At 35.2% G+C, this 524,188-nt stretch overlaps 2 protein-coding genes across 16 annotated transcripts; both read left to right on the top strand.

Moving 5' to 3' along the window:
* Window positions 1–45,798: 45,798 nt before the first annotated feature.
* Window positions 45,799–329,656, top strand: LOC149554454 (putative LRR receptor-like serine/threonine-protein kinase At1g07650). 15 transcript variants are annotated; one of them, XM_089828514.1, is made up of 24 exons: window positions 45,799–46,641; window positions 46,762–46,933; window positions 47,014–47,085; window positions 70,255–70,326; window positions 70,721–70,792; window positions 70,902–70,973; window positions 86,554–86,625; window positions 86,724–86,795; window positions 86,983–87,054; window positions 87,306–87,377; window positions 87,498–87,569; window positions 108,253–108,336; window positions 131,054–131,116; window positions 235,384–235,446; window positions 235,646–235,690; window positions 235,875–235,927; window positions 324,945–325,324; window positions 325,468–325,672; window positions 326,079–326,234; window positions 326,367–326,485; window positions 326,632–326,842; window positions 327,623–327,860; window positions 328,067–328,217; window positions 328,881–329,554. In XM_089828514.1, the coding sequence occupies exons 1-24, from the start codon at window positions 46,419–46,421 to the stop codon at window positions 329,313–329,315; spliced, it is 3,246 nt and encodes a 1,081-aa protein (XP_089684640.1). In that variant the 5' UTR covers window positions 45,799–46,418; the 3' UTR covers window positions 329,316–329,554. The 15 variants fall into 15 exon arrangements, 13 of the variants coding, with proteins under 13 accessions (XP_089684640.1, XP_089684629.1, XP_089684634.1 ...); XM_089828503.1 differs by having other exon boundaries at window positions 46,278–46,641; window positions 86,983–87,055; window positions 87,289–87,377; XM_089828505.1 differs by having other exon boundaries at window positions 46,279–46,641; window positions 325,477–325,672.
* On the top strand, window positions 320,708–323,287 carry LOC149554455 (uncharacterized). Its single transcript, XM_089828518.1, has 6 exons — window positions 320,708–320,863; window positions 321,009–321,307; window positions 321,464–321,861; window positions 321,959–322,182; window positions 322,293–322,480; window positions 322,576–323,287. Exons 1-6 carry the CDS (start codon window positions 320,763–320,765, stop codon window positions 323,082–323,084), a joined length of 1,719 nt encoding a protein of 572 aa, XP_089684644.1. The 5' UTR covers window positions 320,708–320,762; the 3' UTR covers window positions 323,085–323,287.
* Window positions 329,657–524,188: the final 194,532 nt, after the last annotated feature.

Here is a 524,188-nt window from a genome sequence, read left to right as displayed (position 1 = left end):
ATCCAAGAAGGTAGGTTAATACTACAACCAAGCTTCCACAAGTAAGTAGATTTCAATGTAGCCTAAGCAAATAAAGGATATACTCTGCTAACCAAGCTCATAGTATAAACCAAGTTATTCGAGTTGTTTGTGGAAACCAAGTTCCCAGTGTGAACCAACTTTGTTGTGTTAGCCAAGCTCTCTATGTAAACCAAGCTAACTAGTTCAAGTCAGATTTCTCTAGTATCACCTGAGTAATAAAGCATTACCTGAGCATTCAATACTACTCGAGTGCTAGAGTATCACCTAAGCTCAATACATTGCTCGAGCATTAGCAGAACACCAAAATGCACAGTGTTTCTTGAGCATTAGCATTTGGGCTGACTTGAACGTATAATTTGATTATTGTTAAGTTATCTCTTGTGTGAGCCAACTTGGTATGAAATTATTGATTTTTGGCTATATAGGGAAGAAAATTTCATTTTTCTAAGGTGTGTAATAGAAGCAAGATGTAATAAGATGAAATACATGGAAGAGATGAATATTTGAAGACAATAAACAAATATGGAATAGATTGAGTAAGCAGGCTACACAATAGTATAAAGGAAAAAATGTAAACTTATCTATCACAATCAGGTGATCCTATTATTCAAAGGATCTACATTAGCAAACAAAGTTGCAAAGTAGAGATCAACTTACTGATTCATCCTAACAGGTGCATCAGTCAAATCCTATAACCAGGTGGACCTAATAGTCCTTTGTTGAATCTCTTAATAGAGTACATACTTCATTGTATTGTAAAATCCCTTCACAAGGTGGAGCTAATAGTCCTTCATACTCCTAACAGAGTAGATCACCAGAAGTGATCAATTGTAAGCCCTAATAAGCCAAATTTATTATTACAGTAGTGAAGCATTGTAGGTGTCATCCCCACGCCATTTTTACCTTCTCCTTGGAGGGTTTCTAGGTTACCAAATATTGTGTCAAAGTGTTGATGGTGTTTATTTATTTTATTTTTTATGTTCATGCATGAAATTAGATTAGATAATATAAAGAATTAAAGCATAATTAATCTAAGTGGGAAAAGTTTTGATTGGTTCCTAATTGACTCTCCCCCCCCGCTCAGTCGCTTGCTTTTCATTACATTTCCAACACATCTCATTTATATAACACACTTGAAATAATTTCTCTAGGTGACTTGGGAGGTTCTTGTAGACCACATTCCTACAAAACATTGTTAGTGTGCAAATACATCATATTTAATGATAAATATCATAGTTCATGGAAAACTCAACTTGTACCCTACAACAAAACATAGTATGTGCATGATTAATAATACCATAAAATGGTTTTTTCATCTCAAAAAATATTTGGCCAATTGTAATATTGATGAAGAGTGCTCCCCTTAATACCACAAATACACATAGAAATGGAGAAAAACATTAAAAAAATTGCAAGAACATAAAAATGGGATTCTTATTAGCTCCACAAATGTGGATTTACATATTTTTAGAAATACAATATGAAAAGCCACACGGGAATTTTTTTACAAAACTCTTGAACACAAAGCCACAAACTACCAGTCAGAACTGCCTGGATATCACTACAGGCCTTTCTTATATGGGCAACTTAGATTACCACCTAATAAAATTGTAGATATTAACCCTAACCCTTGAGGCTGACGAAACCCCAATTAATTATTATTTCCTAATTTATTACATAGGGTTGGTCATAATTATGTTTTTAGGTACCTAAACTTTCGAAGGCCATAAATTTTGCATACGATCTTTGATTTTGAAGTATAAGTACTTTTTAGAATTGTCAACTCCTGATCTACAATGCTTGACACAAGAAAGCGCTAGTCAACCCAGAATTGACCTTTTTCTAGAGCCTCTACAACCTTCAAATATGAGCTTAAAGGTTTCATATCCAAAACTCTCAATAACTTCTACAATACATAATGTATGACGATGCAACTCTACTGGTTGGTTGGTATGAGTAAGATGAACCTCCACCTGTGAAATTAGAACATTTTGAGATTGTATGACCCACTTACTAAAAATAGTAAGTTTCCACAAATAGTAACTCTATACTAAAATGTGCCTTACTAAAAATAAAAAATAAAAATATCTTTGGGTGATGCATGATTTCTCTTACACCTAGGATGCTCTTGCCTCAGACACTCAGGGTAATTTGAGAATTGACCATGTCACATCTTAGTTAGCCAGAGGAAAACCAAGATGCTTAACCTTCATCCTTGCTATCCATGATTAATCTTCCACTAGCCTTCCATTCCATTTGACTAAATACTCCTTATATGTTCTATTCCTTATGCTTCTTCCAACACAACTCTCTAATATCTTCTCAATCTCCTTTGTACCTAAAGTAGTTGCTAGAATACTCCAATGTTCTTTGGCAACTTCATATCCATCACCTCCTTCATGATACTCTCTTAGATCTAAAATTTAATATTTTGGTGAAATATTCAGTTCTGTAGGCTATTCTACTTCATATACATTTCTGAAATCATGCTTTTTTAGTATTTTGCATGGTCCAAACTTCTTCATTTTCAACTTATTATATGTACCCACTAGAAATCTCTCCTTCCTCAAATGAACCATGACTTCATCACGAATCCAAAATTCTGTATACTTCCTTTTCACATCTTTCTTAGCCTTGTATTGTGTATTCATCCTTGTAATGTGTTTCCTCACCTCCTCATGGATGTTTCTCAAATATTCAACAAAATCCTCGGCTTCAACACTACTTATCTATCATTCATCCAACTACCTTAATTAAGATGCATTTCTAGGACTTCTCCTATATACAATCTAGAATGGTGATTTACCAGTACTCTTGTTGATAGAATTACTGTATAAAAATTCTACCTATGGCAAAATAAAATCTCATCCTTTCAGCTTATCTCCAACTAAGAATCCCAGCAAGTTCTCCAAACTCTAATTCACAACTTCAATTTGTCCATCAATTTGTGGATGATGTGATCATCAAAACTTTAAATCTATCTTCAACTTCTTCCACAATTTACACCATAAATACCCAACAAACTTGGTATCTTGATCATAAACTATGCTTTCTGGAGGACCATGTAGTCTCACTACTTCTTTCAAAAATAACCATGCCACATGAACAACATTACTAGTCTTCTTGTAGGGAATGAAAAGTTCCATCTTTGAAAATCTATCAACCACCATAAATATGGAATCATACCCTCTCTAAGTCTCAGGTAACTAAGAACAAAATACATGTTGACATCCTCCCACAACTTTTCTCATACAGGTAATCGCTAATACGAACCTATATACTTCTCACTCTCTCACCATCTAACATACTCTATAACCATGTACAAAATTCTTAACATCTTGTTGTGTTAGTGGCCATTAATAATTCTTAGCAACCAAAGAAATGGTTTTATTTCTACCAAAATATTCAACCAATCCTCCACTGTGCTTCTCCTTAATGAGTTTCTCTCTCATAGAAATTCTTGGAATGCATAATTAACTTCCTTTGAACTACACACTATCTTGTATTATGAAAGCTAACCACTTTATCATGTCAAGAGTAACAAGTTCTATACAATCTATTCAAGCATTACTAAAATTAGGATCCTCTAAATACAAATTCTTGAGCTCTTTGAACTCAACCACCTCAATCTGCATCTTTACCATCAAAATTTGTCTTTTGCTAAGAGCATCTGCAACTTTGTTAGACTTCTAACTCCTGTGTTTCAAAAAAATGTATTACTTTGCAAAGACTCAACCCATTTCAAATGTCTTTGACTCAACTTTCCTTTACTATTAAAATATTGCAAACCTCAATGATCAGCATAAAAAATAAATTGATTAGGAAGAAGATAATGTCTCCACTTCTTTAGCGCATGAGCTATAGCATAAAATTTTTGATCATAAACAAAATTGGTTTTTTTTATACCATTAAAATTTTCACTGAAATAAGCTATAGGTATACTTTCTTGGCTCAAAATAGCTCCTATTATAGTACCACTAGCATCACACTCTACTTGAAATGCCTTATTAAAATCTAGAAGTGCTAAAATAGGTTGTTCTATAACTTTATGTTTCAACAAATTGAAACTCTTATTTGCTTCTATAGTCCATTTAAATTCTTTCCTAACCCCTCTACTTGTTTCAATCAAAGGTCCACAAATACTGCTATAACCTCTCATAAATGTTAGGTTAAAACTAGCCAAACCATGAAAAGGTCTTACCTTAGTATCACTCCTTGGATTAGGCCATTTGAGGACAACCTTCACTTTATTAGGGTCCATTTTTAGACCTTCTGTTGTTACTACAAATCCTAGGTATACCAACTCCTTCTTCAGAAAACTACACTTCTTCATATTTATTAATAACTTTTCTTCCCTCAACTTCTCAAACACCTTTCGAATATTCCTTATATGCACCTCCAATTTCTTACTAAAGATAAAATTTTCATCTAGGTAAACAATGAAAAACTTACCTAGAAATTCCTTTAGTACCTCATTGATGAGCCGCATGAAAGTGTTCACTACATTGGTTATCCAACAAGGCATGAATAACCACTCATGCAATCCTTCCCTTGTCTTGGAGAAATTATTTAATTCATCTTCCTCTTTTATTTTAATTTGATGATACCCACTCTTCATATCTATCTTTGTGAAATACAAAACCCTACTCAAATAATCTATTATATCATCCATCCTTGGCAATGGAAATTTGTACTTGATTGTGATCTTGTTGATAGCTCAAGATTCTATACACATCCTCTATTCTTCTTAGGTGCTAATACTAAGATTCTCTTGAATCAACCCCTTTTGTAACATATCATGCACTTGGGTGTTCAACTCTTCACTTTCTGTTGGTGACATCATGCGTGTTGCCTTGTTTGGAAAACTATCTCCTATAATCAAGTTCATTTTGGTGATTGATCTTCCTCATTGGTGGTAATCCTTCAAGCACATCATCAAACACAATATTTATAAACTCTTCCAATAAATATGCAACTTCTATAGGCACCTCTTATACTTCTTCTTTACGATCATTTGGAATTATAGAAAAACACATATGCCCATGCCTCATACCCCATAGAAACTATTTTCCATCAACAAAACATACTTTGGCACCACTACATACCTTTTCTTCTTTCTCTTTTAATAGATTCAACTTATGTTTCACTTCATCCTTTTTTAGTGTGTAGGTATTTGCATGACCATCATGTACAACATGCCAATCAAATTGTTATGATCTTTCCAACAACATATGACATATGTCCATAGGTATAATAGCACATAGTACCTCATCCTAGTACATGTAAGAGAGAGAGAGAGAGAGAGAGAGAGAGAGAGAGAGAGAGAGAGAGAGAGAGAGAGAGAGCGAGAGAGAGAGATCTCCCTAAGGGAGGGGGGGGGAGGGAAAGGGTTAGGAAGGGGAGAAGGAAAGAAGGAATAGAGAGACTAGTGGATAGGAAGAGAAGTGGAGAAGACAAAGAGACTGTTAAGAAGTAAAGTCCACATACAATAGGGGGGTGGAGTGGGCTAAATCAACTATTCCAAGATACTTTTGAATCCAAACTTATAAATTAGATTTTTGACCAATAAAATAATGATGCATAATAATAAGAAACCAAACACCATAACACAATGATTTTTTAACTAGGAAAACCCTAGTGGGCATTGTTGTGGTCTCACAATGCACGCCCCATTTCTCCTAGAAATGGGAACCCCCTAGTATTTTTTTTGTCTCCCAGACCCCTAGCCCAAGGCCTATGTCATTTTTGGACTCCCCCAAGAGTCTGGGTCAAGCCTCAGTCTCTTATTGGGAAGTTTGGAGAGCTTAAATCTAGAGAAAATAAAGTATTTGATATATTTATGTGCTTAAGTGCACACTAGCGCACATGCACACCTCCTCAAGGTGCATAAGTGCACTTAATGCACAAGTGCGCACTCATCTTCTTTTGGAGATGTGCATGTGTACACTTGTGCATGTGCACACATATGAGGGTGCGCACCTATGGAGGTGCGTACTGAGGCTCGATATCTATATAAGACTCCAGACCCTCCTCATTCATTTCACTTTACTCTACACTCTCTACTTCTTTGCACCTTCACACGCCTTGATGTGTGCTCCTCTGCTTCCAACCTACAATCAATGAAAAAAACCCAAGGTCTCAACAACAAGAAGGTGTGCACATGCACACCTTCTCAAAAACTTAACTAAACAAAAAAGAAACCTTAAACCATAACAAAGTCACCATGAAGGTGTGCACATGCCCACCTCCACAATGTGTGCATGTGTGCACATTCTTAACAAAAGCTTAACTAAAACACTTAAGGCATCAAAAGGATCGCACATGTGCACCTCCTCAAGGTGCACATAAGTGCACCTTGGCACCTAAAAAATATAAATTAAAAAGGCAATCAAAACCTAAGTTGCCCTTCCCATTCTTGCACTTGCACTATGCATGTGCGTAGTTGCGCACCTTATCAAGGTGTGCATGTGCATAGGTGCACACAAAAGGCCAATTGGGGGCCATTTTAGCACACTAGCACACCTATAAGAGTGCACTAGGTGCACTAGAGTGTATATCAAGGCATTTTGGGGAGATTGATTTGATTTTGACTATTTTGATTGATTTTTGCTGGGTTTTTTAATCTATTTGGGGTCAATTAGGGTTTGTTTTAGGTAAAACTTTAGCTTTTCAAACTAATGTCTCCTTTCTTGTGAAAATAAGATGATGTCACCATCCTCTTCAATGGCAAAAAAGATAGCTCCAAAACTTGGTGTATTCAAGTACCAAGGTGCACCAAGGAAATCTCGATTTCAAGACGGCCATGTAGAGATTAGAGATACCAAACTTAGCCATATAGACTGGAATGCATTCCTTAGCATCTGCAAAAAACTAAAAGAATGATTTGTGATGATGTTAGCTATTATTAGATCAAGCCTTATTAACATGGTGTCACATCCAACATCTATCTAGTCTTCAGAACTTATAATGGCTCTTGTAGATAACTACATGACCAAAGAGAAGGTCATCAAGAGTGTCATATGAGAGATAGTCTTGGACCTCCAATCGAGAAATGTCACAAAGGTTTTCCATCTTCCTTGAGCTAATCTATATTTGAAGATTACCTATGATCGAGCCAAGAGATGGTACCAAGAAAATGAAAAGGAAGCTAAAGAGATAATTCAATCATCTTTTGTGATAGACAGAACACCAGTGGGCTACAAAGTCGACAAAGTGGACATGACAAGAGGATATATGAAAGATGACGTTGGATATGCAATTATGCTTTTGAGAAGAGTCATGAGACTACCATCAGCAAGACACCTTCAAACCTAGATGGTCCACTTTATAGAAACCATTAGGATGACAAAGATGCCAATATACTAGGATACTATCCTTAGTGATAATTTGCATGAGAAACTTATAGTCGTGAGAGCTGATACAAGATTCTATATGACATCATACATGGTGTACTTACTAGAGGCAAGGACCACGAACTACTTAGGACTTTACAAAAGGGGAAGCATGCAAGATGTTAATGCTTGGCCCTATGTGGTATATCCAAAAGAAGAGTATTGAATACCAAGTGGTGAATAAATGCTTCATATTTGTAATCATCAGATTCATTGAAGGTGATTATACAAAAAGGATGTGAGCAAAAGCAGTGGCTAGGATCAGAGAGGTCGACACACACTACATCTAGTTCAAAACATTCACCTAGCTACGGGTAGCTAACACATTGGAAACCTCAAAGAAGCTCCCAAGATATCCACCAAATAAGCTCATCTTACTAGAGATTGCATGCCAACTCATGTCTGCATATGATAGAGTGAGAACACAACACAAAAATACATGGGTATGGCCTATCACAATCAGTGCTTTTGAGGTCAAGCAAAAGCAAGACATTATGACTTTTGATTCTGAGTGGGATCAATATCCTTTGGAAGGGTACAACTCCCCTCACCCCTACTTCAACAACATAGGGATGGTACAACATTTGGTAGGGAAGTAGTTTGTACATGAGGATATGTTAGAAGATCATTGGATAAATATAGTAGACAACTATGATATCCGAATAAGGGATTATTGTAGGATGACTCTATATCTAGTAGAGAAGGTGTTGAAAATAAAGATCTCATCAAAGGTTATGGAGAAGGATACACAAGATATCTTGGATACTCTATACAATAGGGACAAGATCTATGGCATGCCTATAATGAATGCAAAGATCGAAAGAGATGAGAATGTTGACATCAATCATCAGGCCAGACACATAGTCCAATTGACAAAGGAATGGATCAAAAAGGCATTTATAATGGATCTAGTTCCTCGAGCTATACCCCTACAAGCCATTGTGTGGCCAATAAAAGGAAAAGGAACTTTAGTTACAATGCCAACCTTCCTTACTCAATCCCCACTTAGGCCATAAATGGTACATCAACATGAGAGGTAGGTGGAGTACTTTGGGGTGGATAAGGGAGAGAACAAAAGGAAAAGAGTGCTTGCAAAGGAAAAGGAGCAAACATCCCAAGAAACTCAACAAGAAAAGGAGCCATAAGCTGAGCCTGAAGCTCAAGAGCCTAAACAAGAGCCACAAGTGCCTCCCCAGCCAAAACATGTACATGAAGAATAGGCAGAGGAAGAGTAGTTAGAGGATTAGAGGGTGCCACCAATATCTACACAAGAGGAAGAAGCCTCAGCCTCGGCTCCCAAAAGGGCAAGAATTGAATCACCAATGGCAAGCACAAGGAAGAGAAGGTTAAAGAATAAAAATACTCTATCTCCTCAAGTCCCTAAAATAATCCTAGAAGCAAAGGTGGAAGAATAAGAAGGGGAACACATTCAATATGTCCCCTTGAGCCAAAAGACTCATGCAACTAGGGCAATGAAAGAGGAAAGGAGAAGTTCAATAGTGACACCTCCATCTATTGTGAAAGAACTTATTCATGTTTCAACATTAGAAGATGAGCAACAACAATGGGTACCTGATATGAAGGGTCAAGAAATTAATGTCTTCGACCTCTTTGATTTTGATTTCATGCCAATAGGTACTAAGATGATGGGAGAGAAGATAAGAGATACTCCCAAGAGTAAATCCTTAGGACAGGATTAGATTCAATTGCTACCTCTACGTCAAGGACCTCTGGGCATTCCCCCACCACCATCTTAGGACTTAACATTCTTGGATAAAGGCTTAGTGACTCCACTTCCTTAGGCTATAGGAACAAAAGAACAAGCGATGGAGGAAATCGAGCCCCAAAAAATGCATGTCGATGAAGTATCAAAGGAAGGGAAAATACTTGAAGAGCCTCAAAAAAATTTGTATAATATAGAGGCTACAACCTTAGCCCAAATAAATATAAAGACTCCAATTATTGATCTTTCTCTATAAGAAAAGACTCTAGAGAGGACTAATAGGGGAAAAGGGCCTGCAGTAGAAATCACCTCTTCAAACAAGTACATGTCTCCAATGGGCACTAGACCAACATGGTTGAAGGGGGAGGTCATGTTTTGGTAGAAGATGTAGCTAGATTTAACTAGTGAGGAGGGAATGAGAGAGCTAGTCAAAGCCATCAAGAATCTTGAGCCACCTATAGGTGATGCATGAACACTGGCCTTCATAATGAAGAACCAAGATCAAGACTTTCTTGCACACATAACTATTCCTCCTCTGCATGCTATCACCAAACAACTGACTCCTAAGGATTATCAAATAAAGGAGGTCATGTTGGGTAGACATTGCAAAAGTGATGATCACTATGGGGATGGAAGAGGTGTTCAGGCATATGGACTGAGATGAGTCTGAGTTGATAGAACTACACAAACAAAATGAGATTTTAAAAGGCTATTTGCATGAGGTTGTGGGCCTTATTGACCTGGATAATCTAGACATCACCCTTGCTACAACATTAGAGAAGAAAGGAATGAGGAATGTACAATTAGACCCATTTTTGGAATCATGTCAGCTTTGTTGTGACAATTTTGAGGAGAGAGATGTGTAAATAAAATAGGGTAATTTGAACCTCTTGCACCATATTCAAACAAGTGCAGACAAACTGGTATCCATAGTGAACTAGGATTTTGGATTAATGGATGAGGTACATACCTAGGCTAATGACATAAAGGTGTTGAAATTAATAAAAGGTCAAAGTTATCATATGGGAGGTATACACGGTTGAAGAGCTAAACAAGCTCAATGATTGGATGAAAAAGATTTCTACTGAAAATAAAGTAATGGAAGGGTTACACACGAAGATCTAGAGGATCAAAGACCAAAATCAAGAGCAATTTTTGGAAGTGGAAAGGTACTACAACACTGGCTACCTTGAGATTTTTGAAGATGAGTCAAAGACCAAGCTTATACAAACACAATTAGTATTCCAAAAATTCTAAAGAACACTTGAAAATGCTTTTTTAGATGAATACATAAGACAAGCATTCAAGACTGAAGAGGTATTGTTTGAGCTGGACACAAAGCTTGAAGATTTTGTGGCTACTTGGATCAAAGTAAGCAACTACTAGTAGGTTGTAAAAGATAAATATGGAGGTTTGGATTTACGAGAGGCTACCCTAGTAGCAGAGATTATAGAGAAATTCAAGAGCAAACATACATACATCATTTTAGTCTAAAGGGGAAGAAAACCTAGATGTGGAAATGCATTTTTGACACTTAAGATAATTTTGGATTTTTGAAACCTGTCATCAAGGTGTGTAGGTGTGTAGGTGCACTTTTCACAGAGGTGCACAAAAAATTTTGAGTAAGAAGTAGTGTGTGGACAATTAACTACCCATTCCTAATTTAAAGTATTCCATGCACTAGAAAAAAAAATTGACAGTAGTTCAACTCCCAAAAATGCTTGGAGAAGGCCAAGTTTCCATTATTAGAGCTTCCAAAGACTACTCCTAGATCATCTTGCAATTGCATTCTTCTTATCTTCTCATTCATTTAATTTTTGTGTCATGTAAAGACTTGCACCCATTAATGAATATAAACTAGGGTGGAGACCTACCTAGCACCATTTAGAGAGTCAATTTGTATATAATTATATGTTTTTCATTAGTTTCTATCATATGTTTTCATTTTAAGAGCTTTCACTTCTAACACAAAAGAAGGAGATGATTTCTTATAAATACATTGATGCAAGATGTAGTTCATGCAATTATTTTGATATAATAATATATGTTATTGGTGCTTGTTAGTGTCAGATTGGTTTTGAAATTTGAGTGTTAACGCAATTAACTAAATTCTTTAGTTGATGCTGAGTATAATATAGAAGCCGAGCTACAATGTATGCCGAGCCAGAGAATTTAATAGGTGCTGAGTGAACTTTAGGTGTCAAGAAATCTTTATGTGCTGAGTGAAGTTGAAGTGCTGAGAAAAGTATAGATGTTGAGTCACTATAGATGTCGAGTGAAACAAAATTGCTATAGGAGCCAAGTGAGCCAGTTTTCCTATATGTGTCGAGCATCAACAACTAGTATGTGTCGAGTAACACAAAATCAGCATGTGAGTTTGTGCCTTCACAAACTTAGATGTAAACTATTTTTGGAGCCGACATAGGATGAATCTTGAAGGATCCTAAAGATAAGAACGAATCTTTCACATTACCTATGCAATCAACATACAACGAATAAGAAAAATGGAGAAGTCATGCAACCAATAGAAAAAGTACAAGAGTATAGCAGGAAATGAAGATTTAATAGTGATCATAAATTCATACCTAACCCTAAGTCTTCAAAATCTTTAAAAGAAGGATGAAACCCCATTATATGTATGAATGAGAGAAGTGTATGGGTGAACTATAGCAAAATTCAAAGGGGAGTTTAAAAGACTTAGTAAAGAATAGTGCAGCATAGCAGAATCTAGTGGTTGAAGAACAGAGTATTAGAATCTAGCAGAGTGACATATCAGATCAAGCAAGGATTAGATCAGTAAGAGTAGAACAAGGATATGAAATCAACAATTGAAGATTACAAAGCTATCAGGTCAAAGGCATTCCAATACTCTCTAGCAATTGTATTAGGTACAAAAATCCTATGGACTTAGGTTGGCCTAGCAGCCATTTATAAATCCTTTAACAAAGTGGCATTCCAAGTGAATGTACTAAAGTCCTTTAACCAGGCCTACTTTTAGTAGGGTAGTCAAATCCTTTAACTAGGTCACTTTTAATAGAGTGTAAAGTCTTTAACAGGATGGGCCTTTCACCGGTCAAACCATTGGAAGTGGTCAAACATTGTAACCTTGAATAGTTACAAATTATTGCAATGATATTTTGTGGGTGTCATCCCCACCCTAGTTTTATCTTCTCATTTTTGGAGGGTTTCTGGGTTACCAAATTTGTGTGTTATCTATTTTCATGCATGTGTTTACTTTCATGTTTACTATTTAAATCAAATGTATGTAAAATGGTTTCAAAATTTGAAAAGGTGTAAAAATTGGTTACTTCCGATTTGCCCACCCCCACCCCCCCCCCCCCCGCTCTCAAAAGTAAATCTTCTCACCTATGAATTCAACAATTGGTATTAGAGTGAGGTTCTCACAAGAAGGAGCCTTACAACTTGGAGAAAAGATCTAAAAATGGAAGTCTACAAACTTGGGAAGATCATAGAGAATCAGGCAATTGATATACAACTTTCTTTACATGCACTAGAGGAAGCCAAAGAAGAATTGAGAAAATCTTTAAAAATAAGAAGAGAGATTGCCATAACTCAGAATGACACAGAGTAGAAGGAGATTAACACCTCAAATCTATTTTCAAATGGAGATTCCAAAGAGTTCGATGCAGCAATAGTAGACTTGATGGAGAAGAATAGAGCTCAAGTAGAAGAAATCAGAACACTCAAGCTTGAACAAGAATCACTAGCCATAATGCTTTGCGAAGTGACTGAATAGAAGAAAAGAGCCATTGAAGACAAGACTATGCTAGAAGAAGACAAGAGAAACCTTGCCAGCAGACTGGAAGAAAAGTCAATTAAGCTTGTAAGAATTTCAAACATGCAGTTGGACATCCTAAGTCAGATGATGAATGCACATCATGAAATAAATGTCAAAGATATTGAGATCTCTACATTGAAGGTGCAAAATGAACAACTACAAAATGACCCGAAAAGAGAGAAGGAGATTGTAGAAAGCTTCAATAAACCTAATGAGGCCATCAAGTACTTTGAGCAGCTACTAAAATCACCAAGGGCTAGCAATGATACTTCAGGACTTGGTTACACCAACACTGAACAAGGAGAATCATCCAAGACTACAAAAGAAAGGAGTAATAAAGGTAAGAACACTAAACCTACTTGTCATTTTTGTGGTAAAAAGGGACACACCTTTAATGTATGTAGGAGTAAGAATGCCCATCAACATGACAAGCCTTAGAATGTAAGTTACTATCATAAGTGTAAAAAACAAGGACATCAAGCACACAACTACAGGACTAGGACTGTCAGAACACCAAAATTTGAAGTTCTCTACTACAATTGCAAGAAGTATGGACATAGAGCTTTTGAGTGAAGATCAAAGCCTATGTGGACACTAAATCAACCAACAAGAGCAAATAATGGATATCACTACAATTGGGACTACAACACCAGGTATAGCTATCATTACTGTCAAGAATATGGACACATTCCTAAAAATTGCATAAGGACACATTTCAGAGGAAACTACAGCAAATGGTTGAGCCAAATCACATGTTTCAGTTGCTTGAAAAATGGTCATATCAGCAGGAATTGCCCAACAAGGTCAAAGGCACCCAATTCAAAGAATGACAAAGGTAAAGAGAAGGTGGATGTTGAACACATCAAAGGAGAAATGAATAAGACATGGAAGAAGAAAGATGGGTGTAGCACATCAAATGAAGGGATCACTTCACCTAATAGGTCAAGAGATCACACTTCATCAAACTAAGCAAAGAGAAGGCATGAGGAACTGATTTACAAAGTTTTATCATACATCAATTCCTAAACAAGTAAGAACTGAAAAGATGAGATCAACATGAACAAAGATGTAAAGTTAAAATTTAACAAGTGTTGTCGAGTTTCCCTCAAATGCTGAGTAAAACCTAGTACAAGCTGAGCTGATTGCCAAAGACTATACAAGCCAAATGATTAGTAGGAGCCGAGTTGGTAGAAGAAGTCAAATGAAGTAGAAATCTCAGTTGAAGCCAAGTAAGTAATACACCTATGGAAGTTGAGTGGTGAAAAGCTAATGGAAGTTGATTAATGTAGAATCCTTCAGTAGCCGAGTAGACAATGGTATCCACACTAAACATTAAATGCAGCAAAAATGGGGTATATCATCACGTTCTTAATCATTTTTCTTCATCGAGAACGTAAAGCAAGGACGAGAAAGAGCGTAGAGCAAATCCGAAGAACAGAATCTAGTATATAAGAAGATCTCAACAGTATTCTAGTATGATTACATCGATTTTAAGGTATTTACAACCGTGCTGAGCTACGCAGCTTCGTGTTTTCTTTGTGTTGAAACCCTAGATTGTGAAAAATGGCATCTAGTTCTAGAAAAGCTCAGGAGAAAGAATCATTTGAAGTTCAATTAGTGTCAAAAGTGGTTAGACAACCTAATTTTCATCCAATCCCAGAGGTTGCATACAAGAATGACCCAGCTAGAGCCCTTTCCATCATACCCCCAAAGGTTGTAATGGTTCAAGATGTAAGGAAATGCTATAATTGCAAGATTGGAGCCATAGGTGATATGGAAATTAGGGAGGCATATGAGAAATTGTGTGATAATGGAGTGTTGAAGGAAGAGTATAAAATTGTTGAGAGGAAGGGTTTAACGAGTGCCCTAGAATTCCCTACAGTGTTCAAGACAGAATGGATTAGACTAGTGTTGAGCTAAATGCATGATGGTAGTTTATGCTTAGAAGATGGTCCTATCAAGATCACAAAGAGAATTGTACATAGAGTGACAGGGTACCCAACCCTAGATCGTTCGAAGACCCTTAAAAGTGATTCTAAGGAGGTAATTGAGAAGAACACAAGTGCAAAATGGAATAAGAGAGGGATGACTATTGACACTATCCAAGACCCTCTAGTTGACTTTGTTGTTAGGGTCACAACACACAAATTCTACCAATACAACAGACTCAATAGTGTGCCTTGTATTGCAATAGATGTAGGATACAAACTGGTGAAGAAAGATCATACATATGATCTTGCAGAATTGCAATTGCAATAGATCAATGAAAATCTAGCAGGAATCAGGAGAACAAAAGGAGCCCAATGCAAATTTGGTGCCATTTTGATGTGTATTTTCTTTTATGTATAGAATGAGTTTCCTTCTTTTGGTAGAGTGGCATGGAGAAATGATAGGTCAATCATAGCTCAAGTCAATGAATACATTGAGTAGATGGGAGCTAATTTTGAGACATTGATGACTAGTTATTTTGAGGATTTTAAGAAGACAATGAAGAAAAGGCTCATAATTCTAGTTTCCTTAGTAGAGCAACATATAAATGAAGTATGTTTTCTAGTATATATAGACTATACATACATACAAATGGCCATACCAAGAGTGAGATGGTTGAGACCTCTTGGGTATGAAATAAACATAGATGAAGCATCAGCAACAATAACTGCACTACTTGCAAAGGAAATAGACAAGGATGCACCACATTTTGGAACCTATGAAATGGTGAGATCCAAAGTGGATATGGAGTTGAAGGCTACCTCCAATTTGAAGAAGAAAGACAAGCTTGTAAAGAAGCTGAAAGCCAGATTTGGAGAAGGCATTACAGAGGAAACAGAAGAAGAAGGTGAAGATGTCGAGGGTGATGAAGAAGAGCAAGATCAATGACCACTTGCCTTAACCCAAGGTATGGGGGAGGATGCATATGCAAATGAAGGTGTTGAGTAGGAAGCACCAAAGGTTGAGCCAAAGAAAAGGAAAGCCAAGAAATAGCTAGTTGCACAGCCCAAAGGGAAGAAGAAACCTACAAAGCCAAGTCTAGCCAAGCCAATCACAAGGGCTAACACAAGGGGAAAAGAAAAAGAAAAATAGAAGGCAAAAAAACAAGGAGGGCTAGCAGAGAAGAAAAAGAGAAGAAAATATGTCGCACCTCTAGAATCAGACGAGGAAAGAACATAGTCTGATAAAGAACAATTTAGATTGGTAAGATGCTCTACCACATCTAAATTGGAAAATATTTGCAATAATATTCGAGATAATGTTGATTTATCTATTCTAAAGACCATAGATTTTAATAAGTTTCCAAAAGAACAACATCACATAGTGGAAGAGGCTATCTATACTATGTGGCTAAGTTCAAGACTACCCCACTTGAACTAGATAACTCAATACCTAAGGAGCTAAGCTCCTTGGTTGAGAATAAATGGCATTACTGTCTGAAAATAGAGAAAGAAATAAAGGAGTCTACATTGGCTCATGTAATGCCAGACCTTACTAAAGGTCAAATAACAAAGGCTAATAAGAAGCATGGGAGCAAATTTGCACCCAAATACAGAGCCTTTAAAATTTTGCAAAACCAAATAGAAGATGTTGTCCAAAGGTCCACAAAAATGTGGAAATTAATATATGGTTTGACAATTATAAAGGAAGGGCAGGAAGACCCATTTAAGGGTAGAAATGACGAAGAAGAAGAAGAGAATGAGAAAGAGGAAGAAAGAGAGCAAGAAAAGGATGAAGAAGAAAAAGAGATAGTGGAGACAATACATGGTGAAGAGGCAATAGCTGAGGAAAAACAAACTAAACAGAGTGTCCAAGATACCCAACTACCACCACCAAGTCCTCCACACACAACACCTATAGAAACAGTAATTGTACAGGATGTTCTTGACACTTTAGGTCAGAACATCAATCCTTTAACTATAGAGGATCTTGAGAAGGTCCTTCATTAATCTACATTGCAAGCATAACTTTGTACAAATCCAATTTTGGTGAGTGTTGATGAGCTACAGAGAGCTGTAGTAGAGATAACAAGGGAGAAAGAAAGCACACAAGAACAATCCTCACAATCTCCCATAGCTACAATAGATCAACCCAAAGAGCAAGAAGAACAAGACAAAATTGCTAAGGTTGATTCTAAAATAAAAGTGACAACAACTATCGAGGTGCAAGCAAAGGAACAAATAGGGCAAGATGTTCCTACTGCACAAAGTCAAGGTGCACCTCCACAAATTATCATCATTGATCAAGGCAATGGACAAGAGGAGAAAGAAGTAGAGAAAACCCCTCAGTAGCAGGAGGGAATACAAATGCTGGTAAACTTACCTACCTCGAGGACACCAAATAAGAAGCTGAGCACTGATGCAGTCTCATTGCAGATTTTAGTACCAGGCTCAAGCACTACCAAGGTTGCAAGGATACTTCACTATGGAGACCCTGCACTTGATGAAGAAATAGTCATACCAAGTTATGACTTGAGAACCATGAACCTGCAACAAATAAATGAAGTGCAAGAGGTACTAGAGAGGAGGAAGAGACAAGAGATACTTAAAAATGAGTATAGGCAGAAGCAAGCACTGGTGGAAATCAAAGAAATATTTCTTGATGCATTTAGCTTGCAAGTACCTGATGAAACCTAGCCCATCATGGAGCAATTGTCCAACATTGTGGACCAGGTATAGAATGAGGACCTAGAAACTAATGTCAAATTATTAGAATGGTCAGAAAAGAAGTTTCAGATGAAAGTAAATGAGAAAATATCAAGTGAAATAGCACTTTCACAAGTTGAATTGGCAAAGAAAATTGAAAAAGTGAAGAAAGTACTTGAGAATGTATTCTCATTGTACACCAAGTTGTGTGATTCCTCATATTTCACACAAGAAACAAACCAAAGCATACTGAGCTTGGAACAAAATCTAAAGATTTCCAACACTCAGCTACCAAAAGATCCAGCTCAAAGCGAGAAGCATTTTGCAACTATGCTTCACACATAGAAAGAGTTAGTTGTATGGACATCAGAAGAGGCCAACATCAAGGCCAAATTGATACAGATTCAATCTTCCATAAACCCACATTTGGAAGTACTCCATAAAGAACAAGCCTATGCAGAGAATGTTTTAAAGAAAGATGCTAATCTTTCTAGTTTAGAAGGCCTTTTTCATCTTGTAGCAGAGATAGCCATCCAACATAAGTCATTGGAGATTGCTTTAAATAACTAGGATGCTTCTCTCAAGATGATTATGGAGGTAAATAAAACATTTTTGGCTAAGTATTCTATTCATCCTTAGGACCCTTTGACATAAGTGTCAAAAAGGGGGAGATAATTTATTCTTGCATCTAATAAGAATGGGGAGATGTAGTGTGTAAATAGAAAGGGGGAGATATACTATTTTGGGGGAGATATTCACATACACATTTTGAGAAAGTATTTAAAAGACAAGAAGGATGCAAAACTACAAGAAGATGTGAATAAGAAACAAATACAGAGCACAGGAAGCAGAAACAAGGTACAAAGATACTGAAACAAAGGCAGTTAAGGCAAAGAGTATCAGACACATTTAGCAAAAGAATTTTGGATTGGTTTTGACATTTGAGTGTCAACACAATTAACCAAATTCTTTAGTTGATGCCGAGTATAATATAGAAGTCGAGCTACAATGTATGCTAAGCCAAAGAATTCAATAGGTACCGAGTGAACTTTAGGTGCTGAGCAATCTTTAGGTGTCAAGTGAAGTTCAAGTACCAAGCAAAGTATAGATGCCGAGTCACTATAGATGCCAAGTGAAACAAAATTGCTATAGGAGCTGAGTGAGCTAGTTTTCCTATATGTGTCAAGCATTAGCAACTAGTATGTGCCAAGTAACACAGAATTAGCATATGAGTTTGTCCCTTCACAAATTCAGATGTAAACCATTTTTGGAGCCGACATAGGATGAAACTTGAAGGATCCTAAAGATAAGAACGAATCTTTCACATTACCTATGTAATCAGCATGCAACCAATAAGAAAAATGGAGAAGTTATGCAACCAATAGGAAAAGTGCAAGAGTTGAGTGGGAAATGAAGATTTAATATTGATCGCAAATTCATACCTAATCCTAAGTCTTCAAAATATTTAAAAGGAGGATGAAACCCCATTATATGTATGAATGAGAGAAGTGTATGGGTGAACAATAGTGAAATTCAAAGGGGAGTTTAAAAGATTTAGTAAAGAACAATGTAGCATAGAGAATCCAGTTGTTGAAGAACATAGTATCATAATCTAATAGAGTGACATATCATATCAAGCAAGGATCAGATCAACAAGAGTAGAACAAGGATCTGGAATCAGTAATTGAAGATTGCAAAGCTATTAGGTCAAATGCATTCTAATACTCTCTAGAAATTGTATTAGGTATGGAAATCCTATGGACTTAGGTTGGCCTAGCAGCCATTTGTAAATCCTTTAACAGGGTGGCATTCCAAGTGAATGTACTAAAGTCCTTTAACCAGGCCTACTTTTAGTAGGGTAGTGAAATCCTTTAACTAGATCACTTTTAACAGAGTGTAAAGTCTTTAACAGGACAGGCTTTTCACAGGGCAGACCATTGGAAGTGGTCAAACATTGTAACCTTGAACAATTACACATTGCTGCAGTGATATTTTGTGGGTGTCATCCCCACCTGAGTTTTACCTTCTCATTTCTGGAGGGTTTATGGGTTACCAAATTTGTGTGTTGTCTATTTTCATGCATGTCTTTACTTTCATGTTAATTATTTAAATTAGATGCATGTAAAATGGTTTTAGAATTTGAAAAGGTGTAAAAATTGGTTACTTCTGATTCACCCCCTCCCCCCCCCCCCCCCTTAGAAGTAAATCTTCCCACCTATGAATTCAACAATGCTCTCATTCTAAGTATAGTTATTCTTGTCGAAGTGTGTTATTTTTGTGAATCCATGTTCATGAATAATAATGGAGCCAATGGTTTTATTGTGTTGCTATGATCATACGACCTTTTAGTTGTAACGCCCTGCCAAAAAGGATCCAAAATAATTAACCTAAAGTTTCACAAAGTTTGCTAAACATTTTTTTTTTTTTTTTTTAAAGTAAGAAGGTATAACATACACATCAAACACATAGTAGCGGAAGCAATAACATGTAATCATCGACAACATACATTGTAAGTTACATTTCTTAAAGATCCCAAGACGTTGAGTCACGTTTAAATTTAATTAATTCTAAGTCTAACAACTATCGCATACATATGAAGAATAATCAGAAAATCCCATGTCCATAATATACATTTGTTCTGAATGCCTCTTGGCAAATTAATTCGGAATGCTCAATCATCCTTTGTACAAGTCACAGGGTATGAAAGGCTTAAAAGAATATACATATGTAAAGATAAAGATACAACATCCTCAAATCCATGATACAAAGTACAGTAGAAATATATGAAACTATTCACCATACATGATACATCCATACATCCATAATGATAAAACATCTATCATAAAATCTAACCATCCATCATAATAATCCAAGAACATAGTGAAGATAAAAGCCAATCACGAAAACTCCAGCCACGGTGACCACGGAACGGATCTCAATGGTAAGAGTAAAAAGCACTACCACCCGACCGCGTGGAACCTAAATGGTCCACTCCCACCACGCTGAGGAGATAGTCTCAAGTCCCAAATAGGATAATGAAACCTATAATCATAAATACTCTCTAAGTCCAGGAAATCCTATAAGTATGCTAACTCAAGGGTTCCTAAAAAGATTGACATCTAAATCCCAGAGGTACCACAAGACACGTAGGAAACCTAATATGCAAGTGGGAAAGTGTCATCGCAAAAGTCACGTAGAAGTTACCCGAGCAATCCCTTAGGAATCCCGGGTCCCTACTGATCCCTGCGGCCACTAGTATCCTCTTGTACTGACGAGGCATACTATGGAGTGCAAGGTCGTAACCAAGCGTTCTCTCTACCCCATCCTAGTCTGTACTAGCACTCAAGGCATGGGAGAGAACATACAATTATCTTATTAGGTTCATTTTCCCTTATTTAGTGTAAATGTTTTCACTTATTAAAACAACTTACAATGGGTTACTCTAGGCAGCCTCTTAGGGCCCCGATCTCCATTGCAAGCCACTTCCCGACACTACACATAGATAACCTACCCTAGGCTCATAAAATCATAAATCAAAGAATCATAATAAAACCACCTCAGTCCTATACAAGCAACTGAAAAGACATCATAAAAGATAAGCCACAAAACTACATCAGTTCTTCATGAGCAACAGATAAGCACCAAATAATAATCATATGACCACGACAGTTCTCTATCAGCAACTGAAGGCATCAATGATAGATCACAAAATCCAATGGTTCTCCAATGAGCAACCAGAAAGTATCCCAATAGTAAATTACAATACTGATCGAAGACTCCAAAATGGTCAAGTCAAAACATGACATCATCAAGACATAACAAACACTTTAGTCCTCTCAAGCGACCGAAAAGCAATCCAAGTATAACTGATCGAGACTCAAAAATGGTTATCAAATATAACTGATCGAGACTCGAAAATGGTTAAGTTAGGTATCTCAAATACATACACCTCAGCTTCACACAAGGAAACTGGAAAGCAATAACAAACAGTAAATACATCCATCATAGAGCATACTATCACATTACCTTGGTTGGTTTGAAAAAGATCGAGAACAAATCATCATAACATCACATTCACAACCCCGAGGCTCTGGGGACAACCTAAACTGGTCAACGCTAAACCAACCCCATAACACTCAAACATAAACAATATATAGAAAACATCATAGTCTCACAATTGGTTTTTGATTTGAAATATACAGTTGAGTTAAACAATAAGGTTTCAGTTTTCAGTGTTTATTTTCAAATAAAAAGTTTTATAGTTCAATTTGATTGATAATATACTATTGAGTAAATGTAAGGTTTCCATTTCTAGTTGAATGTATGTTTTAAACAAATAGAACCCATAGTTCACCTTTACAAATTAACCCGTTCCTAACTCCAAATGAAACACCTAATTACCCTTAATTGATTTAAAGTCAAAGTCCTAAAACAATCTAAGGTAATAATTAAATTATTAATAATCCTTGTTGATTATAATAATTTGTGCCTCCTTAAAATCGATGTTATAATATTAAACTTGCTTACACAAATATTCGATTTAATTAATCTTAATTAAGTCAAACTATAACTAAGATTAATTAATGATACATAAAGAATCATATTATATTTATTAATAATTTATTTATTTATAAAATTATTAATAAATAATAAAATTTCAATATAATTTAAAATTTAATAATTTTAAATTATCTAATAATAATATTAAATAAAATGATTCTATTTAAAACGATTTTTTTTTTTTTATTTAAAAAAAAAACAATTTATAAAAAATTTAAATCGATTCACTTTATTTAAATACAATACGGTGTTTTTAAAGGCCTGCCGGCCTGCCGTCCACCTGCGGTCGCAGGTGTTATTGCTACCGCAGGCAGCAGTACTTCGTACTGTTGCGACAGCGTGGAAAGCGTGTGGGGCGTGGGAAGTGGTGGCCCCGCCCCACCCAAAAATATTTAATAAATTTTTTTATTTTTTATTTTTTATTTTTTTTAATATTTAAATCTCTAACTTTGTTTTTTTTTTTTTTTTTATAAATGTATAAATTAAGTTTATTTTAAATTAGATTTATTTAACAATATATATAAAATAATTAATGTTTATTTTAAAATTAATTTTATTTAATTTTTATTAAGACAATATCCTCCAAGGAAAATATATATATATATATATATATATATATATATATTTTTAAAAAAAAATTAGAACTTTCAATTTTACATTCAAAACCCTTACTCAAATCTTAATTTCTTAATCTAGAAAACAAGGGTTCTAATAACTCTTCCAGTCTCCATGAATACAGAAATTATTGACAAACAATTAATGAATTCACAATATTGAAAGGTTAAAACTTTCATCACAGAGAGATCCGATTTACAAACCCCAGACACGAAGAAGACAGGAAAGGATAATTGCGTAATAAATCGATAATCAATAACACAAGACCCTACCTGATCTTGATGCTATTATGCAGTCTCCAGGAACGGTAAGAGAATTCGCTCCTCTCAATAACCTTCCTCTGGAAAACTTTCTTGATATCAGCCTTCTGAAATTCGCTTCCAAAAGTTGTCTCTCCAAAATTCCCGTCCAAATTTGTCTCCCAAATCGTGTCCCTCAAAAATGAACCCCCAAAGTTGTGATAAGCAATTTCTCCTCAAATCGGGGCACTAATTGTGCGTTTACCCGAGAAGACTCTTTGCACAACTCAGTTAACTCCAAATTAACCTTTATTATCTTTTCTTTTATTTTGCATTCAACTTTCATGCACATTAAGTTGAATTATTAAATAACTTTATTTAATATTCCACTTGACTTCAATTTTAAATTAATTTATTACTTTAATCTTATGTGCACTTTTAAGAAATTAAAATAACATTATTAATTTCTATAATTTAATCTTTTAATTTAATTCTCATATTTAAACTCATGTTTAGATCATGCGATCTAAAATTCTTAATAATTTAATATCTTTCAACTTTTAATTTATTTTAGAACTTAATTGATAACATATTTAATTAATTTAAATAACAATAATATTTAGCATTTATTTAAAAATGAACTCCAAATATTTTATTATTAAATTAAATAAATATTATCCTGTTCTAAATTTATCTTTGAACTTTAATCTCCAAATTTAATTCTTTTATTAATTAATTAACTAATTAAATATAAAGATATCATAATAATTCTCTATTAAATTAAATCATTAATTAATCTTTTTAATTAGACTTAATTAATAGAAAATACACCAAGGACTCATAAAGCAACATATGAAAACCCATCATAGAAAAATACATACCAAATCAAACAAAAGGGTTATAATCACGAAATTACATCATTTGATGCATTCGGAGGGTACTTAACTCAGATACTTGTCCTAATTATCAATTAGGACAATTGGCTAAAGGGTTTAGGATTTGGACTTAAGAGTTTATCTCCCCTGTCTTACCATTGAGACAGTGCGATAGGGTACGCTCATCCTGACAATTCAGGGAAGTCGATACCCGGTACCTGCAACCTGCATAAAATTCACGCATGTACAAACACAATATTCTAAGCTAAACAGACAATGGCAGGAAGTGGTGCATCGTGTAGATCCCGACTAGCAGGTGACTACGACTCCCTTCCTTAACCATATCAGAAATACCATACATAAATAAAACAACACGCACACCATACACATGCAGTATGGGGTAAGTGTCCATAAGAAGCACATGGAATAATAAACCATCTAACTAATCATCATCGATAACTGAAACCATTGAATAATCATCATACATGCATGAAATATAGAGTACCAAGTAATCTCATCATATAATAACTGAGTGTAAACATCATCTGATAATCTCTAAAATAATAATACTAATCATCAAACATAAATTGGCCTAAAAGAGTTTGGCAATGATGACAGAAATGCGACTTAGGGGCAAGCACTACATTAGTTCTGATGTTTTCCTCATGTTAACAAATTTTGGTAACATACTAAGTTGGAGAAAAGATCACCTATTATTCTTGCATAGCTTCTTGTCTCGCGTAAGTGCACTTTCCATGGCCTTGCAATTTGATGAGAAGTGAAACATCTTTCAGTTATTATCGAGTTCCCATCGACGATTGCATCAGTAGAATTGAGGAAGTGTTGCTCCTATTTTCATTGGTTTCCTATCCGATCTTTTCAATTATTTAACTCATAGATGTGTTGTTACCATGGTTTATGTCCACTAGGAATTTCCCTTTCAAGGTATGTTCTTTAATCTCTCATCACCCTATCTTTGTTATTTTCTTTCTAACAATTGATTAAAATAGGAATTCATATAGTTGGATCAATAAATTGCATTCATCATAAAACAAAAAATACAAAAAATATAACTCTTTTGTGGTTACTTTTCAAAACAACAAGTAGATCAAATATCTTATCTAAAATTAGTTCGAACTAGCAAAGGCCTCCTCATGAACATACACATTTATCTTCAACTAAGCAAATTTTTGTAGGTCGCAAGATCACCTAGAACCTTGGAGTTGATCTTAGATTAAATTTTCAAGGGAGGGATTCATAAGGATCCTTGTTGTTCAGTATCATGCAAAATGATAGCTCAATAGGCATGGTACCCACAAGATAGTGTAATAATATATAAGTTCCTTGTGAAAGGGTGTGACTCTGTTAGGGGTCAAATATAGTTCATTTAGTACAACAGTCCTTGTTAGATGATAAATCCCTATTAAGAGACCTTGAACCCTTGTTAGAAGGTTCTGACCTTGTTAAAGGTTGATAAGAAACAAATAGACCCACTACCTAAATGTTCCAACAAAGTGAAATACAATATTTCAAGATAACATATTTAATTACATGAACTAATTGATTTGCAACTTACTTGCCAAAATAGATCCTCTGAAGCTCACTTTAACCACCAAACTATATCACTACTTTCTCTTATCATAAAAGCTTGCACCTATTCATTGTTTCCATCCAATGTGTCACACTCACCACTAAGGAAAGCATATTTCCTTTATACCCCTTATAATTAATTAATAAGTTCATCTTGTTAAGGTTTCCCCAATGTATATTTTATTATATAGGTCAATGTTAAGGCGTACATGCCTTCATAATCATCATTAAAAATATTACAATATTATTCCCACACATTACAACATAATTATCATATTCTATAATAATTAAATAAACTTTGTCTTAACATAATATGTTGTTAATAAAATAGACTACATGTTCACAACAATGACCTTTCTAGAATAATTCAAATGCTTTCCAATCTCATGCATTTCAAAAATCCCAAGGACTAGGTCAGCTAGACTAGTATGAATATCTATGCCCCTAATTCTAAGAATTGTAGAAGACTTTATTCGAATAAAAATTGTGATTTAATGGTCAATATTCCTCTTTTGGCCACAAAGAAAATAGGTGGGCTCCTACCGAACCTGGAAAGTAGGCAACATTTGGTTGATATGATCAAAGACCTAGCCCTTTTAGATGTTGAGCTTGGGGGTAGGAAATACACTTGGTCTAACAGGAGATTTGGTATGGACTACATTCAGGTAAGGCAAGATAGGGCTCTAATCACTTTGGATTGGATGAACCAATATCATTGCAAACTTTCCTCTATGGCAAGACTTGGATTGGATCATTCTCCTATTTCTCCCACCTTAGAAAGTATCAATAGGAAAAAGACTTTCCCATTCAAGTTTGAGAAGATGTGGTTTGCTCACCCTCATCTTTTTGACAAAATTAAGGAGTGGTGGAGTATAGAGGTGGAAGACACCACTATGTATAAGGTGGCTTAAAAACTTAGAAACATTAAAATGGAGATTAGAAAGTGGAACAAAATAGACTTTGGTAATATTTTCAATCAAAAAATAGGATTTTGGATGATCTTACTGAGGCGTAGGAAGAGATACAGAATATGGGATATGATGAAAGTAGGCTGAACTTTGAAAAGGCTATTCTAGCTAACCTTCACAACATTGTGGGAAAAGAGGAAATATTTTGGAGGCAATGGTCTAGATTGGTATGGCTCAAGGAAGGGGATAAAAAATCTAGATTCTTTCACCTATCTACTATGAAACATAGGGCTGCCAATAGAATTAGTGGTATTAAAAAGGGGACTGATACTATAAGGGAAGATAAAGAGATAGTGAAGGAAGCAATTAGGTATTTCTCTAACATCCCATCCAAAGATTTAAAATTGGGAGAAGAGGACCAGAATGAAATTCTCAATACCATTCCCAGTGTTTTAAATGTTACACAAAATAAGGCTCTAGTGGTTATCCCAGATGTTGAGGAAATTAAGGAAGTTGTTCTCACTCTGCTAGCTAAGAAAGCCCCAAGCCCTAATGGTTTCCCTACTTTTTTCTTCCAGATGTATTGGGAAGTTATTAAAGATGACCTCGTTAAAGTGGTTCAGAAATTTTTTGGTGTTAAGAACTTGCTTAAAGAGATCAATGCTACTTTTCTGGTTTTGATTCCTAAAGTTATAAGTGTAGACTCTTTTGATAATTTTAGACCTATTAGTCTCTGCAACTCTTTTTACAAGATTTTTGAAAATAAATTAACTAATAGAATTATCAAATTACTACCAGAGATTATTGCACCTCAACAACTGGGATTTTTCCCTGGCAGACAAATGCTTGATTCCATCATTGTTGTGCATGAGGTGATCCTCTCCTAGAGGAAGGAAAAAAAGGAAGGATTTTTTCTCAAACTTGATCTTTCAAAGGCTTATGATAGGGTGGATTGGGGGTTCATGAATAAAATTCTAGAAGCTTTTGGTTTCAATGACAAAACTAGAAAGATTATATCTCAACTAATATCCACCCCCTCTTTTGTAGTTATGGTTAATGGGACCCCCTCTGATTTCTTTAAATCTTCCAGGGGTCTTAGGAAAGGTGACCCTCTTTCACCATTCCTCTTTATCATTCTGGTAGAATGCCTAGGAAGACTTATTCATGACAAAAGGAGAAGAGGGGAAATTGTTGGCTTAAAACCTTTTTTCGTTCCACTAATCTTCTCTCATCAACAATTTTTGGATGACACCATTTTAGGGGGAGAGGCTTTGGTGAAAGAAGCTAGAAATGTGAAGAGCATCCTTAGTACTTATTCCAATGCCACTGGCCAACTCATTAACTGGAGCAAGAGTTTAGTCTTCTTTATAAACACCCCAATGGATAGACAAAGGAAAATTGTAGGCATTTTGGGTTGTAATATTGGTTCTCTTCCTTCCACTTATTTGGGGTTTCCTTTGGGGAACAAACCTCCTGACCTCTTTTGGAATAATCTCATCGATAGATTCAACAAAAAGCTGGCGAGTTAGAAAGGCATCACCCCGAGTTAGGTAGGCAAAGTGCTTCTGATCAAATCTACTCTTTAAAACTTGCCAACTTATGCTTTAAGCCTATTCTTTATTCCTTCAAAGGTGGTTGATACTTTGGAATCCATCTAGAGCCTTTTTATGTGGGTTGGAACTGATGGAAATAAGAAGTATCCATTGGTGGCTTGGGACACTATTTGTGGACCCAAAAAGTAGGGGGGTTTGGGGATTAGGAATTTGAAATAGTTCAACAGGGCCCTTGAAGCTAAACAGATATGGAGGATTTTCAACACCACAGGGAATGGAGGGATATTTTGAAGGACAAGTATGCAATTAATATCAATTTTAGGTAGTTCATTAGTAGGGACCTTGACCCAAGGGGATCTAACATCTAGAATGGCAATATGAGGATGAAGAGTATAGCATTTGAGAAAGCAAAATGGAAATTGGGTAATGGTGAAAAAATTAATTTCTAGCATGATGACTAGCTAAGACAAGGGCCATTATGGAACATAGAGCCATTTAATAGATGGGAAAACTCTTGTATGGAACGATTTGGATGCAAAGTGAGTGACTACAAGGATAATAATGATTGGGTTAATCTGACTAAGATATCCGAGGAACTAACACCATTGATGGACATGGTAAGGCATATACCTTTGTCCCACAATAAGGATGCCATTATTTGGGGGGAGACAAAGGATGGCAACTACACTGTAGCCTCTAGCTACGAGACCATGTAAAACAAAGAAATTACCTCTATTTGGGCTAATGCCTGGTATCCAAGCCTTATTCCCAAAATGAACATTTTTTTTTGGATAATGCTCCAAAACCATATTTTGACAGTGGACAAACTCACCAAGAGGGGGAATATGATGCCCAATAGATGCATTCTGTGTAAAAATCATAGCGAGAGTATGGATCATATCTTTATCTATTGCCACTTCACCAGAGATATCTGGTCTTATTTCCTATCTTTTTGCAAAATGACTTGGTGTTTTCCTAACAACACTACTAATCTCTTTGAACAATGGCACCATGGGGTGTATGGGGATGGGAACAAGGGCTTGTGGAAATTGACTTTACCTCATGTTTGTTGGAGAGTGTGGAAAGAGTGGAATAACATAATTTTTAGGGAGAAATAATTAAATGCTAAAATAGTCTTCCACAAAAGCCATAACACTTTGTTAGAAAACTACTCTACCAATAAAGGTCATAACCCTCTTCTCAGTACAAAGGATATGGGTACTAATAATAGGGAAGACTGCAGATGGAGTCTCTTGCTTGAGGGTTGGTACAAAGAAAATTTTGATGGGGCAGCCAAAGGCAACCTAGGAAAAGGTTGGGGTGGGAGGTATCATTAGAAATGCACATGGAAAAGGGATTGTTGTTGTCTCAACACCTCTGGGCATACAAATTAACCATTATGCTGAGGCGACTATACTCATCAAACTATAAAACTAGCTTGGGATATGGGAATAAAAAATATTTGGCTGGAAGGAAACTCAAAGAATATTATAGACTGTCTTAATGAGAAGAATGAGCCTACGTGGATGAACGATACTTTTCTACCAGAAATCCTAGAGCTCATAGAAAGGGAAAGGATCTCGGGTAGATTGGGAATCATTAAAGGTACATTATGAAAGTTTATGAGTTATGCAAAATGTTCTAAAATATGATGTGTAAGTACGATAGCAATTGTATGATTCACATTATTAATATCCATCATCTCACTTTAAGGATTGATTTTGGGCATCAAGTACACAAGGTGAAAAGGAGTTTTATGAAAAAAAATTAAACTTTATGATAATCCACCTTTGAAGTTTATCAATACTAGAAGAAAAGTTTGTAGAGATGAAGAAATCATGGTGGGGGAAAGACATAGGAGGGAAACTGAGGATGAAGCTCAAAAGTGGCATTACCACTTTCATTGAATGACTTCATGGGTGGAAACCCTCTATTACGAGAAGCATGGTTAAGAGCTGGAATGAGGGGATTGTAAAGATTGATGGAGTGGATTTCACGATGATGAAGGATGTTATCTCTGTGATGACATGCATACCCATCATGGGGAAGAAATTCTACAGAGATAGAAGGATTTCTGGGTAGGCTATGGTTGAATTCACCAAATATTTGGAGGAAAAGAAGGCTTTATTGAAGAAAGGTACCTACTACTATCGAGCTCTATTAAGCCACTGTGGAGGTTTGTGCTGAGGGTTATAATCAAGTATATTTCCCTCGACATGAGATTCGACTACCTCTGCACCCACCATTTCGCGCTTCTTAACTATTTCAAGTATGGGGTGAAGATATCTATTTCTTTTTTCCTTTACTTGTCTATTAATGACTATAAGGAGAAGCACTTGAGTAATTCAACCTTCCATGAGGGGCTCTTGCTGTTAACCTATGATTTTTTAAAGGCTAGGTCTATGGGGAAAGAAATTAAGAATCAGAAGGCGGGGAAGAAGGGTAAAGATGAATTAGATGAGTTACGAGAGGACTATACTCCTGAAACTGAGCACAACCAAGAGATGCACTTGGACATGGAGTAGGATGCTACCCCACAATATAAAATTGGTAAAAGGAGAATCAAAATGGAGAGAAAGGAGGAAAAAGAGAATACCAAACCTAAACAGGGATTTGAGATTTTGTCAGATAGGGACTACAATGAAAGGGTAGAGGGCATGGATACTGAGGGCAACAACACTAATGGAGAAGAGGAAATCAATTTCAGAGAGGAGGATAAGAAGAGGGTGAGTGTTAAGAGAAACATTACCATAAAAGTTCCTACCAACAGAGAGGAGTATTGTGAGGGCAAGACTTTTAGGGTTTTGAAAAGAGGGAGAGATTTTGAATCCAAATAGGAAAATTAGGAGGTAGGGAAGGATAGCGATGAGGATGATGAGAAGTAGGGTGTGGGGAAGAGCACGAGCAGGATTATGAGGAATTTGGATCTAGCCATTACAAATGCATGATTTTGGGCAAAGAAAAGAATATGGTGTGGAGGAATTTTGATAGTATTTCTACGTGAATGGGGATCAATAGAGAAATGATTAGAATGATGGTCAAGGAGAACAAAGAGGGAAAAATTCAAATGGAGGAGTTGATTGACCTGACCCTTATGATTTTAAGTGATATCACATAGGAAAACCCTTAAATGGATGTGCTTAACAATGAAAAAAATAGCATTGTAGATAGCTATCAAACCACTAAATGGACTTTCCATGAAATTCAAGAGCTCAAATATAGAGTGAGTAGCTTGGAGAGGGATAATTGTAGTTTCCAAAATAGGAAAACAGAGGAGGATATGGATATGGATAACAAAGTGGAGGAAGTGAAGAGTAGAGTTCAAACCATGGAGGGCTCTATGCAAAATATTGTTGAGCAAAGCTACATCATCCTCAAAGAGGAAAATGAGAACATAAAGGTGCTCATCAACAAAATTGAAGAATACAAGGTCAATAAGGAGGATGACCATTCTCTTAACAATGCCAAAGACAGGTCTCCTGAGGATGGCTCGAGAAAGAGAACCAAATCTAGCACAAAGAAGAAGGACATCCAAGAACCTGATAAAGATCTGTCCACTATAAAAAAGGTGGTTGTAAGAATGTCTAAGCTAGAAATTTGAGCTACTGAAATACTCAGAGAAATTACCTGAGCAACTTTCTTGGCTTTTGGGACTCTCCTAGTTTTTTGTTATGCTCCCCTGGTTTTGTCTGGTTTTTATCTTGCTTCCCTATGCGGAGCAATTTAAGAATGTTGCTTTTAGTTTGTTTGATACTTTAAGAACTTTATCTATGTTTTGCTTTTAGACGTGTAAGGGTTCCAGGGCCCCATTAAAACCTGTTTTCCACAATAAAAAACATAGATGGACAAACAAGTCTTCTATCATATCCCAAGCTCTTTGAAATTAATTCTAGCTTGTCAATAAGATATAACATATATTCGACCAACTATCTCTACCATAATTCCCTATACACTAATTTGCTATCAATCTTCACCAAATGAATTGTAACTCATCCAGAACTAAACATGAAACCCAACAAACATAGACATGATGTATACACCCATTTTTCTACACAAATCAAATCTCAGATACTAACTTTACCAGCTATTGATAATCAACTTGTGATATACAAAATATATGTCTGCCATGAACATACAAATATGTGTTTTCATCAATGACAAAACCTGTCATGAATACAACAAATAAGGTACTCATCTAAGTGCCAAAAACATCCCAATTCCTAACTAGGAGAGAGAGAAAGGGGGGGTGTATTGTAAAGGAGTGAGAATAGGATAAGGAGAGAGGGATGGGATAATGAAGGAGAGAAATGAGTTAGAGAGAGAGGGAAGGGGTAGGGAGGGAGAGAGGAGGAGATAGGGAGGGACACGAGAGAGAGAGAATAGTAGAGGGAGAGAATATAGGAGATAGGAAGAGAGGGAGACAATAAGATAAGGAGAGGGGGAGGAAGAGAGAGAAGGATTTAAGGATCTAGAGAGAGGAAGATAGGTAGGGGAGATAGATAGAGGGGTAGGGGGAGAGAGAGGGAAGAGATATAGGGGGAAAGGGAGACAATGAGATATGGATATAGAGTATGAGGAGAGGGTGAGAAACATGGAGGTATGAGAGGGGAAAGAGTGTGACATACATGAGGAAAAGAGGAGGGGGAGAGAAATAAGATAGAGATAGGGAAGTCTAATTATGACTCAAATTATAGATAGAAAAGTTGATGAGTGAGGATATGAGAGAGAGAGGGAGGAGGCACATCTTTATATCTCCACAAATGTGATCACGTTATAGAGAACTAAAAATGTATTTTGTGCTTTTTAGAACTTGATCCAATTTTGATGGAGATCAAAACTCAATAATGTTTAAGGCTTGGAAAATGGTTTGGTAAACGACCCTAAGGCTTGAAAGCCTACTTTATCTCTATTTTAGTTCCTTTGTACATTTTTTCATCTTCCAACATCAGTTCTCAACTTCATCCCTCATCAAGTGTACAAATGATCAAGTGGATATCTCCAAAATTACCACCATAATCTCACATGTCTTCTCATCTTTCTAACCATATAAATTTTTCATTTTTTTGACAACATTGACAAAGTGAAATTTAATTTTCTAGACCAGTGTCTTGATAGGCCTCATATACTCATGTAGACCATTGCTTTAATATTATTTGATGTACTTGACCAATTGTAAAAAAAATTATATATTACCATTCTACACTTGAATATATGCACTTTTAAAAAAAAAGATTGTATGTATGATTTTTTTTATTCAAGTTATGTCCAATAGATGAACATGTACCATATTTTTAGGATGAGGTGAGTTCAAAAAACAATAAAAAGAAATACTCAATAAAAAATTACAAAAAAATTACACAACTTCTAGGTCTCACTCTTAACTACCATCCTACCAAATATTTTTTTAAAAAACTAAACGTAACTATATCTTTTTGTTGAGCACAAAAAAAAAATGTTATGTTTTTTAGGAAAAAGTCTTGAATAATTGTTCATGCGTGAAGGGTTTGACCCTCTTAATACAATCCTTATTAAAAAAAGATTTAGTGGTTTAGAAACTAGATTCAGAGTACTACAATTCATATTCCTTACACATCTTCTAATTTTGAGTGCAAGACCCTTAAATCTCTCTCTGAAGTTCAGGTTTACCTAATAAAAAAAGTGACCACTTGTACCCCCCTTTTTGTACACCATCTTGGTGCACTTACCCTTTGTCATGCATTGGATTCAACTATATGTTAAAATTTTTTCACTCATATTTTAATTGTTAATGACTTGGTCTAACAAATGGGGCTTTATAGACAATAAAGATGACCTAAAAAATGAAGAAGAGAAAAATAGAGAAATGATGACCAAGAAGGATTACAAATTGTCTTAACATTTACCAAGATTCAAATGTATAGATGTACATAAAACCCAAAGTGACTAAGCATGGTATACCCATCACAAGTAATAAACAAATATCTCAAGTTAATGAAAAAACATATATTCACTTATAAAAATAAAGATCCATCTTGAAAAGAAAAAAAAGTTTCTATTTATATTTTTCTTCTTGCAAACAACACCTACAAAGACAACACTATTTAAACTCAATAGTACACATCATTTGATTATATTTTTTGGTAAACATATTTGTCACTGTGAAATGATCTTCAAAAATGACCCTTTTTTCCCTTTGAATAATGACAACTGGCCAACAGTTGGAGAGACTTCACAAAAGATGACAATCTACAAAGGGGTTTTGAGCATACACATATAATGATGGTTGAAGAAGTATAACACATCATGACATACAAGGGTAACATTATAACATTTAAAAAAAAAAATTGGTGGGGTAAATACTAGGGCAACAATATTATGAGCTCGAATTCAACCCATTTTATTTTAAGGCAATCTACATATATTCCTACTTCTCAAATCCTAAAACAAAGAAACCAACAAGGTCTAATGGGTTCTAATAAATTGCCTCAAATGATAAGTGGTTGGATTGTAGTTACTAGCTTCCCATAGTCCATATTGACGTGATTATAACCTTCTAGATTTAATTATGTCATTTTTTCTCATCAATGTTTTGAACTCTATGATTCATCATTAGAATGGAGAGCTAGAGAATAAAGCAAGTGATTGGGTTCCTCTTTGACTATTGCCCTCAACACCAAATATTGCTAATTGTTTATACACATCCCCAATGACTTGTTATCCCATAATTTTATTACAATATGTAGAAATAGAAAAGGACTTAGCATGGAATGGTTGATTAAATATTACTTTGGATCATATCTTCAGTTCTTTATGAAGCCTATAATTTTTTTAGTATGTAAATGTATAAAAAAAAATGGCTTTTTAAGGATTGTCAACAATTTCACTTTTTTCCACAAGATCACTGGTTATGAAGAACTAACTTATTATCAATATATTGCACACATAATAAATATGCACTAATATAATAGAATATCTATGTAATTAGACTACAAAGGATTCAATATATCCTCTAAATAATTCAAGAAACACTTACATATAAAAAGTAATTTCAATTCAATGCCTCTAGATTACACCTCATATATTTAGCATTTTATATTAAAATAAAATCAATATCAATAGACATTTTTAAATATAAAATAGTGACAAATTCAATACATTGAGAGACAAATTGTAATTGTTGAAATGATATTCAAAGTCACAAGTCATTGCATTTTAATTAATTAAGATGTTGAGAGTTAGAATTGAAGGATTGAAAAATGATAATAGAAATTAAGAGAGTGTAAAAGATAAATCAAAAGATGGCAGGTCAATCCCAATATAAAGATCATTTATCATAACCATGATTGTCACAAGGTTCCATATACCTATGACAATATACCCTCCTAAACTCCCATTTGTTTATGTGATCCATAAAAGATTAAACAATAAACCTATTCTTTTAGGAAATCTAATTTATAATTTGTAATAAAAACATTTTATTACACATTAAAATTTAGAATATATTATTCAAACATAACCAATCCAAACTAGCTACTTCATTCAAATGTCTCTTAAACGAGAGGACCCACATTTGTCACGTACTGGCATTGCTTTTCTGGTATTGGTGGAGTTGAAAGGAGATGCGACAAAGATGAGTAATTGAAATTTGATGGTTGTCCATCAGAAAAGCGACCTGTTTGGCTATAGACTTGACAGAACCCTCAAAAGTGAATGGATCAAATGGGTTACCGCGTACATGACGTCGGCATCTCTGACGGGATTTGTCTGGACAATTATGGGCGTCTTATTATTATTATTATTATTATTATTAAAAACCGTCATCAGTCAACAAGAATATTTTGGATTTTTAAAATTATTATTATAGAATGTTTTGGAGTTTTAAACTTATATTATAACATCTCTATAAATAAAATAATATAACATAAAATATGCAAAACAAAATATTTATTCTCAAAAAATAGATTATCTGATTTTTTTATTATAAAAAAGTAAAATAATTAAATTTATTAAACTTATTTAAATAGTTTTATGTTATATTAATTTAATAATAAAATTTAAATATGTAAATGAAAAATCTTAAATATTAAAAATATCTAATATTTTTTTTTTGGTAAAATATTATATTTATATTAATAATAATTGGTTCAAAATAGCTCTTGGAGAAAAGAACTAGAAAATAAAAATTTTGGTCATTGTCTAATATGAAAAAGATGGAGAAGAAGAAATACTGCATCAAGAGAGAGTATCTATCAACACTAATGAATCTTATCCTAGAGATTCCCAAATCGAGAATATAGTGATTACAAAGAGCCCAAAACTCATATGAATACAATTCATTGTTTGGTACTAGAGACAAAACCAAGAGCCCAGCCAAAAAATGTCATAAAAATTACCATCACTGATCTACATTCAAAACTCCAATTGAGACCATGATATTAGAAAGCCAGCTGATGCAAGTACAATCCAAGATCCTGACCTGCATACAATATCTCAAAAGAACAAGTGAGATCCATAAAAGAAAAAACATGTGAAATCATAGAGAAGTTGTGATTTACTATCAAATAAAATATGAGAAGGACTCAACCTTATTCTAAACATATTGTTTTATCATAATATTAACCAAATTGGGGAGATCAAGGAGGTTAAGTGGGAAAAGTAAAGAGTTAATATAAACCTCGTCAGTACCCAACTTAGCCAGACAATCAGCTAAAAGATTGCCTTCTCTATAAGTATGCATGATGTAACATTTAGAGATTGAATAAAGAAGAGACCATACTTGATGTAATATATACTGTTTGGACCAATTATATACATGACATTTAATACACGAATTAATAATAATGGATGAATCCCCTTCAACATGTAACTTAGATATAGAAAGTGATTTTGCAAGTTCCAAACCAAAAAGCAAGGACACAACCTCAGCTTTGTTATTAGTATAATAAGGGAGAGAAGATGATTTTGCTACAATCACATGACCTTTAAAATCTCTAATGACTATGCCATAGCCGGAGTTGTTGGATTTCCTCTAGAGGCCCCATCAAAATTGAGTTTGAAATAACCCTCACTTGGAGGAATCCACTTGGTTTGTGCCCAGATAAGAGGAATCTTGGATGGACATAATAGAGCAGGAAGATGAGGAAAAAGTAAACCCTTCCACCGATGAATAACATAGATATCCCAAGGAGGAAAAACATGTTTACCCTTATATTTACTTACTGAAGCATTAACAAGCTCGACAATTGATCTCTCTAATCCTTCCAAAAATTGAGGGATTAGAAATGATGTTTGTCTAAAAATTCTCTTATTTCTTTCCCACCAAATTGCCCATACTATAGATGCAAGGATGCACTTCCAAAGACATGAAAACATTGATTCAGAGTATAAGATTGGCCACGCTTGGAATAAATCCCATAGAGAATTAGGCAATGACATATGGAAATTAAGCTTATTAAGGACAAAATGCCAACAATCTTGGGCAAAATGGTAGTTTAAGAGGAGGTGATTTGTTGTTTCTATAACTTGCAGACAGAGCACACAGTTAAAGGGATCATAAATGTTCAATCTATGAAGACGATCACTAGTTAAAATTTGGTTCTTTAATGCAAGCCATGCAAAGCATCCTGCTTCTGGCAGAATTGAGCTATTCCAATAGAATTAAAAAGCACGATACACGATCTGATTAAACTGGTTGTGTTAGAGAGCTAAGTATCCTAGTTTAATAGAGCATTTACCATCTTTAGCTGGAACCCAAAAGAGGTAATCTGGTTTATTAGACTTAAAAACATTCCTTGCAGCTAGTACTTGTTTGAAAGAAGCACCCTGATTGTGGGATATAGGAAGAATTGAGGGGTCTTGCCAAATGACTAGCCCTATGAATCTATGAATAGTTGAGACATAAGTAGAAAAAGATGTCCCCCAAGCTTGAATCTCTATGTTTGAGAAATCCTAATATTACATAATAATATTTTAAAATATAATTTTGAATAGTGTAACACGGGGATTCGCTCACACCCTCCTTCCAAACCTTGAAGTACTCGTTTCGCCAGGTGCTTGAGTATCCAAGTACCCCCAGCTCTGTCATTCCACAACTATATTTGAAATCTATTTTTTGAATGTTATTATTAGGTTTGTAATATGTTACTATGTTGAATGTTCAATGGTTCTAGTTCATGTCGTAATTTTGCTATGATCAAGTATTTTAATTTGGTATGCTCTACTAAAACATCATTTCATAACATAACTAGCATTTTAAGTTCTATATGTATACTATACAATAGCCCTCCCTGCCCCCTGGTCATCATCCTTGGTCGTCCCCAAAATGAAGCTCATTTTCCTCGTGTCACGTAAACTCATCTCAGTGTCTTGTCGTCCTTGTCATCCCAATGTACCCCTATGTAATGGTGTTACATTGCTTTTATATGATATAACCTTCTATATTAATATAATCTTAATTGAAAATAAATAATTATAATCTTTTCTTAAATTACAATTATTTTTTAAAGACTTCTGATAAATAATTTTACCATTTTTAAACTTACGAAAGAAAAAAATTAAAACTTCAAATATCACAATTTTAACATATGGAAATTTTAAATGGAAAAAATATTTATAATAATAACTATAATCCCATATAAATATAATTTTATTATAAAAATAATATAAATATTATAATTAAAAGTGAAGGGTATTTGGTTCAATACTAAAGTTCATGTTGTAAGTAATTTCATCACCATAAATTCAAATCTTCTTCAATACAAAAAAAACATTCATAGCTATTAAATTGTATAAATAATAATATAAAGTTAGTATTAGGTTTTTTAATTGTGATATATAAGTAAGAAAATGATAGAACAAACTATTTTAAAGTATGAATAAAACTTTATAAAAATAAAATAAAACATATTTAATATAGACTTTTTTCTTAATAAAATAATAATTAAAAGTTCAACAATACCAAACAATTCATTAAAGACATTCAAATTTATAATTATCAATACTTCCAACCAACTACCAAATATTAATAAAGTTGGCATTCGAGCTTTGCATTAATGTTAGAACAAGATGTACATTATGATATAGTTGAAAATTTATTCAAGGTTTCAATAAATTGAAATTATAATCAATTTTAAGTAATAATTTATCTATATAAAGACATTCTCAAATTAAGAAGAATATTTTTAAAATCATGAATAAAAAAATCAATTATTCAATATTTTAAAATTTTATATCATTATAAATATTTGTTATATGAGCAAAACTAACAATAAAATAATAAAATATTATAAGATAACAAAATTGTTTTATTTACCATGCTCTTTACTGCCACCCCCCACCCCCCTCCCTACCCCCAACATTGTCCTCCCCAAACCCACTAATATCATTCTTGTTGTTGACCTTAATGAGCAGTTGAATAACCCTACCCCAATGTCTCATGATACCCCTTTTGTCAGTGGAAGGAAAAATAAGTAAGCCCCTGCCCATATGACCTCCAAGAAGAAGCTCAAAACTTGACCTTTCCATTGATCTAGGTGACTCAGATGTGGAGCTCAAAGGTGGGTGTAGGCGTTCGTAAAAAATTGCCTCTAACCCCAGGAGGAATCAAATGGTGGGCATATCTTTCAATGTGGATGCAGTGGAGTCAGATTGACTCCAAAGTCAGTTAGAGGAAGGAGAGTAAACCAAGGCAAAAACAAAAGGTACTTAGGAATAATTATGCAAGAGGAATACGTGATATCAAGTTGGAGAGTGGCAAAACAACTTGATAGATGATGTCACTGTAAGTAGCAAGCAAATGATTCATGTCTCAACCAACTTCAAAATAGATGTTGTGGACCTTACTTTCAACAAGGGTGCTAAGAATTTGATTGACACCTCACCCATGACTGCTACCTCCCCCTAGCCTAGACGACTAAGGACACTTCCACCTCCTCTCTCAGTGACCCCCCAAATAGAGGCGAGAAAAATCTTGATGATTTCTCAAACCCCCTTCTATGTAGGATGTGCCTACTATGAAAGACACTATTAAATGTTAGGTTTGCAACCTGTTGGCAAAAGATCTTACAGGACTAAGAAATGAAGTTGAAAAGTTGAATGGCACGATCTCTACTTTGGATGAGAGTTTCACTGACCTTGCTGAATTTTTAGTCAAGGTGATACACTCAGCTACTAAGCTCCTATAGCAAAAGAATGAGAAAGGTACGAGCACTGGAGATGAGGGCACCTCCAACAGATTCTACAAGTTACTAGCTGAGAGTTGTTGTCAAAGCCGTAGTCCCCAAGAGGCAAGGGGAAATGAGGTTTCTCCTTAGGTTTTGTTAATTTGTGTTTTGTTATGTTGATCTTACTGCCCTGCGTGACATCTAAAGACTTTTATTTTATGATGACTATGGTTGCTCTTAGTAGTAGTAGTTTTTGAAATACTTTTAGGAGTTTGCTGAACTTTGGGACTCTTTGGTTTTACAGTTCTTCCTTATTTAGTAGCTTACTTAATCGGTTGCCTGTACTTTTTAGGATGGGGTTTTTGATGTAAAAAGGGTATAGGCTAATGTGTTGGTTTTTGCTTGATTTGTTGATTTTCTATTATTAAGATGAAGACAATTTTCTCTTTCTTTTACTTATATGAAAATTGATATCATAGTTACATTTCTTTTGATCATCCTCAGGATGAATCGTAAAGTGTAATTCAAAAGACAAATGTTAAAAATTCCTACACAATCTAATCGAAAAAATACCATCAAATAATTAATCATAGATTTTAAAAATTTCATATATTTAATAAGTAAATATGTTTAATACAAATTTTCCCAAAAAAAAATCAATAATGTAAAAGTCAACAATGCAAAAGATTTTCCAAAAGCATAATTACACCGAGAGGCGTTCTCTACAGCCACAGCATGACAGTTACAATGTCAATAAAAAAGAAAATGCCAGCTGTGGGCTACGGAGTAAGGCAGCAAGACCGCCTGTCAACGGCAGTTATTGCCGCCCCTGACATGCATGTCAGGGGTGACAGTAACTGCCGCTGACAGGCAGTCTTGCTGCCACATAAAACAACGCCCCATGGGGTGGCGGGGGTGATGGCATGTCACCCCATTTTATTTTATTTTTTAATATATTTTTTTTCAACGAAACAGATAACGTGGCGGGTTAATGTATTTTTTTTAAATTTTTTTTTTTTGAAAAAAATAGATAACGACATGTAGACACACTTTTTTTTAAAATTTCGTTGTGTAATATTGTCTTATTGGCATTTTTTAGTAATTAATTTGAATTTTATAGAGGAGTGGAGGAGTGCAGATGTGGAATTTGAAGAGTTCCTTTAGTGAAAATTGAATAGTTTTTTCGTGGGAGATGAAGAGTTTTTTCTTTGATTATAAAACACTCATATCCTCTCATTTTTGCTCTTCATTCGTAGAAGAACATATTTGCAGAAGACAGGGTTTGAGTAAAGCTTTCATTGCTCTTGAGAGGTAGAGCAAACTTTTTTGGGAAGAAGAAAGGGAGATACATCATTTAGAAAAGCATTTTACATTTGAAGATCAACAAGGAGATCCAAAAAGCAAAGTAAGCTTTTTGTTAAATTTTTTTTCCCTATTAAGTTTTATTTTGCATTTTGATTATTATCTCCATTTAGAATAGTAGTTACACTATTTACATTTAGTTGTAATTTATTTGTTATATGACATTTCTTAATTTTTACATTGTTCTATACAAAATTACATTTGCATGTTTCATGCATTATTGTTTTTCATATTTTTCAATGTATTTTTTAGATTAATCTTGTATTTATTTTCCATAATATTTCATATGGATGGCAATGCCGCCACATCAATATATTTTATTTTAAAAAAAAGTGATTTATAAATTTAATGATTACTATTTTCATTTGCAAAGGTAGTTTGATTTATAATAGTTTTTTATTAAGATTAGTATATTAATATTCTGAATTAGATTACTATTTTGCTTTAAATAGTTTTGTACTTTACATTTAGATTATAATTAATCATAACATATTAATATTTGAAAAGTGGATGGCAATGCCGCCATTTTTCAAATATTTTATTAAAATGCCAGTTTATTTATTTTTAAATATAAAAACTTAATTTTATAATTTTAATTTTGTTACTTGAAAATTAGAGTAGCCATATATTTTATTTTAATTTATGCTTATTTTTTTCATGCAATTTTTAAATAATAAATATTAACTTTTAGGCATCAATCTTTAAAGAATGGAAGGCAATGCCGCCATTTTTTAAATATTATAATAGTAAGCAATTTATTATAATGTTTGTCTATTCTTCAGTATCCATGAATGGTCATAATATTACCATGTTTCAATACTCAAAGTTTCATTACAAATTTTAGTACAATTTGGTTTTTATATTCATTTTCTCCATAATTGATTGTACTAAGTGACCTGTTCTATTTTTTCAAAACCATTATTCATTTAAAATTTATATACCTCTCATTAAGTATACATTTGTTCTTCTTTTTTTATTCGTGATGATGCTATCTAAATTGTTTTCCATCATTTTTTCAGGCATGGAAGCCTCTAATAGACAATCAAGCATTGTCGACACTAGCCCAACTTCTTCTGTACAATCAAATCATTTTTTTGAGACAGAGTTTCAGAAGTGTGCACGCATAATTAAATAGTGTTGTACAACTATGGTAGAAGCACTTCAAAATGCAGCTTTATCTATTGATCATGTACAAGAGATAGAGATAATGGAGATGGAAGATGTTGCCAAATATGTACGCAACACATCTACAAAAGTAGATGTGTTTCCATCCATGATGAAAGAGGTCTATGATGATCATATTACAAACAAAGGTCGTAATACAATTTTAATATTTGAAGAATATGTGATGTACTTACATCATTATGGAGAGCTATACACATGGTCCATATGATGATTTCACATTTTTCAAATCTTTACTTATTACTTTATCCAGATAATTGTACTAGGAGATATTATTCTCCTTCCATCTATGTATCGAAATAATAAATAAACGATTTAACTTTTTATCTCAAATTCTTCTCAACTATACTTCCAAATATTTGAAATGCTTTTTGTTGACCTTTGTTTTTGTATTATTAAAGCTTTTACATGAGATATATCATTAATATGTTGATCATTAAATTATGTATAAAATTGATGTGTTATTTCTAACTATTAACCCACTCTAAAGCATAATATTCATTTTATACTCATTTTAAGTGTAATCATTACCTCAATAATGTTTAGTACTCCTTCATTGTACACTATTCATGCTAAGCATAATTAACATTAATTAATTGTATATTTATAAATGTAACTAATAAAGTTATAAAACTACATAAGGAACATTTTAATCCTTATATTGTTCTATTATGCTAATAGGCATGTGTAAGGAGAACGAGCTACCCTCCTAAATGTAATTCTAAACATAACAATAACCGTAACTTTGACCATGGTCCTACTTCTCCCCTAACTCTAATCCTAACCATAATTCTAATGCTTTGTCTACCCCTAACTCAAACTATAACCCTAACTCAGATTCTAACCATAAACCTAATCCTAACCCTAACCCCTACCCTAACCTTTTATGTACCCTTATCTCTAACCCTAATTGTAATGCTAAACTTAACCTTGACCCTGTCTCTAACCCTAACCCTAACCCTAACCCCAATCCTAACCCTAACCTTAACCCTAACTCTAATCCTAACACTAACACTAACCCTACCCCTACCCCTAACTCTAACTCTAAATATAACTCTACCATAATTATAATATAACCCTAACCCTAACCCTAACCCTAAATTTAATGCTGACTGAAACCCTAACCCTAACCCTAACCTTAATTCTAAACTTAACCTTGACTCAAACTCGTACCTTAACCTTAACCCTAATGTAACTCTATACATATCCCTAACTCAATATGTAAAACTAACACTAACCATAACCCTAAATCTAATCCTTTCTCTACCCCTTTCTCTAACTCCAACCATAATCATAACCATAACCGAAACCCTACCATACCCCAAACTCTAACCGCGAATCTAACTCTACCATAATTGTACTTTAATATTAGCCTTAGCCCTAACCCTAAATCTATCCTTAAAGTTGACTCAAAACTCTAACATTAACCCTAACTCTAACATTAACCCTAATCATAATATTTAATCTTTTTGAAACTCTAACCCTAACCCTAACCTTGACTGTAACCCTCCCCCTACCTCTAATTGTAGCCCTAAATCTAACTCTACCATAATTGGACTTTAACTCTAACCCTAGCAATTATTTTAACCCTAATCATAATATTAAATGTCTTTGTAACTCCAACCCTAACCCTAACCCTAACTATAAGCCTACCTCTACCTCTAATTGTGGTCCTAAATCTAACTCTACCATAATTGGACTTTAACTCTACCCCTAAAAATTATTTTAACCCTAAAGCTAACTCTAACCCTAACCCTAACCCTTTCTATTCACCTATCTCCAACCCTAACCCTAACTCTAATTCTAACCCTAACACTAACACTGACCCTAATCCTTAACCCAATCATACCCCTAACTCTAATTCTAACTATAAATCTAACTCTACCATAATTAGACTCTAATCCTAACCGTATCCCTTTGTTTAATCTTCACTAAAACCCTAACTCTAACCTTAACCCTGACTCAAAACTCTAACCCTAACCTTAACCCTAACTCAAAACTCTAACTTTAACCTTAACCCTTACTTTAATCTTGACAAAAATCCTAACCCTAACTCTAACCTTAACCCTAATTCAAAACTCTAATTCTAAACCTAACCCTAACTCTAACCCTAACAATAGTCATAATCCTAAAATAACCCTAACCACAACTCTAACTCTATTTGTAACTCTAATCCTGACCCTAACTCTGGCTCTAATTGTAACCCTAACCCTAATTCTAATTAAAATCCTAACCCTAACCCTAATTTAAATATTAATGCTAACCCTAACCTTTACTTTAGTCTTCATTAAAACCTTAACCCTAACTCTAACCTTAACCCTGATTCAAAACTCTAATTCTAAACCTAACCCTAACTCTAACCCTAAAAATAGTCATAATCCTAAAATAGCCCTTGCCCTAGCCTTAACCATAACTCTAACTCTAATTGTAACTCTAATCCTGACCCTAACTCTAGCTCTAATTGTAACCCTAACCCTATTTCTAACCCTAACCATAACCATAACTCTACTCTTAAATATAACAATTTACCTAATAATATCCTTAAAATAAGATTGAATCAAAGTGATGCAAATAAACAATATATATAGAATTTAAAAAAAAAATGTTGAAGAATGATTTTATACTAAGTTTATATGACTACAATTTTATAGTAAGTTTATACAACTAAATTTAAAAAGGAAAAAATAAATCAATACTAACCATATCAAAAAAAGAAAAATTAAAAAATAATTTATCTGTTGCGCCGTGACTGCTACTAGCTTATATATACCTATATATATATTACGCCGAGAGTAATCGTTCTCGAGGCGCCTATTTTTTTTCATAAATCCCAATTATAAAATAACCTTGGGATTAAATAAAAATAGGCGCCTCGAGAACGATTACTCTCGGCGTTATATATGTATATATATATAAAAGCTAGTTAACTTTTATCATCATCAATTCTATCCAATCAACCAATATTAATAAAGTTACATTTTAATTTTAATTTAATATTCTTATAAAATGTCAACATTTAATATATTATAAACATGAAACATTTTAAATAATAATTTCACTTATATTTCAATTTTAAGAAGAAAAATTATAAATCATGATTATTAAATGGAAAATAAAATAGATTATAAGATCGTAATTAATTTTTCAATTTTATACTGGTTGATTCCAAAGTTACTGCCATAAGCCAAAACTATTAAAATAAACATAACATTCATAGGATTGGATTCCCCTGTACGTGGCTGGTTAGCTGAAGGAAATTTCATCCCGATATCTATGCATGCTGAGGATGTTTCCATCAGGTAAAAAAAATACCGCTGCCCTGAACCAAAACCGGCAGCGATACTATCATGCTCTGAGAAAAAGAGAGGACCTAAATCCTTCACAATTATTTCGTGTCATAAATTTTCTTTCACATTTTCTTAACTTCTTAAAGTGAGCACATTGGAAGAGTGCCTAAAATTTCTTATCCGTGAGTGCTTTCTCGTTAAATGGTGATAATCATTAAATTGTGATAATCAATTAGGGTGGAATTTTCGGAACCCTTTCCATAAAATTAATGCTTTCAGCCTAACAGGAATGGCTCACATCAATTGAAGAGACATTTGCTAGTCACCGAGACTTTTAAGCCTCGTATATTTTGTCCTCTTAGGTGCGCCCCCATTCCGTGTTTAATCCAAACAGAGAGCAAAACGACTATTTACCAATAAGATAATCTTCATTGAATAGGTTTTAGTGTTTTGCAGTTTGAACATGTCGAACTGAAATTCTCCATGCCCAGAAGATTCCTTTGATTTTTCTTTGCTTACATCGTCACCATCTCGTCTTCATGGGGCAGTCATTTTCGTATTGTTGTCATTGTCATTGTAATCAAAGCTCACACCACCTCAGAATAAAAAGACCACGGACTGGTCAGCTCTGCAATTTTCTCATTACTGCAATGGCCAGCATTTTTCATGTGAGCCTTAAGCTCTTGCTTTATACATATGTAAGCTTTACATGCATTTTGCAGCCAGGAGATTCTGTTGGTATTACAATAGACCCTCAAGAAGGTGACTTAATTATTTTTAATCCATTTAATCCTTTCTTTATCACCAATTGGGTATAAAAAGAACTCTCTTTTGATCTTTTATTGTTTTGAAGCGCTTTACCTTTTCTTGCCTTTTGGACAGTTAAAGCACTGGAAATTATAGCAAAGAAGTTGCAATACACAAAATGGAACCCCAGTGAAGATCCTTGCAGTGAGAATGGAAGCTGGATTAGGGGTATTGATAAAAAAAATGAAAGCCTGGTGCCCTGCAACTGCACCTTGGAGGGAGAAAACTTTTGCCATATTACCCATATGTATGTTGATTATGTTTCTTTTCTAGTTGGAATTTTGGGATATATTTTATGGTTTTGTTGAATGGGGTTCTTAAACGCAGACTTCTCAAGAGGCAGAATCTCTCTGGAGTGATTCCAACCGAATTTGCCAATCTCACGTATCTTGAAGAACTGTAAGTACTGGGGACTTACTTCATCTACTACCGTTTTGACTGATTAATTTGATTGTCCAGTATTTAGCATTCTCTTTGGGGTAGCAACTAACATCGACAACTTGGAAGTCATGAGCTCCAATAGTTTAAATTCTGAGGAATGAAAGAATGCAAGATTGTTGATAAAGCCCGAAGGCCGGAGTAGCCCATCCAAGAGTAGCACATGATCCCTCAAGCATCAAAGCTTAATGAAGTTTGTAATCTCTTCTGTAGATCAGATCTTCGATGGTGAACTTTCGTCAAGTAGTTTCCATTGTCGTTCATGTTACCTTCTTAAACAAAATGCTTAAATTGGCAAATTTCCAGATAAATTTTGGAGGAGGGAGGGTATGTGCCCTACTTAGTCAAAGACGTATCAGGTCTGCAGATTGGTGTCCTGTGCTGTAATCTACCATTCAGTTTTAGGGCTTATGGGTGTACAGTTGAAGAAGTGTAACGAACTTTAAAAGCACCTTTTATCTCATTTTTCATTTTGATGGGGTTGGCTCAAGGAAGCTGCTACTTGAATTGCCCGGTAATCCAGATTAGCATGCCCAGAAAGTTATCTTTTCCTTACTACTGTTCTACTGCAATATAGTATCAGGGGAACCAATCTGCTAATACTATGCTTTTAGAATATTAGAGATGTCAAGCGATTGATAAATATTAATATCGGACGACTAATTACTAATTGATATCTGGACTGCTTGCTAAGTTAGGAAAATGAAAACGTTTTTATTTGAATTCACGGTTAACTGTAAAAAGTCGGCTGGTGGAATTTAAAAACAGATCCAGCCAGAGTCAAGTTACCTCATATGCCAAAATTCTTTTTTCACCTTTTCAAAACAACATCACAAACTATATCACAACACATGGCCTAATAAGAACTTAGACGATGCATATCCCTTAACAGGGTTTTAGGATATAGGCATTTAAAACAGGTTATGATAAAACAACTTGCTCCAACCAAGCAACTTGAATGTATGATTTACCATAAGAAGTAGTATTATGATGGGTGGTCCCCATGGAGAGGGCAGGAATGCACGTTAACAAGACTGGAGTACATGGACAAGACTGTCAGTATAAGGAAGCAACAATTGGAAGAATGAGACTGTGTAAAATGGAATGAAAAGCACAGGAAGTACATTTAAGTACAAAGGTACAAAAATACTAAATGAGATACAATCAATACGAAGTATATTTCAACAAGTAGGACAGTAAAAGTTATTAGACAATCTTATTGTCAAAAGTAGGATCTGTGAAGTCATCACCATGTTCCTTGTTAAACATTATATCTTGGAGAATGATCTATGATAGCGGGCCTTGAGGAGTGATCCTTGTGGCATCAAAATTTCCCTATAGTAACCAATGAAGAAGCTTAAGAAGAAGAAGCAGCTGACAATAAAGAATTCCCAATGATATATAATTAGCTTCGTTGTTACTGTAAATTACTGAATGAAAAGATTTATCTGCTGTTCCTAAATGATCTTTAATTGTAATGGCCCAATTGGAAAACTCTAGGAAATGGATGATTTATCAAATGATTAATGCAGATGCTTAGCTGATTAGTAATAATGCAATATTGCAAACAATTGTAAATAAACCTTACACTTCCAAGTAGCAAATTCAAACCCTCTTAATTCTAGTAGACATTGTCCAATGCAACATGAAAAACATATCTGAATTGTATTATACTTGTGTATCTTCAAACATAAATCCAAATTATTGCTTTAACCCTACTTATATAACCTTACACTTCCAAATAGCAAATTCAAACCCTCTTAATTCTAGTCAATAGCAGGTAGTAAAGGTGGTAATTGGGTAATCTTTAAGCAGTACTTGTGGCAGACTATTAATTTGTAATTAATAGAAAAATAATAATTTGGATTTTATGATTTCATTGTGCGAAAGCCTCAAACTTCAAAATCCTTGATATTGTATTAGAGTCAGTTATTACATATAAAATAATATGGGTACCATTCAACGGTCCCAAGTATGTAAAATGGAAATAATATACTTTCTGATTTCATATGACCATTTTATAGCTGTGGACTGGCACTATTATGGAGTGTGCTAATGTGAAATGAAATTTATAAATGACAAGATAAATACTAACCATATACCTGAGTCAAGATCATGTAAAAATGTTGCTAAATCTTGTTCCTAGCTCCAGTCATAGTCTCTATTAGAATATATAGTCCACCAATATAACTGAGAGGGGCGGGCGGGTGAATCAGTTATCCAACTAATATCACAATTATCAACCTTATTAAACTTTAACCATATGAACAATATAATGAGAAACCACAACAAGATACTCATACACAATTAACACCAGATATGTTAACTAGGGAAACCCTTGATCGGAGGGAAAATCCCAGTGGGGATGGTACCCACAAGATGATGTATTAATATAAATATTCCTTGTTAGAGGATGGACCCTGTTAGGAGTCTATAACAACATTCAATACATATTAGTCCCTGTTAGGAGATTCCAACCCCGTTAGGAGTTGTGGAAGACAGCTGGACCCACTACCCAAACAACTTCAAGGTTAAGATCAATGAACCCGCTTTCCAAATGATCTTCATATTATTCCTTGCAGAATAATAGAAATGAAATTTCCTTCCTTCCTCTTCCTTTGTCTTGTCAATCGGACTTTTGCTCCTTTAGATCTTTTAACCAGATCACAAAACTTGCATCCAATAATCCCTTGGATCGCTTGCTCGCATTCAATAAACACTCTGCTCCTTTTTGCACTTGGTGAATTACATCGCATACAACTTACATTACAAACAAGGAAAACATCTTTCCTTTATACCATATCTTCAAAATAATTCCTTGAGTTGGCCTTGAGGCTTTCCCAATTAATTATAATAAGATAATTAATTAAATTACAATCATAGTAGCACTGTCGGCTCACAATCTATACAACTTCTCACATGTGCGATACTAGAGCTTGCGCACTTGCCGACATCACCAACAGAATGTCTTTTGTCATTGGCTGACTGCACATCTTCTCATTACATTTCAAATGAAAGATATCAAACAAACATCAGAACGCTGTTCTCAAGCACTCTATTTCTATACTGCTCTTAGTAAATCAGGTACAACTTTTGTACGCCTTCGATTCAGACTTTGCACACTTAACCACATCATCAGGACACAATGTAGAACATGTCCTTAGCCGTGCATCATCAGACAATCAAACCATTGTCCACACAACTAAGATCTCTGCCTGCTACTCTGGCAATCTTCACAGACTTACTACTATGTTGACATCAATGACAAACACAGTCATGAATGCAACATGTCAATACTCTCCAATGCTTAGGATACTCCTCCAATGTAGTATCATCAGCATTCATGCTAACAGTCTCTTCTTCAAATTTTATGAATGCAGAAATAGATGAAGCGATCACTCATTTACATAGTCTTAAAATTGATTAGTTTGCATTTGTTAGCCCACTCATAGCTCATTCTAAAATGAGGGTTTAGGAACAATGTATGGATGGATATGATAGCATAAAGGATAGAGGAATTTTGTAATATGTTATAAATTTGAAGATGCCCTAGTAGACATGCAAGCAAAATGCAGAAATGTAGACAAGGCGTGTGAATTGTTTGACAAAATTCTTCAAAAAAATGTGGGCTTATAAAATGCAGCGATGGTAGGATATGGTTAAAATGGTTTTTTGATAGTCTTTTGAAACTTTGAAGCAGATGAAATTGGTAAGTGTAAAGCTCGCTACCATAACCTTTGCCAGCATCCTCCCTGCGTGTGCCAAAATGGGTACATTGGAACAGAATATTGACATCCATTAAGCCATAAAGGGAGGCAGATTTCAATCATATATTATATTTGAAGATGCACTAATAGTCATGCTTGGAAAACATGGGAGCACAAACAAGCCACATTGTTTGAGAGAATGGCTCAAGAGTTGTCAGCTCATGGTATAGGATGATTGGAGGATATGCACTAAATGAATTTGCTGAGAAGGCTTTTGAAGCTTCATGCAAATACAAATGAGTGGTGAAAGGCATTCATTGAATGTTTTTATTTCTTAATGATTACAAATCTGTGAATAAAAGGTTATATCACTTTGTAGTGGAGTAAATTTGACCTTGCAAAAGGAAAACTATATTCCCTTGAGAGCCAGGTTCAGAACATGCATTCAGATATCTCCAACTAGTCAATGTGGTGAATTTATCTGATTAAAGATAAAGAAGATTATTATTCTGGTTATAGAAATGAGAAGACTAGACGACAAAGAGTCTTTCCAAAATTGAGAGTCTTGGCTGAGGATGATAGCATGGTGCACCAATGCCTATTCGGTGTGCTGTAGTCTTGTATGAACCAAAACAGAAAATACTTCGAATGGAAAAAACTCAATTCTGTTCTTCAGACAACCCGCTAAATTCAAAATTGGAATTCTAGCAGTAAATAGTAGATAATAGAAATAAACATAGATAAGTCAAACAAATACAAGCAAACCTCTGTGTGACTGAATGCTTCCAATAAACCTAAACACATGCAAGAGATGAAATTTTTCTGGGGTTGTTTGGCAACTTGCCTCAGTCAATTCCTTGTTTTGGTGTTTCCACCTCCACTACAACTAGATAGATAAATAAATTGAAAAGACAAATAGATAAATGATTGACAATGTAATAGAAATAAACCTCGCTAATTGTAGAAAATCTCCTATTACATGAGATATGCAAATAGGAACGAAGCTCGGTTAATGGAGGAAAACCCCATCGCAAGAGATCAATGATAGATAAGGATGTAATAAATCTTAAGATGCTCAAACATACAAGATAAATAGAAAGATATTACTGAATAGGCTTGAGAAATCCAAAAGAGCTATGGATATCACTGTAGTAGATTTCTGTAGCAAGTGAGAAGGCAAAAGAGTGCTAGATATAGTTGTGAATGCCAATATTCTGCAAGAGATTTTGTGTGCAGGTACAAGATAGCTTGAATGGAGGAAAGAGATGAATTTAAAAGAGGGGGGGAAAGAGGCTTTCGAGCCATTCTAGAAGATTGTGAGCAGTTTCCATAGACCAAGGCAGGTGACGAGTTTCAAATCGCTTAAAATTGACAATTGAATGATAAGATGTTGTAGGATGAATGCATGGTGCATGGACATCCGTACGGTGCTCTCATGTCTAGATGAATCATGCTAAAAAATGATAGTTGGAGAAGAATCACATGGTATTGTTACTAAATTTCTACACATGCTGAAATTGATTTCTGATTGCAAAGGTTTCATACAATTACATAAGCATTTTACATCTTAATTCAGTTCATGCATATTGAGATCATGTCCATTATGTGCCAAAAGAATAATAAATGTCCTCGTATTATTCATTCCGAATAGACAACTTGTATTTACAAAAGAACTGTAATAATCAAAGAATGCTGACAAAGCTGAAAATAAATTTCACTCACACAAGTGACTGTGAGAGTAGTCCCTAAGTTGCTGATATATATTCCTACTCTGCAAAAGTAAATAACATGAAAAGGAAAGGAGAGAGTAGAAAGTCATGGGTGATGCAGAGCCACACCTTGGAAAACTCAGGAGGAATTAGTCACTCAACTGAGTTGCTTCAAGGGGCGTCTACAACCTTCAGGATCACACACGATATATTATAACCACCCATTGTGATTTGAACCAACTGTTCTTGTCATTATTATTATTATGAAAACACAACCAGAGATACTTTAGACTCAACTCATAAGACTCCTATAACCATCCACTAGATTCAAAACTTTGAAAATAAATCCCCCCAAAAATTTCTTATTGCTGCCTCCGGATAGTCCTGCACTCAGATATGAATAACTTTCAAACCAGAAAAGATTTACTCAATCCAACCGTTGAGATTTGGCGTAACTAGGTTTCAAACAACATATAATTTTTTTAGAGAAATCCAACGGTTCAAACCCGAGATATTGACCACGCATCAGAGTACATTTTTCTGCAAAACATTGCTTCTTGTTGTCTCTAGATAGACCGGTGAACAGACATGTATAACTCTTGAACCAGATCGAAACGCTTCAATCACTCTGGTGAAGATGGGCGTAATTAGGCCTATAATAACATATCCAAAGCTCATGAATATCCAACGGTGCATTTGGGAGATATTACCCATGCACTGAGACTAATTTTTTGCAAACATACCGAATTCGACCCAAAACTAAAACTTTTTAATCTTTTGCAAACTATCAACTTGTTTCCAGTGAAAAGATAAGAAAAATCCGTTCAAAACTCAGACCATTGAAAACTTGCACCAAGACAAAATAAAAAAAAAAATTCTATATCTCTCCAAATTCGATTCGTGTCTTACATAGCCGACTGGCTCACCCTTAAAACTGACTTTCTTTTTCCTATTAAAGGATGTGAAACGTTTTCTTCTTATTTTAGAAAAGAAGAATGTCTTCTAAAAAAAGGATAAGAATCTGAAACGTTTTTCTACCAATATTAGACAGTGGTTTTCTAAGTCAGGAATATTCCAAAAACTGCCTACTACCTATTATTGGATTCTAAAAATCATTAAACACTCCACCTACGAACTAAAAAAAACTATTCTAATTTAAGATCCACACACCTGGTCCTAGGTGGCTATATCTGGAGAGCTTATCGAACTGCTACTCTAGGTATGCCACCACATGTAGGACGTTATTACAAACTTCAAAAACTAAAAGCATTTAAAACATAACATTAAATTTCCTATTACATTTTCAACAATGTTGCCTCCTATAGCGTTTCTCTTCTCTGCCACTGCAACATACTCCCCTGTAGAATGAATCTCAAGTCCTCTTGAGATGATGTGTTGTAGAAATGAATCTCATTCTTCTTTCGAACTTTCCAATTTCTTTGAACTAGGATGAGCATATCTATAAGAAAAACAAAAATAATATCCAACTTCTCCACCTTGTAGCTTTGATTCTTTAATGCTGTAAATGTCACAGAAAATTCTCCAGCATGATTCACTATACATGAAATCTGCATCCCTGCATAAACATTATTAGAAGAAAACATATCATCAGCATTAAGATTATTTGAGTTCTCTTTTTGAATATGAGCTTCCTTATACACCATGTAATGTGCATCATATCTATCTTTATCAATGGTAACCATAAACTTATCTGCTTCTTGACTATCAACCAGTTTCACATCTTGAATGTTAAGAATCGTATTTATCTCTTCTTCCTTTATTAAACATTTATCATCATCTTGATCTTCTGTAGTAATCTCACTTTCAAATATCTCTTTCTTATTACAACTTTGCTCAAGAACAATAATAGTATTGCACTCTTTCCTTTCTTCTTCAAGCTGAGTTTCCGTACTACCGCCATGCCTTTTCCATTCTCCCACAATGGCTGCAAATTTTTCCCATAAATTAGATTCTTCTTTAGAACTTGCTGTTACACATTCCTTAGCTTCATCTTCATGCCATTCCTCTTGACATTTTTCTTCATTATGCATATTTAAGGCTTCATTAGTTGCCTCCAAAATCTTTTCCGTAGGAGTACCTTCCAACATTGTACTCTTCTCTATTTTCAAAGGACACATTATTGTTCCAACCATAACTTTATCACACTCAAATCCCATAGGGCTTTCCTCTTTATTCTTTTCATCAACATTTACTTGCTGCACTCCTTCTTTCTGCATTTTATTTTCTCTCAACTTAGCTTCATTCTCTTCACATTTCCTTCTCAAACTTTTTATTTCCTCTTCTATCTTGCTTACCTCTTCTTTTTGTTTTCTTATTTCTTCTTCCTCACTTTTCTTCTTTTCTATCACTTCCACCTTCAAGTTTGAAGACTCCATCTCTGAATTTTCTTCCTCAGTCTGATTTTCAGCATCATTCTGTAATTTATTTTTGAGTACCGAAACCAATGCAAAGAGTGGGCTCTTCTTTCCTTTCACCTCTTTCAAGAATTCTTTCTTACCCATCACCATAACTTTGGCTTCTGCGGCTTTTGATTCTTCTTGACTTGGCTCAACTAAAGGTATCAGTTCAATGACCTTTCCATTCTTTGTAATGGTATACGTATTCTTCACTCCATCATGATGTGCCTTGAGATCATATTGCCAGGGTCTGCCGAAAAGTAAATGGCATGCATCCATATTAACAATATCAAACAATAATCTATCCTTATAGGCTCCAATATGAAATTCCACCCAAGTTTGCTCTTCTACTATAGTCTGTTGTCCTTTATTGAACCAATATACTTTGTAAGGATACGGGTGTTGTATTCTTGGTAGCTTTAACTTTTCCACCATTTCAAGAGACACAAAATTTTCTGTAGAACCAGAGTCTACCGGTACCTTACAAACTTTTCCCCCAGATTTACAGGTAGTTCTGAAAATGGACTTCCTTTGTGGTGGTTCTTCTTTGACAGGCATTTTCAACAGTGTTCTTCTCATCATAAGTGCTTCCCCCTTTTCTGGATAACCATAACTGTCTAAATCTTCTTGTAAATCTGCTTCTTGTGCCAGGTGTATTCTCCTTTCACCATGAGTACTAGAGCTTGCTTTTGCTGGACATTTGTGTGCCATATGACCTTTCTGATTACAGTTGTAGCATCTTATTGGTCCATTTTTCCTTCCTGGTGATCTTCCTCTGAAATTTGGCCTTCTACCTGTGAAACTTCCTCTGAAATTATCAAACTTATTATCTTCATTATGCATCTCCGTTTGTGGCTGAAAATTTGGACTCCTTTCGCTAAATGTACCTCTTCCTCTGAATGGTTGTCTTCCTCTGCCTCTGTTATTATTTTCTTGTCTCCTTTTGATTTTCTCTTCCACCTTCAAAGCCAGCTGATAGCACTTAGCTACGGTGTTTGGACTCAGCAACTGCAACTCTTCTTGTATGTTCATCCTCAAACCATTTAGGTATCTTGCTACCTTGATACTCTCGGGTTCTGCAAATTTTGACCTTAGACTTAACTTCTGAAATTCTTCTGTATAAGTATAGACATCCATATCCCTTTGTCTGAGATTCTGCCTTTTCTGATGCAACTGTACCTCATAGTCTTCAGGGAGATACGTCTCTCTTATCATTGACACCATCTTCTTCCATGAACAAATCTTCCTTTTATCCTCTTTTACCCTTTCTTCTTGTACAAAATTCCACCATGTAAGGGCTGCTCCCTTCATTCTAGATTCAGCTAATTTAACTTGCTGTGATTCTGAAACTTTCTCACATTCAAAATGATTCTCTAGAGCTTCAATCCATTCCAATACTAATTCAGCATCCATTTTTCCTGTAAACATTGGTAACTCAACAGATTTTCCTCCCAAAGCCTTTAAAGTTTTAAAAAATGGCTTCTCGTTCTCAGATATTTTATCTTCTTCACTGTCGGGTATGTCTTCCTCTTCTTCCATTTCTTCTTTCATTTCTTTCTTCTCAACTACATTCTGCATATATTCCAACTTACTAGCTAATTCTGCCACTATCCCCTTCAACTCTCTATTCTCTTTCTGGAGAAGTTCTTCTTGCTCCTCGACTTTCTTTGCTAACTCTGCATTGGTCACCATCTTGCTTGACCCTATTGAGGAATCTTGATCAGGGGCGTTCAACATATAACTTCACAACCTGCAACTCTCAAGCTCTGATACCAAAAATGATGCAGAGCCACACCTTGAAAAACTCAGGAGGAATCAGTCACTCAACTGAGTTGCTTCAAGGGGCATCTACAACCTTCAGGATCACACACGATATATTATAACCACCCATTGTGATTTGAACCAACTGTTCTTGTCATTATTATTATTATGAAAACACAACCAGAGATACCTTAGACTCAACTCATAAGACTCCTATAACCATCCACTAGATTCAAAACTTTGAAAATAAATCCCCCCAAAAATTTCTTCTTGCTGCCTCCGGATAGACCTGCACTCAGACATGAATAACTTTCGAACCAGAAAAGATTTACTCAATCCAACCGTTGGGATTTGGCGTAACTAAGTTTCAAACAACATATAAATTTTTTAGAGAAATCCAACGGTTCAAACCCGAGATATTGACCACGCATCAGAGTACATTTTTCTGCAAAACATTGCTTCTTGTTGTCTCTAGATAGACCGGTGAACAGACATGTATAACTCTTGAACCAGATCAAAACTCTTCAATCACTCTGGTGAAGATGGGCGTAATTAGGCCTATAATAACATATCCAAAGCTCATGAAAATCCAACGGTGCATTTGGGAGATATTACCCATGCACTGAGACTAATTTTCTGCAAACATACTGAATTCGACCCAAAATTAAAACTTTTTAATCTTCTGCAAACTATCAACTTGTTTCCAGTGAAAAGATAAGAAAAATCCGTTCAAAACTCAAACCATCGAAAACTTGCACCAAGACAAAATAAAAAAAAACATTCCATATCTCTCCAAATTTGATTCGTGTCTTACATAGCCGACTGGCTCACCCTTAAAACTGACTTTCTTTTTCCTATTAAAGGATGTGAAACGTTTTCTTCTTATTTTAGAAAAGAAGAATGTCTTCTAAAAAAAGGATAAGAATTTGAAACGTTTTTCTACCAATATTAGACAGTGGTTTTCTAAGTCAGGAATATTCCAAAAACTGCCTACTACCTATTATTGGATTCTAAAAATCATTAAACACTCCACCTACGAACTAAAAAAAACTATTCTAATTTAAGATCCACACACCTGGTCCTAGGTGGCTATATCTGGAGACATTTGATGTTTTAAATATGGGGACAAAGACATCCTACATGTAATAGGAAATTTAATGTTATGTTTTAAATGCTTTTAGTTTTTGAAGTTTGTAATAACATCCTACATGTGGTGGCATACCTAGAGTAGCAGTTCGATAAGCTCTCCAGACATGGTCAAAGACATCCAGTCTCAGTGATGGTGGATTGAAGACAAAAGGAAGGTTTGAATACCAAAAAATTGCCGAGAATTTACAAGAATGGCTTCATCTTAGTGTCAAAACCCCATAACTCTAAGCGGAACAAGATGGGAGTATTAATTTGCTATAAAATAAAGCAGACGCAGCAGCAATAAAAAAAAAAGCATTGTTCTAGCAGACCGCAAGCAGCCTGTAACATGTGTACTGGTCAATACAGGTTCAACTATGCAAATGCGTAGAATTATGAAAATATTGCCATTTTATGAGGCTGATCAAGGGTGCATGAGAATATTGACATCTAATTTGTGGATTAAACATGAACTATAGAAAATTTGCAAGAAAGATGTTGCAAGTGGAATGTTCAGGGTTTGAAGATTTTGAATCTTTGGATGTCTATCAAATCATACTAAGATCAATTAAACATTCAAGGATACTTTTTTACAACTGTTTGCTATTTGAAATCAGTTCTGGAAAGAATTTCATGAATATCACAAATATAACTCAATAACAAGCTGAAGAGTATGGAAATGTGAGAGAGCAATACAATTATCAGCAGAAGAATGGTTGCATTTTGCTCCGAAAATACAACCAAATAATAGTGACAGTTGACAGCAAGTTGAGAATCTAAGTCAAGAGAACTAAGGACAGAAAAAGGAAAAAAGATCTTTTCAAATTCCAGCAGCAAAAAGGAATGAAACCCATACAAGGGTAAATCTTCATAAAAGGATCATTATCCTGATGTATCTTTCAAAATTTCAAAGACCCAGAAAGCAGATATTGAGGTGACGTAATTTCCTCTTTTGTTTGTTTCAAATCTGCAAAGAAATTTGTCATTTATAATATGATAATGAGAAAATCCTAAACGACCAGCAAGATAACAACAAGGAAGAAGATTGGAGAGTTACAGCAACAGTAAGGGGAAAACAGGAATGCCATAAAATGAAAAAGAATATGGCTCGCAGACCTCCAGATCTTTCCTCCAAACACAGAGTATTTCCTATAAATTCATGTTCACGACAGTAACAACAAATAGTAAACATTGCAAAATCTGGCCCATAAACTTCTTAAAATGCTCCAAAATGCCCACGTCAAAGCCTCAAAATGACAATAATAGCAAAAATGAGCAGCTTTAGCCAACTTTTGAAAAGTGTGTTAAGGGTTAAAAGAAAATCGATGCAAGATGAAGTAGTTTTACCTTCAAAAGCCCAGCTTGATACTTCCTCTACTACTTGATAGAGCTAGCAAGATTCAAGCAGGTCACGACATGAAGAACAACTAAAGAGACTCCATCGTGATGGCTCAAACAACAACAGTAGAATTCCAGATTTGTCCAGAATGAAGGCAGATGAGAAACAAGCAAAACCTTATGTGTTCCAAGCTTCTCAACATTTCCAAAAAAAATGCGAATAATAGCAGAAGATGAATAAATGTGACATGAGAGCCAGCTATAGATGCCAAAATAACAAGCTTTCCTTCAAACATGGCGGCTCATAATTCCATCTATGCTTGGAATGCAGGAAACATCTCCAGAATCAACTGCAAATCAAGTGGAAAGAGTCCAGAAACCCCATGTTTCAGCCTCAAACTCTCCAATATGCTCACGCTAAAGAAAAAATGAATAGGTTCAGGGTTGAAATGAAGGAAAAAATCGGGTTCCTTAATTCTTTTCTATAAGTCTGAAGACCATTTGACATTTGTATTATTTTTCTAAATATCCCAAGTATGCCGTGGGGTGGGAGATTTAAAAAAAAAAAATGTTTGAAATAGAACCAAGTAATATTTGAATATTTTTATTTGCATTTAATCAATATTGTGAAACAAGAATATTAAATGATATTTATAAATCATTTTAATACTTTTGTTACTTCCTAATGCAAATAAGAGGGAAATTTAAATTTGTTCTTAGGACTAATGGGTCAATGTGACATGTGTTGAAATACTTAGTCTTAGGAGTTAGGAAGATGTTATATTTGAAGACTGAGTATTATCAACTAAAGTCGTCAAAGAGTATTTTGAGGAGGTAGTTCAAGGTCGAATTTGACTTTGTCTAGTCTGTTTTGGGGTCTTTTGGGCTAGTTGGAGTGTTTTATGGGCGGTTAGGAGTAAGTCATAGGTTCCTTTATGACTTAGTGCAGTTTATCAGTCAGTTGTCATCATTTTTGATGAGGATTGACTCCTTTTTTGGAGCCTTCTTTCATGGATTCAACCCCAAGGGGTTGGTACTTAGTCTTTTGGACTATTATTGTTGAGGGAATTCTGATTATGCAGAGGAGAATTTTGTGACAGTCTTGTGTCCTTGATGTATTTTCTGCATACTTTGTAATTCAGTTTTAGGAATACTTAATATATGGACTGATCATTTTGCGATAGTTTGCTTCTTGAAATATAGCCTTCTTTCCTTCTGTTTTTGTGTGAAAATATCTGATTGATGAAGTGCATAGTGAATTTTAGGATTCCATATCATTTTGTCTCAATCATTACCTAGTTGCAGTTTGTACTTTGTTTGCAGGTTATAATTTGTGTCTTCCGTTTTTGGGATTGTTATGTGAATGTCTTCATTTTCCTTAACTCGCATTGTCAGGACCTTATTATGAAATATTGATGCAAACCAGTATAGGATCAAAGTGTTGATCAACAAGGGAAGTTTCACTGTTTGTTAGCAGTCATATTTTCAGCATCAATAAGTTTTTGATGTATCACCTATTAGCTAGGTCTACTTTTAAGGTTTTATTTTCTGCATCTTCCTCCCTTTTCCTATCAAGTTTAGTTCATTTTACTTACAAGAGCTTAGGCAATTATCATAAGGAGCCGGCCTATAACCCGAAGATCCACTCAGTTTCATAGGAAAATCCCACTGCCTATGAGTGGTTCAATGTTACCTGAAATTTCTAGTTCTTTTCAGTGAATTTGGTTAGGTGCAAATTTCAGGAGATAACAGGTCTATGCAAAATTGATGCTGGAAGATAATCAATGAAAGGGACTTTGAGCATCCTAAGAGGGAAAAGGTTGATGCAAGAGCTAAAATGGACCTACACAAATGCTAGGGGATGGACATCGAAGTACAAAACTGTAGGAAAAATTGCAAAGGGGGGTTATGCAAATTTCAATTCTAGACACTTGTAATTTTCTTCTATCTCTTCTTGGTACTCTATCAAATGCCCTCATTTTCGTTATCAAAACTTAAAAAAATCCCCCAAATTGGGTGGCCATTGTGTCCAAGATTGCTTGCATGGCTACCAAATCTCTTAGTCTTCCCACATATTTCTCCAACCTCCTGCAATGTGGTGAAATTTCGCCATGTCCTACCCCAAGAGCTAAAACAACATTGGAGTCTAGGGTCTTATTTAAAGCCCATCGTCCTTTTTTTCTCTTTTCAAAATTAAAATTCTTTTTCACTTGATAAAGATTTTCAATTCATTTAATTTACTAAAATGATAAGTAAGTCTTTTTAAATAAAAGGCTGGGAATAAAATAATTTTACTAAGAAATAAGACACCCTTACACACAAATACACAAGAAATGAAGATAAAACATAGACAGAAACAACATTTGCTTTACAACACTAAAATGTAACCTAGCATACATGACTAGCAAAAAAGTGTTGAGCGTGTGAGTTATTTCTTCGCTAGCTAGGTTCGAGTGCCATATTGTCACAATGTACCATCCTCTCCTAAATAATACTCTTCCTCAACACATTATATTGGGTCATGCCATTTTTTCAGCAATATACGAGTTTCAATCTAAGTATAAAAAATTGGAGCAAGTCATAGGCCGACATTGAGCATTTACCAGGTGCCTGAATATTACTTCTCATAATGTAGCTGCCTATACCATTTTATAATTCTACAAATTAACTCCATATCACTATTTGAATATGTACCGTGGGACATACTATATGTAGTGGTTTCCTATTGTTGTGTTGGCATGGTAATTACAATCTATAGATGTGAACAATTGTGTCATTTGAAATATCATTTGAATCCTCTTTTGTTATGTAATGTCCCATTTTTAGTCCACTACAACATGCAGAATCAAACAATCAATGTTTCTCAACTCTCTCTTGATATAAGGTTACTTCTTATGCTAAGCCTGCAAATTAATATCACAAGGTGACTTAAAGGTTCTCTCTATTGTAGACACTTGCTCAGAGGAAATGATGTGATTTGTTGGATCACCAAGGGACTTATGCTAGTCCATTCAAGAATTGTCAACTTGATTCTAATAATTTTTCTTTTACAATGAAAATGTAGTTTTAGTTTTCAACTTCAGATTCAAACTTCTAACTCTTGCTACTTCTATTTCTACCTACCCATGAATGCAAGGAAGCATTGATGAACTTGGACTCTACTAGGTGTAGTCTCGCCAACAACTCCACCCACCTAGTGCAAGCATCTATGGTAGATTCTAAAGGTTTTCAAGTCAATAACTCACTTGTAATCCTATCAAATAAATGCAAACTAAAGATTCAATATCAATTGAAGTTATGTGTTTTGACCATCGACTTACCACGCAAGGTAATTCTTACAATCCGAAAGAAGCTAGTGGCGCAAATTTGTTTGAGTCTAACAAGTGAACATCCACACTTCTTTTCATCCACATAAACTAAGTTACTTAAAAGAAAAATCCATTCTAACAACTTGAAGTGAAACCTATTCTAAGAACTTGAAATGAAAATCTATTCTAAATGAGGGATGTAGATAACCACACACTAATGCAAACTTGATCACAACAATTCACCATGTGAGACTATAAGGTATGATCATTGTTTGACTTTTTAGTGTATTGTCTTAAATTGGAAGCACCTCAATATAATGATGATTTAGCACCCATTTAAGGCGAGGTCATCATTTATTTGCATCTTTCTTCCTTTCTCCCCTTTCCTGTCCTTCCTCCTAGGTGGGATTGAAATAAGACCTAATAGATGCTCTTTAAAACTCCTATTTTCATGACATAAAGCTTGAGGTAGGATCTATTCACGTAGGTCCTCCCTTCCCTTCATTTAATTACTGGGAATCTACTCTTTGCACCAAAACAACTATATCTCGAATTTTGTTCTTGATCTCTGGGATCTAGCACTTGTTTTGGGATCCCGAGAGGATCCTAGGGGTTTTGGACCCTAGTTGACAGGGACATAGTGCGTCCCTGCTCAGTCAGGGATGTAGTGTGTCCCTGCTAGGCCAATCAAGGATGCAGTGTGTCCTTGTTTGAGTCTTACTTTGGGTCCCTTTCCCGGGTCCTGAGGCTGAGGTAGTTTTGAGGTGTTAATTCCTAGACGGGTCAACCTATGGGAGTTAGTCAATTCTGAGACCTTTATAAATCCTTCCATTTCCTCCATTTGTCATCTCATATCATATCATGTACTCACAAGTTCAAGCACTCACGCTCAAGCTCTCAAGTTCTCAAGTACTTTTCAAGCATTCAAGGCATTCAAACAATCTCTTTTCAAGCATTCAAGGCATTCAAGGATGCAGTGTGTCCCTGTTTGAGTCCCTTTCCGGGGTCCTGAGGCTGAGGTAGTTTTGAGGTGTTAATTCCTAGACGGATCAACCTATGGGAGTTAGTCAATTCTGAGACCTTTATAAACCCTTCCATTTCCTCCATTTGTCATCTCATATCATATCATGCACTCACAAGTTCAAGCACTCACGCTCAAGCTCTCAAGTTCTCAAGTACTTTTCACACATTCAAGGCATTCAAACAATCTCTCTATTGAAGATCAAGGATTCATACATTCAAGCCATTGAAGGAGTTTATGCTAAATCTTCTATTGCATTTTCAACATTCAAGATCTCCCTTGATATGCTCAAGATCCTTTGCTACATCTTCTACATTCATCCTCTCAAGATCTACATTCATCTACATGCACGCGTAAGGTAGAGTCCAAGCACATTCATTCATGAAAGTTTTGCTTTCACTTTGATTTCCTTTCTAGGGTTTTTGAAGTTGAGTCAAAGTTATTATATTACATACTTGATTGCATTCCAAATTCAAGAGCATATTCATAAATTTACATTGCTTCATGTTAGATCTATCGCTACTACTTCTTAGCATTCTATCTTTATTTCACTTCAAGGTTATTTCCTAAACTGGGGGTTGACCAAGGTAACCCCCCCAACAACAAACAAACAAAGTCCCTTTATTTTTCAGATTTTGGATCTTAGATTGGCAAACAGGTTGCAGATTTGGATACCCTTTTCAACCTTCTTCAGAAATGCAAAATTAGAAACGTCGCACTCATTCTTGCAAGGTCGACTAAGTCAGCCTTGATGCGCAAGGTCGATTGGGTCACCCCTAATCATCCAGTTCGGCCTTGACAGATCACCGAATGATTTTTGGGTTTTGTCCATTGTGTAGTTTTTGGCCTCAATCCTCGATTACAACAGTTTCTGAGTTCGTTTGACAAGCTGTTTTTAGGTTTGTATTTCACAAGGTATATCATCTTCCCCTTTTCCATTTCAATACTTTATATTTCAGCATTACATTATCTATCTTCTTGTTTAAACCCTCTTAAGGTGGAGGTGAGAGGGAAATAAACCTGAGTTATTAATCCTTTTGTATTGGGTTTATGCGTTGATACTCCCTTTTGTGTCAACCAAACCTACTCAAAGGAGTGGATCTTATTCTTCCCCTTTTATTGTGTGAGGGTGGATTGCTTCCATTTTCCGACCTTACATTGAGGAATTTTCATTTCCTCAATTTTGTGAAGAGCAAGTTGGGAGATTTCTGCCAACATCAACTAATGGTCCAGTGGAGATGGCATTTGCAAAATTTCCACCAGATCCAAATGAACCAATGAGGGAAGGGGGTTATCTTTTCCCACCTAAAAACAATAGTGTTATAGTCCTAGGAACACAACAGGTGCAAGCATTCCATTAGTCTCAAGGGAATGGATCAATAGATATCAAAGGAATAATAGGAATAATGAGCCTATGACTTCATCTATTCCTCCCAACATACAAGTAGGTGTTCGGGTCAATCAAGGCTCACCGTGTGGCAGTCCAAAGGTGTAATGTCCCCATTTTTGGCTAGTGCAGTTGATGGAATTAGCTCATTATTGCAACCCTTGTGAGCTTATAAGATGATTTGGGGTCTTGGTTGCAAACTTACTATTTTTAGGAAGTCTATTTTTGGTAGTTGCCATTTTTGGCTATGGCAGTTGAGCGTCACCTGCAATGGATGTGGTAATTAACTGCATGAGCTCTTGTTTATTAATTAATTATTAAGGTCACATTATTATTATAATAATATTTAATCATAATAATGATATCAAGAGATATTGCTAAAAGAGTTGTGTTGAAAAGTTTCAAGAGCTGAGTTCTTTTGGAAAACTTTCGGAGTTTTTGAAGTTGACTTCTTTTGGGAAACTTTTGTCAACAAGGGATTATAAATATGAACTCATTTCATTGGAAAAAGCACGCTTGGATATTTATTTGCTTTTGTTGCCTTTGTGGCTTTTCTGAGTTTTCTGAATTGTGTGCCCTTGCTGAAGTATAAGGGTTATTCTGAAAATTACTCTTGCAAATAATGCTGAAGTATAAAATTTGCCATTCTCCTACTGTAGCAACTGTATCTAAGGAGATTTATTGGCTAGAGTTTGTTGTACTGGACCGTGTGAAGAATTTTTTGTAGCATTTATTGATTGGCATTTGTATTAGAGAAGTTTCGATCTGGTTTATATTGAAGACTTTATTTCTGGGAGGCCACGTTTGGGATATCTAACTAAACTGCAAACACCCAGGTCTGAAACGTCATTGGGAAATCTGACAATTATCCCATAAGGCTGCATTCATTCCAGGGCTGCCATTTTCTGAATTTGGAGCTAACATTAATTCCCAGAAGTACTTTGTTTCATCTGCAGGCAAGGCACATTCATATCTAGGCCTGCAATTAATATTCCTGCCCCTGCATTTCAAATTTGGAGCCGCTACTGGTCTGGGAAGGTGTGAGAGATCATTTAGAGCAGACATGTGGAGTCTAAAGGTCCCATCTATTAACCTGTGATCTGACTTATGCCTTGTGGTTCAATATATGCAAATTGTTAGCAGGCATTGGAGGTTACATTTTACTAGATAAGGTGGCCAGTCTATAATTAAATTTTCATCTACAGCATTGGATAAATCAGCCTACATTATCAAATCAGGTTCCTAGATTTTGTTTGTCATTTTCATTGGTCCAATGAAATTAAATAAATTGCATGGTTTACTGGTATCAACTGTACAAGTTCTTGTGTTTCCTTTATATTTTCCAAAAAAATCCAAAGTATCTATTCAAGCAAAGAAGAATCTAACAATAAGAATTGATTGGGGTATAATTGTAATAGCTATAAGTAGCTTGCCAAGTGTTTCTCTAAATGTCAATGTGTGAAAATTGGTAGACTTAGCATTTATCTAAGATAACCAGACCGGGTTATTGCTGAAGGCAATTGATCGCGATTTGACCAATCCAAATTTGGAGGGAAAAGAAATAAGGGTAAACTGTTATGTTTTACTGGTAAACATTTTTGAACAACAGGGAGTAAAAGGAACAACTAAAAGAAGGTTTCAGCAGCTTCTTGGAGAGGCTTTTGGTGCTTCTTTTTACAGATCCGTCAAGTGGGTTTTCTTCATATTTGGCAAGGTTCTGCCATTTTGGATGAGACTTTATCAGCTGTTTGGAGATCTTTCGATTGTTATTTCTTCATCATTTGGGTGGTTTGAGGTTTGTCACAACTGCAATCATGAGGATTCGTTTTTTAGTTGTTGAGAGATGAGATAGGAGGTTGTTTTTATCAGATGGAAGAAGAATCAAGTGGACAAATGGAAAGATCAGATCAGATCCGGATTTCTTCTCTTTTATATCTTTTCTTTTCCTCTCATTCTCTAGGGTTCCAGATTTTTTGGACTAGTTCCAATCTCTTTGATGCCATTCTAGAAAATTTGTGTATGAGCAGCATTGTATTGTTTCTTTGAGCAAATCCAATGGATCTTTGTTGTTTACATTAGTTCTTTGAGTTGTTTTTATGTTGTGTAGCAGAGGTAGCATGAAACTTTATGAAAATACAGTCTGTTTCAGATCTCTCCTTTGTGTTATTGATCAAGTTTGAAATGAATGAATCAAGAGTTTATGTCACTTGGTGTCTTGTTTTGAGATATGTAGTTGTCTATTTGTGCTTTGATTTAAATAATCAATTAAATGCTTGATAGAGATTGCAGGTTGGTCCAAGTTTGCACAAGGATTTGATAAGTAGGCTGATTTAGAATTACTGATTATGCATTTGTTGCAAAGCATCACTTCTTAGTTCTCAAGCTATTGGATCAAATCTGTTATCCAGTGTTGTATATCTCATGACTTAGTTGCCCAATGTAGATAAGGCACTGATCTCAGCTGTAGAAGCTTTACACATGGTTTTGTTGTCTCATTTTCATGGTCTTGCTGCAAATTTATAGTCAAATACCAGACCCACCTTTCCTTTTATGCTGTTTGTTGTTGGTATTTATACATCTCATGCTCCATGAAGATTGAAGTTCAGTGGGTGATTAGCCTATACCTAGTAGCTCTCTTCATGTTTGATGCTCTTTTGTGAGATGATATGCTTAATAGATTCATATTTATGTTTAGCACTGGTTTAGTCATGAATCTAAGGTGCATCCGCCTAGGTCTTGCAGAGCTTAGAGTGTAGGAGGATTGTAGGTCCTTGTTAGTTGGTCCAATCCTTCAAGGAATTTGATAATTGGAGTTGGCTTTCTCCTTAGAATTTGTTGTGAAGTGTATTGGTAGCTTGTAGAGTATAGACTTGCCATTTTGGGAACAAACACACTGCATGTTCTGAAGATTCAGCTGTTAGAGAGGAGGCCTTCATCTTCTCAATAATGTCCTACAGCGTAGCATTCTCTTTCTTAAGCCTCTTCTTCCTTCCCCACAACTTATCATTCTTTTGTGTGAACATATTCAGAGCATTATGGGCATCTTATTGACAAGCCAAGTGAGATTGTTTACCAGGTTCAATTGAGGTGAACTTGTAATCACTGTTTTGCATTAGCTCTGCTGGCTTTTCAACGAGAGGCTCAACTACCTCTGCATACTTAGTGTTGTCATTTGTCAACACTCACCACGATCCTTGATACGACCTTAGCCTTCTTGTTCTTGGGAACCTTGGCCTTTGCAACCACTTGGAATCATGTTCTTTAGGTGAAAGTTCTTCCTTCTTCCTCTTTTGAGTAATTGTGGTGAGTCAAGGAGGAAAAGTAAAAGAAGAGGATCCCATGGCAGCAGTGGTAACCAAAGTGGACATTGGATCAACCTGTGCAACTATGGCTACAATAGATGAGCTGCTATGTGTGATCTCGGCCCTAAATTGTTTGAATTGTGCTGATGAAGTATCCATCAATGCCATGGACGGAACCACAACATTTGGGATAGACATGGTGTAGGCATCAAACATGCTCTCCTAGCTGTAATATTACTCCACTGTTAGGACTGCAAGAGCAATCGAAGAGATAGGCATAGCCAATGTAATTGTAGTTCGATCTTCATGGAATGGTGCCTGCTTAGAAGGAAGAGAATCCATAGCAGCATGCAAGGGCGAATCTGCCAACTCATCCGAGGTTGGCACAAAATCAAGTAGGGTGGTTGCAACCAAGACTTCTGGAGGTCTCTTTGGAGAGCACTTTCTTGGCAAAGGAGGAAGCTCATCATCACTAAGAACAGTGCGAATCTTCTGAGGCTCAACAATTTTTACCTTAAGCACATGTCCCATGCCTTTATCACCCTTGATGGTGAGCTTTGAAATGACTATTGTCGAAGACTCTATGCCATCCTTCTGTTTACCTCTCATTTTAACCCATAGACTGATTGGACCAGTGGGATCAAAATCTTTTCCACACTTCACCTGTTAGTACATGCCTGATTAGTGAGAGGGGGGTTAATTAGTAATCACCAAATCAAACTAAATATCACCAAGTTCATTGATCTTCACTTTAACCTCTTAAATATACAATCAGCACAATAGGTAAAATGAACTTTAAATGACATGCAACCATAAGAAAACCAATCACACAATGTGGACACCATATTTATGTTGTGAAAATCCAATTTGGGTGAAGACCATGGTGTGAAATGATGCTCACAATTTGTGCACTCTTCTGGAATGCGCTCTGTGAGGAGCTTGCCTGGTTAAGGGTTACATTCAACACTGTTATGTAAACTACCTTGTTAAGGGATTTACCCATAGACCTGTTAAAGTCTTTGCCCTGTCAGGAGCAACCTAGTTAAAGGGAATGCGACCTGGTTAGAGGATTTTACAATAGGGACCTGTTAGGATCCACCTTGTTAAGGGATTTTCCTATTACATTGGTTCAAGAGTAACAAAAAGAAAATGATCTGTGATTTGCACTGCGTCTGCATGATCAGCTCCAATTAAGCTCAACAACTCTTCAACATACCATATTCTACTCTTTGGCTTGATCGCACTTCATTACAGTACTTGCTCTATGATCGCAACCTTCTCCATTTCCGCAATCAGACGTTAGTTCCTTCATTATTTTGTCCTTAAATAAAACTTCCTTCCACTACCTTAAGATCAAACTCTAAGCCCTAGATCTAACAATCCGAATTAAGTTTGATAAAATCAAACACATCTAACCATCAATGAATCATTTTCCTCTGACCACATCATCTCATATTTACAATTCACCTTGGAACTTGATCCAACTCATAATTTGTTTTGACCAAATAGAAACTTCTTGAACAATCCTCCTCAAACTTCTTGGATAGAAGAATTTGATAACAATTGTGGAAAAGATGACTTGTTTTGATAGTAAAATGGGCCATATTTTTAGGTAAATTAGATGATGAACAATACTAAATAATATTTCCACACCTTTGATGTCATAGTGATAGCAAAAATAATCATTGAATTGGCTTCTGGATTCAATTGTGTAGATGTTTTTGCATCAAACGTTTTGGATCACTCTATGATTGATCCATCATCAAGATGAAATTGAAAGAGAGCATAAGGATTGTGGAAATCTACTTGCTCTTAGCAAAAATATTTGCATAATGAACAACTTGATTATTTTTTCATACATTTTTTTATATTCTGCAATTAGACTGGTACTGGCTTGTTCTATGAGTTTGACATAATCAGATAATTTTCACCAGACCATTTTAGAGCAACATTGTTGTATGTTTTTCTGTTTTAAAGACATTTGACTTCAATACTCTAAGAATTTTCACAATCAATGGTTATACTCATCAAATTCATTTTCTTGTTCCACAGTGACTTGACACGGAACTATCTTAACGGTTCAATACCTGTAGAGCTGGGATCTTTGGTCCATTTGAAATATTTGTAAGCTCTGTGATTTTATGACGAGTTTCTATTGTCACTTGTGGAAAGCAATTTTTTTTGAAGTTTGCCTTCAAGTTTGCCTTTAATGTTAGTTAACTCTGGGCTGTTTCCACTTGGACCTTTGAAGCCCTCTCCCTCTCTTTCTCTCATATCAAAATACAGATATTATATTAACTGGTTGAAATACTAGAATAACATTCAAAATGATAATTATGCTTGTGGATTGAATCTAGTATGTAGCATTGCTCTTTGGAACATTATGGCTTTGCTTCAAACAAATGTTGATGATGAGCAGTGACACATAAGAACTGAAATTATCTTAGACATCCATTGAGATTGTCTGTCTAACTTATCATCTTAAGTGTATTTGAAATGCGTGATGTATTCATTTCAGGTCACTTGGCATAAATCGTTTGTCAGGCTATATCCCAAAGGAATTTGGAAACCTTAGTAGCTTGATTTCATTGTAAGATTACTATCCGATCTTTTACACATTAGAACTTTTGCTCTAATATCTAAAGATAGACAGTGATATGCATTATTTTTAATTTAATTAATCTATGTGCTGTTTATAGGGTTGTTATTTCAAATGATCTATCTGGAAGGCTGCCACGACAACTTGCAAAACTGAGTGCTCTTGAGAAATTGTAAGTTGATGTAGAACCTTTTTCCTGCAAGTTTATCCTACCTTTTTGGGTTCACTCTTCATGTATTTATGATTGACTTCAGATAAATATTCTGTAGATAATTTTAAAATTAAAAGAAAAGACTTTAATTATTTACAGAGCGAGCAAGAGACATATCAGAAAAGACAAAGTACATCAATCATTCCAAGTTGGGGCATGTGTGGCCAAAAAGTCTCTGTCATAAGAATTATCAGCACTTTGGGATTTGAAAAGATGCTTGGCTGAATGCCTTCGGAGGCCCTTTTATCCACTAAAGGGTTTAGCCTTTAAGAGTATAATGCCAGCTGGTTTGGTTGAAAATTTTGAGAAGCTTAGTGACTTGAGCTGGCAGAGGGCAAAGCTGGATAGATTTAATCACTAGTTTACCCAAGAGGCATTGGATTATCAACTTAGAGTCTCCATAAAAATTGGAGTCTTGAGATTTTCCTTGACAGCAAGAGAAAGGCTGCACTTGTATGTAATTGACTGCCTAGTTTTTTTCTTTTTCCTTTTAAATATTTTTTGACAATTGTTTGACAAATTGCCAAGAAATTACTTCATTTTTTCCAAACATAAGGTAACAGCAATAGGAGTTTCTCAATACAATTTTAACAAAAAATATATTCATTGATCTTGGTATAGAGTCAGGAAACCCAAGTTCAAGTTTCAATATCTGAAGAGAATTGAAGCAATAATGTTTTTACTATGTAAAAATAACAATTATACTGATACCGCTGTTACGGTCTTATATAATTCAGACTTGTACCTTTAATTTTGTCCACCTTGGCTGATATGATTACTGGAAGAATAGTGCAGTTAACAAAGACAGTGTCTGGAGTCCAACTAAATACAAATAGTCCAGAATTTGAGTGGCAGCTGATGTGAAGGATAAAATTGCCCCTGAAAGGGAAGTGCTTCTTTATACCGTATCCTTCCAATCCTCATTCTTCCTTTCACTGTGCAATAGTCATTAATTATGGTGTTGTGGATAGAAATCTGGGTCTCCAAAACCTCCAGAACATGAGTTGATTCCCCTCCTAGTCCTCTTTTGTTGGAGCACCTAGGTGTTTGGATGCAAAACCCTCACATTTTGGGTTAATAAGGACCATGTGAGAGTCCATTAGGTGGTTTGGATAGAGTTTGATATGTTTTGAGTCAAGTTATTACAAGATTGTCAAAATGTTGCTTAGTTGGCAATTAGGCCAAATTTGGGCACTATATGTGAAATGACGCAACACTGATTAGGAAGCCATGTTTTGATGTTTGGCATGCTTAGGGGGTCTAAGGAAATCATTCTTCACCAGTGAATATATGTGATGAGGAAGCCAATGTCGCTTGACAAGATTTGGCAAGTTTTGCATTTTCGTACCCAATCAGTTGTGTTAACTTGGCAGTTGGTGATAGAGCCTAAATTTTAGTCTCCAATTTTTTATTGTGAAGAATGAACTTGATCAACAAAGGAAGTGCGAGCATGGCTGTTGAAGATTTAAATAAGATATGGATCAGGAAATGACTATTTGCTAGAGATATATATGTTTCCAGCAATCAACAATGGTGAAAATCGTCAATAAAGAATAATAAATGATGTAATCTTTCTTCATGTGTTGGAGATGTTGCAATACCGTGGAAACATTAAATACATATACAAAGCAGTGAAAAATATATATGGTAAGAGAAGTCTGTCCAAAATGTGAGACATGATGAAATAAGATATACATGTATGTTATTGGACAAAAATCTTCTTTATTTTAGGAACATCGAATCTGGAAGCCGGGTGGTTTTGGTTTTTCTTTTATCACAAATCAGGTTCACAGCACAGTAATGGCAGACAATAAAGGCAAATAGTAAGAAAGAAATACATTCATTCTCGGCATTTTTACGATTTCACGGGCGTGACAAAATGTTCTTTGTAAATGCCGAATTGGAATAAATCAAGCCCACTGGGTATATACTGTAATATCTCAGAGGAATCTGATAATATAAACATGGAAGTTAATTTTGTGCTTATTACAGTTTTGTTGCATAGACTTACAAGTTACAACAAAGATATCACAGTTGAGCAAAGCAAGCAGGAATATTGAAAACAAAATCATTCTAAACAATTGGAGAAGACCATCAATTCAAATGGAGTTCTAGGTTTCCATGTTCACAACATCTTCAGTGATACAGAAATAACGGTGGTCGTAATTCATGACTTCTTGACCAATGGACTTATGCTGGCTCATATAGAGGTTTAAAAAATCATTGACATATGCAGTGGGTTTGTGGCTGTGTAGATTCCATTTACTCCAAGAGCCCAGTGTGTGATAGGACTTGTGCTAGCAAAGCCACGAACAACCAGTTTCTGGAAAGTCGCAATAGACAAAGAGACCCGTCAGGTGGTTAGGAATTGATGTAGGCATACAACGATTGAAGATTACAGTAATTCCACATTCTGATAAATAGATGACACTAAAAATCACGGGAACTAGTGATTTGATTTAATGATCCCGTTTTGAAGACCAGTCACTAGAAGCAAATCACATACCACAATTGCTCTTACAAAGGAATACGATAAACACAAAATTTAACTATATTTCCGGCGTTAATCACATCTCAATTAGTGATTTCTTGCGGTATTCGAATTGAGCAAGGAACAAAAGAAATGACACACCCGTGAATTCTAAGGAAAGAGTCAGAGAATACCTCTGAGCTAGATAAGTTTAATAAAGGACTGATAATTGCCGACAAATCAATTTTGACTAGAACAATCCTTGAAACATCTAAGTCCACACTAGTAGAATGACAATGGTAGGAGGATGATATTTTGATCAGAAGACTAGCTCAATACTCATCAGGTATTGCAAATAAACAAAGGCTAGTGATTACACATCAAAGATTAATGCTGAGACATAAGTTCTTTATAAAATTACATATCATGTCAAACACAAAACACGGTATGATACAAAGACAATAATTTTTTAAATAATAAACAAATGCCTGATAATGAGAGATGTGTAGTGGTGTTTAATAGTTAAAAGAACTTTTAAAATATGATTAAAGTGGAAAGGTGCAAGTAAAATAAGATTGATATTGTAATGAAAAGACAACTTTTCGAAGAGACATTGTTTCTTGAAATGGGAATATATGTAGGCTATTATTTGAAAAGAGGAAAGATATATGAAAGCAAGAAGACATTCCGAGAACAGAGAGGACATATATTTACCTGTAAAGGGAAAATAAAATATTAAAGTACGACTTTAATATAACTTCAAAATATTATATTTTAAAAATAAAAAAGGCCTTTTTGTTTATTGTCAAGGCAAAGAGATACAATTAGAATGATGGTTTGTCTTTTATGATCAATAAAGAAATTATTGAATTATTCCTACAAGGCTTTATTTTTTGCATTGGGTATTTCCCGTATTCTGTGTTCAAAAGACAGGGAATAGTGTGAAACATATAAAGTTTGTGCATCTCTATCTAATCAGACTTCCTACCTAAGAAGTTAAATTCCTTTTGGCTGTCATAGGATTGCAAATAAAAAATTATTTGCTGCTGAGCTCAGGTGTAATTGATGATATTTTGGATGAAATATTGTATCATAGAGTTGTACATAATAATCTTCATCATAGTTGATTCTGTTGCCCAATTAAGAAAAGGCATTGGTCTTTTAAATCACTGAAGTTCAATTATTTGGATTTATAGTTGAAGTCAGAAATCTACATATTTCCTTCTTCCATGTTGCTCCCGCTGTCTTGAGGAAGGGCTGCTTGGTGCAACTGTTGGATAGGCTGGCAATCTCTCCAATACTTGTTCTCGGCTTCCAACTTTATGATCTTTTTATTTGCCTTCCTCAACCTTTCTTTGATTGAAACAATGCCCTCTTGGATCTGCTCACATTCCATGTCATCCATGTTTCTTCCCAAGTTATGCTCTACTATCTCGTATTTCTGAGCTGCAATTTCATCCAATGCCTTGTTAACCATTGGTATAGCAATTTGAACCTTTCGGTGACCATTGTTGTTGCTCCTAATCACCTTTGCCACTATTTTTGCCATTTGTTTCTGGTTCTCGCTATCACTCTTTTCCATTAATCCTTGGATGTCTTCAACTATTTGGGTGGCTACTACCTCATCTCTTGGCATAAGCATTTGCCTCAACCATAGTGGTGTGGTGCATCTCCCCAAATTTGGATTTGGTTCAATTAGCCGATCATCACCAACGGCCTCGGGCGCTTGGCTTACTTCTTCAATATCAATTGGCCCATCTACTTCTCCACTAGTAACTGCCATGTCATCTCCATGTTGGTTCTCTGAGAGAGGAGAGTACTCGGTGCTATCATTGTAACCACTTGATTATGAATCAGAGCTCACCTCTACTGTGGCCCCTTGTTCACTTGTGTTATCTTCTTGACCTGTAGCCTCAATTATACTTTCCCTTGACAGTGCTGCATTCTGTCTCTTTGTTGGAGGTTTAGGATGTTCTTTTCTCAACCTCCAAACCTCTCTTCTTGCTTCTGACTGTTCCTTTCTGCTGGCTACTTCCTTCACCCTTTTGTCCGACTGACTCCGCTGGACCTTCCTTTGGTTTCATTTTTTCATAAGTAAGGCGTACCCTTTGACTTTGTAATTTCTTCAACTTCCCATTGTACCATGACTTGGTGTGCAAATCAACTGCTCTTGTAATTGCCTCCAAGGAAGGATCTTGGTGATCATTCTAATCCACAGGATTCAACTTTGTTCCCTCCACTGTATTATAATCTTCTGTCAACACATTTTCATCATCTTCCAGTTGATTGGGAATATTAAGGTCTCTCCATATGATTGCCCTCATCATGTTCACTGACAATCTTGAGAAAGCTAGCTTTCTCACGTGAAAGTCGTCCTGCACATTGGCCCATAAATCTTCTATAGTAGGAACATGTTTGAATGTATCTTCATCAGATGCCTTGATAAGACCATTAGGATCAAATCCTTACCTTGCTCTATACCATGCTAGATGATACCATTCTAATTCTTTCTATGCAGCTACAAAGGTGACAGGATTGGGGCAACTATCATTGCCAATTCCAAATGAGAAGGTAATGCTTGTCTCACCTTTGAGTTTCATCATTCTGTCATAATGCTCAAGTTGCCGAGCCAATTCCATCAAAACTACCTTGTCGAGTGGGTACCTTGGAAGTCTCTTAGGACAAACTGTGCTTCCTGCTACTCTAATATAAGTGAATTGCAGAAACTGGATGAATCAACTCCCATATTTCTTAATCTTTCCTTCTGCTTCCGATGAGAGCCTCTTAGCAGGTGTCCCTTGTAATACCCTTACTGTCTTCATGGCAAAGGCGTCACAAAACATTTTATAGTCTTTGTTGTTGTGCAAATGAAGCTATGGATAGCATTCATGCACCAAACATTGCCCTGACCCATTATCAATTACTCCTAATGCCTGAAGTCCCGGATTTTCATACAACCTCGCAATCAAATAGAACAGATAGGATGTCATGTAGAATTGCTTTTGATTTTGCATTGTTCTAAGTTGCAATTCTATATTCTCGCTTATGATCCTAGCCCAATCAAATCTTCTTTTTCCTTTTTCAATTTCATCAATAAAGAAGTACATCCAGTTTTCGAATTGCATACCTTGAGCTAGGCCTATGATCCAGTTGAGAAGCGCAATGAGATTGCCATACTCTGATTTGAAATCTGATATGGTGAGCCTTGATGATCTGGTAACTCCCTTTTTGCTTTTGTGTAGCCAATCCTGCTTTAGATGAATGAAATAAGCCTCTTGGTTGTCCTAGAATAACTTAGCCGCTTGGTCCATCATTACCACTATCATGCTTTTGTACTAGGGGATATTGAATGCTTCTTCGATCACTTGCCCGCCAATGTTGGCTAACACTCTCTTCCCTTAATAAAAAATGATGGATTTACTAACCAAATCAAATTGAGATGCACATTCCATTACCAATTTTGGACAAGGCAAGGTAGGAGGGAAGGCCGCCACGTGTACAATTCCATTTTTGTGAATCTTCTTTGCCATGGGGGATTGTCCTTCCTTCAGTTTGTCCTTTAGCTGTATCATGTTCACTATATCGATATTGGTATCAGTTATTCGCCTCACTTTCGAGAAAAAGGTGGTCTTAGGCATCGTGTCTTCCTTGTCTTTTTTAGTATTCATTCCCTTAGGGTTCTTGCTTGCATTAACATCTACCATCCTAAACACTTATTTTTGCCCCTTCGTTCTGAGTGATATGGACTACCCTTATCGATCTCCAACCTTCTTTCTATCGATGGATTCTAACTTATTTCTACCTCGCCAATTCCTATCACTACACTTACCAATCTCCAATCTTCAACCTAGGGGTGGGACTACACTTATTTCTGCCTCTTCGTTACCTTAGGATGGACTACATTTATATCTCCCAACTTCATTCCTAGGGTGGTCTAGCTTATTTTTGCTTCGCCAAGTGTCCTATCATGAAATCTACATTTATCTCTCCAAACTTCAACCTATAAATGGGATGATGAAGTGGTGGATGATGAATGCAAGAAGAACATAAGGGAAACAAAACCGAGCAAGAACAAGGAGTGGAATCCACCTTTAAACCAACTTTCAGCTCTAGAATGAATTGAATTTTACCTTTACCAATAGCTGGGCTTTCTTTGAATTCGGATCAGACCTTAGGAAATCAAGCTTCTTGCAAAAAAATTAGAATTTTAATCTCTTTGAAACTGCCCACACTTTGCCAAGAATCAGATCTTCAATAATGCATCCTGCACCAAATAAAAAAGTTGCCCAGATCTGGTGTGAAAATCGCAGCCCCTTAGCAAAAATCAGAACTTAAAAAAAATCACCAAGGCAAGAGGAAAGGATTCGGATCTGCCCTAACAAAATCGCCAAGCAAGCAAAATGCCTTCTTTGGAAAAAAATCGCCAAACAGTTCCAAGCTGCTCCTTCTTAGAAAAAATCGCTAAACACTTGAGAAGGCTGCTCAAAAAAATTGCCAAGCAACAAATCTGCTCCAAGCTAGGAAAATCGCCAAATAGAAGGCTGCTCTAAAAAATTGCCAAGTAGAGAGGAAAGCATGTGATGGAATGAGAAATGAAAGAGGGGGGAAGCCCTCTTATATCCCACTACCATACTTCCTCCAAGCTGGCCGACTAGCCCTGGAGAAGACAAAAAATTAAATTAGGCCACCATTAATGGTACTAGATTAAATGCCAAACTAAAATTAATTTTGCCAATAGTGAAATTTGCACTTTTAATTGCCGATTAGGACCAAAATTGCAAAATAAAAATTAAGAAAGCCTTGGAGATATTAAACATTTTCATTTAATAACGTTTTGGTAATTAAAATATCATTTAAAACCGTATTTAGCAAGCTAAAATCGATTTTCAACTTTTAATTTACCAATTTTTTTTTGTATTTCTAAAATTTTCAAGGCAATTTAAACCAATTTAGTGCAAAATTTTGCAATTAAGTCCATTTTCGATTTTGCAATGCAATTTCAATTTTTTACCAAAAATAAACCATTTTTCTAGCATTCAAAATCGATTTTCCAATTTTAATTTCACTATCAAAAAATTTCTTTTTTCACCAAAAAGTTCAGATTTTCCAAAACAATTAAATCTAAAAAATTTCATTTTGAAAATGCTAAAGATTATATAATAACATCCAATTTTCAAAATAAAATTGTCTAAGTCCAAAAATTAAAATTGTAAATTTTATCCTGCCAAGCATGGTTCTAACCGTCGAAAAAAATATCGTCTTTTAAATTTGTTCAGCCTAAGCATAAAATTACAAGATCCGGAAAATCGAGTTAAGATTGGGTGAAAAAACAAATCTAACCACATCTCTCTTTGCCCAAAGGCGTCCAAGGCGTAAAAATTTCTAAATCTAATTTTTTTTGGACAACTTCAAAAAAATTTGCCAAGGCAATCAAGAAAAAGGGGGTCCCCAAAATTTTGGGGCGATGGTGTGAGAACCTCACAACAAGTTGTAGCTCCGAAAGTCATTAGAAAAGTACAAACAACTAGCAGGTCAAGAAAGAAGGGAACTTCAGTTTGAAGTGGGAGATCTAGTGTGGGTAAACTTGAAGGATAGGTTGCCAAGAGCCAAATAAACCAAGCTAATGCAAAAGAAGTAGGACCATGTCAGAACTTGGAGAAGTATGAGAATAATGCATACAAGATGCAATTGCCATGAGATCTTGGAATATCCCCAATCTTCAACATCTGTGATTTGACACCTTTCAAGGGTGAGATGCAACATGATGACCCACAACAACTGTAGGAAGTCGCTGAAGACCTGAGTGACATTCTGAAACAAGAAAACTCCAAGTTAGAAAGGATACTAGGCACCAAAGCGGTGAGGAAAACAAGAAGACAATACAAGCAATACTTAGTAAAATGGAAAGGTAAGCTTGAATCAGAGGTAGTAAGGATGGATGAGGACCAAAACAAGAAGCATGGCAGTTCATTACAAGAGCTCGTCTCAAGTGGACTTGAGATTCATTCATCCCAGGAGTATGGTGCGAGGGCATCCACTGAAGACAAAGGAGATGATAAGGTCAATTAGGACCTTAGGTTGATCCAAGGTAGTCAATAAAGTCATATGTTTGTTTTCTTGAAGTTTGAACAATAAGTCCTACTTTGTAGTAGCATTTCCATGTTTGGCATGACTACAAGCCAACTTGTGTAAATGACCAACTTAGGACATTAGATGTTAAGTTTTGTTGTTTTAGGCACTTTTAGTCCCTTAGGAGGTCTAAGTCATGGTGGGAAAGTGAATGGTCCATTGAGTTCCAAACTTGTTGTCATTGACAACTTTTCTTGTCAATTTCGCAAAGTTGCAAAGATGCAACTTGTCAACTTTTTGCAAAATGTGGGAAGTTGGAAGTCCAACAGTCATGTCGAGAATAATTCATGGAATTCAAGTAGAATGGTTTTTAGAAGGTGTAGGGAGTCGAATAGAGTCAGAGAGTCATTGTGCATTGAGTAGATGTAAGGAGAATGTTGGAGCAATGGAAAACTACTGTTTTCTTGCAAAATTTCTGTATAGAGCTGCCACATATGCGTGTATAGATTGGAACCAGCCTGAAATCTGTTAAGGTAGAGTGCTCAATTACCTTTCACATGCATCAAGTTTGGATTACTAAATTGTTAGGAATTGAGAGATAAGCAAGTTTTTGTATTGACAAGTCTTGTTTTACACTTGTACCTAGGGTTTTACAAAGAAATGACCATAGCTTGAATTGTGTCACCTTTGGTTTTCAACAACTCTTGGAGAATTTCAAGCTTGGCCAATGTACTTCGAGATTTTGAAACCCATTTATGAATATATGTAGGAACGTAGTAGAAAAATGATGCCCTAGATGGACATCTTCATGTTGCCACCTTATGTTCAAAGCTAGAAATGACCATATCTCGAGCTAGAAATGACCATATCTCGTAATGGGTATTGAGTTGGAAGTCCAAACTTGGGATTCAGAAGCTATTTGGTGTCCCTGAGATGCTTTAGGTATTGTTTTGGGTTAGTCTTATCTGTATGTAGGAGTTGCTTCACAAAATTGGCCTAATTAGGCCTATTAGGTCTTTGCAAGTTAGTAGTACTTTGGCACTTATGTTGATTGTCATAATTTGGTTCCTTGGGATTAGTTAAAGGTACCAAAAGGGGTATTTGGAACACCCATTAGTTTCTTGAGTCCTTTCAAAAAAATACAAGTTAGGAGGGAAAATTGAGCTAGGAGAAATTAGGCCGTTATTGAAGTAAGCATAACCTAGTGAGTTGGGAAACCCAATCTAATGGTTGGAACATGTTGGTCTGATGGAATTAACATCTTTTCCAATATTAGAGTCTCATGAATAGTAAGGTGTGTTTTTGGGGTTATGGGAGGCAAGAAGCTTAGTTGGGACACCTAGTAAGCAAGGGGTAAGTTGATATCTAAGAGTCACTTTGAAACCTAAGTTAGAGCAAGTTAGGAGTATTGGTAGACCATTGTTAGAATTGGGAAATGGGCTTTTTCAAAAGTATGTCCACTGATGTATTACGTCTTTTGTTGAATCCCCTTAAGTTGAATTGATCCCTCAAGGAGAGTATGAAAGGACATCTTTGCATCAAAATGATGGTAACTAACTACCATGGAGGATATATATATATATATATATATATGTATGTGCATTTTTATTGTCCTTGCCTTTTTATATACACATGTTCTCTATGATCAAAATAATGGGATATCACAATGGAATAAAGAATCACTGCTTTGTCCACGTTGTCGATTATCTTTAATGGAGTGTTATTGTTTAACTAATTCAAGCACTGCTGAAATATGCTATAGACTATCTTTATGGAATTGACTATCATTTTCTCTGTGAGGAATTGCTACTTTATTATTCCACATATCTTCCTTATTGTATTTCTGAACTACTTCACTTTCTCTAATCCATCACTCGTTTAATAGTCCTGGTAATTCCTAATCCATTGTCTCCATGCACAATAACCAATTATTCATTTATCATTTGTTACTCACTGATGTCTTTAATATTGATCACTTCCTAATGAAGTCATCTGATATAGTCTCTCTTGGGAATGATATTTGTAGCTGCCCACATGAATAAATTTAAATCTTATTAAAAAACTTATGTAATTGTATATCAAATCTTGTTGCTTTAGTGATTTATTCATGACCTAGTTTATGTCATGAATGAGGATATTACACATCACATGGAGCAATTTATTATAAAATTAAAGAAGTTGATGGGTGTTGATTTGGTATTTGCATGTGCACCTACTTGAGAAGTTTGAGAGAGTTTGCTGCTCTTTTTAAGGTCTGATTTTTACCAGATAATATGATTTCAATGCTTATTCCTCTTTTATTTGGTTACTGAGCTTATACTTGTTTGATGAGTTGAAGGACATTTTACAAAGCACCTAATGTTTCGTATAAGTATGTAATGATTTTGAGGTGATGGCTCAGCCCCCTCTTCATCTTGTTACCTAGATTCAGTCCTTATTTCTATACAAATGTACTAATTGAATTGTGAAGGTACTGCCCCCATATCATTGAGTTGATCGTCTATTTTCTATGGTATTGTATTGGTAAAGTGACGATGGTTTTAAACTCCCACTCCGTGTAGTTGGTTTATTGGCTTGCATGTTATACGAAGCTAACAATCAGCAAGTTAGTCTTCATTAGTTTTACATTTTGCAACATTTATTACAAAAAAAAAGTAGGGCTGGTTATTGCACATAATGCTAATGCTCTCCAATAAAGTTGAAGGTTTCCACAGATGCTGGAATGGAGCAAAGAAGGACATTACATGTTTGGTACTTTAGAATTGTTATCAAAGAATAGATTGTTACATCCCAAAATTTTGACCTATTAAATAAATTATAGCCGTTGAGATGATTAGTTAAAACAATCATTTTTTTTAATCATGTGAAAAGGGAAGTTATAGTTAACCATTTATTTCATGTGAACTTGGTTGTTAATAGTTATTATGTATAATTTTTTATTGATAATGGTGTAGACACCTAAAAACCTTTAGAAAATAAAGTATTTTTATTTTTTGAAAAAGTCCTAATGACATCATCATTTATTAATTAATTAATTAATTTTTATGCTATTAAATCCCTTTATCTTAATTAAAAATATTTAATTAAGGAATCCCTCCCAAAAATGTTTAAATCTTATTTAAACATTATTTCCTTATTTATTAATTATTTAATTAATAAATTGACCAAAAAATCCAAAATAAATAAAAAATTTATTTTTTGCCCAAAACTTGGCCAATTTCCTTAAGACCACTAACCTCTTCCAAAATCTTCTAATCCTTCTTTAATTTTAATTAAAGGCTAATCCCATCATTTCCTACCCCTAATCCCAACTAAAAATATTTAATTAAGATTAAATATTAATCCTCGTGTTTATTAAAAAAGTTCTAATAAATATCTCCTCAACCCAAACCCTTGAAATAAATAAAACTTTATTTATTTCCTAAAAATCTAATTTATCCTCATCCTAAGAAGTTCTAAACTCTTCTAGAAAGTCTTCATTCTCATCCTAGGAAATTCTAGACTATTCTAGAAAGTCTTTATCCTCATCCAAAGTCTAGACTCTTTTAGAAGATGTCTTTAAACCTAATCCTAATCCCCTCCTAACCTTGTCACATTCCCTAAACATGGGTTAAGAATTACTAACCCAAGCCAAAGTTAACAAATATCTCCTCCTTCACCCACCCTCATTAAATGCCATCCACTTGCCTATCCCTAAGCTAATCCTAAACCATCCTAATCCATCCTCTAATCATTTGCACAATCCTAAGCAAGCTTAAAACCCTCTTAATCAAGTCCAAGTCGAAATTGCTCTCATCACTCTCAAAATATCTCAACCATAAAACTTTATGAAGCCCACTAGGCCATAAATGACTCTTCCAAGCCCTTTTATTGCTCTTACAAGTCATTATGAGGGTCTTTATGAAGATTTTATCCCTTGAGCCTCCTTTGTTGACTCATCCTTCCCCTTTCCTCCATCCTCTCACCATGTGACATGTGTCACTCCTTGATTGGTTGTAAGGAAGCACAATCCATGTGCTCTCCTCTCATGCAATCTGAGCCTTCTATAAGCTTTTTCACATCCTTGCATCCTAGCCCTTGATCCCTCAAGCCCTTTGCCTATTTAAGGAATCCTCTCCCAAGTCATTTTAACACAATCCATGAAGTAAAGTCATAATGCCATTTTAAGAAGCCATTTTACATCAAAACCATACACTCACACCCAAATTCCAACTCCATTTGAAGCACTTTTTGAAGCATAAAGCTTGAGCATACATCCTATCTATTTAGACAAAGCTACTCAACAAGAGAGCTTTTCATTGTGAGAGCCCATTAATGGCTCATATTCTCAATTGAGAGCTCATCTTAGTCTATCTTGAAATTTATGAATTTTGTTTAGTTTGTAGAAGCTTTATTTAAATTTGGTTTCTATTAGCATACTAACATTGCTCATATACAAATGGTAGTTAGCCATTGCATGTTATATTTACTTGTTAATTGATGATGGTAGTTAGCTGTTGTTACAATTATCTGTGTTATATTCTAATATTGATTTAAAATGGAAGAACTTGTTATTATTGTGGAAATATTGCACATGTGGCTACAGGAGCAAATGAAGGGGAGAAAGCATTATAAACGAGATTCAAGGGATAGGGCACTATTCTAGTCCATTTGTCGATTGCCAGATATGACCTCTAACTACCTTGATAAGAATTTAGCGACTTCTCAATAGAGTACACCATTGGACAGTCATGAGCTACTTGGACAAACATATTAAAAAAAGAAATTTATAACTATCATTAACAAAATTCATGTTTAGAACCATTACCTTTGTTGTTCTTTGATGACGTCTCCAGTTTTCTTTCATCATCACCTATATATATATGCATATATGTGTATAAATGTATGATGCCACCATGATATCAAAATAGCATCTATAGTTTGCCCGTATTAATATATGTATAAATATATACATGCGTATATATCAAGAGGATATGAGGTTAAAATAAATCTTAAATTCATGTATATAGCTATACGTATTTTAAATAGGTGTGACCTTAGATATAATAATAGCATGATGGAATAAATTAAAAATAATACATACATACATACATACATACATACATACATACATACATACATACATACATACATACATATATATATATATATATATATCTGATTTAAATTAAAGAATCCTTTAATAATTCAACTTATATTTTCTCCATGTGAGATGACTAAGTACACTTGGTGCCACCTCTCTATTCTTTCTTTTAAAATCTCGGTGGCTTGAAACTGATGATCTTATAATTGTTACCTTGAGCGAGCAAGGAAAGGCCATATGGGTATTATATATACATCATGTCACAACTGATGGAGGAGGATCCCCTTTACTTCTCAATATATATTTTTCTGTATTCGGACGCTGGCTTTTTCCTCATTTCGCACCCCTGTCATATCACAACAAGAGTCGTTCCAAGCTGTGAGGTTGGAGCATCAACTAAACTATCAAGGAAACTCCAACCAAGTTATGAATTCTGCATCTATGCACCTGATAGTGCACTCTCTATCAATACATTGGATTTATATGATTATGTATTATGCACGGGTTATAGTTCTGTGGCAATTTGATTTCAATGCTATGAATTACGTCTATGCACCCGACGATATTCTTTGTAACAATGCATCAGGTTTTATGATAACATATAAACACCAATATGTGTCTAAGTCAGTACACTTGTCCTTTCTGATTATCGAGTTCTCTGAATCCTATTGTTTTCAAATAAAGGCAGAATTACTAGATGCGTAAATGCTTGAGGTCTATGTTCTTCTCCGTCTTACATCTGTTGTGAATTCTGCTCTATAATCATGATATTGTAAAAACTGAATTTATCATTGCTCAAGATAGTACTTGTGGTTTAACCGCCCATGGATGGAAATCTTGGTGATCTATTCACAAATGAGAGTTACTTTCTCCAAGGAAAGTGGGTGAAGGGGAAGAAAACCTTGCAAGGGAAAGAAACAGAATTAGAATCTTAATATCTAAACACAAAATAAATTTGATAACACATCCAAGTAAGCTCATGTTTTGTCTATTTTGTACTCTGTTGTCAAGTCGAGTAGTGGTGATCGGGTACTAGAAACCCATCTAAATCCTTAGCCAAGGTTGTCTTAGAGGCATGCTTGCCTATTATTGATCACAAGATGTTGGTGGTGCCAGTTAATCGGGCATGCCGCCTATTACAGAGTGGACATTCTAAACACCGGTATGCTCGGATGGCTGGACTAAGGTGCCCCAAGCCCAACCTTGGGGTAGGGAGGGCCTTTCTTGTTAAAAGATGTGGGGATTAATAAGGTCCGTGGTTGTGAGGTTAAGCCCAAGTGAATGCTTCTTCGCTTACTAGAAAGCCAAGGCTTGCACAACATCAACAGATACCTTATCCAAATTTTGTTTGTTTCCTTTTCCGGTCTTTATCTTGCAATTTCTTTTCTCATAGTTAATATATAATTCATGGAATCAATGGAAATGATTTAGTTTCTCTTGAATTTTTATGGATATCTGTTAGTTATTTCAGTTATGATAGATTGATGCAGTTACTTTCATATGAAATGGATTGTAAGGTGCAAAAGATGTCTATTTTCGGTGATATGGTTACCTGAATTACTTTCCTAACTGTCTTACATTTCTTCGGTTTTCTGTTTTAAGATACGAATTTCAGAATTTAGTATTATATTATTCAGTCTAAAAAATTGGTATGTTACATAGATCAACATTAGAATTGAACTAACAAAGGAACCACCCTCCTCTAAAGATTACTTTGAGATTTAAAATCCTTTATCTAAAAAGCACTAAAATAGGTGGGTTGGTTTCGGAACCCAGCAAGTTGTTTTTACAGAATTCTTGTCAAAAAAGGAAATGAATATGCATGACTCTATTTATGACTCTGTATAGAGTAGTTGTCCATTTAAAAGTATTGATTAAATTTGGACATTCTAGAAAATACTTTTTCTTTACACTGGCAGGCATATTGGAAATAATCAATTTAGTGGACGCATACCTAAAAGCTTTTCCAGATTCAAGGTTTTGAATGATTTGTAAGTGTCTCCCTTGTGATTGTCTTCTTTAAGGATTCAATGTTAATATCTCAAAGTTTAGAATACTAGCACAAAAAAATAAAATTCTTTTCTTGCAGTCGAGCATCTAGCAACAACTTTGAGGGTGAAATACCAGATTTTATTGCTAAATGGAGGAAGATTTCAATCTTGTGAGATGACTTCTGTTCTATATGATGTCAATTACTTATTTATATCTTCTCTATAGAGATGCTACATGCAAAAGGAATAGTACAAAATACTTCTCTGTCCCTTTGAGAGAGAGGAAACTGATGAAATACGATTGAGTTATTTGCAAATGTTTGAAATGAAAATAGTATTGAATTATCCATGTTGCAGGAGACTTGAAGCTACCTCTCTGAAGGGTCCAATTCCATCTAAATTTTCAAGCTTGATTAATTTGAAGGATTTGTAAGTATTTCCTTCTTCTCATTTTGTTCTTTTCTGCAAATTTTTACTTGTAATATAATATGCCTAGAAATTGAATATTAACAGCAAAATTCCTTTCCCTTTTAGCATCATATCATACTAAATTGAATTTTCCAGTTCATATCATTATTCCATTATCAACAAATACATACTTATATTTATATAAGCCTCATTGAATATATTCAAACACTGATTTGTTTTCTATGGTTCTGCATGATTACATATCCTAACAGGAGGATAACTGATCTAACTGGTGGTGGATCAGATTTGTCATTTGTGACCAAACTGAAGAAATTAAGAATATTGTGAGTAGAAGAAAATCAATTATTTGGCTTATTAATTCTACATGGAAGTTTTAGGGTTATCATGTCCAGAGCAGTTTACTTACCCAACATATTCTTCTATATCTCTGTTTCTATTTGTAGAGTGCTAAGAAATGCCTTGATTTATGGAGATATTCCGCCAGTTATTGGAGAATTCCAGCATTGGAAGACATTGTAAGTCAGTAACTTATTTCATGTCTATGTATTTTAAAGACATTAATACTTTGTGCTATCTCTGGATGTTTATAATTTTGTATATCTTTTTAGTGCCACAGATATTACAACTGGATAGAATTATTATGATGTTTATAATACAAAACTCAATTCCTATCTCTCGGATGTTCATACGAGTAATATTATTAATTTATTTTTTGCATTCTCATAAATAGTGACGATTTTAACTAGTTCTAAATGCCTCTATTTTGTTCTTCAAAAAATTCTTAATATGTAATAACCAAAAATACATAATGGTTTTTATACTTTACCTTTTTCAAAAATATATTCTATATGCCAACTTATAAATATACATTTACAAAAGATAGTCTTGTGCTTTTGAAGGGGTAAAAATTAATTCTTGAAGCCTAAACAAGTTGAATATAAATATTATTTGAATTTGGTCAGGATTCTTTTTATTGGTGTTATTTCATGCCATTAGAAGTATTATATTAAAATGTATTTCAGAGGCTTATTTTATTTGAAAGCTTCGAATAGTTCCAAAGAGGAAATCTTCTTTGATAAGGGTTAACCTAGCTATATCAAGGCTGAATTGGAGCTGACCTATCTATATATAGGCTGACTTAGAGCTGACCCGACTCAATCAAAGTGCAATATGTTTATATTTAAGTGGCTTATAATTTGGTATTTTCCTACCATCTCATCTGCAGAAGAATCACACAGAAGTGAACAGAAATAATAAGTGTTTGTTTCAGCCATATCCAATTCACCCCAAAGCAATGTGGCACAGTAGGCAGAGTTTGTCAGGAAAGACTGACATATTCCAAGAAGCAGAGACTAGAGTTACACAGAAGAAACTTAAAAACAATTAAATGAAAATAAGATTTACATAGAGTCTTTTAAGACCTTAAGATTCCAAATACAAAGACAAAGAGTTGAGCCTTGGGACAAGACAGTCTTAGTCCCATATACAGCCACACCGGTTGTGAGAATAGTTTACAATGAAAATTGGAATGTGAATCCTGGCAAGTTAGGCTCACAATGCCCAGAAAGTTACGTTGAAATCACAAGTACTCTGCCTTAGTACTTGGTCACTCAGACCTATACTTCTGCTGATCAGTATGCAGTCAATTTACACTTCTGCTCATCAATATGCAGCCAATGTCAAAGAGCTCTGTTGAAAATCCAGGAAGGACGCCCTTCAATTGGAGGAAGAACCTGTAAAATTGGTTTACCTAATTAGGAGTGGAGGTAGCAGACACCAGTTCGGAAAGTGAGCAAGAGGAACATTATGCTAATAGTACAAGTGACATGGCACATGGTACTATTACCTTTATATTAAGAGTTCCTAATCATCATCCTTTTCATGTGAGAGAGATGTTGAAGGACAACTTGTTACCTGCTTGATTGACAGTGACAACTCATAATTTTATAGATGAAAGCCCAGTGGTGAGGAATTGTTTGCAGCTTGAGGACATTCCGGAATTCAGGTTTGTGGTGGCTGATGAATTCAGAATGAACTGCGCTACAAGTCTCTGACAGTTGACTATTTAGATGGATGAGTCACAGTGTCAGATGATTTCTTTGTGGTGGGACTTGGTGAGACAGAAGTTGTCTTGGGAATAAGTCATTTACATTCACTTGGCCAATACAGTCAGAACTTTTAGAAAAGGGAGTTAGAGTTCGAGATAGACATGAGGATGGTAGTATTTAGAGTTCTGATGGATAGTGTAATATTCCCATTCAAGACCCAAAGGAAAGAAGAGTTGATATATGATTAAATAAGTTTTAATTAAAGATTTAATCTTATTCTTATCTAGTGACATAATCAAGATATTAACAATCATCATACAGTAAGGGTCAAAGATAGAAATTAACTGATCGATTCATCATCCCAAATCGATAAGTGAAGGATGATTATTAAGTGGCAAAGTATCGATCTAAGACTAATAAAAAATGATAAATGACTGAGCAGTATCCAAGAAGACGATCGTTAAAAGTCATTAAGACAATCAGCAACATTCTAATGCCAATGTTAACTATTGATTGCATCGATGTATGGTGTGAAGTATATCATCCATATATGATTAAGGAAGTATCTATCTACAGATGTCAGGATCATATATCTGCTGTCATCATCTTCAGCATGTATCACAATGATAAACTACTGGTGGGCACCATCCATCTTTGATCAAAGTTCTCCGAAAGTCAAATATCAAAGATGAATATTGTGCCGCAAACAAACCATTTATTGTCCATGGGCATTGTGGAGGGTTATTACGGATGAATAATCTATGGTGTTGTCTGATTTCAGATTAAGCAGTATCGAATTGCAAAGTGGATCCCAATTTTTCACGGGAATAGTTTCTTCTTAGACACCACTACAGTGGAGTCTCCAATAAATAATAATCCTTCAAACAAAGATACCCTACACATGCACGTATGTAATTAACTTGAGACTAGTACATATGAGTAACACTGCTTCACCTTGTATTGGAGATTATAATGTTTAGCAGATGTAATCCAGTCCAATGTGATTTCATCTATAAGCAGCATGAATCAGAGACTATAGTTGGGGCTAGTGATTTATTATCAATTAGTGATACTAAATATTAAGAAAAGGAACATAGCATGGTAACAATGACAGCAATTTAGACATACAGCATCCGTGATTACATAAACCATAAGATGCAAATTGTTCAAGCATAATAATGTTTATGAAGAGATTGATCAAGAACTGATGTGACTAATCACACTTAAAGGATGCCAACTCTTTGGTTTTGGAGGATTAAGAGCAAGTTCAATCTAACTTCAGCAATCTCCAATTTTGGAACTTTGTGTCTCTTATCCATAATTGGGTCTGCTCTTTGAGCATCTGCCTATTTGTGTAATACCAGTTGCAAGCACATTAACAAAGGTCAGAGACAGCACCATTGATTTCAAGGAAGAATTGTATATATCAGACAGTGCATCAGATTTGCTGCAAGTTCATAACTCCACATCCGAGATAGCAACTATATAGATATAAGCGATATTACCATATCACACATTGCATGAATTGAAGGATCATATCTGAGACGAATTTATCACTAGAAGCAGTATTGTCTTAAATTTCATTGCATACATTTAGGATTACATCAGGCATAGCAATACAATTGCTATAAGCGACTATAAGACAAGACCATCTTGCATATTTAATTTTCCTTTTCTGATATAGCTGGAGATGATAGTGACTGTCGCACTCAATGTGATCCATTCAAGGTCAGAGAATCTCCAAAGAAGTCCAAACCTTGTAGCTAGAGATGCCACAACAGGAAATACCCAAATACAACAAGAAACAATGACACCGATGGAAGAAACAACTATATTATTATCAAGTTGACTTGCAAAGGCAAATATTATATTGGTATTGTCAGTATACAACGGCTAACAAGTCAGATACATTCACTCTCCTCATGAACATGCTTGCATCTGGTCATCCCCCAAAACTAATTTAACTACAACAGACCGAAGTGCTTCGGTTGCTTCTACCAATCTCTAAGGATCTTCCTAATACTTCTTAATCCTTTTCTTTTGAAATCAGAATCCCTACCCTACTTATATACAAAATCGCCAACCACAAGTCGGCTTAACCGATCATAAATCCCAAGATAATGGAAACATATTACAAACAAATAGGTTAGGACTCAGAGACACAAGAACTCTATCAATAAGATACATCAGGCCTCGCGAACACACAAGAGGGTCGACCGCAAGTATAACGATGTAGAACAATGCGCCAATTAGAATTGCATGTCGTGAATCTCCATCACAAGCTGAATCTCACCATCTTGGCTGTTAGAACAGGAAAACCATTACAAGACCGGGTTGATCATAAGATAATTTCATTTGGAACCATTAGAACAAGATATGAAGCTAGACATAGGATCTCTAGGATGTCTAGACAAGATAAATAGGATTGCATAAGCTAATGAGCCAACTAGATTGATTGCTATCGGAAACAATAGGAAAACTTCCCAAATAAATAATAAATAGATAAACCAAAAGGAATCTTTTTGGGTGATGCAAGATTGCCAACAACCTAAGGATGCTTTTGCATTGGACACCCTTGGTGAATAAAAAGATCTTCCATAAGAGGAACTTATGAACATCTGATTGGATCTATGACATAAACCTCATGTTCATTGTTAACCTTCATATCCTCTTTATCAGAATGACTATGTTGATTTTGCAAATGACTACTATTATTGTTGATGCAAGATTTTGCTGCTCATCTAATACTATTACTCTGGTAACTTGCCACAACATCAGCTGGTTAACATCAGTCTTCAAATTCACTAGTTCATATTCATTCATTAGAGTTTTCAACAACTGTACAACCTCGATAACCTTCTTAGCCAGATGTTGCTAATCCATCACCATCAAATCAAAAGTAGTTGACTTCCTAAGGTGTAAGATCTCATCAATCTTAAGTTCTTAGGTTTCATGCATTCCTCCTTCAAAGGAAGTAAAGAGAATCTCTTTCTATCCTTCATGATAGAAACTACATTCCTTCGACAACCATGAATAGCACCAACATCATGTTGCCAAGGTCTTCCTAACAAAACATGGCAAGTACTCATGTCAACCACATCACACAATAACTCATTTCCGTATGATCCAATGTTGAAATTAGCCCAACACTATTCTTTCACTTTGACCATATGATCATCGCATAAGGACAAGGGTGTTTGAATCTTCTAATCCCAAGCCTTCTTACTATTTCTAAAAAATACACGGTTATTAGTGCTACCACCATCCACAATAACCTTACAATATCTGCCTCGTGATTTACAAACAGTCCTAAACAACTGTCTTCTTTGCATAGGCTTTGGTTCCTTCTTCCTCAACATAACTCTTCTGAACATCAGAGGTTATCCCATCTCAGGTTTAACTTCCTTTTCAACGTGTTCACCTTCATTTTCTTTCTCTTGATGGCAAAAGGTTTTGTTTAGCTTTGCTAGAATCAACTGAACATTAGAAAGCTCTATGTTCAACACTACCACATTTGGACCTTTGATCTCAATGTTGTGTCTACCTCGTCCATGAATCATCTGATCAAGCTCTTCTTCAATTACAAGTTTATATTTTCCCTTATCCACAACTGATTTTTCCCTAACCCTAGGGGTAACGTGTCTTCTCTTCAACATATCTCTTGCCTTCAAAGCATATTGACAAGCATCATCAATTGTACTAATCCTCAAAATATGTAACTCATCCTAAATGTAAAGTCTCAAACCATTAACATACCTAGCAACCTTTTCATTAGATGCTTGTTGGTTTCCAGATCTAATAGTCATCTTCTAGAACTCTTCAGTATGCTCTTTAACTGTTAGAACCATTTACTTCAAGTTCCTTAACTTTATAAACAAGTCCAATTCATAATCCTCTGGTATGAACTTGGCCTCAAGTCTATAAACCATAATCTCCATCTATTTATCTCAGGTTCACTATTATCTTCTTTATCTTTTTGCAATTTTTTCTGCCATAAGGAAACACAACCTTTCAACTTAGTTTGTGCTAAACTAACCCTTTGTAGATCTCTAATATCTTAAAGCTCCAAGCAATCCTCTAATTCATTGATCCAATCTATCAAATCCTCTCATAATGCTTTGGTACGAACTTGGCTTTACATCTAGAAACCATAACTCTCCATCTATTTATCTTAGGTTCACCATTATTGATGAAGGGTGCTCCCCTTAATACCACAAACACATAACAAAAAGAAAGAAATAATAAAAATTGGCGAGAACAAAATATGGGCTTCTTATTATCGTCGCAAATGTGGAATTACAGAATTTTGAAATACAATATGCAAATCCACATGGATGCCTTCCTTACAATAATTGCAACGCAGAGCTTCAAACCATCACCCAGAGTTGACCTAGACTATGTACAATCATTCCTTATATAGGCATTTTTACATCACCCAGGAAGTTTCTACACATCAAACCCTAACCCTTGAGGCCGACTAAGTCTAAAATTACATATAGAGTCAATCCGATGCACCTTTGACACTTATTTTGGAAATTTTTGTAGGACCAACTTCGGAAGGCCATAAGTTTCGAATTGTTTCTCCGATTGGCTATTATAACCACTTTTCAGAATCCTTAGCTTTTGATCTACAAGGCCAAACATGCGCAAGCTCTAGTCGACCCCATTTCAGAGCCCATCTTGGGCCTCTAAGGCTTTCAATGTTGAGCCTGGAGTTCTAATACCAAAATTGTACACCAAAAATCCCCAATAACTTCATGAATACTCATGATATGGCATTGAGCCTCAATTGGTAGGCTGATATATCCAAGATGAACATCCACTTTTGAAATTAGGACATTCTGAGCTCATATGACTGACTTACTAAGTAACAAGCCTCTAATGTAATGTTTCGTTCTGATAGTCACCTTAAAAAAATCAAGCTTGATGGTTTCGGAGGTGAAAATGTATCCATGGGGCAAAGGAATACAAATTGTATGGTGTCAGAGCTAGTACACCAGAAGGTCGTATGGTGTCAGGCACAAGAAGACCATATGGTGTCAATAGGAAGGCTGTACTGTGTCATTGCAGCACGCAGCAGTATGGTAGGTGGCAGGCCGTATAGTAGGTAGCAGTCTGTATGGGATGGTGTATTAGGGATGTCTGCCGTATGGTAGATACAACAGGGTGGATGGTCGTACGGTAGGCCCAGACGACCATGCGGTATGGTGATGAGTAGGTATACGGTGAATTGTGTATGTGCAATAGGAAGGCCATATAGACAAGAATACAAGTATGCCTTATGGTGATGTATAGATCTGAGTTGTCTATTCTCGAAAAGATGAGTGCTGTACGGATGGAGGGGAAACTCAATAATGCAATCTAAACTTAGAGATCCAAATTCATTAGATAGAACCAAATGATAATGGAGATTTGAACACAAATAACCTTCAATTAATATTTTCCAAGTGATGGTGCTCCGATTTGCTAGATCCGAGCAAAGTGTTATAGGCAATGGAATAGGGTGAGGGTTGAATCCCACCAAAATCAGATAAAACCAAATAGGGAAGGTCTTTCACTTCTTAAATGACGAACAATAGAGAACTCCAACAGGAATCGTAGTTCAAAGAAAATAATCCAAAATTGCATACCTACGACTACCTACATGTCGTGCTTAAATACCCGTCGGGAAAACCTTTCGAGGGTGTACAAAGATAGTTGACAGCCACATCTACCTACGGAAACAATTAAAATAAAAATGGGTCCGAGATATATTAAATCAATCGGCCCATTAACAAGGTTTAATGAAATACATTTATTTTATGATGGGGACATTACATCCAGAAATAACAACTCTGCACTGAGACAACCCTTATTCAAGAAACAAAAAGGAAATATTTTTGGGTGATGCAAGATTGCTCTTACAAGGTTGCTCTTGCATCAATTATCTTCTCTATCGTTTTGCAATTCTTTCCACCATAAGGCAACACGACCTTTCAACTTAGTTTAAGCTAAACTAACCCTTTGTAGATCTCTAATATCTTAAAGCTCAAAGAAATCCTCTAATTCATTAATCCAATCTATCAAATCCTCTAGAAGTAATGAATCTACGAAGTTAGAAACATCAAATCTATGACCCTTACCCATTTGTATCATATCCTTCAATAGCCTTTCCTCTTCTATTGGAATCTTAACTTCAATCGTCTCAAGATATTCAACAACCTCGTCAAATTTATCTTCAAATTCAGGATTTATCCTAGCCCGAGTTAGAGCATTTCGGATTTCAACCCTCCTCTCATTTGTGAATTCCTCCATCATTTTCTCCATTCTTTAAGGGTTCATCCTTCTAGGGGACATGTTTACAAAGACACCAATCTTCAAATTCCTCAAGTTCAGCAATTTGATAACTAGCGTTGATTGCCAAATCCAATCTAGCGATCTACCAACACCAACGATTTTCCTCAAGCAACTAGGTCTATTTGGCAACCAAAAACTATCAAACAACCAACCTCCTTGTGCAATCTCCAACAATTGTAGGCCAAATCCGATCATTTGCCACCCCATAGCTAGATTCACAAGTATGATTTACAGTTCTTATGTAATGTTTCGTTCTAGAGTCTTTAGGTCTGTGCTTCGGGTCTGTGCTTCGAGTGGCCAGTGCTTTAGGTAGTTCTCCTTAAGTGCTTTGGGTGGCTCGTGCTTCAGATAGTTCTCCCTTAGTGCTTTGGGTGGCCAATGCTTCAGGTAGTTCTTCCTCAGTGCTTTGGGTGGCTAGTGCTTCAGGTAGTACGGTATTATCTTGATGGTCATACGGTAGAGTGTATGGTCGTACGGTGTAGGCCTGAGGGTGGTATGGTGTCCTCTTGAAGGTCGTACAGTAGTGTAAGTGATCATACAGTGGATGCTTGAAGGTTGTACGGTTTTCCCTTGGAGGCCGTACGATGGAATGTCACTATGACCGTACAGGATGGAGGTGCAATGGTCGTACGGTGTGGGGAGAAGACAAGCCGTACGGTATGATAGCGGTAGTACAGTTACAGAGTTGTCTAAGTTGTATGGTTGCTGTACGGAAGATGCACTTTGTGATGTGGGGGATGGATGGTATACGGATAGAGGAGGAATGCTAAGTTATGCAACCATAAATTTATAAATCCGAATTCATCAATAAACCAAACAAGAATGAAGATTGAACACGAATATCCTTCAATTAATATTTGCAATAAGATGGTGCTCTGATTTGTCAAATCTGAATGAAGTATTACGTGCAACGGAATAGGGTGAGGGTTGAATCCCACCGAAACCGAATAAGCCAAGTAGGGAAGATCTTTCACTTCGGAAATACAGAGAAATACCTACAACTACATACAAGCCGTGCTTAAATATCCGTCGGGGATAACCTTTCCGAGGGTGTACAAAGATAGCCAGTGGCAAAAATTATCAACGAAAACTAAAATAAAAATAGGTCCGAGATATATTAAATCAATCGGAACCACAAATACAAATAATAACTTGGGCCCATATTAATTAATTAAAGTAACTAATTAAAGGTTTTTTTTATTATATTATTTAAATTTTGGAACCAGTTAATTAATTAATTAAATTAAATTATTACATTCAAATTTGGGGACATGACAAATCCTCGCTGCCCAGGATTGCTTGCCCTCAAGCAATCCATTATCAAATGAAACACCAACAGCTTTGGGGTCTCAAATCAAACGCGCAGGCAAGACAAGTGAAATGATGTCAATCCTCCGCAACACCACATTGCTATTAAACTTTTGCTGCGCCACTTTGATATAAATATTGTCGTATCCTTCACCAGGATCCCAATGACACAAATTGATGAAATCTTTCACGTCATTATGTTAAAAAATCTCTTTGGGAACGGTCATGCACACAGACGTTGATGCTGGCACAAACTTAGCCACTACCACAATCACAACAACCACTATTATATTTTTGACGGATGAAACCTTGACGAAGAGAGCTTTAGTGGTGAGAATGTCGATGAAGGGGGCCTCGATTGTGAGTACCTCGGCGACAAGAGCTTCAGTGAAGGGTGTCGCGATGATGGGAGCCTCAACAAAGAGTACCTTAGTAAAGAGAACTTTGGCAGAAAAAACCTCAACAAAGAGTACCTTGGCGACAAATAAAATTTTGGCTGCAGATAAAACCTCAATGGGACACAGAACCCTGGTTGAAGCCTCGATGATGGATAGAGCCTTGACAACGAGCAATGTCTCAATAGCAACAAACATAACTATTGCGACTGATGAAGCCACAATGACGGACACACAATGATGATGGAGACAACCATGATGTCGTCGACGGACACAACTACGACGATGGATACACACTTGATGACAGATACAGACTTGACATCATTGACAGACGCAACGATGGGTGACGAACATGATGATGGACTTGGCAATAGATATGACTGTGGTGACAACAATGGAAAAAGTGAAGATGACATACATGATGATGACAACAATGTTGGACATGGCAACGGACAAGGCGGCGGTGATGACAACGGATACAATGACGATGACGGATATGGCGACTTTGACAACAACGGACACAATGATGGTGACAGACACTAACTTGATAGACACGAACTCAGCGTCAGTAGCGGACATGAAGGTGACGGACACGAACTCGAAGATGGACACAAACTCAACGTCGGTGACAGACATGACGGTGATGGATAGAAACTCGATGATGGACATGAACTCGGTGTCGGTGATGGATACGAACTCGACGACGGACATGAACTCGATGTTGGTGATGGACACAACGGTGACAGACACAAACTCGACGATGGACGTGGACTCGGCTTCGATGATGAACACAGCGGTGACAGACACGATGACAGTGACGAACATGAACTTGGCGTCGGTGACGAACATGATGGTGGTGGACATGATGGTGACAGACACAATGATGATGAATACAACAGTGACAAACATGATGGTAACGAACACGAACTTGACGACGGACACGGACTTGGTGTCGGTGACGGACACAACGATGACGGACACGAACTCGGCATCGGTGACGGACACGAACTCGGCATTGGTGATGGATATGACGGTAATGGACGTGACGGTGACAGAGACAATGGTGACGAACTCGATGGTGACGGACACAAACTCGACATCGATGACGGACATGACGGTGATGGATATGACGGTGACAAACACAAGGATGGTGATAGATATACAACCTCAGTGACAGGCAAGACCACGATGATGGGCATTGCTTCGGTGATAGACACACAACATCGACAACAAACACAACTTCATGACAGACACAGCCTCGAGCACAACTTCGATGATGGGCATGACTTGATCTGTCCATGTCTTCACAAGATCCATACAAACAACTTATTCATTTTTTTGGTGTTCTCCCCATGTTGGTGTACTAGAAAGATTTAGAAAATCCTCCTGGAGTGGCCCTGTAATCATGCCTTTATTCTCCTCACGTAAAGCATCACCCTTATCATTGTCAGTCATTTTCTCCCACTTGTGCAAATGAGATATTAGTTTTTCTTCACAATGCTTGAAAATATTACTAACCAATCTATATGCTGCTATAGAGGGAATACATTCTAGATTACGAATAGCCCATAACATAGATGTAATGGGTTAGGATATTTCATCCATCTCTTCAATGCACAAAATCATAAGACTCTCCATAGCAACTAAAATCTTAGTATCATGATCTTCCTTAATGGTGGCCAAGAAGTGATGAAACATATCATGGACCAAATTTTGCAATTCGAGATCTAAGAGAAGGTTACTTTGACATTTGCACAATTCTCCAATATTGTAGATTTCCTAGCAAAAGGGTCACTACTGAAGTCATTAAGACTTTGAAAGCTGTCGACTATGAATTGCAATATCTCTATCATGGTGTTATCATCATACAGTGCTTTAGGAGCCGAAATTCTCAAGACCTCACTGAGACATGCTGAAACTGCCATTCTTTTATCCTTGTCATGGTGTCTCAAAAGCCTGGGTTGATTTAAGGCCTCCTTAATCGGCGAGAGGATTCTCTATATAAATCTTGAAGGTAATTGGTTCACCTGACACAAACAAACTTCCAATATATCTAATGGAAGATTAACACCCTCACTGAGCTCTTTGCCAATCCTTTGTAGTGCCTTCAACCACCACTCTCCATTGTTGTTCAGGGCCATAGTGTGATCCAAGTGCCAAAATCTCTCAATCATCCCAACAGGCTGGCAATATCACCAGCTTTGATACCATTGTAATGTTTCGTTCTCGAGTTTCCTTATGAAGTCCCGTAGTATGCTTTAGGTAGTCTTGTCGTGTGCTTCAGGTAGTTTGGTTGTGTGCTCCAAGTAGTATCCCTCAGTGCTTCGGGTGGCTAGTGCTTCAGGTAGTTCTCCCTTAGTGCCTCGGTTGGCCAGTGCTTCAGGTTAGTGCTTCAAGTCAGTGCTTTAGGTCAGTGCTTTGGGTCAGTGCTTCAGGTGGCCAGTGCTTTAGGTCAGTGCTTCGGGTGGCTAGTGCTTTAGGTTAGTGCTTCAGGTAGTTCTCCCTTAGTGCTTTGAGTGGCGAGTGCTTCAGGTTAGTGCTTCAGGTCAGTGCTTCGGGTGGCCAGTGCTTCGGGTGGTGAGTGCTTCATGTAGTTCTCCTTTAGTGCGTCGAGTGGCTAGTGCTTCAGGTCAGTGCTTCAGATAGTTCTCCCTTAGTGCTTTGGGTGGCCAGTGCTTCAGGTAGTTCTCCCTCAGTGCTTTGGGTGGCTAGTGCTTCAACTAGTATGGTATTATCTTGATGTTTGTATGGTAAAGTGTATGGTCGTACGATGTAGGCCTGAGGGTGGTATGGTGTTCTCTTGAAGGTCGTACGGTAGTGTAAGTGACTGTATGGTGGATGCCTAAAGGCTATACAGTTCTCCCTTGGAGGCCGTATGGTAGTGTGGTGGTCGTACGGTGGAATGTCACTATGGTTGTACAAGATGGAGGTGCAATGACCGTACGGTGTGTGGAGAAGACAAGCCGTACGGTATGATAGCAACAGTATAGTGATGGAGTTGTTCAAGTCATACGGTTGCAGTACAGAAGATGCACTTCGTGATGTGGGGGATGGATGGTGTACGGATATAGGAGGAATGCTAAGTTATGCAACCATAAATTTATAGACTTGAATTCATCAATAATAAAACAAGAATGGAGATTGAACATGAATATCTTTCAATTAATATTTGGAATAAGATGGTGCTCTGATTTGCCAGATCCGAGCGAAGCATTACATGTAATGGAATAGAGTGAGGGTTGAATCCCAACGAAATCAAATAAGCCAAGTAGGGAAGATCTTTCACTTTGGAAATGGTGAACAATAGAGAATCCCAATGGTAATTCGCAGTACAAAATAAATAATTAGAATGCATACCTACAACTACATACAAGCCGTGCTTAAATACCTGTCAAGGAAAACCTTTTCGAGGGTGTAGAAAGATAGCCGACGGCAAAACTTACCAACAGAAATTAAAATAAAAATAGGTCCGAGATAAATTAAATCAACGAACCACAAATGCAAATAATAACTTGGACCCATATTAATTAATTAAAGTAACTAATTAAAAGTTCTTTTATAATATTATTTAAATTTTGGGACCAATTAATTAATTAATTAAATTAAATTATTACATTCAAATTTTGGGACATGACATCTTACATGCCCTAGTGTTCTATTTTCCAGCAACAACCAATCCTTCTTCTACCACCTTGTCTTAACCTCTTGTTGATATGGATCAGATCCTCCACTTCTACTATTCTACAATAACAAGGCATATAAGTCAGACACTGGATTCATAGTGCTTGTTCCGCCCTGATATACATTCTCAACGTTTCTTTGATACTAATTGATGCAGTCAAGGTTTGAGAGTCTCCATAGGAGAAGTCCAAACCTTGCAACTAGAGATATGATAGCATAAAATCACTAAACACAACAAGTAATAATAACATTGATGGAAGAAACAACTATTTTATCACCAAGTTGGCCCGTAAATGCAGACATTACATTCCCATTATCAATAGACAATTGCGAACAAGTCAGATACATTCACTCTTCACATGAACATGCTTACAACTAATCATCCCACAAAACTAACATAAATGCAACAAACCAAAGTGCCCTAGTTGGTTTTACTGATCTCTAAGGATTTTCCTAATCCTTTTTAATCCTTTTCTTCTGAAACAAGAACTCATACTCTACTTATATACAAGATCACTAGCCACAAGTCAGCTTATTCGATCATACATCCCAAGATAAAGGAAACACATTACAAATAGATAGGTTAGGAATCAAATCCATAAGAACACCTCAATAAGATACATCATGTTGTGCGAACACACAAGAAGGTCGACCACAAGTATAACAACATAGAACAATGCGCCAATTAGCATTACAAATCGTGAATTTCCATTGCAAGTCAAATCTCACCATCTCGACTATTAGAGCAGGGAAGCTAATATAGGACTAGATAGATCATAAGATAACTTCCTCTAGAATCATCGGAACAAGATGCATAGCTAGACATAGGATCTCGAGGATACCTAGAGCATGCCAACAAGATTGCATAAGACAATGAGTCGTTTGGATTGATTTCTATCTAAAACAATAGGAAAACTATCCAAATGAATAGTAAACAAATAAACCGAAAGGAAACCTTTTTGGATGATGCAAAACTGCCAACGACCCAAGGATGATCTTGCATCACAATGCAAATTCATCTATAAGGTCAATTTACTGAGCATACTTCTAATTGTCTAAATTAGAGATAGCATGCCAACATGATCGCTTAAGATGAGTCCTTTGGATCAATTGCTATCTAAAACAACAGAAAACTGTCCAAATTAATAGTAAACTAATAAATCGAATGGAAATCTTTTTGGGTGATGCAAAATTGCCAACGACCCAAAGATGATCTTGCATCACAATGGAAATTCATCTACAAGGTCAATTTACTAAGCATACATCTAGTTGTCTAAATTAGAGATAGCATGTAATATAGATAATTGTTATATAGACAATTTGTTGATATCAAGAGATGAGCATGAACCAATTAGGTCATTCAACAATCACTTTCACAAAGTGTATACAAGGCTAACAAACCACCTACACCAGCACTAATGTGTGAGATAAGATAAGATAAGATAATAATATTAATGTCCAAGAAGAAACCACAAGGGTTTATGTGACTGAGCATACAAACAATAGAGCTGACCAAAGCAGGTGCACCAAACAGTGTCTTAGGAGAAACAAAACAAGATACACAACCAAAAAAACCAAGGTAAGGATTAAGGATCCTTCCTTGGAGAAAGGGAGATTTTTTACAATGCCTTGTACAATCTCACATCCATGTTTATTAGGCAATCTCATCCTCCGACAGATTTGAATGTAGCCTATGCCAAGGTAGTGGAGGTAAGTAAAGGCTTGGCTCAAAATGTCTTAGGACATTGATGCATTTGAGACCACTAATGGAAAGAAATCAAAATTTTGGCCTCAATCAAGCCTTGGTATATGAAACTTTAATCATGAACCAAATTTCACAACCTTCATATCAAGCTCTATCTACCTAGTCAGTGCTTCATCCAGGGGCCCCTCTTTCTCATGCACCTTTGCCTCAACTTGTATATCTTCAAGGTGTAACTTTATCTACAAGAACACAAAAAGAAAGGGATGAAATGAAATAATTGATTGCGGAAGTGAAGAAGTTGTCTATTGAGATCATGTATTTGAGGAACCAAAATAATTAACTCCAGAGCATTCAAAGAAACTTTCAGAGACAACAAAGTGACTACCAAGACAACTACCAAGGGAATTATAAAAAGAATAACTAAGTGGGTAGTTAACAAGTCAATGTTCAAAGAAATAATCAAGGATTTATTAGTGGCAATTAGGGATATTAGAAGAAAACTTGGAATACAAATTCAAACAATGGAAATGTGGTGTCGCCATTGGATGACCCACCAACTTTTGATAATCGAGTGCTAACAAGGTGTTCCTAGTTGAGGCAACATTGTCAGGATGGCGTAGGTTACACAATACGTCGATATTCAAAATTATAGTACCATGTGTTTCAAATAATAATTGATATTTCTAAAAACAATTAAAGAGTTTGAGTAGTCAAGAAAATCCTTCAATGGTAGGATATGAAATTGTTCCTTAAACAAGATATGATTAGGCTTTGGTGACAGATGATTTTGCATTTCTACTTGAATTGGAAGTCTCAACTAATGGTCTAGTAGAGGCGCCAGACTTTGAATCCCCTCCTAGGTCAATAAATGAGCCAACTCGAGAATATCGTTATACCTTTTTTCCCTTGCACAACAATGTTTTAGTACACAAGGAAATTTAGGACCGAAAGTCTACTAGAGGAACTATAAGTCTAATGAGTCACTCACTTCTTCGATTCCTTTAGATAACTTCATTACACCGCCATATCTTAATGAAAGCAATGTGGTAGGCTATCTTAAGTAATCTCTAGAATATAAGTAAGACAATAACTATGCCCTGCCAGAAGACGGATTAAAGAAGCTGGGGCAATGTGTAACATAAGATTTAAGGAAGATAAGTTTACCATTGTTTGAATTGATGAAGGTAACTAAGATAACCAAAGCCTTACTCAATAATTTTAAGGATAATGTTACTATTTTATAGAACCAATACTCAAGCTACAAACACCACTCGAAGTACAACTAGAGTCTCCCAAAACACATCAAACTTGACCCATAATACCAATTTTGTTCAAGATGTACCTCACAATAATTAGGATGCCCACAACATTGTTCCTAACTCATTACATCCAATCGACGTTGCTCAAAGCTTGCAAAGTACAACCTAGGATGCAATAAGGAATAAAGGTGTAGACAAGGATAAAAATGTTATAAAGATAGATGAACAAGGCAATGGAAAAAAAAAACAAAATTAGTTGTTCATAAGGGTAGTCTAGTGGTTTGCTATCAAGGAAAAGATGAGTCCACCCCATTTCTTTTATCTTTGAAGATTTTTGGATTTTTTTTGCATAAATAGTTAGTTTATTCAGGAGCATCAAGCAATGTAACTGTAATGTCCCTTAATCAGGGCCTATAAACTTAGGAACTGATTTGATCCCAAGAAACTTCTTTGTAACTATTTTAATACTTCCATTGAAATTGTGGAAAAGTAATATCCTTATTGGGAATGTAATGAAACTTATCCTGAACTGCAATTATCTTTATATGTTGAATTTGTCTGTACTATAACAATACTTCTTGTACTTTTTGGGATACTAAGTGATAAGATAGTAATTGATGAGCTGATGATATGAATTCAAAGAAGGCTTCCTACATCAAATTGGCTTATTATTTCCAAAACTCTTAATGTCTATACTAATTAATGTTTTATCTTCTAATGATGATTACAAAACCAAACGATTTCTGTAGCTACTTAGACACCTCTCCATCTCTAATTCCCTTTGTAATTGGTTGTTCGTGTCATTAGAAAGAATTGAGTGAGCCACAATATTTAGTCAACAGTGAATTCTCTTCCCCCCGTGTATAATCATATTTTCGAGATATTAATATCGTTGTTTCTGTATTTTCTAAACATAAATTAGATGCATATTCTTCTATTATTAATTTATTTATCATTAAATCTAATAAATATGGGGACATGACAGTAACACCCTTGACCATATGTAGAAGATTGGGATTAACTCCTACAGGCACAAACAAGGCCACAGGGTTGCATACAACAGAGGTTCTAGTAATTGGTGAGATAAATAATATCCATATGCAACTGACATTTGATTCAAGAATGGAGCAGTTTATTGATATTTCAACTGTAGACACTCTGGATGGGTATGACATGCTTTTTGGCAGAGATTGGACAAGAAGACTAAATGGATATGTAGCCATTGACTTTTCTTACATATGGTTACCATGGTGAGGAATCCCAAACCAAATAAGAGTTAAAAGTTCATGATAATTGAATATGGAGAAAATTTTGAAAATCTGTTTACTGAGGCTGGATATGGTCATTACTAATTGAAGGTTCTCTTAGAGGTCTTGATGTTACAAAGTTTACAAATTGAAAAGGGAAAAGAATTCATGGGAACTCAGAGCTATTTTGTGGGAAGAGATCAAGGTTCGACTTTTGGCGAAGGGGAAGACATGTTTGGGAATTTCAGAATCTTGTGCATAGAAGTTTTAGGCAAGGAATCGAATTGGGAAAGCATACCTCCATTCTAAATTTATTAATTCCAATTGGTATAGAATACTTATATGCCTTCTATTTTGAGTTTTCTTGCTCCATGTGCAAGATTACTTTAGAACAAGTGGATATGAGAATTCCTGGAGCCTGAGGCCAGAAGTTTCTACAGTGTCTGAATAAAATAAATGCAATCCCAATGAGAGTCTGTCACAAGGAGATAAGATTGAAAGAAGTGAAATGGGAGAAAAGAGAAATCAGATTCTACAAGAGAAACATACCGGAGATATTAATGACAATCCAAATTTACCCTACAAGCCTCAAGAAATCCTCCAAGAAAATAACAAAGTGTAGACTTAGAGATTTGACAGATACAAGTTCAAGAAATTTGGAGCAGGTTACAAGTTGATCAGTCCATCAAGAGATGCCTATTTTGAAAAACACAGATTATTGTTCCGATGCACTAATAATATGGTTGAGCATGAAGCTCTTGTCCTTGGCTTACTGTTCATAATCAGCAAAGGACCTAAGATTCTTCATGTCTTTGGAGATTCAGATATAGTGGCGAAATAGGTCAAAAAAACAATATGTTGGCCATGACAAAAGGCTAACGAGGTATCCTATATGAATGTGGGACCTCATAGAGAGCTTTGACTCATTCATTAGGAAGTTCATGTACTGATCATGCAACCAGGTGGCAAAGTCACCAACGCAAGTGACAAGCTCCTTAGCACCTCTCACTATGGAAGGGCTAAAGATGTTCAAAGTTGAACTTACACGATTGCCATCAGTGCTAGATAACATAGCCAACTTTCAGGTATTTGAAAATGATAAATGCATATTGGACTTCTTAACAAACATTGATGTTTTTGCAGCTTAAACAATTGACCATGGAGAAACCGAAGAAGCTGAGTTTGATCCTGATGGAATGATGAATTTGAAAACTAATACCATCCCAAATGGTATAATCCTATTCGTTGAATATTTTGCAATTGCCAATCTTAGGATCAAATGCATAATAGCTGTTTCAACCACAACACGTGAGAATCTCTCCGTATTGTAAGGGAGGGCTCTCATAGTTTATTGAAACTGAAAAAAACCTACAGTAAACTAAGACCTAAGATTATGTACGCTATTTTAATATGGGGCATTACATTCACGATACTGGGGTGTTACATATGCCATACTCGTTGTTGGCGACAATTTTGTGAATTATAATAACTTATGTTTTATTTGTAAAGGCAATGTAATGACAATTAAGTTCTTGAGTAGTTGTAGGGAATTAGTGATTAACACTCTTAACCAATTGTTGAATGCTTTATATTTTGGGTCAGTATTAGGAACAAGGATTATCATTGTATAGACCTTACGTGGAAATAAAAGGTATATTTCTCTGCCAGTCTCCTGTATTCTGTTCTATCTGAATTGATATGTTATATGTGTTCTATTCAAATTCCTGGCTACTCAAAATATTAAAACACATATCATCTAATTTAGAGTAAACATTTTGGCATCATTGCCTATTCGAATCTAGAGATCTGACAAAAGTCTAATTGGTGGGCTGGTAGAATAATAGGGCTACTCATTGAACAACGAGTGTTAATAATCGATAGTGGCATCGAGGACAACAAGGAAGAAACTTTAGAGGATCAATTGACATAAGACTTGTTGGAGACGTGGGAAGTTTTGGTCAATCAGTATGTGAAAAGGGAAGCTCAAGAGATAGGAGTCCTTGAGTGTACAATATGTGACGAACTCATGGTGATGCCTGTGGTCTATGACCTTCTCGGAAGTATTCCAAGGTTGTTGGGTCATAATCAAATTGATATGCAAGAATAATGGTAGGAAAGGCAAAGGGAGCAATGTCGGCAACAAATATCACAATTGTATGAAGAAAGGACCCTTAGGGAGGATGGAGGGGGATATTGGATGATGTCGTACTCTTGGCAATTACTGCCCTTATGATCAAACAATGATCGATATAACCCATACAACCAAGTGGAGGGTGAATGAACTGTAGTAGATCTCTTCGTTTGAGGTAATAGAGAGAGAGAAAGTGGTTACGAGAAATCGCCAAAAGAGAAAAGGGTGTTGTGAGATCAAAGAGTCCGCAATAAACCAAGAGCTATAGTGTGAGACGAAAAAAAGTGGGGAGAGAGTGAAACCTCATATGTGGAGTGAGTTGGAGGAGGTTGCCAAAAACCTATCACTCCTAGAAGAAAAAGAAAGTGAAGATCTCATTGACTAGGCAACTATCCAAGCAACACACTCGGCGTCTAGTGAAGAATTTCTATCCCTGGTTTGTCTAAGTGTTTCTATTTAAGCATCTGATATGTCTCTTCGGATTTTAACACAACTATCCACTATCAAAGCCCTAGTGGTTTTATTTTTTGAACTCATTCCATTTGACCTAAAAATCGTAAAGCATTCTTTTTAGTCTTCTTGAGTATCCATGTACATGTGTATGTACATATATTTGTGGTCCCTAACTGTCCCCGAATCTTGATATTTATTAGTAGTTGTTCTCCATGTTGTAGAAATTCCATGGGATGTAGGAAATAATGGTGCCAATCATACTTTTCTTTAAAACTTCTGACATAGTCCCATAGAAACCCCGACTCAAGGGTAGTGTCTGCTTATGACTGTATTTAAATGTAATATAGGCAATGTCCTTATGACTATATTTTGTGTAGTATAGTTCAAATTGACCTTCCCATACCCTCATTTTGTGACTGTTGGCCAATATGATTTATGGTAAAGCTTTTCCATACTTAATAAAGGAAAATAATGTCTTAAATATGGCTACAATGAAAGCTAAATTACTATTGGTGATTTTGTTTTATAGGCTCAACTATTCATGTGTTTATTGTGATTATAACTTGAGCTGTGATTTGTTAATGTGAGAAACTTTTTGATGTCTTCATGTACTTAAAGCAGTTCTTATGCCTCAGGGATTTGGGATTCAACAATTTGACAGGACAAATTCCAGAGACATTCAAAATTCAAAGGACTACAGGCTATGATCTACAATATTTGTGAGTTATATGTTAGAAGCATTTTTGTCTATGGGAAATGGTCTATGTTTATAAATTTTAAAGTTATAACCAATCGCAAGGTGCATTGCCTAATAAGTTGAAGAAATACTGCTCTTTTTTTAGTGTTCCCCACAAAGTAGGAAAGCTCTTATTTTAAAGACTTTTCTGTAATGCCAGTGGATATCTCTCTCTTCATGTTTACTTTGTACCTGATATCTAGTTGAAATGGTTTCTTCTAATAGTATACTTGTGACTACAGGGCACAAAATATACTTGGGTGGGGTGAATCAATATATGCAACTTTTCAACTTAATTTAGCTTTAGTTAACATTGATATCTTTTGCCAAGCATGAGCCTTAGGACATTGATGCATATCTATCAACTTTCATAAGATGTAGCGGTTACCCAACACATTAAACATGCATAAATACACATGAACACCAGATATATGTGGAAATCCAAGATGGGTAAAATCGCAGTGAGAATTAGCTGGAGAAAGCTAGCCTCACAAAGTATTGAATCACTTACAATAATAAGGTAGGCACCAACCTATTTGAGACAACAGTCCCTTGTTAGAAAATGTGAGCACCAATCCACTGATTACATTAAAACTGTTAGAGTAATTAGATATTTCCTAATTAACTCTAATTTGCTAAAGCTAGATTTTAGGCATCTCATAATTAATTCTTTTATTAATTATTATGATGCAACCTAGGTTAGACCTTTTTTAGGGTTTCAATCTCCTTTATAAGGGCGATCTCTATTTGTAATTATTGACCAATTCACTTTTGATTTTAGCAATTTTTCTTTTTGCTCATCAAGAATGTCTTATTTATGGATTTGGGAATTCTAGCCTCCATAGCTTTTGCTTCTCTCTTTCTGTGATAGGTGTTTGCATGCAGGTGATTCTTGGGAGTTGTGGGGTTGATCTTTTATCAACTTCAACATAGTATCAGAGCTCCAGATCTTCATGCGCCTATTTAGTTCTTGAGAGATTTGGGCATCGGTTTTTAGATCTGTGGCTTTTAGAGGATTTTTGTATTGAATTTGGGGGGGACCTATTTTTCAAAGCACTGTGAGCTCAAATGGACATCACCGTTGAGCTAAGAGCACTCGGGAACCCCTATTTCCATATAAAAACCGTCTACTTTTGGATGCTGTTGAAATCTGAGGCAAATTTTTTTTGTACCTAGGTCGTTTTGACGTGGGCATGCAAACCGAGGCGGAGGTAGTTTTTTAAAATAAAAATTGCATGCTTTGGTTTTTCTTATTCAACAATTTTTGTTTTTGCATGCATAGTGCATGTGTTTGCCTTTGCAAAGTTGGGAGGCATTGGCAGTTCATCAAAAAGCAAAGTGTTTTTTTTTTGGGGACCGAGCCCACCAGCCCCACAGCCTGTCCTTTCCCGCACTTGACTGTAAAAACCCCTAATTGGTCTCCGACTGATATGCTGATGGTAATTTGCAAGTTCCGTGTTTTTGAAATAACTAATCACTTTAATGAAATGACTGAAATCAAATGTTATATTACACAACCGATATCCAATGCCAAGCTGAACTCATTATTTGATTGCTTATACAATAGAAAATTTACAATTAATGAATTTGGAACCTGATTTACAATTGGCAGGATTAGCTTTGGCTTTTGCAGCTCTCCCTGAATTCGCGGGCCTTCAATATGCAAACGCAGGTCTGTCCATTCAATTGCAGACCACCAATTACATCCCAGGCTGCCCAAATTTAATGTACAGCAGCCACAGAAGAGAGCAAGAATGCAGCTAATGTCTGCCACAAAGCACCCTACACCAACAAACAATATGCAGCACCAAAAGCAGGCCCTGCATTTGTATCTTGACTCTTAACCAACCTATCTGCACGTTCCAGGCTGGAAATAAAGGTGCCGTCAGTAGTGGTAAGAAGGCTGCAAAAGCAGGCCAGTGGAAATGACAGAATATCAGTATTTCAGATGCCCAAAATCAGAACTCCAGGGCCATCTTATTGCCAATCAAGACGAACACCCAAATTAAGGAAATTCCGGACTGCTAACCCTCAATTTTTGCAGAGAAAAGCAACACTAAAAATCAGAGATTAGCCTTCTGTCAATAATAACTACTCAGAGAACTAGATCGCCCAGTCATCTACAAAGAAATGGCAGCCCTCAGATCCACAGTAATAACAGTATGGGCTGTAGCAATATTACCAGCTGAAACTCCATTAATGGTTTCTTTTAAATTCAGATTAAGAGAACCATCACAACTCTCAGCACAAACTTCTTCCAAAGCAACAGTATCACAGAAATGGAAGACTCAAATTCAAACTAGAACCAATCTCAGAAATTAATCTACAATACCTTAGTTGTAGATCCCAAATCCTTATACTTCAGCAAGGGCACAAAATTTTAGAACTTCAAAAGTGTCACAAAGACAACAAGAGATAAAATAATATTCAATCGGATGCTTTACTCATCAGATGGGCTCATATTTATAATTTCCAAATGGCACAAAGTTTTCCAAATGAACTTCACTTAAGAAGCTTCCCACACACAACATTAAAACATAATAAAGTGTCATAAACTAATTTACCAATTGCTTTTGGCTCCGAAAATGATCTTTTCCACCATAACTTTAAATTCTGACATGTAAGGCCACTGTTTCTTATCCCCATAATTTAAAACTTTTCATCCCGGTTCGAACGAGCTATGATACTGAGGTGACCAACCAATAATAGTAACAAAAATAGCAACCTCAACATATTTAGATGAATAATAATAATAATTCACCCGTCTTGCGAAAACAACTGAAGAAGCATCAGAATCGAAATTTGACAATAGTAAAGTGATCCTGATGATGGAAGACGATGAATGAACTTGACGTGGTGACTTACTATAAGTAGACGCTCCCTCGAAGATTCTTGGAGCCAAACTGGAAGCCCGAAATAAAAACTGAGAGCATCCTCCAACTCTTCTCACTCAATTGAGCTCATCGGAACCAATAGATTGACTTACTATAAATAGTGAGTCCCTCAAATGGAGCAAAAACACACCATAGGTTGCTGGAAAGCCTATAACCACACAACTAAGACTCTCAAATCCTATTGTCGCGATGGTGAACTTACTTGGCCAACTGCAGGAACTTGCTAAAAATGGGGACATTACATTGACCCACGCGTGCCCTGAGCCTTGGTCGGTGCTGTGATTTTGATTGGGAGTTGTCTTTGTTCACATTAGCATATGTATTAGGCGATTTTGGAGTTTATACGAAGCTTTTTGGAGTTGGAGGGTGCTATGTATGAGGTTATGAATTGTTGCTTGGCTTGATCCACATCATTTTCTCGGGCTGCATGCATTTTTGAAAGCTTTGCTTCATCTTCTATGCGTTTATGCACAAGTACAAAAGGTAATTGGTGTCCTTTGTATGCAATGGGAAGATCTGATAGTGGTGAGCTTTTGCGGTGATGAAGCCCTTTTACGGTGGTGTTTTGCAAACCTCCATGCTTGTGTCTCGTTATTTGATGGGAGGTGTTCTAATTTCAAGTGCTTCCCTTGATATATGAGCAGACCGACGAGGTTGTATACCATTATTTGGTAATTAAGGGTTGTTCATTGTGCTCGGTGATTGGATTAGAGGAGCTCGGGGCCTCTGTGTTCAAGGAGATCACAGGGATCAAAGTTCTTTGTTTAAAGAAATCGCCTTTGTAGGCCCCCTATCCTATCTAACAGTGGCCTCTACTTTCCACCATGCAGTCTTCTCAAGGCTCACCTGCACCTTCTATCCCTTGATTATCGTGGTGTATGCATTTTTTTGTGGAGAAGGAGAACTGTTTGTTGGGTTGACAGTCACACGATTTTTGTGACCACCTTTTCTGACGTCACTTATGAGCCTCTATTCTTAGCCCTCGCACATGTGGAGTTAGCCCTTTGCTTTGTAACTTTCACTTCTGCATTTCATGAACAAAATTTTTGGAGATATCGCTACGTTTTTGTTGTTAGCCATGTCACCTTTTCTTTGGTGGAGATCAGCGACCTTGTGCGATGGAGGGCCTTTCTTTTTTTTGCCTTGGTGGTTTTTTCTCCTTTGAAGCAGCAATTTGAACCAAGCTGTTCTGGCCTCGATTTGGTGGATGCGGATTTTTTGTTTTTAACTTTGCATTCTGCTCCTTTTTTGGCTCTTTTTACCTTGATTCACACATTCCTTGCGTGCGTCCATGTCATCGGTATTCAATCTTGATTGGCGGTATTGCATTTTTGATATGCAATTTTTAAATTTTTTTTTAAAAGCACAAGTCTTGACATTGGCCACCGGGTTTGTTTTTGGCACCAACTCTTTTACTGGCGACATTATGACATCTCTGTCTTGTTTCCGACAGCTGGATATTTTTTCCAGCAGGGGTCATTTTTCAGGCATTTTTTTGCCATGACGGCCATTTGACCATCAAATTTATGCTTGTCACTTGTTGACGTAAGCATTGCATTAGCGTTCCTATTTGCTCATTAGGCTTTGTTTGGACCTACATTCGATTTTTTTCTCATATCTCAGGCATACGGACTCCGTTTTTGGCAAACAAAATATCGCCGTAAAGCTGGTTTCAAGCTTGTTGCAGTGGTACAATTAGTTTTCAGTTTTGATTTTTTTTGATGGCTTTTTCTGCTGTCAAAGTTAGGGGTTCTTTTTTGCACTTCGGGAGACATATTTTGAGCATCTAATCTCCATTTTGTGATTTCTTTATATCATTGGAAAGGCCTTTCAGAGGTCTTTCTAGCGATGCTGGTTTTTTTTTTTTTTTTGGGTCAAATTTTGCTCCAAGCACATTCCATTCAGTCATTTGCATTTTTTGCATTCTAGTGGATATCTTGGTTGTTTCAGGTTTGTGGATCAATTTCATTGTTTCAAATGATTCGTCATGGGTTGTACAATATTTTGTATCAGCCTTATGTCTCTTCTAGTCTATTTAGACATCATTTGTATGCATTTTTGCATACTCATTGAGATAAAGTGTCATATTGCATTTGTACTTTCGTTTCAGTAGTTTTGCCTTCTAACTCGAGTAGTGTCATCTGAGGACACTCATGCAGATTATTGTATTCTTGGGATTCATTATATCTTGTGCTTTATTGTACATGCACTACACTGATTAAAGTGCCATGGGGGGTTGATGTTTTGCCTTTGTTTTCCATCTTCCTTTGTCCACTGAGTTTCTGTGGCATTAGCCTCATGCAGTGTTTGAGATTGATCACCTCAGTACACATATATGTACTCTTTTGTGCATCTTGATCGTGGTTCCTTGACATGCAATTCTTTTGGTCCACTTTTCTAGTCGCCTATCACCTCACCCTTGTCTACATTAGGGTGATTCTTCTATTGTTTCTCATCCTTTCTTGGTTTGATGGAGTGAGCCATGTATTTTGTATTTGTTCCTATGTACTAGGTGGATGCAGTGGCTGGGTACCTATGCATTTCGGTGAGATGGATCGTTTACCATATAGACACTCCTCTTTTTGTTCCTACTTTGGTTGTAGCCTTCCATGTTCGATTGATCAACTCTTCAGGCTTTGGTGTTTCATGCCATCTATATTTTCGAGTTCAGTTGTTTGCCTTTACAGTCTTCTCTACTTGGTAAGGTTCTATTTTAGTGGACGTTCTTCAGATCAACAGTTACTTTTGATAGAGCTTTGCAACTTCTACATGCTTTTTGTTCTTATCTTTTGGGACATTCCCTAGTTTGGAGGCTTCTTCAGTCCTTCACTAGTTTCTTTCAGCATTATTTCCATCTCTTTTTGGAGTAGGGTTTTTCCCATCTTGTTTTCTCTATTTCTCCTCTTTTCAGAGATTTGGTTGTGCTTGGTTACCTCATCAGGCTTTGTTTGCTAGGACCCAAATCTACTTTTTGTAGTAGTTTCTAAGTTTTTAGCTACTCCCTAAGTTTATCTTTTGGAGGGTGTTAGAGTAATTTGATATTTCCCAATAACTCTTATTTGCTTAGGCTAAAGTTTAGGCATCTCACAATTAATTCTTTTATTAATTATTATGATGCAACCTAGGTTAAACCTTTTTTAGGGTTTCAATCTCCTTTATAAGGACGATCTCTCTTTGTAATTATTGACCAATGCACTTTTGATTATAGCAATTTTTCTTTTTGCTCATCAAGAATGTCTTATCTAAGGATCTGGGAATTCTAGCCTCCATAACTTTTGCTTCTCTCTTTTTGTGACAGGTGTTTGCATGCAGGTGATTCTTGGGAGTTGTGGGGTTAATCTTTCATCAACTTCAACAAAAACCCCCTGCTTAGATCTAAGCAACAACCTAGTAACCTAGACTTCAATCTTAATAATATAAATAATATTAACTGCATACCTTCTACCACAATTGTACAACTAGCTTCTTTTTTGATCAAATTCAAGCATATGATATTCTGATAATTGTGCACTTACATCAAGATGCTTGACACAACATAAATCTTCAATTTGCATGATAGGAGCTTGTATCCTGAAAAGTACACATACCTTTTGTTTTCTACACACCCAAGATAGAGCCTAGATTTTCTTATATATGCCTTATGAGTACAATTTCAATTACACAAAATGGTTTCCCTACAATAAATATTATTGCATTTGCAAGTTGGCCTCCAACATGGGTCCTAAATGTAATGTCCCCTTCTCTACAATAGAATTTAATAATAAATATAAAAGTATATTGAAAAAAAACTAATAAATAATCTAATACACTAATAGAGTATATTAATAGATGAATATAATATATAATAAATATTGAAAATAAATATATAACCAAATAATAATAAGTATATTTTATTAATCATATTATTATTATGAAATGTTCGATACTATACGAGATCATAAAATGGGTAAAATAATTATTAATACAACAATAGTGAAATAATATTAAAGTAACCTACAATGATTTTAGTTAGAAATGAAGTTTGTTTATGAATATAAATAAATAAATTTTATTATCTAACTCATAGAAGAGCTCACATTACATTCTTGTTTGTCATCATTATTTATACATCACCTCTTATCTGAAAAGAAGTAATAAATCATTTCAAAACAAAGTCCTAAACTAAACTTTCTCAACTCCTTGGTAATGAGTCTTCCACCGGTGGACTTCTCTTATGATAGTGAGTATTAACGGGTGACAAATTGTTCATAGGGTGCCTGGTGAAAGCCGTGCCAACTTATAATAATAGCACATGATACATATGAATATAACAGTGTTACATGGGGACTCGCACCCCGCCAACTTCGGAGTACTCGTTCTCGAGACGTCCCCGCATCGGGTAGTCACGTATCTAAGTACCCCCACCTCCACCATTCCGCAACCATGCTGCCGGTACTATGGGGACTTCGATTTCTATTTGACTTTTGTTTTTTGAATGTTACTATTGGGTATGTAACATGTTACTATGTTGAATGTTCAATGGTTCTAGTTCATGTTGCAATTTGGCTATGTTCAAGTATTTTAATTTGGAATGTTTTACTGAAACATCATTCCATAACAAGCATTTCAAGTTCTATATGTATACTATACAACACTCCTCCTTGCCCCGTCCTCCCCTTGCCACTATTCCCTGGCCATCCCCTCGTTGTCCCGAAAATGAGGCCCATTTTCCCCCATCTCAAAAACTCGTTCTGATGTCGTGCCATTTCGACGTACCCTAGTACTGGGGTAACATTGGAATATAACTACGTATCTAAGACTTGAAAGAGATGATTATATAACTGACGTCCCCTATGTATTTTAAGCAACATATTCATTCAGACATAATCGACCATGACAACAACGACAATATACAAATAGAAATTATCGCACGTAACTTGGGAGACTCTGAAAACATCCAAACAATGAGTGACATTAGGCAACATTTGGAGGAAGCAGCAATTATATTAATCAAAGTGACCAGCCTACATACCTGCCTTGAATTAAACCTGCGTAGTCAAAGATCGGAATCACCATTAATTACAAAGGGGTGTAATGAATCGGGGAGAGGCAAATATCAAAGGGTTGTGTCTCTTAAATTATAAACCTCCGATGGATACGATATAAATAAGAGTTGATCAAATTCTATCTGGCATCGAACATCAGGATACAAGAATCAGACAAATAAAGACGCTGGAAGAAATTAAGCAGCAACAGATAATTATTCCACCACACAAATCACACCATCATTTGGAAAAGACCACATTCCTTCCTAATAAAGAGAGGATTTGACACTTAACATTTGAGTTGGTGACAGATAGCTGATTCAGCAAGGCAAATACAAATGAGAGATGGAGATAGCAAGTAGCATAGGGAATTAAAAAAATACTCCTTCCTAATATAGAGAGGATTTGACACTTAACATTTGAGTTGGGGAAAGATAGCTGATTCAGCAAGGCAAATACAAATGAGAGACGGAGATAGCAAGTAGCATAGGGAATTCAAAAAATATATGCAAGTCTGTAGTATCAATACTGGATATAAAAAGAAGCACATCCCGCTGGAGAAATATCTACTGAGCAATCCAATAATCTTACAACATCAGAAAATGTTTATGATCAGCATATAAGTCATACCATAGAAACCTCAATAGACAACTGTTGTATCAAGTATTTCTTGTTCATGATACTAATAGAGTGAGGCCACTAAACCATCGATATTGGAAGCGGGTTTGGTCATCATTTTTAACAGTATAGATTATACTCATCTTATAAATAGGGGACAGATCTATATGATATCTCACATCATCAGAAAACCCTCATCAAATAGGAAGAAAAACTTGTTTTCCCTAACACATTAACCATTGTGGAATATTATCATTCTAAACTTAAGACTAATTTACAAAACTAAGTGTAAGGAATTAATGATAGTAAGTCTCTTATAAATGAATCTAAAGAAAATCAGTCCCAAACCCTTTAGACCAGGATAAGGGACATCATAGTGGTATCAAAGCATAAGCTTGCCATCATGTGAGTGAAGGGTTATGCAATCTTATGAGAGGAGGACAAAGAAAACTATAATGAATGACTTAGCAAATGAGGTGAGATCCTATATAGAGTAAAACAACCAGACCAACCAAACTATATTGAATCAAATGGAAAATCAAATCAAACACTTCTCCAACCATTGCAAGATATGGAAAATTCTATCAACAATTTGAGAGGTCAACCCAACCAGGTAAGAGATACTAGCTCCACTCACTCAGAAAATAATAATGTGTTTTCAGCAACCAGAATACCACAACCTTCATTCTTACGCAGAGCAAAGCTACCACGAGAAGAATAAGGAATAGAGCAACCAATGATTAGGACTGAAGATATTGCAATGGCATATGTAACTCTGGAACCTAACATTAGAGAAGTGGTATCATTCAGAGAATTTTATGAAGACAAACGAGGGAGATATCTAGAAGGTTTGTAGACAAAGAACTCAAACATAAAATCAACAAAATAAAAATTCCAAATTTTGATGGGTCATAAAAGATTACACCGCACCCATTGTTAGAAAAATTAAACACATTTCTTACTCTGCATCCCATGATGGAAGAAGATGCCCTCCAATTTGCTACAGACCATCTAGAGAGAGCAACATATGATTGGTGGATCCATGGACGTATCTCATTGTGATATAAAGATGTAAAATCCTATGAAGAATTCTCCGAAAAGATCATGAATAGATTTGATGATAAGGACATCGAATGGTATTTCCAAGAACTAACCCAACTCAAACAAACGGGAACAGTGGAAGAATATGCTCACAAATTCCAAGAGTTATCAGTTATGGTCCTAGACCTTTCCCAAAAGAGACTCACTCATATGTTTATAGAAGGATTCAAAGACTCCACTAGACACTCTGTTAAATCGCATGAATCTCAAAACTTGAAAGAAACCAATAGAAAAGCAAAAATGGTAGAATCAAATCCTTGAAAAGAAAGATCCAAGAATTTTTCAGCAAAGATAGAGTATAGAAATGAAGACTAGAGAAAAGGCCATAGAGAGAAAGAATGTTATTTTTGCAAAGGAAAATTAAGCAGAGGACACCAATGCCCAAGCAAAGAAGCCCAAAAACAAAAAGAGGACACATTGAAGAAAGGCATATGTTTCAGATACAGAGGCCCTTGGGATACAGGACATAAGTGTGACAAGAAGAGCCAACTCCATAAGATAGAAGCAATACCTGAAATTGATAAGGAAGAAAATTCGCACAAGAAAGAAAAATATGATCAAGGGAATCTTAATAATACCCAAGTAGAGAATGAAGGAATGGAAAATCATTGGAGCTTTAAGGAAGTTCAACTATAATCACACCCTAATTAGGGTTTTACTTTCAAGCAAAATAATAATAAAAATGTATTTAAATATGTTTAATGATTATTAATAGACATGTAATGTTCAATTTAATTAAAGGGAAAGAGTAGCAATTAAGGGAGAATCATGGGGGCAGCTAGTTGCAGTAGCAGTAAGAAGAACCATTATCAGGATATTCTACTACACTGCTAGTTAGGGAGAATTGCTAGGGCACCCTATTGTTAGCACCTTCCCAAGGTTATAATTGAGGTAGAATCGCTAGGGCACCCTATTGCAGAAGCATGTTAGGGAGAATTGCTAGAAGGGCACCGTACTACTCTGTGGTTAAGGGAGAACCGCTAGGGCACCTTATTGTAGAAGAGACATAGGTTGCAAGAAAGGGAGAATACTGAAGGGCACCCTATTGTAGAAGTGGTTGAGGGAAAATTGTTGAGGGCACCCTGTCATAATAGTAGTCAAGGGAGAATTGCTAATAGGGCACCCTACTACACTGTGATTAGGGGAAAACTGCTAAGACACTCTACTACAGAGAAGAGATTATATCTTTAGAGGCTTTAGGATGAGATGAAGTCTATCCTAAGGATTAAACGGAGAGGGATAATCCTAAAGGAATATCCAAATAAGCTTGGGATGAGATAAAATATCTCCTACAGATCATAGAGATAGATACATCCTAAAGGTTCTAGAAAGAGATAAAGTCTCTGCTAGGGTTCCTAAGGAGTATTTGTCAAGAGTCATCATGGAGCAAGGAACATAAAGTGCTATAATATATCAAGATATATTGATAGTGGGGAGTGGATCTGTATGCTTTGTACTTTAGGGGAGGTGGAGAATGAGACTCATTTCCTTTTTCGATGCCCTATGTACTATGAGATCAGAGGGAGATTCTTCTGTCTGTTCCGAGAGTGCTTTTCTCTCTATGACTTTTTCAGCTATTATGATCAGAGATGCCTTGCACTTTATCTTCGTGAGGCCACCATGCTCCGTGATAGCACGATCCAGTCACTACTTCCTCACCAACACTCATCTACTCAGCTCATTACTGCCTTTTTTACACCATTATCTCCTTTGCGGGGTGTAAAAAGGCCTTCTAGTTCTACTCAATCTAATGGGCTTTCCAAATGCGTCAGATCCCGTTCTGGCTATTTGCACCAGTGACACTCCTCTGTGAGTGGCCAGAGACAGTACAACGCCTCTACACATCGACATATGTATCATTCAGTGACTGATTTCTTTTTGCCCAAGAAAGACTCCTAGTACTTTCTCTGTCTCTGTTCTTTGTTTGTTGTTATTGCTTTGGTTGTATTCATTTATTTTCGGACACCTTTGTGTGTTTTTGCTGGTGGTAGCCTAACTGTTGTAATCTTTCAGTCCCATAGACCTCTTTTTGGTCTTTTGTTGGACATTAATATCATTACCTTATCTTATCTTATCTTATCTACCCTTCACTTATTCTTTTTACTATAAATAAAACATTATGATTTTTGAGTTTGATGAATTTACATTATTGCTCTAACCTTGAGTTGAAATTATCTTTTCAAGATTGTTGAAATGGATATCAAAATTTTAAAAACCAACCACATACAATCAGAATTGCTTGAGGGCAAGCAATTTTTGGAAAAGGGCAGATTGTAGTGTTCCCTTCTCTACAATATAATTTAATAATAAATCTAAAAATATCTTGAAATAAAACTAATAAATAATCTAATAAAACTAATAGAATATATTAATAGATGAATATAATATATAATAAACATTGAAAATAAACAGATAACCAAATAATAATAAATATAACTTATTAGTCATATTATTACTATGAAATGCTCGATACTATACAAGATCATAAAATGGGTAAAATAACTCTTAATATAACAATAGTGAACTAATATTAAAGTAACCTAAAATGATTTTAGTTAGGAATGTAGAAAGTTTATGAACAAAAATAAATAAATTTAATTATCTGACCCATAGAAGAGCTCACATTACATACTTGTTTGTCATCGTTATTTATACAACACCTCTTATCTAAAAAGAAGTAATAAATCATTTCAAAGCAGAGTCCTAAATTAGACTTTCTCAACTCCTTGGTAATGTGTCTTCCACCGATGGACTTCTCTCATAATAGTGAGTATAGATGGGTGATGAATTGTTCATAGGTTGCCTGGTGAAAGCCCCGTCAACTTATAATAATAGCACATGATACATATGAATACAACTACATATCTAAGACATGAAAGAGACAATTATACAGCTGATGTCCCCTATGTATTTCAAGCAACATTTTCATTCAGACATAATCAACCATGACAATAGCAACTATATACAAATAGAGATTATTGCACGTAGCTTGGGAGAATAATTAAAACATCCAAACAATGAGTGACGTTAGGCAACATTCAGAGGAAGCAACGATTACATTAATTAAAGTGATCAACTTACATACCTGCCTTGAATTAAAATTGCATAGTCAAAGATCAGAATTACCATCAAAAGTAAAGAGAATCAGAATCGGATTGGAATCAGCAAGGCCGAATCGAATACGGGAAGTGATAAATGAAGCCCATGAAATTAACACTTTACCATCGTCTTCTACAGATTAAACGGTTCATTCTGTAGCCTCTCTAACAAACATCCCTTCTTCACATGAAGTTGATGTGTCCCACAAGCTTCCAATCCTAGGAAATACAAATGATCAAATATCCTCATCTATGATTTTGAATACTCCAACAGAGATAGAAACATCATCAACATTGTCAACCACTTAGTTGTAGTAGAGTCTGGAAAGGAAAAGGAAGAAATCATACAATTGGAAACACCAAACATTGATGAACTAGCTGATTTAAAACATAGATATACAAAAATGAAGAATACTAAGGTGGATTTCAGGTTAGCAGTAAACTAGGTTATAGGTAATCTCTTTGTTGAATTCGCACAACCTATCACAAAAAAAGGATGTCGATGAGGCCAACGAATGTGATTTTAATGTATATCAAGCAAGCTGACATGCAAAGGTAATGTTCATAGCTTTCAGGTATCAATATCTATTTTAGTTGAGCAATCAAATAAAGACAAACAAACCAAAGATCAGCTAAAACGTTAGGTTCGAGCTTTATCTTTATGTTTGCAATCCGCTGTTGGTGAGTCATTTCTAGCCCAAGAGTTTTCTTCTACTGAAGTGATTGCCGATCCTAAAATTGTATTTTACAAAAATGCAATTGAAAGCATTTAGGAACGTCAAGCATATGGAAAGTTGGTGAATGATTGGATTGATTATATGAATAGGCAAGCATAATCTCTATTTGATGATGTGAAGACAATGTATGCCAAAGCCAGTCAAATAGAACAGGGCATTTAATAAGAATTGGGACTTAATAGAGAACAATGATTAATCTGGAAAGAGATTGCCATTAATTTGAAGGAAATAAAGGAAATGGACAACAACGCGGTGAAGATCCATGAAACTGTTTCAAAGTGAAGAAGATCAACAAGTAGGCATGCAACTGGGAAATATTGACTGGAAATGTGACAGTATGGATCAGCAAACAAATGAACAAGTAAAACTTCTGGAAACTTGTAAGAAGCCGAAAACAAAAGCCTTGAGAAATCTACTGACAATTGTAGAAGGCATCTCAATTGATGAGCAAATGCAAGAGTTGAATGAGTCTGCCATTTTAAAAAGTATAGATTTAAAAATCAGCTTAGAGCTTGATGACAAGCAGTGCCCAGGCGCGAGCATTATGATGAAATTAAGTGTTTTTTCAGTGACATTTGATTCTTGCATTCATTGCTTACCCGGTTACAGCAAGGAGTTCAAAAGAGATCATGATAGGTGCAGGCTGAAAATGCAAATTATGATTATCATAAAAATAAAGTCCTTGGTACAAGTGATCAAGTCAGTTAGAGCATTCAAAGTGAGTTCACCACAACCACAATTATCGCCTACAAGTCAAAAAGCAATTGCTGGAGATCCCAATGCAAGCTCCTAAAAAAGTTTAACATATGCTTTTATGCAGGTTGACCAAATTTGCTGTTTTGGTTTTACAGTTCTTGTTTTTAGTTTTGTTAAGTGTTGACTTTGGTCAGTGTTTGGTTTTAAGTTAGAAAGTTGACTTTATTTTTGGGAAACTTAGAATTTAGGAACCCCTATATAAGTTAGAGTGAGTTATAAAAATTTCATTTTTAACTTCTTGATTCTAACTTTTTGTAGTTTCTAACCTAGAGGTAGTTACGAGGAGGCGATCTGTAAATGCCTCGAAAATGTCATGTGAAAGGGACTTTTTGATACTTTATGAATTTTGGAGCAGCCATATCATTGAAGTAGTATCACTTCATTAATGAAATACAAAGTGATTTTGAAGGTGTTTTCAACTATCATCGTTTATTCAAACATTGCTTGCTATGTCTATTGTATGAAAACATGGTACCTCTTTCAAGTTCTCCATTTCATGATGGCATAATGTCACTAAAATCTGACTTGTGTGATCTATACTTTTTCTTGGTATCTTTTAAAAGTTTATTGACAACATAAGATCAAAGTTTAATCATTTGATATCTATATGCATAATTAATTGATGCCTATGATGAAGTTTAGTTGTTTCTTGGTTTATGTCCTTGGTAAAAGTTTGTACATTCATTTATCGAGGACTTCTGTAACAAGGGATTGTATATGTTAACTTTTGAACTGAAAAAGTAAATTATATCATACGAGGGTGGTGCCACTCTAAAAGAAGAGGAAGGTTGCATATCAAGGACCTATCCAACTGCTGGGAAGTAATTTGTCATGTACATTTCATTGAGCCAAATTACGTAACTTTTTAAAATGACGTATCTATTTACCAACAAGATTGCACTTAAGGGGGCCTTTATGATGACATTTTTGAGCCATGCCTTTTGGGCTGCTTTCGTGCCTTGTTGAAGTCTAAGGGACTCAAAAATGGCCTTGTAGACTGAATTCTACCCAAGAGTTATTGCTCTCCTAAGTGCAGTTTGTTGAGAAAAGCATGAGTTTAAGACTCATTTGTAAAAAGATCATGGTTTTATGCAGATTCGGGACTTGTGATTTTTTCAGTCATTTTCCTCAGTTTTGGCATGCTTCATGTAACTCATTTTGAGATATGCAAATTTGTAACACCTTTGGGCAATAATACATAGGTTGTGCCTTCTTAGTATTTTGTGATATTGTGTGTCATTGTTAATGCAAGTTCTTGTGATAATCTTTGTCCTTGTAGTTGTATTATATGTTGGTTACTTTATGCAAGAAGACACACAGTTCTTTGCAAGTTGTGAGTTGTGTTGGTCATAAGAACCAGTCTTAATTTGTGAGAAAGCATCTTTCTCCTCTTAAGTGTGGAGCTTATTCAACCTTCTTATAAATTGTTTATGCAAAGCTCATGTTATTGGATTGTGTACTAAGATTCTTGTATTACTAGTTTTTGGTTTTTGTAGGTTATTTGTTAAGGCTCAAAGATACAATTTGGTGCATCACCATAGGTTTTAGATTTCAATTCTATATCTTTCTATCCCTTTTCCTTAGAAAAGTTAAGTTTTGAGACTTTAGGTGAAGTATCTTATAGGAATTGGCCTAGAATATCAAGATTCACTCTAGTTTTGGGTAACCCACAGACCTAAGAGTGTTTCCACGTTTCTTGAAGTGATACAGTTTTGAACTTAGTTAAGGTGCGACTTTTAGAGATGACATGTATTCCATGTCTTACAAATAAAAAGGCAAGTTTATGCCTTTTAATAATAAACTTGCAATCGGGTTTGAAAAACCTAATTACAAGTGTAATTAACAACTAAGGAGATTCAAAACTCATGACTACTGAATAATCAAACTTTTTAACTCACATTACAAGTCACAGGTTTTATTTAACACTTGCAATTGGGATTTAGAATTCTGATTGCAAGTCATATAGGCCATATATTTCCTTATATAAAACATATGTTTTGAATGCAAAGCTTGTTTTTATGACTAAAATAATAATAATGAAAATGTCGAAGGATTGAAGACACAAAGGAAAACAAAAATGATAACATTGAACATGAAAAGTCAATTAAAACTCAAGATTATTAGGAATTGAGCACTTGTAATCAAGAAAATAAAACCCAAAATTTCAAAAAATCAAGAAAAACTCTACGAAAGTCTCGAAAAAATGACACCAGAAAAATGAAAACGAAGGCCAAGGCATGGGGTAATGCATTGCCTTCAAAATTCGATCTTAGAGGGAAAATTGTGATTTTGGATCCAATTTCGCATGGGCTGTCTCAATTTTGAGAATTCGAATTTGAGGACAACACATTGACATTGGGTATTTGGATGAATTATTTATATTTTAAAATGTGGTAATCTTGCATTACCTCAAAAGATTGTAATCTTTCTACGACATTGTGGCCTATCTGTAGTTAAGTAGAAAGTAGTTCTATAAGGAATTTGTCTATTCAAGCATTGCCTATTATTATCATTTTTGTTAGGTGCTGGATTAGATTTCTCTAAATCCTTATCATTTTGGTGTTTGATTTAAAGTTCAAATCAATTTAATATTTTAGTTCCAATGGTTTTGAGGGAGTATAATTAATAAAGTCTAGGAACAATTGTGTAAGTCACATTGGTTATTTGTTAAGGCTCAAAGATACAATTTGGTACATCACCATAGGTTTTAGATTTTAATTCTATTATCTTTCTATCCCTTTTCCTTAGAAAAGTTAAGTTTTGAGACTTTAGGTGAATTATCTAATAGGAACTAGCCTAGAATCTAGAGATTCACTCCAATTTTGATTAACCCATAGACCTGGGAATGTTTCCAAGTTTCTTGAAGTGACCGAGTTTTGAACCTAGTCAGAGTGCAAATTTTAGAGATGGCATGTTTTTCGCGTTTTACAAATAAAAAGGCAAGTTTATGCTCTTTAATAATAAACTTGCTGTCGGGTATGAAAAACCTGATTACAAGTGTAATTAACTTTTAGGGAGATTCAAAAATCATGATATTGAATAATCAAACCTTTTTACTCACATTACAAGTTACAGGTTTGATATAATACTTGCAGTTGGGATTTAAAATTCCAATTGCACGTCATATAGGCCATATATTTCCTTATATAAAATATATGTTTTGAATGCAAAGCTTGTTTTTATGAATCAAAACTAACAATGAAAAAGTCGAAGGATTGAAGACTCAGAGGAAAACAAAAATGATAAAATTGAACATGAAAAATCAATTAAAACTCAGGATTATCAGAATTTGAGCACTTGCAATAAAGAAAATAAAACACAAAATTTCAAAGAAAACCAACAAAAACTCTAAAATTCTTGAAAAATGATACTAGAAGAATGAAAACTAAAGCCAAGGCATGGTGTAATCCATTGCCTTCGAAATTTGATCTTAAAACACGTATCTTAGAGGGCAAACTGTGATTTTGGATCAAATTTCGCATGGGTTGTCTCAATTTTGAGAATTCAAGTTTAAGTACAATGCATTGACATTGGGTATTTTGATGAATTATTTATGTTTTAAATTATGGTAATCTTTCACTAACTCAAAAGCTTGTAGTCTTTCTACTGTATTGTGGCTTATCTATAGTTAAGTAGAAAGTAGTTCTTTAAGGAATTTTTTTATTGAAGCATTGCTTGTTATTATCATTTTTCTTAGGTGCCAGTTTAGATTTCTCTAAATCCTTATCATTTTGGTCTTTGATTTAAACTTCAAATCACTAAAGTATTTTAGTTCCTCGAAATCCTTATCATTTTGGTCTTTGATTTAGAATTCAAATCAATTTAGTATTTTAGTTGCAATTGTTTTGAGGGAAAATAATTAATAAAGACCAAGAACAATAGTGTAAGTCACCTTGGTTATTTATTAAGGCTCAAAGATACAATTTGGTGTATCACCATATGTTTTAGATTTCAATTCTATTATCTATCTATTTGTTTTCCTTAGAAAAAATAAATTTTGAGACTTTAGGTGATGTATCTTATAGGAACTGGCTTAGAATCTAGAGATTCACTCCAATTTGAGTAATCTACAAATCCAAGAGTGTTTCCATGTTTCTGGAAGTGACTGAGTTTTGAATTGAGTCAGGTGCAAGTTTTAGAGATGACATGTATTCCATGCTTTACAAATATTAAGGCATGTTTGTGCTCTTTAATAATCTACTTGTAATCAGGTTTGAAAAATCTGATTACAAGTGTAATTAACATTTAAGGAGATTCAAAACTCACGACTACTGAATAATCTAACTTTTCAACTCACATTACAAGTTATAGGTTTTATATAATACTTGGAATTGTTATATAAAATTCCGATTGCAAGTCATATAGGCCATATATTTCCTTAAATAAAACATAAGTTTTGAATGCAAAGCTTGTTTTTATGACTCAAAAACTAATAATGAAAAATTCAAAGGATTAAAGACAGAGGAAAACAAAAATGATAAAATTGAACATGAAAAATCAATTAAAACACAAGATTATCAGAAATTGTGCACTTGCAATCAAGAAAATAAAACCCAAAATTTCAAAGAAAACCAAGAAAAACTCTATGAAAGTCTTGAAAAAATGGCACTAGAAGAATGAAAACTAAAGCCAAGGCATGGCGTAACCCATTGCCTTTGCAATTTGATCTTAAAACACCCATCTTAGAGGGAAAACCATGATTTTGGATCCAATTTCACATGGGTTTTCTCAATTTTGAGGATTCAAATTTGAGGACAACCTACCGACATTGGGTATTTGTATGAATTATTTATATTTTAAAATATGGTAATCTTTCACTACCTCAAAAGATTGCAGTGTTTGTATGACATTGTGACCTATCTGTAGCTAAGTAGAAAATATAAGAAATTTGTCTATTCAAGCATTGCTTGTTATTATCATTTTCCTTAGGTGCTAGATTAGATTTCTCTAAATCCTTATCATTTTGATCGTTGATTTAAAGTTTATATCAATTTAGTATTTTAATTCTAATTGTTTTGAGGGAAAAAAATTAATAAAGTCCAAGAACAATAGTGTAGGTCACCTTGGTTATTTGTAAAGGCTCAAAGATACAATTTGGTGCATCACATAGGTTTTAGATTTCAATTCTATTATCTTTCTATCCCTTTTCCTTAGAAAAATTAAATTTTGAGAATTTAGGTGAAGTATCTAATAGGAACAGACCTAGAATTTAGAGATTCACTCCAATTTTGAGTAACCCACAAGCCCAGGAGTGTTTCCATGTTTTACAAATAATAAGGCAAGTTTATGCTCTTTAATAATATTATAATATACTTGTAGTTGGGTTTGAAAAACCTGATTACAGGTGTAATTAACTTTTATGGAGATTCAAAACACGACTACTGAATAATCTAACTTTTTAACACACATTGCAAGTTACAGGTTTTATATAATACTTGGAATTGGTATATAAAATTCTGATTGCAAGTCTTATAGGCCATATATTTCCTTATATAAATTATATGTTTTGAATGCAAAGCTTGTTTTTATGACTCAAAAACTAATAATGAAAAAGTTGAAGGATTGAAGACACAGAGGAAAACAAAAATGATAATATTGAACATGAAAAATCAATTAAAACCCAAGATTATCAGAACTTGAGCACTTGCAATCAAGAAAATAAAAGCTAAAATCTCATAGAAAACCAAGAAAAACTCTATGAAAGTCTTGAAAAAATGACACCAGAAGAATGAAAACTAAAGCCAAGGCATGGTGTAACCCATTGCCTTCGAAATTTGATCTTAAAACACCTATCTTAGAGGGAAAACTGTGATTTTGGATCCAATTTCTCATGGGTTGTCTCAATTTTGAGAATTCAAATTTGAAGAGAATGCACTAACATTGGGTATTTGGATGAATTATTTATATTTTAAAATATGGCAATCTTTCACCACCTCAAAAGATTGCCATCTTTCTATGGCATTGTGGCCTATCTGTTGTTAAGTAGAAAGTAGTTCTATAAAGAATTTGTCTATTCAAGCATTGCCTGTTATTATCATTTTCCTTAGGTGCTAGATTAGATTTCTCTAAATCCTTATCATTTTGGTCTTTGATTTAAAGTTCAAATCAATGTAGTATTTTAGTTCCCATTGTTTTGAGGGAAAAAAAATTAATGAAGTCCAGGAACAATAGTGTAAGTCACCTTGTGATTACCAACAAAATCACATCATTTCATTGAGACTATATCCAACACAATGTCACATGTTTGCAGGTGAACCTTAGGGTTGCCTCTTTTGATCACACAGTTTCACATTGTTTAGCATTTGATGTTTTCCTTCTTCGAAAGAGGATAGAATACTTGGTATTTTATTTTGTGTTGGAGTGTGTCACAAAACACCCATTAACACATAGGTCATATGGTGTCTTTGTAATCTTCGGTCTGATCTAAACTCTACTCAAAATATAAATTGCTGTCTGACATGTTTCTTTCTATTAAATATCTGGTAACATGTAGTTTCTTCCATCTCCTAAACAGTCTGGTTCTTTCTTTTTGTGACTCCATTTCACTGAGAAGTTCTAGGTGTTGGTTTTATTTCCAGATTCCATGCGTTGCATAGTATTCTTCATATTTGTTAGAAGCAAACTTTCGACCACTATCTGATCTCAGACTCTTGATTATTCTACCAGTGTTATTTTTATCTAAAGCTTTGAATGCCTTCAATTTTTCCAAAGCATCTGATTTCTCTTTATGAAAACCATTCTGAGGCGTTCTAGAATAATCATCATTAAGCATAACGAAATACCTATCACTTTGTAAGCTCTTTATTCTCATTGGCCCAACCCAATCAACAGGGACTAGTGGTTTTGCAGTAGAATACTCCTTGGTAGGGAATCTGTTCTTCCTTCATGACATGGCTTGCAATAGGTAGATAGGGGCTTCTTGATCTTAGGCATGTCTCTCACCATTCTTTTGGAGCTGATTCTCACGAGATTGTCAAAGTTGATATGTCCCAACCTTGTGTGCCAAAGTCATCTCTGTTCTCTTTGTATAACAAAACAATTTTGTCCATTTACTTCTCTCAGGTGATACACATCACTGTCAGTTCTACTTTTGCAATTAATTCTCCGTTATCTTTCATTTTGATTTCACAGACCTTCTCACTAGATGTCAGACTGTATCCATTGTCACACTTCTGACTTACACACAAGATTATGCTTCAAGCCTTACCACCATCAAGACTTGAGAATAATTAGAAAAGCATTTTAGATATGATTATGAGTCGAGAACATCGCTGTTCAAGAGAAAAGCATTCAGTGTAATTAAAGAATCACTTAGTTAATTAATGACATTGTTAGTATTCTGATTAGGCATATGATTAATCCAGTTGTTTGGAAGGGACATGGTTGACAACGCCTCACATCATGCCCACTCGATAGTTATGAGAGGAAGGTCATGGTTCATCAAAGAGGCAGAGAAGACTGGATATTCTTAACTTCTCTAACTCAGATTCAAGCTTTCAAAGAGGCTATGATCTGCCTAAGTATTTGGAAGGTTTATTGCCACTTTTTACAAGGCCTTGGATGCATGAATAAAGAACCAATCAAGCAGAAACATTGTCAAGGGAATTACATGTTTAGAAGATAATAATTGATCATTTTCATAATTGGATCCATTCACTCACATTATCATAAGGAATTAATTCCGAAAAGGTGATCAACTGGGACGCGGTTCATCTTTCAGACTCTCTATCTCTTCATCTGTTAATCCTTTTTCTCCACTTCATGTTTAGATTTCCTTTCTCTGTCTTCACTTGAGGTTGGGCTTCTTTCCCCAACTTGTGAAGATTATCTTTCTTATGTCATTTATAGTTGAACTTGACCTTTAAAAATTATTGACCTCCTATGAGAAAACTACCTTTTCTCTGAAAATTAGAAAGAACAAGACAAAATAACCTTTACTTCAAAAAGCCACCTCCATCTGGACTGATATATTGACATTCTAAATTTCATTGGAGTTTGATCAAGTGTGTTGCAACAAACCAATAAACTAGCAAGTCGTGTTTTTGTTAATCCTATTTTTCCTTTGTGTTATACTCGAGGATAAATTCCATTCACAATTCCTCATGTTTATTTTAATTGCAAATATCCACCAAGATTGGGCTGAATTTCTTTTTATACTTCTTTCCATTAATTTATTGTGTACATTTCAGTAGTTCTGATTCAAACAGTCTTCTCTTTTTGATCCTTTATAAAGCATAAAGCAAAAAAAACAGATTTTTCTGTTTTCTATCCTTTTCTCAACTTCAGTCTTTTCCACAAGGTGAATGCCTAAAGATAGTCAGCCTGGAACACGCAAAAGAGTTAAGAAATTCAATATATAATTTCAGTGGTTTAAAAATTATTACTCAGCATTACAGTTAATTAGTGCAATCAAAATCTCTTCTTGTAATGCAGAAAAAATATTCAGGCTAAAGAAAAGTTTTTCCATTTCAGGTACCTTGGAAACAATAACTTGATAGGAAACCTTAAACCATTGTTCGGGGAGAAATGTCTTGTGTAAGAAATTCTTTCTCATATCTTGCTCAATTATCAGTGCAATATCTTTTTATTTTCTTGTGTACGCTGGCATAACCAAATGCACAATTTGTTAGGTATGACTTGTGTTGATTTTAACAATTGCTACTGTGAGTCATGTAGAAAGTTGTAGCATACAATCCTTATTATGCAGATCCATAAATTCACTGACTATTTGGATTGTGTTGTTTGTATTCAGTTCCATCTATATTTCTTGTTACTAAGCATACAATTAAAATATTGCATAGGTTTATAATAGTTTCTATCTCATGACATTGATTTGGAATAATAATCATCCTTTCTTAAATGAAAGGATTCAATGATGTTTGAGTCATAATTCATGTAAGTATTAATGGTAAACACTGGTTGTTATTGATAGAATATCCAATTCATCCCTAGATCTACATGTGGTATTTGTAGTAACTAAGAATGACCTGTACGACATTAGCTTAAATTCACAATTATTTTTGTGATCAGTCATATCTGAACTCTTTTTGTTCACAAATATTCCAATTTAGGCAAGATGAGGGCATTGGGAAACTAAAATATGGACGATGAAAATTAATTGAAAGATATTGGTGGCGAATTGACAAAACTACAATATAAGAAAAGTCAGAGAATTGATCAAGCCAAAATGGCTGATGGTGAGATGAAAATTCCAATCAAAGACTAGTTGAATGCAAGCAGAATTTTGTCACTGTCAAACTTACTCATTTACGGCCTGTTTGGTTGTTGGAATACAACTGGAATAGGAATAGAAAATTAGAATTTGTTTTTTATTCTCCATTTGGTTTACCAAATTGAAATTGGGGGAATACATATTCCCATTTTGACTCCAAAATGAGCTTATTTCGATTCCAAAAAAAACCTGTTATTAGAATAGGCTATTAATATTCCCATTATGACTTTCCCAAATCATATACTTTTTCCGAGTCCGTGGTTCAAATTGCTTTCACATAATAAGATTCATCTGATCAAACGCAAAATAGAAGATCCCTGAGATGAAGTTGTGTTCGTAGATAATGATCTCTCCAGGCGGGCCAGTTTGTGAGGAATGTTGCCGTGAATTAAACACCACCCAACTTTGGATCTCTGACAAAGGCACTTGTTGCTGCTTAAAAACAGTGTTTTTTCTACTATTTTCAATGACCACATCATTCTATTTCAATTTGTATCCATTCAAACTGTATCTCTTCATTCTGCCACCAAAACTTGGATATCTCCATTGCTTTGATCTCCCAGTGATTTTGGTCTGCTAGCATGAATTGCTATTTCAAAACAGCGACCTCTGTGAATTCTGACATGGAAGCATCAACTTTAAACAATGACTGGGTCTCCTCATTTTAGAAAGAAAGGAAATCTTTCTTTGGGTGCCCCCCTCAGGATAAATTGCACGCCCTGTGTGTTTGAAAGCAGTGCATACTGTCAATAAATAACACTTTGTGATTAGAACGAAATGTCTAATATCAAATGGAAATTGCAACGCCCTTTGTGCCAATTTGCACCTGCCAACTTGGCCACAATTGGCCTCAATTGTATGCTACATCGCTGTGCTCATATTTTGCAATTCTCATTTGATTTGGCCCTGACATCCACAGGCCAGCAACATTGTCTGCCAATTGACACTATCACAGCAAGAGAACTTTTCTGTCACTAGACAATCTATTAGACAATCTATTACCCCAGACATCAATGTAGGGTAGAAGCCGTCAGGAAGAAGAATTGAATTTAAGCCTGCCACTTATATTGTTTTCGCTCAAGCTCAGTGACTGTAGATTTTGAAGCACCAAAATCTGTTGTGGCATCTCTCCAGAAAGATGTTTGTTTTTAAAAATCAGTTCTTGCAACCTACTTAGATTGCACTTTCGGGAGAAATAATTCACAAACAAATAAAGACTCTCCAAAGCACCCAATAAACTTAATCTTATTTCAGTAAACTTAATCTTATTCCAATTCCATTTTGTACAACCAAACATGGGATTGACCTATTCCCAATCAAATTCTAGGTGAACCGAACGGGTCTAGAATTACAATTTTCAATTCCCATTTCAGATCCCCATTTCCATTCCCATTCCCAATTCTATTTTCCAATTCCTATGCCACCAACCAAATGGGCCTTAGTTATTGACACATGGGAAGCATGTTGGATAATATACAAAAAATTAAAGAAAGGATCTAGGAAATGAATCAAACAGGATTTATTACAGTGAAGAACAGGGAATCTGTAGTAAACTATTAAATGATTATTGGAAATTTAGAAACAAAGTTTTATTGTACAAAATTATAATTTAAACCAGCTGCCACAATTTGAAGCATAATTTACTCCAATAATCATTAACTACATTAGAATTAGATAACGCTAATGCTAAAAGTATAAATTACTTACATACAATGGAAAGCTGGATAGAGTGAAATGGTCCTTATGAAATATAATATCGGATCTGAAACCTTTTAAACACTTAATATTGAAATATTGGAAACTAATTTTGAAATAGATTGAACAACTTCACTATTTCACTGAGATGATAAAGATAAAGCTAGAGGCAATAAACCCAATTTTGCAAACAATGCTTCCTTGGGAAAGATTGTAGAGACCTTGGCTACAATGCTTCCCCATAGGGATTTTGAGGTTGGGTTTTGTTGGTTACCAAAACCATAGATTGGAAATCCAAGAGCTTTGCTCGTTCTCCAATAGGATTACCCAATCAGTTTTGGCCAATGAACGAGAATAACCTTGATTACCTTGCAGTTTAAGCTTTGCTACACCTAGGTGGGTATACCTTCACCTTAAACCCCGATTACTTGTTCAATGACTTTTCTATAGAGAATTTAAACTTTGTGAGTTATAAATTGGAAAAATCTTTAAACTTTGTTCAAAATGGAATTATATGAATGCTTCAATATGACTGAATATTTATATAATAGCTGAGTTGATGCTTTTAAGAAGAGATACTAACAAGAATTGTTAACTTCAATTATGAATCCAATAATTGTTTTGATGGTTTGAAAGACCAGCGCCTTGTTTATCTGGGCAATAGAGTGAACCACAATAGAGATTATTACGTACAACTTTATGAGTCAATATATTAAAATATCATCAATTACTCCAGTGCTCTGAATGCAGTAGATAAATCTGTTATGCAATTCAATGTTAGTCCAAAAGGAATTTAGCGTCTTTGGTGGAAGTCCAATTAGGCAGAGACGCAAAAACTTTATATAGTTCATACTATTCCCTGTTTATCAAACAAAGAATGCTACACAAAATCCAAAGCATAAGCTTGCCGAGAATAATTTGATAGTCACTTTATTAATCACAAAGGATGTCTCAAAATTGTAATTTATTCTCCTTGCCTTGAAGAAAAACACATAAAAATCTTTTTCATCATTAAAATTTAATTTGTTAATTCATATTAAAGTTACACTTTAATATTTTATAATTCTCCTTACAAATAAATGTATCTCCTTTTAGCTTCTTCTTTTTGAATATGTCTTGTTATTTCTTTTTTATTCTCCAACTTCTTTATTTATATCTTCTTTATTTGGAAGATGTGACTTTTCATTATTTGAATGAAAAGTCATATTTCTCTTTGATAGATATTAGGCTTCTTGATACTTTAATCTACTTTTAATATCTAATATGAGTTATTAATAATTTTTCACATTAATTCAAGCCCTTCGAACACTGAAGACTCGATGACATATAATTGCATTTTCCAAACCGTATTAGTGTTTAAAGTGCCTTCAACATTTTTAACATATATGTGACTTGTTTAATATTCCATAATAGGTGATGAAATCTCTCCCTTTGTCAAATAGGTTTTCTTATTCAAATTGTGAATGGCTCTTCAGACTTCCAGCAATGAAAGCAACTAAGTTCCTTCCTTAATATGTGTGGTTTATTTCTTTTGGTTGCCCTTGATTTTGTTCTTTGCCATTGGCTGATCTACAAACTTCACAAGTCTTTATTGCTGCATAGATATTGAAACAATCACTTTGTATATTTCACAACTCTCAGATCTACACAATCCACGGGAACTTCTTTATTTGTCGATCATGAATCATTCTATGAATAGATGGGCTTTATATGCTCTGTGATATATTTTCCTTAATTATTGTTGATTCACAATGGGATTTTTGTGTAATGATCTCCTTCAACAGTGTAGTTTTTCACCCAATGCACATGTGAGATAACACTCAGGGCATGTAATAATAGAGAAAACATGTGGTGGATTTTTTCCAGATTGCTATCTTGCCTTGCTGGCTCTATTTTGCTTTTGGTGAAGGATCGCCACTCTCATTCCCTGTTTTTCCCCTCCAGTAAAACCACTATTTGATTCTAGAAGAGGTGTATATGTGTAAGGCACTCTAAGAGGCTTCCCATAATCAAGTTTAATCTTGACATGGGGATGCTTCACAATGTTATCTGTATATGTTAGAGTTAGGATCACTGCAAATGTAATAACATTGCCATTGTTATTGATGTGTTCCAATTGCAGATTTGCTTCTCATATGAATATGAGAAGGAGACATGTCTCTATAGTTAATCATCATTGGTTAGTATATTTAATATAACTAACCATATATATATAAGTTATTATATATATAATATAATATGTAATATATATATTATATATAATAATATGTATGTATAAAGAATATATATCTAGTGATGATTTACCATTTATAATGAATCTCATGATTATATCAATCTGACTGAACTACAATTTAACATAATGTGCTATTGGCAACTTGATTACATACAAATTGATTACATTATGTAGATTCTTAATATAATCTTAAGTATATATGTATATGTATAATATTATATATATTATAATAATAATAATAATAATAATAATAAGACATACATATATATATATATATAATGAATCAGTTATGTAATATTAATTTGAGGATAGACATAAACAATATAGATTCAATTTCACACAACCTAACTTCATAACACTCCCTCTTTAGCAAGGGAAATTGAAACAAGTTTAACTTACACAAATAAGGTGTAATCATCATTATGTTTTAAACTAAGAGAGAGAAAAAAGAAAGAAAACATAATGGATTTTCATGGTGTCCGGCTATCGCCCAAAAGACCCATGAAGGTTATCAATGTGTTCGGCAAAATCCGGCCCAAAGAGCAAAGATAACCCAAACTTTTAAAACAATGGGTTTCCATGGTGTCCGACTGTTGCCCAAAAGACCCATGAAGGTTATCAACGTGTTCGGCAAAATCTGGCCCAAAGAACAAAGATAACCCAAACTTTCAAAACAATGGGTTTTCATGGTGTCTAGCTATCGCCCAAAAGACCCATGAAGGTTATCAATGTGTCCGGCAAAATCCAGCCCAAAGAACAAAGATAACACCAAATTCAACCATTGTTTGAAGACAGATCAACTAAAATAAAGTCGTCACTTTATAATAGGATTAGAACACACGAAAGGTTGTCACCTTTCACAAGAAAAGTTGTCACTTTTCACAATACAAGCTTGCAAGCAAAAAATAATTTTATATTCATGAATATATAGTTTAATAAATGCATTTACAACAAGGTCATATCAATTTTACCTCTGAAGTACACAATTGCAACTTTGCAAGAGGCTTGGTAAAAATATCAGCACTTTGCTCATCTGTACTAATACAACTCATCCTTATGATAAATGCACCAGTATCACAAGGTCACATGACATTAAGTCATGGAGCATTTTCTACAAGAGTAGATTTATCACTGTATGCATATAATCATCAACCATATGATGTTAGTCAATAAGTGCATAAGAAACAATAATCATTAATCATGTCAAGTTTACCTCTGAAGTGATATGATCTACTCCCTCTGAATAAAAATTTGACAGAATCATGATCTTATTTGCTCCCTTTTAATCTGAAGCAATGTCAGATTTCCTCTTCATAATCTCAATCGTAAAAGATGTTCACTTCTAGAGCTTGCACAATAATCCTGGTAGCAAATGTACCAACTTTCCTTTTTTGCAAGAACATCTGTAGATATAAAGGGAAAGATCAATGCAATTTAACTCTTATAGTACGTATAAGTTTATAACCGAGAAAGAGAGAGACTATAGTAAGTAGATAACTGTAATACTCAAGAGTAAGAATTATTTATCTTTCTATGACAATCCATAAATGTTAAATCATCAAATCTCCTCTATAAAGATGGTTTCAAGTGGGAATTTGAAACATTGTTTATTAAGTTTACCCTCTACAAGATGAAATTCCAACTCTTATATCATCGAGCAATTTTACATACTTAGTACCTAGTGTATGATCATGCAAGTTATTAAAGGATCTTTTCATTTTCTTGTGATGTTCAAAAGGTGTGGCACATTAAAGACATTTTGTTACTCATAAAAACTTTTGAACTTCCTTTGAATATCTTAATCTTTTCAACCTTCAGGTGATAAGTCAATACTTCCTCATGATGTACATAGAAGTAGGCCCATCAAAATCACTAAGTCATACACATGTATTTCTAGACTCCCTCTGATTATAAATCTTTCGAGCTCCAACATTGTCTTAGAAGAAATGTTAGACTCCCTCTTAATAAATAAGGATACTCATAATCTCATTATGGATATTTGTTTCAAGATCCTCACATTATCCAACTTGATCATCATAAGACTAATGAATTGTAGAGCACAACTTCTTTGGAGCTACTTCATAAGATTGAGTTTGCACAATATGCCTAATGTACCGTCTTACTTTTCTTGCAAGATCATCTACAAAGGAAAAGTTCAAGGGAAATAGCTCATATAGTACATCTAGAACTACAAATAAGGGAGAGAGTACAAGAAATTAAACTAATATAAGATTACTTATCTGCACATGAAGATTCAAGAATTGTCTTTAGAGATTGGAACGTCTCCTTTCTAAATAAGGTTCGACTGGGAGAGGAACATTGCCTATTTATTCCCCCTTCAATGTAAAATTTTCACTCATTCTTATATTGTTGAACAATTTAGAATTAAATATGACAATTCCTTTCTAACTTGCTCTTTTGATCATTTAAGGCCCAAACATTCATTTAGCTTAACATTAGAATGAAACATGTCCTTCCATTTTCACAATATACCAATATCTTGATGGTTGTGCCACATGAATGAATATCTTACAATGTATTCCTATCATTGGTGAGTCCAGCACAATTTGGTTTACTCCCTCTCTTTCAAGGTTGTCTCAAATGAAATGTTTGGGTCCTAGTGAATTTTAATCTCCCTCTTTTTTCTGCAAGAACATTCTTGGAGGAAAAGATCAAGGCAAAAATATCTCTTACAACATAATTATACATATATTCTATTCAAATAGATTATAAAAATCATCTTTTCAATAATAAGAAAGAGAGACTAATATAATTCTCAAGAATAATAATTTTCATCAATCCAATATAAGATAGATAAATATCTAAAATATATATATTCTCCTTAAGAATATAAATTACTAACAAAAATCACATACACATATATAGTCATCATATACTAATATATAAATGTGAAGAAGAGAATTTAACATACTATATCTTATTAGTTTTACCTTAATGGAATCAGGGATTGGTGTCTTAATCAACTTAAAAAACATTCATACCAATATAATAATATGTGTAAATTACTTTATAATACTTGGAATGAAGCTTACCTCTCCTTACCTTTAATGGGTCGGTGCTTGATGTCAATAAGCCTTCACTTTATATTCAACGTTCTCTTGTGAGTCACACATAGCCCACAATTTCATTAGCAAAGTTCGGTCTTTTATAAGAAGAGTGTGTCATATGGCCCACAGTCATAACTCATCATCCATAGCCTATCATATAATAGAAGTTATATTTCGTTTGTGCCTCTTTCCAGCATTAAATAGGTCTTTTGTTTACCACACCATCTCTATGAAGTGACCAATAATGATCTCTGTTTCAATTTTGCCCTGAAATGTTTGGGACAGATGTAGATTTGACCAGAAATCTTTGGTGAAATACTTTGTGAAATTCGCATGGCTGTACTCGGGAGCGGCCAGTATGTGAGCTTCTAGACTTGTTTCCCAAAGCTTTGCTAAACCCTGGAATACTTCTCGAATATTCACCATTCTTGCCGTGACACTCATCTGAAACACCAGCGGTTGCTTATCAAAATAAGGATCACAAGCATGCCGCTCACTTGAGATGAAACCTCAACCATTTTGGCCTTGTAGTTCAATCCTGTGCGTCCAGGGTTCGAACCACAAAAACACCTATGCCGTCCAGGCATATACTGCTGCTACTCCTACTTCAGTCCTCAAAAAAAGGCAAATCAGCTCCAAAGCGTCTGCCATTGCCAAAAACACACTGCATTCTAAGCAAACGAACAAGTGAAGATGGAGGTGAAGGTCGTGCTCTCCTCCATTGACATTAACAGCTCACCAATGTCTTCAAGAAAAATCATGGCTTCTATGCATGCAGTGGGGTCTCCCATCACAACAATCACCAATATACGTGTCCCTTCTGATGATTATATAGACAACTGAATTTGGCGCACTTCCATCATTTTTCTATGTACGTAGCAAATGAACTTGATAACCAAACGCTGAGCACTTACAAGTAATTGAATTTTTAAAGTAAATCTGATCACAGAGGGAGTATGCTGGTTAAGTTATGGTATCTCTCATATATATATTTCATCGGTAATGTGTATGGAGTAATCTTCTCTGGTTTCCAATGACTTGCTTGTTTTCATGCTGTAGTAACTCCTCCAACTATCTTTTGACCGCCTTCTAGATTGAAACATCTTGAAATATAGTTCACAGGCTCTCGAGAACACCAACAGTTGTGCCTCTATCATTAGTCTGACTCCTAAATTCCAAAGACAGATATGAATTCTTTGCATCTCCTTTGTCATTGCAATTTTAGATGCTTTTCTCGATAATATACAATTAGCCCTATCCCCTAATCATTTCGCAACACTTCTAGGTATGTAATAATCCTATATGCTACATGACTGAATCATAGTTCTCAGGGGCACTACTTTATTTTGAAACTATAGAATAGTTTGAATGGATAAGATATTACTGATCCTCGATAGACAAATACCCATTTCTGCCAAGAATAGCTTTTGCTTGTAATCATGTCACTCTCTTGATATTAGACCATAAAAAATCCGCAGATGTCTTGCAATCTCACCCATCATTTATTGTGTTATCCAAATGTGTTGCTTCCTTGTTTTCATACACTTGCAGATTGGCTCTGATACCATGTTAGATTTAGGATCACTGCAAATGTAATAATATTGCCATTGTTATCGATGTGTTCCAATTGCAGATTTGCTTCTCATATAAATATGAGAAGAAGGAGACATGTCTCTATAGTTAATCATCATTGGTTAGTATATTTAATATAACTAACCATATATATAATATATATATAAATTATTATATATATAATATAATATGTAATATATATAATATATATATAATATAATATGTAATATATATAATATATATATTATATATAATAATATGTATGTATAAAGAATATATATCTAATGATGATTTACCATTTATAATGAATCTCATGATTATATCAATCTGATTGAACTACAATTTAACATAATGTGCTATCGGCAACTTGATTACATACAAACTGATTACATTACGTAGATTCTTAATATAATCATAAGTATGTATATATACAATTAATGAATTAGTTATGTAATATTAACTTGAGGATAGACAAACAATATAGATTCAATTTCACACAAGCTAACTTCTTAACGGTATAGAGCAATTATTGTTAAGATCATAATTGAGTCAAACTTAAGTTACAAATGTTTTGTTACTAGTGGGAATCTCATGGTAGAAGATAATATAGAAACCGCCAAAAACATAAATTTTGTGAGAATCATAGCTTTTTGGGAAGAGGAGAATTTATAAGGGAACGATAGGAAAGAATGGGCAATCCAGTTTATGATTATGTTATTTTCTCTACATATTGTACATCTGTTCAGGACAAAACCTCTAATGTAGTAGTTGATCTAGACACTATCCCAACCCAAATTATTAGTTAGTGATCTTATCATTCAATGAGCCGTGTTTTTTATGGCAGGGGGTCATAGAATTGAAGCTATTCCAAGAGCAACATATCTGTACTTTTATCTTAGCATTTCCTTTTTCAATCCCAATTGAGGAACCTTCTTAGAAATTCTTAGCCTGGTAAAACATCAAGCAGTTGTAACGATTGTCTAGAACACCAAGAAAGCATCTTGGCTGAGGTCTGCCAGAATTATGAAACACCAATATTCCTAGCCATATGCTCAAAGTTCTAGTATGCTTGATATAGGATGCAACTATTGTAATGTCCCCACTTTAGTAGTTGACCAAGTGTGTGTGCATTAGCCTAGTTCTACATGGTCCCGAGGGCTAATGAAGGGTTTAAAGAGATCTTAGAGTGTTTTGGCCTAGTCATCTCCAGTTTGGGTCAAAACGGAGTTGATTTACTCAGTTTTAGGCATACTTACTATTTTTAGTAATTTAGCAGGACACAAGGGAGGCTAGTTTTGGTGATTGAATTTGATACTGCGCGGCAAGAGCTTTCTAACGAGCTATCAATTGTGCTATTTAGAGTCCGATAGCTAATATATTATTATGCTTGAAGTATTATTAAAGTAACAATTAATTTAGTTGTACACTATTAAAGTGTTACTTTAATATTAAATTTTATGGGGATGTGTGCAAATCAAAAGGGGCGCCTAAGGGAGACATACGTGATTATTTTAATATGATTTATATTGCACATCTTTTATCTCATATTGTTCATGTGAGTGGAATGGACCCTTGGAGAAAGAATAAAAGGGAGCATTAGTGGCTTCATTTGACAGGTGGAATATGAGAAGAAAATTGATGTGCAAATTGCAGATCCGTTCTTGGCATTAGAAAACGTCTATCCTCTCTTGTGACATTCTAGACGTCATTCCCTTGGGGTTTGACCTTTGGAATTCATTGTTATCAGCTCCATTAATAGGCAGATTGGGCGCATTTTCAGCTAGAGGTGGATTGGGTGTTTGCTCATATCATTCTTGTTTCTAGTCCAATGCTTATGCCATTGTGAAGGGATGATTTTATGAGGGTCTTGGACTGATTAAAGGCAGATTTTACTGTAGCAGCACTGTAGCGTGGCACTATTCATATTACTGTAATAGAAAGATGGGAAGTCATTACTGGAAAATTATGTTATAATGCTTGAGTAATTAGTGAGTTGAAAAATCTGCTATATATTTGATTTTATTAGTTAAAAATTAATATTATTTTAGTAGTAGTTCAATCTTCAGTTTGCATATTATTATAAATTTCTTCTTGTTCATGTTATGGGGTTTGAGAACTATGCAAAGACATAAAAACAAACAAACATTTATTTTCAGAGCCATAAAAAGATTTAAACATTTAATGGAGAAATTAAGAGTTGGATGCAAATTATTTGACTAAATTCTTATCAGTAGTTGGTTCAGTTTTTGGGCAATTCTAGGGTGTCCATTACAACTATCTGCATATTCCCCTTTCAACAATGTTGGTTAACAATTTGTCTTCCTTAGATATTGGTTTATACCCTGACTCTTAATGTGCTCAATGTAGTGAAAGAAAAAGTAGTTAGTGAAGAAGGGTGCTCCCCTTAATACAATAAACATATAACAGAAACAAATAAATAATAATTTGCAAGAACAAAATATGGGCTTCTTATTATCGCTGCAAATGCGGAATAACAAAATACATAATTACAATATGCTAACTCACATGGGCGCCTTCATTACAGTAATTTGCAAGGCAAAGCTGCGAATTATCACCCAGAGCTGTCCTAGACAATGTTCGAGCCTTTCTTAAATAGGAAATTTTATACCACCTAGGAAGGTTCTAGACACTCAAACTTAATACCTAGGGCCGACAGACACTAACAATACATATAGAGTCAGCCAAATACACCTTTGACATTTATTTTATAAATTTTAGGTAGCCCAACTTATAAAGGCCATAACTCTCGAACCGTTGCTCCGATTGGCTATTATAACCACTTTTTGGATACCTCACCTCTTGATCTACAAGCTTAAAATCATGGAAGTGCCCATCCATCGAGTTTTCGAGCCTCATCCGGGGCCTCTAAGGCCTTGAAAATTGAGCCTACAGTTTTTATACCAAAATTACACATTGAAAATTTGAAATAACTTCACAAATACATACAATCTGGCAATGAAACTCCACTGACAAGTTGATATATTTAAAATGAACCTTCACCTCTGAAATTAGAACATTTTGAGCTAGTACGACTGACTTACTAAGTAGCAAGCCTCCACAGACAACAACTTTGCATTAAGACAACCCTTACTGAAACAATTAAAAGGAAATAAGTTTGGCTGATGCAAGATTGCTCTTACACCTAGGATGCTTCTGCATCAGACACCCAGGGTAATTTGAGCTCAAGTATTAAGAGGAAAACCAAGACAGTTAACCTCCTCCTTTGCTAGCCATGATGAATCTTCTACTGGCCTCCCTTTCCATTTGACTAGTTATTCTTCATAAGTTCTGTTCCTTGTACTTTTTCCAACACGATTGTCCAATATCTCTTCAATCTCTTTTGTAGCTGAACTAGCTGCTGGAATACTCCACAACACGTTTGCAACTTCATCCCCATCACCTCCTTCATGGTACTCTGTCAAATTTGAAATATTAAACACTGGTGAAATATTCAATTCAGTAGGCAACTCCACTTCATAGGCATATCCAGATCATGCCTTTTCATTACCTTGCGTGGTTCAAACTTCTTTATTTTTAGCTTATTATATGTACCCACTCGAAAACGCTCATTTTTCAAATGAACCATGACTTCATCTCCAATTTGAAATTCCTTATACCTCCTTTTCATATCTGCCTTGGCCTTGTATTGTGTATTCATTTTTATAATGTGCTTCCTCACCTCCTCATAGATATTCTTCAAATGTTCAGCAAATTCTTTTGCTTCAGCACTACTTATCTCTCCTTTATCTTATTGTCGCAATTCAGAAGCATTTCTGGGACTATTCCTATATACAATCTAGAATGGTGATTTACCAGTACTCCTGTTAATAGAATTATTGTACGTAAATTCTACTTGTGGTAAAATTAGATCCCAACCTTTTGGCTTGTCTCCAACCAAACATCTTAGCAAATTTTCCAAACTCTGGATCACAACTTTTGCCTGTCCATCAGTTTGTGGATGATGTGATGAACTGAACTTTAAATTTGTCTTCAATTTTTTCCACAATGTACGCGATAAATACTCAACAAATTTGGTATCTCGATCTAAAACTATACTCTTTGGCAGACCATGTAGTCTCACTTCTATGAAAAACAACTCTGCCGCATGAACAACATCACTAGTCTTCTTGCAAGGAATTAAATGTGCCATCTTTGAAAACCTGTCAACTACCACAAAAATAGAATCATGCCCTCGTTGAGTCTTTGGTAATCCAAGAACGAAGTCCATGCTGACCTTCTCTGGTACAGGTAATGGTTGATACAACCTCGTATTCTACTTCACTCCCTTTTCCATCTGACATGCTATGGAACTCTACACAAACTTTTTCGCATCTTGCTGCAATTGTGGCTAGTAATAATTCTTAGCAACCAAAATACTGGTCTTGTCTTTCCCAAAGTGTCCTGCCAATCATCCATTATGCTTCTCCTTGATGATATTCTCTCATTGAATTTCTTCAAATGCATAATTGATTTCCTTTGAACAACATACCATCTTGGATTATGAAATCCAACCACTTCGTCTTGTCAAGAGTAACAAGTTCTGTACAAGCCTTCCACGTGTCACCAAAATTAGGATCCTTTGGATACAAATTACTGAGTTCCTTGAACCCAACCACCTCAATCTGCCTTTTTGTTAGCAAAAGTTGTCTTCTATTAAGAGCATCTAAAACTTTGTTAGATTTCCTACTCCTGTGTTTCAAAACAAATGTATAACTCTGCAAAAACTCAGCCTACTTTAAATGCCTTTGGTTTAATTTTCCTTGACTATTCAAACATTGCAAAGCTTGATGATCAGTATACAAAACAAACTCCTTAGGAAGAACATAGTGTCTCCACTTCTTCAACGCTTGAACTATAACATAAAATTCTTGGTCATAAACATAATATTTTCTTTTTTGCATCATTCAATTTCTCACTAAAATAAGCAATAGGTCTACCTTCTTGGCTCAAAATAGCTCCTACTATAGTACCACTAGCATCACAATCTTCTTGAAACACCTTATTAAAATCCGGAAGTGCTAAAACAGGTTTCTCTGTAACTTTTTGTTTCAACAGATTAAAACTTTTATCTGCTCCTATAGTCCACTTCAATTCTTTCCTATCTCCCCTCATTGTTTCAGTCAAGGGTCCACAAATACTGCTAAAACCTCTTATGAACTTTCTGTAAAAACTAGGCAGTCCATGAAAAGATTTTACCTTTGTAACACTCTTTGGAGTAGGCGATTGAATGATAGCCTTCAATTTATCCGGGTCCATTTTCAGACCTTCTGCTGAGACTACAAATCCTAGGTACACCAACTCCTTCACAAAACTGCACTTCTGCAGGTTTATCAACAACTTTTGTTGCCTCAACTTATCAAATACCTTTGGAATATGCATCAGATGCTTCTCCATTGTCTTACTAAAGATCAAAATATCATCTAGGTAAACAATGACAAACTTACCCAGAAACTCGTTCAATACTTCATTCATGAGCCGCATGAAAGTGCTTGGTGCATTGGTTAGCCAAAAAAGCATGACTAACCACTCGTACAATCCTTCCCTTGTCTTGAAAGCAGTCTTCCACTCATCACCTTCTCTGATGCGAATCTGATGGTATCCACTCTTTAGATCTATCTTTGTAAAATACACAACTCTGCTCAAATAGTCCATAATATCATCCATTCTTGGCAATGGAAATTTGTACTTGATTGTGATCTTGTTGATAGCTCGAGAATCTATACACATCCTCCATTTTCCATTTTTCTTTGATGCTAATACTGCTAGTATAGCACATGGACTCAGACTCTCTTGAATCAACCCTTTCTGCAGCAACTCATGAACTTGTATGTTCAACTCTTCACTTTCTACTAATGTCATTCTGTGCGTTGACTTGTTTGGCAAACTGTGTCCTGAAATCAAATCCATTTGGTGACTGATCTTCCTCACTGGGGGTAATCTGTCAGGTACATTATTTGACACTATCATGAAACTCTCCCAACAAATCTTCAACTTCTGTAGGTACTTCCTCAACTTCTTCTTTACCATCTTTTGGGATTACACCAAAACACTATGCTCATGCTTCATACCTTTGAGAAACTCCTTTCCATCAACAAAACATATTCTAGCAGCACTTTTTCTTCTTTCTCCTTCAATGGCTTCAACTTGTGCTTCACTCCATCCTTTGTTAGAATGTAGGTATTTGCTCGCCCATCATGTATAGGATGCCTGTTAAACGGCCATGGCCTACCCATCAACATATGACATCTCTATAGTTATGATATCACAAAGCACCTCATCCTGGTAGCTTCCGATCTTGAACTTCACCGAGCATTGCTCACTGACCATGACCTTGTGGTCATCTTGCACCCAAGCAATACGATATGGGTGTGGGTGTTGTTGCCTCTTCAACTTCAATTTTGTGACCATTGTTTTTGACACTAGATTGTCAGTACTTCCACCATCAATGATCACTTCACAACACTTATCTTCACATTTGTACCTTATGCGAAACAAGCTCCTTTGATCAAGTTCATTCTTGCCACTTAGCAAAACTCTTCTTTTAACTAGGACTTATCTTCTTTCAACATCTTCAGAATGTGATGATTTAGCATCTTCATCAACATGCATAACTCTGTCCTAGGCTTCGGTTCTTCGATCGGTCCTTCCTTGGCATTGGGAACATTCTAATGCTCTATCCCTTCTTCTCCATAGTGAAAGCATTTTCTGCGAAAACCTCCTCTTCCAGATCCTTGCCCTCTTCCTCTTCCTCTTTGATCTCTATTATTCTAGTCATGGAAAAGATTGGAATTATTTCCCTTTTGGTTCTGACTGCTACTTCGAGCCTCATCCTTGTTCTTTTGATAATCATTTTGGCCTTCATAAGACCGTCTGCCAGATCTTCCACCATGATCTTTACCACTATTTTTATTATCAAACTTCTTGCTTAGCTTCTCCTCAACTCTTAGGGCAAACTGGTATGCCTTCTCAATACTGGTCACTCGAACAAGATTCATCTCCTCTTGAATGCTTGACCTTACCCCATTAAGATAACATACCACTTTCTCCTTATCAGCTTTTGCGTGGCCGGTTCTAATGAAAACTCAGTAGAACTCTTCGGTATACTCTTCAACAGATAGATTCGACCAAATACCTAGGGCCGACAGACCCTAACAATACATATAGAGTCGGCCAAATACACCTTTGACATTTATTTTAGAAATTTCGGGTAGCCTAACTTTGGAAGGCCATAACTTTCGAATTGTTGCTTTGATTGGCTATTATAACCACTTTTCGGAAACCTCAAATCTTGATCTGCAGGCTCAAATGTGCACAAGCACCCATCCATCAGTTTTCGGGCCCCATTTGAGGCCTCTAAGGCCTTGAAAACTGAGCATGAAGTTTTTATACCAAAATTACATACCAAAAATCTACAATAACTTCACAAATACATATAATCTGGGCATGAAATAATACTGACAAGTTGATATATCTAAAATGAACCTTCACCTCTAGACTTAGAACATTCCGAACTAGTATGATTGATTTATTAAGTACCAAGCCTCCATAAACAACAACTCTGCATTAAGACAACCCTTATTGAAACAACTAAAAGGAAATATGTGGGGTGATGCAAGATTGCTCTTACACCCAAGATGCTTCTGCATTAGTTAGCAACAAAATGGGTCAATGTAGGTGTAATATCAAGGACCCCTGAATTGAAAGGTACAACTCTCTTGTGTGCAAAGATTTGCACTGAATATTGTTTTTAGTAAATCGACAATATCTAGGGTATGCTCTTAACCAATGAGCATAAGAAGTATGACCAGATTGCCCAACATTTCAAGCAATCCAGGCAGATTTCAAATGATGACTCACAACCTCCACAACTATGAATGCATATGAGTCAATTCTATGCTCTTCTAATACCTAAATGTAGTCTATTCTATATGCTGAAAGCGAGATGCCAAAGTGCAAGACCAGCTATTGATGCACATTGCATAAGAAGAGAAAGTGTGATTAACTAAACAATACCTAGATTGCCCAAGTTACTGAGATTCGACAACAACCGTTTGCTTCCTATTCAACACCTAATATTAACCAAATCCCAAATTTCTCCTACAGCTATGAAAATGCACATGAAACTAACTAAAATAGATAAATATTTTATGCAATTCAATGTTAGTCCAAAACAAATTTGGCTTCTTCCATGGAAGTCCAATTAGACAAAGATGTAGAAACTTTATATATTTCACCTAAGTTGCCGGTTCGGATTTTGGTTCGATATTCAGGTTTGACATTCGCTCCAATTTTTTTTGGGCTGGGTTTGGTTCGTTTTGGGTTCGTTCGTACAAGATTTTTTTAAAAAAAGAAAAATTATATATATGTAAACATATGCTGCAGCAAATAAATTTATACACCACTATGCTAATATTATAGCAATTTAGCAACATACACCACCATATATATTTACAATTTAAAAATTTAATATTATCATTTATTTTTATTAGTATTCAATTATTAACGTTTCATGGTTAAAGTTTAATATTTGATATATCATATATATAATAAATTAATAAATTGATAAATATAAATTAAAAAATTAAAATTTCTAATCTTTCAATTTGAATTTATAAACATTTTAAAGACTGATTTCAAGAGATTGCAAACTTCTTATAACATTGTGCAATGAATATAAATTGCGGATCTCCTCCCGATGTAATGCTGCGTTATCAGATTCATTGAATTTAGGTGATAACCTTGCTCTAACTGCCAAGTTAAACTCTCAATTCTATGGTTATCCCTCACTTTCATTGTATTTAGGCGAGGGCATAGTGGTGGACTTCATAAAATCGCGGCGTTTTTAGGTTTAAACTTTTATTTACAACTTTACATTATAATATCAATAAAACAATTTAATAAAGTATGTCATTGAAGTCAACAAAAATAACAATCGCTCAAATTCGTTCTAATTCACCGAAACCACTCCAAATTCCTCTTGGGTTTGCTTATGTGTTTTGACATTCGGTCAAATTGGATGCAAATTTGACTCGGGTCTGCATGGGCGAATTTTCTATGAATATGACAAAGACATTGCGATTTGGATTCGATTTCGAATCGAATATGACAATCATGTGAACTGACTTTCGATTTCCTAGTTATCACAGCGAATATGGTAACCTAGTATTTCACACTTTTCTGTTTATCAAACAAAGCATGCTACAAAAAATCCAAAGCATAAGCTTGCTAGGAATAATTTAATAATCTCTTTATTAATCACAAATGACGAATCAAAATTGTAATTTATTTTCTTTGCCTTGAATAAAAATAAATAAAGATCTTCTTCATCATTAAAATATACCATTTATTAATTCATATTAAAGTTACACTTTAATATTTTATAATCCTCCTTACAAATAAATGTATCTCCTTTAAGCTTCTTCTTATCAAATATGTCTTGTTATTTCTTTTTTATTTTGCAACTTCTTACTTTACTTATATCTTCTATATTTGGAAGATGTGACTTTTCGAATGGAAAGTCATATTTCTCTTAAATAGATAAATTAGGCTTCCTTATTAATTAATCACATCTCATACTTTAATCTCTTTATAATACCTAATAGGATTTGTTAATATATATTGACTTTAATTCAAGCCGTTTGAATATAAAAGACTCCCAATGACATATAATTGCATCTACCAAAACATATCAGCGTTTAAAGTGCCTTAAACATTTTTGACATTTAAGTAATTTTTTTAATATTCCATTGCAAGCGATGGAATCTCTGCCTCCATCGAACAGGTTTACTTATTCATACTATGTATGGCTTTTCAGACTGCCAGTGATGAAAGCAACTATGTTCCTTCCTTAATATGTGTGGTTTATTACTTTTGGCTTCCCTCGACTTTGTTGTTTGCTAGTGGTTGATCTATAGACTTTACACATCATTGTTGGTGCATTGATATTGAGGTCTTCAATGTGTGCTTGAAACTATCACTTTGTATATTTCAAAACTATTAGATCAATGCAATCCATGAGAACTTCTTTATTCCTCAATCATTAATCATTTTGTGAACAGACAGGCTTTATATGTTGTGTGATATATTTTCCTTAAATATTGTTGATTCACAATGGGATTCTTGTGTGGCGATCTCCTTCATTGGTTTAGTTTTTCACCTTGTGCACATGTGAGATAACATTTGGGGCATTTAATAAAAGCGGAAAAATGTTATGATTTTTCCATATTTCTTTCTTGGCTTGCCGCCTCTATTTTGCTTCTAGAGAAGCATCACCACTCTCATTTCCTGTATTTTCCCCACTAGTAAGCCCATTGTTTGATTCTGGAAGACCTGTATGTGTGAAAGGCAGTCTAAGTGGCTTCCCATAGTCAAGTTTAGGCTTGACGAGGCAAGCTATCAATTTATAAGTATGTTTCATAGTGTCATCTTTATATAGCAAGTATTGTGAAGATCATAATTAGCGCAAAGTTAAGTTACAAATGTTGCTAGTGGAAATCTCATGGTAGAAGATAATATAGAAATTGCAAAAATACATGGATTTAGTGAGGATCATAGCTTTTTGGGAAGAGGAGAATTTATAAGGGGCTCGCAATTGGCATTCCAGTTTATGATTATGTTATTTTTCTCTACATATTTTATATCTGTTCAGGATGAAACCTATGATGTAGCAGCCAATCTAGACACAATCCCAGTCCAGATTATTAGTTAGCGATCTTATCATTCAACGAGCCTTGATTTTTATAGCTGGGGGACGTAGAATCAAAGTTATTCTGAAAGCATCCGATCTGTACCTTTACCGCAACATTTCCTTCTTCAATCCCAAGTGTGTAGTGTCCCCAATTTGAATACAATAATTTAAATGGTTAACAGTCCCAAAATTAAAATAATATTATTTGGACCTTTAATTATTTAATAATGGGGCCCAATTTTTATTTATTATTCGTAGGTGTTTGCCGTGTCGACACTTTTTTCTAAACCCTCAAGAGTTTTCTTCGGAGGGGTATTTATGTGCGGCATGTAGGTAGTTGTTAGTATGCGATTTGGTTTATTATTCTTTGTACTGCGAATTCCTGTTGAGAACTATTGTTCGCCATTTTGGAAGTGAAAGATCTTCCCTGCTTGGCTTTCTCCAGTTTTGGTGGGATTCATCTCTCACCCTATTCTGTCTTTGTATTTCTTGGCTTGGATCTAGCAAATCGGAGCACCATCTTGTGTGCAAAAATTAATTGAAGGTTATTTGTGTTGAATCTCCATTCTTGCTTAGCTTTTATCCAATTAATTTATAACTCTGAGATTGTTTATGGTTGTATTGACTGAACCCATCTTCCACTACCATCCGACTCCATCCGTACATCTACTACCGTATGGACCATTGGCTTAGCACAACAGACATTACTGTACTTGACCTTACGACATCATAACAATACCGTACCGCCCTGAGATCTCACCCAACTGCACCGTATGACCTTCTGAACCTATCGTACAACTAGCTCAACCCAACCTCACAACTGTTTCCCTTCATCGTATGACTTATTCTTGGTTTTTCCATATGGCCTCCTGCCACACCTTTCGGATCTCTTAGTGCATCGTATAGATCCCTTGCTGTACCGTACGGACTGCCTGTTGCATTAAACAGATCCCTTGTTGTTTGTTGTACGGATGCCTTACTGCAACATTGGAACATTACAGTGGTATCAAAGTTGGTGATTCTGCTAGCCTGTTGGGAGAATTGAGAGATTAGTCTTGGATCACACTATGGCACCCAAGGATGCCATATATTCTGTATCTCAAGTTTCAGTTGATTGGAAGGCACCTTTGTTAGTAGAGTACTCCCAGAATACTTTTGCATGCCTATTGTTGGATAGTCAAGTGCAAGATGACAAATACAAGGTGGTTGGTGATATAATTTACCGCAAAGATAGAATCTATTTGGTACTCAAATCGAAGATGAACGAATGGATTCTAAAGGAAGATATTGACACTAATATTGTCAAACCAACAACCAATGATCATCTTGATGAAAATTTGGGTTCTATCAGTGGCCCTCTGAATGAGAAGGTTCTATCGATGCTTGTTCAACTTCATGGAGATGCTATGGATGATTCCTTGCAGGAACAACCACAGTTGGTTGAATATGGAGTTTACCCTTTAGTTGTCCCTAAGTCGTGCATGACTGCAATTTTTCCATGTAAAGGGCTTCCTCATAAAAATAATAGGATCTACATGTGTTGTGAAATTCTTGAGGATATTGTTGATTACATGAAGATTATGGATCTGGACATCAATGTGTTTAATGTTTGGCTCCCTTGGGATCTTGGTAGTTTTGGAGTGGCGCAGCGAAGCCCAAATGGTGGTCTATTCATCTCAATTAAACTCAATTATGCATGTGATCCTGAAGAAGCACAACGTTTTCAACAGATATAGCAATTTGTATCCATGCATGGTTTGCGATCCCGGAGTTTGCATATTGCTTGAGGACAAGCAATTTTTGGCCAGCGAGGATTTGTAGTGTCCCCAATTTTAATGAAATAATTTAAATAATTAACAATGCCAAAATTTAAATAATATTATTTGGACCTTGAATTATTTAATAATGTGGCTCAATTTTTATTTAATTATTCATAGGTGTTTTCTGTGTTGGCACTGTTTTGTAAACCCTAGAGAGTTTTCTCCGGAGGGGTATTTATGTGCGGTGTGTATGAAGTTGTTGGTATGTGATTTGGTTTATTATTCTTTGTACTACGAATTCCCGTTGGGATTCTTTGTTGTTCGCCATTTCGGAAGTGAAAGATCTTCCCTACTTGTCTTTCTCCGGTTTCGGTGGGATTCATCCCGCACCCTATTCTGTCTTTGTATTTCTTGGCTCGAATCTGACAAATATAGCAGCAAACTAGAAGATTTTGCAACAATAATTTCAACTCAAATATTTAGATATTACATAGAGAATATATAGCTAAAAAATTCCAGATTTCAATATCAACTTAGATATTGAGTATTTTCACAAAATACCAACCCAGTTGATAAAATATCCCCTATTATCTAAATCAACTATAGCCAAAAAAATTAGAAGTTACAATCCATGAACTTATAGGTAAGACATGCCTTGAAACCCTCTGAAATGAAGATTAACAGCAACAAAGAATTCTTTGACCAAAAAATGCAAATGCATATTTGGAAAATGCTGCTCCCAAAGTGCAGATAGAAAATAACAGCTAACAATAGATATAAATTGGTGCTCAACCAACTCCAAATTAACCAACACACAATTTGATATAACAATTCCAGTGAATCCTTTGGCAAATTCCAGAACAACCTCCAACAACAAGAAAAATTAAACTTCGCCTTAGCAACAGTTAATGCTGTAGGAGAAAAGATAAATGGTATACCTCAGCACAATTTGCCAAGCAATCTTAGAATTGAATCTACAATACTTCAGCAGTAGATACCAAACCCTTATACTTCAACAAGCGCACAAAAATCAGAACTTCATAAGTGTCACAAAGACAACAAAGAATGATAAGATAATCAAATAATTGGATGCTTTTCTCATCAAATGTCCTCATATTTATAATCTACAAATGACACCAGCTTCCCAAAAGAACTCCACTTAAGAAGCTTCCTCTACACTATATTAAAATATAATAAAGTGCCATTAATATAATTTATTAATTGCTTTTGCCTCCAAAAATGACCTTTCCCACCATAACTTAATATTTTGACATCCAAGGCCATTGTTTCTTGTTCCCAAGATTAAAATTTTTTCATCCCGGTTCCAATGAGCCATGATACTGAAGTGATCGACCAAGAATACCAACAAAAATAGCAATCTCAACATATTTAGATGAATAATAATTATAATTCACCCGTCTTGCAAAAAAAACTGAAGAAGCATCAGAATCAAAATCTGACAACACCAAAGTGATCCTGATGATGAATGAACCTAACAGGGTGACTTACTATAAATAGTCGCTCGCTCCAAGATTCTTGGAGCCCAAACCGAAAGCCCGAAGTAAAAACTAAGATCATCGCCCAACTCCTCTAACTCAACTGAGCTCATCAGAACCAACAGTTTGACTTACTATAAATAGTAAGTCCCTCAATTGGACCCAAAACACAACATAGGTTGTTAGAAAGCCTATAACCCCACAACTGAGACCCTCAAATCCCACTGTCAGCTTACGAGGGTCACGATGCTGAACTGACCAAGCCAATTGCAGGAACTTGCTAAAAATGAGGACATTACAATCCTTCCTCCCTAAGATTGCTTGTCACCAATCAATCCTGGAGCAAAATGAACATCATAGTCCACCTGGATCCCAAACGTAGAACTCTGTACTATCCCTATTGTGTACAAGCAACTTCTGTAGCACCAATAGCCAAATAATGGACATCAACATCAGAATCATTTGAAAATTGACCCTAGGCACTGATGAAGGCAACAACTCATTGGAACTCAACCCAATTGAAATACCAATTTTGTCCACACTTGAGTCCTCATTAAATTGATACTCACACCCAACTACACTGTGGAGATGGTAACAACCATAGGTACTTGGAACACTACCACCAACTCCAACCTTTGCTAAACTATCTTGGGTGTATAGATACTGCAAGGGGTTTAACTTGCAGCTTTCAATCCCATCTGCAAAAGATGGTGCTAACCCATCCCATAATGGATGGTATGAAACTGGAGCCAACCCGCATTGATGTGAAACCAAGTCCTCTACCTGTGGGTCAAAAGAAAAGTGATGAGCACTTCTCATAGTGTAATGCTGATAAAAACTCCCAATCTTTGTCAAGGGCTCATCATCATCAAACTGGGAATCGGAAGATGGCTCCAATCTTTGACTTCGATCTATTGGTCGGGCAGGAACCTCGGCAACCCTCTCAACAAACCCAACCACAAAATCTTTATTGGGAAGCATTGTAGCCGAGGTCTCTACAATCTTCCCCACCAATTATCGTATAGCACGAGAGCCTCGAATGAGAGTACCCTTAGATACCTTGTATGAATCCTCTCAGAAATTTGAGCTCTCAAGAAAATACTCCATGATGACTTAGTACAGTAGAAATTATATGTGGAAGCATCAACCTACTCCCTTGCAATCCACAGCTGATCCCTCTGAGAATGTGGCACTGTGAATTGTCCAATGCTATCACCTATATGAGATGAAATAGATTCGCTTCTCGCAAAAGGAAGCAAATCAATAGGAGAGCTCGACTCCACTGATACTCTTACCTCATCTATACCTACTACACCCATATCCTGGACGAATGTGTTTGCTGCATCATCACATCCCTCAGTCCCAACCATAGAAGCAAACTCACCACCAACCACAATATGTAGCTGAACAAGGTCTGGGGCTAGTGTCAACTGAACCCGCTTTAACTCCACGGTAACCTCATCCAACTATGATTGTGACTCTTGAAGAGCCAACTGAGTATACTAAAGAGAGTCCACAACCACCTCAAGCACCTGAGTGATCTCAGCCACCTCCTCCTCTTTCTCTAACAATCTCTCATAACAAGTGCTATCCCACTCGAGAAGGTAATCCCTGTCAGCAACTAACTGAGAGTAACTATGCTTCAAGATCTTGACAGCCTTTCAAAGCGCATGAACCTCTGCTGGGGGAAAACTGCTATCACCGTTCTCATCTGACACAAGAGCACCCCAACCAAATGTAGCTAGCATCTGACAGATAACATCATAATGCTCAAGAGTTGAAGAAATGTCACTATCACTCACCTTCAGCTAACAAGTCAAATGATGCCTCTACAACCCCTGACTCTTATGCAAGCTCCTTGTCTCACAAACTGCACTATGATAGGAAATTGAATCAAAACTTCCTACCTCAAGATCGCTCCTACGTGTGCTATCCTCCTTGCACAACTCTACATCTGAGATACAACTACTATGTACCTCAACCGAAGAAATGGAAGCCCTCGCAATATCAATCTCTTCGCATGTCTTTGCTTCCACCTCAATTGTAAGATCTTGTAAACATTGATCCTGGGACTCATCCAAAACCTCCTTAGAGTCATCACCCAATATCTGACAAGGGGTATCATACTCGGTGCAACTCTTAGCATCATCCAACAAATCATCAGAGGTGCCCATAGTATCGGCATCCCCACCACCTGATAGAGCCTCAACTGTCATCACCTGACTTTGCACACATGACTTTATGCCAGGTTGTGAATCAATAATGCTAGAGCATGAACCCACTTCTACTGACTCTACTATAACACCCAAATCACGAACATCACGGCTGGGTGACTATACGTGCCTTGGTCCCACTTGAGGAAACAACTGCCTCCTGCACTGGAGCAACACTATGACAGCTCACATACAAATCTCCAATAATAATCCCCTCCTCGAGAGAGCATGAAGTATCAGTAGTAACAACTACATCAACTGTCTCTACACTACCTGCAGCTGTAGCTTTAGGAGCCTCAACCTGCTGAAGCTCGGTGTGGCTATCCTCCGCGGCCACTGACACAACATGTCCCTGTGAAATAAGTCCATCATCAATACTGTGGATAAGACTACTAGGTTTCGTACTAAATGTAGGTACATCTGCATCATGGACACTTGTCAGGGAAAATTCAAGCCTCCTTCTCGCCGACCTTCTAAAGGCAGAAACGATGTACCTGACAACACTCTCAACTGTCTCTGAGTTCGACAAGCTCTCAGCCAACCTCTGCTGATGAAGCTTAAGTTTCTTCATACTCTTCTGCAAATCATTCATTTTCGTTCTAACTTCCTCATTACTCCACTGACTTCTAGAAGTACCAGTCCTCCTATGTCTGTCTATGGCTAGAGAATGCTAGAGTGCTGGTCACTCCAAATGCAACAACAAATCTGAAAATGAAATAACTTTCCTACCCCAGAGGATGGCAAGAAACCAATTTGATACCACTATAATAACTCCAACTAGTTATAACTTCATCAAACAACAAATTATTTTATAATTCATTTGTTTGACATTTCGTCAAACACTTGGCAAACAAGCTTTTATACCACTGAAATAAACCCTGTTGGCTCTCAAACAATTTGTGCTGAAGAATTGATTTTTTTTTCTTGAGGTTTTGCAATTTTGATACAAGAATATAGCAGCAAACTAGAAGATTTTGCAATAATAATTTGAACTCAAATATTTAGATATTATATAGGGATTATACTACTGAAAAATTCCAGATTCCAATATCAACTTAGATATTGAGTATTTTCACAAAATACCAACAACCTAGTTGATAAAATATCCCCTATTATCTAAATCAACAATACTCAGAAAAATTATAAGTTACAATCCATGAACTTACTATTACAATAATAGACAATTGTCTATTATTAGTTAATGGTAATCTATTATATATATCTAGTTATCTTTAGTTAGCTTTTGTTTTTTTAGCTTTATCTATTAGAATAGAATATTTCTATTCTTTTTGAAAGTTTCCTAAGGAAACATTGCTTTGTTCTTTTGTATATATAGACCTCTCGGTCTCTGTTAATAACAAGCAAGTATTTACTAATTACTTCCGTAATATGGTATCAAAGCCTAGACTTCAATTTTTTCAAATTTTTTATAATTTTTTTTTAAATTATCTGCTCCCAAAAAATTCGAAATTCTTTTTAAAGTCTTTTATGTGCTTCGTAATACCTAGTCACAGCAAGGGTTTTAGAGACAAAAATCTACAAATTCGTCTGAAAAAGAGGTGTATTTTTCTTGGTCGTTTTTTCTAAAAATAAAAAATCTGCAAATCAATGATTTCTTGGGGCATTTTTGGTGCTGTTTCCTCATCCTCTCTGCTATCTCAGCCAAAACATCTTTGTTCTAAATAAAATCAGCCATTTTTCTACCTGCAAAACACTTTTTTTTTTGCAATTTCGACCATTAATGGTCACCAGCTAGGGTTTTCTTCGAAACCCTAATTTTTGGGCTCAAAATCTTTTTTGATCACAGATTCTTGGTGGGTTTTCCGAGAGCTCAATTGGGTTGTCGTCCGATTTTTCTGGGTGCCTCATTTTTCGTGCCTCAATTTTCGAGCCAACGGATCCAGAAAACGCAACATATTCCTTCTGGGTTTTTTTGAGCTCTCTTCTAGGCCACTTTCTGAATTTTTTAGGTCATCCATTTTGTCTCGAAGAATGTGCCTTAACAGATTTTCACAGTTTTCATTAACGTGCAATGGCATCTCTGACAAACATTCTTATCGAGCACAACTCCAAATTCAATGGTCGAAATTATGGGACTTGGAAGCAGCGGATTATCGCAATTTTTGAATATCAGAACACTGATCAACTTGTTTTGGGTGTTGTGAAGCGTTTGACTTCTCCCGGTCTTCAAGATACATGGGATTTGAATAATCAAGAGGCAGTGATGCTTCTCAAATTATCCACGGCTGATGATCAACTTTCTCAGATTCAATCTGGCAAGATAGCTATGAAGATCTGGACACATCTCAAAGGTCTTCATGAGACTTCTGACAAAAGTAGAGCTTTCTTTCTGAAAAACACTCTGTTTTCTATTGTCATGGATGATCGCACCTCGCTCCAAGCACACCTGAACTAGATTCAGGAAATCCGTGATTAGTTACTTGTCATCGATCGTAAGATGGAGGAAGAGGATATTGTGGTTATCACTCTTTGGAGTTATCACTCTTCGGAGTTTATCAAAATCCTATGAGCATTTTATTGAGACTCTCAACATCACATCTTTTGGTATTGATTTGAAGTTCATCGATCTCTGCACCCAGCTACTTCAGCGAGATCGGTGGAAACAACAGTTCGGTAGTAGGTCTAGTTCCACCTCCACAGAGCAAGCCTTTGCTGCGAAATCCTTTCAGAAGAGTAAAGGCAAGTTTCAATAGACATCTCAGTAGAAGACTTCTGCTCTAGCATCAGATGATTCTCGAAAGAAGAACATTCAATGCAACTACTGCCACAAGTTTGGACACATGAAGATTGAATGTCGAAAACTCTTAGCTGCATAGTGTAAGCAATCAGGTTTGTAGGCCAAAGCAAACAGTGCAGAGCACACTGAGTAGGCAGAATCTACCTTTTACGCCTTCATGGCTAAAAGATTTGCAGATCATGTGAAGTTGTCTACCTGTTACATTGATTTAGGTGCCTCTCGTTATTTCACTCATTGTAGAGACTGGTTTACTGACTACCAGCTTTATTCCGACTGTTATTTTTGGTGGCAGAGAAGAGTACACGGTTGTCAGTAAAGGCAACATTCAGATTCAGTTTGCTGGGCAAAATCTCATATTCCTTGATGTGTACTACATTCTAGGGATGGAACTAAATCTACTCTCAGTCAGTCAGTTGCTGTGACATTCTCTGCACTTGGTAGTCACCTCAGTTCACATCAGTACACCATCACTGATCGGGCGACTAAGTCTACTGTTGCAGTGGGTCTTGAGGATCATGGTCTTTCCAGACTTACTGATTCTGGTGATTCTCAGGACTTAGCTATGGCTGCTTGGTAGTCTTCTATCAGCACACTTTGGCATCAACGATATGGGCACTTAAATGTGCATTATCTCTCATAGCTTTCTTGGGATGAACTTGTTCTTGGATTGCCAGAGATTTAGATTCAACAGCTTGGAGTTTGTGATGCATGTTAGGTTGGAAAGCAACATCACACACCTTTCATCAATGGCGACTCATGGTGAGCTTCTTCGGTACTTCAGCTTGTACATGCTGATATCTGCGGCCCTATGGCCACTCCCTCTATTCTTAGGTCTAGGTATTTCCTGTTGTTTGTTGATGATTTCAATAGAAAAATGTGGGTGTATTTCCTTAAAAAGAAATAAGATGTATTTCTTGTATTTCAGAAGTTTAAACCTTTAGTTGAAAAATAGTTTGGGAAATCTATTATTACTCTTAGATCAGATAATGGGGGAAATTTTATTCTAATGTTTTCTCTAGCTTCTTGGATACACATGACATCAAACGCCAGTTAACCACATCCCACACACTATAACAGAACAATGTAGTTGAACATCGGAACATGACAATCATCGAGATGGCTTGATCCATGCTTGAACACAAACATGTTCTGAAACAGTTTTGGGCAGAAGCAGTTAACACTGCAGTTTATCTGTTGAACCGGTCACCCCCAGTGGTGGTCAAAGGTAAAACTTTGGAAGAGGCTTGGTTAGGTCGCAAGCCTAGAATTAGTCGCTTAAAGGTTTTTGGCTCCCTTGCTTTTGTTTGGATCCCTGATGCGTCATGCACCAAGTTGGATGCCAAGAGTTAGAAACTCATGCTTGCTAGATATAGTAGTTTTCACAAAGCCTATTGTTGGATTGATGTTGAGACATCTTGTCTCATCTACAGTCGTGATGTAGTCTTTGATGAGTAGCGAGGACCTTTCAAGTAAGTTTCTCTTGTTCCTAATCTAGCAGACCAGCCTATGTAGGCTCATGATTTGGGTGTTTGGCTTCCATTAGGTCCACCTGATGGGATGGCTCCAGTAGCTCCTGCAGCTCTAGTTATACTAGTGATACCTATACAGACACCTACGGCTTCTCTTGCAGGATCACCTCGCTTTGTAGATGCTTCACCTGAGTTTGATCCAAATTCTTTTGATGAGGAACTTGATCATCATGCATCTCCTGATACTCATGTTGGTCATTCTCCTATCTGGCGTAAGTGGTGGGCTTAAACACTTGCTGATCTTTGTGATGATGAGCTCATTGATGAGAAAACTACTCGGAAAAAAGAGCAAAACTAGAGATTTTGTTAACTTTTCTCTCATGGCCAACATTCACAGTGTGTTTGAACCTTAAACATATTCTGAGGCTAAAGGAATTCCAGAGTGAGAATAGGCCATGCAATCTGAACACCAGAGCCTACTAAAGAACAATACCTGGGTCATTTTCGATCGTCCACCAGGGAAGAAACCCATTGGTTGCAAATGGGTTTACAAAATCAAATACAAATCGGATGGTACTTTGGACAAATACAAAGCTCGTTTAGTGGCGAAGGGCTATTCTCAGCATTAGGGCATTGATTATGAGGAAACCTTTGCTCCTACTGCAAAGATGCGCACCATCAGATTAGTCCTAGCCATGGCAGCACAGTTTGGCTGGAAGGTTCATCAGATAAATGTCAAGAGTGCTTTCCTGAATGGTGATCTCCATGAAGAGATCTACATGACGTAGCCTCCTGGTTTCAAGGTTGCTGGTAAAGACCATCAGGTTCTCAGATTGGTAAAAGCCCTTTATGGCTTGAAGCAGGCCCCTCGGGCATGGTATATAAAAATTGATAAGTACCTCAGTGATCAAGGCTTCAAGAGGAGTTCTTCAGACTCAGATTTGTACATCAAGACTACTGATAGTGATATCATCCTTCTGGTTATTTGTATGGATGATCTGATCATCACTAACAGTTTGGCATTTTTGATTCAAGGAATCAAACAAAATTTATGCTAGTCTTTTGATATGACTGACCTTGGGCTCATGCATTATTGCCTAGGTGTCGAAGTTTGGCAATAGTCTTCTGGTATATTCATCTCTTAGTCCAAATATGCCAAGGCTCTGCTAGACAAATTCCGTATGCAGGATTGGAAGCCTGCATGTACACCTATGGAGAAAGGTCTCAAGTTATCAACAAAGTCTGATTCTCCTTCCGTTGATAATAGTACATACAGGTAACTAGTAGGCATCCTCATCTACCTCTTTGCTACTAGGCCTGATATCAACTTCATAGTCAGCTATATTTCATGCTTTATGACAACTCCTAAGGTTGATCATTGGATGGCAACAAAGTGCATGCTTCATTATGTGAAGGGCACTTCAGATTATGGACTTCTGTACTCTTGAAGTTCTAATCCTAAACTCAGTGGGTTCACAGATTTAGATTGGGCAGGTTTTGTTGATGATAAAAAGTTAACTTCTGGATATGTGTTCAGTTTGGAATCTAGTGTAGTCACATGGACCAGTAAGAAGCAACAGGCAGTTTCTCTCTCCTCTACAAAGGTTGAATATAGAGGGACTACTGAGGTAGGATGTGAAGTAGTTTGGCTTCGTTGGATGCTTGAGGATATGCAGATGTCACCAGCAGGACCAACTACTCTGTTTGTTGATAACGAAGGCGTTATCAAGTTAGCATGAAATCCAGTCTTCCATAAATGAACCAAGCATGTGGATGTTCACTCTCATTACATACGACAACTGATTGAAGACAAGACTATAGATTTGCAGTATGTTCCTACCACAGATTAGACTAAAAGCATTCTCACCAAGCCTCTTGGTCCTGATAAGTTTTGACAAATTTAGAGGACAACTTGGTGTTCTAGATAGATTAACCATTAAGGGAGGGTATTACAATAATAGATAATGGTAATCTGTTGTAAATATCTAGTTAGCTTTAGTTAGCTTTCGTTTTATTAGCTTTATCTGTTATAATAGAATATTTCTATTCTTTTTGATAGTTTCGTAAGGAAACAACGCTTTATTCTTTTGTATATATAGACTTCTCGGTCTTTGTTAATAACAAGCAAGTATTTACTAATTATTTTTGGAATACTTACGGTAAGACATGCCTTGAAACCCTCTAAGATGAAGAGTAGCAGCAATAAAAAATTCTTCGAGCAACAAATGCAACTGCAGATTTGGAAAATATTCCCAAAGTGCAGATAGAAAATAACACCCAACAACAGATATAAATTGGTGCTCAACCATCTCTAAATTCACTTGCGCACAATTTGATATAACAATTCTAGTGAATCCCTTCACAAATTCCAGAACAACCTCCAGCAGCAAGAAAAATTAAACTTCTCTTTAGCAATAGTTAGTGCAGTAGGAGAAATAACAAATCGTATACCTTAGCACAATTTGCCAAACAATCTCAGAATTGAATCTACAATACTTCAGTTGTAGATACCATACCCTTATACTTCAACAAGGGCACAAAAATCAGAACTTCATAAGTATCACAAAGACACAAAGAAAGATAAGTTAATCAAATAATTGGATACTTTTTTCATCAAATGTCCTCATATTTATAATCTACAAATGACACCAGTTTCCTAAAAGAACTCCACTTAAGAAGCTTCCTCTATAGAACATTAAAATATAATAAAGTGCCATTAATACAATTTATTAATTGCTTTTGGCTCCAAAAATGACCTTTTCCACTGTAACTTAATATTTTGACATGCAAGGCCACTATTTCTTGTTCCCAAGATTTAAAACTTTTCGTCCCGGTTCCAAAGAGGTATGATATTGAGGTGACTGACCAACAATACCAACAAAAATAACAATCTCAGCGTATTTAGATGAATAATAATTATAATTCACTCGTCTTGAACAATTGGAGAAGCATTATAATCGAACTTTGGCAACACCAAAGTGATCTTGATGATGAAGGATGATGAATGAACTTGATGGGGTGACTTACTATAAATAAACACTCCTTCCAAGATTCTTGGAACCCAAACCAGAAGCTCAAAATAAAAACTGAGAGCATCACCCAACTCCTCTAACTCAACTGAGCTTATCAGAACCAACAATTTGACTTACTATAAATAGTAATTCCCTCAACTGGAGCCAAAACACAACATAGGCTGCTGAAAAGCCTATAACCCCACACTTGAGACTCTCAAATCCCATTGTTAGCTCACGAGGGTCGCAATGGTGAATTGACCAAGCCAAATGTAGGAACCTGCTAAAAATAGGGACATTACACACCCCGTCAAGTTGATTCCTTCTCTTTCCACATCAGGATCACCCATGTGGTATCAAACTTCAATTCTGATGCTTCTTCAATCATTTTCACAAATCGTGTGATTTATGATTATTATTTAATTAAATACGTTGAGGTTGCTCTTTTTGTTGGTATTGTATATTGGCCACCTTAGTGTGATAGCTTGTTGGAACTAGGTTGAAAAGTTTTAAATCTTGGACACAAGAAACAATGTCCTTGTGTGTTAGAATATCATAATATGGTTGAAAATGTCGAATTTGGAGCCAAGGGGAATTAATAATTGTATTATTCAAATATGTGCCTAAGTATAAAGGAAAAAGACTCTTAAGTGAAAGGTGTCTTGAAGAAGTCATCTTTATTTATTATAAAAGCAATGAATTCATTCTATTGCTTATATTATTTATTGTGCATTTGATAACTTTGTTTGGAGAAGAGCTTGAAACAAGGGTTTCAACATTGTTGGAGAATTGTAGTTCTTCACCATTTCAACACTTCGATTCTATGAAACACTAGGTGAATTGTGCTCTATTTGTTGAGTATTGGTATGAGACTTATCCGAGGATTGAATGGTGCCATTGTATACCATGAAATTAATTATTTGGTCTGTATTTTTAATTTGGAAATGAAGGGTACGTTGAGGATTTATCATTGTTGCTGTTGCTGAATTGCCAATGAACTGTACTGTTTTCTTATCTGGTATCCACAATTTGAACCATGACTGAAAGGGTTTGATCTGAGAATTATTTTATATATTGTTTTCAAATTGGTTGAAGAAGGGTTGGTTTCAGCTGAAACATATTTCTGCAATTCCTAATAGCATTGGATGATTTATCATAGCATATTAAGGACCTGCATTCCCTGTTATTGGACTTGTGTGGGGCTTGATAGCAGTAATACATTCTGAATATTAGCTGTGATCTTGAATAGGGTTTTGGCCTGGAGTTTCCATTCACCTCTGCTGTAATTAATTTGCAAGTTTGATAATTGCAATTGAGATCATTGTGTCGATGTTTCATATTAGTTTCAGTTTGTGTTATTTTCAAAGCATTGTTATTTATATATATTCTTAGTTACTGATGCTGATTCTGATGCTGATGTGTGGATGTACAGAATTTTCTTTTGGGGATTTTGGATTCATTTGGGTGCGTCCATATATATATATATATATAAATATATATATGTACTAAAATTTATGTATGCAAAGAAATTCAAAAAATATACAAAAATAAACCATTTCATGGCATGATGCTTCACTTTTGATAGTTCAACTTCAAATTCACTAATCAAATTCAGTCATTCAGAATCGTTAGGATTCTAAAAGAAATCCACATTCTCATCATCATCAATTAAATACATGCTAATATTGACATCTAAAAGGCGTTTTGGCTGCAGGTGCTTTCTCGATAGCACATCCTGGCCCTGTGGATTCTTGTTCGATACATTGCAATGCATCCACCAAGAACTCACAATCCCAGGATGCGCTTTCAGGGAGAATCTGTGCAGCATCCTAACGCACCCAAGCATCTGGACGCATCAAAACCAACATCCGGCCATTTGAGCAGGGAATCGGTAACTAAGTGTATATTCTGAATATTGCAAAAATCATACATCTCAATGCACAAGAAAATATATAACTTTGAAAGAAAAAGAATCCTTCAGCATAGTAAGGAGTGAGCCAGCAGGGTTCATTACAAAATAGGCCTCGTAAAGAGTTCCCATAACTATCTTTGGATTCTTTTCGAAAAACAGAATGTAAGTCCCACTATTAAAACCTTTCATAATTGTCATAGATATTAACATTTCATGAGTTGGCTTTACTAAAATGATGATAAATTTAATGGTTACTTTCCCAAAAGATGTGAATTGCAATGGAATTATTTTAAATATTAAACAAATAACCTTTCCCAATGTTACCATCACAACCGGCTTACTTTTTTTGGCCAACAGGGACATACTATATTTAGCAAGTTCTTTTTTTCCAAAAAGAAAAGACATGATATGCCCTCCCTTCCAAAATTGCTTCTTGTCAAATTAAAAAAAATGTGGCTCCAAAACTTTAATCTTGTTGTGTGGTTTTCACACCATTGCCCCATTGCAAATGGGGACCCCCTCTTTTTTCTTTAGCAAGTAGGAGTCTTTGTCATAGGTAAGCTTTAGTTGGCAATTTTTTGAAGTCTCCAAGTCCGGGGCGAGTTTGAGCAATTTTGGCTTGCTGGGAAGCAATTTTTGCCTAGGGTTTTTATGAGCATTTTGGTGCCATTTGCGGAATTTTTGTAGCCTAAGTCTAAGTTGGTAGGTAGAATTTCAGTCCAGGTGAAAAGGGTTTGCATGTTTGAGAAATGGGACAAAGTTTGTGAGCGAACCAAGTTCTGGGGAAATTTCATGTCTCTTAGGATTCTCCCTCTGGGCGAAATACGTGATGCTTAGGATTTTCCTCTTCTCGTCAACCTAAAAGGAGGTGCAAGATTGTGCTAAGGCGTAGAAAATCAAAAAAAATTAGTAAAACAATTGGCATAATGGGTAAAATGGCAAGTTTTGGGGATTCTAAATGGCAAAAGTGTATTTGGGGGAAATTCATGATGGTTAGGATTATCCCCTACATTGTTTCTCCCAAATTTTCTCACCCTCTAAGGCCTAAGACCAATTTATGGCATGATGGAAACATCACAAGAAAGAATAGAACAAAGAATCACCAAGAAACAATGCAATGGAATTTTTAAGAACACCATGTTTGAGGGAAATTCCTGATTCTTAGGATTTTCCAGCAGCCAACTCTCATCCTTTATTAAACCGTCGAAACCACCCTATCTCTCATAATAAATTAATAAAAAAAAAAATGAGGAGAAAGAAAGGGACAACAATAAGAAATACAAATTAATAATAATAAATGGTTTTGGATTGGGATGAGATTAAAATCTGCCTTGACTTTGCAAAATAGTTAATTTTAAATTGGGATGAATTTTTATTATTATTTATTTTGTTTTTAGATTTCTTTTTTCAATCTTTATGCTCTTTTGCTTTGTTTTGTAAGGTAAATTCAAGAAGGAGAAAGGCTGAATTGAAATTCATTCTTGGAGCATCTTAGAAGATCAGAGCATTGTTGGTGCACATACGCTTTATCATCATGCCTACAGGAACTCACAAGGTGAATGCAAGAAGGAGAAGCTAGAGAGCAAGGTGATGATCAAGGCCTCTAGACTTCAAGTGGGTTCTGCAAGAAGACGGTTCAAGCCCAAGGACTCAAATGAGATGGAAGGATTCATGTTTAGGTCATCAACTCGCAAATTCATAATTGAAAGCAAGAGAAACTTTAGGAAAGCACAAAGGATCTAGCTATATGAGGACATATTGCAAGAAAATCAAGAGGGATCAAGGTCACAGGTTGATGATGATTTAAGTGATTCAAGTCAATTCCCTAACAAAATTTAAGTCAATTCCCTAACAAAATTCTACAGGATGATGAGGTGGCAATTGTTTATCTCCTCCAATTAGAAAATTTCAATTTCGAGCATAGTCAATCAAATCATGCCCAAGTGTCCTATTTTCTTATTGGCTATCAAAAATCATTGTAATTTTCTTATTGGCCCATAAAATGGCGCCTTCATGTAATTGGTTGTAAATTTGGCAACTCTAATTAGGGTTTGTGGGAAGAAATCTCGGCTCTTGATCTTGAATCGATCTTGGCCCTTCATTGTATTTGAGCAACTCTAAAAGGCCAAGGCCCTCACATTTGTAATTCATTGGATGAGATTAAGAGGAGCTTAGGAAACTAGTTTAGGAGGTGAGAGTAGAGAGCTAAGACATTAGAGTAGGCTAGCTAAGGGAGAGACTTGATGAAGTTGTTGCTATAATACTTGTCAAAGTAATTGATAATTCATTGTTGGTTCTTCATGGTGAATTACTTTTTATTGCTTTCGCGTGTTACATGGTTTACTCAATCTTTCGCTTGGAGTAGATTTATTTTCATGTTGAATTAGATTAGTTAAATGGAAGTTGTGGATGTTTATTTCTTTGATTTGAACAAATCCGGGCCACTAGCCTCTTGCTTATTGTAAGGGTGCCTTGCATGGTAAGTCAATGATTGAGTGTGCTTAGCTTCAATTGATATTTAATCTTTAGTTTGCATCCATTGATGGGATTGAAGAGGGTAGATATTTATTTGAAAGCCATTTGAGTATATCCTTAGAAGTTTGCACTAGGTGAATCGTTGACAAGACTACATCTAGTAGAGTCCAAGTTAATCCACGATTCCTTGTATTTGTAGTAGAAGTAGAAGTAGAAATAGGGGTTAGAAGTTTAAGTTGGAGTTGAAGTGGAAAAGTTAAACTATATTTTCTTCGCATGTTGTGAAGCCAAATCTTTAAAATTGCAATAATTGATATCCATTGAATGAATAGTGTAAGTCCCTTTGTGGTAATCAACATATTACATCACATAGCTGAATGAAGTCCATGATTAAGAAGGAACCTTGAAGTGATTTCATGATCTTACTTTGCAAGCTTAGCATGAGAGATGACCTTATGTCAAGAAAGGATTGTTTCTCCTTGAAACATTAAGTATTTGATTTTGCATGTTGTACTGGAACAAAACTCACATCAACAGATCCCAAAGTAATCAATCATATCAAATTGTTTACTGAATTGTGACTCTCAAGCTGCATGACGTTGCATTTTCCTTCGAAGCATCTTGAAAATTCCTTGAAAAGTGAACTTGTACTCTTTTAATATTGTCAAGATGTTATTCAATATGAAACCTCTTACTCCAGATTACGTGTGGTTTTCTATCATGCCTTACATCTTTGTCAATGAATAACCCCCTCTTTCAAACTTCTAGATCTTTACGTGTATTATCACCAAGGAAAGTATACACGATGCTCTTGCAATCTTTCTTAAAATTATATATGTATTTATTTTGGCATATAGGAAGGCTTTAAAAGAAATAAAACCTTCATTAAAGTGGATACTAAAACTGGAAACATTCACTTCATTTTCTTTGGAGTCGAGGAGATAGTCTGTACAAGAAGCAATCTGAGTATTCAAATCATTGCATTCACTAGCTTTACCTTTCAGTTCTGCTTCAAACTTCTCCTTCAGAAATTTTCCTTCTTCACTTACCTTAGCCAATTGAGGTGATGGGACATCAAGTTCATGTTTGGGTGCTTGATTTTCCTTCTTGAGTTTTGCAACCATATCTGATTTAGATTTCTTTATTTGTTTTGCTAGCTCTTTTCTTTTAGTCCTTGAAATATCATTCTAATCCGTGAGCTTTTTAATGTAGTCTTGTGTGTCTTTGAGTTTCATCTTTAATCTTTCTTTATCTTCATTTGCTTGATCTAGATCTTCAAGTGTTTGTTCAAAGTTGCTTTGCAAATCATTAGTATCCATTAGGACCTTCCTCAAACTTTTAAACTTCTTCTAAGCAACTAAGCTTTGATACTAATTGTTAGAAATACAAAATATATAGAGGGGGAGTGAATCAATATTGCAATACTTATACTCCAATTATATATTTCAAAACTTAACCATATGCATCCACAAGTGAATAAACTGAAAAGTGCAGTACACAACAATAACAGACTCACAACACCATGATTTGTTTTTGAGGAAACCCTGGCCAAAGGAAAACCCTGATGGGGATAGTACCCACAACAATGCACTAATCTGAAAGTAGGAGATTTGACCCTATTAGGAGTCATTAGATACATTTAGTATGTTAGTCCTTGTGAGAGGACTAGACCTTGCTAGAGGCCTCGACCCTAATGGAGCTCACTATTGTACAAAGATATTAGATCTATACAAGTTATATATACAATACGAAAATGACTATTAATATTTGCAATATCTGATTAGTCCTTTGTATATCTCACATTTGATTTTTCATGTACAACAACAATTTGCATCTAACCATCAAAACATCATCATAGCACTATATATAAAGCTTGCATAATATGTGCATGACATTACCATACTTTGCATGATCAAACTATGCTCATCATATACCCTTCTAATTATATTATTTAGTTGGCCTTGGTGATGAAATGCACATCACTTTTCCAAAACCAGTTACCAAAACTTGCTATCTTAAGGTTAACATCTAGGATGTTGTACCTGCATTGCCAAGTAATTGAATTGACAAGGAAATTCAATTACTTAGGCAAAAAATGCACGATCTTTGTCTCTTATCTTGTACTTTGCGATATAAGCCTGTCTTCACATATATCAACCAAAACATATGCTATCTGACATATTAACTTTGGTGAACATATTGCCATCATATATGGACTTCAATATATAAATATCCAAAATTGTGGTCAGTAACACTTAACTTGCTTGCTAAGCTCGCTGATCAAAATAATACGTCTGCTGATAGTTTTCCTTGTACTTAGGCAGTTTTCACATTAAACCAAAACCAAAACTAAATACAAGTCCAAGCAACCTTACTGTTTGATAGTGTTGCCATAAATGACAACATTCATGCCTTCATAATTGAGTACTTGCCAACAAGTACTAGTATGGTTCTTGACGGTGGTATCAAAGTGGTTTCTTTCCATCTTGTAGGGTTGGAAATTCATATGCAACCACAACTGTTTGATCTGAATATGTACTATATGCATAGGGGAAGAACAAGACAATAGGTTGATCAGCTACATGAAACACCATTAGTAAATGGGTGATAGGAGAGATGGTAATTCACCTAGAAATGCAGGCAATAATGAAGAAATAGAGGCAATGTATATATTCAAGGGTCTTTCAGTAGGACAACAACTGGTGACAAATGTTTTGCAGGAGCTTACCATATCCATATAACTGATGTTTTTTCCTAGAAGGACAAATCGTGATCATGAAGGGTATAGAACTGCATTCTGGAACCCCTAGGCAAGAAGAGTTGTTACAAGTACCTATGATAGGCCTACATGCTCTACTTTCCTAAGGAATGACTTAGAGGGAGTGTAGAACAAGGTGTAGCATTTTCTATTAATGTCTTGGCCATACATGATGACTGAGAGGCATTACTAGAAAGAGTTGACCACTTATCTTTGGACAGGATCATAACGTAGAGGAGAGATTGTAGCAAGCCGAGGCAAGAGAGAAGACCAAGATACCAAAATAATGATCTTCGACATTTCATTAGCAAGCTCACACTTCCTACATTTGATGGTAGTGTGATGTTCCAAATTTTATTGTCATAATTAAATTAAATTAATTTTAATTGATCCTAGAATTGAAATTATATAATAAAAGGACCTTTAATTAATTACTTTAATCAATAAATATGGGGCACACATTAATAAAATGAAAATCTTTGTATTTGGGGTTCCAATTGATTTATGTAAATCTCAGGCCCATCTTTTATTTTGGTGGTAGGTGTTTGTTGCCATGTTGATATTTGTTGTGCACCTCCAGAGTTTTCCTCCGAGAGGGTATTTATGACAGGTGGGTAGGATGTTTTTGGGACGTGTCTTGAATTGATTCTATTGTACTCTGAAATTCAGTTGGAGTTTTGTTGTATTTGCCATTTTGGAAGTGACAAATCTTCCTTTTTTGGAAAATGCAACTTTGGTAGGATTCTGACCTACCCTAGTTTTCTTGGTTTACTTTGCTTGGATCTGGAAAATCCGAGTGCCATGTTTGCTTGCGAATATATTTTGTGTTTCAGTGAAAAATTGCATATATATCTCCTTGCTTGGCGTACATATCTGTGTTTGGCAAATAATCTATGGATTTCTTGCATTTAGTAATTCATATGTGTTTTAGTATTGTCGAGTCTTACACCATGTTCTCTTGCCATTGAGAATTTCATCCTCCCAACCCATCCTTGCGCCATCATACATGCAACCATCCAATTGTACGAAAAAACTTACCTTTCCCATTGTATGCCACTGATATCACCCACCATACAACGTCATACTCCGAACCATACACTATAACTACATTCGCCCTACTACCATTCTATCACCTCAGCATACATTGTGCCATCTCCATCTTGTTTCTCGCAATGTACGAACATCCCTGCACCATATGCCAACATTATTTGGCCTTATGCCTTTGTCCCTACCGCACATATTTGTCCCTACCGCACATACACTATATCACTATATGGACTCCTTCAAACACCCGCTAAGCTGTACAATCCATCCTTCACCATCTGCCATCTAAGTCTCTTTTATATTGGATGGACCTACTATTGGTTTTTGGACGTTGGGAATAGTTTTCCCTCGGGTACTTTCCCTTGGGTGTTTCCCTCGAGCACTTGCCCTTAGATACTTTCCCTTGGGTACTCTCCCTTGGGCATTTCCCTTAAGCATGCTTTCCCTCAATTTTTTCCATCGAGTATGTTCGCTTAGGTTTGCCCTCAGGGGTTGCCCTTGGATACACTTTCCCTCGAGCATTGCCCTCAGGTAACTTCTTTGGGCATTTCCCTTGGGTGTTGGCCTCAAGTACTTTCCCTTAGGTATTAGCCTCATATACTTTCCCTTCGGTGTTTCCCTCCGGTGTTTCCCTTGGGTGTTGCCCTCGGGTATTTCCCTCAAGTGCTTCCTACGGGTGTTTCCCTCGAGCAAAATTAGGTGTCCTGTTAGGAACATTACAGTGGTATTAGTGTTGGTGATCTTGCCAACTTGTTGGGATGATTGAGAGGTTTTGGGATTTGGATCACACTATGGTGCCCAACAACGATGGAGACTGGTGGTTGAAAGCACTGCAAAAGATTGACAAAGAGCTTAGTAATGGTGTTGATCTTCCATTAGATATATTGGAAGTATGTTTTTGTAAGGTGAACCAATTACCTTCAAGATTTAATCACAAGATCCTTTCTCTAATTAAGATTGTCTTAAGTCAACTTAGGCTTTTGAGACACCATGACAAGGAAATAAAGTTGGCAGGTGCAAAGGGCGCTTCGGGAATGGCCCATCAACGGGCTGACCCCTACTATTCGCCACATGTCTCAATGAGATCTTGAGAATTTTGGCTTTTGGGGCACTATATGATGATAACACCATGATAAAGATATTGCATTTGATCGTTGATAGCGTTGAGAGCCTTGATGACTTCAATGGTGATCCTTTTGGTAGGATATGTACAATATCGGAGAATTTTGCAAATGTCAAAGTGGGTAGCCTTCTCTTAGATCTAGAGCTGCAAGACTTGACACATGATATATTTCATCACTTCTTGGTCACAATCAAGGAGTGTCATGATACTAAGGTTTTGGTCGCTATGGAGAGCCTTATGATTTCGTGCATTGAAGAGATGGATGAAATATCCCAACCTATCATACCTATGTTATGGGTTGTTAATAATCTAGAATGTGTCCCTTCCATGGCAGCATGTAGATTGGTCACTAATGTATTCAAACATTTTGAAGAGAAATTAATATCTCAATTACACAAGTGGGAGAAAGTGGATGATGGTGATAAGGGTGATGCATTACATGAGGAGGACGAAGACATGATTACATGGCTGGTCCTAGAGGATATGCAAGAATCTGCTACTATCCTGTGTGGAGAAGACCGAAAAAATGAAGAGGTTGCTTGCATGGATCTTGCAAAGACAACATGGACAGAACAAGATGAGCTCTACCACTACTCCCTTTCATGAGCCAGGCCTTCAGTTTGTTGAGTATGGAGCCCTTCCTTATGTGCAACAAGCTGTGTTTGCTAAAGTTTTTTCTGCCGAGGCTCTATTTGCCGTTGAGGTTCTCTACGCCAAGATTCTCTCTATGGAGGCTCTTTCTTCCGCTGTAGTTCTCTCTGACAATCTTCTCGCCGTCAAGGCCCTCTCCCCCGATGCCATCTCTATCACTAAGGTTCAATCTGTTGAGGCTTTGTCTGTTGAGGCCATGTTCACTAAGGTTCTCTCCCTTGAGGCTCTCTCCTCCAAGGCTTTGTCTGCCACTAAGATTTTATTTGTTGAGGTTCTGCCCATCGCCAAGGCTTTGTCTGCCGGCATGGTTATGTCTGTCTAGGTTTTGTCTGGTGAAGCTTTGTCTAACGAGGCCTTGTTTGTAAGGTTCGCTCCACTATGGTTCTCTTGGTCGAGGCTCTCTCCTTTGAGGTTGTCTTTTGCCAAGATTTTGTTTGTCAAGGCTTCTCCTCTTGCTGAGCCTCAGTCTATCACCATGGTTCTCTTGCTGAGGTTCTATCCTTCAAGGCTCTATTTGCTGCCAAGGCTTTGTCCTCCACGGTGGTTCTATTTCTCGAGGCTATCTCCACGAGGCTCTGCCCACAAATGAGGCTTTGTCCACAAAGGCACTATTTTCCATTGATATTTTGTCTGCTAAGGCTCTGCCTACCAGAAAGGTTTTTTCCATCGAAGCTTTGCTCGTCATTTAGGTTTTGTTTGCTGAGGCCCTGGTCAGCACCAAGGCATTGTCTTCTGTTGAGGTGCTTTTTGCCAAGGTTTTGTCTACCGTGGGATTCTATCTGTTAACGCTATTCCCACCTCAAATCTCTATCTCACGTTGAGGTTCTTTCCATCAAGGCTTTCTCTGCGACAGAGGTTATGTCCATGGCTTTGTTAGTGGTTGTGTTCATGTTTGTGATCAAATTCATCTCACCATCAATATCCATGTCTGTGGCCATACTTGAAGAGATTGTTGAGCATGATGGCGTTAAGGATTTCATCGATTGGTGTTGTTGGGATCTAGTAAAGGACATGACAATGTTTATATCAGAGTGGTGTGACAGAAGTTGGATGATTGTGTGTTACAATGAAGGTTTGACATTAACTTACATGTTCTTCTCATCTCTTTGATTTACATTCTTGGAGCTAATGGTGCTGATCCGATAGTGAATTGCTTGAGGACAAGCAATCTTTGGGCGACGAGGATTTGTGATGCTCCCTCATTTTATTTTAATAATTAAATTAATTAATTGTTTCTAGAATCTGAATTCTATAATAAAAGGACTTTTAATTAATAATTGTGGGGCCCAAATTAATAAAATAAAAATATCTATATCTGGGGTTCCGATTGATTTATATATATCTCGGGCCCATCTTTTATTTTAGTCATGGGTGTTTGTTGTTGTGTGGGTACGTGTTGTGTACCTTTGGAGTTTTTCTCCGACAGGGTATTTATGATCTTTGGGTAGGATGTTCTTGGGATACATCTTAAATTGATTCTATTGTACTTTGAATTCTAGTTGGAGTTTTGCTCTATTCACCATTTCAGAAGTTAAAGATCTTCCCTAATTAGCTTATGCAGCTTCTGTAGCCTTCTAGCCTACCCTATTCTACTTGCTTTACTTTGCTTGGATCTAGCAAATATGAGTGCCATCCTTTTCTACAAATATAATTCTACATTTCAAAAACAAGTTGCATATATATCTGTGTTTGGTGTACAAATTTGTGTTTGGTGAATAATCTTTGCATTTCTAGCCTTAAGTGATTCATATGTGTTTTGGCAGTGCCGGGTCTCATGCCAAGTTCTCCTGCCATTGGCAATTTAATCCTCCCAAACCCATCCTTATGCTATCATACCTACACCCATCCAACTGCACAACAACACTTACCTTTCTCATTGTACGCTACTAATATCACCCACCATACGACATCATTTCTCCAAACCATGCATTACAACTCCATCCATCGTACTACCATTTTGTCACGTCACCGTACGCTATGCCATCTCCATCTTGTTCTTTCCATCATATAGACATCCTTGCATCGTATGCCCACACTATTTGGTTGTACACCTTGTCCCTAATGCACGTTCTCTATATCACCATATAAATACCTTCAAACGCATGCCAAATTCTAGGACCCAACCTTTGCCATTTGCCATCTTAGTCTCTTCTATACCTTACAGACCTACTGTTGATGTTGGGACGTTGGGAATAGTCTTCCTTTGAGTACTTGCCCTCTAGTACTTCCCCTTGGGTACACTTTCCCTCGGGCATCTTTCCTTGGAGTTGCTCTTGGGTACCTTCTCTTGCGTGTTGACCTTAGGTACTTTCCCTCGTGTGTTTCCCTCAAGGTTGCCCTCGGGTACTTTGACTCGAGCATTGCTCTCGAGTACTTTCTCCAAGTGCTTTCCCTCTAGAAAACTTGGGTGTACTATTGGGAACATTATAGGGAGTGAGAAGCTCACAACTAGATCCTTGATTAGCAAAGTTGATACTTTCTTGACTCTTTGGCCTATGCTAGAGTTGGATGCAATTAAGTTTGCAACATTGCCTTTGGATGGTGCAACTCACGATTTGTGGCATTTCAGGATGGTTACCTTGCAACATAGCCTTATTACCTCCTATCCAGAATTCTTAGATTGATTGATTGAGCACTTTGACTAAAAAGGATCCAAAGGTATACTTCAGAGATCTTGCTCAACTTAGATAGGTGGGCAACTTGAATTCTTTTATTAGTGAGTTTTAGAGGCTTGCTGTGATGGTTTGTGATGTGACAAAGAGATGATTGGTTATGTTAATTAGTGAAGCTCTTTAGTAGCCTTTGAGAGGTTGGCTTAAGAGTTTTGGTCCGCTTTTCTTGCAAGGGGGCATTAAAAAGGCAAGGAGTATGGAGCTTGTAGCTCCTAAGAAGAAGTTTTAGCCTAAATCTACCATTTTCCTTCTTAGGAGGATCATTCACCAGTTTTAGATCAAAAGAAAACATCATTAACAAAATATGATCATGTGATGGGGACACAACCCAAGGACAGAATGGACACAACGGGAAAAGGGAAATTGTATTAACTGTGAAAATAAGCTAGTACATTCAGTACAGAGATAATAGACTTCAAAACATGCTCTAAGGGCTTACAATAGCACAAAATTGGAGATAATTTCTCCTTTTGGTACCTCCTCTCAAACTCCACTCCGAATTGCCTTTTACAATGCCAGTAATGTCCTTAAATAGACCCGGAGGGTTAAGGACTAGGAGTACATTCTAGAAAGTGCTAGTAGGCATCCACTGACCAAGTAAAAGGCTCTAGAAGCTGCGTTAGAAGTTGGTGCAAATCTAGAAGAATCCAAAAACGGTAATTGAACTTCCAGGAGGCATAACTTTTGAACCGTAGCTCCGATTGACGAACCGTTTAGATTTCCAGAAAGCTCTCGAAGCGCTCTATAGCCCCATGGACCAGCTTCACTCGTCCCCCATTTTTCGGCCCTTTTTGAGGTCATTTAATGCCCCTAACCTGACTTTGAAGCATTTTTAGGTCTCCAAAAATCGGAAAACTGCAATAACTTTTAAACCGTGGGGCCTTTTGACCTGATTCTTTTTTTGGAATGCTCTAAATTACAATTACATTCATCCAACCAATTTACACCTTCTAGTTCACCAAAATGATGGCTCAATTACATACTCCTATTTTGTTCGGCATTTACACGTATCCCAAGGTGTTCAAATACTCTATCTTAGAACACTGATAGTGGAACTGTGAGAGTTGGAACCTTTATTTGACCCAAATGGGTATCCAGAAATGAAAACACATGAAACAGAAGTCTAAGTACATTTTTTTTTGGGTGACACAGGATTGCCTTTATACCTTTGGATGCTCCTGCATCAGACACCCAGGGTAGATTAAAAAGTGACCCTGTCACTTTATGAATGGTAGAGGAAATCCCAAATGGAAAACCTCAGCTGCTGAAATCCAAGTTGAGTCCTCTATCGGCTGTCCTTTCTACTTGACCAAATACTCTTCATATTGCCTATTTCTGGTACTCCTACCCACACGATGATCTAGAATGTCTTCTATCTCCTCCTTCTTAGAAGCAAGAATTGGACATGGCTCTAACATCAGTTCCTCATCTGCACCATCATCATGATACTCTGTGAAGTCTGCAATGTTGAAAATAGGAGAAATGTGAATACCATCTGGCAACTCCACCTCATATGCATTTCCTGAGTCATGTTTCTTCAGAATTTTGCAGGGGCTAAATTTCTTCATTTTCAGCTTGTTGTAAGTGCTGGCTGGAAATCTTTCTTTTCGTAAGTGTACCATGACTAGATCCCCTACTTGGAATTCCTTATGTCTTCTCCTTTGATTAGCCCTAGCTTTATACTCTTGATTCATCTTGGTAATGTGTGCTTAAACCTCCTCATGTAGACGCTTGATATGTTCAACAAATTCTTCAGCTTCAGCACTTGTCCTCTCCCCTTGCTCTATCTTCCTCAATTCTGGTGCAGTCCTTGGGCTACTTCCATATACAATTTGGAATGGTGATCTGCCAGTACTCCTATTTACAGAGTTATTGTAAGAAAACTCGGCTTGTGGTAGAATCAAATCCCACCCCTTGGGCTTATCCTCAACTAAACATCTCAGCAAATTGCCCAGACTTCTGTTTACCACTTCTATTTGGCCGTCAGTCTGTGGGTGATGTGTGGAACTGAATTTCAAGTCTGTTCTCAACTTTTTCCACAATGTTCTTCAGAAATACCCCACAAATTTACTGTCTCTGTCAGAAACTATACTCCTTGGAAGACCATGTAGTCTTACCACCTCTCTGAAAAACAAGTCTGCAATATGGATAACATCATGAGTTTTGTGGCATGGAATGAAATGTGCCATTTTGGAGAACCTATCAACCACCACAAATACTGAGTCACTACCCCTTTGTGTCCTCGGCAATCCAAGAACAAAATCCATACTTATGTCCTCCCATGGCTTTGATGGAACAGGCAATGGCTGATATAGTCCAATATTGTGGCTAAATCCCTTGGCAACTTGACAAACCTGGCAACTCTGTACAAACTTCTTCACATTTTGTGAAATCTGAGGCCAAAAATAATGTTCTCTAAGAATGGCAATGGTCTTATCTCGACCAAAATGTCCTGCCATCCCTCCACTGTGTTTCTCTTTAATCAGATTTTCTCTCATGGAACTCCTTGGAATGCACAATTGGCTGTCCTCGAATAACATACCATCCTGAATCAGATAGTCTAACCACTTAGTTCTATCTACAGCAACAGGCTCTTTACAAGCTTTCCACGCTTCAACAAAATCAAGATCTTCAGGGTATAGATTCTTGAGTTCATCAAACCCAACTACTTCAACCTGCATTACTGTAAGCAACAACTGTCTCCTGCTTAGTGCATCTGCAACCCTGTTAGATTTTCCACTTCTATGTGTCAACACAAATGTATAGCTCTGCAAGAACTCTACCCACTTCATATGCCTCTGATTCAATTTACCTTGGCTATTTAGGTACTGTAATGCCTGATGATCAGTATACAAAACAAATTCCTTTGGCAATAAATAATGCCTCCATTTCTTTAAGGCCTGAACTATTGCATAGAACTCTTGATCATAAACAGAATACTTCTTCTTTGCATCATTCAATTTTTCACTAAAATATGCAATAGGCTTACCTTCTTGGCTTAATATAGCCCCAATAGCGTTGCCACTAGCATCACAATCCACCTTTCTAAAATCTGGAAGTGCCAACACAGGTTGTTCTGTCACCTTCTTCTTCAACATTTCAAAATTTCTCGCAGCAGTTGCAGTCCATTTGAACTCTTTTCTATCCCCTCTTATTGTGTCAGTTAGTGGTGCACATATGCCATTGAAATTCTTAATAAACTTCCTGTAAAAACTAACCAGACCATGAAATGATCTTACCTCAGTAGCAGACCTTGGAGTAGGCCATTCCAAGATGGCTTTTACCTTCTCTGGATCCATTTTGAGACCTTCAGGTGATATAACAAACCCCAAATAGACTAACTCCTTTTTTGCAAAGATACACTTCTTCAAATTAATTAACAGTTTCTCTTCCCTTAAACTTTCAAGGACACTACGAATATGCAATAAATGTTCTTCCAAAGTCTTGCTAAAAATTAAAATATCATCCAAATAGACAATAACAAATTTTCCCAAGAACTTCTTAAGTACCTCATTCATAAGCCGCATGAAGGTGCTTGGGGCATTCGTTAATCCAAAGGGCATGACTAACCACTCATAAAGACCCTCCTTGGTCTTGAAGGCCGTTTTCCACTCATCTCCTTCTCGAATCCGTATCTGGTGATAACCACTCTTGAGATCTATCTTTGTGAAGTACTGAGCTCCACTCAAGCAGTCCATAAGATCATCCATTCTTGGCAAAGGAAACTGATATTTGATGGTTATCCTATTTATAGCTCGAGAGTCTGTACACATCCTCCACTCTCCATCCTTCTTTGTTGCTAGTACTGCAGGTACTGCACATGGACTCAGGCTCTCCCAAATCAAGCCCTTCCTCAATAGTTCCCAAACCTGTCTATTTAGCTCCTCAGTTTCAGTAGGAGTCATCCTGTGAGCAGCCTTGTTAGGCAAACTAGCTCTTGGGATTAAATCTATCTGATGACTGATTTGCCTTACTGGTGGCAATCCTTCTAGAACATTATCAGAGATAATATCTCCAAACTCACCTAGTAAATTTGAAACTTCAAGTGGTATTTCATTACTACCTTCTTTATCTTTCCTAGGAATCAAAGCATAGCACATATGCTGATGTTTCATTCCATCTAAAAACTTTCTTCCATCAACAAGACAAATCCTAGCACTGCTACATACCTTTTCACCTTCCTTTTTCATGGGCTTCAGTTTGTGGTGAACTCCATCTTTTGTTAGAGAGTATGTGTTTGCATGACCATCATGTACTGCATGCCTATCAAACTGCCACGGTCTACCCAACAATAGATGGCAAACATCCATTGGAATAACATCACAAAGAACTTCATCATGGTAACTCCCAATTTTGAATTTCACGAGACATTGTTCACTTACCAGGACCTTATGATCATCTTTCACCCAAGCAATCCGATAGGGCTGGGGATGTTTCTCCCTCCTAAGCTTGAGCTTAGAGACCATCTCCTTTGATACCAAGTTATCAGTACTACCACCATCAATGATCATATCACAACATTTATCCTCACACATGCATTTGGTACGGAACAAACTCCTCCTTTGTCCTGGTTCAATTTCACCACTTAGTAGGACCCTTTCATTTACCAAGGCCGCTCCTCTCTCTTTATCCTCTGAATGTGATGACTGTGCATCCTCATCCACATGAGCAACCCTAGCTTGACCCTCAGCTCTCCTATCTGTCCTTCCTTGTCGTTGAGGGCATTCAAAGGCACGATGACCTTCTTCATTGCAATGGAAACAGGTACCACGGAAGCCTCCTCTTCCTTGTCCACGTCCTCTACCTCTTCCTCTCTAATTTCCAAAGTCTTGATCATGGGAGCGGTTGAAACCCTCATTCCTTTGGTTCCTGCTAGTACCCACATCTTCATTTTTCTTTTGGGTTTCATTTCGGCCTCGAGATGACCTACCGCTTCCCCTTCCTCTTTGACCACGCCCTCTTTGTCTCCCTTCAAACCTCTTATTCAGCTTCTCTTCAACTCGTAGGGCAAACTGGTATGCCTTTTCAATGCTGGTTATTCTTACCAGACTTAATTCCTCTTGGATGCTAGGTCGTAACCCACTGATATAACGAGAAACCTTCTCCTTATTTGCTTCTACATGCCCTGCTCTAATCAAAAGTCGATAAAACTCCTCTGTATATTCTTGGACTGATCTTCCTGCTTGCTTTAGCCCATGCATCTTCTTAAACAAATCAAGCTCGTAGTCCACAGGAATGAACTGCTTCTTCAATTTGTCCATCATGCGATCCCACCTTGTGATCTTCTCCTTTCCTCTTCTGTTTCTTTCCAATTGAACCTCTTGCCACCAGATTTTGGCATGGCCTTTCAGTTTGGCCTTTGCAAACTTAACCCTATCTGGGTCCCTGATATCCTCATACTCAAAGTATTCTTCCAGTTCATTGATCCAGTCGATCAACTCATCTGGTTTCAGATTTCTTGAAAATACACCCACATTAATTGTAGGTCTTTTCCCAAATTTAGTAATGGCCCTAAAAAGCCTTTCCTCTGCCTGATTCAGAACTTCCCCGTCAAATTCCCCTTCTAGTCCAATTTCTTCTTCTTCATTGTCATCCTCACTGTCATCACCTGCGGCAACATTTGTTCCTCTACGGAGCTCCTGCTGCAATGCTTGTACCTGCCTTTGGAGGGCTCTAACCTCCTCAGGATTAACAGGTCTAGCCCTTCCACCACGCTCTCTTCGTGGAGGCATCTTCTTAACTCAAACCCACAACCACACAATCCTGATGCAAACTGCCTCACAGTCGGCGCTCTGTCTACACACTCAGGAAAATCAGCTTTGATACCACTTGATGGGGACACAACCCAAGCACAAAATGGACACAATGGGAAAAGAGAAATTGTATTAACTGTGAAAATAAGCTAGTACATTCAGTACAGAGATAATAGACTTCAAAACATTCCCTAAGGGCTTACAATAGCACAAAATTGGAGATAATTTCTCCTTTTGGTACCTCCTCTCAAACTCCACTCCAACTGCCTTTTACAATGCCAGTAATGTCCTTAAATAGACCCCGGAGGGTTAAGGACTAGGAGTACATTCTAGAAAGTGCTAGTAGGCATCCACCGACCAAGTAGAAGGCTCCAGAAGCCACGTTAGAAGTTGGTGCAAATCTAGAAGAATCCAAAAACGGTAACTGAACTTCCGGGAGGCATAACTTTTGAACCGTAGCTCCAATTGACGAACTGTTTACATTTCCAAAAAGCTCTCGAAGCGCTCTATAGCCCTATGGACCAGCTTCGCTCGTCCCTCATTTTTCGGCCCTTTTCGAGGTCATTTAATGCCCCTAACTTGACTTTGAAGCATTCTTAGGAGGTGTCCAGAAATCGAAAAACTGCAATAACTTTCAAACCGTGGGGCCTTTTGACCTGATTCTTTTTCTGGAATGCTCTAAATTACAATTACATTCATCCAGCCAATTTACACCTTCTAGTTCACCAAAATGATGGCTAATTACATACTCCTATTTTTTCGGCATTTACATGTATCCCAAGGTGTTCAAATACTCTATCCTAGAACACTGATAGTGGAATTGTGAGAGTTGGAACCTTTATTTGACCCAAATGGGTATCCAGAAATGAAAACACATGAAACAGAAACTAAGTTTAAGTACATTTTTTTTTGGGTGACACAGGATTGCCCTTATACCTCTGGATGCTCCTGCATCATCATGTGACTCTTGAGGACATAAGGAAGAAACAACTATATTATTGGTGAAAAAAACCCTTTTGATCATCACCACACTTGTCCATTGAGGTTGAAGAGAAAAACTAACCATTTCATATGGGTATATTTTGATGATGATGATGAAACCAAAATGCTAGACCAGCCAGTTGTTTTTGATGTTTATGAGGCTTAGAAAAGCCTGTCTAGAGTTTAAACTCGATGTCAAACTATTCTGTTGGCATTATCTACCATTGTACCACGTACATTTGTTTTCAAAATCAGGGGATTGTTGGATGGATAGTGATGTGTTGCAATGCTACACTAGGGCTAGACATACTTTTTTTGATGAGGGTTTTGTTAGCAGGCGTAGACTTTAGATGGAGGGCTTCATTGGATTTTGTATCCGAGTTGTGGATGGTTATACCTTGCAGTAGAGGTATATGTAATCTCATTCTTTCAGATTATGACTATGAGCTATGGGATGACTTCTATGTAGTCAGCTTGGGTTAGACATAGTTTTGGGTATGTAGTGGCTTTAGGACATTAGAGAGTTCACCCTCAACTTTCTTGTTTTGGAGATGAGATTTGAGTTCTAGAGCAGGAGGTAGGTGTTGAGGGGAATTATATAGGGGAGTTTTGTAATGTCCCCTTTTCGGAGAGAAATTTAATGATAATGAAAATTGAAATACAAGATTAATAATTAAAGAATACAAAACATATATAATAATAGTATAAATCGATAAATTATATAATCATAATTTATTATTAAAACAAACTCAATTTAGTAATACAAGAATATAAAATATCAATTGATATAACTTTATTTTAAATGAAACAACAAATATAAAAATTAATATAATCATTTATATAATGATTATTATTAATATGAATCAAGTATATCATATAATATTAAAAATATTATAATTATCCTATACTAAGACATACAAACTCCTGTATTCATTTCTCAAAATATAAAACTTTGTTAATTGAAACTTATGACGATATTGAAGAGCATGAGCCAACAGCAATGAATGTAGGCAGCATTTGAGCCGTTGACCCTCATCACCCTATAAAAAACTGTAGTTGGCATGGTCAGCGACGGTGGGGGAGATATGCACAACTATCATAAGATATTCCAAGAAGTCAATAATATAGTGTAGAAGAAATATGTTACATGAATCACAGAAGATAATACTTATAACGTAGAAGATAATATCCATATCGCAGAGGACGTTATATATCTCAAAAGACAATACACATATCACAGAGTACATACTGAAGATACTTGGGGAGAACAGTAGAAGTATGAGGAAATCCCATATCTAAATATTATCAATTCAGTATTTCTGCAAAGACATTTAAAAACTCCTATGGATTTCCAGATTTTACATTGAAACGATACCACATGCGAGCAAGGGAATCATATTTAACAATCATGGAGGGAATGACATAGAAATTTATAACCAGAGATATACAATGATCTACAACTAGTCATTTCTAGGGGAGAAATGGACCAGAAAGACTAAAATCGGAAATGGAGAATAATGATAAGACTATATACATGGACAAAAAATCATAATCTCCTTAAGTCAAAAGGTATCGCTAATAACTCGTTAATGGTATTGGTGATAGTAAGGTGTTTAATGAGCAATATAAAGACAAGAGATAAGAGAAATGTCACTATCCTAAGACTATAACATACAAACAACCATGACATCAACAAAGAGATAGTCGTGGCAACCAAAGTAATAATAAAGGTTTATACAACATTCATGGTCAAAGAAGAGGTATGATAAAAGCAATTGTGATTAGTGTACCACCATTGCCTTTGTAAAGCATTGATAAAGACAATTAAGTCAAAAACTAATCACCGTTTAGGTATGATGAGATGATATACGACTTGGTAACTGCCAATAGTGAGGAGTGACATCGATTAAAGAAGACCCACCAAGGGAATATTGATTACGTCATACACATATGAGAGAAAAGAAGAAACTTTGGGGAGGGCCAAAGAAATTCAATATGTGGACAATATATACTCTGATAGAGATGCCATGCAATTTGATCATTAGAATTGCAGAGGGGCATCAACGGGTATCAATAATACCGTACGCCAATATAAAAGTATTTCTTAACAAAACTATCTAAAGTTATAGATTGAATCGCAGTAGGATCTCCCACCACATATTGCTTATCGGGTATATTTGAGATACTGACAATACCTGGAGAGGCTGGAGATTACAACCAATCATAAAGCTAAGGGAGTAAACATGTCATTGCTGTTTTGAATGCATATCTCACACAAGCCACATTCATGTAGCTGTAAATGTTAGGAATTGAAGGGAGTCATACTAACCAATTTCATTGTTTGGGTTTTTATAAGTGTCTTCTTTTTGCATTAGTAGAAGGATGCCCAAAAGAGCATTAAGTAATCTATGGACAATAAGACTAGAAATTGTCGATCTCAATGCTCATTCGTTTGAATCTTCCATCATAAATAAAATATGGTAAACCACTAATATGGAAAGCACATAGAGATAACATTCGACCCAGTAAACTTTTTATGATAAAGGCCTTTATTAAGGATATAACAATAGTAATTACTATTATAAATGATGCTAGTGACATTATGATTATAAGACTCATGAAGGAGTTGTGAGTAAATTTAATAATCAGAAGATTGCAACAATATGATCTTCATGACATCTGTAGATTAAATATTATGGAAAAACATTGGAGATAACATCTATGCTCAAGAAGATAAGGATATCGATATTTATTAAATAGATCAAGGACCTGGGAATTGAAATATGAGAATTGAACCCCAAATATGATGAAACTGGATATGGGACATCACAAGTTTTCTCTCTATTTCTCTTTTTAAAGAGAATGGCAAGGAGATTTAGTAGGAGTGTGACACAGTTTGCAACTCTAACAATTTAGAGATGTAGAGTTCAGATCAACACAATGGTTAGATTTACTTTTTGAACAATACTTTTTTTGAGGTAAATGTTTCTTTGTGATATGATAATCCTCTATTCAAGGTTGGTGTTGATCACACTCTTGAGATGAGTGCTCAATCAAGTTTCCAGACAGGCATCACAAAGGAGTTTTTGGGGGTGTACATGGTAAAAAGTGCATATAATTTTTCATTTGATCCTAATGTACATGATATTTTTCAAATTTATAATTTAGTTGCGCATGAGCTAGATGATATACATGAAAAATTGTCTTGCATAGTGTTAAGGGGAAAGCATTCCTAGTCTATAGAGTTGCTCTCACATGATGTTTTTCTGTTTGCAACATTTGTTGTTGAGTCTGTTTTAGTTTGGTAGACTCTGTTGGTTGCATTGATGATGTTGTTGGAGGAATTGGTTAGTGACGGTAGGGACATTACATAGTTCTACCGGTGGGATCTCGGTGGGGTTGTGATTTCTCTTCAGGGTGAGTACAATGAGCTCCTAGATGAGAGATTGCTTGGGGGACAAGCAATTTTAAGGAGGGCAGATAGTAATGTCCCCATTTTAGCTTACAGTGGTTTATGTTTGGTTCAGCCTATCATTGGCCCTTCTAGGCTAAGACTGATGGTAAGAGGGTTTTAGTTGGTAGTGCAGGAGGCATATTTTGATACAGATGTTAGGACTGTTCAGAATTGCTTTTTGTTTGGTTCAGTTTTACACACTTACTATTGTTAGGAAGTGGCTATTTTAGAAAGGTCCCGATTTCTAATTATAGTAGGGCACCTAAATGAGTTAGCTTGTAGTCTAGAGCCTTGGCACCTAGATACGTGGCATATGTAGTGGTTATCTTGATTTCTAGTTGACTAAGTGAAATTAGTTTTATGACATTGTTTAATATTATTTGAATATTAACAAAGTTGAACTTTATTAGTAATTTGTTATAAAGGCTTACTATAAAGTAATAAGTGAATGGGGCCATAAAGATATCATTAATGAACATCACTTATTGAAGATGACACTTAAACCAAGGGGTTTTATAGTTTAATAATAAAGTTCTTGTCCAACAATGGAAAATGCATATAAGTTATTAAAGTGACTTGTAAGAGAAGCTTCTTGGGTTGAACTTGATAGAGGAATTATAAAAAGCCAAAATGAGGAAATTGATTCATTATGCCATGATATTTGACTTTGCTTCTTGGATATCTTTGGAAATTGTGTAAGGGTTTTCAGCAATTTTGCTTGGGAGAATGAAATTCTTCTTCATTTCAGCAAAATCTGAGGTGGTGAAGACCCATTGAAGTTGCATTTCAATGATGACTTCATCTTGGAGTCATAATTATACTAAAACTGTGTAGGTTTAGGGTATTTGGTGAATTGAATAAATCAGTGTTTGCAGATAATTGCTAAGGCTGACGTATAACTGCATTTTATTGCATTTTGTGATCTAGAAATGATGATTTTATGGAAACCACCCAGTATTACAGGTCCCGATGTGAGACCTATGAATTTGGCATTTGGCTTTAATGTAACATGCTAAATTTTCCAATACAATTTTAATTAATTAAATAACAAAATAACACTTATTATTCGGTTCAGATTCATATGAAGGATAGTTATTACAGCCATTGAATCATTTACACATGAATTACAATTTCATTTCAATTTATATATTCAAGTAAAGGAATAACTAATTGATTCATAATCTGATGAAAGAGAAACTAACCTAACTATAATAACTGTCTCTAATACATAAATTAGAATGCGGAAAATATAAATGTTAAAATACTCCAAATGTAGTTATTTGCATGCAGATCTTATCCTTGAGTTGTGCTAGCCTTGGCATCTGGAAGAGAGGAGAAACATTGCCAAGGGCCTAACCTCCCAACTACGGATCCTTAAGTATCCCCACACAATCTCTACTGAGAAAGACCCTCCCTACTCTAGGATTAGGCTTGGGACACCATTGTCCAGCTGCTGAGCATTTTTGTTTGAGAGTGTCGACTAGACAGCCAAGTAGGCTTTGAATACCTTCCGTGCACCTATCTACCAATTGCTAGCAACCCTGATCTCTAGTGATCATAGCAGCAAATGCTACTAACCTACCATGGCCAAGGATTTGTGTATCCTTGGTGGGCACCATGTATGCGATCACCCACCGCTCGACTTGACAACAAGAGCTATACGATGGACTACCATGAGCCGATTCAGTTTAAAACACTTTTCTTGCTTATTTGTTATTGATTGCTCTCTCTTATCAAGCAAGGATAACTTGTGGTTCAATGGTTATTAATATACACCCTTCATCTCGTCCATGCTGGTCTTCCTTGATGAATTTATGGGGTGATTATCTAAACATTATATATTCATAACCAATGCATTCTGCCCAACCTGGGCCTATGACTTTACAAAAGATTCACAATACTTGTTATTTATTCTTGAATTTGATAAGAGTGCTGAAACATTATATATTCATAGCCAATGCATTTTGCCTGACTTGGGCCTCTGGCTTTACAAAAGATTTATTCTTGACTTTCATAAATGCGTTGTCTCTTCTCTCAGAGAGTATATAACAAATACCTATGTATAAGCTTGCACTGTTGGATATTACTCCAAGTTAAATAATAATTCTAAAAAGAAAATGTATATGCAGAGTGCCACAGTTTTCTCGATCTGGAGCATATTTACAATTGCTATACAAATGAAAAACCATTAGATCATTTCACATCAAGGCTCTATCATTGCTAACATTGCCTTCTTAATTCTAGGCTAATAACTATGATACTCATATCAATTTTAAATAGCATAATTAAGCAAAATTATTTTCATGTCCTGATTGTAATGTTGCTTCCTGAAATGCTCAGTTGGTCTTTAAGCAATATTGGTGAAATAGGACCAAGGCTACTTAGAGCACAAAAGTATTGCAAATAATTGTTGATGCCTCTCTTGGCACCTCCGTACTTGTATCTTCCAGTAGGATGTCCAACACCATATGCCAAATAATGAGCAAGAGAATTTCTTTGTGGTATGGTTACACCATGATGATGCCTGATTCAATATTTAAGGAAAAAGAGCAATCCAAAGCAACATGGAAAATAGCAGCTGTGTATGCGATTGCAAGAAACATGAAGGATTCGTAGGCGAAATGAGAATATGTGAAGCAATGTGAAAAAAACATATTACAGGGAGTATGAAGTTGATAAACTTTGCTGATGATATGAATGTTGCTCAATATGAACCATCACACAAAATAGATCTTTGCTTTCCTCGGCTGCCTGCCTAGTCACAAGCAAGAAAGTATGAAGGTGGCAAGGAGTTACAACCAAAAACCATCAGTATATATGTGGCAATATTATTAAATTGGCCACCGAACAATATAAGGCCTGATGAATAATAGAAATATGGCCGCTCAAGATAAATTAATAAAACTGTTGCCAAGGAGTAGTAATGACTCATACTAATATCTCAATATAAAAATGCCATACTATACCCACCTATAATTATATATATATGCGTGATATTCCAACAACGTATCTAATGTATACGTCATATATTAAGTGGGCTTATACATACGTCACATTCAAATTGATGCATACATACATATATGTGCATATACATATGCAAGCATATATAGATACTATGGTATTGTTGTATTAAGACATGACAAATATCACAAGAAGTTCTGAGATCATCCATTTATCAGGTAACACATTAGTTCTTCGTTCTTAATTTAATGTTTAGTGATCTTTTCTTTAATAATACATATTTATTGACTGGTTAGCTCATGGTAATCCATAGTATACACTTGCTTGCCTAGCTGTTTACCCCTTAGCCTTGGTGGTTAGAATTCATACCTATCGACCCATAGGCGGATTAGTGTCCCTCACCCAATCCCCTCTCTGGCAATTTGTTTCCCCTTTCGTCATGCTCTTGCAAAAAAGAGAATTGCCATGGTAATAACATATTCCTTATTGTAAAATCAACGTTATTATAACAAGTAATCATTTTCATAAAACATCATATCGATTAAGCACCATTTCACTTTATATGAAAATATAACGAATAATCAACTTTTCCATTTCACATTATATCATAATGTTTAACTAATTTACTAGTCAACCAACTTCACATGAAATTTCAATGGTTATAAGAACATTTTAAAATCAGCCAAAATTTGACATGTAAAATCGCCTAGCATTTTATGCTCCTTTCTCATCCAATAATGGACGCCCAACCATTATGGATCACTATGCAAATTGGACGGATTTCTAGAGAATTTCCAAAAGGGGTGATTCAAACCCAATTTCTTCATCCAAGCTGTATACTTATTTCAGTATTTAATAATTGCAATTACTTTGCATTGTAATAGTTTATCAATGAATAGAGAGCAATTCCTGCTTGTAACTCGCAAGTAGTTTTAAATTGCATTTCATGCAAGCTTGATTGATATTGTCGATCATATTAAAAACTATTCATAATAGCATATGTTTTAGAAAAAAAAATAACAAAATCATTGGAAAATTAATAAAAGAAAAACCTCAAATAGTTATAGGATTGGTTATGGGTTGGATCAATAGGGCTCATTACACTTGATATAGTATTCTTTCTTGTAGATTAGGCATAGAGTTTGGAGTTTCCTGCATATTTGTTTTTATTGATTATCAACTTTGCTAATAAAATACAATTGGTGCCACCTAGTTAGTTGGGTGCCATTCTTATCGCGATATCATCACTAAAAACCCCATTCTCGGAGTGAGCATTGGACTTCCGGGTATTCTCTTTCATTTGAATAAATATATTGTTATTCATAATACCTATTTTCATACATCACTTAGAAAAGTTCAATACAAACATAGGCATTGAAGCTTAAAGAAAAAACCATTGCAAAAAACTAAAAAATATCTCCCATTGGCATCAAACAAAATCAGAAAACAATGGTCAGGTCTTGTTGGGTATCTTTTAGGTGCCAATTGTGAGGATGATAGGGTACACAAATATGAGACAATGAGCCTTAAGGAGGATGAAATCATGTTTACAAGTTCACCTTTTCCTTATGAAGGCATGAACAAGCAAGTATCAACTATTGCACCTTAAAGTGGAGGACAAACCACTCATCATGACAATCACAAGGTTCAAAATGCTTTCACGGAGTTTTCCAAACTAGTGTTGATTGATTTGCTACATGGAGATATGAATTCTACCGATGTTCATTGCATGAATGGACTCTACAACTTATTACTTTTCATGTGGACATCCTTGGAGAGATCATTGATACACTTCTCCCTCATGATGCATTAATGGAATATGGAATTATTTACTCTATAGGGCATGAGGTATGTATGATCAATGTTCTTTAGAGTGGTATCTTTTTGGAGAGAACAAGTTGCACCTTAGATTTGATATTTCAAATTGTTGATCTTGGACAACACCTGATTACTATGACATCATGATTTGGGAACTTGACATTTGTCTGTTATTAGTGTTAGTAAACGGTTTTTCCCAAAGATTTTAACACACTTCTGATGAGGGAAATGTTTGTACACTAACAAGTTAAATTCCTATGTAGATAAGGAATTCTCTTCTTAGTATTGTTTTACAATACTATTAGGTGCAGCTACCAATTTGAAAAGATATTCATTAACTCCTCTTTTGAGGGAAAATCTTCCCAATGAGTATTTTATTGAAAATACTAAAAAGCTTTATCTCATGAACATAAGATAAATGCGAATATTGAAAAGCCATTTGATTTTAACAATCAGTATCATTGACATGATCGAATGTTAAAATAAAGATAGATAGTGAAATAATTTAGATTCCACTACTTCAAGATTTAAAACAAATAATTCCAGAGTACACAACAAATGTAACTTCACTTTCACATATAACATACACCCTCAAGAATGCAAATTATCATAAAGTAGACAATAATATCTACTTCAGAAAGCTTCAGCACATGAAACTATAGAATTTTACTTCAATTTGCTGCTAATCTAGGAAATATTCTATTCAAAATTCAAAGTGCAGAACTTTAAAACAAAAGTATTTCTGTTTTAGTCTACAGAGAGATGAACCCTATTAGATATTATCTATTACATATTTATACAGCATAGGGGTGGATAACTATCCAAAATTACCTCGCTAGGAGTAAATTGTCTCTTAGTTAACACGACCATGTTAACTAAAATGCATAAATGGAAATAAAGAAGAGAAAACAAAATGCAACTGCCCAATGACCACATGCCATGTCAGGAAGAACTGTCTGCACAAATCACAATCTTGCAGCCTTCCATGTCTCGTAAGCGGTGGTAAATGTAGAGATAACTGACTAATGAGGTAAACCGATATAGGTAATTCTCTGTTTCCAGGCTTCCTTTTCCCTCTTCAACTCTGTTACTTTTTATTCAGGCATTTCCAAATGCTTCATGTTTATTATCAACATAGCCTCAGTATGAGCGACATTTGAAAAATCTTGTCTGCACGGCGTTTTCTTCTCCTAAATCTCTTGAAAATTCTTTTGGACTTCACTTATTATTTCCTCCACTTGGGCTACGGAGTCATTTTCCCTCCCTGTGCAATGCTTGCTGAACCACTTTAGATCACCTTGGATTATCTCATCTATAAGCTTGAGACCATCTAGGATTTCTGTGATCCTAGTTACTCCTTAGACCAATGCCTCATTCCGCCATTTGATACAATCTTTAATCACATACAGAGTCTTATCATCAAGGCCAGCCACAGGGCATTCAGTTTGGAACCTTTGTAACCCGAAACCTTGAATCTCCTCTATCCAGAGCACCACTTTTACCCAATTGTTTCTCTCTTTCTCAAAGCTTTCATTATGGGATTCCACCTTTTTGATGATGGCAGCAATTTCCTTTGAAGCTTTGTCTAAAAGACTTATTTGTTTCACGGTTTCACTCAAGACAAACTGCAACCATTCTTTAGATGTCCTTGCAACAACTTTACATTTTTGCAAATTATCAAGAAATTGCTGATTGGCTGAAGATGATACATCCACAATTGCAGACATCTCATTTAAAGGCTTAGATTTCGGGTGGAGGATAGCATTGATGTATTGCGCCATGCTCCTCATTGCCTCTTCATATCTTGTTTATCCTGAGCATCTTTCCAGACTCTGTTTGTAATCTTTTTGTTTGAAGCTTCAAAAATCTTCATATCCACTGCACGACTTCCCTTTCCAAGGTCAATCCTTGACACTTGATAATCTTGAGGAGTGAGATCCTCATGTGAGTTGCCTTCTAGTGGCTTGGCAATCTTGACCGACCAATGCCCTGAAGTTTTATCGAACTTAATTCTAGATTCAATTCTGGCCTTTTTGGTTTTTTAAAATTTTCCCAGAAACTTCCTAACCAAATCATCAATAGGCATAGACAAGGGCACCATACTTCTTTTCTTCTCAATGGAAGTCTCCAACCACTTGGGCATGATAGGGTCTTTGCCTGTCATGGGAGAAGCCTTAGATAAGGAAAGGGTACTTGATTGAGTATCAACGCTTTCAGGTAACTTTTGAGGATCCGATGCATTATCTGCCATGGGAGAACTGGGAGGTTGCTCTAGGTTTGCCTTTGTTTCTACAGGATCTAGATCAACTATCACTGTATCTTTCCCTTTGCTTGGTGTTGCCTTCCTAGTACTCGAGTGGGTTACTCTTCTGACCTTCAAGACCTCTTTATGAACTTGAAGTTGAAGTGGCTGCAGAATTACTTCAGCTTCCACTTCGGGTGAACCTGCAATAGGATCATTAACACTAGGGTTAGTGATGACCTTCGGTTTTGAGTGTGCCTTTTTATGTTTGGCTCGAGTATTTCTCTGGGGCACTAGGGGTGGCTGATTTAACACTCCTTGATTTCAACCAATTTTCAGTTCTTCTAAATACTTTTGAGGTACGGGAAAGAAAATCATCCTCTTCCCTTCTACTCCAATCAATTTCGGGAATTGGCATACATTCAATTTGATTAACATAAAAGGGGTCAATCACTTCTTCAACTTCATCTTCTTTTATCCCATTGGTGTTGAGGTCAACTTCAAACATATTAATTTGGCTAACTGTTAACCTAATAACCTTTTTCTAACTTCAAATTCATCAAAACAATTAACCCAGTAATCTTCTAAATGTGGAACATAGGATAGTGAAACTGCATGTTTGAAATTATTTCTAGCAAAACCCATGTAATCAAAATCTTCTTTGGGAGAGTAGGGTTTGAAGCATAAGTTTGACAATGCAGTCTTTGCTTGAAATTTGAGCATCTGTAATGACCAATTTCTATGGGAAATATAAAAGAGGATGACTTTATGGTGCTTTCAGGAGATTCTATCACAAAAACAAACTGCTTGCATATCTCAGATAGGACAATGTTGTCTAACCAATAGCGTGGTAACCTAAGAGGTTCACTGAAAAAACCTTCAACTCTGAGATACGTAAATTTAGGAAACTGGATATAAAAACAGCCATAAATCTTGATGGCTTGCATTGATTCTTCAGATAACTTGTGATTTTCATGTCCTTGGAGCTCAAACACCAGCCTTCTAAGGAATACATCATTCAGCCTCCTGAATTCCTTGCAAAATTCATTTGCTCGGAGATCTTTGTAGTATTGATAGATAGTCTTTTCATCGGTCCAGGGCATGTGTGGAAGACCTTCCCACTCCATAGATGCTACTAGAATGTGTTGATGTTAGTTTTGTACCACTACATAACATATAGCAATCGAACACTTGATATAGAATATCAAATCTTCAATTCCTCTCTTGAAAAGTTAATACTCATGTGGACATAAGCAAAACTCCAATGTTCTTTACACCTATGGATACTAACTCAGTATTTTGATGTGATTTGCTGATAATCATGTAGGCGGGCTTATGTTATTCCTTCAAGGACAACTTGGATTTTGGGATGATGGTAATGGTGATTCGGTATGAGTGCCAGATGATGTTGATGGTGATGGAGGGTGAGTGTTCGAATGGCTTATGCTTTTTTAACCTTCTTCTTCAAAACCTCGACTAATCAACTACTCGCTATTCTACTCCTACTCCTATGAATGGAAAGATTAGCAAATGGACAGAGATTGAATCGAATGAAAGTTTACCAGCAGCTCCACCCTCATAGATGCAAGTCAAAGGAAAAAGAACTAGTTTACCACACAAGGCTTCCCCAACAAGCCGCTAGGATGCTAGTGGCCTAGTTATAGATCTCTATCAAACATCTACTAATATCACCATACAATTAGCCATCTACTTCTACTCTAGCAACATAAAATGAAATCCTACTTTTAATTTGAGAGATGAGAAGAACCATGCAATACACCAAAATGATCATGTATATCCACCATGCAAGCCACAACAATGAATAGAGAACAATTTTGATAGTATTTTGGCAACAATTCTCCAACATAACTCTTTCACAAATGAGAGCAAAATGGCCTTATATAGAGGCTCCAAATTACAATGAATGGCCGAGATTAAGAGGCAAAATCAAGGGCCAAGATTATATCTTACAAACCCTAATTAGGGTTACCATTATTCAACCAATTACACGAGGGCACCAACTTTGTGGGCCAATGAGAAAATTACAATAATTTGTCAACCAATGAGAACATAGGACACTTGGCGGGTAAAAGAACAAACCTGCGTCACCCTTTTACAAAGGAAAAGGCTAACAAAAGTATACCTATTCAATTTCAATGACATAAAACTGGTATTATTATTTGGAATTTGAAAATGAAGTAAAATAATGAAATGTGTAGAAATGGACGAAGTTTAGGATTATAATTTTTAATAATTATTTGGAATAAGAAATGATATGTTTTCCTATTTTTTAAAGATAAATTTCTAGTTACTGAAAAATGCTAGAAATTAGGGTTCTAGTTTCCACCACAAAACTACATGGAAATAAACTTATTTTCGTTTGATCTTAGATTATGTTATAAATAACATATGTAGCTAGAACAATCAAAAATAAAAATTGGCTTTCGACTTATATTTTCTCTTTTATAATGATTCAAATTTCAACTTATTCAAATCGATAGTTTTCATCTCCCACCACATTTTTCAAAACAAATCTATTCCAACCAAAAGAAAAATTATAGATTCTAAAAGAGGACTCTCTCCTCTAGAATGCCATATAATTTTTATTTTTTTTATATGATTTAATATTTTTTTCTTTCTCAAAATCGAAATTTTCTCGAGTGTTAAAATACGTACTTGTAGAGTTTCTAATTATAATATACTATACTTAATTAAAAATCTATGAAATCTATGTGAGAATATTTTTGACTTTGAACTCTATAAAATGGTGTTTATATGTTATTAAAAAAAATCCTAAAAAATACTAAGAGTTATTGAAATGTCAGTTTTCTGAAATAATTTTATTTCTTTAGTAATTGGATACTAACTAGTATAAAACATGCATTTAATAGACATTTCCAATTGGAAAAGTGTGAGAGCATATATTACTTAGCTAGAATAAATTTATCAAGATCAAATGTTTGAATATAATTGATTTTTAGATAGAAATACTCAAATTCAGTCGTCCTGATAAGTCAGCCTGAAAGGTGAGACAACTTTGTACTTTTATCCTAGCATGATTTGATTGCATGCACATGAAAGTGCCTCCTCATCAACCTTATCTTATAAATTTATTCAATCCTTGAGATAAGGTGAAGCCTTGGATGCTTGAGCTTGTCCTTAGAAACTTTCTCATCACCACTCGAACTTGCTTGTACTTGATGTCTTGACCTTGAAAGGATGAGCTCTTCACGCACTTGGGGTAATCTTGCCTTGGCTTAGATGGCTTCCCTGGATATGAACTTCTTTGTAACTTGAGAGCCTTGCTTTTGGCCAGTACCTTGAAATAGAACTTAACCTCCCCCATTATCCTTGCCTTCATTAACCTTCCTGGTCCTCCAACCTTCCCATTTGAATCCAACCAAGCTAGCTTGCACGAATAGCCAAGCCTTGCCTAGCCTCAAATATTTTCAATTCTCTTCTACTAATCCGCTCTTTCTTGAAATTGCAGGGCTTTTTGAATCTCAATCTTCAATCAAATTCGCCCTTCACCCAATTTCATTCTTCACCAAAGCTCACACTTCAACCTTTGCCAGCTTGCAATCAAATAGAAGGGCTAGGACCCTATGTGGAATTGCTTCTAGTCTTGCACTACCCTAAGTTGTAATTCTAGATTTTCACTTATAATTATAGCCCAATCAAATTTGTCCCTTCCATTTGCAATTTCATCAATAAAGAACTACATCTAATTTTTGGATTGCATACCTTGAGCTAGGCCCATGATCCGACTGAGAAGCACCATGTGATTGCCATATTCTGATTTGAAGTCTGCCACTGTGAGCCTCGATGCTCTGGTGACTCCTTTCTTTCCTTCGTGCAGCCATTTCTGCTTTTGTAGATCTTTGCCATGGGGAATTGTCCTTCCTTTAGTCTGTCCTTTACCTGTATCATATTTACTATACTGACATTGGTATCGGTTATTCGCCTCATTTTCGAGAAGAAAGTTGTTTTGGGCATCATGTTCTCTTTGTCTTTCTTTGTATTTGTTCCCTTGGGGTTCTTGCTTGCACTAACATCTACCATCCTAAACACTTTTTTTTGCCCCTTCGTTCTAAGTGATATGAACTACCTTTATCGATCTCCAACCTTCTTTCTATCGATGGATTCTACACTTATTTCTACCTCGCCAAGTCCTATCACTACACTCATCAATCTCCAATCTTCAACCTAGGGGTCGGACTACCACTTATTTCTACCCCTTCGTTACCTTAGGATGTACTACACTTATATCTCCCAACTTCATCATAGGGTGGTCTAGCTTATTTTTGCCTCTTCAAATGTCCTATCATGGATTTTGCACTTACCAATCTCCAATCTTCAACCTATGATGAGATGATGAAGTAGTGGATGATGAATGCAAGAAGAACCAAGAAAAGCAAAACTTTCAACTCTAAATGAATTGAACTTACCTTTACCAATGGCCAGGTCTTCTTTTGAATTTCGGATCAGACCTAAGAATTTCAAGCCCCTTGCAAATTTTGATGCCCTAGCTGAAGAAATCATAATTTTGTCCACTTGAAATTGCCCATGCATGTGCTAAAAAAATCAGACTTTATCACTTGTTTTCCTCACCAACAAAATCGTCCAATCTCTAGGAGAAAATCGTAGCCCCTCTAGAAAATCAGAATTTTGTCTTCCACAAAATTCGGCTCCACAAAAATCACAGCTCTCTATGGAAATCAAACATCAATCAAGAATCATCTAGGGCAAGGAAAGTCAGATCTACCTTATAAAAATTGCCAAGAACTGCCCTATAAAAAAAATGCTAAGGAAGAAGAGCTGCTCCCATATGCAAATCTGCCCTTTGCCAAAAATCATCTAGGGAGGAAGAGCTACTCCAAGCATGAAAGAGTTTGATGGAAGAATGAGGAGACAAGGGGAAGGAGAGCCTTCTTATACCCCATTCACTTGCTTTCCCTAGCTAGCTGATTTGCACCTAGGAGAGGAAAAAAAACAAAAAACATTAATTAGTGCACAATCTAGTCCCAATTAAATGATAAGCCAAAAAATAATTTTGCCACAATAAGATTCGTATTATTAAATTGTTGGTTAAACCAAAATTGCAAAAATAAAATTAATAAAGCCTTGGAGATGCTAAACGTTTTCATTAAATGTTTTCATTTAATGATGATTTAGTAATTAATATATCATTAAAAATCGGATTTGACAAGCCAAAACTGATTTTTTCAATTTTAAATCACTAATTTTTTAAAAGACTTTAAAATCTTCAAGGCAAATTTAATCCATTTAATGTCAATTTTTGCAATTTAATCCAAAATCAATTTTGCTATGCAATTTTAATTTTTTAATAGAAATAAATCATTTTTCTAGAATCTAAAATCGATTTTCGACTTTCATTTCACCATCACAAAATTAATTTTCTTTTTCATCGAAAAAATTCAAGATTTTCCAAAAAACCCAAATCTAATAAAAATTTCATTATTTGATAATTACTCAACTTTATACAATTATATCCAAGTTTTCAAAAAAAAATCGTCTAAGTACAAAATTACAATTTTATCTTGTCATGTGTAGTTCTTTGAAATTTGTTTGGCCTAAGGATAAAATTGGTCGTTCTGGAAAATTGAGCTAAGACCAGGCGAAAAATAAATTTAACCTCCTCCCTCTTGACTTGAAGGTGTCCAAGGCGTAAAACTTTCTAAAATCGAAAATTTTTGGCCAACTTCAAAAAATTATTGCCAAGGTGATAAAAAAAAGGGGGTCCCCAAAAATTTTGGGGCGATGATGTGAAAACTTCACAACAAAATATAGATTAAGAAGGAAGACAAAAAGAACGAGCGAAAACTACTCACAACTATCAGGTCCTTATGTAAATTTTCAGCGATTAAATTAGCCCAATCAATGAATTTTTCACCTTTGACAATCTTTTGGATAAAGAAGTACATCCAACTTTCCCAGTGAAAGGCGTGGTCATTACTTTTAATTCTCTTCAAGAGAAACACAATGTCTACAATTTCTCTAATGAAATGCTCAATAGTCAAGGGTTTGGGCAACCTAGAGCCTCCTTTAGTTGGTTTTAGAAGGCAGGTTTGAGCTACAATAGAATCATAGTCCTTCTTTCTGTCACCATACGGACGTTCTGCTTCCTCAAACATCCAGGGTTCATAAGGTTCTTTGTGAGGAATTCTTAGAGCCGAGTTGATACTAACCCTGTTTATCCTGACCAACACTTCCCCAGAAACCTTCTTTATGCACTTGGTGCTAGGGTCATAATGATTTGCACATTCAACAACCAATTCTGGACATCCTATGGCTGATGGAAAGGTGGCAGCTTCGAGTAATCCACTATTGGCCAGTTTTTGGTATATGGGTCCAGATTGAGCATTTTTCGCTGCTCTACTATATCAGCTAGGTTTTTATTTACCAGGAAAGTATCTTGGATTTCTGGGAGGGAATTTAAGAGGCATGGCTTTTCTAGCTTAGGCATCTTAGGGCGGAAGATCGTCATGGTTAGGTTTGAAAAAGAAGGATTTTTAGAGATTAACCAAACCACTTTAAATGAAAACCAGGCACAATAAAAATGACAAACTAAGACAAGATAATGCAGTTAGAGTTCTTGATAGAGCTTAACCCTCCTCTCTTGCTACCAGTCGATGCCAAGAGCTCAAAATGATTAAACGAGCAATTATACTAGCTTGATGGGTAATTTTAGGAAATAATTTCTTGGAAATCTTAGGACAAATATGAGCGGGTGAAGATATTTATAACAAGCGTGTTGCCTATAGTTGACAAGACTTGTAAGTTTATTTGCAGTTAATACCCATCAAATCCGCACACGGATCAACACCTCATGATATCATGAGATCTATACTCCACCTTTTCCCATAAAACTAATTTTACTTAGGCACGAATTTCCTTAGCTATCACATTTATTACTTTACATGCCTTCAAGATTGTCGCCGAGTGCGGCTCATTTTCCATTTCGGAAGTTGCATATGTCACCTGTGGGAAAACAAGAAATCATTAGAAAAACACGAAGTTGAGGTTGAAGTTGAAGTTTGTTTGAATCAACTTGGACTTCAACTTCAACTTCGAGGGTGTGAACTCGGGCTGACGGATAAAGACTTTGCCGGTTGATGAAAAAATGGGTGGACTTGAACTTGAAGTTGAAATAAGTCAAAACTTCAAGTTCGACTTCAAGTTACAAAAAGACTCTTGGCCGACACATTGCATTTTGCGTTAAAGTGGGATAACAACTAGGATCATGTTGAGTTGCTTCACAATTCCAGAGTTGGCGATATTTATGTAAGAGTAGAGAAGAAGAAGCTTAATAGAGATTTTCACACTGTGGGAGGATTCTTTCAATTGGCATCCTCATTTGGTTTAGGATCCCAGTACTATTGGACACATATGGTTGCTTGAGGGCAAACAATTCTAGGAAAGGGAGACTATCATGTCCTCCTTCGTAATTGGGACCATTAGCTAGATTTGCTAGGGGCCCAAATTGTAGTCGGTATTTCTACTGCGTCTTTAGACTCGTCCTGTCTAAGTTTTTTTTGTGGTGCAAGATTTGAGCCACCCTTTGATTTGAATTATGGATTGACTTGCTTCTCCAAGGAGGTGTTCGGCCTCATATTAATATCGCCCTTCTTCGAGCATTCTTCATCATTGGTCAACTTTGTATTTACTTGTCCTCATAATTCCTAATCGGAATTAATTGGGAGATTACAATTTTGGAGGTGAAATATCCTCCGTAGTTAGCTATCAATTCTGTAAAAATTCTAGATTGCTGCAAATGTATTAACACTGCCATAATATGTGGTATGTGTTTTCCAAATGGCACCAACCTCATATATATAAAGAGAATAATCGATGAAGAGACATGTCCCTTCATGTGATATGTCTATTAATTAATTAGATAATTAATATAATATAAACTTTAATCATATATAATAATAATAAACTTATATCTCATATATGATGAAGACACATATATAAAGGATACAACTATCATATCCCTATTTTAAGATAGAATTTTAATAATAATTAGATAGTACAATATCATTAAATAAACAATGAGAATGAAGTTATATTGAAACTAATACTAAAATATAAAAAATAAGAGATAATCATTATTTAATCTATATTATCAAAGAAATAAGACTTAGTATGATATTTTAAATAATTTAAAAAAAAAAAAAAAAAAAAAAAAAAAAAAAAAAAAAATTAAATACAAGAGACAATATTGTAGAAAGTATTTAAACTTTCTAAATAAAATTTAATAATAACCAATAATAAACACAAATAAGTAAGTAAATAAATAATATAATATAGAATAATATAAATTAACTAAATCTAATGAAAAGTCAAGAGATATTTAACAAATAGACATGACTCCCTAAAATTATGATATAAAAGGGAGGAGAGTTTATTTTAGAGAGGAAAAAAAGAAGAGGAGAAGACAGGAGTTCAAAAAGAAAAAACAAAAGAGCAATATAATATGAAGAAAATAAGAAAGTGACTTTTTGAAAAGGTTGCGACTCTTGAGAAAGAAGAAACAAAAAGTGCCAAACAAGGATCCAAATGAACCACACAAAGAGGAAGGTAAGAAATGTATGTTTATGGATTATATTTTCTTAATTACAGTTATGAATTTATTTATATTAATTAATCATACTTGTAGATTATATATATATATATATATATATATATATATATATATATATATATATATATATATATATATATATATATATAAAGGTGAAATTTGAAATAGATAACACAGATGACTTAATAGTTAAAGATTTAAGATCAAGAGAGTCCCTTTTGAGGGAAGAGTTTGATCTTAATATGGTTAATTGTTTAAGATCAAGAGAGTCCTTTGGGAAGAGAGTGATCTTAATAGCTTAAGGTCAAGAGAGTCCTTTGGGAAAAGAGCGATCTTAATTCAATTATAAGGCTAGAATATTCCGTAAATGTTAACATATGCATATGTGTCAAGGGCCCTAGATAGAGAAAGTCTTTTCTAGGAAGGATCTTAAAGGGAGCACTTCATAGAAGATAGAGAAGTAATGGGGATCTAAGGATCCTTAAGAGGGTTATTGGTCTTGATGTGGAGACGTCTTTAAGGTTGGGTTAAGATAGAGGGTAGAATAGTGAAATATATTTTATTATTGTATAAATTCTAACATTGGTTTTGTAGATATTATTGTCCTTGCTAGTGGGGACATTATATTGTTATCAAAGCATGATCTTCCCATCCTGTAGGGTAAGTACAATTATAAACACTTTAATAAATAAAAGATCAAACTATTGAATACATATGATAATGAAACCTATAAATATGATTACAAAAATGATGAATATACATTCATTCATGAATACAAATAATTTATTGTCAAGATGGGAGAGGTAGAGTACCTCCTCACGAGATAGGTAGATTCCAAGATAGGTAAGGACATAGGTTCCAATACTTTGAGGAAAGAGTCCAAGATAGGTGAGGACATGGTTTCAGATACCTTGAGGAAAGAGTCCAAGATGGGTAAGAACATGATTCCAAAATCCTCGAGGAAAGTGTCCAAGATGGGTAAGAACATGTAGTCCCAATACCTTGAGGGAGCCTGCTCATAGATGAGTATCTAACGCCCTGTGACAATAAATTTTTTCATACTCAAAAGAGATCATGTAAGAAGAAATATATGACTAAGATAAATCATGTAACTACTAATTTTGATACATACTAATATTCCTCAAAGAGACCATTACATGAATCAACTACAACCAAAAGATATTCGAAGCTTTAAAAATCAATCGTAAATTATGAATTCTCTTGTCAAGTTACAATTCATCATCAAACCCAAATCAATCATCAATCATGCTTAATCTTACATTCACCAATCTCATTAGCATCTAATCCATCAAAGTTCTCGTAACATACATATGCACTTATCAATTTATCTTTCAATTCTTATTTGGATAAAACTAAGTTAGAGTTTTGGATTGGATTTAAAATCTAATGTATGAAATGCAAATCACAATTGCTTGAGGACAAGCAATTTCAAGAGGTTAGGATTGTAATATCCCCTCTTATAAAGGAATCTAATACAAAATCATAAAGGATAGTCTTATTTTTATAGATATGCGAATAATAGCTAATCACTTATTAGATAAGTTAGATATATTAAGATAATTGAATAATAGTTTAAATAAATAATTATAAAAAAATAAAATAAAATATTTTTACCAAATCAATATAATGATTATATTAGACATACCCATTAAATATTAGAACAAAATTTTAATATCTAACTAATTATAAAAGGCATGTAGTTAATCATTATAATAGTCAAATATATCATCAAACATTTTAATAATAATGAGGTCATCAAAAATAATAATAATATTGTTTATCACCAAGCAATTCAAACATCATGACTTTCCTCGTAGAGGGTTGGGAGAAATATATAAATGCATGCCTTACAATGAGTAAACCACTGGAATGGGCAAAAAGAATATGGAGGGCAATCCACTATTATGTGGAGCATAAATACATTATACTTAAGTAGCACTGAAAAGGTGGCAATTGTATCATCAATTTAAAATAATCTTTTAAAGTATATCCACGTTGGATGTAGATTATATCACAAGACATAAGGGATAAAAACTAAGTTGCCGATTCGGGTTCGGGGTTCGGTTCGTGGGTTCGGGCAATATTTTTTTTTCCCATTTGGGTTCGTGGGTGGGTTCGTTAGTGTGTGTGTGTGTGTGTGTGTATATATATATATATATATATATATATATATATATATATATATATATATATATATATATATATATATATATGCAAAAAATATATAAACTCATAGTTGTAAAAGTAAAACTAAGTCATTCCATAGTATGAATATATCAATGTTACTTGATTATTGATCAATGCCAAATGTCAAAGATAAACATTAAATACTCACTCATTAATCTATGCTAATGTTGTAAATAAAATCATACATTGAATTACTAAAATGCAAAATGGTATTTCAAAACATAGACGACTTCATCAGATTGATAGATAATAAATTATGACTTAATAAAGTTTGAAACTGTGAAACATAGTGATAAATCATAAATGACTCAATGAGTCAATGACAAATGTTTAAACATAATTTATCAAAGATGCAAATGCCCTTCAAGGGTCAAATGGGTCATCAAAATATGAGGGATCAATGGCTTCATCCTCATCTATATCATTGACATTTTCCACATCATTGGAACCCAAACCGGTTCCACTAGCCCCAGATGCAGCCACATCCTCCTCATCATCCTCAACATCTAGCAAGGCAATTCTAGCTATATCTTGGACAGTCATATCCAAGTTAGAAGTCTCAGCTAGTACATCCCACAACTTCTCTGGTCCCTTCTTATATCTTGGATCCTTGCGTGATAAGAGGCGCCAGTTGTTGTGAATAAATACCAAATCCTCTGCTTTCTTCGAACCCAACCAGTTACGCTTCACTGAGTGGATAAAGGAGTATGTACTCCAATTCCGCTCAGTAGCAGAAGAGCTTGCAACCTAGAGAGACAACCAACAAATTTTTAAAAATTAGCTAAGTAATTTTACAATACAATAGGAATTTAAGAGTGCTAATTCGACAAGCTAAGTGGCCATAAGAAAAGGAAAAAAAACTTAAATACATACTTGTGACAAGATCTTAATGGCAAGAGGTTGGAGGTACATGTAACTTTCCCCATGTAATTACCACCATCCAATGGCATCCAATTTACTTTGGTCATTGATTGCATTAGGCTCTGCATTTTTGGTTGAGACAAAATCAACAAACTCTCTCCTAACATTTGATGCCACATCAGGATCACTAAAGAGCCTGTTAAGTGCCCTCTTATACCCAGCAACAACTTCAGGATCTCTATATGGTGCCACTCTACCAGGAATAGCAAGTATCTCACTGCTATAATATCTAGGAGAAAGTGCATATGCCAAGAGGTGTAAAGGTGTAGTCATCTTGTTCCAACGATGTAGAACAATTTTCTCCACTTTAGTGTACAAGGTATCAGGATCCTGCTCTCTCCTCTGAATGACCTGGGATGTCAAATGATGTACATGTAAGTTATCTTGATGTAGTGTTAATAACTTAATTAAAATAAAAAATCAAAATCTTTCAATAAACAAGGATGAAGTATTGTATAAAAATTTAAACTTACTGATTTCATTCTTTCTAGCATAGAGTCCATGGCATCATATATGTTCCCCAAACAAGGCTCATCCGTGTTGGCATACCGAAGCATAGACATGATGGGCTCGGTGAGTTCTAATGCATATTCCACCCTATTCCAAAAATTATCACTCAAGATCAAATCCTTTATAGTTTTGGCCTTTTCTGTATCAGCTTGCTTCTATCCACCCCATTTGTTGCTAATAACCATTTGACCCAATGCCTCTTTCACCCTCACAAGTCGTCTAAGGACGATTGTGTGTGAAGCAAACCTTGTTTCAGCAACCTATTACCATGTTAATTCAAATTGTAAGTTAATATGATAAGTTGATAACACAAAAATTTAAGAATATGTATTAAATTTTGTGAAGTATGACACAAAAATTAATATGATAAATGAAGCTAAATAAAGTTTAAAATTTACCTTCAATAATTCCGAGCGGGAGAAAGTTCTGAAAATTTCTTGTGACATATGGTGGTTTGTCACAAACATTTGGATCTGCTCACCCTCCTCATACACATTTTTCATCCATTCAATTTGGCTGCCCATTGTTTTCATTACCAAGTTCAAGGTGTGGACAGTGCATGGTGTCCAAAAGATATGCTCATATCGTGCTTCTACCAAAGCACCTGTAGCCTTACAAACTTTAGCATTGTCCATTATTACTTGGACAACATTGTCAACTCCCATGGACTCTATGGATTCAATGAGAAGTTGGGCAATAAAATTTGCATCCTTTACTTGCCTTTCACAATCAATCGCCTTCAAAAACATTGCCCCCTTGGGGCAAACAGCAATCACATTTATTAATGGATGGTTTTTGCAATCTTTCCATCCATCAGAGACAATGCTCACCCCTGTTTGGATCCAAGAATCTCTTATTGGTTTGAGGAGGTTTTCTACATTCTTTCTCTCCTTATGCAATATGGTGGTTCTCAACTTTTCATATCCAGGGGATTGGTAACCATGAGGTGCATCATTTATTGCTTTCACCATCTCTCTCCAATAAGGGGATCTCACTAGATTGAATGAAACACCATTTGTAATGAGGCAACGCCCAACCTTTATGTCAGCAATTTCTCTCTTGTCATTTTCAAATGCTGTATCTAATGGGCCTCTCTTGCGGGATGCGGGTGTTTCTATTTCATCTTCATCCATAGATGGGGTAGGTAGGAAGGGATGTGGTTTACTAATTGTTTGAGAGGGTGGTGTTGGTGGTATTTGCTTTGACTTATCTTTTTTTGCCTTTGACACTAACCTATCAGCCTCTTTTTGTTCTTTTAACATGCCTGCTATTTGAGGAGCCGGCAACCCTTTTTTACCTCCCTCTGGGGGCCCCTCACACATGGAAAGCCCTTGACTTGGTGGACCTATCAAATGATGTTTAACCTGAAAATAGGAACTTCGATATTGGTTTTGGCAAAAATTGCATTTCCATATATACCCTCCCCCACCAGCACATTGCTCAATTCTTGTTGTATACTTCCACAAAGGAGAGCCTTTATCAATTTTAAATCTTTGGGATCCCACCTCACCCACTAAACCTTGACTACTCATTCTTGAATTCTTGCAATCTATAAAAACAAATTTAAAAAAATATTTCAAAACTTATACAAAACTTGATAAAAATTTAGAACAATAAATATAAAAAATTTAAAAAACTAAAAACAAACTATGAAAGAAGCAAAAGGAAGGATCAAATGCATACCTAGAACACTCAACACTGATTATTTGAAGGATTTGAGACTCCACAAACAATCTCTACAACCTTCTCTACAACCTTCTCTTCAAACTTGCAAAATGGCCACAACAAAATGAGAGAGCAAAATGACAAAGCAAATGAGAGATTAGATGAATGAAATGCATCTAATAGGCCTTACTTAAGGGTTTGGCAAAAAAAAATAATGAAAAAAACATAATTTTAATGCTTTTTTGGCCGCGGGTCCGCCCGGATTCACTTGGGTCCGCGACGGGTCTGGGCAGGGTCTGCATTTTGGCCTGCGGGTCCTCTCGGGTCCGTGCGAGCACGGACCCGGGAGGACCCACAGGCCAAAATGCACGGACCCGGGAGGACCCGCAGGCCAAAATGTGGACCCTGCCCGGACCCGGGCTCGAATCCAAACCCGAATGAATCCGGACCCAGACTCGAGCTCCAGGATGCGAATCCGGTAACAAGGATAAAAATAAATACGTTCTTAAACCAAAAAAAGAAAGGCCCATTTTTCATACATAGGAAATGGAAAAACAAGCCATATTAAATGAAACTCTTTATTATGGGAGGGAATATTCCTTTATAATATTTATGTCTCACATATATATATGATTAAAATGGATAAAGGTAAGAAAATATATAAGGAGTTATAATAAAGGAAAATGTTCTAATATTAGTAAGTAACAATTTATAATAAATATGAAATAATTTACATTATAAGTAAATGATAAATATATATGTAAAATTAAGTATGATATATATATATATATATTAGAATTTTAAATTATAAAAAGTTAAAATTATATTATTTCAAACATTAGAGAAGGAAATAAGATTTTTGCATAAAAAAATCAATTGATTAGATTCAAATTTGATAATATATTTAATGATCCCATAATACAAATAGCTCTAATTAGCAATTTTATGTCCTATATAAAGGGATCATTACAAATTCTATGTTATACATTTTGAGTAAGTGTTGTACTTAAATCATGAGAATATGCATCTTGTGAGACTTACAACTGAATACTTAGATGTCATTAAATTGACTATCTTTGAGTAGTTTGTATAGATGAATATTGGGTATGAGGTAAGTATGCATTTTGTGAGACTAACAACTAAGAGCTTAGATATCATCAACATGATTATCTTTAGGTTGTTTGTATAAATGCATACTAGGTATTTTAATAACCAAGAGCTTAGATATCATCTCATTGATCATCTTTGGGTTATTCAAAATATTGATCGTCCTTTACCTTTGATTTTCAAAATGTATTTATCCTTCTTGACTAAGAGTGTTATGGTTTTAGCTAATTCAAATGTTTGTCGTAATGTCCCCACTAGCAAAGACAATAATATCTCCAAAACCAATGTTAGAATTTATGCAATAACAAAATATATTTCACTATTCTACCCTCTATCTTAACCCAACCTTAAAGACGTCTCCACATCAGGATCAACAACCATCTTGAGGATCCTTAGATCCTCAATTACTTCTCCGTCTTCTATGAAGTGCTCCCTTTAAGGTCCTTAGAAGAGACGTTCTCTATCTAAGGCCCTTGACACATATGCATATGTTAACATTTATAGAATATTTCGGCCTTGTAATTGAATTAAGATCACTCTCTTCCTAATGAAACTCCCTTGATCTTAAACTATTAAGATCACTCTCTTCCCAAAAGGACTCTCTTGATCTTAAACAATTAACCATATTAAGATCAAACTCTTCCCTCAAAAAGGACTTTCGTGATCTTAAATCTTTAACTATTAAGTCATGTGTGTTATCTATTTCAAATTCCACCTATATATATATATATATATATAGATGATTAATTAATATAAATAAATTCATAACTATAATTAAGAAAATATAAGCCATAAACATACATTTCTTACCTTCCTCTTTGTGTCGTTCATTTGGATCTTTATCTAGCCCTTTTTGTTTCTTCTTTCTCAATAGTCACAACCTTTTCAAAAAGTCACTTCCTTATTTTTTTCATATTATATTCCTCTTTCGTTTTTCCTTTTTGAACTCCTATCTTCTCCTCTTCCTTTTTTCCTCTCTAAAATAAACTTTCCTCCCTTTTATATCATAATTTTAAGGAGTTATGTCTATTTGTTAAATATCTCTTGACTTTTCATTAGATTTAGTTAATTTATATTATTTTATGTTATATTATTTATTTACTTACTCATTTGTGTTTATTATTAGTTATTATTAAGTTCTATTTAGAAAGTTTACATACTTTCTACATATTGTCTCTTGTATTTAATTTTATTTCTTTATTTATTCTTTTTTATTTTATTATTTTTTAATTATTGAAAATATCATACTAAGTAATATTTCATTGATAATATAGATTAAATAATGATTATTTCTTATTTTTTATATTTTAGTATTAGTTTCAATATAACTTTATTATCATTGCTTATTTAATAACATTGTACTATCTAATTATTATTAAAATTCTATCTTAAAACAGGGATATGATAGTCTACCCTTCATCAAATTGCTTGTCTTCAAACAATTATATAATTTCTTCTGTTGAAATGAAATAGATATTTCTTTTAGTCTGAATTCTTACGTTGTTGTCATTGATATATTTGAATACTTTCTAATAGTCATTAACTATCTACATTAGTGTTTTTTATAAGTTATTTTTCTAGAGCCTCTTTAACCCTACAGGATGGCAAGATCATGCTCTGATACCATTGTAAAGATCCCTTTATATAAGACATAAAATTGCTAATTAGAGCTATTTGTATTATGGGATCATTAAATATATTATCAAATTCGAATCTAATCAATTGATTTTTTTATGTAAAAATCCTATTTCCTTCTCTAATGTTTGAAATAATATAATTTTAACTTTTTATAATTTAAAATTCTAATATATATATATATAAATATATATAATTATATATTTCATACTTAATTTTACATATATATTAATCATTTACTTATAATGTAAATTATTTCATATTTATTATAATTTGTTACTTACTAATATTAAAACATTTTCCTTAATATTAGAAAATTTTCCTTTATTATGATTCCTTATATATTTTCTTACCTTTATCCATTTTAATCTCTCTCTCACACACACACACACACACACACACACACACACACACACACACACACACACACACACACACACACACACACACACACACACACATATATGAGACATAAATATTATAAAGTAATATTCCCTCCCATAATAAAGAGTTTCATTTAATATGGCTTGTTTTTTCCATTTCCTATGTATGAAAAATGGGCCTTTCTTTTTTTGGCTTAAGAACATATTTATTTTTGTCCCTAATGTCTTGTGATATAATCTACATCCAATGTGGGTATCCTTTAAAAGATTATTTTAAATTGATGATACAATTGCCACCTTTTCAGTGCTACTTAAGTATAATGTATTTATGCTCCACATAATAGTGGATTGCCCTCTATATTCTTTTTGCCCATTCCGGTGGTTTACTCATTGTAAGGCATGCATTTATATATTTCTCCCAACCCTCTACGAGGAAAGACATGACGTTTGAATTGCCCGGTGATAAACAATATTATTATTTTTAATGACCTCGTTATTATTAAAATGTTTGATGATATATTCGATTATTATAATGATTAACTACATGCCTTTTATAATTAGTTAGATATTAAAATTTTGTTCTAATATTTAATGGGTATGTCTAATATATAATCATTATATTGATTTGGTAAATTTTTTTTTTTAAAACAATTATTTATTTAAACTATTATTCAATTATCTAAATTTATAACTAACTTATCTAATAAGTGATTAGCTATTGTTCGCATATCTATAAAAATAAGACTATCCTTTATGATTTTGTATTAGATTCCTTTCTAAGAGGGGATATTATAGAATTTAGCCAACTAAAGCTGCCACACATCAACACTCCCTCTTAGCTAGGAAGGATAAACACAAGACAAATATTACACCATTGGTAATATTAAGAAGACAAGTTTTAAAGATATCTTTGATAAGAAGATATCCACTATTTAGACATCACATTTGATATCATGAGTATTGGCCTTCAAAATATATGATATTCACTGAATACTCTTGAGTCTTAATCAATGGTCTTCAGAATATCAACACTTGATACTCACTATATACTGAATAAGGTAATGGTCTACAAAATATAAACATATGATATTCACCGTTTACAAAAAAAATTGTTTATAAGGTATGTGCACACGCATTCTCATTATGCGTACCATATAAAGATCCATCATACAAAGTAGAACCTATCATGATATACATAGATATCGTAAGATATCCATAATAGAAAATAAAGGTATTGTAAGATGGTCACCTTTCAATAACTTTTGCAAAGACAAGTGACATCATTTGGAAGTTGTCACTTTCTCATGATGTACACAAGGGGTAGGCCCATACACACATAACATCAAAAGTTCACATGAAAGCACCATGGATACTGTCATGTGGTGTTGTCAAGACATCTATCAGATTAGAGAATAAGTTCTTTATTATTATTATTTTTTTACCTCAAACTCATCTCTCATAGATAAGAATGTAATAGAAAGTATTGCACTTGGAAATTATTCTTCACAAAGAAACGCCAACATTTTGACCTCCTTGTCAAGGTTATTTCCAATAAGGTGTCAAAACTCCCTTTGAATCTGAAACATATCCTCTATCTGCTCCCTCTCTTTGTACAAGGTTGCCTCTAATGAACTATCATTGTTCCTGGTTCAGCTAGTATCCATCTATCTAGGAAAGTTATAATCTAGATATCCTTTGTTCATAGGGGACTTCATCACATGAATCATAGTCCCTTTTGTTAGTTTTTATAGATCTCTGATAGACAAATCTGTTACAATAGATATGAACAATGATAGATACTCTTACTTGTATAATTGCAGAATAGATTTGTTTCTCAAATGATGACTGTTCTGTGATTGCTGAGATGACAAAGATCTTCCAATGAAGACTGCTGATATTCGAACTATAGATTGAATATATTAATAGACTTCCAGCAAAGAGTGTAGAGGAGAAGGTTGAGAATGATCCTGTGATTATAGTGCAGATCGCTGGGACTTATAATGCCTTGTATTGATTGTTATCCTCAGCGATCTGCCTATACTTATATATGTTAGTGAGGAGCCATGACCCCCGTAGAGTCATGACTCTACGTGGCCTTTGGCCATGAAGAAACATGCCTCTATGGAGGCATAACTAACTCCATGTTAGTTTAGAGTAAACCAACAATGCTTAGTATAAGCAATCGACAATAACACAATATCATTGATATTGTATAACTTGTGATGTTCACCGATACAAAGCAGTCTGTCGATAATATAGTCTGCCGATAAGATTATCAATCACATGTTCAAGGCAATCATTTAAACAACTCATATATATATGTGAGAAACACCAATGAATATTATCAGATAAATCTTATACAGATTTGCATACGACTGATGAACATTATTACTTCTACAGACACTATACATCAACACTCCCTCCTAGCAAGGGAGAAGTAATACACCTTCAGAATAGAATATCTGAACACTCTATTTGATCTTAACACTCTGAAATAGTGACTAGTCAAATAATTACAATCACCATGCTATGAACACTATCATAACATATATTATGATCTCTAATTGTCCGAATCAATATCTAGAGTAATCATAATGGATATGTTATCTATGATCTCTAATTGTCCGAAACAATATCTAGAGATGTCCATGATAACATAATGGGTTCATTATCTATGATCTCTAATTGTCCGAAACGATATCTAGAGATGTCCATGATAATAGGCCTATCATTTGCAAGATTGTCACCTTACAAACGATTACCTTCTAAATATATATGTCCATGAAAGATCGTCACCTTTTATTACATATCTGATGCGACTAAACAACGATAGAAGCATAAACTCACATGAATTGAAAATTTAAATTCAATATTCAATATTGCAAATTAATCATACCAAGTTTTTCTCTGAAGTATTTCAACTTCATTTTAGCAAGAGGCTTAGTAAAGATATTTGTTGTTTGCTCATTAGTACTGATGTACTCAAGTTGAATGATTCCTTGATTCACCATATCTCGAATGTAGTAGTAAGGAATTTCAATATGTTTGGAACGATTGTGGAAAATCGGATTAGTTGAAAGCTTGATGCAACTTTGATTATCACAATGAGTCACAGTGGGCTTCAAACGTCTTTTAAACAAATCTACTAACAACTTTTGTAGCCATACTGCTTCTCTAGCACCCAATGAAGATGAAATGTATTCTGCCTCGGTAGAATTTAATGCAATTGAAGACTGTTTTCTACTGAACCAAGAAACTATTCTAGATCCTAGACTGAAGTAACATCTAGAAGTACTCTTACGTTCAATAGGATTGCTTGCCCAATCGGAATCAGAATATCCATGAAGTTCGATGTTGACTTTATCATATTTGATTCCCATGCCAATAGTACCCTTTAGATATCTCAAAATATATTTAGTTGCATGTAGATGTATCTTCTTTGGTGCACACATAAACTAGCTCAAGGTGTTAGTAGCAAAGCATATGTTAGGATGAGTATTCATCAAAGACATTAACGACCCAATGATCTGCCTATAGTAAGTAGAATTTGTAGGTTCTGATTTGATCATATCATCCTTCAATTTGTGTAGATTGACTTCCATAGGAGTAGAAGCTAGCTTACATTCCATCATTCCAAATTTTGTTAAAATGTCGACTATATATTTTCCTTGATTCAGAAAAATATAGTTATCCTGTTGCCAGACTTCTAATCCAAGGAAGTAGTGAAGAAGACCTAAATCTGTCTTTCAAACTCTGCTATGAGTTCTTCTTTCAATTTCTTTATGAGATGTTCTTCACCTGTTATTAACAAATCATCAACATATAACACAAGAATAATCATATCATCACCATCTATTTTGAAGTATAAGTTAGGATCAACTTCAATTTTAGAATATCCTAACTTCATTAGATAGTTGCCTATCCTTTCGTACCACACTTTGGGAGCCTCTTTGAGACCATATAGAGCTTTCTTTAATTTACAAACATGAGTTTTGCTATCGTGAGTGGTGAATCCTTCTGGTTGCTCGATATAAACTTCTTCTTCAATTTTGCCATTTAGGAATGCTGTTTTGACATCCATTTGATGAACCTTCCATCGCTTGGATGCTGCGACAGCCGAGATAGTCCTAACTGAAGTATATCTAACAATTGGTGCAAATGTTTCTTCATAATCAATGCCTTTTTTTTGTGAAAAACCCTTTGCTACAAAACTGACTTTGTACTTTTCAATGATGCCATCAGATGCATGTTTCATTTTAAACAACCATTTTGAAGAAACAACTGATTTGTTTTTAGGTCTTGGTACAACATCCCATATATCATTTTTTAGTATGGAGTTATATTCTTCAATCATTGCTTCTTTCCAAGACTGATTTGAAAGTGCTTCTTTAACATTTGAAGGTTTAGTTTTTATAAGTTTAGTTAATAAAGCAACATAACATGATTGATTTCTCATTCTTTTACCTTCTCGAATCACTTCATTAGGTTCAACCTGATTTTCTTCTATCATTTTCCTAGCCCAAAGTGGCCTCTTTTTATTGTTGACATTTTCAGAATCTTAATGATTAGATGAAGTGGTAGAGGATGGTTCAATATCATTCTCCCTCTCAATTTCTACTTGGTGATTTTCATCTACTTTAAGAATGGACTCAGTAATAGATTCATCATTGTTTTTAGAAATATTAAAGGCAATATCTTCTTCAAATTTTACATCTCTACTAATCTCAATTGTTCTTTGTCCTGGAATGAAGACCCTGTAGCCTTTTGTTGTTTCACTGTATCCAATGAGTATGCCCTTCTTTCCGGATGGTTCTAGTTTTGTTTTTTTCTCTTTAGGAATGTGGATATAAATAGGACATCCAAATATTTTTAAATGACTTAGATCTAGTTTAATGGCTGTAAATACTTCTTTTGGAATGGTGCTCTCTAATACTGAGTGTGGGCATCTACTTTGAATATAGATTGCAGTGTTAGATGCTTCAGCCCAGAAGGAAGTATGAAGGTTTTGATCATGCATCATTGCTTTGGCTGATTTGACAATTGATCTATTTTTATGTTCTGAAACTCCATTCTGTTGAGAATTATGTGGTATAGAAAACTCCCTCTTAATCCCAACAGCAATGCAAAAGTTTTTAAAATTTTTGGAGATGTATTCACCTCCATTGTCTGACGTTAGTATTTTTATTTTCTGTCCTGACTAGTTTTCAACTAGGGCTTTGAATTCTTTGAATTTTGATAATACATCACATGATTCTTTCTGTTTCAGAAAGTAGATCCAAGTTTTTCTAGAATAATCATCAATAAAAATTACATAAAAGAAGCACCTGGTAAGAGAAGGTATAGACATAGGACCACAAAGGTCAGTGTGAATAAGTTCAAGAATGGATTTTGATTCATGTAAACTTTTAGGAAATGATTGTTTAGTATTTTTGCCTAAAGCACATCCTTTGCAAATACTTAATTGATCAGATTTGAGACTAGGTAAACCTTTAACAAATTTTCCTATGGATGATAATGCACGATAGTGAAGGTGCCCTAGCCTCCTATGCCAAATTTTTGGTGGAATTTGAATTTTTATGACTAAGAGCTAGGTTTTGATTATTACAAAGTTTATATAGACTTCCACCTCTAAATCCGGTGGAAATGGCTTTCTTAATATTAGAGTTCTTTGGCCAAGATAGAACTTTTTCTTCTTGGAAAGTGATTCTGAATCCTTGATCAGCAAGATCAGAAATAGAGACTAGGTTTCTATTTATTCCTGGTACATATAAAACATTTTTTAGTGGGAGAGTAATTCCTCAATTGAGGTAGATTGAACAGGAACCAATGCCATTGATAGGATGAGTAGAGTTATCTCCAATGGTAACTTCTTCTGAGGATTGTTCTGTGAAAGTTTCAAATTTGTCTTAAAAACCACTGATGTGCTCGGATGGTCCACTGTTTATGATCCAAGTGTTGTAGTTTGAGTTTAATTCACTTGAAAGGGCTAAGTAAAAAACATAGTTTCTGTTTCTTCTTTCTCTACTTCCTCTCTGATTTTTGCTAAGGTTGCTTGAATTCTCTTCTTTTCAGCGCAAAAGTTATGGAAACGACAGATTTTATCACATTTGAAACATCTAACTTTGGACCAATCACGTTTCTTATATGATTTGTTAGATTCCCTTCTATTATGTTTGAATTTTCTTTTCTTGTTTGAATTTACATGAAATGCTTGAATGTCTCCCTCTTGATTTGTACTTAGTCCTCTTGAGACTAATCTTGATTCTTCTTGTGTACATTCATTCTTTAGTAGATCAAATTTAGGGAGTTTGGATCGAGAGCTTAAACCTCAAATAAATGTTTCCCAAGATAGAGGAAGACCTCGTAGTGCTATTATCCTGAGTTCTTTGTCATCAACTTGATTTTCCATTGTTGCAAGTTGATCTTTTAATTTAGAAATTCTTAAAAAGTATGATGTAATAGATTCTCCATTTTTCATCTTTATATATAGTAGATCTTGTTTTAGGGTTAATAATCTACTAGTATTGTTGATTTCAAATGTATCTCTTATAGTGGAGACCATCTCAAATGCTCTCTTGAAACTGGATATGGATGGAAGAATATGATCTTTTACAAAATCTATAATAATTTTCATTGCTTTGTTATTGTGTTTTTTCCATGTTACTTTCTCTAGATCATTTTTAGGCATGGATATGTTTATTTCAATATACTCCTCTAATTCCCTTTCTCTTAATATTATCATGACTCTAATTTTCCATGATGAAAAATTTGATGGACCCTCAAGCCTGTCTTCTAGTCTTACATGATTCACAATTTTGATTTAATAATATAATTTAGCTTTTGTAAATCTAAGACTTCAGATTTTTAATTCAGAGTAATAGGTTTTCTTATCAGAATGGCTCTGATAACATGTTAGTTTTTATAGATCTCTGATAGACAAAGCTATTACAATAGATATGAACAATGATAGATACTCTTACTTTTATAATTGTAGAACAGATATGTTTCTCAAATGATGACGATTCTGTGATTGCTGAGATGACAAAGATCTTCCAATGAAGACTGCTGATATTTGAATTGTAGATTGAATATATTAATAGACTTCCAGCAAAGAGTGTAGAGGAGAAGGTTGAGAATGATCCTGTGATTATAGTGCAGATCGCTGGGACTTATAATGCTTTGTATTGATTGTTATCCTCAGCGATCTGCCTATACTTATATATGTTAGTGAGGAGCCATGACCCCTATAGAGTCATGACTCTACGTGGCCTTTGGCCATGAAGAGACATGCCTCTACGGAGGCATAACTAACTCCATGTTAGTTTAGAGTAAACCAACAATGCTTAGTATAAGCAATCGGCAATAACACAATACCGTCAATAGTGTATAACTTGTGATGTTCATTGATATAAAGCAGTCTGCCGATAATATAGTCTGCTGATAAGATCATCATTCGCATGTTTAAGGCAATCATTTAAACAACTCATATATGTGTGTGTGAGAGAGAGAGAGAGAGAGAGAGAGAGAGAGAGAGAGAGCAATGAATAATATCAGATAAATCTGATACAGATTGGCATACGACTAATGAACATTATTACTTCTATAGATGCTATACATCAACACCTTTCACTATTATAATTTTCAGATTAGTAGAGAAACCAATTCAGCATAATCTACTCCTTAATCAATATGATCAAGATTCTTGGAAGCAAACTTATACATATCATCGATCTGCTCCCTCTCTAACGAATGTGCCAAAATCCCTCTTTTTATAGGAGGTTACTCATATTAGGTAGCATGACTAATGTACCATTCTTTTTCCAGCAAGAACATCCTCAAAGGCAAGGGGAAAGATCAAGGCAAATAACTCTTATAGAACATATGGAAATGCAATTAATAGAGATTAGTAATACTCAAAGCGAATGAATACTTATCTGCACATCTTCAATAGAACTTTCTCTAATGAAAGTCCATATGCATCAAATTAGGAAATGCTTCCATATAAGCATTTGCCAAATAATGGGAATGGAACATTGGTTATTATTTCCCCTCACAATCTAAAATTCCCAATCTTACACCATATAAAGTTTTCACTCACTGACAAGTCTAATGAGGAAACATCATAAAGAATTTGTCGCCTTTTTAAAAATTAAAATTAAAATCTTAAAATAGTCTCTCTTAGTAACCAAAATGTCGTGAACATCTTTCATATGAATCATCAATTGTTGGTTTAAAATGTTTTTCAACTACTTTGAATCAATTAATTAATGAGTATGCATGTATCAAATCCTTCAAATGATTAATCCTTTGAATAACTCAAATTGAATTTTCAAACCTTCAATCCTCATGATTTCATTGATGTTTGAATTTAGATGATTATGGGGAGCAAAATCCGAGGGATGACCTCGTGCTTGAGTCTTGAATACTACCCTTTCTTATTCTTCTCTAAAACTTCATTCTAATTATAATAAACTACTCAAATTCCTTATAGATATATAAATAAAATTTGTTATCATTATTTCTAATGTTATTTATATCTCATAATAATATCAGAATTTTTAACTCAACATGCAATATTTTATCAATAGTCAAATCATGCTTTTCTTAACTATATTACAAATTTCATATATACCTTCATACCTTTCCAATGTAGTGACTTAGATTGCTATATATATTGGCAAGCTCGGTCAATGAAATATGATGCCCGTTGATACCCCATGAAGAGGTATGGGTGTTGACGATTGCAACATGCTTATAACTGGCAAGTACAGTCAGCATGCCAAGATTCTGGTTTGGACAACAAATACGATTGGCTTGTACCAAGACTGCATTTTTTTATACTGAAATGGCTCAGCTCTTTTATTGACCAATATCCTCTGGTCTTAGTGTAAATCCCACCTTCGGTCATCCTTTTGCCTGATCAATCTCCACATCCTTATCAATCACGTGATATTCTAGCTTGAAATAATCATCTTTTGCAGATCAACAACAGTGCAATTTCATAACAATGTCATTTATGAGCTTCATGCTTGTGGAGTGAATAACAACTCCGACCCATAGTTGTGACAATAAATTCATGGCTGAGTTATCTTCTTGATCAATCTCCATCAGCAACCTGCCACTGCATTGATTGGTGCCATTCTTGACAATGCAATTTGGAGATATTTCTAGACTACAATGTACAAGTACATTGGCATTTCATCATTGTTCATACTGCAAGTCATTATTTTTGATAATCTTTTGTATTAAGTTGTCGTCTTCTTATTTTTATACTATATCACTACCTAATAAGTGATGGTTATTATCCTTGCAAGAAGCTTCCATTTGATGTCAAAGCCATGAATAATATCCAACAATATCTCCTTTCATGCATTCAACAATGATTTCAAGTAACTGCGCTAATGGTATGAAGTGCTTCCTTGTCTTTATTCCACAAGGGAACACAATTCCAAAGATATATATTTACGATCCTTAGAATTTCACAAGTATCTATAGTCTCGCTACCATATGCCATAACTTATCTCCCAACTTATGAGAGATTTCAGAATATAATTCTCAAGAAACACCAGAACTAATGTTTCATATGTACACTGTAGTTTTGACAGAATATTATAGCTTTCAAAGGAGTACACTGTCAGATAGTTTCTTAAAAAATCTCCAATAGAAGCAGAAGTTTTCAATGGATAAATTAAGAAAATAATATATTCATATGCTATCAGATTTTAAATAATTATATGTTTTCTTTTTTATGTAAAGAACTGAACTGGCTACTGACTTGAATATTGAAGCACATTTTATTTTCTTTGCAAATTTTAACAATTTAATAATGTATTAGCTTTTCTCTTTTGAAGATTAAAATCAACAATTTCAAGAAACCTGAAATGATAATATTAAAATCAGATAATAACTAGATAAACTCCCTCAACACTTTATTTTTGCTTGTTACTTTGGAAATCACAAATCAAAATTACATTAAATAAAGATGGCACCTGAATTGCAATTAAATGTGCCAAACCTGTGAAACTCAGCTGCTTCTTATTGTTCACTATGATCCCTCAATGCCAAACCCGACCACAGATGCTAGATGTCCTTGGGTGGCTCACGGAAATGCACATGTAAAAATGACAAGCAGGGGAGCCAGGACATAGACGTGGCTTCCCAAATCCCTTAGCATGAGCTGCTGACTGGTAACTTAGGCTCCAGTAAATGCCACATGGCCTCTTGACAACCGTTGTAACTCAAGCACAGGCTGAAAATAATAACTGGGTGCAAATGATGCAGATGTCCAGCCTATTCAGAATAATCTGCGCTAGTTCCAATCCTGGCCGTTGGTAATAATCAATATGCAGACTTCCAGTAACAAATTCGATCTCTAATACAGACTCTCAGCAAAAAATGTAAATCTCCATACTTTCAGAATCAATCAGTAACAAATTCTCCAAGCCACAGTTAGACACAGTAGGAGAATTCGATAATTCTTTACCTTAGCATATTTATCAATGGAAAACTCAGAAATTCTTAAAACCCTCAAGCACTGAAATGAGTAAGAAAATATTTAATATTCAAGATCGTTCTTCTTAGCCACAAAAATATAGTAGGAGAATGTTGGCCAATTGTATACTTCAGCACAATTACCAAAAACTTCTCAGACAGGACCCTTATACTTCAGCAAGGGCTCACAATTTAGAAATCAAGAATCACCCACAAAGGCACAAAAAAAAAAAATAATCAAACATGCTTTTCCCAATGAAATGAGCTCTCATGTATAAGCTTTCGTTGGCCAAAGTTTCCTTAAAACTCCACTTTAGAAATTGTGGAAGTTTCTGAAAAGAACTCAACAATAGGAACTATCCAACTCGCTTTTTAAAGAAATATCTCTTAAAATCATTATTATAATAATATAAATATTATTATAATAATACACCTCAATGATTAAAAAATAAATAAGAGCTCATGCAATTTATAATTTTATTAATTGTAGGTGACGACTAACTGCTGAAGCCACCCATTGCACTATCAAAAATAGACTTACTAAAAATAGTAAGTCCACAAATAAGAACCCCAAAACACCCTGTCAGCTCACGAGGGTCGCTTTGATGAGCTAACTCCATCAATTGTGTAGACTTGGCAAAATCGGGGACATTACAATCCTCCCTTCCCAAGATTGCTTGTCCTCAAGCAATTCAACAACGTACAAAACCTTCACCAAGATCCCATAGGAAACAAGTGATGTCCTTGTCCTCATTGACCAAACAGAATGTCAAAACCATATAACATGGCCCACAACACAACACCAAGTACTTGTGCTGGTGATGTAAAGGTCAAAACATCACTAACAAACAAATCCTTAGAAGATCTCAACACACTCTCATTCATTATGCCTACCCCATCATCCTGTAGACAATCCATCTTAGGCTCAAAGCAACTCTACACCACGTGCAAATTTTGAACATGTGAGTCAAATAACAAACTATAAATACTCATCACAGTATAAACTCTATCATCAGTCTAATCATCTTATTGACATCCTCATGCTGCTATGATGACTCATCCTCAATCACATCAGCGTAAACCCACATACCACGATTCGTTGCTCCCTTTGGCCTTAATGCACATGTATGACCTTTAGAGAAAGGCCCCTTGCACCAAAAGATAAGTTGATGCCTCCTCAAATCCTCTCTCGAAGTGACATCAGAACTCCTCACCAACTTGCCCTTGTCCTCAACATCTGGTGGGGACTCCTCATCATTAGGCGGAAGAACAAAAGATTTCAAAGCAACCTTGCTTCGAGAAGAGGACTCCAAGTCCTGTGCCTTCCACATTGCTACCTATAGAGAAGATGGGTCCAATGAATTCACCCATCCACAAACTGGCTCAGTTAATCCCTCCATAAATAACATCACTCGTCTATGCTCTGAAATATCATAAACCATGACCGAAAGCCTCTAAAACTCACTGATGTAACTCTCCAATCCACCAGATTGCTTCAGCTGAGCCAACTCACAGGAAGTACACCTCTGGATCCATCCTATCAAATCTCTCAATCAGGCAATCCACAAACTCTTGATAGGAAGTGATCTGATCATGTCGCAAAGAAACTAACTCATGGTACCACCAGTCATGGGCAGTTCCGTCTAGATGCAGCACTCCAAATCTAATGGTGTCCACCTTCGACATAGGACGCAAAGCCAAATATGTGTCGAGCTTATGGATCCAAGCTCGAGCTATAACTCTCCTAGTACCATCAAAGTGCTCCAACGTCATCTTACTGGAAACTTGTTGTAACTCAGTTTGTCGAGGTTGCTGTCTCTCAGGTCCTGGCCTCGCTCTAGAATGCTCTTGTTTCTGAGTTAGGAACCTATCAAAACTCAAATAATCTTTAACAACTTGTGGTAAAGCATCCCACTCTGTAAAGTGTGCCACATCATCAACAAAAGGAGCAGCCTCAGGCTCAATATTGACTGCATCCATCTCAAGTCTCAGAAACGTGGGCCTCTGTAGCCTATCATGAGTGCCAATATATAAGTCAGCTTTGTTAGCTAATCCACCACGATCCTCAACTTGAACCCGATCTGCATCTCTAGAGTCTATACCCCATACCATCTCGAGTTCTATCCTCAACTTGAGATCTATGAGAACCAACCAAAACATCTCAAGCTTTCTCCCTACTCCATCCTCGAGGTAGTGCTATTTGCTGTAGATTATTAGACAACTGTTGCAATACATCTGTCATCTGCTGCTGCACCACTGCAATATTTCTAAAAGCCTGCAGGGCATCTCTATCAACCCCAGTATCTATGGGTCGTAGTCTAGTACCACCAGAACCACCTGGACTACCATCTGAACTAAACTGAATCTCAAGTTCGCATTCCCTGGGAGGCGAATTACATCCCATTTGGGTATAGTGCATACTCGGTAGAAATCTCCTATCATCAGCCATGATACTGGATTGACAAAAATGGATTAAATATAGACTGCAATTCCAAACAAGCACTAACCACTATCTTTTAAATTCAAAGCCCAATTCCTGCAGGCTGGCAGGAAATCTCTTTGATACCACTATAAAGAACCAAACTGGCTACCGACTTGAATATTGAAGCACAATTTATTGTCTTTGTAAATTTTAACAATTTAATAATGTATTTGCTTTTCTCTTTTGAAGATTAAAACCAACAACTTCAAGAAACTTGAAATGATAATATTAACATCAAATAATAACTAGATAAACTCCCCCAACACTTTATTTTTGCTTGTTACTTTGGAAATCACAAATCAAAATTACATAATATAAAGATGACACCTGAATTGCAATTAAATGTGCCAAACCTGTGAAACTCAGCTGCTCCTTATTGTTCACTATGATCCCTCAATGCCCAACCCGACCATAGATGCTAGATGTCCTTGGGTGGCTCACGAAAATGCACACGTATAAACGGCAAGCAGGTGAGCCGAAACATAGACGTGGCTTCCCAAATCCCTTAGCACGAGCTGTTGACTGGTAATGCAGGCTCCAGTAAATGCCGCACGACCTTTTGACAACCGTTTCACCTCAAGCATGGGCTGAAAATAATAACTGGGCACAAATGATGTAGATGTCCAGCCTATTCAGAATAATCTGCCTTAGTTCCAATCCTGACCGTTGGTAATAATCTATATGTAGACTTCCAGTAAAAAATTTGATCTCTAATATAGGCTGTCAACAAAAAACGTAAATCTCCACACTTCCAGAATTAATCAGTAACAAATTCTCCAAGCCACAGTTAAACACAGTAGGAGAATCCAATAATTCTTTACCTCAACACAATTATCAATGGAAAACTCAGAAATTCTTAAAACCCTTAGGCACTGAAATGAGTAAGAAAATATTTAATATTCAAGATCCTTCTCCTTAGCCACAAAAATACAATAGGATAATGTTGGCCAATTGTATACTTTAGCACAATTGCCAAGAACTTCTCAGATGAGACCCTTATACTTTAGCAAGGGGTCACAGGTTAGAAATCAGGAATCACCCACAAAGGCACAAAAACAAATATATAATCAAGCATGCTTTTTCCAATGAAATGAGCTCTCATTTGTAAGCTTTCGTTGGCCAAAGTTTCTTTAAAACTCTACTTCAGAACTTGTGGAAGTTTCCCAAAAGAACTCAACACTAGAAACTTTCCAACTTGCTTTTTATGAAATACCTCTTAAAGTCATTATTGTAATAATATAAACATAATTATAATAATACAACTCGATGATTAAAAAATAAATAAGAGCTCATGCAATTTATTACTTTATTAATTGCAGGTGACGACCAATTGTTGAAGTCACCCACGATACTGCCAAAAATAACAATTGCCTATAATAGACTTATTAAAAATAGTAAGTCCACAATTGAGACCCCCAAAACACCCTATCAGCTCACGAGGGTCGCTTTGATGAGTTAACTCCATCAACTGCGTAGACCTGCTAAAATTGGGGATATTACATTTTACATTATGACTTCTATGCCAATAAAGGTCTTTTACGAAGTCTCTGTCTATCGTGCTTTGCCAATTAACTCTTGCTCATATAGTAATTTCATGGCAAGTGACCATATTATTTGGAACTAATATTTATCTTTAATCTACAGTCCGTAGTAGTCCTGTATTTATTCTTTGTTGTAGGTTAGATGTGTTATCACTGGTCTAGCAAACACATCTTGCTTTCTATTACTAATCAATGCATAATTGGTTATTTGTGATATACAACGAAATGAAAGTACCGTTGTATGTTTATCATTCCCAACAAACGACTCACTCTGATGCCATGTAAGAATTCTGGATTGCTGCAAATGTATTAACATTGTCATAATATGTGGTATGTGTTTTTCAAAGGGCAGCAACCTCTTATATATATAAAGAGAATAATCGATGAAGAGACATGTCCCTTCATGGGATATGGCTTCATTATTTAGATAATTAATATAATATAAACTTTATATATATATATATATATATAACAATAAACTTATATCTCATATATGATGAACACACATATATAAAGGATAAAAACATCCGAATTAACTAAAACTTTAACAAATTCTAGTTTGGTGAAGCCTCGGATTGATAGACTTGTATCATATCAACATTCGGTTCCTTCAAAGTCATGATTGGGAGTTTCAACAAGCATATGCATTCTTTGCATTTTTCCCCAATACCTTCATGCTCAATATAATCATGTTGTCACTATAACAAGAAGAAGAGACACATTGGCAATAACAAAGATCATACCCTCAACAATATACATTGGTGATAGAAAGGATCATACGATTCAAATTTGTTAGGGCAAAGACAACAATCACAGTGATACATAGCTATTGGCCCGAGATCGACAATCTCTCTCTCTCTCTCTCTCTCTCTCTCTCTCTCTCTCTCTCTATCTATCTATCTATCTATATAGTTTTATAGTTGTATATTGGCACTTGCAATAGTAGTAATATAGTCATAACACATCAACAACATATATTTTGGTGACAACCACAATGTTAATTGCTAGGGTTATGGTTGCACCAAAAGATCGACCTATTAGCACCTGACACAACACTTAGAGACTTATAGAATCTATAGGAGACGGTTGAACTTATTAGCATGAATGTTGATGATATTCCTATGGGGGAGTATGTTGGTATTGCTAGAGACATAATTGAGTGGTTATGTGTTGCATTGATGACAGTGTTTGTCATTGATGACAACATACTTGTTATTTTATGAAGACTGATAGAGTTACAGGGGAAGAATTGTTTGGCACACTTCGTGGATTAAAGATCAGCTTATGCAGACTTGAGATTATGTTTTACAATATGTCTAGATGCTAGAGCTAAGAGTGCCTAGAAAAATATGATGACTAGACAAAGTTATGAAGACTTTTAGTGATGGGACCTTTCAGACAGTGTTTTTGGAGAGAGGGTACTGTTGTTTTGATTCTATTTCCTCACAGGGATGGAATTGGCTTAAGCGGACTATAAGAGAGGTTGAAGACATGACGGAGATGCCTTGGTTAAGAGGGCATAATCTGAAGAGCGTCATGTGGAAAGTAATGAAGACTGTGAGCCGATTGTTTTCTTGTAATCTTGAAAAAGATGTAAAATTGTAATGTAACGTGTATTGCACTATCTTAAGATTGTTCTATATTATTACTGTAAATTGGGAAAGCCTCAAGACCAACTCAATACTTATTCTTTAGGACTTGTTATAAAGGAAAGGTTATTTCCTTGTGGTAGAGTGTGGTTGGGAGTAGTGAGATTGTTTGTTGGTTATGCAAACTTGAAAGTGAGATCTAGTGCAGATAGTTATTGTATGAGTGAACCAGAACGCAAATATCTTTTGATCAAAACAGAGTTTGTTGCGGCTGATGTACAGTGAGCTGAAAAGGAGCTGATTTGGCAAGGTATGTTGCTGGTTGGATAGTTGGTACTTCATATTTGTATTATTCAAGGAGAATAGTATTGAGACTATTTGTTTAGTGGGTTTAGTTGTCCTCCTTTCAACTCCTAACATGCTTGGCACAACTCCTAATAGAGCTGGAATCTCTTGATAGGGATTCAAAGTGTCGTAACAGGACACATATGTATTGATTGTATTTAATTGACTTCTGATTGGGTCTTTCCTCTCACAAGGAACTTTTATATTAGTACATCATATTGTGTGCATCATTCCCAGTGGGGTTTTCCCTTTGATCAAGGGTTCCTTGGTTAACATATCTGGTGTTATTGTGTATGGTTATCTTTCTATGGTTGTTTCATCTTCTGTTTACATGTTTGAGAATTAATAAAGATATTGAGAGTTGTTTTAAATGCATAACTAATTAACCCCACCCCCCTCCCTCCCCCTTCAGTGATCTTGGTGGACTTGACTTTCTAACCATTGGTATCAAAGCTTTAGGTCCTCGAAGGAAAAGCTTAACTGCTTAAGGAGATCCATGGTGCATTTCAAAAAAGAAAGTCCAAAGTTTGATGGAGTTAACTATGATATTCAGAAAGGAAAAACGACACATTTGCTATGCATGGGTCCGAAATTTTGGTTGGTTACAATAAATAAGAAAACTGTAATTGAAGAAGATAAGCTTGTTGGGTGTGAAGAAACAGAGAAAGATCTATTCATGCATATGTTTGCTAGAGAAGCACTATTGACAACCCTTCTTGAGGTAGAATATGGTTAGGTAAAATCTTTGAGACTTGTTAATGAGACTTGGCTTGCTTTACAAAATATATTTGAAGGTGATGATCATGCAAGAAAGTCTACATAGCAAAGTTGGATATGTTTATTTCAAGATGCTAAGATGTTGCAAGATGAAATTGTAAGAGGATATTTTGCTAGATTATCAAAGATTGTTACAGGAATTAGGAGTTGTGGAGGTTCAAAGATAGAAGATGAAGTTGTATGGAAAATATTGAAGACTTTGACATTTGCCTATAAACAAACAACATCAATGATTAAACAAATTATTCCTTGCACACCTAACTTTAGAAGTCAGGCTCTTCTTGCGAGATTACATACATCTGATATGTAGATGAAACAAAATGGAGAATTGTCTAGGCTTGAGATTGCTTTTAGTGTACAAAGAGACATACCTACATTTAGAAGAAGTGCAAGTACACGTGGATATTATGCAATTAGTAGTTGAGAAAAAGATGAAGACGAGAAGAAGATTAAATGAGGTCTTCCCTTGCTTATGAAGAGAGAACCTCAAGGTAACAAAATTCTAGTTTGTTGGACATGTAAAGAACTTGGTTATTATTCTTCTAACTGTCCTAAGAGAGTAAAAAGGTTTAAGCCAAGAAAATCTTACAAGTCAAAAGTATCTAAGGATTGTTTCTATGTTGATGAGGATGGTGAAGTTGATTTTAAGATGATAAATTTTCTAGAAGATAGTGATGATGATAATGATGAGATTGGATTTGTTGCTATTGAGGAAGAAATGCCTAAAAAAGAAGAAGTGAAGAAAAAACACTAGTATTACAATTGAAAAGGAAAAGTCTGATTGGATTATAAATAGTGGTTGTTCCCATCATATGGCTGGAGATATGCATAAATTTGTTGAGTTTAATAGTTATCATGGAGTAGTTAGAGTTGGAAATAATGTGCAACATGTCACATAAAAGAAAAAATGATCTGTTACACTTGGTGGAAAGACTAAAACTGAAGATGTTTACTCTGTGGATGTTTTGAAGCATAATCTTTTGAGCGTTGGAGTTGATAGGGGATATCAGTTGCAACTCACAGAGAAGACTTGCATTTTCAAGGATAAAGATGGTAAATTGATTGGTATTGGTACAAGGACAAGAGATAATGTATTTCGGTTAAATTCTTCTGAAATGACATGTTTAGTTCCTAAAGTGGATGACAATTGGTTATGGCATAAGAGATTTTGTCATATCAACTTTGATAACATCGTGAAGGTCAGCACTACGTTTGCAATAATAGATTTTCCTAAGATTGTGAAATCTACTAATATGATGTGCAACAAATATATATTGGCAAAATAGAAGAAAAGTTTACTTCCAAAGACATTTACGACTTCAACAAAATTGGATATTGTGCACACAGATCTAAGTGGTCCTACAAGAACAAGAGCACTCTACGGTGAAAGGTATATCATGCTTCTTATTGATGATTTCACTAGAATAATGTGGGTTGCATTTTTAAGAGATAAATCTGAAGCTTTTGAGAAATTCAAAATATTCAAGAGTAGAGTTGAGAATGAATCTAGTCTAAAAATGAAATGTTTGAGATCTGATAGAGGAGGAGAATTTATTTCAAATGAGTTTAACAATTTTTGTAAGGATAATGTTATAAAGAGACAACTTTTAGCCCCTAAGACACTACAACAGAATGGAGTAGTAGAAAAAAGGAACAGATCAGTAATAAAGGTAGCAAGAGCAATGATGTTTGAGACACTACAACAGAATGGAGTAGCAGAAAAAAGGAACAGATCAGTAATAGAGGTAGCAAGAGCAATGATGTTTGAGAACAATGTATCATGTGTGTTTTGGAGAGAAGCATTGAACACAATAGTATACACTATGAACAGAGTGCAGATTAGACAAGGTATTGGTAAGACACCTTATGAACTTTGGTATGGACATGTATCTTCTGTGGAGTACTTTAGAATCTTTGGAAGTAAATGTTATATTAAAAGAAATGATGATATTTGAAAGTTTGATTCAAGAAGTGATGAAGGAATGTTTCATGGTTATTCATTAAAAGACAAAGTGTACAAATGTTTTAATCAAAGATTAAAGACTATTGTTGAAATTTCTAATGTAAGAATTGATGAAAAGTTCAGAATTCAAGAAAGGATACTTGACTATGATTCTGATGGAGAGAATAATCAAAGAACTAATAATCGAAATGCTGAACATGAATTATTTTATGATACTGACACTGATTTGCATACTGAATTAGAAGGAGAAAACATAGAGAAGAACCTAGATATGAGCCTAGAGCAGAAATCAGAATTGAACATGTGAAACCTAACATAATTGTGGCAAAGAATCATCCTACTGAAAAGATATTTGGAAGTAAGGACAAAGGAGTTATGACAAGAAACAAGTGAAGAATTGTGTTTGGTTTCTCAAGTTGAACCTAAGAATGTTGATGACGTTTGCAAAGATGATTATAATTGGAAGTAAGGACAAAGGAGTTATGACAAGGAACAAGGTAATTGAAGAATTGTGTTTGGTTTCTCAAGTTGAACCTAAGAATGTTGATGAGGTTTGCAAAGATGGTTATTGGATTACAGCTATGAAAGAAGAAATAGAGTAGATTGAGAAGACCAAAACTTGGGAATTGGTTCGTAGTAAAGATAAGAATGTTGTTGGCACTAAATGGGTATTTAGAAACAAAATGAATGAACAAGGTGAATTTGTGAGAAACAAAGCAAGATTGGTATGTAAAGGTTATTCACAACAAGAAGAAATTGATTTTGAAGAAAATTTTGCACTTGTTGCTAGATTAGAAGTAGTGAGAATATTTTTGGCATATGCAGCTAACAAGAATTTTAGAGTTTATTAAATAGATGTCAAATCAACTTTTCTAAATGGAGACCTTGAAGAAGAGGTATACATTGAACAACCTGATGGTTTTCCTTCAACAGATTTAACGGATATGGTTTGCAGATTGTAAAAGACAATGTATGGATTGAAACAAAAACCTAGAGCCTAGTATGCAAGATTGGACAAACATTTGACTAGTTTGGGATTTGTGAAAGACAATGTTGATAGTAACTTGTATCTGAGAAAGAATGATAATTGCTTATTGATTGTTGAAGTATTTGTGGATGACATTATTTTTGGAGGTAGTGAAGTTGACTCCATCCTTCCCATCTTACTGGACCATCTTCGACATGTAACGGTTTAAGGAGAATAATGCTTTCTAGGATATTTTTAGAAGAAATGAAGAACTTGAGATGAGTATGATTGGAGAGATGAAATACTTCTTGGGATTACAAATTGTATAGAGCAAAGATGGAATTTTCATATCATAAACTAAGTATCTTAAAGATTTGTTGAAAAGATTTGAATTGGAAATTTGTAAACCAATTGGAACACCTATGGTAAGTGGTTGTAAATTGTCTAGCAAAGATGAATCCTCTAGTGTTGAATAGAAAAAGTAAAGATCTATGATTGTTGGATTGTAGTATTTGACACATACTCGACCTGATATACCTAATACAGTTGAAGTTGTGGCAAGATTTCAGGTAGATCCTAGAGACACACTATGCAACAACTAAAAGAATTTTTAGATATTTGTAAGGCACACTTGATTATGGTTTATGGTATGATAGATCTCATGATTTTACATTATGTGTATACATCGATGCTGATTGGACAGCAAGTGTAGATGACAGAAAGAGCACTAGTGGTAGAGCGTTTTTCTTGGGAGGAAGATTGGTCTCTTGGCTAAGCAAGAAACAAGATTGCATTTCACACAACACGATAGAAGCAGAGTATGTAGTAGCATCAAATAATTAAAATCAAATAAAATTTGGATGAAATAGATGTTGAAAGATATTGGAATAGAGTTTACTGAACCTATTATCATACATTGTGATAATACAAGTACAGTGAGTATGTCAAAGAATCTAGTTTTACATTCAAAGACAAAGCATATATCTATTATCACTCTTTGAGAGAGAGTGGCAGAGAAAGAAATCAGATTGGAATATGTGAGCATGAAGGAGCAGATAGTAGACATAGTTACAAAATCTTTGGCTAAGGATACATATGAGTACTTGAGAGGTATGTTTGGGGTTATACCCCAACCTACTTTTAAGTAGTTGATGCAAAGATTGCATAGTCCATTTGGTAGCAGAGTTCTTATCTGGATTGGATGCTTGATGCTTCTTCTATGGGGGAGTATCTGTGTTTAAGCCAGTGTTATGGGACTCGCCGAGTCATGCCAGGACTCTGTGAGTCCGAGGCAGAGTCCATGTTTCCGAGGCAATCTGCCTCTGGACTCGGACTCGGCCGAGTCCTGGCAGAGTCTACATGGACTTGCCGAGTCCTGGGCGAGTCCAGAGCCCAGGACTCTGATTTTTTTTTTTAAAATTTTTTTTAAAAAAAAGATAGAGATTTCCGGAAGATGTTTTACACAATGTATATGAATTCTGAAAATGATGTGGCATGTCAAGAATCTATTAAGGATTGAATCTTAAATCTTAAATCTTTAACTTTATATTATGTTATTCAATTTTTTCCTTCAAAAGTTCGTTATTATACTTGTATGATTTTTCGAGTCCTTGCCGAGTCCTGGCCGAGTCCGAGTCCAAGTCGGATTTTGACTTTCCGAGTCATTAAGGTATCTTGGTATCGATATTTAATAGTGTCTTTGCATACTGGAGCTTGAACAAATTGTTTTGGAAATGATTGGATTTCGAGAATTGACATAATGATACCTTTGTCATTCTTGTCAATTGGGGAGAGATATATATACGTGAAAAGCATCCTTTGAGGAAGAGTAACATTCTTTGTAAGAGATGTGTACATGAAAAATATTATTTCTGATATATTGATTGATGTCAATGGGGAGAATATAGATGCTTATGTATGGGGGAGATTAACACCTTCCTTGTGTATACTAGTTATTGTATGATTGTGATTTGAACATGAAAAACTCTTTTCAACCTATTTAAGATTGAGATTAAATTGTAAAGGATGCAAGAATGTGCAGTCCGAGACTGAGATGTATGTTTACATTCATGAGCAGCATGAATGGGGTAGCAAAGGCAAATGAGGAAGAAGTATATTTGGTATTTGTGGTCTTTAGATGTTTTTCATTATTGTTGCCATCAATGCCAAATAGGGAGATTGTTAGCATGAATGCTGATGATATTCCTATGGGGGAGTATGTTAGCGTTGTTGGAAAGAAAATTAAGTGGTTTTGTGTTTCATTCATGACAATGTTCGTCATTGATGTTAACATATTTCTTATTTTGTGAAGATTGGTAGAGTTACAGAGGAAGACGTGTTTAGTGTGGTTCGTGGATTGAAGATCAGCTTAAATGCACTTGAGATCATGTTCTACAGTATGTCTAGATGCTACAACTAAGAGTGCGTACGAAAATATGAAGACTAGACAGAGTTGTGAGGATTTTAGTGAAGGAAGCTTGCAGATAGTGTTTCTAGAAAGTGGGTATTTTTGTTTTGATTCTATCTCCTCACAGGGATGGAATTGGCTTAAGTGGTCTGAGACAAAGGTTGAAGACATGACAAAGATGCCTTGGCTAAGAGGGCATAATCTGCAGATCATTGTCTGGAAAGTTATGAAGACTGTGAGCCGATAGTTTGCTTGTAATCTTGAAAAAGATGTAAAATTGTAATATAACGTGTATTGTAATATCTTAAGATTGTCCTATATTATTATTGTAAATTAGGAAAGCCTCAAGACCGACTCAATACTTATTTTTTAGGACTTCGTATAAAGGAAAGGTTATTTCCTTGTGGTAGAGTGTGGTTGTGATCAGTGAGATCGTTTGTTGGTTATGCGAACTTGAAAGTGAGATCTAGTGCAGATAGTTAATGTATGAGTGGACTTGAATGCAAATATCTTTTGATCATAATAGAGTTTGGTGTGGTTAATGCACGGTGAGATTAAAAGGAACTGATTTGGCAAGATAGGTTGTTGGTTGGACAACTATTACTTCATATTTGTATTATTTAGGGGGAATAGTATTGATGCTGTTTGGACAGTTGGTTTAGTTGTCCTCCTTTCAACTCCTAATAGGGATGGAATCTCCTGACAGGGATTCAAAGTTTCCTAACAGGGACTCATATGTACTAATTATATTTCATTGACTCCTAACAAGGTCTATCCTCTCACAAGGAACTTTTATATTAGTTCTTCATCTTTTGGGCATCATTCCCATTGGGGTTTGCCCTCTGATCAAGGGTTTCCCTAGTTAACATATTTGGTGTTATTGTGCATGGTTATCTTTCTATGGGTGTTGCATCTACTGTTTACATGTTTCAGAATCAATAAAGATATTGAGAGGTGTTTTATTGAACCTATGACCAAGCTTTGATTCCGCTTGTTAACCACTAGAGTTACCGTCATGCCAATAGATCAACCTATCAATGCTCGATTCAAACACTAGACTTATAGAAACCATAGGAAGGCATGTTGCAAACTCCGCAAGGGAGGCTGGCCCACTGCCAACATATTATATCTCTGCATCACACAGTAACATTGCCAAAACTACATCGACCACATATCAGATATATCATACTTAGAGAAGCAGCATTACATGCCTATGCAATATACATCTGTGATATTGTAACTGGTGTGAGCAGCTATACCTATTACATACATCTGTGAGTGACATCACACAACAGTAACATTTATTCTAACATCAGTTGGACAGACATACGAACCATACAGACATCAGCATCTCGAGCATACAAGCATCTGCACATTAGACATCCTGCCATCAGCATGCCGGACATACTGATCATTCTTCCATGATGTGGAATATCCTTAGAAGGCCAAGGTTTAAGATTATTGAGCGCTATCATGATTGCAACAGCAAATGCAATTGTTTGAAAATTAATTGGAATCACAGACTACTGGTCTATCTTTGCATATCCCCTTTTGCATGCTTGGGATATTTGAATATAATTTTAGTCCATTCTAATAATAAGATGACTTTTAATCCATTTTAAGAATATAGCGGCCTTTTATGGATCTCCATAATATGAAGTCACTTATATGATTTTCTTTAACCTTTTAATGACCCTATATATAATTATAATTAGGTATCTTATAATTTATTGTAGTATTTTCCTACATGTAGCAACTAAACTATTTGTGACGGTCAAACAAAATGGACACTACAAGGCACCCGGCTCCTTGCTTTTACAAATTCTTGCATCCAATTTTTTTTCATGGTCCTCTTATTTTTCTGCGACTGAAGTTTAGATTATGTTTTACACAAGGATCAGAAAAATGATTACAGCTGAAAATGAAAATTTAATGGCCACTCTTCTTAAAGCTTTAAGACTCTTTCGATCCAAAAAAACCTTTTGATGATGGAGATATTGGTTTTTAAAACTTAAAAACTTTATATGCAATGCCTGAAATGCCATATGTAAAATTGGGAATGTACGGCAATGTGAACATTCATTATATTGAAGACAGCAAATATTTACCCATGGAAGTTCACATTCAGTACTTGTTCTTTGCAGAGACTTGTCTTTCAATGACTATTCAGGAGATTTTCCTTCATGGGTGACTCCATACACAAAAATGTACGTGCATTTTATGAGTTAATGGTTTGGTCCGCATATTCCAATGCTTAGTCTGTTTTTTAGATTGATTCAAGCTGAAATATAATTAATTTGGAGGTTTCTTTCACTTAAATATATTGCTATATGGTTCATCTTTGCCTCCATTTATATAAATATCATATTTACTCACACTAAATTTTGTTTCTCATTTCATTTACAGGAATTTGATAGGGAATTCATTTAACTTCAGTCTTTCTGAAGAAAGGTGTGCTTCTTTTGCATCCATTGATTTGTCTTTCTTTAAAATAATAAATTGCCTTTGTTGTATTAAGATGTCATCTGAAAACAAATGTATAATTAATTCTTTTCATGCTACCCAACAACGAAGCAAAATTTTCTTCGCTGGTAGTTGTTAATTGACATATTTTTTATTATTGAATTGCATCCAGAAATGAAGCTTATCTTCAACGAAATTTCAAATGCAACAAAAGAGATCGACATTGTAAGTTGGTAGTTAGCATTCATTGATGTTCCACTATTATCATTGGGCCAAGTATTGAATGTAAATAAATCAAGAGGAACCATCTTTGTAATTTTTTAGGCTATCTTAATAGTGCCATTTATTTTTGATCAGTGATTTACTGATTTTGGTGCCCTGATTATTGTATTGATAGTTTTGGATTTTGTATGAAGTAATAGCACAATAGTGTGTGACCATACTATCTCTCATAAAAGTGCACTTTTATGACTCATTCGTGGTCAAGTGCATATTATCTATTCTAACACTTAATTATCTGTACTATTTTAATAGAGAATATTAAGTGATAGTACAGATAATAAATGTGAAGTGTACAGATTATCTATTCACATATATTAATAATTTTTTAGTAGAGTGCCAGTGTTAGAATATTAATGATAATTTTGTGTGGTAAGAATGTCAATTGGGTGATGATTTGATAAACTAGTTATCAAGATCTAGGAGGTTTGACAATATGCTCACTAAAAAGATGCCGAAGTGCGGAAACACTTCCAAATGCTAAATCTAACAGGAGAGATGATGTTGAAATTTATCACAAATCCCTAAGCTATTGCAAAGTAAATAAACACACAGAAAAATAGATCAAACACTTAACATTAGATATATGAGGAAAAACCTTTTTGGGAAAGAACCCACCACTCCAAAGCTAGACCCAATTGTATTATTAGCAACAACTTACAATACAATCTCCAGCGCCAAAGCTCTCCATGAGTCATCAGTTGTGATATCCAAATCCAAAATAATTCCGACAGCATAACTGTTGGCTAAAATTTATGTACATTGCTGACCACAACTTACAAAATTGTGACTTTAGGCAACATTTCATGAGATTTTTATCGCCTCTTAGCAATAGGGGAGGCTCCCTTCTTACCATAGGTGGCTTCAACAGGAACTTAATTGAGATTACAAAAAGGATGGTTCTCTTAATCTATTCTCCTTTTTTTAGGAATGACTTGTGTACAACTATAACTTTCCATCTTATCAAAAAATGCCTTATTGCTATGATAAAATTGGTGACCTTGGAATTGACGCAAGAACAACAATAGGGGCAACAATTTAAATTTTTTTTTTTTTTTTGAAACAAAAGGAAGAACCCAAAGTCTCTCACGCATGTCTCAAATGAGGATTCAAATAGAATACCTAGTAAGGCACAAAGTAGAATACCTAGTAAGGCACAAAGTCTCTTACTGGATACACTTAAATTTAATAAAAAAACTTACAAGTGAAGCCCAAAATCTTCAACTCTAAGTGATTACAGTCACTACTATCTATTACAATTTGACCTCCTCTAGCACAAAGTCTTCAAAAGTTCAAATTTTCTTTGAATGCAATAGGCAACTCAAAGTATGCACATTTAAATTCAAATCCCTCTTGATCAAAGCTTCAAAATTCACAGTCAATATCAAAAAAATGTCATCACATAACACCTTGAATCAACATAAAGTTTGAAAGAAAGTTGCCTCTTTTATTGAAAGCAATTTAAATTTACATCCAATTACAAAGTCTTAGAGTGCACATATAAAGTGGGAGAAATACCTTGCCTTACCAAAAGATGATTATTTACAATGAGCTCCTTTCTTTATATAGGAAAATAGGAGAGAGAAATGTGGAAGGAAAAGGGGAAATCCTTAACCACCTTGACTTATTCTCTAACAAACTTCTGACTAACTAATTTGACTTGTTCAAAGTTGCACGTCTAATGCGATTGCAACTTGACTACATGAGCTGATTGTATAGGTAAATGTTATCATGTACTTACAACATAATTGCTCTTTACATGTAATTTGCCTACTGCTATTGTACTTAAAGAATATGAGAAATTTGAAGAGTTCACATGGTATCAATTAGAACCCCAAACTTTCACAGTGAATCATGTATAATTGTGGCATCTGGTTCACCAATGTATTGGGAATCATTGTGACCTTTTGAATTGTACTTGCTGCCTCTGAGATTTGTTTGCGACAAACCTCTATCTTACTTTGTAGATCATTTAGTGAATACTTCGAACTTGTGAATGTATTCAACACATTGATATTGAAGTCAACTGCTTCAAGCTGTAAGTGAATTTCTTTTGTGAACCCTGTAAGGATGTCTTCTTCATTTCTAAGTTCATTATTTTTAGTAAAAATTTCGCATGACAAGCTTTTGAAAGCTTTGTTGATCATGCCTTCTTGGTTCCTAATAGTTATAGAGGTTGCATGAAAATTTCTAGCGCATGCAAGGATGAACTTCGATTCATGAGTCGTCAAGGTAAAGGTAGATAGCAAATGAATATGACTTTGTTTGATCCAAGTCATAGTCTCAACGACTTCAACATTGATTCTTATGTGAAAATCTTCCCTATTCAGGTGTGCTATATATACGTATCTTGAACCTCATTACTTGAGATGGTGGAATGGAGTTGTGCTATTGATCATACTGGTACTTCATCTTTTTTTTTAATATTTGCCTTTTGCTGGTGCAGGCTCATTTGACATCGCAGAATGATGTACTCGTGCAATTGTTACATGAGAGTTCCATAGTGTAAGAACATCATATGATGGGTCCATAGAAAGTTTGTGTAAAAACATGGATTTGGGCAAGATATGAATAGAGAAAGTATATGAGATTATTGCAAGTAGTGAAAGAGTAAATGGGTTAAGCTTAGAATGGCTCAAAAATGACCAAGAAAACAAAAATGGGTTACATGAGAGTTCCATAGTGTAAGAACATCATATGATGGGTCCATAGAAAGCTTTTGTTGTGTAAAAACATGGATTTGGGCAAGATATGAATAGAGAAAGTATATGAGATTATTGCAAGTAGTGAAAGAGTAAATGGGTTAAGCTTAGAATGGCTCAAAAATGACCAAGAAAACAAAAATGGGTTATTTTGAGTGCATTACATGTGCCAACAACGAACTTCAAGTTATGCAAATGAGGGACAATGAGTAGCGAATTAGAGGCATAGTATGCTTTAATAGATGCAATTCATGATATTTTATCTAAAAAGCACATGGGAAATATTTTCTACCATAGGAAAGCCATATGGAGATTTATGAAATGCATGATGGTGGGATTTATACTTGCATTCATATGAGGGGAAATGACGAGCTTATATTTTCCTTAGAACACAATTTTACCCTGACTGCATATGCAAGTAAATGTAACCTTGCATATGCAACTTAGAGAAGTAGACGGAAGAATAGAAGGAGCAACTCATATATATGTGCAAATCTGAAAATGGAAACAAAAAGGTTTGCAACAACACTTAGCAAGAACAAACCTATATAACTTGCCTTAAGAAAAATACAAGGAAAACTTACCTCTTCACCAAGAACAAAAGAATAAGTCTCTTTCAAATTTTGAAAAATCTGAAAACAAATCCAAGAGACTTTGGATTTAGAATTGTTAAAGACAACAAGACTAACACAGATTTTGAAATTTGATCTTCATGAATAGCCAAGGTTATAATTTGTGCAAGTATAGATAGTTAGAGAGATAAAATGCACAAAAAATGCAACAACCTTTGACTAAATCAAAGCCATATGCAAAGAATTTGGAAAATGACATCCAAAGCATATCAATTGATATAAAAGACATGACTATAAGCTAAGAAGGATAGGAAATTCTTTCAAACTTACCTTGATCCAAATACTTTTTGTTTTAATTGTGCAAATTGCTCAAAACTAGGGCATTTTTTAGCAAAAAGGTGTCTTAGATGGGTTGAAAAAATGCAGAAAACACTCAACAAACTACCAATTCGAGTAGTCTGATGTGTTCTTTGGGTGATTTTAGGAAAAAATGACCTATAGATCCATCAAAAACGACCAAGTAATGCTCAAGATATGAGCATTTGGAGGCTACAAAATCCATTTTTGATGAAAATGCCCAAGAAAGTTAAAGTGTTCAGAGCCAAAAACATGTTTTTTTGGGCTAAACATTGCTACGTTGAGGTGTTTGATCAAAAAGTTTCATATTATGAAGTAAAAACACACTTTTTGGTTGCATTTACATATTTAAAACATATGCAATTGCTGAAAAAATTGCCACTTTGAGTTTTAATGCAAAACAAGTCATAAATAATAGGTTTTTGTAAGCTATTTGCATGTTTAAATGATATGCAAATGGGTCAAAATTCGTCACTTTTCTTAAACACACTTGTAGAAGTGAAAAACACATTTTATAAAAAAAAATATTGCATTAAAAAGCGCCACTCTTGACCTTTAAGTGAAAACAAGGTTTCCTCAAGCATATACACGTTCTCTTTGGCCTTTAAAAACACATGTAATGGGGTCAAAATTTGCCACTTCTATTTTTCTCTTATAGAAATGGGTTTTCTTTTACCACAAACATATGCAATAGGATCAAAAAATGCCACTTTTGGTTTACTTATGTGAAAACTCACTTAAATCATGTATTTACATGTTATAATAACATGTAAATTGATTTCAAAAGTCCACTTCAGTGGCAATTTTAAAAACACATATGTAATAGGTTTGGAAAACACCACTTAAATGTATTAAAACATTAAAAATGAACTTATATGTGCAATATGTGTTAATGTATTCAAAATCTCCACTTCAGTGGCAATTTTAAAAATGCATATGTAATAGGTTTGGAAAACACCACTTAAATGTATTAAAACATTAAAAATGAACTTATATGTGCAACATGTGTTAATGTATTCAAAATTTCCACTTAAGTCAATTTAATAAGATTTAAATATGCAAAAGCATTTTAAAATTCCATTATACACATGAAAATTTGCAACATGTGTAAATGGATTCAAAATCTCCACTTGAGTCTATTTAATAAGATTTAAATATGCAAAAGCGTATTAAAATTCCATTATACACATGAAAATGTGTTATTGCATTTAAAAATCCACTCTATGATGTTGGGACTTATATTTTATTGGAAGTGGGTTTTTTAGATAATGATTTGCATAATTAAAATTAATATTTAACTATAGTTTTCAATAAAGTAACGTGGAAATAGACTTGAAATAGGCTAAACTTCATAAAACATAAAAACTATGGTCAAATCAACTCAGAATGAGTTGATACTTGAAAATGGATGTCAATATCCACATTAAATATTAATTATAATTTATATCATGCAATTGACACTAAAAGGCCCACTTTTATGAAGTTTTAAAATAAATATATTCAATTGTCCCGAAAAACCCCACCTTTTCCTTTATAACTTGAGTTAGACAACTTTGATTTAGACCTAAGTTAGCTCGAAACAAGTGCGATTCCAAGGGCTATTAACCTAAGGCAAAAAAGACTAAAAACTATTTACAACACAAAGAAAAATGAAGAAAAGATATGAAAGTTCGAAAAAATTGAGTGTTTGCAATTAGCGAAGAAAAACTCTTACTAACAAACAATTTGGGATTTACTCAAAGCAAACCTTCAAAAGAACACATAGATAGAGCTACATAGAGCACAATTCAAGGATAGTGAATTGTCTTCATTGCACCTTATTGATGTGTTAAAGGAAAGAGGATGCGCCTATGAATCCATGACAAGATTGCGTAGGGTTGCCCCAATTTTGTGAAGCCAAAATTGGGAACAACAATAACATCACTCTTCAAACACTTCTATCTGTCACATAATTCTCTACAACAATACCTTGTAACTATAGAGTTTTCGTACAAACAAAAACAATTTCTAAGGCGGGTACGTTCAATGCATTTACAACTTATTTTAAAAACTTCCTTTATGCACAACTCTTGCCGCAAAAACAAAGAAAAGAGAATAAATCAAGAAAAATGTAAAAGTTTCTATTTTTTGCTTCAAGTCTATCTTTGTGGAAGATTTCTTCATTTAGCATCTTTCCAAAAAATGCATAAATTAAACTAATAAAACATGATAAGGTTGAATCACCTTATCCCAACAATCTCCCACTTGATGAAGATCTTACAGGAGTTACTGTACTACGGAATAGGCCCCAAGGCCCATAGAATCAACACTCAATCTAAACTTCTTAGTGCTCATTGACTTTGTTAATGCATTTGCAACATTCTTCAAAGTTGCAACCTTTTCCAACTTCACCTTTCTATTTTCCACCATGTCATGAAGAAAATGATAATCTACATCAATATGCTTTGTTCTGGCATGGAAAGTAGCATTCTTTGCTAAACAAATATCACTTTGGCTGTCACAACAGATAGTAATTTGTCCCGCATTAAAATCAATATCAAGACACAATCTCTTAAGACAAATGGCCTCTTTAGAAGTGCTTGTAGCTACCATGTACTCTACTTTCGTAATGGCAAAGCAGCTACAACTTGTCACTTGCTCATCCAACTAATTGCACCACCCAATATCATGACAACATATCCATTTGTTGATACATCACTTGCCCAATCTGAGTCTAGATATCCACGAATGCAAACAAAATGTTGAGATATAGTAGGATTACCATGAAAAATAAGCAATACTTAGATGTGCCCTTAGATATCTGAACACTCTCTTAACTGCATTCCAATGGACCTTTCCAACATTAGACATCTATTGACGAAGGATTCCCACTGCTTGGGCAATGTTGGGACTTGTACAAACCATAGCATGCATCAAGCTGCCAACAACATGTGCATAAGGTACTCTAGATATGTCCTCTATCACAGTAGGAGATTTTGGACAATCTTCCTTAGAAAGCTTTGTTCCATGTAACATTGCAACAACTAACTGCTTGCAAGCTGTCATGTTGAATTTCTCGAACATAGAGTTAACATACTTCCTCTGGCTTATCCAAAGCTTTCTGCTTTCTCTATCTCTAATGATCTCAATCCCAAGAATATATCTAGCTGCACCTAGATCTTTTATTTCAAACGTTGTTGGTAACTGAAACTTCAAATCTGAAATCATTCTTTTACCATTCCCAATAAACAACATATCATCCACATACAAGACTAAAATAAGAATGTGAGCAATTTTAGACTTATAATACACACCGTGGTCAAATTTAGATCTCAGAAATCCCATGGACAATACATAAGTGTCAAACTTTTGACACCACATTCTAGGAGACAACTTCAAACCATACAAAGATTTCTTCAACTTACAAACAAGATTTTCTTTACCTTTCTCAACGAAATGCTCTAGCTATGACATATAAATTTCATCCTTCAAATCACATGAAGGAACATTGTCTTCACATCCATTTGCTCATCCTCAAAATCATAAGCTGCCGCAAATGATAACAAGAATTGAATGGGTCACCTTCGCTATAGGAGAGAATATTTCACCATAATCAATTCCCTCCACTCGTGAATAACCCTTCATGACCAACCGTGCCTTATGCGTCTCAACACTCTCATTTGGATCCAGTTTTTTCTTGAACACCCATTTACATCCAAAAGGTTATCGTCCTTCAGGCCAAGGTACCAAATCCCATGTAACGGTCTTCTTTAATGCTGGCATCTCTTCATTAATGGATTCCATCTAGGAATCTGCATCATTCATACCCATAGCCTCTCTAATAGTCATAGGTTCATCAATGTTAGCAGTCAAAGCAAACATACAATTCGAATCCAACAATGAATATCCAAACCTCTTAGGTTAATAACCATATTTATTAGGCTGCTGCCTATCATGTGTAGACCTCGTCAAAGATTGAGTTTCAAGTTCTTGCTATTCTTTAGAACTTTCAGAGTTGCTTAAGCTCTCCTCATGATCAAGTCCATCAAAAGTTCGTAGTTCTTCTTCCTTATGGGTCCAAGGAATATGAATTGCTTCCTTTTTCTGTCTCTCTTCCTTCTCTGGCTGCAAATCAACTATGGAGGATTTAAGTGTAGGCATAATAAAACAAATAATGTAATTAGAGATAGTAATGGGTTTGGGTAGTTAGGTAGCGAGGGGATGTGTCGGTTGGTCTCCCTAATCAACTGAGCATTATTTAAGAACATTGGAACATAAATGACGTACTTGTATTTTTTGTAATCAATAAAGAATACTGTTGTTCCTCCCTAATATTTGGTATGCTTATCATTGGTAATAATTTATTATGTTGATATGAGTAATGTTTAATTCATGCTTTACTATAGTATACGGTAACCATTCTACATTTTGGCACCATTGCTAAGTTCAAGCTTGGAGGTCATATGATAAACGGGATGGAGTAATGGGTAGACCATTACTACCACAAGTACAAGTCACAAACAATAACAAGGAAGAGGAAGAAATAACAAGCGAAGATTAAGTGAGACAAGACTTGGTGGATGCCTCAGAAGTTTTTGTTGACCAGTACGTGCAAAGGGAAGCCCGAGAGAGAGTGGTTCTAGAGAGCATGGTACGAGATGAACTTTTGGTTCCACCAGCAATGTAGGAACTCCTTGGACAAATACCTCGGTTATTGGCAAGAGACTTACTACGAGTGGAGGAAGAAAGAGCTGAAGTGCAAAGGCTATTCCATTTGAGAAGCTTATTCTTTAGGGATTTTAATTTAGATACAAAGTAGAACATCTTGGATCCTTCAAATTTTTCTTCATTCCACCATTTATTTACTAGTTCCATAAATTTTTTGTGTTGTACCCACATGTTTTCAAATCTAAACAAGTTTCTAGTAGGTTTCTTAGGCTCATTAATTTCTAATCTAAATGGGAAGTGGTCAAATCCTGACAGTTTTAAAATTTCCAAATCTAAATAATAGTTAAATTTCGCGAGATCTCCTCTAAAGAAAAACCTATCTAGCTTTTTTGCTATATGACTAAATCCTACCCTCTTGGTATTCCAAGTGAAATTGCTATTGCTGACCTTAACATCGAGTAAATTGTTGTTAACTACCCATTGACCAAAGTCTTTTTGTGACTATGGGGTAAGGGAAGATCCCCCATATTTTTCACTTTTGTGCAAGATTGCATTGAAGTCTCCTCCAACAATGTGTAACTCTACTTTATGAGCATTAATGTGATTGCTAACTTTTTCCCATAAGGCTAATTTGTTGTTGTTCTGTATAGGACCATATACATTAGTGATGATAAAGGTTAAATTGTTGTTAATGCTTTTGATTCTACCAGATATTCACTGTTTTACTAATCAGAGGCCTTAGCTACTTTATTTGTTGTAGATGCAAGCTCTTTTTTAATAAAATTGATATTTTTATTACAATTTTAATTATAATTATAATTAACTAACTAAAATAATTTTAGACTGTAATTTTTAATTACAAATTTAATATTGTCTAATTGCATTTTTTTCTTAATGGTTCATAGGATACCTTACTTGGGTCCTAGACTATGTTCCCCGGGGATGCGTCCCCCCCAAAAAAACCAGCGTTTCGGGGACGGGGATGTCCCCGTCCCGGAAACTTCATTGGGGACTTGCATCCGTCCCCAATTTTTTAACACAAAAAATTTAAAAAACTAAAAAAAATGTCACTTTTGCCGTCCCCATTTGCCGTCCCCCGCCGTCCCCAAAATTGGCAAAAAAAAATGCCATCCCGGAAACCCGTCCCACTGTCCCCTGTCGTCCCCGTCCTAGAAACTCGGGGGAACATAGGTCCTAGATAATTGTTAATCCCCTTAAAGCCCCTGTAGATTCAACTCAATGTTCCTGCCAAATTCCTATTTTGTTGTTCATTCTCTTTGCTTCTAAGCTAAGTTTGGTTTCTTGGATTATAATTAAATCTGAGTTAAAAAAAATTAAATATCTTTTTACTAGTGTTTGTTTGTTAGGGGCATTAATGCCCCAACATTCCAAGTTGTGATCCTCATTGGTCCTTGGAAGGTACTGCCCCTTCTCTGCATGAAATAAGTTTATGAGTTTTGCTTGGTTTTCTGCATCACCATCTTTGCATCTAAGTTCCAAAAGTGACTTTCGACCTCTCTTCATTTGTCTCTTAACTATTATTGGCATTACTAGTCCATCATTTGTGGTTCCCAGGCCAAGTTGTTTTTGTGTTGCTTCCTCTTGAATGTCATTCGGTAATTCCGGATTATTGTTCATTTCTTCATCCATATCCTCCCTTAATGATCTTTCTACTGTCTTATTGAAATGTACTATATCTTCATAAGTGTCTTCATTATTTGGTGCATCCCTATCCTATGACTCTTTTTTCTCTTGAAAGTCTTCCTATGGCTGTGCTACTATTTCTATCTTAAGGTGAGTATTAGTTCATAGGAGAGTTTTTAGATTTTTGTCCTTTGAAATCTTGATCTATGTTTCATATACCTCTGCTCTTTTAATAAATCTTTGGTGTTGCATATTAGGGCTTCCTTGAATTTAATTGAAAAGTTAATTCCCATAATCTTCCATGATTTCTTTTGATTCTTTTCCTGTCAAGAAATGTGTTTTCTTGTTGATTGATGCCAATTCACTTGATAGCATAAATTCCTTGATAGGGACATCGCTAATTGTTGGTTCTGTTACTTGTTGTTGCCCTTTACACGCCTCTTGCCATAGACATGGCTGATCTCAAACATAATTGTGGATTAGGGTGATATCTTTGATCATTCTACTGAGGATCCTCATATTTTATTTGACCTCTTTTAGTTGTTCTGTTGTTGACAAGTTTTTCTGTTATCCATATTTTCCTTGGTTAAATCTGTTATTGTTCCATTCTGATTGCTAGATATAGTTGGAGTTGTTGTTAGGAGATGATCTTGTTCTACACTACTATGGAAAAGTTATGATCATTTGCTCCTTCAATCTGATTGTGCTCTTCCTCAATAATTTCTTCTTCCTCTATAACCTTGTTAGGGATGTAAATTTGACTGGCTAAATGAGTTGTTGGCTTACTGATTTCCTCTACCTCCATAGTTGGCTCTTCATCAAAGTTCGTGGTTTCTTTAACTTTCCTGTTAGTGTCTTCCTCCCAATATGGGGTTTGCACTTCTATTCTAGGGAATTTCCTCTTGAGGTCAGAAGTTCTAAGATGGATAGTGATAGACTCGATATCAGAACTAAGCCTAGATTCATGATCGTATAGGGCAATATTTGGATAAATTCTTGAAAGAGAGTAGGTGATGGGCTATAGAAAGATCTATATGTAATTACTTTACTAGGTTAATCTCCTAGGTGTCTGCCCTTAGATTAATTGGTAGTTTGACTCCATTAGAATCCAGGAAACAGGTTTCTACCCCTATTAGTTCTCCTAGATAATTCCCAATATGTTCTAGAACCTGGCTGTGAAGGAACTTTACTCAAAAGTTTTTAATTACTTTCCATGTTGGAATAAATTCACGATTTATGTCAATTATACTAAAGTTGGGTTTCCATTTAAAAAAAAATTATGCTATATCCTTCAAAAACACATGCTGGTCCGTAAAGCAGATCATCCCTAATACTTTATTTTTGCAATGCAAGAAAATCAGTTTATTAGATAGAGAGAGGTGGTACCTATTTACCAAGAGCTTCATGAAGCCATTTGACAATAATAGGTATCTTCGTCCTGGGACGATTCCAAAGAGCAAAGAGGTCAAGTTTTTTGCAGTTGTACCAACATTCTTCAGAAAACCTAAGTTGCCAGTATGGGTACAAATACGGGTACGGGGAGGTTGATACGATACGCTGGTACGGTAATTTTTTGGGGACAGTTTGGGTACATTTGGGTACAGTCATAAAGAAAAACATAAAAATTATAACTATATAGATATTTGCAGGCTTAAAAGTAAAAACAAGATCAGAATTCAGAATACCACAAATCATACATGGTAAACAAACTCAAAACTGCCATTAATATTAAAAATTCAAAATATCTACATGAATTTTGTGATAAATTATTCAAAATTTCAATGCATTCATTGGTTCAACATTAAAATAGCACACTTAGTAACTACTAAGTACGTATCAATGATATAGGCATCATATAAGATCATCAACATCATAATACAACAAATCATACATGCTAAACAAACTCAATATTGCCATTAATCCTAAAAATTCAAAATATGTCATAACATGAGTTTTATGACAACTTATTCAATTCATTGTTCATTGGTTCAACATTAGAAGAACATGCTTAATAATTACTAATTATGCTTCAATGATATATGATGTTGCGTCATATAAGATCATCAACATCAACATCATCAGTGACATTAGATGATTCAAGTAGATTAGAATCACATGCAACCCCACTACTACTTGCACTAGGAGGATGGTGGCTACCCAACTGCACATCCAATAAAGATTGTGCAGCAGCTGAAAAATCCAAATCAGTTCGCTCCGGATCTACATCCCAAAACTTTATGCCCCCTTCCTTGTACTCATTTTGACTATGAGTAAGAAGGTGCAAGTTGGAATGCACATAAACCAGCTCTTCTGCCTTGCTTGCAGCCAATTGATTGTGTTTCACTGAGTGAATAAAGGAGTATGTACTCCAGTTTCGCTTAGATGAGGAGGAACTAGCAACCTATTAAGACAAAGTGAGGGGCATAAAAAATGTCATTCAAATTTTAAAGTTGAGAATTTTTGTTATTTTTACAAATTGTAAACAATATAAAGTTAGAGAGTGCAATAGAAATGGAAAAACTTACTCGTGACAATAGTTTGATTGCAAGAGTTTAGAGGTGCGGTGATGTATGACCATTAAGGTACCACCAAGCATGAGCATCCTTTGTATACTTGTCACAGAGAGCAGAAGCACTTTGACCATTGGAAGCTACAAAATCAGCAAACTCACTTATTACTATATTCTCCATTTCACGATCAGGGAAGAGTTTTGCAAGTGCTTTCCTACACCCTTTACTAACTTCTCCATCTCTATATGGTGGTACCCTTGATGGCATAGCAAGAATTTCATCGCTATAAAATTTGGGAGTCAATGCAAATGCAAGAAGATGGAGTGGGGTGGTCATTTTATTCCACCGCTCAACACAAATTGTTTGCAGCTCTTTGAAGAATGTTTCTTCAAGATCTTGCTCCTTTTCATTGATGACATGCTTCATTTTCTCAAGCATTGAATCGATTCCATCATATACCTCTCCCAAACATGGATGATCCGTGTCAGTATAACGGATCATACTCATGATAGGCTCAGTGAAACTAAGAAGATATTCCACTCATTCCCACCAAGTGTCATCCAATATCATTTGTTTCACATTTGTAGACCTTTCAGTGTTGGATTGCCTCCATAGTGACCAGCTTTGATTAATAACCATACTAGCAAGTGGCCCTCGCACCTTCACAAGTCTCCTCAACACAATTGTGTTGGATGCAAATCGAGTCTCAACAACCTAATAAAAATTTAAAAATTAAAACTTGAATTACAAACTAAAGATGCGCTAAGTTTAAAAACTGAATTCATAATTATTAAAGTGAAATACAAAATTAAAAGTTAAGAACTAAACTTAAAAGTATTTCAATTACCTTTAGCAACTTCAATTGTGAAAATGATCTAAAAATGGCCTGTGACATGTGATGAACATTTGGATCTCTTCAGCTTTTGCATAGATATCTTTGATCCAATTTATTTTCCTACCCAACTTTTGTAGCATAAGATTGAGAGAGTGCATTGCACAAGGGGTCCAAAATATGTGCTCAAACCATGTCTCAATCAACATGCCTGCAGCTTTACAATTTTTTGCATTGTCTGTTATTACTTGGACAACATTTTGAGGGCCCACATCCTGAATGCGTTGTATAAGGATGTTAGCAATAAATTGTTCATCCTTCACCTGCCCTTCACAATCCACAGCTTTAAGAAACATTGCCCCTTTGGGGCACATTGCAATCATGTTGATTAATGGACGATTTTTGGCATCCTTCCACCCATCAGAAATAATTGACACCCTTGTTTGTTTCCATGAATTCCTGATTGGAGTCAATGCAGTGTCTATGCTTTTTACCTCCCTTGCTAGTAAGGTGCTACGCACCTTCTCATATCCTGACCCCATGTTCCCTTTTGGAGCCTCATTTACTTTTCTCAACATATCTTGCCAATATGGTGATCTCACAACATTAAATGACAAACCATTTGCATATAGACATCTTGCAACACTTTGATCTACAATCTCCCTAGCATCATTCTTAAACGCACTCTTTAATGGACCCTTGCTTCTCTTCACATTAATAGGTTCTTCAGTTCTACCTAAAAATGGGTGGCTCTCTACTACAACATCAGGAAAGTCATTATGAGATGAAGGAGACTTGATTTCTTCCCTTTCTTTAAAGGATGGTTTGTGCCACGAGAAACTCTTGCATCTGCTTCCTTTTGCTCTTTAATATAGCTTGCTATTTGTTGAGGCGGTAATCCATTGCCATCCTTTCCTGGACATGCTTTGATACCCTGTTGGGGAATTGCACAAAGATGGGCTTTCACACGACTATATGAACTTTTGTACTTCACATTACAAAAATTGCATATCCAAACAAATGTTCCACCCCCTTTAACTTGTTCTATCATTTGGACGTATTTCCACAAAGGTGAACTTGGATTGGTCTTGAAGGTGGGAGACTGAGAGCTAACATTAGTTGTCATTATCCTATTAACAACAAATTAAAATCCAATTATTAAATAATAAAGGTAAAAAAATTGATCAACTATAAAAAAATGAATTAATATAATTATAATCATAAATTTATAAGTTTTATTTTAATAAAAATTTTATATTATTGATTATTTAATATTTTCATATTTAATTAATACATCAATATACACAATATTAATTTAAATCATATTTTTAAATTTTTTAACTCTATATTAGAATTAATTTATTTTCCTATTACTATATATTATAAATTTAATATTGTTAAATTATAATATATGAATAACAATTAATTTCACAACATTTTTATTAATTTAATAAAGTTTGATTTGATTAACTTAAATTTTCCTATATGAACACAAGAATTTTAAAATACATTTATACCTATTACCAACCATAAAACTATTAAACATACAATAAATATTAAATAAAAGTTTGAACTTTGTACACTTAAAAATTAAAAACAAAAATAAATATTAAATATAGAATAAATATTTAATAAAAGTTTGAACTTTGTCCACTTCAAAATTAAAAAAACAAAAATATAACAAATCTATTTTATATGCCATTTGATAAAAAATTATAAAACTGAAATTTAAGAACATTGAATAATCTGAAACTTTTAATTTAATAAACATATTTAAATGTGTGACATTAGGAAAATTTTTGTCTTATCTCCCGGAGGGAAAAATATTCACGGACGGAGGAAGAAATATTCACGGCTGTGTTTGAAATTTTTTGTTGTCTAGCATTTGTCCTCTGCAATCAGCGCTCTTGTGCGAGTCAATCTCCTCTTGCCTACTACACAGTTTGACTTTGCGAAAGTGAAAACACTTGCCCGTCTACGCTTGTTTTTCTCTGCAAAAACCGTCTGCAAAGTTGTGTCAAACATGTATCGCTACCCTATTTATTTTTTCAGTAGCGCGTTTAAAAAAAGAGGTTTCCATTTTTTTCAGTCGACAAAATGGGATAAACATTCCCAAAATCACGTAATCCAACGAAACATTCAGAATTTTTTTTCTTTTTGCTGAGATTTGTTTTAGAAATTTCTCGTAGAAGTTGGATTCGGCGAGATTCTGTGGGAAATTACTAAAAACGTTTTAGCAAAGCTAAAAACGGACCATATACGAATCACGCCAATATTGGTTTCAGTTTCCACTACGTTTCGTGCTTGGAAACGACGAGGCATAGGCTACGAATCTGCAACTTAGCAGAAAACTATTGTCTTGCTTGGTAGAGTCATTTGCTTGATATTTCTTTGCTGTTGGTAGGCCTTTTGTTAAATTTTCATCCCTGTCCTTAGGATTAATTTTTCTGCACTTAGTAACCACCACCTGCGATAGAGGGTGTGAATGATTTCCTTACTGCATTTCGAGCTCTTGATTGCTATTGTAATTCTCCTTTGGATCTTTTTATGGGGATTGATCCTTGTTTGTAAGAGTTCCTAGGAGTTTGCTTGGATTACAGGTTATAAACTAAAATGCAGGCATGCTCCTTTTTGAATTTATAGGGATTAAATTCACACGTGGTTAAAGAGTATCTGTTTATAATATTATTTAAATTATGTGACCATTAATTAATTTAAATACTTTCTTAAAATTGGGGACATTACACAAATTTTAATTGTTTGAAAGATACATGGCTTAGATTGTGACACTTAGAAATTTGTATCCACTAATGTATCTTGAAAACCTATTAGCACAACCCTTACAAATAGAAAACATTACTCATAACAAAACAGGAAGCAAGGCATGACCTTGACATTCCACATTTATAGGCAAAAGATTGAAGATGAATCTGAGGAAGCTGGAAATACTTCAACATGAAAAGTTTCATACGGGTGGGCTATCAAATGAGTGTTAAATCTATATTACCTTATGGCATTTTCTACACATGCTAACATTCATGAAGAGACAAAAGCCAATTCATGATATTAGTAATAAACCACTATTTAGGATTTCACCCAATATGCTATGAATCATTCTGTAACGCCCCGCCAAGGGACCCAAAAGAATTAACCTAAATTTCTACTAAGTTTGCCAAACAATTTTTTTTTTGAAACTTGAATGATAACATCATACACCTCAACACATAGTAGCGGAAGCAATAATATACATTCAACTAAAGCATACATAACAGGTTACATTCCTTAAGGATCCCTAAACGTTGAGTCACATTTAATCTAATTAATACTAAGTCTAACAACTACCACATCCTCATGAAAGAATAGTTAAAAAGTCTAATGTCCATAATATACATTTGATCGGAATGCATCCTGGCAAATTAGTTCAGAATGCTCAATCATCTACTGTACATGTCACATGGTATGAATGGCTCAAAAGGATATAAAAATGCAAAGATAATGATTCATCGACCTTATTAAATCCATGATACAAGTAAATTCAAGTAAATGAAACTAATAACATACATGATACATCGATTCATCACTAAGGATATAACAATCATCGAAAAAGATAACCATCAATCATAAAACACAATTAATCTAATTGCGCGGTTCCTCCCAACCATCAATAGCATCATTAGACCATCATGGGCCCTAGCCATCCCTCCGCGCGTAACATCCCAAGTCACCAAAGAGATCATCGGTATTATCATAGTAGGAATGTCACTCTTAAAACATACTACATCATACGCAGAAAGAAATCTAACATGCTACAACATATGCATGAGAAATCTAATTATTAAATAAAGCATAAGATGATTCTATAAGTAAATAGCATTGTCTATCACTTGCTAATCATCAATATAAAGAATCATGTTAGCAAATAACATCTAACATAAGATATAACATCCATCATAATGATCCAAGAATAGAAGGAAGGTAAATGCCAACAAAGAATGTGCTGGAGGAGATAAACTCAAGTCGAAATCCACATGTCAAGAGTACATCATCCAAAAATCGCCAATCATCATCAATGAAAATCAATAATCACAATAAGCACATTCAACAATAAGTACACCATCAGAGGTACACACAAACTCTACAGAGGAGACTTAGGCTATATTCTAGGGAGTGTCATCATATGGCTACTTGAGTTACCCTAGACTGGTCTCTCAATAGACCTCGGACCCTCAAGCATTGAGTTACCCTGGACTGGTTACTCTGAACCCTGGACCCTCAATGTGGCACATGTGGAACTAGAAAACCCTCTCAAGAAGATGAGGCAATCATCCCATTCCCATCCCCAGTCTATACAAGCACTCAAGGTATGGGTGGGACAAATATCCCTAACTTATCTTTTTAGTGTGTTTCCCCAAAATTATTAATTACTAGATTATCACTTATTATTTAACTTGCACTAGGTTACCCTGGTACTGACCACTTTGGGCCCCGGACCCCTACTGCAAGCTACTCCCAAAGACATGTACCTCGACAACCTCTCTTAAGAACATAATACACAGTTGTGTCCCATACCACAACATTTGTAATAATCTAACTTGGTCCCTTAATAGGTAACCTAGCAATAGGACGGTACTTTTACCCCAAATGCTCTACAAAGTAAACCTCATAAATATAATTTTTTCAATTTGAATCATAGGACATATCATGACATCCAACCACTTAAATAGTATAAAGGATATTTGACAAAACTTCAGGTGTATACCCTAGTTTGGCTAAGTTTCATGAAAATCACAAATCAAAGAGCCATATAAAATCATCTCAGTTCTAAACAAATGATTGGAAAACATCAAAAGATAATCCACAATATTCACATCAGCTCTCCACGAGTAACTAAAATGCAACAAAAGACAATCATAATACTCACAACAGTTCTTTACAAGCAACTTAAAGGCATTAAATGATAATCCATAATATTCATCGGTTCTCCATGAGCAACCAGAAAATATCTCAAAATAATACTGATCGAAGACTCCAAAATGGTCAAGTCATACATGTCACAACATGACATCATTAAGAACAAATCATTCAAAACATAGGCAGTACATAGAAAACATCATAATCTCATAGTTGGTTTAAATTTACATGGTTGAGTTGAATATGAGTTTTTAGTTTTCATTTCAAGTATAATTCAAGTGTAAAGATTCTCCGTTTAATCCCCAAGTCAACCCATTTTACAATTTTTAAATCATTTAATAATAACTCAAATCAAAAACTTAATTACATATTATTAAAAATAAACAAAAACACTTATTCACTATAACTAATGATCTCTCAATGACTTTTAATTCCGATTTTATTAAAACTCATTATCATTATAAAAGAATCAATTTCCTTCAATTATTAACGAATCTTAATTAAATTTAATTAGTTAATAATTCATATAAAACTGATTAGAAATTAACTATGCATTTAAATTAATAATAATACTACTTGTTAATAAATATTATAAGAAAATACTATTAAAACATTATTGCTAACTATTATTAATTTTAAACTAAATAACAATTAACAATATAAAACTTTATTACCAACCATTAGTAATAAAATGATAATTTAAAACCTCATATCCAATATACCACCCGATGCATATGTCATTTATAAATTTAAAATAGATGAATATTACTCCACTTCTAAAATATCTCAGAGTACAAGAATTACATTTCACTCCAACTCATAAACTGAGAAACGTCTTAATACATACCTATTCAAGAAGGTTAAGCTACATTGCATTCAATTATATATTAATACCAACTTCAACACTACATGTTTCAAATATAGATATACTACCATAAACAGTACAATAGATTTTCAGATATCTGATGAAAAAGTGTGATGATTTCACTACTTTCTAAATTTCTATCTTTATTCAGACTATTTTCAAATTTTAGATTGTTTACAAAGCTTTCTGCTTTGCTCACAAAAATTATACATTCCTTAAACATTCTCCCTGAGGTTCGCAACAGTTCTACTCGATTATCACAGAACTTATTAATAAATTAATATCAATTGATGTATTAATAGACAAACCTTTGGTATAAACAAGGCTTATAAACGTCTGCTGGTTTAATATACAGTGCGGCCATTCTTTTAAACTTCCACTTAACATATCCACATAACATTTCACGACCCCAGTTAACCCTATGCATAAGGTTTGCAGCGAATGTGATTCAAACATGGAGACTCGACAATTACCCTTGAATGTGATCTTAAAGCTTATTTGAATCGGTTTGAAGTTTAAGATATCCTGAAATTTGTTTTACAACAAAGAAACTGAATATTATGTTATGAAGAACCTCAATGTGTTAAAGTTTGAATGTATTAAAGACTAAATGGTTTCTTTGGGGATCACTGTCATGGAAATAACAATCTCGGTGCGAAAGACATATCTCGAATTCTAACCATTGGATTTCTCTAAGATTTGAGTATGTTTTGGAGAAACTAATTACGCCCATTCTCACTGGAGCAATTGAAAAGTTTTGATTTCAGTCAAAAGTTATAGTTCTCTGTGCACAGGTCTATCCCGAATAACAAATTCTGAGATGACATAGTTGCTAAGATAGCAAATGCAAGGAGGTGGTTAATGGTGAAAGAAAGAGGTGGTGAATGATAGATAAGTAAACTATTATTATTATCATCATTGGCATATTATAAGTTTTTGAACCTCTAGTTAATGTGTACAAAGAAGATTGCATTTAGATTTTCAGAATCTCACACAGCAAGACGTTTCTGAACATTGGCCACATCTTGTCGCATAATTATGAGCAACCTAAGAACGTCTTTTGTAACTTTGATATCACGATTATAATCATACGTATTCTGGTCTAAGTGACAGTGCCATCCCTGAAATTGGATCAAAACACAAATGACACAAAAACAAGCTATTGAGTTGAACATCATATGATGTGGTCAGTCAGATCTCAGATATTTGATGTGCTCTCAACTAATTAGCGCAATGACATACTTAAGATAGAAATTTGAACCTCACCACTTACAGATATATCTAAACAGAATTAATCTACAAGGAGATACAATTAGTCTGAGGAAAACAGCCACTGATTTTCAAAGTCCAATCGAGGGTTTACTCATTCGTCGTTACTTGGATTGGAACCCATCCTTTCACTCTTGACGCTGTTGGTTTACTAATATCATTAATTTATACACATAAAAAGTATTGTTATTGCTCTTATAGCTTCCGACAGTTCCTATTGGGCATTTTGGGAAGATATCTAGTTCATGTGCCATCTGTGGATGTCTATGGATGGACGAGTTTAGAGAATACAAGGATAATTGAGACACAACAGTAAATTCCTTTTCACCATTTGAAAAGTTCTAAATGGATCATCCAAGCAAAAGTACGTATTTTCAAAATAGCAAGAGCATAGAAAGAAAGATTTATGAAGGAAGGTAGTATTAGATTACATACCCGGAGTGGCTTTCAAGAGAAATCTGGAATCAATTTTTATGAATGGCTTGTGCACCGATTGAGTGTATCCCTTGAGCAATGAGATACTCTAAATCTACCTCCAACCGATCCCCCCCTTCCTCTTCCAACATGCGCAGCTCCTCCTCCAAGAACCAAACAGACCCCCAGCTACTAGGAGTGCTTGTAGAAGCATATGAGGATGTCCATATACACTAGGAGAGCCCCTATATAAAGGCCTCTGAGATGCATCTAGAATGTGTTTAGAAAGAACTAAGAGATAAGCATTGACAACTCAGTGCAAGCCTTATCCCACCTTCTAGGTAATAGAATAAGAATAACAAGGTTGTAGACACCATGTGCTTAATTAGAGCACTAACTCTCGTGTCATAGACAACTCGTGCATAAAAGAGGTGCGCATACTCCTAGGTGAATATTTATTAAAATAATTCACATTACTTTATTTAATATTCACTGGCCCTAATTAATTTATTAATTTTTAAATCTCATGCACTTATCATGCAATCATGACATTTTTAATAAATTAATTTATTTTCCACTTTAAAATTTATTTTTAAAACTTAATTAATAAAATATTATTTAACATTTATTTAAAAATGAACACTAAACATATTATTATTAAGTTTAAATATTATCACGTTCCAACTTTGAACTTATAATTTTCATCTCCAAATTTAATTCTTTTATTTAATTAATTTACCAATTAATTAAATAAAATTAAATAATAAAATATCATATTAATTTCCCATTTAATTAGATCATTAATTAAATAATTCAATTAGACTTAATTAATAGAAAATACACCAAGGGCTCACAAAGTAAAATACGGAAATCCATCATAGCGAAATGCAAACTAGGGTAGGCACTACACATTCTATACTTGGGTCATTACTATTACTATAACTTGGATCATTCTATGACATTCATAATGAATGCCCTCCACCTCCACCAAGCCATGCTTGGATCACATATATTATATTGATTCCTTCTTTGGTTTCTATATATATTCCTATTGTGATTATTAATTTATAAATAATTGATTATCACTTAATTATTGATTTGACACACACACACACACATATAAGTTTAATATCATGTTATATGTAGATAGAGTTTTTAAATCTAAATTGTAAATATACCTTCTTAATGGAAGGAGCTGATGTCACTTCCCTTCCAATATGCTCTTTGGGGTAATGTCCTTTGTCTTGTCAGCCGGTGGTGAATAATGTCGCAGATGTGGTACATGAGTATGGTGTATATGGTTTGACCGAGTCTTACTCAAATTGTCATTCGAATGGGATTCTAATTGCTTAGTTTGGTGCCTTCTTATTATAACTGGACTATTTCTTGTATTTGGTGCATGTGGGTGCTACGTCGCAAGGTCATAAACTACATTTCCTGCAAGCCTTTCTTGTTATTGGTTTGCCATTGCTATTTGAGGGTTCTTTTTGTATTCTGAACTTCTATTTGAATACTGTTTGTCCAAAATTCTCCTTTGGCTATTATTTTTTTGCTCCTTTGATTTATGAATCGTGCCTTTCTCAATGTCGCCCTCCCTACTTATTTATATAAGTGGGCTTGAGGAGTCGCATCCTTCGTAGGGCATATGTTAGTTGCTATTTATTGTTTTATTTTGCCCTTCTTCTAAATGATTCATTTAATTATAGTATTGTGTAATTGTTGATATTGGTAATAGAAATGTAACATATTTAAATATGATAATATATTATTATCTTATTATTTCATAATGATATCATATTGGTCAATATTCATACTATGCTAATGCAACTAGTCGATCCCATGAATGCTTAATGGGTCACAATTATCTATTAAGAATGAATTATATATATTTGTATTAAAATAATATCTATTTTCACATTAGCCATATGTCTATGGGTTTATCATAGTCTGGAGTTGAAATTTTTCTTTGGGGTTTGGAAAGTTTGAGATCTTCTCTTCTTGGAAATAGTGTCAATATGAATTGCAGAGCCCCCCTACTGACTGATACAAACTTAAAGGGAGTTAATGTAGACGTCATTTGTGATAAAATGCAAGAAAATGTAAATGGTGAATTCATGGGTGAAATCCTAAATAGTGGTTTATTACTAGCTGCAACCTTTCCCCAAGCCGCTGTAAGACCTAAATTAGGTCAAGAATGTATAAACCATTATCATATCAGGTCTCAATGTATCAAGAAGAATGATGGAAGTGTCTTGCTCTCAGTTATGAGGGACATAGTGATGTTTGTATTTAAAATACCTAATGAGAAGTTTTCTGACTTCACTCCAACTTAGTCCTATGCCAAATTCAGTGAAACCTCTGACAAACATTGCTCTGTGATAGTATGCCATTGAACTGAAAGGACTGAAAAGTTCTATAAAGGTGGTTTATAGCTCCCAAAGAATCTGAGTAAAGACCACATGAAACCTTTCATCCATGATCTGGTAATTTTGTTACATAGAGTCAAGGGTTTTGCCAGAGGCATTTTTGTTTGAAGACTGGATGTTTCACTTCATTATGTTAGAGGGCTAGCAATACTTAGACTGGGATGAGATCATAGCTAGTTCAATGAGAGAACAGGTTAAATTAACCTAGACCATTAAAAAAATTTCTGTATATCTTCCTATCTTGTGTATTGTTTGGCTTCTACTTAGGATCTTTCTCCCCTTCCTCATGAATCTTGGGATCATGGTATCCTTATATACAATTATTGCCCCTCGCTACAAAGGAGCTAGGTCATATATAACTTTAGGAAGGTTCATGATGTTTTCATGGGCAAGTTATTTTTTGAGCTAGCAGGTATAATGGAGCAAATAGTTTCATTAGAAGCTTTACAATTGACCTAAAGCTATGGTAGCGTGTTCATTCAATTTCTCAGGTTCACATACCTTAGGGTAGGTGGTTTCATTGAAGAGCCCCTAAGATTACCTAGTTTTTCCATGGACTGCTTTGTATTAGCTTAAATTTGTCCACAATTTGCCATTGTAAGAAAGAAGTTTTTGTTTGAAGACAAAGAGATAGTTTGTTTCCTATGAAGCTTGGTAAACTTTTACGCAAAACTTTAGAAGATGCTAATGAATATTGGGGGCAGTTTGTTTCCTATGAAGCTTGGTAAACTTTCACGCAAAACTTTAGAAGATGCTATGAATATTGGGGGTGACTTGTGTGATTTTGATTTCAAGTTTTATCACGTGAGGAAGGGGTTTGACAATAAAGAATTAATTTTGGAGGCAGAAGATCAATTCACACCTTAACCTCACTTGGAGGATTGCTGGGAGGACTTCTTAAGCGAAAGAGAGGTTTCAAAGAAGAGACGACTCTAGAATGTTATTGTCACAAGTTTGTTCTTTCCAATTGAATTTGAACATTAAAGGAGTTCAAGAAGACAATTCGGATGTTGTTGAACCTGGATACCTCAAATTGCAAGAAGCACCCCTACTTCCCATTGAGTGGTCTAAACCAGAAGAAGAAGACATAATACAAAGGACTGGAAATGCCATTGAAGGCACCAAAGTGTGGCTCCAACATAAAAAGGAGGGCATGCCTTGGGTTCAATCTGAAGACACGGTCCAGGAAGTTCCTCCCTTTGCTAATGCTAATATTATCTTTTTCACTGGTTCTGCAAGTGAGAAGAGTAGTTCAAAAGCACCGGTCATTGAACTAGCTGAAAACCAACCTATTGTGCAAAGGACAAGGTCAAGAACCAAGTTCAAGAAACAAAACAAAATAGCATCTTAGAGATAGGTTCATGTAGATCTTGATACTGAAAAGGAACATAGCACATGTTCAATGGACAATGAGCAACAAGTACAGTCTACCTAGACAATATTTCACAGGTTCTGGACTCCTTGAATACACCAATAAAGGACACAGGAAAGGTTAGATCTTCTCCATTGGTAGTGAATTGGCTCACGAACTCAATAAGCAAGAAGAGGAGCCTTGTACCAGTCTCTATACTTGTAAAAGATATGGTGAGTAGTTACACCACTAAAACCCCAAAGCCTAAAAGAATGAAGAGTGTTGCTCGGTTAGTAGTAGATGCCAAGGTCGCTCTATATAAGCCCAAAGATGGTTCTATAGACCTCAGTGTTGAAGACTTTGAAATCACAAAAAATGGGCCTAGGCATACTAAACCGAGAAACAAAAGAACATTGGTTAGAACAATCTTCTCAACATATGCTAGCTCAATCTCAAAAAGATGCAAAGGAGAAAAGAGAGTTGAAACAGATAATCAACATGATGGCAGAGTACATCAACTCTTTGGGTGGCCGTGATGCCTTACCTCTAGTTCAAGCTCCTCAAAACTTTGATCCCAGTTCACTATACAACAAGAAGATGTTGAATCAGCTTCAGCGTGCTAAGGCCATAGCGATAGCCGTGGATGAATGGGTGGATGGTGTAATTAAGAAAGGAAAAGAGTTCATCCAACAGTGCGCTACAATTTTTAATGATACTGATGCTCTACCAAGCGAGGTTCAATTACAACTCTCAGCCTAGGAAGCAAAAGAGAGCAAGTGGTCTGCTGTTGTTACAAAAATCTGGAACGTGGAGCAGTATGGTGTAGAAATGTTCTGGATAGAGAATCTCCCTGAAGAAGCAGATGCCAGCATGCTATACATAGTAAAAAAGAACATGAGATGGAGGTGTTTGGTTTATAGGTTGGCTATCACTAAAGTACAAAGCATTGAAGCAAAAATCAAGGGCATGTACATCAATTTTATCAGAAACTTGCAAATCAATAACCTTAACAGTTTAGTCCAGTGCGATGAAGGGAACATTGACATTGAACCCTAGTAAAATCTTTTGAAGAGGACTTGAAAGCAATCAAGGAGAGGACTGACCCTATGACTATGGATCTCACAAAGGTAGCATAGATCGAAGCTATGTTTGTCCTTTGCATGGAGCACCTGCCAAACTACACAGAGCAAGTCGCCAAGATGATATTGAACAAAGACATGTAGAATATACGATTGCTAAGCTTAAGGAACCCAAGTTCCAATGTTATATAGGAGTTTATAGGTGCTTATTGTGGTTGGAAGATGGCACGTGGACCAATTGGTGACGAGGAACAGACTGAGGATGGAGATCATTGTTTGCCCGTATAATGAATCATCCTTTGTTTTGCTTTATGTTATTTTGAACTTGGAGGACACGTATCCTTTTCAAACTTTTCTATTAGTATAATTGCTTTGCTTAACCGTTAAGGGGGTTGGGTTTTCAGGGAGACACCCTTGACGTTGAAAACTATAAATTACGAACTGATAGAAATTTTTATGGGTTGGAAGATAGAGGAAATGAAGGACATTTTAGTGTTTGGTCTCTGTAAGTAGTTACTGGATGTTATCTTTTTGATGGTGATACATGAATCAAATGAAAATCTGAAACTTTCGAGGTGATTATGTTTCTGGGCTTTGAATCAGAACAAGGTGAATTAGTTTAATGAAAATGATCTAGATCCTTATTATCTATGATTAGAATTGAGAGACATTACTTTGTGAATTTTTTCTCTTTAAGTTTCTTATGGTATTCTGATCTTTGAAAATGATGGTTCAATTGGTTCTTGTCTTCTCATTAATCTTCTAATAAGTTCTAAATCTGAAGACACTTGAAGGGCTTTGTTATCTTCATGTTTCACTCAGTAATTCTAAAATTATTAGAGCATTAGCCTCTCATATAAGAATGAGTTGTGTTACCTTTATACTTTCTAGTCAAAAGCATACATATATGTTATAGTTTAGGGATTCATTGAAAATCCAACAAGGGAGTTGTACCTTATGCAATTCAGAGGGGGGTTAATCATTGAACCTATCCAGCTATTATGAGCCTTCTGTCCTCAAAAAAAAGGTGGACTAGAGTGAGTAAATAATAGATCAGTACGAAGACCAATCTGTTCAGTAACATATTTTTGACGACTCTACTGAGGAGTCAAGCAATAGATGACCTGGTTTGTAATAATAAATTCAGAATAATGATCAACCATGGTTCTGCCATATGATGATGTCTTTCTTGTATTGCAACCGAATTTAGGATTTCATTATACACAGGAGGATATTGTTTTTTATTTGAATATGGTAGCTTGGATCTTACAAACAAACAATGGTCAATATTAACTAGTATTGAGAATCCTTGAACAAGAAGAGGAGCTAGGTGAATGATTAAGAGGGATTCCTATTGTTCAAGAGAGCCCAGCGGTGGATAGGATTGCTTAGAATGCTAGGAGGAACTAAATCCCATAACTGTGTGACAAACTGGCAGAACCCCAGTACACTAGAATCAAAAGGCATGAAGGAGTTACAAACGAAAGAATTTGAGGCTGTAAGAAGTTTGAATATCATTCCTATTCACACTCGGAGGAGAAAGAAGGTAAAATCTGTTAGTAGACCCTCTTCCCCACCTTGTGTTTCTCACCCCTCACCAACAGTTCAAGCACTAACCACACCAGAAACAATCACAACTCTTTGTATAAATATACAACCTCTTAACTTTGTGTTACTACATATGGCCCTAAACCCATGGGGACAAACAAAAGGCCCTTTGAACATAGGGACGAACCCTGGAGCTTTACCAAAAGTTACTTGAGATGTATTAACGAAATTGAACAGTGATGGTAAGGTCTCTGTTGAAGACCATTTGAGTTCTTTTCATTTGGCTTGTGGGATCCTAGATACTCCAACTGAAGATGTGGCTGTTCGACTTTTTGTTCAATTTCTTACTGATGTCGTAGTCGAGTGGTTTCATCACCTACCTCAGGCATCCATAACCACTTGGAATGAAATGGTAGTGGTGTTCGAGGCAAGTCTCAAGACACCTGGAGATGAACATACCTTGCTTCTCCAGTTAGCTCATATAAAGAAAGAAATACAAGAGCACATGAGGGAGTTTGTGGTAAAGTTCAATATAACTGTACAAAAGATTCCCGCAACATCCAGACTGGATGGTGAAAATCAGAATGGGTTCTTAATAAATTGCCCACTGACATTAGTTTTCATCTACGAAAAGTTGGGGTTCAAAATTCGGTTGTGGCTCAAAGGTCAGCTGTTCAACTTGAAGATGTGCTTATTACAGTTGGCAAATGGAAGAGGGATGTGCAAACACCAGGTGCTTCATCATCAGTCAGTATTGATCCAGTCGTTCAGAGATTGGTAAATGACATGTTACTAAAATTTTGCACATTTGTAAAATTTTGTATCAAGCAAAAAGGGAAAATTACAGTTTTGAAAGGCTCATACATTTGATATTCAATTGTTTAAACAATTGATGAAATGATAAATTAAATGTTCAATTACAAATGATTCTCCCACACAAGACCGTGAGAGTAATCTTTACTACTAAGAAAATAAAGAGCAGGAAAGTAATAACATAAATGCATATGTATGAAGGGACAGGAAACCAGCCATTGCCTGGTCTTGAATGGCTGATGTAGATCTTTGTCCTCTTTGCTTGCATTTGTCAAATGTGCCTCCAAGTTCTCCATGTCCTAGAAAAAAATAGAAAAGGAACATGTTAGATCTTTATGATCTAAGTAATGACTGATTTCCAATAACAACATACCTCTGCACTTATGTTATTCAGTGATGATCTTATTTGAGCAAAAATAGTAAAGATCAAAATCAGAATTAAGAGCAATCATCAGCAATTACAGGTCAACGGGAATGATTTCATGTTATGACATATAGCTACAGCAATTCTTATATCTTTGTGATGTTGCAAGTATGTGATGCTATGACTATAGGACAACATGATTATGAGGAACTCTCCAAAGATAGATATTGTGCTGGGATACAGTTTATATTCTTCAAAGCAAATGTAATGTTCCAGATTTCCTTCCACCTTTTGAATAGAGTCTCATATATTGAATATTGCCAATTCAACAATACAGTATATAGCTGCAAGCTTTCAAACCTCTTCCAGAAGCACATTCTAATATATTCTGAACAACAGGAAAGGGCTTAAATCAGAACAAATTTCAGCCTTGATTCCTACAAAAGGTCAACAGAAAACCTCTATGATGGTGCTAGAGGAAAACAAATTATGGAAACATGTATATCTAAGCCAAGTGTTGCTTATTATAAAAAAAAAGTAGAGAAGCATCCAACATGCCCTTGAAATGAAAAAAATTAGGCATGATAATTGCCAAGAACAAAATAAATGATTTCAGCGAACTCCAATAGCTCAAATACCAAGTCGACAGGCAATTACAGGGCAGCAACAGTGAAAAATTGCAAAGCAACAGAATTGAAAGTGCAAGCAACAATGGATTTCAAAAGAGGCAGATATATGCAAAATATAAGCTTAGAAATGGTGAATATTTCAGACTTTAAGACTTTAGATAGCAAATAATGAAACACTGTTACTTGTTAGTGTAAATAATTAATTATTATTACACTCTACTTAAGTTTTCTTAGGTTAATGCATTATTATATTAGTTGCCATATAGACACCTAGGAATATGCATAGTCATATGAGTTGTCTTGTTGAGAACACAGGAGTTTCCATATTCATCTGAGTTGTCATGTAGACAACATAGTTGTTTGTACTCCAATTGAGCACATGGTGTCTACAACATCTCTTCACGGGATACACCTATGTAAGCTTATCCTCTCATCATCGCACAAACTCTTGTGCTCAATGGAGTATTATCCACTCTTGGTGGACATGTGCTTAGTTGTGAGGCTTATCACTTTGCTAACTCCTAGTCATTCTAGATGCCTTTATATACAAACACTTCTAGTGTGTATTCATCAATTATTCATTTTCATATTGGTATTATGATCATACATTGTTGGTCCATATTGTGCTCAGTTCTTGAGCTTCTTGATCTTGGTGTCATTTTGCCCTAAGGAAAATTCTTACATGGTATCAGAGCTGAGGGAGCTTCATTTCATAGCCGTTGAAGACCATTTTTGTTTCACCTCTTAGAGGGCCACGATTCAAATGTGGAGTATTTGCAGTTATTGGGAGTGTTTAGAGCCAAAGCCGACCTCACCATTGTGTTCGAAGCGTCGATTCGGTGAATTTTGACTATAAATTTTCCTACCCTAGGCCATAGTCAAAATTGCGGCAAATTTTTTTTGCAAACTAGAACCCAAAGGCCCAATTTGCGAAATTGGTATGATCTCTTCAGATCTGTGCAATTAATTTTCAGATTTGCATTTTTTATTTTGCGTCTTTGCAATTTTTTTTTGGATATGCATTATTTTTTTCGGGAAAATTTTTGGCCATCAGGCCTGTAGGAGAGCAAGTTTTTTGCAGGCATACCGAGTGTTCAAACCCTGACAGCCGCGGCTGGTATATTCCACAGAATATTCTACACATACCGACGTTCACACAACAATCCGGCGGCATCTTCCTCCAAACCAGGTCGGAAGATCACATCACAGCGGCTTCTGAGCGGTTTCAACTATCTGCGGCTTCACAGTTTTAAACACGTTGCTCACCTGCAATACGGTGCATGTGGGATTAAAATCCCACACCACCGCACCATCGACACCACCTCCACCAACTCTGTCGTTGCGGCCACCGTCCACCGCCTCCACGCAGCTTTTATGCGGCATGCCCTCCGCCGACACAGCTTCGTTGCCCATCTGCTCCCACCAGCGACCATCTCTGGCGACCTCTGCCACCTACCACGCGGCCTTCGACGTGATAGTACCACTCGTACATGCTAGATCCACGACCCGACATAGTCAGCTCACACGCAGACACCTCTTTAGCATTGTATGGATCTGCCACATCAGCGTCCATACATCAATGTTGATTGCCATGTCAGCTGTACAGATTGCCACGTAAGCCAAGCAGGCCTTTTTTTGTTGACATCGTCACTCGATGAGATTTAATTTGATGGTCATTTGACCGTTACAAGAATGCCATATTACACTATCGCCACTGCCATTGGACGTCAAATTTAACCCTTTGTTTTCCTGATGTTATTAGGGTAGACCCCTCACCATATGCAGTTTTGATTTGACAGTCCAACTTCGGGAGGCCATGTCTCAATCATCCGGACTTTAAATCAGGTGCAATTTTTTTTTGATTTGGGCTAGAATTTCTTGAACTTTTCAATGGTGCTATTATTTTCTGGTTTTGGTGCACAGATTTGTTAGGAAAATCAATTTTTGACGACTGTACCTATCCAATCTTGCATTTTGCAACTTCAAATGCTTCGTACGGGCTCATCTAGACACATAATCAGGTTTCTTTTTTCTTGAAAGTGCATAATTTTTCGTTTACTTTCCAAATCTGCAATCAATTTATAGGCTTGTGCAGACAGATATACCACTTTCAGAAATAGGTCATTTTTTGCATTGTATTGCTTTGATCAAACTTCAAAATTGTTGTATATCTGAGCTGCATTGGTGAGTACCAGATTTGGACTCCAAAAGGAGGTTGTAAACAGCAAAATCAGAAGTCCACTTTGGCCTAAATTAGCAAGTGGCTATTGTAATCGCACTAAATATAAAGTGCCTAAAGCATTCATTTGGGGGGGAGGCTTGATTGAGTGAAAAGGGGGGGGTGTCCCTTGGTGTTGTGTTCCTCTTTTCTTGGTGTTATCTTTCTTTCCTTGCATTATGGGAAATATTAAGGTTCCATAATTAACACCACATAACTATGCCACATGGTCAGTTAAAAAATGGTGTGAATTAATGAATGAAGAAGTTTCTCAATATGCAGGTTGATCTTTTCCAAAACCAACAGGTGATCAAATATCTCAAAGTGAAATTCGTGCATGGGAAACAACAGATAGGAAAGCCCTAGGAATCATTAGGTTAGGGGTTGATGATAAGATCCTCTATCAGATCATAAAATATGATACATCCAAAGAAACTTGGGATGCCCTTAAAAAGCTATATGGGAAAGTGACTGAGGAGGATGTCTACAAGATTGAAGATGAACTTATCTCCCTAGATCCTAAAAAATTTGATTCCATCCAAGATTTTATCATTAAGGTGAATGAGTTGAGAACAAAACTTAATGATTGTGGTAGTCCCATTAAGGATGAAAGTTTGATTTCTCTAATCCACAATAAGTTGCCATTCGAATACTCCACATTTGTCTCTTCTTTCAACACCACAAAGGCTACCCTAGGGTCTTCTTATCAGAAACTCACTTTTGATGACTATGCTTAGTTGTTAGAGGATGAACAAGCTAAGTTGATAACAATGGGGATTCTCAAGTCTTCAAAGTCTAAGGCATTGGTGGCTAACAATGAGAGTTCTAAAAATTCAACTGGTGAAAGTTCAAACAAAGGCAAGGGCAGAAAGATGAAGTGGAAAGATAACAAACAAGGGGACACAGAAAAGTCACCACCTAAATCAAATCAACATGGCAAGTCTTTTCTTAATACCAACAAAAAGGGGGACAATAATCAGGAAAAGAAGTGTGCCTATTGCAAAAGAATTGGTCATGATGAACATTAGTGTTATCACAAGCCGATTGATGAATTGAAAAACATCATGAAGAAACACAATGTTCCATTGCCTAATGCTTATAAGGAAAAGGGATCTTCATTTTTCGATTCTAAGAGCAAAGGGCAAGCTTTACTCACAAACACTGTTAGTCAGGGAGAATGGATTATTGACTCAAGTGCCACACATCACATGGGTGCTTCAAAGAGAGATTTTTCTTCAATGACACCTTCAGAGGTACTTCACATCTTTGTAGGGGATGATACTAAAGTGGAAGTTGAAGGAAAAGGTGACATTGAGATGGAAAGTGGAGCATTCAAGGATGTTCTCTATGTTCCTAATCTTACCTCTAACCTTCTTTCAGTCTACCAAATCACTCACTATGGAGGTGGAAACAAGGTTGAATTTCTTCCAGATTAAGTTGTTGTGAAAAGCATCAATATGGTTGCAATAGGTGAAGCTAACCATGATTCAAGGCTTTACACTTTCTCTTCCTTTGTGCCTAAATCTAATGCATAAGCCTTGTTAATGCATTCAAATACAGAAAGCAAACTGTGGCATGAGAGATTTGGACATGTCAACTACAAGTATCTTCAACAGCTTAGTAGCAAGAACATTGTTCATGGTCTACCTCAAGTCTAGTTTTCAGAAGGTGTTTGTTCAAATTGTACACTTGGGAAGCATCCAGAAAAAATGTATGACAAGGGGAAGTCTTGGAGAGCACAAAGTGTTCTTGAACTAGTTCATAGTGATGTGGCGGGCCCATTTCCACTGCCATCATTCAAATTCTTACATTACTCAATAACTTACAGTTCTAGAATGATGAGGATGAAGTCATGTATACTCTAGCTACGACAGGTATAAAAGACACCAGTCATGGTGATCAAATTCATTGGAAAAGTCTACAAACACAACCATGGTGGCTCTAAACAGCAGATATGCCCAGTTTAATAGCGAATTGCAAAACTCCATAAAGCCACATAAAGAGAAGCAAAGAATGGCACAATATCTCCTAGTTCCAAAAGCTCATGGCCACAAGAAAAATACTTCAGAAAGGTGGAAAAAATGGACTGGAGAAATTCCAGTTTTCCCTTCACAGGTGGCAGCTCATGGGTAAAGTACCAGAAAATTATGCAGATTTCACTGCGGATTTTCTTCAGCAAACCTTCATTTTCTTCCTTCCATGGCGGTGGTATATGAAGCAAGACAATAAAATGAGAAATGAGCTTTTTATTAGGGTTCAAACCTAATATATGCTTCAATTTTGACGTGAAGGAGAGAGAAAGGCTATATGCCTTATTATTTTTGCTAAGATCTAATGTATCACGAGCATTCTAGTGCTTTTAAATATAGAGTAAAAATCTACTTATAATAAAATTTAATATTTATTGATTAGAGATAATATCTTTTAATAATAAATATTTATTAATATTAGTAAAAGGTCTAATGATCATTAAATAATATCAATATATCTAATATTTATTATTAAAAGGGTTATAGCTATTCAATAAAAGATTAAATTTTATTATCTATAAATATTTATTCTTATATATTTAAAAGTCAAATAGTATTGTTGCAAAATGATGACAAGGCATAAGGGCGAGGGTGTTTTGCGTAACTTATGATTGTGAAGCAAATGAATAGAAGTATTATTATAAACTCCTTCATTATGCTTTCTTAAAATGCAAATAATAGGTCAATGTAAGAGATTATGTATTTTGGCCCATGAGTTATGATCAAGTAAAGGAGAGATAAGGAAGGAGTAATGATTGTTGAAGACTTGTTCTTATTGTTTGAAGACGAGTTGATTCAACAAGAGGAGGGAATCTAGGAGATAGTTGAGTTCATTTAGGAGTGTTGTTGACTCAGTTTGGAGGGTTTTAGTGCAATTTCAAAGAGCTTTCATGATGGGGTATGATGTGGCTTGACTTCGTCATCAAGCACATGGCATTGGAGGTGTTTGAGAGCCTATTTTGGGCTTTTTCTTGTTGCATTCGACCACTAGAGGTGGAGTTCGAATTTGTACTTAAGAGGTTGGTGGCTCATTTGAAAAGGAGTTCTCTCTTATGCATTTTTTTGCTCTTAGCAATTTTTCTCTATCCTTTGGGCATATTTTTCCATGATTTTGTCACTTAGTTTATGATATTCAAAAGCTACCTTGGAGACTATTTTGGCATAATTTTTATCATCTTCTTGTCATTTGCAGAGTGGTGTTCATGTGATTTGATAAAACTATTCGTGAAAGCTTCATTTTCCTTTTAGTTTTATCTCACTTTTGTACCTATTTTGTGATAAATATATGGCACAGGTTGGAGGTTGTGTGAGTAGATGTAATGTGTTCTCCATTGTGAAAAGTCTCCTTTCCTTTATTGAGCAAATAGCCATTTCAACCTTTCTACAAAATATTTATTTGCATGTATGTGTTAGGTAAGTTGTATGAGTTTGAAGAATGTTTCATGGTTTTCAAGTGTAAAAGTTCTCTGAATATCACAGATTCAAACTTTAGGTGCATCACCATAGGTTTATTTTCTTAGTTTCATTTCCCATATCTTTCTATCCCATTCCTTCATAAGTTTTCAAGTTTTAAGTGAAGCATCTAATAGGAACCGGAGGTCTCACTTCAACTGCATGTCCCACATAGAAGTAATTCCCATGTTATACCATGATTACTGAACTCATTTAGTTCAGTATCGGGTGCAAATTTTGATACTCAACAACATGATCGCCTTGAAAAGGTAGAGACAATCTATCCCATCTTCCCAAACTCCAGATCAGGATGTGGGACGTAAACAATACAATTCACCCCATGGAAAAAACATAACATACTTGCAACCTCTCTTGCATATAGAGGCCGTGCCAGGTAAAGAAATCATGTCGTCTTTCCATTTGACTATTGATCATGATGGAGAAACCTGTCTTGATTGGCTGATATATTTACAAATGAATGCTAGGAAAGATGAATTTGTAGGAGCACGTGTGGAATTGGAAAATCTAGAAGGATTAGGAAGTTTTGATGCATTTTACTTGGAGTATAAGTCCATAATGATGAAAGGAGAGATATTTTAGGTACTTTGAATGATATTGCTTGTCTGGTCTTGACCACGAACCAAAAGACTCCCAAATTCTCATGGAGAGGCGACTCACTAAATGTGAGGTGAGAAACATCTCCTCTTCTTATGTAAAAGTGGTAGTTGATACCAAGGTTCAACAAGGAAATGTGGTAAGTTTTATTTCTTCTTCCACATTCGATATTGTAGAGTTCTGTAAGACATCCACAGTAACCATTTCTATTGCCGAATACCTAAAGTCAAACCCCCATGAATTGGACAAATTGGTCAAATATATCAAAGCTGAAACTGGTTCAACGTCTCACACTGGTCATTTTGAAGAAACTTCACTCCTGACTCAAACTCTTGTCTTCGTGTCTAAAGATCCTCCTGAACCACCTGAAAAACCCTAACTTTCACACATATTCGAGGTCGATTGAGATGGTAAACCAAATCTATTCTATGTATCTTTGTTACTGAATGGTAGAAAGTTGAGCAATTGTATAATAGATTTAGGGGCATCTGATAACATTATGCCCGCTTCAGTCGCCAAAGCTTTAAGACTCACCCTCACCAAAACCTTCGGTAGGTGCTATTCGATGGATAGGAAGCAAGTGCCTCTGATGGGTCAAGTAAAAGATGCACAAGCAGTTTTGGCCACTTTCCTTGATAAGATGGTGAAATTTACCATTCTGGTTGTAGACAATCCAGTGAGCTATGGGATGTTGCTTAGTAGAACCTTCTGTAAAGACATGGGAGGGGAAATAAAAATGGACTGGTCTAAAGCCATTATACTCGTAGGGAAGAGGAAGATTAAACTTGAACCTGAACTGAAAAACAAGTCCACCATTTTTCCTTTTGACAACCCTAAGGCTCAAATTTTGAATGAGGAATGCCTGTTCAGAAATTATGTTATTTTGCTAGGAGATGATATTGAACCATTAACAAGTTCAAGTGAAAAATGGAGTTCAATGAAAGTTCTTCTAGTTCTAGTTCAAGTGCCTGCATGGTATTGATATCTCCATCAAGGGAGTGTTTTCCTTTTTCTTTCAAGCTTGATTATAAGAATACTGATAACATTGTGGAATATAAAGCCTTGTTTCTTGGCTTGCAGGAGGCAAAACATAGAGGAATCAAGCTGTTGGTGGGAAGAGGGGATGCAAAACTCATTGTGAACCAAGTTAGAAATCTATATGCAGAAAAGAATGCAAGGATTAGGCACTATAGAAACAGGTTGTGGGATGAGCTAGTCCTTTGAAGCATTTTCTCAATCGACGCTATTCCTAGGAGCAGCAATACTCAAGTAGATTCTTTGGTAGTGTTAACATCACTCCTGTTACCTCATCCAAACTTCAAAACAGAGACCTACAGGATTGAAATGATCTACCGACCAAGTATCTCTAACAACGTAGACCACTGGCAGGTGTTTAATAATGATGATCAAATTGAAGATTTCCTAGCATGTGTTGGATACTTCTCTGATTTATATTGTGAAGGTTCAAATAGTAGTTGCAAGGAATCTTGTTTAGACCTAAATGATGAAGATGGTGTGGTTCAATTAAAAGGGAATAAAATTCCAAAAGGTCTTGTCCCTTTGGAACATTTATTTTCAAGAAAAGATGATAGTTCAATTGGGAAAAGACTAATACATCCCGAAGCCTCCAAGGAATATGATAAGGTCAACGTGGGCACTAACCTTGAACCCATATGGATAATGGTAGGTAAATCCTGTTCTTCCTTAGAAAGAAATAGGTTAAAAGGACTAGTTGCTCAATTACAAAGATGTGTTTGCTTGGGGATATGAAGACCTCAAGAATTTCAAAGAGTCGGTTTAGACATCATATTCCTTTGAAACCAAATGCAGTACCTTTCAGATAGAAGTTGCAAAATTATAATCCAAAAACCTCAGAAGCAATAATGAAGGAGGTGGATAAAATGTTAAAGGAAAGGATAATCTATCCGATTCATCACTCTACTTGGATAGCTAATATTGTTCCAATGCAAAAGAAAAATGGAGAGATTAGGATTTGTGTGGACTTTTGTAATCTTAGCCAAGCTAGCCTTAAGGATAATTACGTCCTGCTTGCAATGGAACATGTTCTCCAGACCGTTGTAGGTTCTGAAATGATGTCCATGTTAGATGGTTTTTTAGGCTACAACCAGATAAGGATGGCTGAAGAGGATCAGCATTAAACAACCTTCATAACTCCTTTGGGTACCTATGCTTACAGTTGGATGCCATTTGGCCTAATCAACGTAGGAGCGATATTCCAGAGAGTTATGAATTCCTCTTTTCGGGATTTGAGAAACAAAATCATAGTGGTGTACCTTGATGAGCTAATAGTATTCTCGAAGTGAAGGAAGCATCATCTAAAAGACCTATGGGTAGTATTGCACAGATGTAGGGAACACATCATATCTTTGAATCCTAAAAAGCCAGTCTTCTTCGTCTAAGAAGGAGAGCTCTTAGGACACATTGCTTCGAAGGAAAGCATAAGGATTGATCCAGAAAGAGTTAAAGTTATCCAAAAATTGAACCCGCCCACAAATGGAAGTGAAGTATCACGTAAACTTTCTAAGGCCATTTATTCCTGATTTCTCAGAGATTACTTAACATATAATTGATATGATGAACGAGAAACAATACTTCCAATGGAGTGAAGAAAGTAGAATGCTGTTTGATGAGATTAGAGCTGCTATAGCTAAAGCTCCCATGCTTGTTAGGCCAAATTTCAAGAAGGATTTTATTATATATTGCTATGCATTAGAACATACACTCTCAAGCATCTTGACTTCGAAAAATGACAATGGAGAGAAGCTTCCATAGCCTTTATGAGCACAATGTTAAAGAAACATGAACCTAAGTATTCACTCATAGAAACGAAGGCATGCGTTGTACTAAAAGTCGTTAAATAGTTTAGGGAGTATATTTTACATTCTCACTCAATAGTGTATGTACCTAATACTATAGTAAAAAGCTTTTTGATTCAGCAAGAAGTTGGAGTGAGTAAACGAGGAACTTGGGTGGCAAAAATGCATAGTAACATGCAGACACGTCCCTGCCTTTTTTGCCTCACACACTGGGGACTTGGATGCACCAGAGACTTGGGGACTTTGTTCCCCCGTCCTAGCAGTGCCACCAGATTCCACCACCTCAGCCGAGGATGGGGGGATGTCCCGGTGTTAACTATTTGCTGATTTGACTATTTATGTTCAATGTTTGATGTTCCAATTCAATGCAATTTTCAAGTATTTACTCTTTTACATCTTTATAACTTATATTGCAATAAATCTTTTTATAACTAACATTTTAAGTACCATGTGTATAATTTATACAACCCCCATGGTTCCCTTGCTGCCAACCCCCAGCCACCCCCTTGACATCCACAAATTAAGGCCCTTGTGTCCCATTGTCCCGGAAACTTGTCCCCCCATTCCCCTGCTCCCCCATCCCCCCATCCCCCAAGGTGGTGTAACTATGCAAAAATACAAAAGTAGGACCTTACCTTAAAGCCAACCAAGCTGGTAAGAGGCCAAGGACTCTGCGAATTGATAGTTTAGAATGGAAGTTCACTTGAACATAGCATCAAATAGGAACCTATAGCTTTGCTGGTAAGCCTTAACGACCCTTGGTTCTCAAATGTAGCACATTATTTGACTTATGGGGAATGCCTTGGAAGCTTGACACCCCGCGAAAAGAGAAATCTGAAACTTAAAGGAAGCAAGAATGTTATTGCCCAAGGTATTTTGTATTAGAAAGGTGTAGATGTAACCTTCCTAAGATGTGTTAACAAAGACTAGAAGAACAAACTTTTGAAGAATTGTTCTAGGACAGCTATACATATAAGAAGAATTGTGAGAAATGCAAGCTTTGTATGGGTTAACCTTAGTTGACTGCCCTACCCTTGAAACCAGTTGTAATTGATGACCCACAATGTGGTCTAGATTTCATAGGCCCAATAAACCCAGCCTAAGGTGTAGGTCATTCATGTATATTGACAACAACTAACTATTTTACTAAGTGGATTGAGGCGATCCTCACAAAATAGAGCAGTTCACAGGTGATGTGTGATTTTCTTAGAGAATATATTCTAGTTCACTTTGGGGAACCTTAGAAAATAGTAGCTGACAATGCAACATATTTTTCATCTCAAGAATTAATTGCATTTCACTATGACCATAATATTTCTCTAGCTCACTCAGAGTATTTTCCTTAGGCGAATGGTCAAGCAGAGCCAAGTAATAAAAAATTAGTGGCTATTATGAAAAGGTTGGCAAGTGAAAATGCTAAAATTGGCATAAGAAACTGTATGAAGCGTTGTGGGCCTACTGAACCACTCCTAAAAGAGCAATAAGTATGGAGAAGTACAAGTTTCATTACCACTTGTATTGTCAGCAGCCAAGTTGCAGTCACTAATCGAAGATGAACATTTTTAGAATGCTCTTGAAATGAGGGTATTATATTTTTATAAGGTGGAAGAGAAAAGAGAAAGGATGGTGGATCATATAATTGAATATCAGATGAAGGTAAAGAAAATCTTTGATATGTAGGCAAGACCAAGAAGGTTCACGAGCAGAGATGAAGTGTTGCTATGGGATAAATGCAAGAAATCGAAAGGAGCTCATGGGAAATTTGAATCACTGTGGAAAGGGCCCTTCAAGATACAAGAAGAGGTTGGTTCAAATGCATTCAAATTTGATGTGTCTAGATGGATAGATCTTGCCGTTCACTTATAATGGGCAAGGTGTAAAGCTTTTTAAGGTTTTAGATTGCTCTTTTTCTGTTCTTCACTTTTTGTTGCTTTCCTTTTGTTTTCCTTTGGTTGCTTCACTTTGTTTTGCTCTTGTTCTTGTTTTCTTCTTTCCTCTTTCTCGTTCAAGGTTAACTAGAGTTTTAAGTTTTCCACGCTTCATAGAAACCAGGTCCCCATTCAGAGCCAATGTTAGTTTTATTATTTTAAAGAGTTGCCTTGTGTTTGGTTTTCAATTTAATCTTGAACCATTGGCTTTGACTCCCCCTCAATGTGAAATTCTCCAAGTGTATATCCCACAAACTTATTGTAATTGAGTCCTAGCCCTTAGCCAATTTTTGGTTTGCACCTTTTCGAATTGTCTAAACCACTTTGAACTTGGTTCAAGCCGGTTTGACATTGCGAAAGCAGTTCCTGTAGGAAATGTGGTGGGATCGGAAAGGAGCACGTGGCAATAACATCTAAAGTTGGACATAGAGAACACCGAGGTGGACTCTTGACACATTATTTGATGACATAAGCAACAAAAAAATTGACATGGAAGCAATGAATAAGGTAATCACGAGAGTGTGGTTTGTACAAAATCATTAAATGTTAAGTACGCATAGACAAGTATGCGGCATAAGGCGCAAAAATATAAGGTAACCACGTGTGAGAATATTGATGATTAAGGGCTAAAAAGTGAAAGAATTTATTTATAGCAATTACCTTGAGCAATCTTGTCATATGGTACTTTCATGCGAGCAAATCTTTCCAAATCCTACCCTCGTAATTTACTCATAAGGTTTGGTATTTTAAAGCTTGCTCTCAAATTGGTAAGTTCATTCTTTCTCTAAGTGTTAGCTGTGGATAATGAAAGACAAGAGGTATGAATTCAAGGTAAATGTTTGTCAATCCTTCCATTCAATTTTCAATTCTCAGTAGTTTCTCTTTAAGCTTGGTCTCGAGTTGTGATTTTTCTTTGGGGTTTGGAAAGTATGAGGTCTTCTCTTCATTATTTTGGAAATAGCATCAGTATAAATTGAAGAGGTCCCCTGTTGACTTATACAAACTTAAAGGGAGTTAATGTAGATGCCATTTGTGATAAAATGCAAGAAAATGTAGAGGGTGAATTCATGGGTGAAATCCTAGATAGTGGTTTAGTACTAGTTGCAGCCTTTTGCCAAGCCACTATAAGCCTTGAATATTCGGGAATGTATAAACCATTATGTTGGTAGGTCTCAATGTATCAGGAAGAATGATGGAAGTGTCTTGTTCTTAGTCACTATGAACATAATGATGTCTGTGTTTAAAATACCCAATGAGACATTTGCCAACTTCACTCCAACTCAATCATATGCCAAATTAAGTGAAACCCCTGACAAACACCGCCTTGTGATAGCCTGTCATTGGAACAAAATGTTATATAATGTTGGTCCATGGCTTCCAAAGAGTTTGAATAAAGACCACATGAAACCTTTTATCCATGATCTGATAGTTTTGTTACATAGAGTTAGGGGTTTGCTGGAGGCGTTTCTATTTGAAGACTAGATGTTTCGCTTCATGGAAATTATATTAGATAGAAAGCAATACTTAGACTAGGCTGAGATCATAGCTAGTTCAATGAGAGAACAATTGAAATTAACCCAGACCATCAAAAAAGATTTCTTTATGTCTTCTTATCTTATGTTCTATCTTGCTTGTACTCAGAATCTTTCTCCTATGTCTCAGGAACCTTGGGATCATGATATCCCTATATACAATTACTGCCCTTTGTTGCAAAGGTACCCGGTCTTATCTAACTATAGGAAGGTTCATGATGTTTTCATGGACAAGTTATGTTTTGAGATAGCGGGTATAATGGAGCAAAGAGTTTCATTAGAAGCCTTACAATTTACCCAAATCTATGGTAGTGTGTTCATTCAATTTCCTAGGTTCACATACCTTAGTGTAGGTGGTTTTGATGAAGAGCCCTTGAGATTACTCACACTAGTACATTTGGGGGTAATTTTTGACAGCAGGTCAATTTGGCTTGTCAAATTCATGTTTTTAGAAATTTGATCCCAATAATGTCGAAATTTTGATGACAGTTAAGACTGACGTTGAACTTTCGATGTTTTTGGGGATATAAACAAAAAAGAAGTGAAACTTCATTTCATATCACGCAGCAAAGTGCAGGCGGGAGGCTTCAGGCATGATTAATTAAGAGATTTTCAGCACCATCAAGGTAAGCTTGATGGATTCGTTTGCATTATCTGCGTCTTCTTCTGTTTGGAACTTGCTTTCAAGGTAAGCTCTCATCCTCTTCTATTTGCTTGTTTAATTTCAACGTAAGGGTTGAAGGTATTTTTCATTTTCGTTGTAAGGGTTCAAGGTAATTTCTGTTTGCAACTTGCTTAATATCAGGGTAAGGATTCAAGGTAATTTTTACTTTGGCCATCGTTTATGGCGATTTAGACATTATTCATATTGCCCAATTTCGAATAGATAGCCTAATTAATTTGAACGTAGAACCCTAGAAAAAAATTGGGAGACTTGTGGACATTAAGCTATTTCTCTTCCTTGATCTCCTAGTGAGAGTGTTAGTGAGGAATCTTCGATGGAGGTGTTGATACCCTGGTAATGGATATGTATGCACAGCTGCTGGAAGAGCCTATTGCAAACATGAAGTTTGAGGTGTTGTCTATCAAGATATTACAAGGATTCAATGTCTCACCAGTTGACTTGACTTAGCTCACAATCCTATTCCAAAATATTCTTCTTTAGCAAAATAAATGTTCTGTTTACCATACACAATTTTCAGTTTTAGAAACACATTATTTATTGATATTATTTCCATTTTGAACTGGACCCAATTTTCAATAGCGTAATTTTTATCTTTCCAGAGATTGGACAAACTCCTGGATTTAGGATTTACCACAATTTTTTTATTAAGGTAAGCAGGGATTTTAAAAGGGCCCAAACCCTTGAACAAAGCAATGGGAAAAGGATTTCGACCCTCAATTGGATTTTGTAAAGACGTAGCCGTCTAAGATTTTTAAGTGTTTACTGAACCAAAAAAGTGCCTTTAATGGTATAAATTGATAATAAAATGGGTCTATGCCTTCATGGTATTCATGATAAACCTAGGATACAAGACCTTAGAAATGTCTAAAATACACTTGATATTGGTTTTGCAGGTGCACTTGGACTTGGACATCTTACACCTTTTAATATTCATTTATGACTTTCTTTTGCATCTTCATTATATCCGAAAGTTTCAATTGATTGAACCTATTAGACTGCAAAGATTGGTTTTAATTTGGATGCTTCCTTAGCTATGCGTTGAACCACAGGAGTACTGTCATCCTCTTTATCCTTTGCATATCTATCATTGCTTCGTTTTTCAACACTGGCTTCGTCTGTCTCCATTCTTCTCTCTATTTCAATTTGGTTATTTTGTTTCCATCTTCTATTAATGAGCCCTCTTCATGATAAATATTTGTATTGGGAATTACAGAGATGGATATTCATTTGCTTACTTGTTTCACTTTCCTCCATGATTCCTTTGTACGATTCCAATATTTTAGTTCCTAAATTTTCATTTGAAAGTAAAGTTAGTTAAATGAGGTGATAAAATTGCATATGCAGATGTATGTATATATATATGTATGTGTACATATATGTATGTATGTATATGTTATGGTGGGATGAAGACCGAATCAGCAAGAGTAAGGATTTTCCCACCAAAAGGATTGTTATTTCATACCAAATCCATACAGTACTATTCCAACCCTAGACTAGGTTGAAGATAATCAATTTATTGGTCACAACTCCTTGACCTTACAACTTCATCCTTCCATGTTCGATCAAAATAATGATCTGACTTACACTTCCACATTGCAAGAAAAATTTAAGCTTCTTATTACATATTAGCACTTTGTGTTGTAAGGCAACGTTCCTCAAACACGCTTACGAGTCATGTGAAATGGCATAAAAAGTGATCAAGAACCTCCTCGGGATGTTGGAGAAGTTCTAGGACAGGCATTTCTGTCACCACAATATTTTGTAACTCCAAATGTCTCCAAATCCTTGTATTTTCATGTGTTCATCATGGCACTTCTTTTAGGACAATATACTAACCTTCTTATAAATAACATGTAATGGCAAAAGGCCTCACTGCTCACTGTTAGACAGTAAATACTATGAAAATTCAGAATGAAGAATACATTGATTGTATGATTCTCATTGTATGGGGATTAGGGAAGGTGTTAATTGTTTCTTGGTTGTCTTGATAGTTATCTTATGGGTTTGAATCATAACCATTTCTCCTTGTGAAGAGTTGACCACGAATCAGCATGTTAACTGTTGTTGCAAACAAAAATAGTGAATCAACATTCTTGAAAAAAAATGTGACACAGGCCTAGTTATGGTGTGCATGTCTGTTTGAAGGTTGGTATGCATTCATGAGATGTTGAAGATTCTCTTGGAAGGATGAAATAGATGAGAGACGAAGTTTATGAGACACATACCTATTTTTTTTCGGGTGGTGGGTTAATTCCTTTACCCCTTAGTCTCTTCTCTTTTGCATCTTCAATGATTTCATTCCACTCAAACTATGGCACCATAGGAGGACGCTTGTACTTTAGGTTGAGCTTTAGACCCCTTCTGTGCTGGTCTCTCATAGTCTTTAGATGTTTGCAAGAATTTTTCAGAAGTTGGGCTCTGTTCAAAATATTTTGACCAAAGAATTCCTCCATAGTTTTTATGAGATGATCTTTCAATTCAAGGGCTTGGTTAGTCAAACTTTTAACAAAAAACAAAATTGTTACATAAAAAAATTAGTTCAAGGATGAACGGAAAAATATAGCAACCATAAAAAAATTAGTTCAGAGATAGCAATGGCATTGTTCTCATATATCATATCAATTGTATAACATAAGAACAATCATTTAAAAGTGGTACTGTAGACTATTTTTCTTACATCAATCATTATTAGTTTTAAGTGTTATTTGAGATTTTAAGGAAAGAAGTTTGTTGTAATTGAGTTTTGTAAGTTATTTGTACCTATTTCCCACATTTTAATAAAAGGAGACATTACATCAAGGGCATTATCAATGAGGAGCAACACAGATATCAAAGGCATATATAGAAAGTTTCAGAGGCATATTTTATGACAATGACAACAGAATCATATTAGAGGCAATGATAGAAAGTTTTAGACCGACTGTTATGTACAACACAAATATCATAATTATATCATCACAAGCTCATGGACATGGAATTGGTCTTTATATATACAGAGAGATCTTTTCTAAGTTTCTTATTACATTTTAGGACAACAGAAAAATTGTTCCAGTTGCATACATATTCCAGAATCCAAATAATAAAACAATAAAAATCACTCAACCCGTTCTAAGTGATAAGCCATAACCTAGTTCAATTGGTGTAGTTGCTGATTAGCTGGGTTGATTACAAATTCCTGTAGAACTGTCATCAGATTAGGCACTATAAAATGAACAATCAACTGTTCCCAGCTAGCATTAACTTGACTAGTCTATTTAGACCCATTAATTATTGTCACAAGCTTTTAAACATAACTATATAAGGAGTGAGTTAGGACGCATATTGGTGTAGTTGCTGATTAGCTGGGTTGATTACAAATTCCTATAGAACTATCATTAGATTAGGCACAATAAAATGAACAATCAATAGTTCCTAGCTAGCATTAACTTGACTGGTCTATTTAGACCCATTAATTATTGTCACAAGCTTTTAAACATAACTATATAAGGAGTGAGTTAGGATGTATATAGGTTAACCTTACTAACTGTAAACTACAACAAAAAGGTTGCACTAGGGTATGATGATTCGCCTAATTCAAAACCTAGGTTATAGAAAACCACTTGATTCGCCCGAGTGGGTGTATGATGGTGAAGCGCTGTATTAGGTGAGTAAAGCTCACAAGTGGTTATAGGAATATAGCTACATCAAAAGAATTAGAAACCAAACTACATATTCATTAGAGTGAGTAGTTCAAGGGTCTTGATCCCGTATATATGGGTATGTAGGCAGCTTGGTAGGCGGAGTATGCCTCCAGTGTACAGATGCCTTGAACATAGTTAGGTAGCACTTAACCATGTATGTATGTATGTATTTATTTATTTATTTGTATTTGTATTTATTCCACTTGGAACGAGTACCATTTAATTCATTTGTAATGAACTCGATTTCATCCCTCTCTACATCCTTGACCACCAAAATCTTTGCCTTGGACAGATAATGCAGTGAAAGATTAGTGATGGCATCTTGTAGAATATTCTTTTGGATCAATAGCACATTGCATCTAGTGGCTTTGATCTTCTTTATCATACCCAAAATATAATTCCTCTCTTTCAAAATCCTATCCATCATTGTATAATCAGAGGACCATAATGTTTTGCTCAATGTCCGTCTTGGGAGGTGAAATCTCGAACTATATTATGCCAATCTTTGCATTCTCAATCTTAGTGGTGCCTCCAGCCATATGGCTTGCCTTCTTATCAAACAATAAACCCTTAACCATCTTTGTATCATCAACAATCCCACCCAATTTTTGCAAAACTTTGATGTCCCTCAAATTGACAATGTCAGGCTTCACAGGGTCGACGACATTCAGGACGACATCAACAAGAAGCGGGGCCAATAAGGTAGAGTACTGGCTGACAACCTTTATTTATTTGTAATTTATTGTATTTATTTATTTGTATTTATGTATTTATTTATTTATTTGTATTTGTATTTATTTATTTATTTTGTAATGAATTTTTGGCAAGTGGTCAACAACAATGAATTTTGTAATGAATTTAGGATGGCGTCAACATCAAGCAGGGCCAATAAGGTAGAATACTGGCTGACAACTTTATTGTTCAAAGAAGTGCTCGCACTTTTCACCAAAGAGTCATGGTCCGTCAATTCGATAGGAATAGCCATGGAAGTTAAAACCTCGACGACCTTCTCAGAGGCCTTGGGAAAGGCCTCCGACATAATGGTAGGATGAACACCCTTAGACAACAAATTCACACATTGTTTAAGAATCGCACCAGCGATCAAAACAACTATTGTCGTGCCATCACCAGCAACAATATCTTGAGATTTCAAAAGCTCTACAAGCATTTTAGCTCACCGGTGTTACCTGCAGGTGTTGCATTGTGGTCACCATTTTCAACTTCTTCCAAAACTTCTATACCGTTTGCTTCGCCTCTCAAAACCCTAGCAGCAAATCAGCAGATTGAATACCCTCCAATGAAACTTCGAGTGTTAGATCGAATCCCTCTCACTTGAACAAGTTTGTTCTTCTCTGTGCTGTCTGCTTTGCCTCTCAAAACCCTAGCAGCAAATCAGTAGATATCGAATACCCTCTAATGAAACTTCGAGTGTCGAATCGAATCCCTCTTGCTCGAACAAGTTTGTTCTTCCTTCTCTGTACTATTTGCTTTGCCTCTCAAAACCCTAGCAACAAATCAGCAGAGTGAATACCCTCTAATGAAACTTTGAGTGTCAAATCCAATCCCTCTCACTCGAACAAGTTCGTTCTTACTTCTCAAAATGCGTTGAAGGTGTATTGCGACCCAATAATTTTATTTTTTTGAAAACTCTACCTGTTGTCGCAATTTCGACGTCGTTTGCCATCAACAGTATAATAAGCCCGTCGAATCATCTATCGATGGCGTCGGTAGTTTGACGTGTTGAGCTAGTTGTTTGGCGCCAACGCGTGACATAGATTGGGCTGATTTTCTATGGATATTTCCGTCAATACATCAATGCCTATCAAATGCGTCAAACTTTCAATGACAGTTTAGTAACGAAGGATTTCAACGGGTAATTGTCAAAATTTAGATGAAAATGGCATCAAAAAATAGGTCCAAATTCACTAGTGTCAGATTTTCCATGGATTGCTTTGTATTAGCTAATATTTGTCGGCAACTTGCTGTTGTAACAAATAAGTTTCTACCTAAAGACAAATGGGATAGTTTGTTTTTTGTGAATCTTGGTAAACTTTCTTGCAAAAGTTCAGAAGATGCCATGAATATTGGGGGCAATTTGTGTGGTTGTGATTTCAAGTTTTATTAAGCGAAGAAGGGATTTGATGATAAATAATTCATTTTGGAGGTAGAAGATCGATTCACATCTTTTCCTCACCTGGAGGATTACTGGGATGACTATTTGAGTGAAAGAGAGGTTCAGAGAAGAGACAACTCTAGAATGTTATTATTACAAGTCTCTATTGTCTAGTTGAAATTGAACATTAAAGGAGTTCAAGAAGACAATTCAAAGGTTGTTGAACTTGGATACCTGAAATAGCAAGAAGCACCCGTACCTCCCATTGATTGGTTTGAACCAGAAGAAGATGACATAGTACAGAGGACTGGAAATTACATTGAAGGCACCAAAACGTGGCTGCAACATAAAAAGGAGGGCATGCCTTGGGTTCAATCTGAAGACATAGTCTAGGAAGTTCCTCCCTTCCCTAATGCTAACATTATCATTTCCACTAGTTCTGCACATGATAAGAGGTGTTCAAAAGCATTGGTCACTGAACTAGTTGAAATCCCACGTATTGTGTAGAGGACAAGGTCAAGGACCAAGTTGAAGAAACAAAATAAAATGGCAGCTCAGGGATAGGTTCAAGTAGCTCTTGATACTGAAAAGGAAGATAGCATAGGTTCAATGAACAAGGAAGATAGCTCAGGACTTTGACCCCACTTCACCAAACATCAAGAAGTTGTTGAACCAACTTCAGCGTTGCAAGGCCATAGTGATAGTTGTGGATGAATGGATGGATGGTGTAATTGAGAAAGGAAAAGAGTTCCTCCAGTAGTGCGCTAGAGTTTTTAATGATGTTGATGCTCTATTAAGCGTGGTTCAAACAAAACTCTCAGCCTGGGAAGTAGAAGAGAGCAAGTGGTCTGTTATTGTGACACAAATCTCAAATGCAGAGCAGTATGGTGTAGAAAAGTTCTTGACAAAGAATCCCCTTAAAGTAGCAGATGCCAGTGTGCTATACATAGACAAAATGACATAAGGGCAAGGTACAAGGGGAGGAATAAACTCAACTTAGACCTACCTATATTGCCCTACCTAGAGTTGCACACAGAAGCTATACACAAAATCAGATAACAATAGCGAACACAAGGCCAGATGCAACATATTCGTGGTGTACATATTTAACTTCGCATACAAAATAGCAACATGCCCAATTGTGAGGCCTTCTGGGTTGCAACCTTATATAAAATAAGAATGTACAATTCGGAGTCTCAGCTTGCATCTTCGATCTTCTACTCCTCTAAGAATGTTACTCTCCTAAATCCAACCAAGCTATTTTTATAGCTAGCTAAGCCACAAGTCGGCTAGTCCAGCATTTAGTTACAATATAAGTCTAGTCTTGGAATAGTAAACAAAAACCCAAGCAAAGGACAACATTATGTAACACACAAATAGAGATATTTCCATACGTGTGTTAGGAGTCGTCCCCCAACTTGGCAAGGCACCATAAAAGCATAGAAAGCTGCGCTAATCAAAACAATACGCCAGGTTAGATGAAAACATTAGGAAATAGAGACTGCAAAGAACAACACAAAACTCAAGAAATATGAAAGATTAGAACTTGTGCACTTAGGACAAGGATCTAAGATAAGTCCTCGACATGATGTTGATTGTGCACCAGAAGAGACCGAAAGAAGCAACGACTACTTCACGAACAAAACACAGGTACAAAAAACAAGAAATATTTTTGGTTGATGCAAGATTGCTCAAAGACCCAAGATGCTCCTTCATCAGACACTTGGGGTTAATAAAGAATTGATGTTCACATTAGGCATTCATGATATTCTGACCTGAATCATAAAGATCCAACTCAACCTATGTAATGCATGAAATGTCTTCAACTGACTTGTCTCACCATTGAACTAGGTATTCCACTTAGTCCTTTCCTCTGGTACTCTTGCATATTTTTCTATTCAAGGTCCTCTCAATGCTATATGTCTTCTTCTTAGGGTAATCCAAGTTAGTTTTCAGGTCATCATTTGATTCAAAATACTCAAAGATATCTGCAATGTTGAATATAGGTGAAATGTCCATGTCTTCAGGCAATTCAACTTCAAAAACGCATCCACTGTCAAATTTCCTCAAAATCTTACAAGGACCAAATTTCTTCATCTTTAGCTTTCTATAGGGACCAACTGGAAATTTGTTTTTCTTCAAATGAATCATAACCTTATCTCCCACATCAAAAGATATATGTCTCTTCTTTTTTTATTTTCTTTCTCTTTGTATCCCAAATTACCGTTCTCCAAATTCATTTTCACTTGCTCATGTAAACTCTTCATGAAATTTGTAAATTGCTCAGCTTCAACACTTCTTTTTGCCTCTAGGCTTAGATCCCTTAATTCAGTAGTTCCCTTAGGATTCATTCTAGTAACAATATCAAAAGGTGACTTTTTAGTGCTTGGGCCAAAATCAAATCCCAATTAGTAGGCTTATCTCCAACCAAACATCTCAATAAGCTACCCAAACTTCTATTCACAATTTCAGTTTGTCTAATTGTTTGCAGATGAAAATATAGAACTAAACTTTAACTTTGTATTTAGCCTCGTCCAAAGTGTCATCCAAAAATAACCAGTAAACTTAGTATCCCTATTTGAAATGATAGTCTTTGGCAAACCATGCAACCTTACCACTTCCTTAAAGATTAATTCAGCCACATGTACTGCATCAAATGTCTTCTTACAAGGTATGAAATTAGCCATCTTTGCAAATTTGTCAACTACTACCAAAATTGAATCATGACCTTTCTGAGTTCTAGGCAATCCAAGACCAAAATCCATACTGATATCTTCCCAAGGCTTATTAGGTACAGGCAATGGTGAATACAATCCCATAGTCTGACTAGTTTCTTTCGCTGTTTGACAAATTCTACAACTTCTAAACATCTTCTGTACATCCTTATAAATTTGCGGCCAAAATTATCTATATCTAAAATCAATCTTACTGTTCAATCAATCCCAAAATGTCCAGCAAGTCCACCAATATGTTTCTCCTTTATGATGTTCTTTCTCATAGGTCCCCTAGGTATGCACAACTGAATTCCCTTAAATAACATGTCTTGTGGATGAAATAATTAGTCCACTTATCTTTGGCCAACTGTTCTCTACAAGCTTTCCAAGGTTCTGCAAAATCAGAACCAATTTCATACAAATGCTTCAAGTCATTCAAACCAAGTACCTCAATTCTCGTTTCTGTCAACAAATTCCTTCGTTTACTCAAAGCATCAACAACCTTGTTTAATTGTCCACTCTTATGTTTCAACAAAAAAGAAAAGTATTGCAAATACTCAATCCACTTCATGTGTCTTTGATTCAATTTATTCTGACTTTCCAAATACTGCAAAACTTTATGGCCAGTATACACTACAAAATCTCTAGCTATCAAATAATGTCTCCATTTCTTCAAAGCTTGAACAATAGCATAGAATTCTTGATAAGATAAGATAAGATAAATTAATGTCCAACAAGAAATCACAAGGATTTATGGGACTAGTGATAATAAACTAAATATTTTCTCTTAGCATCATTCAATTTCTCAATTAAGAAAGCTATAGGTCTTCCTTCTTGACTCAAAATAGCTCTTGTAGCACTTCCACTAGAATCACATCCAACTTGAAACACTGTACTGAAATCAGGCAAAGCAAACATAGGGAATTCTACAATCTTTTGTTCAAGTGTTTCAAAACTCTTTTTTGCTGCATGTGTCCACTTGAAATTCCTTTTATCTCCTCTCATAGTCTCAGTCATAACATTACAAATAGAACTGAAATTTCTGATGAACTTCCTATAAAAACTTGTCGATCCATGAAGTGATCTTACCTCGCCAATATTCTCAGGTGTAGGTCAATCAAGAATAGCATTTACCTTATCAGGATCCATCTTCAAACCATTAGCTGAAATGACGAAACCAAGATACACAATTTTTCCTTCATAAATGAACATTTCTTCGGGTGAATCAACAATTTCTCCTCCTTCAATTTCTACAATATTTGTTTGATATGCTCAACATGCTCTTCTTTAGTTTTACTGAATATCAAAATGTCATCAATATATACAATTACCAATTTACCCAAAAATCTCTTCAAAACCTTATTCATCAGCCTCATAAAAGTACTAGGTGCATTAGCTAGACCAAAAGGCATAAGTAACCACTCATACAAACCGTTTGTAGTTTTACAAGAAATTTTCCATTCATCTCCTCTAATTCTGATCTGCTGATAGCCACTTTTCAAATCAATCTTTATAAAATACTTCGCTCCACTCAAACTGTCCATTATGTCATCCATCCTAGGAAAAGGGAATCAATATTTCAATGTTATCTTGTTTATAGCTCTAGAACAATGCACTTTCTCCATTCTGCATTCTTCTTAAGTGCTAACATAGCAGGTGTTGTAATAACCCCAACCAGTTATAACTTCAATAAACACCAAATTCTTTTATAATTTAGTTTTTTGACATTTCGTCAAACACTTTGCAAGCAAGCTCTGATATCACTATAATGGGCCCTGCTGGCTCTCAAACAATTTGTGATGAAGAATTGATTTCTCTGTTTTTGATGTTTTTTAATTTTTAATAGAACAATATAACAGCAAAACAAAAGATATTGCAATAATAATTTGAACTCAAATATTTTGAAATTACATAGGGAATATACAGCTGAAAGTTCCAGATTTTAATATCAATTTAGATACTGAATATTTTCACAAAATATCAACAACTTAGTTGATAAAATATCTCCTATTATCTAAATCAACAATACTTAGAAAAATTAGAAGTTACAGTCCATGAACTTACATGTAGACATGTCTTGAAAACCTTCTGAAATGAAGACTAACAACAACAAAATAATTCTTTAACAAATAAATGCAATTGCAGATATGCTGCTCCCAAAGTGCATATAGAAAATAATGCCCACAACAGATGTAAATGGCACTCCACCAACTCCAAATTAACCAACAAACAATTTGATTTAACAATTCCAACGAATCCCTTCACAAATTTGAGACCAACTTCTAGCAGCAAGAAAAATTAAAATTCTCCTTAGCAACAGTTAATACAATAGGAGAAATGACAAATTGTATACCTCAACACAATTTGCCAAACAATCTCAAAATTGAATCTACAATACTTCAGCTATAGATCTAAAACCCTTATACTTCAGCGAGGGCACAAAATTTCAGAACTTCAAAAGTGTCACAAAGACAACAAAGAAAGTCAAGATAATCAAATAATTGGATGCTTGGGCTCATATTTGTAATCTCCAAATGACCCAAAGTTTTCCAAATGTAACTTCACTTAAGAACCTTCCTCAACACAATATTAAAATATAACAAAGTGTCATATGGTATAATTATTAATTACTTTTGGCTCCCAAAAATGACCTTTTCCACCATAACTTAATATTTTGACACTTAAGGCCACTGTTTCTTATGCTCTCAATTCAAAACTTTTCATCCCAGTTCCAACAAGCTTATGATACTGAGGTGACCAACATTAAACACCAACAAAAATAACAACCTCAACGTATTTAGATGAAGAATAATAATAATTCATCTGTCTTTCGAAAACAACTGAAGAAGCATCAAAATCAAAATCTGACAACACTAAAGTGATCTTGATGATGAAAGATGATGAATGAACCTAACGTGGTGACTTACTATAAATAGACGCTCCCTCCAAGATTCTTGGAGCCCAAACCAGAAGCCCAAAATAAAAATTGAGAGCATTACCCAACTCCTCTAACTCAACTGAGCTCATCAGAACCAATGGTTGGACTTACTATAAATAGTAAGTCCCTCAAATGGAGAAAAAACACACCATAGGCTGCTGAAAAGCCTATAACCTCACAACTGAGACCCTCAAATCCCACTGTCAACTCTCGAGGGTCATGATGGTGAACTAACCCAAGCAAATTGCAAGAACCAGCTAAAAATGGGGACATTAATTGCTTTTCCCCAAGCAATCTCGGAGAAAAATGAACATCACAATCCACCTGGATCCCAAAGGTAGAATTGCGTACTATCCCTGATGTGTACAAGCAACTCCTATAGCACCAACAAATAATGAACATCAACATTGAAATCATTTGAAAACTGACCTGAGGCACTGATGAAGACAACAACCCATTGGAACTCAACGCAACTGAGATACCAATTTTGTCAACACCTGTGTCCCCATCAAACTGATACTCACACCCAACTGCACTGTAGAGATGGTAACAACCATAGGTACCTAAAACACTACCACCAACTCCAACCTCTGCCAAATTATCTTGGGTGTGTAGGTACTGCAAGGGGTCTAATTTGCAGCTATCAATCCCATTTGCAAAAGATGGTGCTAACCCATCCCATAGCAGATGGTATGAAATTGGAGCCAACCCACACCGACGCGAAACCAAATCCTCTATTTGTGGGTCAAAATAAAAGTAACGAGCACTCATAGTGTAATGTTGATAAAAACTCCCAATCTCTGTTAAGGGCTCATCAGTATAAATCTGTGAATTAGAAGGTGGCTCCAATCTCTAATTTTGAATTATTGGTCGGGTAGGATCCTAAGCAATCCTCTCAGCAAACCCAACTATGAAATCCTTGTGGGGAAGCATAGTAGACAAAGTCTCTACAATCTTTCCCACCAACCTCCGAATGACACGAGTGCCTCGGATGAGAGTACCCTCAGACACTTTGTATGAATCCTCCCGCACATCCGAACTCTCCAAAAGATACTCCATGAAAGACTCTACCAAGCCAATTGCAAGAACTTGCTAAAAATGTGGACATTACAGGTGCTTGCACAAGGACTCAAACTTTCTCCAATCAGACCCTTCTTAAGAAACTCTTGAACTTGTCTATTCAATTCAGTGTTTTCATTAGGTGTCAATCAATGCAGTGTTTTATTAGGCAAACTAGCTCCAGGTATCAAATCCATACAATGACTTATGCTTTTTATAGGAGGCAAACCATCAGGTACATTATTAGAAATAATTTCATGAAACTTCGCTAACAAGGATTCAGTCTTAGCTGTAGGTTCTAACTCATCTTGTTTCTCAGTCTTTCTAGAATTCAAAGCAAAACAAACATTGTATTGTTTTACCTCTTTAACAAATTGATTACCTTCAATCAAGCATACTTTACAGTGATACAATGATTTTCATCAAGTTTTTCTACCAAATGCAACAATATGTTTCTTTCCATCAACCCAAATAGCATACTGATTCTATCTACCATCATGCAAACCTTGTCTATCATATTGCCAAGGTCTACCCAAAAGAATATGACAACAATCCTTTGGCATAATATCACACAAGACTTTATCATGATAATTCCCAATTTTGAATATAACAAGACATTGATCACTTACAAGTAATTTAATCTGTTTCTGGATCCAAGCAACATGATAAGGCTTAGGATGTCTCAATCTCTACAACTACAATTTGTTAACCAGCTTCTTAGATGCCAAATTATCAAAATTTCCACTATCAATGATTACTTTGCAACATTATCCAACAATCTTACATATGGTTTTGAAAAAACTTCTTAAAGCAGGTTTGCCATCAATTTCTTCATTCCACAAGATCCTTCTCAACATCAGGTTCTCACCCTTTTTAGGTTCATTAGGTGTTTCAACAACTTCTTCACAAGCCAAAGTGCTTCTCCTATTTCCTCCAATCTTCTTTCCAGAGTTAGTACATTCAAAGGCTCTATGCTCTTCTCTACATTTATAAAAAGTACCTTTAAACCAAGATCTTCCATTTCTTTTTCCAGTAATACTATTTCTAGAGCAACCAGTATAGTTACCTCTAGTATAATTACCTCATCTACCAGTAGGTTTTTCCTTCCATTCTGACTTTACTTTATCTTGCATTGCACTGTCATATCTCTACCTTCTCTATAGGTTTTGTCTCTGTTTCTTTGGTCATGTCTCTTTGCAAATCTTTCTTCAACCTTTCGAGAATACTGATATGCTTCTTCTACATTTTCCATTTGAACATAGTTGATCTCATCTAGAATTGATGTCCTCAAACCATTCAGATATCCAATTTTTAAGATTCATCATCACATGTCCAGATTTGATATCCAACTTGTAGAATTATGTAGTATACTCTTTCACACTTATGTCCTTTTGCCTTAAATTCTGCAATTTTTTGAATAAATTAACTTGTTAATCTGCAAGGAGAACTTTCTTCGTCATTTTTCCAATCATTTTCCCTGTGTTGTAAATAGTTTTTGCTTTTGTTTTTGCCTTAGGTGAATAGCCCTTGGAATTATGCTCTACTCGAGCTAACTTACATCCAAATTAGAGTTGTCTAGCTCAAGTTATAAGGGGAAAAGTGGGATTCTTCAAGTCAATTGTGTATTTAATTAAAAATCTCATATAAGTGGACTTCTTATTGGCAATTGCACGATATAAAGTTATATTTAATATTTAAAGTGGATTTTGTCATCCATTTTAAAATTTTCAACTCATTCTAAGTTGATTTGACCATAGTTTTTTATGATTTATGAATATAGTCTTTTTCAAGACAAATTTGCATGTTACTTTATTAAAAACTATAGTTAGATATTAAATATAAATACATGAGACAACTGAAGTGCATAAAAGTGGGATTGTTATTACATATTACATACATGCACATGCAAAATCCTTCATGGAAATCCACTTCCAATAAATTATAAGTCCCAACATTAAATGAAGTGGACTTTTTATATGTAATAACAGGTTTTAATGTGTTAAGTAAGTTTTTAATATGTATTTACATATTTTAAATTTATTTAATTAATATAAGTGGGGAAGTCTAACCCATTTACATATATTGTTGCATGTATAAGTTTATTTTAGTTATATAAGTTTATTGTTCCATTCTGACTTTACTTTATCTTGCATTGCACTATCAAAATGCCACCTCCATAAGTTTTGCCTCAGTTTCTTTGATCATGTCTCTTCGCTGATCTTTCTTCAACCTTCAGAGCATACTGATATGCTTCTTCTACACTTTCCATTTTAACATAGTTGATCTCATTTAGAATCGATGTACTCAAACCATTCAGGTATCTAGTCATTTTTTCAGCTTAATCATCCACATGTCCAGATCTGATGTCCAACTTGTAGAATTATTCAGTATATTCTTCCAGTCTCATGTACTTTTGCCTCAAATTTTGCATTTTCCTAAGTAAGTTAACATGGTAATCTGCAAGGAGAACTTTCTTCATTTTTTCAATCATTTTTTGTGTTGTAAAAAAAAATTCTTTTGGTTTTGCCGTAGGTGAATAGCCCTTGGAATTATGCTCTATACAAGCTAACTTACGTCCAAATTAGAGTTGTTTAGCTCAAGTTATAAGGAGAAAATGTGGAGGTTTTCAAGTCAACTGCATATTTAATTAAAAACCTCATAAAAGTGGGCTTTTTATTGGTAATTGCACAATATAAAGTTATATTTAATATTTAAAGTGGATTTTGCAGTCCATTTTAAAATTTCAACTCATTCTGAGTTGATTTAACCATAGTTTTTTATATTTTATGAAAATAGCCTTTTTGAAGACTATTTTTCATGTTACTTTATTAAAAACTATAGTTAGATATTAAGTTTAAATACATGAGACAACTTAAGTGCATAAAAGTGCGATTTTTATTACGTATTGCATACATCCATATGCAAAATACTTCATGAAAATCCACTCCCAATATATTATAAGTCCCAACATTAAATTAAGTGGACTTTTTATATGCAATAATAAGTTATTAATATGTATTTACATATTTTAAATTTATTTAATTAATGTAAGTGTGGAAATCTAACCCATTTACATATATTGTTGCATGTATAAGTTTATTTTAATTATATTAATGCATTTAAATGGAGTTTTTCTAACCCATTATATATACATCTTTTAAAATTACGTCTTAATGGACTTTTTAAATCAAATAGCATATTTTTATAACATGTAAATGCATATCTAAAGTGAGTTTTCATTTAACTTAGATAGAAGTGGCTATTTTGGACCTAATTGCATGTGTATGTAATATTTAATAACCCATTTCACTTAGGCTAAGCCAAAGTGACATTTTTTGGCCCCACTACATGTATTTTAAAATATAAAACCCCACCAAGCTAAAGTTGCGATTTTTAGATGTCTTTTAAAACATGTAAATGGCAATGAAAAATGCATTTTTAATGACTTATATTTCCACTAAAGCATGGTGGTGATTTTTGGCTCAAATACATGCAATTTAAAATATGTTTTTGTCTTTAAAGTCCACTAAGGAAAAGTGGTGATTTTTAGCCCAATTACATGTCTTTTAAAACATGTAAATGCCTCCCAAAAGTGCATTTTGCACTAAGTTATTAATCAAAAGCTCATGGTGGCAATCGTTTCTGCCATTGCATATATTTTCATAACATATAATTGCAACAAAAATTTGTGTTTTACTTCATAATATGAGGTTTTTTGATCAAACACCTTAAAGTGGCGATTTTAAGTCCAAATACACATGTTTTTGGCTCTCAAAACTTCTCTTTTTTGGGTGTTTCTCTCCAAAATCGAGTTTTCCAGTTTTCAAATGCTCATGTTTTGAGCATTTCTTGGTCGGTTTTTATGATCTAAGTGATGTTTTTGCCTAAAATCACCCAAATAACACATTATGCTACTAAAAAATGGAGTTTGTTGAGTTTTCTTAATTTCTCAACCCATCTAGGGCATGTTTTTGCTAAAAATTGCCCTAGTTTTGAGCAATTTGCACCATTAAAATAACAACTGACTGGATCAAGGTAAGTTTGAAAGTATTTCCTATCCTTCGTAGATTGCATTCAAGTCTTCTAAATCACTTGATATGCTTTGGATGTCATTTTCCAAATTCTTTGCATGTTGCACATTGCTTGGTCAAAACGGTTGCTAAAATGATGCAATTTTTTGCTCAACTTCTTACACTTGACAAGCTACAAATTTTTACTCATCTCTTGCAAGGATTGAGTCAAGATTTGAAGTCTATTTAACACTTCATCTTGCTATCTTTTCTAAACCCAAGAAATCTCTTTGATTGCATTTTTAGAATTTTTACAAGTGTTTAAAATGACTTCTTCTCTTGCGTCTTGATAAAAGGGTACGATTCCTTGTTATTTTTCATAAGGTTTTTGTTGCATATATTTGTTGTGTTGTGTATGCAAGTCTCATTTCCACTTTCAGGTTTGTATGTTTTTGTATATATGTTGTTACTTCTTTTTCTTCCGTCTTCTTCAAGTTGCATATCCAAGGTCCCATTTACTTGCATATGCAGTCAGGGATAAACTCTTGTTCTAATATGGAAGCAAGTCCCTCTTTTCTCCTCATGAGAATGCAAGTGCAATTTCCATCAATACGCATTTTGTGAACCTCCATATGGCTGTCCTATGGATGAAGAAGAATTTCCCACATGCTTGTCGCATACATAGTTTGACTTACACCTATTAAAGTTTGCTATGTTTCCATTTCATTACACTTTAGCAAATTTTAAAGCTTACTATCCACATATACAATCCACTGCAAAAAACCCATTTTTGGCTATTCTAGTCATTTTTGAGTCATTATGAGCTTGACCCACTTGCTCAGTCGCTATCCCTAACCATTCCATGTCCTTTCCCTGTGCATACCATGCTTGGATTTGTGTTTTTACACATTCAAGTTTGCTATGGATCCTTCATATGGCGATGTTCATACACTATGGAACTGTCATGTCACAGTTGCACAAGCACACCATTTGGCAATGTCAAGAGAAGTTACACTAGAAAAAGGGAAAGAGGCTATTGCTGGATAGAATGACATTCTGAAGTCACTCAATCATCAACTCGAGTTGGTTGACAGGGATCTTGGTGTCTAGAATAACATGATAGAGATTAAATTGGATGTCTTGTATGGGTATAAGTCATCGCGTCTATTGAGATGTACCATGATTATGCACATATGAGGACCAACAAAGAGAAAATTTTGTAAGGACTTGTAAAAGGTGTAAATGGAGCACAAATTATGTCATTTATGGATGGATATTCAGGGTACAATCAAGTGATTGTTGAAGAAGAAGATAGATTGAAGACAACTTTCACCACTGAGTGGTGAACATTTGCATACAGAAGGATGCCTTTTGGCCCGATCAATGCAGGTGCAACATTTCAAAGGGCCATGGATTATGCTTTCAAGGACTTAAAAGACAAGTGCATTATCATTTACATGGATGACATAACAGTATTTTCAAAAAATAGAGATCACATCCTGGATTTGAGGAAAGTTTTCACGAGATGTACAAGGTTCGAAGTTTCTTTGAATCCAAAGAAATGTATGTTTGGAGTTACCGAAGGAAAACTTTTGGGACATGTAATTTTAGAAAAGGGTATCATGGTAGATCGAAAGAGAGTGGAAGCAATTTCAAAACTTGGCATACCTGCTAGCAAGAAAAAGCTCAAATCGTTCTTTGGAAAGATCAACTTTGTGAGAAAGTTCATATCTGCATTTGCTGAGATTGTAAAGCCCATGAATTACATGCTAAAGAAAGATGCAAAAATGGACTGGACTCCAATAGCAAAGAAGGCATTTGAGGAAATAAAGCATGCTATCATTAATGCACCAGTTCTGGTAAGCCCGAATTATGAGAGGCCGTTCAATATATATTCTTTCGCCTTTGATCACGCATGTGCGGCCATTTTGACACAAAAGAATAAGGTAGATGAAGAGCACCCGATAGCATTCATGAGTGCACCTTTCAGAGAAGTCGAATTAAACTACCCAAATGTGGAGAAACAAGCTTATGCCTTGGTGAAGGCGGTAAAGAAGTTTAGGCATTACATCTTGAGAAGCAAAGTACATGCAATTGTGCCTGACATAGTAGTGAAGACTCTTTTGATGCAAAATGAACTTGGAGAAAAAAGAGGTAAGTGGGTTGCCACTGTCCAAAAATATGACATAGAAATTCAACCGATGAAGTTGGTTAGAGGACAACAATTGGCGCAAACCAATGGCATTAGAGGGACTTGGACTTGTGCAACAAGTTTATGAATTGGAGGATGTACACCCCAACGAATGGTATCAGGACATAATGAATTATTTGTTAAGCCATCGATGCCCTTCACATTTGAACCCAATGCAGAAATGAGCTTTGAGATTTAAGAGCAGAAGATACATGTTGCAAGGAGCAGTGCTATACAAGAAAAATCATGAAGGGATATATTTGAGATGTGTTGGAAAGGAAGAAGCTAGAAATATTTTGGAACATTTTCATGATAAATGGGGGACAGGACATGGATCAGATTTGGCTACAACACATTGGATACAAAGAGCTAGATACTATTGGCCAACTTTGTTCAAAGACACTCACTAGCATGTAAAGACTTGTCATGTTTGCCAGACATCGGCAAAGAGAGAAAGGAATCCAGCAATGCCTTTACGGCCTATTATTAAGGTGAGACCTTTTGTGATGTGGGGACTCGACTTCATTGGTCCTATCAATCCACCTTCCTCGGTGCAACATAGGTATATTCTAACCTCAACTAACTACTGTACTTGGTGGTCAGAAGCTCAAGCTTTCAAGAATTGCACTGCTGAGACTGTCATTAAATTTTTAGAGGAAGAGATCACCACCACGTTTGGTTGTCCTTCTGCTTTTGTATTTGATAATGGTTCTACTTTCATTTCTTTGAAATTTCATACTTGGGCATTTTACCACGGGATCATATTAAATTTTTCATCAGTTACTATCCCCAGGGGAATGGCCTAGCAGAATCCACAAACAAGAACCTTTTGACTGTAATTGGAAAACTTTTAGACAAGAATCCAAGAGATTGACATAGATAGCTGAGATACGCTTTGTGGGCCGATAGAACAAGAGTTAAAAGAGTCCATAGGAATCACCCCTTGTCATTTAGTTTATGGACAAGACCCTGTATTCCCAATTCAATTGAAAATTCCAACTTTAAGGTTCATACAGGAATACTATGATGAGAACAAAGATAGAGTCCAAGTTAGGTTGGCTCAACTGATGCAGTTAGATGAAAAAAGGGATGAACCCTAGAAAAATTTGCAAAACATCAAGGGGTAGTAAAACGTTGGTTTGATAGAAAAGCGCAAAATAAGGCCTTCAGGATCTCTGACTTGGTCTTATATTGGGACAAAGCCCATGAAAGGAGGGGACACCATGATAAATTTGACAAACTATGGAAAGGTCCTTTCTTGATTTCAGAGATCATCGGGGATAATGCATTTAGACTTAAGACACTCATTGGCGACGATGACCCATTGCCTATCAATGGGCAATTCCTCAAGCATTATTTCCAAGTCTAGGACTCCATCTGGAGCCCTTTTGTACATAGTTAGAATAGGTTTGCTTTCGGTTAATAGTTAGTTTGTTTTTTCGTTCCTTAGAATAGAGTTTGTTTTGAACCATTTGGCCCGAGGGTTAGAGTAGTTTCCCTTTCAGTTGGTTAGAGTAGTTTTTTTTCAGTTGTTTAGTTTAGGTTTGTGAGGGAGCTCGAGTTTAATTTGCCTCAAGTCATTTGACTTGGGATCTTTTAGCTTCCCTTAGTTGGAGAGCAGTTTTGGTTTTGGCCTTTGCAAGAGCAAAGGGGGTCCGTGTTATCACTCATGGGTGAGGTGTGTAGATTTTACTTTTTTTGGTGACAAAATAGAGTCTGTCTTGTTCATTTCTTGAATACATTTAACAAGGTTCAAAGATTTAAGAATGTGCTTAGTCGTTGGTCTATGGTAGGACTTGTACTAAATATGGGTTGAACTCGACAGAGGTTCTTAAGTTATCTTTGACGTGGTTACGACATTCTACTCACACTTAATTGCTTTGAGTTCTTGATGTTTTGAAGTGAAGTTGGACTTAGTATAAATCTTACACTTGCTTTAGTGCCATTGTGGTCTTCCAAACCCTCCACAAGCTTCATTGCCTGCAAGCCAAACAAAAGATTGAAAAAAGAAAAGAAAAGAGAAAAAGAAAATCATGAGAAAAGAGAAAAGCAGTATCAAAGTGAAAATAGAGATGAAATTTGGTTCAAAGGTGTGCAATCATCTCTACCGGTGCTATAAAAATGATCACTAAAGGTAGAACCATGATTGTGGTGCCAAAACGATAATTTCATCGGAGCTATAGATGCTTCACTGGCAGCGGGGCTCTATCTAGGTTGCTTTTGAAGTAAGGATATTATAATAAGCTAAGTTTAATGGACTTGAGAAATTATGAAGTCCTTGTCAAGCGGGGAATAAATCATTTGCACACACGTGAGTAACTTATGGTCAGCGTGCTTAGGTTCAACTTAAGAGTTCTTTCCCTTGTTGAGTGCTTGTCCTTAAAGTAAGGATATTATAATAAGCTAAGTTTAATGGCTCTAAGAAATTATCAAGTCCTTGTCGAGCGGGGAATAAATCATTTGCACACACATGAGTAACTTATGGTTAGGGTGCTTAGGTTCAACTTAAGAGTTCTTTCCCTTGTTGAGTGCTTGTCCTTAAGTAGGTTTTCAGATAGGTCATCCTGAGATTTTTTTTCTAAGTTATTTTATTCTTGAAACATTCAGGAACATTTCACTAGTGGAGTCACCAGATGTTGTGAGGTTTTCACATCATTGCCCCAAAATTTTGGGGACCCCCTTTTTTCTGGATGGCCTTAGCAATTTTTTTTGACCTTGTCCAAAAATTTCCAATTTTAGGAAATTTTACGTCTTGGACACCTTCAGGCCAGGAGGGAGGAGGTTAGGTTTATTTTTCACCTGATTTTAAGCTTGATTTTTCAGAATGACTAATTTTATCCTTAGGCCGAACAAGTTTCAAAGAACAACACTTGACAAGATAAAATTGTGAATTTTGTGCTTAGACTTTTTTTTGAAAATTTGGATATAATTGTATAAACTTGAGTAATTTTCAAAAAATGAAATTTTGTTAGATCTAAGTTTTTCTGGAAAATCTTGAATTTTTTTTGCTAAAAAAAATTAATTTTGTGATGGTGAAATCAAATTGGAAAATCGATTTTAGATTCATTAATTTTGTGATGGTGAAATCAAATTGGAAAATCGATTTTAGATTCTAGAGAAATGATTTATTTCTATTAAAAAAATAAAAAAATTGCATAGCAAAACCAATTTAGATTAAATTGCAAAAAATTGGCATTAAATGGATTAAATCCGCCTTGAAGATTTTAAAATATTTAAAGAAATTAGTAATTTAAAATTGAAAAAATCAATTTTGGTTTGCCAAATCTGATTTTTAATGATATATTAATTATTAAATCGTCATTAAATGAAAACGTTTAGCATCTCCAAGGCTTTATTTATTTTATTTTTTGCAATTTTGGTCTAACTTGCAATTTAAAAATGCAAATTTCATTGTGGCAAAATTAATTTTTGGCTTATCATTTAATTAAGACCAGATTGTTCACTAATTAATGTTTTTTATTCTTTCCTAGGTGCAAGTCGGCCATCTAGAGAAGGCAAGTGAATTGGGTATAAGAGGGATCTCCTTCCCCTTACCTCATTCATTCCATCCTCCTCTTCCATGCTTGGACGATTTTTTTGGCAGAGGGCAGATTTTGATGTTTGGCAATTTGTTTCAAGGAGCAGCTCTTCTTCCTTGGCAATCCTTTTTAGGCAGATCTGCACTCCTTTTTTTTGGCGACTTTCCTTGCTAGGGTAGCCTTCTTCCAAACTTGGCGATTTTTATTTTCAAAGGAGAACATTTTCCATGTTTAGCGAATTGTTGCAAGGGCCAAATTTTCCATGTTTGGTGACTTACCTAAGGCAGATCTGATTCTTATGGCCTTAGACGATTTATTATTGAGGTCTGATTTCTTCTAAAGAGGTTGTGATTTTTCTCCTAATGGTTGGCTGATTTTGGTTGGTGAAGAAAACAAGTGATTAAATCTGACTTTTTGGTCACATGCATGGGCAATTTCAAGAGGACAGAATTCTGATTTTTCTAGCTAGGGCATCATTATTTGCAAAGGGCTTGAAATTCTTAAGTCTGATCCGAATTTCAAAGAAGACCCGACTATTGGTAAATTTAAATTCAATTCATTTAGAGTTGAAAGTAGTCCTTAAGTGGATTTCACTCTTTTGTTCTTGTCTAGTTTTGTTTCTCTTGGTTCTTCTTGCATTCATCGTCCACCACTTCATCATCCCATCATAGGTTGAAGATTGGAGATTGATAAGGGTAGAATCCATGATAGGACATTTGAAGAGGCATAAATAAGCTAGACTACCCTAGGTTGAAGTTGAGAGATATAAGTGTAGTCCATCCTAAGGCACGAAGAGCTAGAAATAAGTGGTAGTCCCACCCCTAGGTTGAAGATTGGAGATTGATAAGTGTAGTGATACGACTTGGTGAGGCAGAAATAAGTTAGAATCCATTGATAGAAAGAAGGTTGGAGATCAATAAGTGTAGTCCATATCACTTAGAACGAAGGGGCAGAAATAAGTGTTTAACATGGTAGATGTTAGTGCAAGTAAGAACTCTAAGGGAACAAACACTAAGAAAGACAAAGAGGATATGATGCCCAAAACAACTTTCTTCTCAAAAATGAGATGAATAATCGATACCAATGTTAGTACAGTAAATATGATACAGGTAAAAGACAGACTAAAGGAAAGACAATCTCCCATGGCAAAGAAGATATACAGAAGTGGAATTGTACATGCAACAACTTTTCCTCCTACCTTGCCTTCTCCAGAATTGGTCATGAAGTGCGCATCTAGGTTTGATTTGATCAGTAAATCCATCATTTTTGATAAAGGGAAGAGGGTGTTGGCCAACATTGGCTGACAGGCGATCGGAAAAGCATTCAACATTCCCAAGTACAAGAGCATGATAGTGGTAATGATGGACCAGGCAGCCAAGTCATTTCAAGATAACCAAGAGGCTTATTTTATGCATCTAAAACAGGATTGGCTACACGAAGGAAAGAAGGGAGTCACCAGATCATCGAGGCTCACAATGGTGGACTTAAAATTAGAATATGGAGATCTCATTGTGCTTCTTAGCCGGATCATGGGCCTAGCTCAAGGTATGCAATTCGAAAATTGGATGTACTTCTTTATTGATGAAATTGAAAAAGGAAAAAGAAGATTTGATTGGGCTAGGATCATAAGCAAGAATCTAGAGTTGCAACTTAGAACCGTACAAAATCAAAAGCAATTCTACATGGGGTCCTATCTGTTTTATGTGATTGCTAGATTGTATAAAAATCCTGGATTTAAGGCCTTAGGAGAAATTAGCAATGGGTTGGGGCAATATTTGGTGCATGAATGCTATCCACAGCTTCATTTGCACAACAACAAAGACTATAAAATATTTTGTGATGCCTTTGCCATGAAGACAGTAAGGGTATTACAAGGGACACCTGCTAGGAGGCTCTCATCAGAAGCAGAAGCAAAGATAAAGAAGTATGGGAGTTGGTTTATCCAATTTCCACAATTCACATACATTAGAGTAGCAGGAAGCACAGTTTGTCCCAAAAGACTTCTAAGATACCCACCCGACAATGTAGTTTTGATGGAATTGGCTAGGCAACTTGAGTATTATGACAGAATAATGAAACTCGAGGGTAAGACAGGGATTACCTTCTCATTTGGAATTGGCAATGATAGTTGCCCCAATCGTGTCGCCTTTGCAGCTGCAGAGAAAGAATTGGAATGGTATCATCTAGGATGGTATAGAGTAAGGCAAGGATTTGATCCCAATGGTCTTATCAAGGTATCTCACGGAAATGCATTTAAACATGTTCCCACCATAGAAGACTTTTGGGCCAATGCCAAGGACAACTTTCATGTGAGAAAACTAGCTTTCTCAAGATTGTCAGTGAACATGATGAGAGATATCAGATGGAGAGGCCTTGATATTCCCAATCAACTGGAAGATGATGGAGATGTGCTGAGAGAAGATTATGATACAGTAGAAGGAACAAAGTTGAATCCAGTAGATTGGGATGATCACTAGGATCCTTCCTTAGAGGCAGTTACAAGGACAGTTGATTTGCACACCGAGTTGTGGTATAATGAAAGATTAAGGAAACTACAAAGTCAAAGGATACACCTTACTTATGAGAAGATGAAGCCAAAAGAAGATCCAACAGAATTAGTCGGATAGAAAGGTGAAGGAAGTAGTTGGCAACAAGAAATAGTTAGAAGCAAGAAGAGAGCTTTGGAGATTGAGAAAAGAAAAGAACATCTGGAACCTCCAACAAAAAGATAGCATGCAACACTGTCAAGGGAAAGCATAATTGAGGCTAGAGGTCAAGAAGGTAACACAAGTGAACAAAGGACCGCGGTTGAAGTAAGCTCTAATTCAGAATCAAGTGGTTATAGTAATAGCATCAATTACTCTCCTCTCTCAAAAAACTGTGGAGATGACATGGCAGTTACTAGTGAAGAAGATGATCGGCCAATTGATATTGAGGAAATAAGTCAGGCGCCCAAGGCCATTAGTGGTGCTTTATTAGTCGAACCAAATCTAGATTTGGGGAGATGCACCGCACCACTATGGTTAAGGCAAATGCTTATGCCAAGAGGCGAGGTAGTAACTGCCCGAATAGTTGAAGACATCCAAGGATTAATGGAAAAGGGTGATAGCGAGAACCAGAAACAGATGGCAAAATTAGTGGCGAAGGTGATCAGGAGTGACAGCGATGGTCATCGAAAGGTTCAGATTGCTATACCAATAGTTGACAAGGCATTGGATGAGATTGCAACTTAAGAATACATGATAATGGAGCATAACTTGGGAAGAAACACGGATGACATGGAGTGTGAAGAGATCCAGGAGGGCATAGTTTCAATAAGAGAAAGGTTGAGGAAGGCAAATGAAAGGATCATAAAGTTGGATGCCGAGAACAAATATTGGAGAGATTGCCAGCCTATCCAACAATTGCACCAGGCAGCCCTTCCTCAAGACAGCGGGAGCAATGTAAAAGAGATATCGGGTCAGCTACATGAAGTCAGCAATTGGATCCAAGATACAATTCAAGACAGGCAAAATTTCTTGCCTTCCTTTATCTCAATATTTCGATCATTAGTGACTATTAGAAGCAAATTCAAAATATTTGAAGAGGAGTGGAAGGATTTCCTTCTAGTTAAGGATTTAGCTATTCATAGGCTACAGGCATTCATTGGACTACTAGAGAAATATTTGGAAAGGGCTGAGTTGGTTGATGGAGGAGGATTGAGTATGGTTGAGTCTTGGTTTGTTGCCTTGACTACTAGATTGAGAACACTCGAGGAGGTACAAAATGCATTTGCATAGCATAGCCCAAGTGTCAACACTTCCATTTCAACCATGATGAGCAACGTTGGGGTGGCACTTGATTTTGAGGATATCAGAGAAGAGGACATTAATGAGAGAAGGCTTGGATCAAGATTGAATGAGTTAGGAAAGGTTGCTATCAAGAAGAAACATTTGGGCACCCTTTCCTCCCTCAATGCTTTTATCGGATATGCAAAAGAGTACGAGAAAGACCATGAGAAGACACTACAAGCAGCAAGCAGCATGATGAAATTGACTGAGCTTGTGATAAAGCATACACCTTGCCCTCCCATGGAGGAAGTCAACGAAAGGCTAGCTAAGTTCATTGCCTTCGCTAAAAGAATGAAAGAAAAAGGGAGATTTATATTAGATCATTTGATATAAGCCCAAGTGGCAATTTCTCTTTCTTCTAGGGTAGGGCAAATGTCTAATTTTGATTGGCTACCATTTTGGTGCCTTCTCATTGGTTGCCACTTTTTCTTTTTTTCATTGGTTCATTGATGAGGTGGCATCTTCTCATTGGCCGATCGGGTGGCAACCCTAATTAGGGTTTCTAGGATCCAATTTGGATCGTCGATATTGCCTCTTTATCTCTACTGTCAGTTGTAAATTTTGGCCTCTATATAAGGCCATTTGCTCTCATTTGTAATGGTCGAAGAAAATTGTTGCAAAGATAATGCCAAAAAATGGCTTTTCTTTCTCATTGTTGTCACTTGCATGGTGATTAAGAGCTTTTGGTATTGTTGCATGGTTTCTACTTCCAAATAGTTAGAATAAAATTTCTTTTCAAGTTGTTAAAGTGGATTGCGTTTCAAGTTGTTAAGTAAAGACTAAAGTAGATGAATAGTTGCATGCTAGCATTGGTGGATGTTTGACAGGGATCTATAACTAGGCCACTAACATCCTAGCGGCTTGTTGGGAAGCTTTGTGTGGTAAACTAGTTCTTTTTCCTTGAATCTTTGCATCTATGGAGGTGGAGCCACTGGTAAACTTTCATTAGATTCGATCCCCATCCATGTGCTAATCCTTCCATTCATAGGAGTAGGAGTAGAATAGCAAGTAGTATAGTAATCGAAGTTCAAAGAAGAAGGTTGAGAAAGCATAAGTCATTCGAACACTCACGCCCCATCACCATCTCCATCAACATCCTCTGGCACTCATACCAAATCACCATCACCATCTCACCAAAAAAAAAATCCAAGTTGTCTTTGAAGAAATAGTGTAAGGCCGCCTACGTGATTACCAGCGAATCACATCGATATACTGAGTTAGTATCCACAGGTGTAAGGAACACTGGAGTTCTTGCTTATGTCCGCATAAGTATTAACTTTTCAAGAGAGGAATTGTGGGTCTGATACTTTGTATCATATATTCAATTGCTAATATGTTATTTAGTGGTACAAAAAACTGACATCAACAAGATGCAAAAGCAACAGTAGCTAGGATAACTAATCAAGAAAGCTTGATAAGTTTAGAGGGCTATCATTCGAAATCATCATTGAAGATAATGAACTCAAGAATCAAGAAGATGTTCTCTTAGAGTTCACAGAGGTCATCCACTTACAGCTTGAAGTGGATGAGTTCAACATCAATATGTTGGATACATTTGCAAGTTGGAAGTATTCATTGAAGAATCTGCAAAATCAAATGGAGATTTGTAACAAAGAGATATCGGGAACAACAAGCATACTTAGGAAGGTTACAATGATTTCGCAACATACCGATGAACTAGTTGCTGCAATTGTACGCAAGTCCTTGCAGAAGTTTGGAGAGCTAGTTGATACCATGTGAATACTTCAAATCAGATTTTCATATGCTCGAAGTAGAATAGTAGTAGGAAAGCTACATGTAAAGAGCATCTATTTTGTAAGTACAAGATAACATGCACCTGTACAATCAACTCATGCAGTTAAGTTGCTATCGCATTAGGCATGCAACTTTGAATAAATTTAAAGTTGTTAGTTAGAGATAAGTCAAGGTGGTTGAGGTTGTTCCACCTTTTCCTCCACCTTTCTTTCTCCTATTTTTCTATATAAATGAGAGAGCTCATTGTAAATAATCATCTTTTGGCAAGGCAAGAAAATTCTGCCAATTTGTATTGTGCACTCTAAGATTTTGTGCTTGGATGTATATCGATGATTTCTTTCAATAAAAGAGGCAACTTGCTTTCAAACTTTGTGTTGATTCAAGTTGTTATGTGATGACATTTTCTAGATATTGATTGTGATTTTTGGAGCTTTGATCAAGAGGGATTTGAATTTAATTGTGCAGACTTTGAGCTGCCTATTGCATTCAGATTCAATTTGGGCTTTTGAAGACTTTGTGCTGTAGGAGGACAAATTGTAAAAGATAGTAGTGGCTGTAATCACTTAGAGTTGAAGACTTTGGGCTTCACTTGTAAGTGTTATTGAATTTGAGGGTATCCAGGAAGAGGCTTTGTGCCTTACTGGTTATTCTGCTTGAATCTTCATTCGAGAGAAGTGCAAGAGGCTTTGGGTTTCTATTTTTGTTTCAAAAAATAAAAAAAATAAATTATTGCCCTTGCTATTGTTCTTACATCAATTTCAGGGTCACTGGTATTATCGTAGCAATAAGAAACTTTTTGTTAAGTTGGAAAGTAAAGTTGTAGGCAAATCATTCCTGAAAACAGAGGAATTGATCAAGAGTACCATCCTTTTTGTACTTTTAGTTAAGTTCCTATTGAAGCCACCTACGATAAGAAGGGAGCCTCCACTATTATTTAGAAGAGAGAGAAATGTCATGAAATATTGCCTAAAGTCACAATTTTATAAGTCGTAGTTAGTGACATACAAACATTTTAGCCAACATGTCCATTATAGCATTATCAACATTTCCTCTACCTCAAACAATTTTGACAATAGTTCCTACAAGATTGCAACCTTCTACAAGTTATAGGTCAAATTTCGGATCTGCCACCCTACAACCAAATTCAACAAGATTCTCCACGATGCAAGCCACAAGAATGAAGTCTTCTTTGATACCATCTGACGTAAGGGCAAGGTGTAAGGGGAGGAATAAGAGAGGAATAAAATCAACTTAAATCTACAACCACTGCCTTGCCCAGAGTTACACATGGAAGCTATACACAAAATCAGATATCAATAGAGAACACAAGGCCAGATGTAGCATATTCATAGGTGTAATTATTTAACTTTGCATAAAAAATAGCAATATGCCCAGCTGTGAGGCCTTCCAGGTTGCGGCCTAATATAAAATAAGAATTTACAATTTCAGAGTCTCAGCTTGCATATTCGATAGTCTACTCCTCTAATAATGCTACTTTCGTACATCTAACCAAGCCTCTTTTATAGCTAGCTAAGCCACAAGTCGGCTAATCCAGCTTTTAATTACAATATAGGTCTTGTCTTGCAAAAACCAAAACCGAAGCAAAGGACAGCTTTAACTCACGCACACATAGAGATAGTTCTGCATGTGTGTTAGGAGTCGGCTACCAACTATGCAAGATACCATGTAAGCATGAAAAATAGTGCTAATCGAAACAACACGCTTCGTTGGATGAAAACATCAAGAAATAGAGACCACAAAGAACAACACAAAACTTGAGAAAAATGAAATATTAGAACTCGCGCACTTACGACAAGGATCTAAGATAGGTCCTCGACATGATATCAACTACGCACCACAAGAGACCAAAAGTAGCAATGACTACTTTGCGAACAACAGACTGATATAGTAAACAAGAAATATTTTTGGTTGATTCAAGATTGCTCAAAGACCAAAGATGCTTGTGCATCACAAAAAGAACATGAGGTGGAGGTTTTTGGTTTATAGGTCGGCTATCACTAAAGTACAAAGCATTGAAATAGAAATCGAGGGCATGTACAATGGTTTTATCAAAGACATGCGAATCATTAGCCCTAATAGTGTAGCCTAGTGCGGCGAAGTGAACATTGGCATTGAACCCCTAGTAAAATCTTTTGAAGAGTACTTGAAAGTAATCAAGGAGGCAACTGACCCTATGGACATGGATCTCACAAAGGTGGCATAGATCAAAGCGATGTTGGTCCTTTGCATGGAGCACCTATCAGACTACACAACAAGTCACAAGGATGAAATGGGACAAAGAGGTGGAAATGCGATTGCTAAGCCTAAGGAACCCGAGTTCCAATGTTGTGCAGTAATTCGTAGGTGCTTATCGCAGCTGGAAGTTGGCATCTAGAACAACTGGTGATGAGGAACAGACTAAGGACGAATTTTAGAGTTCGCCCATGTAATAAATCTTCCTTTGTTTTTCTTTATGTCATTTTGAAGTTGGAGGGCACGTGTCATTTTCAAACTTTTCTACTGTTATAACTGGTTTGGTTAACCGTTAAGGGGTTTGGGTTTTTAGAGAGACCCCCTTGATGTTGAAAACTATAAATTATGAACTAGTAGACATTTATAGGGTTTAGAAGATAAAGGAAATGAAGGACATTTCAATATTTTCTCTTTGTTAGTAGTTATTGGATGTTATCTTTTTGATGGGGATACACTATTCAAATGAAAATCTGAAACTTGCGAGATTATTTTATTTCTGGGCTTTGAATTAGAACAAGGTGAATTAGTTTAATGAAAATGATCTACATCTTTGTTATCTGTGATTAGAATTGAGAAACGTTACTTTGTGAATGTTTTCTCTTTAAGTTTCATATGCTATTTTGATCTCTGAAAATGATGGTTCAATTGGTTCTTGTGCTATCATTAATCTTCTAATAAGTTCTAAATCTATAGACATTTGAAGGGCTTTCTTATCTTCATGTTTCACTCACTAATCCTAAAATTATTAGATCATTAGCCTCTCATCTAAGAATGAGTTATGTTGCCATTATGCTTTCCGGTCAGAAGCATACATATATGTTTTAGTGTAGGAATTCATTGAAAATCCAACAAGGGAGATGTCCCTTATGCACTTTAGAGGGGGGTTAATCATTGAGCCTACCCATCTGTTATGAGCACTGTGTCTTCAAAAGAAAGGGGGAATAGAGTCGGTAAACAATTTATCAATACGAAGACCAATCTGTTCACTAACACTTTGATATCTTCTAGTCATTCTTTTGTTTTGTGTTACTCACATTATTGTTAAAGAACTTCCCTCTTGATCTCCTAAATGTGCTATTGCCTCTTGATGAGTCATTTGACACCTATGCCTATGATTCAAGCACTAAATTCACTTTTTGACATTTTGTAGATTTTAAAGTTGATGCTTTTGCCCAATATTGTCTCCTCGCCTTTTGGTAGAGGATTGTTGATACCTCTTCCAAATTAATTGTTTTTTATTACAATCAAATGCGAAGATTCAACAAATGGATCATATGAGGATGGAAAGATCTATGAAACCAAATCTACTGTAAAGAGCCCTGCTGGCTTATGCTGACAGAATACTTTTTGCTTTTCAAAAGTTTGCAATTTTTTTGTGTTTGTTAAAATATATGTTTTTGTTTGGGTTTTTCAAAAAATTATGAAAGATAACAATGCATGAAATTGAAATGCCATAACAACTAGTTTACCAACTTTATTCAATGAATGAGATTTCACAAATATTTACAATGACAAAGACCAATCTGTTCACTAACACTTTGATATCTTCTAGTCATTCTTTTGTTTTGTGTTACTCACATTATTGTAAACGAACTTCCCTCTTGATCTCCTAAATGTGCTATTGCCTCTTGATGAGTCAGTTGACACCTATGCCTGTGATTGAAGCACTAAATTCACGTTTTGACATTTTGTAGATTTTAAAGTTGATGCTTTTGCCCAATATTGTCTCCTCGCCTTTTGGTAGAGGATTGTTGATACCTCTTCCAAATTAATTGTTTGTTATTACAATCAAATGCGAAGATTCAACAAATGGATCATATGAGGATGGAAAGATCTATGAAACCAAATCTACTGTAAATAGCCCTGCTGGCTTATGCTGACAGAATACTTTTTGCTTTTCAAAAGTTTGCAATTTTTTTGTGTTTGTTAAAATATATGTTTTTGTTTGGGTTTTTCCAAAAATTATGAAAGATAACAATGCATGAAATTGAAATGCCATAACAACTAGTTTACTAACTTTATTCAATGAATGAGATTTCACAAATATTTACAATGCCAAAGTAACAAATGATGCATACATTTAATTTTCCGAATTTTCAAAGAACCTGGTAGTGTTAGAATGTTGACATTAGCTCCTTGCTACAACTAGTTCTCATCTTGAAGTTGGTGTGAATGTTGGAGAAGAATTATGAAACCGCCAACTAAGACAATACCCATGCTCACACTTCGACACAGCAGTATACTAAGCGCAACTGTCTGAATTCCCATTGCTGCCTCAGCAAAGACAAATGCTACTGATTGTGGCAACCATATAATCATAGATTTGGCCAATATATGCAGGAGTATAATCAAACCTGTGAGCTGTCCATGTACCAAATAGATTGTAGTGATATTAAATCTATCTCTTGCACAAATCCCCCTTCCAAACCCTTGATCAATCTGCAGTGTAGAAATCAGATCTAGGCATGATTCATCGGCATAACAATCACCAACTCAAAGTGCAAACTCCAAGCATTCACATTTCTCTCTGCAGCAAAAATGCTCAAACTCTTAGATACTTCTCAGCCAAAATATCAAAATGCAATAGGATGAATAAATCAAATCTAGAGGCTTTTTTTTATAACAATTAAGGTTAAAATCTTCTTCAACACACCAACGGCTAATAGCTTCTTCCATACACTTTTCACTTAAATGCAAACCTTGCATATTTGAAATATAATTACTCCATGTACCCATTAATTAATACCTTGGCATAGGGTTATATGAATTAATAAAATAAATGGCCCCTTCCAATGATGACTCAACCTTCCACTTAAGTGAAATTATAACTTTTTAATAAGCCATGTAATAATTTAATAATAATTTGGCCACTAGAATAATCACTCCCAAAATACATATCTCTTTAACATACCATTTGAAAGAGGAGCCACACCTATTATTTCCCCAAATGATCGAATGCACTTTCCAGAAAAGAAAGGTTCTGATGCAGGAGCATCTTGGGTGTAAGAGCAATCTTGCATCACCCAAAAATATTTCATTTTTGTTTCTTGAATAAGGGTTGTCTCCGTGTAGAGGTGTTGTTTCTGGAGGCTTGCTACTTAGTAAGTCAATCATACGAGCTCGGAATGTCCTGATTTAAGAGGTGGATCTTCATCTTCAATATATAATCCTACTAGTTGAAGTTCAATGCCATAACATGAGCATTCGTGGATTTATTGCAGATTTTTGGTGTGCAATTTTGGTATAAAAACTTTAAGCTCAGTGTTGAAGGCCTTAGAGGCCACGGATGGGCTTTGAAATGGGGTCAACTGGAGCTAACGAAAGTTGACCCTGTAGATCACAAGATGAAGATTCCAAAAAAGAGTATAATAGCCAAACAAAGCAATGGTTTGCAAGTTATGGTCTTCCGAAGGTGGGCCAACTAAAATTTCCAAAATAAACGTTAGAGGTGTATCAGGCCGACTCTATATGTAATTTTAGGGTTAGTCGGTCTCAAGGGTTTAGGTTTGATGTCTAGAAACTTCTTGAGCAGTGTAAAAATGCCTATATAAGGAATGCCCGTACACTGTCTAGGACAACTCTGGGTGATAGTTCGCACCTCTATGTTGCAAATTGTTATAAGGAAGGCGCCCATGTGGGTTTGCGTATTTTTAAATGTTTGGTAGCTTAAGCTGGATAAACTATAGTGCAAATATATATATATATATATATATATATATATATATATATATATATATATATATATATATATATATATATAGTGTGAGATATAATATATGTATTAATATATTAAATTTAAGAGATATTTATTTGTCAATATATTAATTAAATACTAATAAATAGACATGTTTTGTGAAGGGCCATGTCTATCCATATTTCATCCTATATTAGAGAGATGGCTGTCATTTGGAAAGTATATACCAAAAATACAATACAACTACATTTGCAGTGATCACTAGGAAAATAACATGGTATCAAAGCCATGCTGCAAATTTAAAGAATTGATGAACATCATATAATTTGATATACTGTCAAGGAAAACACAAATTGGTAACAAAGCTTTTGTGAAGCTGTGAGAAGAATAGCATCCGGAATCCAGCAGGAACCTTACTGGAGAGTAAACTCAGTTTTAGCACCTCAGCAAAGGCAATTCAGAAGGAAGTTCCAGCACAATTCATAGAAGTTAACGATCCTATATAAGATACGTAGAGTTACTGGCCATACACTCAAGGCAGAAATTACAAGTTACCTGGTGCAGATTATGACAGAAAAAAAGAGAGGTATAAAAATTGGGAGGAGTATATAGAACTAGACATGATGAAGGAAGATAATAGAAAGAGATACTGAAGATCAGATAAATTATTTGCAAATCTGGTCTTCATTTATCATATAGCAAGGGATGGCAATAATGTCAAACATGAATATAGTCAAATCAGTAGTTGCACGCCACATATTACACAATGTGTACAAGTAATCCCCATTATTAGGCATGAAAGATGTATTAGCCTCCACATCAATATCGTTTATCTATTTCATTCGTTTGGGTCCAAATAGTTGATCGATAATGTATATATTTCTCAATCGATATAATCTCCAACGACATATATCTCAAAAGTATTCAGAAGAGATCAATATTTAGAACATGCAACGTACAAGGATTATCCGATTGAATAAGAGATATTCGAGGAAAAGGATATAGCTTTAGATTACATCTCAATGCCCTATATTATACTCAACAATTTTATTACCATCAGTTATCTCCTTGCAACCAACGATATTAGGGAAAACATTCAAACTTAATTCTTTTGAAAATAAACCACTAGCTAACAAGCAGATCTGATCGCAGGCATTAGGGATAACATACTACGTGGTGTAATAGATTATATTATGAGTTCTTTGTGTCGGATTTTTTAATTATTGGTGAGAAGTTGCAACTACATATGTGCAATAAGCGAATACTTGCCGACAAATTACTATACCTAAGAAAATGAATGATGGAAAACTGTTTGATTAAACAAGCGATTATTATGATCGATTGATCTAAGGAAATAAAGGAATTTGGACAAGTTAAAGACCACAATATATATTATATCATGTAAGGTGAAGATTATAATAATAACTACATAGAATAGAATAAATTTATTGTGAATTAAGTATAGGTTCAAATTTATAATATTCTTACAAATAATAATATTATTGAGAATAATTATTAAGGGTGATATTTATTACTATAAAAGCTATTTGCCTTGATCTTCTCTCGAGAATGTTGTTTTAGGACAAAGGAAGATTGATTTTTAACTCAGAGGAAGATTGAGATTCTGAGGGAGCTTGACATTTCATTAGATGCAACCTTGAAAGAGAGGGAGCTGATAGAGGCTATGGTTCCATCAAACTTCAGTGATCTCAGACGTATTGACTCAGAGGGAGTAGATCATGTTGAGAAGGATTCTCCAATGATCAACAAATTGTAAATAGTTAAGAGGACTGCGATTTATGAAAATAGTGTTCATAACTACATGGGCCTATACCTTGTGTACATCATGAGGAAGTGACGACTTCCAATTTGTAGAAGTTATTGTAAGGTAACTTCATTCAAATGTCAAATGAGTTGACTTTCAAAACATTTGTTACATGAGTTGGCATTCAATAAACTAGGAAGTCAAATGAGTTGACATTCCAAAAACCATTTTTTATGTTGAGGTAATATGTTATTCATATTGTGTATGAATTTTGTTTATCCTCCCTAGCTAAGAGGGAGTTTTAATGTTTGGTATCTTTAGTTGGATAAACTATAGTGCAAATATATATATTATATACATATAAGTGAGATATAATACATAGATATTAATATATTAAATATATGAGATATTTATTTGTCAATATATTAATTAAATACTAATGAATAGATGTCCTATGAAGGGACATGTCTATCCATACTTCACCCTATATTAGAGAGATTGTTGCCATTTGGAAAATATATACCAAAAATACAATACAACTACATTTGCAGTGATCTCTGGAAAAATAACAATATTATATTTCAAAATTCTGTAATTCCGCATTTGCAGCAATAATAATAAGCCCATATTTTTTCTCACAAATTGTTGTTATTTCTTTGTTTCTATTATTTGTTTATGGTATTAAGGGGAACACCATTCATAAGTGGTATCGGAGAAGGAGTTCTTGAGTGTGTAGATGATGATTGTGAGACAATTTGCCTTAGGGTTTCAGCGGAAGCACAAAAACGCCTCCATGAAGAGAGCGTGGTGGAAGTCATAGGTGTTACACCTGAGGGTTTTAGAGCCCTCTAGAGACAAATGCAAGCATTGGAGGAATATGTGCACAAACAGATAAATCTTGCCACAAGAGATGAAAGTGAGAATGAAGGGAAAGAAGAAGAAAATTTTGAAGAAGAGGTGGTTTTAAACCCTGAAGAAGAAAGATTTTTAAAGGCCATCTTCAAGATTGGAAAAAGACCTAAGTTTGAGGTTCCTACATTTTTGAGAAATCTTAACCCAAAGGAGTTGATCAATTGGATCAACGAATTGGAGGAATACTTTGAATAAGAAGATATTGAGGATCCTGATAGGGTCAAATTTGCAAAGGCTAAACTGAAGGGTTATGCAAAGGTCTGATGGCACGATATTTAGTTAGAACGAAATAGAAGAGGGAAGCACAAAATTGTTAGATGGAATCAAATGATAGCTAAATTGAAACGACAATTCATTCTTGTGGATAATAAGCTTGATTTGGTAAAGAAAATGCAAGGGTTGAAGCAAGTGGGAAGATCTGTTAAGGAGTATACCAAGGAGTTCTATTGAGTCTCATTAAAACTAGCCATGCAGAAGTTGATAAAGAGAAAGTTACTTGTTATCTTAATGGGTTGAGGCCAAGCATTCAGGAGGAGTTGAGTCTGGTCCGAATCAACAATATCGAAGAGGCATACCAGTTTGCCCCAATAGTTGAGGAAAAGATGAACAAGAAGTTTGATAAGAAGAATAGTGGAAGAGGTTGCAGTGCAAGATCTAGCAGACGTTCTTATGGAGGTCAAAATGATGATCAAAAGAACAACGATGAGGCCGATAGTAGTAGCCAAAAGTAGAGGGGAAACAATTCCAATCATTTCCATGATCTAAACAATTGAGATCAAACAGGAAGAGGTAGAGGCCAAGGATCTGTGGAAAATGCTTTCATTGTGGAGAAGAAGGGCATAGAGCATTTGAATATTCCCAATGCCAAAGAAGAACAAATCGGAGAATAGAAGGCCAAGCCACAGTTGGGCATGTTGATGAAGATGCCAAACATCCCATTCTGAAGATGTTGAAAGAGAAGTCCTAGTTAATAGAAGAGTCTTACCTAGTGGTGAGAATGAACCTGATCAAAGGAATTTGTTTCATACAAGGTGCAAATGTGAAGATAAGTGTTGTGATGTGATCATAGATGGTGGAAGCATTGACAATTTGGTGTCAAAAACGATGGTTACGAAGTTAAATCTCAAGAGGTAGCAACACCCACGTCCATACCGTGTTGCTTGGGTGCAAGATGACCACAAGGCCATGATCAATGAGCAGTGCCTAGTGAAGTTCAAGATTGGAAGCTACCAGGATGAGGTTATTTTTGATATCATACCTATGGACATATGTCATATGTTGTTGGGTAGGTCATGGCAATTTGACAGGCATGTTGTGTATGATGGGTGAGCAAATAACTACACTTTGATAAAGGATGTAGTGAAACATAAGTTGAAGTCATTGAAGGAGAAAAAAGAAAAAGTATGTAGTGTTGCCAGAATATGTTTTATTGATGGAAAGGAGTTTCTCAAAGATATAATGCAAATGCATGTGTTTTGTTATAATCCCAAAAGATGGTAAAGAAGAAGTAGAGGAGGTACCTGCAGAAGTTGTAGATTTGTTGGGAGAGTTTTCTGATATCGTGTCAGATAATGTATCTAATGGATTACCCTAGTGAGGAAGATCAGTTACCAGATGGACTTGATCCTAGGAGCTAGTTTGCCAAACAAAGCAATGCGCAAAATGACACTAGCAGAAAGCGAAGAGTTGAACAGACAAGTGCATGAGTTGTTGTAGAAGGGGTTTCTTTGAGAGAGTCTGAGTCCATGTGTTGTACCATCGGTCTTAGCACCAAAGAAGAATGGAGAATGGAGGATATGTACATATTTTGGAGCTATCAAGAAAATCACAATCAAGTACCAATTTTCATTGCCATGGATGGATGATATTATGTACTGTTTGAGTGGAGCTATGTATTTCACAACGATAGATCTAAAGAGCGAGTACCATCAGATTCGCATTAGAGAAAGAGATGAGTGGAAGACTGCCTTCAAGACAAAAAAAGGATTGTACAAGTGGTTGTTAGTCATGCCTTTTGGGCTAACCAATGCACAGAGTACTTTCAGGAGGCTCGTGAATGAGGTACTGAAGGAGTTTTGGGTAAGTTTGTCATTGCTTACCTGGATGATATATTGATCTTTAGTAAGACAATGAAGGAGGATTTGATGCACCTTCATAAGGTGTTTGATGAGGTAGGAAAAATTGCTAATAAATTTAAAGAAGTGAAGTTTTGTGAAGGAGTTAGTGTACTTGGTATTTTTGCCATCAGTAGAAGGTTTGAAAATGGACCCTGAGAAACTAAAGGCTATCCTTGAATGGCCTACCCCAAGGAGTGCAATTGAGGTACGATCTTTTCATGGACTAGCTAGTCTTTGCATAAAGGTTATCAGAGGTTTTAATACTATTTGTGGACCTTTGACTGAAACAATGAGAGGGGATAGGAAATAATTGAAGTAGACTATAGGAGCATATAAAAGTTTTAATTTGTTGAAATAGAAAGTAGACCTATTGCTTATTTTGGTGACAAGTTGAATGATACCAAAAGAAAGTATTCTAATTATTATCAGGAATTTTATGCTATAGTTAGGGCATTGAAGAAGTGGAGACATTATCTTCTTCTTAAGGAGCTTTTTTTGTATACTAATCATCAAACTTTGCAATATTTGAATAGTCAAGGAAAATTGAACCAAAGACATTTGAAGTGGGTTGAGTTTTTGTAGAGTTATATTTTTCTTTTGAAACATAGGAGTGGGAAGTCTCCCAGAGTTGTAGATGTTATTAGTAGAAGACAATGTTTGTTGACAGAGATGTAGATTGAGGTGGGTGGGTTCAAGGAACTCAAGAATTTGTATCTGGAGGATCGTGATTTTGGCGAAGATTGGAAGACTTGTACAAAACTTGTTACACTTGGTAGGACAAAGTGGTTGGATTTCATAGCTAAAGATGGTATGCTATTCAAAGGAAGTCAATTGTGCATTCTCAAAAGTTCTTTGAGAGAGAATCTCATAAATGAGAAGCATAATAAAGAGTTGGTTGGACACTTAGGTAGAGATAAGACCATTGGTTTGGTTTGCTGAGAATTATTACTTGCCACAGTTGCAGTAAGATGTTAAAAAGTTTGTACAAAGTTGCAGAGTATGTCAGATGGGAAAAGGAGTGAAGCAAGATACTTGGTTGTATCAACCATTATGTGTACCAAAGAAGCCATGGGAGGATGTTAGCATGGATTTTGTTTTTGGTTTACCAAGGACACGAGGGCATGATTCCATATTTGTGGTGGCTAACAAATTTTCAAAAATGACATATTTCATTCCCTGCAAGAAGACTAGTGATGTTGTCCATGTGGCAGAGTTGTTTTTCAGAGAAGTGGTGAGAGTGCATGGTCTGCCAAAGAGTATAGTTTTTGATCGAGATACCAAGTTTGTTGGGTATTTCTGACGTACATTGTGGAAGAAATTGAAGACAAATTTGAAGTTCAATTCATCACATCATCCATAGACTGATAGACAAACCGAAGTTGTGAACTGGAGTTTGGGGAATTTGTTGAGATACTTGGTTGGAGATAAACCAAAGGGCTATGATCTAATTTTACCATAGAATTTGCATACAATAATTTTGTCAATAGGAGTACTGGTAAATCACCATTAGAGATTGTATATGGGAGTTGTCCCATAAATGCTTTTGAATTAAGGTAGTTGGATAAAGGAGAAATAAGTAGCATTGAAGCAAAAGATTTTGTTGAACATTTGAAGAACATCCATGAGGAGGTGAGGAAGCACATTATTAAGATGAATGCACAATACAAAGCTAAGGTAGATGTGAAAATGAGGTATAAGAAATTTCAAATTGGAGTTGAAGTCATGGTTCATTTGAGAAATGAGCATTTTTCAGTAGGTACATATAATAAGCTAAAAATGAAGAAGTTTGGACCATGCAAAATAGTGAAAAGGCATGATTTTGGAAATGCCTACGAAGTGGAGTTGCTTGTTGAATTGAATATTTCACTAGTGTTTAACATTTCAGATTTGATAGAATATCATGAAGGAGGTGATGGAGATGAAGTTGCAGAAGCACAATGGATTATTCTTGTAGCTAGTTCGGCTACAAAGAATATTGAGGAGATTATGGATAGTCGTTTTGGAAAAAGTACAAGGAACAAAACTTATGAAGAGTACTTGATCAAATGGAAAGGGAGACTAGTAGAAGATTCATCATGGTTAGCAAGGGAGGAGGTTAACCGTCCTGGTTTTCCTTTGAACACATGAGACGTGACAGGGTCACTTCTCAAATTACCCAAGTGTTTGATGTAGGAGCATTCTGGGTGTAGGAGCAATCTTGCATCATCCAAAAATATTTCCTTTTTGTTTCTTGAACAAGGGTTGTTTCAGTGTAGAGTTGTTGTTTCTGGAGGCTTGCTACTTAGTCATTCATATGAGCTCAAAATGTCCTAATTTTAGAGGTAGATGTTCATCTTAGATATCTCATCCTACTAGTTGAGGCTTAGTGCCATATCATGAGTATTTGTGGATTTCTGGTGTGCAATTTTGGTATAAAAACTTCAGGTTCAGTGTTGAAAGCCTTAGAAGCTTGGGATGGGCTCCGAAATGGGATCTACTGTAGTTTGCGCGAGTTGGGTTCCATAGATTAGAAGCTTAAGATTTCGAAAAGGGGAGATAATCAGAGCAATGGTTCCAAAGTTATGGTCTTCCGAAGTTGGGCCGACCAAAATTTCTAAAATAAGTGTCAAAGGTGTATCGGGCCGATCCTATATGTAATTTTAGGGTTAGTCGATCTCAAGGGTTTATGTTTGATGTCTAGAAACTTCCTAGGTGGTGTTAAAATTCCTATATAAGGAATGTCGTACATTATTTAGGACAACTCTGGGTGATAGTTCACAGCATAGTTGGAAAACTCGCCGAGTTTCCTAGCTCGGCGAGTTTTTCACCAGTTAACTCGCCGATTCAAAAACTCGACGGATTGGTAAAAACTTGCCGAATACTCGGCAAGTAATCGCGAAAAACTCGGCGAGTTTTAAAAAAAAACTTGCGATTTTCTAGTGAGATTTTCACCCGCAGCCTGTGACGGATTAAAGCAGCAGTGAATGTGTTTTTTTCTCATTTTTTCTTGTATTTGGATTGTTTAGAGCTTTGAGGAGTGAAGAGAAGAAGGTTTGGAGGCATTCTTGACTGATTGCAAGTGATTCAAGGCGGATTTGAGAGGATTGTAGAGGATTCTAACTGATTTTAGAAGACAAATTTCTTTCCAGGTATGTTCATCTTATCATAGTTTGAAATTTTTTTATAGTTTTATAACAAATGTTCTTTTGTTTTTTGTTGTTGTTAACTTGTTTGTAAATGTTTTCAAATCATTTAAAATCATTTTGAATCATTTTGATTTGAAACCCTAGCTTCTAAGTTCTAACTTTGTTTATTCATTTTTCTATATATTTTTGTGTAGGGCAGCGGTCAACCATTAAAAAAATGACAAACCCGCAAGAAGAGTGGCCACAAACACCATGCCCATCTGGATATATAGGCACTCGGCCTAAAAATGCAAGAGATAAGGCATGGCGGTATGCCTATGAAGCTCCAAATCCAAATGATATTGGGAAGGTGATATGCATTCCCTGTGAGAGAATTATTTCTGGAGGCATAAACTGCCTCAAATACCACCTTGCAGGCATAAAGAAACATGACTCAAATCCTTGTCTCAAGGTAATTGATGAAGAAAAAAGATTTATCCATGCCCTACTTGCAGCTGCTGAAGAGAAAAAATTGAATAGGGAGACGGCAAAATTAGCTATGAGGGCAGCCATAGCTAAATCAGAAGGAGCTCCTTTTGATATGCAAGAGGAAGAAGAAGCACTTGAGAACATACCAGGATCTCTTCGTGGCCCACGGATCCGCAAACAAAATTTCTCATTTACTGGTTCCATTTCTTCTACATCTCCTACTTCTTCATCATCACCATCCGGATCCCCATCAGGGATAGGTGGTTATTTTGTGCCCAGGAACACACCTGGAGCACAGCCATCATTAGAGGGCACTGCATAGTTTAAGGAGGTGCATGAGCAAACTGATATTGCAACAACTGATTTTTGGTTTTTCAACAATATCTCAATGAATGTCACTGATAGTCCCTATTGGGTCAATATGGTGAATGCAATGACAATATCAGGCAAAGGGTACAAGCCGCCTAATCGCAAGGATATGAGTGGAAGGTTAGTATTTTACTATTTAGTAATTGTAAATAATTGTGATTCACTTTAGTTCATTGTTATATTTTAAATCTTAATTGTTATAACTTATTTCCTAATTTTTTACTAACACTTACACTTTATTTAATATTACACCTAAATTTTGTAGGTTGCTTGACAAAGCGGTTGGTAGGGCAACATTGTTGATAGAAGACCAAAAGAAAGAGTGGAAGAAGTATGACTGCATCATTTTATCTGATGCGTGGACAGATGGAAGAAGTAGAACCATTATTAACTTCTTGATTGCTTGCAAAGATGATGTGGTGTTTTGGAAATCTGTCGATGCCTCCAACAAAGTGAAAAATGCAGCCACATTGGCTTTAATGTTGGAGAATGTTGTCATGGAGGTGGGAATAGAGAATGTGGTGCAAATAATCACAGATAATGCAGCAGCATATGTGGCAGCAGGTAGATTTAATTTTTTATATTTGAATCAATATGAATCATGAATGTAATGCTATGGAATCTGGATAATGGTATTATTCAATTTAGATTTAATGTAATTTGTAAATACTAAATATGGAAAGTTTGTTATTGATTATTGATTTTTTGCTAATCTTTTAGGTAGAATCCTGCAAGAGAGGCATCCCACACTTTTTTGGTCACCTTGTGCAGCACACGTCCTTGACCTTCTTTTGGAGGACATAGGAAAACTTGATTGGGTGAGTCCAATTGTGAAAGATGCTAGGCGAGTCACGAAATATATCTATAATCACCCATGGGTTCTCAGTTTGATGAGAAAAGCCACTAAAGGCAAAGATTTGATGAGACCTGCTATGACAAGGTGTGCAACGGTCTTCTTGACATTGCAAAGTATTCTTGACCACATATTGGCTTTGAAGCAAATGTTTGTGTGTGCTGATTGGGTTGCTTCACCTTACGCAAAGAAGCCCGAAAGAGAGGCTGTGGCACGAATAGTGTTTGATGATAGCTTTTTTGCAAAGGCTAAGGAGATTGTGGAGGTAACTTCATTATATTTTTAATGTATTCAAGTTTCATTATCAATTCATAACTTACTACGTTATTAACTAATTTGTATTTTTCAAATTTCAAATGTAGATGTCTTTGCCCCTGGTTCTAGTCTTGCGCACATGTGATGGGCAGCAATCCCCAATGGGAGGTCTTTATGAGGCCATGGATAGGGCGAAAGAGGCTGTTAGAAGTTACCATCACGGGGATAGTCTCAAATTTGACCCCATTTGGAAAATAATTGATAGGAGGTGGAACAATATGCTCCACCAACCTATTCATGCAGCAGGCTACTTCCTCAATCCCAAATTCAGGTACTATGATAATTGATTGTCCTTGAAGTTGGGATTTTAATAAGTCTTTATTTTACTTTACTTTTTAAGGTTGTGTAGTAAGACTTGATATCATTTTCTATTTGTTTTAGGGCTGATGATTCCTACTCAGATCCTAATGGAGAGGTCATGGAAGGTCTCTCTAAATGCATTGAGAGAATGATATCAAGTGAAGAGGAGAGAGACCTTATTGTGACCGAACAAAAAATCTATGTAGAATCAAGGGGTCCTTTGTTCTCTTCTATGCTAGCAAAGAGAGCAAGATCTACTCAAGCACTAGGTAAAGCGTCAAACTTTAAAAATTTTGCTAATTGATAAGTTGTGCTTCTGATTTTTTTTTTATTGCTTTATAACTTTTTTAATTTTGTTTTGCAGATGCTTGGTGGGCAAGTTGGGGTGGCAATACCCCCAATTTAAGGAAATTTTCTCTCAGAGTCCTATCCCAACCTTGTAGCTCATCCCATTGTGAGTGCAATTGGAGCTTATTTGAGTCCATCCATGCAAAGAAAAGAAACAGATTGACTCAAAAACGACTTAATGACCTTGTTTATGTGCACTATAATCTTAAGTTGCGCATAAAAAAGGCACAGCTCTTAGAACTACCTGGTCCGCTTGATCTAGATGAGATAGATCCTTATTCTGATTGGACAACACAGGAGCCAAGTCCATTGTTTACACTAGATGAGATCGCTGATTTGGAGAGGCAGGCCATGGAGGGGGAGGCTAACGCTGATTTTCAGTTCACTATGGATGACATTGAGGATGAGGACGAGGATGATGATGATTCAGGTGAGGATCAGGCATTACCATTAGGAGGAGATGCATCCTCTTCTAGGACGCCGAGTCAGTCAGTAGGGACGTCGAGCGAGGGGGCACAGCCATAGAGTTCACAGTCACGCAGCTCACGCCCTATCCCAGTGCGGGGCACTTCTAGGACTAGACCCCCTCGCTTTCCTGCTAGTGCAAGTGGAAAGAGGAAGATGTGATTGACATTGTCAAATTGTATTGATGTATTTAGACTTTTAGTATTTACTTCTAGTTTGACAGATTGAAACTATTTAGTAATTTACTATTTTGCTTCCTACCATGAGCATTCTGCATGAGAATGCAATTTTGTACGCATTATACATTTATATATATCTAAACTTCATTTCTTTCTTTTGTATTGTCTTTAATTAACTTATTAGATGCATCTTCTCATTAAATTTTGCAAAATAAATGTATTTTTAATTAAATTTCAGCGGTTTTTTAGGTTCCCGAGTTTTTCCCGAGTTTTTTTTTTAAAATCGCCGAGTTTTTCCCGATTAAACTTTTGGGGGGCTTGGCGAGTTTTTGCATTTGGCGAGTTTTCCAACTATGGTTCATAGCTCTGTGTTGCAAATTATTGTAAGGAAGGCGCCCATGTTGATTTGCATATTGTATTTCAAAATTCTGTAATTTTGCATTTGCAGCTGTAATAAGAAGCCCATATTTTGTTCTCGCAAATTGTTGTTATTTCTTTGTTTCTGTTGTATGTTTATGGTATTAAGGGGAGCACCCTTCATCAAAGTCCCTCTCAATCATCACTAGACTTGCCATAAATAGTAAGTACATAAAACTAAGCTCAAACAAAGTTCAATCTGAGACAAACTAAGACCAAACTGGAACTTACTGAATTGTAAAGAAGACAAGACTCTCCCATAATTGAGCCTCTACCTCAAAAGACTCTCTATCCACAATAATTAGCCTACAAGGATCACAATAATCGGCTAATTTCTGAAATTATGATGCTAGCAAAAATGGGCACATTATACCTACCATGTCCTTATTACACTGCTTTTAAGATAGCAGACACTTGGTCCCTTAGTCCCTTCAATTGAAACGAGTATTTTGGATGGATCTGCCTTCCTGAAATTTACAAGACAACTATAGGTTATTCAAGTATAAGACTTAACTGATTTCTTATCTTTTGGTATTTGATTTTTATATACTCCCAAAGAGTGCTGTTTTAGTAGCATTTCAAACTTTTGGAATCATATGTATAAAGCACAATATTAGAAAAGTTAAATCTTCCTCAGGCCTCATACAGAGTCCTCCAGATCATGATCTAATCTTTTCTTCTTCAACATTATCCGTTCAAGCTCATGACACTATAGTGATGATCTTATGACTCCGTGGGCTGAATTCTTAAAACTAGACTCCAGGCTTACGGAAACAATCAATCGAGAGACACATACATAGGATTTATATGGTTTCCACAAACAACATGGTAAGGTATCAGAGCCAAAACTACCAACTGTATCAAAAGATCCAAAATTAATTTGATTTATTGATGTTGAGGGGAATTATTTTTTAGATATTAAAATTTGAAATTATAAAATCAAACCTATTTTTTTGTCTGAAACCTTATACAACTTTATTCAACTAATCCAACAATAAAATTCCTTAGTATTTTGTTAATCATTGCTGCTCTGCACTGTTGTGAGTTGGATTGTTATTGATCCTTACATTATAATGAGATTTACAGTTAATGTGCAAGAACGTATTATATGCAGTTAGTCAAAGGAAAAAACATTAGCACTTAAATAATCAAATGTATAGATTTGGAGGCATGCCTTCTCTTTCTCCACCATGACCTTTGTCAAGCAGGAGAATTGTCTTGAATGCTGCTCAAATATTTTCTACTTCAGTCTGCTGCTCTTCTTTTAACATAATTATTCAGAGACCATGGGTGCCATGATCTAACTGTGTCATTTTCTTGGCAGATGGTTTGGCTATTAACTGTGGAGGTGAGCCATGGAATGCTTCTAGCCCATACATAAATTATGAAGGAGATGAAAATTCATTAGGTCCTTCATCATTCTTCCTGAGTCCTGGAAACAAATGGGCTGTCAGTAACACAGGGCATTTTATGGATAATTCAAACAAAACAACATTACTAAAGAGCACGCTCAACCTGCAGTTTGACACAAGAAATAGTAAAATCTACAAGACCGCACGGTCTTCTCCTACTTCATTGAGATACTTTGGATTGTGCCTTCACAATGGACCATATAAAGTACAACTCCACTTTGCTGAGATAGAGTTTTCCAGTGACAAATCATTTTCAAGTCTTGGAAGGCGCATCTTTGATGTCTATATTCAGGTCTATCATGAAATGTTCATATTAATCTTGTCAGTATTCACTGAATAGGCATGGGAACAGAAAGAACTAATATAAATGATTGGTTTTTATGTCTGATTTAAATTTACACGTGTATATTTGACAACATTTTGAACCTTTTAAAGCTTATACAGGGAACTAGGAAATTGAAAAATTTCAACATTGAAGAAGCTGCTGGAGGCCCCGAAAAGGTAGTTGTAAAAACATTTCGCGTGAATGTGACAAAAAACTACTTGGATATTCACTTTTTATGGGCTGGAAGGGGAACATATAATGTGCCAGAGGAGGGGACATATGGACCTTTGGTATCAGCAATTGTAATTACTTCCGGTAATGATATCTATACAAATGTATTTAGAAAAATATATAAACACACATATATACACATACACGCGTGTGTGTGTATATATGTACATGTATATTTATATATTTATATATACACACATATTTGCAAGTGTATGTGTGTATATAGAGATATATATTATATACATGTATACATGTATATACACACAATGTTTTTGCATTATATCTGTTCATGATTATTATAAAATTGGATTATTTGATCTCCTGCCAGCTGAATTTATTTAATCCAATCCAGAAAGGTACCATAGATAGTTCTTGGGCCTTTCCCATATCTTAAACTGGCATTATAGAGTGGATAGGGGTGGCATAAGTATTGTATTTGTATTGGGTTGTAAGCTTTGGTTTTTAATTTTAACTTTTTTACTTTCAACAGAATTTACAGGTGGTAAACGGAACAGAGTTCCTATGATTGTTGGCATAGTTTTTGGGGTATTAATTTCTCTAGCCTTGGCAGTGTGCTTGTCATTCATCTTTATGAAGAAAAGAAAAGAGATCAATAATGAATTTAAGGATGCTCATCTGGGTAAAGGTGAGTTTGAATGTTTCCACGACTCTATATCCCTTCTAACTGTATAGTATATTCTTGCAGCATTTCAAACTTTAGTCTAAGAGTTGTTTGATGAGTACGCTGAAATATAATTCTTCCAACCGCTGTATACAGAATTGATAAACATGAAAGCAATTCCCAATCATTTCTGTCTAGAAGACATAAGAAATGCCACATGTGATTTTCATTCCGAGAATAAGATAGGAGAAGGTGGCTTTGGCGCTGTTTTCAGGGTACATCTCAATACACTTTGATATTTGAGATTAGTTACTATAACCAGATGTAGGAGGAATGTGCTTTATTCTTGATAGTTTTGACAAAATACAACCATTGGGATATACAATATGGGGATTAAACTTTCTGCTTTTCCTCTTACCAGGGTATCCTCCAAGATGGAAATATGGTGGCAGTAAAGCAGATGTTTTCTAAATCAGCACATGGGAATCATGAATTCCTAAATGAAGTAGCTATTATCTCTGCAGTGCAACATCCCAATCTGGTAAAACTGTATGGTTGTTGTATTGAAGGGAAACAGCTGATCCTGGTATATGAATACGTTGTGAACAACAGTCTAGCTCGTGTTTTATTTGGTACGTTCAAATTCTCCTAAAATTGCTTGTTTTTCTGCTATTATCAACCTTTCTCAACAGATAGCGAGTGTTAGCACCGTAACGACACTCTGAAGTCAAGCTAAACATCCATAATTATATTTTGTTTAAGTTTATGCATGTTTTGGATGCACTTGTAATGTATGTCTGAAAGACCCCCCACCTCTCTATGGGAACACTTTTATTGCTGCTTCTGTGCTACAACACTAATATAAAAATAATTAGTAATTCTTTTGTTGTCACTTTAAAACCACAGCATGAATCTTTTTCACCTACGATGGTTTTATATGGAAGCTTTCCTGGCGTCACAATTCTGACCTTTATGCAAATTGACAAGATTAATTCCAAAGAGTTTTTTGGGACAATGCTGCTTTACATTTGAAATACTGTAGTTTATACAGTTTCCTGAGTTTGGTGAGGATTCATGAACCCAAGTTCAAATCAGTTTTAGTGACCCTGCAGCTGAGAATTGAGATTTGGGAGTCTCAGCTGTTAGATTTGGCCAATTCTGCTATAAAAAATATAAGATCAACCCAAACTTTTTGAACAAACCATTACACACATTATATTTCCGAGTTTTATCACATTTAGGCCAAGTCAAAGTCCAAGTAAAAAAAGAAGCCTTCCATGTTTTATCCAAGTCCAAGTCCCAGTACCATGATTGATGCATATTACTGCATAAACAGAGAATGTTCTTGAAAGGAGCAAAACCTTTAATTGGTATATATTTAGTTTTTACTGGGACTGTAATTTAATTCACAGGTCCCCAAGAATTCAGGCTTAATCTCAATTGGTGTGCACGATATAATATTTGCCTTGGAGTTGCGCGTGGTTTGGCATACTTACATAAAGAGTCTAGACTGAGAATCATACATCGAGATATCAAATCTACAAACATCCTTTTAGATCAAGATCTAAATCCAAAAATATCAGATTTTGGCTTGGCAAAGTTATTTGACCGAGAGGAAACTCATGTCAGCACCAGAGTGGTGGGAACAATGTAAGATCAATGTCCTTGTTTTGTTCTCTATTTTCTGCTTCCACAAAATTATGGCTTGCATAGACATAGCTCTCATTCAATCTTAATTAAGAATTTTAAGTTGTTTTGTGATATATAGATGCCCTGGGCATGATAAATTCATATTGTAGAAATTATGTAAATAGTATGCTTAGAGTAGAATCCTAAAAGTATTATTTTTTTTCCAGTGGTTATATGGCTCCCGAATATGCTTTAAAAGGTCAACTCACAGAGAAGGCAGATGTATACAGCTTTGGAATAGTTGTCCTTGAAGTTGTAAGTGGCAGAGTACACACAGAAAAAAACGTGAGGGGAGAGATTTCTTATCTAACAGAATTGGTAACTGTCTAGCCACTTTCTCTTGAGATTTTATTTTCTATGAATCTGTACTGATATCAGTGTCATGAAGTTGTAAGCTTTCCAGATATGTCTTTAATTTATGTCTAAATCATTTGTTGCAAGTGTTGAATATTTACACTAAAGGATTGTCCTCCTCAATAGTCTCTGTCCAAAAAGAAAGAAACAGAAATGCAATTTGATGAGTACGAATCATAACATACAAGGTTTATGTCAGTAGCTGAATCTGAAATTATACAATACAATGTAGCACAAATCTTATGTGTGCTTAAAATGACATTGAATTTACCAACTGCGGATATTAGGTTCTATTCTTGTGCCATTTTAATCAGGACATAACTGTTGTCTTGGGAAACAGACCCTTAGTTGTTGCGCGCTTTGAGTTTTACAAGATTACTTTAATAAAGAGGTCTTGCTACATGGTGTGATGAATTTTAAATATAGGAAAAAAGACTCTTTAGACAACAATTTAGCTAGTTCTGGAGGTTTTGAAATTGTTACCAAGTATGTGTCACAAATGCAGTAGAAAAATAATATTTTTTCCAGATATTATTGTAACATAAAGATCAGACACAGAATACAAGTGGCAAAGTAAAGGTTGTAGATTTCCAAGCTAACCTGTGTTATGATACTATTGCATTACAGACTTGGCATTTGCATGAAGAGGACAGACAGCTTGATTTGGTTGATGTGAATGTTAGAAGTTCCAGCTACTCTGAGGAGGAAGTTCTAAGGATAATCAATGTGGGCCTTTTATGCATCCAAGCAAATCCTACACTGCGACCATCAATGCCAACCATTGTTGGCATGCTGGAGGGAAAAATAGATGTCAATGTTTCAAATTGCCAACCCCCATATCTCAGCTATAAGCAGTCCGATTTGTTTGCAGAAGAGAAGCAATTGTCTCATGGTAGTAGCTTGGAGGGACCATGGAAAAGAAGCTCCTCTTACCAAGAAAGCTCTGTTGTCGAACAAGAAATAGATGATAATGATGAGAACAGTCTGATATTAAATCAAGTCTCTGCTGACTTATACCCAGTTTCAATATCTGACCTCACTCCATCACAATCTTATACATAGATCATACTTTTATTATGATGGATGGATCTCCATTTCTATTAACAGTTTTTCATATAGATCAAGTGTCCCATTATATGACAGTTATGGTGTCCATGAAGGACTCGAGAAGATTAAAATGTCCACGTCTAATGAACATAAATATATTGGTATTTGAGAAAATTGAGTGTATTTGAAGATTTTTGGCCCATGTTGTCCCTGCCTTGAGATATAAGATGGCTGATTCTAGTCACATTTCATTAGATTTGTGGGCCTTAAAGACATGGCTATTTTGCATTTATCATCTCTTTTAGCTAAATATTTTGAGAAAATAAAGGAGTTACAACTCGAAGTGGCTTTTCTAATTAGTTTTCATGCATGCTGAACCTACACTATTCTTCAATGCTTGAATACCACGAAGTTTGATGGAGATATGCAAGACTTTATTGTCCATTCCAATTATCAAATATTGCTAGTGTACCTGGGATATTGAGGGACTGACAGTGTCTGGTTTACTTTAGATCTTAGTCATGAGGCTGACATTAAGGAGTGCAAAAAATGAATGAAATATCCTTGCGAGCAGTTTTATAAAGGTGGGTTTTTGGTTATGACATCAAAACAATGCAGCAGCAAATTTTGTTTTTCAAATTGGCATCTTGTTCAGTAATAAGCCTGAAAAAGAAAAAATTTACTTCATGTTTTATGATTCTACTAGATTCAATATATTTAGATCATATCAGGTATTATTTAAGTATTACAATTTGGAAACTGATATAAGTACTTGTGAAACTATTAATTTGTTTTGTTAGAGTTAATTACTTCTCACTAAGTACTTAAATGTGGCAGTAGTAACATATCATCCTCTTTACTTCAAATGAATCTTCTAGAGCTAATTTTTTTCAATGAACATTAATGCTCAATAATTGTCGCTCTTTGGTAATAATTGTTCACTTCCTCATTCTTTTCATTTATATATTTCATATTATTTTGTGTATCCTTTTTTCCATTTTTTTCATGTTAATGGTAAGCATGTGATATATTCTCAGCTAAACAAGGTATTAATGGGTGCACTTAGGTAATAATTGTTCACTTCATCATCCTTTCTAAACTTATACGCTTTCCATTGTATTGTGTACTATTGTTTCTACTTTTTTCGTATTGTCATATGCATGTGATATACCAAAGTTGAAACAAGGCTGCCTTCAAATAAGTTAATAACTAAAAAGCATCACTCGTAAGCAAAAGGTTGCCTTGTATACCTTCTTTGTTGTCTCTTCTTTGCAGCCACTTAGCCCAAAAGTGACATTCTATGTGAAACGTTCTTGCACATTTTGGATTCTATTATTACACAAAGCTATATTTAGTGTCATTAGTCACGTGCAATGAGGACACCTCTTGTCCATCTCATATTTTATTCTCAACAACTACATGTGGATTGATCAATGTATTTTATAGTAACAAACTTCTCCACTCTTTTAAGATTTTGGAGGAACATTTTCTTTGTGTCTAGTCTATCATAGGTGGGGAGATATTGTTCTCTTTAGAGAGACTTTGTGGGATTATATTCAGCCTTGCATGTATGTCCCCAACATTAAATAAATTAGTATAATAAACTTTTGTATACATGGCCTTGACTATTTGTTTATTTATCTCTCAAGACCATTTTTTATTTTATTTCTTGTAGTGTTGGCCAGTCGACACCTTTTGTAATTCTTCAAGAAGGTTCCTTAAAGCCCTTTATAAGGCTACTTTGTAGGTCATTGCAAGGATGCAATTTCGATTATTTTATTTGTATTGCAAATTTCTGTTGGAGTTCTATTTCTCACAATTTTGGAAGTGGAAGATCTTCCCTACTTGGCTATCACAGTTTTGATGAGATTCGACCTTCACCCTATTTTGTTCTATGTATTACTTTGCTTAGATATGGTGAATCACAACACCATCTTTGTTTGCAAATATAAATTCAACGATATGTTGCATATATTTGTGACTAGTCTATCTTATTGGCACAAATTTGTGTTTGGTGGATATCCTATTTACATAATTTGGCATCAAGATTCAACATCACATATTGCATTATTCATTCCTTGGCATATTTGCCCCTCCGAATGGTTGCTAGTTGCATGACTTGCAAGCTATCTTTGTACGATTATTTGCCCTCTAGCTCCGTACACCACCCCACCATTGATGAGACTTCTCTCTCCCACTGACATCACACTTCTCCTCCCACCATTGGTTCACCATACGAAGCCTTGGCAAAATCCACCGTGCACCCTGCTCCATCATCCGTACAACCACAAAAAATTCCCCATACGGGCCATATTGATATAGTTGTACGATATCCACCTCCATATAGTGCTCACACTCCAAATTCTAGAACATTACAATGGTATCAAAATCGGTGATCATGCCAACTTGTGGCTAACATTGGATGTTGACAAGATCGTGATAAGTAGGTAGGATGGGTGAATCAAGCACTAAGATAACGACACTTCTATGAGAGCTAACAAAAGGACAACAACAATTAAGTGAAACTTTGTTGAATGGACAACAATTACTTGGTAAGACCTTGGTGAAACAGAAAGAATAAATTGGTGAAACCCTTCACCTTTTGCCAAAAGGAAGGACAAATGGAGAACACAATGGCTACAATGACAATTTTGTCAATGAGAGGCTTCACACAGAAAGCTCCCACATGACCAATGATGCCAACATTTCCTTGACGGTTAGAGCAATGTGGCGAATAAGAAACTACCTTCCTCAAGATGCAAGAATAGTTGCAATAAGACTAGTTTGAAGTTGGATTTGGAGCAAAATTATCCTTCAAGGATTATGTGGTTTTGCAAATGATATATCCTAGGAGACAAGACAATTACAATGATGACATTAAAAGAAAGATTGGCAAGATAAACTTATCATCCTTTGATGGGTCTGGGCATACATCACCATAAGCATGGTTTTAGACACTAATACCTACTTTCGGCTCAACCCAATGCCTAAAGAAGAGGCAGTCAATTTCATAACACTTCACTTGGAAGGAATCACTCATGAATGATGGCACCATGGGATGGTCTATTAGAATATATAGTCGACCAATATAACAGAGAGGGGGGGTTGAATCAGTTATCCAACTATTATCACAATTATCAACCTTAATAAATCTTAACCATATGAGCATCATAATCAGAAACCATAACAAGATACTCGTGTACAATAACAACAAATATGTTAACTACAGAAACCTTTGATTAGAGGGAAAACTTTGGTGGGGATGGTACCCACAAGATGATGTACTAAAATAAATATTCCTTGTTAGAGGATGGATCCTATTAGGAGTTTATAACAACATTCAGTACATATCAATCCCTATTAGGAGACTTTGAATCCTTGTTAGGAGATTTCAACCATGTTTGGAGTTGTGCCAACCCTGTTAGGAGTTGTAGAAGACAAATAGACCTACTATCCAAATAGCTTCAGGGGCGAGACCAATGAACCCACTGTCCAAATGGTCTTTGTATTATTTCTTGTAGAATAATAGAAATGAATACTACTGCTCCTTCGTCTTTCCTTGCCTTGTCAATTGAACTTCTACTCCTGATTTTGTTACCAAATCAAAAATCTTGCATCTAATAATCCCTTGGACTGCTTACTCACATTCACCCAACACTCTGCTCCTTTTCGCACTTCACACTTGTTCAACACATTTGACACATCTTACAAACAAGGAAAACATCTTTCCTTTATATTATATCTTCAAAAAAATTCCTTGATTTGGCCTTAAAGCTTTCCCAATTAATTATAATACGATAATTAATTAATTATCAATTATTATAGCATTGTCGGCTCATAGTCTATACACTTCTCACATGTGCAATACTACGGCTTGTGCATTCATTGATGTCATCATCATATTGTCATATGTCATTGGCTGACCACACATCAATAGATTATATCTCTGTTAGATGATATAATGCAAACATCAGAAATCGCTTCTTAGATACTCTCACTATACCACTCTCTATAAATTAGGTGCAACTTCCATACGACATCGACTTGTTGCGCATCAAACCACGTCATCAGGGCACAATATAACACGTCCATGATCACACATCATCAGACAATTAAAACCTTTTCTGTACAATAAAGATCACTGTCTACTACTATGTTAATCTTCATAGATGTATTGCTATGTTGATATCAATTACAAACATAGTCATGAATACAACATGTCAATACTCTCCCAAAGGAATACCATCAGCATTCATGCTAACAATCTCCCTTTTTTGGCATTGATGGCAACATAGATGAAAAACATCTAAGTTCCAAGAATACTAAATAGTACTTTGGTGTTGTTGTTCTCATATTCTCAAATCCTCTTCATCAAACAAATCTGAAATCCTCTGGAACACTATTTAGTTCAACATCTTCTAAATTGGCATCATGAGTTATTCACCAAACAACTTCTTTAGCATCAGCAACAATTATTCACATTAAACAACTTATACATCAAAATTCTTCATGTTGCATATCTTTCCCATAGAGATATTCCACCTTTTTTCTTACATGAATCTTTCTAAATTTCTCTAAATTACTATCTCTCCCCCCAGTCTTAGGAGATATACTTAGGAGATGTTTATCATGCATTCTCCCCTCCATTGACATCAATGACAAAAGGCATCATTATGTCAATTTATTGCTTCAATTTACAACCAGCTCGAGTGTCCAAACACACTTTTCAATACCAAATACCAAGAGTCCTCAACGACTCAACTCATCTCAGATACTCCCCCATTTGGGGAGCATCATCATTCAATCTAGTCTAACAATAGTGCTCTGTACCACTGGATTGATGCACTATCTCCATCATCTACTCAGAAGTAGGTAGGGGCATAACCCCAAGCATACCTCTCAAATATGAATATTTAGGTAAGGGCTTCATAAAGATATTTGCAATCTGATATTTAGTACTCACATACTCCAATTTGAGCTCTTTTTTTGTTGCCTTCTCTCTTAAGACATGGTACTATATATATAAACATGTATACACAAGTGTATATACACATATATATGCATATACATGTATATATACATATATATATACATATACATGTATATACATATATATGTATATAGATATATATGTATATATACATACATACATATATATGTATATATACATACATACATATATATATACATATATATTTATATACATCTATATGTATATACATACATATATATGTGTATATATACATATATATATGTACAAATATATATATATATATATATATATATATATATATATATATATGTACATATACATATGTACAGATATATATATATATGTACATATACATATGTACATATATATATATGTGTACATATACATATGTACATATATATATATGTGTACATATACATATGTACATATATATATATATGTGTACATATACATATGTACATATATATATATATATGTGTGTGTGTGTGTGTGTGTGTGTACATATACATATGTACATATATATATGTACATATACATATATATTACATTCTAAGACTAAGCATATATATATATATATATATATATATATATATATATATATATATATATATATATATATATATATATATATGTGCTTAGTCTTAGAATGTAATATAGGATTCTTAGACATACTTATTGTACTTGTGTTATCACAGTACATGATAATAGGTTTCACAAATTTAATACCAATATCCTTGAGCATCTATTTCATCCACATAACTTGACTATTGTTATTTATTGTTGCTACATACTCTTCTTCAACTGTACTCTGCAAAATGCAATCTTGTTTCTTACTCAGCCAAGAAACCAATCTTCCTGCAAGGAAAAATGCTCCATTACTGGTGCTCTTTCTATCATCCATACTGTCTACCCCATCCACATCAGTATAAGCACATAGATTGAAATCACTTGATCTATCATACCATATTCTATAGTTAGATGTTCCTTTCAAATATCTAAATATCCTTTTTACTGTTGCATAATGAGACTCCTTAGAATTAGCTTGAAATCTAACTACAATCCCAACCTATTTTGCTATATCTAGTCTGGTGTGAGTCAGACATTACAAACCTCTAATCATGGATCTATACTTCTTCTACTCAACTGTAGGTGTCTCATCTTTGCTAGATAACTTGTGACTAGTTATCATAGGTGTACCAATAGCCTTACAATTTTCCAATCCAAATCTCTTCAACAAATCTCTCGAGCACTTAACTCTTGAAATGAAAATACCATCACTATTTTCCACATTCTACAAACATAGGAAAAACTTCACTTCTCCTATCATACTCATTTCAAACTGATTCTTCATTTCTATAGCAAACTTATCACTTGCTTCATCTTTGCCTTCAAATATTATGTCATCAACAAATATTACTATTATAAATAAGCCATTTTCAATTTCTCTCAAATACAAATTACTATGTTGTACGTTTAAGAAATTCAAGCTTTGTTAAATACTTATCCAACCTTGCATACTAGGTGTTGACAATTAGCTATACATAGATATGTAAATGTTGTCATTAATGAAGACACATGATGTGCATACTTATAATATGTTGGAAGATTGGAGAGATTGTTGGAAGATTGGTTTGATGATAATATGTTACATTCGTGACTGAGTTTGTCATTGATGTCAACATAGTATGTTTGATGTCTTCTATAGTATCTGACATAAGAACAACGAAAAGATTATGATATAGACGACTAGTTAAGCATGATAACCACCCGAGGTTATGGGAGATACTTTTAAGTATCTAGCATATGCAGTTAATGTCGGAAGTAGAATGGATAAGTCTAGAAGAAGTTATGTAAGTTTTGGTGATGTCTGTTTTGAGATAGAGTTTATAGAGGCATGTTCTAGTAAACTTACTATATCTCTTAGTAGAGTTGATATCTTGATGATCGAGGTTGAGGACATGGAGAAGACATGTTGAGGATGACATGGCTAAGCTCGCTTATCATAATATTGTGTGTACAGAAAGATATTCAAGTTGCAAGGCAGAAGATTAAGGCTATTGCTAAGTGTAACATGTTCTTAATGTGGTCCTATAATGATTAATTGAGAAGGTCTAACAACTGACTCAGGGAATTGTTTTATGGACTTGGTATAAAGGAAGGATATTTTCTTTTATCATGGAATAGATGTATGTGAATTGTGAATGTTTGAAAAGAAGCTGAGAGTGCGAAATGCGAAGTTGAGAAAAGCAGTGCAGAAGTGAAGGAAACTTCATTGCCAAGTTTTTTGCTGAGCGATCCAAGGTTTGATATTTGGATCCAAGGTTCATGATTTGGTCTACAAGGTCTGACAGTGATTGGTTCGGTTGACAAGACAGAGGAAAGAACAACAAAAGAAGAAAATAACAGTAAACTATTTGTTTGAGCAGTGAACTCTTCTTGTAGTTGAAATTGCATGTTTTGGTAGTGAGCTCTTCTTGCATACATTGTACTACAACTCCTAACAAGGTTGGAATATCCTAATAGGGATTCAAAGTCTCCTAACAAGGAATAATTGTACTAAATGTTGTAATAGACTACTAATAGGGTTCATCCTTTAACAAGGAATATTTATATTAGTACATCATCTTGTGAGAATTATTTCCACTGAGGATTTCCGTTTGATCAAGGGTTTTCCTCGTCAACATATCTGGTGTAATTGTCTATGTGCATCTTTGTATAGTTGTTGTTTACTTTGGTTGAATGGTTAAGTTTGTTTAAAGAAGATAAGTGTTTTAATTATTGGATAATTGATTCACCACCCCACCTCAGTTATCCTTGTGGACTATTGTTTCTAACAATTGGTATTAGAGCATTAGGTCCTTGAAGAAAAAGTTTAACAGCTTTGGAAGATCCATGGCAAACATATTTAGAGAAGATAGTCCTACATCCAACAGAAGAAATTTTGACACGAGTTATGGAAATTATCAGATTTGTGTAAAGAGTAGAGTATTGAGTTTGCAAATCTAGAATCCTTCTATTGTATACAAAGGAACTATAGCACAAGCGAAGATAGTTCCAGAATAGAAGATGATATAAAGATAAAGGAAGGTATTGATCTGCTTACAAAGAGAGAACCTAAAGGTATGAAATTTTTTGTTTGTTGAATGTGTAAAGAGTTTGGTCATTTTTCAAGTAAATGTCCCAAGAGATTGAGAAAAGCTAGGAAGAGTCTACTTTCTGATAAAGTTGAGGAATTTAGAGAAAGTATGGAAAAATCCTTGAAAGACTATGCTAATAAGTCTAGATTGGTTAATGAAGAGCATGTATCAGAAGAAACAACTTTGGTGACTATTATGGAAAGTGCAAATGTGAGAATTGATGAAAATTTTATAATCTAGGAAAGAACAGTTGATTACAATTCAAATGATGATGTTGTTACTAAGCCAAGGAATGATGAGATATTTCTTGAGACTAACAATGATTTGCAAAATGGAGGAGAGCCAAGGCAAGGACACAGCTCATAACCTTCAGTAGAACCAAGAGTTGAGATAGAAACTACTACTTTAGGAAAGAACATGATAAAAAATCACCCATCCGAACAGATCATTGGAAGCAAAGACAAAGGTGTGATGACAAGGAGCAGAGTCAATGAAGAATTATGCTTGATATCTCAAGTTGAACCTAAGAATGTAGATGAAGCATGCAAAAATGATTATTGGAAACAAGCTAGGAAAGAGGAATTGGATAAGATAGAAAAGAATGGAACATGAGAATTAGTCCCTAGACCAGCAAACAAGAAGGTGATAGGAACCAAATGGATATTTAGGAACAAGATGAATGAGCAAGGAGAAATTGTAAAAAATAAAGCAAGATCGGTATGTAAAGGTTACCCACAACAAGAAGGAATAGATTATGAGGAGACTTATGCTCCAGTGGCTAGAATAGAAGCAATAAGATTATTCTTAGCCTATGCAGCAGATAAGAAATTCAAAGTATATCAAACGAATGTCAAGTCAACATTTTTGAATGGAGAACTTGAAGAAGAGGTATACATTGAGCAGCCTAAAGGATCTCCTTTGACAGATGACGAGGACAGAGTATGTAGACTGAGGAAAGCATTGTATGGATTGAAGCAAGCACCTAGAACTTGGTATGCAAAGTTAGACAAGCGTTTGACAAAGCTCAAATATAACAAAGTTATGCCACATAGTAATCTGTATTGGAAAGAAACTGATGATGGTTTAATGATTTTGACAATATTTGTTGATGACATTATATTTGGAGGAAATGATGAAGAAAGTAAGAAGTTTGCAGAAGAAATGAAGAAAGAATTTGAAATGAGTATGATAGAAGAGATGCAATATTTCCTAGGATTGCAGATAATACAGAATAAAAGAAGGAATATTTATTTCTTAGACCAAGTACTTGAAGGATTTACTGAAAAGGTTTTATTTGGAAACATGTAAACCTGTTGGAAAACCTATGGTAACTGGACACAAGTCATCTACAAAGGATGAGAAACCTATTGTTGAGCAGAAGAAGTACAGATCTATGATTGGAGGATTGCAATATTTGACTCGCACAAGGCCAGATATAACAAATGTAGTTGGAATTGTTGCACGATTCTAGGCTGATCCCAGAGAAACATGTTATGCAGTAGTGAAAAGGATATTTAGATATTTGAAAGGAACTTCAAAATTTGGATTATGGTATGATGGCTCTAATGATTTTACTTTAAGTGCTTATATTGATGCAGATTGGCAAGCAGTATGGATGATAGAAAAAACACTAGTGGAGGAGCTTTCTTTCTTGGAGGAAGATTGGTTTCTTGGTTAAGCAAGAAGCAGGATTGTACATCTCAATAGAAAAGTAGAGTATGTTGCAATCTCAATAGAAAAGTACAAAAAAAGTAGAGTATGTTGCAATAGAAAATAATTGCAATCAAGTTATTTGGATGAAGCAGATGCTAAAGGATATAAGGATAGAAATCAATAAACCTGTTGTTATACATTGTGACAACACAAGCACAGTAAATATGTCTAAGAATCCTGTATTGCATTCAAGGACTAAACACATTTCTATTAAGTATCATATGTTGAGAGAAAAAGTTGCAGAAAAGGAAATCAGATTGGAGTATATAAGCACAAAAGAGCAGATTGTAGATATATTCACTAAGCCTCTTCCCAAAGAGACTTTTGAAAATTTGTGAGGTATGCTTGGGGTTATGCCCCTTCCTACATTAGAGTAGAAGATGCAAGAATGCATCAGTCCAGGGTAACATAGCACCATTATTTGTCTGGATTAGACGCTGATGCTTCCTGTATGGGGGAGTATCTATGATGGACAGAGTCATCTAGGACTCTTGTTTGATGTTGTTCTAAATAGTGTCTTTTGACACTCGAGTTGAGTAAGTACAAGTTGTTGCAAAATTTGATGCAGAGATGTTGGTTGTAGAAACCTTTGACATTGATGTCAATGGGGGAGAAGTTTGGCATGAAAAACATTATGCTAAATGGGGGAGAAGTATTGCATTAAATACATCATGCTAAAGAGGAGAAGTTTGAGTATGCAGTATTTTTTTGGTATAGAGCACATTGAGGTATACCATTGGGGGAGTATGATTGATGAAGAGGATTTGAAGATGGACAATCTTTTGTTGGTATTCTTGGAACAAGATGTTATTTTTAATCTATGTTGCCATCAATGCCAAAGGGGGAGATTGTTGAAAGATTGGAGAGATTGTTGGAAGATTGGTTTGATGATAATATGTTACATTCGTGACTGAGTTTGTCATTGATATCAACATAGCATGTTTAATGTCTTTTGTGGTATCTAACAGAAGAACAACAGAAAGATTAAGTTGATATGGATGGCTAGTTAAGCATGATAACCACTCGAGGTTATGGGAGATACTTCTAAGTATCTAGCATATGCAGTTAACGTCAGAAGCAGAAAGGATAAGTCTAAAAGAAGTTATGTAAGTTTTGGTGATGTTTGTTTTGAGATAGAGTTTACAAAGGCATGTTTTGGTAAACTTTTTATATCTCTTAGCAGAGTTGATATCTTGAGGATTGAGGTTGAGGACATGGAGAAGACATGTTGAGGATGATGTAGCTAAGCTCACACATCATAATATTGTGTGTACAGAAATATATTCAAGTTGCAAGGCAAAAGATTAAGGTTATTGCTAAATGTAGTGTATTCTTAATGTGGTCCTATAATGATTAATTGAGAAGGTCTAACAGTTGACTCCGGGAATTGGTTTATGGACTTGGTATAAAGGAAGGATATTTTCCTTTATCATGGAATGGATGTATGCGAATTGTGAATGGTTGAAAAGTAGCAGAGAGTGCAAAATGCAAAATTGAGCAGAGTAGTGCAGAAGTGAAGGAAACTCCATTGTTGAGGTTTTTGCCGAGTGATCTGAGGTTTGTGACCTAGTCTACAAGGTCTGATAGTGATTGGTCAGGTTGATAGGATAGAAGAAAGAACAAGAAAAGAAAAAAATAACAGTAAACTATTTGTTTGAGCAGTGAGTTCTTTTTGTAGTTGAAATAGCATGTTTGGGTAGTGGGCTCTTCTTGCATACATTGGACTACAACTCCTAACAGGGATTCAAAGTCTCCTAATAGGGATTCATTGTACTAAATGTTATAATAGACTCCTAACATATTTCATTCTCTAACAAATAATATTTATATTAGTACATCATCTTGTGGGCATCATTCCCACTGTGGCTTTCCCTTTGATCAAGGGTTTCCCTAGTCAACATATCTAGTGTAATTGTCTATGTGCATCTTTGTATGGTTTCTGTTTACTTTGGTTGAATGGTTAAGTTTTTTTTAAAGAAGATAGGTGTTTTAATTGTTGGATAACTTATTCACTCCCCACCCCCAGTTATCTTGGTGGACTATTGTTTCTAACATAGTAAACCTCGAAATTAGAGATATTTAGCTTTTTGGTACTCAAAAAATTATCTAAGTATGGAAATGGTTTACAATAGAGTATTTTTTTGTGTGTAACTTGTTTATACAATGTTATTCTTGAGAGAGAAGATATATGATGATGTATATAACCTTGGACATTAGTATGTACATACAATACAGAAGAAAGATATTAAAGATGTACAAAACATCGAAATAAAAGGTAAATGAATGTTTTTGTTTAAAAAATAATTACTTGACCATTTAGGGATGACATCCTAGATGTTTACTCTAAGTTGGGAAAGTTTATTTTGGTTTGAGCTGACTTAGCAACAATTTCTGAAGAGGCATGGTATTTATGTAAAGACATCTTGTGAGATTATTGTGAAGTAACATGCGAAAGTTGTGAATGTGAAGTTGTGTATCATATGTAGAAGCAAATTTTTGATAACCTAAGCTTATGATCCAAGAATGAGATGAGGTCAGAGATCAACTGAAAGATGGTACAACATCCATACTAATGTAATTCAAAGAATTTTATTTACTTGTTTGGGTAGTGAGCTCTTCTTACACACATTGTACCACAACTCCTAACAAGGATTCATATGTACTAAATGTATTTATAGACTCCTAACAGGGTCCATCCTCTAATAAGAAACATTTATATTAGTATATCATCCCCACTAGAGTTTTCCCTTGGCTAGGGTTTCCCTAGTTTAAAAAAAATGGTGTTATGTGTTCTCTCTATGCATGGTTCAAAGTAATTAATGATATTCAGTTGGCGATAAAATTTTGTAGAATACTTTAAGGCCTCCAATGGCGAGCCTGAAGATTTTTCTGCAAAATTTTCCACCGAAAATCTGCATTAACTTTTTTGATACTTAGCTGGAGCAATGAGATTTTTATGGTAGCCTTATATCTCTAAAATGAGCCTTCTTATAGAAAATGAGAATATTCCAAGCTCATATGACAAACTTACTAAAAGTAGCAAGTTCCCATAAATAGTAACCACCCTGTTTACTAGTCCTTATTAAAATAGAAAAAATAGAAAATAATATATTTTTGGGTGACACAAGATTGCCCTTACACCCAAGATGCTCCTGCATCAGACACTTGGGGTAATTTAAGAAGTGACCCCATCACATCTTAGGTGTTCAGAGGAAGACAAGGATGGCTAACCTCCTTCTTTGCTAGCCATGATGAATCATCAATTAGCCTCCCTTCCCATTTGACCAGATATTCCTCATAAGTTCTATTTTTGGTACTTTTGCCAACACAATTGTCCAGTATCTCTTCAATCTACTTTGTAGCCGAACTAGCTACTAGAACGCTCCACTGTACTTCTATAAATTCATCTCCATCACCTCCTTCATAATACTCTGTCAAATCTAAAATATTAAATACTAGTGAAATATTTGATTCAATAGGAAATTTCACTTTATATGCATTTCCAGAATCATGCCTTTTCAGTATCTTGCACGGTCCAAACTTCTTCATCTTCAGCTTATTATACGTACCCACTAGAAAACACTCCTTTCTCAAATGAACCATGACTTCATCTCCAATCTAAAATTACTTATATCTCCTTTTTAGATTTGTCTTAGCCTTATATTGTGTATTCATCTTTATGATGTGCTTCCTCACCTCCCTATGAATGTTCTTCAAATATTTGGCAAAATCTTCTGCTTCAACACTACTTATCTCTCCTTTATCCAACTACCTCAATTCAGAAGCATTTTTGGAACTACTCCCATATACAATCTGGAATGGTGATTTACCATTACTCTTATTGACAGAATTATTATATACAAATTCTGCCTGTGGTAAAATTATATCCCATCCTTTTCGTTTATCTCCAACCAAGCATCTCAGCAAGTTTTCCAAACTGTGATTCACAGCTTCTGTCTATCCATTAGTCTGTGGATGATATGATGAATTGAACTTCAAATTTGTCTTTAACTTGTTCCACAATGTACACTAGAAATACCCAACAAATTTGGTATCTCTATCTGAAACTATACTTTTTGGCAGACCATGTAATCTCACTACTTCGCTGATAAAACTTTGCTACATGAACAACATCACTAGTCTTCTTGCAAGGAATAAAATGTGTCATCTTTGAAAACCTATCAACCACCACAAAAATAGAATCATGCTCACATTATGTCCTCGGTAATCCAAGAACAAAATCCATGCCGACATCCTCCCACGACTTCTCTGGTATAAGTACATATATTCTACTTCACTCCTTTCGCCATCTGACATACTCTGCAACTTTGTGCAAACTTCATCAAATCTTGCTACAACTGTGGCTAGTTATAATTTTCAGCAACCAAAGATATGGTTTTAACTCTACCAAAATGTCCAGCCAATCCTCTGCTACGCTTCTACTTGATGAGCTTCTCACTTATTCAACTTCTCAGAATGCACAACTGACTTCCTTTGAAGAAAATACTATCTTGGATCATAAAATCCAACCACTTTTTCCTATCAAGTGTAACAAGTTCTATACAACCCTTCCACACTTCACCAAAATTAGAATCATCTGGATACAAAGTACTGAGTTCCTTGAACCCAGCCACCTTTATCTGCATTTCTGTTAGCAGAAGTTGTCTTCTACTAAGACCATCTGCAACTTTGTTAGACTTCCCACTCGTGTTTCAAAAAAAATGTATAACTCTGCAAAAACTCAACCCACTTTAAATGCCTCTGGTTCAATTTTACTTAACTATTCAAATATTGCAAAACTTGATGACCAACATACAAAAAAAACTCCTTAGGAAGAAGATAGTGTCTGCACTTCTTCAATGCTTGAACTATAGCATAAAATTTTTGATCATAAAAAAAATATTTTCTTTTTGCATCATTCAACTTCTGACTAAAATAAGCAACAGGTCTACCTTCTTAGCTCAAAATAGCTCCTATTGCAATAACACTAGCATCACAATCTACTTAAAACACCTTGTTAAAATTAGGAAGTGCTAAAATAGGCTACTCAGTAACTTTCTATTTCAACACATTAAAACTCTTATCTACTCATACAGTCCACTTAAACTCTTTCCTATCTCCTTTCATTGTTTTAGTCAAGGGTCCACAAATACTGCTAAAACCTCTTATGAACTTTCTAAAAAATATAGCGAGTCCATGAAAAGATCTTACCTTTGTCACACTCCTTGGAGTAGGCCATTCGAGGATAGCCTTCACTTTCTCTGGGTCCATTTTTAGACCTTTTGCTGAAACTACAAATCACATGCACGCCAACTCCTTTACAAAACTGCACTTATTTAGGTTTATCAATAAATTTGCTTCCCTCAACTTATCAAACACCTCGTGAATATGAATCAAATGCTCCTCCAATGTCTTAATAAAGATCAATATATGACCTAAGTAAACAATGATAAACTTTCTTAGAAACTCCTTCAATACCTCATTCATGAGCCTCATAAAAGTGCTTGGTGCATTGGTTAGCCCAAAAGACATGACTAACCACTCATATAGTCCTTCCCTTGTCTTGAAACCAGTCTTCCACTCATCATCCTCTTTGATATGAATATGATGGTACACACTCTTTAGATCTATCATTGTGAAATACTTAGTTCCACTCAAACAATCCATAATATCATCCATTCTTAGCAATGGAAATCTTTATTTTATTATGATCTTGTTGATAGCATGAGAATCTGTGCACATCCTCCATTCTCCATTCTTCTTTGGCGCTGATATTTTTGGTACAACACATGGACTCAAACTCTCTCAAATCAACCCCTTCTGCAACAACTCATGAACTTACTTGTTGAACTCTTCACTTTCTGCTAGTTTCATTCTATGTGCTGCATTGTTTGGAAAATTGGCTCTTGGAAGCAAATCCATATAGTGACCGATCTTCCTCATTGGGGGCAATCCATCAGGTATATTATCTTATACAATATCAAAAAACTCTCCCAACATATCTACAACTTCTGTAGGCACCTCCTCTACTTCTTCTTTACTATCTTTAGGAATTATAGCAAAACACATATGCTCATGTTTTATACCTTTAAGAAACTCTTTTCCATTAGCAAAACATATTCTGGAAGCACTACATACCTTTTCTACTTAATCCTTCAATGGTTTCAACTTATGTTTCACTCCATCCGTAGTTAGAGTATAGGTATTTGCTCGCCCATCGTGTACAACATGCCTATCAAACTACCATGGCCTACCCAACAACATATGACATATGTCCATAGGTATGATATCTCATAGTACCTCATCTTGTTAGCTTCCAATCTTGAGCTTCACTAAGAACTACTCATTTAGCATGACCTTGTGGACATCTTGCACCCAAGAAATATGGTATGGACACAGGTGTTTCTACCTCTTCAACTTCAACTTGGTGACCATCATTTCTAACACCATATTTTTAGTACTTCCACCATTAATGATCAGATCGCAACACTTATCTTCACATCTACACCTTGTGCATAACAAGCTCCTTCTTTGCTCAAGTTCATTCTCACCACTTAGCAGGACTCTTCGGTTAACTAGGACTTCTCCTCTTTCAGCATCTTTAGAATGTGAGGATCTAGCATCTTCATCAACATCTGCAACTCTAGCCTAGCCTTCTATTCTTCGATCTTTCCTTCCTTGGTGCTAGTTACATTCAAATGCTCTATGCCCTTCTTCTTTGCAATAAAAAAATTTCCCACAGAAGCCTCCTCTTCTAGAGCCTTGTCCTCTTCATCTTCCTCTCTGATATCTATTGTTATGATCATGGAAACAATTGAAATTGTTTCCCCTCTAGTTCTGACTGGTACTTTCAACCTCATCCTTGTTCTTTTGATCATCATTATGACCACCATAAGATCATCCACCAGATCTTCCACCGCAACCTCTTCCACTATTCTTATTGTCAAAATTTTTGCTTAGTTTCTCCTCAACTCTTAGGGTAAATTGGTATGCATCCTCAATACTGCTCATTTGAACTAGACTCAGCTCATCCTAAATGCTTGGCCTTAATCCATTAAGATAACATGTGACTTTCTCCTTATCAGCTTCTGCATGGTCGATTGTAATGAGAACTTGGTAGAACTCTTCAGTATACTCTTGAATAGATTTTCCTACTTGCTTCAACCCCTACATTTTCTTCAACAAATCAAGCTTATAATCCACAAGAATGAATTCTTTCTTTAGTTTAGTTACCATCTATTCCCATATAGTGATTTTGTCCGTTCCCTTTCTATTTTACTCCAACTGAAACCTCTTGTCACCAGATCTTTGCATGTCCCTTCAGTTTTTCCTTCACAAACTTAACCTTATCAGGATCTTTAATATCTTCATATTCAAAGTACTCCTCTAGTTCTTTGATCCAATCAATTAGTTCCTCTAGATTAAGATTTCTAAAAAATGTGGGAACTTCAAACTTAGGTCTTTTTCCAATCTAGGAGATGGCCCTAAAAAGCCTCTCTTCCTCTGGGTTTAGAACTGCCTCTACTTCAACATTTTCTTCTACTTTGTCCTCATCCTTGCTTTCATCTCTTAGAGGAAGATTTATTTCTCTGTGCATTTGTTCATTGAATGCTTTCATTTATCTTTAAAGGCCTCTAAAATCCTCAGATGTAACACTTATAGCTCTTCCACTACACTCTCTTCGTGGAGGCATTTTTCATGCTTCTGTTGAAATCCTAGTGCAACTACCTCACAATCGGTGATTTATCTACATGCTCAGTCCAAACCATGGTCCTAGTGTGAACTGTCTCACAGTCGACGATCTGTACACACATTGAAGAACTCTAGCTCTGATACCACTTGATGTAGGGTGCTCCACTTAATACCATAAAATCATAACAGAAACAAAAAAACAAGAGCAAATGCAAGAACAAAATATGGACTTCTTATTTGCACCATAAATGTGGAATTACATAATTCATAAGTACAATATGCTGACCCACATGGGCTCGTTCACTACAATAATTTGTAGGATAAGCTGCAAACTATCAGTTAGAGTTATCCCAGACAATGTTTGGGCCTTTCTTAAATAGGTAGTTTTATGCCACTTGGGAAGGTTCTAGATGCTCAAAGTTAATTCCTAGGTTTGACAAACCTTAACAAAACATATAGAGTCGATCAAATACATCTTTGACAATTATTTTAGAAAGTTATGGTAGCCAAACTTTGGATGGCCATAACTCACGAACTATTGCTCTGATTGGCTATTATAACCACTTTTAAAAAATGCTAGCTCATGATCTATAGGCTTAGGCTCAAAACTATGCTAGCACCCTTTCGTTCAGTTTTTAGACCTCATTCGGGCACTCTAAAGCCTCCAGTGATGAGCCTAAAGATTTTTCTACTGAAAATATACAATAACTTCTCTGATACTTAAGTTGGTGGAATGAGATTTTTATGGCAGGCTTATCTCCCTAAAATGAACCTTCTTGTAGAAAATGAGAACTTTCTGAGCTCATCTGACAAACTTACTAAAAATAGCAAATTCCCATAAATAGTAACCACCCTGTCTACTAGTTCTCATTAAAATAGAAAAGATTGAAAATAAAGTATTTTTGGGTGATGCAAGATTGCCCTTACGCCCAGGATGCTCCTACATCAAAATCCTAGAAGCAGAACCGTAGTATGTCAGTTATGCAACAACTTCGGACATATCAAAAAGTACTATAGAATGGACAAAAGCAACAATGGGAGAAACTTTAGAAACATAAGAAATAATGGAAGAAACATCAAAAATAGAAGAACACTGAAAGAAACTTCAGAAATGATAGAATGAATCATGAAAGTAACTCTGGAACTAAGAAAGGTAATGAAGATCATAAAAATGTAGTTAGTGAACTTTGAGAAGAACTTGATGAGACATTTGTAAAAGAATTAACTATTGGATCTGAAGAAAAGTTAGTTGATGTAGAGAAAGGAAGATTAAAGTCAGGAATCAAGTTTGATTCAACCAAGTTGAATTAAGCTTGTTCACAACACTAAAATTTGAAACTTCATTTAGAGACCGAACTATGAGTAGTGAGGTTGAGAAGATGTATGTAGATGAGTTTAGATTATAGCTAAGCTTGCTTGCAATTTGAAGCTTATTAGAACAAGTTACGAAGGCATCCTATAGATAAAATCTTGGACAATAGAAACTTGATTATGAGAACATTCAAGAATGAGATGAAGCAAAGATTTAGAATTGCAGCTGCAATTGTTGACAGATTTAAGGATGATATATGTTTTGTGGTAGATACTGACCTAACACATGTTGAAACAGTAGAACTTTAGGAAACATTTCTTGATCCCTTAGGTTATGAATTCAGTGATGAAGTAGATATTGATTACATTGATGTATTGTTGAACTCTCGAAAGGACCAAGCATCTTACAGATTTGGAACATATGAGGAGATAACTTAGTTAGCTTACCAGGCATCCTTGGAGAAAGCATCTGATAAGAAAGTTGAGACTATGATGAAGAAGGCATTATCTAAGGTCGGTATGTCAGAAAGTGAATCACAGGTAGTTAGGCAAACTATCTTTGGACTTAAGCAAATTGCTGAACAAGGTGTGATGTATGTAGCACCTCTATCAGTTGGGAAAGGATTAGATGTATCTATTGCAGCGACTCCTATAGAAAAAAGTATTCCATATGCTATTGTATCAGCTGAGCAACCAAGTGAGCCCAAAAGGAAGTCTGAAAGTTTAGTAGAAGTTGAGACTCATAAGTCAAAGAGAGTTAAGCAATTGGCTACTGGACCTAAGAAAAGGAAGAAAACATTGTTGATAATTGAAGACTCCAGTGAGGAAGATGATGAGGAACAAGAAGTTAAAAAGCTAGAAAAGGTTATTATTTCTAAGCAGTCAGTAGAAAAAACTAGGCAACCTTTGAAACTGAAGATATAAAAGATTAACACAACTATTGCCAATGAGGGAAACTTTTTGCAAATGAATAAGTTTTATGATTTGTACAATGATATTGAGAAAGAATAGATTGATATCTCTACTATGAGATATATGATTCTTAATAACTTGAAACTTGAAGATTTTGAAGGTATTGTGAGTGAGAAAGTCTATGACAAACTTATAGCTAAGAAGGCACCAGTTTAAGAAGACATGAAACTTGAAAAGTCCATGATAAGGACTATATGAAAAATTGATGATGAAGAAGAAATTAGGAAACTAATGAACAAACTAGCACCCTACTTAAGGAACAAAATGAGGCCATTTTTGTTTATTGGGAGGTGAGAAGAATGTTATAAGAAGTGAAATAGCTGCAACCGGGTAAAAGCACAAACCTGTGTCACCTTTTATAAAGAAAAGTGATATCAGAATGTGACAGTTCAACATTAATGACAAAAAAAATGGTATTTGCGTTAAAAATATGAAGATGATGTAAACTGATGAAATGTGTAGAATTTTATGAATTTTATGCCTATAATTTTTTTTATTTTTTTGACTAAGAATTTATTCATTTTATTTTTTTTTGAAGTCCTTTTTTTAACTGTAAAAAATATAGGATGTAGTTCCCGTCAAACAAGCATGTGCAAATCATCTTTTTTTGTTATGATTTGAAAATATTTTATAGATGACATGTATAGCTAGTGCACAAAAAAAGAAATAATTATTTTTGATGTATATTTTCTTTTTTATAAGTACTCAAGTTGGACCTTGTCAGAATCCATCAGTTTTTTCCTCCCGTCAAAACTTCCCTATCAAATCTATACCTAGGAGATGATTTCCACAGCTAGTCAAATGGTGATGTGAATATCAAGATTTAACTGTGTGATTTTGAATATCATAAGGCACAACACTTGGTGAAGGTTTTGCAAATGGGGTTGCAAGCTTTGGGTTTAACTGTGGAGGAAACTCCGTAGTTAAGCGCGCTCAGGCTGGAGTAGTACTTGGATGGGTGACCTCCCGAGAAGTCCCGGTGCTTCACCCCTGTGAGCATCACCTAGATCCAATGAGTGCTAAGTGTTCCATTTATTCTCATGAGAGATGGATTCATGTTGAATCACTACTCATGAAACATGGGTTATCAAGTTTGACTCAAAATCACACAGTTAAATCCTGATATTCACATCACACTTTGACTAGCTGTGGAAATCATCTCCTACTTATCAATTGATGAGCTTAAGGGGATTTCTAATGAATGGTTCATAAGGCACAACACTTGGTGAAAGTTTTGCAAATGGGGTTGTAAGCTTTGGGTTTAACTGTGGAGGAAACTTCGTAGTTAAGCGCGCTCAGGCTGGAGTAGTACTGGGATGGGTGACCTCCTGGGAAGTCTTGGTGCTTCACCCCTGTGAGCATCACCTAGATCCAATGAGTGCTAAGTGTTCCATTTATTCTCATGAGAGATGGATTCATGTTGAATCACTACTCATGAAACATGGGTCATCGAGTTTGACTCAAAATCACACAGTTAAATCCTGATATTCACATCACAAATCTATACCTTCTTGAAAAAAAATTACATATTCATGAAGAGGATTCTCTCCTCTAGTGATAAATATATATTTTTTATTTTTTTGATATGATTTACTATTTTTTTTCATTTTTTGAGAGAGCATCTTCTGAAATGTTGAAATATCGACTTATAGTATTTTTAGATTATAGCATATTATAAATAATCAAAACACTCAAAAATTTATATAATGATGATATTGAATCTGAAATCTATAAAAGGGTATTTTTACTTTTTTTTAAAAATTGAGTTTTGATAGAGAAATGAGATTTGACCAAAACAGGTTTTTGTATCACAAATGGTGACACAGATCTATGCTTTTACCCAACCATCAACCAGATGATGTCTAAATCTAAGACAACACCTACTATAGTAGAGAAAACTTTGAAAGTATGAGTAAGTGGGGATACAATGCAGATTGATCAAACTAATATTACTGTTAAAATTTGATACTTTTAATCAACTCGAGTGTCATTCCAAGGACATTCAAGACTAGTTAAAACTAATTGAAGAAAAGAAGAGGATTGAAGAAGCTAAGCATAAATTGCTTGAGGAGGATGAGAGGCAAAAAGAAGAAAAGAAGAGGAGAGAAGAGGAAAAAAAAAAGAAGCTAGAAGAAGAAAAGAAAGAACAAGAAAGGAAAGAAAAAGAGAAGGAAGAAGAAGAGAGAAAAACAAGGGAGATAGTGGAGAAGAAACTAAATGATGATGAGACTAAAGCATCTAGCTCATCCACTTCACTATCTATTGTAGTCATTACAAGTGATGATGATGATTAATCTAACTTGATCTCATCTTTGAACAAATTGATTGAGAAGAACATGAAAGTCAAGAGTCTATAGAGAGCATTAATGGAGGCGACTGATAGATTGCACAACACATTGGCAGCTAAACATATAGAAGCAGATCCTGAATAAAGAGCCAAAGTAGTAGTAAAATCATTTGATGATGAATTTATTAATTTTTTCAATGTTGCAAAGTCTAAGGCACAAATTTCTTATGATGCTAATCATTTTAGTAATATTTGTCAAAACATAAAGATTGATTTGATGAGTCTTGATACTTATATGAAGGAACTCTGAAGATGTCAACAAGATGGAAAGGTACTATACATCAAATGTACTTTATCTCATATTGACTAAAGTTTTGGACAATAAGATGGAGGGGAAGTTGAGTGAGCTGGAAGCTCTGACAAGTTAGTTACATCAACCCTCTAGCAGAGTTGATTATTTTGAAGGACAAGTTGCTGATGTTCAAACTAACATCAGGAAACTTCAACTTGAAAAAGAGCTAATTTTGTGAAGAGTATCATATTTCAGAGAATCTATTGCTCTGAAACTATCAACCATTGAGGGACAATTAGAGGAATGTGTTAAAACAAAGGGCACTTGTTCCAATTTCATATACTCTGACCTTAATGTAGCCGAGATTGCATCATATGCCTTATGTGCAATTCTCACTACAACCGAAGTAGTCAAGGACACATGGGAGAAAGGTATGGACAACCTAAAGACAAATTTTGATGATTGTATAAAGATGATATCAGATTGAGGCAATGAGATAGAACTTTTTGATAGTTTTTGGACATTTTGACCTTTTTCATTGATGTCAAAGGGGGAGAAGTTGTATAAGAAAATTGTAAATAATTTATGCATTTTGTAGTCATGTCAAAAGGGGGGGTGTTTGTAATAGATAGTGAGTATACTAATGTTATATGTTTTGGTAAAGTTTTTAATACTTAGCCAATTTTCCTACTTTATTGCCATCAATGCCAAAGGGGGAGATTGTTGAAAATTGGCTATATATAGGTATGTAAATGTTGTCATTAATGGAAAAACATGATGTACATATTTATAGTAAACCTCAAAAATAAAGATACTTAGCTTTTTGGTACTCAAAAAATTGTCTAAGTATGGAAATGGTTTACAATAGAGTATTGTTTTGTGTATAACTTTTTTATATGATGTTATTCTTGAGAGAGAAGATATATGGGAACAATATACATGTTGTTGATGATGTGTATAACTTCGAACATCAGTACAGGAAATATAGAAGAAAGATATTTAAGATGTACAAAACATCAGAATGAAAGGTAAAGGAATTATTTTTTTATACTTGACCACTTAGGGACAACATCCTAGATGTTTACTCTAATTTGGGAGAGTTTATTTTGGTCTTAGCTGACCTAGCAGAAATTTGTGAAGAGGCATGGTAGTTATGCAAACACATCTTGTGAGATTATTGTGAAGTAACACACGAAAGTTGTGAATGCGAAGTTGTGTATCATATGCATAAGTGTATTTTTGATAACCTAAGTTTGTGATCTGAGATCAAGCGAAGGTTAGAGATAAGATGAAAGAAGGTACAACATGTATACTACTATAATTCAAGAAATTTTAATTACTTGTTTAGGAAATGAGCTCTTCTTCTAATTGAACATGCATGTTTTGGCAGTGAGCTCCTCTTGCACACATTGTACCACAACTCTTAATAGGGTTGGAATCTCTTAATAGGGATTTAGAGTCTCCTAATAGGGACTCATATGTACTAAATGTGTTTATAGAATCCTAACAAGGTCCATCCTCTAATAAGGAACATTTATATTAGTTCATCATCTAGTGGGTATCATCCCCAGTTGGGTTTTCCCTTGGCCAGGGTTTCCCTAGTTAACAAAATATGGTGTTATAAGTTCTCTCTATACATGGTTACTTTTACTATTGCATTACTTGTTTACTTTTTTATACGTGGTTCAAAGTAATTAATAATATCCAATTGGTGACAAAAGTTTGTAGAATATTGATTCACCCCCTCCACCCTCTTAGTATTCCCTATTTCTAACACTAGGGTCTAGGTGCTTGTTTCATACCATATAGAACTTTCTTCAATCTGCATAACATATCTTTTTCTTTTGTTAGAGAGAAATGCTAAATATATACCTCTTCTCCAAGTTCTCCATTTAGGAAAGTTGATTTAAAATTCATCTGATATACTTTGAACTTCTTATTCATTGCATAAGCCAAGAACATTCTTACAGCTTCCATTCTGGCTATAGGGGCATATGTCTCCTCATAATCTATTCCTTCTTTCTGTGAATAAGCTTTGCACACAAGTCTAGCCTTGTTTCTCACAACTTCACCTTGTTCATTCATCTTGTTTTTGAATACCCATTTGGTTCCTATCACATTCTTGTCCTTAAGTCTAGGAACTAACTCCCATATTTCATTCTGCACAATCTGATCTAGTTCTTCCTTCATTGCTTGAATCTAATACACATCTTTACATGCGTCATTTGAAATCTTAGGTTCAACTTGAGAAATTAGACATAATTACTCATCAACTCTTTTTTTTGTCATCACATCTTTGTCCTTGCTTCCAATTATCTGCTATGGAGGGTGATTCTTTGTCATGTTCCTGTTAGAGGTAGGAGTTTCCATCTCAATTATTATACCATCTCTTGGTTTAGACCTTCATTCTCCTCTTTTCTCAACAATTTTCACATCATTCTATAGATCATTTTTAGTCTCAAAGAAAACATCAACATTCTTTCTATCAATTCTAGTATCTTCTTCTTCATCAGAATTGTAATATAATATCTTTTCATTTGTACCAAAATTTTCATCAATCTCTACATTTGTACACTCAACTATTGTCTTGGTTCTATGATTAAAATATCTCTATTCCTTTCTTTTTAAAAAAATAGTCAAGAAACATACCTTCATCACTTCTTGGATCAAACTTACCAATATAATCATCTCTCTTAATGTCACACTTGCTTTCAAACATTTTGAAATACTTAACTGATGGTGAATGACCAAACCATTAATTCATAAGGAGTCTTGCTCATACCTTTTTTGATCTATACTCTATTCATAGTGTACACTAATGTATTGATTGCTTCTCACCAAAATGTTTTGATTACATCATTATCAAACAACATTGCTCTTGCTACTTCTGAAACTGATCTGTTTCTTCTCTCTACAATCTCTTAGGGCTCTTGGGTGAAGATAGTTTTATCTTAATTAAAATTTGCTTCACAAAATATGTTAAACTCTCTAGAGGTGAATTATCCTCCTCCATCTGATCTCAAACATTATATCTTAGCACTAGATTCATTCTCAACTCTATTCCTAAATATCTTAAACTTCTCAAAAGATTTAGATTTCTCTTTAAGAAATGCTACCCACATTATTCTAGTGAAATCATCAACAACAATCATAAAATACCTTTCAAATGGATAGAATCCTCTTGTTCTGGTAGGACAACTCAAATCTGTGTGAATAATTTCCTGCTTCTCTATCATAGTGAACTTGTTACTGGGAAATGATACCTTCTTCTTCTTAGCCAAAATACATTGTTTGCAAATAACATTAGTAAGATTTATTATCTTAGACAAGTCTCTAACTGCAAATGTGCTACTAACTTTCACAATATTATCAAAGTTTATATTATAAAAACTCCTATGCCATAACCAATTGTTACCCACTTTAGCAACCAAACATGTTATTTTAGTGGGATTCAACTAAAATACATTACATCTAGACCCTTTTCAAATTCTAATCATCTTACCATCTTTGTCCTTGATAGTGCAAGTCTTGTCAATGAATTGCAACTAATATCCTTTGTCCACCAACTATCCAACACTCAAAAAATTATGCTTTAATCCATCAACAATATAAACATTGTTAATATTAGTCCTTCCATCTCAAGTAATCGATCTAATTTCTGTAATGTAATAGGTTGCATTGTTACCAACTCTAACAATACCTCCATCATAGTTTTTGAATTTAAAAAAACTTATTCATGCTGCCAATCATGTGATGTGAACAACCATTGTCTATTATCCAATCAAATTTATTTTGAACTTGGGAAACTAGAGCCTTTTCTTCTCTAATTTCTTTATCAAGATCATCTTCCTTAATAGCTACAAATTCGATTTCATCATCACTTTCACTCTGAACTTTTTTCATCAAATTCCTCTTCTTCATTAGCATACAAACAATTCCTAGGTCTCATAGGATTAAACTTTCCCTAATATTTTTTCTCTCTTTTAGGATATTTAGATGAATAATGACCAAACTCATTACATCTAGATTGTCTCAGACCTACTTCTGCTGCTTCCAATCTTCCAAGCAATGTTTCATTGGAAAACTCCTCCTTAGAACAGGGGATTAGTAGTTCAATTAGTTGAGTTATTTTCTTGAATGGTGGTGTTCAAGTTTTTAGAATCTTCCACACCACTTCATCTTCTTCCTCGGTTCTACCATATGACACGATTCTTGCAACATTCTTTGATATCCTACCACTATAGCTTCGTACAGATTCATCTTCCATCATTTTAGGATCTTGAAATGCACATATCCGATTCTACAATCTAACTCTTTTTGTATGTGTATCACCTTCAAAAATATATTCTAATGTTGTTCCACTAGTACATTTTGACTCAATTTTTGATGAAAATTGGTCAAATTTTTTACTCATGTTGGTCAATTTTTTGACAAACTATTTTTTTGCCTTTTCTCATTGAAACTTTGACCAATTTTTGCTTTGGTCAAAATCTCGACCAAATTGCCAATGATCGCTATATGTTATAGCAATAACCCTCATTTATCACTCATGGAAAATACTCATCACCATGACTTATAGTGATATCTCTTATCAATGATGACTATATGTTATAGTGATAAACCTTCTTTATCACTCACTGAAAACACTCATCACTATGAGTTATAGTGATATCTCTTCCTTTTCAATAGAAGAGTTCGCTATATTCTATAGTGATATCTCCTCCTTTTTGATCATCGAAAACACTCATCACCATGACTTATAGAAATATATCCTTCTTTTTGATATAAGAGTTCACTATATTCTATAGTAATATCTCCTCCCTTTTTATCACCAAAAACACTCATCGCCATGACTTAGAGTGATATCTCCTCCTTTTCAATAGAAGAGTTTGTTATATTCTATAACGATAACTCCTCCTTTTCGATCACCAAAAACACTCATTGCCATGACTTATAGTGATCTCCTTTTCGATAGAAAAGTTCACTATATTCTATAGAAATATCTCCTCCTTTTCGATCACTGAAAGCACTCATTGCCATGACTTATAGTGATACAACATCTCTATCACTCATCACTATAATTATTATATTTGTTTTCTATTTTTCGATGATCACTGTATGTGTTTGTAGTTTCTTAACCTCCTTTATCACTCATCTCTTTATTGTGTTTGCAATTTCTTAGCGTAGCAATAAAAGGGGTCGCTATATGTCATAGCATTATATTTTCCTCATCGTTCATCACTATGTCAAGATTAGGCCTTCTCCATATAGTGATAGAAGAGTTTTCTATATTCTATAGCAATATCTCCTCCTTTTTAGTCATCAAAAACAATCATCGCCATGAATTATAGTCATACAACATCTCTATCACTCATCACTATAATGATTATATTTGTTTTCTATTTTTCGATGATCACTTTATGTTATAGTGATAAGCCTCCTTTATCACTCATCGCTATATTATTTTTGCAATTTCTTTGCAAAGTGATAAAAGGGATCGCTATATGTTAGAGTGATGTACTTTCCTCATCACTCATTGCTACATCAAGATTAGGCCTTCTTTGTATAGCGATAGAAGAATTCATTATATTCTATAGTGATAACTCCTCCTTTTCGATCATCAAAAATACTCATCGTCATGACTTATAGTGATACAACATCTCTATTACTCATTGTTGTAATGATTATATTTGTTGTTCATTTGTCAATGATCACTATATGTTATAGCAATAAGCCTCCTTTATTACTCATTGCTATATTGTTTTTGTAGTTTCTTTGCATAGCGATAAAAGGGATCGCTATATGTCATCACGATATACTGCAATCTTTATAGTGTATCTCGACTCATGAAGCCTAATTACTGTAACTATAGTGGTATATGAAATATCGAATGGAGAAATAACATTTCTATCGATTGAGGTTTCTAACGTGCTTGTGTGAAATAAATCTCATTAACGGTTAAATAAAATGTCAAATGATGGATTCCAATGCTTATTCTATGGTTTGAGTGAGGTGGGGTGTTAAAGAAATATATAGAGAAGTCAAGGCAGGGTTTCAGAACATCCATTGAATGTTTGGTGGAATTAGTGTGGCCAATTCTTACATGATTTTTAACCACAACATCCAGGTGAGTTATGTCATCCACCCCTAAAGATATGACAATAAAGCTAAACCTAGTGTTTCGTATGACCTGACCAATGTTTTGTTGAATGACGGTTACAATGTTTATGCCTTCGACACTTCAGTTAATGTGACTTGTAGAAGGAAATGATAGTGTGAAACACAACTACTCATGCATTTTCTGGTTCACTTAATGTTATCAAGCACGAGTCCATTGAAAAATATTGAGGAGGAAAGACAAAGAAATCATCTATATATATAAGCTAGCATATCGAAGGAGAATTATCAATTACATATTTGAAGAATTCAAATAGGAAATGTTTTGACCTATCACACATTCAATGAAGAGTGTACATGACCCATCTATGACCAGAATAAGCATGCACTAGTACTATGATATTATATTAGACGAATCATAAGTAGGCCACTGAAAAATATAGAGGTTTAACTAGAAAACAACAACTAGATAAGTACTATCTTATACACTTCAAAATATTCCTAGAACAACAACTTCATACTCTTGTCAACTCTAAATATCAAACTAGTGCTCAAAACAAATTACCTTGAATCATATCAGACTTTGGTATGGATAATATTATCTATTAACTTCCTCTATCAATGTATAAGGTGTTCATTAATAAATTTTAGTGTAAAGGAGTGCAAATTAAAATAAATTCAAGGGTGCAGACTTGGGTGTGGATAATATTATCTATTACCTTCCTCTATCAATGTATAAGTTGTTCATCGATAAATTCTAGTGTAAAGGAGTTCAAATTTGAATAAAACCAAGGGTGAACTAGCAAATTTCTATATCCTGTTATATAATTTTATATAACCTTTAAAAATTATTGGTTTCTCTCAACCTTGGATCCTTTTAGATCTTTTAGATTGAGGATATAATTTAAGTTATTCTATAGGTTGGGACATTACAATAGATGCATGTACTCTATTCATAGTGTACAGTAATGTATTGACTACTTCTCTCAAAAATGTTTTGGGTACATCATTCTCAAACAAAATTGCTCTTGCTACTTCTAAAAATGATATGTTTCTTCTTTCTGCAATCCCATTCTACTCATGGGTCTTGGGTGAAGATAGTTGTCTCTTAATTCCATTCTCTTCACAAAATATGTTAATCTCTCTAGAGGTGAATTCTCCTCCTCCATCTGATCTCAAACATTATATCTTAGCACCAGATTCATTCTCAACTCTATTCTTAAATATCTTAATCTTCTCAAAAGCTTTAGATTTTTCTTTAAGAAATGCTACCCACATCATTCTAGTGAAATCATCAAAAAAATTCATAAAATACCTTTTGCATGGATAAAATCCTTTGTTCTCGTAGGACCACTCAAATCTATGCGAACAATGTCTCGCTTCTCTGTCATAGTGAACTTGTTACTAGTAAATGACACCTTCTTCTTCTTAGCCAAAATACATTGTTTGCAAATAACATTAGTAAGATTTATTATCTTAGACAAGTCTCTAACTGAAAATGTGCTACTAACTTTCACAATATTATTAATTTTTTATTTTATGCCATAACCAACTGTTATCCACTTTAGCAACCAAACATGTCATTTTAGTGGGATTCAACTGAAATACATTAAATCTGGACCTTATTCTAGTTCCAATCATCTTACCATCTTTGTCCATGATAGTGCAAGTCTTTTCAGTGAATTGCAACTAATATCCTTTCTCCACCAACTATCCAACATTCAAAAAATTATGCTTTAATCCATCAAAAATATAAACATTGTTAGTATTAGTCCTTCCATCTAAAGTAATGGATCCAATTCTTGTAATGTGATAGGCTGCATTGTTACCAACTCTAACAATAACTACATCATAGTTTTTGAATTTAACAAACTCATTCATATTGCCAATCATGTGATGTGAACAACCATTGTCTATTATCCGATCAGATTTCTTTTCAACTTGGAAAACTAGAGCCTTTTCTTCTCTAATTTCTTTATCAAGATCATCTTCCTTAATAGCTACAAATCCTATCTCATCATCACTTTCACTCTAAATTTTTTTCATCAGATTCCTCTTCTTCATTAGCATACAAACAATTCCTAGGTCTCATAGGATTAAACTTTCCCTTATACTTTTTCTTTCTTTTAGGACATTTAGATGCATAATGACCAAAATCATTACATCCAGATCATCTTGGACCTACTTCTATTGTTTCCAATCTTCCAAGCAATGTTTCCCTAGAAAAATCCTTAGTACAGGGGATTAGTAGTTCAATCAATTGAGCTATTTTCTTGAATGGTGGTGTTCAAGTTTTTAGAATCTTCTACACCACTTCATCTTCTTCCTTGGTTTTACCATATGACGTGGTTCTTGCAACATTCTTTGATATCCTGCCAATATAGCTTCGTACAGATTCATCTTCCATCATTTTAGGATCTTGAAATGCACATATCCAATTCTACAATCTAACTCTTTTTGTATGTGTATCACCTTCAAAAATAGATTCTAATATTGTCCCACTAGTACATTTTGACTCATGTTGGCCAAATTTTTGACAAACTATTTTGTTCTTATTTTTGTCCTTAAAACTTCGACTAATTTTTTCTTTGGTCAAAATCTTGACCAAATTGTTGATGATTGCTATATGTTATAGCGATAAGCCTCATCTATCACTCACCAAAAACACTCATCACTACAACTTATAGCGATATCTCTTGCCAATTATCACTATATGTTATAGCTATAAACCTCCTTTATTGCTCACTGAAAACACTCATCGCTATGATGTATAGCGATATCTCTTCATTTTCGATAGAAGAGTTCGCTGCTGCAGTGGCAGAGAAGAGAAACGCTATAGGAGGAAACATTGTTGAAAATGTAATAGGGAATTTAATGTTATGTTTTAAATGCTTTTAGTTTTTGAAGTTTGTAATAACGTCCTACATGTGGTGGCATACCTAGAGTAGCAGTTCGATAAGCTCTCCAGATATAGCCACCTAGGACCAGGTGTGTGGATCTTAAATTAGAATAGTTTTTTTTAGTTCGTAGGTGGAGTGTTTAATGATTTTTAGAATCCAATAATAGGTAGTAGGCAATTTTTGGAATATTCCTAACTTAGAAAATGACTATCTAATATTGGTAGAAAAAATGTTTCAGATTCTTATCCTTTTTTTGGATAGAAGACATTCTTCTTTTCTAAAATAAGAAGAAAATGTTTCACATCCTTTAATAGGTAAAGAAAGTCAGTTTTAAAATGAGAGCCAGTCAGCTATGTTGCAGAGGAATCGAATTTGGAGAGATATGGAATGTTTTTCATTTTTTCTTTGTGCAAGTTTTCGATGGTCTGAGTTTTGAACGGATTTTTCTTATCTTCTCACTAGAAACAAGTTGATAGTTTGCAGAAGATTAAAAAGTTTTAGTTTTGGGTCAAATTTGGTATGTTTGCAGAAAATTAGTCTTAGTGCGTGGGTAATATCTCCCAAATGCATCATTGGATTTTCATGAGCTTTGGATATGTTATTATAGGCCTAATTAAACCCATCTTCACTAGAGCGATTGAAGAGTTTTGATCTGGTTCAAAAGTTATACATGTCTGTTCACAGGTCTATCTAGAGACAGCAAGAAGCAATGTTTTGCAGAAAAATATACTCTGATGCGGGGTCAATATATTGGGTTTGAACCGTTGGATTTCTCTCAAATTTTTATATGTTTTTTGAAACCTAGCTACGCAAAATATCAATGGTTGGATTGAGAAAATATTGTTTAGTTCAAAATTTAAACATGTCTATTCACGGGTCTATCTAGAGACAGCAAGAAGCAATGTTTTGCAGAAAAATGTACTCCGATTCGTGGTCAATATCTCACATTTGAACCGTTGGATTTCTATAAAAATTTTATATGTTTTTTTAAACCTAGTTACGCAAAATTTCAATGGTTGGATTGAGTAAATAATTTTTGGTTCGAAAGTTATTCATGTCTGAGTGCAGGTCTATCCGGAGGCAGCAAGAAGAAATTTTGAGGGATTTATTTTCAAAGTTTTGTTTTGAACCTGATTGTAGTGTGTGATCCTGGAGGTTGTAGATGCCCCTTGAAGCAACTTAGTTGAGTGAGTTTTTTCCTCCTGAGTTTTCCAAGGTGTGGCTTTGCATCATTTTTGGTATCAGAGCCCAACAAAAGGTTTGGAAAAAAGTAGTTGTGTATATTTTTGTGTGATTGTGAAAGATTGAGAGAAATAGTTTGAGAAGAAGTCCAGGAGACTAGATAAGAAGAAAATAACCTAGCTGAGGAATGATGGGACAAGAAGAAGCAGCTTTATTGTATCTTTTTAGAAGGTATCGGCAGAAAAAGGATTCTAAACAGAAGGAGATAGAGGAAAAGAAGAAAAGAGAGAAAGAAGAAAGGAGAAAACAAAGAGAAGAGCTAAGCAAGATAGAAGAGGAGATAAACAATTTGAGAAGGAGACTTGAGGAGAATGACGCTAAGTTGAAAGAGAATAAAGCTAAGTTGAAAGAAGTGTAGCAAGAACACAAAGTGCAGCAACAAGAAGTGCAACAAGTATCTCTTGACGAGAGCAGTAACAAGACAAGCCCTATTGGATTTGAATGCAAACAATCTGTGGTTGGAACAGTAACATGTCCTTTGAAAATAGAGAAGAGTACAATGTTGGAAGGTACTCCTACGGAAAATATTTTGGAGGCAATTGATGAAGCCTTAAATATGCATAATGAAGAAAAATGTCAAGAGGAATGGCATGAAGATGAAGCTAAGGAATGTGTAACAACAAGTTCTAAAGAAGAATCTGATTTATGGAAAAAATTTGCAGCCATTGTGGGAGAATGGAAAAGGCATGGTGGTAGTACGGAAACTCAGCTTGAAGAAGAAAGGAAAGAGTGCAATACTGTTATTGTTCTTGAGCAAAGTTGTAATAAGAAAGAGATATTTGAAAGTGAGATTACTACAGAAGATCAAGATGATGATAAATGTTTAATAAAAGAAGAAGAGATAAATACGATTCTTAACATTCAAGATGTGAAACTGGTTGATAGTCAAGAAGCAGATAAGTTTATGGTTACTATTGATGAAGATAGATATGATGCACATTACATGGTGTATAAGGAAGCTCATATTCAAAAATAGAACTCAAATAATCTTAATGTTGATGATATGTTTTCTTCTAATAATGTTTATGCAGGGATGCAGATTTCATGTATAGTGAATCATGCTAGAGAATTTTCTGTGACATTTACAGCATTAAAGAATCAAAGCTACAAGGTGGAGAAGTTGGATATTATTTTTGTTTTTCTTGTAGATATGCTCATCCTAGTTCAAAGAAATTGGAAAGTTTGAAAGAAGAATGAGATTCATTTCTACAACACATCATCTCAAGAGGACTTGAGATTCATTCTACAGGGGAGTATGCTGCAGTGGCAGAGAAGAGAAACGCTATAGGAGTCAACATTGTTGAAAATGTAATAGGGAATTTAATGTTATGTTTTAAATGCTTTTAGTTTTTGAAGTTTGTAATAACATCCTACATGTGGTGGCATACCTAGAGTAGCAGTTCGATAAGCTCTCCAGATATAGCCACCTAAGACCAGGTGTGTGGATCTTAAATTAGAATAGTTTTTTTTAGTTCGTAGGTGGAGTGTTTAATGATTTTTAGAATCCAATAATAGGTAGTAGGAAGTTTTTAGAATATTTCTAACTTAGAAAATGACTGTCTAATATTGGTAGAAAAAACATTTCAGATTCTTATCCTTTTTTTGGATAGAAGACATTCTTATTTTCTAAAATAAGAAGAAAACGTTTCACATCCTTTAATAGGCAAAGAAAGTCAGTTTTAAAATGAGAGCCAGTTGACCATGTAGCAGAGGAATCGAATTTGGAGAGATATGGAATGTTTTTCATTTTTTCTTTGTGCAAGTTTTCGATGGTCTGAGTTTTGAACGGATTTTTCTTATCTTCTCACTGGAAACAAGTTGATAGTTTGCAGAAGATTAAAAAGTTTTAGTTTTGGGTTGAATTTGGTATGTTTGCAAAAAATTAGTCTCAGTGCATGGGTAATATCTCCCAAATGCACCGTTGGATTTTTATGAGCTTTGGATATGTTATTATAGGCCTAATTACACCCATCTTCACTAGAGCGATTGAAGATTTTTGATCTGGTTCAAAAGTTATACATGTCTGTTCACAGGTCTATCTAGAGACAGCAAGAAGCAATGTTTTGCAGAAAAATATACTATGATGCGGGGTCAATATCTCGGGTTTGAACCATTGGATTTCTCTCAAATTTTTATATGTTTTTTGAAACCTAGCTACGAAAAATATTAATTTTTGGATTGAGAAAATATTGTCTGGTTCAAAGGTTATACATGTCTGTTCACGGGTCTATCTAGAGACAGCAAGAAGCAATGTTTTGCAGAAAAATGTACTCCGATGCGTGGTCAATATCTCGGATTTGAACCATTGGATTTCTCTAAAAAATTTATATGTTTTTTTAAACCTAGTTATGCAAAATCTCAATGGTTGGATTGAGTAAATCTTTTTTTGGTTCGAAATTTATTCATGTCTGAGTGCAGGTCTATCCGGAGGCAGCAAGAAGAAATTTTGGAGGATTTATTTTCAAAGTTTGGTTTTAAACCTGATTTTAGTGTGTGATCCTGGAGTTTGTAGATGCCCCTTGAATCAACTCAGTTGAGTGAGTTTTTTCCTCCTAAGTTTTCCAAGGTGTGGCTTTTCATCATTCGCTACATTCTATAGCGATATCTCCTCCTTTTTTATCATCGAAAACACTCATCACCATGACTTATAGAGATATCTCCTTCTTTTTGATAGAAGAGTTCGCTATATTCTATAGTGATATCTCTTCCTTTTTTATTATCGAAAAAACTCATTGCCATGACTTATAGTGATATCTCCTCCTTTTCAATAGAAGAGTTCATTATATTCTATAGCGATATCTCCTCCTTTTTGGTCACCAAAAACACTCATTGCCATGACTTATAGCGATCTCCTTTTCAATAGAAAAGTTTACTATATTTTATAGCAATATCTCCTCCTTTTTTATCACCAAAAGCACTCATCACCATGACTTATAGTGATACAACATCTCTATCACTCATCATTATAATAATAATTATTTTTTTCCATTTGTTGATGATCACTATATGTTATAGCGATAAGCCTCATTTATTGCTCATCTTTGTATTGTGTTTGTAGTTTCTTAGCATAGCAATAAAAGGGATCCCTATATGTCATAGCGATATACTTTCTTCATCACTCATCGCTATGTCAAGATTAGGCCTTATCCATATAGTGATAGAAGAGTTCGCTATATTCTATAGCAATATCTCCTCCTTTTTCATTGTCATCACTTATAGTGATACAACATCTCTATCACTAATCACTGTAATGATTATATTTGTTTTTTATTTGTCGATGATCACTTTATGTTATAGTGATAAGCCTCCTTTATCACTCATCGCTATATTATTTTCGCAGTTTCTTTGCAAAGTAATAAAAGGGATTACTATATGTCATAGTGATATAGTTTCCTCATCGCTCATCACTGTGTCAAGATTAGGCCTTCTCTATATAGCGATAGAAGAGTTCGCTATATTTTATAGTGATAACTCCTTTTCAATCATTGAAAACACTCATCGCCATGACTTATAATGATACAACATCTCTATTGCTCATTTATGTAATGACTATATTTTTTGTTTGTTTGCTGATGATTGCTATATGTTATAGTGATAAGCCTCCTTTATTGCTCATCCCTATATTGTTTTTGCAGTTTCTTCGCATAGTGATAAAAGGAATTCTATGGAAATGAAATGTCAAATGATAGATTCCAATTCTTATTCTATGGTTTGAGTGAGGTAGGATGTTAAAGAAATATACAAAGTAGTCAAGGCAATGTTTCATAGCATCCATTGAATGTTTGATGGAATTAGTGTGGCCAATTCTACATGATTTCTAACCACAACATCCAGGTGAGTTACGTCATCTAGCCCTAAACATATAACAATAAAGCTAAACCTAGTGTTTTGTATGATCACACCAATGTTTTTTCGAATGAGGGTTACAATGTTCATGCCTTTGGCACTTCAGTTAATGTGACCTATACAAGGCAATGATGGTGTGAAACACAACTACTCACACATTTTTCGGTTCACTTAATGTTATCAAGAAAGAGTCCATTGAAACATATTGAGGAGGAAAGATAAATAAATAATCTATACATACATACATACATACATACATACATACAAGCTAGTAGATTGGAGGAGAATTATCAATTACATATTTGAAGAATTCAAATAGGAAATGCTTCATGACCTAGAACAGATTCATTGAAGAGTGTTCATGACCCATCTGTGACCAGAATAAACATGCACCAGTACTGTGATATTATATTAGATGAATCATTTGTAGGCCACTATAGAATATAGAGGTTTAACTAGAAAACAACAATTAGATAAGTACTATCTTATACACATCAAAATATACCCAAAACAACAACTTCATACTCTTGTCAACTCTCAATATTGAACTAGTGCTCAAAATAGATTACCTTAAGTCATATCAGACTTGGGTGTGGATAATATTATCTATTAACTTCCTCTATCAATGTATAAGGTGTTCATTAATAAATTCTAGTGTAAAGGAGTTCAAATTGAAATAAAACCAAGGGTGCAAACTTGGGTGTGGATAATATTATTTATTACCTTCCTCTATCAACATATAAGTTGTTCATTAATAAATTCTAGTGTAAAGGAGTTCAAATTTGAATAAAACCAAGGGTGAACTAGCAAATTTCTATATCTAGTTATATAATTTTATATAATCTTTAGAAATTATTGGTTTCTTGCAACCTTGGATCCTTTTAGATCTTTTAGATTGAGGGTAGAATTTAAGTTATTCTATAGGTCGAGACATTATAATAGATGCATGTTACCAATTTCTTTCTGCATGTGAGGATGATTAGACTTAAATCATAGGAATAAAACTATGAGAAGTATCCTACCATACCTAGGTTATTTAATGTGTTCTTCACTATGATGTGGGCTAGAGACTAATACTTTATGATACCATGATTCTTAAATAACATGATTGGTATATACATTGATTTGTCTAGCTTTTATACAAAGTTGTTGATCTAAAAGGAATTAATGTCATACTATTGTAGGAAACTAAAGAAAAAAAAGAATGTCTCGATATAGATCCACATTTATAATTTATATTAATAATATAGTATTAAGGGATACAATGCACCTATAGAGAGCCATGCATATAGTTTTATCTTTTAACTAGAGACACTTATTTCCCAATAGATTGAATGCCTATAGTATTCTCGAGAATAATACGATAGCTACAGTTTATATTAGGTATTTATCTCAAGAGTTCAAGTATGTTTGTGTTGCATCAAGAATCATTAATAAAAAATGGTCTTATTACAAGCATTAGGCTCCATGGGTATCTTCATCTACCCAACAAAGATATTAGAAAATTTTAACATAACTCTAGGTAAAGTGTCTACAATTATCGCATGTACATGCACTTCGTAGAATAGGGCACTCAAACTTGAAGTCATAGGAGTATTATATTTTCATTCAATATCCCTACAAGCATCCCAATCTAGAATAAGGAAAGGGGAAGGTTTTTGGATTTAGATCATATTGTACTTTATAGGGAGTATGTTTTAACATGAGACTTGAGAGATACACTAGCTATTAAGTAATCAAATAATAGTAAAGTGCAAGTGTTTACCATTTCTCTTTGAGAAGATTCCTCCTTGTAAATTGAATAGAAAAAGGAATATGGTTAGTTAGTTATAAAAAAATCTTTAAAAGCTATATGAAATTACTTCACAATTAAAAAAATACTGAAAGAAAACAACTTATCATCTCAAATTTACATTTTAAACTATTGAAATTTTATATATTGAAAGTAGCAAAATATTATAGCATGGATACAAAAAAAGAAGAGAAGTTATTTATATTTTAAAATGAAAAATCATGTCAAGCATATCAAGAAATGCCTACAAGAAACCTACACAAGTAACATAGGAAACAATATTGCATGTCTACTATTGAGAAAGGAACTGTAGAAATGTTCACAAGGGGGAAAATGACAATCAATTGTAACCATATTTGTCAACCACATTTGTCAACCAAATATTAAATATTATGACGATTTGTAGGTCAATTGTTAAAAATTAAAAAAGTGTCTAATGCTAATAGGAAACTACATGTTCTTTTAGAGGATAACAAAATATTGTTAGTTTACACACAAACCCAAGTTGCTATAAAACTAGAATTTATAAAAATAGGCAAAGCATGCCTTTTCAAAAGAAAAACATAACCCGACTGACTACAAGCTTAGCATCATGTAAATACGCATCAAGATGGGGTGCTGCAACAAAAATAATGAAAAACTGAGATCCATTGGTATGTGCAGCAACATTTTCCATTGAAAGAATTCCCGGTCCCTTAAGTTTTAACCAAAAATTCTCATCTGCAAAGATAAAAAAATCAATTAAAATGCTAAAAATATAATTTTACATTCAAAGTGAAGTAATAAATTATAATAGAGTGGACAATGACAAACCTGCAAACCTTCTGCCATAAATACTTTCTCCTCTAGTACCTTTATAAAAGGCAAGACCAAGTCAACTAAAAATCATTGAATCCAGATATGCAAGCACCTTTTCTATGTATTTCAAAAAAAAGCATACAAAACATATTTCTACTCATCATTATCATCATCACTATAAGAGTGGCCTAAAATTAAGCACTTTCTAGACACTTTTACAAAGGAAATTGAAAAGATGGTTGAATAAAATTGTACACACTAAACAATCATTTGTTCAACCACAATTATGTTAAAAATAAGGTTTGGATAATTTCTCTAACAAAATGCTCCAAATTCCTAGTAACATATATAATATTGAAAATTATATTGCATGCTAAGAAGCATTATAGAAGTAGCTTTTATTTCATGCTCAATTAGCACTAACAAAATATTTCCCATAGATGTTTAATAAATATTTTCATCGTTTACACAAAAATTAAGAGAACTAAACATATGTGTCTTGAAAACAAGCATAAAGATTATATTTACCATTTCATAATCTTTTCAGATGCTATTCTAAAAAATATGCATTCAACAAAAAAGAAACCAACCCTGATGAGCAAATTGCCTTGGAAAAGAGGGGGAAACAAGATAATTTCATAATATATTATTTAGTATTAATATGTACAACTTGAAAACATATTATATTCATATTATATAACCATAGCTACAACTTGAAGAAAACAAGAAATAACATATATTCAAGGCACTCCAAAAATGGAGGAGAAATAGTCAGCCTAGAAACTAAAATTAATGGCCCTGGGTTCTACTTAAGCATTTGTAACATAAGTGTAATCCCTCTTAATAAGGAATTTGTATTAATTATAATAGTTTCCAAACTATCTCTAATAAGAGAAAATATTAGTTGTTTGTAAAATCTTTCCACAAGATAAGGAATTTGAAGTGGAACCTTTGTTCCAACTTAGAACTAAGAAACTCAAAAGTTACATAGATCACTTCCTTGCAAAGGAAGGGAAATATTTGTAGTCATGCCAACTATTCTGAATTCTAGAAATAGACACCCAATAAAACCATTCAGAATGACAATCCATTGTATGAACATTAAAGACAATAAAACTCACAAGACTAGAAACACCACTACACTGGATGCAATAGCTCTATCATCACCAAACAAACTTTGAGTTACAAATTGTGTACATGAAAACTTTAACATAGGTCATGATGGCATGTACTTTTTAATTGCATCATGTAAGACATTTTACAATAATAGGTAGGAATTAATTTTTAGAGCATATTCTTCAAGCCCATTTTCCAACCCTACCACCCATCATCATAATACTCCACATGTTCACTTTAGTCTGCATGTTATTGCCATGTGAACTTTGTACTAAAAAAGAGAACAAGAAAAATGTGGAAAACAATGCTCCTAGAATACTAGTTTGCTCATACACTAAATAACCAAATTTCCATAAGGCACATGGCTACTAGTACATGTACAAGCTTAGGGATGGGAGCGTCAATCAAATTAAGGTGTGCAAGAAAACAAATGAGAAGAAAGCTATAATATATATAAATGTGGTCACCAAAAAATGTAGGAATGGGAACCCATACATTGACCACCTTTCAATAATGGAGATTCTTAGAAACGAGGGTAGATAATTATAAGCAAAGGAAGGAGAATCAAAATAATGGATACAATATCTAGTCATATGTATAAGTTGAATGTACTCTATATATACATAAGATAAATCTATATGAATCACGTCATCATCTAAGCTACAATTCATACTAATAAAATGTTTAAAATATAAAGCTTTGAACAAAGAGTCCAACATTTGTATGCTAAAATATTCAAAGTTGGAAATGTACCCCAATCTAGTAGTAACCATAAGCATCAAATTTCATAGTTTATTCGGTTAGGCTATTACATTTTCATGTGTCAACTAAAATACCAAACAACAAAATATTTATGTGCTCCACAAAGTCTCATCTTGTGGAGGATGGTGATATAGGATAACCCACATAGGAGATGCCTAAGGTATACCTAATTTTTTTTATAGAATACTAATTGAATAGGCTAATGACATGAGAACAAAAGTGGGTATAGGGGACTAGGAGGTGAGAACTCAACACCATAAAACATAGTTTCTTTGGAAACTATAAGATGACAAAAAGAAATCCCATTAGAATAAAAGATGAGCCTTACAAGAACTGATAGAGATTTTTTTGCATCACCATAATGCTTATAGACCACTAGTCACCAGGTGATATAGACACCTACTTCATCTTGTGTTTGGATATGATGTTTATGATTTCTCAACAACCAATTACAAGAAAATTTAACATTCTTGTGCATGAATACTAACTCAATATAATGGAATAATCCACGAGGCCAACAATATTTTTGAACTGGACATGAATCTCTGATATCATTGAGTTAAATTTCAAATTCTAGTCTCCGAACATGAAAGTAGTATTAATAGGGTAGTGGTCAATTTATCCCCAAATTCCAACATAAGAAAACCCAAATTGATTATAGTATTAAACATATTTGGCAACAAAAACAATAAAGTTATAAACATCATCTTTTTGCATAACAAACTTTTGTAAAACACATTTCATGAGCCCTTTTCTAGGCCACAGATAGACAACATTAATTTTAATTTAAGTTACTTGATATTGAGACTGCATAATTAAATTAGAGGATGGTTATAAAATAAATTACTCTTCATATTTGAATCTGACATCATTCCAACCTAAGCTTCAAACCAAAAAAGTGATGGGAATATTCATCACAAAATTGCTCACTAGCAAGGCAAACAATAACAATAACAAAAAAAACCCTCTACAAATCACAATATCAACTTACTACATAGGTTATCAATGGAATAAACAATAGCATGCAAAGAAAGAACATAGATACAAAGTAAATTCTATGGTCAAATGTCTAAATTGACAACACCGAAATTTTTTTATGTCAATATGCATCAAAAAATCACATTGTTAAAGGAAAAAATAACACATAAGATAGCCCAGTCCACTTCCAAAGTCATTATATAAATTTAATTATTGTCATAATTATGCTTCTAGAATATTAGCATGTATCAAAGATAAATTAAAATTAAAATTCTCATATCATAAATTTATGTATTATAAGAAACCATATAGATTAATAACGTAATATATCAATAATATTTAAATAATATAATATAATAAATATTAATATGGAATAAAATTTAATAAAAATACAATCAAATTGCCCAAGCAAATTATAATAAATTATAATTGCCATGGACAAGAGGAAAGATAGCATTAGCAATACTTTGAGGACATTGTCTTTGTTCAGACTAATTGATGGAAACATATACCATTGCCAAAGAAATCCACCTATGCCTATTTTAATATGAAAACATCATATTAGTATTGGGAATAACAATTTGATAGAAGAAAGCATACACCGACATCAACAATGTCATACCTCATACTTGCTAACAAGCACATATTGGAAGGAGATACAAGGGATATATTTAATATCAAGACAAACTTCTAAGATGAAAAATTTAATAGGGGTCACTTTAATCATATTGACAACGATTAAAGACACTTTAGAAAATCAATTTTGATCTTGATAGTAGAATTATTTAAACATCTTTGATCAATATTATGGTGGATAAACTAATATTGACTAATGGTTGAAAAAATAGTGAAGTGCAGAGATCATAATGCATTATTGCATTATGTTGATCATAGGTAATGATCAAACATATATTAAAACTAGTTTTGTAAGTGATAATAAGAGGGGGTATGATCTCTTAAGAATAAAGAGAAATGTTTGTTAGATATATAAGAGTTGCAACACTTCAATAGAAAGGATATATCATATATATGGAGTTAAATGCCAACAATCAGAAAAGGAGACTTAATCAATGACAGTAAACTTCACCAATAAAAATATACACAACATAACATATAAATGAAGAAGAAATTATGGAATCAACATTAGGAACAACTACATAGCCCTATCAACAATAGTAATTATATCTAGGAAGTTTTTCTTAGGATTAAAACAAAAACATCACATAAGAAGAAATAAATAAGATGCACAACTACAATCTAAGTTTTCTTGCAGACATTATACCATTGTATAATACTGGCTTTGAGCACCTAGTCAACACTTCCACCCCATCACTCATTCCAAGTAGTAGAAGGAACTGTTATCAAGCATGAGTCCATTGAAACATATTAAGGAGCCACTATCACCACCATATTTAGAGGGATGTGCATCCTTGCATAGTTGAGACATTCCTATTATATCCAACAAAACAAAAGGAAAATTTGTGTTGTTCACAACTTGTTTTAGTATTGACACCTAAAATGGTAATGGAGGATTATATGCAGATGTTCTCTACAAAGGCTTTGTATCTTTCTCACACCTGTATTAAAATCGTGCCAATTATGTTAACTAGAGTTTAAGTGGAGATGTTCAAATTGAAATTAATCATGAAAAACATTTTAGGGCTTGATGGAGTGAATTATTTCTACCAATGTTATGAATAATAATTTATGATCTTCTCTTTGTCTACTATTATACTTTCTTTATTCTAATGATAGATCATGGTGTATTATGAACACCGTTCATGGAAAGAAATTCATCCAATCAAATTATGATAGAAATTTTGTGATGAATAAATAATAACTCCGAACAATGTAGTGTGATTTACTACAGTGCATGATAATGAAAATTTAAAACTTGTTGAGTAAAATTAGAAAAAAATAACATATAAGATGACCAACCTTGAATGGTGAGGTGCCATGGTACTGAAAAATACTATTGATTTCTTGAAATTTATTTGTGAATTTACCCAATTTTCCCAAGTATTTAGGGATTTTTTGTAAGAAACCATTTGGTCTATACTTTTGTACATTTTATAGCCTTCCATGGCTATTTCCCATCTATTTATACACAATTAAACTATGTATCATATCTCTATTTGTCATGAAACATTCATTCAAACTATTCCATATAGGTTGAAAATATTTTAGTTAGATTAATCATTTTCTTCTCTCTTTTGTTCATTTTGATGGTGGATTGTAGATTGTGAATATGAAAATATTGATAGAAAGATTCATTCAAACTAATATTGTGATGATATTCAAAGAAATATTGAAACATCTGAAAGGTCAAAAGAAATATTCAATGTTCTCTTTTGGAGCTTCTATCATCCTAGCCTGAAAACCTTCTTGTGTCTCTTTATTGCTGCGGTACAAAGCATGTTCTTCCAAATATTCCTTGTTGTTCATATTTGTCTATCTACCACAAGAGAAATATAACTTAATAACTAACTATAACTTTAAGAATAAATCCCTTGGTCATCATTCTTTGGCATCTCTTACTTGTCTTAAATATTTCATTAAAAAATCATAGCAAGTGTAACTACAAGCCACACATATCTTTTCCAATGAAAAATTACTTGAATGTAATTAATTCACAAATACAAAATAGTATGATGACCCTATATGATAAGAATTTGAATTGAACTTATTTCCTCTGAACCAGAAAAGATAGGAAACATGTCTTGAAGAAACTAGCCATTTGATAAAATATCCATTTGTTACAAATTAGTCTAGTGATACAATAACCAGATGATACAACAAATGTCTATTATTGTTGTGGAGAACAATATAATCAAAATACAAAAAGTCACAATATAAATATTCCAGTGTATTAGTATGACAACAATTTAGCATTGAATGAGTATAGTCATCAATTAAATCATCAGATAAATCTAAGAGAAAATGACTTATAAAACAAGGTTTGTTCCAACTAGTAAGATTATGAGCCTCACTTATGTCAAATGAGAAACTCAATGTCTCTCTTACAAGTGACCTGCAATTAAACTAAATTTCTAAGTTGATGTGTAAATATGAGTAATACAAACTTACATAGAGGACTCATATTTTAATTCACAAGGATGAATCAGTATTGACCTTGTTGGAAACAATTTTTGTGAGACTAGAGATTGCTAGAGGCATCTTTGATTATGCATATAGAATTCAGATGAAGTTCATGAAGAGTAAAAGTTCGCTAAAAATTGAACTTCATAGATGAAATTTGGCATATCCTATGATAACATTCAAAGATAAAAGAGAGAGAAAATACGTCAACTAATAAGATGAATTTATAAGCTTCTGTCCTATTGTGTGCCCCAAATTTGGGTACACCGTCAAGTGCAAGAGTATAGAAGTGCTCTGCATACAAAGTTCTAACTAGTAAGATTATGAGCCTCACTTATGTCAAATGAGAAACTCAATATCTCTCTTACAAGTTTCTTGCAATCAAACTAATTTTCTAATTTGATGTGTAAATATGAGTAATACAAACTTTCATAGAGGCCTCATATTTTAATTCACAAGGATAAATTAGTATTGACCTTGTGAGAAACAATTTTTGTGAGACTAGAGATTACTAGAGGCAACTATGATCAAACATATAGAATTTCGATGAAGTTTAGAAAGAGTAAAAATTCGCTAAAATTTGAACTTCATAGATGAAATTTGGCATATCCTATGATATCATTCAAAGATAAAAAAGAGAGAAAATACATTAACTAATGTGATGAATCGATAAGCTTTTGTCCTATTGTGTGCCCCAAATGTAGGTACACCTTCAAGTGAAAGAGTATGGAAATGTTTTGCATACAACCATCCTTAGCATTAATGGGCTAAAATTTACAAATAAAAGATTGGCAACATGAAAATAAACATAAAGATTATTAAATAGATGCATTGAGAAACCAATCAATTGCCACTATGAACAAACAATCTTCCAAATAAAAATCCAACTCAGGAACATGAATTTACAATACTGAAGTGACATAACACCTAAAAGGAAGCCACATAGATATACACACTCTACCTTTTGTCATATTGGTTTACCATGATGAAAGTTTTCCTTATTGTCTTCATAATCTAGGTTCACTTTGTCATTGAACCTTCTTAGCTAGGGTTTAGGAATCTCATACCCCTAGCCACTAGCCAAAAGTGAAACCTTTAAACTACTTGTGACTTTTATGAAAACTTAGAGTGATGTTATATGCCCATAAATTGACATTTGGTGATGATGATAAAACACATATAAAAACATGGTATCCCAGGTATAAAATTGTAACAATGTGGGGAGAGAAATAAAGTCTTGACTAGAGAAAGTTCTCAATCATGTGAAGCACTTGAAAAACAATTGAATCCATTTAATGAGATTTATAATTTTATAGCAAGAAAAAGAATAAAACACTACTTGGGTGAATAGACAAGAACATTGAAGAAATGTGTAGCAAATGTGTGAAGGAAAAGATCTTCAAACTCACATCACTCGCAAACCTAGCTACAAAGTGCACATTCACAACTTCTCCATCGAGATTAACACAATTGAATCTCACACTCATAGAACTCCAAAGTGTGCATTCATGTCTTCTTTGTCGAGATCAATTAACATAGTTGAATCTTACACTCTTCAATATATGAACAATAATCCGGATCCAATGGAAAATTTTGGCATTGACATGATTATGGGCAGACCATTAGAAATTCACCCCAACGAGGCTGAAATTCCCCATGACCCATAAAATTCTTCAACCTTCCCCCCTTTTGTAAGCACTAGAAACTCCCCTCTACAATCAAAAGCCCTCCCTTATCTCCAAGTTTAGTTCCACAAAATGTAGACCTCCAAAGCACGCAAACCTCCAATTTAGCTCCCACCTAAAATGCCCAAATTGTGAAATAAATATTATGCACATGTTTTTCTTTTTTTTGTTGTTTATGAGCCTAATTTTGTTGAAATTGAAACCAAATTGGGTATTTTGGTCGAACGTTTGACCAAATCAGGCTCATTAACAAAAAAAAGAAAGAATTGAACAAGATAAAAAAGGCCTTGGTTGAAATTAAAGGTTGAAAATTGGCCTCAAAGGTACTAGTGTCCAAATCTTATGAGATGTTTGAAGTGACTTTACCTGATAGTATTCATTCTTTGGAAGAGCTAACAGTAAAGCTTCTCTGGCTCTCATGTTGTACATGAATAGATCTCTCTTTGCTTTACTACATTCTTCAAGCTTCTCTTCTATTACAATTTCCTTCTCACTCTTTGTCAAGAGCCAAAATCCTAGACCCATGCATAATAGACGAGTCTTCATCTTCTCCTTCCAACTATCCTAGTTGGCCCCATCAAATCTAGGACTATCCTTTTTGAAAATTTTCACCATCAAACTCCCAAACTTGTTAAGATTATCATTTAAGGACCTAATGCTTTAATACCAATTGTTCAAATATATAGTCCACCAATATAATTGAGAGGGGGTGTGTTAGGATTAAACCATGGATAGAAATAACAATTACATATAAAAATAAAGAATATCAAAAAATAATAGATCACATAGAAAAGAATACAAGACACCAAGATTTAACATGGTTCACCCAATCCCTGGGCTATGTCCACCAAACAACAAGTTTGATACTATTACGATCCACTAATTACAACCTAATTACAATCTATAATCCCTTATTGCTCAATACTACCACAAGAATCAATTTTTGAATCACAAAAATAAAACAAACCCTAACCATAAGCCCTTTTATACAAGTATTTTTACTGGTTTTGGGTTATAATTAATAATTACATGTCAGCTCAAAATCTTGATAAAATAGGGCCTAATTTTTTTTTTTTGGGTGATGCCTAGAGCCCCAAAGAATTTATGAAGTATGTATAGTACTTTCCTGATTAGTCACCACAAATTAATGGGGCGGGGGGGTGGTGAATCAGTTATCAAACTATTATCACAATTATCAACCTTAATAAATCTTAACCATATGAGCAACAAAATTACATACCTTAACAAGATACTCATGCACAATAACACCAGATAGGTTAACTAGGAAAACCATTGATCAAAGGGAAAACCCTAGTGGGGATGGTACCCACAAGATGTTGTACTAATATAAATATTTCTTGTTAGAGGATGGACCTTGTTAGGATTCTATAGCAACATTCAGTATATATCAGTCTCTGTTAGGAGTTGTAGAAGATAGATGGACCCATTGTCCAAAGAAATTTAGGGACAAGACCAATGAATTCACTATCCAAATGTTCTCTATATTATTCCTTGTAGAATAATAGAAATGAATAGTGTCGCTTCTTCCTCTTTCTCTATCTTATCAACTAGACTTCGACTCCTTGTTGGAAATGATTGAAAAGATCATACATAAAAAGTAATGGAAATAGTAAAGAATGTTCTCAATCATTGTTTTTTCATTGATGTCAAACTTGCTACTTGCAAGAATGACGATTGCTTTAGTGATCCAAATACTATCAATTGGTTGATTGACAAGGATGAGGCAATCAATAAGATGTAACTAGAACACCTAGAGAAAAGTTGAAGTTATGATGTTGTAATGAAGTACAAGGATTAGCTAAGCCATTGATGACATACTCTAAGACACAAAGAATGGGCACACTGAAACATATCAAAGATGTAAGATTTTAGCTAAGTCATTTGTGAAGCCTAACTAAAGTCTATTAGAGAGGGAGCCGAGAAAGCTAGTCAGTGCCGAACAGATTCCTAGTTGAAGCCGAGCAAGTTCAACCTCAATAAGTGCCAAGTAGATACAAGTGTCGAGTCAAGAAACAAGTGCTAAGTAGATACAAGTGCCAAGTCAAGAAACAAGTGCCGAGCAGATACAAGTGTCAAGTGAAGAAACAAGTGCCGAGCAGATACAAGTGCCGAGTCAAGAAACAAGTGTCGAGTAGATATAGGTGTCAAGAAGGATACACGTACTGAGTAACATAGAGGTGCCAAGCATCAGTAAACAAATAATGCTGAGTTGCTGCATTATTTCAAAGATCAAAAATTTGCTAGATCTGAGCCGACAAGGTTCTTATCTACAATTTTGTGAATTAAATAGAAGATAAGAGTGATGAGCTGGTGGCATAGAACATCATGTAAAACATTTTTGGAGAATAGAATTGGACTTTAGACAAAGTTTCTAGATAAGAGCAAGATATGGGGTAGATACATTGTACCCTACCTAATCCACATGAAGCCCTAAAATTGGAGAGGAAGAATCGAGCGAGAAAGGGACTTCAAATTTCTATTTAAGGAGTCATAAGGTCACAAAGCAAAGTGTGAGAGGAGGTCAAGCATGAAAGCATAAAGTGCTGAAGGAGGTGCTAAGAAGTAAGAGAGAACAGTTACTTTGCTTCAATAAATGACCATAGATATGGTTGCATTGGTATGATGAGTAAGAAGACTCAAGGAGACGAAGCTTGAGATGACAAGCTGTCAAAGCTGAAGTGATTAAAAACCAAGAAAAAGGACTGAATTGAAGTGTGATTTGAAATGTGCAAAATATGTTGTAAGTTGTATCAGATCAAAAAGCCATTATTGTTACTCTCTAGCAATTGTAACAGATAGTTTAAATCCTATGGACTTAGGTTGGTTTAATAGCCATGTTATAAATCCTTTAACAGGGTGACATTTCAAGTGAATGTTCTAAAGTCCTTTGACTAGGCCCATTCCTAATAGTATTGTGAAATCCTCTAACAAAGTCACGTTTAATATTTTGTTGTAAGCCTTTAACATGGAAGGCTTTTAACAGGGCATCACTTTAGAAGAGTGATAATTAAGTAGCATGTTACTGTGGTTTTTCCCAAATTGGATTTCCATGTAAATCACTGTGTCATGTGTTGATCTTGCATGTTTTATCCCTGCAAACTAATTTACTGTAATTTTCTAAGATGATTGATTTAAGTTTGAATGGATGAAAAGTTTATGGGCTCACTATAATTTGAGAAAAAGTATTATTAGGGCATTTAGACCTTGAATAACTAATTCAACCCCCCACCCCCCTCTCAGTTATTCTAAAGAATTCTAACAATTGGTATCAAAGCCAAACTACTGATTCGGTTTAAAGGGACTAGAAGCAAACAATATCAAAATACCTTAGAGAGAAGTCCACAAGTTGAACAAAGAAAACTTTGTTGCATGGAAGAGTTTGATGAAGCTCAATCTTGGATCCATAGGAGATTATGCTCAAAATTCAATTGTTACTGAACATGTTGATCCAACTGGTACTCTTACTATAGAAGATTTGAAAAACAAACAGGGACACAATCAGACAATGCTGGAGATTGCTTCAACACTCAACTATGTTGAATTCAATGATATCAAAGGATGTGACACTACATTAAAAATGTGGAAAGCCCTATCAGACATCTATGGAGGAGATCAGAATGTCCAAAGAGCAAAAAGAGAAAGCCTCAGAGGAAAGTTTGATGATATGAAAATGGAGGAAAGTGAGAATGCTGCTTAGTATGGCGCTAGAATAAAGGAAGTGGTAAGTGCAATAAGATGTTTGAGTGGTCAATTGGATGAAGATACTGTTAATAGTAAGCTCTTAAGAACCTTGCTCCCTATCTATGCTATTAGAGTATTAGCAATACAAGAACTAAGATGTGTACCAGGAAATAATCCATGTTTTGAAGGAATAGTGGGTAGACTCACTGCATTTGAGTTATCTAACTTTGACAACTATAGACTTGAGAATGTTGAATCTGCTTTCAAGGCCAAGCTATCACTGAAAGATGCTGAACAGGTGAAGCCAAAGAAAGGAAGCAAAATGAAATATGTATCCAGTGATAGTAGCACTGATGAGGAAGATGTGGAACAATTGGAAGCATTGCTAGCTAGAAGATTTCATAGAGGCAAAAGAAAATTCAAAGGTAAGATGCCTATCATTTTTTTCAATTGCAATGAAGTAGGACATATTGCTACAAGGTGTACACAGAAAAAGGATTATAAGGAAGGCAAAAAATATAGAAGAGAAGATGATAAGAGAGATTACAAAGACAAAGGCAAGTAGTGTTATATTGTTGAAGAGAATTTTGATGATCATGATGATGAAGTTGTTTATGTAGCCATGAAGGACCAATCTGATGAAGAAGAACCTACAACACTAGTAACAAGTATGAACAAAAATGACAGATGGATCATAGAAAGTGGATGCTCACATCACATGACAGGAGACAAAAGTAAGTTTATTAACCTTACTCAGTATGATGGAAATAGTGTTAGATTTGGTAATGATGCTCCATGTCAAATAAAAGGAAAAGGCTTCATTAAGCTTATAGAACAAATTTCATGTGATAATGCATACTATGTTGAAGGATTAAACTACAATTTGTTGAGTGTCTCATAGTTAGGCAATGTAGGATGCAAAGTAGAATTTGGAAAAAAAACTGCAAAAATCTATGGCACTGATGGTAAATTGATAGGAAAAGGAGATAAAACAAGAAGTAATCTATTTTACCTTGATATGGATGATGTTTCTTATTTTTTTGCAAAATTTGATGATGAATGGTTATGGAATAGAAGGCTATGTCATGTCAACTTTGACAATCTGATCAATATCAGTAAAATGAAGAAAGTCAGAGGTTTACCTAAATTGAAGAAACCTGATAATATCATGTGCAAACAATGTCAGCTAGGAAAGATGACAAAGTCAAGTTTCAAAAGTAAAAACTATACATCTAAAGAAGTACTTGAGTTAGTCCATACTGACTTATGTGGTCCAATGGAAGTACAAAGCTACAAAGGAGATAAATATATAATGTTGTTTGTTGATGACTATTCTAGGATGATGACTGTTATGTTTTTAAAGAAAAAATTTGATGCTTTTCAAATGTTTAATTTGTATGTGGCTAGAGTTGAAAAGGAAATAGGAAAGAGTTTGAAATGCTTGAGATCAGACAGAGGTGGTGAATTGAAATCAAATAAATTTGAGATATTTTGTAATGACAAAGGAATCAAAAGACAAACGTCAACTCCTAGAACTCCCCTACAAAATGAAATTGTTGAGAGAAGAAATAGATCTATGATTGACTATGCCAGAACACTAATGATGGAAAAGATAGTTGCTCTAAAATACTGGAGAGAAGCTGTAAGTGTAGCTGTTCATACACTAAATCATGTACAAGTCAAGAATGGTTCAAATACAACACCTTTTGAATCATGGTATGGTCACTCACCCAATGTAAAACATTTCAAAGTATTTGGTTGCAAATGATTTATCCTTAAAGATGCTAGAAATGGAAAATTTGATGCAAAAAGTGATGAAGGCATATTCCTTGATTACTCCACTAGAAGTAAGGCATATAAATGTTTGAATACTAACACTAACAAAATTGTGGAAAGTGCAAATGTAAACTTTGATGAGCATGCAGAAGTCCAAGCTGGAGAACCAAAGAGAATGGACGAATATAGAACCTTTGTGTATTCTTATGAAGGAATGCTTGTTGATGAGGATGCTATCAATCAAATTGGGATTCAACAACAAATTTTAGTTTCAGTCGAGTCACAACTAGTGAATGCTGAGTTACATTTAGAAACTGAGTTGCAGAATAAAAGAAATGCACAATCTGATCCTGAAAATAGTACACATGAAAGAGATGAAGACCAACCTAACAACTCAGTGCATAGTGACCCTAAATTTGAAAGATCAAACATGAAAATAAGGACAGAACCAAGATTATCCAAATATGTAAAAAGAAATCACCCTGCTGAATAGATAATTGGTGACAAAGATGCAAGACCAATGAAAAGGAATAGACTAAGACATGAATCATGTCTAATCAACAAAACTGAACCTAAGACAATATATGGTGCATTACAAGATGATGACTGGTATAAAGCTATGGAAGAAGAGATTGATCAAATAAAGAAGAACAAAACCTGGAGTTTGGTTCCTAGACTAGTTGACAAGAATGTGATTGGCACCAAGTGGGTATTCAGAAACAAGTAAGATGAGAATGGCGAGATTACTAGAAACAAAGCTAGACTAGTATGCAAGGGTTATGCTCAAGACGAAGGATTAGACTATGGGGAAACATTCACCCCTATTGCTAGAATGGAAGGAGTAAGAACTTTACTTGCATATGCTGCATATAAAGGTCTTAAAGTCTATCGGATGGATGTAAAGTCTACTTTTTAAAATGGTATATTGGAATAGGAAGTCTATATTAAACAACCAGAGGGATTTTTTGATGAGAACAATAGGGATATGGTTTACAAATTACATAAAGCACTCTATGGTCTGAAACAAGCACCCAGAGCATGGTATGAGAGACTTCACAAGTATCTAGTGCAAATAAGATTTGAAAGAACTAATGATAACAACAACATGTACATCAAATCAGAAGAAGGTAAGGATATTATTGTATCTGAAATCTTTGTGGATGACATAGTTTTTGGAGGAAAGGAAGTGCTTTGCAAAGGCTTTGCTGATAAAATGAAACATGAGTTTGAGATGTCTATGTTTGGAGAAATCAAATTTTTTGTTGGATTGCAAATACATTAACTAAAACATGGTATATTTTTGACACAATCAAAGTATATCAAAGAGATACTTAAAATGTTTGGATTGGAAAAATCCAAACCAGTTAGCACACCAATGGCAATAGGAAATAAGTTATCCAAAAATGATGTATCAGCTGAAGTCAATCAAACAATGTATAGATCCATGATTGGAAACTACAATATGTTGTACATAGTAGACTAGACATAACATTAGCAGTTGGAATAGTGGCTAGATTCTCTGCTAATCCCAAAGAAAATCATCTCATAGCAATAAAAAGAATAATGAGGCATTTCAAAGGAACTAACAACTTTGGTCTATATTACAAAAAGAATGAGAAGTTTGAGCTCAATGCATATATAGATGTAGATTGGAGAGGAAACATTGATGATAGAAAAAACACAAGTGGAGGTGCATTATTTTTAGGTAAAAGGCTAGTTACCTAGACTAGCAAGAAACAAGCATGCACATCCCAGTCCACTGCAGAATTAGAATATGTGGCAGTAGCAGTCAATTGCACAAACATTGTGTGGCTCACACATCTATTGAAAGGGATGAAAGAAGAGGTAACCAAACCTGTGATATTGTATTGTGATAATACAAGTGCTATAAACATATCCAAAAATTCAGTAATGCATGCAAAAACCAAGCATATTGCAATCAAGTATCACTATGTCAGAGAATTGGTAGAAGACAAAAAAGTGAAGTTGGAGTACATTCACACAAAGGAACAAACTACAGATATCTTCACCAAACCATTGCCCAAAAGTGCTTATGAATATCTTAGAGGAAATTTGGGGGTAATGCCCCTAACTCAAGTAGTGTAAAACAACAAGGAAGCTACCCTACATCAACAGGAATAAATCATTGAAATATTTGAAGAATGATGCAGAGGATGATAGCAGGAGTAGAAACTCCAAATCAGTCACAAGCATGGTGACAGAGGGAGAAGACATCAAGAGCCAAAGCTTATATTGTGCATGTTAAAGATGCTACATCTTTGGCATTTATGTCAAAGAGGGAGAAATATACAAAAGACTGATTAATACAAAGAAAGAGGGAGATACATATCAGAGAGGGAGATATATGAGATCAGTAGTAAGGATGCAACAGTCAAGAGAAAGACACAGAAAGAAGAAAAAAATGTATATAATTTTGGTTGTAACAAGTTGATCAATTGATCAGTTTGGTTTGCCATCAATGCCAAAGAGGGAGATTGTTGGAAATGATTGAAAAGATCATACATAGAAAGTAATGGAAATAGTAAAGAATGTTCTCAATCATTTTTTTTTCATTGATGTCAAACTTGCTACTTGCAAAAATGATGATTTCTTGAGTGATCCAAATACTATCAATTGGTTGATTGACAAGGATGAGGCAATCAATAAGATGTAACTAGAACACCTAGAGAAAGGTTGAAGTTATGATGTTGTAATGAAGTACAAGGATCAACTAAGCCATTAATGAAAAAGTGTATTGATGACATACTCTAAGACATAAAGAATGGGCACACTGAAACATATCAAAGATGTAAGATTTTAGCTAAGTCATTTGTGAACCCTAACTAAGTCTATTAGAGAGGGAGCCGAGCAAGCTAGTCAATGCCGAACAGATTCCTAGTTGAAGTCGAGCAAGTTCAACCTCAATAAGTTCCGAGTGATCTTCAAGTGCCAAGCAGATACAAGTGCCGAGTCAAGAAACAAGTGTCGAGCAGATACAAGAGTCGAGTCAAGAAAAAAGTGCCGAGTAGATACAAGTGTCGAGTCAAGAAACAAGTGCCGAGCAGATGAAAATGCCAAGTCAAGAAACAAGTGCCAAGCAAATATAGGTGTCGAGCAGGATACAAGTACCGAGTAACAAAGAGGTGCCGAGCATCAGTAAACCAATAATGCCAAGTTGCTACATTATTTCAAAGATCGAAGATTCATCAAATCTGAGCCGACAAGGTTGTTATCTACAATTTTGTGAATTAAATAGAAGATAAGAGTGATGAGCTGGTGGTACAAAACATCATGTAAAACATTTTTGGAGAATACAATTGGACTTTAGACAAAGTTTCTAGATAAGAGCAAGATATGGGGTAGATACATTGTACCCTACCTAATCCACCTGAAACCCTAAAATTGGAGAGGAAGAATCGAGCGGGAAAGGGACTTCAAATTTCTATTTAAGGAGTCATAAGATCACAAAGCAAAGTGTGAGAGGAGGTCAAGCATGAAAGCATAAAGTGCTGAAGGAGGTGCTAAGGAGTAAGAGAGCACAGTTACTCTGCTTCAACAAATGACCATAGATATGGCTGCATTGGTATGATGAGTAAGAAGACACAAGGAGACGACGCTTGAGATGAAAAGCTGTCAAAGCTAAAGTGATTAAAAGCCAAGCAAAAGGATTGAACTGAAGTGTGATTTGAAATCTGCAAAATATGTTGTAAGTTGTATCAGATCAAAAAGCCATTATTGTTACTCTCTAGCAATTGTAACAGATAGTTTAAATCCTATGGACTTAGGTTGGTTTAATAGCCATGTTATAAATCCTTTAATAGGGTGACATTCCAAGTGAATGTTCTAAAGTCCTTTGACCAGGCCCATTCCTAACAGTATGGTGAAATCCTCTAACAAAGTCACATTTAATAGTGTGTTGTAAGCCTTTAACAGGGTAGGCTTTTAACAGGGCATCACTTTAGAAGAGTGAGAATTAAGTAGCATGTTACTGGTGGTTTTTCCCAAATTGGGTTTCCACATAAATCACTGTGTCATGTGTTGATCTTGCATATTTTATCCCTGCAGACTGATTTACTGTAATTTTCTAAGATGATTGATTTAAGTTTGAATGGATGAAAAGTTTATGGGCTCACTATAATTTGAGAAAAAGTATTATTAGGGCATTTAAACCTTGAATAACTGATTCACCCCTGCCCCCCTCAGTTATTCTAAAGAATTCTAACACTTCTAATGTTGTAACCAGATCACAAATATCGCATCCAATAATTCCTTGGACCACTTACTCGCATTGACCCAAAACTCTGCTCCTTTTCACACTTCATACTTGTTCAAGACATTCAACACATCTTACAAAAAAGGAAAACATCTTTCCTTTATTCCATATCTTCAAAATAATTCCTTGAGTCAGCCTTGAGGCTTTCTAATTAATTATAATACTATGATTAATTAATTCTCAATTACAATAACATTGTTGGGTCACAATCTATACAACTTCTCACACATGCGATACTACAACTTGTGCATTCACCAACAACATCATCAAACTATTGTATGTCACTAGCTAATTGCACATCAACATATTATATCTCTTTTAAAAGATATAATGCAAACATCAGAAATTATTTCTTAGGTACTCTGTCTTTGTACTACTCTCTGTAAATCAGATGAAACTTCTTTATGGTGTCAAATTACTTGTTACACATTGAACCATGTCATCAGGACATAGTATAGAACATGTCCATGACTGTGCATCATCAGAAAATTAGAACCTTGTTCTTACAACAAAGATACATGTTTGCTACTATGTTAATCTTCATAGATTTACTACTATGTTGACATCAATGACAAACATAGTCATGAATGCAACATGTCAATACTCTCCAATGCTTAAGATACTCCCTAAAAGGAATACCATCAAAATTCATGCTAAGATGGTCACCCTTGGTCATGATCAAGTCTCTTCATATGATGACTTCATGGAGAGAATTATATACTGATTTGATGGGAAGGATTCAGAGGACTAAACCAAATTAGGTCAATGCAAAACTACATCACATAATTATAGAGACTGTTAGTATTAGTGACTGACATTTCATAGAGAAGAGTAGTGTTCATGGATGTATGAACCAAGCCCTTAAAGGGTTGGGTGAAGGGTTTTAACCCCAACACACTGATGGAAACAATCAAGATGGCATGTGACATGAAAATATCTTCTTCTTCTTCCAAGAGTTATTTACATTCCAAGTCCATTACATTGAGGTGTTGTTAGAAAATGAAAAGGATCACGAGGAACCAAAAACCAAAAAAGATGATCAACAAGTTTCCAAGGAGGTTAACATAAACTGTCAGGCACCATTTTTATTTCTAACACTCTAAGGTGTATTATTTTTCAAGTAAAAGACACTCTCCAGTGATAATGGGTCATAGTCATGTTCAATAATGGGGCCACACATAATTTTATCAATTTATCACTCATTAAATGAAGAGGTTTTGCTATGGAAGCACATGGAAGATTCCAAGTCAAGGTAGCTTGATGAAACCTCCTATCATGTACCCATTTGGTCCCACAACTAAGCATTACCTTGGGGAACCATATGGTGACAAATGTCTTCTTTTTAGTAGATCTAGATTACATGGAAGTCATAATGGGCATCTAGTGGATGGAAACTTTGGACAAGTAAACACAAAGTTTCAAATGCATCAAGTTTTGATTTGAAGTGGATGGAAAATTATTGGTTCTGAGGGGAATGCCAATAAGAGGGTTAGAGGAAATCTCAACATAATAGATGGAAGCCATAATTTGTCATAATGATATTGTCTAGGCAATGTATTGCTTTTATCTCAACATAATCAATAAAGGGGAAACAATCTTACTACTATGAAGATGAGCTTCAAGCAATGTTAGATAAGCATGATCCCACCTAGCATATCAACACACTAGGGTTTTGAGCACACCATTGAGTTGGAAGAAGGAGCCAAGCCTATCATTAATACACCCTACCACCATCCTAAAAGGTTTATGGATGAGATAGAAAAGACAATCTAAGAACTCCTAGATAATGGATGGATTAGGCCTAGTTCAAGCCCCTTTGCCGTTGGTTAGGAACAAGGATGGAAATATATGAATATGTGTGGAATACTATGCTTTGGACAAGTAAACTATCACAAATAGATATCACATCCTCAAGATTGACAAATTTTTGGATGAGTTACATGGTGTTTTCTATTTTTACAAAATAAATCTTCACTCTAGCTACTATCAAATTTGCATGAGGGAGAAAGATATGGAGAACTCTCCCTTTTTTCTCATTATTGTCATTATGCATTCTTAGTCATGCCATTTTAGGTTGACCAACTCTCCAGCCAGTTTCTTGTCATGCATGAATCACATCTTCAACATGTAACAAACTAAGTTCTTATTGGTGTTTTTTATGACGTGCTTATTTGCAATAAAACATGTCAGGAACATTTAAGGAATTTGAATGAAGTACTAGGCTTCATGGAGTCACAATCATTGTTTTCCAAAAGATCTCATTGCAAATTTGGAATGATAATATCATCATCAGTTCATGAGGAGTCCAAAATAGACAATTTTATGCTGCCCAGGAAGGTTCTAGACATTGAAACTTAATACCTACGGCGACAGACCCTAACAATACATATAGGGTCAGCCAAATACATCTTTGACAATTATTTTAGATATTTTAGGTAGCCCAGCTTCGAAAGGCCATAACTCACAAACCATTTCTCTAATTGGCTATTATAACCACTATTCATAAACATGAGCTCTTGATCTACAGGCTCAAAACTTTATTAGCACCCTTTCCTCAAGTTTTTGGTCCTCATCCGGGCACTCTAAGGCCTCCAATGGTGAGCTTGAAGATTTTTTGACAAATTTTTTCGCTGAAAATTCACAATAAATTCTCCAATACTTATGCTTGAGAAATGAGATTTTTATGGTAGGCTTACAGCTCAAAAATGAACCTTCTTGTAGCAAATGAGAAAATTCTGAGCTCATATGAAAAACTTACTAAAAATAGAAAGTTCCCATAAATAGTAACCACCCTATCTACTAGTCCTTATTAAAATAGAAAAGACTAAAATAAAATAGTCTTTGGGTGATGCAAGATTTCTCTTACACCTAGGATGCTCCTGCATGAAACACCTGAGGTAATTTGAGAAGTGACACCGTGACATCTTAGGTGTTAAGAGGAAAACTAAGGTAGTTAACCTCCTCCATTTCTAGCCATGGTGAATCCTCTACTGGCCTCCCTTTCCATTTTGTTGGTGTTTGAAAATGCTAGAGAGTTTTTGATTATCCCAATGAGAATATGACATATCTAGGGGTAGATAACTCCCATTCTCAACATATCACTTCAAACACTGGGCCAACTATAAGGCTTGACCCTTCTTCTAATTTAGGCTCTGCAAGACCTAGAGGAGTAGATCTCAGATTCAATTGATATCGTACCAGTGCAAAACATATCCCTGAATCTATTTATTGTAGATGAAACCCCTTATATCTCCTAATTTCTCATGAAATGATATAGATCTACAATAGCTAAATCCAAATCTACAACATTCATAAGCTCAGTGAGGGTTAATTCCTTTTAGCCCACTACAAGACATGAAAAACTAAATTTATTTGAATAAAAGATTTTGTGCAAATAACATTCATATCAGCTTGCATATGATTTAGTGATCAGTGCCTTATCCATTGAAACATAGAGCCATTACCAGCAGGATGACCTAACTTGTTTGCATTACAATCAAGTTTATCAACTGAAATCCCCAAATCCCATTCTTATGCAATATCCCCTTCATACACCTAGAAACCCTATCAAAACAATGAAGCATTTACCTAATTCCTTGAGTTAGAAGCAACAACAGATCTGATACAAAACCCATCCAGGCTACTTTAAATAAAATTAACTTTATCCATTTAATCTCAAAGTTAATGACATATGAAGAATTAGGAGACAAAACATTACAATCAAGTTTATCAACTGAAATCCCCAAATCCCATTCTTATGCAATATCCCCTTCATACACCTAGAAACCCTATCAAAACAATGAAGCATTTACGTAATTCCTTGAGTTAGAAGCAACAACAGATCTGATACAAAACCCATCCAGGCTACTTTAAATAAAATTAACTTTATCCATTTAATCTCAAAGTTAATGACATATGAAGAATTAGGAGACAAAACAAGGAAACCAAAATAATTCGTGTAAATCCTTTTTTATATTCATTCATGGAAAGGCTAAATACATGAACTAGTAAAACTAAATGAAACTCAAGATACTTCACATAATCTAACATCAATTTCCAATATCTCAGAATGACAATACATGACATGAAATGAAAATTTGCACATAAACAGGTGTGTAGCCTTCACTGCTAGAGCTCAGCTCAATAGACAGGAAGCAAAACCATCAACAACCTTGGTTTCAATAGTAGAATTAGAACCTTGTTGGTATTACCTAGAGAAAATTGCCAACCAACCCACAAATGAAAGAAAGAAAGAATGATATAGGAAAGAGAGAATTCTCGGATCTGATCTTAGAGTGACATGTGTCCACTTAGAATTCCATCTCTTGCAATTGAATAACCTCTCTCTACCTTCTCCCATTTGATCTGATTTGGTTTCATCATTATTTTGTAACTGATTTGCAAAATATCTCTTGCTAAAATGATGAAAACCTTTGAGTCACCAAAATATCTGATTTGCCTTATGAAATTCTGGTGAAATCTCAATTTTTATTGAATAGGGGTGACCAAATTTGACCTAAACTATATTTTCAATGATATTCAGGTCATTTCCATGCCAGAAAATAGTTTTGAACTTTCTCACATGAATTCAATTGCAAAATAGGAATCTAGAAGAAAACCTCTTGTAGCTTAAACCAATGGCATTTTGTTCAAAAAATGACCTCAGAACGGAAAATTTTCTCTCTCGATTTCGGTGATATATAATATTGCATATCTTCCTCTTGGAAACCCCTTAAAAGCCAATTTGAAAAATGCCCCCCCTCTGCTAAAAAACTCAGGTCTGCAACATTTAAATTCAAAAAATTTAAGAAAGTCTAAAGTATAAGCTTTAGAAAAAAGACCAAACCTAAACCTCAATGTGCACATCCTTTTTGAATTTTTTTTAAAAAAATGACCACTTAAAATTTTTTTTTTTTTCCTTTATGCCTTCAAATTCATGGTCAACCCTCCATTTGACCAGTGCCACATGTCATCTCGTGATTGGCCAACTCTATACACCTGCCACTAAACTGCCACATCACCATCTAAGCAGGCTCGCTAACATGTGTCAGCAGCCTGCTTACCCGCATTGCTTAAACTTTGAGCACCTTCAGAAAAGCGGGCATGTGCTGACCGTTGGATTATGACACGTGTCAAGATTTGGTGGCTCTATCTTAAATTGCCCTTAATCTCCACCTCACCATGTGCAAGACCCACTACCACGTGGTGGCGTCCTACATTCTCACATTCTTTATTGTGCGTGCATCTTATTATTGCAGGTATGCCCCTACTGTCTAATCTTCCATGTGGTGCAATCTTGTGCCACAACACCACATCAACATATGAATAGGTTTGTCTAAAATTTTGCCAGCATCATCATCTAGCTGACATCATCGGTGGGGCCCCTGACATGGGCAATGCCTTTCCAAAAGCACTTCTTATGTTGACGCAAAGCTCTTTGTATACAATAAACATTAAAACTCATGCCAACATAAGGCATGTGGGATAATGTTCTTTAAAAGAGAGCTCCTCCCTATCTGCTTCATGCGTGCATGGCTGCTTGTGTTTCATGATTGGAATGGATGGTACTCCTTTTCTTTTGTCACTATTCTTTGAATACATCCCCCCCTTGTGTTAATGCTGCCTGCTTCTTTACACGAGCGTTACTTGAAACCACACACACAGGGAAAAAGTTGTAGCTACCACTTTTCTTAATCTATGGGTGTTGCTTCTTGCTACAAGTAGTGCCTCTTTTTCATTTATCGAGTTTCTCTTTTCAAGCATGGGTTGCTCATCTTAATTTATGTCTAACGTGGACCTTGTGCATTCTTTCATGCAAAGTCCAGCTTCCAACTGCTAGCTCCCTTGCAGAGACAAGAGCCTCCTCTTAATGCTCTTCGCATGGACCTTTTTTTTTGAATCTGCTCCAGTTGTGGGTTGCTGTTCTTGGCACTTCCCTTTCCTCACTATGGGTTCATCTGCTTAACTCATGGGTCTCCCCTGATGCATGAGTAACTTTTCCCTGCATGTAGAGATTCCTAAAGATGTCGTGGATTCTTCTCAGCATATTCTTCCCTATTGTTGACTTATATGAGTCCTTTTGTTTGAAGTTACATTAATTTGATTGATTTTGAATCATTATTTTTATAACTACAAAAGGTGGTCACACCATGAGATGGCTTTCTGAGTGTTTTGTCAATGTGAGTGGAAAACCCAAGTTGTGGAATTAACGATTACATCTCTAAAGAAATGTCTCCTACTCAAATATTGGCATCTATTTGACACCTTCTCATTGTCATGAATCTTGAGAATCAATACCAATAAACTTCCATAGAATACAAATGTGTCTGACCATGCCTTTGCACTTCAATATGAGAACTCAAAATTAATTCTCTTAAAGATGGCATGTCATTTAATCTAAAAAGTGACACATTTATTACCCCATTTACTTTGACCATAATGCCTTTCCTTCTTACCCATAATTCTGATATACTCTACAGAAAGCCACCTTGTTTTAAAATTTTAAACCCCACCTTTTCTATTCAGTCTAATACCATTAGTCGGGCCCCCAAAGTCGGTCTGACTAATTTTTTTTCATTTTCATACAACTGAACTGTCAAATTGATCTACTAAAATCTTCAAATTGACTCAAATCAAAATTGAGTATTGAATTATCCTTAAAAACTCATTTTACCATTTATCTGCAAACTTGTGATTTTGTGCCAGGAGGTCCTTTGACTAGCCTTAAAAATTGACCCAAACAATTGACAAAGCTCTGAAAACTAGCACACTGAATGTCTATTCTACACACTTGTACCTCGTCGAATCTCATCTCATGACATATTAGGGGTCAAAAGATATTCTCTATCAAAGTTTCCTTCTCAGAATCACTTGCAAGCAAACACGTCAGAAAACACTAAAATGGGTTTGGATTTGGCTTTGAAAACTGGGCACATTGACACTTGGGAAGAAGAAAACTGGGGCATTGGTTCACTATCATGAGGTGAATGTAAATCTATAATTTGGGCTCATGATGAATAACTGGACACAAATGGCAAGCGATCAAAGTAGGCTACCCAAAATTTGCAAACTGGAAACAATGGTAGAAAAGCATTTTTTGCAAATGGAATTGACCTAAAAATGTGTGCAAATGGATTTGAAATGATTTGCAAGCTGCCACACTTAAAGTATTTTTAGAGGACAACACAAGGGTACAATCTATTTGATCTTACCAGTCATGGATCTCAAGTTATGATGTCTCGAACAGGGGTACCAAACAATCAGCAAATGCTGACACTAGTAAAAAGTTATAAATTGCATTTGGAATTACATTTGAAAATTCATCAAATTGATTTTTCATAAGCTAAAAATTGAAACATAACAAGTCTTTGACATCTAAAATGCAATGCAAAAGGAATTTTAGCATTTTGGTCAATTGGTCAAAATTTATAGCATGTCAAACAGGGCTTCCCAAAATCATGTGGATTTCATATCAACATGACATTGATAACTGACCAACTTTGAGGGATTCAAAACCTAGTCAAACAAACTCAAAATGACTCAAAATCTGAAACATAGGTTCTCAGGTATGGACAATAGACACTCCCAAAGTGGTGAGTCATGAAATATTTCTGGGTGCAAGATATTTAGATGCAAACAAGGCCTCCTGTCATTGTTTGACACTTCGGGTAAAATGCAGATCTGCAAAATGCTCAAGACAAGACTTCACGAAATGGCTCAGAATGGAAATTTATCATCATGGAACATGTGGATACACTAAATGGAAGGTGCTAAAATTATTGAACACCTCTTAGGCCTCAAAGGTATAGCCAGGTACATAGGCATTTAAAAGCTTTTATAGGGCTCAAATTCTCAACAGTGATCAAAATTTGAGCTACAATTTTGAGCGCCAACACATTTGACTAGATATTCCTCATAATTTTTTTTCCTTGTACTTTTGCCAATATGACTATCTAGTATCTCCTTAATCTCCTTTGTAGCCAAACTAGCTACTAGAATACTCCATTATGCTTCTACAACTTCATCTCCATCACCTCCTTCAAAATACTCTATCAAATCTAAAATATTAAATACCAGTGAAATATTCAATTCAACAGGCAACTCCACTTTATAAGAATTTACAAAATCATGCCTTTTCACTATTTTGCATGGTCCAAACTTCTTCATCTTTAGCTTATTATATGTACCCACTAGAAAACACTCCTTTCTCAATTGAATCATGACTTCATCTCTAACCTAAAATTCCTTATACCTCATTTTCATTTCTACCTTATCCTTATACTATATATTCATCTTTATCATGTGCTTCCTCACCTCCTCATGAATTTTTGTCAAATATTTAGCAAATTCTTCTACTTCAACACTACTTATCTCTCCTTTATCCAACTTCCTCAATTTAGAAGAATTTTTGGGACTAATTCCATATACAATTTGGAATGGTGATTTACCAGTACTCTTTTTGATAGAATTATTATATGTAAATTTTTCCTATGGTAAAATCATATCCCATCCTTTTGGCTTGTCTCCAACCAAACATCTCAGCAAGTTTCCCAAACTGTGATTCACAACTTCTATCTATCCATCAGTCCGTGGATGATGTGATGAAATAAACTTAAAATTTTTCTTCAAATTCTTCCAAAATATATGCCAAAAATATCCAATAAATTTGGTATCTTGATCTAAAACTATACTCTTTGGTAGACCATTTAGTCTCTATTGGAAATAATCAAGACTAGCTAGGTTACTGAGAGGGGAGGGGTGAATCAGTAACCTCAAAAATTTTAAATCAATTCAGTACTTAATCCATTCATCATTCATTCATGTAATCTACTGTATGCATGAGAAAGATAAACATTTATAACACACGAACATAGAATTTTGGTGACCCAAAAACCTTCCAAATAAAAAGTAAAACTGGGGTGCGGATGATACCCACAAAACTTCAATACTATAGTATAAAGTTGGCCTATTAGGGCTTACATTGATCACTTCTGATGATCTACCCATTTAAGAGCAATTTGGACTACTAGATCCACCTTGTTAGAGGATTTACAAACATACAATGAAGTATGCACTTTGTTAGGAGATTTATATAGAGACTGTTAAGTCTACCTTGTTAAAGGATTTACAAAACTGATTCACCTGTTAGGATGAAATAGTGAATCTACTTACAACTTGATTTCTGATTAGATCCTTGAAGTAAAAATCACCTCTTGTGACTGATGAATCTTTATTGCTCCTTGTAGACCTTGTTGAATACTCTGCTCTGCTCCTGATTCACATATACTCTTCTCAAAGGATTACATGTCCATTCCTTGATACACATACACATAGGTTGAAAATGATATAATACATTACATATATACCATTCCAATAATTACAATTGCAAGGTCGAATTAAACACAAGAGAACAAAATATTATTGAGTAGGCCAAACAGTAGAAAACTTGGGTTCTTCAAGCTGACTTGGTGACCTTCAGATACTCAACATCCACTGCATTACTCAACATCCTCATGCACTCAGTAGAAGTAGAAGCTCGGTCCATACTAATCACACAATGTAGCTTGGAACTCAATAACCATTGGAGACTCGGTAGATATAGTATCACTCGGTAAAAATTGAATCCTTCATTTACCTTGCTTTCACTTGCTAAATACTACAAATCCATCAATTTGTAAACACTAGCTTCCATCACAAAAACTGATGACTTGGTAGACATTGTGAAGCTTGGTGAACATTGTAGGCTCGATAGACATTGCTGGACTGCACATTCACTCGATAGCTTTAGGAATGCTCAGTGTGAACCTACAACGTAACCATTGAATGCTCAGTATACTCTGTAGACTAAGTGATGAGCCTGGTAATCATTCAAAATTGAATAAGTGTTGTCACTATGATAAATACAATATAATGCCAACAATCTCCCTCTTTGGCATTAGTGACAAAAAAACTTATGAGCCAAACTTTGTGTACATTGACATATTGGATTTGATTTTTCAAAATTTATCTTTGTAAACCTATTGTATATACATTTCTTACATGTCTTTACATATCTCCCCCATAGATATGGCATGGTCTATACATAGCTTATCACTATACATATATCAATCTATTATATTCTCCCTTATTTTCTCCATTGTCTCTTACTCCCCTTGACTTTTACTATCTCTTACTCCCCCTTTTTTGACAATAATGCCAAAGGTAATCATACTTATAAAGAGACACCAAAATGTGAGAGGAGCTCAGAATGTACCTTAAGAATAAGAGCTAATGTCTTATCCCAGTTCTCTTGCAAAATTTTGCAGATATGAAGTGCAACCTGGACTTCTGCTGATAGTTCCATCATATGATCTGCAACTAAAAAATTGTTATCACAGATCAATGTTTTTGAATAAGCAATGTGCTTCTGCATTGTGTCCATGATAGGAAGGATCATGTTTTGGATGTCTATTAGTGTAGACTAGATCCTTGCTTCCTCTCTCAATAGGTCTACCTACATGTCTAACAGGAATATGATCTTTATGTGATGTGCGAAGCTTGAACTGGGGTCAAGCTATAGCTTTTGAGCACTGGCCTTCACATCCTCATCAATTTTATTCAATTTTACCTTTATTTCTTTTGTGTAATCGGTAACATCACATAGCTTGGCAAAAAGGGATATTACATTTGTAAAAGAATTTTCAAGATTAGCCAAAATTGTAGAAAGTGTTGTTTGCTTAATGGCTATTTGCTGAGCAATATGCTCAAGCACTTTATTGTCAAACTTTTTCTCTACCTTTTCTATAAGATTCTCTTGGCTAGAAGTGTCCTCATTCAACTTATGTATGACCTCTTCTAATTGTAACAAAATGTGTTGAGATGAATCCACATCAACACCTATTGCCTCAATAACCATATTTTTAGCACTTTCAATTATAGTGAATTCTCTATCTCTCTCATCTCTAAGTTTTTTCTACCTTGCTCTTTGCTCCAAAAGCTGACTAACTAGTCTCATTTCATCAACTGTGGCAGTATCTAGATCTATCTTAGGTATAATAATTTCCTTATCCAAGTCTATATCCTCATTAATTGCCTTGCCACTAAGCAAAAGTTTTAGTGGATTCTTTGGTTCTATTTCAGTGCTTACTTCCTTGGATTTAGAAACAGAAACAATTATTGATGAAGTTGGACTAGCAGAAAAAACTTGAATTGATCCAACTAGAGGAAAACTATGAGAGGTGCTAACTGTATCCAAAATTGATGTGCTTTTCAAAAATTAAGTATCAATAGGTAATGTACCAACTGGAATATTTATAACTAAAGAACTAACTAGAACAAAAATTAGTGTAGTTGAAGCTATGGATGACAAAACTATAGAGCAAACTGGAAAACTTACTGTACATGTTGTAGTAGATGACTCAGGAGCTGATGAAGAGGGCTGCAACTCGATAGATGAAGTGCTTGACACTTCCATTGAAGATACTTTTAGCTAGGAGGTGACAGGTGATCATTGAGCTAATTATGTGGCAGTTGTGCTCATAGTCTCACTTGCAGAATCTATCTCCATAGTAGATGTAGCAGTCTTTGGTGGAGAGTGAGGAAGGGATGCAATAACTTCTACTGTAATTTTTACTAGATCTTCTTCATCCTTTAGTGCCTAATAGTCCTTAACATTAAAAGTGACACATGGAGCATTATCTTCTTCATCATTGTCACTATCATCATCATCATCTTTGATTTCTATACGATTATTACTTGGCTTATGTAGATGATAGATGTTCTTCCACATTTCTATAGTATCCTTAACTATACGCTCAATATATTTTATCAAAATTAAACAAGTATGAAACCTGATTGTCATCTTTTCTTCATTCTTCATTGCTTCCTTTACCTCTACATTGGTAAGGCTTGGTAGCAACTGTCTCAAAGATTGTTCATATATATCCTTTGCAGTTTTCATAGCTGATTCCCATTTGGGCTGTAATCTTGCTAGTAGCTCATTAGAAATTTGAGAGGTAATTTGATCAAGGGAATATTTCCATTTTCCCATCTTGGAGAGTACTAGCTCCTCAATTTGCATTTTCTTAGCATCTATCCTAGTTTCATATTTTAAAGCCTTGAAGTTTGAGATGCTTGTACCTTCTTCCATTTGCTTCAATATTTCTTGGAAGGTGAGAGGAGGCTTACTAAATACAACTTCATTGCCTCCTTTCTTCTTTGATCTTATGGTAAACACAGCTGTGGAGGCTTTGGGTGGCTTGGTAATGATTAGCTTGCCCTTCTTTTTGACTAGCTCTACCTCTTTCTTAGATTCATCTTCATCTTTTGATTCCTTCTCCTCTTCTTCATCTTCACCTTGTCCCTCAGTAATCATTAAGGGCTTGGTAGTATTTTTTAACTTGGCAACCTTTCTCTTGCCTTTATTAATTTCTTGAAGAAGTTTGATTTCAAGCTCAATTCTAGCCTTTGCCTCATCATAAGTTCCAAAAATTGGTTTCTTGGGATCTACTGGCTCATTCACTAGTGCTTCAATAATATCCTTGGTTTTATCAATATTGACCTCATAAGGAAGAGGTTTCACCCATGCAACTTGGGGCCTGACTACCTGAATGTATACTCTATCACAATCAACCATAAAGCATACATCATCTTTGTAGTCTTCAACCAATTTTGGTGGAATTCAAAACCTATTATTCATCCTTTCCTTGAAATCTTCAAAATAATTATCCATGATGTTATCAAAGTTTACACCCATTTCTGCTACAAGCTCATTTATCTGATACATAATAGGAATATCTTTTCTCCACACAACAGTTCCTTTGGATGGAAAGAATTTTTGTACATAGAAGAAAAGACATGTCAACAAAGAACCAAATTTGCAAGGGTTGTTCTTTGAAGTCCTAATGATGTCCATATTCTTGTTTAGTTGTATTAACAATAATTCTAATAGATCAAAATCCAAATTTTTCTTCACAACCTTGAATGCCAAATCCACAGCCTCATAGGGCACACTATTCAAATGACTAGAGCTATAAATCTTTTAAGCAATGATGTGAATGCCAAACCTTAATTCAACATTAGAAATAGTGCTAACCTTCAAACCTCTACCATCCCATTCAGCTAGGGTTTTCTGTTGAAGTTCATCCCAACCTAGGGTTTTGGTAGTTTTTTCTTTACTTAGCATGGAGAGACTAGTAATCTTATGAATCATCTTCTTGGTAATTAATACTGGCTGCTCTAACCATAGTTGACCACTGTGCACATGACTGAGGATGTACCTAGTCCACTTAATCTAGAAACTTCTTGGCATATGTGAGATATGGGTTAATCCTTTGGTCTCTAGATGCTTATGCTCAGGTTTCAAAGAGCCATCAACACACATTTCTCCTAGGGCATTGTCCATCTCTAGGTTTCCAATCTCTTAAATAGAATATTTGAAATGTGTATGAATATCATTGATAAAGAGTACCTTTGGTGGAATTTGCAATTGAGCTCCATTGGGGTCGAGTGACTCTGCAATTGTTGGAACTAGCTTGAAATTTGGCACTTTCCACTCCACACCCTTAACCAACATTTTTGAACCTCTTTTTGCCTTGCTACTACTGCTATTCTTGGATGCCATTGATGCTCGATAAAAGATAGAAATCTTTTGAACAAATCCTTTGCTCTAAAATTTCTTGAAATAGCCTAGATGCACTTGAAATTGCTTCGCTCTAAGAATTTTGAAAACATTATGAGAAATGAAATCAAATTTTTCCTTTTTGATGAAAATTTTGCCATTAATGCTTGGTACAAAAGTTTCTGTGATGACATAGTTCTTGATAGGCTATCATTCAATCACTTGCTTAGTAGAAACTTAAAACTCGGTGATCAAACAAAACTTTTGGTACTCTCGATCTAGCTTGATTGAGTCTGTGATTAACCTTGCTCGGCATGACCTAATTTCTTGTGACCCTTTGTATCTAAAATACTGATTGGATCTTTTTCTTTCTTTCATTTTGAATTGCTCTAGATATAGCTTGATGATATAATTCCAAATCCTCCTTCATGAATCTAATTGGAAATGATGGAGTCACCCACTTCTTGAGTGATGTGGCCATTATTTGAACTATTCTGCTCAGTAGATTTAGGAATCCACTGTTGTCTCATCTATTTATGAATGTTATCAGCTTTAGCTTTCTTTTCATCTTCAATTCTTCCTATATTCATGCAATTCTTGGCTATATGACCAAGTTCAGTGCATGTATAACATCTTACTGTTGTATCTCTTTTTCTCAACTGATGCCTTGAGCAGTCTTTGCCAATGTGTCCATATTCTCCATAATAATGACATCTTCACTATGTATTGTAATCCCATCCAAATATTTCCTTAACAAGTTGTTCAGCTAGATTGAATGATTTTGATCCGCATTGGAATGACTTGTGACCATGCTTCTTGCATTTGTGACATTTACCTTCAAATTTTGGTTTTTCCTTGCATTCGCTAGCTTTGTAACCATGTTGATTATAGTTGTAGCATTTTCCATTGAATTTTTCTTTTCCATTACTCCAACATTTGTTTGATGTATGACCTAACTTACCATAGTGATTGCAAGTAGGTCTTTGATTCCTTTGAGCACCTTGCTTGGAAGATTCACCTTGTTCTTCATTGTATCCAAGTCCTACTATATTATTTTGCTTATGAAGATTCTATTCATTTTTCTCTATCAATTGATTCATGTCTTCTTGTGAATTCGTCATTCTTTCATTGATTTGCTTTTTAGTATTTAGGTCACTCTTTAATTTCTCAACAATATTCTTTTCACATCTTAGTTCTCTCAGTATTCTTTCATTAACTTATTGAGATCACTTCTTATTATTTCATTTTATGCTTTGAGAATCCTGATTTCTTCATTTGCTTCAAAGATTTGATTCATGAGGTCTTCATGTTGATTGGATTGACTGTTTCTTGCCTCCAAGTCTTCATTTTCCTTGTTCCTTTGTTCCAAAACTTCACATAGCCTGATTGATTGGATTTCTTGTTCTCTTTTAAGTTTTTTTACTTCTTTCTACAGAGAGCCATTCTTTTCTAGGAGTTCCTTGATTGCCTCATCCGCTTCATTTGAGCTACTTGATGGTAAAAGGTCTTCAATATTTTCTTCAACATATTGATGGTCATTCATTTGTCTTGCAAGTTCCATCCTTCTCTTTAGGAATTTTGAAAGGTGTTCCTTTGCTTCCTTGAGTTGTGCCATGGCCATTTCTAGATCTAGCTCTTCATTTTCAATTGCTTTGTCAAGTCTGAATATCTCCATTTGTCCTTAGGTCTTTGCTCAAGCTATCAAAATTTATCTTGAGAACCATAATGCTCTGACACCAATTTTTGGAAATAATTAAGACTAGCTAGGTTACTAAGAGGGGAGGGGTGAATTAGTAACTTGAAAAACTTTAAATCAATTCAATACTTAATCCATTCATCTAATCTACTATATGCATGAGAAAGATAAACATTTATAACACATGAACACATAATTTTGGTGACTCAAAAACCTTCCAAATAGAAAGTAAAACTAGGGTGGGGATGATACCCACAAAACTTCAATACTGTAGTATAAAGTTGGCCTGTTAGGGCTTACATTGATCACTTTTGATGATCTACCCTATTAAGAGAAATTTGGACTCTAGATCCACCTTGTTAGAGGATTTACAAACATACAATGAAGTATGCACTCTATTAGGATATTTATATAGAGACTGTTAAGTCTACCCTATTAAAGAATTTACAAAGTTGATTCATCTGTTAGAATGAAATAATGGATCTACTTACAAATTGATTGCTGATTAGATCCTTGAAGTATAGATCACCTCTTGTGACTGATGAATCTTTACTGCTCCTTGTAGACCTTGCTATATACTCTGCTCTGCTGCTAATTCACATTTACTCTTCTCAAAGCATTAAATGTCCATTCCTTGATACACATACACATATGTTGCAAATGATATAATACATTACATATATACCATTCCAATAATTACAATTGCAAGGTTAGCTAGAACACAAGCGAAAAAAATATTACTGAGTTGGCCAAACAGTAGAAAACTTAGGCTCTTCAAGCTGACTTGGTGACCTTCTGATACTCGACATCCACTACATTAATTGGAATCGTCATGCACTTGGTAAAAGTAGAAGCTCAGTCCATACTAATCACACAACATAGCTTAGAACTTGGTAAACATTGGAGACTTGGTAGATATAGTGTCACTTGGTAAAAATTGAATCCTTTTTTTTACCTTGCTTTCACTTGATAAACACTACACATCTATCACTTGGTAAACACTAGCTTCCATCACACAAACTGATGACTTGGTAGACATTGTGAAGCTCGGTGAACATTGTAGGCTCAATAGAGACTACTGGACTGCACACTCACTTGATAGCTTCAGGAATGCTCGGTGTGAACTGCTTAAGTGATGAACCTACAAGGTAACCACTGAATGCTTGGTATGAATTGTAGATTAAGTGATGAGATTAGTAATCATTTAGAATTGAATAATTGTTGTCACTAATGATAAATACAATATAATGCCAATAAGTCTCACCACTTCTTTGAAAAAAAACTCTACTACATGAACAACATCAATAGTCTTCTTGTAAGGAATAAAATATGACATCTTTGAAAACCTATCAACCACCATAAAAATAGAATCATGCTGACACTGAGTCCTTGGTAATCCAAGAACAAAATCCATGCTGACATCCCTCCACAACTTCTCTGGTACAAGTAATGGTTGATACAACCCTATATTCTACTTCACTCCTTCCACCATCTAACATACTCTACAACTTTGTAAAAAAATTTTCACATCTTTCTACAATTGTGTTTAGTAATAATTCTCAACATCCAAAGCTATGGTTTTATCTCTGCCAAAATGTCTAGCCAATCCTCTGTTATGCTTCTCTTTGATGATATTCTCTCTCATTGAACTTATGGGAATGCACAACTAACTTCTTTTGAACAACATACTATCCTCGATCATGAAATCCAACTACTTTGTCATGTCAAGTGTAATAGGTTCTATACAAGCCTTCCATGCTTCACCAAAATCAAGATCATCTGGATACAAAGTACTGAGTTCCTTGAACCCAACCACCTCTATCTACATTTTTATAAATAAAAGTTTTCTTCTACTAAGACCATCTACAACTATATTAGACTTCCCACTCCTGTATTTCAAAACAATTGTATAACTCTGAAAAAATCCAACCCACTTCAAATGCCTTTGGTTTAATTTTCCTTTACTATTCAAATATTGCAAAGCTTGATGATCAATATACAAAACAAACTCCTTAGGAAGAAGATAGTGTCTCCACTTCTTCAATGCTTGAACTATAGAGTACAATTCCTGATCATAAACAAAATATTTTCTTTTTAGATCATTTAAATTCTCACTAAAATAAGAAACAACTCTACCTTGTTGGCTCAAAATAGCTCCTATTACAGTACCACTAGCATCATAGTCTACTTTAAACACCTTCTTAAAATTAGGAAGTGCTAAAATAGGCTACTATGTAACTTTCTGTTTCAATAGATTAAAACCCTTATTTTCTCCTATAGTCCACTTGAACTATTTCCTATAACCTCTCATTATTTCAGTCAAGGGTCCACGAATTTTGTTAAAACCTCTTATGAACTTTCTATAAAAACTAGCCAGTCCATGAAAAGATCTTACCCCTATGACACTCCTTGGAGTAGGTCATTCAAGGATAGCCTTCACATTATTTGGGTCCATTTTTATTCCTTCTACTAAAACTAAAAATCCCATGTACACCAACTCCTTCTTTACAAAAATGCACTTCTTTAGGTTTATCAACAACTTTGCTTCCCTCAACTTGTCAAACACCTTGTGAATATGGATCAAATGCTCCTCCAATTTTTTACTAAAGATGAAAATATCATCTAGATAAACAATGATAAACTTACCCAAAAACTCCTTTAGTACCTCATTCATGAGCCTCATGAAAGTGCTTGATGCATTGGTTAGCCCAAAAGATGTGACTAACCACTCATACCAAAATTCTTTTATCTTAAAAGTAGTCTTCCACTCATCACCTTCTCTGATATGAATTTGATGGTACCCATTCTTTAGATCTATCTTTGTGAAATAATCATCTCCACTCAAATAGTCCATAATATCATCCATCCTTGGCAATGGAAATCTATACCTTATTGTAATCTTGTTGATGGCATGAGAACTTGTGTACATCCTCCATTCTCCATTCTTCTTTGGTGCTAATATTTATGGTACAAGACATGGACTTAGACTCTCTCAAATCAACCCCTTCTACAATAACTCATGAAATTACCTATTCATCTCTTCACTTTCTATTGATGTCATTCTGTGTGCTGCCTTGTTTGGAAAACTAGCTCCTAGAACCAAATTCATCTGGTGGCTGATCTTCCTCATTGGGGGCAATCTATTAGGTACGTTATTTGATACAATATCAAAAAATTCTCCCAAAATATCTACAACTTCTGCATTTACCTCATCTACTTCTTCTTTACTATCTTTTTGAATTATAGAAAAACACATATACTAACACTTCATACCTTTGAGAAACTCTTTTACATCAACAAAACATATTTTGGTAGCACTACATACCTTTTCTTCTTTCTCCTTCAATGGCTTCAACTTATGTTTCATTTCATCCTTGGTAAGAGTGCAGGTATTTTCTCACCCATCATGTACAACATATCTATCAAACTAACATAGCCTACCTAGAAACATATAACATATGTCCATAGGTATGATATCATAAAGTACCTCATCTTGGTAGCTTCCAATCTTGAACTTCATTGAGTACTACTCATTGACCATGGCCTTGTTGTCATCTTACACCTAAGAAATATGCTATGGATGTGGGTGTTTTTGTCTCTTCAGCTTCAACTTGGTCACCATAATTTTTGACACTAGATTGTTAGTACTTCCACCATCAATGATCACATCATACCACTTATCTTCACATCTGCACCTTGTGTGAAACAAGCTCCTTCTTTGACCAAGTTAATTCTCACCACTCAATAGGAATCTTATGTTAACTAGGACTTCTCCTCTTTCAACATCTTTAGAATGTGAGGCTTTGGCCCCTTCATCAACATGCACAACTCTGGTTTGGCTTTTGGTTCTTTGATTTGTCCTTCTTTGGCACTAAGAACATTCAAATGCTCTCTGCCCTTCTTCTCCACTATGAAAACATTTTCCATAGAAGCCTCCTCTTTTAGATCCTTGTCCTCTTCCTCTTCCTCTCTGATCTCTATTGTTCTAATCATGGAAACAATTGGAATTTTTTCCCCTTTGGTTTTGACTACTACTTATAGCCTCATCCTTGTTCTTCTGATCATCATTATGACCTCCATAAGACCATTTGCTAGATCTTCCACTGTGACCTCTTCCAATATTCTTGTTGTGAAACTTCTTACTTAGTTTCTCCATAACTCTTAGGGAAAATTGGTATGCCTCCTCAATATTGTTCATTTGAACTAGACTTAAGCTATCCTGAATTCTCAGTCTAAACCCATTAAGATAACATATGACTTTCTCCTTGTCAGCTTTTGCATGTCTAGTTCTAATGAGAACTTTGTAGAACTCTTTAGTATATTCTTGAACATATTTTCCCACTTGCTTCATCCCTTGCATCTTCATTAACAAATCAAGCTCATAATCCACAAGAATGAATTGTTCCTTCAATTTAGCTATCATCCAATCCCATCTGGTGATTTTGTCCTTTCTTTTTCTATTTCATTCCAACTAAACCTCCTACCACTAGATCTTTCCATGTCCCTTCAATTTTTCCTTCATAAACTTGACCCTATCTAGTTCCTCAATATCTTCATACTCAAAGTATTCCTCTAGTTCATTGAGGATGGTCTTAAAAAGCCTCTCTTATGGGAAGATTCATTCCTCTATGCATTTGTTCCTCTAATGCTTGCATTTATCTTTGGAGGGCTTAGAAAGCCTTAAGTGTAACACCTACAACTCTTCTACCCTGCTCTCTTCATGGAGGCATTTTTGCATTTCCACTGAAACCCAAGTGCAAATTACCTCATAATCGGTGCTCTAACTTCATGGTCATCCCAAACCACAGTCCTAGTGCAAACTACCTCATAGTTGGTGATCTATTCACACACTCAAGAACTCTATCTCTAATACCACTTGATGAAGGGTGCTCCCCTTAATACCATAAACTCATAATAGAAATAAAGAAATAAAAAAAATGCAAGAAAAAATATGGACTTCTTATTTGCACCGCATATGTAGAATTATAGAATTCATAAGTACAATATGCTAACCCACATGGGTGCCTTCATTACAATAAATTACAAGACAAGCTATGAATTATCACCCAAAGCTATCCTAGACAATGTTTGGGCCTTTCTTAAATAGGAAATTTTGTGCCACCAAGGAAGGTTCTAGACATTGAAACTTAATACCTAGGGACGATAGACCCTAACAATACATATAGAGTGGGCCAAATACATCTTTTACAATTATTTTAGATATTTTAGGTAGTCCAACTTCGAAAGACCATAACTCATGAATTGTTGCTTTGATTGGCTATTATAACCACTTTTTAGTAATGCTTACTCCTGATCTACAGACTTGGAACTATGCTAGTGCTCTTTTGTCAAGTTTTCAGACATCGTTTGGGCACTCTAAGGCCTCCAATGGTGAGCTTGAAGATTTTTCTACAAAATTTTCCACCAAAAATTTGCAATAACTTCTCTAATACTTATGCTTCAGCAATGAGATTTTTATGGTAGGCTTACAAATCTAAAATGAACATTCTTATGCAAAATGAGAACATTTTGAGCTCATATGAAAAACTTACTAAAAATAGCAAGTTCCCATAAATAGTAACCACCATGTCTACTAGTCCTTATTAAAACAAAAAATATTGAAATAAAATATTTTTTGGGTGATGCAAGATTGCTCTTATACCTAGGATGCACCTGCATCAGGAAGGAACATCTATTGGTTGAATACTCCTTGAACACATTTTCATGTTAGTTGATGGATGGGTAAGTGGAAGGCAATAGGTATAAGGTGGTAGACAATATCATCTACTACAAGGGCATGATCTATTTAGTCTCTGAGTCCAAGACAAAGGACACAATTTTGAAGGAGATGCACATCTCATCTTTAGCCAAATAACCAGGATACTTGAAGACCTATAGGAAAATTCAAGAATGCTTTGTATAGAAGGGCCTCAATAATTATGTCTTGTAGTATGTACACAAATTTTCAACCTATCAACATAACAAATTCAAGCACACTTTTCTAGAAAGGCTTCTTTAACCATTGCCAATCTCTAACCTAAAGTGGGAAAGCATCTCAATGGATTTTATCATTAGGCTACCCAAAGTGTAAGGAAAAGATTACATTTTTTTCTTGGTAGAACTTTGACCAACTATGCCTATTTCCTTTCCATCTCCATTTGATTCTTGGCACCTCAAGCGATTTAGTTATTCTTTGGTGAGGTTTTTGACTTACATAATCTTCTACGAAATATAGTAAGTGACAGAGATAGCCATTTTCTTAGTGCTTTTTGGATGGAATTTTTTCAATTGGAGGGATAGAGTTGTCTCCAAGAATGAGATAGAATCCACAAATAAAAGGACTAATGGAGATTGTGAACAAATAGTCAGAGGATATTTGAGGAACTAGCCATTTTCATAGTACTTTTTGGATCGAATTATTTTGATTGGTAGGGATAGAGTTGTCACAAAAAATGAGTTACCATTAGTAAATAAATGGAAAAATTGAGATTGTAAATGAATGATTAGAATTACATACAATCCTCCTTGAATCCATCTTATAAAGAAAAAATGAGACCATGCTTTTATGGACTATACAAAGTGGTTCACTTGGGAGGTGAAATTTCCTACAAATTAAATTGTCCTAAAGGGAACTAGATTCAATTTTTTTTTCATGTTTCATGTTAGAAGAAGGTTGTTGGACAATGTGTCACATCATTGAAGGAACTACTTCCCATTGATGAAGAGGAAAAATTAATTTTAGAGCCAGCTAAGATCATAGATGTCTAGGAGAAGAGGTTCAGGTCCTTCACCATTACAAAGTTTCTTTTGTGATGGAAGGATCTTTTAGTTGAGGATGCCATCTAAGAGAGTGAGTGAATTCTGGAGCATCCAAGTCTATAATTTCTTGAGGACAAACAATTTTTGGTTCATGAGGATTATGATGTCCCAAATATCATTAAATAAATTAGTATAATAAATTTTGTATATGTGGCCTCAATAATTTATTTATTTATCTCTCGGGACCATTTTTTTTTCTTGTAGCATGTTGGCCATTTGGCACCTTTTGTAATCCTTTGGGAAGCTTCTTCGAAGTCCTTTATAAGTTCAATTTGTAGGTTATTGTAAGGATGTAATTTAAATTATTTTACTTGTACTACAAATTATTGTTAAAGTTTTGTATAAGGAAACTTGTAACCAAAAAATCATTGTTTCCACATAACCCATAATAGATCTTACAAAAATAAATACTTAGAATCCATAGGCAAGAGAATAGAGAACATATCCACAAAATGTTACACGCAATATACCTAGGAAATTCTCATTGAGAAAGAAACCCACCCTCCAAAATTCATCCATCACCATGTATTGTTCATCAAAATACCATTACAATACAACCCTAAAAACCTTCAAAGTCATAGCCACAATTAAGAAATCCATATGAAAAAGCACAAATCCACACATCCCATGTCATGCTTCCAACCTTCACAAATGCTCCCTTGCCTAGCTTGTTTCTCCTATCTCACATCAACAACTACCCTTGTGGTTTCTTTTATAGTAGCAAGCTCTGACAAAATCACCAAGTGGTATTGCAAAAGCCATGTGCCACCAAACTCCCCATTGGCTCATTTAATATTAGGTATTTTTTTCCCCAACATTAAATAATTACATCAAGTATTATCAAAATATTACAATACACCTCATCATGAATAGTCTACAGGAATATGTACATATTGTATGCCCATCTAGATGCTCTTAGGTGCAACATTACATAACAAAATAAAGTAATACAATATAAATAATATTATGCAATGTGTGCAACACACGATCTCAACAATCTTCAACTTGTTGTATACATTGCATAAGGCAAATCTATAGACACATAAATGAATAAGGGACTAATCTCTCGTAACACATCCACCATCATGAATCAAAGTAGACTATGTGCTCCATTTAGGTTGCTACAAAAAAATCAAAGTATCTAATGTCTAAAACATGAATGTGTTAGAAATATAGGATAGGCTAGGTTATTGAGATGGGAGGGGTGAAATAGGAACCAATAAAACTTATTCTTATTCCACCAATTAATCATTTATATATATTCCAATATAATTGCATGTATAAAAAATTGAAAGCATTATAACACTTTGACACAAGATATAGTGACCCAAAAACCTTCCAAATAGAAAATAAAATTGGGATGGGGATGATACCCACAAGATTTTGTACTATAGTATAAATTTGGCTGGTTAAGGCTTACAATTGATCACTTCTGAAGATCTGCCTTGTTAGGATCAATAAGGACTACTATGTCCACCTTGCTAAAGGATTTACAAAACATACAATGAAGTATGCACTTGGTAAAAAGACTTGCAAAAGATTGTGAAGTCTACCTTGTGAAAGGATTTAATTGATACACCTATTAGGATAAACCAATGACTGATCTCTGATCTGTAACTTTGATTTTCTGGTTGAGATTCCTTTGGAGTTAAATGATCACCTTGTTGTGATAGATAAATATTTGCTACTCCTTATACTATTTGTAGCCTTCTTAATTCACATCTTTTTTCTTCTTATATTTGCATCATATCTTCTTCTATTATATCTCTTTGGATGTGATACAATACATTACATATATACTAATCAAAATTACAATTCATTAAAGTTAGCTGCAATACATGTTTCACCAAAATACACAAAGTCGGCTCAACTGCTGGTACTCAGGTTTTGAAGACACACTTAGTGAGGTTCTAATACTCGACAACCATTTGCAACACTCGACATCGTCATACTCTTGGTAGACATAGAAGCTTAGTTCATACTAATCACTTCCAAGTAGTTTGAACTTGGTCAACACTAGTGACTCAGTGAACATTGCAAAAATTAGCATATAAACTAAATCACTTAGTTGACACTAAAGAGTTTCTTAACACTAACACTATAAGTTTATTATAAATTTAATCACTTGGTTGACACATCCTAGCTTGGTCAACACTTGATTCACATCACTCATGCTATGAGCTCAGTAAACACTAGAGACCATAGTTTGCATTGTGCAACTCGGTAAATACTATGAAGCTTGGTTTGCACTAATACTCATCAACTCAGTATATACTAATTAGTGTGTATTGAATACCGATTCTAGAATTCAATAGTAATTGTAGAACTTGGTAGAACCTGAATTACTTAGTTAACATTGTAAACTGCAAGATAAGCTCGATAGCTACTAACCATTTGACTAAGTATGAGTCACTAATAAAAAAAATTTGACCAAAATGTTAACAATTACCCCCTTTGGCATTAGTGAAAAAAACACTTATCAATCAAAAACTAAATTCTCAAAATTTCAAGTTCAAAACAATCTTTAGTCTCTACCCAGTGTCTTTAACTCAGTAACATACTCTATTTTTGAGATTTTTCAAAATTTCTTTTGTAAGAGATGTTTTCTAAATAACTATACATGAATATTATGCTACTCCCCCAGACATATATACATATTATACTTTACTATATATCTCATACTTTATATCACATCTTCTCCCTTTTATCTTATCTCTTCTTCTCCCCCTTTTTGACATAAATGCCAAAGGTGTATGCTAAATGGTAATGCTGAAATGTGACAAGAAGTTAGAATATACTTTCAAAATCAATGTCATTTTCTTATCCCAATTTTCCTGTAACACCTTTCTTACATGTAATGCAATCTATACTTCTATTGATAACTCCATCATGTGATCAACTATGGAGAAGTTATTATCGTGGATGAGACTTTTGGCATGTGCAATGTGTTTTTGCAATGCATCCATGTTTGGGATAATCATTCCTTGGATGTCTATAATTATGGTTTTGATCCTACCTTATTCCCTTAATAATTCTGCTTGCATATTAGCTAGAAATATGGTCTTTGAGTAGTGAACAAAATTGTAGCTTTTGTCAAGTGACAACTAGTGTCCACTTGCCTTCAAGTCTTCATCTATCTTAGATAGTTTATCTTTGGTTTCCCGAGTGAAGATAGATGTATTAGATAACTTGCTAAATAATAAAGTAACATTATTTGTAGACATTTCTAATGAGCTAAAATAGTAGACAAATCAACTTGAAATATTGCAATTTTCTTTGCAACATGCTCCAATACTTTTTTCTCAAATTTCCCCTCTTCTCTTTGTAACAACTTTTCTTGCCCATTTAGATCTTCATTGAATATCTAAACAATTTCTACTAACTTAACCAAAATAGGTTGTGTACTATCAACCTTAATACTTAGTGCATCTATAAGTATCTTCTTTACATCTTCAAGCACTTGATTTTCTCTACTTTTCTCTTCTCTAAGCTTCTCTTGCTTAGATTTCTTCTACAATAGTTTACTTATGATGTTCATTTGATCAAGATTTAGAGTAGAGATATCCCAATTTAGGAATAACTATATCCTCATCAAGATCAATGTCTTCTTCTTCTTTGTCTTTTCTTGGAACTTTAGTACTTGGTCTAGGCTTTCTCTCAACTATCTTTGTACTTATTAATTACATACTAGGAATTGTAGCAATAGTAGAAATAGAAGGACTAGCAACAAAAGTAGATATTGCACTAATAGTAGAAATACCTAGTTTCTATGAAACTAAATCTAATGATGGAGGAAGAACTAACTACTTGGTAGATGAAGTGTTGATCACTTCAGTCAATATAGTACTTAGCTAAATAGGTGTAGAGATTGGTTAGGTGCATGGTGTTGCAGTGATTGCCATAACCAACTCTGTAGAAGTTTTCTTTGAGCTTGATGGCATTAAAACTTTTCTTAGAGAGTGAGTAAATTAAACCATAATTGCTACTACAATCTTCTCTGGGTCAGTTTCCTCAATACTCTGAATCTCAGGGAGATTCTCCTTGGTAGCTTCATGTTCTTGCTCCTCATCATACTGATTTACATCATCTATTTCTATATCTTCTTCATCATTATTGACATTTTCTTCCTTGTCATCTTCATCATCTATGTCAGTAACATGAACAACAAAATCACTTTGTTTATGAAGTTTGTAGATATTTTTCCATATAGTTGTAGCTATCTTTACCACATGTTCAATGTCATTAACCAATATCATGCAAGTGTTGAATTTAAGAGTGAGTTTTTCTTTATTTTTCTTCACAGATTCTTTCATCTCTTTATCACTAAGACTCAAAATGAGATCCCTTAGATCTATTCAAATATATCTTTTGCACTTTTGTTAGCATTTTCCCATCTAGGCTTTATTGTTTCCATAATCTCATTAGGAATTTTCTATGCAAGTTGATCAGGTGAGTATTTCCATTTACCTAGTTTTGACATTATCATGTCTTCAAATTACTTCTTCTCATCTACATTCCTGGTTTCATAACTAAGAGATTTGAAGTTTTCCATCCTAGATCTTGCATCAATTTCTTTTAATTTTTCTTGAAATGTAGGTGGTCTTTTGAAAACAATATCCTTTGCATCTTCTTCACCTAATTTAAATTTCTTTCTTGATCTAAATGCTCTTCTTGTGAATGCTTCTATAGATTACTTGGTAGGTTTGGTTATGATAACCTTACCCTTCTTCTTGATTGACTCTTCTTCTTAAAATTTTGTTTCTTCTACTCATCTTCTACATCATCTTCTTCCAAATCATCTCCTTTTCCTTCTATCAATAGGAGAGTAGAACTTTCTTGCCTCAATTTTGCTATTCTCTTCTTTCCTTTGCTGACTACTTAAGGAAGCTTAATTTCAAGTTCTATTCTAGCTTTGTCTTCATCAAAAGTACCAAAATATGTCCCCTTGGGATCCACAGGTTCATTCAACATTACCTCAATGATATCCTTGGTGTCATCAATGTTAACCTCATAGCTTAGAGGTTTAACCAACACCACTATAGGTTTGACTTCTTGAATTTACACTTTGTCACAATCTACCATGAAACAAACATCATCCTTGTAATCTTCTACAAGTTTCTTAGGGATTTTGAATTAGTTATTCATATTTTCCTTGAATGAATCAAAGTAATTGTCCATGATACTGATAAACTTCTTGCCCATCTCTGCTATATATTCATTAATCTAATATAGTACCAGTATATATTTTCTCCATACAATTGAACCTTTTGAAGGAAAAAACCTTCTCACAAAGAAGAATCAAGAGTGAACCAAACTTACATAGGTTATTCTTTGAAGTCTTGATGCTCTCCATGTCCTTATTGAATTGATTCAGCATTAGCTTGACAAGGTCAAAGGACATGTTGTTCTTCAACACCTTGAGAGCTAGATCAGCTACCTCACATGACACTTTGTTGAGACAACTAGATCTATAGATCTTGTGAGCTTTCACATGAATTCCAAATTTTAGCTCCATGTCAGTCATACTACTAATCTTCATGCCTCTTCCATCCCACTCAATAATATTTTTGCTTTCCAATTCTTCCTGACTTAGGGTTTTGGTAGTCTTTGCCTTGTCCAACATTGGGAGCCCTATGATTTGATGAATCATTTTCTTCATTATTTGAATAGGCCGCTCCAACCATAGCTACCCATTATGTACATGGCTAAGGACAAACTTATCCATTTTATCTAAAAGTCTCAGGGCAAATGCAGAAAGTGTGTTAACTCTTGGTTTCCAAATGTTGATGGTCATGTTTCAACACACCATTCCCACATAAATTTTCCACAGTCTCATCCATCTCTAGGGTTCAAATATCTTGTATTGAATAGCAAAAATGTGAACAAATATTGTTAACAAGTAATACATTTGGTAGAATCTACAACTAAGCTCAAGTTGGATCAAGTACTTTTACAATTGCTTGACTCAATTTGAAGTTTGGTGCCTTCTAATCGACTCCTTAAACCAACATCTTGGATCCTTTCTTTCTTTTCCTACTAGAGGAATCCATGCTTGGTAGGGTTTATGAGAACACAAAAATTTTCAACAACAAACACACAGATCACTTGGAAGCACAAAAATTTCGCTTTGCAAATAACTCTTTGAAAATTCACAGTGATAAATGAATTTGATTCCCTTCCTTTTAACAAATTTTTAGTTTCCAATCACTATAAATCCTCAGGATGATTTATTATTTAGGGATAGAATGTCTCCCACTTAGTTTGACCATAGTACTTGGTAGAGTCATTCATAACTCGGTGCCCACACAATGTTCTAGTGTATCTTGACCTTGCTCAGTAGGGTCTTGACACCTGACCTAGCTTGGTGAGGTCTAGATTTTCCTTAGACACTCAGTGATCCCTTTTCATCTTGAATGTTGATATGGATCTTTCCTTCTATTTGGATGGAACTAATGTAATATGTGTACTTTAGAGTCTTAGTTCCAATCAATCATCCCTATGGAAGGTCAAGTAGAAATGCTTGAGTCACTGAATTCTTGATTGACATGTGCTTCATGGCTTAGACTTGCATTCTCAAAAGATTTTAAAATCTATTGCTCTCTCATTTGGTTTTTGATAGTGTCAGCTTTGGATTTCATTTTAGCTTTAATCCCTCCAATGTTCATATAGTTCTTGGAAAGATGTCCAAGTTTTGTACAAATAAAACATCTTGTGGTGGTGTTTCTTGTCCTAATGTGATGTTTCACACAATTTTCTCTCATGTGCCCAAATTCTCCATAGTAGTGGCATCTATAAAATTTCTTGAAGTCCCAACCAAATATAGCTTTCATAATATTTTATGCAAGGTTCAATATCTTAGTTTTTTATTCAGAAGATTTGTGCCCATGCTTCTTGCATTTGTGACATTTACCTTCAAATTTAGATTTCTCTTTGCATTCATTAGCTCTATGACCATGCTTATTGCAATTGTAACACTTTCCATTGAATTTTTCTTTACCATTACTCCAACATTTTTTTGATGTATGAACTAACTTACCACCATGATTTCAAGTAGGCCTTTGATTCTTTTGAGCTCCTTGCCTAGATGATTCACCTTCTTCTGTGTATCCTATTCTTGCTTTGCCTTTCTGTCTATATTGACTTTTCTCATTCAACCAATTCATGTCTACTTGAGATTTCATCAAACTCTCATAGGTTTTCTTTTCAATGTTTAGAATATTTTGCATGGGTAAGCTAATCAATAAAGTCTACTCATTGAAGGGATAGATGTTGAATTTCACCATTCTTTCTTTCTATCTCTTCTTTGGCTTTGTCTTTTTCTTCCATGACTTCACACAATCTTACTAACTATATTTCTTGTTCTCTTTTTAGTTTCCTAACTTCTTGAAGACTATAATTCTTTTCTAATAGGTCTCTAATTGCCTCATTAGCTTCATTTGAATTTCTTTCTAGATAGATATCTTCAATTCTTTCTTTAGTATAGAATTTGTCATTCATTTGTACTGCAAGATACTTTCTTCTTTTCAAATATTGAGATGGTTGCTCCTTATCTTTCTTAAGTTGTCCAATAGCCAATTCCAAATCCAACTTTTCATTGTCAATAGCCTTATCTAGCCTAAATACCTATGTTGCCTCTAATCTTTGCTCAGGCTCTTAAACTTCTTTTTGAGAACTACAAGGCTCTGATACCAATTGTTGGAAATATATGATAGGATAGGTTATTGAGAGGGGATGGGTGAATCAAAAACCAATATAACTTATTCTTATTTCACCAATTAATCATTCATATATATATTCTACTCTAATTACATGTCTGAAAAACTAAAAGCATTATAACACTTTGACAAAAGATATGGTGACCCAAAAACCTTCCAAATAGAAAGTAATATTGGGGTGGAGATGATGCCCACAAGCTTTAGTACTATAGTATAAAGTTGGCTAATTAAGGCTTACAATTGATCACTTCTAATGATCTGCCCTGTTCGGAGCAATAAGGACTGCTAGGTCCACCTTGCTAAAGGATTTACAAAATATACAATGAAGTATGTGTAATACCCCAAAATTGGCTCATTGCCATGATCACCAATTCTGGTCTATTTTGACCAATTCTAAGACCTATTCTAATAGGCAATTCTCATTTTGCTACTCACTACTTGACTTAATTGTTAGATGCAGAAAACCCTAATCTGCATTTCATCATACTCATTATTTAATCCCTATAGTACACACTCATATTAGCCACATTAAACCTATTTTATTTCAATTTAATTTAACCTAAAGTATTCATACTTTATTAAATTAAATTGTCTCCTAAGGCTAATGTACTATGAGATTAAATTTATTTATTTTAATAAATACGCCTATCTCAATTAATTAAAAGGAATTATTTAATTAAATGGGGAAGGTATTTCTAATTAATTAAATCAAATTATTTAATTAAATAGAAAATATATTTATGAGAGCATATCTCATTTTATTAAATTAAATCTCTCCTAATTTTCTCTTTAGTTCAAAAATGGAAATTCCTAGTTCACTGCTGAACAAATTAGAAGTGACCTAGATCACTTACTCTCACACTAAAGTTTATTTGAGCTGATTGACTCTTACACTTAGATCTAAGCTAGTTAACTCCCTCGAATTTGGGAATCTTCCACCTTAACTGAACGTCATCTTCAATCCTGACCATTGATTGAAATCGATCTCAACCGTTGGAGTATTTCAGGAAAATCTATTTAAGAGACCCTCATTTCTTCATTTTGGGGGATGAATTGAATTGCTATCAAAGTACTTTTGAAATTCATAGTCACATTTGCTCACATTTTTCATATATTTGCATCCTTAGTTTAATTTCATTTAGTAAAATATGCATATGATTAATCTAGTTTCCTTTACTTGTTTTTAGATTAAATGCATATCTCATCATAGACTACATTGCATTCTCACATAGATTAGTTGCATATCAAATCCTTCATTCTTAGAGGGTCTGGTTGCCTACACCTTGATTCTGAAGATATTAAAAGGGAAAAATCCCTTTAGATAGAAGGGAACATGTCAGCTTGCAGGGCTAATCTTGGGTGAACAATCTCATGTTCATTCCAAGGTGAATTCGCATACAAAGATCATGTTGAAGTGTTTGTGAGTTAACAAAGACCACATTCCATAGGTACATTTCTAGCACCCATCGTGGGGAAGAGAAAATCAATTTCTCAGGCCTTTTCTACACTTTTAAAATTTTTTTCAAGCTTTCTATCTGTACAGTTCCATACAAATTCAGGAATTGTCGTGCGAGATAATCCATTTTTTGTGCTAGGATTCTGAATCTTTGTGGGAAGATTCTTTTCAATTCATGCGAGAAAGTTCTTGAGCACACAAACCTTCACATGGTACCTTACTTCTTCACACGGGCCATAAAAATATTTCACACAACTCTGTTAGAGATCTCACGCAAGATCTTGTAACATCAGCCTTTGTTCCAAGCATTTTTACTTTGCAATTTACTCAATTTTCTTAATGTACTTTTCTTGGAATTTGTGTTTCTCTATTTCTTTAATTTTTTTGCAGCTTAACTATTGTTCGTAGGATGTTTTGTTGAAGATTCCTTATACAACCCACTCAAACATGGACTAACAATTTGCTTGCAGGACGATTGCCAAATATACATTCGACGAAGACCATTTTTAAAACCCACAAAACAATGTGTCTTATTTATTGCTTTCCAAACATAGATTAATTAGGGGCTTGTGAACTTCCTAGGGTGCAAGATAGAAGAATAGGGGATTATGCTCTTCACCACTTGGAGGTCATGACCAAGGGTGAATAAAAAACCTAGACACTTCTGAAAGATGACATTTTGAAGAAGGTAAGAAACTTAGTGGTTCTCTAGTATAGGTCCTTTTCTATGAAGAGATGATGATTTCCTTTTAGGGAATCAAAATCTTGAGAAAGGACAAGTTTGCATTCATTAAGCTAAGTCGGTAAATCAAGTTGTCTTGCATGTTTGGGCAAGAAAGTAAGGTAGAGGAGTATGCTCTTTCCCCTTGGGAGAAATAAAAAACTTTGACCCTTGCGATCAAACCACCAGTCTGAGTCAATCTTTTAGAGGGCTTGTCGGAGTGATCCAACCTCTGGGAATGACCCAAGTGAGCACACTCCTTTCGCTAGAGATTCCAACTCACTATAATCAAGATGCTTTGTAGAGCGAAAGACTCCAAATCCAGATTAATTTCTTCCCCTTGATTCTTGATATCACATATCAAGGGGAAGCTCTATTTGTGCACTGGTCAGTGCCAGCCCCTGACTTGCTAAGCAAGTATTGTGTACTTTCAGATGCTGGTGTGGGCTTTTGGTCTCAACTACACTTGCGAAGCCACTGGGAATTAATACAAATAGAAGCCAAGTAAAAACCTTTAGTTAGAAGCTACCCGGTTCACCTCTGAAAGGAAGCACAATCTTTGTGCAAGGAGGGGGAAGAATCTCTCCTATAGAACTAACCATAGGCATGCTACTAGATGTTTTAAGGTGGTATACATGCTCATCCCCTACCTTAAGTGTGCTTGTTTAGTGTATACTATAAAGTCCTTTGAATATACCAAAAACATGGGCGCCCTCTAGGGGGTGACATAGCTGTGTGAGGTACACACATGCGCATAAGATGTGGAACAAAGGTTTTTCCTTCTCTACCAATTTTTGTTTTTAGGGATAAAAAGTGTGTTTGTTCTTGAGTCATAAAAAATTTAAAAACTATCTACAACAAAAAAAGGTCAAGACTCCCCTATCCTATCGAGTTGCTTTGCCCTCAACAAGACTATTTTTAACTATTGCTTGCTTCCCACTATCTTGTTCAAACACATTGCCTTGATTGAATCTTGAAACATTGTCCAAATGTATTACTGAGTTAACTTTGCTATCTGTCCAATCAAATTTGTCTAATAAATCTATCCAATCTATCCGAACAGTCTGAAAATCTCATTGAAATCAAACGTTGTTGTTAAACTAGTTTGCCTTCTCGCACGAAAAACTTTTCAAGTCTCGCGCGAGATCATTTTGTTTGGAAAATTTCTCGCGCGGTTCGTACCAAGTCCTCCTGTGGTCTATAAAAGTTTCTCGTGCAAATTTAAATCATTGTCATTGGTTTTCATGCAGTCCAGAGTATTTTCTCGTACGACTCTAAATATTTCCTTGCGCAGCCTATGAAGGTTTCTCGTGTGAGATCTTGTGTCAGAATTACTACTTTTAGATTGATTTAGCTATTTGCATCCTACACACTATCTTTTTCTACATTTTTTTATTTCTCTTTGTATGCAAATAGTCTTGAACAACGACACTTTTCCTAGCTGAAGACTTGTGTATCATACTTTGACTAGTCTCGTCTGTTAAGTTATCTTTTGCCTTTGTCTCTTAATGCTTGTCATACTTTGTGTCACATTGGTCATAATATCTGTCTATTCTAACCTTTGAATCAGACCATTTGTGCCTTGTTGGAAAACATTCTTACTATTATCTTGCCTTTTTTTTTGAGATTTAGTCTTAGTGCAGTCATTGTCCAGGTTCTTGCTTCTTGTACTTGTCTATGACTATCACAACTAGGAGTGGAAACGTGTTTTATCCCCATAAGCTTAGACATGGTCATGTTAGGGGCTGTAATCATAGCAGAGGTTGCTGACCTTTCATTACACAATCTGTATCTAGTTTGACTAGTGAGGCATCTTTACAATCTCCCTCACCTATCAGGTCACCTCGAATTCAGCAAACATTTTCCATAAACTTGCAACAAATTAGGAATCCTTTGTACCAAGAGGACACTGAGATAGGTAGAGGTCCTACATCACTAAACACAATGTCTAATTCCTTTTTTGGAGGACCTTTTGAAACACAACACACTAAAACTAAACACGTTCCTACAATGACTAATCGTGAACTTGAACAGGGTAGTTATAGTCGATATCAGGAACCACCCAAGAATGACAAAGAGAAAGAGAAAGACCACGACACTGATGAGGAACATGAAGAGGTGGAAATAATCCCTAAACACATAGAAAAATGTCAAAGAAACAAAAAATTTTTAAAGGTCATGGGAATCCTACTCAATGAAGAAAAAGAAAAGTACTTTCTCAAACTTTCCCAAGAGGGAGCTAAGCTGCCCTCTCATTTCAATGTAGAAACCATTATCACACCTGAAGAAGAAATTGAGACTTCTAAACTCCAAAAAAATTGAAAAATATGCAAGACCAACTAGCTCAGATGATGCATGAGAAAGAGAAACCCACAGAGACATACACATTGGACACTCTTTGTCCATTTCCATTTGACAAAAGCATAGACATGCCACCTTTCCTGCGAGGTGTAGAGCTACCCAAGTATGAAAAGTACTTTGGTGCTTTGTTTATGGAGTTTATACATGATCAAACATACCTCATGTTTTTATTCCCTAAAAGCCTAGGTGGTCAGGCTTTGGAGTGGTTCTCACATTTACCTCCTGGTATCAAGACATTTGACAAAATTGCCAATCTATTTGTTCAACAATATTCTCATAACATACAACACCCTGTCAATATTCGAGATCTATGCAACCTTAAACAAAAAGTTGGAGAACCTTTTCTCACATTCCTCCAATGGTGGAGACAACTATACACTAAGTATTCCCACAAAATTCTAGAAATAGAGAAGCTTGACATTTTCACTGATAACTTCCTACCTAATTTTAGATATAGAGTCCAACTTCAAGGTCCACGTAACTTTCAAGACATGATCACACAGGCTATCCACATCGAGGAATTTATGGTCAAGAAAGGTGAAATTAATCTTCAGAGGGACATAAAAAAAAGTTCCACTTCCAACAAGGATAAAACCAAACATATCAATAAGAACTGACAAATTGTACATGATGGAGTCATTGACAATGTCACACCCAAACCTACTAAAGTGGCATTTAATCTCATAGACGGCCTCAAAGCAGCCAAAAATGCTGAGAAACCTCCTCTTGACAACAAGCCATTCGGAAATAAACCAAGAAATTCATGGGTAACATGCCCTAAGAGAGAGTATACACCCTTGGGAGAACCTTTGGACATGGTTTAAAAAACATTGCTACAACACAAGCTTATTTCACCAATGGATAATCCTCATCCCTATGATTCACAACCACATCCACCATTGTGGAATGAAACCTCATTCTATGAGTATCACCAAAATAAGGGACACAAAAATAGCAACTGCATAAACTTGTGCCATAAAGTCTAGGACATGATTGATGCTGGTGATCTTGTGGTAGATGGACATAACAAAAACTCAGATCACAAGGCATTCAAAGAACCTTTCCCAGCTTATGAAAAAGGAGAGACTTCAAAATCACAATCGTACAACAAAGTCAACTATACATATTCCAATGATGATAATGTCATTCACATGGTTGAACCTGTGGATTCTGAATACTGTGACATTATTACTATTAAGGGAAAACAAGATAATGCCAAACCCAAGACACCATTTTTATTAAGGGGCCCTACTCTCAACACAATGGACAATACACCCTTGCAACACTATGCTAATGTTGTCACTCATTCTCGCACCAAGTTGGTGCTCAAAGGCTCCGCGCCTTCTACTTTCGATCTTGAACAACACAAAGAAAAAGCCCTTACTGGTCCATCTAGCAAAGGTGTAAAACCCACAAAAAACTTGACAGCAACCAGCTATAGTATTCTCGATCAGTTGAAATGAACTAATGCTTAGATTTCCATCCTTGAGCTACTTAAAATTTTGCCTACTCATAGGAAAATTTTGGACAAAGCCCTCACTGAGGCAAATGTTTCTCAAGATCTTGATCTTGAGCAATTTCAATTCATGGTAGGTCACCTGAGCTCACCTTATCTTATGACCTTCTCCAAGGAGGATGATAACTCGCTAAGACACCCACACAATCAACTTCTACACATCGAGGTTATGATCCATCAGACACATGTTCATTGGGTACTCATTGATAATGATGTTGGCCTAAATATTATCTCTACTACTCTGCTTAAACAATTGAATTATTCTGAGGACTCTATTGATCCTCAATGTAAGATCACTATCAAAGTGTATGAAGAAGTGGAATGAAAGTCTCTAGCTCTTGTGGTTTTACCCATTCATGGTGTTCCTATAGAAAGGGCCATCTGCATACCACCAATGCATCAAGTTCCCATTTCATGGCTCCAAAGTTACTATTCCTACCACTACTAGCTATACCTACAATATGCTCAAGGTTGCTAAAACTTTCATCCCTGCTAATCGTGAATCCATTGATTATTGAGACAATAAGCTGAAACAAATCGAATAGTCATTCAAACTGAAAGAAACTAGCATGGGAGAGTACCACATTGAACCAATGTTTTCATTGAAATCTCTTCTAGAATCTCCTCATCATTATGGGAGACCCTTAGAGGCAAAGAAGTTGTTTGTGCTGACACCCCAAACCAAGTACAATGACACCTTTGTCAAGGCTACAATTCCCTTAGAAGATAAAAGTGAAAATAGAGCCATTTTTGCATGGATTTATCGAGAAGAGGCTCCAGTGGACCTAACAGAGTGAGCTCGAGAAATCACTCCTAAGAAATATGGGCCTGGTCTTAGGCTTATGAAGCATTTTGGTTACGAGGGAGCTGGCCCTATTGGATGTAATAACAATGGCCTAATTGATCCTATCAAAGCAATAGCTCAAAGAAACTATGATACAACTGGCTTAGGATTTAAGAAGGTTCCTTTTCATTTGGGACCAAATAAATTCATACCAACACCTAACAATTCATCTAAAAATGAGTCCCAAGCTGAGTTAGATACTCAAAAGGAAGAATCTGATGATGAGGATTCTTATTCTCATCCTATTCCTCATGATCTCGATAAATTCTTTGCTAAGCCAGATGACTTTGTGCCATGTGTTAGCACTATGGATGATACTAGTGACTCTTTTGAGGAAAATACTGATCAACTCAAATATCATTTAGAAAAGGGAGAATCTAGTCAGTCATTTTGTATTGAGTATTTTTCTAAGAACCCAGAGGATGAAGGCAAGTATGTCCCTATCACTGCTAGGGAGTTCTATAATCTCTTGCCATGTAGCATCGATTCTAAGGAATATGATTTTGACTCTCTTTTAGAAGCGACTACTGATAAAGACATTGACCAAGTGCATGTCTATGAAAACCAAATCAAAGTGGGTGAAATGTCTAGGGTTAGGTCACATGGGTTTGATCCAACTAGTGTCTTAGAGTTGTCAATTACTGACATTTATACTCTGAGGCATTTGAACACACCTATGGATGAGGTCGCTGTAGGTCTCAAATTTTTGGTCCAAGCACTTAATGACTATGCTATGAAAGCAATTGAACCAGCCACTACTATCTCACTCACACATCCTGAGCTTATAGATTGGAAGACTAATGCATCTAGTGAAGTCCCCACATTCCAGAATGATTATGCTCTTGCCTATTGCCTAAATGCTATCGAACCTGTAATGTTTTCCACCAATGAGCAAAGTGTCAACATGACTGAGGTTGACATCAAATATCTCAGTCATACAATTAAAAAGAAAAAATGCAAAAGTTTTGATGGTGAAAATCACATTGTGGTAGTGTCAAAACCCAAAAAAGTAAAAACAAAAGACATATCCAAGGGTGAAAACCTTTCTAAGGCACCCACAAATGAGATATTTGATGTGCCTCCTAGTCACTTTTAGGAGAGATCATCAGTGTTAATAGAGCCAACATAGCCAATTAATTTGGGCACATAAGAACATCCTCATATGATACATCTGGCACAATTTCTCTCACCTGAAGAGAAGGAAGAATTCATTGCCTTTTTCAAAGAAAAGAAAAGAAAATTTTCTTGGACATACTCTGACATGCCAGGATTAGATCCTGATCTTATCATGCATCACTTGTCCATAGCACCATGCATCCAACCAGTTAAATAGAAGCTTCAAAAAATGCATCCTCATGTTGAATTGCTCATCAAAGAAGAATTGGAGAAACTTCTAAAAGCTGGTTTCATCCGTGCAATTGATTATGCTGAATGGATATCCAACATTGTTCCAATTTTGAAGAACAATAAATCTATCAAGGTTTGTACAGACTTTCATGATCTAAACTTGACATGTCCTAAAGATGACTTTCCACTCCCTAATATTGATATGATCATGGACATGATGGCTGGCTATGAGATGTACTCACTTATGGATGGTTTTTCTCGATACAATTAGATAAAAATTGTACCAGAAGACCAGGAGAAAAAGGTTTTCACATGTGCATGGGGAACCTCTTGTTGGAATGTGATGCCATTTGGTTTGAAGAATGTTGGTGCTACATATCAACGGGCTATTACTATAATTTTCCATGACATGATGCATAGAACCATGGAGGACTATGTTGATGATACCTTGGTCAAAAGTGCTAAACAAAATACTCATCTGCAAGATTTGGGGGCCATCCTAAATTGTATGGAAAAATTCAACCTTTGACTCAATCCTAAGAAATGTACATTTGGTGTCACATCAGGGAAGTTGCTGGAATACATTGTTTCTACAAAAGGAATTGAGGTAGATCTAGAGAAAGTACAAGCAATAATGGACATGCCACCACCTCAGAACATTAGTCAGATGAGAGGACTACAAGGAAGGCTTCAATCTATTCACAAGTTTATTTCACAATTGGTGGATAGATCAAAATCCTTCACAAATACCTTACATAAGGGTGTGAAATTCAATTAGAGCCAGGATTACGAGCAAAGCTTAACACAGATCAAACAATATCTTGTCAATCCACCAATCCTGATGCCTCCCATCCATGGAAAGCCTTTTCTTTTATACATCTCAACAATTGAAATGTCTCTGGGAATCCTTTTGGCTTAGGAAGATAATGAAAACAAAGAAAGAGCTATTTACTACTTGAGCCAAACACTGGTCTCTTATGAGAAGAACTACAACATTATTGAGAAAGCTTGCTTGGAAATTGTCTTTGCTTCCCAGAAGTTGAGACACTACATGCTTGCCCACACTACAAGGCTCGTGGCTAAGATAGACCCACTAAAGTACTTGCTTAGTAAGGCTACACTCACAGGAAGATTGGCTAAATGGGTTATGATACTCAGTGAGTTTGACATCCAATACGTTGAATGCAAGGCTATCAAGGGATAGGTAATTGTAGATCAACTAGCCAATGCACCCATATAGAGTCTTTTGCCAATGAACATTGATTTCCTAGATGAGTCAATTTTGACACTCATGCACCACACATGGGTTATGTTCCTTTATGGGTCCTTCACATAATAAGGATTAGGTGCTAGATTACTCTTCATTACACCACATAGATACTCATTGCCCAAAGCATACAAGATTTTGTATCTTTGTACAAACAACATTGCTAAATATGAGGCTTTGATCAATGGCATGAAGATTGCATCCAAATGGAGAGTGGATCAGCTAGACATCTTTGGTGACTCTTAGCTTGTAATCATCTAGGTTAATGATGTGTACCAAACAAAGGATGAGAAACTAATTCCTTACAAGCACATGGTTAATGACTTAAAGAAGTATTTTGCACACATCACCTTCCAGTAAGTTCCATGAGTAGATAATAAAGCAGTTGATACCATGGCCACTTTGGCCTCCCTGCTACAAATGCCTGAAAATGATCTCCGACATGAGTTCTTGGTGGAAGCATTACACTACCTAGCCTATGACACCCCTGATTCTAAGATGATCTATTCTGTTATAGGACAAGAATGATCTCGCTACCATCACATTTATTCCTACCTTCACAATCAAACCATTTTAGAAGGTCTGACTCAGAATGAGAAACGTTACCTAATCTGTAATGCTTCACATTGTGTCATTATTACTGACGATCTATATAGGAGAGATCCTATTGGAACACTCCTTAGGTGTTTAGAACCTAAAGAGTCCAAACGTGCAGTAATTGACATTCATGAGGGCATTTGCGAAGCTTATTCCAATGGCCTAACACTAGCTTGCAAACTCTATAGAGCTGGTTACTACTGGCCCAAAATGGAGCAAGAAGCTATCAAGTATGCTAGGTCTTGCAAGTAGTGTCAGCTACATGCAAATCTAATTCATTCTCCAGCCAGAGAGTTGATTCCCTCTACTACAACATGGTCATTCCAACAATGGGCCTTCGACTTGGTGGGACAGATCCACCCAACCTCTTCTAATGGCATAAGCTCATCATCACGGCTACAAATTAATTCATGAAGTGGGTAGAGGCATTACCTCTCATAGTTGCTGATGGCAAAATTGTAGCACTTTTTATCACAAACTACATCATCTACAGATATGGTGTACCATCCTTAATCATTACTGACAATGGAAGACAATTCAAGAACAAAGACCTCAAGGAGCTATGCAAGAAATTCAAAATCACACAACATTGGTCTTCCATTTATTACCCCCAAGGTAATGGCTAGGCTGAAGCATCCAATAAGATGATCCTCAAAATCCTCCATCGCACAGTTAGCAAATCGAGGAGAGACTAGCATCTCCAAATCAATCCAACCTTGTAGGCATATAGGACAAGCATCAAGACCCCAACGAGCATGACTCCCTTTGCTTTGGTATATGGCATGGATGTTGTACTTCTAATAGAGGTCAAGATTCCTACCTTGAGAATCTCTATGAAGGGCCTTATCATTGATGATGACTACAGGATAGCTCAGCTTCAAGAGCTTGTATTACTAGATGAACATTGACAAGTGGCATGTGATCATCTACGAGCATATCAACAATGAATGGAAAGAAGTTACAATTAGAGGGTCAAGCCACGTGATTTCCAGCTGGGTGATCTTGTCCTGTGAGAGAACCCTAAGATACAACAATAACGAGTACAAAAAGGAAAGTTTGAACCAAATTGGCTTGGTCCTTGCATCATTATTGCAGTATATGGATTTGGTGCCTATCAACTTTCCACAATCGAAGGAGAAGTGCTTAAAGAACTTGTCAACACTCTCCACCTGAAGCGGTTTTACAATTGATCTAATGTTAGTAAGCTCTTTGTACATATCTATATGTCTTGAAAAAATCATAAAAATTGAAAAAGTTTTTAAAAAAATTGTTACCCTAGTGAAAACCTAGCAATAGGCACCTTGGTAACACCAAAAAAAAAATTAAAAAATTAAAAAATACAAAAAAAAGAAAAAAAAGAAAAAAAACCAAAAAATTTGAAAAACAAGAAAAGTGCCATTGGTGAAAACTTGGAAACATACATCATGGTAGCAAAAAAAAAGAGAAATCCTACCAAGAAGGTGAAAACCTGGTAAATAGGTGCCTCTTGTTCCCAATGCTCCATCTTGCAGTGCATCTTCTGGCTATTTTGTACAGTTGCTTTCATGCTTCTACTTTACTGCTTTTCTTGCTTTTTGATCATGTATTAATTGATTGAGTCTTGTTACAGCTCGAGGGCATTCCCATTCAGTGTCACTACTTTTGAGATTCTCCTCATAGAATCTCCTTCGCGATAGTCACTAGTGGTCCTCACTACGTCTTCTTACTATTGCTAGTGTCACTACTTTCGAGATTCTCCTCATAGAATCTCCTTTGTGAAAGTCACTAGTGGTCTTCACTATGTTTTCCTACTATCGTTAGTGTCACTATTTTTTGAGATTCTCCTCATAGAATCTCCTTCGCGATAGTCACCAGTAGTCCTCACTGCATCTGTCTATTGTCACCACTATACCTCATTTTCAAGATTCTCCTCATAGAATCTCTTTTGCAACAGTCACTAGTTGTTTTAGCTATGTCTACCTACTATTGCCTAGGTCACGTCTCCAAATTCCTTTATGGAAGATCTCTCTTACATCAGTCACCAGTTATTCTGGCTATGTCTATCTACTATCACTTAATCCTCCTTAGGTTCTTCATCATGAAGATTCCCCTTTGACCTTAGTCACCAGTCATTATGACTGTGTCTTCCTACTATTGTCACCCTACTGAAGAGATTTCTTTCAAACATGTTCTAGACACTGACACTTGACATCAATCCCATGATAAATAATGATTTCAAAATGACATAGTTGTTTGGATATACTGAGCTCTTTCTTTTTTTGCTTTATTTTTTCTTTATCATGTCCCCTCAAGCAACTCTATGATGTCATTTCTAATTAGAGAGGTAATGACTAGGGGCATGATCTTTTCTTTGCTTTCTATTTGCAGTTTAGTTCCAATTAGTTGACATATTCCTATAAGAGGGGTGTCCACTATAAGAGCATCCATCTTGCATTGGATGGCTGGGTGTACCTCAACTCCTTTTGTATGAATACGTCAATAACATTGGTTCTTCTCATTATTTTTTGGAGTGAACTCTTCATGGTATAGTAAATATTGATACTCATCCTGCTAAGTGAATGTATGGGTCACTGGGAGTATATCTAGCACATTTTTGTCTTAGGTTATGAAGGCAAGGGTCATTGCAAATAGAATACTTACTAAATACTTGGCATAAGATTGATCTCTTGTGTGTTTGGTGTGCCTTCATGCAAGTAACATTCTGGTCACCCTAGTGTTTATGCTTTGATGCTTATGTTAACTTGCTATATTAAAAGGGACAAATGTTCTGGTCATTCTGACTTCTTGTGCCTCAAATTCTTGCATTTAATCTCGAAAAACCTATAACATATGTTCTATTAATATTCCCATGATTGCAATGTCAGTGGGAATTGTATAACATAAGAGCTTTGTTCTATATCCAATGATGATAAATTGTTGAGGCTCAGTAACTAGACCTAGGGTTGCATTTAACATAATTCTTGCATTACATGCTTCACTTGCATAAGCACACAATTAGATTGTGATTCTATTTCTCCCCTATGTGATGAAGGATTGGGGGCATCTTCAAACTTATCAGGTTTCTCCATAGTTGCACAAGCATTTGATTTGTCAATTCATGCTCCTCAATGGAATACCTATCACTGTCAAACAAAAACATGCAACACTACATGAGATGTTAGTCCATTTCCATATGCATTGCATCCATATACTCATAATATCTACTCTACATGCTCATAATCACATCATATCAAAGTATGACATACATCTCATAATCATCATATTGATATCTCACATACATCAAGTGAAACAAACACAAACAATGACATGTACACACTAATACTCAGCTCAAAAATTTTGTATGTATATATATCTATCAAAAAATGGGTCAGTACAAAAATAGGCACTGCTCGAGTGCTATCAATCAAAATGATACAAAATGGTGCTGGCACACCAATCAATACATAGCTAGAAATAAAAAATCAAGGGCCAGACACACAACATCTAACTCTGTCCTATACTCTCATCTCCAAGAGGAGTAGGAGTAGGAGCAATAGGTGGAGGAGGAGGTGGTGGCATTCCTAGCCTTGTAGGAGGTCCTTCAGACTCTCGAGCATACTATGAAAAGAGCATAACCTAGAGTGCCTCATCAGGTATCACTGCTGACTACACAACAAAGTAGTAAGCTACCCGGGCTGACTATAATTGCACCTCATCCTGCAACATCACTGACCTCTGCTCAACAATCTCAGTGCACTCTCTCCATCGATCGATCTCCTATTGCTACTTCACCAACTGTGAGTCATAGATAACTACCTATATCTATAGATTTCCCAACTACCAGGAGGCCTGATGAATCTTCTCTTAGTAGCATTGTACTGTGTCTTGCATCCTAGCAGTGGGCTGATTAGGCATATCCTCATCCAACATCTTAGGTTCCTGCTACTACAGTGGTGTCTACTCCTCCATCCTCTACCTCTGACACTGACCTTGTCCTGCCCCACTACCACTTGCACTTATGTCTGATCCCATCTGACGTGGTAGAATCTATGTCTATTGTACCTGATGTTGAACCTGTGATTGCATCTGTGGCTATGGCTATGCCTACTGCTACTGAGGCACCTATCTCTATGCCTGACCTACAATCCCTAGTGGATTAGTAAATTGTGGGAATGGATGGCTCATCAAATGCACCTAATAAGCAGGCATCATCCCTGCATCTACTTCCTCCAGAAGGTAGTTTGATTGAATCATAGCTAGACTATACACATCTATCATGGATCAGCCTAGATCCATATGTGGAGGCCACCCCCGTTGTATGTCCCTTTGCAGTCAGGTGTAGGCATAGTACTCCTACAAGATATCCTGTGGTCAGCCGCACTGCCACCACACCCGTGAAATTGCAAACTGCTCTATGATCTGTGTGGTCCTGCCCAACAATGGCCACGAGCTAAACATCTAGGGTAACTCTCTCTAGGCATCATCCCAATCCTTTGTCTCTTACCAAGGCTGCCATACGATGGAGACCAGGTCATTGAGATGTGTCCTCCAATGCTCTGTCTTACCCAAGAAGACCTGGGTAATATTCCCTTGATATTTGTAGATATATGGCTCCATTGTCTCTCGAGCATCCTCATGAATGGGCCTATATATGGGAAGATGCGCCCATGCCCACATCTAAAACACATAAACATCGGCAACCATAGTCTTATTCTCATGGAAGACTATCTCATGCATCTCATGGAATAGGTGGGCTAGCATACACTGACCCCACCCAAAAATCTCAGGTGCCTCTAACATCTGGTGAAGCATAACTCCCCACCTGCACTCTAGCCTATGTTGTCCTCTATCAAGCATACAAAAACAACTCAAAAGGATAGCTAGCATAGATGCCAATCTATGCGTCTGTCCATATGTGTGCATCAGCTCATCCCAATTAATGGCTCGACCTCTCTACACCTCCCTCCCAAACACAATAGAAAGTACCTCTCTACCTGCTTGAGGCATCGTATCATAAACAACTCGTGCACCATGAAAAGGGATCTGCAATATCCTCTAGATGTCCTTTGGGTTATTGTCATCTCCCCTACTAGTAGATGGAAGGTGTTCATCTCCAAATGGAAATGCTCCACCAAAGGTATGAGTAGGTCATCAGTCACAATCATGGCTGGGATTTGGCATAAGAGGATAGGCCCAATCGCTCAATGTCTGCCAGGTTGGTGGCATCGAGACTTTGATGTAAAGGGCCGTAAGGCGAGTAGTGTGATCTCAATGACACATCACCAAAGACCTCCTGCACACATAACCAACACTGACAAGCAAATGATCAATACCAGAATAAAATGGAAAAACAAAGCTAATAAAATGCAGATTTTATGTACAAAATTGAAAGTTTTAAACTCTGCTATCACAAGTTCTCATGCGAAGATCTCAAGATCTCGTGCGAAGTTTCTCTCCTTCACATGAAGAATCTCTTCATCACAAAAGAAATCAAGTTTTTGTGCGCGAAGAACAAGATTCTTCATGCCAGAGGTGGGTATCTCCCATGCAAAAAACTTCACCGATGTGCATGGAAAGAAACAGTGCACCCTATTTCTTCGTGTGAGGAAAGAACATCTTTGTGCGAGAAAGGACAGTCTCGCACAAAGACTGATTGGCCAACCCTAAAATGTGCTAAAAAATGCAATAAATGACCTCAAACTACATAAAAGAGAAAGTACAAAGGTGGGAAGTTGATGACTCACCGGTGGTCCGTAGTTTGCTGGCCCACTGTGTCGTTTGGAGTGCTCAAAATGATGATATCTCAAGTTCACTACCATGTCTCTCTCAGAGCTCAATTCACTAAAGGAAAAAAAGGCACAAATGAATTGAAAATGACCCCTTGGGCCCTTATATAGCTATTGACCTAATTTTTCAAAGTGCTCTAATATGGGCAAAAATCACCCCTTGGCTATTTTGATTGTTCTGAATCCATTTTTGAGATTGAATTCAAAATTTGACACATCTCAGTGCCTCAAAAATACGTTTTAAAATTTTTGGGATCGACACAAGTGAACACTTGTGCAGTCCAAATTTTTCTAATACTTTCTAATTATTGGAATCTTTTCAACTCAAAATTCTTCATGTTTTCAAAATTTATTTTTGAAAAAGTCAACTCAAGACAACTATGGTAAGATTTGGTCAACTTTTGGTCAAACTTGGTCTTCAAGACCTCAAAATCATTGCAAATTAACTCTGAATCTTCTTCTAATTTCTTCTACATTCTTTTGAATCTTAGATTTCTTCTACTGCTTTATGTCACATTTTTGGTGTGTCATCTTTCGATTTCACTCCCGAGGGGGCAGGATGATTACATCATTGAATACTTATTGCTCGGGGCATCTTGTTCCCATCTTATGTTCTCATCATTCAGGGCATCTCGCCACTAGGGGCATCTCGTTTCCCTCTTTCTAGCATCTTTTTCATCTTGTCATCATTTGATTACAGGTATCGAGACAATCTAAACCTCGAATCCTAAGGATCAAGCCTCATTCTTGGGATGATTCTATGACTCAGAATTTGATCTTGTTATCTTTTATCAATTTTAGGTATCTAGGTGTTCTATCTAGATCCTTAAAGGTTAAGCTCCATTTTGGAGATAATCTTTTAAATGCTATTTCTCTCAGGTATCTAGATGTTCTATTTGGATCCTTAAAGATTAAGCTTCATTCTGGAGATAATCTTTTAAATGCTTATCACTCTCAGGTATCTAGACGTTCTGTCTAGATCCTTAAAGATTAAGTTCTATTTTGGAGATAATCTTTTAAATGCTATCAATTTCAAGTATCTAGGTGTTCTATCTAGATCCTTAAAGTTTAAGCTCCATTTTGGAGATAATCTTTTAAATGCTATTGCTCTTAGGTATCTAGACATTCTGTCTAGATCTTTAAAGATTAAGCTCTGTTCTAGAGATAATGCTTTCAATCTCAGGTGTGTCTAGGTGTTCTATCTAGATCCTTAAAGGTTAAGCTGTGTTCTGGAGAAAATCCTTTAAATGCTTTTAATCTTAGGTATCTAGGTGTTCTATCTGGATCCTTAAAGGTTAAGCTTTTTTCTGGAGATAATCTTTTAAATGCTTTCAATCTTGGGTATCTAGGTGTTCTATTTGGATCCTTAAAGGTCAAACTTCATTTTGAAGAAACCTTTTAAATGCTTATCAATTTTAGGTATCTAGGTATTCTACTTGGATTCCTTGGGATTAAGCTCTATTCTAGAGATAGTCCTTAAAAGCTTATCAATTGGTCTTTGTATCATCAATTTTGGAACCAATCTCATTTCTTGATCCTCGCATCATTCTTTTTTATTTTCTTTGAATTGAACGTGTTGCTCGCACATTCATTCAAAGAGCGAAAAAATGTAATACCCCAACATTGGCTCATTGCCATGATCACCAATTCTGGTCTATTTTGACCAATTCTAAGACATATTCTAATAGGCAATTCTCATTTTGCTACTTGCTACTTGACTTAATTGTTAGATGTAGAAAACCCTAATCTACATTTCATCATACTCATTATTTAATCCCTATAGTATGCACTCATATTAGCCACATTAAACCTATTTGATTTCAATTTAATTTAACCTACAGTATTCATACTTTATTAAATTAAATTGTCTCCTAAGGCTAATGTAGTATGAGATTAAATTTATTTAATTTAATAAATATGCCTATCTCAATTAATTAAAAGGAATTATTTAATTAAATGGGGAAGGCATTTCTAATTAATTAAATCAAATTATTTAATTAAATAGAAAATATATTTATAAGAGCATATCTCATTTTATTAAATTAAATATCTCTCCTAATTTTCTCTTTAGTTCAAAAATGGAAATTCCTAGTTCACTGCCAATCAAATTAGAAGTGACCCAGATCACTTACTCTCACAGTAAAGTTTATCCGAGCTGACTAACTCTTACACTCAAATTTGAGCCAGTTAACTCCCTCTAATTTGGGAATCTTCCACCTTTATTAAACCTCATCTTCAATCCTAACCGTTGATTGAAATCGATCTCAACCGTTGGAGTATTTCGAGAAAATCTATTTAAGAGACCCTCATTTCTTCATTTTGGGGGATGAATTAAATTGCTATCGAAGTGCTTTTGAAATTCATACTCGCATTCTCTCACATTTTGCATATATTTGCATCCTTAGTTTAATTTCATTTAGTATAATATGCATATGATTAATCTAGTTTCCTTTACTTGTTCTTAGATTAAATTCATATCTCATCCTAGACTACATTGCATTCTCACATAGATTAGTTGCATATCAAATCCTTCATTCTTAGAGGGTCTGGTTTCCTGCACCTCAATTTTGAGGATATTAACAGGCAAAATCCCTTTAGATAGAAGGCAACAGGTCGGCTTGCAGGGCTAATCTTGGGTGAAAAATCTCATGTTCATTCTAGGGTGAATCAGCATATAAAGATCATGTTGAAGTGTCTGTGAGTTAACAAAGGCCACATTCCATAGGTACAATATGCACTCGATAAAGAGATTTCTAAAAGACTATTAATTCTACCTTATGAAATGATTTAACTAATACATTTGTTAGGATGAAACAATGGCTGATCTTTGATATACAACTTTGATTTGCTAGTTGAGATTCCTTTGGAGTGTAATGATCACCTTGTTGTGATAGATAAATCTTTGTTGCTTCTTATACTACTTGTAGTTTTCTTAATTTCCACCTCTTTTCTTCTTATATTTTCATCATATATTCTTCTATTATATATCTTTGGATGTGATATAACATTACATATAAATACCAATCCAAATTACAATTCATTAAAGTTAGCTACAATATAAGTTTCACCAAAATACACAAAGTTAGCTCAATTGTTGGTACTCAAGTTCTGAAGACACACTTGGTGAGGTTCTGATAGTTGGCAACCATTGTCAACACTCGACATCATTATGCTCTTGGTAGACATAGAATCTTAGTTCATACTAATCTCATCCAAGTAGTCTAAACTCGGTCAATACTGGTAACTTGGTGAACACTGTGAAACTCAACATATAAACTGAATCACTTGGTTGACTCTGCAAGACTTGGTTAACACTAACTCTACAATCTCTGTATAAACTAAATCACTTGGTTAACACTTCCTAGCTTGGTCAACACTTTATTCACATCACTAATGTTGCAAACTTGATAAACACTAGAGACCATAGTTTGCACTATGCAACTCGATAAATACTATGAAGCTTAGTTTGCACTAATACTCATCAACTTAGTAGATACTGCTCAGTGTGAATTGAACACTGATTCTAAAATTTGGTAGTAACTATAGAACTTGGTAGAATTTAAATTACTCAATTAACATTGTAAATTGTGAGATAAGCTTGGTAGCTACTAACCATTTGATTAAGTGGGAGTCACTAATAAGCATACTTGACCATAATGTCAATAGAATGATCCCACCTCCTATTATACCACTACTAGCAGACATACATATAATCCATCCAAAGAGAAAGCCACCCAATTTATCACATAAGAATAATTAACTCTTGTACCAACTAAAAATGCAAACACAAACACTTGATCCAATGGTAATCACATGTATATGTATAAGCTGTCAAAATCCATAGCTAAAATAACACCCACAAAAGATTCTAACACATCCAACTATCCATACCTCTAAAGGTATACCATGTAAATTTTACATCCTCAAGATATCTAATCCATAACCTACAATTACAAGCCTCAATTGCAATACCTACCACATACACACCAAGAAGCTCCAACTACAAAATGATAATGTTAAATTTGTAACCAATCCACTCACAACATCTCATAAAAGTTAATCCATGTAGTATCAAGGACATCCACAACACACAAACCAATAACCTATAGCAAGTCTCCAACACTCTCCTAAGTTCTCCATAAGAAACAAAGAAAAGAGATAAATAACAACCATTCCATCTCTCACATGACATACATGAACACCAATTGGTGATCACAAGCTTCAACAAATCTCAATTCCAATGTAAGTGAAACTAAACATCTATGAAGATAACCATGACCAAAGAGAAACCATGCAAATCATAACATGTATCATGTCCTACACACACCTCTAGATGTAGATTGTACCAAGTAAAATCTCCATAACACCACAAATAAGAAGTTAGAACAACACTCAAACCATGCCATGTAACTATTCATGGATGTAGGCCTCTCACAAGAAGATCAAACTCATAAACCATTCATAAACCAAATAATACCATTCCTAATCCAAGGAATATGCCTAAAATAAACCATCTCCCAAACTCAACCAACATAATAACATATGCAAAAGGAGATAACCAATGCTAAACTATCTCTCAAATGAACCCTCCAGAACTAACTCATGTACCATAATTCAAAGTTCATATGAATTAAAGAGAAGCATAAACATAATATACCTGAGAACAATACCTCTCAAGTAGTAAACTTTTGAGTACAGAAAGAGTGGAGAATGAGAATGATCGTCAAGATATTCAAGTCTCCAACAAAGATCAATCTAAGAATAATCTCCTCCCAAGTCCATATCAATTGAATTCCCTTTAGAATTCCTACTAAAAGTATCAACCATATTGAAAAATACATCTCTAATCCAAAAAAACCACCATCTCTAAGTATCCATGAGCAGCTATAACCAATCAATCCATGCCAACTCCAAATACAATATATAAATATCATGAAGTATCTAGAAAATGATCAATGTACTGAATACAAAGAAAATAAACCAAGATCAATGTCAAAGTTTCAACCATTGCCTTTAGAACATAAACATGAAAAAATGATATAAACCATCTCAACCAAAAAATAAAACTTGATCCATATAAAGATAACATGTCAAAAATCTAAACACATATCAATAGTATACCATGACATAATAATAAAACCATTCTAACACTAATGATAGCATGCCAAGTGAAAGAATAAGAAACACCTTTACTAAGAGCCTCATGAGTCCTCAAGATGCAACCATCTCCATACACCACGAAGATAACCACCACCAATAAGTGCATCATGAAAATGTAGAAGATGCTTCTATAGCAATAGGGTCTAAGACATCCTCCAACACTTAATAAATATATCAATTCTTAAAAATTCCACTCACTCATGGTACTTAGTCACCCATGGCATCATGATATCTTTCTCCTAGATGAAGATCCTCTAAACCTACTCAAACACACACAAAACTAAAGTGTCAATACCAAGTCAAACCAAGATCTCCAAACTAAGAAGATACAAACCAAACAAGAACCAATCTTGTACCACAACACTATCATTGTCACAAGATCTCACTAAACTATGTATCCAAGATATCCATGACATCATGATGAAAACCATCATCTAACCATGAAAATCAACTAAGGCATCAAACCATCAAAGAACTCAAAGTGCACATTATAAGCTCCTCAAAAGAAATCAAATAACCATGATCCTCAACCAAGAAGATATGCCATCATAAATAATTAAGAATCCAATCCAATGAACATAAATTAAATATATGTATATCCAATCATGTCATGCCAAAATCTATGGCACCATGATCACATCCATGAATTGCCAATCTAACTCTCAAACTGTCCAACCTGTTAGTATAGAATAGTCAACCACAATCCTCCACCATGACTATAATTAATAACAACATTTTATCCCCTCTACATGAAGACAAATCAAAAAATCATGTGATTAAGGGCATAAACAACCCAAATCCATGCCACCAACTTGAATATGCATCAAAATGAAAGATCAATCAGCAAATACAATCTATATCCAAGCCATAAATGCAACCTATAGGTATAGATTGCTTACAATACTATACAACTTGAAGACCCAACAAGTCATGATACATATCCAAACCAACCACTAATAACCATGTCATGATGAGACCAATATGAAATACATCTTGAATATACAGTGACATTAAATCTCAGAACTTCAAAATTTAACATGTCATAACTCACAATGTTACTATAGTCAATATAAATAATAAACTATTTAGATCAACATATTACTAAATAAACCATGTCAAACTACACCAAATCTAAACCAATATGTCGAGTTCACGAAGAGATTTTTGTTAACTATTTGAAATCTAAAATTTGACTTCATAGATCCATGTTATGCTCAATGCTAAAAATAAACAAAATCTAACTTTTAGGCTTTTGAAACCTAAAAAAATGTCAAAATCACAAAATCAAACTTGTACCAAATTGTAGGGATCTAAAATAGATTTCCAACAAATGTAAAAAGTCTAAAATCTAATATCCTAAAAGAATGTTATGAATGTTTTTCCAGGATAGGCTATTTTCTCATATAAACCATTTTTTCCTTTTTTCTTTGGTGATGAAAAATTGGGACAAGATTATATTTGGTAGTCGACACAACCTGAAACTAAAAAAGCTTTACATATTCTTTCAACATGGCTAAACTAGGGAAAATTATACAGCAAAATTTATGGAAAGGTTCGCTTGAATCCAATCATGAGGTATGTTTTTGCCTAGAAGGTCATTTCTACAAGTTCCCCCATAAACCCCTCATTTAAATGAAACATAAAAAAAAATATTTTGACCAATAATTTCACATGCGTAAAATCTATCAAAAACCATGATAACAACAAATCCAAAACCTATATGCAATAAACAACCTATGAAACCCATATAATGATGAAAGGTGCTCCCTTAATAACATAAACACATAACAAAAATAAAGAAATAACAAAAATTTGCAAGAACAAAATACGAGTTTCATATTATTGTTGTAAATGCAAAATTACAAAATTTTAAAATACAATATGCAAATCCACATGGGTGCATTCCTTACAATATACTAAAGAGCTAGTTCAAAACTATCACCTAGAGTTGTCTTAGACAATATTACAAGCCATCCTTATATAGCCAATTTTACACTGTCCAGGAAGTTTCTAGACATCAAACCCTAACCCTTGAGGCCAACGAACTCTAAAATTACATATAGAGTTGGCTCAAAACAATTATGACATTTATTTTGGAAATTTCATTTGGCCCAACTTTGAAAGTCTGTAACTTGCAAATCATTGACCCAATTGGCTTTTATAATCCTATTCCAAAATCCTCAAATTTTGATCTATGGGGCCTACCTAATGTAAGCTCCAATTTACCTCACTTTAGAGGCCATTTGAAGCCTCTACCAAAATTACACACCAAAAATCCATAACTTCACAAATACTTGTGATATGACACCGAGTCTTAGTTGGCAGGTTGATATATCCAAGAGGAACCTCCACAACTTAAATTCAAACATTTTGAACTCATATGACTAAATTACTAATGGATGAACTCCACAAACAAAAATTCTACACTAAGACAACCCTTATTCAAGAAAGATAAAGGGAATATTATATTGTGTGATTCAATATTTCTCTTACACCCAAGATTTTCTTGCATTAGACAGCTAGGGTAATTTGAGAAGTGACCCCATTACATATCTAGTAGTCAAAGGAAAATCAAGATGGTCAACCTCCTCACTTGCTAGCTATAGTGAATCATCTACTAGTCTCCCTTTCATATTCACCAAATACTCTTCATATGTTATGTTCCTTGTGTTCCTTCTAACATGACTGTCTAGCAGTCTCCTTCATAGCTGAAGTAGCTTCAAGAATAACTACTCTAGATTTGTAACTTCATATTCATCACCTCCTTCATGATACTCTATCAGATCTAAAATGTTAAATATCAATGAAATATTTAGTTCAATAGGAAACTCTACTTCATAGGCATATCTAAAATCATGCCTTTTCATTATCTTGTATAGTCCAAACTTTTTCATTTTCATCTTATTATATGTACCCACTAGAAAATGCACCTTCTTCAAATGGACTATGACAACATCACCAACTTGAAATTCCTTATAGCTCATTTTCTTATCGACCATAACCTTATACTCTGTATTCATCCTTGTAAAGTGCTTCCTCACCTCCTCAAGGATATTTTACAAATACTCAACAAAATCCTTCACTTCAACACTACTTATCTCTCCTTTGTCCAACTTCCTGAATTCAAAAACATTTCTAGGACTACTCCCATTTATAATCTAGAATGGCAATTTACTAGTACTTATGTTCACATCTGAGAAAGTTCCCCAAACTCCTATCCACAACCTCTCTATGTCCATCAATCTTTGGATGACATGATGAGTTGAATTTCAAACCTATCTTAATCTTCTTCCACAATGTACACCAAAAATACCCAAAAAACTTGATGTCTCAATTTGAAATCATGCTCTTTAGAAGACCATGTAGTTTCACTACTTCTCTGAAAAAAACTATATCACATGACCATCATCACTAGTCTTCTTGTAGGGAATAAATATGCCATCTTTGAAAACCTATCAACCACTACAAAAATTGAATCACACCCTTGTTGCTTCCTTGGTAATCCAAGAAGGAAATCATATTGACATCTTCCCATAGCCTCTCAAGTATAGGTGATGGTTGATAAAAATTCATATTTTTCTTTACTCCTTTTGTCATTTGACATACTCTACAACTCTATAAAAACTTATTGACATCTTGCTATAATTATGACCAGTAATAATTCTCAAAAACTAAAGAAATGATTTTATCTCTACCAAAATGTCTAGTCAATCCTCCAATATGCTTCTCCTTGATAATGTTTTCTCTCATAGAGCTTCTTGGAATTCACAACTAGCTTCCTTTGAACATCATACCATCCTAGATTATGAAATTCACCCACTTTGTAATGTCAAGTGTAACAAGTTCTATACAAGCTTTTTAGACTTCCCCAAAATAGGGATCCTCAAGATAAAAATTATTTATTTCCTTGAATGCAACCACCTTGACCTACATTTCTATCAAAAAAAAATTGGTCTTCTACTAAGAGTATTTGCAACTCTATTACACTTCCCATTTTCATATTTCAAAAAAATTGTATAACTTTGCAAAAACTCAACCTATCTCAAATGCCCCTAGTTCAAATTTCCTTTACTGTTGAAATATTGCAAAGCTTGATGATTAGTATACAAAAAAAACTTTTTAGGAAGAAGATAGTGTCTTTTCTTCTTCAACACTTGAACTGTAGCAAAAAATTCCTAATCATAAACATAATATTTTATTTTTGCATCATTCAAGTTCTCACTGAAATACATAACAGGTCTACCTTCTTGGCTCAAAACAAATTCTATTGCACTATCACTATAACATATTAGCCTACTTGAAACTCCTTGTTAAAATATGGAAGTACTAAAATAGGTTTCTCTATTTTTTTTTTCAATAGATTAAAACTCTTATGTTCTCCTATGGTCTACTTAAATGATTTTTGATCCCCTCTCATTGTTTCACTCAAGGGTCCACAAATATTGCCAAAACCTCTAATAAATTTTCTATGGAAACTAGCAAGCCCATGAATAGATCTTACCTCTATTCCATTCCTTGGAGTAGGCCATTCAAAGATAGTAATCACTTTCCTAGGGTCCATTTTCAGACCTATTGTTGAAACTATAAATCCTAGGTACACCAATCCCTTCTTCACAAAACTTCACTTCTTTAGATTTATCAAAAAAAATTATTCCCTCAAATTCTTAAACACCTCATGAATGTGAATTATATGCTCATCTAATGTCTTGCTAAAGATCAAAATATGATCTAGGTAAACAATGACAAACTTACTAAGAAACTACTTTAGTACCTCATTCACGAGCCATGTAGAATTACTTGATGGATTGGTTAGCCCAAAAGAAATGACTAACCACTCATAAAATCATTCCCTTGTCTTGAAGGAAATCTTCTATTGGCACTCAAAATTGCAGCCCTAATTTTGAGCACCATTGAGAAAATTAAGCCCCATGAAAGCTTTTAAATGCATATGTACTTGGCTGTACCTTTGAGGCTCTTGAGGTGTGTAATGTTTCTAGCACCTTCCATTCAGCCCATCCACATATTCCATGAAGTTAAACTGTCATTCCGAGCCAATCTGTGAACTCCCGTTTTGAGCAAATCCCAATTTTGCATTTTGCACCTAAGTGTCAAATAGTGACACGAGGCCTTGTTTGCAAGTGAATATATTGCACCCAAAAATGTTTTGTGATTTTATTCTTTGGGAATGTCTAGTGTCCATATCAAAGAGCCTATTTTTCATATATCAAGTCGTTTCAAATCCATTTGACTAGGTTTTGAATCCCTCAAAGTATGTCAGTTACTGTTTTCATGCTTCTGCAATTAATTCTAAATTCTGGGAAGCCCTGTTTGACAAGTTATAACTTTGACCTAGCTGAACCAAATGTTGAATTTACTTTTGCATTGCATTGTAGACATCAGAGACTTGTTATGTTTCAAATTGCAACTTATGACGAATCCGTTTGATCAATTTTCAAATGCAATTTCTATCTTTTTACTAGTGTTAGCATTTGCAAATTTGTCAGGACCCCTGTTAGTGATGTTATAACTTGAGATCCATGATTACCTAGATTGAATGGATTGTACCACTATGTTTTCCACTAAAAATACTCTATGTGTGTCAGTTTACAAGTCATGACAAATCCATTTGCACACTTTTTCAGGTCCATTCCATTTGCAAAAATTGCTTTTCTGTCAGTGCTTCCAATCTGCAAATTCCAAGTAGCCTACTTTGACTAATCATCATTTGCATCCTATTATTCATCATGATCCCAAACCATAGATCCATACTCTTCTCATAACAGAGAACTTGTTGGCTCCTGATTTAATAGTTTTGAAAATGACGAAGAAACTAGACAAATGCATCTAAGGCTAGCAATATCCTATAACGGATACACCTAATTGTAGTCTTGGGCCAACTATAAGGCATAACTCCTTCTTCACTTTAGGCTCTGCAAGACCTAGCCGGGTTAACCTTGAGGTTCTAAGATATGGTACTAGTGCATTTAAAACATAAATTTGAACCTATTTATAGCAGATGAAAACCCTTATTTCTCCTAATAACTTATGCAATGACACAGATCTATAGTAGCTCAATGCAAATCTATGACATTCACAAGCTGAGTGAGGGTTAATTCCTTTTAGCCCACTACAAGACATGAAAAACTGAATTTATTTGAATAAAATATTTTGAATTCAACAAAAACCCCTGATATGTAGTAGCATGAACAAGTGATCTTGTAAACGATTAGTACCTTATCTATTGGGCAATTCCATGAATTAATCACATACATATAGATATTTGAGACTTATTTGTATCTTTAGATATATGATCTATCCATTCACCTTGTAAATAAACATCCATGTTCAATTTGAATCTCATTCTTACATGATATCCTTCTCAATAAACTTGCAACCCTGTTGATTCCCTGAAGCATTTACATAACTCCTTGAGTCACAAGCAACAATAAAACAACATACAACCTTAAGGGACTACAACTATGACCTAAGCTCTTTGTTCAAAGATCATAAAACATTGAAAACTCACTAAGGTTGGAGACAAGAATCAGAATGAAACTAATGAAATTCTTGCTCCTTTGTATTCATTTCCTTGAAATAATACATTTATATGCATGCAATCAAAACATAGAAACAACTAAAAGACTTGAACTATCTGTATTCTCTTCATTTCTGTTGTTCATACAAGAGAAATTGTTGAAAGAAATGGTGTCTTAGTATTGGAAATGCATCAAGAACTAGATCCAAAATCTATTATCATAGTAATGAGCAGATTTCTTCCAAAGACTGGAGCCAACTGGTTTCTTAGTGACCAAAACTAGAACCCTTACAAAAGATGAGAGAAAGAAAGATATAGGAGAAGAATTCATTCCTGGATCTAATCTAAATCTAACATCTGTCCACTTGGAAAACTTTCTCAACAGGTTAAAACATCTTTCTAACCTTTTCCCTCAACTGCTGAATCAAATCTTCAATCAGTTATGGCTCCAAAAGCATCAAATATCTGAAATGTATGATTGAACCAACAACTGATTTGATTTTTGATTTTTACTCACGGTAAAATGAAAATCAGTTTAAAAAAATGACTTCTAAAAGCCAAGGAAACACTCTAGAACTGATTTTCTTCACATCCAGACTTTACCAAGCCTTCAAAACTGCCCTATAACAAACTCTGATGCTTCATGATGAATTAAGCCCATTGCACTGAGAATGCCCTGAAAACAAAAAACTACTTGTAGCATGAACCAATGAATTACTGTGCAAATTTTGACCTCAAAATTAGAAAATTTACTTCTTCCTGATTTTGACAGTATATTGAAGTGCCTAATTCAGACAAAAAATGGCCCCGTTAAGGCCATTTGAAAATCAGGGTTCTGGACTACATTAGATCATTAAAATTCAAAAATTTAAAATTTATATAGTCAAGACTATATAAAAACTCTAAATTTATTCAAAACTTTCACCATGTACGTTTGAAGCTTCTTTGAATTTGATTTTGATTTTCACTTTTATGTTCAAAGTTTCCTATCGATACCACTTGTTGAAGTTTGACTAGCTATGACCCCTTTTGAAATATTTGTAATTAATTAATTAATACTAATTAATTAATCCCATTTCCTCCTTGTAGCACTAGAAGCTCTTCACACTTCCATTTACACTTTTACGCTCATGCATTTTCGTAAGAGCGAAGGCTTTTGAAATTTTCCTTACATTCTTACGACTGAGCATATCCCCAGACCCTTCGAAATTTTGATTTACACTTTTATGTGTGTAGATCTCCTTTGCACCTCTACAACCTCAAATGTATCCCTAAAGATGTTTAGAATTCATTTCTTAGGTCTACAGGGTCTTCAACTCGTATACTGTCGGAGAGATTCAAAAATTTCTTTACACCCACACAAGCTTGCTAGGCTTTTACGTTCATATGGGTCCGGCTTAACACTGGACACATTTCAAATTTGGTTCACAACCATACAGGGTGAGCATAACATCAAAGGCCTTCTCAAATTTTCTTATGCTCATACGATTGGGCAAAGTCTTCAATGGGTCAAAATGTGTTGACTTTGCCAGTCGGATGGGCCCCTCCTTGTGCATGCCTCACATCTTAAAAGGCACATTGTCTTTAGACACCATACCATTAGTGTGCAATGGTATTTAAATATTTTGATAATCCAACCCATGAGGCATGTGGGATATTGTGTTATAACTGTTTCTTGCCCTTGCTCCCAATTTTTTATTGTGGGCTACCCTTTTATGTCTGCGTGTGCCCTACGGCTTCTATGGCATCTTTGGACTTTAACCTGCGGAGGTATCCTTTGATGTACACGAAGCTTCCTTCAAATGCCAATTGCTCATTTGGTGTGATCTACCCTATTCTGCTCATGCTACCTTCTCTGCGTGAATATTTTTTTATACTAGGTGGCTTTCTTTGCCTTTGGTGGCATTTGAAACTCATCTGCCTGCGGATTTCTTCACTGCGCAAGGCTTTTTCTCTATTTCGTATATTGCCGTGGCTTTGATCTTTCTTTCAAACCAGCGGTTTCTCTTTGTAACATGAGGCTTGCCCTTTGTGCTATGGGTTCAGCTTCTTTTCTTTAGTGGCTTGGTCTCATCATGTGAGCTCTGTTCCCCTTTTTTTATGCCAACTCCCCTGTCTTATGGTGTGGGCAGCCTTTTTGCTTGTGTGGATTGTAGTCTTCTTAGCAAGGAATTTTATTTGATATCCCCTATTCCATCCTCAAAATTGCATCCTGTCTGTGGATGAATCTATGGTTTCAAGACTGAGTGCATAGATCACATTGAGGAGAGCCCATGATTGTGTGCAAGAGTAGTATCATTCAAAGCCAATTATTTTCCCATACCTCTTTCATAAACTTCAAACCTCTCCATTTGATGTCTACCTCTTCGAAAATGAACATAAAATGGATTTGTTGAAATGCCAAAACAATCTCCAATTTCATCTTGATCACCGTTTCTCCTATCGCCCTATCATTTTGATAAGATTAGTCAGACCCAGAAGTGGGTTTGGCTAATTTTTTTTTTTTGTTTTCGAACATCTGAGCTGGAAAATTGATCAACTAAACATCTGATACTAACTAGAATCCAATTCAAGCACTCAACTACTCCTTAAAAACTCATGTTACATTAATTTGTAACCTGTCAATTCTGTTCCAGGAGGTCCATTAACTGGCCTTAAAAATTGATCTGAATAACTGACCAAGGTTTGAAATTGAACACATTAATTCTTTGTTCCACATACTCCTACCTTGTCAAATCTCATCTCATGATGAATTCAGGATTAGAAGATATTGACGGTCGAAGTTGCCTTCTTAGAATTACCTGCAAGAAAACATGTTAGAAAACACTAAATTGCGTCCAGAATTGGCTTTGAAAACTGGGCAAACAGACACTTGGGAAGAAGAAAATGGGGCATTGGTTCTCTGTCATAAGGACATTATGAATTAGGGATTTGGGCTCATGATGAATAACTGGCTGCAAATGGCGAGTAGTCAAAGTGAGCTACTCAGAATTTGCTATTGGAAACACTAACAAGATAACAATTTTTGCAAATGGAATTGACCTGGAAAAGTGTGTATATGGATTTTTCATGACTTGCAAACTGGCACACTCAGAGTATTTTCAGTGGACAACACAAGGGTACAATCCATTTGATCTCACCTATCATGGATCTCAAGTTATAACATCCTAAATAGGGGTCCTGACAAACTTGCAAATGCTGACACCAGTAATTTGGAATCGCGTTTGAAAACTAATCAAACAGATTCGTCATGAGTTGAAACTTGAAACATAACAAGTCTTTGACATCTACAATACAACGCAAAAGGATTTTGAGCATTTTGCTAAACTAATTAAAAGTTACAACACGTCAAATAGGGCTTCCTAGAATCTTGCACAATTACAGAAAAGTATGAAACAATAACTGACCAAATTTGAGGGATTCAAAACCTAATCAAACAAACTCAAAATGACTCCAAATCTAAAAAATAGGTTCTTGGATATGAACACTAGACTTTCCCAAAGTGGTGAGTCATGGCACATTTTTGGGTGTGAGATATTCACTTGCAAACACAGCCTCCTATTGTTGTTTGACATGGGGTAAAAATGCAAATTTGACACTTACTCAAAATAGGACTTCACAGATTGGCTCATAATGACAATTTAGCTTCATGAAACACATAGACGCACTGAATGGAGGGTGTTAGAAACATTAAACACCTTAGGGGCCTCAATGGTATAGCTGGGTATAATCTCATTCAAAAGCATTTATAGGGCTCAATTTTCTCAAAAGTGCTCAAAATTTGGGCTACAATTTTCAGTGCCAATAGTGGCTCTGTCTAGGGATGCATGTCCCTTATGGGCATGGAAAGATTTTAGATCTCTGGGAGAAGCAGACCACAGACCTGACAGCAAAAACTCTCTCGAACAACTTTATTTGAAAATCGGGAACTACTCTAACTATGTACAAGTGATCGCCCTAGGCCACCGAAAAGTTTTAAGACTCCTTACCTCAGTCATATACTTGATTTTCATTTACATTTTGTTGAGGCAAACTAAAATTTTCACTTACATCAGTTTCAATCAGCACATCAACATTTGCAACCAACTCATTAGGCAAAACAAAACTATCATCATCTTCATAGTGCATATAAAAATCAAGCATACTTTCTTCCTCGTGCTCATTATGAAAATATGAATTAGCATGATCATAGTAACTAACAAAAAATTGAAACTGATCACTACTAACTGAATCATGGATTCCTTCAACTAGAAACACAAAAGCTTGGTACTCTATTTCATTCAACGAGTTACATGAATCAATTTGTAATTCACCTTGTGCCTCCAGGTGTGAAGAGTATGTAGAATCTGATTTCTCCTCATTTGCAATGTCAGTACTCCATAAATTGGATTGAACATATGCTGCATCTTCTTCACATTCGAACAAATGATTAGATCCCAAATCATAAGAATTATCATGAAATTGCATGTTCACCATATGGTGATCCGTATTGGATTTTCCCTCAAATAGCTTACTAGGATAAACCCCTTCATTAGTATTACTTTTCTCAACACATGAGTAATCTAAATGTATCCTGGTCTCATGAAAACAAGAAGAAAATGAATCAGCAATAGACCTTATCTCTAAATTTTCATTCTCAACATAGAAGTCATCATGTGCATTGATACATGAATTACCATCACATACACCTCCCAAACTCGACATAGCATATTCTAAAACTATATCCTCTTCAGCATAAAATTTAGGGGAAATGAATTCACCATATGAATTTGCATAACATGTCAAAACACAAGAATCCTTAGATTGGTTAGCATATATTTCAAAATCATGAGCCAACAAGTCAAAAATTTCATCAACACTTAACAAGATTTCACTACTAGTTTATTCTCCTTGCTTGAGATCATTATCTGGATGGCTTGCAACATTTGTAACAACAGATTTGTTAGTAATAGAGCATGAAAAATAAAAAATATGATCATCACATGTATCTTCCTCATTAGGCAACACCTCAACAATTGGTATTGTAACATATTCACACTCATCACTAGAAGGAAGACTATTACTACTGTCACATTTTTATTCTTCTTGATAATCATTATCATAAGAAGATGAATCCACATTATGCATATTATCAGACTGATGATTACTATCCTCTAATTCATAAAGCTGAGACTCTTGATCCTTGACATTACTTTCAATAGAATCATTACATTCCCTGATATTAGACTCATTAGGCTTTAAAGCACTTTCAACCTCCATGATAAAATCTTGGATTTTATAGATCTTATCTAATCTTATCTTGGCTGGCCAATCAACTGAACGTGGTATAAAAAATTCTAAGAGTACCACTGGCCATGAAGACTCCTTAGGTCTGAAAAACTCATCAAGATTCATAACTACTGATTTGAAGTTCATATAAATTTCAAATCCACTAAGACCTTTAATATCATCAATTGTACTTCTTAACATTAAGATAGTCTTATCATGAATCTTTCTTTTCAATCTAGCAATATTTGCACGAACACTTTCAGGAGTCAGCACCTCACTTTCAGACCTAGACTAGGAATCCATCTTATAAAATTTTAACTCCTACCTCTATTTTCTTAGTGCTCAAACCACTAGATGGAGGCATCCATTTTTAACAGTTTAACTTCCATGAAAATAAGACATGAAAATCAAAATACCTCAAGTGCTAATGCTAAACTTCGATCTACTAATTTGGCACAGGTGCAAGACTAAAAATCCTTTACACCACTGATCAAACTTTGTAGAGTCACCCCCTCCTTTCAAGAGGATAAAAAAAATCACTACTATGATTCACTTTTTACACTTCAATTTCTTATAACAACAGATTGCAAACAACACTTTAAAACTTATCAAGAATTTAAAATTTTCTTTTCAAGATACATCAATAGTTTCAGATCGGCCCATACAATTGAAAATCCTTCAAAATTTAGCAATGAAATTAACTAGGAACAAATTGGTACAGAGATTTGAGAGTCACCACTCACGCTTTGTGAGAAATAAAACATAATTTGTCACTTGACAAATCTGAACAAAACCTTCAATGTAGGAGAAACTTGCAGATCACTAACATCTTGAAAATAATTTACACTTTATAAATCGATTCTTGACTTTGAAACTTTCTCAAAAGTACTTGCAAAGACTGAACTGACTAAAGATAGACTTATAACAGTCTTAGAACACAATTTACATTCAATTCTCACAACATACTACTGCAAATGGATAAAACATTACTGGGAGACATGAATCTTCAGCAAAGAAATAGAAAACACTTCACGACCTTGCTATTTATACCAGAGATTCTAGTAATTCTAACAATGAATTTCTTCATAGACTCCCTAGCAAAGTCACCATTTTGTTGGATCCTGATTTAACAGTTTTGAAAATGACCAAGAAACCATACAAATGCATCTAAGGCTAGCAATTTCCTATAACAGATACACCTGATTGCAATCTTGGGCCAACTATAAGGCATAACTCCTTCTTCACTTTAAGCTTTGCAAGACCTAGGTAGGTTAACCTTGAGGTTCTGAGATATGGTACCAGTGCATTTAAAACATAAATCTAAACCTATTAATAGTAGATGAAAACCCTTATTTCTCCTAATAACTTATGCAATGACACATATCTATAGTAGCTGAACGCAAATCTATGACATTCATAACCTGAGTGAGGATTAATTCCTTTCAGCCCACTACAAGACATGAAAACTTGAATTTATTTGAATAAAAGATTTTGAATTCAACAAAAATCCCTAATATGCAGCAGCATGAACAAGTGATCCTGTAAATGATTGGTGCCTTATCTATTGGGCAATTCCATGAATTAATCACATACATATAGATATCCGAGACTTATTTGTATCTTCAGATATATGATCTATCCATTCACCTTGTAAATAGAAATCCATGTTCAATCTGAGTCTCACTCTTACATGATATCCTTCTCAATAAACTTGCAACCCTGTTGATTCCCTGAAGCATTTACATAACTCCTTGAGTCACAAGCAACAATAAAACAACATATAGCCTTAAGGGACTGCAACTATGACCTAAGCTCTTTGTTCAAAGATCATAAAACATTGAAAACTCACTGAGACTGGAGACAAGAATTAGAGTGAAACTAATGAAATTCTTGCTCCTTTGTATTCATTTCCTTCAAATAATACATTTATATGCATGCAATCAAAACATAGAAACAACTAAAAGACTTGAACTGTCTGTATTCTCTTCATTTCTGTCGTTCATACAAGAGAAATTGCTAAAAGAAATGGTGTCTTAGTATTGGAAATGCATCAAGAACTAGATCCAAAATCTGATATCACAGTAATGAGCAGATTTCTTCCAAAGACTGGAACCAATTGGTTTCTTAGTGACCAAAACTGGAACCCTTACAAAAGATGAGAGAGAGAAATATATAGGAGAAGAATTCATTTTTGGATCTGATCTGAATATGACATTTGTCCACTTGGAAAACCTTCTCAATAGGTTAAAACATCTTTCTAACCTTTTCCCTCAACTTCTGAATCAAATCTTCAATCAGTTATGGCTCCAAAAGCATCAAATATTTGAAATCTATGATTGAACCAACAACTGATTTGATTCCCTAATTTTTACTCACGGTAAAATGAAAATCAATTTTAAAAAATGACTTCTAAAAGCCAAGGAAACACTCTAGAACTAATTTTCTTCACATCCAGACTTTACCAAGCCTTCAAAACTACCTTGTAACAAACTCTGATGCATCATGATGAATTAAGCATATTGCACTGGGAATGCCCCAAAAATCACAAAACTACTTACATCACGAACCAATGAATTGTTGTGCAAATTCTGACCTCAAATTCAGAAAATTCACTTCTTCCTGGTTCTAACGGTATATTAAAGTGCCTAATTTGGACAAAAAATGGCCCTATTATGGCCATTTGCAAATCAAGGTTCTAGACTACATTAGATCATTAAAATTAAAAAATTAAAAATTTATATAGTCAAGACTATATAAAAACTTTAAATTTATTCAAAACTTTCACCATGTGCATTTGAAGCTTCTTTGAATTTGATTTTCATTTTCACTTTTATGTTCAAAGTTTCCTATCCACACCACTTGTCAAAGCTTGACTGGCTATGACCCCTTTTGAAATATTTGTAATTAATTAATTAATTCTAATTAATTAATCCCATTTCCTCCTCATAGCACCAGAAGCTTTTCACACTTTCATTTATGCTTTTACATTCATGCATTTTTGTAAGAGCAAAGGCTTTTGAAATTTGCCTTACATTCTTACGACTGAGCATATCCCTGGACCATTTGAAATTTTGATTTATGCTTTTATGTGCATAGATCTCCTTTATGCGTCTACAACCTTGAACATATCCCCGGAGATGTTTAGAATTCATTTCTTGGGCCTACGAGGTCTTCAACTCACGTATCATTGGAGAGCTTCAAAAATTTCTTTATGCCCACATGGGCTTGCCGAGCCTTTACGTTCATACAGGTCGGGTGTAACACCAGACACATTGCAAATTTGGTTCATGACCATATGGTGTGAGCGTAAAATCAAAGGCCTTCTCAGATTTTCTTACGCTCATACGCTTGGACAGAGTCTTCAATGGGTCAAAATGTGTTGACTCTACTGGCCGGATGGGCCCCTCCCTACGCATGCCTCACATCTTAAAAGGTACATTATCTTTAGACACCATACCATTAGTATGCAATGGTATTTAAATATTTTGATAATCCAACCCACAGGGCATGTGGGATATATTGTTATAACTATTTCTAGCCACTGTTTCCAATTTTTTACTGTGGGCTACCCTTTTATGTCTGCGTGTGCCCTGCGGCTTCTATGGTATCTTTGGACTTTAACCTACAGAGGTATCCTTTGATGTACATGAAGCTTCCTTCAAATGCCGACTGATCATTTGGCATGATTTTCCCTATTCTACTCACGCTACCTTCTCTGTGTGAATGCTTTTTTATACTGTGTGACTTTCTTTGTCTTTGGTGGCGTTTGAAACTCATCTGCCTGCAGATTTCTTCACTACTCAAGGCTTTTTCTCTATTTTGTATATTGCCATGGATTTGATCTTCCTTTCAAAATGGTGATTTCTCTTTGTAACATGAGGCTTTCCCTTTGTGCTATCGGTTCAGCTTCTTTTCATCAGGGGCTTGGTCTCATCACGTGAGATCTGTTCCCCTTTTTTTATGTGAACTCCCCTGTCTTATGGCGTGGGTAGCCTTTTTTCTTGTGTGCATTGTAGTCTTCTTAACAAGGAATTTTATTTGATGTGCCTTGTTCCATCCTCAAAATTGCATCCTGTGTGTGGACGAATCTATGGTTTCAGAACTGAGTGCATAGATCACATTGAGGAGAGCCCATGACCGTGTACAAGAGTAGTATCATTCAAAGCCAATTATTTTCCCATACCTCTTTCATAAACCTCAAACCTCTCCATTTGATATCTACCTCTTCGACAATGAACATAAAATGGATTTGTTGAAATGCCAAAACAATCTCTAATTCCATCTTGATCACCATTTCTCCTATCACCCTATCATTCTGATAAGATTAGTCAGACCTAGAAGTGGGTTTGGCTAAATTTTTTTTTTAATTTTTGAACAACTGAGCTGGAAAATTAATCAACTAAACATCTGATACTAAGTGGAATCCAATGCGAGCACTTAACTACTCCTTAAAAAATCATGTTCCATTAATTTGCAAACTGTTAATTATGTGCAAGGAGGTCCATTGATTGGCCTTAAAAACTGACCCAAACAGCTGACCAAGGTTTGAAATTGAACACATTAATTCTTTGTTCCACATACTCCTACCCTATCAAATCTTGTCTCATGAAGTATTCAGGATCAAAAGATATTCACTATCGAAGTCACCTTCTTAGAATTACCTACAAGCAAACATGTCAGAAAACACTAAACTGGGTCCAGAATCGGCTTTGAAAATTGGGCAAACTAACACTTGGGAAGACGAAAAATGGGGTGTTGATTCTTTTTCATGAGGACATTATGAATCTAGGATTTGAGCTCATGATGAATAACTAGGCGCAAATGGCGAGCGGTCAAAGTGAGCTACTTAGAATTTGCAATTGGAAACACTGACAGGATAACGATTTTTGCAAATGGAATTGACCTGGAAAAGTGTGTATATGGATTTTTCATGACTTGAAAACTGGAACACTCAGAGTATTTTCAGTGGACAACATAGGGGTACAATCTACTTTATCTCACCTATCACAGATCTCAAGTTATAACATCCCAAATAGGGGTCTTGACAAACCTACAAATACTGACACCAGTAAAAATTACAAGCTGCATTTGGAATGCATTTGAAAACTAATCAAATGGATTTTTCATGAGCTGAAAATTGAAACATAACAAGTCTCTGACATCTACAATACAACACAAGAGAAATTTTAGCATTTAACTCAACTAGTCAAAAGTTACAATATGTCAAACAAGGCTTCCTAGAATCTTGCACAATTACACAAAAGCATGAAACAATAACTAACCAACTTTGAGGGATTCAAAACCTAATCAAACTAACTTGAAATGACCCCAAATCTGAAACATAGGTTCTTGAATATGGACACTAGATATTCCCAAAGTGGTGAGTCATGGCACATTTCTAGGTCTGAGATATTCACTTGCAAACACAGCCTCTTATCACTATTTGACACAAGGTAAAAATGCAAATTTGACACTTACTCAAAACAAGACTTTACAGATTGGCTCAGAATGACAATTTAGTTCATGAAACACATAGATGCACTAAATGGAGGGTGTTAGAAATATTAAACACCTTAGGGGCCTCAATGGTGCAGCCGGGTATAATCTCATTCAAAAGCATTATAGGGCTCAATTTTCTCAAAAGTGCTCAAAATTTGGGCTACAATTTTGAGGACCAAAAGAACCAATGCCCCAATTTTTGTCTTGCCAAGTGTCATTTTTTTTTGGAAATATAGATGAAGTAACTAAGAGGGGAGGGGTAAATCAGTTACCACAAAAAATAAAACCACAGATCCTTGAGATGTCTTGATATTTAATTACTGTTGATACTCGGTAGCCACGTAGATAAATGCTAAAACCTTGTACATGTTCTATTAACTTATTAAGCATTCAAAGTGATTAAAATGTATGAATAAAAGAAATAAAATGAACACAAGTGACACCAGATTTAACGTGGAAACCTAATATGGGAAAAACCTCCAAGTAACTAGTCACCAATTTTTCACTCTTCTGAAGTGGGCCCTGTTAGGAGCCAACCTTGTTAAAGGTTACAAATACACACTGTTAGGTGTGACCTTGTTAGAGGATTTAATCACCCTATTAGGAGTAGCCTAGTTAGAGGTCTTTAGAACAATTCAACTGAACTGTCACCTTGTTAGAGGATTTACAAAATGGCTATTAAACCAACTCTGTAAAGAGATTCTAGATTCACTTTAACAATGATTAGAAAGCAACAATGAAGTGACCTGAATGATATGCAACTTATCTTTTTATGATTACAGATCTCTGTTATGCTTTACTATATCCTTACTAATCAAATACAACTTTGCAGCTCCTCCAAGATATCCAATCCTTCATCAAAATTTGCTCAAATTTTTCTTATTCTATCCTTATCCACATATTCACTCACACACTTGAATTCACAACTTGAACATCTATATATACCTTTTAGATTATCAAGTCAGCTCAAATATAAGTTACAACAATTGAAAAAATCATTACATCAGTCAGCTACATTTATTGCACAAAACAATTGAACTTAATATCAAAACAATAAAATCCTTCACTGGCTGACCTAGTTCGATAACCACTGCTCCAGAATGGTTTTCTAGTGTTAACCAAGTGAAGCTTGGTAAACACTGCAAACCCTACAAAAATCCTTTGGAGACTGAGTGAACTTGGTTAGCACTGACCTTCCTTTGTTGACCTTGTGAGCTCGGTAGAAGCTAACTTTCTGCCACATATCCTTTGATGACCGAGTGAGCTCAGTAAGAATTGACTTTACCATGTAATGTTCAGGAACGTTCGGTAGACACTGTAAATTACTTTGCTGATCATCTGAGCTTGGTAGACTCTATCTGATGACTGATATGACATTTGTGTAACATCAAAGACAATACACAATTAACAATTGTATAAAACAATCTCCCTCTTTGGAATTGATGGCAACACAACATGTCATAGTAGAATGAAATTTGAAAACAAGTCTTTTTTTTTCTTCTTTTTTTGTGAAAACAACTTTCTCTATTAGATAGAAAACTCTCCCTCTGTGAAGAAATTATATAGCAAACTCTTCCTCTCAAACACATTTCAGAAAGATATGACAGTAAAACTCTCCCTCTTTGACAACACATGCCAAAGACAACACAACTCAAATGAATTTTAATGTACCTTTAGTACTGATTCATATGCAATATTTTTTGATTATGCTGCATCAACTAATAGATCTTCAACTTGGTATGCATTGATGCATCACTAAAACTTCATTTTAGTGAACTTCAGATAGGGGAGTGACCCCTAACTTACCTCTTAGATACAAGAATGCATCCTTAGGTAATGGCTTTGTGAATATGTCAGCAATTTGTTCCTTTGTATGGACATATTCCAATCCAATCTTCTTATCTTGCACCAATTCTCTAAAAAAATGATATTTTATTACAATGTGCTTGGTTTTGGAATGCATCACTAGATTCTTAGATATGTTGATTGCACTTGTATTATCATAGAACATAACAACCTATTCTTTGATTTCCACCTTCATGCCTTCCAACAACTATTTAAACCAAACACTATTAGAACAATTTACTACTGGAGCAACATACTCTGCCTCTGTTGTAGATTGGGATTCTACTTTCTGCTTGTCCAAGAAACTAACCTCTTTCCAAGAAAGAATGCTCCTCCACTTGTACTTTTTCTGTCATCAAGGTTTCCTGCCCAATTAGCATCAGTAAACACTTTCAAATCCAAATTACCTCCAAATTTGTACCATAAACCATAACCTTCAGTTCTTTTCAAATATCTCATTATTCTTTTGATTGCCATCATGTGATTTTCTCTTGGTTTTCCTAAAAATCTTGCTACAATACCAACTGCAAGGGCAATATCTAGCCTAGTATGAACTACATATTGCAACTTTCCAATCATAGATCTATACAATGTTTGATCTACTTCTTTTGATTCATCTTCCTTGGTAAGTTTTAATCTAGTAGACATAGGAGTCCCAACTGGTTTATAGTCTTCCATACCAAACTTTTTTGATATCTCCTTGATGTATTTTGATAGTGATGTAGATACCATTTTTATTCTGCTAAATTTGAAGACCAAGAAAGAATTTGATCTCACCAAACATAGACATTTCAAATTCCTTGTTCATTTGTTTTGAAAATTCTTTTCAAAGATCATCATTCCCTATGAAAACAATATCATCTACAAATATTTTTGCCAAGAAAATCTTATTATCTGGTCTTTCCTTTATATACAAGGCTACTATTATCATTAGTTCTTTGAAAACCAATCTGAATAAGATAGTTATGCAATCTTTCCTACTATGCTCTAGGGGCTTGTTTCAGACCATACAATGCCTTGTATAATTTGTAGACCATGTTCCTCTTATTTGGATCAACAAAACCTTTAGGTTATTCAATGTAAACTTCTTCATCTAGTATACCATTGAGCAATGCTGACTTGACATCCATCTGATAAAATTTGAATCCTTTGTGAGTAGCATATGCAAGTAAGGTTCTAACTCCTTCCAATCTTGCAACAGGAGCAAAAGTTTCTCCATAGTCTATTCCTTCTTCTTGAGCATATCCTTTGCATACTAGTCTAGCTTTGTTTCTTGATACCTTACCATCTCCAGTCAACTTGTTTATGAATACCCACTTAGTTCCAATCACATTTTTATCTTTAGGCCTGGGTACAAGAGTAAATGTCTTGTTTCGCTCTATCTTCTCTATCTCTTCATTCATAGCCTCAATCAAACTATCATTTCCCAATGCATCTTTGATATTTCTAGGTTCAAAATCAGCAAGTAAACAAGTACCTTTCAACTTACTTCTTGTCATGGTTCCTTTAGATTCATCTCCAATGATCTGATCTGCTGAATGATGTCTCTGAACATATTTTGCTAATACAGGTTCCTTGCCTTTTGAATGAATTTTATTGTTATCCTCTTGCACTTCAACTTTAGGTTCTGGTTGTTCTAGCTAGATAGATATTGGATTGGGTCCTTCAGACTTGGTAGGCACTTGCTCGGTAGCATCTAAATGTAACTCAGGTTGCTGTAGCTTGGTTTGAACTTCCTATAACTCAGTTACTGATGACTTGGGAGTAGAGGATTCTTGATTGACTGGTACTGTATCAGGTTCAATAAAAACAAACCTTCTATAATCTTCTAGTTCCCTTTTGCTTTCTTCTTCAGTCCTTTCTGCAAACTCATCAACTTTCACATGTGCACTTTCTATGACTTTGTAAGTAGACAAGTTTGAACATCTATATTCTTTACTTTTGCAAGAGTATCCCAAAAATATTCCTTCATCACCTTTCACATCAAATTTTCCTTTTCTAGATTCTTTCAAAATGTAACATTTACTTCCAAATACTTTTAGGTAACTTAGATTAGGTTTATAGCCATAACATAGCTCATAGGGAGTTTTGAATGAGTCTTTTTTTAGCTATACTCAGTTCAAGGTATGAACTACAGTGCTGATAGCTTCCTTCCAGTATTTGATAGCAATGCTCTTTTCAATCATTAAGGTTCTTGCACAATCCATGATAGATCTGTTCCTCCTTTTAGCTATTCCATTTTGCTTAGGAGTTCCAGGGGCTGATACCTATCTTTTGATTCCTCTTTCAATGAAAAATTTATTGAACTCATGTGAAATGAATTCTCCACCTCTATCTAACCTCAAGCATTTCAATCTTTTTCCTATTTCCTTTTCTACTCTGGCCAAATACCATTTGAATTTCTCAAATGCTTCTGATTTGTTCCTTAGATACATGACAGTCATCATTCTTGAGTAATCATCAACAAAAAGAATGAAGAACTTTTCTCTAGTATAGCTTTCAATTACAATGGGTCCACATAAATTAGTATGCACAATTTCTAATATATCTTCAGATTGATAGTTTTTACTTTTAAAACTAGTCTTTCCCATTTTACCAATCTGACAATTCTTGCATAGACCGATCTCAGGTTTCTTTATGTTAGGAATGCCTCTTACTTTCTTGAATTTTCTTATCTTCACCAAATTATCAAAATTGACATGACATAACCTTTTATGCCATAACCAACTTTCTTCAACTTGAGCAATAAAACATGAACATTCACCTAGTTCAAGATAGAACAAGTTACCTTTGGTTTGAGTGCCTGATCCAATCAGCTTTCCTTGGTTATTCAATAGTCTTGATTTTCCATGCATGAATTCCACCTTGAATCCAATATTGAGTAACTGTGCCACACTTTTAAAATTATGTTTGAGACCTTCAACCCAATAGGCATTACCACATATAATTTCTTTGGTTAGAGAGATTCTTCCTCTTCCTTTTATGTAACGAGGTTCATTATTACCAAACCTCACACTACCACCATCATAGTCTTCAAAGTATTCAAACTTAATTTTATCACCAGCCATGTGATGAGAAAAATCACTATCTATGATCCATGTATCATTTTTTCTTGTATGAGAAATGAGTGCCATTTCCTCATCATTATCAAACTCATCTTTTATAGCAATGTAGACAATTTCATCTTCTTCTTCATCATTAGAATCATTAGAATCTTTAGCCATAAAACATGTTTTCTTACCTTTATCCTTGAATGATTTGAAGTCTTTCTTGCCATTGTACTTGTAACCTTTCTTCTCATCTTTGTTTTGCTTGTTTGGGCACCTAGAAGCAATATGACCAACTTCTTCACATGAAAAATAGATTAGAGGAACTTTATCTTTATATTTTTTTCTGCCTCTAGAATATTTCCTTGCTAGTAGAGCTTCAATCACCTCAAGATCACTGTCTGAACTTTGGTCTGATTCATCTTCACTTTCTAACTGAGATTATTTTTTCATTTTCCTTTTCTCCTTGAGTGAAAGCTTGGCTTCAAATGCTAATTCAATGTTCTTGGAAGCTGAAACATAGTTGTCAAAGTTGTCTAGCTCAAATGTAGTTAATCTTCCAACTATGGCCTCTAGATTTATCTTATGATTTGCTTCACATCTTCTTTCTTGAATTGCAGAGATTCTAATTAAATAAATGGGTAGTAATTTTCTGATAACTTTACTTATAATTTTCTCCTTGATATCTCCTCTAGATGCTTTGATTGCACTAACACATGCTTTGACTCTTTCAACATATTTGGCAAATTGATTTATTGCAATGTTCTGGGCAATGTGCCCCAACACCTTATTATCAAATTTCTTTGCTGCACGCTCAATCAGATTTTCTTGTCTGGAGGCATCTTCATTGAATTTATTAACTGCCTCTTCCAATTGAATCAAAATGTGTTGAGAAGTATCAACATCAACACCTATAGCCTCAGTAATTATGTTTCGGGCATCCTCAATTATCCTGTATTCCTTATCCCTTTCTGATCTTAACTGCATCTGAGTAGCCTTTTTCTCAATAAGTTGACTAGCATACCTCATTTCTTCAATGGTAGCATTATCAAAGTCAATCTTTGGAATTACTATCTCTGTGTCCAAGTCAATGTCTTCAGGAATTTCCTTTCCAGTGATTATAAGTCTTAATGGTTGCTTTTGTTTGACTTTTGAGATGACTGTTTTGACCTTTGGAATAGACACAACAGTAGAGATAGAAGGACTAGCAGTAAAAACTGGGATGCTCTAGGGTTGAGTGTCAATAGGAGTATGTACAGGGTCAAAAATTTGAGTACTGGCCAAAAATGGTGATACACTCGGTAATATAGTATCTAAGCTCACTGTTCCTAAAGTAGATGGCGACAAAATTGTAGAACAAATTGGAGTAGTCAAAATTGGAGAACTCACAGCAATACCAACTGATGATGATGGAGTCGAGGAGGCCAACTTGGTAGATGAAGAGGGGTGCAGCTTGGTAGACGAAGAGGGATGCAGCTTGGTAGATGAAGTGGTAGTCACTTCCACTGATGATACTTGGAGATGAGATATGGCAGGTGTAGATGGTAAATCTGGTGTAGATGAACCTACTGAAGCTGACTCCAACCTTGATGATGTCACAGGTTTAGCTAGAGAGTGAGGAAGGGATGCAATAACTGTTTCTGCAATTTTTACCGGATCATCCTCCTTATCTTCCTCTTCAGCTTCTTCCTCTTTGTCTTCTTCCTCTTTCTCTTTCATCATTGCATGCAACTCTCCTGGTGTAACTGTGATGGATGGAGTGCTATCTGATTCATCACTGCTGCTACTGCTGTCATCATCCTTTATTTCTACTGGGTCTACACTGGGCTTATGTAGATGATAGATGTTTTTCCACATGTTTGTAGCATCATTTACAACATGCTCTATATCTTTGATCAAAATCAAACAAGTGTGGAATCTGATCATCATTTTACCTTCATAGGTTTTCAATTCAGATTTTGCCTCTGCTCCAATGAGACTAGGCCAAAGATTCTTCAGGGATTGCTCATATATATCTTTTACCGTCTTGGTGGCTAACTCCCATCTTGACTGTACTCTCTCCAGTAGTTCTTTAGAGATATGAGGAGCAATCTGGTCCGGAGAGTATTTCCATTTTCCCATTTTGTTAAGTACCAGTTCCTCAATCTGCATTTTCTCTGCATTAGTCCTTGTCTCAAATTTTAGTGCCTTGAAATTTGTGATGCCAGCTCCTTCTTCCAATGATTTGAGCCTTTGCTCGAATGTAGGTGCAGGCTTGACCAATACAGGTTCCTGAATACCTTTTCTTGTCCTCCGAGTAAATACTGCAGTAGGTTGCTTCTTGGGCTTGGTAATGATTACCTTGCCTTTCTTCTTTGCCAGTTGCTCTTCTTCTGATTCTTCTTCTCCTGCTTCCTCTTCTTCACTTTCTTTATCTTCACCTTTTCCCTCGGTGAGCATAAGGGGACCCATTGCAGTTTTTAGTTTGGCCACTTTCCTCTTACCTTTGCTGATGGCCTGTGGAATTTTGATTTCCAGTTCAATTCTGGCCTTTGCTTCATCATAAGTACCAAAAATCCATTGCCTTGGGTCTGCTGGCTCATTTACCAGTGCTTCAATGATATCCCTTGTTTCATCAATATTTACCTCATATGGAAGAGGTTTCACCCATGCAACTCGAGGTCTAACTGCCTGTATGTACACCTTGTCACAGTCAACCATAAAACATACGTCATCTTTATATTCTTCAACAAGCCTAGGAGGAATTCTGAATCGGTTATTCATCCTCTCCTTAAAGTCTTCAAAATAGTTATCCATGATACTATCAAAATTTTCTCCCATCTCTGCTATAAACTCATTAATCTGATACAAAATTGGGACATCTTTTCTCCATTCTACGGTTCCCTTTGATGGAAAGAATTTTTGTACATAAAATAGTAAACATATTAACAGAGATCCAAATTTACAGGGGTTATTCTTCGATGTCCTTATACTGTCCATGTTCTTGTTTAACTGCTTCAACATTACTTCTGACAGATCAAACTCAAGATTCTTCTTTACAATTTTCAGGGCCAAATCCACAGCTTCACATGGTACACTATTTAACCTGCTGGAACTATATAACTTATATGCAATAATATGTATGCCAAATCTTAGTTCTGGATCTGTTACAGTGTTAACCTTCAAACCTCTACCATCCCACTCAGCTAGGGTTTGCCTCTGTAACTCATCCCATCGTAGGGTTTTGGTGGTTTTGGCTTTGCTGAGCATCGGGAGACCCGTGATTTTGTGAATCATCTTCTTGGTTATCAAAATGGGTTGTTCCAACCACAACTGACCATTATGCACTCGACTCAAGATATACCTAATCCATTTGGTTTAGAAGTTTCTAGGCATATGCACGATGTGAGTCAAACCTTTAGTTTCCAAATGCTTGTGCTCGATTTTGAGAGAACCATTTACACATAACTCCGCTAGGGCATTATCCATGTCCAATGTCCCTATTTCTTGAATAGCACACTTAAAATGAGTGCGAATGTCATTCACGAGGAGTACCTTGGGTGGAATCTGTGATTGAGCTCCATTGGGATCGAGCGATTCAGCGATGGCAGGAACGAGCTTGAACATAGGTGCCTTCCATTCCGTTCCCTTCACAAGCATTTCGGAACCCTTCTTCGCCTTGTTGTTGCTGGTGCTTGCGGATGCCATTGCTGCTCGGTGAGTGAAAAGGTTTCGTAAGAATACTTCGCTAGAAAATCTCTTCAAATCGCTTGAACTCACTTGAAAGCCTTTTTTTTGTGTAAATCTCGAATTCGCGGTGAAAAATGAGGTCGAAATCTTCCCTTTTGATGAAAAATTTGCCATTAATGTTCAGTACGGAGGTAGCTGCGATCAACAGACTGTCATCCACTAGCTCGGCTTAAACTTCATAACTCGGTGACCAAAAGAAAATAGGTTAAACCGACCTTAACTCGGTAAGAGAAGAACCAACCATGCTCGGTAAGTGCAACTTGGTGAAAGAAGCCTTATTACACCCGACTAAGCTCGGTAAGGTCATGTACCAACCATGATCCTGATGTATCTGAAATACTGATTTGATCATATTTTCATTCTAGGACTGCTTAGGATATTGCTTTGTAGATACAGTCCTGGTCTTATCCTGATGAGTCTTAATTGGAAATGGTAGAGTTACTCACTTCTTGAGTGACCATTCCATCACTTGAATTATCTGGCTCGGTAGACTTAGGAATCCATTGCTGCTTCATTTGCTTCCGAATATTGTCTACTTTGATTTTCTTCTCATCCTCGACTTTCTTTATGTTCATACAGTTTTTAGATATATGACCAAGTTTTGTACATTTATAACATCTTACAGTGGTATCCCTTTTTCTTAGGTGATGCCTTGCACAGTTTATGCCAGTATGACCATATTCTCCACAATAATTACATCTGCACCAAGTGTTGTAGTCCCAACCGAATATTGCTTTGACAAGTTGTTCAGCTAGATTAAATGATTTGGATTTGCATTGTGATGCCTTATGACCTTGCTTTTGGCATTTGTGACATTTACCTTCAAATTTCGGTTTCTCTTTGCATTCATTGGCTTTGTGTCCATGCTGATTGCAATTGTAGCACTTTCCATTGAATTTGTCTTTTCCATTGCTCCAACATCTGTTAGATGTATGACCTAACTTACCACAGTGGCTGCAAGTAGGTCTTTGATTCTTTTGAGTACCCTGTTTGGAGGATTCACCTTCTTCCTTGTATCCAAGGCATGCTTTACCATTTTGTTTATGAAAGTTTTCTTCATTTTGCAGATTCAATTGATCCATGTCCTTTTGAGATTTTACCATTCTCTCATTGACTTGTTTTTCAGAGATTAGATCACTTTGTAAGCTTGCATTGATTTGCCTTTCAGTAATTAAGTCGTTTCTCAAATTCTCATTCTCAGATCTTAGATTCATAATTTCTTCATTTGCATTAGATAATTGAGTTACAAGATTTTCAAGCTGAGAGGATTGATTATTCCTTACCTCTAAGTCTTCAGCTGCCTTGTTCCTTTGCTCCAAGATTTCACATAGCCTGATGGACTGGATTTCTTGTTCCCTTTTGAGCTTTCTTACTTCTTCCTGCAGAGATCCATTCTTTTCTAAAAGTTCTTTGATTGCTTTGTTAGCTTCATCTGAACTACTTGATGGTGAGAGATCTTCAATCTTTTCTTCAACATACTAATGGTCAGTCATTTGCCTTGCAAGTTCTTTTCTTCTTTTCAAGGATTGTGAAAGATGCTCTTTTGCTTCATTGAGTTGAGCCATGGCCATTTTCAGATCTAGCTTTTCATTCTCAATAAATTTGTCAAGTCTGAATATTTCCATTGTCCTTGATCTTTGCTCAAGCTGTGAAACTTTTATCTTGAGAACCTTATTGCTCTGATACCAATTGTTGGAAATATTCAAGATATGACAAGTTACTGATAGGGGAGGGGTGAATCAGTAACTTTTAAAATTTCAAACAATAAAACTGCATACTGATATATTCACCATTCATCCAAGTAACCTACTATAAGCATGAAACAAAATCATTTGCAACACTTGAACACACAGATTTGGTGACCCAGAAACCTTCCAAATAGAAAGTAAAACTCGAGTGGGGATGAAACCCATAAAGCTTCGTTATTGCAGTATGAAGTTGGCCGGTTAAGGCTTACAATGACCACTTCTAGTGATCTGCCCTATTAGGAGCATAAAGGATTGCTAGATCCACCTTGTTAGAGGATTTACAAACATACAATAAAGTATGCACTCTGTTAGGAGATTTACAAAAGACTGTTAAGTCTACCTTGTTAAAGGATTTACAAAAACCGATTCACCTGTTAGAATGAAACAGTGGATCTGATTACAACTGATTGCTGATAAGATTCGCTATGCTCTGATTCACCTTGATGTGATAGCTAAAACTTTTCTGCTCCAAAACTTGACCTTGCTGAATACCTTCACAACTCAGCACACATACTTTCGCACGCATGTATTTCTTTCACACTTTCACATTTTCATTCATTACCATTACATTTGAATGATACAATACATTGCATATATATACCATCCAAATAAACAATACATGCAAGGTCGGCCAAAACAACAAGTGCAAATCTCTATACAAAGTCGGCCCAAGGTAAAAACTCAGGTTCACTGAACTGACTCGGTGTCCTTCTGATACTCGGCGTCCACTACGTTACTTGGCATCGTCATGCACTCAGTAGAAGTGAAGGCACGGTCCATACTAAACACTTCGAGTAGTTTTGAACTCGGTAACCACTGGAGACTCGGTAGAAGAGATGTCACTCGGTGAACACTTCTATCTGAACTGTAGCTCGGTGATCAAAGGAAACACTCGATAGAACCTTGTGACTCGGTGATAGTTAGTTTCCTTGATAACCATCTAAGCTCAGTAAAATTAATTTCCTTGATAACCTCAAGAGCTCGGTTATCACGAAGTTCTTGGTCAATACTAAGTACATCTTCACTCGGTCAAAACTGATTCCTTTCTTTACCTCGAACACTCGGTAAACACTGGCTTCTTTGTTCACCTCGATCACTCAGTAAACACTGACTTCTTTGTTCACCTCGATCACTCGGTAAACACTGAGAACTAGGTAAAGCTTGGCTTACAAAAGAATGTCCGGTGAGAGCTCGGTAAGCATTCAGAATCCAATAAGTGTTGTAACTAATGACAAAATGTATCATAATGCCAAAAATCTCCCCCTTTGGCATTAGTGACAAAAACACTTATGAGACAAAATTTATCTGACATGCTGATGACTGATTCTGAATATACATAGTTTCGTTATATACAACTCCCCCATAGAATGTACATACAGTATTTACATGAGCTGTATATCTCTTCCTTTGTACAATTTTTCCGAAAACACTTATTCACCCATAGTATACATATCCAACAATAATCTCCCCCTTTTTGACAATAATGCCAAAGAATAAAAGAATATATATACTTATATAGAAACACCAAAATGAGAGATGAACTCTGAATGTACCTGAAAAATAAGCTGGAGAGTCTTATCCCAATTCTCTTGGAAAATTTTTCAGGTGGAAAGAGCTACTTGAACTTCAGCCGAAAGTTCAATCACATGGTCTGCAATGGAGAAGTTATTATCATGGATTAATGTCTTTGAATGTGCAATGTGCTTATGCATTGAATCCATGATGGGAAGGATCATGTTTTGGATATCTATCAATGTAGATCGGATCCTTGCCTCTTCTCTCAATAGCTCTACCTACTTCTCTGACAAAAATTTGATCCTGAGGTGATGAGATGAGCTTGAACTGGGGTTAAGCTTCAAGTTCTGTGCGCTCACCTTCAGATCCTCATCAATTTTATTTAGTTTCTCTCTTATTCCCTTAGTGTACTCGGTAACATCACAAATCTTAGCAAAAAGAGATGTTACATTATTAAAAGAATTTTCCATATCTGCCAAAACTGAGGTTAATGCAACCTGATTTATTGCAATGTTCTGTGAAATGTGCCCCAACACCTTATTATCAAATTTCTTTGCTGCACGCTTAATTAGATTTTCTTGTCTGGAGGCATCTTCATTGAATTTATTAACTGCCTCTTCCAATTGAATCAAAATGTGTTGAGAAGTATCAACATCAACACCTATAGCCTCATTAATTATGTTCCGGGCATCCTCAATTATCCTGTATTCCTTATCCCTTTCCGATCTTAACTGCATCTGAGTAGCCTTTTTCTCAATAAGTTGACTAGCATACCTCATTTCTTCAATGGTACCATTATCCAAGTCAATCTTTGGAATTACTATCTCTGTGTCCAAGTCAATGTCTTCAAGAATTTTCTTTCCAGTGATTATAAGTCTTAATGGTTGCTTTTGTTTGACTTCTAAGATGACTGGTTTGACCTTTGGAATAGACACAACAGTAGAGACAGAAGGACTAGCAGTAAAAACTGGGATGCTTGAGGGTTGAGTGTCAATAGGAGTATGTACAGGGTCAAAAATTTGAGTACTGGCCAAAAATGGTGATACACTCGGTAATATAGTATCTAAGCTCACTGTGCCTGAAGTAGATGGCGACAAAATTGTAGAACAAATTGGAGTAGTAAAAATTGGAGAACTCACAACAATACCAACTGATGATGATGGAGTCGAGGAGGCCAACTCGGTAGATGAAGAGGGGTGCAGCTCGGTAGACAAAGAGGGATGCAGCTTGGTAGATGAAGTGGTAGTCACTTCCACTGATGATACCTGGAGCTGAGATATGGTAGGTGTAGATGGTAAATCTGGTGTAGATGAACCTGCTGAAGCTGACTCCAACCTTGATGATGTCACAAGTTTAGCTGGGGAGTGAGGAAGGGATGCAATAACTATTTCTGAAATTTTTACTGGATCATCCTCCTTATCTTCCTCTTCAGCTTCTTCCTCTTTGTCTTCTTCCTCTTTCTCTTTCATCATTGCATGCAACTCTCCTGGTGTAACTGTGATGGATGGAGCACTATCTGATTCATCACTGTTGCTGCTGTTGTCATCATCCTTTATTTCTACTAGGTCTACACTGGGCTTATGTAGATGATAGATGTTTTTCCACATGTTTGTAGCATCATTTACAACATGCTCTATATCTTTGATCAAAATCAAACAAGTGTGGAATCTGATCATCATTTTACCTTCATAGGTTTTCAATTCAGATTTTGCCTCTGCTCCAGTGAGACTAGGCCGAAGATTCTTCAGGGATTGCTCATATATATCTTTTACCATCTTGGTGGCTAACTCCCATCTTGACTGTACTCTCTCTAGTAGTTCTTTAGAGATATGAGGAGCAATCTAGTCTGGGGAGTATTTCCATTTTCCCATTTTGTTAAGTACCAGTTCCTCAATCTGCATTTTCTCTGCATCAGTCCTTGTCTCAAATTTTAATGCCTTGAAATTTGTGATGCCAACTCCTTCTTCCAATGATTTGAGCCTTCGCTCTAATGTAGGTGCAGGCTTGACCAATACAGGTTCCTGAATACCTTTTCTTGTCCTCCGAGTAAATACTGCAGTAGGCTGCTTCTTGGGCTTGGTAATGATTACCTTGCCTTTCTTCTTTGCCAGTTGCTCTTCTTCTGATTCTTCTTCTCCTGCTTCTTCTTCTTCACTTTCTTTATCTTCACCTTTTCCCTCGGTGAGCATAAGGGGACCCATTGTAGTTTTCAGTTTGGCCACTTTCCTCTTACCTTTGCTGATGGCCTGTGGAATTTTGATTTCCAGTTCAATTCTGGCGTTTGCTTCATCATAAGTACCAAAAATCCATTGTCTTGGGTCTACTGGCTCATTTTCTAGTGCTTCAATGATATCCCTTGTTTCATCAATATTTACCTCATATGGAAGAGGTTTCACCCATGCAACTCAGGGTCTAACTGCCTGTATGTACACCTTGTCATAGTCAACCATAAAACATACGTCATCTTTATATTCTTCAACAAGCCTAGGAGGAATTCTGAATCGGTTATTCATCCTCTCCTTAAAGTCTTCAAAATAGTTATCCATGATACTATCAAAATTTTCTCCCATCTCTGCTATAAACTCATTAATCTGATACAAAATTGGGACATCTTTTCTCCATTCTACGGTTCCCTTTGATGGAAAGAATTTTTGTACATAAAATAGTAAACATATTAACAGAGATCCAAATTTAAAGGAGTTATTCTTCGATGTCCTTATACTGTCCATGTTCTTGTTTAACTGCTTCAACATTACTTCTGACAGATCAAACTCAAGATTCTTCTTTACAATTTTCAGGGCCAAATCCACAGCTTCACATGGTACACTATTTAACCTGCTGAAACTATATAACTTATATGCAATAATATGTATGCCAAATCTTAGTTCCGGATCTATTACAGTGTTAACCTTCAAACCTCTACTGTCCCACTTGGCTAGGGTTTGCCTCTGTAACTCATCCCGTCCTAGGGTTTTGGTGGTTTTGGCTTTGCTGAGCATCGGGAGACCCGTGATTTTGTGAATCATCTTCTTGGTTATCAAAACGGGTTTTTGCAACCACAACTGACCATTATGCACTCGACTCAAGATATACCTAATCCATTTGGTTTGGAAGTTTCTAGGCATATGTGCGATGTGAGTCAAACCTTTAGTTTCCAAATGCTTGTGCTCGATTTTGAGAGAACCATTTACACATAACTCCGCTAGGGCATTATCCATGTCCAATGTCCCTATTTCTTGAATAGCACACTTAAAATGAGTGCGAATGTTGTTCACGAGGAGTACCTTGGGTGGAATCTGTGATTGAGCTCCATTGGGATCGAGCGATTCAGCGATGGTAGGAACGAGCTTGAACGTAGGTGCCTTCCATTCCGTTCCCTTCACAAGCATTTCAGAACTCTTCTTTGCCTTGCTACTGTAGGTGCTTGCGGATGCCATTGCTGCTCGGTGAGTGAAAAGGTTTCGTAAGAATACTTCGCTGGAAAATCTCTTCAAATCGCTTGAACTCGCTTGAAAGCCTTTTTTTTGTGTAAATCTCGAATTCGCGATGAAAAATGAGGTCGAAATCTGCCCTTTTGATGAAAAATTTGCCATTAATGTTCAGTACGGAGGTAGCTGCAATCGACAGATTGTCATCCACTAGCTCGGCTTAAACTTTGCAACTCGGTGACCAAAAGAAAATAGGTTAAACCAACCTTAACTCGGTAAGAGAAGAACCAACCATGCTCAGTAAGTGCAACTTGGTGAAAGAAGCCTTATTGCACCCGACTGAGCTCGGTAAGGTCATGTACTGACCATGATCCTGATGTATTTGAAATACTGATTTGATCATATTTTCATTCTAGGACTTCTTAGGATATTGCTTTGTAGATACAGTCCTGGTCTTATCCTGATGAGTCTTAATTGGAAATGGTAGAGTCACTCACTTCTTGAGTGACCATTCCATCACTTGAATTATCTGGCTTGGTAGACTTAGGAATCCATTGCTGCTTCATTTGCTTCCGAATATTTTCTACTTTGATTTTCTTCTCATCCTCGACTTTCTTTATGTTCATGCAGTTTTTAGATATATGACCAAGTTCTGTACATGTATAACATCTTACAGTGGTATCCCTTTTTCTTAGGTGATGCCTTGCACAGTTTATGCCAGTATGACCATATTCTCCACAATAATGACATCTGCACCAAGTTTTGTAGTCCCAACCAAATATTGCTTTGACAAGTTGTTCAGCTGGATTAAATGATTTGGATTTGCATTGTGATGCCTTATGACCTTGCTTTTGGCATTTGTGACATTTACCTTCAAATTTTGGTTTCTCTTTGCATTCATTGGCTTTGTGTCCATGCTGATTGCAATTGTAGCACTTTCCATTAAATTTGCCTTTTCCATTGCTCCAACATCTATTAGATGTATGACCTAACTTACCACAGTGGTTGCAAGTAGGTCTTTGATTCTTTTGAGTACCCTGTTTGGAGGATTCACCTTCTTCCTTGTATCCAAGGCCTACTTTACCATTTTGTTTATGAAAGTTTTCTTCATTTTGCAGATTCAATTGATCCATGTCCTTTTGAGATTTTACCATTCTCTCATTGACTTGTTTTTCAAAGATTAGATCACTTTGTAAGCTTGCATTGATTTGCCTTTTAGTAATTAAGTCATTTCTCAAATTCTCATTCTCAGATCTTAGATTCATAATTTCTTCATTTGCATTAGATAATTGAGTTACAAGATTTTCAAGCTGAGAGGATTGATTATTCCTTACCTCTAAGTCTTCAGCTGCCTTGTTCCTTTGCTCCAAGATTTCACATAGCCTGATGGATTGGATTTCTTGTTCCCTTTTGAGCTTTCTTACTTCTTCCTGCAGAGATCCATTCTTTTCTAAAAGTTCTTTGATTGCTTTGTCAGCTTCATCTGAACTACTTGATGGTGAGAGATCTTCAATCTTTTCTTCAACATACTGATGGTCATTCATTTGCCTTGCAAGTTCTTTTCTTCTTTTCAAGGATTGTGAAAGATGCTCTTTTGCTTCATTGAGTTGAGCCATGGCCATTTTCAGATCTAGCTTTTCATTCTCAATAAATTTGTCAAGTCTAAATATCTCCATTGTCCTTTATCTTTTCTCAAGCTATGAAACTTTTATCTTGAGAACCTTATTGCTTTGATACCAATTGTTGGAAATATTCAAGATATGAAAAGTTACTGGGAGGGGAGGGGTGAATCAGTAACTTTTAAAATTTCAAACAATAAAACTGCATACTGATATATTCACCATTCATCCAAGTAACCTACTGTAAGCATGAAACAAAATCATTTGCAACACTTGAACACACAGATTTGGTGACCCAGAAACCTTCCAAATAGAAAGTAAAATTGGGGTGGGGATGAAACCCACAAAGCTTCGTTACTGCAGTATGAAGTTGGCTGGTTAAGGCTTACAATGACCACTTCTGGTGATCTACCCTATTAGGAGCACAAAGGATTGCTAGATCCACCTTGTTAGAGGATTTACAAACATACAATAAAGTATGCACTCTGTTAGGAGATTTACAAAAGACTGTTAAGTCTACCTTGTTAAAGGATTTACAAAAACTGATTCACCTGTTAGAATGAAACAGTGGATCTGATTACAACTGATTGCTGATAAGATCCGCTATGCTCTGATTCACCTTGATGTGATAGATAAAACTTTTCTGCTCCAAAACTTGACCTTGCTGAATACCTTCACAACTCAGCACACATACTTTCGCACGCATGTATTTCTTTCACACTTTCACATTTTCATTCATTACCATTACATTTGAATGATACAATACATTGCATATATATACCATCCAAATAAACAATACATGCAAGGTCGGCCAAAACAACAAGTGCAAATCTCTATACAAAGTCGGTCCAAAGTAAAAACTCGGGTTCACTGAACTGACTTGGTGTCCTTCTGATACTCGACGTCCACTGCATTACTCAGCATCATCATGCACTCGGTAGAAGTGAAGGCACGGTCCATACTAAACACTTCGAGTAGTTCTGAACTCGGTAACCACTGGAGACTCGGTAGAAGAGATGTCACTCGGTGAACACTTCTATCTGAACTGTAGCTCGATGATCAAAGGAAACACTCGATAGAACCTTGTGACTCGGTGATAGTTAGTTTCCTTGAAAACTGTCTGAGCTCGGTAAAATTAATTTCCTTGATAACCTTAGGAGCTCGGTTATCATGAAGTTCTTGGTCAATACTAATTACATCTTCACTCGGTCAAAATTGATTCCTTTCTTTACCTCGAACACTCGGTAAACACTGGCTGCTTTGTTCACCTCGATCACTCGGTAAACACTGACTTCTTTGTTCACCTCGATCACTTGGTAAACACTGAGAACTAGGTAAAGCTTGGCTTACAAAGGAATGTCCGGTGAGAGCTCGGTAAGCATTCAGAATCCAATAAGTGTTGTAACTAATGACAAAAATGTATCATAATGCCAACAGTAACTAGTCACCAATTTTTCACTCTTCTGAAGTGAGCCCTATTAGGAACCAACCCTATTAAAGGTTACAAATACACACTGTTAGGTGTGACCTTGTTAGAGGATTTAATCACCCTATCAGGAGTGGCCTGGTTAGAGGTCTTTAGAACAATTCAACTAAACTATCACCTTGTTAGAGGATTTACAAAATGGCTGTTAAACCAATTCTGTAAAGAGATTTTGGATTCACTGTTACAATGATTAGAAAACAAAAATTAAGTGACTTGAATGATATGCAACTTATCTTTTGCTGATTACAGATCTTTTTTATGATTTACTGGATCCTGACTGATCGAATATAGCTTTGCAGCTCCTCTAGGATATCTAATCCTTCATCAAAATTCACTCAATATTCGCTTATTCCATCCTCATCCATATATTCACTCACACACTTGAATTCACAACTTGAACATCTATATATACCTTTCAGATTATCAAGTCGGCTCAAATATAAGTTACAACAACTAAAAAAATCATTACATCAGTCAACTACATGTATTGCATGAAAAAATTGAACTTAATATCAAAACAATAAAATCCTTCACTAGCCAACCCAGTTCGGTAACCACTGCTCCAGAATGGTTTTCTAGTGTTAACCAAGTGAAGCTTGGTAAACACTGCAAACCCTACAAAAATCCTTTGGAGACCAAGTGAACTCGGTTAGCACTGACCTTCCTTTGCTGACCTTGTGAGCTCGATAGAAGCTAACTTTTTGCCACATTTCCTTTGATGACCGGGTGAGCTAGGTAAGAACTAACTTTACTGTGTAATGTTCAGGAACGTTCGATAGACAATGTAAATTTCTTTGCTGATCATCTGAGCTCGGTAGACTCTGTCTAATGACTGATATGACATTTGTGTAACATCAAAGAAAATACACAATTAACAATTGTATCCAACAAGTTTACCCAATTTTTGAAGCCAATTCTGAACCTATTTTAGTGTTTTCTGACATGTTTTTGTGCAGGCAATTTTGAGAGGTCAACTTTGATAGTGAATATCTTTTGACCTTGAATTCATCATGAGACAAGATTCAACATGGTACAAGTATGTAGAATAGAGATTCAATGCCCAAGTTTTCAAAGCTCGATTAGGTATTTGGATCAATTTTTAAGGGCAGTCAAAAGGCCCTCTGACATTAAATTGACATTTTGCAGATAAAGTGGTAAAATGAGTTTTAACAGATGATTTAGTGATTGAATTTTGATCAAATCAATTTCAGAAGACTAATAAGTTAGTTTGAGAATTTAGTTGTTTTTTAGCCGGACCCACTTTGGGGCCCAACTAATTCCATCAAATCAATAGTTTGTTGTGAAGGACAAACTGTCTCAAAAGGTTAATTTGATTATGATCACCAAGTTTTCTCTCATTTTGCACATGCTATCATCTAGTTGAGATTTAATGAATGTGTGGACTAAGGTATGAGAAAGTTCAAAGAAATGTTGGCTACTAATATTCTATTGTCCAATGTGGAAGTAAGAATCTTCCAAATGACTTTTATGCCAGAGCATTGTAGCTTTTAATTTTATAAGTATTACGAGTCTGTTATGCGGTATCAGATCAACATGGGGAAGAGTGGCACTTTGATATTTTCCAATTGGAGTTCAAATGCAAAATGAGCTTGTGAGCTTGAATAAATAAAATATTTGTATAATTATTGTTTGGAAAGCCTGTATCCTTTAGGATGGTTAGATGACCCATCATTATGATTTTTTTTAATTACTTATGAAATAGTTGGAAGGGGCTGGGAGAAGAAAATCAAGTTACAAGATGGCACAACCTTCAATTTTAGTTACAAACAAGCCTAATTGGATTTCTCTCAAGTCTTTTCTTTGCAAGTCAACTGCCAAATCCTAGATCTTAAGACTATCATCCCTGTGCTTTTAATATTAGATGCCTTGTGCATTATTGGGATGTTGTTTCTTCTTTGTCATTTAGTTGTAGGGGAGAGATATGATCTGAATGGTGTTGTTGTACATCTCACACAAAAATTCCTCCTCATTTCCTTGCAATTTATCAATGGAGTGCTCAGACCCTTTGCTAGCTTCTCAATATTAATAGGAAACTATTTCATTAGGTCTAAATGAGAATGTTTATATAGGTGGAAGCCAAAGTCTTTGAGGAGAGTGCAGCGAATGAGATAGTAGGAAGATCTTGTAGAGTAGAACAGTGGGGAAATGGTGGGTTTCCTCTCACATGGGCTTCCATTCCTTTGGCAACAACAAGTCAAGTCAGCACTTTATTATCAAAGATTTTTTTTAGTTACTATCGAATCAAGAAAATGACAATGTGATTCCAAGTCTTTGGAAGGCCCCACACATTGCAAGAAGAAAGCCACCTTGTAGCTGTCAAAACACAAGGAATAGGGGAGGCGCCCATCATGAAGCCACAAGGGCAGTCAAAACATAGGTTGAGAGGTCAGATGAAGCCATTCACACGAGGAAGGTGCCATTAGTAGAAGCTAGTAAGAAATAAGATGCACACATTAAGGTAAAGGCAGCTCCATGCAAAGATAAAAGGAACTCACCTCACACAGTAAAAAATAAGAAAGCCATTGGGGAGAGCTCGCAACCAGGGGTTTTGGATTTGAAACACCTTGCAAATTAATGTAGCTTCATGTTTTTCAAAAAGAACTCACACAACATTGATAAAAGAGAGATCCACATAAGTAAATTAAGGAGACCATGCATTTTAAAAAGAGATGTTAGCATATAAAAATCCATGCAGGGGTCCATGCTAGTAGAAGCATCCTTGTAAGAGTGGGAACTCACATCCAGCAAAAGAGCTCACACCATTAAAAGGTCCAAGGTGAAGGGGGTAGAGGAACTCATGAGCAGTCAATGGAGATGTCATGTTTAGAATAGCCAGCACAGAAACAACACTAGTCAATAAGAAGCATAACATGCATTATAAAGAGCATTCATGCCTATGCCATAGCAGATCATGTTAAGGGCAATATAAAGAACAAAGAGAAGATAATGCATTTAAGCAGGTAGGGCATCAAAATTTTGAACCCGTGGCATGTGTTAAAGGAGGTTTACAATGAACACTAGATATCCCACATGGGGCAGGAAAAAGAAATATAAATGTTTAAATATAACTCCACACATGAATTGTAGTGTCTATAAGACACGAGCTCTTTTGTAAAAGGCAAAGCCATTCACAAGTGGGGCCCCCTCATCTGACCAGAGATAAATTTTGACATGAAATTTAAAACAAAGTTGCTAGAGATGAAGTGCAAAAAAAGTTGGAAGAGGTGTCGAAAAAGTCACAATTTCTAGTGGTCGCCATGTCGCCATCATAAAATGGGAGGGTCTCACCGTTAGCGACATGGTGATCTCCCAAAAAATGGAGATTCTAACATGTGACCCCTCAAAAAATTAAAAAACTGGTAGAGTATAAAGTGGGTCCCACTTGATGTTAGTAGCAAATTGGGTAGTGCCAAGTGGCAGCTGGTAACATGACCAAGCACTAATGTGGTAGCCAAATCTCAGAGATTACCAGATCATGGCACATGGCAAATCAAACGGCTATCTTTAACTCACTATAGAAAAGATGCAAGCAAGTTAGTATAGTGACATAGTGAGTGCCTATGTGGTAGGACCAACTGGCAATGAGGTGGTGATGATGTGGCACCCAGGTGATAGGGTTTGAAGATGAAGCAGCAATGAGCCAATCATGTAATGACATGTAGCAACTCGGTCAAGTAGAGTTAACCTAAAATGGCAGATAAGGGTAAAAAATTAAATATCTTGTTTAAATGATATTTTTGAATATCTTCCTAAATCACGTGCAGTTAAGTTTTAAATAAAGTTTGAAACTTTGATATAGTTTGAACTTTGTAAAAGGTTTAAATTTTTGTAAACTGTATGCAAAACCATGAGACAAAGACCTAAACTTCAAAGGGCCATAACTGGAGCATTTTTTATCAAAAATGGGTGCTCCAATATACCACCAAAACTAGGAAGATCTGAATTTTCCAAATCTGAGGTCAATTTTTACAGAGGAGCTCACTAGTTTGTGCTATAGGTCAGTTTTTAAAATTTGGGATATTCTCAGCAAAATAGGAAAAACTCATTATTGATCATCAAGAGTGGTTAAAGGGTAGATGTGAAGGCTTGTTGAATCCTGGGTATGGAGGAAAACTATTCTAAAAAGTTTATTTTGCCTTTTGAGGTCATATAACTAATTTTCACCTTTTACTTTGAGTTCAAATTTGACATCAGTAATCAATTATTTCTTCAAATAAAATATCTGAGATTCTTTGTGCCTTGTAGAGGCCAAATGATGAGATTTGATTTTTAGTTATAGAGAGAAGGTAGAGAGAGGCTTTTGATCTTCTTGGGAAGGAATTCTAAGGGTACACATGTCAGTTGCAGATTCAATCCGAGAATTGCTTCCTTCCTATATCTTTCTTCCTTCTTCTCTTTTGCAAGGTTGTTGGCAGTTTGCTCTGGGTAATACCAGTAGGGTTCCAGTTCTACTATTGAAACTAGGGGTTGTTGATGGTTTTTCTTCCTATCTATTGAGCTGAGCTCTAGCAGTAAAGACCACACACCTATTTATGTGCAAATTTTCATTTCATGTCATGTATTGTCATTCTGAGATACTAGAAATTGATGCTAGATTATGTGAAGTATCTTGAGTTTCATTTAGTTTTACCAGTTCATGTATTCAATCTTTCCATGGATGAATATAAAAAGGGATTTTCAAGATTTATCTGAGTTTCCTTTGTTTGTCTCCTAATTCTTCATATGTCATTAACTTTGTGATTAAATGGATAAGGTTCATTTGATTTAAGGTAGCTTAGATGAGTTGTGTATTAGATCTGTTGTTGCTTCTGACTCAAGGAGTTAGGTAAATGCTTCAGTATTTTGATAAGGTTTTTGGGTGTATGAAGGGGATATTTCATAAGAATGGGATTTGGGGATTTCAGTTGATAAACTTGATTGTAATGCAAACAAATTAGGTCATCCTACTAGTAATGACTCTATGTTTCAATGGATAAGGCACTGATCACTAAATCAGATGCAAGTTGATATGAATGTTATTTGCACAAAATCATTATTAATCAAAATCATTTCAGTATTTCATGTTTTGTAGTGGGCCTAAAAGGAATTAACCCTCACTCAGCTTATGAAGTTCATAGATTCAAATCTAGCTACTGTAGATCTATGTTGTTTCATGAGTTATTAGGAGATATAAGGGTTTTCATCTACAGTAAATAGGTTCAGATTTGTGTTTAATTGCATTGGTACCATTCATCAGAACCTCAAGGTCAACTTGCCTAGGTCTTGCAAAGCCTAAAGTGAAGAAGGAGTTATGCCTTATAGTTGGCCCAAGATTGCAGTCTGGTGCATTCATCATAGGAAGTTGCTAGCCTTAGGTGCATTGGTTTGGTTTCTTGGTCATTTTCAAAACTATTAAATCATGAGCCAACATCTTCCATTCATCTCCTTCTCTTATTCAAATATGATGGTATGCACTCTTCATATCTATCTTTGTGAAATATATAATCCCACTTAAATAATTCATAATATCATCCATTTGTGGCAATGGAAATCTATACTTGATTATGATTTTTTTGATAGATCAAGAATCTATGCACATCCTTCATTCTACTTTCTTCTCTGGTGCTAATACTATTGGCATAACATATGGACTGAAAATATTTTAAATCAACCCCTTCTGTAATAACTCATGCTCTTTTCTAGTTCAAGTCTTGACTTTTTGTTGGTGTCATTCTATGCACTATCTTGTTTGGGAAATTGGCTCATGGAATCAAGTCCATTTGGTAACTGATCTTTCTTAATGGTGGTAATTCTTTAGGCACATTATCAAATATAATATTTGGAAACTCTTCCACTAAATCTGGAACTTTTGTAAGTACTTCTTCCACTCCCTATTTACCGTCATTTGAAATTATAGAAAAATACACATACTCACACCTTATACCCTCTAGGAACTTCTTTCCATCAATAAAACATACACTAGAAGCATTACATTCCTTTTCATTTTTACCCTTCAATGGTTTTATCTATGTTTCACTCCATCCCTTGTCACTTTATCTATCCTTCCTTGGCACTGTGAACATTCAAATACCTTGTGCCCTTCTTCTTCATAGTAAAACTATATTCCAAGAAAACCTCCTTTACCAAATCCTTTCCCCCTTCCTCTTCCTCTTTGATCTCTATTATTCTAAACATAGAAATGATTTTTTCCCCTTTGATTGTGACTCCTATTTCCAGACTCATCCTTCTTCTTCTTCTGATCATTATTTCAGCTTCCATAAGATCATCTGCCAAATCTTCCATGATGACCTCTATGACTATTCTTGTTACCAAACTTCTAGCTCATCTTTTTCTAAACTCTTAGGGAAAACTTCTATGCCTATTCAATAATATTTATTCAAACCAAACTCAATTCCTCTTGAATGCTTGGCCTTAACCCATCAAGATAACAAAATATTTCTCTTTGTTAGCTTTTGCATGACCTATCATGATGAGAACTCGATAGAACTATTTTTGTATTTTCCTAAACATATCTTCCTTCTTTCTTTAACCCTTGCATTTTCTTCACCAAATCAAGCTCACAATCAATAGTAATGAATTGTTACCTAATCTTAGCTATCATCTAATCTCATCTTGTGATTTTATCCTTCCCTCTTCTATTTCATTCCAACTAGATCTCCTACCACTAGATCTTTGAATGACCCTTCAGTTTGGCCTTCACAAACTTGACCCAACTAGGATTCTTAATATCTTCATAATCAAATATTTCTTTTAATTCATTGATCTAATCGATCAATTACCCCAAGTTAAAAATTCTTGAAAATGTGAGAATCTAAAACTTAGGTCTCTTCTTAATCTTGGAGATGAACCTAAAAAGCCTCTCCTCTTCTAGGTTCATAACTATCTCTTCTTCAACACTTTTTTTTCTTCTCATTCATCTACACTTTCATCTGTTACAATAATTTTTTTTCCTTTTCAAATTTGTTCTTCCAATGCTTTCATTTATCTCTTAAGGGCTCTAAAACTCTCAAGTGTAACAACTATGGTTCTTCCACCATACTCTCTTCATATAGGATTTTTTTTCTTTCATTGAAACTCTAGTGCAATGTGCCTCGTAATTCAATGATCTATCTACATGCTCAATCCAAACCATGGTCCTAGTGCAAAATGCCTCTTACTCAATTATTTGTTTACACACTTAGGAACTCCTATTCTGATACCACTTGATAAAGGGTTCTCCCCTTAATATCATAAAAAAAAACATGAATAGAGAAATAATAACAAATTGCAAGAAAAAAATGGGCTTCTTATTAATGATGCAAATGTTGAATTACAAAATTTTGAAATATAATATGCAAATTCACATGAGTCCCATCCTTATGATAATCTAAAAGAAAGAGCTGCAAACTATCTTCCATTGTTGTCCTAGAAAATTTTTGGACCTTCCTTCTATAGGCAGTTTTACACTATCTATGAAGTTTCTATACATCAAACCCTAATCATTGAGGCTGACCAACCCTAAAATTGCATATAGAGTTAGCTAACAATTATGACATTTATTTTGGAAATTTTGGTTGGCCCAACTTCAAAAAAGCATAACTTACAAAAATTTGATTTGATTGACTATTATAACCTAATTTTAGAACCCTCAACTTATGATCTATAGGGCCTCACTCACACAAGATCTAGTTGGCCTTATTTTAGGACCCCTCTAGAGACTCTAAGACCTTCAAATTTTAGCATAAGTTTTTTTCTACTAGAATTACACACCAAAAGTCTACAATAAATTCATAAATACTGATGATATGACATTGAGCCTCAATTGGTAGGCTAATATATCCAAGATGAATGTACACCTATGAAATTGGGCCAATTTAAGCTCATATGACCTACTTGCTAAGCAAAAAGCCTATGGTTTCTTTTATAGAATAAAGCTCCCACAAAACCACCAAGTGGTATTATATAAACCATGTGCTACCAAACCCCCATTGACTCACATTTAATATTGGGAATTTAATTTAATTTTTCCCCAATATTAAATAATTTCATCAAATACTATCATAATGTTAGAATACAACTCATCTTAAATATTCCACATGAATCTTTACATGTTACATTTCCATCTAGGTGCTCCTAGGTGCAACATTACATGATAATATAAAGTAATACAATATAAACAATATTTTTAGAATGTGTGCAACACACATAATCTCAACATTCTACTTATCTTGTCATTTTTTAATTGGAAGATCTTCCTTACCTAGCTATCATGGTTTTGGTGGGATTTAAAATTCATCCTATTCCATTATCTATATTACTTTTCTTGGATTTAATGATTCAGAGTACCATATTTATTTGTAAATATGAATTTGGTGATATATTGACATCTCTATGAATGGTTTCTCTTGTTGGAACATATTTGTGTGTTTGGTGGATATCCTATTTAAATAATTTGGCACCAAGATTCAATATCACAAATTACATTATTCAGTCCTTGGCATGTTCCTCCCTTTGAACAACTACTAACCATATGACTTGCAATGTATCTCTATTTATATACGTTTTCCTAGGATAGTACACCACCTCACCGTGAACGAACCTTCTTTTTTCCTATTAATATTACACTTCTCCTCCCACCATCTTTTTTTCATAGTACCAAGCCTTGGAAAACCCAACATACAATCCTCAAATTCTCCCTTATATGGGCCATATCAATATAGCCATATGACATCCACCTACCCACCTTCATACAATCCACACACTCCAAGTTTTAGAATATTACATAAAAATTCCCTAAGAAAAGAGTTTATCATTTTTTTTTTATAAGTTATCATTCTTAGCGAATTTCTGTTAGAAATAGGGATTACTTGGGGGGGGGGGGGGGGGTGGTGAATCAGTAATCTACAAACTTTAGTCACCAACTAGATATTATTACTTAATTTAAACCATGAATAACAAAGAAATAAAGTAATGTTGAATAGTAGCAATAGCGATGCACAAAGATAACTCATAACATCATACTTTGTTAACTAGGGAAACCCTGGCCAAGGGAAAACCCTAGTGGGGATGATAGCCACTAGATAATATATTTATATATAAGTTCCTTGTTAGAGGATGGACCCTATTAGGAGTCAATGAGAAAATTTAGTATAAGCAATCCCTATTAGTAGACTTTGAATCCCTGTTAGCAGTTGTAGTACAATGTATTTAAGAAGAGCCCACTTCCCAAACATGAAATTTCAACTATAGGAAGAGCTCATTTCTCAAACAAGTAATTTATTTTTATTTATCTTCCTTTTCAAATCTTTGATCTTTATCTTGATCTTAGATTACTAGATAGCTCATACAAAACTTTGCATATATAGCTTTCACAAAAGTTCTCTCACTTTGCATAACTTCACAAGCACATACAAGTACTTCACTTCCTCATAATATCAAGATATAACACTTCTTATCACAAGAAGTATTTTGCATAAATACCATGCCTTTACATAAATTATTGCTAGGTCATCTAGGACTACAATTTACTTTTCCAAGTTAGAGTAAACGTCTAGGTTGTTGGCCCTAATTGGACAAGTAATTGTTTTGTAAACAAAATAATTCTTTCCTCCAATTCTATTGTCCTACATCATCAAAACATGATTATATCTATTCCATATAGTCTGTAAAAACTTCTAAGGTTATACATGTCATCACCAACATGTATACTATCTCCATGTAACTTCACTTGTCATAATATGACGTCTACAACATATTATAAACAAAACAATACACTGTTGTAAAACAAATTCTATACTTACACAATTTTTTGATTACCAAACACTAAGTATCTTTATTTCTAAGGTTTCCTATTAACATGTACATCATGTATTTCCATTAATGATAATAATTACATATCACTATTAGCTAATTTTCAACAATCTCCCCCTTTGGCATTGATGTCAATAAAATAGGAAAAAATGGCTAAGTGACAAAACTTAACTATCAAAATAAACATTATATCTATTATAAATTTACATATATGCTCCCCCTTAAAATATATTTCATACTACACATGTATCTCTCCAAACAATCTCATGTATACAATTTTCACATCTCTCCCCTTTACTATCCAATTTTTTTTTTCCAATTTTCTTTTGTTATAACTCCCTCTTTGACATCAATGATAAAGATCAACATGTCAAGATGTTGACCAAAACTATCAAAACTACTATCCTTTCCTTATGCTGAAATAATATTCATACAATCAACAAAAATGGTCTTCAAGCTTTCCATACCTTTGTTCCATGTCTCTTTGGTAGACTCTGCTGATGAGAGAATTTCACATAATGCATATGACGCAATCTCAATTGCATTGATATCTGAATACAAAAAGTTTGTATATGTGTCCTTGGCCTTGACACATTCTTCTAGCCACTTATAAAAAAAAGATAACTTTAGAGAAATAGATTCTCTGAGATCAGATGTTCTCTTCAATATCTTCTCTTATTGAAGTTCTAGTTTCCTGATCTCACTGTGAACACTAGAAACTTGATTCCCAAAATCATCAACTTTTCTAGAAGTGTGTAGGATCTGGTTGGATAAAGCTTCAAGCTCACTTATCTTTGCCTCTATCTAACTATCCAAATCCTTAGCAAATTTTTATGATAAGGTACACTTAACATACAAAGCTTTCCCTTCCTACTAACATTTTTGAAGTTTTTTTATGCATGCATCAAGATTGACTAAGTCAATCTTGATGTTCTGGCAGATGGAGCTAATCAAGTTAGCATCATGGGAGATTTGAGCCTTCACCTCTGCAACATTCAAAAAATTAGTAAAATCTTCATCAAATGACTTTAGCACTACTTTTGTTCTTAGTTTGGGATCTGACTTAGTATGTTGTACTGTCAAAGTATTGTGCAATCTATTAGTCACTTCCATTAGTGATCTTTGTAAAAATTTTACCATTTTATTCTTCTATAAAAGTTTAGATAAGGATGCAATTAGCTTAGTTTAATCATCATCATCAGTAGCCAAACTAGCAAGAGAGAGTGGCTTAGTTTCATCCTCCCTCTGCTTCTTTGTTGCTTCTTTAGCTTTCCTCTCTTCCTCTTCTTTCCTTTCCTTCTCCTCTCTTTCTTTCTTCTCTTCGGATATTTTCTTCTCTTCTTTCTTAGTTTTCCTTTTCCTTTCTTCTTTTGCTGCAATTCTTCTATTATCTTTATCTTCCTTTCTTTTTCTATCTTCCTCAAGCAATTGCTACTTGGCTTCTTTTATCTTCTTCTTTTTAACTTCTATTAGCCTCTTTGCTTCATCAATTTGTTTCAAGTTTTCTTCAACATCCTCGGTGTCAGGTACATTTGGTTCAAATCCACCAAATGGTTTGGTATCATCAATTTTAAGAGTAACATCAGTTTGAGGAATCTTCCTAGTTTCACAACTTACTAATACTTCTGAGGTTCTAGGAACTAGACGAGATGTTGTATATGACAACATCTGACTAATAGCTATTGTTGTCTCCTTTCTTCACTTATCCTTCTCACCAAACATGAATGAAAATGGACTTAATTTGTTGTTAAAGTATGGAGTGAAGTTATTTAACAAACTCTTAATCTCATCTTCATCATCAATCTTATAGATTGTCCTTAGCATAGACTTTCAAAGTTCAAGGTCTTCTTCCCTTGTTGAAGTTTCCTTCTCTACAAGTCTCTCATAGAATTTTTGGTTCACTACTCCTTTGATATCCTTCATATTTATTGAGCTGTTGTTTTGCATTATGCTTAACGAAAGGAATCCTTTCAAACTGCTCTCTTGAAAAGCTAATCTGAGGATCAACTCCAAGGTTGTAGGTGATCTTATAACCTACTGGAATCTACTTAGTTGAAGATAAATGCATTTTTTCATGAGGAGGCCTTTATTGGTTCAAACCAATTTTGGATCAAATGACCAATCTACTTATTGTTTTAAAATTAACCACAAAAGAGATATGTCTTTGGTACTTTCTATTTATAATGAATGCATTTTTAACAATGCAACTAAATGAATTCCTAATCTAACCAGGGGTTAGCAAAGCAAATATCAAAGATAAGGTAATAATAAGTTTAAACAAATAACATGAAAGGGAAATTCCTTATGGACATAAGCTATGGAAACAACATATCTGTGAGTTAAGCCTTTGAAAAGATCAGTAGGTAACCAATGAAAATAGGAGCAATGCTTCCTGAATTCCATTGATGCAATCATTGATGGGAATTTAGTAACCGTAAGATGTTTCACTTTTCATCAAATCACAAGGCCACGAAAAGTGTGCTCATGCAAGAAAAAAAGTTATGCAAGAACAATATGATGATCTCTTCTCAAACTAAGTAAATTAGTGGAATTTGTAGCCCTATAGAAAACACTAGAATTAAAATATTTCACAACTAGAAATAGCACAATAAACTTTTGGCTCAATTATATCCCATAAACATACATTCACAAAATATAACACACTTAGGCAAGAATCACTATACTCCAAATACGAAGACCAAAAACCATATATTATTGCATAATAATGGCAACCTAGAATACATATTACATTCTTGAATTTATAAGAAATCTTCTCCTCAATTTGTGCTGAGAGTGAGAGATCTCTTTCTGCAATCATATGCTTCTAAACTAATAAAACAAATCTATTTATGTACAAACTGACTATCTAACTGGTGCTTAGTAAGACTCCATACATATTTATATCATTAATTGGATGCATGAGCCATTAAATATCTTAAAAAAATAAAGCATGAGAAAATAAGTAGAATAAAGCTATTAGACAATGTAGGAGTCTTTGGAGATGTCAAAAATAGAAGCTCAATCTTCACTAGGCATCTGTTGAAGTTAAACTATTGCCAAAATGTATTTTTGATGCATGGAAAGCTCTAATTTGAGAACTAGAAGTTAACTATTGGTGCGCCTCTCACTTCTTCAAAAATCTTCCAGAACACCACTAAAAAACTGCATCTGCACACCTGGCATAACAACATGAAATTTGTGCAAGGTGCTCAATTCACCAAAAAATCAAAGTTCTCAATTTTGAAAATGGTTTCTAGGTTTTACTAAAATGAGGTTTGGGAGCACTCTAGTGTACTTATTTTTCCCCTTTTTGATGATTTACACTATCTTTATAGCCAAACACTTTCATACATTTGAACTCCTTCTGCTTCTTCTATATGAAATTCTAAGGTACCCATGTTCAATCTTGTCATTAATAGTTGCATAAGATGAGGAACTTGTTCTAGTTCATGTGTCCAACCTCTGTATCTTTGATCTTTTTCTTCTCTCCAACTACCCTATCCTTCCCAATGAGCAACCAGGTGATCCAGATTATCCAAAATGATCAAATGTTTGAAACTTTTCACAAAATTTTCTAGGCATTTTTAACTAGCTTTTTTAGAGGTCTTCTACTCAAAAATTCAAGTTGAAACTTTCATTGGTCCTTAAAACTAAGAAATCAAAGGCTCTCTATTTTAGGGACTAAAATTAGATTTTTAGCTCTTCTTTCCAATGGTGTAAACAGTTTTGAATTCTGAGCTCTAGGTCAAAAGTTATGACCCTAACAAGTTAAGGATGTCTTTTTATCTTTTGTGAGTAGTTTCTCCATTCTTCTGAACACTAGCACACCTATGGAGGTGTGCTGGTGTGCCTTTTCCTTTTGCAAAATGACTTCTTCCCTCAAAAACTTGACTTTTTGAGACTGGGTTTTCAAGCTAGGACTTGAATTAGGTCAAAAAAAGTAGAAAAAGACTCAAACCCTAGACTAGGGATCCAAAAAGCCAAAAAATTAATTAGGGTGTCCCCATTTCTAGATGAAATGGGGTGTCCATTGTGAAACCAAAACAATACTAAGATCATTTTCTATAATATATTTCACAGTAGATATATCATTCTGATCCTTCTCAAAATCATTATATAAGTCATAAAACTTGTTCATCTGAACAAAGTTTCCCTCATTGGCAATTGCTATGTTAATCTTCTTAATCTTTGACTTCCATGGTTGTTGAGCCTTTTCTAATACTTTCTTAGGTGGAGTCACATTTTCTACTTGCTTGGTTTCTTGCTCCTCATCCTCTTCATCATTACTAGATTCAATTATCAACAATGCTTTCTACCTCTTGCCAAGTCTTGTAGCCATTTGTTTGACTCTCTTTTCCTTTGTATTCACTGCTTCAACCAATCTCTCTAATGTTCTCTTATGTTCACTAGGATGAAAATTGGATATTTTTGCATATGGAATGTTCTATTCTGAAGATGTCTTAGCAACTAAAACTAAAAAGGGTTGTATGTTTAATACACCTTGTTTCATTGTCTCTCTCATGACTTTAGATTTACTTTCTAACATTCTGGCCTTAGATAATGCATTCTTCATGATTGACTCAACCTTCTTGTGAGATGCTTTCTCCAAGGTTGCTTGATAAGCATTTTGTGTAATCTCATCAAATGTGCCAAATCTGTACTCAACTTTATCTTTCTCTGAGTTAAAAAACAAATCAATGTAGCCAACTACAACACCATCACTCAACTCATAGCTGAAAGGATCCAAAAATGTTTCCCATGGTTCCACTACTTGAATGCAAGTATAATTTTTATAAACTAAAATACATATGTCTTTGATGGGGACACAACCCAACAACCAGAATAGACACAATAGAAAGGGGAAATTATATTAACTGAGAAAATAAGCTGGTACAAACAGTGCGGAGAAAATAAACTCAAAACATGTCCTGCAGCTTACAATAGCATAAATCTGGAGAATATTTCTCCTTTTAGCACCTCCTCTCAAGCTCCAATCTGAACTGCCTTTTACAATGCCAGAAATCTCCTTAAATAGACCCCGGAGGGTTAAGGACTAGGAGTACATTCTAGAAAGTGCTAGTAGGTGTCCACCGACAAAATAGAAGGTTCCGGAAGCTGCGTTAGAAGTCGGTGCAATTCTAGAAGAATCCAGAAACGGTAGCCGAACTTCCGGGAGGCATAACTTTTGAACCGTAACTCCGATTGACGAACCGTTTACATTTTCGGAAAGCTCTCGAAGCGCTCTATAGCCCTATGGACAAGCTTCGCTCGTCCCCCATTTTTTGACCCTTTTCGAGGTCATTTAATGCCCCAAATCTGACTCTGAAGCATTCTTAGGGGGTCTCCAAAACCCGAAAAACTGCAATAACTTTCAAACCGTGGGGCCTTTTGACCTGATTCTTTTTCTGGAATGCTCTAAATCTTGATTACATTCATCTGGCCAAGTCACACCTTCTAGGTCACCAAAATGATGGTCAAATTGCATGCTCCTATTTTTTCGGGATTTTTAAATGCACTGATAGTTGAACTATGAGAGTTGGAACCTTTATTTGAGCCAAATGGGTATCCAAAAATGCAAAGACATAAAATAGAAACTAAGTCTAAGTACATTTTTTTGGGTGACACAGGATTGCCCTTATACCTCTGGATGCTCCTGCATCAGTCTTCCTTGAACCTATCTACAATTTCAAGTGAGATCCTAAACCTTTGTTTCATCTCATTTTGGAATGTTTTCATTATCAAATTACCACTGTCCAATACCTTGTCTCTAGGGTGCCTTCTACATACCTCTATAATTTTTTCCATAGTGCATCTATCACTACTCATTACATTTATTACTGATAAGTAGAGAAATCCCTTCAACACATGAAAGAATACATGATTAATCAATGATTAGAATCTAAACATGTCATTCTCGGTTCTTTTCATCTTTTCAAGGCTCTCCAACAATTTTATCCTTAGTATTTCACTTAGATTTACTTTCTCTTTCTTAAAACATATCTTATAAGCTACATAAATAAACTTAGTTGAGAGTTCATCTATCTTGGAACTTGCACAAAATGAATAAGTAATAAGTTTGCTAAGAAATCTTACATCATCTTGCTTGATGGAGCTGATTACCATAGCCTTGCCATTGTATACTGCCTTAGTATAACTTTCTACTTTCTTCTTAACCATCTTCTCACCTATGGGTACACTACCTTTTTTTCTAAGACTAGTTACCTCATTTATAAGGTTGGCATACATGTCTACTACATTATCCTTAATCCATAGGTTACCATCATGTATTCTACTTAGTATAACATGTGCCCATTCATTTGTATCTAATTCATGGTAGAAATGATACTTAAACAAGTCTAATTATTTTAAGTGTTCAAATTTGGGCTTCATAGTCATGTCGAGGTTAAAGACCAATTCCATATCCTTATTCATGTATTCACTTCCAATCAAGTCAAACTTGTAATTCAAATCATTTTTTATGTCTTCTAGATAGACTACATTGTTCAAAGTGATAAACAATGTAGAGTTAGGGTTTCCATCACTAGGTTTTATGGATACTATCCTAAACTTAGGTCTATCCTCATTCTCAACACTATGAACAACTGAAAAATCCATGATTCTTTATCAATAATATCTTTTACCAAACAAATTATGTAGAAAAATGATAAAATGCCTCTTTGCAAAAATAGGGCTTGCTTGCAAATCACTCTGACAAGTCACTTTAGAATGCTTCTTCACTTTGAATGTGTTCACAATGAAGTAAAATACAATTCTATACTTCATTTATTCATCAACTTGAGCTTGCATTAATTGTGTACTTTGCAAATATGAAAAATATGTTACTTGCATTTTGTAATCAAATAACTACTCAAAATAATCTATCCAATCTTTGGATGTCACCCAAGGTTTACTATAGCCTCCTTCCATTATGAAAAATATCCTCAAAACTTCAGATCACAAAATTCTCTACAAAAACATACTTTTCATCTTCTATTATAGAATCAATTCTTACTGTAATACCAGTAACTCTAAATTCCTTCATAACTTCTTTAGATGAGCTCCAAATCACAAGCAAGCTTAGATACCATCTAAACATAAGTGAATACACCTCTTCCCAGCTTCACTACCTCTAATTCATCTCTGAATGAAGTTCTCAAATACTAATGTTGTGAACAAGCTTAATACAACTTAATTGAATCAAACTCAATGAATGAATTCTATCATCCTATCTCATCATCATCTAACTTTTATTTTGAGATGTTTTTACCTTTCACAAATGATTCATTAAGTTCTTCTTGAAGTTCACTTACAATGTTTCTTTGTTCTTCATTGTCTTTGCTAGTTCCAAAGTTCCTTTCATGGTTCCTTCTCTCCTTTCTTTTGTTCCCAAAGTTTCTTCCATTGTTTCTTCTATCTCTAAAGTATCTCTCCATTCTATAGTACTTCTCTGTGTGTCCAAAGTTCAAATCACAAAATTCTCTACAAAAACATACTTTTCATCTTCTATTATAGAATCAATTCTTACTGTAATACCAGTAACTCTAAATTCCTTCATAACTTCTTTAGATGAGCTCCAAATCACAAGCAAGCTTAGATACCATCTAAACATAAGTGAATACACCTCTTCCCAGCTTCACTACCTCTAATTCGGTCTCTGAATGAAGTTCTCAAATACTAATGTTGTGAACAAGCTTAATACAACTTAATTGAATCAAACTCAATGAATGAATTCTATCATCCTATCTCATCATCATCTAACTTTTATTTTGAGATGTTTTTACCTTTCACAAATGATTCATTAAGTTCTTCTTGAAGTTCACTTACAATGTTTCTTTGTTCTTCATTGTCTTTGCTAGTTCCAGAGTTCCTTTCATGGTTCCTTCTCTCCTTTCTTTTGTTCCCAAAGTTTCTTCCATTGTTTCTTCTATCTCTAAAGTATCTCTCCATTCTATAGTACTTCTCTGTGTGTCCAAAGTTATTGTATAGCTAACATATAGGTGCTCTGCTTCTAGGATTTTGCTAATTATCAGGTGAATGACAATTCTGAGAAATGTTTCCTAAGTTGTTACACTTATAATACATGATCTATCTTCTAGATTCATAATATCTTCCTTCTCTTGATGTCCTTTCATTAGATCTTCTTCTATATGCAGGGTTAATATATCTAGATATTCTACTATTTTTGCTATCATTATCATAGTTAGGTTTCCTACAATCAATTGCATTATGATCCATACCATGATAATTATGATGATAAAAGTACTTAACATGATTGAATGACTTATTAGTACAATCTCTTTTTATATGACCTATTTCATTACATAAAAAACACTTACCTCCAAATTCATACCTAGTTTCCTTAGGAGTTTCCACATGCTTAGGTTCATCCAAGATTTCAACTTCCTTGTTTTGGTTAGCTTCTTTAGGTTTCTCAAAAGATTGACTGGATTCAATCTTGTCATTAGATTTTTCTTTTTCTTTTAGTTCTAATCTAATATTAGTTTTCTTCATAGACATGTTAATTAGATAGTCAAGACCAATCTTTTCATAAAAAGGTCTTTGTATAGACATTGAATCATCAAGCTTTTCTCTGCTAGAATAAAGTTTCTCAAACTACTATTTATACTATGTCAATTCACCCTTCACAATAGTATTGTACTTAAGGATTTCTTCATGATGTTCTTTCAATGTTTCAAGTTCAGATGTTTTCTTTGCTAGACTTTCTCTCAGATCTACAATTTTGTTCTTCAAATCAAATTCAACTTTGCTAGGATCATTTCTCAGAGTCAACTTCAGATTTGTAACTTTTAATTCATGCTTCAAGATCTCGTATTCTAACTTCAACTTTGAATAGTCATCATCAATGGTTCCAAATTTAGTAGATTTAGGCCTGGATTTCAGATGTTTAATCTTTTCCTTCAATTGATCAATGTATACTTTGGAATTTTCATAGATGTCCTTCATCTTATCTCTTTCATCAGTAAGGAGATCAATTTGTTCAAGAGGATCTTTGAGGTTCTTATTTAAATATTCTATATGCATAGGGATCTTACTTAAGCTGTTAAGCCTCTTCAAAGTAATTGGGCTTTGATACCAATTGTTAGAAATAGGGATTCCTGAGAGGGGGGGTGAATCAGTAATCTAAAAACTTTAGTTTCCAAATGGATATTATTACTTACTTTAAACCATGCATAAAAAAACAATAAAGTGATGCTAACTAATAATAATAGCAATGCACAAAGATAACTCATAACACCATATTTTGTTAACTAGGAAAACCCTAGCCAAGGGAAAACCCTGATGGGGATGATACCCACTAGATAATATAATAATATATAAGTTTCTTGTTAGATGATGGACCCTATTTGGATTCGATGAGAAAATTCAGTATAAGTAGTCCCTGTTAGGTGATTTTGAATCCATGTTATGAGATTCCAACCCTATTAGGAGTTGTAGTACAATGTATGCAAGAAGAGCCCATTGCCCAAACATGCAATTTCAACTACAAGAAGAGCTCACTACTGAAACAAGTAATTTACTATTATTTTTCTTCCTTGTCTAATATCTGATCTTTAGCTTAATCATGGATCACCAGATAGCTTATACAAAACTTTGCATATATCGATTTCACAAAAGTTCCCTCACTTCGCATAACTTCACAAGAACATACAAGTACTTCACTTACCCATAATATAAAGATAACATACTTATTATCGCAAGAAGTCTTTTTTATAAATACCATGTCTTTACATAAATTACTATTAGGCTAGCTAGGACAACAATTCACATTTCCAAGTTAGAGTAAACATCTAGGATGTTGGCCCTAATTGGACAAGTAATTGTTTTGTAAAAAAAACAATTCTTCCTTCAATTCCACTATCCTACATCATCAAAACATGATTATATATGTTTTTTACACTCTGTACAAACTTCCAAGGTTATATACATCATCACCAGCATGTTATAAACAAAACAATACATAGTTGTAAACCAAATTCTATACTTAGACAATTTTTGATTACCAAACACTAGGTATCTTTATTTCTGAGGTTTCCTATTAACATGTACATCATGTGTTACCATTAATGTCAACAATTACATATCACTATTAGCCAATTGTCAACAATTTCATACTTGACTATTAAGGTATTATAAAGACCAAGGTTTAGTTTAGTGGAAAATATACGCCAAATGGTGAATCTCACTCATTGAGGACCCTGAATTTGGTGATTTTTTTTCACTTTTGGACTGGTGACATCACTCCCACTTTAAAAAAATTTAGAGGTAATAATAACACATAATGATGCAGGAGCATCCAGTGGTGTAATAGCAATCCTGTATCACCTGAAAATATGCTTAGAAATAGTTTCTATTTAATGTGTTTTGATTTTTGGATACACATTTGGGTCAAATAAAGGTTCCAACTCTCAAAGTTCCACTATTAGTGTTTTGGGTTAGAGTTTTTAAGCACCTTGGGATATGTGTAAATGCCAAAAAAATAAGACTATGTAATTGGGGCATAATTATGGTGAGTTAGAGGGTGTAAATTGGAGGGAAGGTTATATTTGTAATTTAGAACACTCCAGAAAAAGAATTAGGTCAAAAGGCTTCATGGTTAGAAAGTTATTACAATTTTTAAGTTCTTGGAGACCTCTTAAGAGTTCTTCAAATTTAGATATGGGGCACTAAATGGCCTTGTATAGGGCCAAAAAATGGGGGAAGAACAAAGCTAGTCCATAGAGCTATAGGGTGCTTTGAGAACTTTCTGAAAATGTAAACAATTCGTCAATCGAAGCTATGGTTCAAGAGTTATGCCTCCTAGAAGTTCGACTACCATTTTTGGATTCTTCTAATTTTACAAAAACTTCTAACATGATTTCTAGAACCTTATATTTTGGTAGTGGATGCCAACCAACATATTCTAGAATGTATTCCTAACCCTAAACCATTTGGGGCTTATTTAAGAACATTTCTAGCATTGTAAAAGCAACACTGAGTGGAATTAGAGAGAAGGTACTGTGTGGAGGACTTCTTTCTCCAGAATCATACTGTTGTAAGCCCATAGGGAATTTTTCATTGATAATAATATTTCCCTTTTCCTGTGTGTTCAGTCTAGTCTTTGGTTGTGTCCCCATCACATAATCATTTTTATTTTGATGATGACTTCACCAATGGAATCTAATCTTTCCACATGATAAATTAAATATTTTCACCCATAATTTTTGAGGCTTGTCTTTTTTGATGGTCACATTCACCAATATACAACAAAATTTAAGTTAGGTTATATGATAAGTACATATACTTGACACGTGTGTCTATTTAGGAGACTTTCCAAGTAATTTTTTATCTTTTTAAGGTTTGGCCCAAAATGGATTTGATTGTAGACATGTGTCATTATTTTGGAGACCTTCTCTAAAACTTGTCCTTGAACATTTAGGCCTGAAATAGGATTTATACTATCAATTTATGAGATCATCTAATGGTTGTTAAAACAAGTTACTATGTTTTAGATGATATAAAATATGGTTTTTAGGTATTCATACTTTTGGTCACAATTTTCTTCAATAATTAAAGATTCGCCAAGGTTCTACAATTTTTTCATATGACGAAAAAAATTACCAATGAAATTTAATTTTTTGCAAGTTTGAAAAAAATATTACCACTAGAAATTAAAATTTCCCCCCTAAAATAATGTTGGATTCATCAAGATTTTATAACTTTTTCCAAAGGTGGGTTTCTTAAGTTATCCCTGATAAAGATTGAAGCATACAATATAGTGAGTCTACATTCATTTCTATAGGTTATTCTAAGGATTGTCCCAACCCCATCACTACCATCCTAAGTAGTTTAGCCCCATTTGTATCCAAGATAAAGGACCTTCTATATCTTTTCTCACATGATATTAGGGTCAAACATGGACCAAAAATTCCCTTACCTCTAAAGGCTCTTTGACCTTGGATGTTAGGTGAGGTTTGAGATGGAGGATCATAGTCATCTCAAATACCATCCAACTTGACCCTTTAGTTCTCATGGTTTCAATGTATATTAATAGATTATGAATTTTTCTTGTATTTTATAGATGTGACACTTTATATTATATTATATTATACTATATTATATTATTATCTATGTTAAAATAGTTGTGTATTTATATTTATTTAAAATAAGATAATTTATAAAAGTGGGTGGAGAAAATAAATATTTAGGGATAGAGGTCCCAAAGAAGGGATATCCAAACCCACACAAATCAACTTGCACAATAGAAATGAAAACAAAGATCATCAGTTGACACAACATAAAGATACACCAATGTCTAAAATGGATATGTTAATAAAAAATTTACATCTAGCCACTTAGAATGCAATTAGGACTTGAACAATTGTGACAATCTCAACATGGTCATTGATATCCCAATCTTATATTTTGCATAATAGCAACAAAGTTATGCATCAACCCACTTCCACTCACATATTTGCTCAAATTAAAGATCAATAATGAAATTTGTTCCTTTATGTTCCCACTTTTGAGTAGCCCATTTCACTTTCTCAAAAAGGAGTAACAAACTCATATACTCACACAATAATTCTTGCCAACTTTTCTGAGTTTTGGGGTTTTTATCTCTTTGGTTGGTACAATATTATTTCTTATAAGGAATATGCAGGCCCTAGTGTTCTTAATGTGTGCACTATTTTTGTCAATTATTTCTTGTTAACTAATCAATTTTTATGTCTATTTAAGAGATATAAGGTTCTATAAAAATAATGAGATAGTTGTGATCATGTAGCATACTAGAAAGTAGATTATAAGCTAAAAGGCTCATTATGTTGTACACTTGCTAGGGGGATCAATCTTGTCTCAAGTGGTGCAACACATGTTCATTTCACTTTAAGCAAAAAAAAAATTGTTGACAAAGGATCTTCTAAAGATTTTTTTTGAAATTGTATGTTTTTTCAACATATTGCAATAAACTATTAAAATTGCAAACCCACATTTTGGCTACAATTTCAAAATCTCAAAAAATAAAATAAAAAAGTAAGAAATTTGTTTTATAGTGATGCAATATTGTTCAACCTTTAAGATCTTCATAGTTTTAAAAGAGAGTTTACTCATCAACTTATATGGATACCTTAGAAGACTTTGGATATGTTTCCTTCAATTTTCCAACTTTGGGTTTAGCACTAAACATAAAGAAAGGAACTCGACACAAAATGATAAAGATTAGTAACTAGGGTGTGGTCATAATTCATGAACATTTTGGCAATGCAATATTTTCCTAGTTTCTCATGATCATCCTAGAAAGTTGTAAAATTTAAGGATCTTGTTATATTTTAAATTGGTTCATGCAATAGGAAATAAAGGTGAAAATATACAAAATGAAGGAGATTGGTTGGAATTTCTTAAGAGCTTTCTAGGAATGGTTGATCCCTCTAGTTTTACTTTTTACATACACATATAATCATATAGAGAATAGATTTTGGAATATTGTGTTCTTATTCTATGTGTATCTAGAACTAATATTGACAAATCAAAATAAATATATGAATAACAAAACCTATGTCTACATGACTAGTACATTAGCCCTTCATTTTTGACCAAATTTTTTGATGACATGCCAATTTGGCTTTTTAAATCCACTTTTTTTTATGTGATCTCGACAAGTTCAAACTTTCAACCAAACCTAAATTTGTTCATCAAAATTTTGACAAAACTTAAGGTTTTCATTGCAATTTTGACAACACTAAAGTTTATTGTGAAAAATTTGACATTGTCAAGATATAAAGAATAGAAGAAGAAAAGAAAACATTTAAATTTGCATATATTAGATTGCAACTATGTAGAGGGGTTTTATGTCCAAGGAAAAGTGCGACATCAATCTCCATTGGAAGGGTTTTTCAAAATTGTCACTCCTATGACATCACAACACATACATCCTTTCTTTGGGAGAAAATAGCATTTTATTGAGTTTTCATTTGACAAAACCCATAACTCCATAATTGTAGCTCAAGTGTTCTTTTCCACCTTGTCTTCTATTGTCACAAAAGTTTGCACCCTTGTCCAAAGTTTTTACTTAAGGAAAACCTTGTGAAACATGGAAATAACCTCCAAGCTGTGGGACTTGAACTGTGAGGTTGAGTCTTCAAAGAAGGTTGGCTTCCTTTACTATCAGGGTGCACCTAACTACACTTGGAGATGAAAAGTAAGAAGGAATGCATGAAAGAAAATATACCTACTCTAATCTAAGGGGTGATGGACCAAAATAGAGGGTTTGACCTTATCTCTACCCATAAATGCACAGTTAACTAGTTATAACCTCAAAGAATATAGAATTAGACTTTTCTTAATTCAACAACCACATATAGATCAAAAAACAAAAGAATGGTATAGGAAGAGTCTTCACTTAATATCATTCAAATGTCAAAAGTAGATACAATCATCTGAATTGCAAAATATAGACAAAAGCATTAACTAGAGGTAAAGAGAACTTGTACAATATGTTAATGGCTAAAAGAGACTCAGTAGGGGATTATAATGGCTTAGCACCATGGGAAATTATAGTATTATGCATGGAAGCAATACTAGAGAATCAGAGAAAGGTCAACCCTTACAAAGATTAAAATATATACCTTTATAGCTCCAACATAACTTAGATATTTCTAACTAAAGTTACTTCATAACCACCATCATTAAGTGCTTCGAGAAAAATCAAGGTGACCCAAACACTAGATTTTATTTGGTACGCTTACAGAGGCACGACGATCATGAAACCCTAACTTGTTAGAAACACTAAAGTGAAAAACATAGTGCTAATCAATGCTAGAACCCCCTAAATGGACAATTAGGTGGTGGAAAGAGTGCCCCTACATCATTTCTAGAAAAACACTAATTCTACAGTTGTTGAAACCAATCAAAAAGATCAGATTGTGCAAGAAACCCTATCTTCCATCATTTTTGGCTTACAAATCAACAAAGCCAGTAGGTTAACCCAGTCAAGCAACTAGAATATGCCATGTGGGCCAACTGTGTTATTTTTTTTTGCCACCTCATAGAGTCCTCACATGTTTGACTGCCATATTACCTTGAATGTACCACACTTCAAAACTTGACCATGATGGCTTACAATATTTTTAATTCTAGCCACGATGTTAACCTAACTACACCTACCAAACTGGGCCTACTGAGACACACAACAAGACCTCACTATGTCACTATGACTGAAGGTCAATTATTTTTCCATAGTGCCATAGTGAGAGACATTGATCTTCTTCCATCTAATGGCCCCGAAGGTACACCCAACCTATTAGTGCACCAACCAATAGAAACATGACCCTTTGCCAACCTATCTAACATTGACCCACCATACTGCGGCCTACCAAAGGAAAAGACCCACCCATTACATGTTAATATTTTGCTATGTCACTATGGATAACTACCTTGTAACTCTGCAAGATGACATAGCAACAACCATAGATGATCCCTGATTTGAGGGTGAGTAAAATGTACTAAAGGAACTAGTACATAAAAGGAAAGGACCCACCTTGCATAGTCATTGCTGTCACTGAAGTCTGCACCCTTGTCCAAAGTTGCTACCTAAGGATGACCTCATGAAACATGGAAATCACCTCCAAGTTATAGGACTTGAACTATGAGGTTGAGTCTCTGAAGAAGGCCAGCTTCCTCTTACTATCAGGATGCACCTAACTACTCTTGGAGAGGAAAAGGGAGAAGGAGAGCATGAAAGAAAATCTACCTAATCTAATCTAAAGAGGTGATGCACCAAAATAGAGTGTTCAGACCAATCTCTACCCATATATGCACTATTGAACAAGAATGAAACTAAGGATATACACATTCAGACTTGCTTTAATCTAATAATTAGATGCAGATCAGAAGACCAAGATGAATGACACAAGGAAAGAGAGATTCAATCATATTATCATTCATAGGCCAAGGAGATACAGTCATGCAGATCATAGATCTCTAAAAAACACTAGTAAGAGGAAAAGAGTTCTTGCACTTGCATACCAATTGTTGAAAGAGATAAGCCAGAAAATCATGTAGTTCAGAGGCACAGGAGAATTTACACTAAGAATCTGTAGAGCAATAATAGAGAAAACAAAGAAAGTTTGACCCCTTCCACATTTTTAGAAGTTGCCTTTATAGCTCAGGCATAACTGAGATGTCCTCCAACTGAAGTTACTCCCCAATCACTACATTGAAGTCCTACAGAGAACAATCATGGGGATCCAGAAGAAAATCTGATCTGAATATAGCTTTTTGGTACCATGAAATCTAATTTTTAACTAAAATAGGGCCTCAAAAAGATAGAAACTGTGCCATAATTGTGCTCTAACTAGGTAGATAGGTTGGATCGGGGGTAGAGTGTTCCTCTTTGTTTCTTATTTACTCCAGGGTGGTTGGAATTGATCATAAGATTGGATTATGCAAAAAACCTCACTATCCCCTGTTCCCAGTTCATGAACCAGCATGGTTAGCAGGTCAACATAACCCTGGCACTAAAATGAGCCACATGGACCAGCAATCTCTTTTCACTCTGCCACCCCACAAGGTCTTCCCGAGGTTGACCAACCTTTCTTTACTAATTGCACCAATTCCTCAAACTCTAACTGCGAAAGTCACATTAACTGCCAGCTCATCTAACCGCTATTGCCTCCACTAGACCCACTGAGACATGTTTCATCAAGGTGCTATGTCACTATACGTATCCTTTGAGCAATTTTCCATAGTGAGATAGCACCCACCATGGATTTAGACTAATTTGACTATCGTGAAGACTCGCCATATTACTACGCTATCTCCTTAAAACTTTTGGGCCCACGAAACACTTGTCAACTGCCTGGCACAACCTGACATCCTCATCTTGGTGAGAGCTAGCCCCACTGATCCACATGGAACAATGGCACTATGTTTCTATGGGTAATATCCTTGCAACTTTCCATAGTGAGATAGCACCTACCGTCAATTTCCTTAGATCTATGGTGATCAACAAAATTGTACAATTGCACACCGAGTTGGCTGAGTGGACCAATGAAATATCAACAGTGTACTATGATCCACCTGATAATTGCCATCAAGGATGAGCCATAATATTACTTTGGAGAAGGGCAGGCCCATGATGTCATTTGTGCCATGCATCACTGAGGCGCTATGTCGCTATGGATAATATCCTCGTAGCTTTCCATAGCGAGATAACACCTACTGTCGATGTAGACTGATCCAAGGGTGAGGAAATCTTCATGCATTCAAAAGGGGTGTGGATCTAGGTAACTGCTAACATCAACAAATTGCCCAGCTGGTGATGAATCAAAGCCTCATTTCAAGCACAGTCATCCTTCCACGTTGCCTAGGGTCCCACTGTGTTTTCCAAATTTCATCACCGATATTCGATGGGGCATACTTGGGACCCACCTTCCTTTTGATGTCACTGCAGTAACACTTTTCGTCTGGGTGTTATGTCGCTAACGGTGAGGAACATAGATTTTCTGATAGCACCATAGCACCCTTCAAGGATCTATCAAAACTTGACGTCGGAGAAACAACAAGGAAAGGGAGGACCCACTTGACACATGGCCAAAAGGTGCTATGTCACTATGGAAAAACAATGTGCAACTTCCCATAGTGAGATAGTGCCAACTGTTGATCTATCTCAATCCGACAATGGGGACTTGTGGGCCCACAAAAATAAACCTTGGAAATAAGGAATATTATAAGGTTCGATCATTTAATTTTTTTGATATTCTTGGGATGTTTAAAATAATGTTAAACCGAGAAGTGACCATTGGGTTGGTAGTATTTAAAATTCAAATATTTGGCGGGGGGGGGGGGGGGGCGCACAATATATAATAGTCATTACCTTAGCTAATCAAAAACCAACAAACTACCAATGTGCTTTAATAACTACTCGACTATTTTGATAGGAAGGGTCCACCAAAATACACACTTTGAGCTGTCACTATGTCACATGAATTAAAGTGCTCATAGCTTTGCATTGTGACAAAGTGATGACTATAGATTCATTTGCATTGGCTAGTAGATAAAACATGGGCCCATAAGGAGATATTAATTGTGCATTAATTAGGAATTAAGGTATAATCTAAGGTCATAATAAATATTATTTTTGTGTACCCTAATGTTTGATTATTCAAATATTTGAATGACCATTAGACATTTTTTCAAACATGAAATATGAATTTTGGCTGGAGGGCAAAATAATCTAACTATTCTAGCAACTTAGAGGGGATGGTAGCCTACTATGTGTAAGACCAATAACCTAAAGCATCCATTGGGCTAAAAATTCATAAAATATGGGATTTGTGCATTATGGAACCTTAACCCTACCTCTATGATAGCAAAACAAGAACTCTACAACTAAAAATTAGGAATGAAAACCCTCTACAACTTCAAAAACTTCAAAATTTAGCCATCACAAAAAGAGACAACCTGTGCTTGTGCACTTCTTGGAAAATAGAAAAATAAAAAAATAAAACTACTCTACTATGTACATGATTTTACATATATGCAAGGTTAAACAAACCCATAGACTCATTTTTTGAAGTAGCTCCCTTTCCTCACAAGCTGATTATTTCTTCCATACATAAGGGTAGCTAAAAATAGTACCAAGCACAACAAATATGCTACTACATGAAATACCTTCCTCCCAATGTTGTAAACAATGAAGGTTTCCAATACTAAGGTGTTTCCTTGTGGGGAAAAACATATTTGCTCCCCCTTGTGATCTCCTTCCTCATGCTCAAGTGTAAGCATGACTGGGGGCAACTTGCTGATTTTTTGTAGAACAAGATGTTTGATGGGGCATCTGTTTGATGGTGTAGGGCTAGAGGAATCATCCTTGACCACTTAATTATGCTCTACAATAGTGGTATCTAATTAGTTTGGAATTGGTTCCTTCTCTTGTGAAGAACTAATCTCCATATCTTGCTCATGATACTCATGAACCACTTCCTTGGAAATTACTAGTATAGTGTGACACTCCCCCTATTGCTATTGTAGAACATGTTCTTCATATAAAGGAGATGATGATTCAATTTCTATGGAAGAGTAGATATCATCAAAATTATCCCAAAGACCATCCTTATCACCAATCTCCTCCATTACAGTTGTAAAGACATGTATAGGTTGAGGAAAACCTCATACACGTTAACGTATTCCTCATCAAAGATAGAGCTATCCTTGAGGCCCTCTTTTTTATCCTCCATATCATTGAGGATAGTTTTTTGTAGTAAATGGTCTTCTTCCTTAGCACACAATAGATCCTTATCCTCTAATAAGGGCTCAAAATCCATGATTTGTTCCTCAAAGGGAGGAACCACTTTTTCTTCTTTTTCTTCCTCAACAAAAGAGGGAAGCCCTTCAAATAAGAGGACTGAATCCTCCTCTTTCTCCTTAATAGCTACCTCCTTTTCCTCCTAAAAAGGCTACAAATCGTCCCCTCATGGTTCTTCTTGCTTCATTCCATTCTCCCAAATCTCCTTATTTGGGCCATCAAGGGTCCATATAATCGGTCCATCTTGAAATAGGGAAATAGTAATAGGTTTGGGAGGTTCATGTCTAGCCCAAATTTCTTTTATAGGGGGTGGAGGGGCTACAATAGGAGGTTATTGTAATCGAGGGGACTTCTTGAAGCTTGGAATGACATATTTTGGGGAAGGGGGGGCATCTGCTTCCTTGGCATGTAGAGACATCTAAATTAGAGAAGGCTACTTTGTCTAAAATTAAAAAACTTCCTCCTTGGTGGCTCCTTCATTTCAACCTTTTGTGCTTGGGCAAACCTAAGCTCTACCTCCTCCAACTCTCTATTTTATTCTTTTCTTTTATCATTAATCCTTATTTATCAAGTTGCTCGCTATCCTACTAAAAATGGGAGAGAGCCTCCCTAGCCCTTCTAAAAGCTACTATAGTCTCACTCACCACCTTACAAGTATACAAGTAATGAAACCATGTATCCCTACCTCTATGCATTTCATCAACCCAAGACCTCATGAGGAGCATGAAGTAAGAAAGGTTGCCACCATATGAAGACTCATAAGGGTTGTAGACCTTTTCAAAATTCTTCCTAGGTTGGAATAGGCTAAGAAAAGACTCTCTATGTAGTTGTAGAGCTCCTCCATCATGGCCTTAGGAATGCTATAATTTTTGGTGGGAAACTGAGTTGGCTAGTCACTTGGTATTGCAAGGGGGACTAAAACTAAGGAGGAATATGCAAACGAGCTTGATCTCTCCTCCCTCTGGTGATTTGGATAATCTTACTAGTCATAACCAAGCTGTGATTAACATAGGGAATGGGAGGGCTAAGGGATAATCTTCTCATGATATGGGGGGAATAGTAAATATTTCTATGACATGGTTCCATTATTAAAGCTTTATAACAAAATGCAAACTCATAGAAAACCTAAAAATCACAAAGATCAAGGATGACCTTTACATACCAACACTATGTATGTATGAAACTAGAAGATGTACACTAGAGTCACCATGGTGTTTGATTGAATGCTTCCAAAGGCTAATGATACTAAGAAAAATACCCAACTTCTCAATGGATCAAGCTCAACTAGCTAACCAACAAACTTATGTGGTTGAATCTTTTGAGTCCCACCGGGCATGCCAAAAATTGTTGTCACAAAAGTTTACACCCTTATCCAAATTTTTGACTTAAGGATAACCTTGCAAAACATGGAAACAACCTCCAAGTTGTGGGACTTGGACTCTGAGGTTGAGTCTCCAGAGAAGATTGACTTCCTTTACTATGAAGGTGCACCTAACTACACTTGGAGAGGAAAAGGGAGAAGGAATGCATGAAAGAAAATCTGCCTACTCTAACCTAAGGGGTAATGCATCAAAATAGAGGGTTTCACCTTATCTCTTCCCATAAGTGCATACTTAAGTTATAACCTCAAAGAATATAGATCCAAAATTTTCTTAATTCAACAACCACATGTAGATTAGACAACAAAAGAATTCTATAGGAAGAGTCTTCCCTTAATATCATTCAAATGTCAAAAGTAGATACAATCATGTAAATTGCAAAATATAGACAAAAACATTAACCAGAGGCAAAGAGAACTTGCATAGTGTGTTAATGGTTAAAAGAGGCTCAGTAGAGGATTACAATGGCTTAGAGGCATGAGAAATTATAGTAGTATGCATGGTAGTAATACTAGAGAAATAGGGAAAGATTAACCCTTACAAAGATTACAAAATTTTCCTTTATAGCTTTGACATAACTCATATATTTCTAACTAAAGTTACTTCACAACCAGTGTCATTAAGTGCTTAAAGAATAATCAAGGTGACCCAAACACTAGATTTTATTTGGTATTCTTGCAGAGGCATGACAATCATGAAATCCTAACTTGGAAGAAACCCTGAATGAAAAATGGTTCTAATCATTCCTAGAACCCCCAAAATGGACAATCAGGTTGTGGAAAGAGTGTCCCTGCATCATTTCTAGCAAAGAAATAATTCTAGAGTGGTTGAAATTGATCAAAAAGATTAGATCATGCAAAAAGCCCTATCTTCCTTCATTTCTAGCTTGCAAGTCAACAAAGTTAGTAGGTCAACCTAGTCAAGCAACTAGAATAAGCCACGTGGGCCAACCATGTTATTTCTTTTTGCCACCTCATAGAGTCCTGATGCATTTGATTGCAATATTACCTTGACTGCACCACCCTTAAAAACACCACCATGATAGCTTACAATATTGTTAATTCTAGCCATGATGTTAACCTAACTGCACCTGCCAAACTGGGCCTATTGGGACACATTGCAAGACCTCACTACACTATGTCATTATGACTAAAGGTCGATCATTTTCTCGTAGCAATATAGTGAGAGACATTAATCTTCTTCCATCCAATGGCCTCAAAGGTACACCCAACCTGTCAATGCACCAACTAATAGAAACATAACCCTTTGCCAACCTATCTGGTACTGACCCACCACACCATGACCCACAAAAGGAAAGGACCCACCCACCACATGTAAATTTATCACTATGTCATTATGGATAACTACCTTGCAACTCTACAAGGTGACATAGTGATAGCCTTAGATGATCCTCGATCTAATGGCGAATAAAATGTACTAAAGGAACTGGTGCATAAAAGGAAAGGACCCATCTTGCATAGTCATTACCTTAGCCAATGAGAAACCAACAAACTACCAACATTCTCTAATAATTGGTTAGTTGTTTTGATAGGAATGGTCCATCAAAATACATACTTTGAGCTATCACTATGTCCCATGAATTAAAGTGCTCACAAATTTGCATAGCGATAAAGTGATGACCATAAATCCATTTGCATTGGTCAGTAGATAAAACATGGACACACAAGGAGATATTAATCATGCATTACTTAAGAATTAATGTATAACTTAAGGTCATAATAAATATAAATTCTGTGTGCCCTAATGTTTGACGTATTTGAATACTTGAACGATAGTTAGACATTTTTAAAAAAATGAAATATGAATTTTGGTGGGAGGGAAAAAATAGTCTAACATCTTCTTATCATCACAATTTTATTTTTTAACCTTCATTGTGTTTCTTCTTTACCAAATGATTAAAAGATATTCCTTTATATCTTTACTCCAATTCATATTTTATCTATACATCACTTCACATTAATTTAGAAGAAACCCCTCCTTGGGAAATATTAATAAATTTCTAGGTTCATATATTTTTTTTTCATGACAAGATTTTGTTAAATTTCTATGATTGATAACTATACTTATAATGAGGGGGTAATAATGAGTTTTAGGTTTTAATCTGAAGCTGCTCTTAGTGACCATAAATAACCTCTAGATTATATATTATCTTAGGTTCTTTCTATCCAATGAAATATCGATGTACTTGTAGTCACATGACATTCTATCTATTGTGTGTGTTTTCTCGTATGGTGTTTGTGATATTATACTACTGAAATTATCCTAGCTATAAAGAATGTTTGGATCTGATGCAATAAGTATACATTGATGAACTTATCATTGTAGATTAAAAAAATTTATTCTAAGCATATATTTTATAGCAGTTTGGAGTTTCAAGCAACTATATCAAGTTTCCAAATAGAAATTACCAATGCAATAAAAAATTATAGAATCAAAAGATCAACCATATTGCAGATGAAACAACAGTGTACAATAGCTTTAGCCAAATTTTGGTTTCTATGGATACAAGTTCTACATAATGAGGAAAATTAGATGTTATGAAAGAAGTTCCATTTTGAGTTTGTGAGGTAACTATGATTGTAAAGAAGGATATCAAGGTGGTAAAAAGGGTTTTCATGTTCGTACCCAAAGTTTCCCTTAGTGACCATAACAAACCTCTAGATTGTATATCTTAAACTCTTTCTATCTAATAAAATATTGACTTACTTTTAGTTACATGGATTTATATTTATTGTGTGTGTTTTCTTATATGGTGTTTGTGGTATTATACTGCTAAAACTATCCTAGCTAGAAATAACTTTTGTATTTGATGCCATGTGAATACATTCATGAACTTGATATTACAAATTGAAAAAAATAGTGTTTGTATCTATTTTATAGCATGTTAGAGTTTCAAGAAACTATCTTAGAGTCCCTTGGTTATAGAATCTCAAGATCAGTCTTACTGAGGATGAAACAATAGTAGCTTTAGCCAAATTGGATGTTCTAAAGGAAGTTCCATTTTTAGTTTAGGTAACTATGACTATAAAGAGGGATTTTGAGCCAATTGTTTCTACCAAAAAGAAGAATTGGTGAAATCAGTTCTAGAACTTTAATAGAGAAGAAGATGAATCTGAAACACTTCTTGGCTTGAAAGTATCTAGATTTTCTAGGAAGTGAGGATAAGATACCAATGTATATTTTCTTAAATTGAGAATACCATTGAGAATAAATATACATTGTTTAAAAAATGGCTTCAGAATTTAGGTAAATGCTTTGATGGTAAATAATGAAGTCAAAATACTAGACATATATATGCCTATGGGCAAGTCACAAAGTCAACAAAACCTATTTTAGGAACACTTGAGATTGTGTAACTTTTTTTAACACCTCTAACCATGAATTCCACTTAAGTTGCTTAGATGTCATACACCCTCTAATCAATACTTGAATATTCATAGGAATGCTGAATTTTTCAGTAGAATAGTCACTAGGTTTATGAATTATATTAGATTATAAAAATAAAATACTCATTATTTATTCTATATCAGTATTGGTGCACTGCTCACCAAATCTAGCAATGGAAATGAAAGGAAACCTATTAATTTTTTGATTACATGTGGTTGGCATAAAAAAATTATGTAGAATTTTATATGTTGGAATGCTTCTATATTCCACACACATTGTTCAATTATAGATTACACATGCAAAATTATAGAAAATGGTCCTTCCATATTATAGGAAAATTATAATGATTCCCTTACATGATGGGACAACAAATAACTAAACTTTGCATTACCAATTTAGGTGCAAGAATCCCATGTGGGGATGCACAAAATATTTTTTGGGTTTGGGACTTGTTTGGATGAGTTTGTGGGGGTGTGTGTGTGTGTGCATGTGCGTGTGCATGCGCGTGCACACATGCGCGCGCACGCATATATGCCCAAACATGCAAGAAATATACAAAATTAAATAATTTGATTGTATGAATAATTCATCATTGATTAAGGTAAATATTAAATTCCAATTAATATCTCACAAATATTCAATTTGGAATAAATAATAAGCCATCTTACGTGAAATTAGAAAATCATGACAATGTAAAAATTAAGATTTAGTTCATGATTCAATCTTTACAACAAATTGAAATGAAAAAATAGTGAATGACCTCTCTATTAGGCCCATTTTAGGGTTTAGAAGCAAAAAAAAAACCTAAAAAAGATAATCTAGACTTGTTTTTCATTTTTAAAGTTGTAAAAACATAAGCTTTGATGTGTCTTGCATGCACCTAGGAGTCACATTACAGGAATATAGATGCATCATGGATGCATTGAACACATTCAAGATTCTAATGCAAATGAGAAAATCATTACAATGGAAAAATAAAATTTTACTTCATTATTTAATGTTTACAAAAAATTGAAATGAAAAATAGTGAATGACCTCTCTATTAAGCCCATTTTAGGGTTTAGAGCCAAAATAAATTGCTCATGTTTTTCATGTTTTAAGTTGAAAAAACATTAGTTCTAATGTTTTCTAGCAATATGGGCTCTAGATGCTCAAAGATGCATCATGGATGCACCCAGGAGGCAAATGACAAGGCTGCAAATGCATTGTGGATGCATTGGAACACATCCATAGGTCATTCACAACCCTCTAATGCACTTCTTGGGTGCATCTAGAGTGTACCAACATCTGCATATACCTCCACAAGCACTTGAATTTGACTTTAGGCTTGCCAGTAGAGAATTAGTAACTAAGACCAAACTATAACAAATATACATGTTAATCAACAATCTCTTAAGAAAACTAACAAAGAATTTTGCATGTATCTTATAATTTCATCCAACCTATTACAAGATATTTTATTACCGGTAACTATTGATGTTATAAATTTATAATACTAACAAATATTTATTATATATTTATATTTTATTAGAAAAACTACATTCTCAATGAACTGAAAATTTAGTTGTGGGATATTTCTTTACATCAACATGAGCATGGGGACTGGGATCATAGTTACTAAACTTAGGCATGGCACAAACTACACAATTTGATTTTTGACTTTGACTTAGAATTGATAAATTGACAAAGCCATGAACTATAGAGATGTTTTAAGGACTAAAAGCTTTTTCTATATATTCTTCACTAAATCATCTTTAAAGATATAACGAGCTAACAAATCACAAGCTACCTTGATCACTTACATGAGTCTACATCAAGCTTGATCATTTACAAAATTGTACATCAAGTGAATGACTTAAAAACAAGATTTTGAGATGAAGAAACTAACATTTTTAAATAAATAAATATTTTTGAATTGTTTAAGGTGTGTAAGACATATGGAATATGATAATCATGACATAAAAAAAATTTAGAAACATATTGTGCCAAAAAATCATCATCACAAATTTGTAGAAAATAAAAAATAATTGAAAGAGTAGTGTTCATGTATAATGATGCACACAAATCATAAATTGAGAAATCCTTATTACAAGGTCTCAAATCAATGCAAATTTGAGCACACAAAATGAAAATGAAAGTAAATAAACTAAGTTTGTTATGTCTGCGATTGTAATCCAGCTCATTTATTATGGTGTTGATTGATTTCATTTTAGATATATCAAGGTCCATGATTTGTTGGAAAAGACAAGACCTCCATGATTTCATTTTAGACTAATACATTAGACTATATGATGGGGACACAACCCAAGCACAGAATGGACACAACAAGATAGGGAAAATTTTATTAATTGTAAAAATATGCTAGTACACTTAGTGCAGAGAAACGGACTGCAAAACATGCCCTATGGGCTTACAATAGCATAAATCTGGAGATAAATTCTTCTCCCAGTACCTTCTCTCAAACTCCACTCCTAACTACTTTTACAATGCCAGAAATGTTCTTAAATAGACCCCAGAGGGTTAAGGATTAGGAATACATTCTAGAAAGTGCTAGTTGGCATCCACTGACCAAATAAAAGGCTCCAAAAGTCACATTAGAAGTCGGCACAAATTTAGAAGAATTCAGAAATGGTAACCAAACTTTTGGGAGGAATAACTTTTGAACCATAGCTTCGATTGATGAATCGTTTACATTTTTGGGAAGCTCTTGAAGCGCTCTATAGCCCTATGGAGGAGCCTTTCTCATCCACCATTTTTTGGCCCTATTTGAGGTCATTTAATGCCCCTAACTTGACTTTGAAGCATTCTTAGGAGGTCTCTAGAAACTAAAAAACTATGATAACTTTCAAATCGTGGGGCCTTTTGACCTGATTCTTTTTTTGGAATGCTCTAAATTAGAATTACAATCAGCCGACCAACTTAAACCTTCTAGTTCACCAAAATGATGGCTCAATTACATACTCCTATTTTTTTAGCATTTACACGTATCCCAAGGTGTTCAAATACTCTATCCTAGAACACTGATAGTGGAACTATGAGAGTTGGAACCTTTATTTGACCCAAATGGGTATCCAAAAATGAAAACACGTGAAACAAAAACTAAGTCTAAGTACATGTTTTTGGATGACACAAGATTGCCCTTATACCTCTAGATGCTCCTGCATCACTATATGAACATTGGCTACACAATTTTTGGATCTAGACCAAGGAATCTCATTGATCCTAACTTGACTTTTTTGCTAATGTGTGCAACCTTAGAGAAAGATGCAATAGACTTGTAGACTAAATATTGCTTCTTCAAGATAAGATATAATACATTCTTTGAAACTAATTTCACTAATACTCATCTAGAATTGTCGACCATCATACACCATAGAAAAGATACTACTAATACTTGTATGTTTATATTTGTTATAATTTTATAGCCCAAATATTTGTCTATGAAGAAAGGCTTGGCAATATGGCTAGGTTGATGTATTAGTGTTGTCATTTATGGAAACATATTTTTTTGGTATTTCATTTTGTGATCAGAGATAGAAAATTGTCTAAGTGTTGGATATTTTGCAATAGTATAAAGAAATATTCAACATGTATGGATGATAGAATTTGATTTAGCTCATGCATAATTGAGGACCGATAGTTGACACTATCATGATGATGTATGTTAGTGCACATATCTATATGAATAGTATAACATAAGTTATTTACTAGTATAGGTAATTAACATAATAGAATAGGTCATGTCAGTAAATTGAATTGTAACAAAATAATTACTTAACCATGATGAGCCAACATCCTAGATGTTAATGCCAGAGTTATTTTATAATTAGTCAAGTGTGTGAAAGCATTAATCAATATTTTGATAATTTCTCAGATATAAGTAAAGATAATATCATGTGCAACTATTGCGTAGAAAGCTTAAGTGATATGTGAGCCTTAGGTAATGTGAAATCTGATGTATGATTAGAGAAAGTGTGAGATACAATAGTGAGACAAGTATTGTATGTATATCCATTCTTGTGAGGAAACATATGTTAGAAATAGATAATACTTGGGGCCGGGGGGGTGGGGTTGAATCATTATTCTACAATTTTTTTCCCACAACTAATATTGTTACTTACTTTATAACTTGAATATGAAAGTAAACTAACAATGTTGAATAGTAAATATAACCATGCACATAAATAACTCACAACACCATTATTTGTTAACTAGGGAAACTGTGGCCAAGGGAAAACCTTAGTGGGGATGATAACCACTAGATGATTCACTAAACAATAGGATCCTCTTAAGGATATTGGTCCTGTAGGAGTCTATGAAATACATATAGTGTCTTGAGTCCCTATTCAAAAATTAGGCCTTGTTAGAAGCCTTAACCCTATTAGTAGTTGGTAGAAAAATTAAAATGTATGCAAGAAGAGCCCATTGCCCTAACATGCAATAATATAATTCAGATCTTGACAAGATAGGTATACATACAATACTTGCTTTACTACTATAACTCATACTTTCTCTAATCAAAAATCTATTCTCACATCACATAAGGCTTGTAGAATAGTTTGCATCACAACTACAACATCTCACAACTTCACAAACCTTCACAATAACTACGCAATATAAGATCTCTACTTATAGCTTGCACAATTACAAAACTTTGCTCAATAATCCTTCATGTGTTAACACACTTGGCATAATATAAAATAACTTATGGATTGATATTAAAATAGTTGGGTCATCATAACTTATTAATTATTTTGTAACCAAAAAAATTCCTCAAGTCATATAGCTCTATTTACCAATATGCTTTGTTCTGCTCTATTAAATACTCAAATTGGTATTTTAATCATAAATTGGATCATATTGTTTGTACATACCTGCACACTTAAATACATCATCATGAAAACGCCATGAATCTTTTCTTAATTTCACATAAGATAACTCTCAATGAGTTGTCCATACTTTTAAGATCTATTCTATGTACTACTACAAACTCTCTAACACTAAGACAATTTTCTAACACTAGATGCATAAATGAATATTGAATACATGTTTCCATAGATAACAACCATCAAGACATCTGAACAAATACATTTCTAAAAATATCCTCCTTTGGCATTGATGGAAACATTTGGAAAAAATTGGCTAAGTCCCAAAATGATGTCATACATATCAAAAAAACAAAAATAAAGTAACTACAAAATTTCCTTCAAAACATAACAATTTTATTCATGTTTTAATAGATCATACATTCCTTATCACTCCTTTAAATTGATACATATATAAGCTCCCCATTACATATACATTCATATCTATACAATTTTCTCTACATAATACTCCCTCTTTGACATCAATGAAAAAGGTGTCAAAAAAATGTATCACAAAATTTGATGCTTGCTGATGATCAGTTCATCATTTTGGATATACAATCTACAAAATCAAGCTTCAACCTATCTATGTCCTTCTTCTAGTTGCCTTAGACTGTATCCAATATACTAATGAGTGTGCAAAGTGCATAAGATTCCACTTCAACTACGCTCAAGTCAGTATAAGAAAATTTGTCATAAGATGTCTTTGCTACAAGATATTCCTCTAACTGCATCTGAAAAATGACAACTTTAGGTGTCAAATATTCTCTAAGAATAGAGAATCTCCTTAATAAATTATCCTTGTTAGACTCAATGCATCTAATATAATTGTGAATCTTCTCAATTTTGATTTTAGAATCTTCAATTCTGACCTCTAGTTGTTGCAATATAGTAGTGAGTGTCTGAAGCTCACTCATATGGCCTTTGATCTTTGCATCAAATTTGATAAGTAATTGTAGGACACTACACACTATCCATACAACTTCTTAGTATCATATAAGCTCTTCCTTATCTCCTTTATACATACATCTAAGTTTTTCATGTCATTCCTAACATTTGTGCATAGTATATCAAATAGTAATTGTGTCTATGCTTGTGTTACTACTACTTCAGCTAAAGTTGTGAACTCCTTATCAAAGGTTTTCACCAACTCTATTGCCTTAGCTTGCAAGTTTTAATTTTTCATAGATGTGGAAACTATCTTGTGCATCCACTCCAAGACTTTAGCAAGAGTCTTCTCCAAAGACTTTATAGATTTGTTTTTCTCAAACAACTTTCTCAAGGTGCCCATCAACTCTTTCTAATCTTCATCATCAGAAAGAATAGGTACTACTATTGATGTTTCAATTGCTAACACTATTGAAGGTACTGTTGGGACTAAAAATTGCATGCTTCATTTTTAGTCACATTTTGAAAATTTTGAAAAATCATGTCCTAAAGTGCCTTTTATGCATGTGGTCAGTTGGTAGCTTGAGGCCTAGATGGTGTTTGAGTGGCTTAACACCTTTCATTTGACATATGCATATGATCCACAATGTTATTTTGCCATCCCGAATCATTCTGTGAAGTCCCATTTTGAGCTAGTAACAAAATTTGCAATTCTACCAAGTGTCAAATAGCGATCAGAGGCCTAGTTTGCATCTGAATATCTTTTACCCAGGACTGTGTCATGACTAGTCACTTTGGGGATGTTTAGTGTGTATAACAAAGAACCTATGTTTCAATTTTCAAGTCTTTTCCAATCCGTTTGACTAGGTTTTGCACCCCGCAAAGTTGGTCATTTACTATTTTCTGCATTTAACTAGTTGATCACAATTCTGGGAAGCCCTGTTCGACCAATCATATCTTTGACCCAGTTGACCCAAATGAAAAAATCCTTTTTGCATTGTGTTCTAGGGGTAAGACACTTCATATGTTCCAATTTTGAGATCATGTCGAATCCATTTGATCAGTTTGCTAACATGATCAAAAACCCAGTTTGCATTGTTTTGTTACGGCTACGGTATCCAGATTGATCCGTACCCCTGTTCAGCATGTTATAACTTTGATCGTGTGATTGGCTAGCCTAAATGGATTGTACCATTGTGTTGTGTCCTAGAAATCCTTGAAGTATGCCAGTTCTTAAGTCATGATGAATCCATTTGCATACTTTCTTATGTTCGTACATTTGCCAAAAATCACTTTTTGACACATTTGCCAGTTAAAATTTCCAAGTGCCTATTTTCGAAAATTCGCCAAATGTGCCCTGTGATTCTTCATGAGCCCAAAACATGGAATTATATTCTCTTCATGGCAAAGAACTTATATCCTAGTTTTCAAAACCCCAAGTGATCAATAATCCAGTTTATAATGCCGAACCCGAGCCCAGTTTATGTTTTTTAACATTGTTTGCCTGCAGAGTAATTGAAGTATGGATGTTCGGCAATTAAAATCTCTTGACTGGGAATCCATCATGGGTTGAAAATTTGCAGTGTGATAGAGTATGCAGGATTGAACACTCATGCCGATTTTCGTGGCTTGGTAACTTGATTGGATCAAGTTTTAATTACAACCGGCAGGCCTCCAGACACTAATTCACAATTTGTATAATTGATTAAAAGTGAGTTTAAAATAATGAATTGATGATCATTATGCATATGATTCAATCTTATGACAAAGTAAATGGTGGAAATGGTTTCTTAAAAGCAAAATACAAGGAGCATGTGAAGATTCAAGAAAGAGAGAATTTGGAATGTGTTCCATTAAAGAGGTTTAGAGGATCACAATATGATGCTGATTTGCCGGCAATTTCAAAAGATAGTATTAATCAAGAAATTTCCACATCAATTAAAATCCACGAGCACAAAGAAGCTTTTTGTTGTGATTCTTCATGAGCCCAAAACATGGAATTATATGCTCTCTCCCACATTGTAGTCTCAATTTGAAAGTTGCAGCTGAGAGGTAGTTTTCAACATAGAAGATGTGCTCCATGTCTGGAGAAAACAAAGAGGATAGCAACAAACATCTACAGAGGAAGAAGCATCCACGTTTTTTAGAGAAATGAACAAATTTGTTGGTGAAACAAAGCTCAAGGTAGCATGTGATTCACATTTTTGCAGCAAGCAATCAATAAAAGACCATATGTGCATAAAAAAGGAAGCAAAGAACCCCCATTTTTCAAGCCCATGGCTTCTCTAAAGGTGCAGCCACGTTTTTGAAGGGAGTAGCAGCATTTTAAATGACCATGTGCATAAGAAATGACCATTACAATGAAAAGTCTGTAGATTCATAGCAAAAACGACCAGCAAGATGGAGTTTCATGTTTAGAATAAGAAAACTCATGCATTTAGCAATCACAGCAAACACAAAGAGCAAGAACCATTGAAGAACATTATCCCACATTGAGCAAGTGGGAAGTATTTTTAGTCTTTATATGCTTTTGCACCCAAACATATATTGTCAACAAGACAAAGCATTTTGAAAAGGCAAGGTAGGTGCACGTGGGTCCCAGTCAGCTAGAAGGAGTGAAATAAATTTTGAAAGAAAATGCATGCCCAAATGATGACGTCAGCAGCTTATAGGCGGCCGAAAAAGTCAAAAATCCGGCAGGTCGCTATGTCGCTTGCCGAAAAATCTTGAAAAATCCGGCTAGCGACATAGCGAGGTCGCCGGAAAACTCAGGAATCTGGCAAGAGTCAACAGCCAATCAGAAAGTGACACGTGGCATTGGTCAAACCTGGAGTTGACCCAAAATTAAAAAGGCTAGAAAAAATAAAATGATTTTAAAATTTTCATTTTAAAATTATTTTGCCAAGAAACTGACATGGACTTTTTTTTTTTAAATAAAGTTTGAACTTCTGATATAGTTTTAACTTTTGAAAGTTCATATATTTGTGAAATATTGTCATAGAGACATAAACAGAGGCCTAATTTTCAAATGGCCATATCTGGGGAAATTTTTAACCGAATTAGGCACTCCAATATACCGTTGGAACCGAGAGAACCTGAACTTTCCAAATCTGGAGTTTGTTTTTGCACAGGTGCTTCTTGGTTCAAGTTATAGGACAATTTGTGAAATCAAAGGCATTGGCGACAGAACAGGCTGAGTTCTTCAGTGATAATTAAGATTGGTTAGAGGATGGTTTTAGGGGTTAGTTGCAATCTTAAGGTGAAGAAAATCAATTTGAGGTTGTTTCCTTGGCTTCTTGAAATCACATTGTAACTAGTTTTTCACTTCTTACCGTGAATGCATCAAGAATCAGTTGCATCTTTTCATCATTACTTTTTCAGATATTTTGATGCCTTTGAGAGGTATATGGATGAAGATTTGATCTGCCAGTTGATAGAGAGAGGGAAGAAAGAGGTTTTTCAGTTATAGAGGATTGGATTTCAAGTGGACACCTGGCAATTGCATATCAGATCCGAGAATTCATTTCTTGCTATATCTTTCTTTCTTTCTTCACTTTTTAGGGGTTCCAGTTTTTGGGAAGAAAAAGTTCATTGCTGTGATACCATTGGGGATTCCAATTTTTGCACTGTGAGACCATTGGTTCCAGTATTTTGACATGTTTCCATGACTGTGACACCATTTTCTTCAGCAGAACTCTCATGTGAACAGCATTGTAGAGATAATATAGATAGTTCTGAGATATTAGGTTGTTTCATGTTTTAATTTTATGCATCTGAATGTATAGTTTCAAGGAAAGGAATACATATGAGCAACAATTTCACTAGTTTTGTTTTGGTTCTTGTCTCCTGTCTCAGCAATCTGTAAGTCTTATGTGGTTTTGGAACAAAGATTTGAGACCCATTTGCATCCCTTTCAGGTTGTATGTTTGATGTATTTTGCTGTTGGACCAAAGGGCCAAGTAAATGCTCAATATGTTTAAACAAGGTTATTGGTTGTTTGAGAAGGATATTTTGTGAGAATGAGACCTAAATGAACACTGATGTCTGAATCACAAGGTGGTTGGATAGATCTGATGTCTGGGTATATGAGATACGCCCTGATGTCACAGATGTATGTTTTGAATTCATGGAATTGCCCAATGGAGTAGGCACTGATCAGTTATAGGATCACTGGTTATACTGTTGCATTTTTGAAGTTTTGTTGAATCAACATCTTTAATCAAATGAATTTCCCTTTCATGTTGAAGAGCTCTAAACAGAATACCCTCACTTAGCTTATGAATTTCATTGTTTTGCATCTAGCTACTGCAGATATACGTTATTTCATAAGTTATTAGGAGAAATAAGGGTTTCTATTTGCTTTGCATTAGATTCAGTGTATGCTTTGACAACTGGTACCATATAAAGAATCTATAGGTCCACCCGCCTAGGTTTTGCAGAGCCTGAAGTGCAGAAGGAGTATAGCCTTATAGTTGGCCTGGTGTCTGAATGGATGTGTTGATAATGGGAGTTAGCTGCCCCTAGATGCATCTTGTTCTCATCAGGGTAATTGGAAATAGGTAACATTTTCAAACACCAACAGGTACAATAGCTTTTATTTCCTCTACTTTCTTCTTTGCCTCAACCTCTTTCCTTGCATGCTCTTCTTTCTTCTTCTATTCTTCCTCTTCTTCCTTCTTCTTCTCTTTTGATTTCTTTTTCTCCTCCTCTTCTTCTTTCCTTTTGTTTTCTTTTCCTACTTTTCTCATCTTCTCCTCTTTTTCTTTCTTCTTTTATTATAAATAGATAATGCTAATGGGGGTGGGGTGGGGTGGGGGGTGAATCAATATTCTACAAACTTCTGCCCATAACTAAATATTGTTACTTTATAACTTGCATATGAAAGTAAACCAACAATGCTGAACAATAAAAATAACCATGTACATAGATAACTAATCACACCATTATTTGTTAACTAGAGAAGCCCTAGCCAAGGGAAAACCCTGGTGGGAAAAACACCCACTAGATGATTAACTAAAAAATAGGATATTGTTAAGGATATTGACCATGTTAAGAGTCTATAAAATACATAATAGTGTCTCGAGTCTCTATTAGGAGACTAGGCCTTGTTAGAAGACTCAACCTTATTAGGAGTTGGTAGAAAAAATACAATGTATGCAAGAATATCCCACTACTCTAACTTGCAATAATACAATTTAGTTCTTCATAAGATATGTATACATACAATACTTGCTTTACTATTGTAACTCACACTTGCTCTGATCAAACATCCAAACTTGCATCACATAAGGCTTGCAAAATAGTTTGCATCACAACTACAACATCTCATGACTTCACACACATTTACAATAACTGCAAAATATAAGATCTCTACTTATAGCTTTCATAATTACAAAACTCTGCTCAGTCAGCCTTCATGTGTTCACATGCTTAACATAATATAAAATAACTCATGGATTAATATTCACATAGTCATCTCATCATAACTTAGTGATTATTTTTTAACCAAAATAATTCCTCAAGCTGCATAGGTTGTTTACTGATATGTTCTATTCTATTCTATTAAATACTTGCACTGGTATTTTAATCATAACTTGTGTCATACTATCTGTACACATCTGTGCACTTAACCACATGATGAAGGGTGCTCCCCCTAATATAATAAACCATAATAGAAACAAAGACACAATAACAAATGCAAGACCAAAATATGAACTTAATTGCACCATAAATATGAAATTATATAATTCACAAGTACAATATGCTAACCCACATGGGCACCTTCATTACTGTAATCTACAAGACTAAGCTGCGAACTACCACCCAGAGCTATCTTAGACAATTTTTAGGCCTTTCTTACATAGGCAATTTTATGCACCCTAGAAGGTTCTAGATATTGAAATTTAATACCTAGGGTCAACAGACCCTAAAAATACATATAGAGTTGGCCAAATACATCTTTGACAATTATTTTAGAAATTTTGGCTATCCCAACTTTGGAAGGCCATAACTCTCAAATTGTTGCTCCGATTGGCTATTATAACCAATTTTCAAAAACACCAGCTTTTAATCTACATGCTCAAAATGACACAAGCACCCTTATGTGAAGTTTTTGGAATTCATTCGGGCACTCTAAGGCCTCCAACAGTGAGCCTAAAGATTTTTTCTCTAAATTTTGCATGAAAAATCTACAATAACTTCTCTAATACTTAAGGTAGAGAAATAAAATTTTTATGGTAGGCTTATAATTCTAAAATGAACCTTCATGTAGAAAATGAGAACATTCCAAGCTCATATGAAAAAATTGCTAAAAATTGTAAACTCCTAGAAATAGTAACCACCCTATCTACTAGTTCTTATTAAAGTAGAAAAAGACTGAAACCAAAAATATTTTTGAGTGATGCAAGATTGCTCTTACACCTAGGATGCACTTGCATCAAACACCCAGGGTAATTTGAGAAAGGACTTTGTTACATCTCAAGTGTTTAGAGGAAATCCAAGATTGTTAACCTCCTCCCTTGCTAACCATGATGAATCCTCTACTGATCTTCCTTTCCATTTGACTAGGTATTCTTCATAAATTCTATTTCTTGTACTTTTTCTAACACAACTATCTAGTATCTCCTCAATCTGATTTGTAGCCAAACTAGTTACTATAACACTCCACTAAGCTTCTACAACTTCATCTTCATCACCTCCTTCATAATACTCTGTAAAATCTATAATATTAAATATTGGTGAAATATTCAATTTAGTAGGCAACTCCACTTCATAAGCATTTACAAAATCATGCATTTTCACTATCTTGCATGGTCCAAACTTCCTCATCTTTAGCTTATTATATGTACCCAATGAACCATGGCTTCATCTCCAATCTCAGATTCTTTGTACCTCCTTTTCACATCTTCCTTACCCTTATACTACATATTCATCTTTATGATGTGCTTCCTCACCTCCTCATGGATGTTCTTCAAATGTAAAACAAAATCTTTTGCTTCAACACTACTTATCTCTCCTTTATCCAACCAACTCAATTAAGAATCATTTTTGGGACTACTCCCATATACAATCTATAATGGTTATTTTCTAGTACTCCTATTGATAAAATTATTATATGCAAATTATGCCTATGGTAAAATCAGATCCCATCTTTTTGGCCTATCTCCAACCAAACATCTCAGTAAATTTTCCAAACTCCTATTCACAACTTCTATTTGTCCATCAATTTGTGGATGATGTGATGAACTAAAATTCAACCCTATCTTCAATTTCTTCCATAATGTACACTAGAAATACACAACAAATTTGGTATCTCGGTCTAAAACTATACTCTTTAGCAAACCTAGTCTCACCACTTCTCTGGAAAAAACTCGGCTACATGAACAACATCACTAGTCTTCTTACAAAGAATGAAATGTGCCATCTTTGAAAACCTTTCAACCACAAAAAAAAAATAGAATCATACCATTTTTGTGTCCTTGGTAATCCAAGAATAAAATCCATGCTAACATCCTCCCTCAAATTCTTTGGTATAGGTAGTGACTGATACAATCCTATATTCTATTTCACTCCTTTTGTCATCTGACATACTTTGCAACTCTGTATAAACTTCTTCACATCTTGTTACAACTGTGGCCAATAATAATTCTTAGCAACCAATGAAATGGTCTTATTTCTACCAAAATGTCCAGCCAATCCTCCACTATGCTTCTCCTTGATCAGATTCTCTCTCATTGAACTTCTAAGAATGCACAACTAGCTTCCTTTGAACAACATACCATCCTAGATCATGAAATCCAACCGCTTTGTCCTATCAAGTGTAACAAGTTCTATAAAAGCCTTCCAAGCTTCACCAAAATTAGGACCATCTAGATACAAAGTATTGATTTCCTTGAACCCAACCACCTCTATTTGTACTTTTGTTAGTAAAAGTTATCTTTTTCTCAGAGCATTTGCAACTTTGTTAGACTCCCCACTCATGTGTTTCAAAACAAATGTATACCTTTGCAAAAACTCAACCCACTTCAAATGCCTTTGGTTTAATTTTCCTTGACTATTCAAATATTTCAAATGTTGATTATTAGTATACAAAACAAACTCCTTATGAAGAAGATAGTGTCTCCATTTCTTCAGTGCTTGAACTATAGCATAAAATTCCTGATCATAAATATAATATTTTCTTTTTTATCATTCACCTTCTCACTAAAATATGCAATAGGTCTACCTTCTTGGCTCAAAACAACTCATATTGCAATACCAATAGCATTACTATCAACTTGAAATGCCTTGTTACAATGAGGAAGTGCAAAAATAGGCTGGTCAATAACTTTCTATTTCAATAGATTAAAACTCTTATCTACTCCTACAGTCCACTTAAATTCTTTCCTATCCCCTCTCATTATTTTAGTCAAGGGTCCACAAATACTGCTAAAACCTCTTATGATTTTTTTATAAAAACTAGCCAATCCATGAAAGGATTTGACCTCTGTCACACTTCTTGGAGTAAGCCATTCAAGGATAGCCTTCACTTTCTTTGAGTCCATTTTCAGACCTTCTACTGAGACTACAAATCCAAGGTACATCACGTCCTTCTTTATAAAACTACACTTCTTTAGGTTTATTAGCAACTTTTCTTCCCTCAACTTATCAAACACCTTGTGAATATGGATCAAATGCTCCTCCAATGTCTTATTAAAGATTAAAATATCATATAGGTAAACAATGACAAAATTACCTAGAAACTCCTTCATTACCTCATTCATGAGCTATATGAAAGTGCTCAGTGCATTGGTTAGCCCAAAAGGCATGAATAACCACTCATATAGTCCTTCTTTTGTCTTGAAATAAGTCTTCCACTCATTTCCTTCTCTGATACAAATCTGATGGTACCCACTTTTCATATCTATCTTTGTGAAATACTTAGCTCCACTCAAACAATCCATAATATCATCCATCCTTGGAAATGGAAAGATATACTTGATTGTGATCTTGTTGATAGTGCAAGAATCTTTTCACACCCTCAATTATCCATTCTTCTTTGATGCTAATACTACTGGTACAACACATGGAATCAAACTCTCTCAAATCAACCCCTTTTGCAATAACTCATGAACTTTCCTATTCAACTCTTCACTTTCTACTAGTGTCATTCTATGCACTGCCTTGTTTGGAAAATTGGATCCTAAAATCAAATCCATTTGGTGACTGATCTTCCTCATTAGGGGTAATCCATTAGGAACATTATTGGATACAATATTAGTAAACTCTTCCAACATATTTGCAACTTCTATAGGTACCTCCTCTACTTCTTCTTTACCATCTTTTGGAATTATAGAAAAACACATATGCTCATGCTTCATACCTTTGAGAAACTCTTTTCCATTAACAAAACATATTCTGGTAGCACTACATACCTTTTCTTCTCTCTCTTCAATGGCTTCAACTTATGTTTCACTCCATTCTTAGTTAGATTGTAGGTATTTTCTCACCCATCATGTACAACATGCTTGTCAAACTGCCATGACCTACCTAGCAATATTTGACATATGTCCATAGGTATGATATCATGAAGTACCTCATCCTAGTAGCTTCCAATCTTGAACTTTACTAAGAACTACTCATTGACCATGAACTTGTAGGCATCTTGCACCTAAGTAATATAATATGGATGCAACTATTTATATCTCTTTAGGTTTAACTTTGTGACCATCATTTCTTACACCATATTATCAATGCTTCCACTGTCAATGATCACATCACAACACTTATCTTCACATTTGCACCTTGTGCAAAACAAGCTCCTTCATTGATCTGGTTCATTCCGATCACTCAGTAGGACTCTTCTATTAACTAGGACTTCTCCTCTTTTAGCATCTTGAGAATGTGATGATTTGGCATCTTCATCAACATGTGCAACCCTAGCCTAGCCTTTTGTACTTTGATTTGTCCTTCCTTGGCATTGGGAACATTCAAATTCTCTATGCCCTTATTCTCCATAGTGAAAATATTTCCCACAAAAGCCTCCTCTTCCATATCCCTCTCCTCTACCTCTTCCTCTTTGATATCTATTGTTTTGATCATGGAAATGATTGGAATTGTTTCCCCTCTAGTTCTGATCACTACTTCCAACCTTATCCTTTCTCTTCTAATCATCATTACGATCATCATAAGACTATCTACCAAATATTTCATCATGACATCTTCCACTATTCTTGTTGTCAAATGTCTTGCTTAGTTTCTCCTCAACTCTTAGGAAAAATTGGCATGCATCCTCAATACTGCTCATTCAAACTAGAATCAACTCATCCCAAATACTTGGCCTTAACCCATTAAGATAATGGGCCCATTTCTCCTTATCATCTTTTGCATGGCCAATTCTAATGAGAAATTGATAGAATTATTTGGTATACTTTAGAACATATTTTTTCACTTGCTCCAACCCTTGGATTTTCTTCAATAGATCAAGCTCATAATCCATAGGAATGAATTGTCACTTTAGTTTAGCTATGATTTGATCTTATCTGGTGATTTTGTCCTTTCCCTTTCTATTTCAATCCAAAAAAACCTCCCACCACTAGATCTTTCATGTCCCTTCAGTTAATCCTTCAAAAATTTGACCCTATCAAGATCCTCAATATATTCATACTCAAAGTACTCCTCTAGTTCATTGATCCAATTGATCAACTCCTCTGCATTAAGATTTTCTAAAAATGTGGGAACTTCAAACTTAGGTTTTTTTCTAATCTTTTGAGATGGCCTTAAAAAGCCTCTCTTCCTTTGGTTTTAGAACTACCTCTACTTTACTATTTTTTTCTACTTTGTCTTCATCCTTTCCTTCATCTCTTATGGGAAGATTTATTCGTCTACGCATTTTTCCTTCCAATGCTTGTATTTGTCTTTGGAGGGCTCTAAAACTCTTAAGTGTAACACCTACAACTCTTTTGCCACACTCTCTTCATGGATGTTTTCACACTTTCATTGAAGCCCTAGCAAAAACTACCTCACAATTGGTGATCTATCTACATGCTCATCCCAAACCATGGTCCTAGTGTGAACTGCCTCATAGTTGGAAATCTATCCACACACCCAAGAACTCTAGCTTTGTTACCACTTGATGAAGGGTGCTCTGCTTAATATCATTAACCACAACAAAAGAAAAGAAATAATAAAAAATGTGAGAACAAAATATGGACTTCTTATTTGTGCCATAAATGAATAATTATATAATTCACAAGTACAATATGCTAACCCATAGGGGTACCTTCATTATAGTAATCTACAAGAATAAGCTACGAACTACCACCCAAACTTGTCCTAGAAAATGTTTAGGTATTTCTTAAATAGGCAATTTTATGCTACCTAGAAAGGTTCTATACATTGAAACTTAATACCTAGGGCTAATAGAGCCTAACAATATGTATAAAGTCAGCCAAATACATCTTTGACAATTATTTTAGAAAATTTGGGTAACCCAAGTTTGGAAGGCCATAACTCTTGAATTGTTTCTCTGATTGGCTATTATAACCACTTTTCAAAAACACCATCTCCTAATCTACAGGCTCAAATTGATGCAAGCACCCTTCCACTGAGTTTTTGGACATCATTCAGAAAATCTAAGGCCTCCAACAATAAGCTTAAAGATTTTTCCCCTAAATTTTATACCAAAAATATGCAATAACTTCTTCGATACTTAAGCTGGAGCAATGAGATTTTTAGGGTAGGCTTATAATTATAAAATGAACCTTCATATAGAAAATGAGAACATTCCAATATCATATGAAAAACTTACTAAAAATGGTAAGCTCCTATAAATAGTAACCACCCTATCTACTAGCCCTTATTAAAATAGAAAAGACTGAAAAAATAAAAATTGGGTGATGCAAGTTTGCTTTTATGCCTAGGATGCTCTTACATCATGGTGTAGGAGCACCACACTCAACTACTCAAGAAATACAGACTAAGAAGACCATGAGGACATTCAATAGGAATTAGGAGAATGGAATGCATCATTGAGGTCAACAAGTCAATTGGAGGATCCTAGCACCTATTATGGGCTTCAAATAATGCAATATTGTGTTAAATTTGTAAATGTCTTCAATGGATCCATCTTATGTTTGTGATGTCCAATAGTTGATTGTAATGGACCAATGATGTCCAATCATCAGATAATGTT

This window comes from Cupressus sempervirens, chromosome 5 (genome assembly GCF_028749045.1).
Source record: "Cupressus sempervirens isolate cs-2001-9-10 chromosome 5, ASM2874904v1, whole genome shotgun sequence".
NCBI lineage: Eukaryota > Viridiplantae > Streptophyta > Pinopsida > Cupressales > Cupressaceae > Cupressus > Cupressus sempervirens.
Note: the sequence above shows the minus strand (reverse complement) of the source record. Positions and strands in the feature narration are given on the sequence as shown.

Bases quoted from the DNA above. Each gene is read 5' to 3' on its own strand.
- LOC149554455 (XM_089828518.1), top strand. From the start codon at position 320,763: ATGAATGTCACTGATAGTCCCTATTGGGTCAATATGGTGAATGCAATG. The intron at 320,864-321,008 runs GTTAGTATTTTA...TAAATTTTGTAG, and splicing joins CGCAAGGATATGAGTGGAAG to GTTGCTTGACAAAGCGGTTG. The intron at 321,862-321,958 runs GTAACTTCATTA...TTTCAAATGTAG, and splicing joins AGGCTAAGGAGATTGTGGAG to ATGTCTTTGCCCCTGGTTCT.
- LOC149554454 (XM_089828503.1), top strand. From the start codon at position 46,419: ATGGGGCAGTCATTTTCGTATTGTTGTCATTGTCATTGTAATCAAAGC. The intron at 86,626-86,723 runs GTAAGTGTCTCC...CTTTTCTTGCAG, and splicing joins TTCAAGGTTTTGAATGATTT to TCGAGCATCTAGCAACAACT. The intron at 108,337-131,053 runs GTGAGTTATATG...TTTCCATTTCAG, and splicing joins GGCTATGATCTACAATATTT to GTACCTTGGAAACAATAACT.